This window comes from Podarcis bocagei (genome assembly GCF_964188305.1).
Source record: "Podarcis bocagei genome assembly, chromosome: 4".
Taxonomy (NCBI): Eukaryota; Metazoa; Chordata; class Lepidosauria; order Squamata; family Lacertidae; genus Podarcis; species Podarcis bocagei.
The window spans coordinates 55,429,672-56,006,387 of NC_138128.1; the positions used below are offsets into that span (position 1 = coordinate 55,429,672).

General features: G+C 42.5%; 12 protein-coding genes and 2 long non-coding RNA genes across 28 annotated transcripts; 6 read left to right on the forward strand and 8 right to left on the reverse strand.

Annotated features, from left to right (window-relative positions):
• Positions 1-2,632: 2,632 nt before the first annotated feature.
• EIF3A (eukaryotic translation initiation factor 3 subunit A) lies at positions 2,633-29,650 on the reverse strand. The gene is made up of 22 exons (XM_081192830.1): positions 29,492-29,650; positions 25,621-25,811; positions 25,142-25,278; positions 24,646-24,809; positions 23,764-23,963; positions 22,622-22,830; positions 22,278-22,449; positions 21,724-21,828; positions 20,254-20,352; positions 18,449-18,565; positions 16,922-17,107; positions 16,133-16,480; positions 15,250-15,354; positions 15,039-15,152; positions 14,340-14,462; positions 13,002-13,155; positions 12,368-12,552; positions 8,394-8,488; positions 6,114-7,012; positions 5,128-5,296; positions 4,478-4,671; positions 2,633-3,883 (listed from the first exon to the last, which is right to left on the reverse strand). The coding sequence occupies exons 1-22, from the start codon at positions 29,538-29,540 to the stop codon at positions 3,654-3,656; spliced, it is 4,245 nt and encodes a 1,414-aa protein (XP_081048956.1). The 5' UTR covers positions 29,541-29,650; the 3' UTR covers positions 2,633-3,653.
• Positions 29,651-32,134: 2,484 nt separating this feature from the next.
• On the forward strand, positions 32,135-44,164 carry DENND10 (DENN domain containing 10). 3 transcript variants are annotated; one of them, XM_081193060.1, is made up of 10 exons: positions 32,160-32,274; positions 32,995-33,112; positions 33,782-33,978; positions 35,846-35,925; positions 37,054-37,202; positions 38,506-38,617; positions 39,653-39,753; positions 40,490-40,597; positions 41,345-41,439; positions 42,046-44,164. In XM_081193060.1, the coding sequence occupies exons 3-10, from the start codon at positions 33,946-33,948 to the stop codon at positions 42,220-42,222; spliced, it is 855 nt and encodes a 284-aa protein (XP_081049186.1). In that variant the 5' UTR covers positions 32,160-32,274; positions 32,995-33,112; positions 33,782-33,945; the 3' UTR covers positions 42,223-44,164. The 3 variants fall into 3 exon arrangements, with proteins under 3 accessions (XP_081049184.1, XP_081049185.1, XP_081049186.1); XM_081193058.1 differs by lacking the exon at positions 32,995-33,112 and having other exon boundaries at positions 32,135-32,274; XM_081193059.1 differs by lacking the exon at positions 32,995-33,112 and having other exon boundaries at positions 32,142-32,274; positions 33,762-33,978.
• A 569-nt stretch (positions 44,165-44,733) lies between these two features.
• Positions 44,734-60,702, reverse strand: SFXN4 (sideroflexin 4). Its single transcript, XM_081193064.1, has 14 exons — positions 60,595-60,702; positions 57,195-57,260; positions 56,421-56,495; positions 55,702-55,728; positions 55,548-55,602; positions 54,727-54,752; positions 52,273-52,326; positions 52,091-52,174; positions 51,929-51,991; positions 51,097-51,184; positions 49,563-49,678; positions 47,905-47,990; positions 46,951-47,068; positions 44,734-45,667 (listed from the first exon to the last, which is right to left on the reverse strand). The coding sequence occupies exons 1-14, from the start codon at positions 60,631-60,633 to the stop codon at positions 45,590-45,592; spliced, it is 975 nt and encodes a 324-aa protein (XP_081049190.1). The 5' UTR covers positions 60,634-60,702; the 3' UTR covers positions 44,734-45,589.
• Positions 60,703-62,606: 1,904 nt separating this feature from the next.
• PRDX3 (peroxiredoxin 3) lies at positions 62,607-75,293 on the reverse strand. The gene is made up of 7 exons (XM_081193084.1): positions 75,145-75,293; positions 74,351-74,471; positions 73,132-73,273; positions 68,021-68,156; positions 65,270-65,373; positions 63,877-64,042; positions 62,607-62,763 (listed from the first exon to the last, which is right to left on the reverse strand). The coding sequence occupies exons 1-7, from the start codon at positions 75,187-75,189 to the stop codon at positions 62,710-62,712; spliced, it is 768 nt and encodes a 255-aa protein (XP_081049210.1). The 5' UTR covers positions 75,190-75,293; the 3' UTR covers positions 62,607-62,709.
• Positions 75,294-76,131: 838 nt separating this feature from the next.
• LOC308586476 lies at positions 76,132-90,341 on the reverse strand. The gene is made up of 2 exons (XR_014007909.1): positions 89,270-90,341; positions 76,132-76,419 (listed from the first exon to the last, which is right to left on the reverse strand). It is a non-coding gene; the product is annotated as an uncharacterized lncRNA (long non-coding RNA).
• GRK5 (G protein-coupled receptor kinase 5) lies at positions 85,153-239,758 on the forward strand. 4 transcript variants are annotated; one of them, XR_014007846.1, is made up of 17 exons: positions 85,163-85,590; positions 133,090-133,185; positions 163,319-163,431; positions 175,992-176,069; positions 204,857-204,957; positions 207,392-207,484; positions 209,845-209,908; positions 211,464-211,604; positions 212,569-212,759; positions 216,293-216,330; positions 218,005-218,094; positions 218,924-219,132; positions 224,000-224,137; positions 225,849-225,986; positions 230,217-230,348; positions 231,867-235,807; positions 235,866-239,758. XR_014007846.1 is itself a non-coding variant. In XM_081192995.1 (16 exons), exons 1-16 carry the CDS (start codon positions 85,539-85,541, stop codon positions 231,715-231,717), a joined length of 1,683 nt encoding a protein of 560 aa, XP_081049121.1. In that variant the 5' UTR covers positions 85,153-85,538; the 3' UTR covers positions 231,718-239,758. The 4 variants fall into 4 exon arrangements, 3 of the variants coding, with proteins under 3 accessions (XP_081049121.1, XP_081049120.1, XP_081049122.1); XM_081192995.1 differs by having other exon boundaries at positions 85,153-85,590; positions 231,709-239,758; XM_081192994.1 differs by having other exon boundaries at positions 231,867-239,758.
• A 2,845-nt stretch (positions 239,759-242,603) lies between these two features.
• Positions 242,604-259,389, reverse strand: LOC308586430 (uncharacterized protein). 2 transcript variants are annotated; one of them, XM_081193089.1, is made up of 3 exons: positions 258,703-259,389; positions 247,419-251,590; positions 242,604-243,724 (listed from the first exon to the last, which is right to left on the reverse strand). In XM_081193089.1, the coding sequence occupies exons 2-3, from the start codon at positions 247,617-247,619 to the stop codon at positions 243,206-243,208; spliced, it is 720 nt and encodes a 239-aa protein (XP_081049215.1). In that variant the 5' UTR covers positions 247,620-251,590; positions 258,703-259,389; the 3' UTR covers positions 242,604-243,205. The 2 variants fall into 2 exon arrangements, with proteins under 2 accessions (XP_081049215.1, XP_081049214.1); XM_081193088.1 differs by lacking the exon at positions 258,703-259,389 and adding an exon at positions 251,933-252,353.
• Positions 259,390-263,105: 3,716 nt separating this feature from the next.
• Positions 263,106-288,272, reverse strand: RGS10 (regulator of G protein signaling 10). 3 transcript variants are annotated; one of them, XM_081193105.1, is made up of 5 exons: positions 288,115-288,271; positions 275,725-275,846; positions 274,568-274,654; positions 273,973-274,116; positions 263,106-265,262 (listed from the first exon to the last, which is right to left on the reverse strand). In XM_081193105.1, the coding sequence occupies exons 1-5, from the start codon at positions 288,161-288,163 to the stop codon at positions 265,116-265,118; spliced, it is 549 nt and encodes a 182-aa protein (XP_081049231.1). In that variant the 5' UTR covers positions 288,164-288,271; the 3' UTR covers positions 263,106-265,115. The 3 variants fall into 3 exon arrangements, with proteins under 3 accessions (XP_081049231.1, XP_081049232.1, XP_081049233.1); XM_081193106.1 differs by lacking the exon at positions 288,115-288,271 and adding an exon at positions 285,791-285,904; XM_081193107.1 differs by lacking the exon at positions 274,568-274,654 and having other exon boundaries at positions 288,115-288,272.
• A 16,582-nt stretch (positions 288,273-304,854) lies between these two features.
• Positions 304,855-324,860, reverse strand: TIAL1 (TIA1 cytotoxic granule associated RNA binding protein like 1). 4 transcript variants are annotated; one of them, XM_081191186.1, is made up of 14 exons: positions 324,563-324,858; positions 318,999-319,066; positions 315,182-315,278; positions 312,413-312,511; positions 312,122-312,176; positions 311,511-311,598; positions 309,578-309,653; positions 308,809-308,917; positions 308,598-308,693; positions 308,429-308,513; positions 307,619-307,742; positions 307,170-307,309; positions 306,344-306,435; positions 304,855-305,964 (listed from the first exon to the last, which is right to left on the reverse strand). In XM_081191186.1, exons 3-14 carry the CDS (start codon positions 315,191-315,193, stop codon positions 305,912-305,914), a joined length of 1,029 nt encoding a protein of 342 aa, XP_081047312.1. In that variant the 5' UTR covers positions 315,194-315,278; positions 318,999-319,066; positions 324,563-324,858; the 3' UTR covers positions 304,855-305,911. The 4 variants fall into 4 exon arrangements, with proteins under 4 accessions (XP_081047312.1, XP_081047311.1, XP_081047310.1 ...); XM_081191185.1 differs by having other exon boundaries at positions 312,413-312,562; positions 324,563-324,857; XM_081191184.1 differs by lacking the exon at positions 318,999-319,066 and having other exon boundaries at positions 324,563-324,860.
• An 8,126-nt stretch (positions 324,861-332,986) lies between these two features.
• On the forward strand, positions 332,987-353,695 carry BAG3 (BAG cochaperone 3). Of its 3 annotated transcripts, none has more exons than XM_081192344.1 (4): positions 332,987-333,519; positions 348,158-348,505; positions 350,155-350,520; positions 352,449-353,695. In XM_081192344.1, the coding sequence occupies exons 1-4, from the start codon at positions 333,334-333,336 to the stop codon at positions 353,223-353,225; spliced, it is 1,677 nt and encodes a 558-aa protein (XP_081048470.1). In that variant the 5' UTR covers positions 332,987-333,333; the 3' UTR covers positions 353,226-353,695. The 3 variants fall into 3 exon arrangements, with proteins under 3 accessions (XP_081048470.1, XP_081048469.1, XP_081048471.1); XM_081192343.1 differs by having other exon boundaries at positions 332,989-333,519; positions 350,152-350,520; XM_081192345.1 differs by having other exon boundaries at positions 332,990-333,519; positions 350,152-350,524; positions 352,465-353,695.
• A 32,035-nt stretch (positions 353,696-385,730) lies between these two features.
• Positions 385,731-426,734, forward strand: INPP5F (inositol polyphosphate-5-phosphatase F). 2 transcript variants are annotated; one of them, XM_081192857.1, is made up of 20 exons: positions 385,731-386,024; positions 398,131-398,211; positions 406,350-406,486; positions 406,882-407,010; positions 409,347-409,514; positions 409,715-409,771; positions 410,612-410,810; positions 412,139-412,318; positions 414,076-414,143; positions 415,267-415,391; positions 415,998-416,075; positions 417,920-418,040; positions 418,404-418,532; positions 419,853-419,970; positions 420,493-420,691; positions 421,558-421,629; positions 421,769-421,842; positions 422,288-422,416; positions 423,100-423,187; positions 424,041-426,734. In XM_081192857.1, the coding sequence occupies exons 1-20, from the start codon at positions 385,928-385,930 to the stop codon at positions 425,200-425,202; spliced, it is 3,411 nt and encodes a 1,136-aa protein (XP_081048983.1). In that variant the 5' UTR covers positions 385,731-385,927; the 3' UTR covers positions 425,203-426,734. The 2 variants fall into 2 exon arrangements, with proteins under 2 accessions (XP_081048983.1, XP_081048984.1); XM_081192858.1 differs by lacking the exon at positions 385,731-386,024 and adding an exon at positions 393,477-393,502.
• A 2,326-nt stretch (positions 426,735-429,060) lies between these two features.
• MCMBP (minichromosome maintenance complex binding protein) lies at positions 429,061-455,723 on the reverse strand. The gene is made up of 16 exons (XM_081192956.1): positions 455,532-455,723; positions 452,235-452,320; positions 449,894-450,034; positions 448,809-448,850; positions 447,039-447,140; positions 446,053-446,182; positions 445,343-445,494; positions 443,324-443,424; positions 441,226-441,401; positions 438,375-438,498; positions 436,818-436,935; positions 435,994-436,159; positions 432,003-432,136; positions 431,162-431,326; positions 430,353-430,441; positions 429,061-429,441 (listed from the first exon to the last, which is right to left on the reverse strand). Exons 1-16 carry the CDS (start codon positions 455,587-455,589, stop codon positions 429,315-429,317), a joined length of 1,911 nt encoding a protein of 636 aa, XP_081049082.1. The 5' UTR covers positions 455,590-455,723; the 3' UTR covers positions 429,061-429,314.
• Positions 455,724-455,774: 51 nt separating this feature from the next.
• On the forward strand, positions 455,775-484,744 carry SEC23IP (SEC23 interacting protein). The gene is made up of 19 exons (XM_081192864.1): positions 455,775-456,108; positions 459,551-460,065; positions 461,983-462,184; positions 463,247-463,440; positions 464,605-464,694; positions 464,980-465,100; positions 465,901-465,990; positions 468,126-468,267; positions 469,165-469,373; positions 469,645-469,763; positions 470,148-470,309; positions 471,149-471,244; positions 472,597-472,812; positions 473,185-473,340; positions 473,837-473,939; positions 475,289-475,474; positions 476,819-476,978; positions 480,091-480,199; positions 482,464-484,744. The coding sequence occupies exons 1-18, from the start codon at positions 455,910-455,912 to the stop codon at positions 480,170-480,172; spliced, it is 3,042 nt and encodes a 1,013-aa protein (XP_081048990.1). The 5' UTR covers positions 455,775-455,909; the 3' UTR covers positions 480,173-480,199; positions 482,464-484,744.
• Positions 484,745-490,584: 5,840 nt separating this feature from the next.
• LOC308585923 lies at positions 490,585-495,881 on the forward strand. Its single transcript, XR_014007682.1, has 3 exons — positions 490,585-490,703; positions 494,598-494,632; positions 495,627-495,881. It is a non-coding gene; the product is annotated as an uncharacterized lncRNA (long non-coding RNA).
• The last annotated feature ends 80,835 nt before the right edge of the window (positions 495,882-576,716 follow it).

A 576,716-nucleotide genomic window follows, 5' to 3' on the forward strand; every position in this document is an offset into this window, starting at 1 on the left:
AAGGTCCACAGGTCTTAAAAGGTTTTTTCCTATAGCTACTGTGCTCTGAACAATGACTATGAGGTCAAGGGGCTATTTGATGGTTGTGTTACATTCAGCTGGTACTTCTGAGAACGTGTTTCTCCCTCTTGCATTCCTTCTGGTTTCTGTGCCTTCTTTGGGGTTTTGTCACTTTGCATTGAAACGTTGGAACTGTGCATGAGATGGATATTTGACCAATCTTTAGGATATGAGCAAAACACCAGAGTTCTCACTTGCAAGTTAAGATGCTTGAGGAACCATGCCGGTTTTTATCTCAGCAAAAGCTATTATTCAGCTACTAGACCCTTTCTGTGGCGAGTGTATTAAAAGGTTGTAGAGAGAAGTAACCCAGTATCTTGTAGGTTATGCACTTCATGGGCCAAATCCAACACTGCTGCTTTGCTAATGCAGTTAATTCTGCGTGCAATTGAGTGTCACTTCTTTTCCAGCCCCGTGTGCCCTCAAAACTAGCTCTGGACAGTTGGGGATGCTCCAGAGCAGATAGGGGAGAAGCACAGGAAAGAAGAAACTCAAGTCCCATTGCACCAGCAGAACTGTATACATGGAGTACTGGATAAAACCCTGAAACAATTTCAGTGTCTAAATAAATGACAGTATTAAGGACTACGTCTCAAGCTACCGTTTTCATTCCTAAGAATTTCACCTGTTCTCTCTCTGTGTAATTGTATGGTTTAAACTACATTAAATGTGCATCAGGTCTGTGTACCTTCAAACAAGGCAAAGCCAGTGGTTCAGGACAGATACACGTGAGCAGATCAGGAAGTCCCCAACTTTTTTAGTAGCTTCATTGTCCTCGTTCCCTCCCCCTCCAAAAAATAATTAAATGCATGACTTTCCCCTCCTCATTTCTGAGTAGCAAAACCAAGCTGGATTGGGGAAGGTGATGCTTCATTTTGACAGACAGGTCTAGCATTTAATCAGTGAATTATTTTTGCAGGGCACTCCAGTCTATTTTCTGAGTGTGAGAGCAGAACCAGCAAACTAGAGAAATTGTGTGGCCTGCTTTTTTCTCAAGTGTTCTTTTTCCTAAAAATTAAAAATAAGCTTTTTTCTTCATGGAGAAGGGGGGGGGGCAAGAAAAAAAATTATGTTTTTTGGTTTGTTTTTATATTGCAATTTTATGTTGTGGACCACCCTTAGATCTAATAAAGTAAATATAGCAAAGGTAAGATCACCTCATGCAATAGCCCCTGGAATGATTTGCCTGAGCTTTGGGAGGTTTGTTTAGGAAATTTCTTACCAAAGGTGAAAAGGAATAGTGTTTTAGCAATTTTTAGTTTCCCACTTAGGCAATAGGGATGAAACAGAGCTTCAGATTTAACTGATCAGATGCAGATCTGAATAATGAATTGGAAGGCACAAATGGAACAAGCTACAAGGCAGATCTTCTCATTGCAAGCCCCTAGTTGAAACAAGTGTCTGCATCTTGAATTGCCCGTATTTCCCTCTGCCCTCACACCTTCAAATAAACTATGGGAGAAGAATTCTATTTTAGGAATGCAAAAAATGAGAAACTGACTGGAAAAATAAGGGAAAGGAGTTTCCCGGTGTCTTCTATTTAACTACACCATGTCTAAACTTGTTTAGCAATCTAAAAACATGGGAACAGAAAAATATCTGTGCTTAACACAGGGCAAAGGAACTGCTTGACTTGTTCAGGCCCACAGAGCCACAACCCTTTTCCAGAAGGCCCTACTGCTGTTCTTCAATCAATCTACAGCTGGGAACTTTTTGCCTCCTGTCTGATCATTAAAGGCTCATTGTTCTGCCTGTTACTCTTCCTAATTGTGTGAGAAGTGTGAAGAACATAACATGTAGGGATCTGGCTGAAAGTGGAGGTGGCCAGCAGGAAGAGGCAACAGGAAGAGAGAGCAGACTGAGAAAACATGGAGGAGACTAGCAGAAAATGGCAAAAATGGTTTGAAACTCTTTGTAGTCACTCAGAAATTTAACCACAATCTGTAGAGGGAGCGAAGGAATTAAAAATCAAGTAAAAAAGCCAAAGAGAAATGAACTTCTTTATTCTCTTTGTTGAGGTGGAGGGGAAGTTGAGTAAGGCTACAGGGTTTGAGCTATTTTGTAAAAGAAATAGCTCACTAGGGAGCCGGGATGGGTTATGGACAAGTGTGTGAATGGTATATTCATAAGTCTGCATGTGGCTTAAGTCCTGCCCATCACTGCCATACAGTCCTAGGAAGGAAATGTAGTCTTTGAGCTAAAGAATGTTTTCCCCATCTCTGGCTTAATCCAATTCCAAACTCCTTTCTCAAAACGCATCATGCAGGTGATTCAACTTTTCTTCTACAAAACAAGCAAGTGAACCTATCATTTTAAAACATGATTGAAATCAGGGCATGGAAATTGCCTACATTTTATACTTGAGCATTTTTGGGGAGAGATTCACTCGAGTATTAAAATAGGGATCTGATCCTTTGGATGGAGCCCAAAGGTTTGATATGATGCTTTTACATCTCAGCTTCTGCAAGTCATGTGTGTTGAATCGTTTCACCAGTATGGTGAAAGGACCTTGACTCTAGGCAGACTGAGTGCACAAGCTGCAACGATTAAGAAGCCACACCAAAAAAGCACCTTATTTTGTTAAGTTTATTTATCACTGAAGTTAACACATAGTAGCAAGTTCTGTGTTGGCTTCAATTAAAAACAATCATAAACATTACTACTTTGCCCTCAAAATTGAAGTCAACCCAGCCCATACTACAAAGCACTTGGTTTAAGGTAAAGCACTTACCCAGAAGACAAGAAATTGGGAAGGAAGGAAGGAAGGGAAGAGTGAGCAGTTCCTCCAGACCACATACTTGAAATAGGATACTATATATAAATGCTTCAAAAGGCATGAATTATCCATGAACAGAAAAAGCAAAGTCTATATGCCAAGGGTCGGAAACTTCAGCAGTATGATTGTTCTCAAACGCTTTCATTTTAAAAGCCTTATTTGTTGTTTTGAGACTGCTGTGCTGGCATTCATTGTGAGAACAAAGACTGCAAAATGGCTTGATAAGTATATGCATTCAAGAAAAATCTACCCAAAAAAACCCCAGTGTGGTTAAAGGTCCATAACATTTATCGTATGCAACTCAAAACATACTGACTTTGTATAATACCATCAGAAAAAAACACCTCTTGCCATCAAAATACCCAAATAGAAAGTGTTTGCTTATATCTATTTTAGGCAGTAGTCTTACAAAGCCATCACTTCATGTAACTAGAAATGTTGTTTTAAATGTACACTTTGCAGACCATACTGATTTTCCAGGTGAAGAACTACTTAAAATAAAAATTGATTTCTTTTTGATTGAGATATACATGCCACTCAAAGATACCTACTGGGTTCATATTTTTTATTTCTTACCACCAAGTGATCTGTGACATATACAACATTTGAAATTTCAGGTAACCAGTATTCAATTTCTGACTTTTAGTTGCAAGTTCTGTGCATGATCAGTTATCACACGTGTAAGAGTTTCATGCTTTCACATTACCTAGAAAATTTTGTTAAAGAATTCCAATTCAGAGTGTTAAAGCACCAATATTATAATTTGTTACCAATCAATGCTAAACACCAACATAAAAACCATGTTTAGGTTTTGAACTTAACGTCGCACAGTGGTCCACCCATCTTCATCAGCTTCAAGTTTAGTGCGTCGAAGGGAGTCCCGGTCTTTTTCTGTTCTCCAGGCCCCCTTCTCTTTCTCACCATCTTTTTCTCGTTCTTTTGACACAGAGGGCGCTGGAGCAGCAGGAGCAGCAGCAGGTGGTCTCCGAACAATTTCCCGTTCTTCATGCTCCTCCTTTTTGTCATCACCACGTCTCCATGAGCTCACTAAATGGGGGAAAGACAGTATTATGGCTATGCTTCCTTCACTAAGTTTTACTATCATCAAATTCCGAGAAAACGTTTCATGACATTGGAATCCAGGCCATCCAAAACAGCTTTATAGCAATTCGCAAGAGACACCCATAAACTTGTGATGAGAATGTCCAAAAATAGAACTTTTTAAAAAAAGAAAAGGGGGAGGGATCTTGTATGAATCTTTCCACATAGCTTTGGAATGAGAAGTTAACATGATTTATAGGTGGTCTGATTAACTGATAAGCTATGGATTTGAAGACCCAGAATAGAAAAAAAAATACTTATTGTAACCAACAATGTTCAAAGCTAAGGGGCAAATACTTTGCAAGTCTTTCAAGTACAAAAAAAACATTTTAGAAGTGATACGGCTTTTGTATTTACCTGTTTAAATCATATCTTGCTACACCATCAAATTTCATTTCTTTTAAAAAATATAGTCAAGTGTTCTCAACTGTGACCCTATTTGCACAATTATGCAATGACATATACCGTAAGTGTGCTTCCTTTGTGTTTTCCTGAAAGGGAGCTGTATTTAGGGTACCCAACTACAGAAAACAAGTCTACCTTCTTCCCGATCTGTTCTGGGAAGGGGCCCTGGCCCTCTCCTTTCCCTGTCTTCAACACGCCGATCTCGAAGATCACGGCCACCCCGGTCATCTCTAGAATCACGGCCACCTCTGTCCCATTCATCACGGCGGCCTGACTCTCTCCAGCTAGAGGTTTCCTCAGCTGGTCCTCTTCTCCAGCCAGCGTCATCTCTTTAGTTATAAAAATATATTTTAGTAATAAGAAAAAGCATTTAACTTCACATTCCAGGGAATGAATTAAAATCAACCATACGACCCAGAAGCTACTCCTATGCAAACTGTTACTGGAACAAAACAAACTTTTTTTTTAAAAAAAGCACTATTCAAAATCATTTTTTCCAAGAAACAAGCATTTCTAAACATTTGTGGGTAAAAACATTGCAAACTATTCTCCAGCTAATGCTCATAGCACTCAAGTGCACATTTTGGTGACATAAAACTCATCAAATTAACAAAAAACAACAGCCCTGCTTTTGGCTACTTACTACCACTTCAAAATTGTTCAAGTGCCCCAAACTGTGATGCCCAATATCCCAAAGATTTTTGTGGTGGGGCCTTACCCCAGTTCATAAGGTTTGGGGAGGAGAAACCCAAGCTACACACAATTTAAAAGTAATGAAATCAAACCTAGGACGCCTGAAACGATCTTCCCGATCAAAGTCACGGTCCTTGTCAGGTTCACGGTCCTTCTCATTCTCATCACGATCTTTATCCCATTCATTATCTTCTGAAGGTCTGGAATCTCGTGGAGGGCCCCAACTATCTTCACGAGCCTTTTCTCGTTCTCTCCAACCACCTATTGACAGCGAAATATCTGAACTTGGGTGTACTAATCTCAATACTGTAAGAATGTGGAGCTTCCATTCATGCATTTTATATAATTGACTTTTTATTTCTATTCCTTGTATATTGTTGTTTTATTGCTATGGCTGATAGCTGAGACAAATAAAGATTCATGCCTGCATGCATGCAAGAAGTTTGTATTCTATTTCTTATGATTCCACACCACAACAGAGGTTTCCACATGCAAAATCCCATTCTATTATGGATATCTGAGATGGGAACACATCTGGCATAAATGGAATACAATGTGGAATAACTTGTTTCATGTTTACATGTGCTTTATTATGATTTCCTTGAATAAGGAAAAGAGAATGTGGTTTTTTCCTTGTAATTATCCAGTACACTTGCACCCAACTAATTCTGGAACCAGTGTTACCTATTAGATCATCTACATTTTTAGTCATTTGTTTAAATGCATCTAGCAATCAAAGTACAAGAACTGCACTTTGGGATACCTTCAATTAATCAGCAAAGGAATCAATTTTTTTACACTGCAGTGGCAACAATGTAAAAGAAATGCAAACAAATGGATATAATTTCTACGCCCTTTTGGCACTTGTTGGCTTTTGACTTGCAAATATGTAACCCTTTAGATTCTTATATTACCGTCATTACTTTTCAGACAATGTTCAATAGAAACATTATGAGGTACTTTTCAGTTTGCTGCAGTCATCTCAGAATACAAAAGTGTTTTCTGTGCAAACTTAAAACAGAATGTATGCTAGCTATTCTCAGAACACAAAATGAATGGCTCCAATTTGTATGTTTACCTGGTTTCCCATATGGTCTCCAAGGTCCAGTTCTGGAATCCTCTCCACGCCTAGAATCATCTCCACGTCTAGGACCTCTGTCATCATCACCAGCACGTCTAGGTCCACGATCATCATCACGCCTTGAAATTCTATCTTCATCTGTGTTACGCCATGGTCCCCTATCTTCATCACGCCTTGACATTCTGTCATCATCCAGCCCACGCCGGGGAGGCCTATCTTCATCTGCAGCTCTCCAACTTGGTCTGTCATCATCCAAACCCCGCCTAGGGCCTCTGTCATCATCCAAACCCCGCCTGGGGCCCCTGTCATCATCCAGACCCCGCCTGGGGCCCCTGTCATCATCCAGACCACGCCTGGGGCCCCTGTCTTCATCCAGACCACGCCTGGGTCCCCTGTCATCATCCAGACCACGCCTGGGGCCCCTGTCATCATCTGTGTTGCGCCAACTTGGCCTGTCATCATCCAGCCCACGCCTGGGGCCCCTATCGTCATCTAAGCCACGCCTGGGGGCCCTGTCGTCATCCAGCCCACGCCTGGGGCCCCTGTCATCATCCAGACCACGCCTGGGGCCCCTGTCGTCATCCAGCCCACGCCTGGGGCCCCTGTCATCATCAAGCCCGCGCCTGGGGCCCCTGTCGTCATCCAGCCCGCGCCTGGGGCCCCTGTCATCATCTAAGCCACGCATGGGGCCCTTGTCTTCTGCTGAGCGCCAACTTATTCTGTCATCATCCAGAACTTTCTTAGGACCTTTGTCTTCATCAGCATCCTGCTTCGGCACTTTGTCTTCTAGTGCTTCACGAGGAGAGTCTACTCTGTCTGCTGAGATACCACGCCGAGGCAAATCATCTCTTCGTAAAGGTTTTTCATCCTCACGTGCGTCTCCACGCCGCCACTCTCTGTTCAAATAGAAAAATCGTGCATTTTGAATATAAAAGTTTTGTTTTCAGTTGTCTGGAAAGCCATTTGGTATATTTACTCCTACACAGTAGTACTAATTACACCACATCACATGTTATTTCCCATAAAGAAATCTGTTCCATGTAGGAAATAACATACAACCTGTGAGTAGTCAGCTTGACATTTTGGAGTGGTGAGGATAAATAAAATATCACATGTAACAAAATACTAAAGAACAATGGTGTCACAAGGGATGGATAATTATAAAAAGAGAGCTTTATCCAGCAAAGTAGTTCTGTTAGCACAAGTACTTCTGGCTGCGCAACAGGACTTCCCCTCCCTCTTCTTCCCCTGTGCACCCTACATCTGTTCTGGGTTTCTTGTCAACCCACCATTTGGGGGAGGGCGCTGTTGGGAGGTACAGGGATAGGAAGTCCTTGCACTAACAAAACTACTTCATTGGGGATTGCCCACTGTTGAAATGTTTCAAAGGAAATGTCAGGATGCATGGATGTTGCTGAAATATTAAAAAATAGACAATTCTGTTAGAGTTCTGATCAATGTAAAAGATGTACAAATATTTTTTCTTTCCTTGCTGCTGCCTATCCAACTGTATTTCAGGTGCTCTCTTCCAACTTTAGCCGGGAACTTACAAACTTTTAGCCAAAAGTCTATGTATGCTAGGAAACATAAGAAATTAGTATACGTCATTGAACTTATAAATTCTGTTTGATAACCAAATGAATTGGAGAAAGCTTAAGAGGCCAAATCTTCACTTGGGGTGAAAAACTGCACACCTAAGGTTCTCATTTAAATGGCTGGTTGCTTTCTCAATGTAATACAGGGTTCTTATATTAATTTGCAAAGCCCTTAACAACTTGGATCAAGGATATTTAGGGACTGCCTAATCCCTGAGGTCTTCAGATGAGTCACTGTTAGTATCCCCTCATGGCTTAGACACACAACTTGCATCCACCAGGAGATGTACATTCAATACTGTGGACCCAATTTTATAGAACTCCCGTCCAGTTAAGTTCAGATTGGCCCTCTGCCTGTTGAATGTCCAGCATGTACTGAAGACTTTATTCTAGAATTCTGATTTTATCCTTTTAACAGATAGTTATCTTTATTAAATCAACCTTGTACACTCCTTAGAGACTATTGCATTAAACTGTGTATAAATTGTCAAAATAAACAATTAAGTAATTTTGCTATTCTAATGCAATTTTATTGCATTCTGTGCATGCAATGATTTAGTTGGATACAACCCATTTTATTTGTACGCAGTCTACAACAATACTCACCTTTGCAGAGGACATCAGGATCACAAAGGAAACATTAACAAGTTGTAGACACTTTAAGCATTATTCCAATAAATACCTTTCTGGTGGTGCTGGTCGCCTCCATTCTGAGTCTGGCTCAGCACTTCTTCTCCAGGTGCTTTCACCAGGTTCTCGATCACTCCAACGAGAGTCCTACATTTAAATCAAAAATAAAAAGTACCGTTACTAATAACCCAACCAATGTGGTTTTGTATATATCACATGCTTTTATTTCAATAGAATAGTATAGGCATGACGTTATTTTGACTTGGAATAACGAACTGAGAACCTATGAACTAATCTGTCAGTGAAACTTGTTTTTTGACTAGTTATTAAAAACAAAAGTATATATTGAATTCTGTGGCATTACAAATTTAATGAGACCTCATGTGATAAATATATGGATGGATATTCAGCATGGACAAGTGCAAAGTACTGCATTATACTGGACCTGAACTATTAGTTACAACTCAACAAAAGGGATGGGGAATAGGTAGTAAAATTGTCCCAACATGACCCAAACAAATTGCTCAGTTATTAATAAGAATTATTCACATATGTCCGAGTGACATGTTCAGTACTGAATACTAATTTGAGAAATGGCATACAAATGCAAAATGTAGCCACAAGAGAAACCACCACTATGTTTTGTAGAGCATAGCAAATGAACAGCTAAGGCGATGACAGTTCAAATTAGAATAAAATATGGCAGAGGAAGAAATGACAGAAGTGAACTGGAAACAATAGTCAATCCATTCAAAAAAGGCAGCAACGTCTTCTGTCATTTTTCCTACTCCTAAAAAGCAGGAGAAAAGGAATAGATCCCAAATTTCACATACAAATGGACCCTTCAGACATGACAACTACAATATGTAAACTGAGGATCACCTCTAATACTCCACTGGAAAAATTACGAATAGAGTAAGAATGAGAAATTACTAGGGCTGCAGATTATCCAAATTAATACACACATTTTCACCATTATAAAATTTCAAAATGCATGTATTTTCTGGTGCAAAGTTTACCCACTGAAAAGATTAGCAATGATTGAGCCGAAGATAATATTAACATAAAGCAATACTTAAGACAAAAACAATGAAGACTCCTGGGGCACCATAAAGGCTAATGAATTGATTATGACATGAGCTTTTGTAGACCAGAGTTCACTTTGATGCAACAAACCAACATGCTACAGCTCTGGAAACACTCTTTGTAGTTGAGCAGTGGGAAGATTTCAAGCATGCAGGCTCTTCTACTTTGTTTTTTTTTACTACAGTAGTACCTCTGGTTGTGAACGGGATCCGTTCCGGAGCCCCGTTTGCAACCTGAGCAGAACGCAACCCGAGTCTGCGCGGGTCGTGATTTGCTGCTTCTGCGCATGCACGTGGTGTCATTTTGAGCGTCTGCGCATACGTGAGCAGTGAAACCCGGAAGTAACCCTTTCTGGTACTTCCGGGTCGCCGTGGGACCTGAAAACACTCGACCTGAAGCAAACACAACACGAGGATGACTGTAATACCACAAGTTCCGCCAACTAGAGACTGGTGCAAAATAGTGGCTCAACTGGGCAGACATACAAAAAGATTTAAGGAATAGACTGTCTCTGAGCACATGCTTATCCCAGGATTTTTTTGATAAGTAACAGAAGAAAGCTTGGGAATCTCTTCATACAAGAATCCACTCCTGTTTTCCACCACATCCTTGGGCATTCTTTCTCAGCCAGCTAATTTAGGTAAAATAAACTTTTAAGCTGCTGCTATTGTTAAGACAAACAGCGGTCAAAAACTCGATCTATTGCAAACTACTCAAGCACCAACCAACAGATCCTGATCCTTCTTCCCCCTCCTGATCAACTTCATACTACATTACCGTATTTTTCGCTCCATAGGACGCACCTGACCAAAAGACGCACCAAGTTTTTAGAGCAGGAAAATAAGAAAAAAAAATCTGACTCAAATGTTGTACTAAACTATTTAAAACAGCAAAGTGGGTGGCTCCTGTCCACTTTGCTGCTTTAAAGCAAGCCACGGTATGAAGAGATTGGAAAAAGGACAGACATTCCATTATAATGTAGCTGTTTTCATTATCACTGGGAAGTCAGTATTGGCAGCAGTCACAAAAATTAAAATTTGAGCATTTTACTGTTATTAATCAAGAATATTAATAGTCAGGGAGAGAAACCAGGGCTGTGCAAATGAGAAGTGCTTGGAGAATGGAGGAACAACAAAGAGATCAAATGATTGTGCTCCAGTTCCTAAATCTCTGAAGTTTTCTCAAAACAGGCATGGTTGTTTTGAAAGGAAGATTCAAAATGGGGTGACTCAGCAAAGAACTGAGGAGGAAAAGAGGGCAAATAAATAGCTTCCATTCAATAACAAGAGAACACAATGTTTTTGGTTTGGTATAGGTGGACTGTATTTGTAAGAATTTTTTTAATGAATTATAGATTTGGAGTGGAATATCAGTGCCTCTTTTCAGCAAGAAAGATTAGCTGCGAGGAACATGGTCCACACACAAACACACAGGATGTCAGGTTATAGTTGTGCAATTTAAACTGTTCCTGAGCCAGATGCCTGCTCAGTTTTAGCTGAGCTCACTATTACTGGTTTGTGGAGATGCTTTGCATGTATCTATGACTATTTCTGCAAAACTGCTACTTGAAGAAATCCCCAAACTTAATATTTTTAAACTTCAAATGGAGCTCAGAATCCAGTTAGGCAATCCTTTGCAGTTGAATTAGGAGGCACTGAGAGACAGCAATTTGCTGCTCCTCCCCCCCACCCCCACAAGCAGCCCAGGAACACACAGCCTTCCCTCTGCTTGCAAACCTTGCCGGGTTTTCAGGGGAAAGCAAAGGCTGTAGGCAGAGAGGTGTGGCTCCTTCCCCCCCCACCCCCAAAGAGCAGCCCAGGAACACACAGCCTTCCCTCTGCTTGCAAACCTTGCCGGGTTTTCAGGGGAAAGCAAAGGCTGTAGGCAGAGAGGTGTGGCTCCTTCCCCCCCCCCCAAAGAGCAGCCCAGGAACACACAGCCTTCCCGCTGCTTGCAAACCTTGCCGGGGCTTCAGGGGAAAGCAAAGGCTGTAGGCAGAGCAGTGTGGCTTCCCCCCCCCACCCCCAAAGAGCACCCCAGGAGCGCGGGGCAAAGGCGCACAGCCTTCCCGCTGCTTGCAAACTTTGTCGGGGCTTCAGGGGAAAGCAGAGGCTGCCGGCAGAGCCGCGTGGCTCCTCCCCCCATCCCCGAAGAGCAGCCCAGCAGCGCAGGGCAGCAGCGATTTGGCTCCAGGGACCACACATTCGCTCCATAAGACGCACAGACATTTCCCCTTCCTTTTTAGGAGGAAAAAAGTGCGTCCAATGGTGCGAAAAATACGGTATTTCATAGTCATCATTTGATCATAGAGATACTAAAAGGCCAGTTGACAGTTAATTTATTGGTGCCCTTGTGCATCTGCTAAAAGAAAAGGGGACCGGTTTTTTCGGATACACCCCCCAACCCTGGTAGCCTCCCAGCACTTGCTGAATTCAGCTGCAGTGAGTCAGGGGACCCTCCAGAACATGCTGGAAGGTGCCATAGAAAGCTGCAAGAAGGTGGAATCACTTTCTCTTCCATAGCACCAAGGCACAAAACTGAAGTCCACTCAAAAGCAGTACGTTGAAAGCTTCCCCCTTAAATATGAATTCTTGAATTTGAAGAGTTCTTTCACATATACTTTTTATTGACGTAAATTATTCTCTATTTAAGAGCAGAGGAATTTGGAGGGTTGTATCCAATGCTATCTGTACAGAAGCAGAACAAAACTCTCCTCATGCAACAGACTTCACCTTCCTGTCCTCCCCCCACCCAGCAGGCCTCCACATTTCAAAATATACTTCAAAGGATTGAGGGACTCTCCACAGATGATTTTGCAGACTTGTGGTGGTCTGCAGAGGGGAAAAGAGAGAAGTGAAGTCCTGTTGTTTGCACAGGACTTCTGCTGATGCAACACTGGATTCTGCTTAGAAATGTCAGTTTATCAGAAATAGAATTTACCTTCCTTGAAAGCGGATCTTCAAGATTCCTCCTCTCTTCTTCTCGACGACGTTCCCTTTCTTCAATCTCCAGTTCTCTTTGGCGTTTCTTTCTCTCTACCTCTTCTAGTTTTTTGACGCGTTCCTGATATTCACGCATTTCTTCCTCACGTTTTTCACGTTCTGCACGTTCTTTTTCTTCTTGTTCTGCCCAAAATATTAATGCAGATAGAGTGACTTTCCATCCTATATTTGAAATGTCTATCATATGTCCTCTCATTTACCAATTTTGTTTGCACAGCATTTCATGTCTGCTTAAAATTTAATGGGCCAATGTTGTGCAAGCAGACTTCTGGTCGTATGATGGGAATTCATTTTTCTTTCCTGTCCCACAGCCCCCCATGCCGTCTCCAAACTCTCCAGATCATATTGGGTGGGCCTAGTAGAGGGAATCTATTCCACAAACAATGTCTAGTCTACCAGTGGACGGACAACACTGAATATTACCCATTATTATTTTTACAAGTAATGAAATTCAAATTCAATTAATGGCAACCATGGCACATCTATATATAGATAAGTAAAATAAATACTGCTGGAAACACAGCAAAGATCAAGGGTGTTTTTTCAGCAATAGCCTTTTATTTAGTGTTTACCTTTAAGCATCTTCTCTTCTTGCAATCTTTGTTCTTCTTCCTCTTTCTCCTGATAATAAGCAATGCGTCTTTCCTCTTTGCGCTGCCTTTTGCGTTCCTCTAAGCGTTTATGCCTTTCCTCTGCTAATCTTTCTTGGAACTGTTTAAGTTTTTCCTAAAATACATATTAATACATTGAACTCCAGACATGTTACAGGCAACCTACAGGATGAATGCTCAAACATGAACTCCAACTATCTGGTGTTCACATGTGTTAATGACTAATTATAGCTTGGCAGCTATACATAAACTCAACTCTTAGGCCCATTGCTCAACATCTTTCTAAACAACTTGGATGAAGGAATTGAAAGGATGCTCATCAAATCTGTACATGACATGAAACTGGGAAGGGTAGATAATACCGAAGACAGAATCAAAATTCAAAATGACCTTAACAGATTGGACTAACTGGGCACAAGCTAACAAAATGAATTTCAATAGGAACAAATGTAAGGCTCTGCACTTAGGGAGGAAGAACCAGATGCACAAATATAGGATGGGGGACACCTGGCTTACTAACAGCACATGTGAAAAGGATCTAGGGGTCCTGGAGGACCACAAGCTTAACATGAGTCAACAGTGTATAGTTAACCCGGAAAAGAGACTAAGAGGAGATATGATAGCCATCTTCAAATATTTAAAGGGCTGTCACATGGAAGATGGAACAAGCTTGTTTTCTCCTGCTCTGGAAGGTAGGACTCAAACCAATGGCTTTAACTTACAAGAAAGGAGATTTAGACTAAACATATGTTAAAACTTTCTGACAGTAAGAGCTGTTTGACAGTGGAACAGTTTCCCTTGGGAGGTTGTGGACTCTCTTTCCTTGAAGGTTTTAAGTAGAGGTTGGATGGCCATCTGTCATAGATGCTTCAGCTGAGATCCCTGCATTGCAGGGGGTGGACTAGATAACCCTTGGGTTCCTTCCAACTCTGATTCTAAACAGTTCTGGAATCCACATTAAGAGCAGAGATGTAAAACAACTGTTTTGAGAAGTTTAAAAACAACTTATAAAATGGGAGAATTCTCCGATGTCTTTGGAGGAAGGGGAGGATACAAATGAAATAAACAAAGAGGAAGATACACATAAAGCTTTTTATATAAGATTATTTTATCAGAAAGGACACCTCTCTGCTGATGCGAAGTGTAATCTCGTTGCCTCTCCTATCAAAACAGGCACAGGCACTAACATGCTAAAATGACAAAGGAGAGAGGATACCAGTGCCATCCCTCACTCCATTTTCTATAAAGTTCTGATCAGGAGTAATCTCATATGTGTCAGAACACAAAAATCAGATTTACCTCATACACTGATCTTCTCGCTTCTTTGAGCCTAGTTACAAAGAAATCACTGTCCTCCAACATCCTGGACATCCTGTTCTTATGTTCAAGGGCTTTCTCACGTTCCAACTGCATAGTTGAGATCTGTGACATACACAAAACCAAATCAGTAGTAGAGTGATGCATACAATTTGTTTCAAATGTCTTTTGTGAATTTATGGGCACCACATGCCTCTTTTTTTTCTAACTGTCTAGATGCCAATAAAATTTAGCAGACCAGTTAAAGGAAAACCCCAGTAGGCCTATTATTGTTAAGCAATGGTATACTGAAAAAGAGCTTGGGTACAAAGCCTATATAAACCCCATGATCACTTTTATTACAGTTAAAATGATGTCTTTCATTGTTCTCAAATAGATTCTAACTATTACACAATTGCAAGCTGCAAAGCATTCTAATGATTTACACTAGAACTTGGTGTAGCTACACAATTTATTTGCATTCTTTTATGGCAAAATTGGAGTTCTAGCACAGACTGAGATTCTTTAATTGCAATATATCCAAACATCATTCATTCTTCATCACTCATGCGACAAAGATTTCTAAAACACTGTCTACTACTGCATAAATTATATAATCAGCTGAGAAGTTAATTTCTAGAAACTAACAGAGAAAAAATATTAAGTAACTACGTCACACCAGAGTACTCTCAGAAACCTCACCCTTTCTTCTTCTTGCTGTTCCCAAAGCTCCATGTCTCTGACTCTTTGCTCTTCATATGCACTCTTAATCAGTGGGATTTCTTCCAAGCGTTTTGCCCTTTCAAAATGGTCAATCTAAAGAAATGTGATTGTTCAGGTTTAAGCATAAAAGGAACATACACACACGTCATCAATAAATGCTGTTTCTCCACCATACATCTTTTTCTTATACCTTTTTCTCCTGATTTTTCAGACGCTCTTGCAATTCCTTCTTTTCTTTCTCCAGCTGTTCAACTTGTTTTGCCATAATGAAGTCTGGATCCAATTCTTCAAGATCCTATAGTCAAGACATTAGATGTTAAAGAATAAAAATCAAACTGCCATTTCTGAGAAAAACACACATTCTTGTTTTTAATTTTAATGCAGCTTCCCCATTTGATAAATTATCTACGATTTTATTTTATTTTTAGTCCTTTAATCCATTTTATTAAAATATTCTAATGTTCAGATATAAGGGACGTGGGTGGCGCTGTGGGTTAAACCACAGAGCCTAGGACTTGCCAATCAGAAGGTTGGCAGTTCAAATCCCCATGATGGGGTGAGCTCCCGTTGCTCAGTCCCTGCTCCTGCCACCCTAGCAGTCCGAAAGCATGTCAAAGTGCAAGTAGATAAATAGGTACCGCTCTGGCGGGAAGGTAAACGGCGTTACCATGTGCTGACTGGTTCGCCAGAAGCGGCTTCGTCATGCTGCCCACATGACCCGGAAGCTGTACACCAGCTCCCTCGGCCAATGAAGCGAGATGAGCACCGCAACCCCAGAGTCAATCACGACTGGACCTAATGGTCAGGGGTCCCTTTACCTTTACGATTCAGAAATAGACTACATTATTTGTAATCAAATTGTTTGATTAAGGTTAGGAAACCTAGTCGAGGGAAGTGGGAGATGTTACTGGTAGGGTATTCAAATGGGGTTTCTGTCTTTCTGAAGAATGTAGAAATGGGCTAAAAGTCTAACTCAATATACAATATTTTCTACAATATAAACTTCCCATTCATGAATGGTCACTAGTGGTTACAATAAAAAAGTTGTCAGGGGGAAACAACAAGCTTCTTACTTCAATATCAATATCTTTGAAGGCCTTGGCTCCCAGCTCAGTTTTCTTGATCTGCTCCAAACGTTCACGAACAGTTTTCTTTTTAATTTGCTCATGTTCCTGCAGAATGCGCTCCTTTTCCCGCTCTTTCGCCTCCTGACGCAATCTCTCCTCTTCGGCTTTGCGAACCTTTTGGAGTTCCGCTTCACGCTGCTCCAACTCTTCTTTTTCACGCTGAATGTTCAAGCTCTCAAGACGTTCCTTTCTTTCCTCAATAGTCTGACGGCGAGCAAGGATACGCTGATGTTCTTTCCTTGAATTTTTTAAATAAGCTGTAACAGCCAGCTGGTGCTGCTCTTCCTTCTCTAGCTGCATAATGGTTAAAGGCAGAACAACAAAAACTCGTTTAAATACAAAATACAAATGGGACAGTAAAGCACTGCTGAATTCTGCAGAATTATTAATGCAGGTTCTTTTGTGTTTTTCCCCCATTGGCATCTCAGAACAGATTCTTCAAAAACATGTATTTGAATAAATATGCCAGCACTAAATATTTTTAAGTAATGCATGTAAGTACAGGCAACACCCCATGGACACGGTGTGTGTGTGTGTTCCGAGGCACCAAGAGTGTAAACCCACCCTGCACTCTTCCAGGGCTGAAAGCAGTGTGCATCAGCAGTGACATGTGCCTTGAACACAGGCAACAGGGGGGAGGGAAGAGAAGAAATATTCAAACCATGACTGAGCATACCAAGTTTCCCATAAAGCATCAGTATTCTTATAAAGATGTATCAAAAGCTTACAACTTACCAATATGTGAGGTGGCTTAATCACTTCAAGAGCCTTTGCAAGGGCAGATGACATAGCTGTCAACTGGCTCCTGATCTGCTCAGATGGCATGTTCTGCAGCTGAGGGCCAAGAGGTGCATCTTCCCGGGTGCAATAGTTCAAATCTGACCCAAAACTCAGTGTTCGAGTGGTATGATCAATGCGAACCTACGATGGAGTAATTCAGAAATTCATTATTAAGGGCATGTTTAGGATAGTTTCTCACAGCTGTTTATAAATTTTGTCTTACCAGCTCTTTTTCTTATATTACTGCTATTTAACATTGAGATACAACAGACTTCTGAGCTGTACTCAAATCAAATGATAAACTTAAAAACTGAAATTACTTCTTGATTAAAGAAATCTTAGCTAAATTATCATATGATTTAGTTCAGTAATCAATTAAATGTGCATATGATATGATGAAAGAAAATCTAAAAAATATGTTATTAGATTACGTACACATGCAGCTAAGCAAGCATTTTCTAAGAGGCAGAATCCTTAATTATTTTACACACAGAGGGAATACCTCTCCTAAGATATAAAAACTGCAGTTGGCAAGCTCCAAGTACTTCAACTAGAAACAATGCTACATGATTAGAACCATGATTTAACTGATGCATCTAAACTAATGGTGTCCCAGGGTCTATAGGATTTTTCAAATCTTCCTCTCCAATGGCAGAAAGAGATGTCTGCCTTCGGAGAGGGAGATCAGATTTTGAAAGGCCCTGCCCTGTCACCATAGAAACCCCTGTGCCCCTTACATAAACACATTGTGTTTCCCCAATAAAACCATAGAACAGGGACAAACTATGTCAGCCCTGGAGCTAGTTTAGTTTATTTCCATAAATCATAAAAGAGAGAAAGTCAGAAAGGGGGGAGGGACATTCCTTCTACCCTTCCTTCTGCCTAAACCTGGCAGGGCTTTAGAAGCTTCAGTTCCTTTGTCTTTGTTTCCACAGACACACCAGCTGTAACTGCTCTGTAACTGTTGCAGTTTCTAACTATATTTCCAGAAAGGTAGCTTTTGAATTCTAAAAGTCAACCATTTTACAAGAAAACATATTGACTGGGAATCAGAGAAGTCTTGCTTGAGAAGCCAAGCACTTTCACTTGCATATGGCAGCCCCGCCTAATTCTTTGGACTTTTCTGTTCTGCACTGTTCTGGGAATGCTGTTCCAGGAGTCAGGAGCGCTGGACTACTACCAAGCTGTACAGAGAAGTCGGGAAAGCCTGCTGTATGGCTCAATCTTTGCTCACTCCAACCATTCAAGGTTGCACAGGTGAAGGAAATTTGGTCGGACTTCTTGTGAAAAAGTTCATTCTCTTCACCGGCCAGAGGTTATTCTAGAGTGGGTTACCCCACCACTGAAGAATGTGCTGAAACTCATTTTTTTGGAATTCAAAAGACAAAAGTGACTGTTATGTTTGACTAAACAAGCTTTAATCAGATTTATCTAAATACAGAAATGTGTATAAACATTTGATGTTTTCGCTACTGCACTTACTTGCAAATCACAGTGTCTGGCAGCATCTACTATTGCACGTTCCAGTTGGAAAGCATCAACAAAAGGAACCAGAGTAGTCAGGCGAGAAAATTCGATGCTTTGATAAATTTGGGCCACCTGCGTAACACATGAATATTCAACTCTTTCCAATTATTCATCCTAATATTGTACAAGCATTTTTAAGAGCTCAATTAACTTAAGTCAACAGCTTAACCGTCAACAATAGTGAATAATCATTCACATTTAAGAAACACTTCACATTTTCTGTCAAGCGTTTATTCAAAGGAATTACTCACTCTCCCAAGCAGCAACTATGTGTGAAGGAGACTGGCAGCAGTCTCTCAATGGAGTAAAGCTGCTAATTAGCCTTCAACTGTTCCTTTAGCACATCAGAAATAACACTGCTTACCACTGTAAAGGAAACAGGTCAATGACATGTGCATTTGAAAAACTGAAACATCAAGCACTAAAAATCCCTCGTGTTAAGAATTTATTATTTAACTAGGTAGATCCATCACCCACGCCTTGTACCTCTGTAACTCAGGCAATGTTTCTGTCTCATGTAGCTTGTTCAGAGCACAGCAACATTGTCTGTGTTTTCTGTTAAGCATCAGAAGCCTAATCCAGGCAGCCATCATGCAGAAGAAGTCAAGCAATAAGCCCAGCCCCAACTTATATTCAGTCACCTGTGTAGTCTTTACACACATGTGTACTAATAGTAAACACCATTAGGAGGCCACGTATACAAAGCCTGTGCGTATTTGTGCATTGGTAATGACTATACAAACAATATAACTGGAAGTGGGGGTTCTCTACATTGAAATAATCCCACCCCCTACACATGCTCACTTGAATGAGCAGGGCCATAGGGCATATGAAAAAAAAGTAGTTTGCTGCATGTGGTTCTTTGGTGCTGTTTCATACATTATTCAAAATGGCATGGCACCAACACCACTCTTTGGTAACTACACCTTCTTGTCAAGTTACAGCAGACCACATGGTTATGTGTCACATTAGTAATGTCTCCTTAATTGAACAAGAATTACAAGTGTAATACATTCCCTATATGATAAGCTTTAATCAGATGGACAGAACTTGAAGACATTGCAGAAGACAGCGTATGAGAACCATGTTCCTTATGATACAGATAAGCTCTGAGTCAAAGGCAACTGACAAATATAAGGTTTAATTTAAGAGATTTCAGAGTTCAATCAAGGAACACGTCCAATATCTACTACATACAGCTGCAACTAAATTAAGGATGCCCCTTATATCTTTCACTAAGTGATCCTTAAGAGACACATAGGAACAAAACATTCTATTTAAAAGAAACACTAACCTGCCAGTCATACCAGGATAGTTTGCATTACAACAAAACAGTAAAACACACAACTTATAGGGTAGAATTCAACAATGCACTCTGATGAATATACCATCTGCAGAAACATTACAATCATCCTTTCCTCTCCTCTCCTCTCTCTGCATGCTGATCTAGTGGTTCTCCTCACCATCATCACCTCAAGTCGGTTTCAGGGAGCGTGGAGAATGTGTAGGGTGAAGAGAGGGGTGGAAAAAATCATTGACCAAATAGAAGTTCTTGAGCAGGGCTACTGTGGGTGGGGCTCCTTAGGTGCCCCACCCATATTGCTCAACAAAACTTATAAAAATATGACATTAAGAATACCCTAAGTCACAACCAAGCTCCTCACTTGTGCAGTTGAGTGAATCTTGATGGATTTAGGAATTCTGCAACATTCACTCCAACTGCACATTCCACTTTGAAGATTCTTGTTTTGCAATCATACCTGCTGAAGCAGCCTGAGTATGGTGTTATTTTGAAGATGGGGGATATACAGTTGCAGTTCTGGTTCCTTCTCAGATTGGTCTCTTACCCAGTTCAACACCTGTACAGAATTATTTAGAGATTGTAAAATAGCATGGCTGGTTCAGACAATACCTTTTCCTCACTAAATTGTATCAACCTTCCAATTTTTCACAGTAGTGCACTTTATTTTATTTTTTAATATTTATTGAATTTTATAACAATTATTGATACAAATCTCATTCATCATGTTATTTACAATTATTCTCCCTCCCCTCCTCTGGACTTCCCTCAACTCCCCTTCTGCTGAGTTATTTAGTTTTATTTATCGTATCCTGCTTTTCCTACAGAAAAATAAAATCCCTTATCATTTCTTTAAAATATCTGTTACTCCAATGAAGTTGTGAGTTTATTCAAATCCTGTCAGTGAATCCAGTCCAAATAAACTGTAAATAGTTCCCAGACTCATTTGAAGTCCTTTTTGTCCTTCTCTCATAGTTTGTCTGTTAGCTCAGCCAATTCTGCATAGCAAAGTGCACTTTAAAGAGCTTCCATAACATGTCAGAAACATGCTAATCTTCTCCAATATTAAGAGGTATATTTTTCCAATTAGCAAGATAATGGGAATGCCTAAAGCCAAAAACTAGGGACTTTTGGGCTCAACATGAACACAGGAGGGTATACTCAGGAATACACAGGGAGCGAAAATCAAGGCAAGTCCTTAAACATTTTCAACCCAATATATTCTCTAACCCAATATACCTCCTCCTGTTTTAAGGCCACAAAATCATTACTTAGTTCAATCACTAAAGTGTTTCTAACACAATGTGTATTAAGTTGTGTTTGAAGGTGACTGACAGTGGTGGCAATGTGTGCCACACTGCTAATTTACCTTCACCTATTATCTAGCACATCAGAAATATCTTTGTTCTTATAAATAGTAAGAGAAAGACAATGAAACGTGCTTCACCCTGTACAACTCTGGAGAATTACATATATGTCAGCTAAGCCTACAACCTTAAGCACACACGTATTAGGCAAAAAGTCCCCTTGAATACTGTGGGATTTACTTCCCTGTAAACATGTACAGTAATACACTGCAAGCAACAGTTAATGCTGTTTTCTCGCTGTACAATGACATTTCAAATCAGAAGCATCCATTAGTCACTTAAAATACAAACTAGGAACCTACTCTTGCAAAAGGGCACTTTCCATTTGCATGACCAGGTTTTGCTTTTAAATGTGTAGTATTTATATGAATGGAAATTCAAGCAGCATTCTCATGCAGTTAGAAATTCTAGAAACAGATTGGAATGCTATTAATAGTGACATAAAATAACCTGGACAAAAAAGCACTTTAAAAATACCATACATCTACTATATATCAACATTTGTGTGGATTTTGTCAACTACACAGAAATTACATACTTCTGAATAAAATTTCAGGACTTACCTTGCATACACGGCCACATAACTTCAGTGGATGAAAATCTACTTCAAGCCAGTTATAAAGTTCCTTTACTTCTGGGACAACATGTTGTACAACATTAAATCTCACCTATAAGACATTATAAATGTTTTTAACGGGAAATATCAAACAAGCTGTAACACCTATTGCTTCATCTCAAGGATTAGCTAAAATAAAATTTTCAAAAAAATAATCAAAAAATGTGATAGATAAGAAACATACTCTTCATGTGCAATTAATGTGACGGGGCATACATCTCCAAATGCTGAAACACCTAGAATGTCACATTTACACATCTTATGGAGAAGCAAGGCCAGAGTCATGAAATATGCCCCACTGTAGATGGACAGCACTAAAGAGTTCCAGTTGCTGCTGTAGTCTGCAGCTAGACTGGGAATGGAGGGAGAAAGTAGGTAACAAATGAAACTTTTAATTTTCAATCACACTGTTTACTATTCACATCATTCTGAAGTTTTACTAAAGTTCCTTTTAATCAAGGATGCAAACTACATAGAAATGTTTTGTGAAATGTTGCTTACCATATCATTAATGAGAGAAATTCGTGTCGGTGGGGCCTGGAGGCCCAACAGAGTTGCCAATCGCCGTTGCTTTTCAACAATGATGCCATCCATGTCTAGAAGACGAGCAATGTCAGTTCGTTCAGGTGTTATAGGAATAGACAGTGTGGCCAAAAGGACTCTCGTTGACATCCTATAGACAGAAGATTTAAGCAGTTGAACTGCATTAGCCTCCATTCTAGATGCCATACTGACATAAAATGGCCTAACTGACAAGCTTTAAATCCAGCTTCCAACCATTTGCAATACACTATTGATGCTATTTCTAAGTTTAAAAATGCACCCACAAACAAAAGTTTTCCTACCTCTGCATCTCCTCCTGCGTGAGGTTCTTTCGCATTTCCCTTGAGAGATGATAAAGACGGTGAAGTGTGGATGCATGAAAGAGCGCATTTCCTGATTTCCAGAAGACAGTAGAAACTTTGTGATAATAGTTTGCCATCAGCTGGGGCTTTGGTGGTTTCTTGGACAAGGAGAATAATCCATGTATGTCTTCCACAGCTTTGAAGGCTTCCTGAAAGGAGTTTTTTTTATTTAAAAAAAATCATGTTACACTACAACTGTATGTCAAACAAGTTGGAGGGGAGGGATATATAAAAACCACATACAATGTAAAGTAACAGGCCTAGCTTGTGAGGTCCGCCGGAATAGTGGCATATTAATAAATACATGTTAGATAGATAGATAGATAGATAGATAGATAGATAGATAGATAGATAGATAGATCTAAGTGGGGAACTTCCAGCCCACAAACCAAGCATTGCCTGCCAGGACATCTTGGGGAAGCTACGCCCACCCATATTATATCAATTGTGGATCAGGTAACGGTAGGCTTCAAAGGAACAACTGGGAGCTTGAAATAGTTTCTGTTCAATTGAGCCTTCCCCCTCTCAGCACTGCACTCAAGCCCTCTGTCTGTAAAGCTTTGAAGCAATATTATGGGAGCTGTTTGATCACCATTTGTACATATCCTTGCACTGCTCCTTAAAACCTCCATTTTGTTTAGTTTCAAAGGAACAGGATGGGGGCTCTTTGATTGACCTTTGTAAACAGCAGCACAGGGTTTTGTGGTTTTTTTTACAAAGGGCTGCTTAAAATACCCAACTGTGCTTTGAAGTCTCATCAACCAGGCACCTGATGTCACTATGATGCCTGGTGACTGACAGGCTTCAGATACCTGTCAAATTTGGCTTGCAGGGGAGATTAAAATCTGGTCCACTGACCAGAAACAGTTCCCCAGTCCTGGTATGCTCATTATCCCAAGTTCTGAGCCTAAGCACACTTTTACCAGAAAACTTTATTAATAAATAAATTTGTGTTAAGTTATTTATGTATAACTCTCTAAATTACCAGATCCCTTAAAGCACAAAACAGAAGGTAAAGCTTAAAAGAATTTGGCAACAGAAAGAGAGACTGTCAGTACCTCAATAACTGTGTAATTACATACCTGCCACAGTTCCATGCTTATAGCACTGTCCAACTGTACAAGCCTGGTTTCCAAATGCATTGACTGACTCTCTGGGTTATTGAGATTGATAGCCGTACTCTGATTGTGATGACGCTGGATCTGACCCAAATGCATTCTCAAATTGTCACAGAGTTTGCGAAACTCAGCTTTACGAGTATATTGCAAACAGAACCTGAAAGCTGCAAGATAAAATTATGGCATTTGGAAGCAGTTAAAAAGTCAGTTTGGCCCTGTTCACACAACAGAATAAACTGAAGTATGGCTTACTGGGACCATGTGCAAATGTGAGCTACTGGAGATTAACTTGCGGCCGCTTTGCTCCTCACCAGTCATTTTTACTCCTCACTACATTGAACCATGCAGGTTTGGATTAGCATGCTATTCAAATCTGAGCTCATGGTTAAGCTCTCTACTCACTAACCACTTAACCATGAGCTAGGTGCAGACACTAAATCAAACCTTAATTTTGTTCAGAATGGCACAGAGGTAAAAAGACCAGGGAACAGCAAAGCAAACACCTCTCTGGGACCCCGTTTCATGCAGCCCTGGCAAGACATAGGTTGACTGCACTAACCAGACCAGCAGTTCAAACTGACAATATTTTCTAACACTCAAATTTACACTTTGTTTTCTTATCTTTTAAAAGATGTTTTTTACTGTCCTTAATAAAAAGTCAGGTAATAGTTGAATCGTTACTATAAAAAATATTTTAACCAAAAATTTCTAATTTTCTTTTTAAAGAACAAAATGCTCACCCCTGCACCTGCTGGAAGTAGGCAATCAATAAGAGATTCCAGCACTTTTAAAAGTGACTGAATAGGTTTTACAAAAAAACACACACACCCAAAAAACAGATTTTACCTTGTTGCGCAATATCATGATAAAGCCGCTCCACTCTAGAATTGTTTCTGAGAAGGTCCAAACACTGCCTGTAGGATTCCCATAGAAATTTAACCCAGGGAGTCAAAAGTAACCGATCAGTACGATCTTGAGTGTCTTCCCCACTCACAGCACTTAGGAGAACACTAGAATTAAGAAACAAAAGGAATATGTTATTCTACACAATCTTTTTATCACGTCCTCTCACTTGCCAAGATGCATATCTGGCAGCACAATGAAATTCTAATGACACAACAACAGCATTCTTTGAAAGCATCTTTCAAAGTCACGGGAATGTAATTCTTGTTTTAGTCTTCCACATCAAGGTGAAAGTTGATTTGACTGAGTCAGACATAAGTCTGCCAAAAGAACTCAGCTTGCATCCAAAATCATAAATTAGTTCATCAGTGTTTTTCAATATGTATGCATAATACAAAATTAAGCTTCATACAAAAAGTATCATAGCACTGTTACCTACCTCTCTGGAGTCTGAATATTATCTAAGTCTTCAATATCTAGCACCATCTGCTGAGACTCTTCTTTAGCAGATTCAGTTTTTTCTTCTGCTAATTTTAAGTAAGCCCGAACTACATCCTCCAAGGATTTGATGTTCACCTGTATCAGAATTAGCATGGCTATAAATAACTTTGCTTAGACATGAGGTGAAGTTATTTATATAAGAATATATATAGATATAAATATAAAACTATGACAGTATAATGAAGTGTAGCAATGCATCTGAGAACAATTGACTTCTGCAGTTACAATTCATTCAAAAGTGTTCTATTGGTGATATATGCTCCTTATCTCTAATCCTATCAAGCTTTTATAAAGTCACATTTATAGTACAGAACCATCAAGTACATTTTTCTAAAACATCTAGAAATATATACTTTATTATAATGCTTGTTTTTAACGACATACTATTAATATGATAACACTTTTCAGAGCCTTTACCTGTTGGCAGATATTCTTGTACTGATATAGGCCTTCTTTAGCCAGGTGGCTCTTTCGGAGGTCCACACAGAGCTCCAAGTACTTCAGCATAATCGGTTCGTGGATCTTTTGCCATGTTCGGTGTTTTTTACTTTTCATAACATCATAGAGAACATCAAGAGCAGGTTGCTTCTTCCCAACCTCAAGAAATTCTGAGAAAAATAAATTATGACTCTTAATACAAACTGCAATAAGGTACTTTCATTTTAATAAATATATTGCTTCAGAGTGGAACAGAGGAAAGTTGCTATAAAGAGCCATTTCCACCTCCAGGGAATCAGATTGAGCAACAACTGTAAAATAGGGGGAGCAGTCTAATTTTAGACTAACTTTGCAGAATACTGATAGCCAAAAATTACTTTTTTAAAAAATGTGCATCAGCATACTAGTAAACATTTTTGTGGACCACCAGCTTTTGTGAACTTGCCCACAAATTGTCAAAGGATTTCAGGAAACTAATACTATAAACGATTTGAGTCAGCCATTTCAACTAGCTATTTAAGTCTCTAGGGAAGAAAAACAGAAATATGGTAAAGTGGCAACAGTTCTTTGTAAAACTGTTTCACTTTAAAAGGAAAGGTTGCAACAGATTGGCTAAACCTTTAGTAAGCATTGTTGTGTGTTCTAGAATAACGAGAGAAGTGATACAATTTGTAGTTACAAACTGTTGTCATTTCTGTCCTTCAGCTATAGGAGTTCTGCAATATCTTCAGTTTCAAATATGAATAGCTATGACTCTACAAACTAAAATGGATGAACACTTGTGTTCCATCTCACGAGGACACTCCAAGAACTACCATACCTTGCTTATGGCAAGTTACAAATACTTATTACAGTCTGATGCCATGCATGTGGAATTAAAAGTCAACCCCAATCTGCTAAATGACATTCTGGTTTATCATGGTTAACAGAGAATGAACAATGAGCTGGTGCCTGCTGCCTGATTGCTCCTGCTGCACTCTTCCCTGGCTGTAAATGGCTAAACAAACAAGGAAACCTTGGCTTTGTATTACAGGGATAACCAGGGATAGATAGATGATAGATAGATAGATAGATATACACACACACACACACACACACACACAATCAGGAAGCAACAACAAACCATTGGTTCACGATGGCTGGCAATCATGGCTTGCAATGGAGAAACAAACCATGATCCCTGGGTTTGTATGTAACACAAAGCCAAGACTTGCACTTGCACTAGGGAGGCAAGGTGGAAGCAACTGAGCAGGATGCACCAACATGCTGTTTATTCTCAGTAGAACACAGTGAGCCCAAAAAACCTGGGTTATCATGAAGTGCAAGTACAGCCAGTACACAATCTTGCTTACTATTCTTGTATGTTTACAGACAAACAGAAATCTGACTCCTCTCCAAGCCAAAATAAATTTGCAGCACAAAAGGCATGTGGGCTGTATGGCCAAAGCCAAAGCTTCTGAATTATGCTCTTTGGTTGTATAAAATCCCTCTTTAGTGGCAAATGACTATTTATTGCTATAAATACCAGTAAATATGGTATGTTTGTTAAAGAAATGTATTATTTTCAACGTAAGAAACCTGATTTCAATCAATAGATTTTTAAATTATTTAAATCACATTTTGACTTTTGAAATTAATAAATTTTCAAGTTTCTTGTTTGAGAGATTCTTGGCTCTAAAAAAACCAATAAAAATTATGAATCCCAAAACAATGTCAATGTTAAGATCCTGGCCAATTACTCTTGAATTCACTATTCATATGCTAGCAACATATAGAATCCAATACAATGAAGCTTTTAAAAAATATGTATTCTATCAATATTTTTAAGTAATTGCCAGATGATAGATGAAGTATGTGTTCCAACATGACAGCAAACCCCATGGTTAGATATTACAAGAACCACCATTGTACATTCCCACTTAATTTGCATGCCATGATTAGTAACTTCCTATCCTTGTCCACAGCAAACCATCATTTTTACTTTTCTCCAACAGACAAATTATTGTTTGCACATAGCAACAAACCCTAGTTTGCCACAAACAAGGATTAGGCATTTACTGAGTGAAGTGTGTGAGGGGAGTAAGTGTGCAAGACAGGCATTAGAAATAAAACCATAATTTGGTGTTAAATCTGAATGGCCTGAATGCAGGAAATGGAAAAATCAAGTAAGAAGATTTGAATAATTCACATAATGGTAATATGCATGTTAATGATTAAAAAAAAACTTTTTTAAAAAACTTAACTTAACTGAAATTTCAAGACTTAATTCCATTTGACAGTAATGGTTTTTATCAAACTTTACTTGTATTTATTAGGTACATATAACCTGCTTTAATTAAATTATAATATGCTTACACATATTTGGCTTGAGTCTACTGTAACAGGCAGCCCTACTATTTAAAACTGGTTCTTACCAGCATTTTGGTTATTAAATTAGCTTTTAAAGTGGGTGTGTTTGCTGCCCTACATATGAATACAGTGAGCTGTGTTACTGGAATTTTCAGTGCACTACATAAAAGACAAAGAAAAGGATGAGGGGAGGAATGAGATGTATCAAGAACAGTAACAACAAACTTCCAGAATATTGCTTAAAAACTTTATAATCTATTATGAAATTCCATCTTGTTCAATTGTCTTAAGTTTTCACAATGATATTTCACGGTGTTACAAATAAAAGTAACTACAATAAGTAACTCCTTTAAATAATGGCTCTTTGTTTACTGCAGCTGCTTAACAGTAGACTTTCCAAGTTACACTGGAAAGCAAAAACAGGTCAAAATTCTCGTCCAAATTGTAACCTTTGTTCCATATGCTTAGTTCTGTGTCATCAGATGTGATGTGAACTCTGAGAAAGACCAAATATTTACTTTCACATCATACCAGGCAGTGCAGGCTCTGGGGTAGGCATGTCCAAAGTCCATTTGAGGGCCCTAATCTGGCCCACCTGGTCAATTTAATCCTGGGGTAAAGCCCTAAAGCTCAACAAATTCAATCCTAAAAAAGGTCAACAACTTTGGTTTCCCCTCACGCATGTTCACTTCATCAGATCTGGCCCTCTTTGAAAAAAGTTTGGGCACCCCTGCTATGGGGGTCTCAAAATGAACGATATTAATTTAATGGTTAAAAAAAATGGGGAACGGGGGAGGGGGAAGGTAGAGAATGAGCGCCCTTTTCCTGCAGCGCTGTGGCTAGATTTGTCATCGACGCCTCTGGGAAACTGAGCTAACCCAGGATTCTGGTGTAGGCCATAATTTCTAACGAAACGTAGGGAAGGTGCGAGTTTTAAGGGCGAGAGAGATTTCGAAACCCAAAGATGCCCCCGCGAGATAAAAGCCGCCCTTTGTTTATTGATTCGGGGGGTGGGATAATCAACTGTGAACAGGTATAACGCGACAGCCATTGAAGACAAGCGCTGCCCAGAGAGGCACTCTTTAAAAATGTGTTTTATTTACTGACGAAAGAGGGGGAGGAAAAACCAGCCGCATCCCTCTCCCCGCTCACACCCCCTCGCGCGGAAGCCTGGGCTCAAACGGGAGGAAGTGAGTCGAGAGAGCCGCCACGAGGAGCGGAGAGGCCTCGTGTCTAAAGAGCGAATAGGGCGGCCCGTCCCTTTCACCGCCACCCCTCCTTCCACCTCGGCTGCGTGCCTGACGGGGCCGACTAGACGGAGAGCGCGGGGAGGAGGGCGAGGCCGTGCTGCGGTCAGCGTGGCGGGTGCCTGGGCCTCCCAAGTGTGGCGGGAGCCTAGGCCTCGGCCTCCATTACTAAGCATAATGGGGGCGCGGGCGGGGCGCGGAGGCGGGCCCTCCCCCGGCCCCGCTGGCGAGCGGCCCCCGAGCTCCGCACTCACCGTTCGCCCGCTTTAGGGCGTTCTCGGGCCGCTGGAAGTAGACCGGCATGATGGCGACGGCTTCTCCTCACACGGCAACGAGCCCCAAGGAGCGCCCAGCCAGGCAGCAAAGCGAGGCCGGAAATGGAGCGCGTCACGTGACGCGCCCCGCGCACGGACGTGTCCGGAAGCGAAGGCGCCTGTCGCGGAGGCGGGTGGAGGGGGCGGGGTCAGCCCCGAGCTTTCGAGGCGCCAAACGTTCGAAGGGCGCATGCGCGAGGAGGCTCTGCTTAGAGCGGGTCCGGTGGTGTGGAGTTCGAGGCCAGCGCTGCTCAGCGGGTTAGGCGGCGGTTTGAATGATCCTGCGCTTGTTTGTGGGCTACGCAGCGGGTTCCGTGATAGAAGTTTATAAAACTGCGCGCGGCATGGATAAGACGATTTTCTCCCCGTCGCGGGATGCTAGAACTCGAGGGCATCCGATGAAGCTGAATAGTGGAAGGTTCAGGACAGATTAAAAGAAAGGGTTTCTTCCACAGTTATACTGTGGAACTCACTTCCACTGGAAGCAAGGGATTGCCATCAACCTGGATGACTTTAAAAAAGGATTATGTTCTTGTGGCCTGTTGTGTTTAAGATTAGAGCACTCCTTGCTGAATTCTTTGGCATTGAGAGCCAGTGTGCGTAATATGGTGTGCTGTGCTGCATTAATGTGTTCGTCTTTTAGACCTAAAAGACCCAGGTTCAGATCCCCATTCCAGCTATGGAGCTCACACAGTGACTTTAAGCCAGTCACTGTTACAGCATAGCTTACATTGTTGTGACATTCACATTATAACATCTTGAGCCCATTGGAGGGGGAAAGTGGGGGGTGTACATTTAATTCATAAATAATTTTCTCCTACACCATTCCATTCCTATACTTCATTAAGTGAGACTGAGAAACTGCCTTTGGTTAGGGTTAAAAGTCTACTGGCAGCCAGTGCAGCTGTTTCAGAACATGTGACACACTAGCAAGCCAACTCAAATATGTCAATAGGCAAGAAACAACATCTGCACTAGCTGAAGTGTCCAAACCACTCTTCAAGGCAGCTTCACAGAGAGCTCATTGTAATAATCCAGCCTGGAATTCACCATAGCACTAATGAAGGCCATGCATGTGGTTGGAACTGAGATCACTGGAACTGAATTTTTCTAAGATTTCTAGCTGCATGGGAGATCTCCATTTTGGATTACAAGGGGAGGGTGAGGAGATAAACCTCCCTGCATTGCACACTGCCTTTCCAGTAAGAATCCCCTCTGCCCTGCACATACATGCAGGGCCTGAGACAAGTGAAGATGTTTTATGACAATCCTGCAAGGTAGTAGTGTTGTTACTGCCACATTGCTAATTACCTGAAGATTGAAACCACTATGTATTATGACCTACACATTTTAGATAAGCGCTGAAGTTGATTGTGGTGTCTACTGGTGTGATTAAAAGAGGGAGACCAGGACTGGGGAGACCAGGGTTCAAATCCCCACCCAGTCCTGTAGCCCTGTCACACAGTGTCAGCTTATCCCACTTTACAGGGTTGTGAGGATTTAAAAAAGTGAATTATGTATGGGTCAGTGCAGATGGAAAGTAAGATATAATACATCAACATTGCAAATAAAATCATTGCGCTAACAGTGGCCATCTCTTAAAATCAGCTGAAACATTAGGAGTGTTTTTTAAAAAAAATATTGATGCTTATTGAGAAAATCAATTTCACCAGCAATGGATGACTAAGAGTGCTTGGCAAAAACTTTGACAATAACAGCCCCCTTTAGAAGACCTGGACAACAGACAACTATGGCCAGTTGGAGACTTTTGTGTTGTGCTGTAACAGAATTAAGATGCGCTAAGGCATGTGTCAAGAGGGACGCAGGTAGCGCTGTGGTCTGAACCACTAAGCCTAGGGCTTGCTGATCAGAATGTCAGCAGATGAGCTCCCGTTGCTCGGTCCCTGCTCCTGCCCACCTAGCAGTTCGAAAGCATGTCAAAGTGCAAGTAGATAAATAGGTACCACTCTGGTGGGAAGGTAAACAGTGTTTCCGTGTGCTGCTCTGGTTCACCAGAGGTGGCTTAGTCATGCTGGCCACATGACCCAGAAGTTGTCTGCGGACAAACGCCGGCTCCTTTGCCCTTTAGAGCGAGATTAGCGCCGCAACCCCAAAGTTGTTCGCGACTGGACCTAATGGTCAGGGGTACCTTTACCTTTACCAAGGCATTTGTCAGAAAATACTGAACTGCTGCATTAACTTACTGTTTTTTTTATTCGTTAAATAAATAAAATTACATAAATTCGTGTCCTGCTTTATGTAAGTAATTAAAACCTTTAAACAAATAAACAATATGCTGCTTTATACTAAAATAGGCTTCTATAATCAAGAGGCAGTACAGCTTTAAAAGAAAATACCCTATCGGAAAACAACTTTCCAGCAAATTTATATCTAGTGAAATTGCCATCTCCACCGCTCCTTTGGACTGAGAGGTCGAGAGGCAGAGAGGTTTCAAGCCAAAGCTACCGTAAACGGAAAGCAGACGCTTCCCCTCGTTTGCACGCGGGCACTTTCTCCTCCTCCCGCTCTTTGCGCGTAAAATGGAGTTCCCCAGTGGAACCGGAAGCCAGGAGGCGGGGAGGACTGGCTTTCTCTCGCTCTAGGTCTAGGAGGCCCAGGATGGGGCCGGGGAAGGCTCTCAGGAAATAGGCGGGATCCTGGAGAAGGGAGGAGGAAGATGGCAGAGACCGAGGCTCAGCTGCTGCTGAGTGTGGGGCTGATTGGTAAGCGCGCCCGCGTCCTTGCTGCGCATTGCAGGGAAACAGCTGGGAGGGAGCAGGATCGCGCCCCGCTGCCTCTCTCTCTCTCCGGCCCCCGCTCCACAAATCCCTGCTTTCCCCCCCGAGAATAGGCGGTAGTTTGTGCGCTGATGGAGATGGGGGGCAGTTTCCTCTTCCTTTCCTGCCTGGTTAGTGCCACTGGATCCATAAGCCTTTTGGAATACCCCCCGTGTGCCAAATCGGGAGTATGGGCGAATGATCAGAGGGTGGGTGTTTCCGCTTCTTCAGTGCACGGCTATTTGTGAAGGGGAAGCTATTCCGGATTAATTTAAGGCTGGGGAGTTCGTGTTTGCTCCCTTAGCGTGTGTAAGGAGTTCGAAGACCCTATCAGGACTTGCTTTCCATCAGCCTTGCCTGTAATGTCGCCTGTCACTTATAGATCCCTCCCCTGTGCTGATGTACAAAAGAAGACCTTAAAGATCTAGGCATGTGAACTTGCAGTCTTCTCCATACTCCTGTGATTATGAAGATCCAGCAACTGACATATCTTTCTAAATGACCCATATGTGCATATTCCTTGACTTGTCAACATAAGTGCGGTTTATTAAAGTCACTGTGTGTAATGGCGCACTCCATATTTTTTTTAAGTCATCTGCTTGAGAGTGCTTCTGAAACTTAGGAAATGAGTCAGTAGTTTCATTTGCTTTTCTTTCTTTCTTTTAGTGCCATCGGTGTGTCTGTTGCTCTTCAGAGTTCAAGAGGGCAAGTCCCTGCCCTGAGGAGCGTACAGTCTAAAATTCAGTACAAGGGGTGCACAGAGGAAGGGAAATACAGGGCAGAGGTGTACAATTGTTTTAGCTGCAAGTGCTTAGACTACAATTACAGGCTTAGGCTACAATCCAAAAGTCATTTGTGCCAGTCTGGGTGTGGGTGGGTTTAGAATTTGGCAGTGGTGTCCTTTTGTCCTATGCCTGCCAGTAGTATCAAGACAAGCAACATTTGGTGGGGGAGGAGCTAAAGCAGCCCAGGATCCGCTGGATCCTGAGCCAGCCCCACTGCTATCACTTGATGGCATTTGATCCAATTTTACCTGCCCCCCCCCCCACTTTCCATTGCAGCCAGCATGAGTAACAGGGCTGTGGGTGTGGAACTGACTCTTGTCATATTTGACCACCTGCCTGGCTGGGGTTTAGATTGCCCTATTAGTTGCAGCAGGGCGTGGGAATGGTTCGTAGTTTTCAGTAATACTACTACAGAATCTCTACCCTGAGCACCATATGTCATGACCTCATATTTTGATGTAAATAAGGCATTTGTGTATGTTGCAGCATACATCTAAAACAGAAGAAGTGAATTAAGTTTGTAATAGATGTTAGCGGAAACCAAAAGCTTCAGTGTGTGTGTAAAATGCAGGTGTTAAAGGTGATTGCAGCCAACAGATCTGATTAACCAATCAATTTACTTCCTTGCTGCTGTTGGCATTCTCACAGTGAACATCTTTCCACCATAGAAAAAGATACCAATGGAGATACTCTCTGGGTCTGGTGCTATCCTTCTACAACAACTGAATTAAGGGACCTCTTGTTGAGAAAATGCTGCCTTACAGATGAAAGCAAACAGCTTCGCTCCTTCGCATTTGGTCAATACAGGCTGACGTGGTTTTATGTTACAACCATGGAAGTACCAGATTCTTCAGCCTTGAAAAAGGTAGGATGGAAATATTGGAGAAAGGAGCTTGATACAGAAATATCTTATCCTGCACATTCATTGTTCAACACTTGCTATAAACTTACTAATACTGGGTTTAGGAATCCTTGCCAGGCATGGCCTATATTATATGCCTTAGTGTCTACATTGTTTTACATATAAATAAATATCATATTGCTCTTAATTTTAGGTGGCCCTGGAGACTTTTCAAATACATTGCCTAATTGCATGGCCATGCATATATTTACAGTTTCCTCCCTCCATCCCAATCCGTTTTCTTTTTGACTCGTGTCTTTTTAGTCTGTAAGCCTGGCTATTGTTTTTTTTTAGTTGATTGGAGAGCATTTTTTTGACTGAAGAGCAGAATAAAAATTCTTTAAATAAATAAATAGTGAAAACTAAGAGCCATATTATCCCATTAATACACATCTCCGCTGAAACCTGCATGGGAAATCTGTCTAGAATTCATGGTCATTAGGGTGGCGAACAAAGGGTAGGTTTCCAGTATTATAACACAACTGGTTTAGGCACAGATTATCAACCTGCCCTTTCCAGCTGCCCATTCTTGTGCCATTTATAGCAGTGTTCCTATGTACTAGCATGTAGGGTTTGTGGCCCAAACAACAGAGCTGGATGTTGAGGCCTTGGGTGATCAACTGAGGCTGAGGCGGGGCTTACTTTAGAGCAACCATTCATAGTGTTGCACTGTAGATCATAAATCAGTGGATTCAAAACCAGATGGCTATTTCAAGGTGGCTTGTAAATGAATCCGTCACCAATGTCATGCTGCAGCTCAGTAATACAGTGGTACCTCGGGTTAAGTACTTAATTCGTTCCGGAGGTCCGTTTTTAACCTAAAACTGTTCTTAACCTGATGCACCACTTCAGCTAATGGGGCCTCCCGCTGCTGCTGCGCCGCCGGAGCACGATTTCTGTTCTCATCCTGAAGCAAAGTTCTTAACCTGAGGTACTATTTCTGGGTTAGCGGAGTCTGTAACCTGAAGCGAGGTACCACTGTACCTGAGAAAGCTGCAAAAAACCCCAACCCCAAGCCAACTCCCAAACTCTGAGCCAGATTATTCCATACGCAAGAATGGGAGGCGAAGGAATAAAGTAGCCGTTAGGAGAGTGTTCTGGAAGCAACAAAAATAAGCATTCTGTTGAATGGGAATAATGAGGAATATAGAAAAGAGTGCTGTGGTTTAAAAACCTCTATTTGCGTTTTTAAAAATGTCTCTGCAGAATTGTTTTTACACTTAATGTATGTTTGTTTAGCTTCTTCCTACCACTGCAACTGCATTCCCTGCTTCACCTGAAGGTGTCAGGGTGGGGTATAAATACCATGAGTGATCTACAGCACCTTTACGTGGTTGAACGTGTTTTGGATGCTGTGCAAGTGCTGTTTCAAATGCCAAACGCCTTGCTCTGAAAAAAGGAAGAAAAAGAAAAAAGATAAGACGGTCAAATCTTGAACACACTTTTGCAGTCGAGTGAAGCATCCTCCTCACTGCTTCATTTTTGGAAATGCAACAGAACTCTTAGGTCTTGTTGTGAGCTCCAAAAACAGTGTTGAACTTGCTTATTTGTTGCAAAGGGGCAAATGGACATGCTTCCCCATCTAATGGGTGATTCTTTGAGTTATCCCCCACTACCCTTATGGGATTTGAAGTGGAATGGTAGAAGGCATTTCTTAGCACTTTGCAGATCATATGAACAACTGAACTGATTTAATTTTGTCTCGATTTACTGTATTTCTATAAGATTTGGTGAGCTGATCCTCCTGGTGTTGCTATAATGTCCATGTTTACAGTATGGTGTTTATAATGGAGTATCAAGCAACCTTTTCTTTTTCCTGTGTATTGGATAGGTGACCCATTTTTCCATTGTCCTGACTACCAAAGACTTTAACCCAGAGAAATACGCAGCCTTCACTAGGATCCTCTGTCGGTGTGTATAACTGCTGTGTTTTATACTACAGATTTGGTAGATAAGTTTTTTAAAACTTTTGGTTAACTAGAAAAGTGCTCCCTATGAATTAGGCAGTAGATTTTTAATAGACTATTTAATTGTGTATTTGCCTGTTAAAAATGCCAATCATTTGTCTTAGAAGATGCTATCCAGCTTGCTATCTCACACGGGAGGGGTAGCCTCTTTGAAGGCTGTGTGTGCAGACACTAGCTTAAATCAAAGAATTGTTTTTGCATAAGAACTGATGATCTGTGGTGGGCATTTATTTGGGATTTATCAATTGAATCACTGCACAGAACTGCCTCTGAAGACCCTGCAGAAGCTTCACAGCACAGCTGGTCAGACGGTCAGGAAGTGTCCCGATAATGACACTGTTTCAGCAGCACTGGCTCCCATTGTGCTTCCAGGCTCAGTTCAAAGTGCTGGTTTGGGTCCAGCTGCCCACTCAAGCCCTCCATTCAACAGTTGAATACTTGTTGATTTCCCCCACACACACCCTATAAGATCCATTAGACTGGGTAGCACGGTGGGGCCTTTTTGACTGCATTGCCAAGCCAAGGATGGGGAAGCTGTGGCCCTGAACAAGTTGTTTGATGGTATTTCCTATCAATCTGAGGTAGTGTATCAAATGGTCAAGGATGATGGGTGTTGTGATCCAACAATAGTGAAGTGCTGCAGAGTCCCCCTCCCTGGGCTAGATTCTAGTATGACTCCCAGCTAGGCCTTTGGGCTACCTCATTTGCCTTTTAGCAGCTAAAACATGGCTTTTAAAGATAGCATTCACTTTTGTTCATTGCTGTAATTTCATTTTGGCTGTTTTCTTGCAGCTGTTGTCAATAATTCTTTAATTCTTTTTAAATTTTGTGTTGTAAGCTGCCTTGAGGGTCGCTGGCGGAAAGGTGGGCTATAAACATTTTAATAAATAGTGTATTAAGCCAACCATAGATTGAGAAAGACAAACCTGTGTGTGAGTCTTTAATCTTAATTTACAGTGAACGTATCTTAGGGCTGTTGTCCTAGAGAGTGCTGGCTTGTTTTTTTCAATTCTCTTTGGGGGGTTTTTTGTGAAGACATAAAAAACTTGTTTCGTTATGTTTATTTTTCAAGAATATACCTGAAATATGGGAGTCCTGCGAAAATGATGGAGAGCTATATTTCTGTCCTTACAAAGGGGATCTGCCAGAGTGAAGAAAACGGATCTTTCCTTAGCAAAGATTTTGATGTCAGAAAAGCTTACCTTGCAGGCTCAGTCAAAGGTGGGAAGAATTTTTTCTAAAGCTTTGGGGATGATTTTGCCCCAGTTCCAAACATGTACTCTTGGAAGTGTCATGAATGCAACCTGGGAGCCGTACTAGTTTTCAAAAGTTATTTATTAGTTTCATCTGTTGAAGAGCACTCAGTTGATAAAGCACATTCACATTCACTCTCTGCAGGAATCTAGTTACCCAATAATGTTGTGGCTAAAACCACATTCACACTATACCTCTAAAGCACTATGATACCATTTTAAATAGTCATGGCTTCCCCCCCAACAATTCTGAGAGCTGTAGTTTGTTAAGGCTGCTGAGTTGTTAGGAGATGCCTAGTCCCCCTCCACCAGAGCTACAATTCCCAGAGTTCCCAGTGAAGAGGGATTGGTTGTTAAACCACTTTGCAAAGTATAGCTCTGGGAGGAGTATAGGAGTCTTGGCACCCTTAAAAAATTTCAACTTCCATAATTCTTTTTGGAGAAGACATGACTGTTTAAAATGGTGTCATGGTGCTTTAAATGTATGGTGTGAATGTGGCCTAAGTGGACAGCTTAGTAGCACACAGAGAAATAGTGCAGTGGGGCGAGGTGGAAACGCTATGTTGCTCCTTAGGTTTTCACCCAAAGATTTCACAGTTTTTGCCTCCACAGTTCTTATATCCTCAGCTCAGTCTTTGGATTGCACAGCTTAGTCTTGATGGCAGATATTCTCTGCACTGCAAGGCCAACTTGCAAGGTTTTGGGGATTGCAAGATCATTGCATTATTTTTCTGACCACCCCCCGAATTCCTCTAGAATTGCAAGGCTTTTTTCAGCAATGTGACTCGAAGGTCATAATCTCTGTGCTTATCTCTCTGTCCTTATCGCAGTGCCTTTAGGGTCTAGGCAATTGAACACAGATGTCCTGGAACATGCAGTTTCATCTCCCAAGGAATGTTGTTTTTCTTCAACCTGATGTTTCACTTAAAACAATGCCCTGTTTATATCCATCAACCACTGGAGCTTGCTTTTCCTGACTTGGGCCACCTTTCCAAACATTCACTCATCCTCTAATTCATACAAGTTATAACTGCATTATAATACATTAAAAATAGCAAGAATAACTGTATGCACAAGCGTATTCACAACACCAGACTCACTTTGCAAAATAACATCAAATGTAGTGCCTGACAGAAGTAAGCTCCATTTCCTATTATAAAACAACTTTCTCATGATCTCTCATCCAATCCTAATACTTAGGTTGTTGCAAGTTGTATAGAAGTCTGCTTCCTTTCAGTACTAAAATCCTATTTTTCCATCTCCTGTTCTAGATATAGTATCTCAATTTGGAATGGAAATAGTCATCCTGTATACTGCACTCATGTTAAAGAAAAGAATTGTAGTATATCACCCCAGATTAGAAGCCATCCAGGAATTTACAAGGTACAGCACCCAGGTGAACTAAAAAAGTTCACCAAGCATACTTCATTTTGTTTTCATTAATCATGAGTATTGTCATATTCATTAATACAGGTAACTTGCATCTTATACTTATTTAACTTACATGATGGCAGCTTTGTGCAGGCAGGGGGTGGGATAAATAAATAAATGGAGGCAAATTAAACCCACTCTCCATTCATTTATTTCCCCTCAATCACCTGAGCAGATTTGCAAGATTACTCACTTTGAGGAGGAGATGCAAGGGCTCTGGCAGAGTCCTAGAGCCCTCCCTTTCCAAAGGTAGGCAAACACTCGCAGGACTTTGGGGAGGAGGAGGAGGAAGAGCTCTAAGACCCTGCCAGAGCCCTCACATCCCCCTTTCCAAAGTTTGCTAAGCAGCTATACACCTTGTGGTAGGGCTGGTTCCACAGGTTCCTGGCTTTACACGTTTTTGCTTATATGTGTGGAACCCCCAAAACTAAACCCTGACATAAGATGCAAGCTACCTGTAACGTTCTAGTGCCAATTCCTACATATTCAAAACAGCACCATTCACACAAATGAGGGAGATACCTAAGGGCTTGGAGGAGCAGCAATGTTTGTAGAACTTCAAATAATTTCTTTTGCAGGGGGGAACCTTTGTGAGGGGATGGGGAGACTCAAAAACATCCTAATGAGGACTGAGCATGCCCACTAGCCCAGGAATGCTGACTGGCTTTTGGAGCTGGGATGATGATGGAAAAAGATGGGTGAAGAATGGAATAGAGTATCTTGCTAGTGGGCAGAGTTTCAGCTAGCCAGCCACAAGCAAGAGCACTCCAGCTGCAACATTTTTTTGTTGCAGGTCCAACTTGTGATTTATATGCAGCATTTTCTTTTTCTCTGTTTGTATCCCAAACATTAAACAATCTATAACTTTCAGTGATGTGCTTTGGTCTTCATGGTTACAAGACTTTGAGGCACAGGCTAAGCAGTCTTCCTTGAAAGCTACTGTTGTATTGAGTACAGTGTCAATTGTGACTTGGTTGTTTTCTTAAGGACTCTACCAGCCTTAGTGTGGCATCGCCAAGACTGGTCAATCCTTCATTCACACGTACATCTGAATGATGATGAACTGGAAGCATTAAAGACGTGTCCAGGTATTGATAATGAAGGGTGGGTTCTATAAACTGTTGTACACAGTAACTAAATTCTCCTTTGCTGACCTGGATAGGACTGAAGGATGGAACACTATTAATCTTGTAATAATCCTCTCTCAGAACTGTGGTTTGCAGATATTCTACTTTTCAAATATAGTTGTTTCTTTTTTTAGTTGGCAAATCACACAAAGTCACACGTCAGTAGCACAAATGAGATACTACTCATTCTTTGTCCCATAATGCCACATTGACAAATATTGACTGAGTTATTTTTCTGCGATCCAATAATAGGTCCCAATCCAGCATCTCAAAATTGCTGTTCTGAAGCAGTCCTTAATTGTCTTTCTAAAGAGTAATCAATTGGTCTGTTTTTTTACAACCCCCTCTTTAAGAATTGATCAAATAAATTCCCTCTAAATATATCGTGTTGTGTGTAGAGCTTTTCTATTTTATTTTGAAGTAAAATAATTTAATGCATGTTACATATCATGTTGCTGGCCTCCCTGTTGGGATTTTTCTGTAGATTCAATGAATAGCAGATGGAATTCTGCACATGCCTTTTTAAAAAAAGCAATTTGCCATGGAATTGGTAGCAATTCCACATTGGTATGCAGGTTTGAGATGGTTAAAAGGCAAGGAAATAACTGTGGTGAAAACATTTTTAAAAATTATTATTAAAGCACTTCACATTGGAATGTACTTGCTCAGTAATCATGGTAAAAATTTTCCTGACCAGGTTATGTTGCTGGATTTATAGACTCAGAAGTGAGCAACAGGCCAGACCTCTATGATGTATATGTGAATCTGGCTGAAAGTGAAATCACCATTTCCCCACAAGCGAAAGGTTTGTTGCCTGAATCACATGCCTCCCCCATCCCTTGCAAGTTGCAGTTTGCACTATGATAGATGCACATTTCGGAAGAATTTGGTGTAACTTCATAATGTTGAAAAAATATATTGCACAAACTCACTTGTACGCAGTCTGGGTCCCATGATATGTTCTGTTGTTTCCTTTGTCCCAAACGCTTTGATTGGCATGCATTAAAGTAAAATCAAAGGGAGATGCTGTGGTTGCCAAAGCTAATATCGAACAGAAGTGAAAATTGTAAAAGGTATGCCAAGGCAGGCATCTATGAAATAATAATGATAATAAAGAAAGGTTAAAAGAAAACTGGGGAATATTATTTTTTAATGAGTATGACAAGCCTGTGATTTTCATTGATAATGAATGGAAACTGGATAAAATGGTAATACTCACAAGGACGTGCCTTGACTGGAAAATTTACAGCATAATAGAAGCAAAAAAAATCTAGATTCTAAAAGTGGGTAGTAAGAAGGAGTCTGTCTGTGCAATGTTACTACGACATATGCAGCAAAAATATGTTAACTCAGTACTGGTATGAAGAATCTGTGATACTGGAGGTGAGAGTTCATTTGTATTTACTCTGCCTCACTGTCAGGAAACTTTTGGCATCCACTGATCTCAGTGCTTGTGACCAGAGCCATAACTTAGTCTGGAACTGCAGGTTACAGTATTTTCGCTGAACTAGATGATGGGGAATGAATGACAAAGCTTTTTCTCTCTCCCCAGAGGCAATGACGATGGGGAAACTCCACAAAGAAATTGGTCAGCTCATCGTTCAGTCCGCAGAAGATCCTGACAAATCAAACAGTCAAGTTGTTAAGGTTAAGTTTCTTATCTTTGGACTGTTCAAACCTTTCATACATTTCTGTTGCCCAGGATGTTGTGGCTTTGCCTTTCTTCCTGAGGTCAGAAAACACTGGTTCAGACGATCTGCTAAAAGCAGAGTTTAGGTGACAGGGAATTTGCTGGGCGATGAACCTTGGACCAAAACACTCCTCCTCTGTATGGGAGAGGGAAGTGAAAGCATAATTTTGGAACAAACCGCTGTTTCACATTGCATCCCACACTAGGAACAGCAGTTTGTGCTAACAAAAACTTCAAAAACTTTTTTAAAGCTTATGACAAACTCCCTCAACAGACTCCTGAGTTAGCAAAAATGGGGGGAAAGGAGTTCCTCTTCTGGATCAAGAATTAGTTAGGTAACAGGAAATGGAAAGCCAGAATAAATGGACAGGACAGGGATGTTGAGAAGTCCCCCAAGGATTAGTATTGCGACCTCTGCTTTTAAACTTTTTTTCATAAATGATCTAGTCTGGGGTGAGCAGTGAGGTGTCCCAAGTTTGCTGTACTCTCAAAGAAAAGTAAGAAGTGTTGTTGCTACCCTCATTTCCTGTTTACTCTCTTTTATTTTCTCTTTATGTCTCTAGGATATTTCACTGAAGACGAAAGAAATATTGACAAACCTAGCCTCCTTCACAGAGGTCTTGCATGATGGAGAGAAGCCGTCACTTAACTTTGAAGCACTGAAGCAGAAGAGATTTCCACCAGCTACAGAAAATTTCCTCTATCATTTGGCAGCCGCTGAACAAATGCTTAAGATCTGATGGGTGGACTTCATACAGCGATTCAAAGATCTCTCTGCCGCCATGTTTTCTGAGCATCCCATACCTACATAGAACATTCCGCAGAGGAAAGAGCATTTCTATCTGGAGGGGGGAGTAAGGATGTTGCAGGCTTGAGATAAAACACTGCAGTGTGTAGCAGAAAACACTTCTTTTTCCCCATTTTTTTAATTTAGGGTTTTCTACAAAATGGGACAGATTTCTTCTTTTTAAGACAAAATGAAAAGACAGCTTACATAAAGGACGTAAGGCTACAAGTTTTTCTGTATTAAAGTGGAAAATTTGATAAACCCTATCAGCACCTAGTGTAAAAAACAGGATGCTGCAAAAGTGATAATGAAAATATGAAAGCCATTAAAATAGACAAATCATCTGTCTTACGTAAACCATTTATAGTCGCTAATCAACCGGAGCCCAAAGAGCTGCACAAGAGTGGGCCCTCTTTTTATTTAAATACCTATTGGGGAGGGGAGCAGGATTGCATACACTAGCCACAGAATGTTAATCTGCCTGCTAGCTGCCTGTCTGGTGGCTTGGCTTTTAGCCTTGATAGATCCCTTTGCACTTACAGCTTTTCCTGATGATTATGAACCCATCAGTTCAGGGTTCCTGATTACAAGGAAGAGTCCTGTGTGTATATACAGCTGTGCATGTTTGTAGAGCCCCCCCCCCTCATTAATTCTGGGTGCATGGGGAGGGCTGAGCATTTGGGGCAGTGAGCATGATCCCACCCCCGCCAAGAAACCCTTCATGCATTTGGTGGCAGAGGTTGTGCTAGAGTCAAGGGCTATACCATCAGTCTTAAGAGGGAAGACAAGAACTAAATTATACATTACACACAAACCTGTGTATCTGAAACCCACAGCTGCTGCTGTTAGGCAAAAGAAGCTGCAAGAAAGCTGCCTCTTCCTGCTACTACTTCCCCCATGGGGTGTCAAGAGAGGTTTGTAAGAGTAAGCATGTACCTGAAACTTAGCATCTGGCAAAAATAAGCCTGATTAAAGTTGCCCCCCCCCTTAAAGCAGCTGCCACTGAGGTTTGAATATATGTGTCTGTGTGTAATATGTAGTCTGGCCCCGATCCCAGAAAGTTAATTATTACAAACCAAGAAATATGAGAACTGTTGAAGAGCCTCTGCAGTTGCACTTTCTGTACAAAAAACAATAATCCTTTAAGTTCCTAGACTTTGTAAAAAAAACATGCCTTAGCACATGGTGGGTGTAGGGTGGAATTCAGCATCACACTATGGTGAACTTTTTGTCTGCACAAGCATTGCAGCACAGGCCAGAAGGAACAGTCCTTTCTCTCCTGCAGAGTTTAGGGGGTGGTATCCTGACCCCTCCACCCTTAAGCCAATTTCAAGGGGCAAGCCCTGTTGCAGAAATTTTTGCACAGGGTATCCGCTGAATCCCACCCTATATACTTCTGTTATTTTTTAAAGTTTGTACTTATTATTTCTACTGCTATCATATTTTGAAATACTATTCAATTATTTAAGTCACGACTGTGTTCTAGCAATATCAATTTCAGAGTCATTTGTCTTCTACTTGTACTATGACCTCTAAGGAACTTGAATTAGGTGTTGTAGTATGAAGGATACAAAATGAAAATAAGACAGCTATGTATACGTATCAGTCCTAGGAAGTTTGTAAGTGTGACTACAGCTCTTCTATTTTCAGGAGGCCCGTCATTCACTTTTGTATAGAAATGTTTGAGCTAACTGTGTGTAAATCAAAAAGCCTCCTGAACAAAAGTTTACCTCTCCAGTTTTGGTGCGACTCCATTCCTCTCCTCTCATAAATTTCAAGACTGTAAATGTCATTTTGCTAATACGGATGAAGTACTGCGCATTTCTTTTTGCAGATAGTGTGTACATTTTCTATTAATACAAAGCAGCACCCATAAAACTTGGGCCCAACTTAAATGTGATTCTGGACATGTAAAAAGAATGTAGCTTTGTGATTTTTCAAGTTATGTATCATTTAAAATTAGCTTTCCAGTTTCCATGTATATAAAATGTTCTGGTTCTGGGACCAGCAGTGTCTGCATAGGTAAGAGAGGCCTCTGTGTGTGTGTGTGTGTGTGTGTGTGTGTGTGTGTGTGTGTATCTCACACACACACCAAAGCCTAATCAGAACACAATCAGGATCCTGTTGATAATCATACTATTTACATTTGTACTAATGAACTGGAGTAGACCCTGCATGGAGAGCAGAGTACAACCTCAGCAAGAGTACACACTGATTCTTCAAGTACTAGTTCCAGATTATTAAGCAGAAGAGCATTTTCCTGCATCTGTATTGCTGGATTAAGCCTGACTCCTGTTTGGGCAGACACAGCGATAAAGCCAGTCCTGTGAGCAGCATGAAACAGGCTACCTTGGCAGCAATAAAACTACGCATAACCTTCTGTTCCCACCTCTTTAAAAAATGCTCAGTACAACTTTATCAGATTGACAGCAGTTGAAACTTTTGAATGAAACATTTGCACAAGTGCACATGTATGAATATTTAATAGATAAGAATGGGGGGACCGGGACCTGTTGCCCTCCCAAGTGTTTCTCCATATGCCAGCTCCCATCAGCTGCAGCCAGCAGGGCCAGTGGTTAGGGTGATGGGTGTTGTAGTCCAGCAACAGCTGGCAGGTGCCATATTGGCTGCTACTGCTCTAGTTCCTCTACCCCAAACACCTCTCACAGCACTTTAAGCACCTTCATTCTATGCAGAAAATACTTCCCTTATTGAAAGCTGCTCCCAAGCCACAAGCTGTGAACGGTTTTGTGACGAGGTAGGGAAGTTTGTGGGGCCCACGCCACAAGCTACAACATTCTTGCCATAGGGTAAACCACAGTACAATTTGCATAGCCTTTCTGAAGCTTTAACCAGGATCCAGCTCAATCAGGGAAGCAGCTTAAATTTCACCAGAAGGTAGTGATCACATAATGTTCTCTTTAGTGAAGTCCTCTGAAGTTGGCAGTCACTGAAAGCATCACTGGGTGCCTGGGGGGACTTTAAATTGTCCTTTTGTTCTCTGCCACAGGCTTTCAATGGATACACACAGGTATTTCACACAATTAAACCTTTTCCCTATTGAAGGGCATTAGTAATATGTTGGGAGTTTTCTCAACAAAATGTAGTTTGTTCTTTTCATACATGATTGCATCAGAAGGTAGATATTTTGCATTAAACAGATATACAGAAGATGGGTCTGATCAAATGTTGATTCATATCTTTCAACATAATCATCAGCTTCCTAGGTGAAAGATACCAAAATGTTCACTTCTGTAAGTTTGAATATGCAACTTCGATATACCAGGAACAGCAGTCCTGGTCATTATCAAGTGCCCACATTAAAGTCCTTTGTAGTAGAAGACTTCTGTTTCTTCCGTGGAAGCGGCTATTTCAGGTTCAAGATCACTTGTTTTTATCTGGAAAACAGACATGAAATTCTCACAATTTCAAACCTATTACCAGCTCTTATGTACACCACAGCTCTCTGCACAAGGATAAGTCAATATATTTCCATTAGGATCATCACACAAAATAAGTGTGTTACAGGAATCATATAACACAAATCTTATGCTAGAATCTGTGAAGCATTAGCACTGAAGACAACAGAACTACTCAGAAGTCGATCCCTCTTGAAAATAAATATGAAATATAAATGTACCGAGGAAAGGGTTTCAGTTTGACGTGCCACATTTCAATGCTGTTTCTAGTTACAGGTTAGCAAATACAGTCTCTAGAAGAGGAGACAAACCCCTATATTAACTTGAGAGGTAGGCCCCATCAGCAATTCTCAGAGTGTTTTAACAATCCCTCTTCCCAGGGAACTCTGGGAATTGTAGCTCTGTGAGGAAACAGGAGCCTCCTAACAACTCTCAGCACCCTTAACCAAACTTCTTGTTGGTATCTGTCTGTCTTGGGAGGCAATGGAGTGTGCCTCTGGGGGTGCAGAGCTGTGGCTGCAGAGACCAGAAGCCATGTTTTTGCTGCATTAGCAATACCAGAGTGACGTCGCTGGGGAGCAGGCCTGCACAGTGTCTACGGAGGTCCTAGGCTGCCCAGATGACATGTCCCCCATCTTGGCTTTGCTGAAGTGGTCCAAAGGAAAGCAGAGCAATACATTTGGCACCAGCTTGGGTGCAAGAGTTGCCAGAAGGAAGGGTGCAAGACACCATCCAAATGACTTAGGGACTCCACTCCAGCTTTAACAAACTCCCTGATACTTTGGGGGAAGCCATGACTGTTTAAAGTGGTATAATAGTGCTTTGCAGTGCTTTTTTCTAAAAGTTTAGGGGTACTCTCATTTTCCTACTCATATTGAAATACTGCCCCTCAATGAGACCAAACTTAGATTCACAAAATGTTTATTTCAAAGGTCCCTCCCCCCCTTTTTAAGGTATCTGACTTTCAGGAGACACAACACCCCCTATGCCAAATCTGCACCTTTTATGTGGAAGTATTTGAAAACTTAGTCATCATATCAGGCCCTGTGCTCCATCCAGGTTTTCTTATCTCTTTTCCCCATAGCAACTCATATTTAAAACACAGCCATTCTAGGGACACTGGGAGCTGCTACAAGGAAAATTCCAAGGAGCCACATGCAAACCCAGCTTGGGTAGATTTCTGCCTTTCTGATTCTTTCAATGCCTTTTGCCCTTAAGACTGCCAGCAGAGATTTGCAAAGAGAACAGAACGCAAGAACTACCTTGCCAATCGGTGGCATCCAACTGAGCGAAACGGGGACCATTCCTCCAAGGACTGCAGCTGTCAAAACATATCTCAGCGGATTCAAAACAAATGGATTTCGAAGTAAACTGCTTGTGCTGCAAAAGATATTGCATGGGTAGATTATTATATAGCATGGTACCATATAGGCGTCTGTATAACCAGTCACAAGCTCTCTTGTATGGAATCACAGAATTGTAGAGTTGGAAGGGAACACGAATATCATCTAGTTCAACTCCCTGCAATGCAGGAATCTTTCGCCCAACACGGGGCTCAAACCCACAACCCTGTGATTAAGAGTCTCATGCTCTACCAACTGAGCTTTCTGAGGAGCAGGAGTGCTGGAAGACATTTGGAAGAATAGCTCAAAAAGGCAGCTATGAGCTGCTGCTAATCCAACACTGTAGGGACAGTTGTCTCATCCTTCAAGGCATTTAAGTTGAAGGGAACATTACGGTCTTTCTCCTGGGTCAAAGTACAAAGTGTTCTATTATCTCAGGCTTTTACCACCTGTGAGTTAACATTCCCATGGTTATGCTCAAGGTAAAAGTGTTCAGGTTAGAGACCCACGATACCTTCTGCAGAATGTGAGGAAATCCCTGAGGTTAGCCTACTGCTGTGAGAAGATGCAGAGACTTCTAAAAGTCAGTGGCTTGCTTCTGTCTCCGAATCTGTGGCCCTCCAGGTGTTGCTGGACTACAACGCCCATCATCCCTGACCTCTGGTCATGATGTCTGAGGATGATGGGGAAGACAATATCTGGAGGGCGACAGGTCGGGGCAGGACTCATGTTCGAGAATGACGCCACATTCTCTCTCTGATCCAAGAAATGTGAAGAAACTTGCAAGAGGCAGAAATAAGAATAGCTGTGGACCACTCCAGTAGCAAGGTAATGAGAGTTTTGTTTAAGGGACCTATGCTGAAGATGCCTTACCGCTTTAAGAGCTGAAGAGCAACCTCTGGAAAAAATATTGCTGTACCAAACATTACTGCTCGGGATAGCGCTGTTTGTTCCACAGCCTAGGGAGAGTGAGAAAACACACACAGAGGTAAGTAAATGTCACAATACAGATTTGTGTACTTATGCTGCAATCTGTCTAACAATCCTGCATTTTTCTATCATACAAAAATATTAGGAAGGTGCATTTGTTTAAAAAGAGGCTCAAAGTGGCACAATGGGGGTGGGAGGGAAAACAGGAGAGAAAACGAAAGTCAACGAAGTGAGTTAAGGTGGCAGAACTTACTTGAACTCTCTCTCTCATTACTTTACTAAATTTATCCTAAATGCAGATCTGCTAAGGTAAAAGGTAAAGGACTCCTGGACGGCTAAGTCCAGTCAACGGCGACTATGGGGTTGCAGCGCTCATCTCGCTTTCAGGCCGAGGCAGCTGGCATTTGTCCACAGACAGCTTTCTGGGTCATGTGGCCAGCATGACTAAATCCCTACTAGTGCAACAAAACACTGTGATGGAAACCAGAGTGCACGGAAACACTGTTTACCTTCCTGCTGCAGCGGTACCTATTTATCTACTTGCACTGGTGTGCTTTCAAACTGCTAGGTTGGCAGGAGCTGGGACTGAGCAACGGGAGCTCACCCCAAAACGGGGATTCGAAGCACAAACCTTCGAAGTGCAAGAGGCTCAGTGGTTTAGACCACAACGTCATCTGCTAAGGCACCCCCTTAGCATAGCTGTCAACTTTTCCCTTTTTTAAAGGGAAATTCCCTTATTCCGAATAGGATTCCTCGCAAGAAAAGGGAAAAGTTGACAGCTATGCTCCTTAGCTTCCCTTGTCACAGTGAGGTGCACTAGAATATGGAAAACCTTGTCAGGATTGGGGAACTTGCAGCCCTCCAGATGGATTACGACCCTCATCGACCGTGATTATTGGCTATACTGACTGGGGCTGATGGAGTTGGGATCTAAAGCATCTGTTTCCCCATTGCAGCTAGGAGTTTCCATTACACAAACATGTGATGAATGTTTGGTCGGGTAGGGGATTATTGGGTTGTGAAAAAGTCACAATATGGGACATTAGCTCAGTACTGCCTTGTCTGGACAGTTGCTCTCCAGCATTTCAGACAGGGGTCTCCCCCAGCCCTACCTGGAGACGCTGGGGATTGAACCGGGGACCTTCTACATGCAAAGCAGATGCTCTACCACCAAGCCATCTCCAAGGCCAGTCTTGCCAGCAGCATAGTCAGCTATGGAGCAAGCAGCCAAGTCCTTCTTGGTTCTACCACAAATAGCCATGTCCCAGGTGTCCCACAGAGAAAGAGACAAACAAGATTTTGTCCCCACTGGGGATGCATACTGAACGCACCCCTCTGAAAAAGGCAGCTGGGGAAATGGATGAAATATGAGAAAAGTGAGCAGACAGCCGCAGGAGGCATTGGTGGTGGGCAATCAAGGAGGAATCCCTAAGTGTTACCAGACAGGAAAAGGAGAAGGAAGGATTGAGTCAGTTCAGGCTCTTTTATGTCAAAGTGGTCAGGGGCAGCTGATGAGCACAGGTGCCAGATTTGGGGACACTGCTTCCCACCCCACGAGAGGTTGAGAAGGGGAAGAATGAAATACCTGTTGCTTTTCTTACCTTTTCTCCAGCTTTTTGAGACATCCCAATGACCTGGCCTTGGCTGTCCACGACCTCAATCCCATTCTCATACTCACTGCTTCTAGTTACCATCACATTCAACGCACACAAGAGGGCTGCAAAAGAAAAGGAACACAAACATTTGTCTAAAAGTAGGTCACTGGTGATTTTTACGTTCACACGTATTCAGGCAATTCTGAGTGCTGTTGCCAAGTCCATTTATCTCACAAGAAGCCAGACTTCCCAAAGGATTACTTTCAGCCTTGATGGCAATACAGTGGTACCTCAGAAGCTGAAGGGAATCCATTCCAGAAGTCCATTCGACTTCCAAAATGTTCGAAAACCAAGGCATGGCTTCAAATGGGCTGCAGGAAGCTCCTGTAGCCCATCGGAAGCCACAGAAGTCACATCGGACATTCAGGTTCCAAAGAACGGTCGCATCTCACTTACGGTATTTGATCGTTCGGGAGCCAAAACGTTTGACTCACAAAGTATTCGGGATCCAAGGTACGACTGTATCCTTAAAACATGAGGCCACCTGAGCCTCAAGAGATAGCAAAGAACCCAGGAGTACCCCCAAGCCATGTACCTGCTCCTTCAGAGGGAGTGTAACCCCATGAAGAGCAGACAACCTCCCACCCATCCAGTATAGGGAACTGCCCACTAACAGTGCCTCAGTCTGGTCAGGATTGAGCCTCAGTTTTTTGGCTCTCATCCAGTCCATTATCAAGGCAGGACAACCATGTTCAGGCTTTCCATGTCTGGGAAGCTTGAAAATTTATAGTTACTCATCTGCAGCACACTTCCTGGAACATTTAATATCCCAATGCTGCCACCAGCTCAAGGGGACAGGGACCAGTTTCCAACCAAACCCCTGCGCTGCAAGGTAGTAAACTGCCACCACTCCTGTTTGCCATCCAACCACTCAGGCCCACGAGACAGCGGAGTGAATGGTTTAGATCAGGAGTCAGCAACCTTTTTTCAGCTGTGGGCTGGTCCACCGTCCCTCAGACTTGTGGGGGGCCGGTCTATATTTGGGAGGGGGGGAATGAACGAATTTATATGCCCCACAAATAACCCAGAGATGCATTTTAAATAAAAGGACACATTCTACTTACATGCTGATTCCCAGACTGTCCGTGGGCCAGATTGAGAAGGTGAATGGGCCACATCTGGCCCCCGGGCCTTAGGTTGCCTACCCCTGGTTTAGATCCTTTATCCCAGGGGTGGCCTACTCCCATGAGGCTGAGATCTACTTTCTGAATTAAAATCTGGCAGTGATCTACCCCTGTTTTGGGGGGGTTCAGCTCAAAGTTGTTGAGCTTCTGTGGGGGAAGCCAGTGATCTACCCCTGACGTCCAGTGACCTACTGGTAGATCACAATCTACCTGTTGGACGTGCCTGCTTTATCCTGTTTGGAGGCAAGTAAAACCATCAAGTCAAGCAAGTGCCCATTCCCAGTCTTAACCATGGAGAGTTTGAAAGAACAGCTTTCCATCTGAAAGGTTCTTGAATGATTTTCTTGTTTTCTTACCTGTAAGTGGGCCAGGCATGAAGTTCCTGAAGACGCGCTGCCCGGAAGGACTCAGATTATAACGAGTTACAAAGTAGTGAGGAAGAGCCTAGAGACAAAAGGCTGTATTCTTTTATTTATTACAACATATATATCCCACCTTTCCTGCAAGGGAGTTTAGGCAGAGAGACTGTGACTGGCCCATGGACACACAGTGCGCTTCATGGCTGAGTGGAGATTTGAACTCTGGTCTCCAAGGTCCTAGATTAATACCACTCTCTCTGTGAAGAAGGATTGACTGTTAAACCACTCTGGGAATTGTAGCTTGAAGTGGGGGGTGGGGCAGGGACTAGAAGTTTTCTAGCAACTCTCAGCACCCTTAGCAAATCACAGCTCCCAGAATTCTTTGGGGGAAGTCATGACCGTTTAAAGTGATATTGTGGTGCTTTAATGTGTGGTGTGGATCTGGCCTTGCATTTCCTGCTATATAGCAGCAAGTCAGATTCAAAACATGAGAGGGAGTCGTAGAGTTAGAAGGGACCACAAGGGCCACCTAGTCCAATCGCTTACAATGCAGGAACCTTTTGCGCATCAAAGGGCAAATGTGAGGCAAAGGCAGCCTTCCCAGGCCACACACCACCCCCAGACACACCTGCTCTCCCTAGACCAAACCCCTTACCAGCTCTGAGACCCTCAGATGTTTTTGCCTGGCTGGAATGTGATAACGCTTCTTTTGCTTGCTTCAATGGAGGAAAGATGGGGGGTGCAAGTGTGTGCAGAAAGCAGTCTACTGTAAAAAGGCAAATGCCCCCCCCCCCGAAGGGAATGTGGTATAAAATTTGGTAATACGTACTCCCATGCAGGAGGCATATGTGATTGCCCCAAAGGAGAGAAGTAATTGCTTTCGTGAAAACACCTATAAAAAACAAACGCACAATCAGAGGAAATTCATTATCCACAATGCTGGCACAATTCACCTCATACGGCCTTTTAAAAATACATAGTTATGTTTTACCATTTCTGTAGTTTTCTTCTCGTCTTGTTTTGGAGCATTCCCATTTGCCAAGCTGACTCCAGAGATATAGTAATGGAAAAGGAACTGCAACATTCAAGACGACAAGCACGCAACCTCAACGTTAGTTAATACATCCACTAATAAATATATGACAAATTAACAGAAAATTGATTGCTCGTTACCTGGCAAATAAAAGCTGACGATGTTTTTCTGTGTGGTAATAAAGTAACGACAACCTGTGAATAAAATGTCATAAAGGGGGATAAGTACTGACAATCTCATAAGGACACACTTCAGCAACAACAATTTGGATAGCGCAGGTGATAATTTTATGTTTTGCTGTCGCACCTAAGCAGCTTCCCACCCTCAGCAGATGTTGCCTGACTAACTCCCATCATCCTCATTAGCCCTGCTGGCTAGAGCTAATGGGAGACACTGAAGTCCAACATCTGGAGGACCACAGGTTAGCCACTCTCAACCTAAAGCAGGGGTGAGGAACCTGTGGTCCTGCCAGATGTTGCTGGACTATAACTCCCATAATGTTGATGGGAGATGAGAGTCCAACAATGCGGAGTCAGCCAGCCTTTCCTAGAGGGGTCCTCCAGCTCTGTTGATGAATTAAGCTGATCTTCTGATTTGTGATGCATCTTGTATTTTAAACAATGCGATTTTATTTTTGGCTTCATGCTCTTCACAGCCTCTTCCCTCCCCCTTAATGTTGATGGTATACAATTTCTGCAAATAGAAGGAGAGGTTTCCCACTCCTTATTTAAAGGGACTGATCCAGAAGCAATACACACTGGCCAATATCTCTCCCAGCTCCAATGTTATCAGCAGCAATATGGGAGCTACAGAAATGTGGTTGCGCCCAGGCCGCATCAGCAACATCTGAAGGAATTAAGATAACATTGATAGGGTGGGGAGCTAACAACACGCTTCTTATGCTAGCATTCTTCTCACCCTGAGGCCCACATCACCCATGGCTGTCAAACACTGCCTGAATAGTATAGCAGCCACACCATACAGCATAATGTAGCTAGGCTTCAATTATGGCCATTCACACATTACAAAAGCTTTATAAGCTGCACACATTATAACCTGCATAAATTCAGCATATACAGGAATCCTCTTGTGTGACAATTTACATACAAGGTTCATGTACGCTTACCAAATTCAACATGCTTACAGTACGTACGCAAGGGATGCATTTCCATGGAATGCACTCCACACAAAACCTCTCTCCATCTACTGCAATATTCAGAAATAAAGGGTGCCTAGTGGAAGTTTTGCCATAAAACACATCTTAAGTCCACATGCTGTTTGGAGCTACAATGTTGTTGTGCAGAGTGCTTCTGCTCAGTGCCCCAACCTATCAGCCACACCCCCTTCCAGGATACTTCATTGCAATTCCCTTTCTCTAAGCTTCCCACTTCCTCCTCCCCACAACAGCAATCAGTGCCCTCTGATTATGCTCAGTCCTTGTTGGGCTGTTTGCATTCTCTCCCACCCCATGTTCCTTTTTTCCCATAAAGTTTTCTGTACTTCCGAAAAAACCCGCTTTCCCCGAGCCTGTTGACACGAGCTCGTCGTTTGTGGGTGGTGCTTGTTTCAGCAACAAAAGGATAGGCATTCCAACTGTGAGTTCACTATTAGTGCACATGTGTGTGAATATATTCCAAGTCTTTATAGGCCCTGGATCATAGAACCGTAGAGATGGAAGTGACCCTGAGGATCATCTAATCCAGGCAAAGGGAACCTCGGCCCTCCAGATGTTTTGGGACTACAACTCCCATCATCCCGAGCTAACAGGACCAATGGTCAGGGATGATGGGAGTTGTAGTCCCAAAAACATCTGGAGGGCCAAAGATTGCCTATGCCTGATCTAATCCAACTCCCTGCAATGCAGGAATATGCAGCCATCCTATACTGGGATTGAACCTGCAATCTTGGATGTTCTCAGCACTACGCTCTAACCAACTGAGCTATCCAGGCTGACATGTCAAAACAAGTGCAATTGCAGTTGCTGAGTCGATAGCTGCTTCTTTCACTAGTGCATGTATGTTCCACTGACATAACGTTAGAATGGCCCTGCTTAACCAGGCCAGTGCCCACCTAGCATCATCTTCTCATGGTGGCCAATGAGAAGCCTGCAAGCAGGAACTGACCAGCAATAACGCTCTCTTCTCCTACATAGTATTCAGAAGCAGGCTAACTCTGACTCTAGAGTTAGAGCTTAGCCACTGCAGGTAGCAGCCAACGACACCCTTAATCTCCCTGAATTTGTCCAATCCTCTTTTAAAGCCATCCTAGCTGGTGACCATCACTACCTCTTGCAGGAATGAAAATTGTTTTCCTTTAAATGACACACACACACTCTCACACATACACACACACACAAAATGATTTGTAGCACATCATAACCATAGACTACACAAGTTAATCAGTTAATGTGGGTGAAACAAACGACTGGTGGCTGAAGAGTCCTGCCTTTTGGGGGAAGGCAGCGAACCAGACTTCTCCTTCAGTAGCTCTTTTAATGTGGAATCCACTCAATCTGTGAGATTCTGGACTACAGCAAGGGGAAACTGGCATATTTATCGCTCACAGACACTCTGGAAATGACAATCATTACTCACCAGTGGAGCATAAATAGGCAGGAAAGCTGAAGAGAGAGAGAGAGAAGGAATATTTTTTTTAATTCAGCAAAATCAACTGTTATGTAGGTTGTCTCGGTGGTCTAACTGAGGCCCCTATACATTTAAAGCAGTACCATACCACTTTAGAAAGTCATGGCTTCCCTCAAAGAATCCTGGGAGCTGTAGTTTGTTAAGGACGGTAAGAGTGGTTAGAAGACTCCCCCCCCCAATCCCCCTCACAGAGCTACAATTCCCAGAGTGGTTTAACTGTCAGTGCCTCTCCCCAGTGAACTACGGTAATTGTAAATTCTGTGAGTGGATAGGCACCTCCTAACAACTCTCAGCACCCTTAAATTACTGCTCCTAGGATTCTTTGGGGACTATTTATGAGATCAGTGGAGTCATTTATGGAATAAAGGGAGCACGATAAGAAAAGGAAGTCAGTTATTAGAGCGAAAAATGCAAAAACAATGACACCTTATGAACCAATTGTTTATGTGAGGGGAAATGCAATGAACTTTCCACACATTTCTTGGAACCAGCACCTTCCAAGTGACTAGAAGGCAAGTACATTTAAATGAAAACTGAGGTCTCCATATCTAACACACATATCCATCAACTGCACAAAAATGATTACAGGTTGCATGTTGCCTACTACCCCAGCAGCGGTAATAAAGGCATTTAAGAAGCAACTAGCACAAGTTCCACCGATACAATTTGCTAGTAAGTGGAACAGTATTTATATTACTCAGGATAACAAGCCACAAATGTTGTATAAGCATATAAACAGTTTTTAGTAAAAACTATGTATGGAAACTGACCTGGAGGCCTAAGTAAGAAAGGAATTGTTTCGCCAGTGCAAGGATGTACAGAGGCCTTCAAGGAGAAAAGCAAACAGGAAACCCCAAAGAATTAGGATATGTTTTTTTTAAAATATCAGCTAAAAGAATACCTAGACATGTTATAAAAACTCACCAAACTTAGCTTCCAGGCGTCTCTTATCTAAGCATTAAAACAAAGGGATTTTTTAAAAATCATTTAGAGTAAGTTTTGTTGCATATCATGTCCCTGTCCCACCCGCACATTATGTTTTGAGTTTTCAGGAATATGCTTCCAACATTTTACCACAGCAGTAGAGATTCAACCAATAAATTTTTTGCCCAAGCAGCCTGTGGAAGACCTCTCAGCTAGATCCTGTAGAAACCATCAGGAACATGGAAGACAGACTTTCCAGGGATGCTGTAATATGCTCAAAACAATTTTGAACAAGGAGCAGACATTCCACTGAAAGGCTTCTAGCCTTCTGTCGGTTCCCTGACAAAACTGAGGTGCCATCTACTCTTTCTAGCTGTTATTCCAGGGATGATCAGGTCGCACATGGCACATGACAATTTACACACATCTTAACTGGCCCTGAAATTCCCTCCTGCTGTAAAGTACTGAAACACACTAACTACAGGAGCAGTCCTTCCATACCCAGAAAGCAAGAGTCACCCCCTGGTGCAAAATGAAGACATTTGGGCCACACTGCATCCCCAGTTACCCCCCCCCCACTTCTCACACAGGTGTTGGGAAGATATATGAGATGGGTGAAAAATCTTCCTGTCGCCCTGTTACTTTGCATACCGCAAATGGTAATTAATTACAATATACTGTATACATAATGTTGTTAGTGGAAGAAGAAGGTCAGATACCTTTTTGTCCTGCCAGGACTCTGCGATGTTTTCTTTACTAGTTGGCAAAAGGGTTCTGGATATGGCAATTTCCTTCTGTTTTACAAGGAAAAGCAGAGAGGTAGGGTCACACACACAGTTTCTAAATCTGCTTCATCATCTACCTGTATTCAAACTGTACTTTTGGCAGAGGGGGTTGGGTTCAAAGCAGCTGCCTCTCATTTAGATCAGGAGAACAGCAGCTCGTGGCGACAGGGTTAACCCCCCTTTTTTGTCCCAGAGCCGCTGCTCTGATCAGCACTGACAGCCCTCCATATCCTCGTGGGGAAATCAGATGTCAGGAGATCAGATCACAAATCTTCCACATCACATATAACCCATCACTGGGTGTGTGTGTGTGTGTGTGTGTGGAATAATTATATAAGCTCCACACACAAAACAGGCAGATCCATTTTTAGAGGCTGAGAATTTAAAGTTGGGACTCCTATGCATGCTTACTAGAAAGTTCCACTTAAATCAATGGAAATAATAACCAGTAGAGCACCCCTGGGAGTAAACAGGCATAGGTGTGCCATGCAAAGAGATGTGGCAGCCCGGAGGGAGGCGGAAGAGAAACAATTGGGGGGAAACCAGTTGGGGGGGGGGAACTGAAGGTGGGGTGAAGCAGAAGAAAACCAGGCCTTCACATTTCTAGCCTGGCGTGACATTCAAAATGCAGACTGAGAAACATGGTTGATCTAGCATTAGCTCTTTATCAATGTCAAGGTACAAAAATTAAATAGATAAGCTACTTACATTTGGTATAAACAGGAGCGTAGGGTCCAAAATATCTACCCAATGAAGAAACCTTTGAAAAAAGGTCTAAAGAAAGAGATATGCTTTTTGAGTATTCAGGTATTTTGTGAAGCCGTTATTCTTAAACCAAGCATAGGTAGCCAATAATCTGTGCCCGATACCTAATTCTATTTGCATCTTAAACACTTCTTTTATTTCAACTTCCTAAACTGCTCTCTGTCTCTTTATTGTGCTAAAGCAACACAAAAATAAAAATTAAAAATTAAAAATTGTCCAATAGCACTTTAGAGACCAACTAAGTTTGTTCTGGGTATAAGCTTTCGTGTGCACTGTTGGCCACACACTTACCTAGTAAAAAACTAAAGTGGTGCCTCGCAAGACGAAATTAATTCGTTCCGCAAGTCTCTTCGTCTTGCGGTTTTTTCGTCTTGCGATGCACGGTTTCCCATAGGAATGCATTGAAAATCAATTAATGCGTTCCTAGGGAAACCGCCTTCGGACCAGGTCCGGGGACAGTCTGCCCCCGGACCTCTTCTGAAGGCTGGGGGGGGGACAAGGGCTTTTCTTCCCACCCCCAGCATTTTAAAAAACCCTGGGACAGCGGAGGACTTCTCCGCTGTCCGGGGCAATCTTAAAATGCTGGCGGGCGGCATTTTAAAATCGCCCCGGACAGCGGAGGACTTCTCCGCTGTCCGGGGCGATTTAAAAGCCCCTGGGAAGGCAGGCAGGGGGGACAAAGACTTTCGCCCCCTGCCCGCCTTCAGAAGGTGTTCCCGCCCCCCGCCCCACTTCGGAACAGCTTTCCGAAGTGGGGCGGCTGGGGCAGGTGTCCCCGCCCCCCCTCCCCACTTCGGAACAGCTTTCCGAAGTGGGGCGGCGGGGGCAGGTGTCCCCGCCCCCCTCCCCACTTCGGAACAGCTTTCCGAAGTGGGGCGGCGGGGGCAGGTGTCCCCGCCCCCCTCCCCACTTCGGAACAGCTTTCCGAAGTGGGGCGGCTGGGGCAGGTGTCCCCACCCCCCCTTCGGAACAGCGTTTTAAAATGCTGGGGGTCGGCAGCGAAGCGCTGCCGACCCCCAGCATTTTAAAATCTCCCCGTGTCCCGGGAAGATTTTAAAATGCTGGGGGTCGGGCTGCCGACCCCCAGCATTTTAAAACCTTCCCGGGACACGGGGAGATTTTAAAATGCTGGGGTTCGGCAGCGCTTCGCTCCCGACCCCCAGCATTTTAAAACCTCCCCGGGACAGGGGGAGATTTTAAAATGCTGGGGGTCGGCAGCTAACGCTTCGCTCCCGACCCCCAGCATTTTAAAATCTCCCCGGGACAGAGACTTCTCTGCTGTCCCTTGGAGATTTTAAAATGCTGGTGGTCGGCAGCGAACGCTTCGCTCCCGCCCGCCAGCATTTTAAGATCGCCCGGGGCAGGCGGGGGGGAAGGCAGGACACGGGGAGATTTTAAAATGCTGGGGGTCGGCAGCGCTTCGCTCCCGACCCCCAGCATTTTAAAACCTCCCCGGGACACGGGGAGATTTTAAAATGCTGGGGGTCGGCAGCGCTTCGCTCCCGACCCCCAGCATTTTAAAACCTTCCCAGGACACGGGGAGATTTTAAAATGCTGGGGGTCGGCAGCGCTTCGCTCCCGACCCCCAGCATTTTAAAATCTCCCCGGGACAGGGGGAGATTTTAAAATGCTGGGGGTCGGCAGCTAACGCTTCGATCCCGACCCCCAGCATTTTAAAATCTCCCCGGGACAGAGACTTCTCTGCTGTCCCTTGGAGATTTTAAAATGCTGGGGTCGGCAGCGAACGCTTCGCTCCCGCCCGCCAGCATTTTAAGATCGCCCGGGGCAGGCGGGGGGGAAGGCAGGCGGGGGGGAGCAAAGACTTTTGCCCCCCCGCCGGCCTTCAGAAGAGGTCCTCTTCTGAAGGCTGGCTGTGGGCAAAAGTCTTTGCTCCCGACCGCCAGCATTTCCCTATGGGCTTTCGTCTTGCGATGCAAGCCCATAGGGAAATTCGTCTTGCGAAGCGCCTCCAAAACAGAAAACCCTTTCGTCTTGCGGGTTTTCCGTCTTGCGAGGCATTCGTCTTGCGGGGTACCACTGTACACTGAACACAGTTGGGGAGGAATACATGGGACGGTGTCGTACAAAGCACCATTCACAACTATTAGTACACACTGGAGTTTTGTTTTTTAAATGTGCACCCAAATAAAAATCCATGTCTCCCAAGCCATGAACCCAAGCTGTGAATTAACATATTTTCCCCAAATCAACCTGGCCACATGACCCGGAAGCTGTAGGCCAGCTCCCTCGGCCAATAAAGCGAGATGAGTGCCGCAACCCCAGAGTCAGCCACGACTGGACCTAATGGTCAGGGGTCCCTTTACCTTTACCTTTATCTCCTTGGCAGCTAAGTGAACTGGTCAATACATTTTAAGATGTTACAACAGATTTTCCAACAACCCCAACATGTGAAGTGTTAACTGCACTTGAGAATATTCACATTCAACAAACTACTAACTTAGTTTCTGCTTTCTGGAGTATCCCAGAACAGGTATCAGCAGGACACAGTGAGTACGGTAAAGGTAAAGGGACCCCGACCATTAGGTCCAGTCGTGACCGACTCTGGGGTTGCGGCGCTCATCTCGCTTTATTGGCCGAGGGAGCCGGCATACATGTGGTCATGTGGCTAGCATGACTAAGCCGCTTCTGGCGAACCAGAGCAGCACACAGAAACGCCGTTTACCTTCCCGCCGGAGTGGTACCTATTTATCTACTTGCACTTTGACGTGCTTTCAAACTGCTAGGTTGGCAGGAGCGGGGGGCCGAGCAACAGGCGGACACCCCGTCGCAGGGATTCGAACCGACGACCTTCTGATCGGCAAGTCCTAGGCTCTGTGGTTTAACCCACAGCGCCACATACTTTTGAGTGGGCATGTATTGGACTGCACTTTTGCAAGCAGTTTAAGATATTTCTTTGGGAGCTGGGTTCGAGGGATAATTGTTACGAATGAGACTGTAGTACACACACGCCGCTTTGTCAATTTACAGTGGGCAGCCTTTCACTGCAATTCATACCGGGCCCCAGAAATTCGGGTTTCACAATCTCCTGCACGCAATGGGAGCAAGGCTCTCTCTGAACGCTGCAAGGCTCCCCTCTGAATAGACGTGCGTGGTCGAGACATGCATAGGATCGCATGAGAGAGAAGTGTCGGCAAATCAACGCAAAGGGAGGAGCGATGGGCGATCGCCGCCGCCCGCTTGCAAACGCCATTCAGTCCTCCCTGCCCTTTGCACAGTCCGCCCTCCTCCCTTCCACCACATGCTTCCCTCCGACCTTCTACTCGCCGCGATCTGCAGCAACCCCCCGCCGCCGCCCCATAACCCCTGCGCTTCAAAGTCATACTTGGCCCTCGCTTCTCCAGAACTGCCAGTTCAAATCCATGAGGCTCAGCGCGCAACGCCGGAAAGCGTCTGCTCCGGAAAAGCTTCGGCGGCGCACGAGCGGAGCCCACTTCCCTTCTCTGCTCAGGCCCAGCCTCTCGCGCGAAGCGTATTCTGCGCGGCTGGATCGAGAGGCTTCTGCCTTTACCTATGAATGGCTAGGGGAGATAGTTTTTGCTTTGCCGGTCAAAGGCGCAGGGAACTGCGGCAATGCTCTTGCGCATTTGAGAAACAAAACAAAAACGCAACCCCTTTATCGATCTCCAAAGAGGAGCGCGGTTTTATGCTGCTTACCTTTGGAGTAAGTGCCTAGGATTGGGCTGCCGCGCCTCCCCCGGGTAAGGGACCCGTGGTTTTAGCAATTGCACGACAGGCAGAAATTGGACGGGGGAAGCTTTTCCGATGTGAAGTTTTCGGGGTGGAGAGGGCAGCAGCTCACGAAGCTCTGCCAGGCAAAGCGGCTGCCTCTCCACGTAGCGCACCTTAATTTCGTCTTCGCTCAAGGCGCAACTTTGAGTTAGCCATTGTAACTGCATTTCCCTCCCCCACCCCAAAATCTGTTTCAACTGCAATTTAGCCCAGTGCAGCCTTCTCTTGAGAGCCCAGAGGTACCCTTTCCTACCCAAAACTGAACAATCTTACAGTAACTGAATGTGTGCTCGTTATAAACTTTCCTATGCAGCCCAGTTGTATGAGTGTGTATTCACAAGTCCCACTGTGTTAAATTTAATTATTAATTTAAGTAATTGTGCATAACTTTGTGCATCGGGCAGAACAAATTCTGAGGACTGCCTGCTATTGCCGCTGCGATGACATGATTGGGGTGAATGAGTATTTTCTTGTAAGAACATATGGCCAAAGGCTTACCTAGCATCCTAGGTAACCAGCAGGTTACCTAGGTTACCTAGCAACCAGCATCCTGCTTCCCAGAGTGATCAGCCGAATGGGAATCCCATTGGTAGGACATGAACACAATAGCCTTCCTCTGCTATTCCCTAACAATGCTGTCTCTTATGTGAGGGGCGCTGTCTCTTATTTGAGAGGCAGCATATAGCCATCATGACATGTCTCCAAAAGATGTGGTGGTTGCCACAAACTTGGCTTCAAAAATGGGAAAGAGTTTCCTTCATAAATTGCCATCTTGTTTCCAGAAGATGAGAGTCATAGTTCGAACCTCTATAGTTCTGTTTTTCGGAAGTGTCTTTAATTCATAGCTGCATATTTTGATACAGATGTTCAAGATCATTCTAGAAACAAGCTGTAGTAATTCGCAGACCTATTAATGGATTGACTCCATAATTACAAACATACCATGAAATACATGTGAAAGTGGCAACAGACAACGTCAGCTATTCAACAATTTCATAGAAGGCATGAGTCTGTTGAGCAACACCACCAACAAAGATTTTTGGTTCACAGCTTCACCTTGGGTTTATTTGTAAAAGAAATCATTAATCCTTCACTTTATTTCATCCTATAGGTGTCCCATATTGCAGGAATCTTAAAGTTTAATTACTTCAATTTTCAGTTCACCATTCACATGTTGAGTTGGCTTTCCTTGCAGAGGTGCAGGAGTTAAGCATTGCATTTATCTGTGCACAAAACCCCATTGCAGAACAAGTTTAATCCTAAATCTGTGAATATACATCTGTAATACATCCCACCTATGGCCAAAAGAAAAGCATGGGCTCTTTAGGTGGAAAAGGCAGAACCTACTGGGGTGGGGGTTGTTTTGTTTTAAAAATCTAACCAGCTCCTTAAAGAAGGGGAAGGCTGCAGTTTACCTTGTAAGCAATTCAAAAGCATGGATATATCCCAGATTTAATATGGGTAGGTAGGCATTGTTTTGCTTCTGAGTATGCTGCATGTAAGAAACACCATGAGTGTTGCTTAAATCCACTTGGGGACAAAGTCACTCCTCCCTATAGTAAACACCTTGCAAAATATAACAACTTTTCCATCACAACAGATATGAAAATAATTTTGAAGATTTATTACAATCATAGTTGCTCTTTCTGGAAGTCAGCTTTGTTTGGAGGAAATGTAGTCTACTTCTACCTCATTATTACTCATGATCTTATTTATTTACTTTCTCAAAATACTCCTTTGATTCTTCTGGATTTGGCTTGATCTGCAAAGCAAAAGCATTAAAACAGAAGATCAGTATCAAATTATATTCATTCCAAACAGGAGTTAAATAAACGATGCCCTCTATGGTGTTAGCACTAACAAAAAATGTTAAAAAGAACAGTTGGAAGAAATATTAAATCCTTGTCTTCCTTATTCATGCTAACCAAGCACACATCCAGACAAAAATAAAAAAAATGAAACATTTAACATTATTTAATGACACTGAAGTTAAATGATATTTTATGGGGAAAGTGTGAATATGGTAGGAGAACCAACTCCTACATTCAAAACATAAGCTCTTTTACAAGCAACTACGCTTAGCTAGGTTCCACTAATACCAGATGGAACTTGCATTTGTGGAAAGATTGTTAAGACGAGTTGTCAGCTAGCTTTGCATTCCCAGTCAATGTCCTTTCATCTTACATGGTTTACAATTTTCTATGTGAGCTGGTTGCTCAGACCCGTTCTTTGTGTGTTCTCTAGCCACAGATGATAAATGGAAAGGCTCTATGGGAGTGTTTGATCATGCATCAAGTAGGCTGAATGGCTGGTGTGTATCAAAGCACTAGCAGTTGTGAATTTGCAGGGGTTCACTGGATGATGAGTCTTATAATTTATTTGAAAAGATGAATACCTTCTTGTAATGTTCTGGAAGTGCAAAGGTAAACCCTGATTTGAAAGCCTGTTTATATGTGTACATAGGATGCAATGCCCTGCTTGAACACACCCCACCCCAACAAATAACTCAATTGAGTGCTAGCACACTGAAGCTGCTGTGACACAAGTGCATGATACAAAAGCCATTGCACCAAAGTAGCATGACAGATTGTTATACCAGCAGAAAACATTTCTTTCTAATTCTGTCCGGTTAACAGGGTAGCAACATACCTTAATAAAATGTTCAGATAGAAAAATGCAGTATTTTAGAACAAGATTTCAGAAGAGTCTAGATTAGCCCCAAAGCACATATATGTCTTAATTTAATTAACAGTCATTAATCAGTTAATCTCTTTTCAATTTCAGTAAGCTCAGATATGAACCCCTCCCGTATAGATGATAGGAGGCTTGCCAACAATTACATGAATTTTTGTGAATGTTAAGTTTGCCAACGCACCGTGGGGGAATGTGGAGTCCAATCTGCTGGACAAACTTCTCCATGTGTTTCTACAAACTGGAACGCCTTCACCAAGCGAAGTGTTTCCTCTACGCTTCGACCAACAGGGAGGTCATTGATGCTCAAGTGCTTGATAATTCCATTAGGATCAATTAAAAAAAGACCCCTTCGAAGAAATAAAGCAGAATTTATAGTTTAGCACTCCAAAGGACACTTGCTGTAGTTGTTTTTCAGTTTGAAATGCATACCGGCTGCACACATAGATATTCCCCATCGCATTGGAGAGCAACTATAATGGTAATGGAACTTAGTATTTCATAGTTTTGTAGAACTTCAATACATTTGAGGGATTCTAGTGTTCCCTGTATTTCATGGTGTTGGTTGCACTTTAAAGTATTTTACAGCTCAGCAACAGGATGCCAACCTATACACCAGAGCTTTCCAAATTGTGTGTCGGCTGCAGTGGGTAGGTGTGTCGCACGAACGCTCCTCGTGCTCCCTCTGGGGCTGGAAAGGGGTTAGTTTAAGCTAATAAAACTGAATTACTGTGTCGCAAAATGATGCATGTCCAAAAAGTGTGTCACCAACATGAGAAGTTTGGAAAGCTCTGCTGTACACTTTGGCAACACAAGGCACAGTAGAAAGCAGATATCTGAAAAAGGCTTTCAACTGACTGACATTAGTAGAGGGATTTTTCTGGGTTTCAACTCTCACCATGCATGTATTATACCAAGAATGTATCTTGTCACAACCTCTAGCAAGGATTCCGCCAAAACATTTTAAAAGTGGACTCTCTGACTCTCTCTCTCTAGCACTCAGAGCTGAAACACATGATTAACAGACTTGCTTTGATTGGTCTCTACCAGCAAAGAAAGAGGGATGTTTGAATACTCCCTATTAAAAATGGGTGGTATTGACGCAAATAAATGTGTGAGCAGAGCAAGTTCTACTTGTACAACAACTTGTTCACCTTGGCCCCATGCATACTTTGCAACATACCCAAATCTTCTCTGGAAGGTTTGGGAATCCCCCAGAACAGTTTTAGGGGGCACATGGAGGAGGAGGAAGTCCCACTGCTCATGCGGAAATCATTCTCCTAATGCAATGACTCACTTAGTGCTATTTTGGACACAAACCATTTCCTGTGCACACAAGGCTCTACCATGTCAGGTAGGCGATCAGGCTAGATGCATCATGGAAAGTCTGCTAAAAGTATGCTTAGCCAGCATAGTTTATCTTTAAAGTATGCGGAGTTTATAGCTAGCAGACCATCCACTGCTTCTCTGAGCTTAAGCACATTTAGGCAACTCCTGTCACTAAAAAGGAAGCTTCAGCCTTAGTGCAGTCCAATTACAGAAACACTAAAGGTAACTAATAGATAAATCTCTCTCACCTTAATGCAAGACCAGGCCCTTCCAAAAGCACACCATAATCTCGAGAGATCTGTTTCGTTAAGTCTGACAGAAGTGGGATATTCATGTGCCCCAAGCCGCCATTCTAAGAAAGAGAAGAAGAGGGAGGGCATCAGTTTTCTTCAACTGGAGACTGTCCATATCGAAACCTTGCTTCAAAGCATTGATAGAGAACCTGTGGTCCAACAGCACCTGTGTGCCTACAACTCCCATCAGCCCCAGCCAGCATGGCTAACAGCAAGGAGTGATGGGATCTGAAGTCTAGCAACATCTGGAGTGCCAGATTCCCTATCTCTGGGTTAAAGAGACTCTGTGATGAGAAGCTTCAGATACATTAACTCCAAGACATGCTTAGTCGTCTGGGGAGAGGGAATCAACCATGGGTGGTAGGTGGATTTTCATGAAATGCTCTATTGTTGCTTGATGTAGGTTTAAAGGCAGAAAAGCAATAAGCATAATATGAATAAAGGTATATTCCCTTCGTGAAAGAGGCTCCAAAGTAAAGTGGAGCACCTTCACTAAATGCAAATTGCTAAGGAGATTATCTACCTACTGTTTTTATATACAGGGAAGAAGTCCAATTAAAAGCCATACAGTTGGTGTGTGATTATTGAATCGCAAAATCAATGGGCAATAATAAAAAGCCCCTTTCCCTCTTGTGTTTAGTGAATCAAATATACCAACAGAAGAATTAAATATTTCAATTATTTGCTTTTATATCTCAATGCTGCAATAGTGCTGTTACTTATCATATGCAGACATGTAAGCCTTTCACACCGCACTCATAGTTATTAGTATTGATGGGTGCATCTATTGAATTTCACAACATTTCCAGAGCTACGAAGGTAAACAACATATCCTTGAAACAAGGCCGCCAAACTTCATTAAGTGTTCCCGAGTCCGTCTCTTGTTGACCTTGGGTGATCCACTAACACTTAATTTTGCAAATACTTATGCATAAATTTCTTCACATGAATACACTGGCTTCAAGGCTGTGGGACACGTAAGCAAAGTGAGGCCATTTATAAATGCATGCAGCCGGCCCCGTCTGTGCTAAGGAAACGTTTTGCACAGTAACACAGCGTCATACAGCATGAGGATAGACTTGTGCTCTGAAAACCTCTGGTTACAACTGTTATAAGGAAAAAAGCAATCCTTGTAGAAGAGGACTGTGCAAAAGGACTTTATTTCTGCTAGGGGAAAAATTCATAGACATTCACCCGCTTTAGGAAGACATGGGGGGGCGGGGGAATTCTCATAGTTCAAACCTATCCATTTATTCCAAGGAAAGAAAATATCAACATGGTAGAATCATAGACTCATAGAGTTGGAAGAGACCACAAGGGCCATTGAGTCCAACCCCCTGCCAAGCAGGAAACACCATCAGAGCACTCCTGACATATGGTTGTCAAGCCTCTGCTTAAAGACCTCCAAAGTAGGAGACTCCACCACACTCCTTGGCAGCAAATTCCACTGTCGAACAGCTCTTACTGTCAGGAAGTTCTTCCTAATGTTTAGGTGGAATCTTCTTTCTTGTAGTTTGGATCCATTGCTCCGTGTCCGCTTCTCTGGAGCAGCAGAGAACAACCTTTCTCCCTCCTCTATATGACATCCTTTTATATATTTGAACATGGCTATCATATCACCCCTTAACCTCCTCTTCTCCAGGCTAAACATGCCCAGCTCCCTTAGCCGTTCCTCGTAAGGCATCGTTTCCAGGCCTTTGACCATTTTGGTTGCCCTCCTCTGGACACGTTCCAGTTTGTCAGTGTCCTTCTTGAACTGTGGTGCCCAGAACTGGACACAGTACTCCAGGTGAGGTCTGACCAGAGCAGAATACAGTGGCACTATTACTTCCCTTGATCTAGATGCTATACTCCTATTGATACACCCCAGAATTGCATTGGCTTTTTTAGCTGCCGCGTCACACTGTTGGCTCATGTCAAGTTTGTTTGGTAGAAGAATAGTAGTTATGTGTTTCAAGTGAGCAACATCGTTTTTAATAACATCAGGCCCAAACTGAACGACTCCTTCCTAAGGATTCTGAAATCAGGGAAGCAAACTGTCTCTGTAGCCTAACTATCCTGCAACTCTCCAGCTCCTCAAAAATTAGGGAGAAAAGCACCCTCCCACTGAAGAAAATGGCAAAGCTCATTGATTGGGATGTCTATGAATGGTCCCAAAGTTTTGTAACCATAGAATGATGGCTGGTTAAAAATGGAAACAGACTTGTGGACATGCATGAGCCCAGGTCTTGTGTACAGAGCACCAAACTACAGCTGAACATTACATCTGAACCAGGTCTACCCTCAATCTTATTATTCCCCAGATGCATTTCAAGGTGATATACAGTAAAATTAAAAAAAAATTAAAAAAATTAAGCAAGCTAAAAAAAAGAAAGAAAATAACACACATAAAGCCAATATATTGCAGGTAGTGGACATACAAGTTCATCTGATTCACTAGATATGTGAGCATGTAACCAGTCATTTTGTGAGGCTCCCCCTAGAAGCTTCTTGCTTGCCTAGATGGGAGGAGCAAGGGGTGTGTGTATGTAGAAAATAGCTTTCTGCACAAAGCTAAAAGTCACACCCGTTGCTCCACCCACTTTTACCTCTGGCCCTGTTCCCCACTGGCATGTGGCCTTCAGAAGGGAATTTGGCCCTCAGCCTCAGGCAGAAGTTTTATCACACCTGCTTTAAATGAAAAGCAGCAAAGTATCCAGTCTGTACCTTTCGTGGTGTATTTATCCAGGCGAGGTGAGTAAAGTGAGAATCCACCGACACACCAACTACCTCGCAGTTCACCTGATGGAATTCGTTAGCTTTGTCGCTGAAGGCGACAATCTCTGTTGGGCACACGAACGTGCTAAGGGGAAGAAACACAGCAAGAACGTGAAGGGGGAATGAGCCAGCCCTGATTCAAGAATGCTCCTATTTTTCCCCCACTGCAAATTCAAACAGAGAAGAGGAAAAGGTATTTGCTCATCCCGGGCATAAACCCTGCAGAAGGGGGGTAGGGAGTTTACAAGCCCTCGTGGTCACAGACTTTTCGTTCAAAGGAAAAAGCTCAGAGGAATACTGTCATTCTGCCATGAAACCATGTTGAGAAATATAGCGTCAAGACTGGAGCTCTATTCCCTGTCAACAGGTTTAACAGATCCTTACTCAGACAACTTTATCTGGCACTCCTAAGGATCCCAAGTTGAGCCATTCTTCCAAAGTTTGGTGGCATCATCATCATGATCAAGATGAGCCACAGCACGACTCCAATGAGGAGGAAGCTGGTGACTTAAATCTAGCAAGATTGTATAGGTACCCAAACTATGCATGCTGGCAGTAATTTGCTAGTCAGAGGCATGCTTTTCTCAGTTTTATCCACGAAAAATAACTAACATTCCTGCCCTCTAGCCACTAGAAGTACTGCTTCCATGTTTGCTTGAAATGCTCAAATGGTGGGCATTAATGTTCTTCTATTTTGTGCAGAAGCACAGAATCCTCCAAAAGTTTAATTTCCCTTCATTACAATCCACCATACGTGGATGTTTCTGTCTGTTCCATTCTCTGTTGTGAAAGATACAGCAAAAAAGTTTCTATACAGAGAAATATATATATATATATATATATATATATATATATATATATATATATATATATATATATATATATATGTAGGTTTTGGTGTCTTCGGGTGTCTTCCCGTGTAAGAGTTGGGGTGTCTAGGCGACGTTTCGACGAGGTCTCACTCGTCATCTTCAGGCTGGTGCTTTCGGCTTCTTGTTACTAGAACAGAGCAGGATCTCAGTGTTTGAGTTCCTATAAATACTGTTGAGGGGGTGTGGTGTATAGCCTCCAACGTTCTGGGCAGAGAGGAAGTTCCTAGGTTAATGTGCCTTTTCTTCTTTTGTTCATTAATTACTTGAGGGATATCTTGAGTGATTACTTGAGTGATATTCTGAGTACCACTTAGGAGGGTCATTAGGTGTGGATTAGTTGCTAAAGCTTTCGTGTCTTGACCTCTTGACCTTGTAAAGAGTTTTTCTGAGAAGATGGCTGTACTGCACTTAGTTGTGCTCTGGCTTGGCTTCGTGTATAGGGGCGAGCTGTGGTTTTGTGCCCTGTGCCAGCCAGATCTGTGTAGGGATTGCAGGGGGGTGCAGCATCCGGAGGTGCCACTATGGTTTGGCTACTGGATGGTGTCTGTAATTTATCTGTGGAGAGGGTCTGGGTTTGGGTCTGGTGTGGTTGATTGGAGATGGCGTTCTGTGTGCCTCTGGTTCTGGTGTCGGTTTTTGTGGGGAGGGCTAATTTCCAGATGTCTGGCAGGCGGGACGTGTCGTCACGCTTGTTCATGTTGTGAGGGTGTTTCTCTATCTCGATGGCTTCCATGATTATTCTCTTGTGGTGATGTTCCATGTTAAAGAGCAATTTGGAATCTGCAAAATTAATTTCGTGTCCTGTTTCTTTCATGTGTTGGTAAAGAGAGGAAGTTTTTTCTTCTTTTTTGACGGCATTCTTGTGTTCTGCGATACGTGCATTTATTCGTCTGTTTGTTTGTCCAATGTACGTGGCTGGGCAGACTTTGCAGGGTATTTCATAGACCCCTTGGTTTTCTAACTGGATTTTATCTTTTGGGTTTCTGAGGATATTGGCTATTTTTTGGTTGGTGCAAAAGGCTGTTTTGATATTGTGTTTATGGAGGATTTTGCTAATTTTATCTGTAGTGCCCTTGATATAAGGAAGGAGGGCCATGCCATTGTTTTCTTCTGTGTCTTGGTTTTTGGGGGGTGTTTCTTTTTGGATTAGCTTCGTAACCCTGTTTTGCTGGTATCCGTTGGCGATTAACACATTTGAGAGATTCTGTAACTCAGTTGTCAAGTGGTCTTTGTCAGCCAGGCGTTTGGTTCTGGAGATGAGAGTCTTGGCTACGGAGTTTATTTGTGCAGGGTGGTGGTGTGATTGTGCATGTAAGTAGCGGTTGGTGTGTGTTTTTTTCCGGTAGATAGTGTGTCCTAGGGAGCCATCAGGTTTTTTGTAGATTAGGACGTCAAGGAAGGGAAGTTGGTTGTTGGCTTCTATTTCCATAGTGAATTGTATTTTGGGGTGTAGGCTGTTGAGATGTGTGAGGAAGCTATCTAGTTTTTCCTTCCCGTGTGGCCAAATTACAAAGGTGTCGTCAACATATCTGAGCCAAAGTTTGGGTTTGTGTTCTGACTTGTCTAAAGCATTGGTTTCAAAGTGTTCCATGTACAGATTTGCGATGACCGGTGAGAGGGGTGATCCCATAGGTGCTCCTTCTATCTGTTTGTATCTTTGTCCATTGTGGATGAAGTACGTGTTGGTTAGGCAGTGGTTGGTCAGGTCCAGGATGTATTCGGGGGGATTGTATTTGTTTTGAATGGCTGTCAAGGCTTCATTAATGGGCACTTGTGTGAAGAGAGATACAACATCGAAGCTCACAAGTAGGTCATCGGGATGTAGGTTTTGCTTCTTTATTGTTTCTATGAACTGGAAGGAGTTTGTAACGTGTGAAGCGATAGATTCTGCATAGGGCTGAAGTTGCTTAGCGAGAAATTTAGCGAGATTTTGTAGAGGTGAGCCTATGGAGCTGACTATTGGTCTGAGTGGTGTTCCTTCTTTGTGTATCTTGGGGAGACCGTAGAGTTTGGGGCATCTGGATGATTTTTCTCTGGGGATGATTCTTAGCTGGATTTCTTCACTGATAGGAGAGGCTTTTATTTTGGATTTGGTGGTTTTTTCCAGATAGGTGGTGGGATCTGTTTTTATAGGTTGGTAGGTAGGGTCTTGGAGTAGATTTGATAGTTTTGCTTGGTAGTCCGATGTGTTCATCACAACAGTGGCATTACCTTTGTCTGCTGGGAGAATGATTATGTTGTTGTCTTTCCTCAGGTTGGTGAGTGCTTTCTGTTCTTCTTTGTGTAAATTGCTTCTGGGTGGTTTGCTGGAGCAGAGGATGTTGGTGACTTCAAGTCTGATTTTATTGGCTTCATCTGGGTTGAAACTAGATAGCTTCCTCACACATCTCAACAGCCTACACCCCAAAATACAATTCACTATGGAAATAGAAGCCAACAACCAACTTCCCTTCCTTGACGTCCTAATCTACAAAAAACCTGATGGCTCCCTAGGACACACTATCTACCGGAAAAAAACACACACCAACCGCTACTTACATGCACAATCACACCACCACCCTGCACAAATAAACTCCGTAGCCAAGACTCTCATCTCCAGAACCAAACGCCTGGCTGACAAAGACCACTTGACAACTGAGTTACAGAATCTCTCAAATGTGTTAATCGCCAACGGATACCAGCAAAACAGGGTTACGAAGCTAATCCAAAAAGAAACACCCCCCAAAAACCAAGACACAGAAGAAAACAATGGCATGGCCCTCCTTCCTTATATCAAGGGCACTACAGATAAAATTAGCAAAATCCTCCATAAACACAATATCAAAACAGCCTTTTGCACCAACCAAAAAATAGCCAATATCCTCAGAAACCCAAAAGATAAAATCCAGTTAGAAAACCAAGGGGTCTATGAAATACCCTGCAAAGTCTGCCCAGCCACGTACATTGGACAAACAAACAGACGAATAAATGCACGTATCGCAGAACACAAGAATGCCGTCAAAAAAGAAGAAAAAACTTCCTCTCTTTACCAACACATGAAAGAAACAGGACACGAAATTAATTTTGCAGATTCCAAATTGCTCTTTAACATGGAACATCACCACAAGAGAATAATCATGGAAGCCATCGAGATAGAGAAACACCCTCACAACATGAACAAGCGTGACGACACGTCCCGCCTGCCAGACATCTGGAAATTAGCCCTCCCCACAAAAACCGACACCAGAACCAGAGGCACACAGAACGCCATCTCCAATCAACCACACCAGACCCAAACCCAGACCCTCTCCACAGATAAATTACAGACACCATCCAGTAGCCAAACCATAGTGGCACCTCCGGATGCTGCACCCCCCTGCAATCCCTACACAGATCTGGCTGGCACAGGGCACAAAACCACAGCTCGCCCCTATACACGAAGCCAAGCCAGAGCACAACTAAGTGCAGTACAGCCATCTTCTCAGAAAAACTCTTTACAAGGTCAAGAGGTCAAGACACGAAAGCTTTAGCAACTAATCCACACCTAATGACCCTCCTAAGTGGTACTCAGAATATCACTCAAGTAATCACTCAAGATATCCCTCAAGTAATTAATGAACAAAAGAAGAAAAGGCACATTAACCTAGGAACTTCCTCTCTGCCCAGAACGTTGGAGGCTATACACCACACCCCCTCAACAGTATTTATAGGAACTCAAACACTGAGATCCTGCTCTGTTCTAGTAACAAGAAGCCGAAAGCACCAGCCTGAAGATGACGAGTGAGACCTCGTCGAAACGTCGCCTAGACACCCCAACTCTTACACGGGAAGACACCCGAAGACACCAAAACCTACATTCCTGTACCCGTGAAAATCTACGAAAGCAAATATATATATATATATATATATATATATATATATATATATATATATATATATATTACGTAAATACATTAGTCTTCTATGTGAACCCCACCCCACCCCCAAGCAACACACCCACTCCCTGCCTTCAACAGGCATTGGTGAGACAGCTTCTAGTTCACTTCTTATCATTCACACCTTACATAAAAGGCTCAGGCTATCCTGCACAAAGATAGGCAGGATTCAAACGAGAACAAGTTAACTGTTTTGCAGATAAAGGGACCCGCTAGTTAACGGAGTGTAGGCGAAGTCTGTATAAAAGAGATAGAACATATAAGCATTACTTACAAGTCCAAAGGGTAGAAGAAAAGAACCAGATATTTTCCTTTAAAGTCATCTAAACTCAGCTCTTTGAAATCCCCATTAACCACAGCTGTACCCTTGAAATAGGGAGCATGCTGGGTGACAGCAGGAACAAACCTTGAAGAACCTAGGAGAAGTTAGATAAAGCATGTAATAGAGGCATTATAGAAGAAACAAGTGTAACCTGCAAAGAAGTGCAGTACTCCACACTGTTCGGGGTGCCAGCCAGTCACAGATTCTTCCAAGACATACTATTCCACCGCTAAGTATCTCGGTATTCATTGGTCTATTTTCCAGCCCTCCACCTTATAGAGATTTTGCCTTCCTTCTTCTACCACCTCCACCCCCCAAAAAAACTTCTGTAAACCTTGGGGATCCCTGAAACCGGCTGATACTCTCTCTCTCTCTCTCATATGTGGATGCCATTTTGAACCCATAAGGATCCATACTCAGACAATGGGATTATTATTAACATATGAGAAGCCTATTTCTTGGTGTCAGTTTTTATCTCAACACTATTTCAAAACCAAGCCTTTACAGATAGCCTGGAATGTTTATGCTCTGTAATCAGGCCGTGGAAGGAGAATTTGGTAAAGAATTCAGTATTGTAGGGTGTGGGTTTAACTCCACTTATTTCCGGGTTTCTGTCGCCGGTAAACTGCTCTCTATCTTACGCTCTTTGCCTTTTGGGAATATTTTGAGGATACCTATTAAGGATTTGTCTGTTCAAGCTCCTAGAACTGTAACTCCTTACAACTCCCTTCCTCACACACACAGTTCTGAAGTCCAGAAGTAAGCAGTCTAAAGTGTGTGCACGTGGGGGGGGGAGGAGACATGCACACTAACGCACGTTCCTGAACATCAAGGCACATGTATGTTATTTTCACATATTACAGCTGGCAAAACTCCTACTGAGCTGCCAGTAACACATTCTGGGACGATGATGGTGTTTCTTCAGCAACAAAATCTCCTTTAAGCTACTCCGATTTTAAATCACTGCAGAACCAACTGGATAGTAGGCCAAATAAATAACATCACACGCAGAGCAGGCGACGAAGGATCTTCGGCATTATCTTGGGAAGGAGAGCATTCAATGGAGCGTTAATACAAACAAGCTCCTACGTGCATTTACTTCTGAGTAGGAGAGTGCAAGATCGCGCTGTCACCCCCCACCACAGCGCCCTCCAACCGGCCGCACACTTACTAGTGCTGAAATGCCGCCGAGGAAAAGCGGGCGCCGCACCGTCCGCGCACTTCCGCCCTCCTGCAGCCGCGGCGGCTGTAAGGCACCTTCCGGCAGGGGCGCACGCCCTCCAGGGGAAGACCTGGAAACAGACGGCGGGGAAACGTTACGGGCAAAGGTGGCGTCCAGGAGCCTCACTGGACCCAGATCTAGGGGTTGCACGAGATGCGCCCTCAAAAAAAAAAGTTGTGAGCCTAAGCAGAGCTGCTGCAACTGGCAAATACCCACCCGCGCCCCCAAATTCCCCAACACGCATTGGCAGGCTGCAGAGTTGGAGAGAGAAGCACAGAAGTGCCCCAAACACTTCTGGGGGCAGAAGGGAAAAGGGGGCTTCCGATCTGGAAAAGGCAGGGAACCTCTGGCTTGACTCTGGTTAAGTAAAAAAAGTGTCATGGCGCAATAATAATAAGCATGATCCGTCCGCGCCAGCCTTCGAGGTGGACCGAGTTGCCAGCGAACCCATTTTCAGAGGGCAAGTTCGGGTCCCCCGGGCAGAATCGGTTTAGCCTTCGTAACGGGGCCGGTGGAACTAGTCGGTGACGCGGATCTTTCCCTCGTGCAGACTGCACTACGCCTGCAAAAGTCAATATAGTCTATCTAGAGGGAGGGGAGCAGGCCTTGGAAACGGGAAAATGCGGTTCCGGAGGCGCAACGCGCGCGCAACGAAGGCTCCGCAGGCCTCCCCTAGCGCCCGGGATCGTGGCTTCGCCGGGACTTGCGGAACTGCGACGGAGCAAAGCGGGGCTCGCACTTACCGAGGGCCTCAGTAACCTTCCTAGCGCCCCCGTGACAGCAGCCATTTTCAGCTCCAGAGAGGGACTGGCCGCGGGAGGCGGAACCGGCCTCACGCTCCGCACATGGAGCGCCAGGGGTGGGGCTACGAAACCTGTCGCCCGGGGCCGCGGCTTTTTGATAGGCGCAGCAGCGGGAGGGGCGAGCCTAACGGCGCGAATGGGGCGCCCAAATAGCGAAGGGCCCCGCAAGAACTTGAAGCTGAGCCCCGTTGCCCAGAGAAAGAACCAGGCTTGCAGCGCGACGCACCTACCGTGGGTGCGTTTCAGGCAGACTTGAAACTGCTTCATTTTGCACGCAATCCTGTGCATACTTCACCCCATCCCTTCCCCTTTTAAATGTTTATTTATATACATAGATATACATTTTCCATTCATCATCTTATCGTTTTTTTATATAGACTTCCCGACTTATCTTTCATTGACATCCTGTTTCATATTCTTTGGTTTCCTACATCTCCTTATATTTCTTGATTCTTTTTTCATTCTTTCTGATCCCTTATCTTGTCTACTGCTGATCATAGGCTTATCCCAACTGCTAGTTAACCTTGATACCACCCTTTAAAAAGTATTCTTCAAGATACTCCCACTCACTTCTTGTTCCGTCCTCCCATCATAATTTCTTATTTTGGCCACCAAACTTGCTAACTCAGCAAACTCTTTATGCAACAATTGATCCTTTGTCAGAACAATCTTTTCTTTCCAGTTCTTTGCCTAAGTTATTCTTGTGGCCACTGTTGCATATAAAAATAAATCCCTTACTTTCCTTGGTATATCTTTCCCTATTATTGCCAGCAAGAAGGCTTCGCAGTCTTTTCGGGAAGGTGAATTTAAGCATCTTTTTAAGTTCCTCATGTACCATTTCCCAACTATTATTTTTGCATGCTTGCATAGCCACCACATATGGTATAGAGAACCTTCTTTTTCTGAACATTTCCAACAAACATTGAATCCTCTCATACGTTCTGCTGAGTTTAATTGGCATCAGGTACCATCTATAAACCATTTTTTGGATATTCTCTTGAATTGCATAGCAAGCCAAAATTTCCATCGTCTTCCATTTTTCCCATGCCAAGAGTTCGATGTTCTAGACCCTGCCTCCATGTGGTCTTCCTTGCTCCATTCTGAACAGCTTCTTGTCAAGCTAACCACCCCCACACTACTATTCCTCAGTTGGAAAAGGGCCTCAAGGAGGATGTTTTCAGATTCCAGAAGGGAGGTCAGCCATCCCATGAGATCCTGAAAGAGATCAAAGGACAGAGGAGAAATGTCAGTTCCCTGTGGACATTACAAGGGCTGCTCCAGGCCTAGGGTTTGATTTCAGTAGGAATTAGGAATTCCATGCCAAATGCCTGCACGATCCCCCTCTCAGCCTCCCACCCAATGTCCCCCAAATCCCATCCCAGTTTCTCCTTCCCATCTCACCACTGGGTATCTCATGAAGCTTCTCACCACAATTGCCTCTGAAACCAGATTTTTCATGCAGTCCCTTGTCTGCTGCCTCTGATCAGGTGCCCAGAACTCAGACCAGGAACATCTGATCCCTGTCCAGTTGCTGAAATGGTAAAAGTCAGGCTGCCAGTTAAGGATAGGAGGGCCACTCTGTATCTGAGACTGTAAGAACTGGGAGCAAACATTGCATTGGTGGGGGGTGGGGGAGAGATCTGAGGGATTTAGCACCTGCTATTCAATTTTCTCATATACTAACCCCAGGTAATGGGAAGACCTGCCTCCATGGCGAAAGTGCAATGAGAGAAGCCAAGGAGGACATGGGGAACAGGCCTGATAATCTCTTAGTACTTTCCACAAACGGGTATGACAACATTCTTCCTTATTTCCTTGCTTCTGCTTTTATTGAAATCCTATAATGAGGTGGGGCACCTCAAGCCTGGGAGGCAAAGTGCAGCTCCCCAGGCCTCGCTGGCTAGCTCCTGGGACACTCTCCAGATCATACGCCTTGTAGGCCACACCTTCTTTGCTCCCCCTCCAGGCCAAACCTATCACACGCACCCCCATCCTTTCACTCCTTGACTGCTTTCGCCTGCCTGGAATGTGTTCTTCACCTGGGATCATGTTTTTTGCTTGCCTGGATGGAAGTGTGTGTGCATTTGCAAACTGGTGACTTCTGTGTGGCTAGAATATATGCTTGTGAGAGGAAAGAGTCACATCCATTGCTCTTCCCACTCCTCCCTCTGGTCCCAGGCGCCACTAGCATCTAGTCTCCAGAATATGGTTCACAAGAGAATGTGGCTTTCCAGATTAAAATCACACCTCCACACCCATGTCCTATCAGCTGTTTCATCAGACCCCACAAATTTATGGAGAATGAGGCTACTGAGAGTGGCGAATTGGCATGTAGCTCTGTGTTAGCCTCTAAATGATGCCAGTTCTGGGGATTCACAACAAGAAAACGGCTCCTGGGTTCATGTCCTGTTATAGGCTTCCTCACACATCCCTCCAGATACCTGGTTGGCCATGGGGGTGTGTGGCTTCCAGCCCTATCATTTGATGCATTACCTGTACAGTTTGCTGGATTGTATGACATCATAACAGCTACGAAAGAAGCAGCCAAGATGATCACAGGCTTGGAGAATAGATAGATAGGGAGTTCCCGCTCCATCTACTATTACATCTTTGATGGGGATTTCTTCACATAATGTTGAATTGGTTTATGAAATTGGCAGGAATATTTATAGGGATAGCGTTGCTTATGCTTAAAAGAGGTCTGAGAACAGCAAATAATTAGCTTTGTTCACTTCCCAATGTCAACTGGGAAATTTGCCAAACACACCAAAGATGCATCCACCACTTATTATATCATAAATTTATAGACTGCTTAGTATAAAAAACCCTCAAAGCATTTTACAAATATTCTACTCTGCTCCTCCACCCTTCCTCTTCCCCCTGGATCTGGTTAGAGGTTGAAATTAAACTTTGGAACATATAAGGGGCAGCTAGGATCTCTATTTTGGCAGCCAGTGGCAATACTACTCCCCTCCCCCACTCCAAATTGCATTTCTGGAAACAATTTGAAGGGTTGTGTTTAATAAAAAAATACTAGTGGAATCATTTGGCAGTGGCTGCTTTAAATTAAGTAATGACTTCACGAGAGATTTTGGAAACGGGCATTGTGGATGTAGCACTAACATGCAAGCCTCACAGTTTAACAACTATAAAATGCTACGCTTCAGAGCCTGTGGAATGTTTTGAAATAAGAGGCACTGCCCTATTGCTATTGCTAGGTGACTGCAGATTCATTCCATACACGGGGAGAGTGTGTAAGAATTCTATGATACGCAGGCTGCCTGCCAGATGTTTTGAATGAGGTCAGCGTACTCCTAACCTGCTGTTATGACACATCATCGAATGTTGAGACAATATGCCAATTTGTAGGGTCATAACCTCATTGTAGCCCTCACAATTAACTGAAGGCAGGCAAATTGTTAATCATTTGGAGGGAGACACTGAAAAGGCATAATGAGCTGGTGGCCAGCAGCTATGCTTACAGATTTTATACTACAGAGAGGAAAACCTAGTTCTCCAGCCATTTGAATGAATATGATGTTGATCAATTTGCATCGACTCAAACTGCTAAGCATGCTTCCACTTTGGTGGTGTCATTTGTTTGCAATTTCTGGTACATCACGGCGAGCGGTAATAAATCTTGAGATGCTGTGGATGTGATCATTTCACTTCTGGTGGCATTAATTAAGATTCAGCTTGGAAAATATTTGCAGACAAATATAAATGTACCCAATTTAGTAAATTAAAAGGCCTTCTGCACCACATTTTTCAAATATCACGTATTCTCTGAAGCTGGGGCACTCAAACTTGATTTAAAAATAATAATAAAAACAAGAGCAGCTGCGTTCCAACAAGAGCTCTGAACTACACAGATGTGTTTGGACGACCCCAAGCAGTAGAAAAGGGCTGTGGACCATCGAGTCCCATAATTACATGGATGCAACAGTTAAATATGCAAAGAGGAATGGAGAACAAGTTATTGGAAGGCTACTCCCATGAATAATCCTTATAGAAAGTATTTGTTTCTCATTGGAAATTTTGTCTTGGAAAAAAAACAACCCGAGATTTTTCGCCTTCTCCTGTAGAGACAGGAGACAGTCTGTTACTGCAGTATTCACAGCTGCAGACCTGCAAGCCCACTCAGTTGGTGACTCATCCGCTGCAACAGCTCATAACACAGCCCTTCATTTACCAGTCTTCTTTTCTTATTACAGTGAGGCCAAATTTCAGCTTTTGTACTGAGGGGGGAATAAATGTGTTAGCGTTTCACTCCCAGGCCCCTGAAAGATGGCTGCTCGACCATTTTCCCCCTCTGACAGCCTGTGTTTATCAAAAGGTGTTTTATGAAGTGTCCCTGCTTAGCTGCGAATGAAAAATACCTTCCTTCTTAAAAGAGACTGTGAAGCAAAATTTAAAGGTTTACTTGGGACTCCCCCCCACCGCCTTTATACCTTTATAATTCTAGGCTTAGAGATTTTCCTTAGCCAGTTCCAAATGAAAACTACACTGGGTTATGTGTCTTTAAAAAAAATATTTCTTCTCTAGAGGAGAAAACGTACATGGGAGACTAAGCTATGGAAAACCCTCTCACCATGAATTAAAGGCAGAGTATGGGTTGCAGTGCTGGGTCAACCCAGTAGGGCAAATAGGATCAGACTGCAACGTTGCCATCTTTTGCATGCTTAATTGGGAGTAGGTTACACCGATCTCAGTTTAGTTACTCCCAAGCAAACACGTGTAAGATCATGCACAGCAAAGACCTATCACAAATTTTATTTAAACGTCTACCTTACCTTAGCCAAAGCACCCTGGGTAGGTAATAAGTCTGCAACTGCTAGGAGGAAACAGCAAGGTTTTCTTTAAAAGAAGCTGTTGACCCAGTTATCATTCAGTAAAGGCCAATAACATTTAGTACATCACTGTAAATCCGCGTCCCTCTCCTAGTTCAACCTTGTCAACACCCCCCACCAAGAGCAATTATTTGGTCAACAGCACTTTCAATACCTAGCCTTTGTCAAGCATGGGGCAGTGAGGGGTGGGGGAGAGAAACTCTATATTTGTGGGACAGCCGCCTAGAATGCAGGTCTGCAAACTCTGGCTCTCATGAACTGGCAAACAGAAGAAGAAGAAGAAGAGTTTGGATTTGATATCCCGCTTTATCACTACCCGAAGGAGTCTCAAAGCGGCTAACATTCTCCTTTCCCTTCCTCCCCCACAACAAACACTCTGTGAGGTGAGTGGGGCTGAGAGACTTCAAAGAAGTGTGACTAGCCCAAGGTCACCCAGCAGCTGCATGTGGAGGAGCGGGGACGCGAATCCGGTTCCCCAGATTACGAATCTACTGCTCTTAACCACTACACCACACTGGCTCTCTCAGATGCTAATGCTAAGAGACCAGGTCCTCCAGCCCAGCCGCCATGACTAGCCAACGTTCCAGGATATGAAGCACGTGAAGCTGCCTTAACCTGAGCCAGACCATTGGCCCATCAAGCCCAACCCTGTTCTTCAGGGTCTTCCCCATCTTGCCACCCGAGACCCTTTTCGCCAGCAATGCTGTGGCTGAGTGTGGTGTTCTGCTACAAACCATATGCACAAAGCCTTACCTCCTCCCAGTGAAGAACCTGAAACAGTTATCAGATCCAAGTAAACATTTTATTTTAGATCATTTATGCAAATATTGAAACTGAATATTTAAATATTTGGCTACGGAGGTATTCATCTGCATGCATGATCAGTGTTAGTGCTTCTGTTATTGAGGAAGAGCTCATTTGGGAAGAGCCAACGTCATCAATGAGTTACTTCGCTGCCATCCACAAGGAGGCTTCGTCAAAGCATTTATCGCTGCCTCCACTTCCTCTTCTGGTTCCCTGGGGAGGAATATTAGATTGTAAGGGCATCGGGGCAAGGGACTGTCCTCTGGTAGCCTGTAAGCTGCTGTGCATACTGATACCGCTATACGAAAAATAATGAAAAACAACTTATTATTTAATCAGAACAGTTACAATGTGCCACAGTAGAAATGGGAAATCAGGTGGAAGCAACCAGCACAGCCTGTTCAGAAGAGGTCTTTTAGAGGGCACAGTGGGCAGAAAGGGGTGCAAAACTCCCTTTGCATGAACATCCTTGTGCGAGTACAGCATTGGATATTTCCAAGTAAGTATGTGCAGGATCAAGTTCCATAGATTTCTGAGCTATTGTACCCCAGGCTTAACTGTGATATGCAACTCACACTCTCAAGTGGCTATTATGTAGCTCCTATTATTCCCATTTCATTTTGAAGGTTGTGGCCTCTTTCCTGACGTTGTCAGGCACACAAAAGTCCCCGTTCCTTCTGCAAGACAGATGAAATTCAGCTGATGCACTATTTCCTGCTACAGAGCTGCAGTAATGGGGAAATAAAAAAAATCATATGAAACCAAATTTAAATCCACATTTAGATATGTATTTAATCTCAATGTATGCCACTCATAAACGATTTTATCCCATAATAGGCACGCACAGACATATATGGTACTTTTTTGAGCCAAGAATACTGCAGAATTCAGAGAAATGCAGAATCTGAAGGCTCATTCTGTTCTGATCCATGCTTCAGCCCCAGAGGTGCAAATTGGGCCCGTTCACTTAAAAATGCAAATCCATCGAAAATTCTCTTCCATCCCCTTGTGGGTGTTTTATGAGCACAACTGAAGAGGATTGTAAAATGCTCCACAAACATAAAAGTGCTACACAAATACTTAGCAATTAACTCCACTGACTTTAATGGTTCAACAGATGACTACAATCCAAGCCTCAAAATGCAGTTTGTGGTGTCATGCCTGTGGTCTTCCATTAACGTAACGGAAAGCTAGTATTCTTCTGAAATCACACGAGCTACTGCTAGGCAATTCCATGAGAGAAAAGGTCTTAAGGAGAAGGCTTTGGGAGCTGTGGTTAAAAATGCCAAGCCCAGATAATAACAAGTAAGCCTCCTTGAGAGAAATACACTGTGTATCTTATAAAGAGATAAGGACTAGTATTCTCTGGATTACACCTGTGGCTTCAACATTGATGTCTCATTAAAAATAGTGATCCCACGATGAGGGTAGATTCCTGCTCCCCTCTTTGTTTCTCCCCCCCCCCCCCAATCTCTCTTTCACACACACACAGAGAAGTTGGCAAACCAAAAATGCTTGTTGGAAAAATACGTCAAAAAAAAGACAGCACTCAATGCCTTTTGGTGGGCTGTAAAATGGGCATTTGGACTGTAAAATGGGCACTTGCTGTTGAACTGTTTGAGACTGGGCAGCTCTCCCATATCCAGTTACAGCATGCTGGTCCATTGACCACACTAGCTAAAACATCTATCTGATTTTAGCTGTTTATAAAGATGCATTTTTGCTATGTTTGTATACTCTGAGGGCTCCATAGGGCCATGGAAAGGGACAGAACTTGTAAAATAAATAAGACAAAATGTGAAAAACTTGGGGAAAGTGACATCATTTGGGGCTAAGGCACAAGCGGCTAATCTGTGGTGCAGGCAACAGTTTTTTTGTAGCATATCTGCCCAAGAGCAGGCAGACCTGCCATAGTCAGGGCAGCACACCAGTCTCTCACATCTGCTCCCTGACCAGAGCAAGAACCATCCCAGGTAACAGGCTGCTGCATATTCTCCATCATTTGCACTTGAGTTGCACTGCCTGATGCTCATGACTAGACTTGGAGGCCACTTGCCACAGAGGTTGGGCGCAGCCTGTCTTCTTCATCCCAAATATAAGAAAGCCACTAGGTGGCACCATGGCACAACTCAAGGTCTACCAGGGGGATTGCTGTGGTCAATTAACTGGACTTCTAGCACAGCTGTTGCTGAAGGGATGTTATTAATCACCCCGGAGAAGAGACAGAAGTTCTGGATACGCTTGTCTCCAAACAGTAAGCATCTGAACTGCGTTTCTCATGAGATCTCATAATGGTCTCATGTCTTAAGGGGCTTACTGTAAACAAGTCTTAAATTTCTGCAGGAAAGAGCCAATCAGCAAGGGGAAACAACTATGGGCCGAGGCCGATTCAAATATTGCAGCTCCTATCTGCGTGGAGGCCACTGAAAACTGATTCCGTGTGATCCGTGCAGAAGCGAAAACAAAGCAGTTTTCCATGTGATTCACCCTACTTAGTAGGGAGCCTCCATGTCAGGAGAGTGACCAGTTAGGAGCACTTGCATTAGTAAACACTCTGCTCTTAACCCACCAATTGCTGCCTAACCCTTGTCATAGTCCATGGAACTACTCTGAAGTAAGTGGATTCTGACTGCATACCTATTGCTACCCAGGTTGCAATGCCACTGTTTTATTTCAGTAAGATCATAATTTCTCAATCACTCCACCTGAGAACAAGGGCAGCTTCACATGTTTTAGCAAATGAAAAGCCTCTGCATTTCTATCAAGGCCTGTTTGTCCATGTTTCAAACACACCAATGCCCTGCGGCTATCGCAGAAAATGCATAGCCATCCATATTGGAACACAGGGATTTCTCTTGTTCAGTAGAAGTGTATAAGGCAGCTCCGATTTGGGCTGTAGTTGTCAAATTACCTGTTTAATATGCAACCTTGATCCTGTGCACACTGACTTGGAAAGAACTCCCTCTGAAGTCAAAGGAGCTCAATCTCTATTAACGGAGCAATCCTAGCCCCTTATCTGTGCTCCTGGCATGCGTTAGGATGAGGCAAAGGTTTCTTTCTTCCATTAAGCTCAAGTCCCTTTGCACCCCTGCGCTCCACCCCCAGATGCAGGCTGCTGTCAAGCTACCACCAGTGGAAATTCTGTCAGCCCTAGCTGACGTAAGGCCCTAAAACGGGGCATTTTGTGGGGTAAGACCAAAGCCAAGGATGGATCTGCAACCAGTCTATTTCCCTTAGAGGCATCCAATCCAGCAAAAGTGAGGACTGCGGCCTCCTTAAACCACAATTCATTGTTGGAGTGTGCATCACATAGTACAGCCCAATGCATGTTCATTAAGTCACAAGTAAGTTCCGCTGTTCACTGGGGCTTACAAGTCCCTAGCAAATCAGTTTAGAAAGAGGCCACAGGCTTTCAGTGTCTTCCCAATTCATTTATCCTATCCAGTAGAAAACAGTAACAGAGAGTTATCGTTTTATATAGGGCAAAAGTATCAGTCATAAACTCAGAATTATTAGGACTGGCCATATGAAACGCTTGTTAACTTTGTTGTTACGTTTATCCCGATTTGATCTCCTATCCAAACAGCAAACCTGGAGACAGGATTGCCACTCAAATGGCATTGGGCTTCACAACTGTGTTTCAGCCAGCAGTTCAACAGGTTCTGCCGTTCCCAGTAAGAACTACACCACAGCCACTTGCTCTGAACGCCTTGAAGACTGGGACGCAAATATGATAAAATGCACAGCAGGATGCAGAATCTATTTAACAATTGCAACAAAATTGTATGGAAGAAGGAGACGCAGCCTGCATCTTAAGTAGTTTATGTCTCTTTCTTCCGTTCAATCCTGTTGCCGTTCAGCCAAAGGAAAGCAGCATCGCAGCAGACATCCGAGCTCGCAGTATTTCCACCAGCAACTTCTGTCGCTAATGCGAGGGAGCTGATAGACAACCTGCAGAAAGATCGTTACGGTCCACCCTCCCTGGCGCAGCATGCAGCCCAGTTTGCAAGTCCAGACCATTTCCGCTCGCTCTGCCGCTTCCCGTCTCCCTTCCCAATTGCACAAGGCAGCTGCAAAACGCACACACAGATACACACGCGCCCACCCAGCTCTCCCTCCGGCCAGTTGCGTGCGCGCGCGGGAAACGCACGGCCCGGGGAAGCGCCCCCAAGACTACATCTCCCAGCATGCCCGACTCGGCACCGCCGAGGTGCGAGCCAGCTGTGGAGCACGGCGCCTGCGCTATGCTGCGGAACTGGCTGGGCCGTGCCACACCCCCGCGGAGGGAGGCAGCGAGCGCCTGTAACCTGACACCGTCAGAGGAGGGGAGGCAGGCGGGAGGGCGGGCTTTGCCTGTCGGCGCGGAGAATGGAGTAAGGGAGAGACGTAAGGAGGGAGGTGCGCGGACGGGACTCGAGGGCTGGACGGCGGAGAGCGAGCCAGCGAGCAGGCAGCGGCGCTTCGCCGAGGGAGGCAGCTCGACGGAGGGATCGAGAGGAGGAAGAGAAAGAATGCCCTAGGGACGGACGGCGGGACCGGGCTGCTTGCTTGCTTGCTGCTGCTGCTGCTGCTGCTGCTGCTGCTCCTTCCACGAGCGGAGCGGAGAGAGAGAGAGAGAGAGACCCGGGCGCGCCTCCTGCCATTGACATCCTCGCCGCAGCGCCGTGACGGAGCTTGTCAATGGAGCTGGAAAACATCGTGGCCAACACGGTCCTGCTCAAAGCCCGCGAAGGTAAGCGAGCATCCATCTCTCGCTCGCTCTCTTTTCCGCCTGCCGCATTTCGCCCTCCCTCGCCCTGCGCGGTGGGGGGAAAGGGGCAAAGGGGGGATGGCGAGGCTTAGGGGCGCATGGTGGCGGAGCCGCGCGCAGGCTGGCAGCCCTCTCCCTGCGCGACGGGCACCTTTCGAAGGAATTCGCCTCGGCGGAGGTGGGCAGCTCGGCGGCATCGAGACGCCACGAAACTTCCCCTCCGGGCTCGCCCCTCCAGACGTGCGGGTGTGATTTCGGCGTGCATTGTTTGGAAAAGGTCAGCTGCGAACGCATCCGCTCCCGGGGAGCGCAGAAGCGAGAACTTCTGGCTCCGGAGCCCGGAGGGGGCTCTGTGTGTCTGGATGAGGAGGGCTGACGTAAGGGGGGGGGGAGTGTGCAGAAACTAGTCGCCAAAGGGCTTTCTTGGGGTGTTCTCCGTGGAGACGAAGAAGAGAGAAATGGATGCAAGTAGACTTCTGTAAGGGGCAAATTCGCTGGCATGGGAAAAGCGCCCCGCCCCAACTGATGCAAAAGAAGGCATGGCATTCAAAGGAAGGGATCGAGGGGTGCTTTGATTTTTCTTTGCAGAAGCTGCTGTTATAATACGTCTGTGCGTGTGTAATTTAAATTTGCAAAATAAAAGGCGGGGGCTGGTTGCTTGTAGGGAAGGTATGATAGCCATCACTGCTCCAAATGGCTCCTGGGTTTATTATGACCATCGCCAGCTTCATCACTGGGAACACGCCCCCCCCCCCAATCTGTTTTACGTCTCACATCATCTGGGTAGGGGAAGTGGCTTTCTCTTTTTGAATGATAGCATGTTTTCTTTTTTCCTTTTTTCCCTTTTGGCTCAGCCTAACCCCAACCATTCAGAGGGGGATATCCTCTGAGAGAGGCAGTTACATCTGAAGGGCTTGCCTTTCGAAGACAGGCTTGCAGTATCTGAAGCTCTCATTCACACCATTTGATGAATGAAGAGCCCCCCCCCCCCAAGTCAGAACCAGAGGCAGGTCCTGTGTGCTACCTTTTGACCATTCCAGGATGATGCACACCTCCTAATATACAGAGGAGGTGGAGGAGAGTGTTCTTTATCTGGGAGAGCAGAGGGGGAACAATTGCAGCTGCTCAAAGCGACCCAAGGCATTTATTTTCCACTTGTGCCACATCCCTGGTGCTCTTTAATCAGGTAGTGGGTGGGGTGCTTTAATCTCAGCCTTTTGTTTCCTTACCTCTGAGCCCACCAGCACGCTGTGATTATTTAAACGTCCCACCCTCAGTGCTAGATGATCCATTCAGAAATGCATCTAATGGCCCCCTAACTAATTTTCAGACTGTGGTCTGGATTGCATAAGCGGTTGGGGAGGGCCTGTAGAGAGATGGTCCCTGTATTACCACACAGGCTGTGTTAGGCGGTCTTTCAAATTTTATGAATGCAGTGTCTCGTCTAACTTCTCGTATTGAACCTTGTGAAACTCTTCCAAGGATACCTCCCATAGTATCCAGAGAACAATGTGCATTTGCGCAATCGATTACCCAGTAAATATAAACATTATGTAAGAATATAGGAGATAAATGCTGAGCTAAATATTGAGCTATGCCCCTAATTCTTCTCGGTAATGAAATGTGGACAGAATAACATGCCTGATCTGAGAGGAGAAACAGACATTGTTCATAACAGACACTTGGCAAAAATCCTTGCATATCACTAAGAGCTTTTCTAAAGGCACTGTTAGTATTAATGAAAGAGGCAGCACATTCTCTCTCTATCTCCCTCTCTCTCTCCCCAGCAAACGCTAAAGGGAGAAATGGTCCCAGAACATCTGTGATGAGCCATCTAGTGGCTGAACATTAGCATGCATTTAATGGTTAGGGGAAAACTTTCGAACCTTTTTGCAGGTTTCAGAAAAAGTACTTGTGATCCATTTGTTGTTGGTTTGACCGGCGAGGTGGAGATGCAGTTGTTTTCTTTGCTTGAAGGTATTGGTTCGTCTGCAAGGGTAGGTTAAATGCTCACACAATCCTCACATGGATGCTTTATGAGGATTCTTCCCCACCCCCTCTAGAAAGAGCATGAAGCAGTGTTTGCACATTTTAAACTGCTACAGACTTGTGCCTCTGTTTATTAGAGGCTCAAGGAGGATTCACACATGACTGGCTTTGTTCTCTATGCAGCGACTTTCTAACCTGTAATCGGAACAAGCCAGACACTTGAACATTCTTCAGACGTATCACTACTGTGTGACTGTTTCCTTCCTGCTTTTCTTCTTCCAATGAGTTTTTGTGATGGATTTTGATTCTCCTGTTGCTCTTCCAACCGACTTCAGTTATTGCATGTATTTATTTATTTCACCGCCTTTAATATTGTGGAATGTTTCTGCCACTCATAATATTTTACTTTACAATTTTTAATGTGAAACGTAACAACGGTGCTCCGCTGTGAGTGCACGAAATGATATGTCTAAATACTGGGTTGTAATGGAGTGCTTTAAATTGGTCTATTTGTCATTTCGCGTTCATACAGAATTGTCTGCTCAAGACGTTTCAATCCACATCAGTTGTTCAACGAACAGAACCCAATGTTGATGAAATGTTCAGTTTGGAGTAGGTTTCTCTTGTGCAATCCAACACTTATCAGCTTCTCCTTTTTTTCTTTTTCTTTTTTAAAAGGAAGCCTATTTCCGTCTGTAATGGCTCTTCAGAGGTTACACTGGTTTTCCGCTACTTTTTTCAACAAATGGACACAATGTAGGGCAACACATGTTAATCTTAGCTATTTTTTAAAAAAAATATTGAATGTTCAGATCACATTTCAATAAAACATAACCATAAACCCAAAGACAACATGCATTAGTCATTTCAGAATAAGACATACTTCAGCTGCGACATAGGACAGGTGAAGAAACACTATATAATAATGTCTGTCAGCCTAAATAGACCTCAAGTATAGACATAGTTGAGGCAAGGGGGGAGATTAGTAGAAATGAGTGTCCATATAGCTATTGGATGTTTACCTTCCAGCTGAACATGTGAGGTGCTTTAATGCAGATCCTCCCTGAATCCTGCCTTAATATTCCAAAAATCCAAGCCAATATTTTCCTTTCCAAATTAGTTTTGCCTGTAATTCTGCATATAATCTGTGACTGGTCACTCCTTTGCAACTGTTCTTCGTGACTAGTGCAGAAATGTACCCCTTGAGCCAGCAGTTTTAAAATCTGTTCAGAGAGCTGTACTGTCACCAGAAAGCAAAGCAATACACAAATCATCTTTGGCGACAGGAGCAGCGCTGCGTTCCCCACTGTTCTTTTGATCCTGTGACCAAACATTCAGCCGCAATTTGCAAGCCACATTTTTTAAAAAAATAAAAAACAACATCACCGGCAAAATACACCGTCACAAAAATAACAAGCAAGAGTTGTAGATCGGTGATTGATAGCATGCTTTCCATGCAAAAAGTATCACCTGGCATCTCTAGGTAGGGGGAGGGATATATTGAACCCCTGGAAATCTGTTGCCATTCAGTATACAGTACTGAATTAGACTGAGCAATGATGTGACTCAGTTTTCCTGTGTTCCAGTCGTGGCCTTTTGCAGAATATTAATAATTAAGTTACTTTTGCAAAAATATTTGTTGCAAATCATTTAGTTTCAGAAAGTCTCTTACCTTAACCATGGTTATTTTTCAGCATCTGGACCTTCAGCCATCTACGTTTTAGAGGAAACACTTCTACTGCAAACTTCAGCTGCTTGATCTTTTTGGTATATGCACACTCCCCCTGTGCTACAGAACTAGGTTTAAAATAGTCATTCCGCTTGTCCAGTGGTGGGATACACTTAAGCAATTCTGGAGAAGCTTAATCACAAAGGTCGAATACGTAGGTTAAGAATAATCCAAGTTATGTCATGACATTTTGGAAACCTTTACATTCTAAGAGACTTTCGTCCAGACACTTCAGATAACAGCTTGGTGTGGAAGCCTTGATGTTTCAGAAAGGAGAGATAGAGGCTAAAAGCAATGTCAGTACAGCAACCAGGAAGTGGACCAGAAGATTAATGTAGTAATAGAGTAAAACCTGCCACCATTTCAGCCATGGCTTCTGCTTCCTAGGTGAAGTATTACCATATTTTTTGCTCTATAAGACTCACTTTTTCTCTCCTAAAAAGTAAGGGGAAATGTGTGTGCGTCTTATGGAGCAAATGCAGGCTGCGCAGCTATCCCAGAAGCCAGAACAGCAAGAGGGATTGCTGCTTTCACTGCGCACCGATCCCTCTTGCTGTTCTGGCTTCTGAGATTAAGAATATTTTTTTTCTTGTTTTCCTCCTCCAAAAACTAGGTGTGTCTTGTGGTCTGGTGGTGTGTCTTATAGAGCAAAAAATATGGTATATTTTTCAAAAGAATCCAGATAACTGAAGGAAAATGCTTCGTATGTTTGTCCATTAAAGTTAGCCAGCCTGTCTAGTTTGATGATGTGGCATGCACAAGATTTTTTGGGGAGTATTTTATTGACATTGCATATCATTTTTATTTATTATGCCATAAACTGCTCTGTGACTGCTATGGAATAAAGGGAGGTTTAAAAATTTGGTTAATAAATAAATGTGATGTTTATTATTATACCAGAATCAACAGGGATAATTCATACCATACAAAATATTGTTCAAGCATTGCTATAACTAACAAATTCCAAGTTTCTCTGCTACACTGCCAAAACCATATGTGAGTATAATTTTGAGAATAAAGAACTGGTGTTCTCTATTTTTTTGAGGGGGGGGGAAAGCAACATTTTTCTGTTTTGCATCTATTGATTTTAAACGAATCAGTGTGATCTGATGTGCACACAAAAGGAGTTTTGGAAATCCTCCCACAAGCATTCCGGAGTGAAGTGTTATAAACAGCTCATAGGATTGGTCCGGGGAAGTTTACCCAGGCAAGGTGTTCAGCTGTAACCTTTTAATGTGTTTGCTGGTGGCTTAGCCTCAAAAAGTTATTGCAGGAATGACTCTGCCCACAGTTTAAGAAGGACTTGGAGCCAGTTCACAGCATACCTTTTTGTGTAGGAGCATCACCAGAACTGGAAACTTCACTTGACATAGTGACATTTGAAGGCATCTCCCAAAATACAAATCTCAACGTATTGCACACCAAAATTGCTTTGCTGTTTTTCTTGCAGCTTAATCGCTGGTGTGCATGAAGGGGAAATGATGCAGCTCAGTGGTGAAGCAGAAACCAAAGGTCCAAATTTCAATCCATGGCATCTTTAGCTAGGGCTAGGAAAGATCTCATGCTGACTGGCAGAGCCTCTCCCACATTTCAATCTCCAACCTGGTGCTGTCCAGTTGTATTGGACTATAGCTCCTGTGCTAGCTGGGGCTGATGGGAGTTGTAGTATCAAATGTCTGGTTGGGAAGATGTATTAACATTTAAGTTAGGTAACAGACAAGACTTAATTGTTTCTATTGATGGGAAGTCTGTCCCCACCCCCCACTGCAACTTTGCACACCCTCAAAACACAATGTACCTTATTTAAAATTACACTTCTTCATGCATTCTGGGTACCTGGTTTACCTAAATAGCATTATTTCAATTGCAAATAAATTCTTAATACTTAAACCAGACAGGGTCATCAAGCCAATGTTTTTTGTTCTGGAAATAGCAAAGTGACCTGTTTTGTTCCAAGACATTATTTGCTATTTATGAACTGAAATTAACAACTCTAGAATTGAAATAAACAGGCTCTAGAATACCACAGACCCTGTTTAGCAAAGGTGAATACCGCTGAAATTGATTCCTTATTTGGCATCGATGGTGTGTTTAATCTTGATGTGATGGAACAATAATTTGCATGCTGCTATCGTTTTGAATGTAGCACCAGTAGATTGTTACAGTGATATGGAGCATGAGGTGTCTTGTTCTATAGAGAAGTTTACATTCTTGTTTTAACTAATGAAAATCCATGCATCGTATGGAAAATGAAATTGGAAGGAAACTTTTCAATGTGGATAAATTTTGGTATCATGCAGTAGACCCTCCCCCCTTCTTTTTTCTGATCCTCAAATATTCATATCTTTTATGTGTGGCTTGGGCCATCAAAAGAACTGAAAATCAAAGAACTGAAATCCCATAAAACATTTTAATTAAAATGATGTTCACTTGTTAAATAAAAACAACCATGCAGTAAATATAAATGGAAGAGCCTGAAAAAAGTCTAGGAATACAGTTCCTACCTTGTGCCTTTTCTGTGCCGTCATACATCTTAAACTAGGAAACAGGTTATAGGAAAGGAAATCATCGGTTTCTGGGCAATTGACTCTCTGTGCAATGAATCTCCAGGTTTTGTGACACTAGCTCAGCTTTCCCCAACCTGATAATCTTCCAGATTGCTGATGACGGTTGTAGCCCAACATATTTAAAGGGCACCAGGTTGGGGACTGCTGCAGCAGCAGATTTATTTCCAAGCTGAAATTAGCCCGGGCTACACCAGGCTTTGCCTTTTGACGAGTCAGTTTCATCTCTTAAGTCCCTGCTCTATAACAGGAGTGTGTCTTCCCACCTTCAAGTCTGCATGTCCTATACTGAGGGTTACAGCAAATGGTTTGCAGATGGTCCAAAGTTCAACCCCTACTATCTCTAGTTAAACTTGGATGTCATATACTGCTGCTGGGAGGGATCTGCCTGATACTTTGAAAGGTTGCTGCTGGTCAGAGTAGATAATACTAGATGGACCGCTGATCTGACTCTGGGAAAGGCAACTCCTCCTGCTCGTCTTGTTTCCCAAGGAGCAAGATGACAGCCTTCATTCCACCACTACCAATTGATGCTCCTCCTTCCATTACAAGTGGGTTGGATATCATACATCGAATTGGGATTTGCGGGGCTATTTCTCCAATGGCTAGTTTGACAAGGGAGAAACTGTTAGTCCAGTCTTTGCCAACCCGGAACCCTCCTGCTGTTTTGAACTACAACTCCTGTTATCCCTAGCATTGACCAGGCTGGCTGGGGCTGATGGGAGTTGGAGTCCAACCGCATCTGACAGGCACCAGCTTGGTGAAAGCTGTGTTAGCCTGATGATGTGCATGTATTCCATGCCAGCAGTCAACTTTTCTTGCAAGAGCACTTGGGCATGAGTTGGTTTTGAAGATGGCGGTTTTGATCTTGATAAAACTGTCTTGTGTGGCTGCAGCGAGTGGGAAAGTGTCTTGAGTTCATGTGCAGGTAGTTACAGAGGCTGGTTCATTTTACACATCAGCTTCTGAAAGGGGAAAGGGCTCCCTTTGTCGGTGTGAGTGGCGCCTTTCACAACTTGCAGATTGCCCTTTCTTCAGTGTAGCATTGTGACCAGCCACCGGAACAGCTCTGCATTATTCCATGGCATTGGAATATGCATGGGCCACGCCTTCCTGACGTAATGCAAGATGGTGCAATATTTAGTAGATGCCAAAAGATCAGTTCTAGTCGAATGGCATTAAATGTTATCTAATAAAATAGAGTGCAACAGACATGCTCACTGCGTCGATGTGTCTTCCTTTTGTGCTGGAAGCTGATGTGTGTCTGTCTGTGTGCCACCTTCTCTCCCTCTTCACAAGCAAGCTTACACATACTGTGCTAAGAACAGAAATTGCTCCCACAAATTGGTGTTTGGAAAAAAAATGTATATATTCATGTGTATGCAGCTGCTGTGACTGCATAAACACAGTATGTTTAAAGCACTCCCCTGATGAATCCTGGGAATTGTGGTTTAAGGATGCTGAGAACTGTATCTCTGTGAAGGGGAAACTACAGTTCCCATAATTCTTTTTATTGAGGAAGGTGTTTTAAATGTATGATGTGTTGTGCAGTGTTATCCCCATTAATACCACAGTAGGTAGATCCAAAACCTCTTCCCTGCGGAAGTGGGAGTGAGAACAAAGGGGATAAGAATGAAATTTGGGTCTGGATGAATTGATAACTGTCCATCTCTGTCTAGCATCTAGTTTTCCAGTGTAAAGGTGTCCCCAATGTACCTGCTTTCCCTCTTTTCAAAACTTCACCCTTTGAAGAAGCTGATTTAAATCTGCAAGTACTGAAATGAAGTAATAACGTCCGTTTTCTGTTGCAGCAAAAAAACCCACAACGGTGTCCTGTGGCATTTTAAAGACTTGCAAATTTATCATGGCATCATCTCATCATGAAGTGGGCTGTAGTCCATGAAAGCTTATTCCATCATAAATCTGTTAGCCTTTAAGCTGCCACAAGAGCTGAAACAAATATAATAATAAAAATCGGGCCCTGTTCCCGTCAGAGATAATGACTGACTTTGAGGCTCAGCTGACATGAGATGCAGACACATGCAGAGTCCAACCCCAAAATCCTGAGCCTCTTTGTCATCTAGCCCTACAGATTGCGTGCCAGATGTGATGTTTACCCCACCCTGGCCGACATCTTGTGTGAGGAAAGGTTACTGTAAATTGTGTGAGCCTCCTGCAAGTCCTTCACAGTGGAGTACTGTTGGCATACATTTGCAGGCTTGGGCAGAAAGCCTGCTGTTCTGCAAAGCCATTCGTGTGCATGCGAGGGACAATCACGCATCAAGCCAAAATAAAATAAAATAGGATATTCCTCCTGCAGTTGCTTGCAAGACTGAAGAGGTAAAGGCAATTTTAATCCTAAAGCAGCTTGCCCCTTCAAGCCATGCAGCAGAATCGCAAGGTGCCTGCAGATCCATGCTGCTTGCTGCACTTTATAGGACTGTGGCCTTGATGCTCCACAGCTGGCAAAACACCTGGAATTCCATCAAAAAATGGAAGGATTTGCCTATAGTAGAGAAATATTTTCTGGTTATAATTGCTTCCTGAAACAGGGATTTACACATCCCTTGGAGATTAGATAGTGTTAGGACAAATTCCAACACTTTACCGTATCACAGGTTTCATTGTGTTTCAAACAGTAGTATGCTTACTATTCTGCTCATACAGAAGCAGGATTGAGTGACAACTCCCTTCGTCGCCAGCAGGGGCAGCATAGAGCTGTAGTGTTACTGAATTTGCACAGTGGAGATGCAACGAATAAGCTGATATATAGGGAAATAGGAACGTTTGGGCCTTTATAGCATGCTGTCACTCCATTTTTTAAGCCGATGGAATGATACATAATGGGAAGCCTGGAACTGTGCCACGGAGGGAGAAGCTATCAAAATTCGCATTCTTCCACCCTGTAGTGAAAATGGGTCCAGTCTTTACTTCATTTATTGAATGGATCCCAACGTTTTGCTTACAGAGTGGCAGCTATACTGTCTGAGAGTGGTTGCAGCAGAAACCTCCAAGCTCTTCAGCAGCTTCCCCTCATTTCATTGTGGTATCATGGGCCACTGGCTGTCTGTTGCACTGTGGCAGAAAAATCTCTCTGGCTAGAGCGTCCTCCGTAACAAGCACGAATCAACTGGCGCTCCCGCTTGTTAGGAACTGGCCGTATTCCAATGATTGTCATTTACCCGAGTTACAGGAGTTACGCTTGTTGCGGGGTTTGAGCTTGGAACTCTCTTTGGCACCACCCATCCTTCACTTCATCGCAGTTCAGTTCAGCACAAAAACAGGGTCATTTTTCATTCAGCATGGCGGCGGCTGCAGGCTCCTACCCTGGGATAATCATCTAGGAATTTCATGGGCTTAGCACTTCATTCCGAGAAAGCTAAACAGGAACAGGGTTTGATTCGCAAATGTGTGTCTCCTTAATGGATGGGGTGGTAACCCTTGCTGGATTTTGCTTTATCTGTTTTGCTCACAAACAGAAAACAAGCAATTATCCAATGAGCCTCACAGCTGCACAGCACCCTCCCCCCCCCTTCACGTATAAGAGTCTAGTGGTGCATACACAACTGGAACTAATCAAATTCAAATTCTTCTCATTACGGAACAGTCTTACGGAATGTAGTAAGAATGAGAGCACTCTGGGCCAACAGATATTCAAGTCTTATGGAATTTCTCGCAGCTTAAGTTTCCCTGCAGGAAAACACTGGAACCACAATCCCGGCACAGTGATGTGACTCAGGCTGAATCTAGACAATCCATTGTCCTGACTCTTGCAAAAGTGGAAGGTAACTTGCCTCTTTTACATAATGTGACCCTGTGGGTCATTCCGGTCTCGTGCAGAAGCTAAACTGGTGTCACGCGAGGTTACCTTCTAGGTCAGGCCTGAAGGACCTGTAGTTCTTCCAGATGTTGTTGGAATCCAGCTCACACCAGCCCTATCCAATGATGGGTGCTGTCGGCTAACAGCACCTGGAAGGCTACAGGTTCCCCCCACAGAAAATCTACCTCTGCACATGGGCAACTAACCCACAGCACAATACAGAATACACAGGGCAGCTGAGCGGGACTGGCTCCATGTTTGAGGTACCCTGGCTGGTATGTCCTCTAGTGGGGATGAGGGGCCTTCCTCTGTTAGTTGCCCTGGCAGACTGATCTAACTGTGGTAGAAATGCTCCAAGCAACTCTTGGCAGCTGACCATAGGCTGTTAATTTCCCACAATGCCTTGGGGGCGATGCTCTCTCGCCCACCCGCTCCTTGTTAGGAGGGAGCTGCTGAGGGGTTCAGTACAGTAAGCCCACAACTTAACGTCTCATATAGTCAAAACACATTGGGTTCAGTGGTAGGTGGGATTGCCAAAGTCATTTCCCCCAGAACCCTTTCTGCTTCTTATTTTAATTTTAAGTTAAAGAGTTGCAGGCTTACTGTATTGTATCTTTTCGTTCTCCCACCCACCTAGCACTCATTAAGGCTGCTGCTGTCAGTGCCACATTGTAGTGATATTACAGTTTCTGTTGCAATTCTTTATTGTTATTGTAGGCTATTTATTTTCTGTAAACTATTTTGTCTAAAAAATTGTGTGCTGAATGCAGTATATAAATAGACTATTCTGGTACGCTACAGTAGGCTAGGTGGTAGAATCATTGGCGCTCAAGAGGCTGGGAACCTGTGACTCTCCAGGTAATGGTGGACTCCCATCTTCCTTTATCGTTAGCTCTGCTGGATGGGACTGATGGGAGTTGAAGCCCTACATCTGCTGGAGGACCACAGATTCCCAGTCCTTGACTGTATCATTTCATCCTACAGGTCCAAGGGCACAGTTTTGAATAACTTGCACATTTATTTATTTTTAAAAACTTATTTAATACAAAAAGCCATCATGGCAGGCAAAGGGTTGGAGTAAAATATGTGTGTATGCTGGTTTTTATTTTATTTTTAAAAAGCCGTTCTGTTGTTTTGGTCCTTTATTTCTGCTAGCTTTGTTGTTTCTATCCAAATAGAAGTGAGAGAATTCATTATACCATTTGATGAACCACTGACCTCTCTGTTCCTCACTAGAGTAGATCTAGTCAACAGCCACAATCTTGGGGACATGATAGAAATGACTTGTGCTCATGCTGGAAGCATTGCTGTCCCTCTGTGCTAGAGCACATTTGAGTGGAAAGTTAGCTCTAGGCTGTCTTGCCCTTGCAAGTATTTTCAGCTGAATGAAATTGCACCTATTCTTCATTACCTGCCGTGCAAGGAAGATTCCAAGAGATGGCAGCTGCCCTCTCAAAACATTTCCTGCCACTCCATTCATTCCCCTAGCTTTCAGTCATAGTATCTTTGTATTTAATGTGTATAGCATGCATATTAGCCAAATCCTTAATCCTGACCACCCTTTGCTTCCGTAAACTAGCTTTCCTGGATTTGCTATTATGACAAACATTTTAGTGGTTGATGAGGATAGGGCAGTGGTGGTGCTCCAGATGTTATTGGACTCCATCTCCCATTAGCCCCAGTTGACATGGCTAGATGTCAGGCATGATGAGAGTTGGAGTCCAACAACATGGAGGTAAACTGACTCTGCAGAGGCAGGAGCTCTCTGATTTGGAGTTGCCAACTCTTGAAATCAAATTTCTGTTGGTTTCCTCTTCTAAATGCTTATTAGATCTTTTCTGAAGAGCATTTTGTTTTCCGTGGTATTTTTTGAGGAGAGGTTGAAGTGATGCAGCTTCAGAATGCAAGGGGCAACTACTTAATGCTCTCCAGCGAAAATAAAAAAAAAAAACATATTTGACACATTGTGGTTACTGAGGCCAATATCCCTTTTTCTTGGCTTTAATGAGAAAAATACTTATTTACTTCACACAGTTTGCCCACTTTTTGTGGCAGGCAGGGGAAAGTGCTGCTACATAAATGGAATAATTTTGGGAAGCCCTGGCTTTAAACTGATGCAAGTTACAGTTGATGACCAAATGGATGTAATTACCATAATCTGAAATGGGGAGATACACTTTTGGCAGTGTTTTGTCTCATCCTGTGACTAGAGTAGTAGATACTTCAGCGTTTGTGATAGCTGAAACTCTTTGATTTTTGACTTGGCAGAACTTTGAGCCAAGGCTTGGGGTTTTGGAGAAAGTGCCGTTGCTTAGGTGGAATTCTACTCACCATGACTTACACCTCTGGATTCCAGGATGGGAACATGAGTGAAGGTCATAAGATAAAGATTTTGCTTGGGGTAGGACATGACTTCTTACTCATGTGTTGGACATTGCCTGGTATTATGCAAGAAACCACAAAAGCAATTCACAGGCTGTAGCTCATTTGGCTGAAGAAGGGAAAGAATAGTGAGAAGAAGCACCAGAGACCAAGTATCATGTGAACTGTGATAACAGCTTTTTGTTCCAGCCTTGTGCGACACGGAGACAGGATTGGTAGGCAACGTCACCCCTAGTTAGCTGAAATTCTGTTGCTAAAGGCATTGAGAATCCTTCTGATTTCAGTGTCCCTTGGCTAGTGGGGTTTGTGTTCAGCACCATCAAAATTTGACACCAAATGCAAGCCCTGCTGGGATGGATTCGATGATCAGCAGATCAGTGGCAGCTTGTGCTGGAATCCTTGGAAAGAACGTTTGACTTTGGTTTGATCCAGCAATGCATTTTTCAAATAGGACTGCATGCTAGGAATCACTTCATCACTAAGGCAGACTTTCCCAATCTGGTGTCTTCTGCATTTTGGCCTACAACTCCCAAGAGCCCAAGCCAACATGGCCGCGCTACTCTGAATTAGGATTTTCAAAGTTCTGCAACATTTGGGACCAGGTTTCTTTGCAGTCCATATATGCAGTCATACTATTCCAGGTCTTGAGGCTTTGAGGTGAGGCCCTTCTTTTTTCTGACCTACTACACCAGAAGCACATTGGCAGGAAGTTAGAAAAGAGCCTTCTCAGTAGCTGCTCTGGATCTCCTTCACAATGGAGGTCTGTCTTCTCTGATGACCTCTTCTCAGCAGGTGAAAATGATTTTATTTAGACAGGCCTTTGTCCACAGAAGCTGAGTTGTTATAGCTACTATAAATGTGCCGCAGTTGGTTCTACCAGCCTCGATGGTCTGAGGAACTCTGTGCTTGGTGCCAGACAGGGGGAAACCAGAGACCCCCAAAACACACAAAAAACCATTTGCTATCGTATCAACTTTGGCTACACTTAATCAGATGCATCAGCTGACAACTGTATCTTTGTTTCAGAATGCTCCCATAGAAAAACAATAAAGTTTCAGAAATACCTTGTAAAATTTGATTTGATCTGCAAACAGTATGAACTATTAATAATGATATTTCTACATATAGCCCCACTGCTGCTGTTGATCTTTAGGCTGCTAGTTGCAGAATATGAGACAAAAGGTTAGTGTCTCAGAACTGTTCTGTCCTTACTTGGTAAAATCAGCTTGAAGTTAAGATTTAACAGTGAAACAATGAAGAAAAGGCTAACAGCTCTGATGTCTCTATCCCTAGCTGCAAGGCACAATTACTTACAAAGCAGTTCCCCACAAGTAATCCAGATGGCGGTCTGGAAGCTCAGCAGAGCAGGGTGCTTACAAATGATCCGAAAAATTACTGCATAATAAAATTTTATGATTTACCTTTTGATTATGAAGAGATGTCGCTGGTTTAGAGGGCTGTTATCCCACACCACAAAAAATTTCCTCCACAATTCTGGTCAACCAGAAACAAGTAACACAGATATCTCAGTCAACTTACTAGAACTTACCTGGAGCCCAAATTTTGCCGCCAATGCACTCTATTTTTCTTTTCTTTTCTTGCTCCTTCCCTTCCTCTGCACTTAATATGGGCCCAGTAGAATCACCATTAACTGCGAGGTTTGTGTTTGGAATGAGATGGCTTCTGCCCCATTTCCTGATCTCCTTGTTGAAGGCTTGTCTTGGCATACTATTGGATAGGGAGGTCTGCTCTTAAGTTAACTGCGGGCCCAACCTATGGCCAAAATGAAGGGGGGGGCGACGTGTTTCATTTGTCGCTTTAAAAAAAACCCACAAAAGCTTTGGTAGGTCTTGTTCAGTTAGTATTTTTCATTTATCTGCAAAAGGGTGTCTTGCCAGAAATAACGGATGACATATTTGCCAAGACAAAATGTATGCCAAGAGCCTGCTACAGTTGTTAAAACAAAAACTTGTGAATCATATGTGTAAAAGCACAGCCACGGCAGTTAAAGAAGTACGGAACCGTTTCCGTTCGCAAAGGCATTGCATTAACTATTTTAACGGTGCATTTAGAATGATCAGGAGTGGAAATGGTAAAGAGAGAGAGAAAGAAAGGGGGGGGGGGAAATGTTACATGTGAGCCAAAGTTAACTCTACCTAACACTTCTGGCCTGGCCACCAGACATGGAAGGCTAGCATCCTAGCTAAATGTTGTTTTATTACATATTTCTCTCAAATATAAAGGCTTTTATATGAGAAACATTCAGGCTCTTGTCCTTGGCCGCTGCATAGTAATAACATTGCATGGTGCCAGTAACTGCTGCTTATGAAAGTCTGGCCTAACATTCTTTTGTGAAGAAGGAAAATGAGCCATTTTAGAGCTAATACAATGAAGCAGCAGGCCAAAGAATAGCCTCTCTGTGAGGCCGGGGTGGGGAGGCTCTTGTGCCCAACTTTGCAGAGGACAGTCCTCTGTTGGAAGGACTGCCCTGCCCAAGTCAAGTTTAAAGATAAAGAACCATAAGGAGAGAAAGCCAGGGACCCTTGAAATTGACAGGAGACTAAACAAGCATACAGGTCACCTGGTCACAGTAGTGAGATACAGAAATTATTTTTGAATTTGCATGTGTACATTTTATACACCTTTTGTCCTCTTTCTTCTCTTGTTGATGAATAATTGGCTACCTTACCATGGTTGAAGTGCTAACAACCATTGTGTGGTTTAACTTGGTCCTTTTCTAAAAACCTATTCAGTGTTGGACATAACTTGACACCATGACTGTTGTACTGTATAACAAACAGCCTAGCTATCTTCTGGAAGATCAAGTTTATTCAGTAACAAATGCAAAGTTTTTCATTTTTCTTTGTGTTGGATACAGATGTATCCAGCCTGAGGTACATTTCATTTTTGCAAAGCTCCAAGAACAATATACTGATGTTTGGGAGCCCTAATAAATACAACGGTAAGTCGTGTTACAGACGCTTCAGGTTACAGACGCTTCAGGTTACAGACTCCGCTAACCCAGAAATAGTACCTCGGGTTAAGAACTTTGTTTCAGGATGAGAGCTATTGGGTTGTTGTTTTTATTTGTATTAGGTATTTTGTGGTTTTATATCTTGATTTTATCCTGTGAACTGCTCTGAGACCCCCGGGTATAGGGCAATATATAAATTAAATTATTATTATTATTATTATTATTATTATTATTATTATTATTATTTAATATCCCAGCTTACACATCTCAAAATGATTTACCATATGAACGTATTGCATGTATATGTGTTTGTGTGTGTTTAAGCACCAAATTAAAGACCCACAGACAGTGGGCAAATATCATATCTCCACATACCGTATTTTACGCCCCATAAGACGCACTTTTTCCCCTCCAAAAATGAAGGGGAAATGTGCCTGCATCTTATGGGGCGAATGCAGGCTTTCGCTGAAGCCTGGAGAGCGAGGGGGGTCGGTGCGCACCGACCCCTCTCGCTCTCCAGGTTTCAGGAAGCTCTGCGCAACCCTCGGGAGACCGGCTCCGAGGGTTGCGCAGAGCTGCCTGCAGTCCCGGGATCAGCGCAGCTCTGCGCAGCCACCGGGAGCCGGGGGAGAAGCTCCGCCCCGCTCCCGGTGGCCGAGCAGAGCTGACTGCGGTCCTGGGACCAGCGCAGCTCTGCGCCGCCATCCGGAGCGGGGCGCTAAGTCCCGCCCCGCTCCGGATGGCGGCGCAGAGCTGCCTGCCATCCCGGGATCAGCACAGCTCTGCCCATCGCCAGCCCCACAAGCTCGGGGGACAGCGGGGAGGCAGAGCGTGCCTTCCCACTGTTCCCCGACCTGGTTCTTCCAGCCCCGCACCTGGGGGGGAAATAAAATTTTTTTTCTTTATTTCCCCCCAAAAAAACTAGGTGCGTCCTATGGGCCGGAGCGTCTTATGGGGCGCAAAATACGGTAATTGATGATGTGGACGCCTCACTGCTACAAGAATGGTTTTGTTGCACAAGGACAGCAAATCCACAGTATCTTCGGGGCTGTAATCTTACACACATTTACCTGGCAGCAAGCCCTGTTGAACTTATTGGTGTTGTTTCCAAGTAGACATGCAAAGGAATGAACTGGAAAGGCCTGTTAATTCAAGGCAGATCACTTATACTGTACATATAACCATTTGCTTATGCTATCCTTCACCAACCTTGTGCTAGCTGGGAGGTGGTAGCCCAAAACACATGGGGGGGCACCAGGTTGGTGAAACCTGACTTACGTTGGTGTAAGCAGCACAACACTGGAGGATGAAACTCGTGGAAGATTGCTGCTGTGCTTGTCTGAACTGGGAGTACTCAAATAGAAATCTCTAGGTTGTATCTGACATAGCACTAAGGTCAACGTTCTGTCAGCGCAAGGGAATGTTTTCCCCTTCTACTATCTCCACATGTTTCCTAAATTTGTTAGAGGGTTTTCCTCTGTAGCAGATTTGAGGACATGAGGTGGGAAGAAAGCAGGAGAATCCCCTTGCGCTAGCATTAATCCTTGCGTTCGTGCAAAAATTGGGTTGAATACTGCCCTCTGAGTTTTCTCTTTGCATTTTATGCTGCTCACATGAGTAGACCTTCTCAAATAAGCCCTGAAATGTTTGAAGAGATGGTTAGTGCAAAAACTGGTGTTTCGAATCTTAAGGATTAGAAAGGGTTGGATTTCTAAGCTACAACGCTAGAGTAGATAGGACAAAAATACCCAGCTGTCTTAAATTTACTAAGTAACTATATCTAGAACACGAATGCTCAAGCTTTGGGTTTATTTAACTTGGGATACACAGATTGCCTTTTAAATTTTCCAATTAAATTTGGTATTTGTGGGCTATTTGGGTAACCACACCTTCATCCCTTATACCACAGTTATTATTAATGCTTTCTGGGGTTATACCAACCAACAGGAAATTTTGTTTTTTATAATGCTATTTCTTTCTCTGTACACTCCTTGTAATAAGAGATTTCTGACTCTCACAAGTATAAAAAGGACTGCCTCTGACTACAACCTTTGCATTCAGACATCTCTGAATCCTGGCAAATTTCACCTATCAAAAATTGCTTTTAGGTGTTTTGAAATACAAGAGTTTGGGTGAGCTGTGGGTTTGTTTTTGGTATTGCAAGATTTGCTAAATTCTACATATTGTTTTCTAAACAGTTTGGAATTGTTTTCAGTCTCAGAAGTCTGGCAGGTTTTCTAGCATTTCAGTCCTCATTTAACCCTTACTTCTGTAGCAGCTGCATAGCAGTTCTCAATAAACAGGCCAGAGTCCTCAAACCATCTTCAGTGGGAATGCTGCAAAATGTATGTCAATTGAGGAGCAGGCTGATTTTTTTAAGTGCACGGTTGATAGGTGTGTTTGCTTTCGTGCATTTATGACTCAATACTATGCACTTGAATTTAGAAGTAAGTCCCATTGACTTCCGTGGGAGCCATACCTGGTACATCTGCAGAGGATAGCAACGCAAACTTTTCCATCCTACTTATTTTGATAAAACGTCTCTTCTTGGATTTGCATTCCATCTTTGACATTCAAGAAGCTGAAAAATGTGAGTTAATGGTAAAAGCAAGAATTAATACTCAAGCAGTGCATTTATAAAACGAGAGTGGTAGACCTCCGTAGAGACACATTCCAGGCATAGCTTTGATTTTTCATTTGAAGTGGGAATAACTTTGAAATTATTTCCTGCTATGTAATTCTATGCCATGTACCTGAGAAGGAACAGAAGGGGATGATCAGTCGGATTAATCTTCCCGTGAAGCACTTTGCATTATCCTCCTTGTATCTTTCTATTTAAAAAGATAACTGCAAGTCAAACCTCTCCCAACTAGTGCACTCCAGATGTTTTGAACTCCAACTCCCATCATCCCCAGCCAGTCTAGCTAAAAGTCAGGAATGATGGGAGTTGTGGTTGCAAACATCTGGATGGAGAAGGCTGGGTTAGGTGCATGAGAATAAAAGCAAGTAATATATTGTATCACTTTGGTGACTTGCATGTATGTCATTAATTATCACGGGTATATAGCCTGAAGGTTGGCATCTATCACAGTGTTCAATATTTCTGAAGTGTGTTGATTACTAGCTCTTTGAAAGCTAGCATTTACTACACAGAACAGTATGTTGAAACAGCTGAAATTGGGGACTCTTGTGAGTGTACCTCCCAATATAACAAATCCTGTTATTATAAACAATATTTAAGGAATAATACAGTGGTGTCCCGCAAGACGAATGCCTCGCAAGACGAAAAACTCGTTAGACGAAAGCGTTTTCCGTTTTTTGAGCTGCTTCGCAAGACGAATTTCCCTATGGGCTTGCTTCGCAAGACGAAAAACGAAAACGTCTTGCAAGTTTGTTTCCTTTTTCTTAACACCGTTAATACAGTTGCGACTTGACTTCGAGGAGCAACTCATAGAATACGGTGTGGTAGCCTTTTTTGAGGTTTTTGAAGACTTTGGTGATTTTTGAAGCTTTTCCAAAACTTCTTTTAAACTTTTTAAACTTTTTGGGGGGTTTTGGATTTTGGGTTGGGGTGTTTGGAATTCAAGGACTTGGTGTTGGGGAGGGTTTTGCAAGAATCTGGAAGCTTGTGTGTTTCCCCCCCTGCATTTTTATGATTTTCTGTGACCATTGGGCCACTCTGCTGTTTTTTTAAAAAAATTCTGGATTTGAATTTCTGTGTGGTGGGTGGCTGGGGGAACAGTTGAGGAGGGGGTTCTTCAGCAAGAAGCAAAGAGTGGAAGAGGAACCTTCTTCGAGTTGTCCCCCAGAGTCTTAGAAAATGTACTGTACACTTTGTTGATTTTTAAATGTTTTTCTGTCATGTTTAGAAACTTAATTTATTGTTCCTTCAATTTTTGAAATGCTCTTTACAGTATGTGTGACTTTAAAGAGCACTTAATAAACTCTTGTTGTACCAAATTTGGCTTTGTTTGGACTTTTTTTGACCATAGGAACGCATTAATTGAATTTCAATGCATTCCTATGGGATTTCGTGCTTCGCAAGACAAAAAATTCGCTAGACGAAAAAACTCGCGGAACGAATTAATTTCGTCTTGCGAGGCAGTACTGTACATAGAACATCAATACTATACCGCCACCCTTAAAAAGCAAACAAACCCCAAACATTTAAATCGCCTCAGGCTTTGTTATATAACTTCAGGATTCTTTGGGCAAAATAACAAACCAAAAGCCCAAATAGCATGTTAGGGTTGTTATCCCATTGCTCTTCAGTCTGCCCCCCAGAGGCCCATCACAACAGCAGTGATGTGTCACTCTGCCAGTCCAAATCATAGATGAGCTCTTGTGCCCATGAGATGATTCCAGAAATAGCCTTTCAGTCCTTCCATCTCCAGAAAGTATTCTCTAATAGCATATTGAGAATCTCCAAAATAGTCACGGTTTATAGTCTGGCCGGGGTCTGTAGAAGTTGCTGCTAGAATAACCCAGACACCTCTATATAATAAGCAAAGTATACCCAAAGGAGCTAGGCCCATGTCTGCATCTACAGGTTGTTCTCATACAAAATCCATCATGTCTGATTTTATTAGAGGACACTAAATAACAACATAGGGACACGGGTGGCGATGTGGGTTAAACCACAGAGCCCAGCATGCTGATCAGAAGGTCGGCAGTTCGAATCCCCACGATGGGGTGAGTTCCCATTGCTTGGTCCCTGCTCCTGCCAACCTAGCAGTTCAAAAGCACGTCAAAGTGCAAGTAGATAAATAGGTACCGCTCCGGCGGGAAGGTAAACGGTGTTTCTGTGCGCTGCTCTGGTTCGCCAGAAGCGGCTTAGTCATGCTGGCCACATGACCCAGAAGCTGTACACTGGCTCCCTCGGCCAATAAAGAGAGATGAGCACCGCAACTCCAGAGTCGTCTGCGACTGGACCTAACGGTCAGGGGTCCCTTTACCTTTACCTTTAAACAACAACATAATGGTACCATGAAACTGTATTGATACTTGTGCTTTCTTCGCTTGGGCTTTCTGTAATGAGAGGCCAAGCATAAAACTGAGGCCAAAGAGGAAATTTTGTATCCTGTAGGGTTTTTCTGGTGCCTGTAGGCAGGTTTAATTTCACAAAATGTCCCGAACACTCCTCTCAATCAGTGATTCTCCAGTAGTTTCTACCTTCCTTTCTCTGTAATTCTAAGCATATAACATTTGAACTATTTGCCTACTCATTTGGGATCTTTCTAACTGGCTATTGTAATCAATCTTCACATTGATATCAAACAGGCTGTCCAGGTGTTTCTTAAAACAGAGATGGCTAACCTGTGGTCTTCTAGGTGTTGTTCAACTCCCATCAGCTGCATTGGGCATGGCCAATGGCCAAGGAAGTTGCAGTCCAGCAAGATCTGGAAGTCTATCCCTGATAAAAGACAATTCTCCTTATTTCAGAGCATTGCTCTAGTTCGGTCCATTAATGCAGGATTACTGGATTCAAATTCCACTGAACTCAGTCATAAGTAAATAGCCAATGGGCAACCTGCTGTCATTGTGACCAGTGCCTTGCCACAATGGTCTTACGTAGATCCTCTTTCTTTGCCTACCTTCTGTTAAATTGCTCCACAGGAGATGATTTTCCACCTATGTTTCACATGATACCTTGATGGTCACACATGAGGTTGATTGATGTGCTTCTTGAGCTGTTGTGAATATGTCCAAGGAATATATCCACAACATCTAATTGAAATTGAAAGGAGTGAAGAGGCTGTTCTGCCCAGTTGTGTACATGCATGTCCACTCGCCTCAAAGGGTTGAGGGTCTTCCCTGCCCCTCATACATACACGCTGCCATGAACATATATAGTCCAGACCACACTGTGTGTGTAAGCAGATTGCAGGTGAAACACAGGAGGCATCTTTGGTGCAAGTAAGTCCAGGTAACGGAAGCTTGTCTGAGGGATAGGATTCTGGTACTTATGCCCCACACGTCTTCATTAAGAGGGCAATGTGTCAGTTGCTATTATATGAATGAGACATGGTGTCTCATCTAATCTTTATTCGATGGCTTTTGGCGACGAGTCAGATTTCTTAGGTCCAGTGGATGCTTGACGGGCCTTGAAAAGGAGAGCAAAATGATCTGGCATGCATCTGCTGATTTACCACCAGCAAATGCATTATCTACTGCTGCAGAACGTACGTTTGTGGAGAACCTTTATGGACAGCCTCAGTGTGCAAAACTTCACCCTGTCTTTGCCTTACATAGTTAGAAATGGGGTCTTCTGAGAATACAGCAGCCTCCCTCTGAGCTCCATTACCAAAGCAGGCCTCTGCTGATTTCCGTACTGCTACCAAAATTTTTACATTTCAAGCTCAGAAACATGACACCCTACATCCATTTGTTTTTTTACAGTGTGGGATTTTTTCTAGTGGACACTAATCCGAGTAGACAGCTCCAACCATTTACTGTGTCAACGTAGTTTCTGATGGTGTGTGTGAGATGAAACTGTTAACTAGCTTTTGGAAAATGCAGGCACAGTAGGTACATTTCAGCGATGACTCACTGTAGCTCCATGTTTGATGCTACTGGGAAGGTCACCAAGGACTCTGCAAGTCCTAGGGCACACAAATGTATGGTTGCTCAAAACATTGATTACTGAAGTGGGATTCCTGCTGATTATGGGAAGGAAAACAGACGACAAATGTATCTCCTGAAAAGCCTGGGCGATGCAGTTAAAAATCCTGCATCTGGGAGAAATACTGATGAACTGGTATCATTTGAGGTGGGTGGGGGGATGAAGCAGTAATGTATTATTTAATGGCCGAGGCAAAGCTTTTCCCAAGCCTTGTGAAATTGTACCCTGCTTCTAAACTTGATAGATCTTCAGCCCCTCCCTGCAACCTAGAAATCTCCTTGCAACCTGGCTTTTACATCTCCTGTATAGCTTTCCTTCTGCCTATCTGGCTGGTCCCAATTTTTGCCAACACAACCCACAAGCACAGAGCAGAACCCAAAAGCTGAGCAGGTGGATCCAGGTGATTAAAAATAAAAAAATAAAAAACCACCGTGAGGCAAGGCACATGTTTCAAGAGACGTCAAATACAGTACAGTATATTCATGTTGCGCTCATTTACTGTCTCACTGCTTGTTGATAGATGGTTTGATGGTGGGGTTTTAAAAATCAGAATTGTGCCCTGCTTTGGGATGTATATTTAGTGAAAAGCAGTCAACCAGTTTCAATAAATGTATGCATTTAGATGACACATGCCACATTTTAGAGCTGTGCAACACTAAGGAGCAGCAACAAGTGCTTCATCCAAGATCAGTCATGGCAGGATTGAAGGATGGGAGCATATGCTTTGAGAGTGCAGAATGCTCTTCCCATACCAAAAAGCAGTTCTGGCAAGTTCCAGCTGGAAAAAAGAGCTCTGATTATAGTACATTTTTTACTTTGTTTATATTTTTTTTAAACTATTGTCATGTACACTGTCTAGAGAATTTTGGTTATGGGGCAGCTTAATAATCTTTAAATACCAGGGCCGAGCCCTAGAACATTACCCTTCCCTCTCCAATATCCCCATAAAAAAGAGTAAAACTGCATGTTTACATTAAACAAGCTAGTTCTAAAATGTGACCATGGCCACCCACTTCACAAAAAGCAGCTCTGGGAGGGTTCAGTCTAGATGGGAACAAGGCACAGGGGATTTAATCTCCCCCCAATGCCATTTTCCCGTCAAAATAACACCGTTTTTCTCTCAGAGAGAGATTTGTAGCTGGGCTTCAGCTTTTGCTAGGAGAAGAGCATATAGTACAAAAAAAGGGAGAGACTGAAATCTAGTTCCAACCTCAAAAGTAGACTTATTGGAGAATAATTCCCCAAACAATTATAAAAACTGTGACTGTTCTGGCTGAACTGAGATTTCGCTAATCAGTCTTTTAAATGCCCACATTAAAGCCCCCACTTTGCAGGCTACTATCTATTTGTCTATGCATGAAGCTACCATTGAAAGCTGGCAATTTTCTGAAGGTTGATTCTCTTAAATTGCTGGAGCATTTACAGAGAATACTTTCCTTTGATGATTTGTCTATTCATGAGCAATATTTTCTACTTTCTGCATTCAGTTGATAGTAGGATTTCAACACCACCAGGAAACGTTTCCGACTGAGGGTAATGCTACAATGATTTGCCTAAACCTGTTAAGCCAGGGTTGTAGTTTTAAATTTATTTAACTGCTGTGATGTTAAAATATTTCATATTCCAGTCTAAGTTTTAAGATTTTTTAAAAATAAACATCCTATATATATATAACTGTTTTCCATTTCCCTTAGCGACCCCCTTTTCGCTTATTTTTTTTAAATATGCCAAGGTGGCATCCATTTAAAAAACAATATAGTACAATAGTAAGATAATTGGAAGTCAGTAAAAATACTGTTCCCCCAAAATGAAAAAACACAGTACGGTTTCACTTCCTTGGAGGTTTTCAGATTGAATGGCCATAATCAGTGCTCCCCCCCCAAAAAAATGTTTAGACGTACTCATTTTCCTACTCATATTGAAATATTGCCCCTCAGTGAGGCCAAACTTAGATTCACAAAATATTTAAGGGTATGCGTATCCCTGCGTCCCCCCCAGAAAAAAAAGCACTGGCCATAATAATATATTGTAAACAGTTCTGCTCCAATCATGGCAACGTCCTTCTGAGTTCTGTCCTTTTGGCTATCCTGTACATATCCCCTTTAGTTTATGCAATCTGATCATAGTAACATGGCCTGTCAAACTTCTGTAAGGGTCTGTTCATACCTTGGCTTAATGTGGATTGTGAATCCCTTGTACCTCCTTTATTTTCCTATTCTATTCCACCTTCCTCTCCAACTATTGCTGCCCCACACTTCCTCCTCCCCAAATCCAGAGATTCCCTATGGAAGAGGAGAGCTACAGCGATTGCACAGGGAATCTTGGGATTTAAGGAGGAAAAACTGTGGAACATTTTGTGGGAGGGAATTAAAGGTGGCATGGAGGGGTTCACGATCCACATTAAGCCTGAGGTATGGACAGGCCCTTAGTCATCTTAACCTCAAGCACTGTCTGCATTACATACACCTGTCCGTATCTGTGTCTTCTGAGTCGTCTCCCATCATTTGTTAACTGGGTTAAATAAACATGTGAGGGGTGGGTGGGTGTATGCCGGGATGTGTGTGCCATCTTCACCTCACATCACCATGCTAGTCACTTCCAACAGTTGGACAGGAACCATCTGCAACAGGGAACCTGTTGTATAATGGCACCTCCTGTATGTTTTTCAGAACCCTGAAAAATCAGGGTTCTTAAATGTCTCAGTGAGTAGAGCAGGCTCTCCACTCCACTGCAGGCACTTCCTGAAGTGTAGGTGGGTTCCCACAAGGCAAGACACAGTGATAACAGCAAGAGCCTTTATTGAACTAACGGAACTGGACAACAGGGGCAAAGCAACTGCTTATATACATTTCTGAAGGCCTGGGCCACTCCCACTCCCAACGTGATTGGCTATCTAAACTTGCAAGCTGCGAATCATGGCTCAGAGTTTAAGGGCCAATGGCAGAGGCCCAAATCCTGAATTGTTCTGTGATTGGATATCATGTATCGAATCAGAACACGGGCTCAGAATCCTTAGTCCAGACTCAAGCTCAGGCAAACACTGAATATTTAACATTACCCTTCCAACTCTTGGAGGTCAACTGAAACAGCAGTGGAGTTGGAGTTGTACAGTCATTCCTGCAGCTCCTACTTCTTCTTCTTTAAAGCTATCCCAGATAATGTACACCTGAAGATGGCTGTTGTCTATTCTTACCTGGTGGTGTTCTTTCTTTCACACTTGGGCTTTTAGGTGCTGTGCCCACCCTTTCTTTCTCCCTCCCTCCCTCTCAATGAAAGTTATGGTTTAATATTATTTTTTTTAAAAAGCATTTCAACCAGAATGCCACACTTCATTCAGCAGTTGTACAGAGACGGAGCTCTTTCATTTTTAGCACTTCTGTTCATGCAAAGAAGCTGCCAGTTTAACCAAAAAAGCTTCTACTTCAAAGGGCAGGCCTCCAACCAATTTCAGAAGGGGCACCTTGCCATTTTAACAGATGGGCATCGGAACAAATAACAAGTTCTGCTGGAGCAGCTCGTGACGTCTGCTTGCTGTGGAAATACTTCCCACTTGGGAGATTCAGCCATATATCTCAGGTCTTGGAAAAAAAGGTGTAGCTTGTGATTTATCTCTTTGAACTTAACTATAATTCAGAAGTGTTGAAAGGTAAATCATGATTATTCTCCCTCACCCACCCACTGCCCCCCAACCAACATCTTCTGAGTTCCTTAAGAACATCTGTTGCAGACTCTTCTCCGGCCTCATCGTAAACTGCCCTGCGATCTTCAGTATAGAAATTTAATAAATAATGATGATGACTTTTAGAAATAAGAGTTGCTTGCATCCAGCTAATGAAATGTGGTTTGGAAAATTTTATATGAACTGATTAGATTATGGAAAACCACTTCATGATCCAGAGCGCTTGCCTTCCTCCAGAGGATGCAGTGTTGTGACACGTGTTGCGTGCATGACGCCGCATGTGTGTGACGCACGGTGGGCCCCCTCAATCTTGGGAGCAACCCGGTGCCTCTGCAGGCAAGGAAATAGGAAGGAGGTGGTCTCTTCTTTCTTTGAGAAAGCCTCTCCCTGCTTGAGATCTCGGAAATCCATTGTTAGTCAGGGTAGACAGTATTGGTCTAGAACAGGGGTCGGCAAAGTTTACCTCGCCTGGGTTGGTTCACTCCAGCGGAGATCTCTCCGTGGGCTGGATTGTGCCTGCGATTTCTGGCATCTGTGTCTGCACAGACGTTATTTCTGGCACCGCGGAAGCGAGTTCCCGTGCTGCGCTGAGCCGGTTTAGCACAGCACGCAAGGACTCGCCGAGCGGGCGGCTTGGTTCGGGGGCGGCTTGTGGGCTGGCTAAACTACCCCTGTGGGCATTAGGTTGACGACCCCTGGTCTAGAAGGACAAATAGTCTGACCTAGTAAAAGACAGCCTCTAATGTTTCAGGAGTAATGCCGAAGTTGCCCAAGAGGTAACATAGCCTGAGAGTGAGTCTCAAGTTCACTTGGTGAGCTTCATGGCTGAATGGGGATTTGGGTCTCCCTCGTCCTAGTCCAAAAGTATGATGACGAACAACATTGTATACTATCCTGACCCTGCACCATAGGTATTCTGATATGCTGGCTTACAGAAGTTGCCACGAGGGCTCTTATTAACTAATAGTGTGGAATGAATGCCCCAAATGTGTATGCAGTTGTGTCCACTTGCATTCTTGCTCTATCATCCTTGCTTTTCGCTCTTCCCTTCTTTTGAGAATTAGTCACACATTGCAGTGAATGCATGCGAAGAAGGTGGTCCTCTCCCCATGCCTACAAACACTTGGCAAAATCTGTGGAAAAGCCTACATGTGACGATTCTGTACATGTTGATCAGGGACCCTTGAATATGTGCCTCCATGCCCTCAGAAACTATGCTTTCTATGCATATACTACATAGACTGCCAACCAACTGCATAGTTATAGGCTCTTTCGCAGGTTGTGTCAAACATCTATGAGGGCTGAGGCCAGGAGGTATCATTCTATTCCCTTCATGATGCATTCCATGTACCATGTGAAGGGTCCTTCTGCTGATATTTTCCCAGCTGTTTCCAGGAACCCTTTGTATCTAAACCATATTTAGAGTCCATTGATAAGACACTCAGTAATAGAGGATGGCTTGTTTAGCTTCCCTTGTGCTGTGTATTTGCCAACAGATGCTGGCCATGCGCACTCTCGTGGTGTAGCAGGAAAAGGCAACCCCCTGTGTGAAACCAAATGAGTGTGCAGCACAGAACACCGAGAAACAAACACACAAATCCCCTGCCGTGTGGACGAGTTGTTAGATTAGACAAATCAATGTCAAAAGGGGTTAACTGAGAGTTTGACAAGTAATGGTCTACATTTTGGGCTTCTTAGACAGAGCATGCATTTTATTCTGTTGATCTAAATAGCACATTGCATGATGCTAATGTGCAATGATTATATATATATATATATATATATGCAGGTTTTGGTGTCTTCGGGTGTCTTCCCGTGTAAGAGTTGGGGTGTCTAGGCGACGTTTCGACGAGGTCTCACTCGTCATCTTCAGGCTGGTGCTTTCGGCTTCTTGTTACTGGAACAGAGCAGGATCTCAGTGTTTGAGTTCCTAACGTTGGAGGCTATACACCACACCCCCTCAACAGTATTTATAGGAACTCAAACACTGAGATCCTGCTCTGTTCCAGTAACAAGAAGCCGAAAGCACCAGCCTGAAGATGACGAGTGAGACCTCGTCGAAACGTCGCCTAGACACCCCAACTCTTACACGGGAAGACACCCGAAGACACCAAAACCTGCATTCCTGTACCCGTGAAAATCTACGAAAACAAACAAATATATATATATATATATATATATATATATATATATATATATATATATATAAATATATATATATATATATTTAAGCTTTTAGGTCAGCTTTGTGTGTGGGGAAAGCCATTCCAGCAGATGGAGCCTGGCCTTGAATTCTTAAATATTAGAACTGTCTGTGTTTATTTTCTTTCGGTGTTTAATATGATGGCAAGAGATGTTATCGCTGCTAATCCATGTGGGTTTGGGAGGAATTTCTTGGTCTGTGAGGATTAGTGGTTCACTGGTGCATTCCTTTAACTGGCTGCAGTCTCTGCTGCAGAAGCTTTCCAAGGGCATCCCAACCATACAAAAGCCCTGTCATTGACAGAAACCACAGACACAGGCCTTAAGGAAGCTTTGGGCAGCGCTGAATTTAATAGCTTATTTCCTCTGCCACTGAGACCGAGATCAATTGCCTGAAATCTCTACAAAACAAGGTGAATATGGGTTTCCCTGCTTTTCTTCTTTCTTATACACCTCTCTTGACCATTTCCCCCCTCTCCCCTCCAACATATACCCTTTTTTGATGAATGAGTTCAGTTTAACTTAATAACAATCTCTGGCTTTGAAGCAGAAGAGCCTCGCAAGAAGTTGCCGTCTGTATTGTTGTGTCCAAAAATGGCCAGTGTTCTTTTGGCTTGCCAGTCTAGTACCTGAATGCAGCTCAGAATGACACAGGCAGCACAATAGTCAATCTATTGTTCAGGAAATTTCCATTCAAAACACCTGCGTAACGTTGGCTTGTTGGCTAATAGCTCTGGCTGACCTCGGTTTCTGTTCAAAGTCAACTTGATGAAGGAGGATAAAGCTCCATCTTTTAAACCGGGGATGTGGAAGCTGTGACCCTCTCCATATTGCTGGACTCCAACTCCCATCAGCCTCAGCCAGCATGCCTAATGGTCAGGAATTATATATATATAAGTCCAAACAGCATGTGGAGAGCCACGGGTTCCCTTTTCCATTCTGTAGCATGGTTTTCGCAGTCTTTGTCAGCCTTCCCAGTACTTGCTGAAACCTTTGCCTTGGCTGGAGCAGCTTGTGAGGTACCGTATTTTTCGCCCTATAGGACGCACTTTTTCCCCTCCAAAAATGAAGGGGAAATGTGTGTGCGTCCTATGGGGCGAATGTAGGCTTTCGCTGAAGCCTGGAGAGCGAGAGGGGTTGGTGCGCACTGACCCCTCTTGCTCTCCAGGCTTCAGGAAGCTCTCCGCAAGCCATGGGAGCCCGGTGCGACTTCGCGCCAGTCTCCCGAGGCTTCCGGAGAGCTGCCTGCATCCCGAAGCCCGGGGCACGCTGAGAAGCGCGCTCCAGGCTTCGGGCAGCTCTCCGCAAACCTGGGGAGACCGGCGCGACTTCCCGCCGGGCTCCCTAGGCTTGCGGACAGCAGCCTGTTCAGGGGGCTGGGGTCGGGAGAAGCTCGGGCTTCCCCTGACCCAGCCCCGCGCCTGAGGGGGGGATAATATTTTCCCCCAAAAAAACTATGGGGTGCACCCTATGGGGCGAAAAATACGGTAGTCTATTTTGCAGATGGCACTAAATGATTTAGGATGGTAAAAAGGGACTGTGAAGAGCTCCGAAAGGATCTCTCCATACCGGGCGAATATTTTTTATTTATGAACCAACTTTTACATGATGTTTGCTTAATGGTGTGATACAACACTTCTCACGGCATCTTATTGTATGGTGTGGATAATACCAGATACAACACCTGTGGTGCCCCACTTTTCTAGGAGAAAGGTTGCTAGCTTGGGAAGAACTCCTTTTGCTTAACCTCAGGGTTTCAGATATTACCCTCACAGCATGGGGATAGAGCCCCTGTTTTAGTGGCCAGTGGCGCTGTGGTCTAAACTACAGAGCCTAGGGCTTGCTGATCAGAAGGTTGGCGGTTCGAATCCCCACGACGGAGTGAGCTCCCGTTGTTCGCTCCCAGCTCCTGCCAACCTAGCAGTTCGAAAGCACGTCAAAGTGCAAGTAGATAAATAGGTACTTCTCCGGCGGGAAGGTAAACAGCGTTTCCGTGCGCTGCTCTGGTTCGCCAGAAGTGGCTTAGTCATGCTGGCCGCATGACCTGGAAAAACTGTCTGCAGACAAACGCCGGCTCCCTCAGCCAGTACAGCGAGATGAGTGCCGCAACCCCAGAGTCGTCCGCGACTGGACTTAACGGTTAGGGGTCCCTTTAACTTTACCTATACTTTGATAATAATGCTAGAATATGTGCCAGGTTAAGCAAAATGAGATGGTAGATTTGTAGGTCATAACCTGCATTCTCGGTCAAAAGAAACAAGTACCCTATCAGCAATAATGGTTCTTTTTTTCATTGGAAATAATGTTTTTTATCATACAAGCTTTGACTTTGGGTGAGGGGGGACCACACTATTGTCTGTCTGCATCTGATAGTGTGGAAAGCTTTTCAAGGTTCCAGAAGGAGACTGTGTCAGGGCCAAATTGGCCAGACCCAGTAATAGCGTTCTTATGTTAGGTTTTTTAAAAAAAATAAATCTCAGTGGTGTTGTGAATCAGGTACGTGAACAAAGATTTAATAAGTTCTTAAAGAGGTGCTTTCTCTTACAAAATAAATGGAAATCTTTAATAGCAGGACATTGCTGCACACCTCAGATAGGCAGGAGCCAGCAGTCATGTTTGTGTAATATTTCTTTCTGAATTAATCAGGAGATAGCTAAATCAGCTAACCTTCCAGAGGCTTGTAAATTCCTAGAGCAAATTCCCCCCTTGGATCCACATGGCAGATCTCGTCTCTGATATGCCAATCTCACTACGTGTGCAGAGCTCCTATTGACGTCAGCAAGAGATACAGACTTTCAGGGATAAGAGAAGTTTGGAGTATCAATTGAGCTTCTCAAGGGAGTTTTATTTTTAGACTGAGGAAGGGGGATTTTTCTTAAATTAATGATATGGTTGATTTTCTCGGTGGAAATCATACTAAAGCTTACGTTGTGCGTATATCTGACTGCTTGATGAGAAGGTCAAAATTAAATGGACAGGAGGATTAAAACATCCTTTTTCTTTTTTGGCTAGAGACATAAGCTAATTAGTTCTATCAGCAACCTTTAAAAGGATGCGTCCACTTTCTATTTCAGTGAAAATGTTCTCTCTTTTTGCAATTGAGAATTGTACAGAAACATTCCATTCATTCCAGCCTACTGTTTTGTTTTGTTTTTTTAAAAGGCACATCTGTCAGCATTAAAGCTCTAGACAGCAGTCAATAGTTGAATCATAGTGTGTTCATAACCCTTGGCATTTAAATCTGAGCCCTAAAGGTCAAGTTGTGTTCAAATCAAACATCTGAGATCTGGAAAGTTATTTATAGAATGTATTACGCTTGAAACCATTTAAATGAATGGAAGTATCTTTCAAATAGTCAATTGCTCTGTATAGCGTACATGTACCATACCATCTGCCTAACCTTCATACTTGCATTTGTATATCCAAATACGCTTGAATTGAACATGAAAATATAGAATATAAACATTAGAAAAGTTTGTGATGAAATCATACTTTGAAAAAAAAAAGAAAAAAGCCTTACAGGAAGATCAGTAATTTATTCCTCCCTTTTTTCAGATGGTTACTAAAACTGAGAGGTCAGAGTATTGTGTAGGATGTTTTAAATGAAATGCCAGCATTTTGGTGTGAAGAGCAGCATACACAGCCAGTTCTGCATGCTCTCTTTGGGCATTCAGAACATGCAATTATCATCATGGCCCAGAGGCAGGGGCTGCAGATGTTCATTCTGTGCCCACCCCAGTCCATTGCTGTCCATGCATTTGGACGTCTGCAGCAGGGCAGCCTACCAAATACCCAAGGGTTTCAGCTCCCAGAGACAGCCTGTGTCCTTATGGCAGGCTGCCTTATTGCCAACATGCTCCAAGATCCACGAATGATGTTGGGGAGGGGCCAGCACAAGGCCCGATGGTGGAGGTGGGATGAGCAAACCACACCCCTACTTTCCTACCCTGCATGATGTCAACTAGAGGGCTACAGTCTCAGTCAGAACCAAGACCTGTCAAACCCTTTTGAAGAGTGGGAGGCAAATATGAATATTACCAATTCTGGAAAGACCTTTTGCACAGCCAAGTGGCTACCCTGGTTAAGCAGAGACTTGGTCCAAAGTCTCCCAAGACCCAAAGTGACTGTTGTTTCAATCGTGGACATTTTAAATGCTGGAAACAAAGGTTCCTTCCTGTGATCTGAAAGGTTTGGTAACCCTGCCTATTGCTGTCTTCTTTGGAGGGCTTTTCACAGTTGTGCAGCATTCCTAATTATTCTGAAATCCGATCAAGCTAAAAAGATTGATGGCCACATCAAAAGCTGTCTTACGGAAGGCTGAAGAAGTAGAAAAACTGTACTAGTGGTGGTGGTGGGGTATGTGGAATTCAGAGAGGATTTTGAAGACTCTTTGAAAATAACTAGCAATTAATGCTTGTGCACCCAATAATTTTACTCCCAGTATCTTTTGTTCTGCAGGTATAATATCCATTTTTATTCTATTTTTATTTTTTTAATGCTTTCAGTCATGAAATACAAATCCCCCCCCCCGCCACAAATGTGCAGAACGTCCTTGCAGTTATTGTCTATTTTGTTCCATAACTATGGAATGATTGGTAACTTAATCTTTGGTCTAGTTGGATGTCTGCCAGCATTGACCAATGAAGCTTTGTCTCAGCACCAGTTCCACATTCAATGTGTGACTTAGCTCAAAAGGCCTATCCATAAAGAGTCATGACCCTCAACATCATAAATACTGGGCAAGGGGGAGAACCTTATTTCTGAGTTTTTCAGCTGATTACATTATTCGTTAATGCATGAGTACGTGATGGACTTTGTTATTTATACCCTAATGTTGATGCAGATGCTATTCTTGCTAGCTATTTTTAACTGCTTTTTGCTTCATGGAAACTTTTCTGAGAAGGAAACATTTTTGCTGCGCATATTTGCAAGGTTCTAATTTACTGGATCCATGCATGCTTGTTTGGGGTTAACTGGAACAGGAATTCTGGTATTCTAAGCACACCAATGGGTGCAATAGATATTGGGGCTCTGGAATGCGTTCAGCCTCTTCCACATTGATGGTTGTGGCTTTTATTAGCTTTCGCAAGCAAAGCAGAGCTCATTATTGGGTTGGAAAATGTATTGATTTATTTAAATATTTATAAATTGCACTTTCATATAAAATATAGCAGGGCAGTCTACAACCTCAAAACACGATGTTACATTAAGAGCATCAAAATCAATCATGCCAGTAAAAACTGATTGGCAAAGGATCTCAGGTCTGAAAGGACTATCTGAAGAATACAGTTTTTAAGAGACATCTGAAATGGAGCAGGGTTTACACCTGCCCAATCTCTGTTGGCAAAGAGTTCCACAGGGCAGGGCCTGCCAGACTAAAGGTTTGGTCCCTGGTAGAGGCCGGCCAAACTTCAGGGGCTTGTGGGACTGCCCAAAGTTCCCCATCAAAAGACCATTGAAGTACTTAGAGCCCAAATTGTTTAGGGCATTGCGGATTAATACAAGAACCTGGAAACTGGTCCGGTAGCAAATTGGTAACCGGCGGAGCTCTCTAAGCAGCTGCCATCTAAGCAGAGTAACATGCTGCTAGTAACATGCTTTTCTGAGCAGCTGACCCAATGTATTCTGCATTAGCTGCTTGCAGACCAGATACAAGGGCAGCCCCACGTACAGCACATTACAGTAATCTAGTTTTGAGGTCACCAATGTCCGTGGCTGAAATAAAACCAAGAAAATGGTTGCTCCTTTGAATCATAGCAGCTCCCTCCGCTGAAACCCCACAACATACACGTTGCCCTAGAGACCCGCAGCAGAACAATCAAACCTTGGAGGAAACTAACCTCCTCTGTTTCTGCCTGAAGCATTGTTCTCCTTGTGACTCATCCAAAGAAGCAACAGGTAGAGTCTCCTAACTGCGGCTAATTATGCTGTCTCTCTGCACTGGAAGTGATGGAGTGATCCACCCACATCCACTGCAGAGACCTAGCAGAGTTGGCAACATCCAACAACAGGGGACTGGAAGGTGAAAACGATGAATCATGCAGACACAACAAGGCAGCAACCTTGGTGGCTGAGGACTTGGGGATTAATGGGTACTTGGGATGGGGGGGGTTCAGTTTTTTGGGATGAAGCACATGTCATGCAGGCAGAAGATACTGGGTTCAATTCCTGGCATCACCCATTAAAATCGGGATAGAGCAGGTAGTGGGAGGGGCCTCTTCTAGAGAGCTTGCACAGGCACTGCCAGTGAGAGTGGATGCTCCAACAGTCTAACTTGCTTTAAGCCAGCTTCCTATGTTCCCATCCACTTAATTTGCCTTGGCATACACCCGCAGCTCACTCATAGCACATTAGTGTGTCCTGATGGAAAGATAGGAGAATATGCAGTGCTTCACAATCCTGTTGTGGTTATCTAATGGTATGAAGATGTTTTGCAGAAGTGATTGCACTATGCTTTGTGGAAAGCAAAGCAGAACCCAGGTGCTCTGTTTTAGCGGAGGGCATGAAGGAATATTGGGGAGGTGGTTTACCTGGAAGCTTGGTCATGTCAAAAAGGATGTCCCCAGCAAATCCTCTCCTTAAAACGAAACAATAAAACCCTTGCACGAGGGCTTATTTTGTCTGATGAGCTTGTAAATGGTGTGTTCGCCAAGAGATGATAAGTAGGACAGATTCTCAAGCTGCAGGGCAGCTGCCAAAGTAGTCCTTAGCTCAAGTCCGCACTTGACAGATGAACACATACAAATGTAGTGCAAACAGAAATAGGCTGATCCATATAGGTTATGAATTATGGATCCTGCTTGCCAGTCTTGCTTGGGGAGAAATAGCCGATCCACTCCCCTGCAGTTCTCATTCCTGTTTAGCAGTCTTTACAGCCACTCCTAAAATGCCCCTGCCCTGCTAATTCCTTACGGCCATCCTTGCCTTGCCTCCCCTGCTGCTTCTGCGTTGCAGGAGAGAAGCTTCATGGGTCAGGGATTAGGAGAAAGTAAAGGAAAACGGAGCTATTCCCAGGACAGGCTGTTCTTGTTGGTGAGACCTCAAAGCTTCTCTTGGCAGTGGACCTAATGCACTTGCATTGTGTGCTTAATCGCCAGGCTGCCTTTTCCCTCTACAGTTGCTTGTTCACAATGAGTTTTTCCATTCAGCTCTTTTCTAAAAACACACACAAGCAGATGTGGAAACTACTAAGGCTCCGAAACATCAGGGCATCAAAGGGAGAGTGCTCTTTTTAAGCATGTGTCACTGTGGCTGCAATTTAGGTTGTGAAATATCTCATTAGATTGAAATGTCGTAACAGGCCATCTTCGGCCCTTCTGTGCAAGGGTCCTTTAGAAGTGCTGAGACATTGCTCTTGTGAAACATGCTAGAAGCAGTTGCATCTGTGGTTCCCCCTGGCATTTAGTATAGCACTCTGTTCCCATTGCCTTCACTGAGAAGACCCCTTTACCTGGTAGCTGGGCACAGTACCACAGATGATGGATGAACCTGAATGAGGGTCTCTGATGGGGATTTTAATGTATAGACAAGCACATGTGGAGACAAGCATACCTTTCGACTGTCCCAATTTAAGCAAGACATCCCATTTTTGCCATGCTCTCATGCAAGTTACCTGGCTCCCTTGACATCATGGCCCCAAAAGACACACGTCCCGGTTTTGCTCTGGGGCATGTTGGAGGGTATGGACAAGTGATCTTTCACATGTTCTGGTCCAAAGCCACCTCAGAAGGTCAAAATCAGCACTGTGATTCAAACCTGGAAACAGAATGGGAGTCAGTGCAATTGGCAAAGCACTGGTGGGACAGTACAGTGGCGTAGCGTGGGGGGTGCAGGGGGGCCGGCTGCACCGGGCGCAACATCTGGGGGTTAGGGTTAGGGGGTGCAAATCCATGGGTTAGGGGGCGCAAATTACTTGCCTTGCCCCGGGTGCTGACAACCCACGCTACGCCACTGGGACAGTAAGAAAAGCTGGTCCATTTTTCCACAAGTTAGAGTAGACCAGATGGGTGAGTGAGCAGGTTACCCTCCATTCTTCATTCCTCTGAGCTATTTGGGGGATGGAAATTCACATTTTAGGCAGCAATGGGGAGCCTTCTTCAAAAACATGGTGAATGACTTGGTTTAAAGTAAGTGTGCAGAGGTAATCAATGTGTAAAATTGGAACTATGAAGGAACAGCAAGGGAATTATTTACCTCTTCCTTCACTATTTGCATCTGCTGTACATTATCGGTAAAATTGCCATGGGTCAATCTTTTTGCCAAGGGTCAAGGAAATGCTAAAAGAGATCTGAGGATAGTGATAATTATCCGCAGGTTCCCATAGCCCTGCTGAATGAGGGACAAATGGATGGAGCTTAATGGGTTGACCCGAATATTCTTGCCAGCTACTGTTCTTCAGCCACAACACTATGGTGTGCTAATCAAAGATCGCAGTCCTATTTGCAAGTAAATCATATTGAAATAAATGGGACTTACTTTTGAGTAAACATGTTTGTACCATGCCATGGGAAATTCATCAGGTTATGCATATATAAAACCATTGCGACAATCTTTGATTAATGATTATGGAACCACAATAGTAATTGCTTGTTGCTCACAAGTGCCATGAGAATTAATTAATGTTTAGTATGCAATAAAATGTGAAGTGCTCTGTAACTGTTAAGTACCATTAAGACAAACACTCTGTGGATAAAACAGCTGGAAAACTGCTGCTTGGATCCACAGTGCTGTGTTCTTCCTACACTTAAGGAACACCTTCACAATAAGGATATTATTTACTATAAATAAGATCAGGCATAGGCAAACTCGGCCCTCCAGATGTTTTGGGACTACAGCTCCCATCATTCCTAGCTAACAGGACCAGTGGTCAGGGATGAAGGGAGTTGTAGTCCCAAAACATCTGGAGGGCCGAGTTTGCCTATGTCTGAATAAGATGAACATTCCTTCCCTCCCTTCCCCTCTCTGAGGCCTCCAAATACCATGACAAACCTTGCTGCTACTTATTTCACTGTCCGCTCTGCTTCAGTGTATATATAATAGTCTCTTGTCAGCTGACTTGGGATCTTTAAAGAAGGAAAAAACAGAGATATGTATTTAATAGAGTGATCATTTACATAGTTCTTACAGGGCTGCTTGTAAGAACCTTCCTTAACTCCATATCCTTGGTGGTACTGTTCAGCCTTTGGTGTGGAAAACATTGGAAGAAGTGGGAACCTTACTGGTGTGTGTGTGTGTGTGTGTGTGTGTGTGTGTGTGTGTGTATTTCACAGTTGCTGCTTATCCTGCAGCATTACATTGCATTGTGATTTCAAAATAACCATCGTAACTCCAACTTGTTTGAATTTTTGTTCCATCCTTGCTTTGCCTCCAAGCTTATGATCATCAGCATGTTACTTCAGGGAACCACCTCCTTGGCTACCCGATTAGTTTGTAATCCTTTTCCTTTTCCTCAGAAGCAGAATAGCCTAATTTTATCGGTCATTGGCCATTTGTTTCCTATTAATTCTCACTGATAAAAATACAGCTCGGCAGGGTTACTGCTGGGTCCTGGGACGTGTGTGGGGTGGGAATCTGGAATGCTTTCTAAAGACACTGAGTCTTTCAGTTGTCTCTCCCCTGGTTCTTCTTCTTCCTCCTGCTCCTCTCCCAATATTTCCCAGCTTCTCCCCTCTGCAGCCTCTGAACTATGACCTTCTGCAAACCATTGTTGTAAATCTATACTGTCTCCCTCTTCTCTGAGAAGTGCAGGAGATGGGGGGCGGTCCCCACCATTCCTCCTCAGTCCCATCCCTGACACCTAGTCATGGTCTTATTCAGTATAAGGAGACGTATTTCTGTTTAAATTATAATAATTCTGTGTGGCGTTCTCACAAAGCCCCTGGTCGTTCCACGGTTGACCCTTCACCACCACGGCTTATCCTTTCCTCTGCCACCAACCAGGTTTCCCCGGTAATATATTCAGAGTCAGTCAGGTTGTAACGTATTAACAAAGATTCCAGTTTATTGTGAACGCAAACAAGTTTTAAATACTTTGAAACACTGTAAGCCGATTCACTCTCTCTGTCTCCCCTGTCTCTAACTCACTCTGACTCCTATGCCTCCCACCCACAAGAAACCAACCGAACTAACTGCCAAAACCCCTGTGTAGAGCCTTAAACACAGTTAGACTCCGCCCCTGGGCTTTCTTATTGGTCAGCCTATTAACCCTTTCTCTCTCTCCCCCAGTATATCTCCATAATGAGTGGGCAAACGCCACATTCTGTCTAAATTTGCATTTATAGATATGAGGCAAATTTTATTTAAAAATCTTTTTTTGAGAAGGCCTTTTTTTGGTTGTGGATTTCCTCTCCCCCCACCATTTGTAAAGCAAGTTGTGGAAGAAAATGTTGCCATGTTGCCCCTTTAAACCAGTGCTCCTATTTTTTAAAAGGTCCTTTTTATTCATACTTGCTGTTGATCCTTATATTCAAGACTTATTTCAAGGCATATTTCTATCCTGTGTCTTAGTATCAATAATGCCTCTCAGCACATCCAATGTCACTAATTCATCTGACCCACATTGATTCCAGTATGGGAGTACTCCTCTTCAAAGCTCTAGCCTGCCTGAAACAGAAGCTGTGCGATGTCATTCTGGCCTTGTGGGGAGGGAAGAGGAGGGTTGAGGAAGAAGAAAGGTGCGATAAACACAGCAGCTGTTGCTGCTGCTTCTGCTTTTGGACCATATGCTGCTGCTTTTGGACCATATAGTTCTCTCCCTCCATGGGAGAAGCAGATTGCCAATAGCATCCGATTGGCGCTACAGGTTTTTGAAGCGGAAATAGCATCTAAAAAGAGTACCTTTCTGTTTTAGTATTATTCTGAAAGTGATATTTCATGGGTGTGGTTTCCACCAGGCTAAAAATAAATGTCAATCCCCAAAACAGACAGAAGATGGTAAGCAGTCTGTATTAATAAAAAAATACTACAATTGGTACCATTTTCCTCCAAGAGAGGAACGCTGTATTGGAAGTCAGTATAATGATCTAGCAGTGCAACAATAGGTGCATTCAAGTCTCTGCCAACAATTTCAAGTAGTCTCAAACTGATTATTTTAATTAATGGACCATGGTGTTGCCATTGTCTGTTCGCTGCCGTTTACTACGTCGATTGCTTTTGCCCAACTCATGACAGTAAATCTCACATCAGTGACTAGAGGAAAGCTTAATCTTCTGTTGTGGTAGTATTGGTAAGATGATCAGAGTGGAGCAAGGGTTTAAATTGGACTTTTGAATGTGGGAAATCTTATCAAGTCCTCAAATGATCAAGTGTGCTGAAAACCTCGGCTCCAAAATGCGGCTCTACTGCAGCACGTGAGACCCGAAACAAAATGTGGTCGTGTAGAGTGCTTCCTGTTCAGGATTCCTGCTATTCTCTTCTATTTCCCCTTCTTAATTTCTTATCCCCAACAGTCAGTCAGCATGCCAAACCCACTGCACAAGCTCAGTCCTCATTGAGCTAATTTGTTTTTCTCTTTTTGGTGGCGGGGTATGAGTGTGTATCTCCTTAAGGTTCCCCCCATTTGTATTATTTTTTTTTTTGTACTTTTATGTTCCCCACATACCTGCCAACTTCTTCTTGAGCATGAGTGATGCTGTTTTGGCAACAAAAGCATTGGCACTCACGGCCTGAACATAAAAAATAAAAGGAGCAATGTATGCGGTGTAGCTCAGGATTGACTCAGTATGAAATGCCTACATATTTCTACAAGCTGCTTGGTACGGTTGTCAGAGAAGAGACTCATAAGAGAAGCACCTTCAATGGAAAAGCAGAGAGTAAAATCAAGGCAGGTTTGTCAAATGCAGAAGTGGAGACATGACAGCCTGGAGCTGGAGCCAAAAGCATATTTTTTTTCCAGGGAAGTTGGGACTCCTTCAAGCTTCAGAAAATCTGTACAAGGAAAGTAGTTGTGTAAATAATGTGGATGTTTTTCTTTTTCTTTTTGGTCTTGCATACAGAGCTGAAATATTCACATTCCCCATATTAAGAACAAATATTTATATCATCTGAATCACGGGGATGGCAGGGGACATTGACTATGGGGCTGTGACATTTTGGGGGGAGTGAGTGATGAAATTACATCTAAAATCTATCTTCAGGAAACATAAGAATTTTTAGAAGTAATGAATCATTCATACATTTGCAGGCTGCTTTGTCACGTTATGTTCAGAATTAAAACCTGGTTGTAGTAAGTCTTAGTTTCTGTCGTAAAGAATCCAAACAATGGCAGTTGTTAGCAACTAGAATTTCCCCCTCTTTTGTTGCTCTTTCATGATGACATTTCCTGTTTAGACTTAAGATGCAGCAGGACAAAAGCTCCACCCAAATTGTGAAAAAGAAGCTTTTCCTCTATAAAGGAAGGGTTTCTACTTTTAAAAATGCTTTGTTGTTTCCTCCTAGCAGAGTAATATAACACTGCGTTTGTTTGGGGTTTCCCCCTCCCACCACCAAATCTCTGTGTATATTTGTGAAATGTCACAACTGAATAAACTGAATACTGCCTTCATTTGAAAAGAAAGGTGACTCTAGTCTCCTGCCTACAGATTCCTCCTACAATCCCACCTCATCTCAAGTTCCTCACCCCTACTCCCTTTTTCTTTAAATGATGCCCCTAATTAAATGGACTGAACTAATGGGAACTCACTGATCTTTACACAATTCCCCCCTGCCCACCTGATGTTGCGCCATTTTTGTTCCAACCCTGCTGTCATACCCCTTCCTGCCACCACTGTGCTAGAAGCCAAACCAGAGGTATACCTGATTATCTGTGACAATGCATAATCCAGCACCTGTGCAATAGAAACTTAAGGACAACCCTGTTGGATCAGACCAAAGGCCTATCCAGCCCAGCATCCTCATTTGCTTCAGTAGCTAGCCATATGCCTGTCAAGGCTCTTGACATGGTTGCCATTGAGCAATGTCATCCACATTCACTGGAGCCTCCAACACAATCTCTGCTGTGGAACACTATGGAATTAGTGATAACATACTGGAGCCCAGGTGCTAGGAGCAGGTACACACACACTGTCAATACCCCTTTCCTGACGCAGTATTCTGTGCAAGTTGAATTTGCTGGACCATTTTCAAAGCCAGCCTCACATGGAGTATGTTATGGTAGCCGGGTTTGGAGGTCACCCAAGCATGAATCTTCCATCAGCATGGGTTGCTGGCACCACCTGTAACTGAGGAAAAGCACTCTGGTCCATAGCCCTCGTCTCAGAATCTCATAGCAATTCAGAATCTAAGAATATCTGCAAACTCCAAAAGATGCTTCCTTAGGGGAGAATGGAAGCCCATCTGGAACATGCATTTCCCATGCCAGAGAGTTGCCCAAGACCCCCACCCCTTATCAAAGTCTCTCTTAAGTTATTCACCCTTAACCAGCCTGTTAGTGATTCCAGATGTCAAGGGAATAAACAACTAGAGCTGGGTGTTACAAGCATACTGATAATACTCTACCCCAGGGGTAGGCAGCCCGGGGGCTGGATACGGCCCAATCGCCTTCTCAATCCAGCCCACGGACGGTCCGGGAATCAGCGTGGTTTTACACGAGTAGAATGTGTGCTTTTATTTAAAATGCATCTCTGGCTTATTTGTGGGTCCTGCCTGGTGTTTTTACATGAGTAGAATGTGTGTTTTTATTTAAAATGAATCTCTGGGTTATTTGTGGGGCATAGGAATTTGTTCAATTTTTTTTCCAAAATATAGTCCGGCCCACCACATGGTCTGGGGGATGGTGGACCAGCCCGTGGCTGAAAAAGGTTGCTGACCCCTGCTCTACCCCTTATCTCTGGGATTTTTGAATGTGATAAAAAGGATGAGAGGAACAAGTCAACCTTGTAGGGCATGTGTTGGGAATCTTTTTTTCTTTTCTAGGGCTGAATTCCCTCTTTTTGCATGGCTTAATGTCCTCTCCGCATGCTGAGAAAGGGCAGCTTGCAGCAAGGAAACTAAGTGAAGTAGTGAGGCAGAAAGTGATACCTTCCCGCATGGCTGGTTTTCTCAGAATGGGACAGATGTTTGGGGAGGAGCATGGCTTAGGGAGAGTGCCAGGGGCTGGATTAAAAAGCCTGGTAAATCAGATAACACCCATGGGCTAGAGGTTTCCCATGCCTGATATAGTGCTATTTCCACAAATAACAGCAACAGTACCATAGCATCACCTCCTGGGATCAGCCATCCAGGAAGGAGCAGAACTACTGCGAAAAGGTATCCCTACTCCTATCTGGGAGGTGGTCCAGAAGGGTACCATGGTCAATACTGCCAAGAGTCACAACAAAGTCCACAAGAATCCATAGGATCACACTCCAAATCTCTCTAGAGCATGCAACTAAATTTCTAAGACAGGTCTGGGTGATCACAGCAATATCTGTGTGAAACCTATGCCTAAAACCAGACTAATATAACAAATCAGTTTCACCTGGGAACACCTGGAGTTGTCCAGACAACATCTTTTCAAATTTGAGACCAACCTATAATAAAATGTCTCCCTACCCCTTCACCCAAGAAAATGGCATGGCTTTTTTCACTTGATATAGCCGTAATTGTGGTGTGGATGTTTTTAATTCCGTTTGATCAATTAATTGTGGATTATAATAGGATATTGAAGGGGTGGGGGGAAATTGACCCCAAAGAATTTATTCAGAAACCACCGTAGTTAATACAGTCTCAGCATGGATCCCGGTTTCCATTAGCAATAACGGAGTCCCTCTTGACTTCGTGGAACCAAGATATTGTCCCTTGTTTGCCTCTGGGGACTGGATTCTTCTCCAGTATGTTTATTTTCCGCCATAAAAGCATCCTTTTGTAAACACATGGTATCATGGTTGATGTGAACAACATTACAAGAGAGGAACAGCCATTAATCAACATTAATTCGTTGGGTAATTAAGCCTGTGACCTCTGACATCGCATCATTAAGTGCTGGGTAGGATTCCACTGGAACATCTGTTCACTGTCAATCCCCCAAGCTGCCTTTATTTACAAAGAGACTTAGCCTTTATCTACTCCCAGACAAACACATAGACTCTGTAATGAGAACTGTTAATAAGCCGTCTGAGCTAGTGCTGTCTTAACCTGAGGGCCAGGCACGAGAGCAAACAAAAGGCTCTCTCTCTGTGTGTGTGTCTCTGAGAAAATGTTGACTTTGAGGCATTTGAAAAGGCTTCCAGTTTGTTTTCTATCTTTCAAGATTTCATTTTAAATGGACACGTTTGAAATTCAGTTGTAGATGTGAGTGCAAGTGCACCTGAAATCCATCTCTTTGGGGGGGGGGTTGTGTATTGGAAAGGATGTCCATTGGACCCGCCAAGTTGATGAACGTTGCTGGAGCTGCGTGAGAACCTCTGCTCAGTGGTCTGGTCCCAAGGCAGCAACTGTTCAGAGAACTCTGGGCCAGCTGTGGTTCCTTCCCACAGACATGTCACCAGCCACTGAGAGAGGAAGAGCTCTCTGTGTTTGTCTGCATCGTCGGAAATTGTGTAGATGTGAAAAACAAACCTGCGCCGAACTTTGTGTGCACTGAACGTTCAAGGCCGAACTTGGAGGGGATGTCAGTGGATCTGGTTGATTTAAATACAGGTCTGCCTAATCCCCTAAAAAGCAAGAACTGGGAGGGTGTGATGTGGGGGGGGGAGCATACAAGTGGTAGGATGCTAACCTGCTCAAAGTAAACTTCCTGCCATCTCCCCCCAGTCCTTTTGTTCTCAGCTGAGCTCCTATGCAAGGACAAAAGTACTGGGAGAAGACAGGTTGTGGGGAGATCGTTTATTTTTATACCACCTTTCATCAATAAAAAGATATTAGGGAAGTGTACAACATGGGTGAAAACATAATACAGCGCAATAAGTCAAATATCATAAAAAATTAATAAGCGTCGAATATTTTTTAAATGGCAAAAAGACTGCACCAGCAGCATATTCAATAACACCTTCAAGTAAAAGCCAGGGGAAATGGGTGGAGTTTTGTTTTTTTTAAGTTTCTTAAAATATTGCAAGTGATGGAGTCAGCCATACAGTATATCTGCCAGAAGGGTATTTTGTAAGGTGCGAGCCACTACAGATAAGGTTCTCTCTCCAGTGCTTTCTAGGCTGAGCATGGGAAAAATTTGGCCCCATTAGTATGTTGTCGGGGAATACTAGGGTTTACACAAATGGGGTTTCACTGTTGTGTTTGTTAGGATTCAGCTGTTTTGATGCAGTTTGGACCGAACAAGAGCATATTTTAACCCTTCAAGCACCACCAGCCTTTCCAGCCAATCCATTTATCTGAGATTAGAGTTTTCCTAACATAGCTTTCAGGCTAGTTTTGATTCCTCTCACCACTGGAAATTAGCTACTGGGATAGTCCTCTTCCAACTACTTGGTGGTAATCAACCAATTCAGGTACATTGCAGCTCCTCCACACACGTGTATTAGACTTTCCCTGCCCTCTGCTGTTTCTGCAAAATTCACTGATTGCCATGGCCAGCCCCACTTCCATACCCATAATGAGGCATTAAACAGTCAGATTTCTTCATCCATTCAGTGAATTCCCACATATCTACTAATGACAACCCTATTTCATGCGGATCACAGCTGAGCACTAAAACTTGCTTATTGATCCTTTTAGCACTGTTGCACAGTGAGAGAATCTGAGTGGCTTAACTCAGTACAAAGAGCTCTGTCCAAATGCTGAGTCTTTAATGAAAATCACAGATCTCCCTCCCTCCCTCTCCCTCCAGTGGCATATTCCCCCCACCCCACAATGGTGCAAGCTAGAATCCTGATGTGTCAGACTCATTCAGTTAACTTCAAGCCCAATGGCAAAACTGAGGCATACAGTATGGTTCTTCTACCTAGTTTTTTTGTGGCAAAAGCTGCGATGGAAACCTACTGAGCCTCTGAACATGGCAGCAGGGATCAAAGTGAGAGGTGAACAGCCTTCATTTTCACACCTCTGCAATTACCATTGTATCCAGCGAGATGCCTCCTTTTAGCTTTTCACTCAGCCAGACAATTTTACCTTGTCTCAGCTGTCTCGGTGCATTATGTCCTTCAAGTCCTCACAAACCCACAGAAACATACACACACGCACACGTACACTCGTCGTCGTGCCGAACTGCATTTGGAGTGAGCCAAGCGAGGATGGTTTTCAAGAGACAGGCTGCAAGCTGGAAAGGTCAGACAGATTAAAGCAGTTGATTGGAATCTTTAACGTAAAGACGTCACAGGCTCAAGAGTGCCGCTATATTACGCTCGGATACAAGCAAATGAGTCATCAACTGATGCTGCTGTTTTTGTAGGACGAGGAACAGGAGGGGAGAAGCCATTGGCTATACTATGCACCAATCATGCTTGTAACTAGGGAACTCCAGCCTCTCCCCACCCCAATCTTGGCAGACATTCATGTTTCAAAAAACCCCACATCATTTTGGTATGCCGGTGCATACCTTTTTCACCCAGAGTAATTTACACCCTATCTTGCTCACATAGTAACAACTTTTGCTTCTGCTTAATTTGCACCATAATTGCTTTTCATTGCTTTTGTTCTTCAGTATTTAATACTTGTAATAGCTATTCCATCTTCTCCTTACTGCTGTGAGTAAAGGAGTCTACAGATTGCCAAGTCTGATAAGGACACTCTAGCCAACTGTTTTGTATTCTGTTCCGTAATTAGTGTTTATGTAGCTCTGTGAATTCCCCAGGGTGATTTTTAAAACCAGAGAGTAGAGTTCTTTCTAAAACTGTGAAAGGTACGGCAAGATAAGACTCCAAGACAGAGAAGAGGAGGAGAAATGTGTGTTGTGTTGTGTTGTGTTGTGTGTGTGCATATGTATATAAAATTGAAGAAGCAGGGATGCATGTATTAGAAGACAGAAATGCAGAGTTTTGGAAAGGCCTGTGATGGCATTTCATGGAAGATGCATCTGTAATATATTCCAGAAACACATAGTGATTCAGAATGATATATTTCTTGAATAAAAAGTGTGCAGGAGATGAATGCAATGACTGAGGAATAAAGGAACCTGAAGATGGAACAGTCAATGGGACCTGTAAATAGCTTTTAGGTGGAATGAGACTGGAAGTGTCAGAAATTCGCTAGATCATTTTCGAAGCAAATTATCCACGCCAAAATGGGAAGTGTCTCTGTACATGCAGACATGCCAGCTCTGAGGGTGAATCTGATATTTTCCAAATATGATGACTCTGTCTGATTTTTAATGCATTAATTTGGTAATGCATTGATAGGTAGGTGTCAGGGAACTGACATCGGAGCTAGAGGCGGAGGGAAGGCTCTCAAATGATGCTGGAGAAGGGCCCAGCAGGGAGAGAGGCAGCTCAACAGATGGGGAAGCAAATCAGCGCAACACCAGGGATAAAGGGGGGCAGATGGGGGAAATCGGTGAGAGGGCTCCAGGACTCTTCACCGGACACCAGCGGGGAGAGCACGGGTCCTCCGCTACCCACGGCCTCCCTGCGCAGAAGACTTCCGCGCAGGGAGAGTAGGAGGAGACTTGGCGTCAAACAACTTTTTATGTTGGAAAAGATTTAAGAAACGCCCACTGACGGATTCTGCTAGCGACTGAGGCAGCCACGAAGTGAAGGGCTGTCCAGACAGAAACCAGGCAACATAGCCAGGAGAGGTGGCAAGTTACGCACGAGCAACCCATACTCATTACAGTAGGAATTCGTATTACCTCTATGTTATTAATGCATGATACAGGTATCTGACTACTCCAAGGACTTTGTTTATTTGTCACTTGTAAAGCTGTTCTTTCCTAATGACCTCATCCAGCTGGACACAAGGCTAACTCTTTCTACCACAATTGTGAGGAGCAGAACAGCTACCTTTTCTGTACATTGACTGGCCAAATATTTTCTAATATAAATTTTCAAAAGAGAAAGCCAAAAGTCTGGGGTGGGGGCAGAGTGGAGAACTTGGCAGGGCTCTAATGTTTTTGCTGGTTTTGTATATGTACACATACATTTGGAATAGTGCAGGCAGCTTTTGGACCAGACCTAGTAATTACAGTCATTTTTCTATTTCCCATAATATTATTTAGACAAAGGGGTTTGATGAGGCAGGTTCATACAGCTCCTTTTGGGGTTGTACTGTGGCAAGTAATTTCTTGTTCCGGCACAGCTAGGGATGGACTATACATGTGTCCTGTTTTCTGACAGTTGTGGCCTCCTTTTTATGGGTCTTTAAATTTGTTTGGGGGGATGTAAGCTGTTTTGCCTGTTTGGGGGTGGGTTTCTGAGCATCGTCAGTTTTTCTTCTGCAAAAGGGGTGTGTTGTGCTGCCCACAGCAGTTTATTCATGCAAGGCCAAGAAGATGTGCTCATGATTCCCCATCCAACTACTGTATACCAATAACACAAAACCTTGAACACTCTGCGCATGCATGCATCTGCGTCCCACAGCTGAGATGTGTGGAAGAATAGGAAAGATGTGAACAGAATACAGTAAAGAACTTAATCTCCATCTCCTTTCTACTCCTGCAGGGGGTGGAGGAAAGCGCAAAGGGAAAAGCAAAAAGTGGAAGGAAATTCTGAAGTTTCCACATATTAGTCAGTGTGATGATCTTCGAAGAACAATAGGTAAGAACCGTTTTCTTTGTTTTGTTTTTCTCATGTCTTTTATCAACACCCTTTCATGTAGGAAGTTGTTGGAGGCTTGGCTTTAATATGAATCCTAGGGAATTGTGATTAAACCAGCTCATCATTTTGCCTCCAAGGTAACATTTTAAACTTCTTAGCATCTTTAAAAGTCTGATTTATACCCAAAAATGCAAGAAAATGATTGAGGCTTATTCATGGAAGGCTTTTTGAGTCTCACCCACCCATGTTTACAAGTACCTAAGATACTTGATGCCACATTAATTTTAGCAAGGCAGCAATCAATGGCCTGGACTGATTCCTTGCTAGCAGGTTCGCCTTGCATATGAATGGTTCAGTGCGCATGGATTTGCATTCATGGCTGCATGGGGATATCACATAAGTATCTTGCCCTTGTGGCTTGTATAAATTATGTGCTAAATCGAATAAAGTGGGTTTTAGGTAGTGTGGGACATTTTATCTGTTACTGCAAGCATCCCTGTATAGGGAAGTTTTTAATGTTTGATATCTTACTGTGTTTTAATATATTGTTAACTGCCCAGAGTGGTCGGGGCAACCCAGTCAGATGAGCAACATATAAATAATAAATTGTTGTTATCCCATTTTCTTTTTTGGAACTGTGAGCTGAAAAGTGAAAGGTTTGTACACAAGGCACAAACCACTGAAGACATGCCTTGATCCCAACTGCATTACTTTTTTAGGAGTTTTGAAGGGTTTTCTCATGCCTAATGGATGTCACACTTTATTTGATCTTTGAGTTGCAGCCTCCCCGGCCCTATCGCAAACTACTGTCCTCGAGTTTAAAAGCAGTTTTGCACTTATTCATATCCAGTTGTCTTCCCATAAGCACATACATAGGGTTATTTTGATCTCCCAGCGGCACTGAGAATACTAAACCATCAGAGAGAGTGGCTGGTTAAAGGGCTACCCAATGAGCTGAAGGAAGTTCTGAACCCGGGTCTTCCTGGTCAAAGACAAATACCACCCCAACCTCTCTCAACCTGGTACCCTGCAGAACCAGTTGGATGTGATTCCCATGCTTCCTGACCGTTGCTTCCTGGGTCTGATGGAAATTGTCATCCAAAAACATCTAGAGAGCATCACGTTGGGGAACGCATCTCTGTCCGTTACACCACTGGTGGGTACACCATGGATCATGATACACCAGACCATCACACGGACATATCAAGGGCACTACGAGCTTCTTCTCATTGCTAGCCTTGATTGCAAGTGGAGGCTGAGGTCCCCAGCTCTTTTCTGTCCTGGGACTGTTTTGGTGGCAGCAGCACACAACCCTGGAACCGAGCATAGCTATGAGACCCTAGCTTTCAACTACATGGCTTTGCTAAAGCTAAGATCAAGGAGGGAATTTCTGTGTCCTAGCCCCTGCCTAGAATGCTGTGCCACTAGTCTAAATTAGACTGTTCTGTGTCATTGTGGGACTTGCTAATAAAGGATTGATACCCACGCTGCAGCCTCAGTTCCTCAGCTGCGTGGTTGGGCTTGGAATGAAATCTGCAGAATTCTGTTGATGTTCCTATAGTGAAATGCTTGGAATCTTCATTTATTTTGCAGGTGTACTTTACTTATGTTAAATAAAATTGAATAGGCAAAAGCTGATGATTGTGATTTTTGATTTTTGATTAACATTAATTACTTTAAAAAGAAACGTCTAATAAACCAAGATTCCCCACCCCCGCCACACACACATCAAAACAGTGAAGGTGACAAAAAGGCTGATGAGTTGTGTTACCCTTAATTAGTTCAAGAAATGTAGCTGATTTAGTCTTACATAGCACTATTCACGTTGAAATAAAGATTTTCTTAACTATTTAAGTTGAAGCCTTCCTGCTTCATTCTGATTAATCTCTGGCTACGTGTTTATAATAATATACTGATTAACCTCTGGTTATGTACAGTCATGCCTTGGTTTTTGAACAGAATGCATTCCAGAAGTCCGTTCAACTTCCAGAACATTCAGAAACCAAGGCGCGGCTTCCAATTCGCTTCCAGTTGTTTCCAGGCATGCTGGAAACAATAGCGGAAGCTGCATTGGATGTTCGGCTTCCAAAAAAGTCCGAAAACCGGAACACTCACTTCTGGGTTTTGGTCGCTCGGGAGCCAAAATGTACGAGTACCAAGGCATTCGACCACCAAGTTATGACTGTATTTATAATAATTTCACAAGGAAGATGAAAACAATTATGAACTCATAACTGTTCAATTGTAACTCTAACCTCTTGGATTTCTAACCTGTAGATTTCTGATCGAGAAAACCAGTGTCAGCAAGTGATGTGCTACAGTGTCATTATTATGATCATTTCCAGGCAAAACGGTGAATGATAAGTTGAGAAACAAAGTAGGGCCTCGTTTTCAGGCTTGCAGCTATTTCTTATTGTGCTGACAAGAAGCGTGGCCTGTACAAAAGCAAGGGTATTTCCCCACGTTTATCAAAGGGAGCTCAGATTAGCTCCAAATGAAGTTCCTGTGGCTGGTTTCCCAGCATGTTAACTCAGTAAACATGGGGAAAGATGCTGATTTTGTGGCAGTGTGATGATCACATGCAAACAGTATTTTGTTAGATGGTTACATGAGTCAACCACTGCAAAATGCTATAAAGCATTCTTGTTGGCTAATTCTGGGTGGTGGCGGGGGGGTGGGGGAGCGGAGGGACTCAAAAGGACTCCTATCTGCAGCAAAAAACACACACCCCAAAACCAAATAAAACCCAGCACGGATTCAATTGCTGAATTAGCCAGGCACGGGGCCATAATGGCCTCCAAACTATGGGTCATTAAGGAAGTGCCTCTTCTGGAGAAAAGGGAACAGATAGCACTGAGAAACTCTGCAGGTAACGAGAGGCAGCAGTTGGTCACAACTCCCAGGTTAGATTGTGTGTAAGGCATTCTTCAGCAACCTGGTGTCCTTCAGATGGGACCATAACTGCCATCAGCCTCAGCCGGCCCAAGGCAACATTTGATTGTGGTTAGGAATCAATTAAGTAAGCCTGTGTGTGTTTATTGTAAGCACAAGAAAAACCTAAATAACGAGCATTAGTTATTATGCTTTTCAGGTCTTCTATAGGCACTCCTCGTACATATCCATACCCCAGCTATCTAGAAATTCAAAAATGATCCAAGAGTTGCAATGAGACGCTGCGTGCTGGTTTCGCCACATCACAGGAAACTGCAGACTTGCCCAGATGGGCTATCTCACACCCATTGTCTTTGTCATTGCAGCGTACTTCCTTCCAGATGCGTAACTTGCCCGTTAAGTGGTGATTGTTAAAAAAACCAAAAAAACCTCACTATCTTGGGGGTGATAGTTTCTTTTCCTGCCGTATTGTGCATTCGTTAATTTAATACAGCACATGGGAGTGCCAGGTTTAAGACTATTGTCTTAGTTGGCTGGTCCTAAATCTACAAAGCTGGTGGGTTCAATATAGCCCCTGATTGGCCAAGTGATCCAATAGGAAGTTCTGGTTTTTTTCACTTAACAGTGATTAGAAATCCCCCACCTGGGGCAAATGCTGTACGTCATGGTTCCTCCAGTTCTTGCGATTCTAACAAATGTCCTGGGCACCCTGGTGAATCCTTTGAAAGAACTATGTCATTCAATAACAGCTTTAATACCACATGAACTTGGGCTTTGCTATGACTAAACGCTATTGTTTCGCCATTCTTGGATCTCCTCTCTTTAAATACTTGAAGCTCAAATATATTTTCTTTGAACACCATCCCAGTATTGGATGAACTGTGGACTGTTTTCCGCAATTGCGAGCTTTATTGCAGTGCATGGAATCAAGTGAAAAATGTCATTTTTCATAATACCATCAGAGAAAGTATGTGAAAAACAAGCCGTTTTCTGCATCTGGGGAGGCTGAAAACCTAACACTGAACAAACAGGCTGACTGTACTTGACAGGTTCCAGGACTTCAAGGGGTCACAGGGGAAATGAGTTTTAAATGATCTCAGCCCACATTCTATTTGCAGCATTTATTTCACAAAACTTAATCCATTAAGGATTACTTTGGCAGTGGACAACCAGAGAGGAACCAAGAAAGCTATTGCTCTTTTCCCATAAGGGGGCAGGCAACAAAAAACCCATCTCCTCCCCTATGTAAAACTAGAGAACCCATATTTGACAACTTTGCTCAAACGAAGCTTAGAACTAATACCACTAAGTAGCTCATTTTATTTTATTTGTGGTCAAGAGTAGTAAATTTCCTACAGTGAATTCCCATGTGTTACAACATACCCTGAACATGCTCCAAAACCCTAATACAATCACGGGCAGGGGGGAAATGGCCTTTTGTTTATCACTGAAAACAAGAGGGGTGTTTGTCGGGAGTTTCTGGGCCTGTCATGATCTTATTTGGTAATACGAGTTACTGACTCTTAATTAGTATTTATGCAGAATGCTTGAAATTAGAAGGTGCCTTAGTGCTCTGTATTCATGCTGAGATATATCAGCTGACTGTTAAGTAAACTGTCTTTGAAAGGAATTTAAGGGACCTGACCTGCAAGATTTGTGCAGGGGGGAAGATGAAGGATAGAATTCAAGTGCAGTGGCATCTGGGGAGGGGAGGCTGGTCCATTTGGGTGAATGGGGCACTGTCTGACTCACCTCAAGCCTGCTCACAGCCAGCCCCACTTGGCTTGCCCTACAACCAGTCCAGGGATTAGCACTGGCTGACAGCCTTCTGCCTCCTTAGTTTCAGGCCACATATTTAAAGCACTGTGATCCCACCTGAGACAGTCATGGCTTTCCCCATAGTTTGTTAAGAGTGCTGTCAGTTGTTAGGAGACCTCTATTCCACTCCCAGAGCTACAATTCCCTGAGTGGTTTTACTATCACTCCCTCTTCTCAGGGAACTCTAGAAACTGTAGCTCTGTGAGGAAATGGAGGTCTCTTGACAACTTTCAACACCCTCAATAAACTTCAACTCCCAGAATTCTTTGGAGGAAACTGTGAGGGTTCAAAGTGGTATTGTATTGCTTTACCTGTATGGTGGGAATGTGGCATCAGTGTTTCCTTTGCAGAGCTCATCAGGGAAGAGGTTGGGGACAACACTAGAATTAGTTGGCTGTCTGACATTAAATCTGGCTCTGCTTGTCATTAAATTTGACTCCAACTTGACTGACTGCCTTCGGACCTCCCAGTCCTAATCAATACCACCCACCACTGCAGGTATGTGGGAGGGACTGTGGTGGGAGTGGACAGATTTGCACCTCAGAATCAGTATTTTTTTTGGGGGGTCACAACTTTTCCGCCCCAGCATTGTGGCGCTGATCCAAATCAGCCCTGTCCTGATTTTTAGAAAACCAAAAGACATTGGGAGCCACAGTGACAAGTCTCCTGCCTCCCTAATATTTATTGCTTGAGGGAGCAAGAGAGCACGAAGTCGAGCTTTGTGGAAACGTGGAATCCATATTCAGTTCTGGAGCATTTACCACAAGTGGCTGAGGGACAATGTTTCACCCTTTCAGTCCTTGCTGTGCAAGGTGAAATTTCACATTGTGCTCAGTTTGTATATTGAATAGTGACCTCTAGCCTTCTCATTTTTTGTGGGTTAGTGCCATGAGACCCTGGCGGATTTAATACTTCCTGTACTGCAGACTTTCTTTGGTTTTGCTGCTGTTACTACCTCCTTGGCCATCTGTTTCTGCAAACACTGAAATACTGTTGAGTCACACACTCAGCAATGATACAGTATCATTGCGTGTGTACAACACTGAACAGCAATGGTTGTCAACCTTTCTTTCTGGCATGGTGAGTGTGTGTGTGTGTGTGTGTGTGTGTGATGCATACACGGGATCATGCTAATCAAACACATGTGTTATCTCAGAGAGAAATACAAAAGGTACTTAGGACAGATTTTACCACTTGGAAAAGCATGTATGAATAATGGCCCCCGTTTATACACAATAACATTTGATTATATGTCACCCTGATAATACCTTTGAAGGGTGTGGTATAACCTAAATAATAAATGATTATACACACACTCACACACATATACACATGTACAAAAAGTCCCATGCATTAATTCTTTCTGTTAGGAAAGCAAATAGGCCATAAAAATTGACACTAGAATTATATGTCAAACTACTATGCCATAGCAGCTTTTACAAACATCTGATTGATTTGTTCTATGCCTAAAAAGCACTCCTTCTCTGCTCATTTGATTGCCTGCTTTTGGGGGGCTTACTTTGGGGGCAGGGGGAAACATCATCCTGCCTGTCACTGTATTGAAGTTTTTCTGTTTTGTCCAATTTGAGGCTTGGTTGTCAGTTTACTTTGTGAAATGGCTTCACAATTTGCTCCACAAGGGACAAAACATGATGTAAATTAGATTTTTAATGGTCTTAGAGGTCCAGATTAATTTAAAACTGCATACTTTAATAATACATTTCTTTTTTTTTCCCTTTGGAGGGGAAATCATACCCCACTTAAAATAGAAAATAATACAGTGCAATAAGAGTTTCTGGTGCAAACACCAAGGATACATGCATTAAATTTGCACATTGCAAAATGGGTCCAAAACAGCCCTAATCTAGCTGTTCGGGATGTGTGCAACAGCTGTGAGTTTGTCAGTTGAAGCATTTGTTTGCAGAATACATTGCATTTGCTGCTTTTGGAGACCTGTGCTCTTTTAAACACAGTTTCTAGGAGAATGGAGGTGGGGAAGAATCCATGCCAGCTAAAATCATGAGTTGTAAAGATTATGGAATGCTTTAATCAAAAACATGCATTCCTGACAAGCTTAGATGAATATAGGACATCAGCAAGTTATGTGGCAGCTCCCCATCAGAGTTCTTGAGCTGCAGTCCTGTGTGCATCAGTAAATCCTATAAAACTAAACATGACTTACTTTTAAGGAAACATGTATAGGATTGCACAGTTGGAACATGAGGGTACCAGGTGAGAGGCAATTCTGCAGCCAGGATGCCACTCCTCAGGATGTCTTCTCCCCAGTCGCACCTTGTAACAGGTGACTTTCTGCCACAAAGTCCATCCTCTATTTCACCGTAGACCAGCACAGCCCATAGGTACCTTCTTCTTTTGAGGCTGGAAAGCAATGGGGATTATCTATTTGTACCATAAATGGGGGGGGGGGGAATGGATTGTGTTAGCAGCAGTACCGTTTAGTACGTGGTGGATGAAACTGATTACTTCTAAGATAAACAAGATTTCCTTTAAGAGATTACAATGCTGATTGTGTAATATTGAAGGCACTAAATGACAAAACCCAAGCACTGTACTGCATAAGAAGTAAGGGGGGGGGGGCTAACTCCTAAAGAGAAGTCAACCCTTTGCACCACCTGATGATCTCAGCACCTTGATCAGCAGCAGAACTTGGGGTCTTCTCTTTAAACCATTATTTTGTTTATTCTGTTAACTGGCAATTTATCCACCCCACCCCCGCCTTTTCTTGTGAGTATGGAGATTCAAGTGATCTTTGGGTGCTTGCATTCTGAGGAATACATTCCAGCCAAGAGCAGATCTCCAGCTACAGTCATTGACATGTAAACAGCTTTCCTAGTTGACAGATAGGGCAGGAGGGGGGCTATATTGATGTAAGTGGAAACAGATGCTCAAGTGGCGTGTCTTCACAGGTTCCATGTGCCAATGTGTCACTGTCAAAAATAGCAGAGCACACATGAAAAACCTGAGCCACCACAACTCTTTGAGTTGAAAGGGCTGTAACTTCCTTGATTTCATTGGAGATAGGCCAAACAGATCTTGAGGTATGAGTTCCTCAGTCCTTCACCAATATTTTGCTTCTAACATGTCAGAAGACCCCCACAAGGTGGGAAACTAAAAAACCTCTTACTGAACAGTATAACCAGTAGGCTACCTTTTGTTTCTGATGGTCTGATATCGCACAGAGAGAGCTACCAGAGATAGGGCAGGATCAGTGAGAATCAGGTGCCTCACCTTACGCAAGAGGGAGACCTTTTCAGTAATGCAAAGCTATCAGTGGTTGCAACCCACTAAAAATATGTAGTCCTCCATACACTTCTTTGAAGACTTTTGATTTTGCTATTTTCAGATTTAAAACTGTAGATCTAGGAGTGGAGAGCCAGTGATCTTTCGGTTGTTGCTGGACACTCCAAGTCCCATCAACCCCAGCTTACTTGGCCAATGGGAGTCCAGCAGCGTTTGGAGGGGCACAGGTTTGCCATCCATGCTTTAGATGTTTTGATTTCAGATTTCATTTGTATCCACCCCCCCTAAAATTGTTGTTCTTGTTTGCAGCCTGTTTGACTAAAAATAGAGATGGTAAGAACAGCCAGGCCAGAATGAAAGAAACTGGTTTTTAAGAAATATGATCAGGCTTTTCATCTTGTGTGGCTAAAGAGAGGGAGGGAATAGGGAAAGACAGGAATGGTCTTAAGACCAAAAACTTTTTTATATCTATGGCAAGCTCTGGAGTGGAGGGGGGAAAGGGCGTAGCACAGATGCCAGTGTGTCCCCTTGAAAAGTGGGGTGAGAGCCGATACAAAAGTCAGAACGTCTGAAATTGGTGTGATGAATATTGTTTTACAGAAGGTTTTTTGCATTTGACATTTTGAGCATGTGATTTAATAGTGGTTTGGCTGCTTCTAGAAAATAGGAAGAAAATGTTCCTGGCCTTTGGCAGGAGTGAAAGCGACAACCTTCCCAACACCCTCATTTCCTTTAGTTTAAGGTCTGGCTTCCAGGGGGTGGGAGGCTGTCGTCACATCATCAGTGAGTTCAAATGAGAACACTGTAGCGCCAAAGAGCCGAAAATCCAGGGAGAGGGAACTGAAAGCAGACAACTTTGTTTCTTTCTTGTGGAGCATGTCCCAGGTATCGCCAGGAAGAAAATCCGCAGTATAGTTTTGCTTTCCTCCATAACAAGTGTCACTCAACAGTCTGTACCACATTTTGGGATGGCTGGGGTCAGTTCAGCATCTTACAATTCCAAGTCATATAAACTGTGGTCTCTTCAGTTTGCTTTCTGTGCATCTTTCGGAGGAGGCCAAAACACTAGCTTACTGTCTGCCCTGCTTCTGCGCCTGGCGCGTTCTTGCTCATGTGTTTAAAACAAGTATTTCAGATGAACCTCTTCTTGGGTGTTTGCATGTAGCGCAACATTCAAGATTTTCCGTTGGAGCAGGAACTTCTTTCAAAGAGGGCCAGATTTGATGAAGTGAACATGTGTGAGGGCCGGCCGGAGTAGGATTGAGCTTTTTTTTTACAATTTTACCCCAAAGCAGACTTTGGACATGCCTGCTTTGGAGGATGATGACTTCAATACGCAAAAATGTAGAAGGCTGCTTCCTAAATACAAATGAGCTCTACTTCCATGTCTCTGGTCAAGAATGGGGAATCTGTGACCCCCCACTCAGATGCTGTTGAACTCCAACCCCCATAAACCCCAGTCAGCATGGTCAGTGGTCAAGGATGATGGGAGTTATAGGTACCCCTGCCCGTACGGGCCAGTCGTGTCCGACTCTAGGGTTGCGTGCTCATCTCGCTCTAGAGGCCGTGAGCCAGCGCCATCCAAAGACACTTCCGGGTCATGTGGCCAGCGTGACGAAGCTGCAGCTGGCGAGCCAGCACCAGCACAGCACACGGAAACGCCGTTTACCTTCCCGCTATAAAGCGGTACCTATTTATCTACTTGCACTTAAGAGTGCTTTCGAACTGCTAGGTGGGCAGGAGCTGGGGCCGAACAACGGGAGCTCACCCCGCCGCAGGGATTCGAACCGCTGACCATACGATCAGCAAGTCCTAGGCACTGAGGTTTTACCCACAGCACCACCCGCGTCCCTGTGATGGGAGTTATAGTCCAGCTATATTTGGAGGGCCACCTGTTCCTCATCCCACGTAAGAAACTTGAGGACTAGCAGATGCTCTGGAAAGTCTTGGGCTTTAAGACTTGGTTTGTATTTACAACTTAAAGGTAAAGGGTAGAGGGACCCCTGACCATTAGGCTCAGTTGTGACCGACTCTGGGGTTGCGGCGCTCATCTCTCTTTATTGGCCGGTGTACAGCTTCCAGGTCATGTGGCCAGCATGACTAAGCCGCTTCTGGTGAACCAGAGCAGCGCACGGAAACGCCATTTACCTTCCCGCTGGAGCGGTACCTATTTATCTACTTGCACTTTGACGTGCTTTCAAACTGCTAGGTTGGCAGGAACTGGGACCGAGCAATGGGAGCTCACTCCGTCGTGGGGATTCAAACCGCCGACCTTCTGATCGGCAAGTCCTAGGCTCTGTGGTTTAACCCACAGCGCCACCCGCGTCCCTATTTACAACTTACATGCATCTTAAAGAAAATGGTGTTAATCCTTCGCTGCAATATGCCTCAATCAGGAACCCATAATGAGGTTTTGCTTTTTACCATTCATGCGTTGTCTTTGTTTTTCTCTATGAGATGGAAGTCTGTATCCCACTACTGCAAAACGGGTTGATTGACTAGTGTGGCTTCTTGCATTGTGATCTTATTCTTCGTGCAATTTCTTGGATCAATGAATGCAACAGAGGGAGGGCATTGGGGGCGGGGGCGTTTTCATTCAATTTTACGATTACACCATTTTGTCTGTAATGAGCATCTATATCCATAGTCTCAGGTCCAAGTTTTCCCAGCCCTTCAATCTAGGATCTTTTTTGTAACTTGAAATGTCCAAGTATGAGTCCCCACCCACCCACAGATTTACAAACCACAATAAACTTTCAATTCAGCTGTACAATTTTATAAAACAATTGCATTTTCCCCTGCGCAACATTAAAATGGGGGGGGGGAGAGAGAGAAGTTGATGAAAATATTGGTTTAGTTATTCTGATTTTCACTATTTGTTGCTGTTTAGAAACAATAAGCGATAAAGAAAACAGGGCATGCGGAAAGGTTGGTCTTTTTGACAAGCAGACCCTGAAACTTGGCATGATAGTTAAGGTCAATATTTGATAGTTGAGCGACCAGCATAAGTCCTAGTATCTGTTAACATTGCTCAATGATTCCAGTTTATTTTTAGCCAGACATAATTAACCTGAATAACTGGTTGCACTTGTAGTATTTTTAGAGAGTTCACATGCTTGTTTAACTGAACCATTATTTGTTGCTTCCTTGTACTTTGCTGTAAAATTCCTAATAAACTGAACAAGAACAATAGTCAATTGGGCTGGATGTCAACACAAAATGAGAGATATTGTAAATCAAGGGTACTCCAACCTTGCCATAGGGTTCATGCAAACCTAGAAGAAGTGTATGAAAGAAGTCTTTCAAGATACATCCTAGCTGCAGACTAGCGTATTGAAAGTGAACTCGCTTCTTGATGGTTCCCCATTGTTGAAAAGTGTCATGAAATGGACACATGCTGAATCATTTGCGAGATAAATTGAAGGTGAACTAATCCTGGGTGGGTGAGGTATAAACTCTTGTTGACTTCAACTTGCAAAAAAAATGGTAATTTGATCTGGTCCTTGGCACAGCATTTATCTCTTCAGCAAACTTAGGATAATGGTGGTGTATATTGTTGCAGAATGCAATCGCCTGTCTTCTTATATAGAATTTTTCAGTTTGTTAGTTTTTTTCTTTGTTTGTTTCAAGTATTTTAGCACTGCTTTTCAATCATAATTCCAGGGCAATGCTTTCTGTTTTCTTAGAGTCATAGGGTGGTAAAGGGCTGCAAAGATAATGTAATCTAATTTCCTGCTAAATATAGATAAATGAACTTCCATCCTCACCTTAAAAAAAACCACTAAATGGAGGAAATCCCATACCTTTCAAAGCAACTCATGAGAGGTGAATTGCTGGAAGACATTAGACTCTAGTATTAAAATGTTTCCACTGATGCTTTCTCAGTATTGACCAAAGCTGTATTTTATAGTTTTTCTTCTAAAATGGTCCCTTCAGTTCTACTTCTTATTGAATGTGGCTAGTTCTGCCTATGATGGATGTACCGGGTTGTTCTTAGCCTCATTCAGCTGGTGATTCTGGGCTTACCAATTGGCATAACAATGCCTTTTATCTCCCCAAATGCAGTATTCTAATTTATTTTAAAGAGATGCTTTCTAATACTGAAATGAGTGCAAAACTATATTTGTTTTGTTTTGTTTTGTTTTAAGCAACAAGTGTCTCAAACAATTCCACAAGTAGGATGGGGGGGGGGTATTTGAGGTGGAAAGAGGACTTCATCTCTTACACCGATCCTTTTCACTCTGTCCCTCTCATCTCCACCCTGGACTCCATAACTGACTTACTTGATAGAAACAAAGATGTCTTTCTGCTTGCTTACTCATCCTGGCCACCTGCTGCATGGGTGGGGAACCTGCAGCCCATGGGCCAAACTTGCTCCACCAGAGTTCCCAATTTCCAACCCCACCTGTCAAAATTTGGCCCACCAGGGTTGCAGAGATAAGAGCCCAGGCCATCAGCTAGGGAAGGTTCTCCACCCCTGATTTTCCTGTCATGGGCCACACACTACGGACCACAATTTTCACTGGCCTGTGAATGCACTCGAATGCTAACTTCTGCAGGAAGGGTAACTGCTTTGAGGAAGTTCAAAGCGGGTGCTTAAATGAGCAACCTTTTCATTACAGCAGTTGCCGCTGGCAACAATAGTGCCTGAACAGTTCCTGCTTATGGACTATTTCTGGTTATTTTTACTGTTGTTTTCACTCTTGAACGAGCCCCCGAAAAGGGAAATAATGCGGCGTTGTCTGTTTGCGAGAGGCCTTCGCAATTTTCAGCACACTTGAACTTTTTTCTTTTTTTCTTTTTCTTGAGCCTTAAATAAAGGAGATTTCAAGGGCAGCTGTTCAAAATGAGATGCCTTCCTCAAGAAACCCAGGATTCACTGTGGGGAGCAAAGTGTCGGGCGTGTGCTGCTCGCTGCCTTTCCCCCCTCCCTCCCCACTTTCTTCTCCTTCTCCTTGCTTCACAAATGAGATCAGTGGAAAGCGCAAAGGGAAGGGCACGGAGACGGCAAAATCTATTGGAGGAAATGTACTTTTCCATGCCTGTCTGGCTTGCTGGGCCGCACATTCCTCTCTACCTGATGACAGTATTATATGCTCGGTTGTGGTGGTAGTTCGGCAGTTGCCCAAAGCAGCAGATCCCAGGTGCCAATGAAACTTTCCATTGACAGGGGCGGGTTCAGGACTAGCTGTAACAATAACTTCAAACACTTTATTGCTGTCGTAGCGCAAGGCTTTACCGGGAGGAATATTTTCAGCAAGCATCATTCCCCCCAAACCTTAAATTCCTATAGCTGTATCTTTACTACATACCTGAACACAGGAACTCATTACTTAGAAAGAAATACATTGAGGTTTATTGATGTTTCATATTTTTGCTGTTGCTGGCTTTTTACAGGCCTGGTCGGTGACTCAACCTTGAATTTTTTGAAGTTGGGCTGTCCTGGGAGCTGTAACCTCAGAAGCCCTTGCCATGTGTTGAGTGCAAAAAGATCTCGGGGAAGCTGTGCTTTCTGTTAGAATCAGCTCAGCGCTGGTGTGTAAGAGCAATTGTTCTTGGGGATATGTAGGAGTATATGCACGTGTGCAAATGCCGATATGTACGCACACAGTCTTAAAATAGACAACTCCTACATTGTACAAATTAAGTTTAGTCTAATGAGGGGCAGAGGAGCTGCACAGTAAACAAGGATGAATGTGTTTTGTATAGGCTACAAGTTTAGTTTATTTTTTCCATTTGGGAAACTTCTTATTCCCAAACAGCTTTGGAGCAAGCAGTGTGGAAGGTTATCTCCCTTTTTGTCAATCTGTCCATCCTTTAAGATGTGCCCCTCTTGCAAGTGCCATTGTCTTCTGAGGCAAGGCTGGTGGCAACACATGAGAAGGTGTTTTCTTCTTCTTCCTGTGTTAGCTCCCTGTTTATGGAATTCGCTGCCCCAAGAGATTGTTGTTGTTGTTCAGTCATTTAGTCGTGTCTGACTCTTCGTGACCCCATGGACCAGAGCACGCCAGGCACTCCTCTTTTCCAGTGCCTCCCGCAGTTGCATCAAATTCATGTTGGTAGTTTCGAGAGATTAGGTGGGGTTATCTCCATCTTTATTTTGTATCCCAGGAATTGGCAATGTTCCTTTTAAAACAGGAATTTGAAGGTGTTGCTGTTTTAATGTATGTATTGCTTGGTGCTGCCCTTTGTATTCGTGCCTTTTTAATTTATCAATTTATCAATTTGTACACTACAGTGGTACTTGAAGTTCATACACAAATGGGCACAGGCACATATGCACATAATAAAATAACAGGATCCCGTGGTTCTACATTGCCTTCAAATGTGTTGTTTCAAAACAATAGGAACATAGCCTATTCTTGCTTATTGCTGCCTTTCCCCCCCTAGTTTACCAGTTGCTGGAAACTGTAGAAGGGGAAGGTGCTCTTGATTTTAGGTTCTGCTTGCAAGCTTCCCATTGGCCACTATGAGAGCACTTGACTAGATGGACCATTGGCTTAATCTAGCAGACTCTTCTCATGTTCTTACATAGTCCAGTGATTTGTGTTTTAATGTTTAGATTGTTGTGGCGTTTATATTTACATTTATGCGTACAAGCCATTTCAAACAGTTTGTTTATGGAAAAGCAGTAAAAAGAATTTGAATAAATCTTCAGGAGCAAACTAGGCTTTGCACCCTTCGCACAATTATTTGAATGTTTGTTATCACGGCCACATGTCTCTTGATCCGGATCTCATGTGTGCCAATGGAAGCTTTCCTTCCACTGCAGCTAGGAGGTGCAGGAAATCCCATCCAGATTGGGACTGTAGCAGAAGGCTTATTCCTTCCCTAACCTGGGAACTACAGCTCCCTTTGCCTGTTTCCAGCTGGGGTTTATGGGCAGTGAAACATGAGAAGGGCACCAGGTTGGGGAAGGCTGCTACATACCATCAAAATGACGTTCTTGTATATTCTGTGTTGCCATATTGGAAGGTCCAATAAGAGTGCCAGATATAGATCAGTGGGAATGACATCATTGTTTTCCAACTCTGATGGGTGTCTTCCTCATCCCACCCCCAGTAAGGTGACTGTATGCATCCATTTAGCATGACCTTCCCTCAGGCCTCACTTTACTGGGCAGACTCATATCCTAGGACGTCATGTGACCTCTATTGGAATTCTTGTGATTTCTTTCCCCCCCCCTTCCTTGACCTCCCCCGGCTTCTCCCACCAAGTACCTCTAAGTAGTCTTGCAGACTCCTTTCCCCGCCCCCCCAAGGTTGAAAATTAGTTGCAATATGTTTCCTTCAGTTTCCTGGAACTGGAAATGTTTGCTTTGTGCCGCATGCAACAATAGTCCCAGAACCATTTTAAGCATTCAGAGTAGAGCCTTGCCCCGAAATACTCTGTAAGCGGATATCATCAAACAGAAGATTAAATAAAAACACAAGAGATGAAATAAGTTGTGCATTTCAGTCAAAGGACCTATAAATGGATTGTCTGGAGGTAGAAGAGCTATTTTACTAGTTCCCTTCTATGTTTGTAGTGGTTTTGGCAGAGATCTGCTGTGTTAAGATCTCTGCCAAAACCACTACAAACATAGACTATAAAACCTTTATTCACACAACTCCAAGGAGCGCCTCAGAACTCGGAGGTGACCTTTAATATTCAACCTTCCCCACCCCACACCCCCAGTCATAGGATTCGTCAACTCCCAAGACTGTCGAAATCTCACCAAGATAAAAACTAAATTACTATTTTACAAGCATTTCACTCTATATCAAAATACAATTTAGGAAGGTACTGCACGATCGCGGCGAAGCATCTAATCATGTCAGGGATGAGCAACAGTAAAAAGAGAAAAAATATTCAGGGGCAGGTGAACGACATGAATTTATATGGGGTCCTGTCTCATTTGGCATAGGTAGCATGCAGAAATCGTGTCCAGAGGTTACAGGTTTGAGCCCATGGAGGGAAACAGGGTGTGCCTTTGCTGCCAACATCCCTACACGCACTGGCTCCACCCTTAATGCAAAGGTCTGAAGGGTTTTTAAAGCATGTTCAAGTTGAACTTTATTATTATTTTATTAATTGCCTTCCACACATACGCACAGCAGAGACCTACTAATCCAGCTGGGAAAACCTGTGGGAGCCAAAATGCCTCCACCTGCTTCTGGAAAGTGCAGATGGCAACCTCTTTGACATATCATCTCAACAAGAATGATGATACAGTACTCTTACTATTAAAGCCCTGAACTGCTTGGGAGCCTCCCTATTACAGTATCAAGCCACTCCTGCCCTGACCAGGTGGCTTCTAAGCATCTTGAACTGAGTGCTGACACTCCATTCCAGGCTTCCTCAAACTTGGCCCTCCAGATGTTTTGAGACTACAATTCCCATCATCCCTGACCGCTGGTCCTGCTAGCTAGGGATCATGGGAGTTGTAGGCCAAAAACATCTGGAGGGTCGAGTTTGAGGAAGCCTGCTCCATTCTATCCAGTGAGGCATTGCCACTGGGGATTCTTTCTTTCTACTGTATCTCACTCTTCATGAGTCTTGCTTGAAGTGGGGTTGTGGAGATGCAGCTGATTCAGAATGAAGCAGTCATCTGGGATGTTACTCCCAAATCCTTATTCTACTTAAGTTCCATGTTCTGGTGGCTTTATCCTTAAAGTGCTGTACAGACCGAGAATCTGGTATTCTTGAGGTAGTATCTTCTCCCCTCAGGTGAAACTTCAAACTGTCTTGTACAGATAGCCCACTTTATCATGTCACTAACAAAATAAGAATGGACCTTTCTCAGTGATGGCCCTCTAGTTTTAGCAATCATTTCCTTTTGAGGTTCTCCAGATTTGAGACTTCAGTAATTTTCAGCAGGCTTGAAAATCCTGTTTTGTTTCAACAATCCCTTTTTATATATAGTTAATGTGCCTATTTGGTTTTACTGATCTTTATCATTTTCTGCTTATCAGCTTCCACAAATAGTCTTACTGATGTTTTGATTCCTTCCCTCTTTCCCACTTGAGAACTGTTACACTGAAAGGTAGGCAGTAAAATTTTCTGAACAAGTAAATAATGGAAGCTTTAAAACGCTTAAAGAAGCTTACTTTCTTCTTTGCTGCTGCTGGGCATGACTTGAAAAGTTATGTGCTAAGCCTTCCTACCGCTTTCCAAAATCTGCAGAGATGGCCCTCATAAACATTTCTGGTGCAAATATTTGTACAAAGACATTTGTACAAGTGCGTGTGGGATTCTGCTTTCCAGCAGTATTATAAGAAGGAAAACATCCCTCCAAATGTTTGTAGAAAACAAATTTTAAAAAGGGTTTTGTGGACAACACTGAAGCACATTTAATTTGGAAGCCATTGAAATACTCTCCAAATGCTGTTTGCAATTCTCGCCTGGTTTTTGTCTTGGAACATTTCCATACTGAACGTAATATTTCTGCAATGCATGATGTATATCCCTGTAGCATAATACCATGACTGAAAGGAGAGGATATAAAAAGAAACTAAGAAATGATGCACAAAGCAAACATTGTCTGAATCTAAATAATTAAATTTCATAGATAAAGATGGGAAATGGGCTTTGTTTGTTTTTAAGAGACACAACTGACAAGCAGAAGAAATTAAGCTGGCAGGCCTTAAATACCATTTAAAAGAATTCCATTGTCGAATCCTGATTGCATCTATATTTTTAATTAATCAGACCAGCGTCATGTGCATCAAAGCTGTACCCACTCTGGGGACTAAGTTAAGGATCTGTCAGAGTTTCCATTATAAAAATCCTGCATTCGGCGGGGAAATAACTCGGGCATAAAAATATGCTCCAGGCTGAAGCTGTACCATAGTAGGTCTAGACAGCTCTGAATTATGCAAGTGTTAACGGACCTCCTCCCAAGAAGCCCTTTCTTTTACTACGCTGCTAACTGAAAATGGTTGCAGTTTAATATAAGAAATTTGACAGACGATTACCTCTTCAAGTGACCTAATAGACTTCATCATGCAGCCCAAATAAAAGTGAAAGTGGATGAAAGATTTACTTGCAGATATGGCAGCAGCATGTATTATGGATAGCTTTTTCACAGAGGCTGCTTTCGGAATTAGCTTTCTGCACCTGTGCAATGCTAATGGCACATCCCCTTAGTGTGCAGGCTTGTCTTCAAGACAATTCTCGTGGCTTTCTTTTCCATCTCCATAGAATGGACAGACACTGCACTCCCAAAGTAAAACAAGAGGATTAGTTGTGTTGGACATTTGCAACATGAACCTGCAGAGCTAGCGAGGAGCAAAGACTACAGGCCTACTGCTGGGTTAATGGAAGATACACATTTTAGCTGCGCAGGGGTTCTGATTAGTTGAATGGCCATCACATGCGTTTACAACAGGATTGGGACTTCTACCTATCATCCATGCACGCGGAACAAATTGCACAGGGAGAGAGCCACACAACCTGGGACCCTGTGGTTATGCATGAAGGCACCATTACTACAGATAGTATTGTTTGCCTGTCATGGACTGGCTGGATGCAGAGGGCTGGTGGGAAGCACCAGCTGGGGAACCCCCAGCGGAAGAAGGCTCAGAGCCAGGGCATTGCTGGTGGGACATTGATGTGTGGTCACAGGGAGAAGAGGGAGCAGACGGGGGGAGGAGGTGTTAGAAGCTGAAGAGACAACAGGGTTTAGTGAGCAGGAGGAGGCTGTGGCAGAGAACAGTTCATAATCAGAGGCAGAAGTGGAGAGGAGAGGGTCCAAGATGCAGGCTGCTGAGGAATCCAGGGAGTCACCCCTCCTGTTGTGACCAGCTCCCCTCCCTCCTGGTCTCCCAGAACATGCAGAGAAATGAAGGGGGGGCAACAAGAGGCAAGTTGACAGAGCCTTAGGTTGCTGGGGAAAGAACCAGGGGAGGAACGGTGAGAAGACAGGGACCTTCTGTCCTCGTAGCTGCTTCATTGGGGTAAGACCTGCTGGGAAGGGTTGCTGTGACCACTAGAACAGAACTGTTTTTATTTTATTTTTAATAAATAGTTAACTTCACTGACAACAGTTTTTTTTAATTACTGATCTACTCCTGACAGTGCCCAAATGTCAGGGCACCAGGTGGAGTATGTGACACTGGGAAGGGAAGGTTAGTTAGCACTGTTCATTCACTGCACATCACGTTTTTATCTAGTCAGTTTCACATCTTAAAATTTCATGGGATGTGGGGAGTGGCAGCAATTAGGAAAAGGAAGTAAAGAGGTGTTTCTTCTCTCACTTCCTCCATTGCTTTTGTGCAGATGTCCATCTGCTGGTGCTGAATCAAGACTAGTATTGTGGTAGCTTTAAGTCATCCCTGTTGCTTATCTGTCATTATTGTCGTTGGCTTCCGTCTGTCCCGAGAGACAATGGAATGTGCCTCCAGGGGTGAAGTCAAACTGCTGGGGAATCGCAGCACCTGCTGTGGCTGTTAACTCGTAACTTCTACCTCCTGCATTGTTTTTGCTGTTTTAGCAGCACCAAAGTGACCTCCCTGGGCTGCAAGCCTGACCAGTGTGCAAGGAGGTCCTCTCAGCCTTGCTGAGGTGATCCAGAGGAAAGCAGAGCAATATGTTTGGCACCAGTTTCACTGCAGGAGTTGCCAGAAGGAGGCGTTCAAGGCGTCTTTGGGACTCCACTCTGGATTTGTGTAGGGCTTCACTCCTTAGCCTTTTCTTCTCCTGAAGATGTCCCACAAGGCAGCGGATATGATTTTTCCTTGGGGTTTACTTCCAAACCCTGTCTCACAAATAAGTATAGCCACAAGGCAGCGGAGGGTTAGGATCAGAGTTGTATATGTTGTTGTTTAGTTGTTTAGTCGTGTCCGACTCTTCATGACTCCATGGACCAGAGCACGCCAGGCACTCCTGTCTTGCACTGCCTCCCACAGTTTGGTCAAACTCATGCTGGTAGCTTCGAGAACATTATCCAACCATCTTGTTCTCTGTCGTCCCCTTCTCCTTGTGCCCTCCATCTTTCCCAACATCAGGGTCTTTTCCAGGGAGTCTTCTCTTCTCATGAGGTGGCCAAAGTATTGGAGTCTCAGCTTCAGGATCTGTCCTTCCAGTAAGCACTCAGGGCTGATGTATATACACAGCTTTAAATTCAGTGGTGTATTTAGACTCCACCTTAAAGAAATTCACTGATTTTTCCCATGGTGGTTACTGACCCAGTTTAGAGGCATTGGGTGTTAAGTGCTGCCAAGTACCTGTATTTGCCTAATACTAATTACATAGCATTTCATTTGAATGGTTTGTAAAATGTAGTCCTCTTGATAGGCTAGTTTCCATGGCTTTAAATTGAATACCAAGGTCAGCTCACCATTGACTTGACTTACCCAGGGAGATGGTAGGGTTCACTGTTGGCTTAATTGTTTTTGCAAGCAGTCATTTATTTGAAGCAATGAGAATTATTTTCTTTCTAGCCTCCTATGTACTTTTGAGGGGTACAGTCACTCAGCTTTTTTACACAACGAAACAATAACTTGCAATTTAAATATATTTAAAATGCACTCACTAAATTTCATGGACCTGAGGTGGGATGGGCAAATTGTATATCTTATCAGCAGCGGTGAAACGGGTACTGCTGAGGAAGTTGAGAGCCAGTGTGGTCTAATGGTTAAAGTGTCTGTCTGACTAGGACCTGGGAAACCAGGGTTCAAATCCCCACTCAAGCCATGAAGCTCCCTGGTTGACCCAGGGAAAGTCACTACAGTGGTACCTCGGGTTACATATGCTTCAGGTTACATACGCTTCAGGTTACACACTCTGCTAACCCAGAAATAGTGCTTCAGGTTAAGAACTTTGCTTCAGGATAAGAACAGAAATCGTGTGGAAGCAGTGTGGCGGCAGCAGGAGGCCCCGTTAGCTAAAGTGGTGCTTCAGGTTAAGAACAGTTTCAGGTTAAGAACGGACCTCCGGAATGAATTAAGTACTTAACCTGAGGTACCACTATATATCTCTCAGCTTAACCTACTTCTCAGGGGTTTTGTGGGGTTCAAATGAGGATGGGGAGAACTGTACACCACCTTGAGCTCCATGGAGAATATAATAAATAAATAAGTTGCACACTGCTGTCATAGTGGTGGGTTGCACTTACCCGTTACATTCAAACTGGATATTATTATGGCTTCCATAAGCCAGGCTCCAAAGAACTTCACAGCCAGTTCTCTGCACCCAAATCGAATCTGAGCTCAAATACAGCATCCTTTGTACCCCATGTTCCTTGATGTGGATGGGACTTATCAAAAGAAGTTGGTTTCATGCCATTAGGGTTTACTGTTCAAAGCAGGGGGAAAGTTGACATTCCACTGGGTTTGCGGAAGCCCTTTAACATCCCTAAAGTAGCTCTTTGGATTCTGGCCACAGCATCTGTGCATGTGAAGGGGAAGCTCCTGTAGGTAGAGGGAAATTAAGTAGACTTTAGGCCTTTTGTGAAGTGAATGCAGGATAATCTTTTGTGCTTAAACCCTATTATTATAGGAGAAATTAAACTCCCTCCCACCCTTATGCACAGACTGTTGCCACAAGCAATAACACATCTACTCACTTTGCATTTTTACCTAATTCAGTGGTAACAGAGGCAGTGTTTACTGATGCAACCAACACAATGTATAAGCTCTCTTTTTTAAAGAAAAAGGTCCATTAAGAAACTTAAAGCTGGGAAGCAGCTTTCATCTTTTAAAAGTCAGGGTGGATTAGTGTATGTTCTTTCTTGGATTTACATGGAGACAATTTCAGTTGCATTTGTAATTTACGTTTGCATGAAAAAGTTGCTGTAAATTTGAGTCTGGCCTTCGAAAATAGAAGGGGGAAGTGAGGCCTAGCAACAGTATGTTTGCTTGGGAAAAGGGGAAGCGTTGAGGGCATGGATTGGGGGCAGCTAAAAGCCAATCCAAGAGGGACGCAGGTGGCGCTGTGGGTTAAACCACAGAGCCTAGGACTTGCCAATCAGAAGGTTGGCGGTTCGAATCCCTGCAACGGGGTGAGCTCCCGTTGTTTGGTCCCTGCTCCTGCCAACCTAGCAGTTCGAAAGCACATCAAAGTGCAAGTAGATAAATAGGTACCGCTCCAGCGGGAAGGTAAACGGTGTTTCCGTGTGCTGTTCTGGTTCACCAGAAGTGGCTTAGTCATGCTGGCCACATGACCCAGAAGCTGTCTGCGGACAAACGCCGGCTCCCTCGGCCAATAAAGCGAGATGAGCGCCGCAACCCCAGAGTCGGTCATGACTGGACCTAATGGTCAGGGGTCCCTTTACCTTTACCTTTAAAAGCCAATCCAAGCCACGCCTTCAATGACTTTGGGACATCCCTATGGCTTGGAAAGGAAGAGCTTTGAAGGGAGTAGTAGTGCAGAGAAGGGAAGGGAAAAGCAGGGAGCAAATGTGGTGGCTGGTCTGTGGCTGTATCCTGAGCTCTGAATGAGAGTCAAGTTATGACCTGACTGGACTTTTGGTCCACACTCATTCTGCTTCTCTGCACATGAGTGTGCAGAGTATGTGCAGTCTTGCTTTTCTTTGTTGGGGTGAGTTTTTGTTCCCTTTATTTATTTTGCACAAGAAACATATACTTTTGCAAAGTTTGGGGCTCTCCTGAGATTGTTAAAGCCTAGCTCTTTTGCAGGGGTGGTGCTTCATTTGCTACATCAGCATTGGCACTCATGCCTGAACATCAAAAATAGAAGGAATGACTGGTGCTAGTCTTGAGGCCAGAAAGAGAAGGAAATTTGAAGGGGGGGACCATATGCTGGCTTAAACTGAACACAAAATGGTCCTTATAATGCACAATCATGAATTGGTTAGTTGGCCCGTGACTGAAGATGTGGCTTGAGGATTCCAGCCATAAAGCCCTTAGTCCTCATAGGATGTGTCCTTGCATTAAGTATGGATACATTTTGATCTCATTTTTTCCTGTTTTCAAAGTCCTTAAGTTTGCCAAAACTGAATGGCTGGTTCCTCCTTTGGCACAAGCTTTGGGGACAGAGTTAAAGTGAATGCCCAGAACTGGTAGCCTTCAAAATTGCCTACGAAGTGCCACTTAATGGTTTAGACTAATCTGGGTATACCAGGCCAATTTTGTTTTGGACTCTTAGTATAACTAGGTTCTTTCTGAAGTAAACTTTTTTTTTGTCTGTTCCAGATATATTTATTTGATGCTTTATATTTCACTTTTCAATGCAGTGATCTTCAAGGAGACTTGCAATAATGCAAAGACAAAGCCCTACACACACAACCCAGCCCTGCATTCCTTAGTCCTTTGGCGGATGTGGCCAGAGTGTTCTTCCTCCCCTGGCTCTGCAGCTCCTGGACAGTTGAGCAAAGTGTTTTTCTGTCTGGCAGGGAGATGTAGTAGGCTGAGTGTCGGAGGGGAAGAGGGACAGAGCATACAGAGCAGTCAACTAAAATCCAGCAATGTGTTGCTTTGTGAAAAGTTAAGGTAAAAAAGTAAAGTTAGGATGATAAAGAAATAATATTCAGAAAAACATTTATGCACACAGTGCAACTCTGTACATATCTACTCATAAGTAAGTTTGACTGTGCTCCTTGGAACTTACTACCAGACTTGCAAATTTGTATGCGTTGCAATTGGGACGCGGGTGGCGCTGTGGGTTAAACCACAGAGCCTAGGACCTGCCGATCAGAAGGTCGGCGGTTCGAATCCCCGTGACAGGGTGAGCTCCCGTTGCTCAGTCCCTGCTCCTGCCAACCTAGCAGTTCGAAAGCACATCAAAGTGCAAGTAGGTACCGCTCCAGTGGGAAGGTAAACATGACCTGGAAGCTGTACGCCGGCTCCCTCGGCCAATAAAGCAAGATGAGTGCCGCAACCCCAGAGTCGGTCACGACTGGACCTAATGGTCAGGGGTCCCTTTATGCATTGCAAATGGCAATAGATTTGTTATCTTTGGCTACATATGCATTATACCTTCAATGCGCATCTGAAGCACATTCTTTCCTTCAGATAAGTCTGGGCACAGCAGTTTGTTAAAGGTAGCTGGGAATTTTAACTCTGTGAGATGTACACTACAGTGCTCAGAATTCTTTGAGAGAAAGAATGTGTTTTGAATGTGCTTTAAAAGTATAGTGTGTACACAGCCGCTATCATCCATGGTTTAGATGCACCTGTGTTGTTGCGTGAGCAGAAGGCAAAGTTCGCAGTTTTTGCCAGTCTCCCTTCCCCCCTTTCCCACTGCATCCCTGCCCTCCTTTTTATGCCATACTGGAGGGTCCCCCAGTCTTAAGGAGTGGAATATGAAGCTACGGTGGAAAGGGGAGATATGAAAGCCTCATTCAACAGGCAGCACGATCCAAGCCTGTGCTCATTTTCTAAAATAAGGAAAGTTGAAGTTATACGGGGTCCTGTCTCTGTATAAAGTTTCTCCAATCTGGCAGGATGTGTCCTCTTCTCTCGCAGTTGTCCCTACAACTGTTATGTCCACTACATCATTTGCAAACATATGGTTTCACTTCCAACTATTTAACATTTCCATTTCCTCAGGAAATCATTCTCCACATTTGTTAAACTTTTGAATCAGAACTGCTGTTTTTATTGGCATCTATACAGAGAACGATATAATTGACTCTTAAGGCAGGTTTCTGACTCTCCAGTTGTCCGTTTGCGCGCTCGGTTTTTTTCTTTTCCTTTGAGACTGGTAAAAGGGGAGAGGAAGAGTGTGAAAAATTTGGTCATAGCTCATGATGCCTTGGATTGTGATGTAAAAATACGCCCCCAAAAGGAAGATACCAAATACAAGTGCTGGGGGAGGAGAGGAAGGATGCTTCTGATGCACAGAAATATTTCTCCCAAGTGTTTTCATTGTCTTCAGAGAACTGAAGTTGGGGAACAAAGTTTTGAGTTAGCTATGTCTAAGAGTTCCCCAAGGAAGATACTTGAAATGCAGTGGACTCAAAAAATAAATAAAATATGCACTTGGAGACTCCCCCCCCTTTCTTCTTCATCTTGGATGTGCCACTAAAAATTGTCTGTGAATTTGTGTTTACTTAATACACAAAAATGTGCTTTCAGTTAATCAAGAAGGTATGTGTATCTACACGAATGCAGTTCCTCAGTCCTTCAGGACTGAATCTTAGAAGCTATTTTATGCCACTTAAAGGGGAATAATAATTTCATTTATTATTTTAGCAGCAAGTTCATCCTGTTCTCATAGACTAAAGTTGCCAAGGACTTGATGACTTAGAGCTATTGTACATGTTCTTGCATTCATCCTGGTTTAATTTTTGCCCTTACACTTTCTTATAGGAAGAAAAAAAGGGGGGTTCTGTTTTGGCCATAATTTGAGTTATTAATATTTTTTTTAAAATGTTACTGTTCAAAAAATGGGCAATCATAGCAGAAGGAGATGGAAAGATTATCCTCCCACTTTTATATGTGGGATATGACTGGAGCCGGTACATGGAGACTTCTGTCCATGGGGTTATCTCGATTTAGCTTGAGCCAAGCATTCTATCCAATACACATCGTCTTTATCCAATTGTATTCTGCATCAAAAAACCCAGTATGACAATGAAGCACAGCTGATGGGATAAAGAGTGTTGTGCACACACCAGGAGCTGAGTATACATTAGGAGCACAATCTAATGAACCCCTTATAATTTCTTTTTCTTTTTTTTAAATCACACACACAGGGAGGGAGATTTGAGCAGTTTAATTTTGATTATTCATTTTCAAAAAAAGGTTACACAAGATTATGCAAAACACAGTTTTTTATTTTTAAAAAATCATTTTCAAAAAATGGTTATAGATTCTGCAGTGTTTTCGAACAGGAATTCCTTTGGATTCCTTCAGCCCTTGAGTGATTTCCCATTTCTCCCAGAGCACCTGGGATTGCACTCTGAAACCTGTGGTCCATGGAACCACACAAGAGTGATACACAGGTAAAGGTAAAGGGACCCCTGACCATTAGGTCCAGTCGTGACCGACTCTGGGGTTGCGCGCTCATCTTGCTCTATAGGCCGAGGGAGCCAGTGTACAGCATGACTAAGCCGCTTCTGGCGAACCAGAGCAACATACAGAAATGCCGTTTACCTTCCCGCTGGAGCAGTACCTATTTATCTACTTGCACTTTGACGTGCTTTTGAACTGCTAGGTTGGCAGGAGCAGGGACCGAACAACGGGAGCTCACCCCATCGTGGGGATTCGAACCGCCGACCTTCTGATCGGCAAGTCCTAGGCTCTCTGGTTTAACCCACAGCGCCACCTGCCTGCTATTTGCTATATTCCATACCGATCCCTCTAAAGGGCTAAGAGTTAGCAGCAGTACTGCTTTAGGTCAGGCACGCTCTGTACTATTGTGGAAGCTGAATAAAATGTGTAAGTGCCTACCTCTTTATGCTCAGGCTGTGCCAATCAAAAGCAATACTGCATGAGTTTTGTGTAGACAGAGCTAGCCATTTGTCTACTTGGGTAGTCAAAAGCAAATGTGCTCTGTCATTTTTCTGGGCTCCTCCTAATGTTACATGCCCAGCTAGCAAAAATATATATATATTAAAAAAATCAGAAGATGACTGGAGATTATTGTTGTTGTTGTTGTTATATCACAATGGTCAGATGAGAGTATGGGATAAGATCTGGACCATCAAGAGTTCACACATATCATGGTCACACCCTGACCATTTTTATAATATAATAGTTTGTGTCTTTGATTATCTTTCTGGATACTTGTTTTGTATGGAGAAATGGTAGGCAGTATCATAAATATTCATGAGCCTTGGCATCTTATTACCCTATTTATTCCAGGCATCTGATAGTTCATGGTTCAGAGAGAAGAATCTATTTGCTGGATCACATACAAATGAATAAAAGCCACTTGGATATCCCCTCTGCGTACCCCTCCCTCAATTCTTGCACAACACACAGGAGCCGCAGCTGATGATGTGGAAAGCCCTGATGAAGGCTGATGATGTGGAAAGCCCTGTATGATTATCTTGGGGGCCAGAGAGGGCTCAGTATGGGAATAGGATTGCTCCATTACCAAGGGGAGAATTTTTGTTGGATCAACGAAGCCTTTGACTGAATTCTTAGATCTGGCACATTTCCCTAAAATGTCCTGTGAAGCTGTTGTGTAATCAGAAGTACATGATGCAAAGATATGAGGTGGCTTTTTGGGGAAATTTTACAAGGACTTCCCTCCAGGGAATGTGGACTGGGGAAGGGGTGCTTTTGCCCTCATTCCCTTTAGGAGAATGGGTCGTGAAGTTGTAACCAGGTCCACCTGAGGTGTCTAAAATTACCAATGAGGTGTGGGTTCATTCATGTAGGCTTACTCTAACCAATCCTCCTTGGTTTACCAACTTGAGGAGACTTTGTTTGCCTGGTGGTTTCACTGACCTCCAGAGTCACCACTGTTGGGGCCTGGTAACATACCCTCCAATATTTCCATAATGATAATTTTGTTGTTTATACTCCACACATCTTACTGGGATGCCCCAGCCACTCTGGCCAGCTTCCAACATGCCGTGGTACCTCAGGTTACACACGCTTCCGGTTACATACGCTTCAGGTTACAGACTCCACTAACCCAGAAATAGTGCTTCAGGTTAAGAACTTTGCTTCAGGATGAGAACAGAAATCGTACTCTGGCAGCGGCAGCAGGAGGCCCCATTAGCTAAAGTGGTGCTTCAGGTTAAGAACAGTTTCAGGTTAAAAACGGACCTCTGGAACGAATTAAGTACTTAACCTTAGGTACCGCTGTATATAAAAACATAATAAAACATTAAACATTAAAAAAAAAACTTCCCTATACAGAATTGCCTTCAGACAGCTTGTGGGGCAGATAATTCCATACCCTCCAATATATTTCCAATGAAAATAGGGGCATCCTAAGGAAAAGTGGGACATTCCAGGATCAAATCAGAAACCAGGACAGCTTCTCTAAATCAGGGATGTCTCTGGAAAATAGGGACACTTGGAAGGTCTGTGGTAATTCTTCCAGAGTCATCTCAGCACATCCTTTGGGTCAGGGGTGGGCAGAAGATAGAGACAGATCTACTGGTAGATCTCTAAGTGATTCGCGGTATATCATCAAGGAGTTTGACTCCCAATTGTTTAACAGTAGCAACAAGGTGGAGGGAGGTTTTTCCGTCTAAATTAGATTGCTGAGCTGAAGAAACCTTGGGGGCAACTGTGAGCTCGATTTAGGTAGTGAGAACAAATTCCTGTGCTGTGTCCAGAGGCGCCCTACTCCTTAATTCTAAGAGTACATTGTCTCCACTCCACCATTTTTGCATCCCACAAGCCTGACGTCTTCCCACCCTTGCCTCAGGTGTGTGGGCAAAGAGCAACAAAGAGCAACATCATTACGACGCCAATTTTTCGATCCAGGAAGTGTTCATCTAAACAAGGCAGGCAGCCGCAGGAGATGCGGTTTCCCAATCCTTGGCTCCGTAGCAGGACATCCACACCAAACAAAATTGTGGGGAGAAAGTTTGACAATCATTAGTTATGGGCATTGCAGACCAACGAATGTAAACAAGTAAACTTGTGGCCATTCGTTCAGCTAATGTGTCTTGTGCCGTTATTTCTGGGTAAAGGGAGTGATGGAGGATGAGCTTGGCCGCAGCGTGAAAGGTCTAAAAAGGTCTAAAAAGAATGTGGGGAATTAGTGGAGCCACTCAGATGGAGGAACATTGAGGATTTTTTTGTAAGGCTGGCAAACTTTGGGGTAATGATCAAGCTTCTTGGAACCTCTGTATTAGCCTGGACTGTGCTATTTTTTAAATTTCACAGGTAGCCCAGCTTGATCAGGTATTGCAGAAAAGGGAAGGTACCCCAGCAATCTGGACAGGCAACAGCTTGCCGCTTAAATAGACCTGTGTACGAATAAGCAACAGCCAGCAAACGTCATAGTCTTAATCTCGAGCAATTCAAGACATGCCATAAATTTTCCTAAAGTTGGAAAAGAATAGGATTTTAATCTGGACGAGCTGTTGCGCTTCTCTGTAATAGGTTAAGTGAAGGCAGCTTGTCTGCTTCACAGCATCATCATGCCTTAAGATAAGGAGTGGTTTGTTGCAGCAGCAATAGAAATTGTCATATGGTGCTGAGAAAAGTCAGGGCAAGAATGTTGAAGAAAACACAGCCTGTGGTTTCATACATTGTGAGCTGTTTTGCTGTTTTTAAGCCATAAATATTTCTTTAGCAAGGCCAGTTCTACGGCACGTGCTGCGGTATCCTACTCCTGAATTTACAGTCATAACAGCCTCATGCACCAGCTGGTTTTATATTTGTGCCAAGCTAATTCCAGATTTTTTTCATATCTTAACACACACACACACACACACACACACACACACACACACCAAATTTGAGTTTATTTTATGTAAATGATAGCTATGTTTCTGTTCAGAAAATGATCCTAGCTGAGGGAGATGGAACAAATAGCCTTCCACCTTTATATGGGGGATATGAGTGACCTCAATCCATGTGATATCTCATTAAGTGAACATGGAACAAGCATTCTGGCAGATACGTGTACCCTTTGTGCCCTTGTCTTCTATGGCAGTGGAGCAAAGATGGTGGGATGTGGAGTGTTAGGGACTGGGTCAGCAGCACCTGCACTCAGGGAACAGGAGCACCACAGATATGCCCCATATTTGGTTTCCAGCTTGGTAGTCTGGACTCACATGAGCAGTCCCAACAGTCAACTCTCTGAGCAGAAGTAAGAGCAATGGGACGGGGTGAGGAGTAATTTCTTCTGCATTTACCAGTCGTGGGAAGGGCAAGGGGCTCTGAAAGGCACTGGAGGTCCCTGATAGAGTGTTATCTTGCTTACATTCCCCCATCTTGTTTCGGGGATTTCTGCAGGCCTTGCCTCTCTGATCTCAAGCCTCTGTTTGCAACGATTAGAAGTCAGAAACATGCATCCCTGAAAGCGAGAGAGAAAAATCTTGACTTCATAAAGATGCTGGTACAATCAATTTCTCTGCTTCCACGTCACAACTGCACATAACTTTCTTTGGCTACAGCCTTTGTCCCTGTGAATTGTTTGTGTGTGTGCGTCATTTTGTATCACTTGTGCAGAATGTGTGTGTGTGTGTGTGTGTTTTACGATCCTTAAGGAAAAGAAAACATGGACACAATGTAACCAGACCAAAATGCATTAAAAAGTACCTCAGTTTTTCACCTTACCTCCTCCTCTTTATTTCCTCTAGAGAGAGATTACTACAGTTTATGTGACAAGCAGCCAATAGGAAGACTTCTCTTTCGGCAGTTCTGTGAGACTCGCCCGGAGCTTGAGTGCTGTATTAGATTTCTTGACTCGGTGGTAAGTTGCTTCTTATGACTGTTGCAAAAGTTTATTGCGCCTTCTTCCATGGTAAAATAAAGATGGAATTGGCCCCTGCATGCAGGTGCAAAGAATGAAACCTTGCTTTCAGGAGGATAATGTACCCTGGACGTGTCCCTGGGCTTTTTTAAAATTTTTGCAGCAGACTATGCCTCTTGCAGTTCATGGCCTTTGTGGCCCCGTGTTCACATCCATGCCCCAGGCCATGTGTGTGTGTGTGTGCATTTCTGTGTCCAGGGGTCATCGGTCAGTAGTTGAATACATGCTTTGCATGAAGAAAGTGCAGGGTTCAGTCCCTGGCACATCTTGTTAAAATCGGGCTGCCTGGATTCCTGAGCAAGAGCATTCCTCTTTGGGAGTGGGGATCTGTACAACATTGTGTTGCAGGCCCCACTTGTTTTTACAAAATTTGCGGTCACCTGAGAAACTGATTACCTACTTTCCTTACCTTTAAAAGAAAGAAAAAACCAACAAGAAAAAACTGTGTGTGTTCAAAGTTTGGATTTGTTTATGCCCAACATGTCTAGACCCTGTAACTGAGATTTGTGCTGCTTCAAGTAGAATTTACAAGTCATAAAAAGACCATGTTGTTTTTCAGATGCTAGTCGACAGAAGCCTAGCAGGATCAGCTTTAATGGCTGAGGCCAAAACAGTGATTACAGCCACGCCATACCTTTAAAGCACATGGCTCCCCCTTTCCCCAAATTCTGGGAACTGGTTTAGCTTTGCAGAGCTACAATTCCTAGCACTTTTAACAAACTGCAGTTCCCAGGATTTGGGGTGGTGGGGAGGGGAGAGGAAGGCATGTGCTCTAACTGTATGGTGTGGATGTGACCAGCCACTGTGGTGCAAAACCACAAAGCCACTTTAGTGCCCCCCTCCCCCCTTTCCAGGTTATTCCATGCAACATAGAACACCATGAGGGAAAGCCACTGCCTGGAAAAACTGTTAAAACTCTGGAGCAATCCTAAATATATTTATCGTAGACATGGTTCTTTTACATTTTAGGTCACAGAGATTTTTGGGGAGATTGTTTGGGAGTTTGGGGAGATTCTTATGTGAAATGTGTTTGCTCATTGTACTCTTCTCCGAAATACCACATTTTTCCGTTTATAACAAGACCCCTATTTTTGGGGACTCAAAATTGAGGAAATGGGGGGAGATTGCTCACCCGCCACTGCCAATTGCACGCATCCACGAAGCCACCAATCATCTGCCCGCTCGCCGCCAGCAGGCAATAATTGCACGCCCAATTGCCACAACAGCCAATCACAAGCAGACCTTGCCGCAGCCAACATTCACACCCCCCCCAAATGCCGCTGGCAATCTCCTGCTCGCGGCAGCCACCAATCGTCCGTCCCATCTCAGCACTATCTGTGTATAAGACAACCCCAATCTTTTTAGCATTTTTTTTAAAATAAAAAGACCTCGTCTTATACACAGGAAAATACAGTACTTACTGCTCAACCAAGAAAGTTTCTTTGTTGCAGGAACTGCCCTGTTTTTGTTTTTTTGTTTTTTTGTGTGTGCTATTTTTTGCCTCTGGGAATCAGCTCCACCCGTGTGTGTGTTTATGAGAGAAACCTGCATCTGCAAAAGACTACTGCAAATTTCTGAGCTCCTGCAGATCACTGGATTAGGGTGCCAATCAACTGAATTCAGCAAAGCCAGTGCCATAATTTAAACAATATATCCTTCATTATTTAGTTGTTTTTATGATACATGTCACGGGTAGGATAAATGATCTGGTGGGGTGGAGGGGGAGGCACAATTTTCTGCAGGGAAATCAAATGCAGTCTAATTGTAAAGGTTCCAGTCCACAGAATTTACATTCCAATACTGTAGTGTAAAACAGCCAGGTGCCAGCATAGCATCTGTCATGAATAAGCTCTGAAAAGCTGTTTTGACAGGTTTGTAGGTTAGTTGGGCTGTTTCCATGTTGAATTTCAGAAGCTGATTGTGGTTTTTACATTGGATATTCATGGAGCAAAATGAATGCAAATAAAATATTCTTTCTGATGAATTGCATGAGTGCATTCTTCCAGATAAAATGTTTTCATCTTCCAATGTGGCCTAGCTTGATTAATTCCCTCCACCCGCCCCAAAATAAAACACGTAATATGAAAATGTCTCGGTTTTGCTGCGTTTGCCATACACACCATCCTTCCTTCCTAACCCATGAATAATGTTCATAGCATATTTCCTGAGATCATTCCCTTTTAGTTACTTTTGCAGTGGCTAGATTGCAGGTTTGTGGGGAGGCAGGTGGTACTCTGAATTTTGTTACCTGTTCGATTTGCTGAATATTCTCCTGGAATCTCTATCCTGACTTGAACAAGGACCTCATTTGTGGCTATATGGATGTCATATTTTTTTCTCGAAACTTCTCAGCATCAGCATCCCTCACTAACCAAGGGAAGGGGTCACAGCTCAGTGGTAAAGCCATCAAAAGAAGCTTCCAGTATAACTGCTGGAACTAGCAGCTTGAGTGAATCTTCAAAAGTTTCAGAAATTCTACTCAGCAACTGTGATTCCTTATTATAAAGATGGGGCGATGCCAAATTGATTTATTTACATTCAAAGCACATTACATATCCAAAAATATCATGGGAACTGTAGTTTGTTAAGGTCTTGGGAATTGTAGCCCTGCAAGGGAAAACTACAGCTCCCAGCATTCTGTAGTCATGGGCTTTCAATGTGTATCGGGAAGTGCTGTAAATCTAAGGTGCAGTTCTGCACCTTATGAAAGAAACAGCAATATGGCTTCTGTTGTCTGTTCCAAAGGGTTTACAGGATGTTCCAACTATACGTAGAGAAAACTGGACCAGTCTTGAAGCTCAAGGCAATAATTGGTCCTGGCAATAAAGCTTTGCCTAGAACAAATTCCCACCTATGGAGAGCTAGCAGCTGTGACATTAATTCTCTTCTACCCGGAGGGCACATATGTGGAGACACCATTATAAAAGTGTCCGAGGGGGTGGTAAAAAAATGAAACAGCTGTGCTTATAAGTTAAAAGCCACCACTGGCCCAAACAAATATATCAAATCTTTTTTCTGCAGTCATGCTCTTCCCCCTACATCCTTTGTTTTCTGCATTCATCCTTGCCAGTCTAGGCTGTTGTTGCCTGATTCTTGCAGTATAGTTTAGAGTTGCATCGCTAGCCATTCCGGCACCTCAGGTTAAAAACATACCTCTTTATGTACGTGCTGATTTCCATTCCCCAAAAGAAAGCAAAGCTTAATAATAGCCAAAGAAAAGTGCCTCTGAACATGTGCAAAGTACCTTTTCACTGAAGTGAATTCTCCTCACTTTCCCCAAGATAATTCAAGGGTGCTATCCTGTCCTCAGCCTCAAGTTTTTTGTGTCAAGACTGTGTCTTGCGTCTTGACTGTGAGAAGATCTCCCTCCATTCTTGTCTGCCTGATTCATCTATGACTTCTGCCCTGCTACACACACAATACGAAGACAAATAGGAAAAGAAAAGTCCACAAAGTCAATAAAACCAGATCATACAATTTGGACTTTTGAATTTCGTCAGATTTTATTTAAAATACCTTTAAAGCAAAAATATGAAGGGGCTTCCTATCTCTCCCCATCCCCCTTTTTAAGACTAAAAAGTAGACTGAAGTCTCCCCACCTTGAGTCCTGGTGGTTAGCAATGTTCTTTTTCATAATAACTATCAACAATCAAACCGGGAATCTTCTGCATGCAAAACAGATGCTCTTGCCACTGAGCTACAGTCCTCCCTCTAAAGCTGAGTTTCCTCAAGGACGACTGTTGCAAAACACGGACACAATTCGCTAGGGAATTCTCCTGTGCTGTTTTCCATTGGCGAGAATGGGCAGGAGGGTTTCCTGTGGATTGTGTCCTCTTTCTTACCCTGACTGCAAAGAGCAGTGCTTAAAGCACCTCAATGAAGGAACATAATCATCTTTAACACTTTAGGAAATTGAAAGAAAAACCAAGGGTAAGTGGATTTTCTTTTGCCCCTAAGTGGCATGGTAGGTTTTTACTCTGGCAGTATAATCCTATACATATTTGCCCAGAAGCAAGTCCCATTATGTTCATTGGGGCTTACTTCCAGGTGAGTGAACATTGGGCTGCAGCATAAATGTCGTGGAACAGAAGCCATGAACAGTCCTTTAGAGACAATTCAGACAACGCCTCAGTCAGCAGTAATTTGATTTCTGGACCATTGACTCTGACCTACTTTTTAGTTATCCTTTTTCTGGGTGGGGGAGTGGGGGAATCACCTTCATACCCAATTTAAAAGACACCCCCCCCCCAATTGTTCTTACCTAAAAGTCAGCAATGATTTCTGCTAAATAGCAATGAACAGTGTCCTCTTGTGGCTGTCGTCACTGATGTGATTTGAATTGGCTTTAGGAGAAAGCTCTTCGATAGAAAATCTAATTTTTGTTATTTAAATCCCCTACTCAGATTAGAAAACCAGTCAGTGCTTTCCCCCCTCCAATCTACTTTTGGGAGGTTGGCTGAACAGTTGACACACAAATCTTAAATGCCAATTGCTGAATTAAACCTTTTGCCCATTTCGCACCCTAGAAGCCTAAGATAAGAGTTATGGTCAGTTGACGTTGTCTGGAGGCCAAGCTTTGCAACTTGACCTGTTCATCCTTGCTGTTCCCAGGGCTGCCTAATCACTTGCAACTGACAGTCGCTTCCCCCTTTCCCTCCAAAAGTGGAAGAACTGTTAGCATTTTAAGGGGAGCCTTTCAGTTTTCCACCAAAGTTCTCTGCTAGGTTGGTCTTTATCGTCCTTGGCTCTCTCATCTTAGTGATGCAGGAATCCAGAGAAGATGCTACTCTTCCCTGATGGTTAAGGGCAGGCTTCCTCAACCTCGACCCTCCAGATGTTGTTGGCCTACAACTCCCATGATCCCTAGCTAGCAGGACCAGTGGTCAGGGATGATGGGAATTGTAGTCTCAAAACATCTGGAGGGCCGAGGTTGAGGAAACCTGGTTAAGGGCTATTGCTGTCCAGCAGGCATCTGTAACACCCAGTTCTTGATACAGGATACCCACAAAGTTGGATAGATCCAGTGCTTTTTTCTGGGGGTACACGGAGTATGCATACCCCAAACATTTTGTGGATCTTTGTACTTTTGTCGATTTACTGTATTTCCCCTCCGATTTGAACTAAAAAATTGTGGTTTTCTTGAGTCAAAATGATAGCACCCCTAAACATTTAAAGGGGGGGAAGCACTGGATAGACCCAGCAAGCTCCCTCCTTCCGTCCTTCCTCCCTTCCTTAACATTTTAAGACCACTATTTTTTTCCTGATTAGTGTCCACGAACAAAATAGCTGAGGGGGAAGGGCTGCCAATCACAGATTTGCTGCCAGTTTCTGCTGCCAGTCTCCAAAATTGCCCAACCAGTTCTCTGCAAATGGGATGGTGAAACTGAGACTGGGCTGAGGAGAGGGGAGGGGAGGGAGAATTTCAGCTCAACCCTAGTTGTTGCTTATCTGTGAAATGGGTAGATGTTTTCCATTTATTTAGAAAATTTCTAGACTGCGTGACACTAAAAAAAAACCCCAAGCCATGTACAATATACAGTTAAGCACAGCAAAAGAACATGATAGAAAATCATGATGTTAGATCATTAAACATGAGAATAGTTTGTATATGCTTAATGATCCACCATATACTGAATATTTATGATTTTGGCCCTGCTGTAGTTTGGGTTGTCTCATGGCATATGGGAATATGATACCAAGTATGGATGGTATCGCTTGTTGGCAGGGAACTTCTGCAAACATACTGCAGCTGTGCATTTTAGGTGAACAGAACAAAAACTGTTTTCTGGTTTTATGTCTGCACAAAGTGTGGTCAGTGCAGGAAACCACAGGCCTATCACTTTTTTGCTATAGAATTTCTTCTATCTTTCTGAGCTCATATCGCATTATCTTTTGGGCCTTGATCAACTCCACCCATGTTATCTGTTCATAGGCCTCACACTCATCTACTCTGTGCTTACCTGCATGCCAGTTATTAGCTTTAAAAGCTGTGTATTTACTGTATTTTTCGCCCCATAAGACGCACCGGCCCATAAGACGCACCTAGATTTTAGGGGGGGAAATAAAGGGAAAAAATTTTATTTCCCCCCCCCCAGGTGCGCTGCGCTACACCAGGAGCTTGGGGCGTGCTGAGCTCAGCGCGCCCCAAGCTTCTGCATGCCGGCAAGCAGTCCGCTGCCGCCCCAAGCCTTGCGCACCCGGCGGGACCTCCTGCCGGGTGCGGGAGGCTTGGGGCGGCAGCGGACTGCTTGCCGGCATACAGAAGCTTGGGGCGCGCTGAGCTCAGCACGCCCCAAGCTTCTAGGTGCGCGCAAGCAGTCCGCTGCCGCCCCAAGCCTTGCGCACCCGGCAGGACCTCCTGCCGGGTGTGGGAGGCTTGGGGCGGCAGTGGACTGCTTGCCGGCATGCAGAAGCTTGGGGCACGCTGACCTCAGCACGCCCCAAGCTTCTAGGTGCGCGCAAGCAGTCCGCTGCCGCCCCAAGCCTCGCGCACCCGGCGGGACCTCCTGCCGGGTGCGCGAGGCTTGCAGGCACTCGCCCGAAGCAGGGGGAGCCCTCCAGAGGGCTCCCCGTGCTTCGGGCGACAGGCTGCCGCCCCAAGCCTCGCGCACCCGGTGGGACCTCCTGCCGGGCGCGCGAGGCTTGCAGGCATTCGCCCCATAAGACGCACCCCGATTTCCCCTTCATTTTTGGAGGGGAAAAAGTGCGTCTTATGGGGCGAAAAATACGGTAGATCTTGTTTTAGTAAGGATTTTTTTAGTGTGCTGAGGTAAGAAGTACCATGTGTGTATTTTTAATTGGCTTTACGAGTCATCTTTAACCTTTTTAGCTCAGTTTACAACCCAACCTTTATTTTTATTTTATTTTACATTCTAAATGTATACCCAGCCCTGTCAGCTTGAGCTCTCTGGGCAGTTTACGGTCAAGTCTTGAAAACACGTTAAGAATGTTTATTCAGAAGGAAAGTCTCACAGAGTTTAGCAGGATTTACTTCCTGGTAAGCAGGATTGCAATCCAAGAACTTAATCTCCAATCACACTTCAGCCTTTATGCTTGAGTGAAAATGAAATCGGCAAAAATAAAATTAGTAGTTTAAGCTGAGCTCAAATTTAATTAGGCTTAAGAACTTCAAAGTAGAGCTCCATAGCTAGTTCTCTTAGGACTACTAAATCTCTTTTCAAAATACTTAGAAGAAGAAAAAACCTCCTTCATTGTTGGCTACCAATGATAATGGAGGGTTCAAAACTTTCAGATAATTTTTTTATGGGCTCCCCATTTTTGCCACCTGTGAGAATGGTGGTGAAAATGGGGGAAGGGTAAGTTATAGCAGCATCTTATCCCAGTTATATCTTTCTTTTAATAATAATACCTGTGGTTTAACTTTCAAAATACAAAGGAATTAATTGTAAAATAAAGGTTTGGCTACGTTTCTGAGCACAATTCAAAGTGTTGGTGCTGACCTTTAAAGCCCTAAATGGCCATGGCTCTGTATATCTGAAGGAGCATCTCCACCCCCATCACACTGCCTGAGGTCCTCCTCTGAGGGTCTTCTGCAGGTTCCCTCACTGCGAGAAGTGAAGTTGCAGGGAACCAGAGGCAGTGGCGCCCTCCCTGTGCAACATACTCCCTTCAGTTGTCAACAAGATAAAGAATTACACAACTTTTAGAAGACACCTGAAGGCAGCCCTATATTGGGAGGTTCAACACTTGATGTTTTTATTATGTTTTTAGATACGCTATAAGCTGCCCAGAGTGGTTGGGGAAACCCAGCTGGATGACTGGGGTATAAATAACAAAATCATCATCATCATCATCATCATCATCATCATCAAAATCTTACCTCCTCTGATAGAAGTTACAAGAAAGAAGATTCCACCTAAACATTAGGAAGAACTTCCTGACAGTAAGAGCTGTTCGACAGTGGAATTTGCTGCCAAGGAGTGTGGTGGAGTCTCCTTCTTTGGAGGTCTTTAAGCAGAGGCTTGACAACCATATGTCAGGAGTGCTCTGATGGTGTTTCCTGCTTGGCAGGGGGTTGGACTCGATGGCCCTTGTGGTCTCTTCCAACTCTATGATTCTATGATTCTATGATTCTAAGTCTGAGAACTGGTCCACATGTTCTGGTTCTCTTGCGAGAGTCTCTTTAAGGCAGCTTATAAAATATTGTGTGGATTGCCTCTATTAGCTCAGTCTATTTATTTACTTTCATTTAAATATTTGTGTGCCACACTTTCATATAAACTAGAAAACCTAGAAATGCAATGTTGTAGTGAAAACAAATTAAAAACGTCACAGTTTGCATGTGAGTGCAGAGATCACTCCTGCTTTGCTGCTTCCCTAGCACAAGCCACAAACCTTGGTGTTGCATTTGTTTGGAGCAAAAGAAAATGCAAGCCATATTGAATGTAACACTGAGCCAGGATTGTGGTTTGTTGGTCTCACTTATGCTAGGGGTGGAGCGAAGTGAAAGCGTTCTCCTATACTCATAGTAAACCATAGTTTACTGTGACGTGTGAACTCAGTCGCTCATTTTTGATGTTGCTGCCACATATGCAAAGGGGATGAGGCCTACTGGTATCAGCTACTGTGCAGATATAATTTTGTATTACTTTCATGTTAAGGATCCTAATCAGCATACTGGTTTTAATTCTCCTGTTACTTTTATGATCAGTCATCACTATTTTTGCAAACCACTTAGATGTTTTCTTAAAACCAAGCAGTAAATACATTTTGTTAAATTAAGCGCGCGCACACACACACACACACACACACACACAGTGTTTAAAAACACAAAGCTTGGCATTGTTCAGAAACAGAATGAACATGTTTCTGGCTGTGGCTTCAGTCATTTTTAAATAAATTTTAAAAATAAAGGAAAGGGGAAAACATTTATACTAGATGGGGAAGAGTACATAAAGAAAACGCAGATGGTTCATATAATTTGCACAAGACTAGAAAAATAACCAAGGTACTTAAACAGAACTTCAGTAAAGAAATGAAAGAGAAATGGAAGTCTATAGCTTGTGGTTATCAAGGAGAAAGCTTAACCCCAGGCCAATTTCGAAGACATGTTAAGCCAAACCTTGGTTTAGCTCAGTGTGGCACAAGAGTACCAAAGACCAGGGAGGTGAAAAATGACTATGAGCTCCTGTCCGAGAGCCATATGCTTATGCAAACAAGGCTACTGTTTGATGTGCAAACAAGGGCACTGTGCTATTGGGTTTCTCAACCAAGGAAGGGTTGACCACTGATCTAAAGAGAAGTTGCAATGGAGTGTCTCACCCTCTGGGATTGCTCATGCCTTTGCATTTAGAAAGCCTTGCTGAGCTTTTATGCATTCCAGCTCCTAGTGGATGACATATTCCCATTTCCCTAAGCACAGAAATCGGGGTCCAATGAAACCCATGTAGGACGTTTCTACCTGCACAAACATTCATTTCCATTAGTACTCCCTGCACCAGATGGATTGCTGATCCGAAAAGTCTTTCAATTTGGGGGGCAGCTTTTCAGGGTGTGGGAGAAATACTATTAGGATGCTTTACAGCCTCTCAGTCACATGATGTCCCTTGGATCCCAGCTAACCTCTTATGCATGCCTCTTCCTCTTAGCTTTCCGAAAGCGCCAGCATTGGTTAATCAGCTGAGAAGCCATGGGCATGCTGCCAGATATACAATCTCGGAACATGATACAAACAGATTTGTCCACTTGGGATGTAAATGCAATTAATGTGAAAATTGTTTTAGTGATTTGTAAGCCAAATCCTGTATGAGATTATCTGATTTTATAGTGATAAACACAGGGCTTGAAAGGTAGTGAGGGGAGAAGCTGGGCCATTATTATTAGCTTGTGAATTGTGTGGGTTCAGGACATGATTGCATTTTGAACGGTTTTGCCGTTCAGTACTTTTGGGGTCTTTGTACAGCTGTACAAGGCATAGAAGCTGAAATGTAAATGCCTTCCTGTTAGAAATGCTGCTTTGTATCTCAATAATTCTTTAATCTTACTGAAGCCTCCCATCTTCCCTTTGCCGTGATCGTAAATTATGACAACCGAGATAAGACTTCAGGTCTCCTAACCTTTTAAACATAGCTCTTTTTATCTGTGCGACTTTATTCTTCAGAATAGGTTCAGAAGGGTGGTGGGGAAGAAATGTTGTTAAGATGCTATAAACATTCTTGGCTGTTCATGGTTTCAAGAGGCAAAATGACCTGTAGTCAGATAGTATCTAAATGGACAGGAAATTGGATGAAAGGGTTCTGCAAACCCCTTTGTATTCTGTTTTATGAGCATATAATTAGTTCATCCCTGTACAGTCAGGGTATTGGAAGAGCTGCAGTCATGCTTTTTCACAGTCCACGGATTTCTCATCTGAAGTATTGTTATCTTAAAAGTTTATTTCACAGTTGCCATTTAACGACACGAATCCAATTGCATTGCTGTACTCTTAAAGCATCCTGAGATAGTCAAATAGCAGCCGCTGAGTCCCTGCTCATATCCCACAAGCCCTTCTGAGCGACACAATAAGTGCATACTGTCTCGCTGTCCTCGGGTTGAAAAGGCTTGTGGGAATACCACAGAATTTGCCACATCAGAGAAGGAGTCAGTTTTCATGCTCTGAGTTGAAGGTGGTATTACTTCAATAAGGACACTGTGCAGGCCAAGGCAAACATTAGTCATGTGATATAGGCCCTGCCATGACAGAATCTGGCCAAAAGCAATGACGTAATTAATGTAAAATTTTCACGTTTGGATGTACAGACTGTGATCATTGTAGGAGCATCCAAATGACAGACGATTGCTAATGCGCAGGTCCTTTTGGACCCGGAAAAGGGAAGAACAAGGGCGGGGCAGAATGGGCCAGGGCACACTCTGCCGATGGCCGGGACCAGAACCCCCATGCGAAATGGTCATCCCCTGTAATATGTAAAGGGGTTGGGCAAGTGGTGGTAGAGTGGATCCACTTCCTTTTTGGACATAATAATTTCTGGTTCATTTCTGAAAGCACTGCAATGCTCCTGTGCAACATTCAGTTCACCAAGAGGGCATAAGAAGCTACCATTAAAGAGAGTCCAACCATGAGTCCATTTGGTTCAGCGCTGTCTACATTGGCTGACAACGGGACTCTTGGGATGTCGGATATGAGTCTTTCTCAGCTCTTACATGAAGATGCCAGAGACAGAACTTGAACCTTGCATGTAAGGCATGTGTTCTGTCTCTCTGATGGGGGTCATTTCCTGCAAACCTTCTGTATGAGACAATTGGGAAGGGGGGGCATGCCTCAAAACGCACATCAGTATTAACAAACAATAAATTGAGAAGAAAGGGAAGTGAGGCCCTGGGGATTCTGCAAAAGATGCCACAGACAATTAGTAATCCTCATGAATGGGTTGACTTACCCAGTGGGCAGAGTCACTCAGAGAAGAGTTAGACTGCATTCAGACAGCACTTTATTCAATTTTCTCAACATTTTCTTACCTGAAATTTTCTATGTTTTGTGTGATCATTCACACAATGTAGAAGGCATCTGATATGGGAGGCGCATATCTTGTTTTTGTAGTTGGGGTCTGTTCCAGGATAGGAAGCCAATGCAGGCTGGGCAGATCCTTCACCACAATGTTCACCAAAGCTAGGTAAGCACACCTTTGCCAGGTAACAACTGTGTTTCAGGAAGGACAGGATTTCTGCCTGGCACCTCTCCAAGGTAATCTGACCAGTACCATCCAGTTGTTGTCTAGGTGACAGACAAAACAATAGACACAACTATGACAGCTTTGCTGACTGCCAAAATTCAGCTCTGCCCTTTTAAAATGGAAACCAGAAATGTCAAGCTGTCTGAAACTGTGGCCAGAATAGGCCAGGTGCAAGGTGAAGGCATGCAGAAATGTGAAAATAACACAAAGATAATTTCTACAGCCTAGGTAAAGCAGGTAAAACATTCCTTAGGTCAAAGGAACCCACTTAAAAAATAAATGTGCATCTTTAATAATGAGAGGTCCACCAGTCTTTGGCTATTCATCAAATGTGTCTTCTGAAGAATTTTTGTTGCACAAGCTAGACAAATGGTATTATTTTGACTGAGGAGATCCCTTTCAAATGTAAGCTCAGCCTTTTGGCCAACTATTCTCACAAAGGCCTAGGCTGAATGGAAGAAGAACCCACAAACATTTGAAACTATCCTGTATTATAATATTCCTGGAGTATCTTGATGTATGTAGAGGGCAATGCCTTGTCCTTCAATTTGTGTGTGTGTGTGTGAGAGAGAGAGAGAGAGAGAGAGAGAGGGAGGGAGGGAGAGAGAGAGAGAGGAGGGAGAGGGGAGAGTGTGTATTTGCATGAAACATTTGTTTAATAACCTAACAAAAGGTTAATCTCTAACATTATCAGACTGTGTTTGGAAATCTTCCAATTGTTCCCTTGGTTGTTAGAATGCAGCAATCCTGCTCTAAACATTTCCCAACTAGAAAACACAGCAGCTAATCCTTTCTCATTTTCTTTTCCAGGCAGAATATGAAGTTACTCCGGATGAAAAACTAGGAGAGAAAGGCAAAGAAATTGTGATGAAATACCTCATCCCAGAGGTAAGGAAACAACTGAAAAGGTAGTGCTAAAAAATGCAGCAGGGCAGCTGCAAGCAAGGTTCTTGTTCTATTGTCTAGCAGTTCCTGTCAAAATAACATGCAAAGAACAAGATCAAGGCCTAAATTCTCTAAATTCAGGAAAATTGCGGGGTAAACCCTTCTGGAATTGCATCATCTCAAATGGAATCTCATGGATGAACAAATACTGGTGTACCACACCAACATTTCTTGCAAAAACCACCATGTACAGACCATCAAAAAGGAGTTGGGGAAATCAAACATAGTGGCAAGACTAATATTTATTAGAACAGTGTTTCCCAACCTTTTTTGGGCAAAGGCACACTTGTTTGATGTAAAAAATCTTGAGGCACACCACCATTACAGCCCCGTGACGTCAGCGCGCAGCGTCACGCCGGGAGGGACGCACGAAAGTGTAAGTTTCATTTTTTCCCCTCCCCCTTGCCGGGGAACCTCCAAGCTTTGGGGGTGGGGGGGGGAGGAGGCAGCAAAGTGAGGCAGGAAGGAGAGCGCAGCTTGGCTGGGTGAGCTTTGGCAGGGGCAGGGAATGAGAGCCGCGAGGCGGGCGCTGCGGACGGAGGCGCTGCCCGCCGAGCTCGCAGGCAGCCAGGCAGGCAGACAGCGAGAGCCCCGCGCTGGGCGGCCTCTCCTCGCCGCCGCCGCCCCGCCTCTCGCCGCCCGACTCACCCGCCTCCCTCCAGGCAACATCTCGCGGCACACCAGGCAACATCTCGCAGCACACTAGTGTGCCGCGGAACAGTGGTTGGGAAACACTGTATTAGAAGATCCCAATGAATTTCAAGCATATGACTTCACAGCAGTCATGGTTGTCAATGAATAAACCCTGTTTTCTAGGCATGTGGATTCTGGTAAGAGTAAAGAGGGCTTGTTTCTACACACAATTTAGGGTTTTCCATCATCTCTTCTGGTGGCGTTTTGACCTGCTGTCTCCGTACTGTTGTTCCATGCAGCCAGCTTGTGTTCTGTACCACGCACATTGGAAGGTGTTAAACGTATCTTCTGTTTTCTGAGAACACAGTTAAAGATACCCTGCCTTTCGAAAAGCAAACACACAGCAAGAAACAGCCCCTGTAAATGCACCCTGAGAGCCTGACATTAACACAAGTGGGAAGCCAGGTATTCAGACCTGTCTTTAAAGAACAGTAATTCCTGTTTTTGAACTACTGGCTTATGGCAAAAGTACATTCCCTTCACATGAAGAGTTATATTGAGCACTGTTGCCTCCTACTGGCGGTCAAGCCGTCTTCATAGAATCATAGAATTGTAGAGTTGGAAGGGACCATGAGGGTCATGTAGTCCAGCCCCCTGCAATGCAGGAATCTTTCGCTCCAGGTGGGACTCAAGTCCATGACCCTAAGATTAAGAGTCTCGTGCACTACTGGCTGAGCTCGTCGTCATATATTCTGACAGTTACTTTCCCTCAGGACTGAGGCAATTTCTTATTATTCTTGCGTGGGGAGGTACTTGGCCAAAATCCTTTTATTTCCCCCACATTCAGCGGTTACTAACTTCCTTTCACTCTGGATTAGGGGTCATTAAACTTGAGTTGGCTTGAACAATTGGAGTTGTTTGTTGGAATATGACAGCATTTGTCAATCTTTGATGCTTGTATTGGACTGCATGTGCTGTATGGTGTATCCACTAGATGGCAACCCTAGCAGGACACAGAAACTCATAGATCTGGTTAGGTTGCAGCTGGATGGAATAAACATCATTGGGTTTCTTGTACATTCAGCGCCTCCCCTCAGCCTCCCTGCAAGATTATCTGCCACTAAGCAGTAAGTGCTCTCAGCCTTGAGTATGTGAATTATCCTACTTTTCCAAAAAGAGTTACGGGGCCCCGGCATCATTGCTTAGATTCTTTCACTGCGGAAACACGTTTGACCCTGGGAACAACATGCTACGCTTTTTAAAAAGTGTCCCATTTAAAATTTAAGTGATACAACATGCTCTGGCAGGAGAAAAGGCAGATTTTTGCTTTGTTTTGTTTAGTCAACAGTTTTCCTACCATAAATTTTTCATTGGTTTACGTTTTCTCTCGGGGAGCTCTTTGGAACCTGTTTTTACTTACTTAGTCTGGTTAATATCAAGTACATGAGAATGTGATGCCACTGTTGCTGCTGCCCATTCAGAATCAGTTATAAACCTGGTCAGGTTTTTGTCTTGCCTAGGTGGCATTCGACTCCACACCAGAAGCTTGTAAACTGATGAGGGCTAATAGTTGAAAGGGCCACTGTTTTGTAAGGAAAAATGAGGCTTTCCTTCCATTTTTTCAGATGCCATAGTTCACTCAGTTTGATTTCTCTTGAACTTTGGAAACAAGTGCTGCATGCTGAGTGATATCCTGGAGGTAATAAAAGCTGGTAAGCACCACTAAGTAGTGCTGGCAAATGTGGTGTATCATTCTCATACACATTACCAAACAATCCTTTTTCACAAATACAGTTCTCACGTTCTCAGTGTTCCTTGCATTAAAGACTCAGATTTCTCAACCTTTACTTTTAAACAGCACGGTCCTACGCATGCTTGCTTAGAAGTAAGTCCCACTGAGTTCTGTGAGGTTTACTTCCCAGTAAGTGTGTGGATTGCAGTCTAAAGCTCTTAATAGAAAATTCACTACATTTCCCCCCCCCCCATTTTAGTGTCATCCTACGTATGTACGTAAGGAAAGTCAGACATGCTGGATATGAAAAAGAGAAAACAAATTTCAGATCTTTTTAGGACCAACATTCTTAGTTGTGTTTGCCACATCTGTGAAAGCAAAAAATAAAATAAAATGCAGTTTCTATGGGCTTCTTCATAGAGATGCTAAAAAACTGTTCTTTGTTTTCCTCTGTAAGTAACAAACTTTAACTTGGAACATTACTGTAAGAAGAGCTTTGTGTGTGAATTTTCAACATGACACATCTTTTTGAAAGATGGTTGATTTCTAAGTTCATAGCAAATATTTGGTTCAGATCTGCTCCCACGTATTAATAGCTTCAGTGCTGTCATCTTAAACTGTAGCCCAGCTGCTGTGTGTAGCAGAAGTTGCTTTGGAGAGAAAGTTCACTGCAAAATAAAAGTTAACCTCACAAGTCTCGTTTTGTCCCCCTCACACTACCATACACTTGGCAGAAAGCAAAGAAACTGTATTTCAGAAATACACCATCTGATCCAAATATAACAAGCTTTGGAAAACTGTACCCAATAATTTAAAGAAGTGAGTGCTCTCAGACAAATTTTGGAAGTTCATATCCTTGTAATAGCCGTAGTAGTGAAAAATTCTTGTCCCAGCATTTTCTAAGCAGCTGCTATAGAACCATTGGTTCAAATAATTCTGATTAGGCTCTAACCTAACTCAAACTGGAGGAAAAAGAGGGATATGGAGAAAGTAGTCTACTGTACAAAAGTAGTTTGTACAATAATTGATGCTATTTGTTCCATCCAGTTTTTCCTCTCACCTGGCCCACCAATGCCATTGGCCCTCAGAAGATGGCTCGAAGGATATGTGGCCCTTGGGCTCCAAAGGGTTTCCTATCTCTTTTCAGGGCTTGAGATTCCTCCAAGTTCCTTCTAATAGCATTATCAAAATGGAGTGGTTTTTTTGTTTAGATAAAGCAGATGGTCCCCCCCCCCCCATTGCTACTGTGGATAAAAGGTGGAATTTTTTTGTGGACAACAATTCATACTGCTCAGGGTGAGAGCCTGGGTGGATTGGAAAGCAGGGAGAGAAAGGTGTTAAGTTGCTCAAAAGCCACAGGGTGAGTTAAGTTGGCACAGAATGGGACCTTCTTTGAAAGAGGGACAGATGAGGAGAGAATGGGTTCCCATAAGTGAAAAACAGGATGGGAACTGTTGCTAAAGCCAGTGGTTGTTTGGTTGTTTATTCTGTTTAAATCTGTTTCAGCACCTTGTGTTTGTTTTCACCTAGTTATTCGGCTACACTGGAAATTTCACCATGTTGTTATTGTAGTTTTGCTTGTTTACCTTATGACAGAATTGTTAAATTATTGTTTATTGGACCTGTTTATGTGATTTTGTGGGTTTTTCATATTGTTTTTCTATGCCTCGTTCTTTCTTTTTTTTATTACTTTGTTCCTTGCTCTGGGATTCCATAAAGAACGGGCTATAAATAATTTATATGCAAATAAAACAAACAAACATTCCTTTAGGAAAGCAACAAAATACTGAGATGGGTGATTTAATTCACAAATAATTTGGAGGTAATAATCCATGTGTGAGCCCAGACCAGACCTGGGTTCCTTTGGGACAAAGAGTGAGGCCATGAAGTTAACTTGTTAAATGAATGTTGCCCTTCTGCCTATTTTTCATTGTCCGTCTTTCATTATCCTGGCAGAAAAGGTGATGCTCATACTCAAGTGAGCCTTTCTCTCTGTATGATTTCCAGAGAGGGGTTCTAATAATTCTTTGTGCAAAGGCCACTTTTGCGCTTTCATTGTTCCATTGTGGTGGGGCTCTGCAATTGTTCGTTCTGCTTTGAGAGTTAAAACAAAAAGAACTCTCATTGGATGAGGGCAGAAAACACAATCTCTCCCACAGACAATGTTCCCAGTGATTCACATCTGCTCAGAAGTAAGTCCCATTTGAGTTCAAGGGGGCATGCTCCCAGGTAAGTGGGTATAGAATTTCAGCCTCAGTTGTTTTGGCTTGCCCTTGAGGTCCATGGACTCTTGGCAGAAAAAGAAATTTTGGAGCACACTTGAGGAAACATGAACAACATTAAAAAGCAAATGTGCAGCAAGTACTGAGGGAGACAAGCCGCATTCGGATGGTCATGTCTCATATTGATTATCCAAAATACAAATGTTCTGTTTCACCCACGCATGCACCCCTTCACCCCTTCGTTTGCAGAAGCCAGGAAGCCTCTAATTAATCACATTTCCCTCTTTTGTCCAAGCTGGGAAAGTGTGGTTGCCAGCTTGTGATTAGTCAGGTTATTAAACTGTGGTTTGAAATAACTTTGTAGCCATGATGGGGCAAATGGCACATACCCACCCACCAGGACGTATACGTGTGTGTGTGTGTGTGTGTGTGAGAGAGAGAGAGAGAGAGAGAGAGAGAGAGAGAGAGAGAGACACGATTTGTCTTTCTGACTTGTGACATGGTAGATGTCCATGTTTAAATGGTGGCCTCCATTTAAAGAACGACAATTTGTTTTAATAAGGAGCAATTGCAAAATAGGACCCTCTGAAAAATTCAGTAAATAAGACAGGGCACGTGCACAACAAAAGGCTTATCAGGAAGTGCCCCACACCCAAAAGTCTGTTTACTCAAGACTTTTTCTGATTGAAGATGGATTTTTCATTACAGTGGTACCACTGGTTACGAACGGGATCCATTCTGGAGGGCCATTCACAACATGAAAAGAGCGCAACCCGCAGCGGCACATCTGCGCACGCGCGGGTTGCGATTTGCCACTTCTGTGCATGCACGTGATGTCATTTTGCGCTTCTGCACATGCGTGAGTGGCGAAACCCGGAAGGAACCCTTTCCGGTACTTCCGGGTCACCACAGGACCTAACCTGAAAGAACGTAACATGAAGCAAATGTAACATGAGGTATGACTGTATTACAATCACCCTATAATTGCTTCAGTAGGCTGGGGGAGGAGTCTGTATGGTGGCATAACTCTTGAAGAGTTAAATATTAGACCTTTATGTTATGAGGTAGATTTAGGCTCTGTTTTTCAGTTTCCATTTCAGTTGTATTCTCTGCCCAGCTAGCATAAATAAAAAAGCATGTTTGTTTGCTTATTCTGCGGAGTTTGTTTATTCTGCAGTTAACAGTGAATAGAGCAGAATTGGGTACTTATTGCTAAAGGGTGAAATAAAATGCTTTGGGGGAAATAGCTACCCTAAGTTATCCTTTACTCTTTTAAAGCACTCACTTTACTATGGCTAGCTGTCTGAGTGTCCAGTGTAACTCAGGCCTAATTTCTAACTTACCCAATGTGTACAGCTCAGCATGAGGTCTTTTCAAGATTTCTAGGCATAAAAATCAACCCAGGAACTGGTTAAAAAAAATCCAATTGCTTACCATAATTAGTTTCCAACCACTTACTTAGCCCTTTATATAGCAATGAGTTAAACATTTCCCCCTTGATTGTCCATCAGGAAAGAAAATCTAAAGGTCAGAAACACAACAAACACACCTGAAAGTACTTTCTCTCTGCCCTTCCCTAAACTTGTAGCTTGTACAAGTCTGTTTTTCTGCTGGAATCTAAAACCGAGATACCTAATCCAGCATCAAAGCCATGCTGATACTCAATTTCCTGTTCACTTGACCTTTACAGAGTCCATTGTGTAAGTTAACACTCATGGCATGGAGGAGAAATGAAGAAGATTGCTGTGTTTCCATTCCACCCACCCTCACACCCTTTCCCCTCAGTGAGAAGGGAGGATTGGCTGGCACTGTGCACCTCCCCCTCAAAAATGCCCCACCCAGAACAAAGGTGCCAGTTTGCCCCCAAGACTGACAGGGGGCCCGGCATGTGTGTGACGTCATGCATGCGACGCACACCGTCTGGAGGAGGCTGAGCACTCTGGAGAGCTGGCTACTGAAGCTGCATGCCAGGCCCCTTCAAGATTGAGGGGCCCCCGGTCCCCTGCCAACAAATATTGAGGGGGCCAAGGGATCTTTGCTCCCCCAGAGTTGGTGTCACTGCCTAGAAATGTGGCTGCCACATCAAACATAGTAGGCTCACTACTGTTTTATTATTTATTGAATCCTGGCTTGTTCTGATGTCTGTGATCAGACAAAATTGGGATATATGCCCACTTTGGAAGAAAAGTGGGAAACAGAGGCTTAATGGTTGGATCTCGTGCTTCATAAATGGAGGAGCAAAGGGGCTATGTATGCAGATAAAAAGCTTCTCGTAGCTCAGTTTATTATTGCCCAAACCAGGCAGAACAAGAGCACCACTGGAAGGAATGCTGTGCATTCACCCACAGTGTAGACTTACTCAAGAAGCTTGGCTTGCGTACAGGCCTGTGAGAGGGTGACGCTGGGAATTCAAGGTAGAAAATGTCAAAAGCATCCTTTTCCTGCTTTTGTATTCTCACCATTTCAGCAAATCCACTTTGGGTTTCAGATTTAGCTTCTGTTGTGGAATCAAATCTGGGGGACCGTGGGAGAGAGTTGAATACGGTTATAGCTGAACTGGCTGCACTGCCATTTCCCCTTTCTTCTCTCCATTTCCCCTTGGCTGTAATAGACCAGCAGAAATGCCTGCGTCCGTCCCGCAATGCCACTGTGTGCTGCCTCCGCACACCACCCCCGCTAGCCCGTCTGGGTGAAAGCTACCATCCCTGGTTCACCTAAATCATTAGCTCATTATCTCCTCTCTCTCTCCCCCAGCATAACTGCTTGTGATCCATTGTCTGAAAGATGCTATACAAAAGCAAATTGATTGGAAATTGCTGTTAAGACGCTCTATGTGCCATTAGGGCTTATATTTGGACTCAGCTGGGTACTAAAAACATTGCTGAATAGCAGGGCTAATGTGCACTGTTATTGCCATTAATGTACTTTACAGATTCTGAAGAATAACAACTGCAGCAGCTTTATGATCTGAATTCCTGTTTGTTATCCTTCTCTTCAGGAAATGCACATAATAATGGAAAGGTTTGCAGGAGGTGAGCAGGACGAGTGTATCGTTGGAATCTACCCAGAAGAAAGAGGGCAAGGGGGGAAGAAACAAGCAGTTTGTTCAGTAAAATTGTTCCCTTTGTTTTTCAAAACAATGATAGGGTGATGAAGGAAGGACCTACTCTTAGGAAGGGGAAATTACCTTATGCTTTCAACTGGTACGGCAGCTGAGGAGTGCATAAATTCTTTGTTTCTCTCGAGGGTTGTAGAGAGAGGGGAGAACATTACAGCCATATTAATCAAAGGGTTGCCTTTCTTTCGTGTTTCTTGCAAACACACAGAAATGTACTGTTGGTTACGTCAGTGGTAATGGTGGGTTGTAGGCAACCATGTCTGTGCACAAGCAGAACAGATGCCGCTTGTGCAAAAGAACGTGATCATCTCTCCCCTTGCCAAATCTACTTTGGAGGGTTGAGGGATGCACAAACCTAGAAAAGTTTGTGGCGGCGCTTCAGGTGGAGCAGAGGAAAGGGAAGTTCCATTGCACCAGCGGGAATCTGCTCACACAACATTGAATGCAGCCCCTTAATTCTGATCAGGCAAAAAAAAGTTAATTGTAGCAATGGTGTACTGGGGAGGAAAGCGAACCTAGGTTTTGAGAGCTTTTGGGTGTGCAGCTCTGAATGCCACCCAACCTCTGTAGCACACTTGTGTCACTGCTCAGCGCTGACGTAACTGTCACATCTGTCCTGACATCTCCGCTTCTGCCTGTGAGCAGCACCCTGCAAAACATCAGCTGCTGTTTCAAACATCACTGTAAAGTGCCTTGATGTGGATTAAGTGGTGATGTTCAGAAAGCGCATGCTCTGCTTATGGACAGACCCGGAGTCTAGGCATCTGCTCTTAATTATCCCCCCCCCAAAAAAAAGTAGTAGTTATAATAATTGCTGTGTTGCACACCCTGACATTTGTGTGAATTGGTCCAGCCTGCTTCCTGTTTGGGGTCATCATATCACATGATTTTTAGCAATCGGTGCGATTTCATATTATACCAGTCCATTTCTAGCAAACCCTTCAGTGTCCCCCCCCCCATCCCAGGACTTATTGCTGTTTCAAATGGTGCTCACGCCTTGGAGCCTCATCTCCTCCCTATTCACCTCTTGCTAGGTAAGAACTCTTTAATTTCAGTTTAGAAAAACCAAGAAGCCACATGGGTGTTTGCCAGCAATGCATTTCTGAGGGGCAAAAGAACAGCTCAAGGCGTTTCACATTAATGACTTTTTCTCTCTCTGATAAGACTTCCATGGATTTTTTTTTTTCCAGTGTGCTCACTTCCTCAAGCAAAATTCAGCAAACGGGTCAAATATCCAACCCGCTCATTTTCCATTTATAGGACTAACTCCAGGCAACAGAACATCCCCACCCCCTTGATTGCAAATGTGCCTAGATTTTTTTTATTTTAGATTATTCAGTATATATTGCTGTAGCTTTAAGACCAACTCGCAGAGGGCCTCTAACAGGCAAAAACTAGTCACATGACTGGGGGGGGGAGGAGGATCTGAGTGCCACCTGAGGCCTGTTGTTAGTATCGATTCCTGTGATTGTTATAAATCAAATCAATAAAGTCGAGTCCAAGGTCTCAGATGGAAGATGAATGAACATTATGGGTGTCTTGAGGACATGGTGGTTCTCTTGTGTCCCCCTGTACAAGTTCTGCCCTTTGAAAGGTTCTTACGGATTCAACTTTATGGGTGATATCCAACAAAAAACATTTATTTCCGTGGGTCTGCACTGAATCTGGCTTAGTTGAATAGCAGCCTATGTAGCATACTCCAGAAATAATCTTGATGTCCCCGAGAAATCAGTAAATTTCAACAAGTTTCAGTTTGCCCAATTATTTCAATAGCTTCTCGCTCTGCATAGGATCAGACCACTGTCCTAACGAACAGCCTTTCAAGGAACTTTCTTCAGGCTTAGGTGTAAAGGGTGGTCCCACTCCCTGCAAAAAATCAGTCTTGTGTTGCTAGATTAATGGAAGGATTGTAGCTTAGGGCTTCAAGTACATGCTTTCCATTCAGAAGATCAGAAGTTCGGTCCTTGGCATCTCTAGGGTAGGGCTGGGAGAAAACTGTGTCTGAACCCCTGGAGAGCAGCTGCTGGTTAATGTAGGCCAATGGCGGAGGATCAACTTCACTGGGACTCTCCTACCCCTAACTTTCTGTGGTCTTGTGCCCTCTATCATTCCCAATTCACATTGGCGGCCTTCTTTTCGACAATAATTGCATTAGCAGTGCTGTTAACCTTACTCCTCCATGTCAGTTTTCCATGGCCAGGATTTATTATTAATAAGCATTTTTCCCATCAACAGAGCTGTGCTATAATATAGGATCTCAGTGGGACCTAAAAATACCCCTTGAAAGACCAGCTTGATTAGGGCTCATTTTGCTTAGAATTGGTGGCTTTCTCACGGTCTCCCCTGGCCCTATCTTCTAATCCCTTACCCACTGTTTATAAGCCAAATGCTACTTTAACTAAACATTTTTGAGAATTTCTCTCCTGATTTACTACTGGCAACAGTATGCAGTCTGTTCTGTTCCATATATCATTGTCATAGGAAAATAAATATCAGTAACCCATGTGTAGGCGTGTGTGTGTGTGTGTGTGTGTTTTGAGTTGAACATGAGGGCAAAGTTCTGTGACCCAGGGTCTCACATTGAGGACACTATATCTGCTTATTCAAAATAATTTTGTCAGAGGCCCAGACAATGATCTGGAAAACACATGGAGCAGTTACGTGGATGGAACTAAGCAAGCTTCCTCTCATTAGTACCCTGTAAATGTTCCTGTGGGTTCCTATGGAGAAAAGGCAATGCAAGACGAACATCGTATTTAAATAACGCACATCCACAAGGCTCTGATGAATGCTGACTGGAATTACTTAATCGGGGATCCATAAGTTTCAGAGCAAAATATATGCCGCCTGAGGTTGTTTAAATGTGAAAATTCCATCTTAATTCTCCCAATTTTTGCAAAGCAAAACCGACCACCTCACAGGTGGGAATGCATTTTTACTCTTTCAAAACTGATACGTAGGTGAGACTTTGGTGGTTATGAAGCAGTTTTTTAAAATCTGTGTCATATTTTGAATCCTGCACTACTTTAAAACACACACACAATAGAAAACAATACAATAAAGCAGATAAGACAAGAAAATTTAAAAAAACCTGCTAGAAGAAGGAGAAATTCCTGCGTTAGTAGTTTTTTAAAAGCATAGGTAACTAGAAGTATTTCTGTTGGGGGTGTAAATGATATGAATGAGGATGCCAGGCAGACCTCCTAGTGAGCCAATAGGAAGCATTTCAAAGAATGAGAAGCCATTATTAAGTATCAACTTACGGGGGAAATGAAAGAAGCTCCACCTGCTCCTTTAACAAACTCTGACCTGAAGCTGTGGTAGAAAGGCAGATGGAAGCAATTGATGGAACATCAGTGATCTGCTGCTAGAGCAGTGTGGGGACCTCTGGGTGACATTTTCCAGACTTGATTGCTCAGCACACACTTTTCAATGAACCTTACCCTAGTTGCAAGGGAGAGCACAGCAGCAGTGGCAAGTTATCTGGACAGTTTAATCAGGGGCTTAACAGAGATCGTACTATAAAGGTGATGCATACAATTTATTATTACTCTCATTTAAGAACTTTGGAGTGTTTCCTCTTGGTTAGCTTTTAGTTGACTTTTCCATGCTGCTTTTGACACCCTTTCCAATTCCAAAGTTTGATGATGTTGATGGTAACAACACCTTCTTAACATTTAGTGTCACTCTCACTGAACCCATTTCGGGACATGTTTGACAGTCACTTTCAACTCACTGCTCTCAAAATGGCTTTGTTCAAAGTTGAAATTCGTTTCCATTTCCTTTCTGCTGTTTTCCTCTCTGCCATGAAAGCTACAAAGGCTTTGTTATACAGTGGTACCTCTAGTTGCGGACTTAATCCGTTTCAGGGTGCCATCTGCACCCTGAAAAGTCCACAACTAGAGCACCTCTTCTGCGCATTTGCGCGGTGCGATCGAGCGCTTCTGCACGTAGCACGCAGATCACTTCTGCGCATGCACGGGCAGCGAACCTGGAAGTAAACACTTCCAGGTTTGCCGCGTTCGTAAACTGAAAGTGCGTAAGAAGAGCAGAACACAATTTGTGCCAATTTGTGTGATTTTTTAAAAATCAATCACTATATAAGAGGGTGATGAATAAAACAACAACAACAACAAATGCAAAATCTCAAAATGTGCTGTGGAATTAGTTTATTGAAGAAAAGAAACCCCACAAATCTTTGAGACCAGGAAGCATTTTCTATAGCTGGCAGCACTGTTTTAAAGTCAGATGTGAAAAGACAAGTTGCCCCAGAAGAAGAATAGAAATATTCAGCCACCCACCTGTTTTTCAGCAGATTACCAGAAAAGATCTGTGCCTTTCAGTTTCATTTTAACTCCCAGCATTGTTTTCTGAATACAACAACTAGCCAAAGTAGACCATTCCTCTTCTGATAACTGGATAGTTTGCCTCCATCCTTCCCCCCCCCCCCGCAGTGGGGCTGCTGGTGTTGCTGCTGTGCTGTTGCCCCAACTCATTTGGCTTGATAAATCAGGGGGAAAACAGAGCCCATCATTTGTTCACAGGGCAATTCCAGATTTGATGGGGCCTGTGGCAACGTGCCTTCTTGGTCCCTTCTCTGTTGGTGGGCCCTGGTGGTGGCAGGTATAGCTCTAAGCAATACCAAGTGGCTACATAGAGGGGACCATCTTAATTCCTCGCAGCACTCCTGATGTAGCAACATTTTAAATGGGGAATGTTAAATCATAGCTACGTGCAACTACTTAGCGTAACTTGGTGTGCTAGGCAGGTGAGAAATGTGAAGGTAGGGGAGGGGTGGTGCAGGGTTACGTGTACATCAGTGGTGGGCCCTACCAGGACGTGGTGCCCTGGCACCCACCTCAATAGGCCAGGTACAAATTCTCATCCTGATTGTCCACTCTGAAATGTACCTGGATCATCTCCCAGCCACTCACATGTTGTTTTCACTGAAAGTCGTCCAGCAACCATCTGCCTCCCCACTAGCACTGTCTTCTTCATCTCCTTCTAACATTTAGCACGCACTGCAATTATGTCTTGAAAAAAGAAAAAAGACCCAACTCCATTATTGCTGTCTCCTTTGAAGTGGAGTGAGAGTGCTGGCTGAACACGAACCTCCTGTAGTCTCTTTCCAAGATGCAAAAGGTTGATCTACTGGCAGCAAAAATAATGATTTTGAGTACGGTTATGACAAGTCTTTTAACTATTCATTTCCTGCCTTGAGGTTCTGTATGCACGAGCAATATTGTCGAATGGAGACATTTTGCACTCCAAGGAGTCATGTAATTAGCAAGAACAGCAGTGTTGATGCTGTTGAACAATGGATAATAAAAACTTGCTTGCTTGCTTGTTGGGTTACAGCAATTTGTATCTCGCCTTTCTACAGAAGCGGTATTTGAGGCGGTCCACAATTTTAAAAATAAAAGCAACAAAACTACAAATAAAAGAGTGAATTCTAAGAATAGCAGCAGTTTATAACAGCATATTAGTGCTTCTAGGGGCAGAAATACTTTTTATTTTCTTTAACAAGATTTAAATGCCACTTAATTAAACAACAACAAATTAAGTGGTTTGCATAAAACCATAAGAGGTTTGTGTCAGGTGTGACAGTTCAGGTGTTACAAAAGAACCACATGACAACAGCAGTGGACTTGGGTACTTTGGTACCCTGTGTGAGGCCAAAATTTGGTGCACAAACCCTCAGCCCTCATGCTGCCTTCCCAAAGGTGGGTAAGAAGCACCCTGCTTTGGGAAGGAGCCACAAAAGTTCTGGCAGGGTCCTAGAGCCCTCGCACCTCCTAGCCAAAGCTGAGAAAGTGCTAACTAGGCTTTGGGAAGGAGGTAGGAGGATTCTAGGACCCTGTCAGAGCCTCATGCCTCCTTCCCAAAGCCCAGCACCTCACTTACCAAGCTTTGGTTCAGTGCACATAGCACTGTCCCAGGGACAATCCTGTGGCTGCCTTGTAATACTCTCCTGAACCTCTCAGTGGTGGTCACTGTCATCAGCAATGGTATCCTTCTCGAGTACCTGACAGGAGTGGTTGTAATAAGTGCTCTGTTGTGTTGATGCCACTCCTGTCTGGGAAAAAGAACCCAGAAGGTGATGATGCTGTGGTACTACAGCTCTCCCCTGCCTGACCTGTTGTCAGTGGGATTCCAAGGGGTTGCATCTTAATTGCTTGGTACTATTTTAAATATTCACGAAACCATTGTGCAAAGTCATACAGAGATGTGTCCCACAGAGTCCTTAGTATGCAGGTGCTACCCAGATCATATCTCCCCTGTATATGTAGCTCTAGGGAGGCAGTGGAAAGCCTGAGCAGCTGTTTGTTGGCTGTGAAGGACTGGGTGAGATGGAGTAGGTTGAAACTTAATCAAGGCAAGACCGAATTACTGTTGTGGATGGACAAGGATGGCTTACAAACAAGAATCAGCTGGTGCAGAAAAGGTTAGTTTACACCCCTTCCCAATCCCTCGAATTCCCCAGCGAATGCAAGATTGGACCACACATCTTGCTGAGATTGTGTCTTGTTTTATATGCTCATGTGCTTGAAATTCCTCCGACGAGGTCACTTGGGGTTAGAAGACTGGGAAAGGGTTAAGCATTGTTGTTTCTCTGCTCTCCCTCATGGTTTAGTGGAAGTGGCTTTTTTGGTTGAAAACAAAACGCTTGGCTACCGCTGCACATTTGCAACATGCAGTTTGGCCAGATATCTATCTGTAGATGTGCCTTGGCAGATGGATCCGGTGGTTTTCTTGCCTGGATTCATGTGGGTTCCACACTTTTGCTTCCTGGGGAAAGTGGTTCCCTTTCAGAGGTCTTAAGGAGCATTACGTTTCTTTGTGCTGCGGAACGCTTGTTTTCCAAGTCCTAGATCGCTTTAAATGAAGAGGAATGTTGCTGCAGTGTTGAGAAAACGACATGCAGAAAAGTACTTGACCTGCCAGCCAGGCCTCTCCATGTAAATTAAACTAATATATTTAATCAGGCTCACGCTGGACGCTGTTCAAAATCCAGAGCATCACAGTTTAAATATTCTACCGCAGCTGTTGTTTGTCCCAGAAGTCAGAGCTGAGGAAAAACAGATCATGCCACTGTAATTGTGTATTGTCTCCCATGGAAAACATGGTCGTGGTCCCCCTCCATGTCCCAAGAGCTGTTAGCAAGGGCTCTCGCTTGGAGAGTTCAGATCAGCCTTTAACTTTTGGAGCATTTTCAGGGCTTGGGGGATTGTAATGTCTTTTTCATCATCAAAAGCCCTTTCTTCGGTCGTGTCCATTCTCAGTGAGCCCAAACCATTTTCAAATGAAGGACAAAATAAGAGCCAATGAGCGCCCAAGCACATTGGCTTCCAGCTTGCACATTCAGAACCTGTGCAGGTACAGTTGTGCGCACCTGACTTTACACTGAGCATGAGGAGTTTGTGGAGAAGGACATGTTCACAGGACATGGATTTATGATATGAAAAATGCTAATGTTGATGATCACGTTCAGAATATTTTTCACACATTAATACCTGGAGCCTTTTGGCCCTGAAATATCACTGCTGTGTTCAGCCAGCCGTGGGAGCCTTGTGGGCTTTGGTAGAAGCTACTGAATGTGCAAGAAGGAACTGTTTCTTCACTTCTTCCTGCTGAGGATCAAACTGAATGTGAGCATTTCTCATGAATTTTGCCCCTGCAGAATAAATGGGGTTGGCCCTCCTCCAAACCTAAGATACACCATGGTATATGGGGAGGGGGACCCTATCTCTGTGTCCCTGCAATGGCTCCAGTCAGTATAAAAGTCTTGTGTTTGCATCACAGAATTGGGAAGAAGCCTCCCTGGTTATGTTAAATCGTTTAAGCTTGGAATACTGTTTCAGAAGACTTTTTTGAAAGCAGGAATTTTTCACGCCATCTGTTCACTTGCATTACTCAAGTTTTGCTAAGAACATGTTATCTATTATACATACTCTCCCTTATATCTGTACCCTTCTGAAACCAAGAAACAGCGTTCAATGCAACAACCAGTAAGGACAGGTAGGAGCCAGTTTAGGGGGGGAAGTGAAGGCTTTGGTTTGCCTTTGGCAAGTTGTAAAGAAAGATCAGAGGCAAACCTTTATGACAATACAGACTTTCCATAAAGTAGCTAATCAGTTCCATGGTTTGTGCCAGAACAGGGCCAAAATTTGACAGGAGCTGGAAAGCTTGAGATTAGTTCAAATTCCCCCCTCCTCCACCCTAAACTGCATCATTTCCATTCCTTAGCTTTTGTCTTCTGTTCCACAGAGATAAGTTTTTCAAGCTGGTGTATTATATAGGTTTTGCTTTTTGTTTTGTTTTTTTACAAAATGGTATGCCTTGATTTTGCAAAAAAAACCCACAAAGAAATGTACATTTATTAAAGAACACACTTTAAAACAATAAAGTACAAAAAATGGAGCAACTGGAACAAAACACAACATCAAATTGAAAAGGGGTGTAAAACAGACCACTGCTCTTTAAAATGTTCTAACTCTATAACAAGGGCTCAGAGGATGCAAACATTTGGAGGACCAACAATTCAGTAATGTGGCGATTTGAGTGGCTATTGAGTAACAGGACAGTGACAGCCCACAGTGACAGGCAGCTATAGCCCCTGCTGAATCTCTCCTCTGAAAAGGAGGAGTCAGACACAACTTCCTCTGAAGACTGTAAAGAAATAATGCGTTTCACATGGGAAGACGCACTCCTGCAGATGCAGTGGGACCTGGCCATGGAGGAGCAAACAGAATAAGTAGTGCTTGCTGCCAACATTTGCAATTAGTTAGTCTGTTCACAATTCCCATCAGTGTAACAAACCACCACCTTTGGCTTTGATCTTTGCTTTGATATTGCTTATTGTTGACCCCTTAGGAAACTGATGTTTGCAGATGTTCAAAATGTTTTGCTTTACCTCTTTACCCAGTGGCGTAGCGTGGGGGGGTGCAGGGGGGGGCCGGCCGCACCAGGCGCAACATCTGGGGGTTAGGGTTAGGGGGCGCAAATCCACGGGTTAGGGGGTGCAAATTACTTGCCTTGCCCCGGGTGCTGACAACCCATGCTACGCCATTGTCTTTACCTCCTCTTTACTGTAACGCATTTCCAAGGTGCACTTTTACATGCATTCATAATCTGTTTCACAATATAAAAATGTAGGAGATTTTTTTGTCTGATTTTATCGTATTTTATAACATTGGCCTTGGGATTCAGAATCAAACAACTGCTTCACACCTGGATTAGTTTGTCCTGTACTATTTATAGCCAGCATTTTAAATTGGTTTCATAAATATACTGGCAGCCAATATTGATGATCAAGGAATGGATTAATATATTCTTTGTATCCAGCCCCCATTAGGAGGTATGTGGCAATATACTGCATAAGTGGAAATTTCTGAACCATTTTTCATGGGCAGTCTATCGTAAGATGGCAGGCCTGGTGAACAATTTGGGGAAAGGTACCATTCCAGCTGCTTTTCTTGAAGGTTGCAAATAGAATTAATAGTATTTATTATGATAAATATGAAAATTGTGTGAATCTGCCTGGAAGTCTTAAGATTTTTAGGAGGCCTGGTAACTTTTACTGCTTAAATCGCAAGTGCCATTTGAAATACATCACTTTCCCCATTTACCGTATTTTTCCATGCATAAGACTAGGGGTTTTTTTAACCAAAAAATTAGGTTTAAAATTGGGGCTCATCTTATACACGGGTAGTGCTGAGGGGTGGTTTTTTTAATTTGGAGTCTCCAAAAATAGGGGGCGTCTTATACATGGGGGCGTCTTATACACAGAAAAATATGGTATTTGTGCCCAAGCCTTGATATGTTTTTCAGAGGACCTGGCCTAGGTGCTCCCATCAAATGAGGTAAGGCAGGTGCTACCAGGGAGAAAACCCTTTTATTACCCCAGCCCTTTTAAAAATCAGAGATCTTAAAAGATAAGAGGGGGATTTAAAATTATGTATTTTTAGTTACACTCTAAAGTTAGTTTGTTGACATTTTTTGCTGCAGTTTGTTTTACAGTTTCTGTGTTTTGGTCTTTTGTTAGCAAGTTACGAGTTTCCCAGGGAACATTGTCAAAGGGTGGCTTACATAAATGCTGCAAACGGATGCATAAATATTAATTTTTATACTAGTGTCTATCATTTGCGAAGACATGATGGCAAATATCCTGGAAACAAGCCTTGTAATGCAATCAAGGCAAATGCCATACTTCGCTGGTAAACAATATTTTAAAAGGATGAAATGTAGCCATTAGCCAAAGGTCTTGATTTGTCTTTTACTGGGCAACATAGACGTTTTCTGACATTTTCCAGCAAGCTCCTGAAATAGTAAGAAATCCTTGTAAATTTCAGTTCTGCCAGGGTTTCTGACATTTGCTACTTTGCTTGGCTTTATGCATACACCACAAGACTCCTGGGGTTGGTTAGAAGCCGCTTCCCGTGTGTGTACTGGAACGTGCATTGGGCACCATTGAAAAGTGGAGGGAAGGGGTCTTGTGTGTGTTGATGGGGTGCTTTATGGAATTTTATAATTACCTTAAACAGAGAAACTCGCAGCATGAGGCAGAACTGAAATCCATTAAACAGCTAGTATGCACTGTGTAGATAATAAGGCGAACCTTATTCTGACTGAAAACCCATTGGAACCAGTGCAATTCTCCCCCTTTTGTTTAACTAGGCTTTAGTTGAGGCCTATCCAAGGCATGTCCCTGGGGCAGGAAAGGCATATTTCTGTGCCAGGCAAATCTCCCTTTAATGACATATGAATAATGTGCGATATTTCCAGGGGACAGCTGCAAATTATACTGGAATCGAGAACAAGAGCTCTGGTTAGATACAAATGCCTTGTCAAAGGTCATAGGCATTTAAATCTTATGTTTCGGGGTGTGGAATGCGACGCTTGGGCATTATAACTTAACCACAATGCTGCCATTAGAACCAGTCCAGACAGAACAAATGTGTTCATTCTACTTTCCTTTTTTCCTTAAAGGGGAGGGAACATTTGGAACAGATGCAATAATAAGGCAGAGTTAGGGTTTCTGTTTTGTTTTTCTTCCAAATGATCCGTTTCCACCCTAGCTTAACTGCCTGGTTGCAAAGAAAACCTTCGTCGTTGGTTCTGCTGGCTTGCAGTGTTAAGCTGCCAGTTCCACATTGCTGCTAATGCCTAAGAAGAGATGTCCAACCTATGGCAGTGACACTAAGGGGAACACAAACAAAGTTATCCACCTAGATGTGGCAGGCCTGCCCCAAACACAGCCATTTGGAAAACCAGGGTTATCCTATGCTCTGTTGTGTGGTGGCTGCGAAGTGTGGGAGGGGTCCAGTGCTGGCAGCCCTATGTGCTCCAGTGCTGCAACCCACCCCAGACCTCCGTAGATCCACTGAAATGAATGAATATGACTAATTTAGGGCCATTAGTTCCCATGAGTCTTCCCTGAGTAAAATTTAGTTGAATGCTTGCTTATTTACCAAGGAGTTGTAGACAAACAAATTGAGAGCAAATATGGCTGCAGAAGACAAGCTGGTGTTCGGGCGACATTCCACCCTGACTTCCCTGTTTTGCGTTTTAAAGAGATTCTTCTAGTGAGAATAGTAGTTTGACCACACAGCGTTTTCCAAGCATTTTCTCACCCAGAGACCCTTACAAATTGCTTATATTTGGATGTCAGGTGCCCACATGTATACCACACTGTTTGTATTAGATGTAGAAGCAGTTTTGAAAGAGTTACTAGCTTACCCTTTTGTTTGGCAAATGAACTATTTTAAATTTGAGGGTGTGTTTGGATAGTTTTTCACTAGGACACTTTTTGAAACTGAACCATAACATGCTAGACTCTATTTGTTTAATGCAAATGACATTTAAAGCTACACACCATATGTTAACTTCACCTGATTTGCTGCACATTTAAAACCTGGCAGTATCACAAGCTCATTTGTGGCTGAATATTTTGTATAAGGCCAGGGCTGCTGCTGCTATAATTATAATTATAATTTTATTTTCCTTTTAAAAATCCAAGTTTTCCTAGTCAAATTAAAGTTGTATTTGGATCTGAAGTCCCATACATTTCGTCTGAGGAGTATTGCCTAGTGTTGTGGATGAAGACAAACTCCATTTTGAACACTGCATTTTCTGCCCTGAACACAAATGCTTTGGGATATAACAGATGGGCATTCAACCCTTTTCTTTCAGGGTGGAATTACCTGCTAAAGAGGTATAAGACTGCCACCCAAAGTAGTAGCCCATATTAAGTTCTCTCCCCAACCAGTAGGCTCTGTCCCCTCCCCTTCATGACATGTAGAAAAACAGAGCTGTGACCTGCTGTTAAAATGTTATGAATTTCCCCATCCGTGCCATCAGAGCCAGTGATGAGAGGGAAGGTACAGAAGCATAGAATATAACTATTCTTTATATAACATGGTTCTGACCTGATTTATCAATCTTCCTGAGGTCTTGCCCACTTGTATTTGCTTCACTCTTTGAATAACAACTGGACATGCTGTGGATTCTTCTTGAGTTTGTGGATCTGGTTGAATCATGTGCCTGTGTCATGGACTGCCTGGATGCAGAAGAGTGGAGGAAGGCACCAGCTGGGGAACCCACAATGGAAGAAGGTTCAGAGACAGGGGATTGGTGGTGGACGATGATGAGTGGTCAGGGAGAGAAGAGGGAGCAGATTTGGAGGAGGAGGTGATGGAAGCTGGAGAGGTAACAGGGTTTAACGAGCAGGAAGAAGCTGTAGCAGAGAGCAGTCCAGAATCAGAGGCAGAAGAGACAGCTTGAGTGGAGAGAGGCCAACATGCAGAGATGAAGAATCCAGGGGCTGCTGAAGAATCCAGGAGGTTTCTCCTTCTTTTGTGACCAGCTTCTCTCCCCCTGGTCTCCCAGAACCCACGGAGGTATGAAGAGGGTGGAGGCGCTGGAGCCTCAGCTTGCTTGGGAAGGACCCAGTGGAGAAGGAGTCTTAGAGAGTGGTGGTAAGGCAGGGACCTTCAGTCCTTGCAATTGCCTCATTGGGGCAAGATCTATTGGGAAGAGTTGCTGTGCTCACTAGGCCGGAGTTGTTTTGTTTCTCTGAATAAAGAGTAAACTTCACCGATACCTTGTGAGTTTTTGCTGCCCTACTGTGAACACCTGCCCTGACAGCCTGTTGGAAACCTTGACTTTATTCCATTTTTCTCATGTTTCTTTACTTGTTAATTTCCACGTTTTGTGTGATCAGTCACACAACATAAAAACCACTTTTTGGAAATCTGGGGGAACCTAGTGGAATTTAGCACTTATTTTCATGTTAATTGTTTCCAGCAAGAAATCTGTTTGTAGCCCTGTTAACCCAGAAAATTGTGGGAGTTTTGCAGTGTAATTTTCCCACTGTTTACATGGCTCACACCATGTGAGGGAATCTGAGGCAGTATTCCCGTATATCGTTTTTTCCTGCCATTTTTATCCTGGGTGAATCCTAGGGAACAGAAGCACTCAATGGCAACATGTCAAATGGCACCCAGTGTTGTGTCACTTCATGCCCACTGATGTGATGAAATTTAGTGTGACATGGCAGTGTTATTGATCTAAAAATCACCGTTTCTAAAAGAAACAGATAATGCAGTGTAAGAAGAGCATTAGAAACTAGGACAAAAGCATAAACAATATAGCCAGGAAAACTAACATAATAATTCCGTCTCCTTATCATTAGGTTTACTTGGGTGGAAGGGCAAGGAAGAACAATTATGGAGAATAGTGTTTAGCGAGCCCTTGATTGACCAAAAGATGTTGCACAGGATTTATATTCTACCTCAGTTCCATGGAACTCAAGGTGGTTTATTTAGGTTGTTTCCCATCCAATAACTGACCAGGCCTGGGCCTGCTTAACTACAGCAAGGAGGTTGCACCATGTGCCTTCAACTCATGCCTTGAAAAAAGGCTGGCTTTAAATTAGCAATAATAGTAACTGTAGAAGCAAATGATGCTAAATGTGCACCACAGGTAGGTTGATACAAAATGTGTTGTGGCCAAATCAAGTTCGGCGATCAAGGTTATTTGTTTCCCATTATTTTTAGGGTGGAGGGAGGTGGACATTAAAGCAGGTCTTGTGGAGTTACTATAAAACAAGAGTTCACACATCAAAGAGAAGTGCTTTTCATGACTCTAAAAATGAGTAATGTTGGCCGTAAATTAAAGGGTTCCATATTTTCCCTTACTGCTTTAGCTGATAAATCACATCTATGAGTCACTAAGAAACCTCAAGATTACAGAATCTTGGTACTAGAGGCACATGTTGAAGTATTTTCTCCTCCTAGACCTGAATATAGTCCTAATAAAATGCAAGCAATCCTATCTCCTAATAAGACTTTCTTCTAGCTCACATTCCTTCCATAAATTGCCGACCCAAGGGATTTGTGTTACTCTATCCAACTATGCAAGAATATTCAAGTGGTTAGGACTAGAACTCCATATAACCGCTTGATTTGCTTTGCAAATGCAGAACATCATTTGTAAGACTTGAACTTAGGACTAATGGAAGACTTTAAAAAGAGAGCAACTGTTTGCAGTCCAGCAGTGACCAGAGGACAAGACCATTTGTTTGGCATATTTTGCAGGCAAGCTAATCGCAGCACGTGTCATGTCATATCTTCCACAGTGTCCATGTCTGATGAAACAGAGCAAATGACCTGATTTTAGGTTGGATTTCAGTGTGATGCTGGGTGATTTTATTACATTAAGAACCAACAGATTCAAATGAGAGGGTAGGTCCATAAGGTGTTTCTCAACCTAGACATATGACTTAACATCTTCATGCCTAAATTTATGGGTTTCTTCTTAGGCCCAAATGAAAATTTTAGATAACTCTCACTGTGTATATTTATGAATGGAAATATTAGTTGATTAACTGAGTCTCAAACTAGTTGATTAATTGGGTCAACCAATTCAAGTTCTCATCACAGATTAAAAGCAGGAGCTTCAGTTAGTTGAGCTCAAGATTTTACCCTTTTCGCACTGAATCATAAGCATCCATATGGTGGAAGGAATAGTTAATCTGTGGTACAGGGGAACCTCCATGTCTTGTCCAGAATTCCCATGTGCCTGTTTGATGTGCCCACCTCCTATTGAATATCATTCCACACACACTGTTCTAACTATTTAAACGTCTAATAGTTCCATAACACAGTGGGATTTTTGGACTGTTATTTGCTAAGGAGCATTTCACTAAAGCTGCCTTGTCTTTCTTTTCTCTTTCTACCTAACCCCATTTGGCAAGACCCAAGGCTGTGGTTGAGGCCCAGACCTTGTTTGATTGGATTGGAATACACTTTTAGGCAACTTAAATTGAGTTGAACTTCTTAATTATGCTGTTTGTTGTTTTTATTTGAGACTCTGATTGGGAATCATTTCCTTTTGAAGCAGTATCATTACTAGTAGAATGTCAGGGGGATCAATGAGGGTAATTAGAACATGTTATTCCCCCCCCCCTCTTTCGGCAATTTCAAAAGAGTATTTTCTTTTATCACGCCAGTCTCTGAAGTGCACACACATGGTAGCCATAGGTTCCAAAACACTGGGATGTAATGTAGGCCATTTGGCTAAATAACTATATTTGATCCTGCAGACTTCTGTTAGGTTTGGCTAGCAATGGAAACACAAACATGTGGAAGCCATTTCTCAGAAGCACATGATAGTGGAAATACTTGGAGCAGGAACTGGAATATACGCCAATTGTTTTGCCAGTGTTATAACTAGGGATGGAAGAACAATTTGTTTGGTCCATTTTTTGCAGCAGACTGGTCCAGTCTGGCGCTCCTTGAACTTACTTGCATGAAAGGGACACAGCTCTCTGTTTGATGATGCACTTACCTACATTTTGTGATGCAGTTTTGGGGTGCAAAAAGAATGCATTCACATGTGTATTTTACGTTTTAAAAATGGGGAAATGTGTATTTTGCATAAAAGTGCATATTTTATGTAAAAGCTGTGCACAGAATGCATAGAATTTTAATGCAGACTTTTCATGAATTCTTTTAACAATAACAACACTCACAAAAAAACAGAATGGGACAGACCTGTTATTGAGTGCCAGCAAAACTGAAATGGGAGGGAATTTAACTGCCTGGTCCGCCCCTAGCTATGACATGTCCATTTAGTAGAGTCCTTACAAAATGCTGGAGCCAGTGCTTTTTTCTGGGGGGACGCATACCCCTAAACATTTTGTGAATCTAAATTTGGCCTCATTGAGGGGCAGTATTTCAATATGAGTAGGAAAAAGAGTACCCCTAAACATTTTTTTAAAGAAAAAAGCACTGGATATATCCAATTTTCTAGCTTTTCTGTCTATCTCTAGATATTGTACTAAGTCTTACTCAGAGTAGACTTTTTCTCGGGCCACACAGTGAACTGCTGATTGTTCAGCAGCCCTTCCTCACAGTAGCATTTTCTCACTGCCATAGTAACTCAGTGGGCAAGTTATGGACTGGTAGAAGTTCTTGCTTGCCACTGAAGTTTCTGGCATTGCTCAGAGAAGATGCCCTGCCAGATCTGGAGCTTTGCTTCTCAGCCACCTTCCAATTCCTGTCAGTTTCTGTGGCCTGCAAATGCTGGCAGTGCTGCTGATTAGAACCTGATCTTGAGAAGCAGGCAAAGGAGGTAAGTTAGGGCAGTTGGCTGAGGGGAAGCTAAAGCTTTCTAATCATCTCTCATTCTGCCTGCCACATTTATGGGCACTGTGCTAGGTCTTTTTAAATATAATTCAGAAGGCATTGCTTGTGGTCAGCATGAACCCATTGCTTCCAATTGTGAACCTTACATCCATAGTAGAGCAGAAGAGACCCAGAATAAGAGTTTCTAAGCAGGCCTCTCAGACCCCCCCCCCACTGCCTCCACATCTGAAGTGTGTTCCTCTAGACTCTGCTCACCTGGGGTTTTCTTGGAGTTAGTATTTTCAGTAGCAGGTAAATCCAGATTTCACAAAATATAGAAATAAAAAGTGCCTTCAGTTGTTTTAATTAATTACGTTTGAACACATGTCAAGCAGCTCTGAAAAAGAAAAAGTGTCCCAGCTTGCAGTTTAAGAACTCTGGCAATGTGTTTCAAGCAAAAGTGAAAAGAGTGAGTAATGTTGATGTATTTAATGTGCTCAGAACTCCCTTTGGGACTATAAAATATCTACAAGGTTAGTTAATGCTGATTGCGCCACTTGGAATGGCTCCTCTGGCTTGAGGCTGATACTTCTGAATGGTTTCAAGGTCTACACAATTACACAGCTTGTTTTCATAGATATGCAATAGAGGTGGGTAGGGACAGTGTCATCATTTAGTATAATCACCAGGTGGCACTGGATTTCGTTGTCGGGAGGGAAAGTCAGAAGTTGTCGCGTTGCTGGTCTGTTTAAATTTGAGAGAGGCAATAAAGTTATTGTCTAGCTTCCTGGCTGGGGTGTCTTCTAACCTTTCCACGACATAAGCTAAAAGGAAGGGGAGATTATTTCTGTTAAAAATAAACGGTTTGCAGCATTCCATAATGGGATCAAGTCCATCCATATGTTTCTTCTTATGTGTTAGGTAATGAATGATAGCATTCTAAAGAGACTTGACTCACATGGATAAACATGTTCTAAATACAGATTGGCTCGCAAAGAGGAAAAGTGAGAGATTAGATCAGTTCTGAAAAATGAAGCTCAGTATGCATCTCTCATGAAATTGCAGCGGGAAAGAGCAGTGAGAACGATGCATGAGAGCACTCGTTCCTTTGTTTTATCAGGAATTCTGTCTGTTTTCTAGAAATCCTGGACTGAAAACCCTACATGATGCGAAGACATTTTCATGTTAAGTAGTTTATGGAGTTGATTTAAAAAGAACTTCAAAACACATGGCATCGCAGAATTGTATGGTTGGAAAGGGGGCCTGAGAGCCATCTTGTTGTTGTTGTTGGAATCTTTCTGTCTTGACAGACAACTAAAGAGTGCGCCATCAAGAGTAAAGTCAAACTGTTGGAAAGTCACAGTGCCTGCTGAGGCTGTAGAGACCAATACAGGAGAGACATGTTTTATTGCAGCTGGGGCAGATGAAGACGTCCAATTTTGCTGTTAAAGGTGCACCATGGTGTTTCTTCTCTCTGTTCTCCCTCCTGCGGCCATTTCTCCTCTGGTCACTACTGTGGATACATGACCTGTCTGTCTCCAGGCACTACGATCATCTGCAACACCTGGAGAGCCACAGTTTGCCCATTCCTCCTTTGCAGTGTCACTTTAGTCTTGGTTAACTGGTTGAGAAAAGTGTGTGTCGGCGTGTAAGAGGGAGAGGTGATGGAGAATATATTTTACTGTGCTCTACCACGGCTGGTTATTTAGTTTTGCTTCCACCTTTCTTCCCTGATGGGTTGTCCATGCAATTTTTAGGCATGTCTTGCAGGGATTTATTAGGAGACTTCCCATGATACTGCATCCTTTTCAAAACAACAGATCAAGGACCTGTCAACATTAAGCATTGTTTAGCTGTCAATCCACTCCCCCCTCCCTTCATATTAGCCCAGAGAAGTCCACACCACCCAAATCTGTATTTGAGGGGCAACTTTGGTCTTTTATGTTCATACCAGCATGTTTCTTGTGTTTGTCCCTGCCTTCTAATTTGTTGATTCTGTTATACTTATTTGGCAAGGCATGCACACAGAAAGTTGTGTGTGCATGTTTCTTTAAAAAAACAAAGCTGTCCAGGAAGTGCACAAAAGAACACAGTCAGGCAATTGCAAATTCTCAGCACATACGTTTCAGATACGTTTTCTTGTTCAGTTTTCTGCTTTTTTTGCAAATTTGAGAGATGAAAAGAAAAACTTTATATATAAAACTATGTTCCTGTGTTCGGGGTGTGTGTGCTGTAAATAAGTGCACACACAGCTGTGAAAGAAATGAAAGCACTGAGGAAGTAGTGGGCATGAAAAGGGGAGTAGCAGAAAGCGGTTATTGATCCAACCACCTCAAAAAAACAAAACAAATTGTCTGCTACTCCAAGTGGCTTGGAGCCCTCTTCCCCCCAATTTATCAGATTATCCTTTTATCAGAATTTCTCAAGTAAGTATATGCAACACCGACTATGGAATTTGTCGTAAATGATAGTATCTGATTGTCAGTGGTAGTAATACCTTCTGGCACTGGACTGCTCCTACTTAATGTGAATACGGCAGAGAGATACAAGGATCCATTCCCATCTTGCACACATTCTGTTGCCACATCTGCAATGTTTCTGTGCATGTTGCAGATGTGTGGTGGGATGTGTGCATATCCAGAGGATAGCTCAAACATCGAAAGAGAGCTTATATGTTACATAAAATTATAAATCTTTACTCTTTGGAGTTTACATATGCGAGTATACATCCACGAGCAACTATTCATACAACCAGTGCTATAAATTATAAAAGTATACTATAAATTAATCACTTTATTTACATTATGTTACATTATAGGTTTTGAATTTAGTAACACTATAAATAAAAATAAAACTCTTGGCCAATTATCATACAAACCAAAAGTTGGTTTGGGTGGTTGCATCATGCTATTTCTGTCTGCTAGCTTGTGTGGTAGGAAGCTCCTATGGCTGCCTTCTTCAGCATGAATTTCCTTGTGAGGAGAAAGAAATGGAGTCTTATGAAGTGATTTGTAATATCTGATTGCTTATTAATAATACAACATTGAACAGAGGAAGCAGCAAAGCGCCAGGCACCCTCGCTTTTAAAGCAGGATTGTTTCCACGAACACAAGGCTCTGCATTTGATCCTTCTCGTTGGCTGGCTGCAAAACGTTCTTTCTTTTTGCTGGTTATATTCAGGCTGCCATATTCCATCTCTCTTGAGAATACGCTCACAGAGGAAGGGAGACAGAGCACTGATTTTTGCTCCTGTTCTTTCTCATGCCAGATGTGTCACAGCTTTAAATAGCCATTAGCCAACACCACCATTAAAAAGGCAAACATACTACATGAAACCCTTGAGGTAGTCATCGATGCTAGACTTAAAACAAATTCCACAAAAACAGGACCAGCACTCCATCTGAGAGCACACTCAGGTGGTGAGTGCCGACGAGATTGTCACCAAAATGGAGCCACTTGAGAAACAAAAGGGAAGGTATTGGTATGCTTGGTGGAATCTTAACCGTTTCAGAAGTGCAAAACAAAGAAAAACCGAAAAACTCTTCCCCCCCCCCAACAAAAATCCAGTCCAGTGAGAAGAACTAAGCATGTTCAGTAACTATAGAGTGTTATCTGTTAGGGAAGAAAACTGCTGGAAGTAGGAATGGCTGCTGGAAGAGGGTAGGGCTGGCCGATGGGCTGACTCCTATTAGGAAGTGGGGAATAACAACAATGCTTTGTCGAGAGTCCCACAATATTCATTCATTTGCAGCTAACTGGCAGATATCAACAACACAACTGAATTGAATTTTATTATTTTGGTCACAGACCAGTTCCAGCCCACATACAATATCAAGGAAGTCATAAAACACGATAGGGATACATTTGAACTTGCAATTAGGTATAACAGAGACAATACAGATATAGCAACAGTTTAAAAATATATAAATTAAAACTTAGTCACTAACATATAACCTAAAATTATCATTTAAAACCTTAATCATTATGATAGCACAGCTTGTTCCTTAAGTTTTATGGCAATCGCACAGAATTTGATTACCCTTAACGTGGTCTCAGGATCCTTCAACACAACACTTTTAGGGAGATTTTGTGGAGGGTTCTAGAATATCTCTAAACACGGTCTCTATATTGAAGAAGGAAAAGAAGGTGGACTGGCTACATCTTGGCTTACTTTAGCGGGTTCTCATTTGTGCTGCAAATAAGTCCCAGATTCTTTCGTGTGATGAAATGTGTGTTTCCGTTTAAAATACTGCATTCACAAGCCACAGGAAGATAAATTCTGGCGTTGTTTTCTTAAGACTGCAAATATTTGTCTATACATGAACCCGGTTGTCAATGGAATGCTTTCCCCTATCACAAAGCCAATGTGTTGCTTAATCTCTTTGCTTTTTTTGTAGTCTCCAGTTTATGTAGCAGAAGTCGGTCAAGATCTTGTCCAGCAGACAGAAGAAAAACTTGAAAACAGTCCCTGTAAAGAGCTATTCTCACCTTGTGTGAAGTAAGTTAGGGTTATTTCATTGTTGCTGTCCCACATATTCTTTTCCAGTTAGTACCAGTTAACGGCTGAGAGTTTCAATTCGTCTCAGCTTCTTATTTGATGCTCGAAACGAACATTTGTTATCTTAAGGGCTTTATACAGGCAATGTTTTGTGGTTTTTTTGTGGGGAGGGGAATTTAGAGTGTCCAGTTCTAAACACCGCTGGTTCTGATTGATTTGATATTTGTCCTGTATTTGTGGCCCCTTAATGTAATGGGAATAACAAGAAGGTAATACTCCAAAGCCAAAACTGAAAAGGAATCATACTAGGTTCAACTCTTTTACTTGCGTCCTTTACTTGTTTCCTTAAAAAAAAATTATCCAGTGACACCTGCACCCCCTGCAACATACACTTAGCATTTTAAAAACTTCTTTTGAACTCCCAATAGTTTGCAGTGGGATTGCATATTTGGCTGAATGCTGCCGGCTGTGCCACTCATTTGTCTTTAAAGCCATATAGTAAGAAACGCCAGAAAACAACAAGTCAATCCCCTCTCCTGAACCTTGTCATTTTTCATTTTGTTAGCTAAGTGGTATAACATCTGCTTTGCATCCAGAAGGTCCCTGACTCGGCCCTGGCATCTCCAGGGTAGCGCTTGAACAGATCTCCATTTAAATCTTGAAGAGTTGTTGATAGTCATCATAAAACATACTGAACTAAATGAACCAATGGACCATATAAACTGACATCTTCCTTTCTTCTTACACTCATAAAACTTCCTATTTGATCTTTCTGTACTTCCCTCTCCTAAAGGCATGAGTGAACATTATAATAATAGCAGTAACAAGGGGTGGGGGGGAATGTGTCTGTTTCTTGCTAGGGAAAAGGATTTTCCTTTACAGTGAACAGGAAAGTGCCAGCCCTGATTGGTGTAGAACTAATAGAGAAATTCAGGGTTTCTTTTCCTCTGCCAGGGTCCCTAGTGAAATACGTAGCATTGGCCACAACTTGGCAATGTGCATACATGTGACAAAATAGGTTTTTCACTCATGATGGTGAACATGCTTTGCCCATGCTTTTTCCTATGTATGTATGGGGTATTGGAAGGTCCTGTACAAAACCCAACCTTCGTGTTGTTGACAGTCTACATCAATATAGTCTAGCCAAACAGCAAAACAAAAAGCTTCAAATCCTCTTGCTTCCAAGGGAGTTGCAGGGAATCCACATCCTTTGCAAATTGCAAATTGGAGAGGGAGGTGGGATGAATTAATTGGCTGTTAGCCTACGTGGACAAAAGACTCTGCAAATGCTGCTGTGCACCGTGGCATTGAAATGTATGTGTGTTGTGTCATCCTATTGTCTGTGAAAGGGCTTATCGATTTTTGCAAAGTCGCAGCAATTTTGCTATTGTACCGAAAAGGTCTGCATAAAAAGATTTGCATTGCAAACCCTAGTTCCCGTGTTTGTCGGGACAGCGGGACCTTAAAACAACAAAAAATATCAAAAGCGAGGGATCATTGAAAGCCGTCACCATGTAGTCTCTGCTTATGTGTTTGAATGACTTTGTCCTGCTTTTATTTTTCTCTTTGCCAGGGAAGAAAATGAGAATCATTCACAGTGTTAACAACGAGCTGGTTTTTTCCCCTTGGCTTTGTTTGTATCGTGTAGGGATACTGCCATGCAGATGGAAAACTTACAGTTCTGAAAAAGGCAGAGCTGAGCTTGATGTTCAAAGCTGTGCCTTGTTCCCCTGCTGTATACTGATTTCAAAGCATGGGATTTATTGGTAAATCTTGCCTTTTAAGACCAGAAGAAGAGTCTGCAGGCTCACACCAATAGCCCATCTAGTTCAACATCCTGCTCCCACAGTGACTGGCAAACCAGCAATCAGGATTCAAACATGATCAGCCTCTGTTCCTGTGGTTTCCAGCAACTGGTATTCATTGTCAAAGTACAAAACTAAAACTCAAAGAGATATATGAAAGGCAGCCATTGTTCCTTAAAAAAAAAAAAAGAATTGTTCTTAATTATCTAGTTGAAATAAACCAGCTTTGCATAACATTTAATTAGCTATGTACATTCAGGTGTGCATGAAGAAACCCTGCATTTTTTGCTCAGTCAATCAGACTGTTGCAATACCTTTAATAAAGGGTTTACTGGCAAGGGTAGAAACTATAAACACTGGTTGGTAGAACATGTTTTGGTTTATCAGCAAATATCATAAAACCCAGGGGTTTGAGAACTGCTAACCTCCTAAAATATTAACAATTACTCATACCATCAACATCTGCAGAGTTTGACATTAACAATAACAAGCTATATATTTTTAATGTATTTACATTTGAACTTGTGGAAATTTACCTAAGCATCCTCACTTCAAAGAGACTAGAGTACGTCTTCATAATGAGACTTGGGATTGTAAAATGTTTGTCTTGTCTTTTTCATCTGAGACAGATCTGTTCAAGACTACCTAAGTGGAGAACCTTTTCGAGAATATTCAGCCAGCATGTACTTTGATAGATTTCTCCAGTGGAAATGGCTGGAAAGGTAAGTGGTCCAGGTGGGCGTTGTATGTTTTTATTCTATGATGGGACTTAGGAAAGGATAGGGGAATAATAATGTTAATAGTACTTCTAGCACTTGCAAATGAATTGAAGTTCACTGTTTTTGACTGCCCTTAGACATGGGGAGACTTTGTCCAAACCTTTCATGCTAATCATAAATGTAAGCCCATCTTCTTTATTTTTAATATTAAGAAGCTAAATACTCAGTTAAGAATATTCAGTTACTAGAATAAACAAAAGCAGGGATAAAGGACAGCCCTGGTTAGTACCCTCCTTCAATGGAACTTGGTCCATTGGGTAAGTGTGTGTGCTAGGCAGCTGCACCAACTTTATGAGGCTGAGGTGTTTTCAGCCCACTCAATATTTTTGGGCAGGGAGCTGGGCCACCTCAATGTTGAGGGGAGATCTGAGTACAACACAGCATCAGTGGCTGAGTCCTCCTGACCGTGAGAGAGGAGGTTGTTGAAGCCACACTGTGCTGAGTTCCATGCCAAGGTTGCAACGTCGCACGCATTACATCAAATGTGTGCGACGGGCCCCCTCAATCTTGGGTGCAAGTCGGCGTCTCTGATACTAGGATGGCAGCCTAACTCTTCCAGACTGCCCATATAACTAATGCAGGAATTTTACACTTTGGCATAAGGTTACCAGATTTTTTTCAATGAATCCAGGGACACTTTTCAACTTCAATGGATTTTGTATGGGGACTGATTTGTAAATCCGGGGACTGTCTGGTAACCTTACTTTGGTAAAATGGGGATGTCTGGTAACCTTACTTTGGCATACTCCCAGTTTTGGCAACAATGCATCCATTACTTTTGCTTTTACTGGGTTTTTCTTTGGTTTGTTCTTTTTTGGTATCCGTTCAGACTTTTTTATTTTTAAAGCTGCCAACTGTTAATTCAAGGTATTTGTTGTATTGTTTTGAGGTGTGTGGGGGGGGGAAGGTTTTAAGCGCAACTCCCAGTTGCTGCCTGCCACACAAATACTTCCTTTTCACTATTGAGTAACTGCAAGCAAGACAACACCCATACATCTGGGATTAGAGGAAAGGGCCATGAGGGCAGATGGGTGTGGAGCCTAGTCTAGCTGCTGGTACGTCTCAGTTTCAAAATTTAGCATGAATGTTTCAAGGCAAGACTTCTGAATGCAAGCCTGAAGGCTGCAAGTTTCACTATACTAATGTTGCTGTCTTTGATAGCCCTAAGCTCACCCTCAATGTAATAGCACGCCGCCCCCTGGTGGCTCGATCAGTTGTGGCAGGAAAGGAATAGTAATGATACTCCTTTGAGTATCAGCTGTGGATGTTTCATTTAATTGCTCCCTGAAGAACAAATGACAGCGGTGTTCTTTTTTTTTTTTTTAAGTGAGGTGCTGGAAGAAAACAACACCCATTTCCCTCTTGGATTTCAGAAATCCGGTTATAAGTGAGAGTTCGATGGTCCAGGCTTGACTTTTCTTCAAAATATCCCCTGGACCCGGATGGGATAGACGGAGTCAGCTCCACAGTTGAAATGTCTTCAGCAAGGAGCTGGTGAGGCAGCAGTGAAGGAAGCTGCAACTGTGGCTATTAGTCAGCCCACCTTCTCTGTGCTGACTTGCTCCTTCACTGACCACATGTAGCAGTGATGTAGTGAAATAGGCCCAGATTAGATCAACAGAATATTTTGATAATCAAGGTGGCCCTTAATATTTCCTTGAGGGAGAATTGCTGTTATCAGCACCCTAACCGCTACCCAAAGGGTGCTTCTGGACCGTCACTATTTTGGGGTGGAATTTAATCACATTCCAGCAGATTGAGTACAGGGAGTACAAGTCTCTCTCTCTCCTGATGTGCAATAGAGGTGTCCACGTACTCAAGTTATTTGCCCTAGAACAGGGCTGGAGAAGCTATGGCCCTCCAGAGGTTTGTGGTCCACAAGCCTCATCTTTCCCCACCATTGGCTGTGCTGGGTGAGGCTGGTGGGAATTGGGAGTTGAGCAACATTTGGAGGGTCAGGTTGGTCTGCCCTGCCCTGTAGGAACAGGAAGCAAATTGCTTGTGTCTAATAGCTCCACAGGGCTACAGTGAACAGTGTCATTTGAGAAATGTGAAAAACCTGCAGAATTTCGAAGCAGCTGGTAATACTATCATTGTGCAGTGCTGTAGGAATGGCTGACTTAACTTTTCTTTTGTTGAGCTAATAGCCTGGGATGGTGAGCTAATGGTTAGGGGGTGATTTTCTTCAAATCACCTTTAAAGCAACATTCTTTTCGTCTTTTTTCTTTTTTCAAAGATAGCATTAAGCATTTTATCTCTTTTCTCTCTCTCTGTCTCCCCTTCCCAATCTTTTTTTTTTTCAGACAACCAGTAACGAAAAACACATTTAGGCAGTACAGGGTATTAGGAAAAGGTGGATTCGGGGAGGTAAGTAGTTCTGGAAACTTCTGTTGAAAACAATGTGCTCCTTGGAAGAACAGTAAGCCAGACCCACAAATATCTGATGCACTGAGCATGAAAATGTTAAGGACTGCGTGATTTCCATGATTTAAGGTTAAAGAATCTTTAAGCTTGAGCCATAGATGGTGTGCATCAGGCAGTGTTTTTGAGATAGTAAATGTTTAAAAGGTAAAGGGACCCCTGACCATTAGGTCCAGTCATGGCCGACTCTGGAGTTGCGGCGTTCATCTCACTTTACTGGTTGAGGGAGCCGGTGTACAGCTTCCGGGTCATGTGGCCAGCATGACTAAGCTGCTTCTGGTGAACCAGAGCAGCGCACGGAAACGCCGTTTACCTTCCCGCCAGAGCGGTACCTATTTATCTACTTGCACTTTGACGTGCTTTCGAACTGCTAGGTTGGCAGAGTAAATGTTTACCTGCATGTAAATATAAAACACTAGCAAACCATATCGCTTGAGAGAAAAGCAACATCTCAGTACTAGAGAATCTTCTCTGCATGTAAAAGATCTCAGATCCAATTCTTGGCATCTCCAGGTATTTCTAGGAGAGATGTCTGCCTGAAACTCTGAAGAGCTGCTTTCAATCAGTGTAGCCAATACTGTGCTAGATAGACCAATGGCCTGAGTTGGGATATGGCAACTTCCTATGTTCTTTTGTTGAAGAGGCTTCCAAGACTCCTTTATTGCATCCTGTTTCTGTGGTTGCTCTTTTGAAAAGTGAGGGTTGCATCTCAACCCCTTGGTTGGCTGCAGCAGAGTCTTCTTCTGCCTCAACCCTCCAGAATGGGAACTTGCATTTTCTGTAGGGCCCAGAACCTCTCTCACCCCAAGGGCCACAGCCCCTTCTACACAGCCTTCCTGGGGCCACAGCCCGGTGGTGGGCTGCACTTGAGACAAAAGTGGGAGCAGTGAATGCAAAATTGTACCTTTGTACAGTAGGCTAGTGTCTAGGTACATCCCCATGCGCCTTCTAGTCTCTATCCAGGCAAACAAGAAATATTAACAGAGTTGAAGGACACATTCTAACCAGGCAAAGCATTCAAAGAACGTGCAAAGCAGGTCTGGGAAGGTGTGGCTGAGGTATGGAGAGTCTCAAATGCTAGATGGAGAGGCCAGGAGGGCCAAATTTTGGGTGCCAGGCCTGAAGTACCCCATCCCATTGGTAGAGGTTATTCTGGTCAGTGTCTCTCAGTTTAGGATGTTCCGTGAGTTCTGTAGCTCAATGCGCTCTGAATTTACCTTCAAACTTTGCTCCTTGTCCAATACCAAAGATCATCTGTTAGTAAGTCTCTTCAGTTAGTTCTGAATTTCCTTTAAAAGTAAGATGGGGGGATTAAGATAATACAGATTTATCAAGAAGTGATTTTGGTAACATAGGCCTCAATCCTAACCCCACCTACCTTGAATGCAACAAGACTTCCTTCTGGATTGGCATGGTCAGGATTACCAGTTTTAAATGACTAATTCCTCCTACACAACCCTCCCCCCTCCACAATTTGTTGATGTTGTTATTTTCCTTCTAGGTGTGTGCTTGCCAAGTACGAGCAACTGGGAAAATGTATGCATGCAAAAGATTAGAGAAAAAAAGGATAAAGAAGAGGAAAGGTGAATCCATGGCCCTAAATGAAAAGCAGATTCTAGAAAAAGTCAATAGTCAATTTGTAGTAAGTATTGCCAAATTTGCAATGGGCACAGGCTTTCCATTGGGCGGCACACCCATCAAGGAATGGCATTAGTCACAGGAAGTGTATAATGCTTCCAGAAAACATCTCGGCTCAAGCCAACATTCAGAAGTTGGCTGTACAGTATATGATATGTTTTGTCACTCCCAGTACAGCCTTTTCTGTGCATCATTCTTTGATAGTCCAAAACGTCAGGGCGTCTCGTGCTTCATTTGTCAGAACTTGAGCTGCTGCAGACATAGGAGATGCAGGAGTAAATTGAGAAGCTCAAACCCAGAGCAGCACAGGAAGCCAAACCACCACCACCAATAATAATTGCGTAAAAAGTGATTGATAGTTAAACAAAACGTGGCTGCATGTAAAATAATCTAAGGGAGGAGGTCTACTGCTGCCAGCTGCAATAAATTATCTGTTTTGTTGTGATGAAGTATGAAATGGGGTGCAGTCTAGGAGATCTTGTCATATAACGTAATAATCTGAGCTGTTTGTAGAAATTGTTGTGATTGTTACAGAACAACGGCTACCACAGCTTTACGTTTACTGTACATGCTATCTTGTGTTGTTCAACTATAATCACTTTTTACATGATTGTTATTGTTTTTGGGGGGCTCCTGTAACTTGGTCTGTTGTTTCTCATTCTTTTGGGGACTGTCTCCTTTGTTTTGGTTGTCATCAGATCTCTACTTTTGCTGAAAAAATATTCATGGCAGCATGACACTATGAACCTGCAAGTGATAATCTTTATGAAAACGACCTAGTACCATGTTGCTTCCAAATTTTCAGAGTTTTGTTTTTTAACCCTTGACGATTTGCCTATCTCCCCTTTGGCTCCATTCAGTCATATGATACTTTATGTCATTCCAAATGCAGAACATTAGCAATGAATGAATATGTGTGCATCAAGCGCCTGTCTTTGTGCTTTAAACTACCCCAACTGTTCTTCTAGGTCAACTTAGCCTATGCCTATGAAACAAAGGACGCACTCTGTTTAGTTCTAACCATAATGAATGGGGGTGACCTGAAGTTCCACATCTATAATATGGGGAACCCAGGCTTTGAGGAAGAAAGAGCCTTGTTTCATGCAGCAGAGATTCTTTGTGGCTTAGAAGACCTGCACAGAGAGAACACTGTGTACAGGTAAATATCATTCCGGTGTGTTCAGAAACTTGTTGCAGAGTCTGTTTTATTTTCCTGAGACTTTACATAGAATCATAGAATCATAGAGTTGGAAGAGACCACAAGGGCCATCGAGTCCAACCCCCTGCCAAGCAGGAAACACCATCAGAGCACTCCTGACATATGGTTGTCAAGCCTCTGCTTAAAGACCTTCAAAGGAGGAGACTCCACCACACTCCTTGGCAGCAAATTCCACTGTCGAACAGCTCTTACTGTCAGGAAGTTCTTCCTAATGTTTAGGTGGAATCTTCTTTCTTGTAGTTTGGATCCATTGCACCGTGTCCGCTTCTCTGGAGCAGCAGAAAACAACCTTTCTCCCTCCTCTATATGACATCCTTTTATATATTTGAACATGGCTATCATATCACCCCTTAACCTCCTCTTCTCCAGGCTAAACATGCCCAGCTCCCTTAGCCGTTCCTCATAAGGCATCGTTTCCAGGCCTTTGACCATTTTGGTTGCCCTCCTCTGGACACGTTCCAGTTTGTCAGTGTCCTTCTTGAATTGTGGTGCCCAGAACTGGACACAGTACTCCAGGTGAGGTCTGACCAGAGCAGAATACAGTGGCACTATTACTTCCCTTGATCTAGATGCTATACTCCTATTGATACAGCCCAGAATTGCATTGGCTTTTTTAGCTGCCGCGTCACACTGTTGGCTCATGTCAAGTTTGTGGTCAACCAAGACTCCTAGATCCTAGGAGATATTTATGACATAGATATTTATGATATGCAGAACCACCTCCATGTTTTGTGCTTGTGAGTGGGCTTTTCAGGAGTATCACATAAGGACCCACACATTGAAATTTTATGTAGAAGCTGCTCATCCATTAAATAATGAAAGCCATCTACTTAGAAATTGAAGATCCTGTATGTGGATCTGCCTGGAAAATGTTACAATCCTTATCTAGTTTTCCCGCCTGCAACAGCCGTAAGATTCCTATATTCAGTCCCCAGCCTCTCTGTCGAAAAGGCTCTTGAGTAACAAGGCTGGAACCTCTGCTTAAGACTTCGGGAAGCTGTGTTATATGGTTACCAGATTTTTTTTCAATGAATCCGGGACGCCCCCCCCTTTTTTTTTTTGAAGATGAGTAGCAACAGGGAGTCAGTAGTGGGGATGGTGAGGCAAAAGACCCTGGGTCCAAGCACACATGCATAATGTATAAAGGTGCAAAGCCCTTCTTTCACACCCTGTAAAACATAAATGCGCAGAGTTTTTTATAAAACTGGGCAATGGCGCACCGCACGCCCGTGACTCCCGAGCCTTCCCTGATGTCCTTCCCCCTTCCCCCTTTGTTTTGACAGATCGGGGAGGCACAGGAGTCATGGGCGGGCAGCTGTTGCCCAGGAGCGGCCAGCCTGTTAGCACAGTTGGCTCTGGCTGGCTTCAGGAGCTGCTCGCTGCCCTGGCGCAGGAAAAATGGTGGGTGCCACAGCAGCGAGCAACTCCTGAAGCCAGCCAGAGCCAACTGCGCTAACAGGCTAGCTCCGGGCTGCTGAGGCTGCTGCTGCCATATTTCCCGGGGACAGATTTGCAAATCTGGGCTATGTTATAATGATTAGTTATCTGACTTTATAGACTCATATGTTCAAGAGTTTCAGCCCTAGGATTACAAGGGAAGGGGCCATAGCTCTGTGACAGAACAGATAGTCTATATGCAACATGGACTTCGTTTTACTGGTGGAAAAATAGGAGCCAGGACTATTTTGTGATGCACCCGGAGCCAACCTGTCCTTGATCTCGAAGAGGATAATTTATCAAAACCTGGGATCCTTTTTCAAAGGGACCAGAGCCTGGTGTCAAAGATCAAAATGGTTGGGCACCTCCAGCAGGGGTCCCACTGGCGAACCTCCTGGATGGGCTCTCACCACTGCAACCTGCTTGTGCACCTGCATCGTGCTCTGACTCAGAGGGGGATGAGAAAGCAAAAGGCAAAGAAGGTGAAAAGCAGTTTGTACCAACGATGAGCTGGAGCAGCAGCAACATAGTGACCATGAGTGGTGGAGTCGCAAAGGGAGGGAGACCATCGAGGGCTGAAGAACCCCTACAAAACATGGAAGTGTCACTGGATAAGACACAAGTGCTATTTCTCTGTCCTGCCCTGTTTGAACTTCCATGAACATTGTAAGAATTTCCCCTATTTTGTTTTATTTTATTATTTTGCAATAGTGGGGGTATTGCCCCTTAGCTACCGATCAACAGCCAACATGTAGAATGCAAGAGAATTAAAACATTTTGGACTCATCAAGGAAACATTTAAAATTGGAATGAAGAGGTTTGTTGAGAATGACCTTTCATCCCACCTCTCCAAAGCAAATCTTTTTGTTAGCACTGAGAATAAGCATACAGTAGTATTTAAAATAAAGCCATCCATTTTCTGCTGCCTTCTCTCACCCTTCACATATTTTCTCAGAGTTGTTTGTTTGAAAAGTAGGCCTGGTCCCATTGGTTTATCTTGTGAAGTTTATCTTGTGAGGTCAATAGGGATTTAAACCAACAAAAGGAAGGGAACAAAAATGTTCTTCGTACATGTGCCTTGGCTTATAATAATAAATAATGTGCATGATATGTTTTGAATAAACAAAAAAGTTCCCACTTGATTAGTAAGGGAAAACCACTAAGTTTTCTGTCCGCTGATCGCAAAACCTAAAATCATTTAAAAGGGAGTAAATTAAAGCTCTGTATAATGGGTGGTCCTCTCACAGTGCAAATTGCTCTAACAATCAACTTGGAGAATTAAAGTCTAGGCAATTCACATGGTTGTTTCTGTGGTGACAAAGATCTGTGTGTCAATTTGCCCACCTTATTGTCACATGGGGAGGTGCTTGAAGCAGCCCCTCCCAAATACAATAATCTGTGAAGCAATATTTTAACACATTTTCTCCAATTCATGAATTTAATAAAGCAAATGGTTATCCTTATAAAAATGGGGTGGTAAATAGGCTTTTCTACCTCAGAAGTAAATATGTATAAATTGGCATTGTCTAAAAATAGGTTGTGAAATAATAGAGTGGCCTTAATTTAAAAAATAAAAATAGCGCAGTGGCTTTTTGAAATCCAGAAAGCCAAGTTGAGTATGGATTTTTTTTAGATGGTCAGCACCCCTTTGGTCACTTCCATACACTGGGCAAGCTAGCCAGATGGGTGGCATACAAATAATAAAGTGGTTATAAAATTATTATTATTCTAATATTATGATGGTGGGTTAGACACTATCACCTACGTGATTCTCAGGGTTCTCTGTCCACCCAAATCTTATTGAACTGAATGACCTTGTGCCAGCAGAGCGGAATACTATTTGATGGACCAGGAGCTTCCATCTTGCAATATATGTCATTTTGAAATCTGTTTTCTGAGAATTGGCTCCCTGCTGTGTTATGGCTGGAAGGAAACAGCATTCTGATTCCTTGCTATTCCTCCAATATCAAAGCTACTTTCATACAAATAATTGCAATCTTTCCTCTTTCTTTCTCTCTCTCTCTCTTTTTTAATAGGGATTTGAAGCCAGAAAATATCCTGTTAGATGATTATGGTAAGTGAGAGCTTTAGGCAAGGCCTTTTCTTCCACAGTAAAGTAGCTTACATTTAGTTGTATGACATGGTATTGTGCAGAGCCAAATCATTCTATGAAGTGGGTAAGACATGGAGCAGCTTCCACTGCTTTTCTTGGGATATAGGAAAGGATAGACTTCCCAGAGAAGAGAGAGAAAAGAAAGTGCTATTATGAAAAGCAGTGGATGTTAGGTTCAGGGCAACAGATCTGTAATAAGTAAAGTTGTTCATTCTCCTTATTACTCTGGGAATTTTCCTTAATAAATAATTATGGTGCTCAGATTTGCATGCTGCCCCACCCCCACCCCGCAGACGCACTCTATCTTACTTTTCGGAACCATTTCCAAGATGAAACCCTGCGTTTCTGTTTTTGATCAGCTGTGTCAAAACAAAATAACATAGGCACCAAATGGGCTACAGTGAGAACAGGATTGCTGTACTAGATGGGTCATTGGCCTGATCCAGAAGCACTCTTTTTGTGTTATGTTCCCTGCTCTCAAGAGAGAGATGGTTTTGGGTTGTGCTTGGTTGTTCTGTATTCCTGTTCCTAGGAATACTATTCCAGAAAATAAAATCCTAGAATCATAGAATCATAGAGTTGGAAGAGACCACAAGGGCCATCGAGTCCAACCCCCTGCCAAGCAGGAAACACCATCAGAGCACTCCTGACATATGGTTGTCAAGCCTCTGCTTAAAGACCTCCAAAGAAGGAGACTCCACCACACTCCTTGGCAGCAAATTCCACTGTCGAACAGCTCTTACTGTCAGGAAGTTCTTCCTAATGTTTAGGTGGAATCTTCTTTCTTGTAGTTTGGATCCATTGCTCCGTGTCCGCTTCTCTGGAGCAGCAGAAAACAACCTTTCTCCCTCCTCTATGTGACATCCTTTTATATATTTGAACATGGCTATCATATCACCCCTTAACCTCCTCTCCAAGCCCAGAAATGAATGATGCTTTAGCCTGCTCTTGTCCACAAAGATGATGCAGGCCAGCATAGGCCAGCCAATCAGCTTCCTGCAGGGGAAAATGAAATCCTGATAGTTTAGGGTACCAGATCCCATGGAGGCTTTTACTTATACAGTCATATGTGCAAAGGGCCCGTCTCTATTGACACTCACTTTGTGCACACAGGTGCCAGGAAAATTACTAGAAAGAGCATGCAGTTCTGGGTTCGGGCTCCTTAGTGTGTCTCTGCTCCTTGCTTCCATCCCAAATTGGGATTATACGGAGCTTGATGAACAAATGCCCTGACCTGGAATAAGGCAGTTTCATATGTTCCTTGATTGGTTTTTGAGATCTTTCAAAGAGCCAGTATCATTTTATTCCTTTAACGTGCTTAGATTTATTTTTTATGATGTGAATTTTTAGAAAAATGGGATTTGGTTGTGTCAGCTGATGGCAGGCCTTCCATCTGCTGAACAACATGGGGACCAGTTTGGGGCAATTCTCCCTAGCATTGTCTTCTCACTGCCCTGGGCACCTCTTTCAGTCTCTTATGGAGGGGGATTCCCCAACTCTCTGGAGCAGATTTAGGGAGGTGTGGAGCTGAGAGATGCCTTATCACCAGCGGAATGATACAACCCATTGTTTTGTAGAGGTATATACAGTAGCTATGCTAGAACATTTGTGTTTTTTCCCTCCACCTCCTTTTAGGCCACATCAGAATATCTGATTTGGGTCTAGCTGTTAAAATCCCTGATGGTGAATCAATCCGTGGACGGGTAGGAACAGTCGGTTACATGGGTAAGTGATTTGGGACCTTATGTGTGTTGCTATCAAAACTGTCTTCTCAAACTTGGTAATGCAAAGTAATACGAAAAGGAAAAAGAAAGGAAAAGAAAATCATGCACAGCAAAGCAGTCAGGGGCAAAAGGCTCTCTTTATTATGATAAGTTTGAGAAAGATGTCATGACATAAAAGAGAAGTGTGAAATCCAGTGTAGCACTAAGTTTCTTTTATTATTATTACTATTATTATTATTATTATTATTATTATTATTATTATTATTATTACAGTATTATTATAATATATTTTTTAAAATAATTTTTCTATATTACAATTTAGAATATTCATTTAAACAACTTTAAAATATCAATGACTTCCCTTCATCTTTTTCCATGGTTCATTTTACATACCATAAATCCCTGCATATTTTACATAAACTAAACCATTCAGTGTTCCATTATTACAGCCATCAAAATTTGTTTACACTGTTGAATTTATCTTAATGCTGCCAACGTTTTCAAGTGTACACAAGTTTCAGTCCACATATTAGTCAAAGAGTTACATATCTGGGGTTGCACCCAACATACTGCAAGGTAAGTTGCTCTGTCAGCGCAAGGATTCATTCATTCATTCATTCATGCACAGTGGAACTTCCTCTCACCATGTTCCCCCAAATCCATTCTGGCGGCTCCCAGTAGCAGATGTAAGATGTGAACCGGTCCTTTTGCCAAATCAAAGCTTAGATGGAATCTTTTCTTTCATTCTTCAATTATGGCTGGTTATTTAGCCATGGGTGTGATGATGTCAGTTCAGAAATGGATCCCATCTACCTCTCTTGTTTTCCCAGCTCCAGAAGTCTTGAATAACCAACGATACACCCTCAGCCCTGACTACTGGGGGTTAGGTTGCCTGATCTATGAGATGATTGCAGGACAATCTCCCTTTCGCGGAAGGAAAGAGAAGGTGAAGCGAGAAGAGGTAGACAGGAGAGTCTTGGAGACCGAGGAGGTGTATTCCCATAAATTCTCTGAGGAGGCAAAGTCTATCTGCAAAATGGTAAGGGGGCTGTTCTTTTTCTTTCTTTTTTATTTTGGAGACTTGAAGCCCAAATTTGTTAGCAGCCTGTATTGAATAGGTAATTACAGTTGAAAAAGATTGATCCAATGTTAACGCTGTACTTCAGGAGCATGGAAATTAACCAGAGGTCATAGAAGTTGCACTGAATAATCATTTAGGCTTTTTAGTTTGCTCCCTCCCTAGTGATGTTTCTGTCACATTACACAACAGAAGAGTATTAGCCATCCTGTGGCTCTGGAAAAACTTTTTAGGAGCTTCTTGTGTGTTGTCCGTGCCCTTGAAAGGTAAGGGTAGCTTAATTAACTCTCCATACTGGTTCCAGAATTTTGAAGACCCTCAATCTCAAGGCACTTTCAGTGAACCCCTCCCCCCTAATCTGGGAGACTGGGGGCTCTCTTCAAAATGAATATTGAGGCAGTGGATCCTTTGCTGATTTTGGCCCAAGAAAATGCCCAGTCTTGCCACACTTAAGAGCCTGCATTGACTCACATTCACATGTCCGAACTGACACGTGCTTTAATTCACTTGCACAACAAATTCAAATAGCTACGTTATTTTCAGTAAGGTGTGTGTACATACAAGTGTACATATTGAAATGTATCCATTTCCCACTACAGTCCTTTACATGTCTTCATCTTGAGTCCTAAACTTTTAGGAGACACAGGGACATGCTGTTGGCATCCATCTGTCTCAGGAGACAATGGAGTGTGCCCCTGGGGGTGAAGTTAAGCATTAAGCATTAAACCGCTCCAAAGTGGCCTCCCTGGGCCGCAAGCTTGGGCAGTGTGTATGGAGGTCCTGGGCTGCCCAGATGACAAGAACCTCCCTCACAGCCTCACTGATGTGGTTCAAAGGAAAGCAGAGCAATATATTTGGCAACAGCTTGGCTGCAGGACTTGCTGAAGATGCCATCCAGCAGTCTTAGGGACTCCGCTCTGGATTTGTGTGACGTTTACGCCTTAGCCTTTTCTTCTCCTTTCAAGGCTATGTTTCATTCAAATTAGCAAAAACTCAGTTTGAACACACTAGGATGCTCTGTGAGGAGACAAGAAGAGGGTTCTCCACACAGTCCCTTAATGGCACAAGTGATGAATAGCTTCTTGGTGATGCTTTGAACAATTTTGAAAGGGATATGGGCCACAAGAAAATGTCTTGGCTTCATTACTGCAGTATGGCCATGTAGTAAGATTTTCAAAGTAATTTTTCTCTTGTCTTCCATTTCTGACATGGGTCAGCCATCTCCCATCATCCCAGATTGTTGACTGTGCTGACTGGTGCAGATGGGAATTGTCCTCCACAACGTTTGGAGGACAACCACGTTGGCTACCCTTGATCAGAATGATCTCCAGTTGTGACTGTGGCAGCCATAATGTCAATAACAGACACTTGAAGGAAGATTTCACCATTTATTCCACCATTTATTCCATTTACTATGTGTGCTGTTCCTGTTCTGTTCCCACCTGTTCCTGTTCCCACTGTGAGACTTAATGTGTTCACAGATCTTCTTACATGTTGTGATCTACTAAAGCTGTGCAAGACCCAGTCCTGATCTCCTAATAACTTCCCTCGGTGATGCCTGTATTCTGTTGTATGCATTTCCGCTGCCTTTCTGTCTATATTTTTCTAGCTTTTGGAACAGTTTAGTTGGAGAATTTTTCCAGAAACAGTAGCCTGATCATTGACAGGACACAAGCAGGAGCTGTTCCTTTCCACTGAAGTTGAGATAGATGATAGATAGATATAGATAGATAGATAGATAGATAGATAGATAGATAGATAGATAGATAGATAATGATAGATAGATAGATGAGAGATAGATACAGTGGTGCCTCGTAAGACGAAAACAATCCATTCCGCGAGTCTCTTCGTCTAGCGGTTTTTTCATCTTGCGAAGCAACCCTATTAGCGGCTTAGCGGATTAGCGCTATTAGCGGATTAGCGGCTATTAAAGGCTTAGCGCCTTAGCAGCTAAAAGGCTATTAGCGGCTTAGCGGCTTAGAAAAAGGGGAGGGATAGCGGGGGGAAATCGGAACACTCGCAAGACGTTTTCGTCTTGCGAAGCAAGCCCATAGGGAAATTTGTCTTGCGAAGCAGCTCAAAAACGGAAAACCCTTTCGTCTAGCGGGTTTTCCGTCTTGCGAGGCATTCGTCTTGCGGGGCACCACTGTAGATAGATAGATAGATAGATAGATAGATAGATAGATAGATAGATATACACACAGTATTGAACTTTCTGTTGCTTGTATAGCTGAGACCTGATTATGTCCATTCATTTTTTTAAAATGATTTTCTAATTACAAGCCTATACAAACATTTTTTGTTTACATGGTCTGTGTTAAGTTTTCCACTGCTGCCCTCTAATGGACAAAGAGAAGATAGCTGTATTGCAGCCAGTGCCGGATTTATGTATAGGCTAAGTAGGCTGAAACCTAGGGCCTCTAAATCTAGGGGGCCTCACCAGCCTGCCCACTCCCCAGCAGGCAACCTCCCCTCTCCCAAAATTGCAAACCTAAGACTTCATGCAAGGGCAGGGCAACTCAGGCCCAGCAACTATGAGACTCAGGGCTAGCCAGTGAGACCCAATTTGAAGTAGTGGGGCGCAACTTGATTTTTTTTTAAGGGCCCCAATTCGCAGCCAAAGTCTGCAAAAAATTATAGCTATAAATAAAATCCATCTAGATTGCCTTGGTGCAGGGAGGGGGGCTTAGGAGCAGCACGCGGGGCCCAATTTGGCCCAATTGCTCCAATTGCATTAAGGTCAGCCCTGATGAGACTATGCAGGGGTTGGACCGACAAGCCCTGCACCTTCTAGGTCCCTGGTGTCACCAGAGTACAGACTCAAGGACTTGTTATGGAAATAAAGGGGGCGCACTTATTGGAAATCAGTTTTGTCACCTCTTCCCCCCCCCACAAACCCCGAGACAATGAGCCCAGCCACCTTTTATTCACAGTTGCCTAAGCACTACACTACAGCATGGTCATAAACCTGTACGTTCAACTGCTGAAATATTCACCCAATATGTAGCAATGGAGATTTATGTTACTGCTTTATGAATGAACACTGTGCTGTATGAATGGACTCTGTATTTTGTGAATTACCTAAGAGCCGCCAATAGGGAGCTCTAGAATCTGACAGCAAACAGTACTAGCAAACAGCGACCCCTATTGCTGAAAGCAGGTAACCAGCAGGGAATGCTTCAGCTCAGCTTTTGCACTGTGGACTAAACACCCCCTGCTGTGCAGATAATGGAGAAAGCTCATAAATTGTATCCCTTCTGACATCCTGGCCAACTCTATTATGCTGGTGTAAACCCTGATGCACCAGAAGCCCAGAATAGCAGCAAATAAAACCCGCTCATACATCAGTGACTGATAAGACTTGTCAACCAGTTCTTCCAAAGTCTTCCTAAATTATAAAGCTCCAAAATACAGGCCAAAATAGAACAGGTCTGGGAAGAGCAAGGCATACAATGGGCACCACCAGTGAAAAGGCCCTGCTCTATGTAGCTCTTGCCCTGTCATTTGATAGGGTTCCCACTTGCCCTCCTTCTTGACATGGAATGCTCTCTATTGGAATCTTCAGGTCCAGTACAAAGACCATAAGAAGGGAGAGCAGGAACCCTGAAGTTCCCAACAGCTGTTAATCAACCAAGCAAGCACACAGGTCACCTTTGTCACAGTCAGGATGCCTATGTCCTGGCCAGGCTTGTGTTCAATCTTGTTTATGTACAATGTTGTTCGTTCTCAGTAACCAAAATTATATTTTCAACATATACAAGAAGAAAAGTTGTTTTCCTTCATTTGCAAGGAATTGTACAAAACAAAGTGGCACTAATAAAGAAAAGTTCCAGGGTGGCAACAGAAAGCAAACTAAAAATGCTGTTGTAGTTCATCAGAACTATCCAGCAATATCAAGTAATAGGAAAACTGGTGCTATTAACATTAATCCTTCTAGTTGGTTAATTGGTTCGGCAACTTCCGTGTGATGCTAATTATTTCCCCAAAGAGTTAAATGATAACTAATCAGAGGCAGCTACAAATGGCAACAAAATATCTGTGAAAGGAAGAGGAGCAGGTTTGCTCAAGTGTGTTGCAGGCAGAAATACTGTTTGTAATGAAGTGAGAGCAGTAGTTTACTTGCTCAAATTAACAAATAAGAAAGTTTTGAGAATTTAAATTCTACATTAAAATTGATTACTTAATTGAGAAGGGGATTGTAATAAAAACACTGGGGCCTAATTTGAATAGTAGAATGCCTGATATCTGGTGGGCAATCTCATCCTTTATTTCCACACTGTGGCTGCAGACCAAATCACCTTTCAAGAGAGTTATGAGATTCAGGTGAGGGTCAGATGCCTTGTCAATCTCAGCAGGTATATAAGAGGACAACCGTCCTGGCTAGGCCTTTGCACTGGCCAGCTTTTTATTAGCTGTCCATTTAAAAAAATTAAAATGAAAAGTACCAGCTTATCTATATACTTTATTGTATAATTTGATTATATACATGCTATATTTAATGCTTGGGTTGTTTTATTGTGCATTTTAAATTAAGGATGTTTATATTTTAATGCTTGTGCAATTAATCTTATTTATAAACCACTTATGAGCCTATTCTGGCACTGAGCTGCATGTGAATATAATTTATTCCTCAGAAGCCTTTGGGCTGAGATGCACTCCCTGTTTTCTTTTTGTTAAAATGTGTAGTACAGTTTGGTTGTGTGAATTAATTTGTAAAGGCCCTATTTATGGGTAGGCAGGGCTGTGAAGGTTTAACAAATGTACCTGTGTGTGTGTTAAAGTAATTAAACAACCGCCATCTTGCCATCCCATTTGTCTGTTTCTCTAGCTACTGACCAAAGATGTGAAGCAGAGGCTGGGTTGTCAGGAGGATGGTGCAGCCGAAGTAAAGAGGCACCCATTTTTCAAGAGCATGAATTTCAAACGCTTAGAAGCAGGAATGTTGGACCCTCCTTTTGTCCCTGACGTAAGTGATGCTTGAAAGAGAATCTCAGTACTTGAAGTGGATCTTGAAAGCAACCCATGGCATACACCACTTGAGACTGTTCTCTCACATAAATGGCAGCTGCTTGCTTTCTGTTCCCTGTTACATTCTGTTTTACTTGAGAGCTAGCATGGTTAAGTGGCCATATGTTGACCTTGGATGCCAGGGTCCAACAATTCTTCGTTCAGTCACATACTTTTATTTCAGGGTACTATTTTTGATAGGGCAAAGTCACTGGAGGGCATAAATGGATTTAACAGTAATTTCCAAGAACTCTTAGGACCTGTAATCCTGTGAGGGTAACTAACGATCTCTTAGCAAATACTTCTGGGAACATTAATTTCAAATACAGTTCCCAGGATTTTTTGGAGGAAGCCATGACAGTTGCATTGGTGTATAGAGGTCAAATAAGCTTGTAGTGTAGATTACTTTTCCTTGCAACTTTGCCATGGTGAAATCAGGCTAGTATGTGGTTAGCAGGCCTGCCCCAAAAAGTTTTTCTGCTTGAGGGGATGAACAAGATGGTGGTTCCCTGCCCTCCCCCCTCCAATTCCACAGACAGAAGCATACCATACTGACAGCTGAATCTTACTCCCAACAGTGGTGGGAGAAGAACATCCTCCAGACTATCTTAGAAAGGATAGGACAGGCTGTGCGGCATTCACATCTGTACCTTCCAACACCTTGTCAGGACTACCTGGGAGTATGGTGGCCAGTCTATCTCTGTACAAAACTGACTGGAGCTGGGGAACAACCTATAGCTGAAAGTGGGCTCTCCTAAATAATGAGGCCTCCTGAGTCTCCAGTGACCATGTTCAATCCAAAAGAACCCCCAAGCTTCCACAGAAAGTATACTAAGAATAATATTTCATCAAAACAAAACAAACTGTTTTACCATTTTCCTCACGAAATAGATTTGAAGCGTCACCTTCAAAGCGCTTGGCAATGAAACTGCACATTTCCCGATACCTTCGTGTCTTGTAATTGGCATCCATTTAACTTCTTTTTCAACCAGCTCTCTAGAGTTTGGCTTCTAAGCCAAGATTGAAAAAGTTACTTTGGATGTCTCCCACTGGGGTTTCCCAGTTATAGCTATGCGTAGAGTGGCTGCAGTTCACGAGAGACAAAATCCATGTCTGCTTGGACAAGCAGAGCAAACTTCGTGGTTCTGTGAGCCCTGGCCTAAATGCTAAGTCAACTGAAATTTTCATTCAGTTAGTTCTCCCCTTTTAAGTTGTTTCTGTTTAAATGGAGGGAGGGTTGTTTATCAATTTAAAACATTGATACTCCACTTAATATTTTTTAAAAAAAACTATGTTTATTTTTTCCTTTTTAAATATTGGCGCTTCAATTTTCTATAATGGAAACACTTCAGTGTATAACTGTTTTAATGGGGAGGTGAGGGCAGTAGGTCATGAGTGGAGCACTTGTTTGGGTACTGAAGTTCCCATGCTCAATCCCCAGCACCCCCAGGGGAGAGACTCCTTGTCTGACACCATGGAGCGCAACTACCAGTCAACACTGAAAAATCTTGAGGCCCATGGGTTGATGGTTTGAATCTGCATAAGCAGCACATGACATTCCTTCCTAGGAATTGTATTACAATGCAGTGCTGCTGTTAAGCATTCTCATTTAGCACTTCACCCACACATTCTGGACTCTCTCACTTTTCTTTTCTTTTCTGCTGCGGCAGCCCAGAGCAGTGTACTGCAAAGACGTGTTGGACATAGAACAGTTTTCAACTGTCAAGGGAGTGAACCTGGACCAAACAGATGACGATTTCTATTCCAAGTTCTCCACAGGCTCTGTTTCCATTCCATGGCAAAACGAGGTAAATAAATACTTCTTTTTCCCTGTCAGGTGATTCTAATGCTTCCCGCCCTCAGCCTTTAAAAATTCCATAAATACCCATATATTCATGGGAAAATTTGACACATTACTATTACTTCCAGAGGGGAACAATTGTTTTGATAATGTTGGTAATGTTTATGTTCATGCCTATTTTCTTTTTCTTAAAAATTAATGAGTACCAAATGAGACCTTTGACGTTCTCTAATGGACCGCAGAGTACTCTTCTTTATTAGATTTTGAAATATGTTTCAGTGCACAGAGATAAAAGCCTACAATGTCCGAAAGATTTGTATAGATCTTGGGTGTAGGTTTGAAGGGGGTACCCTTCAGTTGGGCCCTATTAGAAGAATGAGGCAAGATTAACCTTTTGCTTCCTTGTTTAATTTTTAACTCGTCCTGAGGTCTCAGGCATGGCCATGTCAGGGAGTGAACCCCAGCAAGCTTGCAATAAAGCGCCAAGGCAGCCTTTCGTTTCTTTAAGTTGACATGGGTTGCTTTTGTCTGCAGGGCTTTTATTTGTTTATTTCCAAATTTGTTCTATTTAAGGGCTTATAGACCACTTCTAAATGAGTGCTGCCCTGGGCTGTTTTGGTAGAAATGGTGGGGTATAGATTTAATACATAAATAAATGTTTCCTAAACAGCATACAGCAGGAAAAAAAACCCAGCAACATGCCACATTTTTCCATGTATAAGACTAGGTTATTTCCTTTAAAAATCATGCTAAAAAGTGGGGGTTGTCTTATACATGGGTAGTTGGTTGCTTCCGTGGCTGTCAGCAGCTATTGTGTGTGTTATTGGTTGCTGCATCAATGGGTGGTGTTGATTGGCCAATGCCACTTGGGTGGGCGATTGGCAGCTTCTGCTGGCAAGGGGACAGACGGGAGGCAGATTTTGCTCAACAACTCTGGGCAATCCTTCCCCCCCCCCCCCAAAAAAAAGCTCAGCAAGTTTTTGCTATCTCCCCCCATTTCCTGAAATTTCAGCCCCCCAAAATAGGGGCATCTTATACATGGGGGCGTCTTATAGATGGAAAAATACGGTATGTGGTAAAAATGTGCAGCATTGGAGCTGAGCTGCAACACTGACTTTGTAGCTGCAGTGTCACTGCCACTGACCAGGAGGAAAGAGGCAGTGGGGATGTCAGGGTTTTGTAGGCACAGCAGCTGAAGCATTGGATTGGCTCTGCTGCTTCCCTGTGTCCCCATCCCTTACCCCTCTCTCTCCCAGGGAGCAGCAGTGAGCCGGGGAAGCTGGTGCTTCCACCCCGAGAGGCAAGCCATGAATGAAAACGAGATATACCAAGTTGTCTTACAAACAGATCTTAAATAAAGAATGGGGGAAATTTATAATTTATCTTAAAAAACCATTGTAAATAGTTAAAATTGTTAGTAGGATTGGAATAACACTTGTAGTTTGATGGTGAATTTTGGATATAATGGAGATGTAAAAGATTTGATTATAAAAGATGCAGGAGGAAATGGCTAACAATAGGACCCACAAAGGGAAGGAGGGAAGTCCAAGAGATTCTATGGAATCTTGTCTTTATGTTGTATTTTGGATATGTGATTGTAACACTGTAAATTGCAAAACCAAATAAATAAAATTTAAAAATAAAAACAGATCTTAAAATCATCGAAACACAAAATTCCTTGCAGTATTTAATATGAAATGGCCAAGTCACTCTTCAAGAAAACCTTCCTTTAAAAAAGGTAAATTTCTAATAGCCTCCTGAAAGCAGAAATGCTGGGTGCTTGTGTAAATTCAGTCAGAATCTGATTCCACAGAACTGGAGCCATAACCCTTAAGGCCTGGCTTCTAGCTGATTCCAGATGTATTTATTGGGCACGCAGAACAGCGGCCCATCTGAGGAATGCAATTGCCCATCAGGGCCAAACGGGATAAGGCGTTCCCACAGTTAACACGGCCCCACATAATTTAGAGGTTTAAATGCTAAAAGCAACATCTTGAGCTGAGCATTGTGGCATATTGTCATCCGCCACAGTTCTCTTAGCAGAGGTGTCCTATTGTGTTGGGAGAATGTCCCAAGACCACAGCCTGGCTACTGCGTTCTGCATGAACTGCAGCTTCCAAATTATGCCCCAGGGAACCCCCACATGGAGTGTGTAGCCGGAATACAATCTTGAGTACCACCATGGCCAAGCTATCCCAGCCCTGGAACGGATGCAGCTGTCTTATCAGCTGGAGTTCGTAAGAGATACCTCTAGTTGTTTCCTAACCTGTTTCCTCCTTCCTGTTACTGACCGGTAATGCATTCTAACAATGGTGCTTTTGAAAGGTGAGCCCCTTCACAGCCTTGGGAAACCTCTCAGCTCAGTTTCTACAACAAGAAAATTTGAATCTCATTCACAGTACGGAGCTGAAAGATTTAAACTTCCCTCACGCCTCCAGCACTGTAATGGAGGAATTGCCCCATTGTAGCACTGCGATGAGAGGAAAAATGTGAACTTCTTGTTTGAACCTCAGTACTAAGATGAAGAAATTTGTTGCCCCTCTCTCTCTCTCTCTCTCTCTCTCTCTCTCTCTCTCTTTCTCTTTCTCTTTCTCTTTCTGTGTGTATGTGTCACAGAGAGAGAGAGAGAGAGAGAGAGGTGGGAGGGTGGGAGTGGGGCTTGTGTACTAGGTTAGTATATATGGAGAGCATGTGAGTGGCATGCTGCCCTCAGAGATTTCATCAGCCTTCAATGTGGCCCCCAAGCTTCAAAGAGTTAGCCATCCCTAATGTGACCAGTCTTTGGATCATAAATTGACAGGATGGAGTACAATTTAGAGACCTCCAGAATGGTTATTTACTAAACTACTATGACCGTACAGTTGTGTTTAGTTTACGCTGTTATGCATATAATATTCTCCATCATTGTGAGGTTCATTTTATTATAGGAAATAGGTTTACGGTAATTGGTTCAGTAGTAATTTGTTGCAAAGGCTTCAAGATTCCACTTTGAGTTCTGTTACATTTCCCTTCTTCCCTGTTGCGCTAGTTTGAGGTTTAACAATGAACACTTGTTCCAATAAAACACATTTCCCACTGCACGGCAGCATGGAGGCAAATTCATTTCACATTGTACTAAATTGTTAATACATTGTGGGAACCCATAAATGGCAAGACAGTCGACAGAACTGCTGCCCCTCTCTAGACACTATCGGAGTCCCAAGGTTGGCCTCACAGCCATTCAGCCACTTTTCCTTTCATCATCTGTCTGTAGAGTTGCTATCCTGTGCACCACGACATTCACATAAGTCTGTGCACAGCATCAAACTGTGCAATCAGTTTGACACAGAACGAGTGCAGAGTTGAAGCTGCAAGGTTATCCATTGAACTGCAGAGATCTTCACACACAGCAGACTGCTGCTTATGCACCACCAGAATGAGAGAGAATGAAAAGCTCAGCTAGTTGAGCTGCCTGCTAGGCCACAAACCAGTTTAAACTTCAAAGATGGCAGTCAGTCGGGCTGTGAGTAGAAAACCGACAGATTATTTATTGTGGATAACACCCCCACTACCCAGCTTCAGCTCTACCAGCCCCTGATGGAAAGCATATGCTTGAAAGCAGAGGTGGAGAACCTGTGGTTCTCCAGGTATTGCTGGACTCCCATCAGCCCCAGTCAGCGTGTCCCAGCGGTCAGGGAAAATGAGAGTTGTTGACTAGCAATATATGAAAAGAAATAGCTTCCCTCTTTCTGTCTTTAAAGAATGGTGGTCTGCAAATCTGAGACTGAAAACCTGTGCGGTTCAGAATACCACATGGGCCACCTTTTCCCGTACGAACCTGCCCAGACTCGGAGATTAACAATTGAGGTCCCTCTGTGTGTGTGCCTCCAAGAGGGTGGCATTACAGAATCCTCTTCCCTGGGACAGTGACAGATTTAGGATGGTGCGGGTGGTTGTTTATCTTGTTGACATCTGAAGGGACGGTGTTCCACAGGGTGGGCATGACTACTGAGAAGGCCCTCTGCCTGGTTCCCTGTAACCTCACTTCTCACAATAGGAAACCACCAGAAGGCCCTCTGAGCAGGATCCAGCCTAAACGATGGAGGTGGAGACAGGAACATTTTGAGAATATTTGCATTCCTTGGGCAGGAGAGTAGGGACTGCAATTTTCTTTGGCTGCCTAAGCATTTTCAAACAAGAGCCCAAAAAGAAAATGCAGGTGCAATAATGTATTCCCCTCTTCTTTTCATTTTGCTAGATGATCGAAACGGAATGTTTTAAAGAACTAAATGTGTTTGGACCAAATGGTACTATCTCACCAGACCTTAACAAAAGCTACCCGCCGGAACCGCCGAAGAAAGGATTGCTGCACAGAATATTTAAGCGTCAGGTGAGAGCCTTGAGTCTTTGTGTGAGTAAGAGCCATTCTAAATGGAAATGGATTTTCACATTGCATATGAATATTCATTAGTCTGGATTGAGGCATTCTTTCTGACATACAGTTGAGCAGAAAGTGCTTTAAAGGAAAAAGAAAAAATCATTTGCGCCTGCTGTAACATTAGAGAATTTAAAATTTCCCATCGCTGTTGAAACAAACATAATGTGTTTTTCAAATAAAAACTACTGCACTCTGCAACAAGTAGCAAACAAGAGCAGAGAAGAATTCACTTAATGAGAACTGTAGCTTGCTCTTTTTCAAGGTCGTGTATATGAGATCCTCATTTTAAGCAGACCCGTCCTTTGTTTCAGGAAATACACAACTTTGCAGTGGGATTGCAGCAAAGATCAGTTTATATTCAACATAAATATGTAGTGACTTCCACTTGCACAACAGGACTTCCCCCCATGTGCCTCCTAAAACTGTTATGGGGGTTCTCCCAGCCCCTCAGGAATGACAGGGAGGAGAAGTTCCCACTGCGCAAATGGAAGTTGTTCCGCCTGCACATTCATTTAGTTGAATACCGCCCATTATTCATTACTGTTCAGGGAGGCCAATAGCAAAGTCTAGGGGTAAGAGCTTGGAGATTTGAGAGCCATTCATACTGAGGGTGAGATGAAACTGAGTGGCCATGGCTTATAGCTGTGTCCTGCATTGGGATTGTTCAGGTATTTAGCAGAGAGGAAGGGCATGGAACAACGCGTGGAAGAAGGGGGGAAAGGAGCCAGAAACATTCAAGGTAGAAGATGCTGAGACAGTTTTTGTTATATGGCAATCCAGGGAATTGTGCAGTTCGTTTAGATTTGCATCTCAAAGGGGGAGGAATCCAGCAGAGCAGAATGCACTGTAATAAAATTCACTGATATTCTTCACTGCCCCCTGTCTTAATCCAGTGAATTTTCTGACGTAATCCAAGCACAGCTGAATCAGGTAGTCCTTATAATCCTTACAAAAAGTGCTCAAGCTTGGACGTTGGCTTACCTGGATGGGGAACCTGTGGTCCTCCAGATGTTAGTGGACTACTGCTTCCAACATTCTTGACTGTTGGCCATGCTGGCTGGAGCTGGTGGAAAATGGAAAATCTCTGGAAGCCACAGGTTCTTCATCCCTGTTGTAGCAGAAGCCCAATAATGAGTAGACACCAAGAACAGCTCTCTTCATGCCCTGGCTGTCTGAATGTCACACATACCTGGAGTCATTATTTGCTTAAAACTGGGGCTCAACATTTTATGAACCTAAGAGGCGCTTGTGGGAGACATGTAAACTTGACAAGTAGTTTAAAAGGCTACAATTTCCCCCTTTTGTACCACAGGTTTGTTAAGGATCCAAGATTCAGAATATTTGCAGCTCATCATTGGCAGATAACATTTCATCCTGGGAACTCTAGACCAATGTGGTGGATGCAGAACATTCTGGGAATCTTAACTTTTCCCCCCCAATCTCTCTTTCACTCTCTTTTAACTCTTTCAGCATCAGAACAATTCCAAGACTTCTCCAAACTCAAAGGCCAGTTTAAATCACCATATCAATTCCAACCATGTAAGTTCAAACTCCACTGGAAGCAGCTAGTTCTTGGCTTTTGTGAATCTGCACTTTGCATCCTTCCACTATATTGTATGGAGCTTCGAGGATGAGAGAGAAAGAGAGAAAGAGAGAAAGAGAGAGCACCCAACATTGAGCTAGAAGATCAACGAGTCTCCTATTGAGGGAGATTCCCCCCCCCCTCACTGTTCCTTCCAGTGGAGCCTCCCATTTTCATGAAGAATTTTCCTCTCAGGTCTGTTTTTGGAGGTGGCACTCGAGGTCTCGTGACTCACCGTTGTCTCTGTAGGACATTGCAATAGAAATCGGAGTCCAACAACTTGCACGTATTTAAAATAGCATCATAACTAGAACTGAACTTTGTCCTTATTATTTTTAAAGAAAAGGTTTTGTAAATTTCTCTATTGTCTCAGTTTACATTTTGTACATTTGTATTTAAATGAAAGTCGGACTTGGGGATGTATATTTTCTGAGCAGCAGCTTGTAAAGCCATGTGTTTTAAGACTTTTTTTTTTTAAGAAAATCAAAGTGACTCAAGACTTCCAGAGACTTAAAATGAGATGGTTTTGTTGCAAATATAGAAATTTATTCATACGTTCTTTTTTCATATCAGTTCTGTTGATATGAATTTTTATGCCATGCTTCATTCTCTTCTTCATCTGTTTCATTTACAGCAACACTGCAGACTAGTGTCTTCCCCCTGTTTTGTTACAGGCCTTGCATTTAATGCAACCTCAAACATACAGTCAAGATCTGCCATCTCTAAGGACGCTAATACACTATGTCTGGGGTTCAGAATGTCATGGGACCAATGCTGTTGCTATTTGCACTTTTTTGTAGTTAGAATTCCCATTTATGTCTGTTGCTGAAAAGCCGCCCCCCCCCCCGCCGCATAAAGTCCCTCCTCTCTCCCCTCCGCCACAAACCCACCACCCCAAGCCTGTTTCCAGTGTTTCTGTTATTTTTGCAAGATCAAGAAGAGCAAACATACATGAGCTCAGACACAGGAAACCACCTGCTCTCCACATGAGAAACTCAACCTTTGCTGCTCATGTCAAGAAGATGCCAAGAAAATGACTTGATATTATCTCCAGGTGGAGTTTTGCACAGGCCATTGAGAAAGGGTGCTGGATTCATGTTGGATGTTGCAGTAATAAACTTGTGACTCCTGAGTTCCTATTGCACTGATCTATATAACTCTTGCTGGTTCCCGCCCTTGTATACTGCATCCCAGGCACAAGAGCAGAATCGGTATGGTTGATGCAGTCTACCTACCAGCAAGTATTCCCAGCTCTCTTCCTCTTCCATACGCAACCTTTTGTTTTGAAGTAAAGAGAGTCTCAAACCACAAAGCTTTGCTCAAAATGGCAGCTTCCTCACATGACAGTACATCTTTTCTATTCCATGTCTATTTTGCCAGGAACGTCAGAGACTTCAGAGTATAACTTCACATCCTTGGCATTAGGGCATAAAGAAGAATTGCAACATGATCTATCGTGTGGGCATGTGGATCACTGGAGACAAATATTTGTTTTTACTTCCATCTTACAGATGACAGCTCATGCAAATTTTAAGAGCTATGAATAGCACAAACAAAGTGAGCTACAAACAGTTTGTTTCAAAAGAGATTATTTTAGTCAAATCACCACACTTAGTCTATATGTTTCTAAGCAGCAGGAGAACACAACATTTCAAATATTCCATAAAGCAATTTAAAAATTGTCTTGACCCAATGCATAGGAACCCATTTGTCTTAGGACTGCTTCATCTGTTATGTTTGAAATACATTTTTAGGAGTTGTAGCTGAGCTTAAAGATTTGCAAAATGGAAGATATAGGAAGATTTGGGAGCTGTTTGGGGTTTTTTCACTCCCTGCATTATTTTACCAAGATAAATTAAGATGTTGACCACATTTAGCACTGTGTGGATGAGCAGAAACTGGCCTGTACAAAATACTTGAGCTTCCACTCCCTTCCTTCTGCTCCCATGTGACTGGGAGATGGTATTAAATTTTGCTTAGTTTCATTTCCCCTGAATCCTATTTGTTACATATGGAAGTAGGACAGGGGAAGTGTGCGACCTTGTTCCTGCTTTTCGGTCTCGCTGGAACTATTGATACCATTGACCAGCTCCGTGGGGGGAACACGGTGTTCCAAGAATTCTGGTCCGATCTACAGGACCAAGTCTAGAGAACAGCATTGGGAGAGTGCTTTTCAGGCCCCTGAGAGTAATTCAGAGCACTATTTTATCCCCAATGCTTTTTGATATCTAGATGAAGCCTCTGGGTGCAGTCATTAGGTATTTGGGAGCAATTGCCATCAGTATGCTTATAGGGACGCGGGTGGTGCTGTGGGTTAAACCACAGAGCCTAGGGCTTGCCGATCAGAAGGTCGGTGGTTCGAATTCCTGCAACGGGGTGAGCTCCCGTTGTTCGGTCCCAGCTCCTGCCAACCTAGCAGTTCGAAAGCACGTCAAAGTGCAAGTAGATCAATAGGTACCGCTCCGACGGGAAGGTAAACGGTGTTTCCGTGCACTGCTCTGGTTCGCCAGAAGCGGCTTAGTCATGCTGGCCACATGACCCGGAAGCTGTACACCGGCTCCCTCGGCCAATAAAGCAAGATGAGCGCCGCAACCCCAGAGTCGGCCACGACTGGACCTAATGATCAGAGGCCTCTTTACCTTTACCTATGCTTATAACACTCAGCTCTGTTTCTCCATAACATCTGCATCAGAAAAGGCCATGTGGGCCCTGGGCTTAGACAGAGGCGTAGGAAGGTCAGTGGTACCGGTGCGGAACATTTCTTGTCACACACACACACCCCACACACACACATTGATTTTTATTTTATTTTTTTGCCTGCAAAAATGGTTTTACATTATTTCATATTTTCTTACAAAGGAATGTGGATTCTGAGCCTCTGATAACAAGTAGGCGACTATGGACAGATACTTAAATCTACAGGATGGATTGTGTTTTGGCTTGTGTTACTTTATTTATATTTATTGTTTATATATTTAATAAAATTTATTTTAAAAAACCTGCAAAGTGGTTTACCTAAACAAAAAACAAAAAAACACCACGGCAGTAAAATCAAGAAAAATTAACAATCCTACTTTAAAACATACAAAAGCTAAAATATTAAGATTAAAATTACTTCAGCTTCCTAAGCATCTAGTTATGCTTGCCTAAAGAATAATGCTTTCAGCAGGTGCCCGAAAAAGGTATAGCAAAGGCACATGCTTTGTTGAAATTTCAGCCTTCACGACATAGGAAAACGGCCAAGTAAACAGCTATTTTCGTGGAGGAGGGTCAAGATATTAACTGATATGCATGAAATTTCATATGTAGCTATGTAATCCCTAGTGTAGTAAGAGGACCTTTGGAGCAGGCTTTTTTTTTTTAAAAAAAAGTTTTTTATGAACCGCCCTAGTAGGGCAGTAATTGTTCCTTGATAATTTGTCACCCCCCTTCATAATGGCACCTGGGGCGGACCGCTCCCCCTTTCCTATGCCCCTGGGCCTAGATGCAGTGATGAGATGGATGAGGAGAAATAAGCTGAACTTGAATCCTGGCCTTACAGAGGCTCTTGGGCTGAGTGCTTCCCATGACTGAGAAACTGGCCAATTGCCTGCCCTGAACAGGTTGCACTCCCCTCTGAAGGAGCAGGTATGCAGCTTGAGGGCCCTTCTGTATCCAGCTTATTCACTAGAGGCATGTAGCTAGATATGCTTTCTATCAGCTCCAGCTGGGGTGACAGCTATGACCACCCCTGGCCCAGGAGAGCTCAGCCACAGTAGTTCACATTTGGGTGACTTTGAGACTGGATCACTACAACACACTCCATGTGCAGTTTGGTTTGGAAACTGCAGTTAGTGCAGAATGCTGCAGCAGGGTTGAGACAGGCATGGGATCCTGTCAGCGTATAGCACCCCTGCTCAGAGATCTGCACTGCTTGCCATTTTGTTAGTGGGCTAAAGTCGTGGTGTTGCTCTTAATATATAAAGCCCTGAGCAGCTTAGGACCAGTTTACTCAAAGGATCACCTTATCCCTTATATACCCACTTCAATCTGTGGAACTTGCATTTCTGCCCCATAATGTTTGTTCCACTCTTGTAAGAAATTGATCTTTTAATGTGGCAGATCTTGACTCTGAAACTCTCTGCCCATTGACATTAGGCAGGCCCCTTCGCTGTATTCTTTGAGGCGCCGGCTAAAAACTTCCTTGTTTAGGCAAGCCTACCCAGACATGTGAAGTTGATGTGTTTTAATCTGTAACTTTGGCCTATAATGTAGTTTTAACAGTTAGTTTTATTTATGTTCTGGTTTTTGAAACTTGTTTTTAACGTGTGTGATTTAAAATGCCTATTTTATATGCTTTGCAAACCGCTTAAACGTTTTATTTACAATTAAGCGATATACAACTTAAATTAAATTTTTGAAAAATGAACCTAGAATTGAGGTTTAAAACAAACCCTGCTTAGTTTAACATGTCAGCTTCTTATAGTCCATGTTTGAAGTTAGCTTGTTTTGAGACTGACCAGAGTTTGCTTTGAACTATAATCCCTGGTTTATGTCAGGATTCACAGCTGACCAGTGAGACAAGAGGGTGGCTGCCTTTCTGCTCACACATGTAGTCCTAAACCATGGTTTCCTGTTTCATGAAGATGCAGCTGTTGTGAAAGATACAGAGCTGCTGTGAAAATTGGCGTCTCCATGTTGAATTCTTCCCCACACCACATGGCAGCATACATTAATGGTCCCTATTTCTATGCTTCATATTTCCTTTCAACAGTAGCCAATGATGTGATGTTGGGGCTGGGAAACACATCGTCTGCGAAGAAGCATTTTAGTCTTTTGCCATGGCCACACCTGTGGTGAGAAACATATTGTACCCCAGATATGTTGATATGGCTTAAGTCATAAATGCTTCACAGAATTTACAGTGATTCATTTGTTCAGCTCCTCTGGATATTTTAGACCAAATTGGTTTCTTTTCTTTTCCTATCCAACCAGCGTATTTTGAAACTAGCTTTGGCCACTGGCTTTCTTCTCCTCTACTAAGCTCTTGCATGATGAATAAAATGATGATGAGTAAGGATGATGCAGTGCCCATTGCTTTTCATGTACAATGATACCATCTTTGCAAGAGATCTGCTGGTAGTGGCTTGCAAAAAGTTGTTCTTACTTAGATGGACAACTCAAAATTCCTGTAGCTGGTTAGCTAATACAAAAAGGCTATTGTATTGGATACCAATGTTTGATCCAAGAGATTGAAACTCGTTGATTTGGGGGTGATGCATGCGGGAGATAGAAAAAAACACCATGTGCAACAGAGGGTATTTGCAGTGAGGGCAATTGTTTCATCAATTCAAGGTGCCACTTCTCTCCCCAAAAGTACAGAGCACATCATGAGCTTTCCCTTTTCCATCTTCTTCATCTTAGCCATAGTTCCCTTGTGGATTTTCTTACCTTTCTTCCTCTTTCCAGGCCAATTTAGTTGGATGGTTTTTCCAAATAATATTAGGCAACATTGAAGACAGAGTTTTGGCCTTCTCTCCCACCTTAACAAGAACAAAGATAAGTGATGAGGAGAGAACTGGGAAACTTCTAGAGCTGTCCCATATGATAGGAGTCGCAGAGCCTTTTCCCATTAAGAAATTCAAGGTGTGATTTATTTTTTTCTTGACCTGCACTAATTTTCCATCAACATTAACAGTTTTTGTTTTGAACAGTAATAACAAAAAATCTGGTTCAGCAATAAGAATGCAACTTAGCACAGTTGCTCAGGACACATTATTGACTTTTAAAAAAGATTAAATGGAGAACCATGACTTGCCATGTGTAACAAGACTCTTGAACTGGAACATTTGTATTTTTTAATCTGAAAACTTTTCCTCTGCAAAAGTCCATGTATCTCAGATTTCTTATTTGCATCTCGTTTGTAAAAGGAATCATGAGTGTGGGTGGCCCTCTCACTTGATTTTTTGGTGTGTGTTTTTCTGACATTGATCAAATCAGTAATTTTGTAATCATCCATTTGAATCTCTGCATAACGGTGAAAGCTGTTGGGTAACAAAACATGGAATTCTGTAGAGGCCAAGCTGTAATTTGGAAGGTTGCTATATTAACTTTTGTCTTTGTATTACCTGGAAAAGATGTCTAGGACTATTTCCTTTATAGAGCACCTCAGTGAATTGAAAACTGAATAAAACCTTAGAATTGAGCTTTGCATTTTAAGATTCCTGCAGAGTTAATAGAAAGACCATTCAACAAGTGGAGGAACAGTAGCTCCATAAGTTGTTTACCTTGTTAATATCAAAAACCAATAGGCATTAAGAAAACAATAAAAAAAATTGGTATATTTCCACCCATATTTGTTCTGATTGCTTAGACAGATAATTCTGTGGCCTTCTCACCCAAAAATTCTTACACATAGGAGCACACTGCTGTGGGTACTATCCCATCCCATGTGCAAGTTGAGACTGGACCTCACCCCATCTTAGAAGCTTGAATAAGCTGTTAGGGAGGAAAGTAACTACTTTATATCAGGCCAGTCTATGTATCCATCTAGTCCATTATTGTCTACTTTGACCAGCGGTGACTCTCCAGAGTCTGCCTGAGAGCTTTCTCCATTACCTCCTACCTGACCCTTTTAACTGGAGATTCTGAGGATTGAATTTGGGACCTTCTGGATGTGAAGCACGTGCTAGGGGTCCCTTCTCTTGTTGGAAGCTTGTTGTTGGGTTTGTTTCCATCGCATTAGAAATACTTCTCAGCAAGTCTGTGAAGCATAGTGGCACATATTCCAAGGTGAATGGATGTCAAAAAGGACCTCTCTTCCTCAGCAAATAGGTCCATGCTGCTAGAGAAAGCAGGAGCAATCTCTTCGCATCCCTGAGTACTTGGTGTGGAGTGGCTTCCCCCAGTCTACACCTGCAGGACCACATGCAGTAGGGCAGATGCATGGAACCTGATGCCCAAGGCAAATTGCTAGGTGTAAAAAGGATGCCCTGAAGGCAACTGCCATATATTGAGAATCAAATGATTAAAAAAAATTAAATCCAAATATTCTATCCTTCCAAAAAGTGTTGATAAAAAGGATGTGTTCATTTCTATTGATGCCACACCGGCCACTCTTAAAGATTCAGCTTTTTGCCTGTATCAAGGGAGGCAATGGACTGAAATTCTCTGTTGCACTTCTGAGCAACTTAAAACACTTTCATCTATGATTTAGTTCACCATAGCAGACTTAGCTAAATTGATTGACTATATTATGACTAGACGTGTCACATTTTTTAAATAAAAAAATAATCACAACTTGCTAATTACAAATGACATCATGGGTCCGGTTTTAAAAGTATATTTAGGAGTCAGTGTTTTAAAGCACTCATCATACTTCAGTGTCTGTAAAAGACAGGCACTTCTTCAATAATGTTTTTCATATGTTAAAAAATATATACATTTTATAATAAATGGAACCAAATGTTCTCAATTAGAAAAAAATAGTGGCTGTTGGTATTGTAAAATAATAATAATAATAATATGATTAATAATAATAATTCTAGAATCCAAAGGGTTTTTTTCATTTTGTTTTAATTTTCAGGGAGTTTCTTACATTGTTAAATGAGAATAGTTTTCATTTTTGAGGTTGTTATTGACAATAATGGCTTCTGTGTTTTCTGGCTGTTTGAATTCTCCGTACGCGTCTAATAATATTGCAGTGCTGCTGTATCTAGATCAAACCACTGTTTCGTTTTCCAATTTTTGTTTTGAGATTCCTTTTTTTAAAAAGAAAAATAAATTCCTTTATTTAAGTATATGCCAAGTATTGTTCTGTTCCGCATTCACTTTATGCCCTTTTACCAGTTGCGTGCTCATAACTGAGTTAGATCCACTTCTCCATTGGGCATGTAAAATTAGTACAGTGGTACCTCTGGTTATGAACTTAATTCGTTCCGGAGGTCCGTTGTTAACTTGAAACTATTCTTAACCTAAGGTACCACTTTAACTAATGGGGCCTCCCGCTGCTGCTGCACCACCACCGCCACCGCATGATTCCCATTCTCATCCTGAGGTAAAGTTCTTAACCTGAGGTACTACTTCCGGGTTAGCGGAGTCTGTAACCCAAAGTGTTTGTAATCCGAGGAATTTGTAACCTGAGGTACCACTGTACTGTAATGTCAACAAGGGAAACTAAACCAAAGTTGAGTCAGTTCCACTGGTGCCAATGGCGGAATCAAACACATGCTTAAATTTAGGTGTATTCACTCATCTTGAAATGAATTTAAAGCTAATAGATGCCATTCCGTTCAATCTTCTTTTTTACTCTGTGCAGGGCTCCCTTTGGGTCTGCTTTAGAAGCTCTATCTGGTGCAGAATGCAATGGCCGATGGGAGCTTCTAGTCGAGACAGGGCCATCTTAGTCATTAGGTTTAATGGCACCCTGCACCAGGGCCCCTGCCCATCAGGGGTGCCCAGCAGCGGGAGTCTGGGACCAACTGGGAACAGCTGCAAGGGCATGCTGGGCCGCAGCGGCGGCAGCTCTTCCTATGGCTAGCTGTGCTCTCTCGCTTCCTGCCTGGGAGAGGAGGCAGCGGTGGCGCGCAAAGCTACGCAGCACCTTCTGCCCTTCTGCACCTTCTCCCTCCTGCCCGCCCAGCGGCAGTAGCAGGACTGCTGAGGAAGCCCGTGCAGCAAGCGAACCTCGAGCTGCCCAGTGCAGGGGGAGGGGGAGGGGTGCCACATCGAGGAAAAAGGTGGAGGAGGGATTCAGTCAGATTTGGGGTGGTGAGAGGGGAGAGCTGAGGGTGGGTGCACTACCATTAGGACCCAGTTTGGAGGTAAGGATGGACTCAAGAGCCTGCTCTCCATGCAGTTAGTGGTTAAAAACAAACAAACACCAACAAAAAGCCCTTTAAAGACAGGGGTGGGTTTTTAGTGAGGCATAAGTTTTCATAAGCTGCAGCCCATTTCGTTCTCTTAAGCATGTGCAGAGTGCCTTGATCTACCCACAGCTGCCCATGGAAGGGCTGAAATGAGTTTGAAAGTTTCATGAATTTCAAGTGTGAGCACATGGATCGTGGGACTGTCCTCCACAAATGTAATATATACATATGTGCGAACCAGGTACAATGTGGAGTAGGAGGAGAGAAGCTGCAGAGCAGAGCTTGCTGCTGTTAAATTTGCCAGAAACCTGCAACTAGTACAGAATGCAGCAGCTAGGTTAAACTGAGGTATGTGCCTGACTGTGACATGCAACACCATTGCTAAAGGAAGTGTACTGGCGGCTGCTTTGCTATTAAGCCAGGTTTAAGGCTCTGGTATTAACCTATCAAACCCTAAACATATTGAAAATAAGAGAATGCCTTCTCCCACCCAGATCTGACCAGTTGAGAATATAATCTGCAGAGGTCCTCCTGGTTGTGCCACAGCCTCCAAACATCCATCTGGCATCAACCAGCACCCTTTCTGTGGGGGTACCTGCTCTCTTGAATGGTCTCCCCAATCCCCATACTAATTTCTTTCTCTCTTTTTTACCATGGCTTTTGCTATCTACCATTACCAGCTGTTTACTGTCTACTTGATTATTATATAGACATTGCATTTTATTATATTGTTGTACACTGCCTTGACATGCCCTGGCTGCCGAGCTTGTGTTGGGCTGACATAAGGGCTTTAAAACGCAGGATATATTAGGAGGTGGGACGTCATGGCACAAGACAACTCTGGGAAATGGGGAGGGGGCTGGAGGGATCTTTGCACCATGGCACCGGATATGCTTAAGACGGCCCTGGGTCGAGAACATGTGACGCCATTGTTACAGCTGCACTGGCCGCCAATCTACTACCAAGCCAGGTTCAAGATTTTTGAATTAATTTACAAAGCCCTGACCAACTTAGTTCTAGGGCACTTTGGGGTTTCCCAAACCATCGTATCACAACTAAATCTCATTTTATTTTACCACACTATCTATTTCCCCCCTTTTAACAAAATGCAAAAATTTAAACCAACACTCTTAAACTATTTTAGTGTTGAATGTCAAAATGAATGATGGCATATTCATAAACTGGGTTTTTTGCCAGTAGTTGTTATATTGCTTCTACCTTTGAATTTTTTTAAAAAAGCATTTGGCATGAACAATGAGTAAAGAAGTAATTTGCTAATTTAGCTATCGTTGCAATAATTCTTGGCCATTCTTTTTAACTGTGGAATATACTGTAGGGGAGCATTTTCCAATCTGGCGCTCTCCAGTTCTTTTGGATGACAACGCCTATCAGCTTCAGGAAGTTGTCATCCAAAATATCTGGAGGGAACCAGATTGCAGAATGCTGCTGCCATATGGTAGTATGTATCATCTACCTTTATGAGTCCCCCCCTCCCCCAAGAATACTTGTAGTAGTAAGATGATGCTTGGTGTACACAGGCTTGGTTCATATTTAAGGCTTCCAGTTCACAGCACATGTTCACTTTTCCTTCCGCGGCAGAATTTTTTGTACCAGCTGCAACCTTTTGGTCTTCAGACCCTGTTGGCAATGGGTAGATCTCAAGCACTAAAAACACAACGTGACTGCACCAGGGTTAAATGGAGCGAGCTTACTATGCACATGTTACAAAGTGACCATATCTAAGCTCTAAAAGTCACATGAATATAAGAGGGACCAATCAGTGTCACAATGAATTTATTATCTAAACCAAACATACAATATCTCATGTGTGTAATATCATTACCACCACCATCTCAATTCTATAGTGCTGCTGACACACAAAAATATTTTGGGATATTGGCAAACTAAAAGTGGCATACAAATGTTTTAAATAAGTAATATAAATTACTTGATTTCAACAAGTGGTAACTTCATATCTTTAAAATACACTCTTCACCTTGACATCTGCCAAGGGAAAACTTGATGCTTCTGTCACATAAATGCTGCACATAACAATCCTAACCCTTCATATCTGGGAATAAGCCCCATTGAATTCAATAGGACTTATTTTTTAGTTGACTTGGTTAGTCATGCGTAGAGTAGATCCAGTGAAAAGGAATGACTTCATTGGGCTTATGATAAGCATGACTAAGTTTTGAGCCAATCCTATATATACTATTCCAGACTGCAATTTAAATATTCCCACCTGATCATGGGAAGCTGTACAATTGTCCCAAGGTCCAAATAATTTATCTATCATGTAGCATAAGAAATGTCATTGTGCCTTTATTGAAAGGTAGTGGAAAATTGTTCTTTATAATATATGCTTGAATGATCCAAAATTATGTCCTTCGCACAAGCATTTCTAGGGGACCATTGATGCTCAAAGTCAAACTTTCTAAATAGCTCCTTCTCTGAGAGCAATCTTCAATATTCTGAGTGTCGCTGTGGTCGTTGCTGCAAATTGCTATGTATTCATTGACTGGATCCACTGACTCACGGGATTTTTCTGTCAATTTCATGTGGTTCGCCTGTATCATGGCACTACAGGTGCTTCTCCGCCTTAGTCCCTTGCTGGTGTAGCTGGGATTCTGGTTCTCATTAAGATAGACTTTTACCTTCCCGTTTGACGTTTTTGTTTCATAGTTTCTAAGCTTCAGAAGTCTCTCACTGAAATAATCTTGCAAAGATTGGTCACAAACACTGCTTTTGGTTTTACTGTGCCCTTTAGCGAAGTGGACTGCCGAGTTACCCAGGTTTCTGACTTGACCATCAGAGGTTCTGTTTGGTGGGTTTTCAAATCTTGTTCTTCCCAGATCCAGCAGTGTGAAGCAAGAGTTGGAACCTCTGGAATAATTATTCTGTTTTGGAAGAAAAGGAAAAAGTGTGGGTTAAGAAGGGCATTGTGTTGCTAATTGAATTTTATCCTTAACAAACAGGCTCCCGTGAATCCACCCTCAACAGTCTCACCCGCCAACTTTGAGTCATTCCAGTCAGGCAGACCAACCTACTAACCCACATGGGACAACTTACACGATGCATGGATTTACGAATGAAGTCAACAAGACTGGGGTCAGAGGCAACGTGCCTTTGACAAATGGTTGTTGGCGTAAAATGGTGGGAAAGGGCCACTGCGCTTATGTTCTGCTTACGGGTTTCCCACTGTGGGAGACAGGATGTTTTGGCCTGATCCAGCAGGTCTCTTCTCACCTTCTTGCAACAGCAAGGAAGAGAAGCAGTTGGGCCTGTGGCTCTGGACATTGCCATTGGTTCCCCAGCTTAGACATGGGCCTTGGCAGCTGCCCAATGCTGCCAATCTCTGATGCTGGCCTTGGCTATTATTTGTCAGTGGGATCATAAAAACGGTCACTTCGAACATGATTTATATGTATACTTGCCATAACTGGTGTGTGTGTGTGTGTGTGTGTGTGTGTGTGTGTGTGTGTGTGTGTATACATTTGTGTGCCAAACACTGCAAGCAGAAGTGTTTGGGGGAATAAGCGGGGAGGGGAAGAAGGCTCAGGATTTCTTACCCCATCCCTATTGGCAATGACATAAATAAACACAGTACTGTAAATTGTTATCAACACAAAGCGTATGGCTCAGTAAAATGTGAGCACATGCTTAACTCTCCCGTTGAAGTAAACTGGACTTCAGCATGGTCAGTTTTAGCTGAATTGTGACCAAAGAGTTGCAAAATTTCACTGAAAGACAAAGAGCGTAATCCAGAGGAAAATAGCCTCCCTTGAATGCCATTGAACTACTGGAATTTAAGCACTTCGCTGCAGACTTAAACTCATTTGTTGTTTTAAAGGAATGCAGACATGCCTACTTGAAGACATCCAGATATTCCGCCCCCCTCCTCTCCCCTAGAAAAATAAATTCTAGTTTAGCTAACAGTTGAATGTTATTGTAACTAAGGTAGCTACCTTGAGATTCAAGGACTTCTATGGCATTTATTACCATCTAATATTATAAAAGCGCATGAAGTGCGTTATTTTTCTGATTCTGTATTGCTAAGGTGCTTGCTGCCTTGGAAACTAATTACACTGATACTTGAAGTTAAAAATAGCAAAACAAAGAATGTATTCCGACTCAGTAAAAAAAATAATCTGGCATTGATCAGAATAGCTGATTTACATTTTGATGTGATTATATTGAATATATAAATATTGCTTTGCATATTCTCCAAGCTACCAGCTGTGTACTTGCTAACTTTCTGCCAGTATTGTGGGGGCTGGGAGGGAAGGTGAAAGAGTGCTATTCTATCACCGCTGCTGAGAAACCAGGCAGCTTTATCCCTCCCTCAAAAGTCACTCAGCAGCTGCCACTCTGCAGACTATCTGGACTGTTTTCATCCTAGATGGTTGTTATAAGGCTCCTGGACATGTTTTCCACCCTCCTCCTTCCCCATACCTTTTCCCTTGTGTGCCATGATGTATTTTATACAGTAGCCCCACAGGCAGGAACTGTGATACTAGTGGCCTTGCAAAACACTCTGGGAGCTGTTTTGGCTAAAAAGCAGGGTAAAAATCTTTAAATCAATGCACAAGGCAGAAAAGCCATGTGTATAGCTGACAGCCAGTCTTGGCTATTTGAAGAATCTGTTTACTCATATTTGAAAAGAATGTGTCTGTTGTACTCACATTTTAAATTTTTAGGTGTACACTTAAAAGAGCTCAGGTGGACAGCCAAATATATTTACTGCTTTTCAGTAAATGTGTTTAGGATTTATGCTGTGCATGAACTAAGCTAGTAGTAGCTAACCTTTCTGTCAAAATACTCTTTAAAGGCCAGCTTGAACAGATATCTGTATGTATGTATTTAGGTGTTTTGCTTGTTTTAGTATAAGCAGCTTACTCCTTCAAAGGCTAGAGCCAAAACTAATATTAAAAGGGCTTTTATAAATGCTCCAAAATATCCCAAGATATTTGCAGTTGCAGGCCTATTATGGTACCCCTCTATTCTTCCAGTTTCTTATATTGTCGTGCTGCATTCCACTACAGATATACAGCATTTGTCTCTTTAGAGAGTCATCAAAATGTGTAGTGGCAGATGAGTCACCCAAAATATTGGATAACATAAGGACAATAACTGCGACATAGCCAATTTTAACCCGAGATTGATTATTTCCTTCTCAAGGAGCAGTCACACAAAACGGATCATGTTTTTCAAAAACCAAGGCTAGCTGGTTACACTAGTAAATGGGTTGAGACAATTTTAAGCCACCTGTGATTGATTATTTCCTTCTCAAGGAAAAATATCATATAAAATGGGTAATGTGGTTTTTTTTAACCACCAAGGCTAGGCAGTGACACTAGTAAATGGGTTGCACAACATATAAATCTTCAGAATAAAAATGAAATGAAAATAAAATGCACACGGCATATACAGCAACAGTAAAGCCTTCATCCTTTTTCTTTTAAAATAGTATTCAGTGGTGGTGATGGGAAGTATCCCAGATTTGTTATCTATATTCACATTTAAGCAACATCTACGCAGGAATTCCTTGATTGCGGCTCTTTGAAGAAGCCACTTTAAAGTAAAGCAGAAGCAATCAAAATGTACCCCTAATCAGAATGTCTGTGAGAGTTGATTCACATTGTCCTTCAGTGTAGAGCGGGGTGAATATTTTTCTTTCTTTTTGGGGGGGGGGGTCTTTTTTAGTCCAGATTGTGCTAATCACCTGCATAATTCATCTGAGTGCAAATCAGATTCCGGCTTGCTGATCTCAACCCACAGCAGAAACAACTGCTGCAATGTGTGTGCCGCATTGCTCTTTGTTCATGTGGCAAACCATTCAGGCAGTGCATTCATCCCACACCTAGAAAGTGCCGCTTTGTCTCAGGACCAAAAAGTGGCACAGCAACAGTAACTAGGCTTCCCAATTACACCATTTTATTCATGCAGTCTACTGAGCATGTGCATGATGAATGTAGGGCCTGCCACATGAACTGGCTTCCACTCCCCAACCTGCCCCATATGGAGTTATGCACCATGGATTATTTGTCTCAAAAGGGCTCCAGTGGGAGTTCAGTCATTAAATGGCGCTTCCTCGTGAAAAGCCCCTTCCTAACTTTTTTCACGATCTTCCTCTCGATTCCAGGACAAAGAATAGCACAATGTGGGGGTTTTAGACAGCTACTCATTCTCTCCTTTGCCTTTGGTTGACCAAACGATTGCTACCAACCACTGCCCTAGATACGTCCCCCATCAACTACCAATAAAGCCATCTGTGATTAGTATTTATATATTGCATACTAGTTAACTAACAAAATTGCAGTCTTGGTGTTCCCAGAGTGGCCACCACTATAATATGATTGGCCACGTGTTTGATGAATTATATTTGTGAGTCTATAGCAATGTTCTCTGGGCGATGAAAAAAATGAAAACAGCTGATCAACACTATTAATTGTATCAAAACTGATTTAATACAGAAGAAACCTCTTGCACAAGCTCTTGATGATCTCCCAGGTCCCCTCTTTTATGGAGTGACAACAAGGGATTGCTGTGTAAAGCTTGCACATTCTTGCAGAAACATCTCTGGATACCTACCTTAACATCCTGGAAGCCTGGATATTCCGGGATGCTTGGTAAGGTGCAGATGGTGAAACTATTTGACCGCCTCCGCCGCCAAGACCGACTCCTTGAAAGATGGCATTGCCCTGCATCAGTTGGCTTTTCATTGTGGCAAAACATTGTACGGTCTTTCAGAAGGCTGGCCGCTGGGTGCATTTTCGAATCTCTTTGCTCCATCTCAGCACTTTTGCAAACTTTGAAATGCCAAACAAGTTCCCTCTCTCTCTCTCTCTGGCCTTTCAGTCATTTAAAAACCATTTGATAGGCTGAGGCCGAGTTGCTGCGTGGGTGCTTCACTAGGTAGCTGTTGAGAGGCTGCTGGTGTGTGTAGCTCTCTGAACCGCCTGTGAATCTGAAATGCTGTGGCCCTTAATGCTGCGTTTATAAGCTGCCAGCCCTCAGTGGCAACACGGCAATGCCAAGTCACCAACGCAAATGGATTTTAGGTGTGGGGGCATTTGCAGGGATTACGAAAGCTCTGCCTTCTGGTGTTAAATTCCCCACTGCCGTCAAATTGCGCCAGACCTGATGCAAGCGCCGATGTGATGACAATTACAGAGGATCAACAGCAGGCTATGTACGCAAGCAGAGCAACTGGTGTCCCCAGAATGACATCAATGAACATTGATTCTTTGAGATGCTTGCTCTTAAGTCACGAAGCTTAGCAAAGCATTTATGAGCTTATGCTAAATGTGAGATAATGCCGGCATGTGAGCCTGTTAACCCACAGGTCAAAAGGTATACTGTATAGTGTGTGTGTGTGTGTGTGTGTGTGTGTGTGTGTGTGTGTGTGTGTTAAACAGGAGTTAGTAAAAATAAAAAATGCAAAGAAAAGTCAAGCAGTTGGGGAGGACTTTTTTCTTCTTCTGCAGTTCCGCTTATTAAGAGAAGGCAACGTGCCTTAATATTAAACTCTATTTTTTCTTCAATTAAGAGGCCACTTTTCTGTGCAAAGGTCGATCTGACAACCTTAGATAAGGATACTGACCAAATTTCTGGGCCAGAAGGAAGCACAGACCCTTTGCACACCCATAATCTGGGTGCTTCCAGCCAGAATTAATACATTGTTTCTTGAACTGTTTTACTGCCCGTCGGTCAATGCCCTAAAATGAATACTGTACTCTGATGTGCAGACCCTTGTATGTACAAAAGCTAAGTTTTGCATTCTTCTCATTGGTAAATGCTCCACCCTGGAAGTCTTCAAACTACACGTAACATTGTTCACACTTCTAGAAAAGCACACTGATTGTGATGGGAAAGCACTAGCAAACACATGGACACTTGTGCTCCCAGCTCAACAACTTTGGCTCAAGAACTTTAGTCAATCCAACGGGTATATCACTGCCAGTTTTTTAATAGTGGGAGTAGATCACAGTCTCTTGAAAGTTGGACATGCCTGCTCTAGATCGTTTGATCTTATGCTATCATAAGAAGATGACTGTATGGATCCTGTGCTATTTAAATTTGGTACTGCGATGTTATATGTTCACCTTTTTTGAGGTATATAACTACAAATTTAGCACACACCCAAAATTACTGAATAGAATCCAATGAGAGCCTAGCAGCTGTCTTTTCTAGGGCCATGATTTCACAGAGTCTTTTAAAAGCAACAACCCTAAATTGCCCTTCCCTATGCCTGTAGCTCTTGGTGCCTGTTCTTGGGATGGTGGTGCTCTTAACAGTTTCCCTCATCAGATCAGAAGCGGCCACATCTTATATAGGCGAGACCTTGCAGAAGTTCACGGTGACACATTGCCTCAGTCCCCAAGGGGACAACTTGTGTGAAGTCTGCTTTGTGACAGAAGGTCCTTTACACAGCTGAGGAGAAAGAAAAACAGCAGCAGCAGGAGTCGGGCTAATTCCACATGTGACACAAGGAATTATTATTTCTGTCTTGTAAAGCTGGGGATCTAGGTGCTAATGATACTGCTCACGGTTGTCATCTGATTCGGAGGAATAATTAATTGCTCCACAAAATAGCTGCAGTTGACGCCGCTGCTTTTTATGTGAGGAGGCCTATTATAAACTAAGAGGCTTCACCCGGGCCTCTTTACAAATGCAGCACTTACTGTCAGCACAGAAAATGAAGCCTGCAGATCCCAAACCTGTTATTATAATTGTTACCTTTCCTCATCGAAACACATTTCCAATCCTTCTTCCCCCCCCCCACCCAAAAACCTGACGCCTCACTGTGTTGAGCAACCTGCATCTTTCCATCAAAATTGCTCGTTGTTCTTAATGAGACTGTGATGGAGTCCCTGAGAAGGTGTCACTTATGCAGAGGCCTGGTGGGAAGGAAGATGGCGGGGTCCCACTTTAATCAGAGGTTTGGGCTCTGTTCCCAGGAGCTTGAAATCGGAGTCTGCAGCGAGTGCTCACTTATAATCCCACACGCTCTGCTGTACCTTGCCATTACTACACAGTGAGGAGGGCAGGAAATGCATTTCTGTCTCTGCAGTAAAGCTACGTATCCTGTTTAACATGAAAGGTTATCATTAGTGTTCTTATTTCAATTCTTTTATCCTCAGATGAAAGGAAATGCAGATTTCTGCAACATATAGAGCGGCAACCATGTTCTGTGCAGGAGGGCAAAGCCAAGAGAACGGTTAACTGTATGGAACATTTTCTCAAAGCTTGAATTATGAGGGTTGAATAAAACCTACAAACAGCTGATGGGCATTGCCATTCAAATGGTGTGTGCACACTGTATCATGTGATTAATTATGTGGGGTAGGGCTTACCTGCCCCCCCAAAAAAATATTTTATCCAAGTTGGCACCCCTGGGCACCCCAGTAAAGCCACATTAAATAGCTAATATGGCATCAAAAGCAAAATAAAACCCCAAAGCTGCAAAGAGTCAGAGGTTTATCCCCAATCTGGGAACATTCTTATCCCCAAGAAAACTTCTATAATTTGAAAATTGCAACCCCAAGGCACCTAAATATACTTTTTATTTGCATTAATCACATTTTTATTCCACTGCAAGATGGCTCCTCAGTCCAGGGCCCTTAATCTGAAAAGCTTGCATTGTAACTGCCAGGCAACAACACATGCAAACCATCTTCTCTTTAAATCATAGATGACTGAAGGACCATTTTGCCAAAGCCCTTGAGACAGAGCAGCTGCAGGACTGATCACACCAGTACCCTCAGAAAGCAGCCTAAGCACTTCACACCGATGTATTCCAAAATCAATGAACAGGTGTAGTACCTGAAGGGTATGTTAATAGTGCCCCTGTCAGGTGACTTAAATAAAAATGAATGGCAAAGAAAGGCAAATGCCAATCGGGTGCTGAGTGGAGGTGAGCCAGAGATGAACGAGTCAACAAAAAATAAAATGAAATGGGCGCTCAGCCAATCACCAACTTATAGTGATTTCTACACACTAGCCGTCTCTCTTGATCTGCCGCCTGAGCCAAGAGGCTCATCTTGCCTCATAGAAGGACTGAGTCTGTTTCCATATGATTCACCATACCATGTGAATCAGAGCCAGTATGGCACAGAATATAGGGAGTGTCAGGTTGGAACTAAGGAAATCAGCCATGAAATTCACTGGAAAGTCTTGGACCAGTCACTGTCTCTCAGCTTGATAAAATGGCCAATGGGGGGAATATGTACATTTGCAACAGCTGCGATCCTTTGGGGAAGAACTGGGAAAACATGAAGCAATAGTGAAGCAATAATCAGCACAGCGCTGAGGGTAAGCATGCTGGGATCATGAACCAATGGTTTCCCCAACCCTCCTCAATTATATCTCATCACTTTTACTTGCACAGGGTGGAGAGTAAATGTCAAAAGGCAGCTTGATGCAAAACTTCTCCTTTAACACAGGATTTACTCTTGTTCGATAAGGCCTGGGTTGTTCTGTTCATGTAAGTGTTAAGATGAGATCTGTCCCTTTAAATAAATAGTGTTGGACTTATACATAGGCTTTGTTTCACTCTCTTTGTCTGTTTGTCTGTAGCCTGAGGCGACATCAAATTTACCCTCACCAGGGAAAGATTCTGAAAGTAGGTCTGAAAAAGCACCTCAATACTTTGTCCAGTGCATTAGGCAGTAATAGATCACTGTCCAAGGCATTTCTTTCTCAGAGGAAGTGTTAAAACGCTGGTGTGAATCAAAACATCAAGTTCCTGGAGTCATAAAGGCCTGCAGGGAAAAGAAAGAAAAGCCAAACAGATGCTGCTATTTTTGTGCATAGTGCAAAATGGGTTTTTCCCTCTCGCCATAAAAACAATGTCATATACCATGTTGCTTTTCTTAGAAAAAAGGTGGCCTTTTTGATCAGCAAGGGACTCTTGAAGCAACATACCAAGGTGGAAGGGACTCAAAGGTCTTCTATTCTAGTAACTTTCCCTAAATAAGGCCGTCCTATACAGCTTAGGTTAAAGACTTTAAGACCCTATTGCTGCATATGAACTTGCCTAGGTTCTGAGATCGTGTTTGCGTCACAAGGCATATGCTCCCTTTGAGTAGCACAGTAAACCTCACCTTTGGGATGTGCTAGTCCTTCTGCACAGCAAAGGAATGACAGTACACTTGAAGGACATCTGAGCAGACACAACAGGATGCAAGACATGAAAATGAAACAGGAGGAGGCAGAAACTTAAGTGCAAGCTTCATCCTGATTATGACATCCTTGCCCTCCTGACCTTGCTCGCACTTGGAGGCAGAGGGCTGCCTAGCAACAGCACTGTCAACACTGCACAACAGAGCAGCTTTGCATGGGCTTCTCCATCTCTGATCCCACCTGTGGCAGTCTGCACTGACACATTTTGGCAGGATGCATACAAGCTTCTACACAAGAGGTCAGCAAACTTTTTCAGCAGGGGGCTGGTCTACTGTCCCTCAGACCTTGTGGGGGGCCAGACTATGTTTTGAAAAAAATATGAACCAATTCCTATGCCCCACAAATAACCCAGAGATGCATTTTAAATAAAAACATTCTACTTATGTAAAAACATTTTGATTTCTGAATTGTCCATGGGCCGGATTTAGAAGACGATCCGGCCCCCGGGGCTTAGTTTGCCTACCCATGTTCTACACCGTAACCTGTGTTCTACACCGTAACTTTACACTGTAAATACCTGATCTGTTAGGTATATAATACTATCTTATGGGAAGAAGGAGATTTCGTTCCTCTCCCCATCACCACCACCTCCCAAATCTCACTTTGCCACCAAGCCTTTAATCCTAGTCTCGCTGTTCTCTCCACCACCACCCCCCTTTCGCACATCCCTTTGCCTTTATTAGATAGCTAATGCCGAAGCAGATGGCGCTCATTTAGCAATGCAGGTTGACTTAGAGGGTGGAGGCTACTTGGAGCACGCAAGTGTCTCAGCCCAGATGGGTCACATGCCGACAGTGTAATCACTTGTTTAAAAATAGAAACATAGATCCCCTCTGATTACATTCGTACCTCTTTGTGCTTCTGGGCTAGGAAATCATTGCGGACTGTTGTAGAGGAAACGAATTACAAATGCTTCGACGCAAGGAAAGGGAGAGTTATGTGGGTTGCGATATTCAGAGAGGAACAGACACATGTTAAACCTCTCCCAAAAGCAGAAGCAGCAGAAACAACACTGTTGGCTTTTTGTTAGAATTGGCATCCCTAGGCAGCTCAAATACAGAGGCGGGGGGTCTAGTAGGGCATGTGGGGCACTGCCCCACCAACCTCAGCCTACCCTCAGCCTCCCTCACCTACTTACAACTTACAACCAGTCCAAAGCACGGCAGCCCTGGTTGTGAGCTTCCTCCTTCTTCCTCTGTCTCCATGCTGCCCCTGTAGGTTGAGCCATATCTGTCAGGTGATGGTCATTGGTTGTGTGCTACTGAGGATGGAGCAGGGACAAGCAAGCTGCATCCTGTCAGGCTGCCCAGAGTCCTCCATTTCATTGCCCTGTTTGGCAAGGGGCCCAGGACTACAGCTCCCAGGATTCCATTGGGAGGAGGAAGGACTAAAAACGTATGCAGCATAGTGGTTAGGGTGTCAGACTAGGGCGTGGGGGGGGGGTCAGGGTTCAAATCCCCACTTGGCCATGAGGCTCACTGAGTGACCTTGAGCCAGTCGCAGTCTCTCAGACTAAACTACCTCACAGGGTTGCTGTACAGGTAATACGGAGGGAGGGAGTGGCATGCATGCTACCTCAAGTTCTTTGGAGAAAAGGTGGGACATACAATGTAATAAAGAGATAAATCAATAAAGCAGTGATAGCTTTGCCGAAGAAGAAAGTGCTCTTTTTCTAACACGTCGGGGCACCTCTGCTTTTAACCGATTCTCCTCCTGTTTACTGCAACCTTCCTGCCATTTCCAGTAAGGGAAAGTCACTAATGGATACAAACCATAGTCTTATATTTTTTTTGGGGGGGGGGTTAAATTAAATAAATAAATAATTTCACCTTTGAGCAGGGCTGGAGAACCTCTGGCCCATGGCCCTAATTTGGCCCATGAGACCCCATTGGCCATGCCTACCTGCCCCTGCACCAGGTATCTTGCATGATGTCATTGTGGTGTCATCTGGCTCCACCCACATATCAAACTTGGCACTTGGGTGAGGATAACAATCTGGCTGGCCGGCCAGATCCAGTCCACCACCACCTTAGGACCTTCTAAATAGAAACATCACTTTGCACAGCACAATCTTATCTGTTTTCACTCAGAAGTAAGTCCCGCTTTTTCATTCAATATGGCTCCCTCCCAGCTGCTAATAGGATGGCATTAGGTTGCATTAGGGCCTCAGGTTTTTAAGAATGTGTAGCTAGCAACTACATTCATAAGGATCAGATCAGTCATCTGCCTACGAGGGAAACAGAGAGGAGAAAGAATGGCCCTCCTGTGGGGCAATGCACCTGGCTGTTAACCAGAAAGTTGGTGATATGACCCCACCCAGGGATGGCTGTGGGCAGGATTCCTGCATTGCAGAGGGATGGTCTAGAATAGATGGTTTCTCGGTGTCCCTTCCAACTCTACCATTCTATGATTCTGTGAATAGCAGTAAACCTTGTGTGACCAGTGTGGTCAATGTTGTTGTCCATTGAAGGAAAAGTCTCCTGGAAGTGGTGTAAGCCAGCGGGAGGATAGCTATACAGGCCCAGAATAAGAATAATTTGTTTGTTTGTTTGTTTGCTTGCTTGCTTTTTAAAAATGAAACTACATATTTTACATTCGTTAAAAATAAAATGGAAATGGCAATTTCTCCTTAAAACGTACTGCCAGTCCCAACATAACCTTTTTGTTCCTGTGTATTGCTGAGAATAACTCAGCAACAACATACAGTGGTACCTCGGCTTACGTACTTAATTCGTTCCGGAGGTCCATTCTTAACCTGAAACTGTTCTTAACCTGAAGCACCACTTTAGCTAATGGGGCCTCCTGCTGCTGCTGCGCCGCCGGAGCACGATTTCTGTTCTCATCCTGAAGCAAAGTTCTTAACCTGAAGCACTATTTCCAGGTTAGTGCAGTCTGTAACCTGAAGCGTATGTAACCCGAGGTACCACTGTACTACAAACAGAGGTAAACGTGCCTTCCCTGCCCCCCCCCCATTTGCATTCTCACACAGCCCACTGCCATTATTACAGGTCTCTAACTACAGCATAGAACAGGAGTGCCACCTGCTGTCTATTTCTTGCCATCAATCCTACATAGTGAAATATCCTATCATTTCCTCCTTTAGGGGCCACGTGACTCATAGGCAGATTCACACGGGAGGTGCGGAAGATCAGACTGCCCCAGTTCAAGGAGAAACTGGGTGGTATCCAATGATGCAAGGATCTCTGTTTATGCAATGGGACCTTCCCTCCCTTCCTCCCCCATGCATGCCCTCCATAAGTCGGCTCTGGGGGTTTGGGATGACCCTTAGAAAATATTTGGGGTCACACAGGGGAGGAGGGAGATGGGGGAAAGTCCCATTGCACACACATAAACCTTTGCTTTGTCCTGACTTGGTGCTACACTGGATACAATTATTTATAAGTCAGTGGTGGAACAAATGCCTAGCATTCCAAAGGTCCAGGTTCAATCCTGGCCATCTCAAGGTAAGGCAGGGACAGATTTCTCTGCCATTCAGCGTCTACTGTACATCAATGATCTGACTCAATATAAAGTAGACTTTCTGTCTCCAGTATATATTTCCCACCCTTTAAATTATCTGGCTCACTACATACTCTCTTGTGCTAAGATTACTCTCTCTCTTTGAACTTCTTTGAACCTCAGTGCTAAGATGAATAAATTTGTTGCCTCTTTCTCTTTCTCTCTCTGCTGCACAAAAACACAGTACAGAGCTGGCTTGAGGTCATGACCCTGGGGTCCACTGGTGACCAGAACACAGAATCAGAGACTATAGTATTACTGGCAGAATAGGCAGTCTGAATTCCTGGTTCTGAGCGATCAGGTGGTCGCTGGCAGGCAGGGGCAAGTTGAACCAAATCCAACAGTATCAGAGTCCACTGAACTGGAAGACCCTGATGGGTATCTTCTCCAGCACCTGAGAAATCAAACGAGTTCCACACTACATCACCAGTCTAATGGTGCAGGGAGTGGAAGGTCAGGGTGCAGAACAAGGACCCATCTGCAGCCCAGAAGGCTGGCCCTTTAAGACACTCCAGATTCCAAAAGGAAACAGCACAGGTGAGAGGGAGTGGAGGCAGAGGCTCAACAGGCTCCAACACTGTATAACAGGCTTGAAATTACACACACACACACACACACACACACACACACGTACGTTATGCCAGAGAGATCTTCTGAAATGCTGTACATCAGTTGCCAGTTATCTGAGGCTCTTGTTCAACTTTTACATTAAAAGGTGTTTTATTTTGTTTTTTCAGAAATTGGAAGAGAATCAAAACAACAAATGCAACCATTTGTAAAATATATATCTATATAAATGCCGTACTCAGCAAATTGCAAACTAAGTTAGTTCTTGGTATGAGCTTTCGTGTGCATGCACACTTCTTCAGAAGTGTGTATCTGAAGAAGTGTGCATGCACACGAAAGCTCATACCAAGAACTAACTTAGTTGGTCTTTAAGGTGCTACTGGAAGGAATTTTTTTATTTTGACTATGGCAGACCAACACGGCTACCTATCTACTCAGCAAATTGCATCACTGCTGTGTACATTTTAGGGAGGCCTCAGATTACTGCTTTATCCAAGGTTCAGAATACAACGGTAGGATTTTTAAGCTTACAGCATTGTTGGCCCAGCTACAAAGAATTATCATTTCCTTTCTGCCTTTGCCCAGGACCTGATGATAACTCCAAAAATAACAAGATTCCTTAGGGTTGGAAACTCGAGTTCAAAGAGATTTTGTTCATGTTTTGTAAAAGATACACAGATATTCTCCCAAATGGAAAATACTTAAAAGGTTTAAACATGACATGCAGCAAAAGAAAGAAAGAAAGGCCAATCCTAAAATGGAAATAATTTGCTTAATCCTTTGCAGGGGTTGCTGTACTGTCATTTACAGGCAGTCTGTTTACTTAGTCTATTACCATCTCTGAGGGACTTTATAAAAACACAAATCAGAGCCAGTTGTTCATTGATTTCTTTTCCAGTAAAATACAAAGCAGGAACATTACATCTGAAGTGGACGACAATCAATTTATGGGTAGGAAAAATGTTTTAAAATATGGATAATAACTTCCTTAGTAAATCTAATGGAGGTTCCCCCTCCCCATAACCCAAATTTACACATAATAGCCAGCATGATTTACTGGAAAGTGAGCACAGGAACTAATTACTGTAAGTTGAACGTTGTCAAATTCAGAACAAAAACAAAAGAAGGTTTTTAACTGCTAGAGATGTTAACATTTTGAAATATCCTTGCAAGAGTGATCAAGGCAAAGGCAACAACTTTATTCAGCAGATCAATTTATACAAAGATATTGAGGTCAGGAAGCACACTGCCCCAATACGCACAAAGAGTTTTTCACACAGACGCACACACACACACACACACACACACACACACACTTCTTCTGGGGCATCAAAAAGTATAGGATATTAGTGGGCATGGAGATGTTTCCAGTATATTTCGCTTGAGATGTTTTAGCACATGGGCTTTGTTCACACTTAGAATTTGACAAATGATCAGGTATGGAGTCAGGAAGATTTTTTTCCCCACCAGATCAAAACAGCAATGATGTGGGACATTTCTGGCTTTTCCTTCCACTGTGTGGCTTGGCTTGTTTGCCTGAAGCATCTTGAGTTACTTGCTCAGAGTCTATACAAACCTGTGGGCTCACGGGGCTGCGCTGTGCCACCTGCCTGCCCATGCGAGGGGCAGCCTGACCAGTCGACATGCCCTTTGGCAGGAACATCCCCCTGAACACTGGCCAGGGGGCCATTCAGTGAGGGGGCTCGGGACGTGCTGGCAAGGCAAGGCCAAGCTCCAGGGCCCAGAGCCCCCAGAAGCAGGCACGGTGGGACAGAGATCCCTGCAACTGGTTCACACACCCTGAAAATTGTGTGTCTGGGGCTGCGCTCTCCCCCCCCCCCCGCCCCGGGCCCATGCTACACCTTTGCCTAACAGCAGTGTTAGTCCTAAAAACTATTTGGAGTGCTAATGCTCAGGCCAGGAACATGTGAAGAAATACAGGTCACAGCCACACAATACAGTTAAAGCACATTTACAGCACATGGCTTTCTCCAAATAACCCAGGGAACTGGAATTTGTCAAGGGTTCTGGGAACTCTAGCTCTGTGAGGGGATCAACTACAGTTTCCAGGATTCTTTGGGGGAAGCGTTATATAAGGTAATTTAAATTTCAGTTGTTACTTCTGTTGATGGTAGTGGCAATAAGCTTCCAGTCCCTGTAAACATTTACCTGGGAATTGAACTTAATGAGACTCACTTCTGAGTAGATACATAGGAGCACACTGTAAAAGGCTTGCAGCAGCAGCAGCAGCGAGGGCATTAGAGCAGGCAAGAAAAGGAAAATCCTATTCATTCACTTCCAAGATAACAGACCTTCTGAAATTTCCCTGACCAGGGCAAGAATGGACATGAACAACTTACTTTGTCACACTTTTGAAATACGATTTAATGAGGAACTGTTACTTGAATATGCCCTCCCTTCCTACTCTACACACTCAACAGAAGATTGAAGGGTTCTACTTGTCAATCATTGTGATGTGGAGAATATGCTAGCTTTGATCTGCAATGCTCATTGACTACAAAAACATAGAAATCTGGTTGGCTGCTTGAATGCTGCTTGATATTGTTTAATCAACAATGACAGTCCTACATGACTTGCAACTTACCAAGTTGAACGCAGCACACCAGCTATGGATGTTGGCCAGCGAGAGCTGATCAAACATGCTAGTTCCGTTTGGCAGCGTGGGACCACAAAATCAAGGCAGCTGTCTCAAGCATATGGTAGGACATCACACTTGGCTGGCTGGCTGAGTTTGCCTTGGCAGATCACAGGTAGATGCAGGCCTGAACTGCGTTAGTCACAATCAAACACACAAATCACTACGGCTGTTTTACAAGTGAAGCTAAGAACAACATTCATGAATGTCACTTATGTGAGAAAGTGAATGACGGGCGTTTTTAAATTGAATCGGCTGCAGGGAACAGAGCAGGAGCAAGGCTGCATGGGAAGCAGGGAGGTAAAGGTACATTGGACATTGCTTTGAGGTAAAGGGACATTGGAAGGGAAGGATGTGGGGGGAAGAGCCTTGCAATTTGTCATTTGAAGCAGTCAGTAGGATTGGCCCCAGGGTAAAGAGAAGATAGCTTGGGTTAGGCATACGATTAAGAGGTTTCAGAGGTTTGTGTGTAAGAAGATGCTCCTATCATAAGTAGTGCTATATTAACAAACAAGCTTAGCTTGGTGTTAGATGATGATGATGGTGATGATGGTGATGTTTTGTACCCCGCCCATCTGACTGGGTTTCCCCAGTCACTCTGGGCAGCTTCCAACAAGATTAAAAATACATTAAAACATCAGTCATTAAAAACTTTAGGGCTGCCTTCAGATGTCTTCTGAACGTCAGATAGTTGTTTATCTCTTTGACATCCTATTGGAGGGCATTCCACAGGGCGGGCGCCACTACCGAGAAGGCCCTCTGCCTGTTTCCTCTTTTCTCCCAAATAAAATCCATTAAACCTGGCTTGTCTTCCAAGGAGTTCATCTTTCAATGATCTGAACACTCACCCCAAAGCAAGGCATTCACAGTAAGAGAATGTGGCAGCATATTCTAGTAAGTGTGCCTTTTTTGCTTTCTGTTTAAAGGATAGGGAGGGAGAGAGGAAGGAAGGAAGGAGCAATTTAATTTGTAAAATGTACTCATAAAAACTTCCCAAGCGTGTAAGAGAAATATGACAGTCTGAAACTGTCAGGAGGGAGGGTTTTTCCATTATTATTAGGGGGGGGGGATTTTTGGCCAATATTTTTGCAACCGAGAATATTCTGAAAAAGAGATAGTGTCTAGTCCTTTGGATAACATAGTTATTGGTGTCTTGTACAACTCTAAGGAGAGTTCTCCTAGAATATAACATGCATAAAAGGAGAATGTAATAGAGTGACACTATGTTAAAATTGAGAAATTAGTACCACATTGTCACCTGTCAAATTTTATGTCCATTTAATTCTTTGAAGTAATCAGTAGATGGTGCTGTTCCATTTGGCAATGAATTACTTTCTGCAGCATAAATCCATGTATTTTCAAAAGAATGTGATTCAGACATTGCAATTTTTAGCTAAAATAAAGAGCTTGCTGTCTTAACTGACAGCAACCTGCAATCACACAAGCATTCTGACTTAGGGCTGCCAAGTCTTAATCAGCAGCTTAATCAGTGAAAGTTTTTGTTGATTTAATTACAGACGGCACAGCTTGATATTGAAACTTATGGAGACATATTCATACGTTGGCACGAATGTGATTCTGGAGTGTCACTTAAATAAGACACCACTTTTGCTCACCACTCCAATCTCTGAGCAGTGCAAGATTCCAGGGGTTTCCAGGCGCTTACCCAGGGTTCGTGCTTCCTTTGCAATGAGGTACAGAGGGTACTTGGGTGTCTTTATGATGTACGGTTTGTTTACACATGTATATGACCTGAGCCTATGATGGAGGGCTTCACAGCATTAACAGCCCAAGAGGGGCTTGCTTCCCCATATCCACAACCTTAGATTCAAAGAAAGATCAAGCATTACCCTGTCTTTCTGGCTTCCCAGCCTGCTGCCTTGCTTCCACCTCCTAACTTCACTCTCAGCTCTAGCCTTAAATTACCAGCCAGTTGAGGGGGGGTGTCAATCCTTTTGATATCTAGCACAGAGCCACTTCATTTGTTCCCTTAATGGCCCATAACCCAGGTTATCACCTCACTAGGAAGCTAGTCTGGCTATTCCAGGAATTTGTATCCTTGCATAAATTTTGACACTTGCTGGATCCAGGAATCAGAAGGGTCTCTGCATGCAACCTACTCCCCAATGAATAGAACTGGAACTTAAAAAGTGCACAGAAAATGAGTCATTGAACCCATTTCAAATATTACGGTTGTTCCTCAGGGACAACTTTGATATGATATGAGAGAGAGCTTTAGTTATCATTTGAACTAAAATGATTTTTGCCCCTGAAAAAAGGCTCTTAAGACTTGAAATGTATTGGGCTAAATAAATAATCTTTGGTGCAACTTTGACGTCTTCACTTTGCATCTGATGCCCTCTCATCCTTCTATATCTGGCTCAAAGATGTGTACATGTAATTAGCTCTGAAGCAATCACATTTGCAAACAAAATTTCAGATGGCATAATTGTGCATGGACATCCTCCCACACACCCCATGGTGGAAACAGCCATCTAAATCCAGATTTTAAGATCGCACTAAGAAGCTTGATGATTGGACAGCTGAATGAACAAATTTCCCCAAAGTAGTACAAGTGGCTGTGTACAACTGCAGCCACAGGGCTAGTCATTCCACATTCAAATACTATTTTAACACGGCTAATCTTGCACATCTCGGTCATCCATGCTACCACGAAGGTAGCAGAAAATAATAATCTCTAAATAAACCTGGTGTGTCTGCTGCTGCTCGAGAGCAAATACTCATTCCATGCCCGGTAGTAATAGTTGCTGATTCTCCATCCATTCTTTCACAGTGCCCATCCAGAACTTCATGGTCTTCCTTCCCCATCTCATTTTCACAGGATGTTTCAGTGTATTTAATGGAGAAAGTTTTGCTCCTTCATTCCCTCTCCTAAATCAATGCTGAAAGTTCAAGCCTTGAGCGAAATCATTGTACAACAACCAAGGGTTGTAAGGTTCATGGCAACTAATCTAGCCTCCACAAATCCTTAGTAACAACACAAAATAAAGCACATATCTGTGAAGGAGTTGTGGATGTATTTGTAGGGAAGCAATTGCTATTTCTATAAACATTACCCTTGGGTACAGAATGACTCAAAGGAAGAGAACATGAGCAGAAGAAGTCTTTCTTTGCTAGTTTCTTCAGAACCCTCTCAGATATGTGTCTATTTAAAGAGGAAAGGAACATAATAGCTGCTACTGCTTTTCATTTGTAGGTGACATGTGTGGTTGGGAAGACACTGGTGTTCACTACCCCCCATAGCTACGTATAGCTATGTACCTCCTCCTGATACATAATACTGCCCAAAATAATACTGTACAAAGCGCAACTTGCTCCCAGGTAAATAGAATGTTCAAATATTTAAGTTAAACTGAGCAATAAAGGCCACACATAGAGTGGGGGGAGAGTAAATAATGAAGAAAATGTAAGCCAGAATAATGCTGAACATGGCAGAACTTGTAAACAAAGTATGCCAGCCAATCTGCTTCCTTCATGATTAACAGCAGTGCAGTCATTTGGCATCAAACTAACGAGTCTAAAAAAAGTAAACACATGGAAGAACTGTGCCAGAAAAGCTTTCCTTCCCACATGCAACCCCAGCCTAAAAAAGGTAGCTATTTCAATAAAGTTTCCAATCAAGATTTTCTATGTAATCTTTAATAGTTTATCTTTAATAGTCATAGAGGAGGAAAGTTTCCAAATGCAGCCAAATTCAAATATCAACATCAACTAGAAAGATATATTCACCGTTCCGTTGGCATCACCAACATTTGCACATAGGAAACAGGCAAATCCAAACAAGGCTATTTTCAAGACTGACAAACTCAATATAACCTCTCAATTATCATTTGTGTAGTGTATTGAAGCAGAGTACTGTACTAGAAGATGGAATTTGTTCATAATGTGCTTTATATATCAGCAGCTGTTCTTTTAACGTGCACACATACATTCAAGCAGAATTTGATGAGCTTAAAATTGTTCCCTTATTTTAAAGCAGGATAAATGCTGCAAGACTGATCTAGGAAGAGAACAGGGAATGTAATGTCAGAAGTTCCAGTCAAATATCTCTGTGCATAGCTAGCCAGGCAATGCTTCTGCAAACCAGTGGAACCAATGGATTAGGTGCACACAGCAGCATGGGGAATACACTTCCAGAGCATAGCAGCATCTCTTTTCATGTACATCTGTTTGCATGGTGAGTTGCCAATCATTCTTAAATTCATGGGTGAAACTACTCACAGGTGAATTATGCTGAATCCTTCGCTAGATACTCCGCTTCTGGGGATGTGAGGAGGGAAGTTATGGACACACAAATAATAGGTTTGTAAGAAATAATTGAGTAAGGCATATTACACGGCATTTATTTATTTATTGCATTTATATACTACTTTTCTGCCAAGGCACCCAAGGCAGTTTACAATATAAAAAGTAATAAACCAAATAAATGTTATAATATATATAAAAAATCAGACTCCTCTTGGGCTGACTGATGGTCTCTTCACAGGAGTGAACGGTGAGTGGTCCCTTGCCTCCATTTCCTCACTCCTGCCTTCCCACACGACACACAGGTCTTTCTTAAGCAGCCAAAAGGATGACAGCTGGTCCCTCCAAAGTTTATGGTACTATTTTTCTAACTGCAGACAAGCTGGTCGCAGGAGTTGCAAATTTTGAGGGGGGGGGGAATCACATGTAGAGTGAAATCCAATATGAGCAAAGTCTGCTGCATGGTCCACATATCACATTAAGCTGCTGTTTAAAACTGAGCTATGGTTTAATGTGAATGAGCATCATGCTTGAGCATATAACTCAAATGTTTCCATGATGCTCCTTTCCCCCCAAAAGTCAGTCATGTCACTTGAACCCAGGTTTGTGGATAGTTTCTATCCAAACAAACCATGAGCAGGAGCCAATGTCTGTCCTTGGCTTACAGCTTGTGCTTTGCTTGTGGGAAACAAACCACGAGCCCTGGTTTAGATGGCACAGCAGGACAGGAGTACCTTGTGAGCAGCGTTCACCAACATTAACATTAATTCATGGTGTGGATCATTCACATTAAACCATGGCGTGCTTTAAACTATGATGTGATGTGCAGACTGGTTCCACAACTTGGAGAGGGGTTGTTCTGACTGCTAAGGGAGTGCGCTGCTGCAGAATATACAAACAAATTTAGGACAAAAGCAGGTGAAAATAAAACCTGGTTACAATGTCTGTACAAAAGAAAAGAAACAAATTTTGGCAACCGAGACAGAATTCCTTGGAACAAGTACACAAGGCTTAAAAGCTAGTTCATACTTGCTGTTGAGCTGGAAATAGACACTCACTGGGTGAGGCACTAGCTTTGCATTTCGTCTTTCTGGGTAGACTAATGCAGAAGGATGCTACTGGCCAGTCTCCAAGTCTAAGTGTACTTTGAATGCAGACAAAAGGTAATTTGTGGCCTAGGTTTGTTACAGCAGTAAGCTAGCTGTTGTTTGACAAAATTAGTAACACTCTTCTTGAAATTCAGTTAGGGAGTCTCAGTTTCAGAACAAAGAAGGGGGAGAAAAAGTAAAAACCCTGAACAATACGGGTTCACAGGAGAAATAGGCAATCTTTCCCTAGCACAAATAGATTTAAAACCAAGCCACAGAAAACCCTACAAAAGCCATTCTGAAAGCAGCTTTTAGAGTGAATAGCATGTGTTGTATTACAAAGATAGAGAAAATGATTGTTTTTCAATTATTTTGATTACTGGTAGTTCCTGAAAAAAAAGGTAGGAACAGTTTTAAACTAATGCCTCAGATGAATAGTCTCCTGCCTTTGTGCTTCCCTTAATAGAGGCTTCTTGTCAGTATCAGAAAAATATTTCAATTCATTTTCTTTTACTTCAGTTTAAGCAAAATTTAGGCAGAATTTGAACCCGCTCAAATAACAGTTAAAGCTTAAAAAATGGAAAGTCTATTTACACAAGGCTCTAAGAGTGTTTTAAAAAACAGGTATACTGCCTCTCCCTCACACTACCTGTGTTTTTAAACTTATCACAATTTTATGCTACATCCGCACTTAAAAAATAATAATGATTCACAAGGAACGGTATCAAAACCAGAAGGTAAAAATAACCGAGTTTTCTGTTCACAGATTACTCTTGAGTCCTTCAGTCCTTTTAGGGGTTTAGTATAACTGCCTTGGCCAAGGGTTTTGGTGGTAGCCATTATGCAAAAACAGTTATGTCATTCAAGCAACAAAGGTTAAGCATCGCCTAACAGGGTTCTATGTTTTCCAAGCTTGAAATGCAGTTGTGTTAAACCTCACAGACTAATCCTGAGAACTCATTTGGTTATTGTAGTCTCAGTGGGATCTACTGTTTGTTGTTGTTTCAATCATGTGTTGTAAATTCTAGAAGCTCTTTTCGCTACAGTTTGAGCATCTGGTAAATTCTCTTCCTGTTCTTCGGTCTGCTTCAGCTTAAGAAACACTTCTGATTTCAAGAAGCGGCTGTAGCTGTCGTACTTCATGAGGCTGAAAATCTGAAGGGGGGCAGGGAAAACAATCTAGATGAAACAAAGCCTTAAAACACATAAACTAAGAAAGTCGTACAACAAAGATCTTCAATGAGCCCCCAAACTGTTAGACCATAATTCAACATATTAAATGAAAAGAACAAATCTGTGTCAGCTGTACTATAAACTAAGGAGAATATGTTGTTACTATTACCTCACAATAGCCATCCCAAATAAAATATGATCAGCTTTAGAATTTGTTGGGTAACTACATATCTTAAAAGTATGCAAAAGGCAACCCCGTTTAGAGAAGTTTTTAAGGATTGGTACTTTTATTATGATTTTAGATATGTTGTAAGCCACCCAGAGTGGCTGGGGAAAGCCAGCCAGATAGGCAGGGTATAATAATAATAATAATAATAATAATAATAATAATAATAATAATAATAAATAATTGCAATATCACATTTTTTAAAAATACATCTTGAGTACTATGTACGGCACAATATAGTGCTATTCCTTTTTATAACAATCCAATTTAGCCATCATCAGATAAATGACCGGAAACCACTCTGTTACGTTATGATTTGTCTTATGTAGAAAATATCCCACTGCTGAACTTAGCCAGAACAGCATATCCCCAAATGCAACCAAGTAACTACTGCAGAATCAAAAATAAAAATGAAAGCTTTGTTTTACTAGTTTTTTTTAAGTACAAGACTTCCTAAACACTGTTATTAAGTAAAGCCACTAATTCAAAGTGCTGATTTTGACCTACAAAGCCTTAATAATAATAATAATAATAATAATAAATTTTATTTATATCCCGCCCTCCCCAGCCGAAGCCGGGCTCAGGGCGGCTAACAACAATAAAACAGTACAAAAGTACAACATAAACAACATTCTAAAATCATTCATTATAAAAATTAATTAATTCAAGCCACTAGCAACCATTGGGCCAGAGCTCTGCGAAGATTGCCGAGGGAGGGGGTCAGGCTGTGCCCTGGCCAAAGGCCTGGTGGAACAGCTCTGTCTTGCAGGCCCTGCGGAAAGATGTCAAGTCCCGCAAGGCCCTGGTCTCTTGTGACAGAGCGTTCCACCAGATCGGAGCCACAGCCGAAAAAGCCCTGGCTCTAGTGGAGGCCAGCCTAACTTCTCTGTGGCCTGGGACCTTCAAGATGTTTTTATTTGAAGACCGTAGGTTTCTCTGTGGGGCATACCAGGAGAGGCGGTCCCGCAGGTACGAGGGTCCTAGGCCATATAGGGCTTTAAAGGTTAAAACCAGCACCTTAAACCTGATCCTGTACTCCACCGGGAGCCAGTGCAGCTGGTATAGCACCGGGTGAATGTGATCTCGCAGCGAAGACCTCGTAAGGAGTCTCGCTGCAGCATTCTGCACCCGCTGGAGTTTCTGGGTCAGTCTCAAGGGCAGCCCCACGTAGAGCGAGTTACAATAATCCAGTCTGGAGGTGACCGTCGCGTGGATCACAGTGGCTAGGTCAGGGCGAGAGAGGTAAGGAGCCAACTGCTTAGCTTGGCGGAGATGGAAAAATGCCGCCTTTGTTATAGCTGCAATCTGCGCCTCCATGGAAAGGGAGGTGTCGAAGATTACACCCAAACTCTTAACGGACGGTGCTGGCACTAATTGCGCCCCCGCAAGAGATGGGAGTTGCCCCCCCAATCCCATATCGCCCCGTCCCAGCCACAGGACCTCTGTCTTCGAAGGATTTAGCTTCAACCGGCTCCCACGTAACCATCCAGCCACAGCTTCCAAACATCTGGTCAGTGTGTCTGGGGCCGAGTCAGGATGGCCATCCATCAACAGATAGAGTTGGGTGTCATCGGCATACTGATGACAACCCAGCCCAAAACTCCGAACAAGCTGGGTGAGGGGGCGCATAAAGATGTTGAAAAGCATCGGGGAGAGTATCGCACCCTGAGGTACTCCACACACCAAGGAGTGGCGCGATGACAATTCCCCCCCAAGCGCCACCCTCTGTCCCCGACCAGAGAGAAACGAGCGCAGCCATTGAAGGACTGTGCCCTGGATCCCCACGTCGGCAAGGCGGTGGTCCAGAAGTTCGTCTCAGGACCACAATACCTCAAGTACCGCCTCTTCCCATATGAACCTACCTGGACCCTGAGATCATCTTCTGAGGCCCTTCTTCATGTGCCTCCTCATCAAGAGGTCTGGAGGGTGGCAACACAAGAATGGGCCTTCTCTGCAGTGGCTCCCCATCTGTGGAATGCTCTCCCCAGGGAAGTTCGCCTGGAGCCTTCATTGTACACCTTTTGGTGCCAGGCAAAAACGTTCCTTTTTAACCTGGCCTTTGGTTGATCTGATTGACATCTTATGCCCTTTTAAAATGTGGCTATTTGGGGGGGGGTTATTGGGTTGTTGTTTTTATTTAGATTATATATATTGTGGTTTTATATTCTGATTTTGTTCTGTGAACTGTCCTGAGACCTCCAGGTATAGGGCGGTATATAAATTTAATAAATTAATAAATAAATTTTGTTTGACTCAGTATACAGGTGTTATTTTATCCTAGATCACTCATTCAAAGTTCCATCTTGGCACAGCCTTCCTGACACCCTGTAGTGCAGTAAGCCAACTGGCTACTGCCAGACTTTGGAACTCCCTCCCTAGAGAAGCTAGACTGGCTCCCTCCTTGCTGTCCTTCCAATGGGTTTTTGGGAATGAGCTGCTTTTAATTAAAGGGCTGGTGCTCTACTGTTTATATTGTAATTATTTTATTGTCTAGTCGGGGGAAAGGCAGGGTATAAATAAATATATATAACAGGGGCCAGCAAACTTTTTCAGCAGGGGGCCAGTCCACTGTCCCTCAGACCTTGTGGGGGGGATACTATATTTGGGGGGGGTGAACAAATTCCTATGCCCCACAAATAACCCAGAGATGCATTTTAAATAAAAGGACACATTCTACTCATGTAAAAACACACTGATTCCCAGACCGTCCGCGGGCCAGATTTAGAAGATGATTGGGCCGGATCCAGACCCTGGATCTTAGTTTGTCTACCCATGATATATAATAATAACAACAACAAACAACAACTTATGAGCAACCAACAAAATTGCTGCAACCCACAGGTAAGTCTAACTTTGCCTGTTTCCAGACAGGTGGCTCCTAGTACTACCCAATCATTGTTACAAGTGAAATGGCCACTGACTTGCAATTAACTTGTCACACCATCAGGAGTACCGTGTGTGTTTTCTATGTGCACATCCAGCTATATTTTGCCAAAACCTGCTGCTGTAAAAGGGAGCCACTGAAGCCCAGAACATATGCCCTACCTATCATGCTTGCCATTTTTGAGCTCCATAAACTTATTTAAAATCAGTCATTTATTTATCACTATCTTTTATTTTCTAATAAAAGACAGACATAACACTAATAACATCTTATTGTATTTTCTTGTTAAGATGCTGCAAAACTATACTACAAATGGTCTAACAGCATCATATTGCCAGCTCAGACTGACAAACAAAATAGCAAAACAGTAGAATTAAAATCATCATCCTCATCATTATCATCAATACATCAAGGTTGCTAGGAACAGTTTATTTCAGGAATGCTTTTAATTTTAAACTAATGAAAAAGACAGACACTTCTCTTCAGGAAGGGTCATTCCACCACCTCTTTCAGGGTACTGGGCATAAGTCCCTCATGTAGTGAGCTGTTAGCCAATATGGTTGTTGCAAGTGTCCTGCTCATGTCCCGAGGCTGCAATAACTGAAACTGATCCCACAGGCTGTAACTGCATGGTACTCCGGGGACCTCTTATGGCCTCAAGTTCAGCATGGGTCTGAATGATTTTGCCCCCAAAGTGCTTCATCAATCACTCACAGCAGCCTGCCGAATGTCCACAGTTAATGATACCACCCAGGTCTGATGCAGTCGATGTACCACTGCATACAAAAATCTTTTTACTGAGAGAAATTTGCACTAAATGCTAAAGACTTTTCACAAGAATTCTCCTTTTTTTAAAAAAAAGGGGGGGAGAATGCAAATTGCTTCAGAAAAGTGGAGAACTGAATTTAAGATTGGAAAAGGAGGATCTGAGAGAAATGAAATAGTAATGGAAGTAGAATAGAAGCCTATATAATCCTCTAGCTGCAGAATAATCAGAGTAGTTGTGATGGATTTCATTGCAAAGTGCTTAGAGTCACTAAACTATTAAGGAATGTTTTGCATTCTCAACCCAAATTGGGAACAAAATCTCATATGCAGAAGTTTCAAAAAGTCTGTTTCTAAAACATCATATATATGGCTAGTGGACTGCAGGCTTTCTCTTCTCTTTTTTAGCCCACAGCTGCAGGAACTCAGCACAACTCAGCCATATTGCAACAACTTTTAAATTAAAATGTATCTTTTGTGTTTCAGCTACAACATCATGATTACCAGATAAGGAGCTTGGTGGTGCTGCTTATTTTCAAACCATTAAGATGCCTTGAAGCTGTAATTTAGTTTAAGCAAAAGGAAGCATTTCTAATCTGCAACGTTCATTGACTTCCAAATAAAGGTATCATATTGAGGAACCAGAGTATTATATTATTGTTCAACAGTGTATCACTTTTTGCATACCACATTTAGTGATTGCCAAAAGAAGATATCATATTGACGGACTAGAGGATATTGTTGTTCATCATTGTTGCACATTTTGTATACAAAGTTCTTAAGATACATTGAGCAAAACACCAGGCAAACATGGTTGAATGTTGGTATTAGGGAAGGAAAGAGAGTGTTCAGCAGATCATATGATAGAGATCATATGATAGGTTTTGTGCAACAACAGATTCAGCTATGAAACCACATTTTTCAATGGTCATGTAATGTAACAAACTTTTGTACAAAGAAAACTATCACATCAAGACATGGCTATAATGTTCAAACCCCTCTCAACTAAGTAACTAGTTGGTCTACTACTGTGAACTGCATATCTGTGATTTTGGATTGCTGTGATAAAGACACAACTTATGCCATTTTTCAATTAAAAAGTATACAGTCTTCCCTAGAGACATTACCTCAGCCATTCCAATGATGAAAGGAGAAGTTTAGGCAGGAGGGGGCTTCCTTCCAGGGGTGCTATATGTATAGCAGAAATAGCATGCACACTAGTACTCAAAACACACACAACTGACAGCATCGGTAAAACTTTCAGCTTGTCAGTTTCATCAGGGAGCAGAGTTAATGGTGAAGGAAATGATTTCAGAGCATGCTAGAAATATATCTGTGGGATTGCATCACAGTCTAGTTACAGGTCAGAGAAGGGAAGCATCTGAAATATGAGAGCAGTGGTGGGGATTTCTCCAGTACTAGTGGGAGGGGCGTGTGGTCACATTTAAAGCGGGGGGGGGGCGTAACTTGTAAACAATGGATTCCTTGGTTTTTTTAAAAAAAAATGCACACAATTTTGGCGTTGGACTCTGTAACACAGCTTGGAAAAGGAATGATAATGTAACTGCAGCTTCTAATTGCCTTATTGACCTGAACAAATAATGTAATAAGGTAGCACTAAGAAATATGTTTGTTGATTATTTTTTAATGCTTTGAGCTCTGTGCTCTCTGATACTGTTAAAAATTGCTTTACTAAATTATATGTGATTGGGCATTGGTTTGTACCCACACATCACGAAAGATACTTTATTGCATGGGATTACTGTTATATACTAAGGTTGGATCCTAGAACAATAGGCAAGTAGGATCCTAGAATGCAACAACTGATTGGCTTGCAGGAAAAGACCGATCAGGCTCCAGGAGGAAGTTAATCAGCCTATTAGGCTGGTAGGATCGTAGAATGCAACACCTGATTAGCCTGCAGGAAAAGACTAATCAGGCTCCAGGAGGGAAGCAGAATCAGCCAATCAGACGGGACTCATTGTGTAAATAATGTATGTAAAAGCCTGAGGTTTGGGGAGGGGGGATTCAATCACTGTTTTACAAGCTGCAATAAAGAGCATGAAATCACTACAGGACTCCAAGTATATTTCAATTACCTTTTTTAAAAAATGAAAGAAAGGAGACTTAAAAGGCAACTAGAATTCAAGCTGGCACAAACTAAGGATGCAATTCAAGGCTTCTACCACCAAAAGGGGGGGGTCTGTGGAGCCACCAAGGCATCCAGCCCTCCCACTCACCATGGCAGCAAAAGGTGTGGCAGAAGGGGTGATGGGGCCCAATCCATATGTAATAGAATCAGGTCGTAACACATATTGAGAATTGTTAATCAATGGCTCTTCTGGCAGCCGTTAACACAACCTTTGCATTTCTAATAACCATCTAATTGAGCTTACAAAGAACTGCTACATTTTAAAATTTGGTGTTCTAAATTTAAAATGCTATCCTGCATTAGGACCCTCATGAAGGAAAGGGAGAGGCCTGCATTATTTAATTATTATTTAATTATTTAATTAAATAATTATTTAATTATTTTACATACACACACACACACACACACACACACACACACACATATGCAGCCTCTCACAGTTCAGGCTAACAGTTTGAAATGTTACAATTGGAAGTATTTGCTCAAATATGATTTGCTGGGGAATCAAGTTTAACATGCATGCCCACCCCCATCTTTCTTTTTAGTGCAGACTCTCTCCTAGCTCAAATTAGCAAATATAATTGGTCCCACTCACCCTTCAAATGATATTTTTTTTTCAGAGTGATGTGTCAGCTTCCTGTATCTTTGTGCCTTTAGAATTTGGACAATTGTGCAAACAAACCTTAAAGCCTGCCTGAGCTCCATCTTATCAGTTCATTCACTTGAGTCAGAGAGAAGGGAAGTGACATAACTGGACCATGGAGAGGCAATCATCAAGCTGTCCTTGGTGAGTTGTGTTGTGAATTGCTGGGAATTTAGTTTTCTAAACAGAGCTAATCAGGGCTAAAAATTTACTGCACTTGTCCAAGGCTCATGAGGTAGGCTGGATATCTTTACTGTTTTAACGTGATGAAATAAGATTGGGGGACACACACTAAGTAAGCTTGAACAATCATATCTTTGCTTAATAAAATAAAGATATGGACGTGTATTTTGGCTGCATATATAACCCCTTCGTTCCTTCCCTTTGTGAAAGCAGTGAAACAAATTAGGAAGGCTTTATACTCCCTATAGCTTCCAAACAGGTAAACTGTGGCTAACAGCTTCGGAACAACTCAGGATATTATACCAACTTCAAACCATGGTTTAATATGCTATTTTGATGCTGTTAAGCCTAGACTTCCTGCGTTGTTCCCCAGCTTGCTTGAAGGAAGCAGTGAATGGCTGCAGCTCAGCCATAAGGCTCCTTTGTATCTGGGCTTAGTAAGCTGAGATATGATTACCCAAATGCAGCCAATAAAAGCTCGTCCTTTGGTCCTAATAAATGGTTCATGAGAAATATGTTCATAACTCTCATAATTCATTATGTCAGATACTGGACACTATTCATAACCAGTATAAAGCAATATAAAGCACTGACTCTAAGCACCCTGCAGTATTTCTCTGTTGCTTTAAATGTAATGAGTGCCATTTGCCAGACCCTGCAAATGAAACAGATTTATGTAGATAAACAATATGAATGTTGCTAGGAATATAAGCCTATTTATTGCAATGCTAGGCATATTTACTTGGACGTTTATTTACCTCTGAGTAAATATGCTTAGGTTGGTGTTCTGAGCCTTACTTTCCTCCCCAAGATTAATCTGTTCACAGAAACTGGTATGACTGTGAAACTGCAGTACAGCACAAAATATTTTTTCCTAGCACAAAATATACAAATTCAAGCTTTTTAAAACTAAAAAAAAAAAATTACACACAGATAAAGTCTCTGGTCCTCATGACTGAGAAAAAACAACCTAAAGAATCCTTTACCACTTTATGCATATGGGTAGAGAACATCTGATATCAGTGCTTTGGAATGAAGTTTCCCCCATAAGCATTAGTGAGATCTAGCACTTCCAACAAAACTAGGTAACTTTTATTATTCATTTATTTATTATTAAACTTATTAGTTTCTTTTTTTACCAAAGTAACTCAAATGTATAACAATGTATAAACAAGCAAGCACATACACTGAAGCCAGCATAAAACAAAACAGAGGAAAATTTAAAAGCAAATAATATTTTTTAAAGGCAGGATTAAAACGTCACACTCACTAAAGGAGGCCACAGGTAATAAAAAGCCAAAGGCCTGGCAGAAAAGAAATGTTTTTCCCTGGTACCTAAAGATATGTACTGATGTTGCCAGGTGAACCTCAGTGAGGAACCACCACTGAAATGGACCATTCTCATGTTGCCACTCTCTGGACCTCCTGTTGAGTTGCCACATGGAGAAGGGCCTCAAATGATGATTGCAGGGTCCGAGTTAGTTCATATAGGAAGAGGTGGCCTCCCCTGGGGTCCTGAGCCATTGCCAGTGTTCCAAATGCACTTTTTGCCATATATCAGGTTCTGAGCCACAAAAATAATTCCAGAATCCCAAAGCCTCTGTCTTCCCACAGAAACTTTCAATAAAGTGCCTTAAAAAATGCTTGGCAAATTGTGTGGGGGAGATTAATCCCTGTGGAGCTGCACCTACACCAGTGTTTCCCAAACTTGGGTCTCCAGCTGCTTTTTGGACTACAACTCCCATTATCCCTAGCTAGCAGGACCTTGTGTCTCTTTTAGCTCAGTGTTCTTGTTGGTAGCTAGACAGCCACCTAATCAGGGAAGTTTCTGAACCTTACCTGGTCTTGAAGTCTCTGAAACATTAGAGGGTGAGGTTTTTCCAATATTGACTCATCCAAACGGGATTGCCCTTCAACATTAACTTGAAAAGAAGCTTTACTTGACAGGAAAGTCATGTAAATTTCATTTGCCTTCGCTTGCATCTGTAAACAGAAGGACACATATACTAAGCAAGCGTTTTATTTTTCAATATTGTACATCTGTGGGTTTGCTAAAGCAGGAGAAAGGGGAATAATGAATGTTACGCCAAGAAACCACAGTAACAAATGCATTTCAATATGCAGCAGAAGGAAATCCTACAGACTTTTTAGACATATATTAAGTAAAAAGAATTGAATATACTTCTTTGATCTTAAAAAGAATCAGAGAACGATAAGCTTTGTCATCCATAAAACTCTGTCCTCATCTGCAGTCATGTTTTTACCTCACCCCCAATGAGGTTATGTTGTTGTAAACACAAGAGAAGTAGGTCGTATTATTTTCTATGTCTATTCACATGATTTTGAAGCATACCTGATAGCTTTGTAGGAAATGCATGCTATGCCTCAAGACTACAATGGAATCTTTCAGTCAAATTGGTTTCGAAGACAATACCTGTTTCTCATCTTTTATCTTCTTAAACTCTTCACATGCTAGCCAGAACAAAACATTTTCTTCACTAAATTCTTTCTTTAAAAACTCCTGAAGAAAAAAGCGAGCTGTTAGATAATAAAAAACCAGGTCATCATAACCTTGCTAGCCTCTCTTACTACAGGGTGAGTCCTTTAAAAGAGGTCCTGTGGATACAGAGTACACATGTTCCACAGGGCCTCTTTTAAAAGACTCACCTTGTATTATCTTAACTGGAAGGTCTGATGGAAGGGGTGTGCAACCTCAGGCCCAGGAGCCAAATGCAGCCATCCAGGCTTCTCTATCTGGCCCTCATCACTCTCCCCAGGCCACCCCCCTCTCCCCATGCTGTATGCCTCAGTGGCCAGGCTCATGTTTTCGCCTGGCTGGAATGTGTCCTTGAACTATAATAACCCCTCTAGCTTGCATGGATGCAGAGATGGGCATGCAGAGATCTCTAATTTTAGCAGACTGGACTGCAGTCTACTGACCAGAGTCACATCTGTTACCCCACTCTCAACTAGCGTGTGGCCCCTGAAAGCTTACCCGCAAAGGAACTCAGGCAGAAAAAAAGATTCCTGCCACAGCTTTAGAGACTGGAACTTGGCACTTCACACACCTCTTGTCAAACGTGACAGAATCAGTCCAGAGAAAAGTTTTCACCTTAACAATTTTTGCCAATGATCCTCAAGTCTTTTATTCTCACTAAATTTTACTCAAGCCAACCTCAGAATCAATTATGATCTGAATTCTTCCAAATGAAGGAATACAACTTAATTCTACATTGCGTCTACACCATATTGTTGGAAACAGTACTGAAGCATATGTAAAAATGTAAAGGTAAAGGACCCCTGACAGTTAAGTCCAGTCACGAATGACTCTGGGGTTGCAGCGCTCATCTCACTTTACTGGGCAAGGGAGCTCACATTTGTCTGGAGACAGTTTTTCCGGGTCATGTGGCCAGCATGACTAAGCCACTTCTGGCAAAACCAGAGCAGTGCACGGAAATGCTGTTTACGTCGCAGAGATTTGAACCGCCAACTTTCCAATCGGCAATCACTAGGCTCAGTGGTTTAGACCACAGCGCCACCCACGTCCCCACCCCCCAAGCATATGTAGGTGCAAGTAATTAAGGTAGCAACCCTAAATCTCTTGACGCCTTCTGGATCCTCCAGTAAATTTTCTAGCGATGTCGCCCATCTTGTAGTGCCATTTAAACTTTGGTGGCTGCTGCTGCTTGGTTTGCTGTCGCTGTCGTTTATTTCTGAAAAATTAGAAATAAAGTTGATTGAAATATATTTTTTTCACATCTCTGCCCTCTCCTATAAGAACTGGGGGACAGCTTTGAGACTGTTTAACCAAAGCTGTTTAACTAAAGTAACTGAAAGCTCATGCTGTGCATACATTTCAGTGCGGTGTCATTTAGCCCGGAATAGCCCACAGACCGCCGTGTTCAGGAGCAAAGGCTTCCTGATGCTCCCAAGCATCCTGGCTCAAGGCCTGCAAGATGCTGTAGCATAAGAACACAGAAAGCCACCTTATACAAGATCAGATTATGCGTCCCTCTATCCCAGTATTGTCAACTCTGACAAGCAACAGCTCTGTTGGGCTTTGGGCAGGGATCTTTTCCATCATCTGCTACCTGATGCTTTTCAGTGGAGATGCCAGGGACAGAACCTTATTTGTGCATAATATGTGCTCTGCTGCTTAGTTATAGTAGCCCTTCCCCAAAATGAAGGTGAGAAAATGGCCCTGGACAGGCATAGACAATCTGGGGGGGAAGCACCTTTTCCGTTCTGCAGTTTTGAAGTTGCCATGTAAGCCAGTAATTTACAAGCAAGTTTAAAACAAAAAACAAGCACTGCTATCTTAATAAGTTCATTCATTTCATAACTGTACCACAAACTGTCTCCAAGCTCTGCTGCAAAACAGTGGAACTGTCAATGCTGCTATCTGCTTTACATCACACACACCGAACCTATGAGACAACGCTTGGTAAAATGCCAAGACCGTTTCCAAAATTAAGACCTTGAGACCCATGTAAAAGTGTGTGCTGGGGTGTGGGGAGGAAAGTGGCTTTGTTTTTTAGGGAAGGGGAAGGGAGGTGCAGAGTGCAGCTATAAGTTGCTTTAGTGGATGGAATTACATTAAACTTTTTTTCATGCCGTTCCACAAATGAACATTTGGTTCCCTCCCTTTAGATATGTTGGGGGGGAGGGTTTTGAGGTGTAATGGGATTTTCAGATAGGTGTGATTGACAGTGATCGCTACACTTTATTGCTGTTGCCTACATCTGTACTGCTGTAGTCTGTAGGGATTCCGTCTCTCTCTCTCTCTCTCGGCATCTCATCAAGTTGAGTGGATATCTTGAGTGTACTTGCCAATAGGGACGAGGCAGCCTACTGCTAAAGTGCCTTTCCACTCTCTAAAACTAGAATCTCTTTGTTGCTGGTTCAATGAAAAAAGTTCTGCATAGGTACACAACTCAAATCAAGATCAAACCAGACATGACACAGGAAATCTGCCTGCCCGCTGAACTAGACAGTAGTGTGCTTGATGGACAAAACAGTGCTGTTTGTTTTAAGGCAGCCTCCTGTGATTCTAAGGCCTCGTATTCACTCTCAGGCATCTCAAGTAGCAAGGCTGGGTGGGGAAATTCTGCCTGAGACCCTGGAAACAGGGCGACAGTGGTCAGGCTTATAGTCTGATCATATAATGCAACTTCATTTGTTATTCCGTTTATGGAAAAAGGCATAGTGCTCTACAGGGTGCCAGCTACTCAAGCAACAAACTTTGGTATCAAAGAATTGTAGAGTTGTAGAGTTGGAAGGGACCAATCTAATCCAATCCCTTGCAATGCAGGAATATTTTGCCCAGCATGGATCTCAGCATGACCCTGAGATCAAGAATCTTGTGCTCTACCAACTGAGCAATCCCAACTGAATTATTTGCCAGATTTTTCTTTTTACCTGCTATACTGTAACAGCAATATGACATGGAAAAATAAAGCAGACTAAAGTTTTTCCTGTTGCTTTACTTCCATGCTAGAAAAGGCTTCCTAAGCCACATTTCTGCATGGCATACTGCTGCTAAAGGCGCAGGAGGCAGGATTTCGCCCCCCACCCCCCAAGGTGGCAATGCTATGAATTACCTTAGTTTTCAGAACACCAGAGAATGAAGAACAGCAATTGCTGGTTAGCACTGAAGACTTGGGATATACATAACCATGTGGAGACTTGACAGTCAGATATAAACTACTCTGCACTGACTTCAGTACTGTCTGGAAGTTATCCACTTGTAAGGAGAGACTTGTCTGCATTCCCAAAATATAATAATTTATTTCTTAAAACTAGCTTCTGTTTTTGGCAGAATATTCATATGTGAGCAAACATTTCTACTGCCCTAGCACTGGATATGGCATAAGTCGCACTAGAGAAGAATAAATTCATTCAACAAGAGCTCGCCTCCCTTTAGTCATACATTACATTTCCTAAAGCCATGAATTTGGGCAGCAATAAAATGGTGAAGCTGCGGAAGGATAAAGTGGACGCAAATTTATTTATTTTTTAGCTCACTACACATTTTTAAAATCCCCGGTTTGCACATTTTTTATTTGATTTGATCATTTAATTTCTATACCGCCTAATATATTAAAAAATATATCTAAGAGGTGTACAGAAAACTGAAGCAACAACAGACAACTTAAACAAAATGTTACAAAAATATAACATTTTAAAAGGTTACATTACTACAAAGTTACTAATATATATATATATATATATATATATATTTGCTTTCGTAGATTTTCACGGGTACAGGAATGTAGGTTTTGGTGTCTTCGGGTGTCTTCCCGTGTAAGAGTTGGGGTGTCTAGGCGACGTTTCGACGAGGTCTCACTCGTCATCTTCAGGCTGGTGCTTTCGGCTTCTTGTTACTGGAACAGAGCAGGATCTCAGTGTTTGAGTTCCTATAAATACTGTTGAGGGGGTGTGGTGCAGAGAAGAAGTTCCCAGGTTATTGTGCCTTTTCTTCTTTTGTTCTTTAATTACTTGGGGGATATCTTGAGTGATATCTTGAGTGGTATTCTGAGTACCACTTAGGTGGGTCATTAAGTGTGGATTAGTTGCTATAGCTTTCGTGTCTTGACCTTTTGAGCTAGTGAAGAGATTTTTCTGAGAAGATGGCTGTACTGCACTTAGTTGTGCTCTGGCTTGGCTTCGTGTATAGGGGCGAGCTGTGGTTTTGTGCCCTGTGCCAGCCAGATCTGTGTAGGGATTGCAGGGGGGTGCAGCATCCGGAGGTGCCACTATGGTTTGGCTACCGGATGGAGTCTGTAATTTATCTGTGGAGAGGGTCTGGGTTTGGGTCTGGTGTGGTTGATAGGTGATGGCGTTCTGTGTGCCTCTGGTCCTGGTGTCGGTTTTTGTGGGGAGGGCTAATTTCCAGATGTCTGGCAGGCGGGACGTGTCGTCACGCTTGTTCATGTTGTGAGGGTGTTTCTCTATCTCGATGGCTTCCATGATTATTCTCTTGTGGTGATGTTCCATGTTAAAGAGCAATTTGGAATCTGCAAAATTAATTTCGTGTCCTGTTTCTTTCATGTGTTGGAAAAGAGAGGAGGTTTTTTCTTCTTTTTTGACGGCATTCTTGTGTTCTGCGATACGTGCATTTATTCGTCTGTTTGTTTGTCCAATGTACGTGGCTGGGCAGACTTTGCAGGGTATTTCATAGACCCCTTGGTTTTCCAACTGGATTTTATCTTTGGGGTTTCTGAGGATATTGGCTATTTTTTGGTTGGTGCAAAAGGCTGTTTTGATATTGTGTTTATGGAGGATTTTGCTGATTTTGTCTGTAGTGCCCTTGATATAAGGAAGGAGGGCCATGCCATTGTTTTCTTCTGTGTCTTGGTTTTTGGGGGGTGTTTCTTTTTGGATTAGCTTCGTAACCCTGTTTTGCTGGTATCCATTGGCGATTAACACATTTGAGAGATTCTGTAACTCAGTTGTCAAGTGGTCTTTGTCAGCCAGGCGTTTGGTTCTGGAGATGAGAGTCTTGGCTACGGAGTTTATTTGTGCAGGGTGGTGGTGTGATTGTGCATGTAAGTAGCGGTTGGTGTGTGTTTTTTTCCGGTAGATAGTGTGTCCTAGGGAGCCATCAGGTTTTTTGTAGATTAGGACGTCAAGGAAGGGAAGTTGGTTGTTGGCTTCTATTTCCATAGTAAATTGTATTTTGGGGTGTAGGCTGTTGAGATGTGTGAGGAAGCTGTCTAGTTTTTCTTTCCCGTGTGGCCAAATTACAAAGGTGTCGTCAACATATCTGAGCCAAAGTTTGGGTTTGTGTTCTGACTTGTCTAAAGCATTGGTTTCAAAGTGTTCCATGTACAAATTTGCGATGACCGGTGAGAGGGGTGATCCCATAGGCGCTCCTTCTATCTGTTTGTATCTTTGTCCATTGTGGATGAAGTACGTGTTGGTTAGGCAGTGGTTGGTCAGGTCCAGGATGTATTTGGGGGGATTGTATTTGTTTTGAATGGCTGTCAAGGCTTCATTAATGGGCACTTGAGTGAAGAGAGATACAACATCGAAGCTCACAAGTAGGTCATCGGGATGTAGGTTTTGCTTCTTTATTGTTTCTATGAACTGGAAGGAGTTAGTAACGTGTGAAGCGATGGATTCTGCATAGGGCTGAAGTTGCTTAGCGAGAAATTTAGCGAGATTTTTGGCTCAGATATGTTGACGACACCTTTGTAATTTGGCCACACGGGAAAGAAAAACTAGACAGCTTCCTCACACATCTCAACAGCCTACACCCCAAAATACAATTTACTATGGAAATAGAAGCCAACAACCAACTTCCCTTCCTTGACGTCCTAATCTACAAAAAACCTGATGGCTCCCTAGGACACACTATCTACCGGAAAAAAAACACACACCAACCGCTACTTACATGCACAATCACACCACCACCCTGCACAAATAAACTCCGTAGCCAAGACTCTCATCTCCAGAACCAAACGCCTGGCTGACAAAGACCACTTGACAACTGAGTTACAGAATCTCTCAAATGTGTTAATCGCCAATGGATACCAGCAAAACAGGGTTACGAAGCTAATCCAAAAAGAAACACCCCCCAAAAACCAAGACACAGAAGAAAACAATGGCATGGCCCTCCTTCCTTATATCAAGGGCACTACAGACAAAATCAGCAAAATCCTCCATAAACACAATATCAAAACAGCCTTTTGCACCAACCAAAAAATAGCCAATATCCTCAGAAACCCCAAAGATAAAATCCAGTTGGAAAACCAAGGGGTCTATGAAATACCCTGCAAAGTCTGCCCAGCCACGTACATTGGACAAACAAACAGACGAATAAATGCACGTATCGCAGAACACAAGAATGCCGTCAAAAAAGAAGAAAAAACCTCCTCTCTTTTCCAACACATGAAAGAAACAGGACACGAAATTAATTTTGCAGATTCCAAATTGCTCTTTAACATGGAACATCACCACAAGAGAATAATCATGGAAGCCATCGAGATAGAGAAACACCCTCACAACATGAACAAGCGTGACGACACGTCCCGCCTGCCAGACATCTGGAAATTAGCCCTCCCCACAAAAACCGACACCAGGACCAGAGGCACACAGAACGCCATCACCTATCAACCACACCAGACCCAAACCCAGACCCTCTCCACAGATAAATTACAGACTCCATCCGGTAGCCAAACCATAGTGGCACCTCCGGATGCTGCACCCCCCTGCAATCCCTACACAGATCTGGCTGGCACAGGGCACAAAACCACAGCTCGCCCCTATACACGAAGCCAAGCCAGAGCACAACTAAGTGCAGTACAGCCATCTTCTCAGAAAAATCTCTTCACTAGCTCAAAAGGTCAAGACACGAAAGCTATAGCAACTAATCCACACTTAATGACCCACCTAAGTGGTACTCAGAATACCACTCAAGATATCACTCAAGATATCCCCCAAGTAATTAAAGAACAAAAGAAGAAAAGGCACAATAACCTGGGAACTTCTTCTCTGCACCACACCCCCTCAACAGTATTTATAGGAACTCAAACACTGAGATCCTGCTCTGTTCCAGTAACAAGAAGCCGAAAGCACCAGCCTGAAGATGACGAGTGAGACCTCGTCGAAACGTCGCCTAGACACCCCAACTCTTACACGGGAAGACACCCGAAGACACCAAAACATATATATATATATATATATATATATACACACATATATATATATATATATATATATATATATATATATATATATGTTCATTTTCCCTCTGACACACTCTTCCTCTCAGCCTTCGGGTTCTCACCCAGGGTCCAAACAAACTCTCAGCTCACCCACAAAAGTCTCACAATGAGAAGAGTTTCTGGAACCAGTAGACATTGCCCTAGTCTCTCACTCCAGACCTGTTCTATATGGGCAGGACCAAGGTGTATGGTACTTCCTCAGGCTGCCCACAGCTGTGTCCCATTCAGCTGTACACTCCACACCAGTTCCAGGTGCAACAGGTTTGTTGAGTTTCCCAGGGGTCCGAAGGATGGGGAAAGGGCCCCCTCCACACCCAGCTCTTTCTTCACCCTTTGTGCCCTCTCCTCCTTGAGCTGCCCTGTAGTTCATATTTTCCTGAAATTTTTCCTCTGTTCTTGACAAGTGAGCATGCCCTGCAGTAGTTGCTGCAGCTTGCTGAATCTCACATGCGCAACTAATACCCTATATTGCTTTCTCATATTTATTAAATTATTTGTTTGTTTCACGAGATTTATGATGATGCTCGGTTGTAATAAAACCTCAGCAAAAAGAATAAAACAATAGAATTATCAGTAAAAAAAAAAGGTTTAAAGCAACTATTTTAAATATTTTTTTAAAAATTAAAATCAACAAGAAGCTAAAAACCAGATTAAAGCACATGTCAACATTCTACATGTCCTTATGGGCTTGCCTAAAAAAAATGTTTTCAGCAGGTGCTGAGAAGAGTGGAGTGAAGTTGCCGGCCTGATGTCAGCAGGCAGGGAGTTCTGAAATTTGGGTGCTGCTACACTAAAGGTTTGATCTCTAACAAATGAAAACAAGTAATATGTGGCACAGTGTCAATTCCTTTTACATCTTAATTTCAAAGAGCTCTTCCCACCTTACAGGTCACTCAGTGTACTTCATGGCTGAGTGGGGATTTGAATGTGGGTCCGTCTGTCCCCAGTCATAATCTGTCACAGTAGTCATTACACAAAGGTAACAATAGACAATAACCAGGATATTATGGTCAAAGCTTTTATGAACCTCTTTGAGTATGAGGAGACGGCAAAGAAATTATAATGAGTGTTTTTCAAGTCCTGTTGGTTGCTTAAGTCCTTGATTTTTTAAATTTTTATAGAAAGCTGCTGTAGACTATACATAGATGAGGCTGATTAATTATTCCTTTTATCATTAAATGGTCCAATGTGCTGAGGAAGCTATTCAGTTCAGGGAAGGTATTAACCTCTTTACTGAGCTTAGCAAAAAAAAAATCTGCAAATGCAGGATTTTTGTGCGTGAACATTACGGGTTTTTCCCACCAAAGAAAAAAAATGACATTGGCACATTGTGAGAAGGTGGTGAGGTGGCTGTACCCAGACATATTTTCCTTCTCCCTCCCTCCATTCTTCTCCCATGATCCCTAGCTAGCAGGACCAGTGGTCAAAGATGATGGGAGTTGTGGTCTGGGATGATGGGATCCTCAGTCCAACAATATCTGGGGATGCAAAGTGTTGGGACTAGGATCCGGGAGATCAGGGTTCAAACCTTCACCCAGTCACGAAGCGCACTTGGTGACTTTGGGCCAGCCACCATCTCTCTGCCTAACCTCTCACAGGGTTGTTAGGAGGATAAAATGAGGCAGGGGACGACCCATATAATGCAACCTTGAGCTCCTTAAAGCAAAGGTGGGGTATAAAATTAATAACGCTAACAAACCACAAAGCACAGCTTCTTCCATCCCTGCAGTACAATGGTACCTCGGGTTAAGAACTTCATTCACTCTGGAGGTCTGTTCTTAACCTGAAACTGTTCTTAACCTGAGGTACCACTTTAGTTAATGGGGCCTCCTGCTGCTGCTGCCACGCCGCTACCGCGCAATTTCTGTTCTCATCCTGAAGCAAACTTCTTAACCCGAGGTACTATTTCTGGGTTAGCAGAGTCTGTAAAATGAAGCATCTGTACCCTGAAGCATCTGTAACCCAAGGTACCGCTGTATAGTGTCAGAAAGGTCATTAAGTTAATTAGACAACTTTTTAGAAGTTCTCAGGGCCTAAACATAATGCTAAATTCAGATGAATACATCTACTCTGGGCAAAAACAAAACAGATTTCATAGGAGCAGACTACAGGAATATATGTAGTTGCTTTGAGATTGTGCTTCTCAAAGTTTCTCTCATTTTAGATGACGGATAGCGGATCGAAGTACTCCTTTAAGATTTGATTATTTCCTTTGTTTGGCTATTAAAGAGTTACTGAATGCCAAGAATAATGATATGTGGAAGTGCTTCATATTTTCATTTAGATTCAGCTTTTGATCTTCTGATGGGAGTGCTTACTTGCTTTGGTTGATGTATCTCAGGAAGCTGTTTATTCTTTTTTTGGAAGCTGATTAGTAGGAAAAATTGACCCAGCAGCAATGACTGTTGGAATGAAATCGTTTGCTGGATCTGCCTTTGTTTGTTTTGTCCTTTACTAGAATGGCAGATACTGGGGTTTTAACTGAGCTCTTACCCTACTAAATACTAATTGTAAAAAAATTATTTTCTTCTTTGAAATCTACAACAAATTAGCAGATTATCTAACAAAAAGTTGCATTAGAACATTCATTGGTTACAGGATACTAACTGTAAAAATTATTTTCTTCTTCTAAAAACGCAAATTAGATAGCAAATTATCTAATACAATGTTTCACTAAAACTTTCACTGGTTACAGAAAACAACTATCCAGTTGTTTTGCAAGAACCAACAACTCACAAATCTAATTGTTATGATGCTCCGAGTAGGAAAGGGAAAAAAGATTCACTACTTGGAACTTATGCAGTGCAAATCTACGCATATTTAATAAGAAGTTAGCCACATAGATATAAATGCTACTTACTCTCAGGTTAGTTTAACTAGATTGGGTCACTGTGTTTTAGATTTACCTTGTATTTGACTATATAAATATTATGGCAACAGACCACTGCCTGCAGTGGGAAAGCTGTGCATGCATCTTATCTACCCTTCCAGCCCTCTCCTCCTTTTTCTAGTCAATTACATGACATATGGGGGACTGGATGGGGATATGGGATGTACATACAGACTTCCCATTCCCCATAATGACCCATTGTCCACTCACACATGCAACTGCGTAATCCTCTTTTGAGCCCTATGGAGAATCCTCTACACATGGGCTCCATGTCTGTGCAAAAAATAATTATACTCAAAGGGTTGAAAAAACATAGTTTATTATGTTTGTATGATTAGGATCCCATCCAGTAAACATATGACGGCTGAGAAACCTTAGCCTGTTTATGCCTTTCGTCTTGACTACAAAATGATAATCAAGAACATGAATGCACATTACACAAGTACAGTTTCTTATCTTAAATGTGAGAATACAAGCATCCAAGACTTAGGACAGGATTGTCAAAAGTATTTGTGCACCTGACACAAGTTAAAACAGGTGGTATTCATAACTGAGCTCACTTGTCTAACTATAACTCAAAAGGATTTTGTCTCTATTTAGCCAGTACAATTGCAGGTCAACCCATTAAGTTCAATGGTGCTTGCTTCCACGTAAGTGTGCATAGTGTGGTTGCAATAATCAGCACACATATCTAGATGTAAATCTTACTGATATCTGCTAGACTGTCTTCTTCAAAGTAGAAGCTGGTGTGAGTCATAGAACTTAACAAAGTGAATACAGAACTGCATAAAGTTCTATCGGCTATTTAAAGCTGACTCTTAAATTATCTTTTCTCATTACTTACATCTCTACCCTCCCCCCCCCCCAAGAAATAAGCTGAAAAGCAAGCAAATAGGCAAACAGTTAATGTAAATGACAATAAGCCGCTTTCTCTAAGATAATAATAATACCCTTTCCTTTGCAAACTTCAGCTTGGAATTAATAACCCATGGTGAAAATCATGCATAGCTGTACAACTAAAAAGGTAAATTCCTCTTACTTTCCATGTAGATAATAATCACTTGAGACGTTCCAATGCCTATTTTCTTCTAGGAGCTGTTGTTTCTAAAGGACATTTCGGCTACAGTAGCTTGTGCTTTGAATGTCTGGGTTTGCTCAAATTACAAGCCCAAACATCCTCTTTTGAATCACTGGTTTCCACTTTTAACTATGAGGAAGGAAACCTAAAAGACATTCTGCACATGTAGCATATTTGGGAGCCTTCTCAGGGTACATTTCATGTTTTTAAAACATTTTTTTTAAAAAAAAGCTAGGTTTAAAGCTAGGTTTTCTCACAAAGCAGAACTCAAATATTATAATACTACACATTTCAACCCCAACTTCTCAGAATGCTTTGGTTTGGTTTGCTCTTTGCAGCCCAAATTAATCAGAATTTTTCAAATCAATGAAATTATAAGGGGGGCAATCTATTTTCAAAGCAAATAAAAAAACTAATTGGGCATCAAACTCAGACATCAAATTTCAAGATATTAGTAATCTGGAAAAAGATTCAGGGAATAGCAACACGTAGGAATGATTTGGAAGTATTTGGGACATATTGGGAACATATGAGAAAAAAACAGGAGAAAACAGCATTTAAGCTATGGAAAAAATTAGAGGGAAAATAAGCACTATCTGAAAAAGCTGCTGTAAGGAAGTTGGAATTCATGAATGGCTTTAAGATCCTAATCCAAAGACATTACTAGAAAGTGTCTTATTTCTGTACGAGTTTCAGATGAATGCATCTAGAATTGTAATACTGAGTTTAGGCTGAATATTTGGGGAAACTCCTTTCAAATTGTAAGAAAAACAAATCAGTGGACTTCATGCCTCATATGAGCAATAAATCAGTCAGCATTGTCAAAGGAAGAGTTTAAAAAGAACCGGACAAGCATCAATCAGCAATGTACAAACTAAGGCATTTCATGCTTATGGTCAGGGGGCTTAAACCAGATGACTTGGGGGAACTTCCACACCCCCTTCTACTTTTGCAAGTTATAGTTTTCTGCTAATACTGTGTACAACCGGGGGTTTAAATCCAAGGAAGGTTCTTTGGGTCTGCACATCCTCAAAAACTTTAAAATGTGATTAGAAACAACGCAGAAAAGCATTCTTAAACAGGAACTTGAAAACAAAACCACTCTGCTCTACAGTGTAAAAGAAGAAGAAGAAGAGGGGATCATTCAAATCTTTTTGGTAATTAGGATCTGCACTTTGCAATCCCAAACTAAAACTTTCACCATCAATACTTTTAAAGACAATGTTTACCATAGTCAGATTTAAGATGGCAGGAAATAAAGTATTGCATTTTAGGGAGCTGCTCAAAGGAGACAGGTTTAAACATTTTGCAACAAGCTGGATTTCTCTGCATTTTTTTGGTAAGGCAATGTTTTCCAGTATGTCCTAAACTTAATGAATAAGCTTGTGGGAGTTTATTTTTGAGAGAATGGAGCATTGCTCATTGTGACATCCATCCCTCCTTCCCTAAATACGTTCTTATTTCAAAGTTCTCTTTCTGCCTCCAGTGGAAGTCCAGGTCAGCTGACTCAAGCTGACTTGGATCTCTTCTTGTTATTCACTGGTGAACGTATGAGACGCATTTTCCCTTGAAAGGGACCTGCAGACCAGTGGCATCGGGCGCCACCTTGTTCTCCTGGGTGCCGGGCTCCTTTCGAAGCTCCTCGGTGGCTACAAAAGTAACAGCAGCGGGAGCGAAGCCAGCCCGTCGTCTGACTCATAAGAGCCGGCGGGCGGGCGCATCTGCAAGCCAAAGCTTCTTCCACCTCCCATTTCCAGATGCCCCGCTCTTCAGACGGGTCCTGACAACCCCGCTCCTCGGCCAACAGGGGCGAGAAACGAAGGTTCTCCTCCTCCCTCGCTTTTCCTCTTTTAACACGAATCCGCCTGCCTGGCAACCGCTAGCCAAGACAGCCCAAACCCCAGCGGCGCGCCTTCCTCTTTCGGCTGCACGCTTCCTCGGGCTGCTGCTGCTGCTGCTGCTGCTGCCCTCCTCCTCCTCCTTCTCTCTTCTTCTTTTACTTTGCGGAAAGTTACCCTCCTCCGGCTGCCTTTCTCGAAGCCGAGAAGCAAAACGCACAGCGAGCGGCTTCCTCCCGGGAGGGGAAAGAGCCGCCAAAGTGGAGCAGCCCCCTCCAGAATGCGAGGCGACAGCGGCGGCAGCAGCAGTCCCACCCCCTCCCTCGCAAGGCTCAGGGCGGGCACGCGGCGCTTCTGCCCCCTTGCGCTCCGCGGACGCCTGGGCTCGACCCCCCTTGCTCTCCGCGGCGGGAAAGCAGCTGCGCGCCTGAGAGAGAGAGACCTTACCTGACGGGGGCCGCTTCCTGCTGAGCCTGCTCACCGCGCGGGTGAACATCTCTCGCCGGCCGTGGCAGCGCCGCGGCGAGGAGGAGCCCGGGGGGCGGGCGCCACGTCCAGGAGGAGGAGGAGGCGCTCGCGCTCTCCCTCTCTCGGCTAGCGCTCGCCAGGCCTCCCTGGGAGGCGCCTCGTGCAGCGCCTAGCGCGCGCCCTGCTTGACGGCGCGCGTCACGTCAGCTCTCGTCTCGGCAGCGAATGGGGAGCGCGCGGGGGGGGGCGTACAGCCGCGACGGCCAGCTGTGCCTCGCCTTCCTTTTGGCGGGAAGGAGGAGCTAGGCGCGCTCCTAGGCCCCGCTTCTCCGCAAAGATCCTCGTGCGCTAAGGCCCCTTCGATAGAGTCTGGAGAGATCCTGAAGGTCATCTCGTCCAGACCCCCCCTGCGACGCAGGGATCATTATGCGCGGGGATCTAACCAACGGGGCTATTGCGTCGCCTCCAGGCTGCGCCTGCTCATCACGTGGGCGGCCTGGAAACAGAGAGGGAAAGAGGCAGGGGCCACTCGCCTCAAGATCCCGGCCTTCCCTGCAGCGTCAGTTTTATCCAGGCAATGGAATCCCCCTTGGGAGTAGCTCTGGTGGAAAGCGATGGGACTTCCTTCCCATGTTGTGCAATTGTGAAGGGTTCATGGGGTGGCCATGAGCAAGACTGGCGCATCGATAACAGCTGCAGATTTGGGACTGGTGTGTTTTCTGCCCAAAGCATGCATCCTTCAACAGTCCCAAGAGCATATTTGACGTGTGCAGCCTCCTTCTCTCAGTGCACGCTTCTTCAGAAGGAGCATGGCCTTCAGAGAGGTTTATATTCTCAAGTAATGCTGGGCTGTGTAGCCTTAGGGGGCAAAAATCAGAACCATCTGTAATAAATTGAAACTGCCTTGTAAATGACTAGCCAAGCATGTCAGTGCAGTTATGAGCATTTTACAGTGGCAGTATCTTGCTGGCCCCAGTTGCTACTCTTTGCAGATAACACAAAGATATGGTGCACATAATCAGCTCCCACAAGCTGCATGAGAAAGCAGATAATGAGAAAGCAGATATTGTAACTGTTAGATAAATTGAATGAGATTGGCACTTTTCTTGCAACTACTCAAAATGCAAGGAAAAGCTTGTCAAAATTCTGCATGAAGGAATGACTCTCATACTTGGGTTCCCTTTTGGACCAGGGAATTTATAACTGATAGGTCCCAGGGATGAAGGAAGGTAAACATAGCAAGCTTTGTAGTTTATTGACGTTTTTCCATCATTTGTACAATATGTATTCATAAAATATACACATACTGTACCAAAAGAGCTAGTGTTTTCCAGTAAACACTGGCCTGTGAGAGTTCCAACTGGAGAACAGCCTTTACCAAAGGTGTCATGCACTTTGAAGAAGCACAAACTCAGGGCAAAAAGGGAAAATGAGCTAAGAGGAAGGCACGTTTGGCAAACCCTCACTGTGATCAACTCCTGCCCGGAAACTGATGTCCCAACCATGCAAGGACATGTGGATCCAGAATTGGCCTCTGCAGTCATTTACGGACTCACTGTTAAGATCATGTTCATGGAAAACAATCTTACTCAGTTATGAGTGATTGCTGAAGAAGAAGAAGAAGTCCAAAAGAGCCCCTCCTCTATGACCTGCTGTGGTATAGCAACCAGAAACAGTGAAAAGCAGCAAACCTGTAGAAAAATAATGACTTTTTTTTTAAAAAAAAAACCCTGCTTAGTAGTGTTCCATTCACCTGCTATGTCCATCTGTAGTAAAACAATAGCCAAAACAAGTGACAAGAACCATGACTCCATGGGCCGGGGAGATTTTATGCCAAACCATTTTACTTTCATTCCTCCAGCTTCAGTTGAGCAACAAATGTGCTTTGTAAACAGTGCCCTAGTGTGATCTACACACTCCAAAATTATTTTTATTGATATGTACAAGGGGTGTTCATTAAAGATTTTCCCTGATGTACTTTCCATGGATGAGACAAACAAAACTGGACACAGTTATTAGTCCTTCTCTACATAGCTACTGCTGGAGGTGTCCACCTCCTGCAGTTCACCATTCGCATGTTGAATTATGGTGCTGGAGGAGACTCTTGAGAGTCCCGTGGACTGCAAGAAGATCAAACCTCTCCATTCTTAAGGAAATCAGCCCTAAGTGCTCACTGGAAGGACAGATCGTGAAGCTGAGGCTCCAATACTTTGGCCACCTCATGAGAAGAGAAGACTCCCTGGAAAAGACCCTGATGTTGGGAAAGATGGGGAGCACAAGGAGAAGGGGACGACAGAGGACGAGATGGTTGGACAGTGTTCTCGAAGCTACCAGCATGAGTTTGACCAGACTGCGGGAGGCAGTGGAAGACAGGAGTGCTTGGTGTGCTCTGGTCCATGGAGTCACGAAGAGTCGGACAGGACCATGTTTCTGTCTGAGCAACATGCGAGTTGTGAACTGCAGGAGGCGGACACCTTTGGTCAGCATACCATACCACGCCTCTCGATTTTGATAGCCTTCTGCAATTTCTGCAGCAGTGAAGCATAGTATGTTCTGGCAATTGTGGTACCCTTTGCCAGGAAATCCATCATCACTACTTCGCGTTGGTCCCAAAACACCGTGAGCATGACCTTGCCCGCTGACGGTTGGACACGTGCCTACTTTGGAGGGGGTGTGACAGAGTACTTCCATTGTTTGGACTGGGATTTAGTCTCTGAGTCATAATGATGGACCCATGTTTTGTCCTGAGTAATTAGTCTGGCGAAGAAGTCATCATGGTTTTCGTGAACAAAGAGAACATGAGCATTTGACTCGTTCCTGCTTCTGGAAAGGCGACAGTAGCTGGGGAACCCACCGTGTGCAAATGGTCATGGATGATTTTTTTCTACAGAGCCCACACTGATATTAACATTTGCAGCTAGTTGGCGAATGGTTATGTGCCGATCCTCCAAAAAGGTGGCCTCCACTTGCTGGCTTGTGTCTTCATCAATGGTGGACTGTCATCCCCTAGGAATGGGAGCCGTTCCACCAAAGTCCAACCACACTTGAACTGACAATGCCAATGCTTGACTATGTCATACGATGGGGCATCCTCCCCATAAGTCCCTTTTATCTCATCAAACGTCTCCCATGGTATGTGCCCTTTCAAGTATAGGAACCTGATGACTGCTCTGCATTCAAGTGGTTCCATTATCAGACGTTACTCCACATTAGCACCAGTAACAGAGAAACTGTTAGGAGTTCAGAGCTACAAATTACCACATTACCTATGGAGAGATGTATCATTATACATGTGCAGTTTCATCTACCAACGATAACCAGAAGTGGGTCAGGGTAAATCTTTAATGAGCGACCCTTGTACAAATTTGCTCTCTTGCAGTGCAATCCTATGCATATTCACTAAGTCTGATAAAACATACTGCAAGGGAACATGTGTATCGGATTGCAGCTAGAGGTTTAACTTAGGTGGAATATACACACATATAAAAACAGTTCTGAAAATGCTTTTTTAAACACTTTTTTTAAAAAATTGAATTTTCCATGAGGCTCACCATTGCCATTTAGTGTCACATTGTATATTGCACTTAAAACACATCTAAAACCATTTTATTTGCAGCTGTATAGCTGAGTCCCTACTCATGTCAATAACCACTTGCCTGATCTGCCTGTGGGGAGGACAAATCAGTTCCAAGTTTCAGGCAACCAGGCAGAAAAGCTGTGTAAAAGGTTAACAGGCAGGAGTGGGGAAATGAGGTCCACTCATACAACAGGCCACTTGACTCCACCCACCCACCACCCACCCACCTGCTTCCACCTCTAAATCTTGGCTGGAGGATGGGGGAAACCCAGAAAAAAAGGGTTTCAGAGGTGGTGGTGCAGGCGCAGATGGGGAGGAGAAGATGGGAAAGTCTTGTCCAAGCAGATCTCATTCTCCACACACATACCTCACTTAGCACAAATGTTGAATCCAACCCTTTAAATTATTGAATTGAAATTGACTTGAATTAAAAATTGCCCAAAGTTCCACAGCAAAAGGCATATTATTCATTACTCAGAAATTATAGGAACAACTTGCAGGTGTAATTCAGATATTTACCGTACTTGTTAATTCAGTGTGTTTATTCAGCCTTCACATAAACCATGGTATTGCATGACATGTGAATCAGCCCAGTGAGTTCTCCGGTCAGCTCTTTAAAATCAGGTATTTGGTACTAAATTTTTTCTTTGAATTTCAAATACCAATTTCAGTGTTGAATATGGTAGAAGTGCTTGTATTTTTTGCACAAGTGCCCCAAAGGCTATTACATAATTTGCTATGTTGTTGTAGTTGTTGTTGTTGTTGTTAAAGTGCATTAATACCCCACCTTTTTCTCCAAGGATTTCAAGTTAGCATACATGGTTTTCTCCCCTCCTTATTTCATTCCCAGAACACTATGAGGAAGCTTAAGCTGAGACTGCTATCCCTGGTGTGAACTCTTGAGTTGAGATAACATGACTTTGTCCCAAATTTAATTTTCTGTCTGAATCCTTCTCTTCCAGTTTATAGAATTCATTGCAGTCAACAACTACAGGCAAATTTTATGAGGTCCAAATGACTAACACAACTGAAAAAATAAATCACAAAGGGACAGTAATACCAAAAGGTGTCTGACTTGTGCTCTCCACCCGCAACATTTCATTTATGTTATTCTGGGCAAAAATTGTACTTCTCCATTCCAGGCGGAACCCAAAATCCTCCTTGTGTGCAGTAGTTTTCTGACTTGCAATGTCCTTTTTTCTCTCTCGCTTCTCCCTTGCTTCCTTTTTTCAGTTCTCTTTCAACCCTGCAGACTTTGAAACTGCTGAGCTAAACTTTCCATCCTGGCTAACTTTAGCAAGACCTGCGATATTTTGTGCCTGAGTAATACGTTGTCCAGGAAATATCTAGTAGCTAGAGAGCAAGACGACACAGTGTTTGCTGGTATTTTTTCTTTTATTTTATTTTTAGCTTTATGAACAGGAGTGTGTGATTCTGAACTCATTTCTGTGGTTTATCTCTGTAGATCGTAGCATAAGTATAAATGCTGACATAACTTCAATGTGACGTAAGATTCTCCATCATGAATGAACCTTGCTTGGTACAAGCCTGATACCAGCCTCGTCTCAAAAACGTGCCCTGGATTTATTCAGAGAGAACATCCTGAGCTCCACAAACCTTGTAAAATCAAGTTGCTAGCAAAGTCTATTCAAACTCCTGAATGGGGGCCATCAAGGTCATGGTGCAACAATAAGAAGGCAGAGAGCAGACAAAGATGGCCAGGTTCAGCAAATGGCTCATGATCACAGTCTTCCACCCTTTCATTAAGCAAACAGGGTGGCCAGTTTTTAGTCATTTTCTCACTAGGATGGGCAAGGTGAAAAAGGGGCAGGAATTGTTCGTTTCAAAGCCTTTCTCCCCCACTTCACTATTAGGAGGCATTAGCTAAATATATTATTTAAAACTCCAGATTCCCAGTAGGCAGGTGGCTCTGCTAGCTTCAACAGAACTTACCCAGTGCTCTCAAGGACCAGCATATGTGCACTTAAGGACAGATACCATCTTCTTCCAGGCTCTAGTGTGGGTTTCTGTGGCAAAAATGTACAGTATTTGAAAAAGTTAAGTATTTCTGTTACTCTTTAGATCAAGGTGTACCGGTATTTGTATTTTGTGAGCTGCTGCCTGCTTAAATTGTAATTTTGCCTTCTAAAGTGTCACTTCTGTTCCATATAATAAACCAAGCTTTCTTTATTCCTTTGGTGTGAGAAATTATTGTGGGCATAAGTTAAAGGGTTAAGACATATTCATAACAAGGGCAGCAGCAAAAGATCCCAAACCTCTCCTTGGGTTGTGCATGAATCCACGTGAGTGTTTGGACATGCTTGTATGGAGGAAGCAACCATTCTAAATTTTAAGAACATCCAGCTTCTAAATATATATATATATATATATATTCAAAAACTTTCGTTCTACAGATGCATTTACAATAAGCAGTGGAGCTTGTAAACAATGCCATTTATGTTTGCAGGTCAAGCTGTTTAAAGGGCAACGAGAGATAAAATATGACCAAGTGAAGTCAGTTTTCACTCATTCCTCTTTTGTCTGTGTTGAAATGGCTCCATGTGCCGTGATTAAAAGGCATTTCCTGTGTTTGCATATGAAGCACAGCTGTGGAATGTTGTTCAAAAGACTTTTACAAAACTTAAAAGTTTTAGATTATATATATTTATATGCATAATCTTGAATCTTCTGTCATTTGGCTGGAATTTACTTAGAAGTATCTAACGAACAAGTGCAAATGTACTGTAAGAAAACAAAACTCTAATGACATTAACAAGGGTGCTACAAATGCTAAGAATATAATTTGGGTGGGAAACATAGACAATTTCAATAAGCACCTCTCTCTCTGTCTCTCTCTTTCTATCTATCTATCTTAAACAACAGAAAGTAAGCACATAATTAAGGGGCCAAAACTAAATATTTTTTTGCAACAGGATTGTTGTTGGCATCTGTCTGTCTTGAGAGTCAGTGCAGTGCGCCTCTGGGAGTGAAATCAAACCACTGTGGTAGCAGCACTGAAGTGACCTTATCTCAGTGCAATGTGTATGGAGGTCCAGGGCTGCCCAGATGACAAGACTGCCCTCTTGGCCACACTGATGTGGTCCAAAGGAAAGGAAAGCAATATATTTGGCACCAGCTTAGCTGCAGGAGTTGCCAGAAAAGCGGCGTACAAGGTGCCATCCAACTGTTTTAAGGATTGCACTCTGGATCTGTATAGGGCTTACCCCTTAGCCTTTTCTTCTTCCAAAGATATTCTGCAAGGCAGTGAAGGTTTAGGATCAGAGTTTTCCTCCTCCTACATGGGCTACCTTCCCAGGTGGACAGGTCCCCTCTATCCCTCACTTCTCCTACAGGGCATGACAAAACCACCTGCTTGACCATTGGACCCACTATTGGTCTTGCCTCTCAATCTGCTGGAGCTTGTCTTCACATGCAGGGAAAGTCCCTAATTCACTGAGGGACTTCATTAAATGATCATCTTCTTCATAAGATAAACTCTTCCAGGAACAAATTCCACTGAGGATTCTGAAACCTCATGATATGACCTAAGAGAACCGGAAACAACAGAAGTCAATACTGTATTTAATTTTCCATCTGCCCTGATATGCTCCATTATGCAGAAACAGGCCTCCAGGCAAAGCTCTTGAGATGGTAAGAATTCCTGCAACCCACTTCTGAAAGAAGGCCAAACCTACTGGCTTGAGCAGTTCTGCAGAGAGAAGCAGGGAAAGAGAGCAGTGACTGCCAGGATCATGATCTGAGGAAGAATCCGGAAAGAAGGATCCTTGCAGAGCCCTATGACAGACTGGGAGACCTAGATTCAGGTAGGTAGCAGTGTTGGTCTGATGCAGTCGAAATAAATAAAAAACCAACTAATGTTGTTCTGGGTATAAGCTGAATAAGTGTGCATGCACACGAAGGCTTATACCCAGGACAAACTTAGTTGGTCTCTTAAGGTGCTACTGGACAATTTTTATTTTATTTATTTATTGGGAGACCTAGATTTGTTTTGCTTCAGTTTCAGACCAATTCAAGCCATACTTCCCTCCTCTTATCCTCTAGGTTACATATGGAGCAAGTAGAACACTTACGTTTTAAACTGGCAAACTTGAAGAGCCCTGAATGCAAAGCCGCAGACCGCTTCCCAATTTAAAACAAAAACAAATATTTGAGATGAACCTAGAATCGGGGAACAGCAATCCACACCTGAAGAAAAGAACCAAGAGAGGTGAAGTTCAGAGAGCACAGAGAACAGGGATCTGGGCACCTATGCAATGTTTACCATGGTCCCCCAAGCCAACGCCAGAACAAATGTCATTGACCCTTAAGGTATTAAATGTTACTACTTGCCAGTATAATTTACAACACTGGGAAAATGGGCATTTAACTGAAAATATGAAAGGATGGAATCACACCTTTTCCTACACCTACCATGGACAATGGTAGCTTTCCATTTAGTTCAAGGTGTTAGTCTCTAGGATCTCTATGGTTCTAACATGTGATCCAGTTGCAGGAAGCTTAATGAGGGTTAGATGCTTGCAAAGAGTTTAGGATTTGTGCTATTGACCTTGAAACATCTTCTTGCCATATGGATGATTTGATGTGTAGATGCTCCACAGTATTTATATATTGAAATTCAGAGGTTTCACATTGCAATCTCCCTTGGAAGTACTTTTGTGCAAAGATGTCCATCTTAAGTTCCGTTAGACTGCCCTGAAAGGGTGAAATGTCCCCCCATGAGCTTTTCTGTATTGCCATTTCTTATGTGAGATGTATGCCCATTTATCCTTTTGCATTGAGACATGCCTCTCTGCCCTATAGCGAATGCAGAAGGCCATTGTTGGTTAACTAAACAGGCAGCCCAGTTCCAAGCATAGTTACTGAGAAATGTGTCTTGCCGTAGGACTCACTTCCATTAAGTGTGCACAGGATTGCAAACTGCTGTCTTAATGCACAACCATTGTGAACCCACACGATGGACTGCATAAACGCAGTAAGCCAGCAGAGAGCCATCATTATTTTCTGTGTGTAAACTGAGAACGGTCTCTTACTCTAAATATTTTTAAAGTCTTTTAGGATTCATGTTCTCTTTATATAGTCCAGCATGAATCTTCCTGGAAAGCTTAAAAAAAAACCCATGAATGTCTGCCAAAACTGTAATGAATACAAAGATGCTTTTATTGCCTTGCTGCACTGTAATACAACATAATGTCCAGAATTCGTGCCCAGAGCATATTTTTGTTAAAAGACCTGAAACTAACAAAGCCAAATAATGTCAAAACATTAGCAATCTTTAAATAGGAGAAAAAGGAGAAAGGGGGCTTTTTTTAAATGCATAACGAACACAAAATGTTCTATAATCTCTCAATGCAATATTTCTATTTACAAAATCTCTCTCTCTCCCCATGTGGATTTGCCAAATTCCAGCATCAAGGGAATTCTTATAATTGCTGAGGTGCAGTAACTTTCAACACCAAGCAGCAAGTCCAAGCCATTGCTTATACCGTAATACAAGTGTCATACATCTTTGGTTTTGGTAGCCACTTTGAATGTCTCCATTTGAGATAGAATTATGAGATAGAAATGTGTTATAAATAAATATAAACAGCTCCATAGCTACTGGAATTCCAAAGCCACATCCTGTCCTCATGAGTTTACTGCACGGAGATTTACAAGCAAGGAAGAAAGTGAGAACAAATTGCAGAAGACATGGGGCGTGTCCACATTTGAGCATTATGCAGCCGTTAGCTACTTTCCCCACATTCAAATCAGACCTTATCAACTTTCCCCACATTCAAATCAGACCTGAGGAATCCACACCTGAACGTATTTGAATTTGTAAATGAGGAGCAACTTCCACTTTTCCTGTTCATACCAGGTGTTCCCCTTTTTGTCCCTACCTTGAAATTTGTTGATTCTTTTATGCTGATTATATACTGACAGAGCATGCATGCAAACAGCTGCATGCACCCCTTGTTTTTTAAAAACTCCCCAAACAGGAAGTGTGCAAAAGCAAAGTCAGGCAATTGTAAATTTGCTTGTGCATTTTTGTTTTTGTGCAAATCTTAGGGATCAAAAATGTGTGTGAGAGAGACACTCCAAGGAAATGAAAACAATTGAATTCACAGCACACACTTTTCAGATTGCTCCATAATATCTGGTGTACAATTTTTTTTAATGTGGCTTGCTTGTGCAGTGTTCTGCTTTTCTGCAAATCTGAGGGATCAAAATAAGTTAGGATCACTGCTGGAAAAGGAGAGAAAGCACTGAGGAAGTATTGTGCATGGAGTAGCAGGAAGTGACAATTGATCCACCCTCCCCAAAAATATTGAAACATAGTCTTCAACCCCAACCCCGATTTTCCCCAATTTACCAGATTATCCTCATATCCAGTTAACCCCAATTTACAGGAGAAAGCTTCGGGTTGTGTTGTCTGAGGGTGCCATGTGACTATGCAAATCAAATGGGAATGCAAACAGTAAACTCTAGTGTGGACAAGCCCTATCAGGAAATACGCTTGGGGTGGAAACATCTTACAGTACCTGCAGGACTGTAGGGCAGAAAGTTGGCTTGCAATAATCTGGATGGTAAATAATAATAATAATAATAATAATAATAATAATAATAATAACTGTTTTAGTTTATTATAAGGTTTTTAATCACCTTGAAATTTATAAGAAAGGCAATTCATAAAATAAATTAATAATAGTTTCCCTGCAAAAGTATTTATTATTTAATAAGAAAGAAAAACCTGCCCTTTCATGAGTTTCATTTTACCCGGTTGTTGCTCTCTCTGTTTCATTGTTTGTAGTCTCCACATGATTTTCGTTCTTTTCTTGGTAGTGTTAAGACAATGACATATTATTAATAGTGAAATAGCAAGGACTACACACTGCCTGGGCTTCAAAGCATAATGACTGTCAGAGTATCTGCCATCCAATTTTGTGTCTAAATACAGAAGACATCTGGTTTAAATAAGAGACACTTCCACAAGGGTTTTTGTTTTTGCTATTAATGAATGAGATCAACACACTTCAGAGAAAAAATACCACTGGTTAAATACTGATCAGCACACATCATTAAAGCCATCCACAATGATGATGATGACTACTATCACACACACACAAAACACACACACCACAATCCTTTAAATTGTTGGCAGCTTCGCATATTTTAAAAGCTTTGATGCAGATCACAATCCCACAGGAAGAAACCTGAGCAAGTCCATGTCTGCAGAGTCTGCCAAAGCAGTAACTTTTTTGGCAGTAGCTGTCAGGTATTTTTCCTGTTGCATATTCAGTTGTAGGTAAGCGTACAGATAGCATAGCATGGAATAAAACATACGGGAACCTGTGGCACCAATTGGCTAAACGACTGTGATTTCATGGAATTTTAATAAATAGTAACCAAATTTATACTCCAGCATCCCTGAAAAAAGGGATAGGTTTGACACTTTGGGGGGTGGGGAGAAGCTCACATAGACCCTAGTCTTTAGCATATGCGCTGCCGGGGTGCAAAGATCCGCCCAGCACCCCCAAATTTAGTTTAGCCCCCGAATTAACTTTTATTATGCTTATGTCACTATTATAATTTGATAAATAGCGCTCACGCCTTTGCGGATCCAAAACGAGTTTTTTGTATGTGTGTTTTGTTTAAAACCAGCTTTTCGAAAGAAGACAATGAACACATTGGGAGTTGGTGTAAAGACTCCACGCATGCGCTTATGGTCGTAGGGAGGTGTCTGAAAGAAGAGACGGGCGGGCATTGTGCACATGCGTGGGAGAGCCATCTCAGGCAGCCTTTCATTGTGGGAGCAACCTTATTTCTAGAGTAGCTAGGAGGGCTTTTGCGAATGTGCATATACAAGTTCTTCTTGGGAAGGTTCTGGAGCCTGTGTGCACTCCCGTCGCTAGATAGGCGCATTTTCTTTCTGTCTATCTCTCCCTCTTTCCAGTCACCCCCCCTCCGGCAGGCAGGCAGCGCAAGATCAGCCATGTCAAAGGTGCCACTGACCCCGCTGCCGCGTAGCAGCTCAATACACTACACTTAGGTTGCTTCAGCGGCGAGCTCCTGGTGCCCCCCAGAATTCGGCGCCCGGGTGCCCCGCACCCCTTGCACCCCCAGGTAAAGATGGCCCTGACCTTAGTGCAGAAAATTCTGGCGCGAACGGGACAGACATCTTATTCTGCAATTAGTGCATGCACAGCATGATGTGAAAGGTCATAGCTAATTTACCAACTGGTTACATATGACACCTGCATATTATTTCCTTGGAAACAGAAGACGCCAAATTGTAGCTGGGGCATGTTACAATTCAAATTATGATACACAAAGAGAAATGAAGGACCTAAGCAGGTCTTTGTTCACCTTAGTGGTTACCTTTGTGGAGGGAGCTGTAAAATACCCTGCATACAAACTGGATGGAAGCAGTGGCTGTGGGGACCTATACACAGCAGCCTCCTGGTGATGGCAAGTTTGGGTGCAGCAGCCCTTAGGAGCGGGGTGGCTGGGAGCAGGCACAAGAACGGTTTCCATTTGCTTTCTGTCCTCCAGTATCTTTGCAGCCACATTTCAAACATTATCTCAGCAAATATAGGAACGAGTGCCTCTTGGCAGGTGTTTCCTGCTTGGCAGGGGGTTGGACTCGATGGCCCTTGTGGTCTCTTCCAACTCTATGATTCTATGATTCTCCGTTTTGGTTTCAAGTAAAGCTGATGGTACTGAAAAGCGCTGCCCACTCCTATGCTTAACCTCCCAGCAAATGCAAGTACTGTATGCGAAATGCATTTTCACATAAATGTCTAATTTTGATCTTATCCCCTGAAAAGGCACAGACAAGGGCTGACTGCAAAACCTAGGACTCTTCTTTGCAAAACTTTCAGTCATTAAATATATGACGGTTTAACAGACCCGTCTAAATATCTGCACTATAAAAGTTGAAACCAACAGGTAAATTAATTCTCAGGTGCCAGGAATTAATTGACGCTATACATACAGGGCTTCCATAGGAGTTTGCAGTAGCCATAGAGACTGTTGAAGCTACCATATGCATGACTGTAAAGCATGGTAGAAGAAAAATTCTAATCCATAGTTATGTATAACTCTCTTATGGAACAGGTTATACTTTCTTTCTTTCTTATAGAAAGTACCATGAAGTATTTGACTAGCAGTTATTTCTAGTTTACAGCCTCCTGCCAATACCAAAGTGTAGAAGAGATGAGTATGGAAAATGAGGTAAAGCTATATATATATATATATATATGCAGGTTTTGGTGTCTTCGGGTGTCTTCCCGTGTAAGAGTTGGGGTGTCTAGGCGACGTTTCGACGAGGTCTCACTCGTCATCTTCAGGCTGGTGCTTTCGGCTTCTTGTTACTGGAACAGAGCCAGGCTCTGTTCCAGTAACAAGAAGCCGAAAGCACCAGCCTGAAGATGACGAGTGAGACCTCGTCGAAACGTCGCCTAGACACCCCAACTCTTACACGGGAAGACACCCGAAGACACCAAAACCTGCATTCCTGTACCCGTGAAAATCTACGAAAGCAAATATATATATATATATATATATATATATATATATACACGCGCACATGCTCCTACATCTGGAAGATCTAAATGCAGATCTTCCCTTGAGAGTTTAATTGTTCGCTCTTAGGATAAACTGGTGAAAGTACTCCAGCATCTTTCATTGTTTTATTAACTCAGTTTATTTCACTTTGGCCATTTTTTATTTGAGGCACAGAATAGTTCTGTGGAAAACACATGCATATTTAAATATGGAGATAGAGCACCTAGTATCCTATGCATACAGTCCTGAATTCGGTATTAACCACAAATAGGTTACATACCATTTAAGATCAGGATTGAAAACACTGCTTCAGGAGGAATGAGCCCAGCGGAACAAATTTAACATCTGACCTCAATGCCATGTCAAAAACTTTCTCTTTCTTTTTTGGTAAACACACCATTTCAAAAACAGCTTGTGATGTTGTACAAAATAGGTATTGTAATCTAATAGACATAAATCTAAAGTGCTTGTGTGCATGTAGCAAAGTTCATAGTTCTTTAAATACTGGATCATAATCTTTAACCTGCATCCAAATGCCAACTTTGCCAGATGAGTTCAGTTGGGAATCCTTGCAATGACAAATACACTAGATCACATTTTGGGTCCTGAAAGCAAAGTGGCCTGCTTAATCCCTCTATAAAGCTGTGTGTGTGATGGAAATACTCGTTCCCTCAGCTCCTGCTGCTCACAAGTATACTATCCCATAACATTTAACGTGGAGTAATATCCAACAATTTATCTTTAAATTAGTGGCTCTAACAATATATTGTAGTGATGCGTTCCAGATTGTGAAATGCTTCCTAACTCTATCCCTACCAACTACAAGGCAAAAATTATGCCCCTTTGTCTAGTTATCCAGTGAAATTGAAGTAATGTAACATAGCTGCTCTCTCACCTCAAGTTCAATAGAAGCCATGGTCTTTGGGTCTTAGTACTAAATTATAGAACTTACCAATACTTATCCAAGGGTGCCTCTAGGCTGTCAGTATTCTGATAGGGTGATTGGAGCATTCTGCAACTTTAAGCAATCACAACTTTAGAGTTTGCATGCTTAAAGTGGATTAAAGTGTCCTAGCACAACCATCCCACTGGACTTTTTACAGTTTTGAACATGTCAGGAAAATGCAATTAAAAGCATGACATGAACTCTACAATGCTACGAAAATCCCTGACAGGAAGGTGTGTAAACACCCCATATGCAAATCAGGATGGATGATCAAATGACTGCCTTGTGAATCAATTAGAATGAATTATCCATAAAGACCAGGCATAGACCAATCACTGCATAAGCTTCGTGCAAGAAAATCAGGATGAATGCTGAACAAACAGGTTCTCTGTAGGAGCCCCATGGCAAATACATACTCTGTCAGCTGCAATAATTTTGCTTTAAGTGCAAGGGATCAGATGGCAGCCTTTTTAGTTCTAGCAAGAAATTGGTTCATAATTGAGGAAGTAGTTCAGTATGGGATAAGCAAGAGCCTAGTTGCTGTTGTTATTTCCAAAAATAAACAATGCCGTTTCATTCCAGATCGCTCATTAAACACCACTTAGGGTTGTGCTTTTTTTGTATATATGTTTTTTGGACAGTTGTTTACAGATTAGACAGAATTTCCTTCAGTATTTTCCATGTTTCAAAAGCTATGCTGGATACTAAGTACCAAAGTTTAAGTGAGAAAATAGCAGTATAATCTATGCTTAAACAGAATTTCAATCAATCTGCACAGATATAGACTCTTTAGAATTTCATGGAACTATGAACATTTAATGTAGCCACAAACAATAATGTACTAGAATACTTGAAGACTTATCAGCTGAGTGGTGTTAAGTACCACAATTCAGAAGTTTATCTGTTCTCCTGTATCTATGAAGATACATTTAACAATGATTTTTTTTTCATTCTGTGCTAAGGCCTACAAACATAACTTACCTTCTGTATCAGACAGCCTTTTGCTGAGCGATCCGACATGGCAAGACCTTGAATTGCTCCCACGGTATGCATGCAAGCCCTACCTCAAGAATCAGGTTAAATGTGCAGCTTAGATTCTATCTCTTGAGCAAGGCTCTTATCTTAGGCTAAAGCAGGGGTAGCGACCCTGTGTTGCCCCATACATGTGGTTGGACTACAACTTACATCAGCCCTAGTCAACATGACCAATGGCCAAGGATGATGGTAACTGTAGTCTAAACATCAGAAGAGGGACAGAATGAAAAAGAATTGTTCTATGCAAAGAAAAAACAAAACACTTCCATTCTGTCTAACTAATACTCCAGCGGAACATATTAGATTAATTACATTCATATTAGGTGCAAACACTAGGAATGCTGCTAAAAATATATGTAAACTCCCAATACACTGGAAAGCGGTTCTGCAAAGGCTACATTGTTATAGGGAAAACATATGTAAGAATGCAGAATAAATCAGATTTTGCTTTATTGAAAAATTGTTGAAGGATGTCGATTAAAATCCTTGGCTCAGGTCACTGCATGCATGTGGGATAGCATCGTGCTCCTTTCATCAGAATTCCATATTCCAGTGGTGTGAGGTGGGCAGTGGTGGATCTCTGGTTAGATTATAGTATAATGTAGCATAAAAACTTTTGGGTGCCTAAAAACAACAACACCCCACAGCTGTGCTGGTGAAATATTTAAGAATACAACCATTAGTGGTTAAAGAAGAAAACTCACAAATTACAGCTCTCTGGCCTAAAAAAACCCATGAAGTATATTGTGGCTGGAGTAAAATTGAAAACGATTTAGTTTTGAAGGAAAAAAGGTCCCTATAAAAAAACTTTTCCACCTTGGTATGTTAATCTAGAACTTTTACCTTTAGTGGTTTCTGCATCTTCAATTAATGCACTTGCTAAAAACTGCACGGTAAGGCCCTTAAGATAAGACCAAGTGAGGTACACTATTGAAACCAAATACAGACTTGGGAAACACATTTATGTAACATGCATCACTCCTGAAAGACATTATATTTCATTACTTTTCTGATTACTGTTACATTCATGTTGTAAAACAGAACCAGAGGATAAAATTCCTTTGGGAAGCAGTTGCCGGTCCACGTACAGCATGGATTCAATGACGAACAAAATGTTATTTAGCAGGAGTAGCATTTTTTAAAAAAAGTAATTCTATATTCTTAGATTTTGTAGTCTGAAGAATATTTCAGATAAAGCACAGGGTTTAGAGATTTCCCTGCTGCTAATGCTGACACCCCTTGAAACAATTTAGAAGAGCCACTGCTTGAGCTGCAAAAAGTCTCCTATTCAGTGTAATCCAAGTAACAAGACAATTGGTTTGCCCAGAAGAAAAAACACTTAACAGTCTCAGAGAACACATGAAGCATTTTCAAATTGTTCTAAAACTGTAATGTGGGACTTTTGTCACATCCACTTCTTATTCAGGATTAGTATTTTTCTAGAATTGGTGTCTACTGAAACGCAAGTCTATTTTGTTTATTCACTGGAGCGTACTATATATCCAAGTGGAGTGCTTCAGTGCATTCAGAGATGAAACATCTGCACCCCCTAGCTGTAGTAGGTAACACACACAGTTATTGTATCTAACTTACATTTGTTTTCAACTCAAAATTTATTGAGGCAGTTGTGTCAGTGTATCCACAAAATAAGTGAGAAATAACCCAAGTATACCATTTGAACAACTTCATGATTTATCCCAGTAATACTCGGTGCACAAACAACCCAGCCTCTGTACAGGTTTGTCACATGCAAGCCACCCCAAAATACAAAAAAAACCAACAAAAAAACAAAAAAACAAAAAACCCCAAAACATTTTAACTAAGAATAAGCCACAGCTCAGTATACTTGTTTCAACTGCATTTCTGTTAACCAAATGGCACATTGAGGAATTTCTAAAATAAGGTATTTTAACAATCTGGTTAAAAAAATTCTTGGGCTAAATATTTCTAGATTTAAAAAACATCCCCAATTTTTTTTAACACTCAGTTACTATACAACTTATAGGAACCGTCAAGTAGGTATACAAGGTTGTCAACCAAAATATTTACATACTGAGTAACAGAAAGCAAAATAATTCAGGTTTCTAGTGACAAAAGGTATTGAAGAATTAAGGCTCTTTGTATAGTTATGTCACTTTACATAGTAGCCAACTTTGGAAGTGTCAGTCTTTCACATTCTTGTCAATCTACTGCAAATATAGCAGCAGAGCATATTAAGTATTATTTTGAATAATTACATTGCTACTTCTATCTCTGAGCATGCTTTTGCAACATTGCAGTTAGGTACAAACTTTTATGTAAAAGTACAAGTATGACTGCTTAAGCACCATACTTTGGAAAAAACTGCTTCCCCAAAATCAAATGCAATTTTTTTCACTTCAAGCAAACAAGATCTGGAAAGATTTAATATGCTCATGAATGTGGTTAACAAGTGTTTGCTCAAGTATTGCAGATAGCACTGTTTTTCAGCAAAGACTGAAATATTTATACCAGACTTCAGTTTCTTCAAACATATGGAAAAAAAAAATTGTGGAAAAAAAAGCTATTTCCATGAGTATGTCTTCTGAATGATGGCTTTGTGGTTAATGAAGAAAACACTGTCTTCTTTGATGTAATGTTTGGTCCACAGCCAAAACGTCAGGATTTACTGTTCAACTAAAAGCATCTTTAATGTCATTTTTCTTAAAATCTGTGATGTAAAACACTGAAGACAAAAAAAATGGAATGGTAATCTAAGAATCAGGTTGTTAAATATTTCTTCCTAACATACCAACATTTGTAGTCAGAACTGTCTTTATTGACTTTATTTTAAATTTTGTACATAAAGAAAACATGTTCATATCCATCATGAACACAAAACTTAAAAAGGCATAACTAGAAGACATTTGTGTCCTTCACCAAAGCAAATGCTGTGCTAAAGGTTCCAAACATTTTCAATTTTCAAAATAAATATTCTCTCTCCTCCCTCCCCCTGCCAATGTCTATATTCCAGGCTTCAGAATAATCACTGGAAATTGAAACCTATCTTGAAATCACACTTCTAAACAGAGTCCCAGCTCACTGTGTTTGGTAACTTGCCATACCATATCCAGCCTGATTGGGTATTACAGGAGCTGCTTGTCCCTGGGCAGGCTGGGCACCAAATCCACTCATCCAGGCTGCAGATGGTGTTTGACTTGATTTTAAAATAAGAAAAGAAAAGAAAAGAAAAGAAAAAGGAATGAATTATTTACTGGGGGAAATCGGGCATGTTGTATTTTGCAACTATCAAATTCCAGAACTGAGAGATGCTAAAATGTTGTAACATGACTTGGGAATTCAAAAGATATTTTGGTTAAATCAATATAGTTTCTCTTTGTAAAGAATTACATTTAAAAATACTGACTTTATTACTACGCGTACATTCAGACCTAATGAGAGAAAATAAAAAACAGTGAGTGTCAGGTTTGTTGTGCTCTCTTCCTACCTCCCGGTCCATAGACAAACTATAGTTTGAACCAACCAAAGTTCATTTTTTAAATGAAAATTGCAGGGTGTGTGAAGCCAAGGCTCACAACTGCTGATTTACATAGATCAACAGTAGTTAGTACTGAAGACAAACACATCACCCTCATGTCCCCCATTTCATCAAGGTTGAAAATGAGCATTAATATAAAGTATGAGAGGTGAGTTAAAAGACAGTAGATTTCCTTAACCAAGATTTCCTTAACCAAGAACAAAAGTGATGCTAAGTAAGGCACAGGCAAAGATTCCAGATCAGAGTTTAAACTGTCTTAGAAAAGTGTCTGCCAACAGTAATTTTAGTGAAGAAGTGTGCATGCACACGAAAGCTCATACCAAGAACTAACTTAGTTGGTCTTTAAGGTGCTACTGGAAGGAATTTTTTTATTAGTGAAACGAATTACTTACTCCACACCAAATCCCTGTTGATTCCACGCTTGTCCATACATTCCGTAAGATGGCACTTGCCACCCATTGGCCACGTACTGTCCATACTGCTGTGGATTCCCATACACTTGACTCCAATGTCCCCACTGACTGTAATCCACCTAGGGATTAAAAAAAGGATTAAGATTTAAATAAACTTGAAGCAACAGAGTGCACACTGAGTATATAAATAGACACAGACTCCATCAACTAAAATTAGCAATTTAGTGGCAAGTAATTTAAGACCTATATACGCATTCAGCAAACTGGGCAAAGTACACACACTGTGGGGCAGGTTGACTGCAACCTTCCACTTCAATAGGACAGTTTGCAAATGGTGCAGTCACCTCTAGATTTCATGCACTAACTTCAATCACTTAGAGAGATACATGCAGAGGCTGTAGGAAACACTATACAAACAATCCAATTACCTGTTGGAAGTTTTTACTTATATCTGGCGATTCTTTACCCCAATAGCATTTAACAACATGGCCTTCAATTGTAGTTCCATTTACTGAAACAATGGCATGTGCTGCACTTTCATGAGTTGAAAACCTATGAGACAAAACATGAAGTCAGATTTTGCCAACATATGTACAGAAATGGCGCAGTTAACATATACTATTGTCTACTGAATCATTCCCCAACCAGGTGCCCACCAGATGTTTCAGACAACAGCTCCTAACCCACAAATTCCAGCTGAGCTGTGGCCCAAACTATATGGACACCAGGCCGGCAAAAGCTGCTCTGTATTTTGCTGCATCAAAGTGCAGAGAATGACGTAAGAAGAATAAACTTCTTTGCTTGCAAAAATGATAGCTATTAATACAGCACCAGTGTACACTGTGCTTTATAAAACAAACACAAATGAATCAGGCATGCTCCTTTCCAGATGAACTTACAAACTTAAATTTCAACAGAAAATAAAAGTCCAATGGCAGATAAGGCAGAACCTGAATCCTCAGCAATCAGGGATTTAGTGATTTAACTGTTCAAGAACCTCCAACACAGATGTCCTACACTCTAAAAAATACATGAAGAGCACCACCCACACCATTCAACATGTTATCACTTCTTTTGACAAAAACAAGTTACTTCTAAATTCAATTCCACGTCTTCTTTTAAAGGTTCAATTCTTCCTTTCTCTTTAAGGACAGTAGATTTTGGATAACATTTTCATGTTTTATCCTGTAAATAAGTTACTACTTTAAGACACAAATAAACAGTAATAATTGTCCTACCTCACAAATGAGTAGCCTTTTCCTGGAAAAGCTCTTGTTTCCATAATCTGTCCAAAAGGTGAAAATGTCTGTCTCATCAACTGATCTAAAGGTAGTAACATTTTCTGTTAGTAATATTTATGATCAATGGCATCAATAAATTTGTTATAAAGAGAAATGTGATCCCTACCTGTTAATCCAGAGGCAATTCCTCCGCAGTAGACTGTACAGTTTTTAGGGCTTGACTGGTTTACTACATCTTCAAATCTCAGTTGTTTTGTGCTATCTGAAAGACAAATGACACTTTAAATAATTGCTTTTCAGTTATCTTTCCATTTCATAACAATGAAATGATTCACATTTACCAATACACCCCAGCTGACCTCCTTTTATTCACTTACTTTCTTGTGTACTTTTAGGGGCAGGCGGTTTCCGTGTTGCCCAGTTAGTTCTGATTTGTCGACCTCCTAACCACTGGCCACCCATATGCACAATTGCATTTTCTGCATCCTGACAAAGCAAAACAGATTCTGTTTTCAGAACCAAAAACACCTGCAAATCTGAAACTTTGTACATACATAGTCCAAGAAGCTCTGATTACTGAAAAAGTATTGTACAGGGGTGCTCTGTTGCTACTTAACACACTTCTTAAAAATCACTAGATACCAATGGAGAGATGCTTCATTCTCTTTCACTGATAAGGGTATCAGAATTGCTAAATTGCTTCCTTAATAGCACTCAAATTTTGTGCACACAGGTCCAAGCAAACATAAATTCCACTCATGAAATGGAGCATTTCTGCCTCCACAGAACAGTATTCCTTATAGCAGAAGAAAGTTGGGCCATGTCTCTGCACAGTGGTACCTCTACTTACGTGCCACTCTTGTTACGTATCCTCCAGGATACACACACTGCAAACCCGGAAGTATACTTCTGGGTTTCTCCCCACGCACATGCGCAGTAGCGCTCTATCACACTGCGCAGAACATGCACCTCCGGTTGCAGAAACCTTGGGATCCGACCGGAGCTCCGTAACGGATCCCGTCCACAACCATAGGTACCACTGTACTAGAATGAAAGGATTTGGAAAGTTGCCCTTCACATGCCTTTTTATATTAACACCTCAAGCACATTCAGTGTCAACAAGTGGCAAAGTTTTTGATTGCTTACCAATTTATTATAAAACGATACAAAGCCATATCCTTTAGATTTTCCTGTTGCCATATCTTTAACTACCCGTGCATCCCTGGGAAGAGAAGCACAGTTATATGAGGAAAACATTAAATATTTTCAAAATAAAAACTAAAAGGAACCACACACACTGTATTGTGAGCATAATTTTCCCTATTATAAACTCAATAACCCCTATAACTATAACCATTCCTAAACTCTCCCTATTGCTTCTTTGCCTGTTAGAAAAAAAGCAGTAGGACAAAAAATAACATGTAATAAACATGCAACCTATCCATATAACCTGCACTTTCTACAACTATGTTCAGATTTGAAATTTTAAAAAAGGAACAAAGTTTCCTTTTCTAATACTCTATCTGCTAGGGTCCTCTTCACTGTTCTATAAATTACTCTAACATTTCTAACTATTTTTACCATGCATTTTCTAAATAAATGCCCTCTGCCTAGTGATATAAAATATGAAATATTAAAAAATTGAAAAAGAGGAAAAAAATAGGAATTAAAAGGCATACATGGCCTGTTAACAGATTTCTTTATTTTTCTTGGTCAATTCTCTACCATCATTTTGGAGTTTGGGCAGCTGTAAATTTTGAAAAATTGACATTTTCAGAAATTTAAGAAAGGAGAATAAAACTAACAACAATGCTAAGCACACCAGTACGAAAACAACAAATTTTACACATAAATTTTAGTGAGTAAGTTAAAATGATTGGAAATATAGAACTGCACTGAATATAGAATGTTAAAATGTAAATACTAAGATATGTATATATAAATAATGTATAATAAGAATAAATAGAAATGAGAAAAAAATCTACAACTGAGTTCCAGTGTGCACAGTTCCTTGCAGTTAGCTTCAAGATCCTGTCCATTCTTATGAGCAATTCTGCAAAATAATCAGAATGCTATTACTTTTAATTGTGACTTGGACTTAAGAAAAACTGCAGGTCTCAGGTATAAATAAAGATTGAGAAAAGCAACCTGTATTCAACCTTTTTTATATTTGCTCGCAAACAGTACTACTTACCACATTGAGATAAAAAGCAAAGTAAACAAAATAGACAAAATAAGATTTACGTTTCAATTGAAAATATGTACAGATTGTATATAGAAAAGATTGTTTTTTAAGCAGAAATATATTCCTGTAAAGTAACACAAGATGTTCAAGTTTTGTTTTGGTGTTGTTAAAAGGACAAAGAAAACAATAGAAGAAAACCTCTGAAGAAACTAGATTATGCAACAAAAGAGACAGACATGCTATAGCACTTAACAGGTACGCTTGCAATGCTTAAAATGTTCAGTTAAAAAACTATAGTTATTTGGAAATCTATTCCCAATTTCTACTGTCTAAAAATAAAAGGTTGTTTTAGAAGGGCACACTTGTGCACCACTGCAAATGAAAGCTGCTAAACTTACCAAAACGTTTGGTTTAATTTCCAAATGCATGAACTCTAAATATAACACCACTACTTGTCAAAATGATAAATGTACACTAGATTTTATTGCTTTCTACACTACCTTATATAACTTGCCTGCAGTTCAACACTATCTACAAAATTATCAGATGAGTAAGAAACCTTGATGTATCTAACACACAACTTTATGTAAATTCCAAGACCCAAAACATAGTTTTCTTGCCAGCAATGTAACCCATTCACTATCAAACATACCAGGTGTTAAAAGCATGCAGCTTTCAATTGATTTGATGCAGAGACCTTGTTAATTTTTGTGGGGGGATAACTGAATGCAAAGAAACCCACAAGATCACTGTACCCCACCCACTGCCCATTATCAAGAAGACTTTAAAGAAACAATCCGAGCAAAGTGAAAGACATTTAACTTGAAGAAAATACAATCATGTATTATGACTTGTTCTGTATTAGTGAATTAAGATACAAACTAGGATACTTACGATATTTTACCAAAAGGAGCAAATGCTGACTTGATGTCTTCTGTTGTTATTTCTGGACTTAAATCTCCCACAAACACATGGAAGTGATCTGGGGGAAAGCAGAAACCAATTAAATATATTTCTCTTAACCAGCACTTTAGTTCTCAGTGTAGACAGGGGTGCAATTCAAACAATCTTGTGTTTAAATTTCCAAGTCACATCTGCATTTAACCAGTAATTAAACTTGTTCAGCCAAAGAGTATCTATGGAGATTATAAAACCGAAGTAATTCAGCTACTATATAAAATCAAATTGCAGTAAGTGCATGAGCTCAGCTTTAAAGTCATACCTCGTGTTGCGTTAGGTTCATGTTGCGTCTTTTCGGCTTGCGAACACGGGAAACCCGGAAGTGTATACTTCCAGGTTTTGCTGTGCGTACACAGAAGTGTTCTGCGTGCTTCGCACATGCACAAAAGCGCTCTTATCGCATTCTGCGCTTGCGCAGAAGGACCGCTCTAGTTGTGGACTTTTCGGGATGCCAACAGCACCCCGGAACAGATCGTGTCCGCAACTAGAGGTACCACTGTACTTTAATAGCTGATTTTGGTAGAATTGTTACAAGCATTACTTACTTGATGTATCTTTTTTCTGGCTACTTGGTGTTGTTGCCCAGTTAACCTTTACTTCCTGAAAAAAAGAAAAACATCAGTACAAACATAATCAGTACAAACATAAACATGCATAAATTCAATCAAGATACAGTCTTATTCTAATAATAACAGCAACCAATATTAATTTTCAAGCTACATCTAAGTAAGAACATGGTCAAAAATGCTTGCCATGGATCATGTAAATTAACCTATTAATTTCATTTACTATGTGTCATTCTTTGTTTTCTTTCTTTTTTTTTTTTTGCAACGTACCTTTCCCAAAATTTTTCTCCCATTCATAGCAGCTAATGCAGCAGCTGCATCCCTGTGTTCATAAAATTCCACAAAGCAATAAGGGTCATTGCTTGTATGCTGCAAAACAGAAAATCCAACAGAAGAGTTGACCCTTCTGCTATCGGGTTGCTGAGAAGAAAATCCAGGAAAATATATTACTTAAAGCTAGAAAAGGAAGTATTACTACACACGCTTATAAAGTAACCTTAAGAATGGTTGTCCATTGTTTCACACTATCAGTTTAAGATATAACATTCTGCTGTGACCCTGAACTAGACAGCAGCACATAGCAATGCTGCATGACCAGAGCAGCACACACTGATTTCTCTTCCCAATGGATAGTACTGATAGCAGAAATATTCTTGATCACCTGCTGAGGGGGAGGGAGGCATAGCTGAATCAGTCACAGGCCATTAGTGCTGTCAAAACTGACACAGCCAGCTATCTATGTGGTGGGTATAAATGCAGCACCTATCCAACAGGACACTGAATGCACACAGTGTTTATCACACTTTTGCACACTTACGACTAGATCCAGAAAAAACCTGTGCACAAATGTCTGTTTTGGCATAAAGACTGCCTTTACTAGATTGGGCTATGCAGCCTTTACAGTTTGCTCATTCATTCACATAATCTTAAAAAACTGAATTCTCAGACATGATGGTTATGGAAGGAAAAAATTCTGCCTGATATCTGGAGTCAATTTCCTGTAGCTAGACAGAGAGAGTTGGTTATGCACATGTAGCACCTCAAGCACCGATAATTCCCAGGGTCGAGATTATTTGGGGTGGATGAACAAATATTTGCAACTTTTACAAGGTAACAGAACCAAGATACAGACTAGAAGTTTGAACTTTTGGGTCTTACAGCAAAATATACTAACTTAGCAATCTGCAGATGGGGGGAACAACAACAACAACAATACCCAGCCACTCTAGGCAGCTTATAGTATATATAAAACATAGTAAAATACAGTTGTACCTTGGATCCTGAAAGCCCTGGAACTCGGACGTTTTGATTCCTGAACACTGCAAACCCGGAAGTGATTGTTCCGGTTTGCAAAAGTTCTTTTGGAACCTGAACGTCCAATGGGGCTTCCGCGGCTTCTGATTCCTGCAGCCAATCAGAAGCCGCAATTTGGTTTTTGAATGTTTTGGAAGTCAAATGGACTTCACACACACACATCATATATCTGCCACCACCAGAAGACCTAAAATTGTAGAAGAGAGAGACACCTGCCCGCAGGATGGCCCTTGCACCACTGCAGACTCCCTGTCATGCCTGCAGAGAGTTTTGTCAATGGAGATGTCCCCATCAATAGGAAATGTGTAATACCTCAGCCCCTGGAATTGAAAACTAGAGTACAGACAGCAGAAAGTAATTCCAAAATTCTGCTTGGGGCAACTCCAACAAATGCAGGGCTCAAAAATAATGTCCACTCTGGGAAACAGTAAACTCACTGGCAGTGAATAAGCTCACTGACACTGAATAACCACACACACAATGAGACTAGCAAAAGTTGATCAAGACTAATTTCCATTTTATTATTTTCAATGAGATTTCAGTAATTTTTGTTGGATTATGCCCAGCGTAGTTTCAAGGTACTTATTAAAAACAAACAATCTAGCAAGGGAAAACAATAAAATGGTTCATCAAAATGTAAGGTATGTTGCCATGTCAAAGCACAGTCTTTTCCTGAAGCTATGAAAGCCAGAAATGAGGGTGTAAAAGAGGAATGGCATGCAGCATCTATCTTTTCTGGGTCCGAAAAGAGCCTCACTTTGATTCCTCTTTATTTTCAAGTGGCCTTTTAGTGAAACAAGATAAATATTCAGCAGTGGTGAAAAGCATTGGGGTGGGGGCACAGCAGGCAGCAAGAAAGATCAGAAGAGTATCTAGGACCAACAATGCATATTGTACTGTATATATGATTTATAAAGGTGTTTGCATGATAACGCTTTAAAATCCTGGACCTATTCTTTTTACAGCATCACTCAGGGAAGAGACATCTTGAATTTGCTTAGAGTCGCACAATGAATCCCAGAACAGGCAAAGCTTAATATACTGCCTTTGTTTGTGAAGTTATGACTCTAACTGATGGAATATACTTTGATTATCCTGATGAAACAAGGATAGTAGTGATTATCAATATGGTACAAAAGATATCATGTATCTCAAGTATTTCAAATAAAAATGTTTAGCATACATACTTCAGATGCAACTATTATTGCATACAATAACTTACATCTGTTGTTTCCCAGACCTGAGAATCATTTACCTAAATCCTTTAAGTTCCTTCCGTCAGAGCAATAACTGTATCATATTATGCAATTAAAGAAAGCTTAGTTATTAACTGCATGTTTTAATTGATTAAAAATGAATTCATTTGCATACAATTGTTTCACAGAAAAGAACATCCTATATAGTTTATAGATAATCTATATAGTTATAAATAATCTATATAATTTATAGATAATGGACACCATTTTAAAAGAGGCATTTCCTCCTGAGCAGGAGAAAAGGCAAGATTGTGCCTCCCTCTGCACTTTATATAGTAAAAATTTTAAAAATAATATTTTAAAGATGTGGTGCATGTTTAAAAGGCACATTTCAAAAGATTTTTTGATTCAATTAATCAATCACTAACTGCTGCAGCCCTAATAGAAATGTTTTAGGTAGCAGAATCAATAATTACTTGAATTTTAAAATGAAACAATATTGACATAGACTAGACTGAAAGAGTCTTACCTCTGTTATCATTTTACAGCTTTTGCAGGGTCCAATTTGGCTGAATAACTGAAGTATAAGTACTTCAGTCACATCTCTGGAAAGATTTCCTACATAGCTAGATAGACAAAAGAAAAGGTAATGTAAATCCCATCATTCATCTCAAAGGATAATCTGTGCAATTTATTGAAATATCAGCTATCAATTGTGTAAGCAGAAAATATAGCACCTGTTAATAAACTTTATGAACACACTATTAAGTAGTCCACAGCTTTTAAAACTCTACTATGTATTCATCAAATACTGGTAAGTACTAACATTGTTGTCATTGAAGTATCACAAGTATGCTGATCAGTTATGTTGCTTTTTGTTAGATAAACCCTAACCCAGAGTTGAGGAACCTGTGGCCCTCCAGATGATGATGGACTCCAACTCCAATCAACCACAGCCAGTATGGCCAATGGCCAGAAAGGTTGTGAGCTAGGGCTGAGTAACATCTGGCCAGATACATGTTTCCCATGCCTGCCTTAATTCTTGTGGAGCACAGGAAAACTAGGCTACAGTTTCAGAGATGGGCATGTGCAGGAGTCATGGATGCTACCAGTACTTTCCTGAGTTTCGTTTTCAAAAGATACCTCCACAGAATCCAACAAATGGACCTCTAAAGGCCAAAATTCAAAAAGTTTGGCACAAGAATTTTAAAATGGAAATTAGTGCATGCACAGGAGTGCCATTTTCATTTCAAAAAGTCCTTTCATGCATCAGAGTCTGTAAGTTTTTTTATTTAACCCAAAGAAATTTAAATAGTGTGCTGGTTCTGTATGGACGCCTTCCAAGGGTAAACATCACTCAGAAAAATCTGGATATAGTCCCATTGAAAATAATGAACATAGTTATGACTAAGATCTACTCTAAGTAGGACTTACGTGGATACAATTCTTCACTTCTGTTAGAAATAACTATACTTTCAGAACAGGAAAGGGCTGACAATTTACAATCAAGTGATTCATATACAAAAATTAAACATGTTTCTAAAAATAAATGTCAACTTCATTTGAGAGGCAATGTGGTGTAATGCAGTGAGTGGTGGAAGCAGCCTTTCCCAATCTTGGATCAGAGTTAGATGACAATCCCCATTATCCCTAGCCAGCATGGCCGAAGGACAGAGATGGTGGCAGTTGGAGTCCAACAGCACCAAGGTCCAAGGTTTGGGAAGGCTGGGTTAAGTACTGACATAGGATCAAAGAGAGATTCAAATCCCCACGCAGCCATGAAGCTCAATGGGTGACCATGGGTAAGTCACCATAAAGGATTCAGGGAGTAGGAACTATGTATGCTGCCTTGACCTCCTTTGAGTAAAGGCATGATGTAAAGAAATAATAAATGAAATGCTGCCAAGGGTTGAAAAGCCATATGCCATTTCCCAAGGGTTAAAAAGCTTTTTTCCATAACCACTGGCCATTAACGCAGCACTAAATAAGCTTATTCTAATACTACCTGTATGCTACTATTGCTCCTAATAAAAATCCATAGTAGTAAGTCAAATAGCTTTCTTAATACCACTTTGAATCTACTTCTAAAGCAGCAATATCATAATATGCAGTGCAGAATATTACTGCAGATATGTCACTGGGGATCTCTTAGCCAAGGTTAGGTGATCAGGAGTTGGCTTCTACCCTTCTCTAGAGCAACTTTCCACTCACACCCAACTTAATTGCCATTAAAACATACTTCAAATAGAAGTTGAAAGGAGATTATGGATCCTGGCAAAACTGTGGGTAATGCTACTGAGGTGGTTAACACTGGTTTCAAATATCTCTTAACCTCAATTAAAGCAGGAACAGAAAATGTGCTCTACATTGGGTAAGGAAGCCCACTCTCAAGCACTGAACTACAGTTCAGAGATCCCCTGAATTAGGTCTACAGCAGGTGATAATAGCTGAATATTTGAGATCTCTCTGGGTCCAACTTAAACAACCTTTCCATAAAACTAGTCTGCCTTTAAATAATATGACAACCAGAAGCTACTGGCCTTATTGTCAGTTGTCAAAATGTTGTAGTACAAATACTATATTATGTGTATTAAACAAGGCTGATCCTGCTCAACTATAATGTGATCGCTTCTGCTAACAAGTACAAGAGTTTTTCTCATGATCCATGAATCATCAATATTTTATGTGAATATACCATCAGTCTTTAGTAATCCTCAGTTCTGCAGCCCCTGCCAGCTGGGGTAGAAAGCAGGCGGCAGGCAGAAGCCCTACTCCATGCTTCAAATAGGTGAAGTAATCAGACTCAGATCAGATCCAATTCTGCCCTGTGACAGCAGTGGGGAATGCATACAACTGAGGCAAGGCTATCTTCTGAAGGTGTCATCAGGGCCCTAACTCAAAATACTACCCTTATGTGGCTCAACTATATACAATGCAAACTTTCAATTTGTATATAACTTTAAGCCTCAATGTCCAATAAAAAGCTTATTAAGGGGGGGATGGTTATGAATATATGGGCATGGGACAGTACTTGTGGCTCAGGAAGGTACTTTGAATGGGTGCCCAAGAGGAGATCCTTTGCAACACCACAGGAAGTTCTATAACAGATGTGAGAAATCTTTGACTCTTCAGATGTTGTTGCACTACAACTCCCATCAGTCCCAGGAAGCATGGCGGGTGGCCAGGGGTTAAGGAAGTTGTATCTGGAGGGCCAAATGTTTTCCATAACTGTTCTGTAAGATAAATGCCACTGACTTTTCGCCCTATAGGACGCACTTTTTCTCCTCCAAAAATGAAGGGGAAATGTGTGTGCGTCCTATGGGGCGAATGCAGGCTTTCGCTGAAGCCTGGAGAGCGAGAGGGGTCGGTGCGCACCAACCCCTCTCGCTCTCCAGGCTTCAGGAAGCTCTGCGCAACCCTTGGGAGACCGACGCGACTTTGTGCTGGTCTCCCAAGGGTTGCGCAGAGCTGCCTGCATTCCTGGGCTTCGCGCTCTGCGCAACCCTAGAGAGCCCGGCACAACATTGTGCCGGACTCCCAAGAGTTGCGCAGAGCTGCCTGGAGTCCCGGGCTTCGCGCAGGTCTGCGCAACCCTAGGGAGCTCGGCGCAACTTCCCGCCGGGCTCCCCAGGCTTGCGGATAGCAGGCTGTTCTGGGGGCTGGGGTCGGGGGAAGCTCAGGCTTGCCCTGTGCCTGGGGGGGAAATAAATTTTTTTTTATTCCCCTCCCCCCCCAAAAAAAACCCAAGGTTCGCCCTATGGGGCAAAAAATACGGTAAATCTAATTACAATATGATTTCAGTGACCAGCCTTGAGCAAATTACAATCAGCTGAGGGCCCGTCCCCCCTCAAGATTGGCCATTATTTGTAACACAGGGTCAGTAATACCAGCTCCCATTGTTCTTATGAAGTACCCTGAGAAATAGCAGAAACATTTTGATCATTTAGGAGGGAAAGCAATATATATGAAGTATTTACATATCTTCTCTGATACTTTTGAAAACTTAAAAAAAAAATCACACACACAAGAAAGTGGAAGGCATATGGAAAATGAACAGAAAAAGTAAGGAGGCTATTCAATGCAGACTAATTTGCAAGCCTTACCCATGAATCACATATTGGCTTTTGAATGAATCCCTTCAACTGAGAAAAACAGTTGGTAACATGAAGCCAGCCTATAGAAGCTCAATATCAGTTTTGATTTTTTTAATTTTTCTTTTAAAGAATACATTTAACAACTGGTGAAATGTCTATTCTGAATGAATATTGTAATCTTAAGGAACACTGTAAGAATACACAATTAACTTGGCAAAACCATAAATAATGAAATAAAGGCATATACTATACCTCTATAGGCTGTCTCCCTAATTCATGAGACATCACTTATGCTGCATTGACAGGCATAGTATAGAAACCTAGATAGATAACAGGAGTAGTTTATATTCTGACATATATAGGTTCCAATACTAGGTACTGTTGCTGCATGTAAAACAAAACATTTATACATCCTCCATCTAGTAGAAGGGAAAAATAATTCAAACTACATAACTACCTAAGGCTACAATTCTATGCACAGTTACCTCACTTGGAAATGAACATTGTTAGGCTCAAACGCTGTACCTAAATACCTCTATGCAACTGGCATAATAAATCTTGTGTACTAGTGGTACATGTTACTTGTTATACAAGTATACAATTTATAACCAGCAAAATGAAACCTAGATTATTCGTGTAATACAGTGTCCTCTACATCAGAAAACAAACAAGAATTTGTTGGTAAACAATGTGAAAATTACTAAGACGTTTAGGAAATGTTTCATTTGAAGAACAAGTTTATCATGTATAACAACAGCTAATAAATCTTAAAAGTGAAAGTCTGCACTCTGGACAGATTCCAGGCTTTTGTTTTTTTACTAGAACCCCAAGGTACACCAACTAGAACCTGGTTCTAAAAACATATGCCAGGATCCAGACTAGGGGCACAATCCAAACTCCCACCCCCTGCTGACAGGGCTTCACAGAGCAGTGGGGCTACTGCTGCACTTGAAAGCCCTGTCACTCATGACAGCTGCAGCGGAAGGAGGTGGGCAGAATGATCCAAAATTGATCGCTCCACCTGCTCCAGTCTAGTGTAGTTATGTGGTCCAATGAGGTTATGAAATGACAATGAGACTGGCTCAGGGTGCTGGGTCAGTTCGGCTCCACCTCCATCCACAGAACATCATGCCAGTGAAAGGTACTGACAGTGGCCTCCCAGCCAGCCAGCCACTCATTCAATGGAGGACCAGCTCGATCAGATGAGAGACATCTCTGCCTAATTCAAACTCACTCCAGGCCAGCAAACGAAACGTTTGAGTTGCTTTGTAAATTAGTTGAAAGTAGGTTCCATGGAAATCAATGGGACAAGTTAATCATGAATAAGTGGAATCACATTATTGCTATGGGAGCGTAAAGTCAACCAATTTAGTCTGGATCAAATTCATTAACTTAGAATTAAAGAATTCAGAGTACAGTAATTTCTTTTGAGTACTAGAATGGGACATAATTCACAATCCTTCAAAATAAAAATCCGCTTCTGGTTATCCAAGGCCTTTTTCATTTCAACAGAGAAGAGGGGTCATTTTGTTGTTGCTATTGTTAAAACCCCCGGAAACGCTAGAAATCCTTGCCAATCCACTGCAAATCAGCAGAGATCTACCAGCAGATGTAGCTCCACCTCCTGCCTACCCTGGTCAGTACTATCTTACCAATGGGAAATTATACAAATTGAAAATAAATTTTAAAACTAAATTAGGAAACAGAAAAAAGAATTCACCTGCTCTCATCTCAAAGTCATGCTGATATTATCCCAGCTACAAGAAGGGGGGTGATTAGCCCATGGTTCCCCAGATGTTGTTGAATTTGCCATGGTGGCTGAAGCGGATCGGGCCACCAACATCTGGGGGCCCACAAGTTATCTACCATGGCCCTTGAACCTCTTTCATGCCTCCTGCTGTCATGTAACGGACAGCTCTTAAAAATCTTATTTTTATTTGATTTACTGAATGATTTCTTGTTCTCTACTGACACCTTTGACATTATGGATCTTGGACCCTTGTTGTGGCAAGAAATCCCTGCCTAGATTATATGAGCCACTACATTTAAAGTGTTTATTAACTTTTTGGTTCAGTATTGTTAGGAACTGACTCCCTGACTTGTATGTAGTCATGAAGGATTGTTAGGAATTGCATCCTTCTTTAAACTTGTGTCCTCAGATGTTGCTCAACTACAGCTCCTAACATTCCTGACCATCAGCGAAGCTTGGTGGGGAGAATAGGACTTGTAATCCAACAACATCTGGAGACCGGAGGTTGAAGAACTCTGGATTACCTGACCCTAGGACATTCAAGCTTTGTACGTTTTACACAGAAGTGTCCTAAGCACAAGGTTGTCTCTAAGACAACGAAATATTAAATGGCAATTTTCTATTTTAAATAACTTTTATAAAAGATGAGAAGACATTTCAATACATCATTCATGGGCATAAATCTTTTAGGCACCCACAGAACCAGATGCTTGATATTTTTCTAGCCCTGTTTCTCAGAAATTTGGATTCATCGGAAATTCTCCCTTACAGGGCAAAAAAAGATCAATGACTCGTCTACAAGCATTACAAAGTAAATTAATGGCATAGCTCAGAGCATAACTATTATAGTTCATGAATTCTTTCAGAGCAGTTGACAAAAACTGTGCCAATTTTTAAATACAAAAGAACTCATTCATATTGCATTTTTTTTTATTCCTCTTACATCACATACGGAAATCTTAACTTTCTAGCAGAATGGAATTTGAACACAGGGCATACACCATATATATATATATATATATATATATATATATATATATATATATCACTATTCTGCAAGGCTGTTGAATTAGGACTGGTAGCCATTATAGTGTTCCGTGAAACAGTACAAGGATGGCTGCACGTTTTCTCTCTACTTAAGGCCAGAAGACAGAATGTGAGCCAAAGGCAGACAGCTAACATAGCGTTGTACTCCAGTTTCTTAAGAAAGGAAACAGTGCAAAACTTTGGCAGCTGTGCACATATTCTTTTGGCACAGAAAACAGAGCAAACTGGTAAGACTTTATAGTGCTGATCCAGGTTTCCAAGAAGTATGGCAGCTACAAGAGGGGAGACTGAATAAGTACCTCTATGCTTTCTAACAATGTGCAGTTTAAAAATGCTTTACTCAGAAGTAAATTCCACTGAATTCAGTGAAACTTAAATTCAAATAAGTTCAAAGGATGAAGATAACACCAACTGCAGTTGGGTACTTTTCCAGCTCTGATTTCCAGCTTTTCAATCTATTAGAAATACTCCTGCACGGGTGGGTGGGTGGATCAATTATATCACTGGGAGACCTGCAAAGCAAATTTGGTAAAATCTGACATAAATTTAGTTTTGCCAAACTTCTTGCTTGTACTCATTGATAAAAACTTGATTAACTTGTAGCCAAGAAGAGAAAAATACCAAGCATCTGGTTATGCTCTAGTCTCACAAGCATGTGTGCACACAATCCTCTAGCATACAAAACCTTTTAATACTGACACTTCAAATGTTTATCCAACTTTTTAAAAAAAAGATAACGCAGTGGACATTTGTCAGCTGCATGCTAGTTATATTTAGTATCCCACCACCCTGGCACATCCTGTCATTTCTCTCTTCCACTATGCACAAAAGTGACATTCTGAACTCAGGCTCTCAAGTCAGTTAAGATTGTTTCCTAAAGATTCAGAGTAACCAGAGTTGGTTTCAAGCATGCAATCAGAGTGGAGACAAAGTGGCCAAGTAAATAATGTTTGATTCACTTCTTAACTTTTGTGGACTGGGAAAAGGATGGGAAGACAGACATGCAAAAACTGTTCTGAATGAACCACAGCAGCTGAGTCATGATTTCCATACAGAAAGATTATACTCCCAACTCATTGTGACTGAAATAAAAACTACAATCTGTTTAATTACAATGAACATTTTGAAGCTAGCTTCAAAATCAGTACAGTACAAGAAAGCTAGGTATATACTACAAAAGCTGTCTTCCACTTTCAAGGATATGTGCCCATGTTCTTGTAAACACACTTGTACAATGTAAGATATAATCACAATCCTGAGGAACTCCAAACTTTAAAAAATATATACTTCCCCAGTGACCATGGTAGAAAGTTGTTTTAAAATATTAGAGGGGGAAAATGCTAAATGATTAGAGTAAGATTGCAAATTAGGTTTTTATTTTATCTTGTATTTTATCTTGTGAACTGCCCTGAGATCTTGTGATATTTTTAAAAATAAATAAATAAAAGGTTGTCCATTATCTTCAATTTTTACTGTATAAAGCATCCAACATTTTTCCAAGAGCAACTTTTTTACATTAGAGGATAACAACAATGTTCTCTATTTCCACAAGTAAGTTCAACAGTCAGATACAAGTTATGTATACTGTAAGTCTGCTTATTTGTATTTACTTGCTTCCTTCCCCTACAACATGATGCTTCCAACATGGCTAACAGCACTAAACTTGCTAGCTTACTACCTCAAAATTTAAGTAGCACTCAACAAACGGCTTCTGCTTCATCAGTAGTTTCTTAAAATGTTTTAAGCATGTTTACATGCATTAGACAAAGAAGTGGTGACCTCATTTATACACTGATTGCTCAAGAAGCCCCACTACCAATGTTGCCTGGTTATCACATTTTTCTCTCCTCTCACACTTCAGAGGTGGGATATGAGAGCTAAAACAAAAATCATTTACTTGATCACAATCGAAATACAGCAAGCATTTTGTTTAGAACAATTATTCTGCTCTGCAAAAAGGAAGAAAAGAGGGTTTGGCTTGCAATATGCCTTCTAGTACAGTGAGCATATGGTTCCTATGACACATTCTCTCTGTTTCACGAATACAGAAAGAACCTTATATTTCATGGAACATAAATTTTTATCCTTCACTCAGGTTTTTGAATCATAAAGACATCCCTTTCACTTGACTATTCAGCTTTATTCTCTTGAATTCAGAATGCTGCCCCCGCAATATTTTCTCCAATATATGCATCAGGTCTCCGGAGGATCTGATTACCCATATCTGCATCCACACCTCTCTACCTACTGACCTTTCTCCCCTTCTTGTTTTACTGGCCACGATTTCCGACACGGAAGCCTCACTGACCCAAGGCTCCCACCCCCCACATGCCTCACAGAACTCCAAACTCAACATATGTTCAACCCAGCCTGTTGACACGATTACAACAGCCTTAGTGTTCAGGATCCCACAGAAGAGCCCCGCGCCTCGTGGAGAGTGAGAGGTTTTGCTCTGTTCCGAATTACATCCTCTCCCAATTCCCTTTTGGCGAGAAGAGAATTCGTGACCCCTTGGCAGGAGGGCCCAGGACCCACATCCACGTAGGACTGACGTTTCCCTGACAAGGGACCAAGGGCCTATGAGTTATGGAGCTACAGAACGGAAAACGTTTCCCAAAACCTTCCCGAGGTGGGAAAAGGATCCCCAGCCCCACAATTCCTGGCATGTCGCAAAGAAAACCATTTTGGGTTGTAGCTCTGGCTCCAATGAACTGTCTTTCCCCTCAATAGCATGCTTATCTCTTTTTCCCACCCCCAAAAGACCCCCAAATCCCCCTTTGGCTGAGGCATACCAACCCCCTTCCCCATTAGAGAGATCTACTCGATCACCTCACAATTGCCTACCATTCCTCCCCCCCCGACCCGCTCGTTGCCACGACTCCCCTCCCCCTCGACCCTCTTCGGCCCCTCCAGAGAGGCGCCACCCCGCGCACGTCCCCGCCTGTCAGAGCCCCCCGCCCGCCCCCGGTCTGCCCACCTGCGCCCAGGTGCTCAACCCACCCACCCCAACCCCACTCACAGTGTCTTGGGCTGCCCGTCGTCTTCCATCGCGGCGAAGGAGGGCCGCTCGCAGACGGACCCAGGACACCGCGCGGAGGGGGGAGAGGACTACCGGTAGGCTCCGACAACCGGGAAGGAGGGGTGGGGTGGTGGTGGTGGGTTTTGTAACGAAATGCGAGAGCTCCGCGGTCCCTCGTTTTACGTCCAGGCCCCCGGCAGAAGCAAAAGACTAGGACCGAGAGAAGGCGGGGGGGTGGGGGAAGAGGAGGAACCAGAGATCCACAAAATGGCCGCGGCCGCCAACCACTCAGGAAGCGGTGTAACACGCAGGCGCAGCAAGAACACCTCTCCGGCTTAGCTTTTCCCCCTCACGACCATAGAGAAAGACCGTCTAGAGCGGCGCGTGCGCTCCGAGTTCCGGTTGGGCGGAAAGAGGGCGGGGCTTCGGGAGGGGGCGGTGTCTCTATTTTATACGTAAGAAGGATATACGATTTGGACGCTTTTTGCGTGCTAGTGAATGGAGCCGGGGAGGGCTCTGCACTGAACTGAATACATACACTACAGTACTGGCGTTTAGAGGGCTTTTTTTAAATAAAAAAATAGCCAATTGTAGATTTATCAGTCGCCCAAGAACTTCGGTTCTCCGGGCGATTGTGTAAAACAATATATAAAATGACAGATACTATAACTATATAATACTATATAACTGTAACGTAATAACACGGAGCAACATCTTAACACATATTGCTATCAAATAATACAAAGCTTTATAAATTAATAGCCAGGTACAAATCATAGCATAATCTCAAAAGACTGCAAATACAGAGCTGTGAAAATAAGAGTATTTGCGTGGCATTAGAATTATTTTGTTGTTAAGTTATATCCCGCCTCCGCTAAGGAACTCAAGGTGGTGAACATGATTCTGCCCCTCATTTCATCCTCACACAGGTAGAATACAGAGGCTGCATACGCTACTAGTGCTGGTTTGTGGAGCTGCGTACACACGGCTAGCCACAATCCACTTTGATCCTGTAGTTTTTTGAGAAATACTGTGTTTTGATGCATTTCCTCCGAAGCCAGCTTCAATCTGATTTGAACAGAAACCATAGGAAGCCATTTACACCCACCCACTGGCATGGACAGACAGCAGTGACAGAACACACCCAACAAAACTGAAGTGTACGTTGGAAATGCTTCTGCTGTGCGGGGAAATTACCTTGGTACGTTTTAAGCCAGTAATGTGTATGCAACCTAAGAGATAGTGATTGGCCCAAATTCACCCCATCTGAACCTGGGTCTCTCAGGTCATAATCCAAATAATTTAACAATTAAAGTGGGTTCAAGGCAAACCTTTCCAGGGAGGCCATTCCATAATCAATAGGCCATAGCTGATAAAGCCTCCCATTCTGCAACCCCCTGCTGGATCTCATATTGCAGCAGCACTAGAGTGAGCTTTTCTGTAACCTGAACCATGGATGTGATTTAAGGTGAATATAGATGTTCTAATAAGTGGCTTGAAACAAATTGCATTATGCGACATTGGTTTTTAAGGTAAAAAATGTGTGGTCAACTGCCTCCACCACACAACTGTTTGTGTTGCATCGCTGTGCAGCTGTAGTTTTGGATAACAAGGAGGCTTTGCTTTTTATGCAGATATCTGGTTGAAGGCACATTTACCTGAATAAACTATTCAGATTCTGAACTGCATTATGCTAGTGGGCAATATTATCCTGGCTCAGATAATTTCTCTAAGGGATACTTCACTCTTGTTTGAGACTTATGATTATGAGATTATATTATGGAGAGAAAACCTCGATGCCTGTGTAATATAATTATGACTGTAATGGAATGCAAGTGCAATACAGAATTAATGTAATGCAAAATTATCTGCAGATCTCTGTACATTTTTTATGCTTTTTATAACACAGATGGTTTCCATCTAGTATCTAGCATGTGGAGGCAGGGAAACCTCAGACCTGGGGGGACCAAGGGTAGCCTGCCAGGCCTCTTCTAATAAAAGCCAGTGAGGGATATGGCATACCTGCACTCCCTCCCTGAGTACTTTTGCATGGCTTAAATGTGTCCCTAAACTGTGATAACACATATTTCTTGCCTGGAGAGAGAATTATCTGTGTGGAAACCTCTGCATTTTGAATGGTTTGAATGTAGTCTACTGTACAAAGGCAAGAGTCACATCTGTTACGCTTCCGACTTTTGCCTTTGGTCACGGTCACCATGGTATGAAGCCCCTGGAAAGTTGCCCACGAGGGATGTGGCCCTCAGGCTGAAAAGGTTCCTCACCTCAACAGAGCATGTTGCCTAGCCTTTGTTAACATCTTTGCCCAGTCCACCACTGCAGGAAGAACCTCATGAGTAGACTGAGCGGACGCCCAGCCATATGGTAGAACTATCATGCCCTACTTTACCTTATCCATAATGGGTTGCTCATCTTCAGATGCTCAACCATGGTATCAGTGGAGCAGACAGTGGTATTATTCCCCAGACAGTGGTACTGGCAGCAAATGTGTATTTTGCCATGGAGATTGACTCTCACACCAATGGTCCAACTCCAAAATAAAAGGATTGGCACTTGAATATTTTACATGTGTGGAGTGCATGCATACAAGCATTGCATAACCTGCAAATATGTACGTTGACATGTGACAAATGTGGAATGTTTACTTTTCTGGCAACTTAAAAACAATTTTTTATTCCTTGCTGATGAAAATCTCAGGCAAACTCTTTGCCATCATTTGGTTTCTTTTAATCCATTAGGTCATAACAAAGGAATTATGAACATTCAAAGATAAAATGATGGATGTTTTCTTATTTAATCTCTTCATCCTCCCCACTCCCAAAAAGTATTAGAAGCGTCTGTTATTTCAGCACCTTTCCCTCCCTACCCCCATCATTAAACTAGCTCTTTGATTCGCAGTACAACTTAATCAGGAACTATCTAGGACCTTTGCACGAAGATAGTTACTGGAACATAAATAAACACAGTGTTCTTGCCAGCTTAAAGAAATGTCATCCTGACAATACTTCAGTTCCAAACCACCTAAAATGCAAACATAAACCTTGGATCTATGCTGGTGTTCCTACTTAATCACAGTATAAATCAAGACACTCTTTGGACACAGTCCCACGGAGTTAACCAACATGTGATCTGCCAAAAAACAGTCAGTAAAGTTTATTAATAGACAAGAAAAGTTGCTGCCTTCATGCTAACAAAGAAGGGGGGGGGAGGAAACTCCTGGATCTTGCAAACACTTGTTTTGTTTGATAAAAGAGACTCAGGTTTCTCTACAAACAGTTAAACATGATAACAGAAGAATTATAATCCTCTGTCTTGTTTAGTTAAACTAGTGGAACATGATTCCCCTGCAGAATGACCTAAGCAGACACCTGTCCAGTTTTTAGCACCACTGCTGAAATTCTATGACTTTTTTTTAGCAAACTGAGTTTGGGCCAAATTCAAAATTGGATAGTGGTTAGGATTCTAAGGACCTTTACCATAACAATTTTTGCCAAAACAAATGTGCATTTCTTGTGCAGCTTTACTGAAAATTAACACGCTTCTCCTGTTGCTTGTAGGCGTGTTCTGCTTTCCCACTTCTCAAACCGTATTTTGTTCCTATAAAAAATAATCATCCTTCACGAGGTCAGCTAATAGGCACAGCACTTGAAGGAAACACAGACACAAAAACATGCACTCACACACAGCATAGACAGCCAGGTCACATTCCTCAGATAAGGAAACAGTAGGGAATGCCCCCCCTTTTATAACCCACAACTTTAATTACAAATTTATGTATATATTTAATAAAGGTTTGTGACAATATTTAATCAAATAACCTCATTGCCTCTGCCTCTTCATTGTGTTTGAATTGTTACTAGCCAGCCTCTCCATACATACCCGTACCTACATCAGTAATGTGTAGCTAAAATGAGCCAGCTTTTTTAAGGTTCTGCTGCCTGACCTCACAAAGGTAATTTTTACTCATGGCAAGTGACCAAGTAACTGGCTAATGTAAACCTGCTCTACTTGCTGTGCAAAGTGACTATACCAGATGTATTTTTGCATTTTCTTGTTCCCTCTCTTCCTTTTCCTTGTCTGTACACCTTGCATCTAAAAAGAAAAAAAAAGCTGGAAATATAGTCAGTTCTTTTGATGATTAAGGTTGAGAGAGAGAGAAACAAGCACTGACAGTATGATGGAGGGGAGAGAGAGAGAGAGAGAGAGACTGCCACACTATATTGCCTTGTTTACATCAAAAGACAGCTGTAGTAACAGCACATTAAGCACTAAAAAAATCAATGGAGATGGAATTCACAGCCGAATGCTCAATTTTCTCTGGTCCATTATGTGCTTAATAACACCACTTCCATGGCTGAGTTCATACATGCATTTTTAAAATTAAAATTCTCAGTAGAACTGCAAAGGAGGGAGAGCCCTTAGAATTTCACCAAATGCTGCAGAGATTTTTTTTTAAAAAATACACATAGTATCTCTGTTATTTACAAATTGCCCAATACAAACACAGACACAATTTACATACAATGCAGCACATATGATGACCATGGAGTTATTTATTATACTGTAGTCTCCAGTTTAGCTCAAGTTTGGATATAGCACATGTAGTGAATAATGCTTTGTTACAGTAGTATATCTTGCACCCCACTGGCATAGCAAAACTGCCAAATCCTAAAGCATCTCAGCTGGAGGAACTCGGGTAAAGGATTGCATCCCTCTCTGTAAAACAAAACTTGTAGAGGAATGACTTGTAGGCTTCTAAATAAAAGACTGGCATGTGGCTGCACGCTTCAATAATTTAAAAAGATGGACTGTAACAAAAACATTTCATGAAAAGACTACAAATATTTTTTGTTTCAGCCACAAGGTCTCCTACATAACACCAAATTACTCTTATTCTTTTTGAAAGGTTCAGTAGGAGTCTGGCTCAAGTTCCACCAATTCTTAAGACCAGGATTATCCCTGACAACATCATTATACCATAAGAAATAAACTAAAAATCCCATACAACCATTAGGAGACTTTCAAACCTGCCAGCAGAAGAATGTATAAACCAGAGCTTTCCAAACTGTGTCGCGACACGTTAGTATGTCGGCTGGAGTGTGTAGGTGTGTCATGCGAACGCTCCCCATGCTCCTTTTTTTGGTTGGAAAGGGGTTAAGTTTAACCCAGGCATAGGCAAACTCCGGCCCTCCAGATGTTTGGGACTACAATTCCAATCATCCCTAGCTAACAGGACCAGTGGTCAGGGATGATGGGAATTGTAGTCCCAAACATCTGGAGGGCTGGAGTTTGCCTATGCCTGGTTTAACCTCTGGTTTGCTAGTAAAACTGAATTGTTGTTGTTTAGTTGTTTAGTCGTGTCCGACTCTTTGTGACCCCATGGACCAGAGCATGCCAGGCACTCCTGTCTTCCACTGCCTCCCGCAGTTTGGTCAAACTCATGCTGGTAGCTTCGAGAACACTATCCAACCATCTTGTCCTCTCTCGTCCCCTTCTCCTTGTGCCCTCCATCTTTCCCAACATCAGGGTCTTTTCCAGGGAGTCTTCTCTTCTCATGAGGTGGCCAAAGTATTGGAGCCCCTTCATGGATCACTGCCTTGCCGTGACAAAGGGGCTTGAATAACTGAGAGAAGCTATGAGCTATGCTGTGCAGGGCCACCCAAAACGAACAGGTCATAGTGGAGAGTTTTGACCAAACGTGATCCCACCTGCAGGAGGAACCGGCAAGCCACTCCAGTATCCCTGCCAAGAAAACTCCATGGACAAAGACAACAGGCATATAAAACTGAATTACCATGTCTCAAAATGATGCATGTCTAAAAGTGTGTCACCAACATGAAAAGTTTGGAAAGCTCTGGTAGAAACAATACAATTTTGATTAGTGATAGCCACATAACCTCTTGTGAGGAGTTATCTACTTAGGAATGTGTATCAGCCACTAAATTTTCAATACTATCATGTATAACTATGGCAATAGTGCAGCAAGCTGAGGTGCAAGAAATCCATTGCATAAACTTCTGCCTCCTTTCACTGTATATCTTTGCCATCCTCTCATTTGCAAATATAAATGTAAACAAAACCACATAAAACTCATTCTGGAGGTGTTAAGCCAGGGTATGATCACCTAAAATGTCACTCCTTCACTTCCCCATTTCCCTACAATACCTAATCAAGAGGTTTCAGTGCCCCGAGGCACCTGCCAGAAAAAGCAACTAATACTGGTAAATAAAAACCTCCCACTACCCAAACAAACAAACCCTGACTGGCAGAATGAAGATACATTTTGAAAAGCCTTTTATCAGACATTCAGGAAAAAATCCTCCTGGCCAACAGTACAGTACTGGAACACTTATAATCAGTGACGCTGCTTCTTTTTAAGAAAAAGTGTGTCAGTACAGTACTCACCATGAAGTTGTTACAGTGCCACACTTTTAGCACTGGGCGGGGGGGAAGCTGCTGGTACTGCGTACACGAGTACCCCCAGAAAAAAGCACTGCTTATAACACCCCAATCAGACTGGAGTAGTAGTCTTTGTATTTAATTTTTAAGCCCAATTTCTCATTCCCAGCATCACATGATAAGGACAGGTAGGTATTAAGCCCTCCTCAATTAGCAGAAGCCTTACTTTCTCTTCTTTTCTCTTCACCTTTCTTCTGGTTTCAAGCCTGTCCAGGTCCCTTTTTTCTCTTCTTTTTTTCTTGGCTGTGACATCTCAAAATCTTAGATTCCCCCTTCCTTGCGACCCAGTGCCACCAACTGCTGCTCCTTTGCAGAAAAAGTACTCTCGGGTCATTCTCTGGCCACGCCTAAGCCTTCCAATTGTTAATTCTTGCCCTAAACAGTTTCCGAAGCTCTACAAAATCACTACCTCAGCCTTCTTCCTCTGACAACCTCCACTTTACTTTCTAAAGCAAGTGGCCCTATTTTCCTCCTTTCCTTACAGACCAACAATCCCTTTTTCTCCTAGCTTTGGCCAGCATCTTGCCCAGCTCCCTGCTTCATTTTCCCTAACCCATTTTTCAACTACTTGGCTTCACTATGTATTAAAACGTTATGCTTGTTTTAGAAAAAGTACCGTTAGCTTGAATGATTAGTGATCATGCCTTAATTGCACCCATATTAGATTACTGTAGCATGTTTCTCATGGGGTTGCTGTAAAGCACTGTAAAGTATGCCAAACATATAACCTCTATTCCTCCAGCTGCACTGCTTGCCAGTTTGTTTCTGAGTCCAATGCTAGTCTTAACTAGGCTGAATGAGGCTCTCGAGTTCTTGGGCTGAAAAACATTCCCCACCTCTGCTATACAGCTAGTCAACATTTATTTGTTCTCTTGAGTTTGCAGCTGACCATGCCAAGTTGTGAAGCTCATCATTATTTTTCACTTTCAGATGTGATCTTTCTCCACATCCCAAATTCCTTTGTTGTACAGCCAGACTGCAGGGTTTTTACATCTCTTCAATGTATTTGGCCAGGTAAACAATCTGAGGTATTTATTGTACTTTCTGAAGTTCATTGTCACTATGTGTGATTATGTAAAATGTTATGGAAACTAATTGTTCTATTTATCCCTGGTCTAGAATGTAGGGCCAAGGTTGCCTGGAAACCAACATCCTGTGGTTCTAATGGGAAACCACTACCATTAGTTAATTGGATTTATGATGTCAGCATTCTCATATTGCTAGCTAGTCTTGGGGTGTGGGAGGGAAAGTAGCTTGTTTGTTCTAGAGATGGAATCAAGCGTGCTTTCTCACTAAAGCAGACAGGAAAGGCATGGTCTTCACTAAAGAGCTGCAGCTGTTTTCCTGAGTCAGAGCCATCATGGCTCCTTGCCCAAAATCTGGGCCAGGCAGTATGGAGTGTGCTGCGTGACATGGATTTATGAACTTTTCGCAATGCAGGAACATAAACATTGCCTTGCTGGGTAAGACCCGTGCTCAGCGACCTACCTCCCAGGCTGCCCCAAGGATGATCGAGAGACAACGGCTGTAAATAAATGTGCGCCTTGAAAGCGCCACAGAGTAAGAACTGAAAGGTCTGGCGCTTGAAGCGGACACCTTTGTGTTTGGCATTGCAGCATAAAATTGGGAACGCACTTGTTGCGCGTTAGGATCTTTTGGCCACCCTGCCATACCTTTCAGGATGTGTTCATAAAGCACAGCAAGGGGGCAGCCTTTCCGTGCCTGTTCAGGAACAAACGCGTGGTTAGTTACTCCGGATCACTGAAGCAACTGGGGAGTTCAACCCTACGAGGGGCGCGCGCGCAATGCGTTGGACGACCTGCTTCCAACCTCGGAAGGAGCCCAATTAAATGAATCAGCATGCTCAAGCGAGCGTCGCCCGAAACCGCCGCCCAGCAGGCGGAGCGAAGCCGGCCGCTCGCCTTGGCGAGGAATAGCGCAATGACAGCAGCAGCAGCAGCAGCGAGGGAGAGCGACTCCAGGAGGAGCTCTTGGCCCGGCTACCCGAAGGCGCGAGAGGCGCCCAGAAGTTTCCAGCGGGGCAGCTGCCCTGCGTCTCTCCTCCTCCTCCTCCTCCTGTTTGGCTCGGAGCGGCTATTTCCAGACACTTCCACCCCCTTCGGTGTCCCCTCCCTCCTCGCCATCGAGCGATAAAGGTGCCCAGCCGGCCGGGGCCGCCTCGCTTGACTCTCCAGCGCGTGGCCCAGCGGGCGCCTGCGCTGCTCCTCGCTCGCTCTCCGGCGCTTCCCGTCTCTTTCGCGCTCGCTCTCCGTCCGGCGCGCAGCAGCAGCAGCATGAGCGCGGCCGCTCAGCCCCCCGCCATGGTCCACCTGGAGGCCGGCGCGGGCGAGCGGGAGCCCCTGCCTCCGGGCTGGGAGGTGAAGGTGGACCCGCAGACCGGCTGGCCTTTCTTCGTGGATCACAACAGCCGCACCACCACTTGGAACGACCCGAGACTCAGAGGGGACCCGCTGCCCAAGGTGCCGCCCGGTTCTCTTTCTCTTCTTTTTGCGCACGGGAACTTGGGAAGAGTTTGGCGGGGGGGGGGACGGGGGAGAGGCGCACCTCCTCCATTCAGGGCAGGGGGCTCCCTCTGGACTTTATCGGAGTTAAACCTGAGGGGCGAAGGGCGCACGCGTGGAGAAGGGGGTTGCGCGCGAGACCTTTGGCGCCTCGAGTTTTTTTCTTGGAGAGGGTGGGGGACACTCCTTGGGACTTGGCAGAAGCGTCCTGGTTGGCGTATAGGTGGCTTCTGTGTAGTGGGGGTGGGAGTGGGACGCCTCTCTCAGGCACCGGGAGAGGGGGCGCTTCTTGTTCTCAGACTGGGGCGTTTATTGCGGGGGGGAGTCCTTCCTCTCCACGGAACGTGGCGCAGGGCGGCCTGCGTTGTGTGCGTGACTGTGTGTCTCGTTCTGCTGTGGTGACTCAGGAAGAATGTTGTTCGGGGCCCTCGGCTCTTTCTTGGCGGTGGAATTGGGAGTTGGTGGGGCGGGAGGGGGGTGAGACCGGCCGGGGAGCCGCAGGCAAGTGAAGGGCGCCGGGGAGCCTTGCTCAGCTGCAACTCCGGATGGTACCGCTTGAAGGACAGCGGCGGCGCGCTTCCCCGAGGCTCCGTGAGCAATGCAATGCGGGTGGGGGCAGTGCCAGGAAAAGCCTGTCCTCTCTCTCCCCCCCCCCCAGTAGATGGCAATGCAGTGAGGCCAGGAGTTGGCTTTTGTCTCTGACGCACTGCAGTCCTTTTTTTGTGCGTTAAATCATTTGATACCTCGCTCCTCGCAGTGTTTATTTAAAGTTGGCTAACTCGGCCTGTTAAAACTTTTGATATTCTTCGCCGGGGTGTGCGCCTCAATTACTGAATAGCAGTTCTTTTAAAATCCCTTGTATAGGGGATTTCCATTTTTCTCTCTCTCCCCCTTTTCTTTTCCTTTATTTTTATTATTTATTTTAAAAAGGCTTGATCATGGAAAGATTCCCAAATCTGGCAGTATCGATAGACAGAGACATGTCCTGACACCCGCAGAAGGATGCACTTTAGAAAAACCAAAACTTTCCCCTCTGAGGTTCTGTCGTATTCATCCTGAGATGTGTAAGATTATGTAAAAAACCAATGTTTTTGTTCCATTGGTTATGCAATGACCAAATGACTTGTCTGAACTAGAAAGTTAATACCATAGTGGAAACAATTGCTGGGTTTTCCTCCTATTCACTTGCAGGGGTTTTTTTCCATATGCTTGTTTTAGAGAGTAAAGCAGTGATTGGCATACATTGGAATGTGTCATATCTCTTGGAGAAGTCATATTCACAATAGTCAGAAGTACAACTTGCTTAGTTTTGGGGATCTTGTTGTGCATGGCAGAGCAAAGCTCCAAAGTGCCAGTCAAATAGATTTGAGTGATCTCTACTGAACAATGTACTTGGCTTTTGTCCTGAAAACTTCATTGCTTCAGCTGTCAGAGAGAGTTCTTGATGTTCTGGAAGCAGCTTCCAGCTTTACTATTAAAAAGTTGTGCAGTGCCAGTGATGTGAGGGCTTAAAACTAACAGCCACACTAAAGTGAAAACTAACACTCAAACCATTTTACAATTACTGTAGTTTCTTTTAAATTAATTGGGATTTTTTAAGCAAACATTTATAACAGCCTTTTTGATTAAAAATATTATATCCTTGAAGGCTAAACCAGAGTAAAATAGCTCTCTTTGAAGAACAATTCAAATAACAATTATATAATTAGTTCATTAAAAAATTTGAAAAAGGTGCCCATAGCTGAATAACGTTGCCTAACTAAAAGTCACAAGAAACAGAGGTCTTCACAGCTTTTCAAAAAGAGTGGAGTGTGCTGGACTTCCAAATGTCAACATGTATGAAGTTCCAGAGACATGGAACCAGGCGCATGTGAGGAGGGGGCAACTGCCCTGGGCCTTGGAGGGCTAAGCCAGCGCAGGGCTCCTGCTAGGAACCTGCCAGACTTATGCTGTTGTGTTAGAAATGCCCTGGGCCTCCTAGCCAACTGAGGACTCCTGCCCCGGGCCTCAGATGAGCTCTGCACATGGGACCACCACAAAAAGTCCTATTGTACATGACAACCTCACCAATTTAGGTGGCAGGCAAGGAAGGAAGGACAATATGTGTGCATCTCATCCCTCAAATAGCTTGGACCCAAACTGTCTAGGATATTAATGATTAAAACCAGCACCTTAAATTGGGCCCGAAAGCTCACTGTCAAGCACCCGTCAGGATTTTAGCAGCAGCAATCTTTAAAAGCAGCTCCATATAGAGCGAGTTAAAAGTACTCAATCGTGGACCAGGGCATGGATTCTTGTGGTCAGGTCGAACCTCTCCAGATAGGGCTACAGCTGATAACTCCACTTTGTAAATGCCCCGGGTGAGGGGAGGTCTATATACATAACCAAATGACACTAGAGTGAAGAAAACCTTCCTTAGTTAACTTATATTCAGCTTCAGGTAAGTTTTCAATGTATTCATTTATTACATTTGTATACCATCCATATAACTAATTTCTTTGCGTGGTTTACAAATATGTTTAAATATACAAGTTAGGGAGGAGAGTTAGAATTCCTCATGGCACAGAGGAATGGTTTTAGTAGACACACTCCTTATAAATGAATACTGAATATATATGTGGTACAATTTCCTTAACCCTACATGGTTATTTTTTTTAAAGGAAACTAGTCCTAACTCCAAAAATCTGCCTTGTCACTTTTTAAGATGATCTCGTACTAGTATTTGAAGTTTATATTTTGCATTCATAGATGCACAATTCCAGTTCTTGTTGAAAGGACCTCCTCTCCCAAATCATAGGCCAGCAGCTTGCTCTGTGCTTGTATCCTGGCCTAATTGTTGATTATATCCTGTTTTGATGGAAAGATATAAAAATTTTGCCTATATAATTTTTCCTAGTAATTGGCTATATCGTACACACCAAATTCCAGCTTTCTAAATGGCCTGAAATGATCTTGATTATGCTAGGGTACAGTTTTCCTTTCTTCTAGGAAGAGACGAGTACTATGTATGCGTCAAATTTCAGCCTTCTAGTGGTCTGAAAGCAGTGATGAGCAGCAGATATATTTCCACTACTGTATTTTTCTTCAAAAATTTCTCCATTTCTACAAATGCATTGTAAATAGAAGGGTAAATAAAAATGAGAAGTACACATAATCTGTACAAGCTAAATCAATCCTGATTTATTATGGACATAAAAAATTATATTCTTCATTCCCCCCCCCAAAAAAAAATCTTATAATTGACTGGAAGTATCTTATACATAAGGGCATACAAGTTGAGAAGAGTGATGTACAACTGTTCTCTCCCCCCACCCCCAGCCAAGGCAGCAGAATGTCTTGGACTACATTTGGATCCAATTTCAGGGCACTGCTTCATTAGAAAATACCCTACAATTTTGATTCACCGTGCATGAATCAGTCGGTGAGGCACAGCCTGTTGAAACAAACTATTTAACATGGAGACAGACTGCATATGTTTGAACTAAATACAGTATACGTAATGATGGAATTTGAAGTTCCTCAATACAAGCCAATATTTTAGCACGTAGAAGAAAAGTAATCTATGGATTTTCTCATTCAGACATATCGCATGACGCTAAATACAGGTTAGTTTGAAGCTGGAAACAAAAAAAAGCCATGTCCACCTAGGAATTTTGTACCCAAAAGATTTGGTACTTTGCACCTTTTGGGTAATTGGTACCTTCCAAAAGAAAGTGGTTTAGGTCTTTGTGCAGCCAATAAGATTTCTCTCATCCTGCAGTATGTCATGCAGGAATTGGGTACACTGATTCAGAATAGTCAGGTTCCACCCCAAAACTGTAAAACCCTGGATGGCCATGCCCTAGGCGCAATTTTGGTGAATGTCTAATGCCTCTTTTTTATTTTGTGAATTTCAGATTGATTACTATCGTAATCATTCACTGTTAATGGGTTGCAGCTGAGAACTCAAAATACATTGCTTGAAAAGGAAACAAAATATTCCTCTTTCCATGATGGGGATTAAACATACTTATGTCAAATTAAACTGTGTAACAAGTGGAGACATGGTGTACAGCATTTCTCGCCTACTGAAGTATCATTCACTGGGGGCCAATGAACTGCTGCTATGTAAAAGCTGAAAATGTTGCTGCACAGCCGCCGCCCCAGGTGGCGTCTGTAATGTGTAGGAACAGCTAACCACCTGGGTTGACCCTAGCATGTGAAGAATCTCCATGGCAGCACGGCACATTCCTGTCAGCAGTTAGTGCTGGCATGGAGACTCTTCATAATAATGGGGTGATCCACCTCATAAACTCATAGACCACAGGTTCCAAAAGCTTCGTGCAGCCATGCACTGCCGTAGTAGGATGGCCATTTGAGCAGCCTTTCCATAGCTTTATGAAATGTGTGAATAAATCTTTCGTGTGTTGAGATTCTCAGCCCTCTTTGAGTGTGCTATATGCATTTAATACTACAAATGGAAAGGTCCCCTTGCTTTTGCAGGGGTACACAATTGGAAAACAGGAAGGAGAAACTTAATTCCCATAGTATGATTTAAGAAGCCAAGATGCTAGATCGTGGATGATATTCAAAGTGCATAGCCATATCAGTTTAATTAGACTAGCACTTTAATTAGACTGGCAGTGTACTAGGCCAACTTGGATATTTTCGCACTGAAAAAATAAAGGCTTGTGAACAGAAATAGTTGGTGGTTTTTAAAGTGGTTTTGCTATTTCTCTAAAAACAGTGTTTCAGTTACCGGTATAGACCAAAATGTTAGGAAACGTCGAGTGAAATTTTTATTTTAAAAATGCTTCAGTAGTTATAAGATGCTTTTTACTCTCTTGCAATAATGGGAAATGTTGCTGTACGTGAGCTATAAATAAAAGTAGCATTTGCAGTGTTAGGAATACTACTACTGTACTAATGCAGTAGTAGTATGAAATCTTATTATATCCCACTGATTTTAATGGAATTTGCTTATATAGCATATGATTGGTTTCATGTTAGATAAACAGGTTGTAGTTAAAAGTATTTTTCTTCTTGCCAGGTTAGAATAAATATTTATACATTTTTTTATAAGTAGCAAAAATGATTGCATCATTTGAAGCACTGACTGGGAAATAATGTTTCATAGGAGAGGAAAGTTGGTAAATATGCCAGCTAAAGTAAAAATAAGGGTTTTCTCCCTAAGCTTGATTATTATTATTTAAATGTGTTGATTTAAAGGTGTGCTGTTAATTTGTCAACAGAGTAGGCATTACTATAAGCCATAGATATGACTATGGCCTAATATAGTTTTTGGAATTTGCCAGTATGTTGCACACATTCAAATTATGTTGTTTGCAACTGGTAACCTTGATTGGCATTGTGATTTCATGCTTTAAAATAGCAGAGCTAGGAGTAATTTCACATGCCAGTAAAGTGGCCTCAGATCTTCCAAACATGGCTGCTGTTAGGGCCAAAGTTAGACAGACAAACTGTATGTACATAATAAGATGGGCAGATGGATGCTACTTCATTCTAGATTGCTTCATGACTAATTTTGAAATATATAACCTCCTCACTTGCCATCTTGAGTGTTTAAGTCTGAAACAAGATAGGAAGGAGATTTTGTTGAGCCATTTTTCTTTTGGGTCAAAATTACTGACCCAGTAGAGCCGACCAAGTAAAATAAAAATTTTTTACTGAGGGATCTGACCAAAGGCCATCTCGTCCAGCTTCCAGTTCACATAGTGGCCAACCAGATGCCTATGGGAAGCATTTTAAAATTTTATTTCTAAGCCACAAACATGGTCTTCTTAAACTGACAGGTGTGTGTGTTTGCGTGTATGCACGCACATACACATGTATGCATATTTGAATGAGCAAGGAAGTGGCTCCCAGCTTGTCTTGGTGAACATTCCTAGGAAACAAATGGCACATCTTCCAAATCATTATTTGACTGTTTGCTCCCTTGAGGCTGTGCCTTTTGAGCCTTAAAGCATGCCACACTTGTCCCCATTTCTGTTTATATACCAGCTTCATGCTTGGGACAAATATGGGTGTTACCTATACTGTACCTGTCAATGTTACTTTTAGTCTGTCTGTCTAGGCTGAAGAGGGTTCTTCTTCCTTGTAAATTTCAAGATACAGCTAGATCATAGGAGCATTAGCCTACATAAGGAATGCATGAAAACTGAGCAAGATTTGTTTCACCAGTGGAACTAACTTCCACTCTGCTGTGGAGAAATGCTTGCCAAATCCTCTTAAGAAAATAAAGGCATTCTCTAACCTGAACAAACTGCAGGTGTGTAAAGATTGTTGTCTTTACCTATTTTGTTGTTGTTGTTGTTGAAGGGTCTGGCTTAGGTCACATCCACACTATGTTTTTAAAGCACACTGCTTCCTCTTAAGGATCTTGGGAACTGTAGTCCCAGCGACCTTAATGAACTATAGTTTCCCAATGTTCCATGTGCTTTCAGTGTATGGTGTGGAAGTGAGTATGGCTGAGATGCTTTCTGACTGTGCCTTCTTCCTGGGAAGTCGTATGAAGGATGTAGCAACAGAGCATTTTTCTTTCCCAGTTGCAAAATTTTGTGCTGACTGCTCCTCCTTCATTTATCCTTTTGGTAACCTCTCAGTAGTAGCCATATCCTTTAGACAAAACAGTTCTTGTAATTCCCCTCTAGTAAATCTTCTAGCACGATTTGGCTGTCTCTTCCCTGGTTTATAATTAATATTTCCAGCAGGCCTCTCTGCTGAGTGGGAGCAAGCTCCTTCCACAAGTGGCCTGCTGGTAACAATGACCTCTGACCCTTCCTTCTCCTTATGTGTAATAGCAAGGAAGGGCAGTGGGTAAGAGTCACACACACAAGAGAAGGTGGTGTAGAGACCTCCTTGAAATGCACTCTTCTGTCTCCTTCTTGCTTTTGTATACGGCCCCTCTCCCTGCCAGCTTGGAAAAGCAAAAGTGGTATGTGTGTGTTTGCGGGTAGCTATCAAAAGGGCCTGAGAGAAAGCGAGAGGTATATCTTCCATGTGTTCTGTTCTGTTTTTTTACCATTTTTCTTTTCCCACCTTCTTTCAGTTCAGGAAAAACAAATGGGAGACAGACAGAAGAGTGCAAGGCTAATAAAGCCCACAGTGGTTTTGAAAGTCAAGAGAGGAAGAAAAATATACAAGGAACATAATTATCTTCGCACACCCCTTCGCCTCTGTCCCGCACCTCCGAACAAGGAGGAGGGGCTCGGTTGAGCCTGCAGGCCTACCATTTCCCAAACCTTACTGTGTAGCCTATGCACACTTTTAAAACACTTATGGAGGGAGAAGCAGGCTGTACGCAGTGACCCCACCTTCAGTGTCCCTGACCTGTTGGCTCCATCCCTGGCCTTCATTCTTCTTCTTCATTCTTGAAGCAGGAAGGTTGGAAGGGGAAGTCTTCACTGGTTCAGCCAAACATGCTTAGAATTATGCATGGGAATGGAAACCTTATGTGGTCAAGGCTTCCATTCTCGTTGTGTATTCTAAGTGAATGAAACTGAGTTCTGCTCAAAAATGTGAAGGTTGGGGATGAAGCGGGCGGGTGCAATGGAGGCAGGGCACGCATGCACAGCCCTGTTCCTCCATGGGTTGGAGGCAAAGCCTTGAACTGGGTTTATATCTTCTTTTATGTTGCTGTAGCAGTTGTCTTTCTGGTCAAAGCATGCCCGGTCATGTAATGCCCTACAGAGTGATTTGTGTAAAGCCGTTGATTGGATATCATATAATGCTTCTTGATGTATTGTAAGTGTAGCTGGTACTTAACCTCAGTACTTAGGGAATTGTTTAAGGTGTGTCTGCATTCCTCACTCATGTGCCTAGTAATTTAAGAATCTTGCTCCTGTCACTGCACTGGTGAAGCAAAGCAGAGATAAGATGCTTGGGCCATTCGTATTCATTCTAGATCACTTGGTTTTAGCAGATCTAGTTTTAGACCCTTTTGATATTTTTGCATTTGATTTATTTAAGATAATTTTATCTTACTCTTAGGTAAAAAAATCCCAGGGAGATTTGCATAATAATTAGAATACAAGTAAAACAGATGCAGTAATTATAAATATACAGTACATAAATGGTATCAAGAACTGAAAACCCAGAAGAAAACAATCACTGGAGGCTACAGTTGTGCCTGAAAGTCCAGGGAAAATAAAAAGATCTTTGCCTGGCACTGAAAGAACAGAAAAATCCAGTTTTGTGATAAGCCCAAGGTAAAATATCCCTTCTTCCTTCTCTTCCCCACAAGAACGTTTCAGTAGACTGAGACTTGCACCAGAAAATCCCAAAATATATTTTAATTCCTCCTCCCTCAACATGGACAGCAGAATGAAGGTGCATTTTTAGAAATGATTAAAGATTTCAAACAAATCCTTTCTGGCTAGCACAATTTTAAAACTTTTTAACACTCAATCACTTGTATTTCTTTACTCTAATTGACTTTTAACACTCAATCACTTGTCTTTCTTTATTCTAATTGATTTCTAAGGCCAGATTTGGCCTAAAGGCTGCTACAAGCAGCTCAGAATTAGGAAGTTTCTCTCCAAGTGAAAGAACTCTTCTCTCTGAATTGCAGTGTGACTCTCAGACCCCTTCCACTTGCAAGGAACGAGGGTCTCTCCTTTGCAGAACAACTTGCATTCCCTCCACTTTACTAACTGTGCTTCTCTGGAACTAGGCATATTTCATGTTCATGTCAACTTTGTTGTAAATATTAAACTGCTTTGAGGGTTTTCTATAATCAAGCAGTATATAGATTTTATGAAATAAACATTAGTTTTCTGCTCTTTTGCTCACTTAGACTAGCAGCATCGGTAAGAAACAAAAACAAAATTCAATTCAATGTAGAAACAATATGTACTGAAGTTCTCACCCTGGGCCAGCAGGGAGATACTGTAGATAGTTATGCAAATAAGTGATCGAAAGTGACGTTCAATGATTGGATAGTTTTAGAAAGTTGTTACAGTAACGTTGTACCGGAGCTCTATATAAGCAGGCTGACTGAACCCTTCAGTTCAGTTCTGTTCTGGCCTGTGAATAAACAAGTGCTGTTTGAAGAATCGCTGTGTCGTCTGATATGTTCACCCACAACTTAACACAATAATAATAAAATACAAGACCAATAAGCAAATAAGAATATAGAACATTGTAATTTTCCTAGTTTGTACACCTCTCTGAGATCTTAAGAAAACTTTTCCAAGCCTATTAGACGATCATAGCAAAAGCTATGGAGAAATAACTGCATATTGCTTCTATTTCTCTGTACTACCTTTTGTTTCAGAAATGAACATGTGGACGGTATAGTAAATGCAAACCACAAAAAATGCAGTTATAATTAAATTATATAGTAAGAGTTAAAACAGCAAAGAAAATGAAATGACGGGTTCTAAAGAATATTGGATATTATACATGACAAAGCTTAACCTATTTGATTTCAGAAAGGGAAAGGGAACAGGATAAGGACCCAAATCAAAGCATTCCATCAAAATTACTGATATTTTGAGATATGTTGAGAAAGAAATGGTATATAAATAACTATTTTTGGTATTACATAATAAAAATACTTATATATTAATATAGTTGGTTTTTTTTTAGGAGTTGAGTGAAATACAGAAACATGGCACTAAGTTTGAATCTCAGATTCTCTATGCAGTGCTCCTGCGAGTCTGAGCAGCTGCAAGAATTAATATATTAACTAGTGTATAAGTTTATGCTGCTCCATATTTAATTGCACAATAAAACTGCAACTCCAGGCAGAAATGTAGTACAACCTTTAACTTCCGTCCTTCTTGCTTGTCAGTCCAGTTGTGTTACATATTCAGGTTTTTCTAAGATTGACAGTATACATATGTGGGTCTCCAAAAGCAGTTGGCATTGACTTGTTCCAGTGGTAACGCAGGAGAGAGAATTTTAAAGGATTCACTGGAACTAAAGAAGAACTACTTTGTTTCTGGATTTTTTAAAAAAAAGTTTGATGATTTAGACAATTTATGGTAGTCCCAAAGTAGTGAAAAGTGAGGATATTTTTAAATAAATAATTCATACTGGTTAAATTAACTAGTCTTAAAATTAAATCTATTGAGGACAATGATGAGTTTGAATCGGGGGCGGGGGATGAGGGCTAATAGTGCAATCCTACACATGTAAACTTAAAAACAAGTCCCATGGAGCTGACACCAAAAGGGGGCTGAAAAGGACCAGGGCCGAAAAAGGAAGTTCATGAGGTATAGTGCAAGAAGTTTCATTAGGAACTATGAGCTTCAGAAATAAAGGGCATGGGTATGTACAGAGTGCATTTCTCTTGGCACTGAGGAACCTCTGTATTTAATAACATGCTTATTTTTACATCTTATGATTCCTAGTAGTGGTGAATGACGGTTAATTAATGTGGATTATATATTGATATTTATTTACATTGTTTCAGATACATTCCTATGAATTCAGGTTGGGGTTGATGACAACTTTATAAACTCATCAAGGGATCATGGACCTCATAAGTTTGAGAAACCCTGCGATACAGGATTGCAACCTGAATTATTCAGGTTTGCTGAAGGAGATTGGGGAAAGTCATTGTTTCTCAACCTCATTCTCCGCATATATAGGGAAGAGTGTGGAACACCTACATTGTAAGATTAAATACAGTGGTACCTCGGGTTAAGAACTTAATTCCTTCTGGAAGTCCGTTATTAACCTGAAACTGTTCTTAACCTGAAGCACCACTTCAGCTAATGGGGCCTCCTGCTGCTGCTACTGCCGTGCCACTGGAGCACGATTTCTGTTCTCATCCTGAAGCAAAGTTCTTAACCCGAGGTACTGTTTCTGGGTTAGCGGAGTCTGTAACCTGAAGCATCTGTAACCCAAGGTACCACTGTATCGTAAAATATTTCAGTATTATAAATACTTTGGTAACACAATTTTTCTTTTTTTATTGCAAAACAATTAGCCCTTGAAGGTCAAATAGGTGAATAGCTCTTGCCTGATAACTGATGGCAAATAAGAATTGCTTCCAGATATGATAAACACAGAAAGTCTTATTGGCTGAAAGAGAGCTGACCCTTCCACTTGTCAAACTTTCAATGCACTGATATATAGGTCTGTGTGAGCAGGAAGAGGGATAATTTTTGTGAGTAGTAACTATCCACTCATATGTCTCTTTTCCTAATTTATTCTCATTTTCTGGAATTAATATCTGAAGTTTATCAATCTCGTTTTCTAAAAGCCTTCAGATAGGCTCAGACTCTGTGTGCTTGTGGTAGACTTCTCTCTATACATTCAGGCCTGCTCCAGTTATGCGTAAAATGAAGTAAAAATGCAATTTAAAGCACAAATATATAACTGAAGGGCTGTGAACCTTCCTCCATGTTATCTTCACAGCTACTTGCCATCTGGTTGCTTTCCTTCCAGTATATTTCTGGTATAAGAACCTGGAGTGGGTAGTGGGGAGACCCTGCGAGACACGTGTCGTTTGTCCCTTATTTAATGATATCTACCCTGTGAGCAACAGCAGTACTTGTTATCTGATCTCACACTTGGAGATTCATCTAGAATGTGAGCCCAAAATAGAAAGACCACTGCAGGAAGAGCTTCATTAGTGGTCCGGGGGGGATTTCTTGTACAAAGTTCCATTTCCATCCTGTGTAGTGTCTTAGTATCGCATTACAAGCATACTCCAAGCTTTTATCTTCCATTCTCTCTGAATGGTTTTTTGTTTGATCTTCCCACATGTACTTCCTTTCGCCTTTCCCCCACACTTTCACTCTCACATTATTGCGGCTGATAAACCCCTGCTTGATATTCAGTATATCCATCTGTATCCACCATCAATAACATTCTTTAAATAACAATGAAAAGAACAATACCGGCAACGTCTCTGCATTGTTCCCTGTTAATTTACGCATTTTGAATATTTCTGTGCTGCTACCAATTTTGTTGTGGAGAAGGAATGGTGTTGTCAGCTATTATTTGTAAATACACGATGAGGACACTTACCAGGGATGACACAGAAACCTTTACAGGGTTTAAATGAAACTGCGTTTTTCAGATGTCCAGAACATTAAGCATATGATGCAAGCTTGCCCCTCAGTTTACAAGAATTAAAAACTGACCCTTAAGTACAAATGATTGTTACAACTCTGGCTTCAATTTATTGAAACAAATATTTGCAAATTAATACCTACACATGTGTGTGCGCACACTCCAAGCATTTGCAAATCCTAAGCATTTTCACTTTAAGAAAACCTGGAAAGCAGCTGTAATAGCATCCACAGGGGTCATCTGATCAGGGCCTGCTTTCCAGCCTCCTTCTGACTTAGCTTCACGCTGTTTAGTATTTCTAGAACCCTTGTTTCTGGCTTCTATCTCAGCGCACAGTTCCTGGGAATCCTAGAAAGATGTTGGAAGTGACCCTGAGGGTTCTCTAGTCCAACCCCCTGCAATGCAAGAATCTCAACTAAAGTATCCTCACAAGGTTTGGTTTCCAGACCCTTTTATCATCTTGCACAGCTTGCCAGTATCCTCCTAAAATTGGGGTGCCCAGAACTGGACACAGTATGCCAGGTGTGGTCTGATTCACTCCTAAGCAGTAGTGGCTAGAGGGGTGGAATTGCTCACCTGGCTTCCCAGTGTGGAGGTCGCTGCCAATAACTGAGAGGTGGTGGGCAGGTTAGCATGGTGTGGGCACAGTTGCAGTAGCATCAGAATTGCTGCTGTGCCCACACTGCGCTGAAGTCCCTGACGCCTCCCCCTCCCCCTCAGTGACATGTGCATTAGGAAGCCACTGTGAATTATGCTGCCCTGCTCTGCTCCGCTGGCTGAGTTTTTGCCAACAGAACATTTGTGAACAGTCCATGAAATCACAGCACATCAGCCAATGTGGACAATTGCCTTCTTGTCTAGGGCCAATTGCTTTGAAACCAAAGCTTATGTTCCCTTCTACAAAACCCTTTGTGAAATGCCTGAAGAGTGTTTATGTAACTGAATCTTGCATTCATGAAAATCACTATAGAAGTTGGCCTAATAAATGGTAACCCAACCTCTTCTGTTCTGTACATGCTGCTACCCATGCTGTGTGGATCATGGGATTGGACTTAGAGACTCCAGCCCTGACAGAGCAGGAAACCTGTTCCAAGGGATCTACAGTTTTGGCTGGCCTTAGTTTCCAAGCCTAAAATGATGGTTGCCAAGACCTTGGCCCTCTCCTTATCCCTGACCTTGCATTGTGCCTCTGCATGAAATCTGGGGCAATCTCCTGCCCCCCTCTCTCCAAGTTCAGAGCTGGAAAAGAGGAGGCAGAGATTACCCCCTTCCAAAGCACAGAGTAAATGCAGAGATGATTCCTGTAGCCTTCATAAGCTCTGAACTTGGAGCTGAGTGGTGTACCATTTTGCTGCTGCAGCAGTCTCTAGGCTTCCTTTCCAGAGCCAGAGGGAAAGGCTGAGATGAGACATGTTTTGGTGCTGGGTGTGACAGGTCTTCCTAGTAGTTGCGCTGTGCTTCTGAGCCTCCCTAGCTTGAAACTGGAAAGGAATGTTTGGCTTTTCTTGTCTCACTTGCCCAAGAGAATCTGAACCCTCACCCTGCAGAGTGGCGTTGTTGACCCCTTCATATTATGCCAGCATGCTCTGGTCTCTTGTGTTTAATCAGGAGTAAGTGCAAGAACTGCTGTTTCAGAATAGGGAAGAGTTGCTAATGCTGTGCACATCCTGTGTTCAAAAGAGATGGTGGGAATATGGCAGAGAGATCAGGGAGAACCCTGGCATTTATTCCAGGAACGTTTATGCTAAATCAAATTATTGGTCCATCTAACTCAGTACTCTCTGTGACCTGACTGGTAGCAGCTTTCCCTTGTTTCTTGTAAGAGTATTTCCCAGCTCTTCCCAGAGATGCCAAGGATTGAATCTGGAACCTGTTGCATGCAAAGCACATGCCTTGTCACTGAACTGCAGCCTGTACTATGGACCCACAGGTTCTAATACTACTGCTGCCTTTCACCAGCTAGCAAAAAGGTACATGGGGTGAATCTGTCAAGGTCTCCACCGCATGTCTCATGCAGCATGTTGTGGTAGTTTCCCAGCACAACACTTTCCATGCTCTGTATCAGCCACTGGAAGGTACAGGATTAGGCTGTGAATCTGATTTCTTTTAAAATATCTCTCCCACCCTCCCCACCCCCAAAAAACCTGCATTAAGATATTTCAGTAGTTAATGTAATGTCTTAATAAACTAAAGGCAACTTAATAAACAAGGCAATAGAATAAAAACATAGTTAACAAACAAACAAAAAAACTTTACAACATGCTGTTGATAGTACCTGTATTAATTGCAATGCATGTTTGAAAATACCTACCCTGAACTATCAGGATAGCTTTTCGAGAGACTGAACTATATTTTGTCTTAGTACCAACTTGATTCCCTGGAGTTCTTATAATTGTATTAGCAGTTATAGATGCCTTTTCAAGTTAGAATGCAACTAAGCAAAGGAGTTCCCGTGGGCATACAAGAAACGTTCTGGTGTGTAGATCAACACTGCTTATTAACAGCTTGTTCTGAACTGTATAAATCCCAGCTCCTAAATCTGTACCGTGTGATCTGTTTGTTTGCCTAGGAAAACCAATCATCAGCAAATGGTCCATCTCAAAATAGTCCAAACCAGTCCCAAGTCAGAGACGGAAACATGGGATACCCAAAGCTTCGTGCTGGTTACATCCCCATTCCAGTCATACATGAAGGTGCAGAGAACAGACAGCAGCACTATCCTGGCTATCAGCCTAGCATGCGAGCCAAGGCAGAAACCATTCCTCCCACAGCGCGGGCCCCGTCACCTCTAAGAAGAAACTTCGTCCGTTCACAGTCCCCAGCCAGGGGATTTGCAGAAGCTGCCCAAACAGATAAACCTTGTGGACAGACAACAACAGCTGCACCAGTCCAAGTACCCCTCTCACATAGATCCGAGGTAAGTTGACAGAATTGCTGTGGTATGTTTTGCATTAGAATATTTGCACGGTTTAGGATTTCAATTATAGTGTGGAGTTGAGTTATAGCTGACACTTAATTGGCTTTTCTTCCTTTACTCCCAAATATTACTAATTTTGTATGTGTACTTCACATATATGCTGTGGTAGTCAACAGATCTTGTCCCCCCCCCCCCCGGCATCATGTATATAAAAGAAATTTCACACATATAAACATTCAAGGCATCATTATTTTCTTGCATACTGATCAGTTTAGAAGGAGATGCATTTCATTGCAATACCTATTCATTTGATTACTTGTTTCCAGAGAGAACTAGATACTATTGAAAAGGAAGATTATTTGCAAGCTGAATTTCACATATAATTAAATTGCTTGGTATGTAAACTCTGAACCACTTTGAGCTCCATAAAGTGAAGCTATAGGCAGGCTTGCATTCACTAAGTTGGACCAAGCAGTGCAAATCTGTGAGAGTAAAGGTGAGACTGTATCTGTTGCGTTAAGTTTAAAGCTTCTCCTGCAGGAAAGGAAAACATAAACCTGAAATAAGACTATAAGGGATTTTCAGTTGTGAATGTTTACACATGATTTCTATTTAAAACTATAAAGAAATAACAAATTGGGATTTGTCTGCACAGCCGCCCATCACTACAAAGCTTTAATCTCCTTTTCGTTACGTTTGACTAAATTTAAAGCCGAAAAGTGGTGTTTTGTTGTCGATATTCTACTGGTAAAATGCAGGAGGGAGTCATAATGCAACACACTGTTCGAAAGGTATAGACAATGCTATGCCAACACTGCATCTGACTCTGGCTGCAGCACAAGCCAGCGATACATTGAAGGCACCTTCACCCAGCCAGCAAAATACAGCACAGGCAAAGGACCCCTTTTTTAATTTTATGCTGCCCTCAGTTTTTTGCACAAGTAAGAGTGGACAAAGCCACTTGAAATACTTCAGGTTTAAATCCTTCTGATATTTTATTGTATCTAATATGATACGCATACATAATGTTTTGTTTTGTTTTGCGTTTAGTTGACCACAATAACATAACCATAAATTAGAGGTGCTGGTTTAGGCTTGTGCAGTATATCCAGAGCCGTGTAGCTTTGTATATGTGACCACTCTTGATAGGCCCCCTCAGCCACTCTGTTTGGCGCATGCTTCAAACCAACAGAATTTCACTCTTTTCCTTAAAGCAGTGGAGTCTGCTGAGTCGGATTGCTGCTTGTTAAATCAATCTCACATTTGTTTTGCTAACTGTGACTCATGAGTTTTACAGCTCCAAGATTTCAATTTTCTTAAATTAATTTCCATTTATAATTAACAGAACAATTTAAAGGAAGAAATTAATTTAGTTTTCACATTTCTCCAGCATCCAGACTGGGGCAAGGGAAAAAGTCCAGAGGGAGCTTTCTTCAGATTAAAATATGCTGCCAAGCACACTTCAACCTGTTGTTCCAGGCATTGTGGAGTGCCTAGTCTAATGTATAAAACTGCCTAGTCTCTATGCCATATAACTACTACCACTGCAATATCATAGATCCAGTAACCTCTTTTTTTGGAAAACAAACTTATGGCTAATATGGTAGTATAATATGAATAACAATTTTGGTTTGTTTTTTCTCCAGCAGTCACCATCACCTGCACCTTCTGAGTCACCAACCCTTTCCCCTCAGTCACCAGGCAGGCCCAGTTCAGGAAGCCACCAGCTCCCTCGTGGATATATTCCTATCCCTGTTATTCATGAGGGGAATTTTCCAAGGCAACCATTACAAGTCCACCATCAAACACAGAAGACACATTATCCAGCTCAGCAAAGTGATTACCAACCTCACCAACCGGTTTATGGCAAAATTCAGGTTGATGATCTGGATCAGAGGCCACAACGGGCTCAGTCACCAATCAGGGTGTCACAGAGAGGTTCAGCCAGTCGTGAAAGTTCACCAGGCAGAATCCAGTCTCCGACTTCCATAAGAATACAGTCAGTCAGACCTCAGGTAGGTGTGGTGAGCTTATACTCGTCCCTCTTTGATTTCCATTACTATTTATTCTGCTGATTATATTTGGATTGCATTACTCATGCTAGAAATTTGCAAGGTAATCTAAAAGCCAATATCCATTCATTGACACAACTAATCAGCTAATGTATTTGTAGCAGATGAAAAATTATAGCTCCCTTTTTTTAAAAAAATGAAACTATCTGGGCTCTGCTATAACCATAATCTTAACTTTTGTCTGTTTAACATAGTTTCCTTATCCAGATCCTGTTAGTTGTGAGAGAAGGGGTCCATAAATTATAGTATACACCGTATTGTGCAACCATTTCCCCTCAGTTGAAGGAAGCTCCTAGAGTCTTACTGTTAACGACATTTTACTGAGTGTTCATTGGTTTTATCTACAATTCAGTTAACTAGCCTTTGAACTTTTTACCCTGTAGGGCATGCATAGGCAAACTTGGCCCTCCAGATGTTTTGGGACTACAACTCCCATCATCCCTAGCTAACAGGACCAGTGGTCAGGGATGTTGGGAGTTGTAGTCCCAAAACATCTGGAGGGCCAAGTTTGGCTATGCCTGCTGTAGGGCAGTGCTGAGGAGCCTCCGGGTCATGGGCCTGTTTGGCGCAAACCATCCCCACCACCAGACACTATTTGACATCAGGCACTGGACAGGTTACGCTGTAGTTCCAAACCATTAAGCGTGCTCCTGATCCTTCTTTTTCCAACCATTGGTAGAACTTGGCACTTTTTGAATCTGATACCTTTTTGTGTCATTGTGTGGCAAAAGAAGCAGTCTCTAATTTCAAAAAGACCTAATTATAAAGTGAAGGGTTAGATTAAGGCTGGAAAGGAAGAACTGGGAGCACGTATAGAATGCACTGCCACTTCTTAATTTGTGGTTACAGCCACAGCTTGAATTCAAGTGGGGGGTTTCAAAATACTGCTTTGAATAATAATAATAATAATAATAATAATAATAATAATAATAATAATAATAATAATAATTTATTATTTATACCCCGCCCATCTGGCTGGGCCTCCCCAGCCACTCTGGGCGGCTTCCATAGAAAACAGAAATACAGTAAAATATCACACGTTAAAAACTTCCCTGAACAGGGCTGCCTTAAGATGTCTTCTGAATGTCAGGTAGTTGTTTATCGCTTTGACATCTGCTGGAAGGGCGTTCCACAGGGCGGGCGCCACTACCGAGAAGGCCCTCTGCCTGGTTCCCTGTAGCTTTGCTTCTCGCAATGAGGGAACCGCCAGAAGGCCCTCGGCGCTGGACCTCAGCGTCCGGGCAGAATGATGGGGGTGGAGACGCTCCTTCAGGTATACTGGACCGAGGCCGTTTAGGGCTTTAAAGGTCAGCACCAACACTTTGAATTGTGCTCGGAAACGTACTGGGAGCCAATGTAGGTCTTTCAAGACCAGTGTTATATGGTCTCGGCAGCCGCCCCCAGTCACCAGTCTAGCTGCCGCATTCTGGATTAGTTGTAGTTTCCGAGTCACCTTCATATTTTGTTCCTCACTATTAGATTCTCCCATACATACATACATACATACATACATACATACATTTGTCCATCACACCTTAAAAAACAAAACAAAAATCCACAATTTTCTCCCCTGTTCCTGTCTATTCATGTTCTGTTACTTTTTTTCATAACTTTTGTATCCATAGAAGTCTCTTCTCGGGCTCTGGTCTATTTTGGGGGGATTTGTTAGTATTTTAAAAACTGGTGCAGGTTGAGTGTAGACTCATATATATATATATAGAGAGAGAGAGACATACAACCTATGACTGAACATTTAAATGTCATACATCTGGAAATGCTGAACTCAGTGCTGTCATTGTATTTGAAGCTGAAATCCCATTACTTGTTTTCTTGATTCCCGTTTACCACCAAATGTTGTTCTCATTCTTCAGGCCTCGCAGCCCCAAGTGGCAACACAAGTGCCAACACAAGCATCGCCACCAACTCTACCACCTGATACCAAATTTGAAAAGAAGACTGGCTCCTCTGGAACGGAAATCCCTGCTGCATTCATCCCCATTCAAGTTAGTCATACAGATACAGATGCTAAGCCAACTTCACAAAAACCTGCTCCCGCAGCAGAAAATGTGGATAAAAAAGTTCCTTGCCCCCCTAAAGCTGCACCTGTCGAAGAAAAACCTATCCCACAAGAGCCTGAACCACAGAAGACTGCAGAAGAGCTTCAGAAGCATCCCGGAGTCTTGAAAGTTGAAGCCATTCTGCACAGAGTGCAGGCCCTGGAGCAGGCTGTCGATTCCTTTCAAGGCAAGCAGAATGACAAAAAATACCTAATTATAGAAGAAGATTTGACCAAATTGCTGCTAGCTTTGGACTCTGTGGACCCTGAAGGCCGTGCGGACGTCCGGCAGGTCAGGAGAGATGGTGTAAGAAAAGTTCAGAATATATTGGAAAGACTAGAACAGAAAGCAGATGATGTCCCAGAGCCCGTTGAAGGGGACGGGCATCAGCCACCTTTGCCTGAGAATAATCAACTGTCACAGGGGAAAATGGATGTTGATCCTACGATGGCAAACCTTCCCAAGGAGGCAAGTGATGAGAATGCCAAGGAGCAAATCAAAGTAGAAGTGAATCAACCTGGATCTAAGGAAGAAGTAGCCGCCAGTCTTGCCAAAGAAACAAATAGACCTGAAAACGTGACTGAACCATAGCCACAGGGAAAAAATTAAAGTCCTCGGACTGTTTAAGTTAAAGTGTGTGTTAAGTGAAATTTAACTTGCATGCATTTCAGGAGCTTTGCACCAATTGGTTTTTAATAAACATAGCAGCTTGGGACACTGTAAACACTCAGGTGGGGGCGATGTGGGGCATAAGGAAGAAGAAAAAACATTTAATCTATTTTCTGTATATTGCTCAGAGGATGCGTCTGAAAAATATCTTGTAAAAGAAATGTTTGCACACCACTCTGTGGTAGGGGAAGTAGGGTCAATATCAGCAAGTGAAACTTTTTTAAAGGCACTCGGCGGCGGTGGGAGGAGGAAATGTTTTCAATATTAGGCACTTTAAGTAATGATGCCTGGGTAGCATGGTAATAAATTGTAGGGATATTTATATGTGTTAAGAACTTCAGTGCTATATTTTAAATGGAAAAAAAGAAATAAATAATAACGTAGAAACTTGATGAACCTGTGTGCTTTATAAATGGGAAATGCTGACAGTATTTACAAACCATTTTGTTACGTATTTCTAAAAATAGATTTCATCCAATACCTTATCCCGGCTTTGGAAATGCCAACTTACACATGCTTTTGAATTAGTCTGTGAGTTGTCAAGTTTACATGCATTCCATCCAGACCTAGCTGAATTGCCTGAAGGGCCCCCACCTAAGTATTCAGAGTTGAACAGTCAGATGACGACTCACACAAAAAATGCAGAGAGAACACAACGTAAGCAACCAGTGCTGCTGTTCACTTCAGGGTAGAGTTGTCAACAATCATCTCAGCTGCACCGTATCTAACTTAGAAACTACAAAGCTGGTGCAAGCGAGGAGAAAAGTGCTTTAAGTGCAAAATGACTTGAAACTGTCACAATCCAACTGCAATGTTATTTAAAATTTTGGTTGCAAAATGGGAAAACCATGAGATAAAAGGTACTGATTGGTTCCGCAAGCATCCATTTGTAAGGCTTTGCTTACACAAGCAGTTATCATCACATGACAGTTCATTACATTCTTTCCACACTAATTTCTTTATATGACCCAGAGTTGACATTAAAACAAATGAAGAGGGAAGGGAGAGGTCTTTTGAATAATCATAGTAACTGGTGGGAACTGGTGTGCACATGTGTACATTAAGTCCCTTTTACCTACTAGCTAACACTTTCCTGATCACATCCCCCATGACCTATTTTTTAATGACTTTTTTGCCCGGCTTAGTTTCAAAATAAGCTCAGGCTGGTGGAAAATAACAATGGAGGTGCTTTGCATGGAAATATCAGCACTGCAGCAACAGTTGAGCATTTCTCTTATAAGGGTACTCCCATCACGCATAAAAGCTACTTCAGCATACATTGGCATTTGTCAAGGAAATGACAAGTAGTCAGAGGTATGTAGCTCTGTATTTGGAACATATGTATGAAAACCTGGAGCATAATTAGATGGTGTAATATTCTATATCTTGGTCACCTATAGAGGGGCTGCCACCACCTTTCATAACCTGTGATGGAGACAAGTTTATGATGTAATTTCCAACCTGTTGGCTTGGTGGTGGCTGAAAAAGATGGCATGGGCCACTGGATGAGGTTTGCAGGGTTCCTTGAATTGCAGCGCAACAGCAGCCTGTTACAAATATAGTCACCGTTTATGGCTAGTGCATTTGTCCATCCATAGACCTGTCATTTTAGTTTCACTTTGAGAATCAACAAGGTTATAGTCGGAACTCTACCCTTTTATTGGCAATATGGCCATCACTCCAATATAAATGTCCCTACATAGTTTTTGCATGAGCTCACCAGCCGCATATTCCTGCAGATTCAATTTTGGCTGCAGACACACAGCTGACATCAGGCAACAAGAATACTTATTAAATTAGGGGAGTCAGCCACTGTGACTTCCCATATGCAAGATATAAACAGGAACTCTCTTGCTTTCTCCCTTACGCATACATACAGACACACTTTTATAATGTCACGCTGGAAGAATTTATCCTGAGTTAGCCAAGATGGCAATCTGAGACCCTTTGCTGCAGTCAATACAACTTGGTGTGTGTCTTCAAGCAATCATTCCTTTTCTTTTTTAAAAAGACTTGTATCTGAAAGAACGACTCCATTCTTGAAATCAATAAGGTTATTGTTAAAAATTTAGTCTGCTGTGATGCAATTGATTGCTTGTAGGTGTTTCTATACTGTCCTTCAAGCATATTCCCATGGCAGTTACATGAACCAATGAAAATAAAATAGTTAGAATTTAAATATAAACAAAATGTAATAATCTAAAAGGCCTGCAAGATCACAAAAGCAAAACAAAGTGCTGAACTCGAGACATTTTTATAGGAAGTTGTTGTTTTGTTGTTGTTTTATATATTTATTTATACCCCACCATTTTCCCTGATGGACTCAAGGCAGCTAAAAACATGGGGGAGAGGGGAAAAATAATGAAAAACATTTAAATAATTGAAACTATATATAAGATGTATTAAAAACATACAGATAATTGCAATAAAAACAGCACAGCACTGGCTCTTTCACTAAAAGCTCACAAAAACTTAGAATAAGGTTTTCAGTTGTCAAGTAAGCACAACATGGAAGGAGCATATAGCCTATAATAAATAATAGCATCACAGCAAACTATTTTTTTTTAACAGTAGCATAATTGATTTCAGAAATGGAGTCACTGCCATTATTTCAGATACAAATCCAGTAACTTGGTCACTAATTCTTGACACACATACGGAGAGGGAGAGTCATTGACCCAAGAATTTGATGCAAATTCAGTTTGAATGGGTTTCAAGAATATATGTTGGATATGTCATGCCATTCCCATTTATCAGTTTTGTAGTTTTTTTAAAAAGTCATGCCATGTCAGCGTAGTATTGACTCTTGGCCACTGTGTGGATAGTGTCATACGTTTGTCACTAAATTTGACTTGGGCTATCTGGGTGGAGATGGGGGTTATATATTGGTTCTGGTAAGAGACAATAAACCTATTGAGTCCCCTAATCTTTCCATAATGGTGCAGGCCACCAATAGAATCCTCAAGTTATGAAGGCAATGGCACAGTTCCCTGCGCCATAAACCTTTGACATTAATAAACCTGCAGCGTGGCCTGAATGGGGGGGGGGGAGGTTGCTTTTTCCTAGCTGCAAAGTTCTGCAAAGAGGTAGGGATAGTGCAGGGAAGTTCAATCCAATGTGCTATGTATGCCCCCAATGTTTATAAATCCTTTACCTTTGCCAAAGTGGCCGCGAGTATGACTGATGGTGTTCTGGCTGAATTATCCCCATGAGGAATGCAGTTTATGAGAAGCACTGTTTTTTATGAGCTTAGAAGCCTGGGGAAATGGTTCAGTCATTTCTTAAGGCCTTGAATTAACAGGCTGAATACTGTTGAGTTCACTGATAAAAAAAGAGGAACACTTCAAAGATTACGGGTAGTACTTGGAATTCTAGACAAGGAGCTTTCTGAGAATACAATTAATGGAAGAGTTAACTCTTCATAGAGGCAGCAAGGCAATCCAAGTTGATCAAGACTCAGGTGAGGGAGCAAAACCAAACTGGGAGTGACTGGAAGCAGGTAACCTGTACTCCACAAAACAGTAAAAGCAGCTGCCGCAGCCATTTAATAAGGGCAATTTTGGTTGCTCTCCCCACTTCCAATCTCTCTTCCTTTTGTAGCGAATCTTAGATCTGAAAGCCTGAGAGCAGGGACTGGTCTTTGTAAGGCATTCAAGGAGGGTGTTTTTTTTAGAAAAACGACAACTGAAGAGTAGGATAAAAATACTTGAACTTACTCTTCAATTACCGGTATCTGCAAATGCAGCACAAAGACCACTCAGAAGGAGCAATTCAGCCATTTTTGAAGATCTCTTTAGCAAAGAACCCTGTCTTTTCAGACAGCCTTTAGAGAGGTTTGTCCTTGAAGGGATGGAAGTGATCAAAAATGGCATGGATTGCAAAAGGTCTCGACAGATGCACAACCATTAAATCCAGTGTGAAATTCACGTCCTGGGTTTCGGGACATGCAGCCTTTACAAAGTTAAAAAGACTTCATCTCCATTACTCCCATATTACAGTTTTATGATGGCAGCAAGGCAGCATACAATGATTGGCAGCTATGCTACTACAACTGCATGGTTTAGAATGGATACCACTTGCGTTCTGTTCCAGAACACTTAGCAAAGCATGAAAAAGTTATGCACAAATAAAAAAGGGGTGTTTTTCTGGCTAAGTCTTTCACAGCTACCTATGCGGTTTATCTTATTTCAGTCTACTTACAAGCCATAAATGCTGGGTGGCCATTATAAAAGAAAAACAAACTAACAACAGCTTTGGACTGAGGACCATTATGATATCAGCATCTTCTAAGAAGAAGAAAAATGAGTTCAACCTAGTCGAGTGTGTACTAGGAAAAAATTGCTCACAGCAGCCACCTTGTAATAAAACGCTGCAGTGTGAGTTGCAGGAGGAGATTAAAGCTTAGTTTCATGTTGTGCATGCTTCTTTGACAGCATCTTAGGTTTCATCAGAACCATTATTTGTTTCTTTAATTTGTATTGCAGCAGACATCAACTTGTTAAAGCAATATAATTAAAAATTAAAACATTAAAAAAATTAAAACATTGAAATGCATTTACAACATCTACAAACATCTTAAACCACAAAAGTCTTACAGAGCATGCTCTGAGGGCACATGATGAAGCAAATAAATAGCTGGGTTCGGTCAGTGTCTGGATGGGAGACTACATGGGAAGTGTGTGTACACTGCTTTTGAGTTCCATGATGGGGAAAAGGTGAGATAGGACTATACTAAATAAATAAATACATACATGCACTATAACAGATGAAAGTGGCTTATAGACCTTAGCAACGCTTCCGAAGTGATTAGAAAATACTTTGACCATGGGCAACTAAGTGAATTAGAAGGCCTGATCAGAAAATTATACCAAACCATATGGAAATACATTAGACAAGTTCTAACAAAATGCAGTGAACTCACCAGGTAAAAAAAAGGGGGGGTAAAGGACCCCTAGAGAGTTAAGTCCAGTCAAAGGCGACTATGGTGTTGCAGTGCTCATCTCGTTTTCAGGCCAAGGGAGCTGGCTGTTGTCCACAGACAGCTTCCGGGTCATGTGGCCAGCATGACTATGCCGCTTCTGGTGCAACGGGACACTGAGACGAGTGCCAGGGCGCACGGAAATGCACCATGCAGATAGTAGCTCAGTTGTTTAGAGCGTGCTGCTGACAATGCCAAGGTTACAGGTTCGATCCCTGTAAGGGAGGGACAGATGCATATCCCTTCAGTGCCGGGAGTTGGCCCAGATGATCCTCAGGCTCCCAACTCTATGATTATGTTTGTGAACGCCAGTTGTTGAAAACCACAGGACGGGAGAGTGCTCTTGGGCTCAAGTCCTGCTTGCAGGCTTTCCATACACATCTGGCTGGCTACTGTGACAGTTGTACTAGATGGTCTGCCAGGCCTGCTGTTCTTATGGTGGCATCATATTGGAAACAACAAGTGAAAGAATCGTTACTCCCTATACTGTTTTCTAGTAGACCAGCCTTTGCCAGCCTGGTGATCTTCAGCTGTTTAGACTATAACTCCCATTGATCCAACAAGCACACTGGTTGGGGCTGATGGGAGGAGTAGTCAAAAACATCTGGAGGGCACCGGGTGGGAAAAGGCTGTGGTAGGACTTGGAAATGACTTGCAGCTAACCTGTGAAAAATGGAAGATCCATGTGTTTTGATGGTAAACAACACCAAAAGGAAGACAAATCAGAACAGCCATTCCACCCAAGAACAAATCCTATTCTACAGTGGCCTGGCATGAAAAGGTTGCCCCATATTATCACCAAGCTAAGAGGAGTTAGGAGTATTTCTGTAAGTCGTGCAATTCAGTTCACAAACTACCACACTGAGAACCTGGGAAGAGAGTTTGTATCGAACAACAGAGACAAAGCACCTCAGACTCAGCCACTGTGTAGTTAAAAATAAAACACCCACATCATATTCTGTTGAGACTGAATGTGAAAAACGTAACAGAGAAGACTTGAATCAGAAACAGAGAATGATAAATTTTATAATGCAAGTGGGTGTTGAACTCATTTAATAAGCTGTCTGCACAAAGTGTATCAATCCTATGATGTGAGCTGTAACTAAGAAGCTTTTCTATTTACATAATTGCTGATTCCTGCATTGAAAAAAATCCAGTGAAAATGACAACTATGGAGACTTCCATGATGATGTGTTGGGATATCTTATAAACCCCTCACTCCCATCATGGACAATATATTCTTATGAGTTTCTGGATGGCAGACTCCCCTGTGTAATGCGTTTGATGGTGCCAGACACTAAATCCCTGGACCCAAATGTTAAAAGCTAAATAAGCCAGGCTAGTTTCTTCATGAGCTAATTGCCTGGGAGATGAGCCATTTAGAGAACAAAGGAAATGTAATGGGCCATTAAGAAAGGCTCTGTGCCAAAAGCCAAGTAGGTGGTGCCCCTCCTCCAGCTCTGAGTAAGAAAAAGAAAAGCCAGAATTTAAAGCTGAGACTGAGCTATAGGAAAGGAGGTTTTGGGTTGAAAAGGGCAGCAAGCTGGAGAGAGGGGCAGAGCGTGAAGGTTGATTTCTGTTTGAATCCAAGGCTGTGGCTATGGGAGAAACAAGGTCCTCTTGGGGTGCCAATACTGTGAACCCCTGCATCATAGGCTCAGGTTGTATGTATGACAAACTAACTAACTAACTAACTAACTAACTAACTAACTAACTAACTAACTAACTAACTTACTGTCCAGTAGCACCTTAACAACTTAAGTTTGTTCTGGGTGTAAGCTTTCGTGTGCATGCACACTTCTTCAGAAAAGCTTTTATCCAGAAGAAACTTAGTTGGTCTCTGAAGTGCTACTGGACATTTTTAAAATTTATTTCGACTGCGTCAGACCAACACGGCTACCTACCTGAATCTAGGTTGTATATATGTGTAAACCATATCTAATGAAAGACAGCACTGTGTCTGCTGTGCCTCTTTGGGGAATGGCCTGGAAAGTGTGTATGGAGGTCCTGGGCTGCCTAGATGGCAAGACCCCCCTCTTGACCTCAGTGATGTGGTCCAAAAGAAAGGAGTGCAAAACATTTGGCACCAGCTTGGCTGCATACAAGACGCCATCCAACCATCTTAGGGACTCCACTCTGGATTTGTGTATGGTTTGCTCCCTAGTGCCTTTTCTTCTTCCAAAGATGCCCTGCAAGCCAACAGGTAGGTCATCAACTTAAGTACAGTGGTACCTCAGGTTAAGTACTTAATTCATTCCAGAGGTCTGTACTTAACCTGAAACTGTTCTTAACCTGAAGCACCACTTTAGCTAATGGGGCCTCCCGCTGCTGCCGCGCCGCCAGAGCCCGATTTCTGTCCTCATCCTGAAGCAAAGTTCTTAACCTGAAGCACTATTTCTGGGTTAGCAGAGTCTGTAACCTGAAGCGTCTGTAACCTGAAGCGTCTGTAACCTGAGGTACCACTGTATTTGTATCAGAGGGGAAAATGTCCTTTGCAGTAGGTCAGCCAGAGGAGCACTGGAGATGGTGCTTTGTCTTTTTGGAAAGAGCATGGAAGCAGAACACTCCCCAATCAACAGTAATAAAACTACCTTAAAGTACATAGGATGCCTCATTACTTGCTTCACCAGCTTTTGTTTGGACCATTAGATACAAAGCCCCCAAATAAAAAGTGTAGAATTCTTTTCACCCTCACACACATTGCAGAAGAGAACCATTTTCATTACAACTGAAACTGGGAGAAAGAATATGATTACACCTTGGTTAAAGTTAGGTTTCAGGTTGTTTTCTTAAATGCATACTACCCGTCAGTGGCAATTTTCAGGGCCTTTCACATCCAACAATAAAACATAAAAGGGTAATAAAGCAACAGCAATCAAAAAGCAGAATGGTAAAGCAGCAGTAGAACAAATAATAAAAAACCCATTAGATGTTAAAAGCCTGGAAAACTGGGTTGTCTTGCCAGAGCCCACAATTCAGTCTCCTGACTAACAACTGGCTGTCCTGAGGGAAAATTTGGCTTTCTGTGTGTCTTACATGCCTGTGTAAAATTTCATGAAGGATGCGAAAGGCAGGATTGAAGAAGTGTGTTGGTGAATAATCCTGTGATGCCAGAAGGCTAAGGTGAGAGCTTCTTCCTTAAATCCCAAAAAATGCCTATTTTCTGATCTGCTCACTTAGACCTAATACCCCGAGTGGTTCCTGCAAGCTTGGCAGGCTGAAGAACCAGTCTGATCATCCGGTTGAGCATTTACAGTGTATGTTGTTTTTGCACATTTCTTCTTCTGAGGAATGAATCAGACTTCAGCAAACAGCTCCAGATAAGTAGTGGGTGTACCTCCTTTGAACCTGATGTTAGACAATACGAGGACACATTGCACACTATTTATGACACATGATCAAACTAGGTTGGTCCCTTGCATGCTGTTTGCAGGAGTGTCTGCTGCACCACAGTTCCGGAAGTCCAGGCTTCTATTGCTGCAGTTTGGAAGCATCACCTCTCTGCAAGTTCCACACAGCACTGACAGCACTAATACACCCACCGCCTCCTGGGTTGATCTGCCGTGCGTGGTTCAACTTCCCTGTGCTTGATCCAAGTGGTTTCAGCTGTGTTTATAAGTCCAGTAATACCAGAAAGCTATAATTTACAGGCTGCTCTTTTATACAGCAGAGAGAAGATTGCTAGATTCTAGACAAGTTCCCCGTTCCTTTGAATATTATCTAGGATGGGTCTTTCTTCTCTACATGATTGGGCACAGAGATAGTAAAATATAATGACCTGGCACAGGTTGTTTCTAGAAGTTTTCAAACCCCTGGGCAGAAGGGGAGCAGATGCCCCCTGACCAACTTCTATCCCAAAATGTAAAATCAAACAGAACAGTTTGTGCTGTTTCTAATTCATGTTATTTACGTAATGCTTTTGTTTTGTTTTCATGCGTAACGTTTGCATGAAAGTCAATGGAGCACATGGTGTCAGAATGCAGCTGAACTCTGGATTTTGGCTGGGAGCAGATCTGGGGAGATGTAAGGATATTGATCTCTGCTGCAACGTTAGTGTTGTGGTGTGTGTGCTTAGCTGGAAATCTTAACCAGCCTGGCTTTCTTCAATTCTCATGGGTATTTCTCACTTTGCCTCATGGGAGAGAAACAGGAAGTTCAGGTGTTGTGTCCTTCTGATCTTCCTCTATCTCATTGTTTGGGTAGTTGGGGGGATCTTGTATAGCTGGGGGGCTAGGGTGTCAAGTTGTGGTAATCTTCCTTGTTTTTCCTTGCAACTTAACCAGTCCTCATTCCACTCCCCCTCTGGCTTTGTCAGTCCCAGATTTCTCCCCTCCTTTGTTGCAAGAGCTGCAGTTCCTCCTCTGCATTCCTAGCACATGTTGACGTTAAACAGATGCTAGGAACGGAATTTGGGGCTGACCCTTGGTCCACCTACCTTAGTATTGTCTACACTGAGATTTAAATGCACCAAAATAGAGGCTCAAATGTAAATTACATGACAAGCAATCCCCTCCAAAATATCTGCATAGTTAAAAGCCAAAACAACAGCAATAATATGGTATAAAAAAAGAAGATAACACCTAGATATACAATCATACTCCTGTTGAAATGTGCAACAAACTCTGGCATATTCAAACAACAGGAAGGAGTTGAAAACTTTTAGAAATGGAGTAAATTGGAAGATCTTTATGAAAACATCAAATTAGGATTTGGCAGCAGCCAAATGTAAATGATGAATGTAACTATAATGAACACCAAACAGTTAGTTCATGTTTTTAAATGTACCGTATATGCTTCTTTAGCCTTTCGTTCAAATATATGTAAATAGGGATTTGATAATAGTTTCAGAGACACATTTGTTGTCAGAATGCAATACATACCTTTCTAGCATGTAAAGACTTAATAACAGCAATAAAAACAAATACTTTTGTCTGGATACTACAGCTACAGGTGTGTAGGAAATATTCCAGTGCAAGCGCAGAGACCTGGTTATTTGAAGGGAGGATATGGCATTTAGTGAGAACATAGGAATGACAGCAATAATTATATTGTTTACCACATCAACACCCAGAAACGCTAGACTTCCTTTAAGATCTGTTTCTTTCATTTGTTTTATTTATTAATTGCTGCCCATGAAACATCTCAAAGCAATTTAACTATAAAAACACCCATGATGTCAGACACCTCCCTCAAACTTCTCAATTTTACATAATAATAATAATAAGTATTAAATGCTTGGTTGGTATCTGTCTGTCTCAGGAGATAATGGAGGAGTGCTGCTTTGGGAGTGAAGTCAAACTGTTGGAAGGTTACAGCACCTGCTGTGGCTGTAGAGACCGATATGAGAAAGACATGTTTTGTTGCAGCTGGGGCAGATGAAGCATTGTTGCAGCAGCTCAGTTCTAAAGGAACAATATGCAGGGCATGCTATGCTAGGCAAATATAATATTCAATGGAAGCACTTGGACCAAATGCAACAAATAGTCAACTATTGTACTGAAACCTGCTTGTCTGGGAAGATCTTCTGAGTGCAGTTCCTGTGAGACTCCATAAAGGTCAATCCATTTTGCCTCCATGATGTTCATAAAAGGCATGCCCTGTCTCCCCCTGCCCCCCAAAGTACTGAATGTTAACAGCTCCTGATGCTCTTATCTCTTCAAGTACTGGACAGTCACCCTCAAAAGGAAGCAATCAGTCCAACCATAATTAAAGGGCCACAAATACTTGTTGAGGAGCCAAGTTTTTACACAGCCCATGGGAGAGGTGGATAGCTTTCAGAAGACAGAAAATTGTTCACATCCTTCACAATGAGAAACAATTGGGAAGCACTGTTTTAACAAGCAGGGTACTTCTGCATCCAGTACTTAAGGAAAGATTAACAACTAACTTTGAATGCAGGCAGCCTCCTCGGAAAACTGTAACCTCACCCCTTCGTTCTCCTTTCAACTTCTCGTCAGTCATGTAAATGACACTGCTTACATCATCGAGATGATGTAAAGCTTAATTGAGGCTTGGAACAATGCTTTAAGATGTATGAATGAAAGATGCTGTGGCAGATCAGACATTATTAACCCCCTCTAAGCTAACGCCTGCACCTGAGGTAAAAAACTACTGGTTCCAAGGCAATGCTTCTTTGAACTGTTTGGCATAATCAGTGTGATTTCTTTGGGGTACAATTACAATGTTATATCTTGCTATCAGATTTCTACTATGGAAAAATCCTGAATCCTGTCCAGTCAGTACAGTACGCACATTTAATAACTTAATGAAACATGAAAGGTGAAACAGGTGAGTGTGTGAGAATGTAAGAGAGAGATTACTAGAATAATAAAACTTAACTGTAGAGTTGGGCGGGGCCCAAAGGTCATCTAGTCCAAGCCCCAACAACGCAGGAATCACAACGATAGAATCCCTGATAGATGGCTATCCAAATTCTGTTTAAAAACCTTCAGTGAAGGGGAGCCCATCACCATTCCACTGTCAAACAGCTGTAACTATCAGAAAGTTCATCCTAATATTTAGTTGAAATCTCCTTTCTTGAATTTCAATCCATTGGTTTGGATGCTACTCTCTGGATCAGCAATTTATGCACAATATCTCTTATTCCTGGGGACAAGATGAGAGCTGATACAGGCTGACTAATCTGAATGAACACAAGCTTTTAACAGTATCTTTGTTTTCACCACCTGCTTGACCAAGAGCTGTAGAAAACTTGCATGCTTTCATAGCATCACAAATAGATATTAACCAACTGTCCAAGGCGATGGAGAACCTGCACTCCTCTAGATGTCGTTGGACTACAACACCCATCATCCTGTGCTGGCTAGGAATCATGGGAGTTAGGAGTGACTATCTGGAGGGCAGCAGTTCCCCCATCCCAGAAAGGTGTCAGCTGATCCAATTTGCACTCTTGCTAAGTCTGACTATTAAGATATTGAACCCTGCAGATAACTTGTAAAATAAAACAACATTGTCAAGTTCAAACTGATAGCAAAATACTTGTATGCGTAATAGAATTTAACACCAAATATTATTTCCCCTAGTCAAGACACAGGGTGAGAGTAATTTTGAAGAACCAACACCCAATGGACAAAATCAGTCACAGCACACACTGATATCATGTTATGTATTTGTTTTCTCATACTTATAACTTGTCCTTCTTCCCAATGGGAACACAGAATGGCCAACAGTACAAACAATAAAAATAACATTAGCAACACAATGATAATATATACAATGCAGCAGTCGCAGAAAGAAGGCTGGTTACATTTCAGAGGCCTGGGTGAAGGAGAAGGTTGTCACCTTGCATCTAAACGAGGACAACATGGAAGACAACCAAATGTCGATAAAGTTGAGGTGGCAAGCAGGGCATCCCCAGATCTTAATAGATGGGTAAAGCAATACTGGAGAAGGTACTCTCATGATTACTCCATCTAGAACCTGCTGCCTGCATAATTTCTGGACTCAGGAACCACTAGTATCTGTATCATTTAGAGAAAAATATAAAATATACAAAAAATTGTATATAAAATATACAAAAAAGGATCAAAAATATACTGTCAGCATCAGCAGATTTGCTGGTCTAGATGGTCCAATGGCTTGACCCAGCAAGAAGTTTATGTTCTTACATGCATGCTAAGCAAAAATTGTAGTAATTTGTAAGAAATAACTGTTTTGTGATTCTGCATCCTCCTTGGATAGGCTTCTATCTTTTGACAATAGGTTCTGTAGGATCACAATAAATCTTTAGAAACATGCCACTTGGGTGGTGGAAACAGACAGAGTGGTGCTAGCAAACGGTAAGCTTGCTCTGCAGGAAGATCAGATGAATGTGAGCAAACAATATCTCAAATAAGGGTGTGGCTATCTTGGGAAGGGCTGGACAAGGCGGATGTGAAAGCAGTTGCATCAGTGCCTTTTCTCACAGCTTTCCTTGGCAGGATTCCTAGCAGAACCAAGCTAGAATGTGTAAAGTTTCTACCGCAGATTACTGAGTGAACTTAAAAGCCATATTGTTCTGTTAGGGGAATATGAGCTGGTGCATTTGTGCAGATCAGTTTGTGAACTGGCCTTATATGAATACACAATTACCTGTGAGAAATCTGGCAGGCTGCGACTCTCAGAAAGAGCCAGCCTGAATAATGCAAGCCTCAGCTCTGCTGGTGAGAATGTTTTGTGTTCTTGGTCTTCCATGTCTACAGCAGGGATGTCCCTGGGCTATCCTGTCCCAGAGCTGACTCAATGCATTTTGCCCCCCTGAGGCAAACCACAAAAAGCGCCCCCCCCCAAACCAGGAAAGGAAGGGTGAGTGAAGATCTACATCAGGAACAAGGGGAGGGAATAAAGATCTACATTGGGCACAAGGGGAGAATCAAATTAACCTTACCCAGTGGTTGAAGTGGTAATCAAAAGCCATCGTGAGGGAAAAGGGCCCCCATTCTGAATCACGCTGGGTGTAGAGCCCAGGAGACCCCAGAGGGCAGCCCCTGTTTTTTTCTTTGTAGAGATGGGAGTAGACCAGTAGCACTTCCTACCTGCAGCCAGGCTGCTGTGGAGGTGGCATGGCAGGGCGGGGAGTTGCTGAGGAGGCAGCAGATCTGACCTCCAAGTAGTGTGCCACAACCATCACTGCTACCATGGCAGTGGCAGCGGGCAATGCATTCCTTGGAGGATAGATCTGCTGCCTCTGTGGATCCTGCTGCCTGAGGCAGCTTGCCACATGGGTGGGTCAGCCCGGCAACTAGCCCTTGTTTTCAGAGGTCTTGGGATGACAATTCTGGATATATCTGGGAGTCAGTCCTATTGAATTCAACATGGCTTGTTTGGCTTGCACTGTAAGGCTACATCTACCTTAAATTTAAAGCACTGTGATACCACTTTAAACAGTCATGACTTTTCCAAAGCAATTCTGGGAGCTTGTTAAAGGTGCTGAGTGTTGTTAGAAGACCCCATTTCCTCTCACAGAGCTACAATTCTCAGAATTCCCTGTGCAGACAGATTTATTGTTAAACCATTCTGAGAAATGTAGCTCTGGGTAGGGAATAGGGGATGCCCAACAACTATCAGCCCCATTAAGAAACCACAGCTCCCAGGATGCTTTGGGGGAAGATGTTAAAAGTGGTATTACAGTTCTTTCAATGTATGGTGTGACTGTGGCCTAAGTCTCTCAGAAATCTTCCTTCCTTCCTTGCCATGTCCCATCAAGAGCCTCATGAAGATGAGGTTTAGAAACAGAAAAGCATCCATCACAGATGCTGTGGGCAAGACAAGACTTCATACTTTATAAGGCGGCAACTGCTAATACTAGCTCGCTCTGGACCAAGACCAGATACCAAACCAAACAAGGCATACATTGGAGTTAGGTCAGTTAATACCATAAGATGATTCTACAGTCCCTCTCACTTGGTGCTTCACCACATCAGGGAGTGAGATCAACCTCCCTAGTTTATAGTTGGATAGGGGAGATCTGGGTTCAAATCCCTGCTCTGCCATGGATCTCTATCACTGTAGACCAAATGTGCATTCCCTCCTTACTCTGCTCAGTACCATTTATAATGATGAAAACGCATGCATGAATATAAGTACTACAAGTAATTATTAAGAGAGTCCTGAGGGTGGGGAGGTTTCTGGCCCTGTCAGGAGGAACAGCATGTGACACTAGTTGTTTAGGAAAGGATGTCAAGAGCATATCTATAGCAATCTGTTGATTGGTCTTCTTTGCTAAAAGCATGAGGTGTGTCCTAAAGGATTTGTTAGACTGAGTTTGCACATTGGCCAGAGCTCTTGAAGGTAGATGAATGGATATGTGTGTATGTGGTGTTTCTGAAGGTACTATGTGACACAGGCAGCATGTGGGTACATTCTCACATACAGATGCTTCATACACAATATTTTTCCCCATTAAAAAAACAAACAGGGAGGGAGAGACTTTAGTCACATGTCAAATACAGAGTGTATTCTGCCTGGCAGTGTTCTTCCACAACATGAATTGAATCTCTGGCCATAAGCATGCGAAGCTGCATCCTATTTTATTGGAATCTTGTTTCATTTAGGCAAAGCTTCCTCAATCCATTAGTCTGAGGGACCAAGGGGAAGAAATATTCTGTCGGGAAATAGATATTTTGTCATCTTTACCAGCAGAGGGCAGTTCACAACCATGTATATAGGGAATAAGGCTCTCTTCAAACAGCTGCTCTTTCTTCCAAGCCAGAAATGATTGCTTGTTTTTAGGCTATAAATCAATATATTATCATTATTTCATTATTAAAATAGCATATTAGGAAGAAGAAAATCCACCCACCTTGGAATATTCAAAACAAAGAAAGTGGTTTATATGGTCAATTCTTCTTTCTCAAATATGTACATCAGAAGTACAGTGGTGCCTCGCAAGACGATATTAATCCGTTCCGCGAGTCTCTTCGTCTAGCGGTTTTTTCGTTTTGCGAAGCAACCCTATTAGCGGCTTAGCGGCTATTAAAGGCTTAGCGGATTAGCGGCTAAAAGGCTATTAGCAGCTTAGCGGCTTAGGAAAAAAGGGGGGGAAAGCGGGGAAAAAATCGGAACACTCACAAGACGTTTTCATCTTGCAAAGCAAGCCCATAGGGAAAATCGTCTTGCGAAGCAGCTCAAAAACGGAAAACCCTTTCGTCTAGCGGGTTTTCCATCTTGCGAGGCATTCGTCTTGCAGGGCACCACTGTACTTTAAACTGAAAATATGGATTGCAGTAGGGCTTGGTGAAACACACCAAAAAGTTTGTGGGTGCCAGATTTGTAATCCCTATAACCCTAGCAAGTGTTAAAATATAAGACAGGCTAGCTTCCTCATGAGGTGATTGCCTGGGAGATGGGCCATTAAGGGAAACAAAGGAATGTCTGTGTACCAGAGGGTAAGCGGGTTGGCCTCCTTCCCACAACTGTCTGTTAGATAGAAAGACAAAAAGTGAGCACAGAGGACCTAAAAGAAATAGCTTCAGGCTGGAAAAGCAAAGAGAGAAGCCCCAGCTGATTTCTGCTTGAATTCAAGGCTATGGCTATGAGAGAAACAAGACCCTTTTGAAGTGTTAATGCTGTGAATCCCTCCATTGCAGGCTCAGGTTGTATTTACGTGTAAATAAACCAAATACCATAAAGGCGCCACAGTCTCTGCTGTGCCTCATTCCCAAAAGGAAACATGAAATCATGCACTGCTTGGAGATTGGGGTTGCGTGCAACAGTATGTATCACAAAACTGGGGAAGTACCAATGGAAGGTTTTTTAAATCCAGGTGCTTGAGATGAAGTTTATCCCTGGCCCAATGTGTTTTAGAACAAATCCTTCCATGGGGGCAGTGCTTGTATTATTAATAATAAATATTAACTTCTATCCCACTTTTAACACCTCCTCTGGTCCTTTTGCCTTGGAGGAGGCAGCCATTCTTTCTCTTCCTCTTCTCAAGCCCCCTTGACTCAGCATGCAAGGAGTTCAGGCTGTGGCACTAAGGCCCACCTGAAAGTGCCTCAAGAACAAGCCCCACTGGTGGTTCCTTGAGTCCACTGTTTGAGAAGCACTGTGCTATGACATTGGGGTGGGCTATTTTCATTGTTTTCCTTGATGGCATGTAAGAATAAGAAATCACACTGGATGTCACCAACCCCTGAGGCCATCCAAATATCAGCTGATGTACCGTATTTTTCGCTCTATAGGGCGCACCAGACCATAGGGCGCACCTAGTTTTGTGTTTTTTTGGGGGGGGGGAATAAAGAAAAAAAATTATTCTCCCCCCCCCAGCCCCAAAGAGCAAAGAAGCCAATACAGCCAGCGGGATCCATCCTGCTGGCTGTCTTGGCTTCCTCTTTAGCCATGCACAACCTCTCCAGCCAGGAAAGGCTGTGCGCGGCTTTGGCAGAAGCCAAGACAGCAAGCGGGATGGATCCCGCTCACTGTCTTGGCTTCCTTTTTAGCCGTGGGGCTGGGGGCGGGGGAAGCCTGGAGAACGGCTCCAGGAGCTTGCTCCTACCGGCAAGCCTTCTCCCGCCGGGCTCCGAAAGCTTGCGGATATCTGCCCGAAGCCTGGGGTGCGCAGCGCTCCCCAGGCTTCGGGCTGCAGGCTGCTAACCGCAAGCCTTCTGAACCCAGTGGGAACTCCCGCCGCGCTCCGAAGGCTTGCAGATAGCTTCCTGAAGCCTGGAGAGCGAGAGGGGTCAGTGCGCACCGACCCCTGTCGCTCTCCAGGCTTCAGCGAAAGCCTGCATTCGCTCCATAGGACGCACACACTTTCCCCCTTCATTTTTGGAGGGGAAAAAGTGCGTCCTATAGAGCAAAAAATACGGTAAATATCAACAGGGGCTGTGAGAAAGTTAACTCCTCAAGTGGAAAACCTGAAGGACTTAATACCCAAGTAACCATCCTCAGAAAGTCCATTTCTGGGTATTATGCTGAAGTGAAGAGTTAAGGCTTGAATATATTTGTTTTTAGGTAGTCCTCCCCATTCTCAATATGTTGGGAATCACTGATTACCAACAAACACAGGATTCTTTCTCTCTCTCTCAGCAACATTTTCTTTGCTCATTTGTTCTTTTTCAGACTGAACTCAGGGACTGAGAATGGTTGAGTAACAGGCTTGCAAAAGGAAGGAAGTGGCAACTTCTTAACAGCGCTGTCTTATAAATGTTTACTCAGCCAGTAGTAACTCTGTGTAGGAGGCCACCCCCCCATAAATGTAAAACACCCCCAAGAATCCTGGAAACTGTAGTTTGTTAAGGGTGCTAGCTCTGTGAGGGGTAAATTACAGATCTCAGGATTTGGTGCAGGTGGGTGTGCCTGCATGCAGCCTGTGTTCTCAAGTTCAAAGATCTTTGGTCCTTCTATCCCATCTTACCAGGATTAGCCTTTATTTATTACAGTTTTATATCACCCTTTGTCCAGAGAGTTGAAGACAATGTATATGTGTCTCCCCCACCCTTCCCCCCACACCTTACAAAGTACTGAGTGGGGCCTGTGCTGAATCCTTTTGGCTTCCACTGAGCTTTGTGGCTCAATGGGCAATTTGAATCTGAGAGTGCCCACATGCATAATCTAATCATGACTATGCCACACGGTCAGTCTCCTCTAGGTCAGTTTCTCTACACCAGAGCAGGGAGGATGCATAAAATGGTTTGGAGAGAATACATAGATACATTACACTTCTGGGGCAGCTGGCTCAGAACCTACCAAGGTCATACAACCAGTGGGAAAACTTGGGTTGTTGTTTCTTCTTCTTCTTCTTCTTCTTCTTCTTCTTCTTCTTCTTCTTCTTCTTCTTCTTCTTCTTCTTCTTCTTCTTCATGCAAAGTCATTTCTGATGAATATTAAGCTATCTCCCTGCCAAGGTTATGGGAACGTCCTGCACATAATCGTATGTGCAAAGGCAGCAGTAAACATTTTTAGCCTCTGCACGATAGTGATCAGCGATTCCAATTTCGTGACTATAATACAGCAGTCTCAGAGGGTGTGGCTGTCCTTTTTAATCTTTCTGACTACCTCCTCTGAGAATTATGAACATTTCATTTAGAGTATGGTACTTCACGATGCAGAAAATATTCTAAAAGTAGCTACTGATATAAAGGCTTCAGGAGTGCCCACCAGCCAGGAAGAGAGACCCATATGTAGTATTTAGTTTAAATCAGTTATTGGAGTCATACTTCATGATACTTAGAACAGGTCTCCCCAAGTGAGGTGCATGACATAAAGCCGGATTAAGGTTCCTGAAAGATGCTGGTAATGATCCGTGGATGCTGTAGGCCCCTGGATCTCCCTAACCTTTTCAAAAGGTATCTGAAGAAGTGTGCATGCACACGAAAGCTCATACCAATAACAAACTTAATTGGTCTCTAAGGGTTTACTGGAAGGAATTTTTTTGTTTTCTTTTCAAAAGAGATATACATTAAAGGTATATAGGGCACCCCTCTTATGGTTTTGCAGCAGCTATCAAGATATATGCCGATTCGTTTAAGCCTCTTCTAAAGCCATTAATGCCTCCTTAAATCATCCACTTACACTTTCAGGGATTTTTCTGCTCCAGAGTGAATTATTAGAATAATTGAACCGTACTACTACCCTTCTTCTGCCCTTGCCAGCAGCAGGGTTGCCAGTGTGGCAGAGAATCTGCTGCTCTGTCCCATCCCCAGTTATGATTGCTCCCTTGGTTTGATTTTAGGTACCTATGTTGCTTTAAAATGGGAATTTCCCCAATCTCAAAGAAGACATAGATTTAAATATTAACTAAACATCAAAATGCTCACATACACCTACACACTATGTCTTTGCTTCAGAATACAAACAGTGGTTAGCTAAGATGGTGGGGAGATGTAAATATTTTGCTTATTCATTCCTGGAACTATTACAACTTAGAATTGACATGGCTTTTTCATACATAGCTTAGTTAAAATGACAAGGTTGCTTGGGAGCTGAGCGGCAGAACAGCGAGGATTGCCAGAGACTAGAATGATTTGGCATTTTTGTGACTGTAAATCATATTATTCTGGTAGTTTGCATGGATGAAGCTATCTATCTCACTGTCACCCGGCAGCCAACAGCAATGTAAACACCTAATAAAGGAAGTGTAATGATGTCCCAGTTTTTGGCAACTGTTCGTCCCCTTTGTGGAACCTGCGGTGCCAATTTTCAGCTGATCTTACAGTACTTAAGCAAGATTATTGTGCCAAGAAAGAAAAACACACACATTTTTCTGTTTATGAACTGTTGTCTGACCCTGTAAGCTCTTCTGTATGAAGAGTGATTTATAGCTTCAGGTACTGTAACAAATATCATTCCAAGAAAATGTCTAGAAGTGAGAGGACAGCACCATCTCAGACAAACATAGTCATATATTTGTTTGAATACAACTGATAACCTAAAAGGTTTTTCAAGGTGTCTTATTCTACCACCACCTGGCTTCCTGAAGGAGCGTCTCCACCCCCATCGTTCAGCCTGGACACTGAGGTCCAGCTCCAAGGGCCTTCTGGCAGTTCCCTCACTGTGAGGTTACAGGGAACCAGGCAGAAGGTCTTCTCAGTAGTGGTGCCCACCCTGTATACCCTCCCATCAGATGTCATCTGAAGGCAGCACGGTATAGGGAAGTTTTTAATGCTTGATGTTTTATTGTGTTTTTATATTTTGCTGGAAGCTGCCTGGAGTGGGTGGGGGCAGCCCTGTCAGATGGGCAGCATAATTTATTATTATTATTATTATTATTATTATTATTATTATTATTATTATTATTATTTCATCATCTCCATTTTTTGGCTACTGGTGTTGTGAGGGAAGTGCTAATTTGTAATGATTTGTCAGTTGCATACTATTCCATTTTATTCGCCTTCAGGTTGTCTTTCTTAGCTGCTCAATTTTTTAAATGGGGTTTTAGATTATGTGGATCGATTTGCTGCTTTTGCAATCCCCATTTTATAAAGATATTTAAAAACTGATCCTGTGGATCTGCTTTACTTGCAGCAGCAGAAAAGCAGTGACTTATATTATTATAAAGTCATCCTATTTCTGTCAAGAAGAGTGGAGTCAGTCAATGCTGTAGAAATAGCCAGAGGGGACTCATCTATCTCTCTGCTCTGCTCCTGGCTGAGTGGCGTTGCTATAAGAAAACAGAGTTTGTCCCATGTTGATGCCAGGTGTAGTGACTTGTTATTTTGCAATGCTCTTCGGATCCTAATGCCCAATCCTATAAACTGTCTTGCTCACTTTATTGCATGTTGTTTATTAGCTGCTCAGCTGTAGTATCTGTTACAACATTTTCAGTAAGCCCTATGGGAAAATAACTTCTTGGGCAACTGGAACACCATACAGTGGTGCCCAGTAAGACGAATGCCTCGCAAGACGGAAAACCCGCTAGACGAAAGGGTTTTCCGTTTTTTAGCTGCTTCGCAAGACGAATTTCCCTATGGGCTTGCTTCGCAAGACGAAAACGTCTTGCAAGTGTTCCGATTTTTCCCCGCTTTCCCCCCTTTTTCTAAGCCGCTAATCCGCTAATAGCCTTTTAGCCACTAAGCCGCTAAGCCTTTAATAGCCGCTAATCCGCTAAACCGCTAATAGCGCTAATCCGCTAATAGGGTTGCTTCGCAAGACGAAAAAACCGCTAGACGAAGAGACTCGTGGAACGGATTATTTTCGTCTTGCGAGGCACCACTGCACTTTAGAAATAGTCACTTAATAACAAATAAAACAGGATAACAACTAACACTGCCCCACTCCTGCCAATAAAAGATGTGATAATGTTATTATGTTGAGTACCAGGGTAGCTGGTAGACTCTCCTTGAGCAAATGAAGTGATAATGAGCCTTTCAAGTTTGTTTGTGACAAATTAGCACAGAAGTTAAAGAATGAGTAAAATAAGCAGAGACTGTAAGCTTCTTTCAGTTTCTTCAATTAGTTTCCTACTTCTTGCTGGCAGATTGAATGGCAACATTTCTTTGCAAAATTGTTTGCTAATTAAAAAGCTGAAGGCTGCATTTCAGCTAGCTGAAGACCACTAGTTGAAAGATTGCTTCTGACTAATTTTGATTGTGTGAAGTGATGCCCTACAGCCATGTAGTGTGACTGTGTGCACTAGCGCCGCCACCCCCCCACCCCCCCCGGTACTGCTGCCATATTGAATCACTTCCTCTATCTGGTCTCTGAACTGGTGGAACCTCAGTTGCTCCTCTACTCCCAAGATCTGCGTGAAGTGTGAGAAGAAGAAAGACCTGTTCCACCAATGTTATTAAACAGCAGCATCTGTGTTGCAAAAGATAAACCAGAGGCAGCAGCAAAGCTAGCCACTTGGACGCATGGGGGGGCGGACGGAGCGAGATGCCCAGAGGAGCAAGGCAGGGCGTGCTAGAATCCCAGTGCCTGAGCCCCGTCCCGCTCTGGCACTCTGCAGGCCCGCGTTGCTTTTTGGGACAGCATGGAGCCTACAGGCGCTTGACTCCCAGGAGAGACGCATGGCTTGGACGCGGTAAGTGCCCCCCCCCGCGGTGTGGGGCCCAGTGCCCCCTGCTCCCCCATCTACGCCTCTGACCAGAGGGCAACATACAAGAATATAGAAGTGGCTATTAGGCTATTTTAAGCATGGACAAGATTAAGATTGTCTTGCAGACTTGTCAAAACAGTATTGCCCCAGCGCAGTCTGAGACACCTGGCAATATCGTTTCACTAATCAATTTACAGTGGTACCTCGGGTTACATACGCTTCAGGTTACATACGCTTCAGGTTACAGACTCTGCTAACCCAGAAATATTACCTCAGGTTAAGAACTTTGCTTCAGGATGAGAACAGATTTGTACAGCGGTGGCACAGCGACAGCAGGAGCCCCCATCAGCTAAAGTGGTGCTTCAGGTTAAGAACAGTTTCAGGTTAAGAATGGACCTCTGGAACGAATTAAGTACTTAACCCGAGGTACCACTGTATGCTCATCACAGAGTCCTGGTGCTGGAAGATACTGGAAAAAAGCTTTGTCCCACCCTTCATTATAAACTGGAATAGAATTGCCAACTTTTGTTACACTCTCCTTGGCTCAGCAACAACTTGCTGGGCACACATGAGCAGGTGATAATGCTTATCTCCATGCTGTAAAAAGGTTTTACCTGCTGATTACTGCATTCCAAGCTGCTGTTAAAGGAAAGGAGAAACCTAGGCTGGGTTTTTTCCAGGCCAGATAGCAGCAATTCTAAACTAGTATAAGACTCCAAAGGACAACAGCAAACATATGCAGCAGCACACTTTTATAAGGATGCTACACTTCTCCCAGAAGAGAAAACATGCTGTTTGCTCACTTGCACATTGACTAAAACGGAAATTGAGGTAAACTACCCTCAGCCTGGCAAAGAAAACTCAAGCAGGGTTATTTATCCCAGCGGCTGCCATTTTTTTTTACCCACGATACCTCAAACATGGCATCATTCCATTGTGAATAAAATGGCACTTGCCTGTGAGAATGTCATTTTTAAAGGCATCTATATTCTGCTTAATTACCAAAGTCTCTATGGAGCATACATAAAAAATTCATTTAAAAAAATGATAAAAACTGGAGATTTAAAGAGCAATGCAGCACTGTTTACAAAAGAGCCTTCAAGCAGCCATGTTTACAGTCTTTGAATGGGTGAAGTGATCTTGATTTCAGGTGACTGGGGGGGTTAACTTTTTCCACCGTGTTCTTCCTCCTTTCTCTCTCAGCACATGAGTGTGCACACACAGTCCCCTTCATGCAGGTGTTCTATATAGAATAATGAGCCAGGCTATCGAATAGGCTCCTAGTGAAGGGCATCGCTGGGCAAAGTGACCTAGCCTCTCAGCTTACAAGGTGGTTTTATATTTCTTGTGAAAAATACTGCTGACTATTGAGATCACGCTGAATGTACTTTGTAGCAAAGGCCTTGGGAGGACAATGGACACCTAGAAGCATTATACCCTAATTGCTATGGGCCAGCTCCCCCAAGCTGTAAAATAGCAAGGGAGGCAGGGAAATGCATAATCAGACCCGTTACTGGACTGTGAATACCGTGTACTTTCGCACATAACGCACGAGGTCCCTTTGGAACCTCCACTGAGGTAAATCAAACACGTTCAGAGGCAATAAAGCAGGTCAGGAGTGGGTATTTTATTACATTTCTCTGTAAAAAATATAGAATGACTTTAACCATCTGTCCACCACTTGACAGTTCACCTGCGACATGTTTGATAAATTTATTAAATTCATACAATGGAATTGATTCTGTAGGTTCTCCTGTTATCATAAATGACCTGGTTTTGTGACACTGGGAAGTATGTTACTAAGGGCTCAACTAAGGACTTCCCTTTGTCCTGTGGCTTGTCCTGCTGTTTCTAGCCACAGGTTCAAAATAGCACAGGTTCATTTTCCCAGGAAAGCAGTGGGACAGAATAAAAAAACCTCCTGAACCTGTGCCTAGAAATCGCAGGAAAAACAGAAGTGTGGGTGAGTCCTACAACGTTGGCAAAGCTGTACTTTACAGTGGGGGATATACCTATGTGAAAGGGCAAGCTTTCAGGTTTCATAGAATCCTCGGGCATAATTACCAAGTTTCCTTTACTGGCTCTGCTTCCTGGGACTTTAAAAATAGGTAGACAGATGGAAATGTAGCAAATGAAAAATTTCCTGACACTCTGTTACTTAAACCATTTTTACCCCCACCTTTCTCAAATTGGATCACACCAAAGGTTAAACAGCATTGGTGGTATAGTTTAAGCGGGTGGTGCTGTGGTCTAAACCACTGAGCCTCTTGTGCTTGCCGATCAGAAAGTCAGCGATTGGAATCCCCGCGATGGGGCGAGCTCCCGTTGCAATTTGAAAGCACACCAGTGCAAGTAAATTGGTACTGCTGTGGCGGGAAGGTAAATGGCATTTCCGTGTGCTCCGGTTTCCGTCACGGTGTTCTGTTGCGCCAGAAGCGGTTTAGTCCTGCTGGCCACCTGACCCGGAAAGCTGTCTGTGGACAAACACTGGCTCCCTCAGCCTGAAAGCGAGGTGAGCGCCACAACCCCATAGTCGCCTTTGACTGGACTTAACAGTCCAGGGGTTGTTTACCTTTTTTATAGCTTAAGAACAAATACTAAAAACCCCAAAACAAGCCCACAGCCACTGTGAAAATAAAACAGCAGCGGGATCAAGTTTAATCATGGAATGCCCTAGTTAATAAAAAGATGGTAACAAGCACTCCTAGCTACTGGGGCCACCAGGGCTTCAGGTGACAAAGCTATATCCAGGAGCACCCCCCAGACTAGCTACCTTTCTTTCACCCTACCCAAAGGAGGCAATTTGCCAAGTATCTAGATTTGGAAACAACCCTCTTGCAGTGCCTCCATCTTGCCAGGATTCAGAGTCAGTTTGTTGGCCTTTCTCCAATCTACCACCAAGTCCAGGCACTGGTCCAAGGCTTGCGTGGCCTCCCTTGTGTCAGATTTCACAGAGAAATAGAGCTGGGTATCATCAGCATACTGATGACACCTCGCCCCAAATTTCCTGTTAGCTGCTCCCAACCATGTCATGTAGATGTTAAACAGCACTGCGGACGGGATGGTATCCTGTGGCACCTCACAGCACAACGGCCAGGGAGCCAAATGACCACCATCCAATGCTATTTTCTGAAACTGACCCTGGAGATAGGATCAGAGCCACAGTAAAACAGTGCCTCCGTTTCCCATCCTGCTAAGATGTGGCAGATGGATACCATGGTCAATGGTATAATGGAGAGATCAGTTGAGAATAGGAGGGTTGCACTCTTCTGTTTTCTCCTGATAAAGGGCAGGGCAACCAAGGCCAATTCATTCCCATCACCTGGACTGAACTCAGAAGGAACCCAACCAACCAAAGTCCCCAACCTCATAGAGTAGCATTCCCAAACCTCTGATAGCTGCAGGCATATTCTTTCCCCACCTTGAATTAAAATTAGAGGTGCATTTCATTCACTTCTAGATTGTCATGTTGTAAGCCCAGCAACAACAACCCCTTAAGTGTGGACGTTGAGTCACTGTTCCGGGTGTGCCTCTTTATTGGAGTGAGACTAGCTGAAAGGAGTGACTCATGCGGCAGGACACAGCAGGCAGCCTATTTTGTGGGTGTGCACAGTTGTAAGATGGAGGGGGGAGGGACAGGAAAGGGATAATGGGCAAACCTGCTGGACAGGTTAACCTAGCAAATGTCTTTTGTTAGGGAAACCAAGGTTGCCATGGGAGCTAAATAGTTAGCAGTTTGCTTCTTCATACAGCAGCGTTCACCAAACTGGCACACTCCACATAATAACAATAACAATTTATTTATATCCCGCCCATCTGGCTGAGTTTCCCCAGCCACTCTGGGTGGCTCCCAATCAAATGTTAAAAACAATACAGCATTAAATATTAAAAACTTCCCTAAACAGGGCTGCCTTCAGATGTCTTTTAAAGATAAGATAGCTGCTTATTTCCTTCACATCTGAAAGGAGGGTGTTTCACAGGGTGGGCACTACTACTGAGAAGGCCCTCTGTCTGGTTCCCTGTAACCTCACTTCTCACAATGAGGGAACCGCCAGAAGGCCCTCTGCACTGGATCTCAGTGTCCGGGCTGAACAATGGTGGTGGAGACACTCCTTCATGTATACATGTTTGGAACTATAACTCCCATCAGCCCCAATGGTCCAGGAGAATGGGAGTTGGGTCCAACAGTATCCGGAGAACGTTAGGCTGTGATATGACATCTTTTTGAGATTGTTCTGAGACAGCCATTTTGACAAAAGGACACCACCACTAACCAAGGGGTTGCCTGTGCAAAAGGATAAGACTGCAGTCGCGCTAAGGCTCCATCAGTTCAGATACTTGTGCTCATTGCACAAAGACTAGGGAGAGAGGTTACTTCATGCATTCCTGAAGAGGATATCTTAATAGGGCTAGAAACAGTGAAGAGAGCTGAGTTTGGGGGTTCTGGAAACATTTCAGGGTGCTAGCTGTCCCACTAGAGATCTGTTGTGGACTTTGCCTTTCTGTTGGGAGTGCTTAAGCTGCATCCCCACCTGCAGATTTGTAAATAAGCACCAATATTACAAAACATCAATAAACCTCTGGTGGCCTCCTTCTAAACGGTACACCAAACATTGGTTAATCACTGTACCCCCTGGAGTGTCACTGCTTGGAGAAGTAGAGTGTGTGTTAACAGTACTTTTAAGTTCCCCAGAGCCAAAAATGATTTTACTTATTTATTTCTCACAACACCACACTAGGTTTATCTCCTTTCCACACATTTAGGAAAAGCCCTACCTGTTGGACTTCTGCCACAGCAGGATTACAGATGCAGTTTTGCAGCTACAACATTACGAGGGAGCTATCGCTAGATTAGGATGTATTTAATTATCTTTAAAAAGGAGATAGCTGCTATCCTTCTCAAGTGATTAAAATCAAAAAGGTAATAAGGCGGTTAAGTGCTCAATTAAAGAGATTGGGATATGTGATCCTAGACAGGTAGCGGAAGCTCATCAACATAGTATCATTGTTTCACAGTAAGATCATTCATTTTAATGAAGACCTAACAAAAAGGTTTTATTATTGGTTGGTGTGTTCATATCCTCCTGACCTTACAAATTCATGTTCGTATCCTCAAACCAACATGGGAAATGTCAGGAGGTGCATGGAAGTTGAACCAGCAATACTTGTTCTTTTGTCATGCGACAATCAAATGCTGCAACTACAGCTACCTACATTTGAGTACATCTGAAATCTTACCAGAAAGTTAGCATGCATTTATTCTCAAATGTCACCATAAGTTTATTTGCAGATGTTCTTAAGATTTATCCAGTGCCTGAGAAGACAACATGGACTGCACATGGTCAGTGTGCCAACTGATAAACACTGCCAGCAGCTTGATGATCCTTCACAAACTGCCTGTAGCTCATGGATGGATCCTGGATCCTGGAACCTGCCCATTCATACTGAGCAGCAGTACCTTTAAAACGAGCTCTTTCTTCTCTTTCTTTAGAGAGATTAATTTGGAAGTGTTTATTATTCCCAATCCCCGAGCAAAAGTACATTGCAGCTGCAGATATATTGTTCCTTACATGTCTCACAAGCACCACCCTTCTCACTAAGCACATGATAAAATATTCAGGCTTTTACTGTACAATATTGATTATCTTAGCATTTGAATACATAAACACAATGCAACCACTTTGGGCAGGAAGATGCAACTGCATCCACACAACCCAGAAGTGGTTTTTGCATTTGTACTCTGTCCCACTGTTAACATTTGTAAGCTACTTGGGGGGGGGGATGGGGGACAAAGGCCTACCTTTTTACTTGTTATTCTGTAAAGAGTAAACTCTACGGTGCCATGTAGGTAACTATAACATATTAAAATGTATCTCAAAAGTTCTCCTGTTAGCTGAAACTTCATATGACTACATACATTCCTTTGAATGAAAGTCACTGGAAATATGGACCATAAAATGGAAAGGCTCACAGCATTAACAGACTTGTACCCCCCTCCCCACTTTGGACTCAGCACAGAGAGCAAGCCTCTGTGTCTTCCACGCTAAGACTGGCCCCCACACTATTGTTCTCTTGCACTCACAATGACATTGCCTCCAGCCAGGTGAGGGGGCTGAAAGCATCGCTAGCTAGTTGTTTCTAGGCAACACACCTGTCCTTCACCAGCTCATTAGTCACACTAATTAGGGACATGAGTGGCAATGTGGTCTAAACCATTGAGCCTCTTGGGCTTGCTGATCAGCTTGGCGGTTCGAATCCCCACGATGGGGTGAGCTCCCGTTGCTCTGTCCCAGCTCCTGCCAACCTAGCAGTTCAAAAGCACACCAGTGGAAGTAAATAGGTACCACTGTGGTGGGAAGGTAAACAGTGTTTCTGTGTGCTCTGGTTTCCATCACTGTGTCCCGTTGTGCCAGAAGCAGTTTGGTCATGCTGGCCACATGACCCAGAAAAGCTGTCTGTGGACATACGCCGGCTCCCTTAGCCTGAAAGTGAGATGAGCGCTTCACCCCATAGTCACCTTTGACTGGACTTAACCATTCAGGGGTCCTTTACCTTTATTGTCACACCAATAAATGCTTAACAGGCCCACATTGGGTGAAGGATTCCTGCACTGCAGAGGGTTGGACTAGATGATCCTCGTGGTCACCTCTAACTATGATTTTATGACTTGGCTTAAGGCCCCAGATTTGACCACTTAAGCAGCGTCTTCCACTAAATCAGAAAGAATCCCATTTTACAGATACAAAACCACAGGCTTGAAAGGGACCCAGTGTGGGTATTCAGAACAATACTTAATCTGTTGTAGCTACTGTACAGCTAAACAATGTACTCCTATCCAGCAGAATTTGAAACTGAAGGTACAAGTAATAAGACAGCATACAAGTTGTCAGAGGGAGGAGGAAGTGCATGCCCTGCCTTCAGCATTGCTGGTATTTCATCAGCCCACACATTTCCTGTTGGCCAGCAGCTGCCAATGAATCTGGAAAAAAATGTAAAACTCAATTCTACTGCTGTCAGGACCATGAAATCCGTCTAGTTGTCAATTCAAGAAGAACACAGTGCAAGAGACCAAATACTGTGACGTTTAGTCTCTGTGTGCAGGAATCAGCACAATGAATTAGATGAGAGAAGATCAAAATAAGCTTTGTTCTTGGCTGTGTGCACATTACATGTATAAGCATGCAGAGGACTGTGTTAAACATTTGGTTGATAGAATTTAGATTCAGATGACAGCTTCGCCCATGAGATGTAACTCTACGAGAATCCTCTGAGAATCATCACCACTTTTTTTTCAGGTATCAGAAATAAATGTTTAATCCTCAGATCTATCTTCTACCCCAGCTGCAGTAGGAAAATATCCTTCACCTGTCCTTGCTCAGCAAGAGAGAGAGAAAAATAGATTGAAGATTGTTTCCTGTCAAGAGATAAGAAGGGTTACATGAGTTAGAACGAAAATAAAACAAAGATGGGAGAGGAGTAAAAGAGACCTTTGCAAAATGATAAAAGTGAAAGGGGGGTAATTAGAAGTAAACAACAAAAATAATTACATTTCCTACACAAATTCATTTGTGAGGATGTATCCACCCTACCAGCCAATGTACCAAAACAACCACCATATTTTGCAGCACTGCAAGGGCATGATGTGACATTGAAGGCAGACATGTTGGCTCAAACATTTAATATGAGGGTTTAAAGGAAGATGTTAGGTAATGGAATGAGAGAGAACCATCAGAGGAAGAATGAGCAACAAGCCCATAATAATGTCTAACCAAGCATGTTCATTCAACTCTCATATTACAAATGGGGCTTTTTAAATATATGCTATTTGTATGGAAAATAAATAGACACGAGAAAAAGAAGCCATTTGGCTTTTCAAAGTAGCAATAATAAATGTTGACTTTCTTGACATTATTGTAAATATTGCTTCCTTAGATTCTTCTGGCTATAATCTTGTTAAGGCACCGATTTTTAATGAAAGTGAAATGGTTCTGCCTTGGTATAATTTTTTATCTTATGAAATATTAAGATAACAGATAGGGCTGCATGGCTCTCGGCATTTTTCTTCCAAACAAAACAATTCTCTTAAAAATGAAACAAAACACACCTCTCTCTTTTTAGTGTGCTTCAGAATTATAAATCTTGCAACTAGTATAAACTTGGACATTTTATGCAAATTCTTCAGGGTATGTTTTAAAGTTCAAGTATGAACATTTTTAACACTGAAATCTAAATAATTAAATCTAAATTATTAAAATAAAGCAACAATAATGGGTTGCCTCCAATGGTGACTTTGCCTAAGTAGAAAGTGCTTTTTCCATGCAAGTCTTCCACCCTCCAAAAACTGTTTCTTGCGCTCTAGAACATATCAGGGTCTTATCAATGGTGACAGTAGGTAGGTTCTTCAATGAAATTTGGGTACCCTGACTTGTTTGACAAGAAGTGCTTACCACTGAGGCAAAACCACAATTGGAGATAGGGAACTGTGTGTTATACATGGGTTCAGCCTCACTGCCATTTAAAGTATGTCTTCTAACAACTTATAGAATCATATAATAGTCGAGTTCGAAGGGAATACACATTTAACAAATGCATGATCAATTTGCCGCTCTATTAATGTACTTAATTGATGGTAAGAAGAGCTTCAGATTATTTTTTATCTGTATATGTAGGGTTTGGAATGGTTCTTTCAATGAGAAGCCTTTCATTACCAACCACAAGGCGATCTCAATTATTTCAATTCATTGAACGCCCATCTATTATGCCACAGAAAATATAATTTGGTAAATAGATTATATTCTTGAAAGATAAATAAGTGCATGATCTGAACAGATGACCTACATTTTAAACTACTGGGATTTACAAGCATGCCACCCAGTTCATGGATATGGCTCAAAGACCCTGTTCTGCTAATAAATATAGGTTCAATCCCTGGTATCTCTAGGTAGATCTGGGAAAGACCTGCTGTCTGAAAAGAGTTGGAAAGCTGCTGTCAGTCAGTGTGGAGACAGACCATACTGAGATAGATTGAACAATGGTCTGACTTCGTGTAAGGCAGAATTCTGTCATATTTTCCTAGGTACAACACAAGTATGTATCTTTTATTTCTGATAGTAGCAAACCAAAGCAGAAGCCAAATTTATATTGACCCAAATGTGCAATGCAATCCTATGTATTTTAATTTGGAAGTAAGTCCCACTGAGTATTCAAATATGTATAGAATGTTGCCCTAGTGATTAGATGGACCACTGCCTGTCATGTGTGATCTAGTTGTGATTCCTGCACTGAAGGAATCTCTTCCAACTCTACAATTCTATAATTCTATGAAATGAACTTCAATAAAGACAAAGGTAAGGTTTCCACTTAGGCGGAAATAACCAGCTGCACAAATATAAGATGGGAGACACGTGGCTTGCCAGCAGTACGTGTGAAAAGGGGTCTTCATAGACCACAAGCCAAATATGAGTCAACAGTGTGATGAAGCAGCAAAAAGGCTAATTCTAAAGTATAGTGTCCAGATCAACAAATGTAATAGTACTGCTCTATTCTGCCTTGGTCAGACCACACCTGGAGTCCTGTATCCAGTTCTAGGCACCACCATTCAAGAAGGATATTGACAAGCTGGAACACAACATGTGCAGAGGAGGGCAACCAAGTTGACCACAGAACTGTAGAGTTGCAAGAGACCCTAAGGGCCACCTACTTCAGCCCCATGTAATTCAGGAATCTCAACACAGGGTCTGCTATCCAATTTGAAAGCATACCAGCTTGTTTAGCTTTGCAAATGTGCTAGTAGTTTTATCGCTGCACCACTAGGAGGACCAAGGGTCTAGAAACCAAGTCTTGGAGGAAAGGTTGAGTTGGGTATGTTTAGCCTGCGGGGGGGGGGGGGAGACTCGAGAGATATGAAAGCAATCATCAAATATCTAAAGGGCTGCCACATGGAAGATGGAGCAAGATCGTGCCCTCCTGCTCCACAGGGTAGGACTTGCATCAATGGCTTCAAGAAAGGAGATGACCCTTGTGGCTCCTTCCAACTCTACAATCCTATGATTTGATGACCTTCCCCCTCCCCCCGTTGACTCCACGTCCTAAAAGAGCTAGTGAAAGAAGAGAAGCAAGCAAAAAACAACGATGCTTTCTTTCTGGATGAGTGGCAGACAGCACCGGCCTTTCATATACTACGTATACACGGTTGGCGAACATGAGTGTCAGCAGCACAGCCTCCTCGCTGGTCCACCGCTCTCTCTCTGCACAGATCTGTGTCTTTTCCTAGGCCAGCGCGGGCGCCTGTCTCTGCCGAAGCAGCCTCGCTGCTTATCTCCAGGATAAAAACAACCACAAAGAAGGGCCTGGCGGCGGGAGTCACGTGTCCAGCGGGGCTCTCTCTCCCCCTCGCGCGCCGGAACCCTCCCGGCCTGAGCACCAAGCGCCGACAGGGGCGGCAACAGCCGAAGGAGGCGGGCCCAGCCTCCAGGCGGCGGATGTGGTGCGCCGGGCGTGAGCGCGCTCCCGTCACTCTTCTTGGAATTTGGAGGGCTCGCTCGGCTTCTGTGGCCGCGGCGCGCCAAGCGGGGCAGGTCCCTTCGCCGCGCCTCGGAAACCCGGCGGCGGGCTGAGGGGAGGCGAGGCCTCCCTCCCTCCCCTCTCGGCGCTCTTCTCGCCCCCAGCATGGAGCTTTTCCAAGCCAAGGACCACTACATCCTGCAGCAAGGGGAGCGGGCGCTGTGGTGCAGCCGCGCCGACGGCAGCCTCCAGCTGCGTCCCGGTGAGTCGCGGGGACGGGCAGGCTGGGCAAGGAAAGGGGCGCGCCGCCGCCGCCGCCGCCGCCGCCCGAGGGGCTTCAGTCTTCGGAGTAGCAATTCTCCTCAGGGGAGGAGAAGACTTAAGGTCGGCCGGGCGGAGGGAGCTCTGAGTCCGGGTCGCCCAAGGGCGGCGGGAGGGCGGCGCACCTGCTGCGAGGCGGGCGGGGGGAGATGCTGGGCGCGCGCTTAGGTGAGCGGGAGGCGCCAGGTGGAGGGACAGAGGGAGGCAGGCGGCCGAAGGTGAGGGGTCCTCCTGCCGGAGGCGGGTGTGTGTGACAGGCCGGGAGGAAAGAGGGAATTGTGGACAGCGGAGCAGGGAAAAGAGGCGACTCTTGACATCGGATCCACTCGCTTGGTGACCACTTTCACCTTTGGGAGGTTGTGGCTTTCATTATTTGCACCACCTCCTGCCTGACTCGAAGCGGCTTGCAAATAAGAACACGCACAATCCCTCCCCTCCCCCCACAATATGCTCTCAAACGAACTATATCTATAATAGTTCTTCCTTTCCTCACCTATAAAGTCGGTGACTCAGAGCAAACAGTGAACTCTTCGTGGCCTGATTTGTGTAGGTTTGAATTTCTTTTCCTGGAAGACCAAAAGCACTCTTAAGTACACGGAGTGTTTTACAATGTAAGTTAGTAGGGAATCTGTGCCCAGCCATAGGTCTGACCCACGGAAAGCAACACACCCCTTCCCCGCCCTCCCAAGATGGTAGAGTTTCACCAGTTTTGCATGCCCTTGCACTGCATGGAGTTATTCTGTCGCCCTCAGGATGTATCCTGTGGCTTGCTGTGCCTGGCTGTTTGTGGATTAAAGCCATATGGAGATTTCTCTGTGGCTTGTGTATCCCAGACCAGTGAATTACCTGCCTTTTTAAATGTCTGGCTGGGTCAGACAGTGACTGATGCCACATTGTAAGAGGGGTTGATGCCCCACCACATTTAAAGTGGTGGTGGTGCAAATGCTCCTTAAGGCCCTCTCTGGATCCAGAGGTACTGGACAACTGATGCAAATATTTCATTTTTTTTAGGCAAGGTAATCAAGGTGGGTGGTGTTCAATTGCACTTGTTATTGGATGAAACCGATTTTCTAGACCTAGCCCAATCTGGCTTCTGACCTGAGTATGACATTGAGTTTGCCTTGCGGAGTATGCTACCCTGTTTATTCTATCACAGACCATGATATTGTAGAGTGACCATGAATTGGGTGTTGGGGCACTATACTACAGTGGTTCCATTCTTACTCTGTCACAGAAAACAGCATTGGGAGACTTTTGCTTGTCCCCATGGTATTTTTGCTGTGGGGTGCCACATGTTTTTGTTTTGTCCCTGGTGCTGTTTAACTACTGGGAGGTGTCATCTGAATATTGGGAGTGCAGGGACTTCAGTATACTGATACCCAGTGTTGTCTCTATTCCTCTTAAATGACAGGGGCTGTGCATGTGCTCAACCAATGTCTCAAGGCTATTTTGGGCAGGATGAGATCCAGTAAACTGAAGCTGAATCTGAGCAAAATGAAGGTGCTGTGGGTTCATGGTTCTTAGGCTCAAGAATATGGTCTGTTTTGGATAGGGCAGCACTCCCCTTGAAAGCGCAGGTTCATAGTCTGGGCGTGCTTCTGGATTCCAAGCTATCACTGGATGTGAAAGTAGCCTTGATGGTGCCTATTCCCACTTCTGGCCAGCTGTGGATGTTCCTGAACCAGGAAGGCTTGTCCTTCATTTTCATCACTCTAATAACCTCCTGTATAGACTACTGCAATGCCCTTTATGTGAGACTTCCCTTGAAAATGTTGCAGCTCAGTTGTTGTTGGGTGCGGCCTGACAGGATCATATGGCTCCAATCCTGAAGGCATTGTGCTGGCTGCCAGTATGTTACCAAGCCCAATTCAAGGTCTAAACAACCTGGGGCCTACATTCTTGTCAGAATGTTTCCTGATGCCTGCCACCCTGAGCTTTAAGATCTGCTGAAGAGTCCCGGCTTATAGTCCTGCCAGCCAGTGGGCCAAGCAAGACAGTGACATGAGGCAGGGAATTCTCAGTGGCATCACTCCATTTATGGAACTCTCCCCAAATTAAGATATAACAGGCACACACATATAGATGAAAGGCAAAAATGCATTTGTTTGTGAAGGCCTTTGGAACCTTTCTGTTTGGTTCTGTATTTTATATTTTGTTGTAAGCTGCCTGCCCTATGCTTCAGTCTGGAGGAAGGGTGGAGTATGAAAACTTAGAGATAAATAAACTAGAGGCACATTGTAAACTTTTGAAAGGGCAGGCTGTTTAGATGGTTCAGTGAAGAGCCACACTGACTGAGCTAAAATTTTGCTTAACCAAATTGAGAAAGGAGTGTGTGGGCTGAGTGTTTGCTGGAGTTAGCTAGGATAGAGATTTTTTAAAAGCAAGTTGATGGGAGTGCAGCACCTTGTGGAGTGGATAATATACCTGGGATTTATGAAAGTACTGTATACTGGTCCAATTTTTGACAGTTGGTGGTGGATAAGCTTGCTGAAGAAGGAAGTGTGTAGGAAGGTGGTGATCTCATTTGGTGATGCACACAAGGTGGAGGATGGCTGGGGAAGCAGAACAAATGAATTATAGAATTATAGAGTTGGAAGGGACTGTGAGGGTCATCTAGTCCAACCCACTGCAATTCACCCTGTCAAGAGTAAGTAGGAGCATGCCAGAGTTAGTATGAAAGTGCCCCTCCCCGCTTATTTAGAGGTCTTGGAACGTGCAAGCCTTAAAAGGTTAGATGTCTGGTAATGGATTTTAATTTTTTTGCTCCCTCTGTGCTATACACTGGTACCTTGGGTTACATATGCTTCAGGTTACATACACTTCAGGTTACACACTGCCCTAACCCAGAAATAGTGCTTCAGGTTAAGAACTTTGCTTCAGGATAAGAACAGAAATTGGGCTCTGGTGGCGCGGCAGCAGCGGGAGGCCCCATTAGCTAAAGTGGTGCTTCAGGTTAAGAACAGTTTCAGGTTAAGAACAGACCTTTGGAACGAATAAGTACTTAACCCGAGGTACCACTGTACTTCAGATAATTGTAACTCAAGTTGTCTCATGTTTTAAAGTGGAATCAATTACAGTTCACTGACACCACCTTCCAAATGCAATATGGTGCTTGGTATGTTGTAATTTCTCCTTTGTTTAGCACATTGTAGGAATTTAACATTTGCTTTTGAATGCTTTAGGAAGATTCAAAGTAGCTGTGTTGTGTGTGTTTGTAATACAACCTTCCCTAACCTGGTTCCCACCAGAAGTTTTGGGCTAAAACTCCACAATATGTTTGTGCTACCTGGGGCTAATGGAAGTTGTAAGCCAGAATATTGTGGTAGCACAACTTTGGGTAAGGCTGCTAAAGGGAGACTTTACTGCTTATTTGCCAGGAATTTTTGACATTAGAGGGTGTAACTCTAGCTTATATGGAAATGACTATGCATTTGTTTTTGTATTGCTCATGTGTAAAGAGATTTCTTGCTTCACTTGCAGTCTTTTCACATGTTTTGTTAACGCTCATTTGATTTGCTCAGTTTGTGCCCTAATGAACCTATTGAATGATACCAAAGTATTGTCATAGCGTTTTGTTTGCTCGGTGCATTTTTTAGAGCAAGGGTGGCAGAACCTTTTTTAGCCCAAGAGCAGCATACATTTGTGGAAACCGGGGTGGGATGGGGGTGAGGGGCTGCATTCCATTGGTGGTTGAGGCAAAAATCAAAAGTGAGTGAGACAAAAAGCAAAATTGGGTTCTATCTTTGTTATAAAACACACACACACACACGCGTGCGCGCGCGCGCACACACACACACACAGCATCTTAAGTCCAACCAGACAAAAAACATGTTAATTTATTTCCCCCCTCCCCTCGACAAAGTTCTTACTAATGTCCTTTTTTTCCAAAAGATGTGGAATGATCAGGGTGAGTGCTTGTTAAGATTCCTCCAGATATTGCTACACTGACAGGCAATGTCTGTCCAGAGTTTCAGATACGTCTTTTCCGGCCCTATCTGGAGACACTAGGGATTGAACCTGAGACCTTCACACAAACCTTTGCTCCACTACTGAGCTATTATCTTTTCACTTACATGCCTAAGGGGCTTTTCCTAACATTGCACTGACCTTTATGGGAACCTTTAGAGTAGCAATGCTTTTTCAAGACCCTATACTTTTTGGGTAAGCTAGAATTTGCTGTCACCAGGATACCCCCTCCACCTGTTCCTGACTTTGGACTGTAAAAGTTGGGGAGATAAAGCCTTTTAGTATAGGTTTTTGAGGCCCTGGGTGTGGTTTGCTTGAGGATGATCCCTGCCTACCCATCCCTTCAGCTCCAAGGTTGAGAGGAAGTATGGGGCTTTTCATGCTCAAAAGATGATAGCCTCACACTTGCCATGATGAGCAAACATGTTAGAACCCTGTTCTACTTAACAGTTTTCTGAAGCGCAACACAAATGTTAAGTTCCATTCTGCAATTGAGATCTGGGAAAGAGAGCGATAGCCAACCTACTGCAGTCACCTTGAGACTTGAGCTCTGCATAGCGTCAGATGAGACCTTGTCCTCACCATTGGGATGGTACCTGGAAGGGTTCTTTTCAAAAACATATTTACTGGCTAGCCAGATTTGTGGAACTCTTGAATGAGAACAAAGGAATAATTTTTCCTGTATGCTTTTATGTTGCTTATCAAAGTACATGATGTTTTGAAAAAGGAATAGTGGAGCTGCTGAAGGATACATTCATTATCTTTCTTTGTCTCCCTTTTGCAAAGAACTAGTCTTGTGAGATGGCAATTAGAGTATCTTTCCCGTTTATTATATAGAAAGTAACATGCTGGCCATGGGAAATTAGCAACCAACAGTTCTCATTGATTTGCAGTTTCATGAAGTTATGTATCCTGGTACTACAAAGACTACTAATCAAATACAGGTGAAATTACGTAGTCCTATATGAGCTACTCCCATACAATCATGTACTTATTGAGTATTAAGCTATATATATATATAGTCAGCATTTGATTACAACTTAGAATTGATCACACTGAGATTGACCTTGGAATGAAAACTAAACCACCGACTATTCTGTACTAATCACAAAACACAAGGAGAATACTTTACCTAGTATGAAGAATACAGTTAGACTATTCAAGTAATGGATATGTTAGTGTCTCAGTTGTTTGCTGTATCTTTGATGCCAGATGTGTGTGCTGCATCCATCCATAAACAAAATGGCAGCTGTAAGAGTTTGTGTGAATCTTATAATCATAAATATAGTCTTCTTTTCTTATATAATCTACAAGATGATGCATGTGCAAGTATAGACGTATAATAATGCATGTACGATATGGGCTTTTATGTTCCTGTGAGTTCCACCACTTTTACATTGTTTTCACTGCCATTGTTACCCGTAGCATTTCTAAGTTGAGGTGCTCTAAGCATTTTGTCAATGACTAAGTTGCTCCGCCATAATTTGAAAGAAAAATATTGTCTACACCTGTTTCAGTCTGTGTTCAGGTTTTGTTTTGGGACAGAATCTGTCTTGGCCACTTTGATGGATGACCTTGAGGGAGTGCAGTTCTGCTACCTTTATTGGATCTCTCAGCAGATTCTTATACCATTGACCATAGCACCCTTTTGGTCTAAGTATGTGGGATGTGAGTGAGAGGCACTCTGTAGGAGCCAGTGTTCAGTTTGGGGGTATTCCTGGGTCATCTTTGTTTCTGGAAGCCCAAGTGGCAACAGTGACTGGAATTCCTTTTGTCAGCTTTGGCTGGTATGCTGGCTGCGACTGTTCCTGCACAGGCATAGCCTTTCCACAGTGACTTGTGCATGGTAACTTTTTGATCTAACTACTGTAATGCCTAGGGACGCTGGTGGTGCTGTGGTCTAAACCACAGAGCCTAGGGCTTGCCAATCAGAAGGTCGGTGGTTCAAATTCCCGTGACGGGGTGAGCTCCCGTTGCTCGGTCCCTGCTCCTGCCAACCTAGCAGTTCGAAAGCACATTATAATGCAAGTAGATAAATAGGTACCTCTCCGGCGAGAAGGTAAACAGCGTTTCTGTGCGCGGCTCTGGTTTGCCAGAAGTAGCTTAGTCATGCTGGCCACATGACCCGGAAGCTGTACGCCTGCTCCCTCAGCCAGTAAAGCGAGATGAGCTCTGCAACCCCAGAGTTGTTTGTGACTGGACTTAATGGTCAGGGGTCCCTTTACCTTTTTAGTGTAATGCCTTCTATGTGAGGTGGCCCTTGAGGCTGGTTTGGAGGCTGTGGCTGGTGCAACATGCGCTGGCTGGGGTACCAACTGTGCACACATTATACTAGTTCTTAAATAATTGCACCAGCTGCCAATAAGCTACTGAGCAAGGTTCATTGAGCTTTAGCTCAGTGTTAGAGCATCTGCTTTACATTAAGAAGTCCCTGGTATCTTCTGGCAAGGCCAGGAATGATTCCCATCTGAAACCCTGAAAAGCCACTGCCAGTCAGTGTAGACAGTACTGAGCTAGATGTACGAACAAATCTCAGGCAGTATAAAGCAGCTTTCTGGTGCCACAACTAGTAGAGGGTCAACTGATTGGGAAGCATTTTCTTTAACAGCAGCCTTTCATGGAATAGCCTGCCTTTTGACCTTAGGCAGGAGCTATTTTTAATGTTATTTCAGTGCCTTCTTAAAAACATATTTATTTAACCAGGCTTTTGCTTCTGTTTAATTCCCATGTGGTTCTTTTCATTCTGCCTGACTTGCAGCTGGATTTGGTTATCATACTGTTGTATTGTGTTTTTAAATGTGTACACCACTCACCACCTCAAGATCTTGGTTAGAGGAGGTATACAAATGTAATAAATAGCAGATCATGTGGCAGAATTCCTCCTAAACTGTACCAATTCATATTGCAGGCTGTGATCACATTCTTAAAAGACTGCCATGTCAAAGTCCTCCCTTCCTTGCTGAAAACTGCACATTGGAGAGAGAATAGGATTAGGATAAAATTTCCTTCCTTGTGTGTAGTCTAAAATGGTACTTTGTTAAGATATTGCTGACTTTGTAGAATGGATCTCACTGTGCAGTCCCATGTATGCTTACTCCAAAGTAGGCCCCAATAAATTCATTGTGGCTTACTCGCAGGGAAGCATATAGGATTGCAGCTTTAGCTTCTATAGGGTGCAAAGTGATGTCTTCTTCTAGAATTGTCCACTAATATATTTCCCTGAGGGTATTGCTGGGCACAGTGTCATTGAGTCACATGGCTTCTTGTATGTGTCCCTGACATCATTTAGGCCTAGTATTGGATTCCCGCCCCCCTCATTTTGTTGATTGTGTTTTACTATATTCACAGTCATTATCCTTTGACCCTCTAACATCATGCCTGGTGGACTGACTTTTCAGTGGATGTGATGAGAAGGACATTAGTTAGTGCTGTATAAGACTCTGATTTACAAAGGTGATTCATTTAACTTAATATACCTGTTCAGATGGGGATATCTATCTATGGACTAATACTGTATTGTCTTCTGCATGCCTCCAAAAGCCTGAATTTGTAAAAGTATTGCTAGCCCTCTATTTGTGTTGTGTTAAATGATGATACAGTGTTTGGCAAAACTGTAAGGAAAGAATATATGATGACTGTGCTTAGTAACATGGAAGGCTACTGTTATAATTGTCAGAAACCCTACTTATGCTTAAGTGAGAGTCCAAATGGATATAGGTGCCTGATATTATTTTGTTTATTGGGAGGTTCTTTTTTTAGCAATCTGACAGGTGTACAGCTTTTGCTGTTATGAAGCTTACATCTTTAATGACTGAATCTGTTTTGAGGCAAGTACAAATCTATTTGTGTCATGCTTACTCATCATCAAAGCTGTATGTCAAAAGAACAACTTGCAAAAGTTGGTAGGAAGGAATCCTGAAAAGACATTCTGAATTTGAGGATGACAAACCCATTTTATGATCTAAAAATTACCATGTACGACTGGCTAGTTTTCCCTCTCAACTTTAAATTATTACTGTTTGCACATAGTTATAATCTAGACTTGCTGGTTTATTGGGAATGAGAAGTGATAACTCCCACTGCACTCCTCTCCAGCACAAGCAGGATAAACAAACCAGGAGGCATTGATTTCCCATTATGTCTGTACCAGGGATTATGATTTGTTGCTCCCTAAACAAGCCAGAATTGCTATCCAACCTGAAGCCATGGTTTTGTTATTGGATTGCTGATTGTGACTTGCAAGGGAGGAACAAGCCACAATCCTTAGTTTGTATATAGTGGGAAACCAATGGCCCTTGTCTTATTTATCATGTTTGAGCCAAGGTAGAGGAGTGCAGTGTGAGAAATCTGGCAGTGTACACATCACAGACAGAGAATCTGGCATATTGTTGCATCTGAAAGTGACCTATGATTGTCTCACAGTTCCTGGGGCATGCAGTTGCACATTAGCCCTCTTAAAAGAAAATGACTTTGCACCCACTTTGGATATTGAAGATAGAATATTGAAGATGCTTAAATCTTAACAGTGAAGGCAACCTCACTTGGTGCTTATATGCATCTAGGGATGACATTAATTTATAGCATGATATCCTAAAACTTTGTCAAAACTATCTTCTGTTCACAGTATTTCCCCAAAAAATAATAGCTTGAAATAATTGTTTTCAAATACATGTTTGTTGCTCTAATTTATATATTTTAACTTCCAAGAACATTGTCTTGAATTATTTCAGAGACTTGCTTTTACAGGATGATAAACTGCAGTAGAAAGTTAGCTGCTGTGTATTCAAATATGGGAATGCCTTAAAATGTGGAGCACAAGTTTGGGGAAGGCTGATTTCAAAAAAGCCTGTGGAGGGAATGTAGAGAATGGATAGATTCCCTCCCCCTACAGTATTATAACTTGGTCAGCCATCAAAATGATTTGATAATCTGTTCAGGATAAGCAACAGGACCTTATTCATACGATGAATAATTAGCTTAGGAACTTGCTGCCACAAGATAAGGAACTTGCAGCTGGTTTAAATGACTATACAAATTCATGGAGGATAGGACCAAGCCATACTACAATAAAGTAGCCACCATTTACCAGGATAGAAGAGTTATGTTGCTCCCAGATACGTTGTGGTGTTCCACACATGTGTCAGTAGCATGCCAAGTTGGCGCCAGAGCATACTCATCACCTGCGCCGGAGACATCTTGTCAAGAGGTTTTGCTAGTCAAACCACTCTTAACATGTACACTGATCCTAAGGACAGTACTGAAAGCTAGGCCAGCGGCCTCTTCAGAAGCACCCTTGTCTTCTCCTGGAAAAGCTGTTCTTTCTTAGACTGGGGAGGGTCTTCCCCACTCATCACCATAGGTGCCTAAAGTTCTTATGATGATCTGTGCCTTAAAATTACGCTGCAGGCCTCCGTGATGCATGTCTGGGAATGAGGGAAGGATGGAAGGAAGGCATTTGAACTGTGTTTAGTTGAGGCTGTGCTGAGAGTAGCCCAAAGATCTCAGAAGAGGAGCTCATTCATGTTTCCTGCCTCGTTTCTGCAGCTGGCCAATGGTAAGAGGCCTATTCCAGTCCTTGGCAGCGGATAAGGCATTCAAGTTAACACCTTGGCATTCACAGGAGAGTCAAGGGATGGAGGAGGAAGCAAATGCATGTTAGGTCCAACAAACCACAGTATCTTTGTTCTTATTCCAACTTGGTACTGGCTAGTTAAATTGTGGCTCAGTGTTGAGTCTGAGTGCAACTATAACGTTGAAGTGACTTGCCCCTTTGTTGTCCAGATCATTCTAATAGGTGGCAAAGTGCCAAGCCCTCCTTTGTTCCATTTCTTTGTTTCTGAGCAAACCTAGCAATATCAACAGATCTATTCAAATTGTTTATAAATACAATAGGAATTCAGGGTAGCAAAGTGGCTGGCACCAGAAACATTTCCCAAATGGTGCTTAAACTGACAGTGTCTCTAAACAAAAGAGCATCAGCTTGGTCTGCGCTCTTCACTCTTTAAACAATAGCTTTTAATCTTATTGTGAAATTGTTTTTCTTGGAATAGAACATTTCCCTATAGAATATTTCTTTGAAATAAAGTTTAAAAATACATTTATTCTGAGTAGCACTTTTACAAAAACCTTTGTCCGAACATCAACTTTAGTTTGTGTGCTTTCATTTTAAACCTAAACAGCACTGTTGGTTGTTCCTAAAACCTTGATGGAGTAATCCATTAAGAATAGATATTTTTGCATTCTTTTCTTTCCTTGAAATCAGAATTATTTGTGCCAGAATAACTAATTTCCAACCAGGGAGTTGCAGAAGTTTTATCAGTTGTTCTGATCCATCAAACTAGGTATGAGCAGAAAGAAAAAAAGGAACTACAGAAGCAAGATCATATACTCTTCAGAACTGGCATTACTGCCTCTGCAGTATTTGTTTTTCCTAGCTGGTTAACTTACTGTTAAAAGGGTATACTGTCTGTAGCATGGGTGGTGGACAGCATTCTTTGGTTGAGGGAGCTGCCTACAGGATGCGGGCAGAGATAGAGCCAACGGTGGGCAGAGCAGAGACAAACGTGTTCTGGATTTATTAATATGGAACAAGGACCACTCTTGCTTCAATTTTCACCATGACTACATTGGAACACTGGATTATAATTCCCAATCCTATGCTTTTTGGAAAAACATCATATATACAACTAAGGGTGGCACTCCATCAGCACAAGGACTTTGGGCTGCACAATAGAATTTCCCCTACCTCTCCCATCCCTGTGTACTCCCTAAATTGGTTCTGGGAGTTCCTTACAACCCTCTGGAGGAGATTCGAGGAAGGCGTATGGAGAGAGAGGGGAAGAAGTTCTGGTGTGCATGGGGCAAAGTGCACGTGGCCTCATATTCCATACATAGTTTATGCCCTCACTCATATCTGCTGAACACCTGAATAGGTGGTCTTGGAACAAATGACACTAACAGTACAAGTGCTCCTGGTGAGTAAGAACGTTAAGCACTCCAGAGATTGAACTGTAAATTCCATAGGCTATTTTGGAGTGTGGTTGTTCTGGTCTCAGGCATAGAAGGCAATAGGGGAGTGCAGTGCTGGTCCTTTCAATGGCTACTTCTAAATTCCTTAAACTTCTTTCTTACAGGAGAGTGAGAGCGCTCTTACCAAGTTTTCTTCAACTTGTTGAAACCATGAGTAGTATGTGAATAGAGTGGCATTCATACTTTAAGGGTGTGTCATCTATGCTCTGATTATGAACTCTAAATGAGTCATGTTTGTACAATTAAGTTACTGCAGAGAGCTATTTTCCAGTCATATAAACTGGAATGAACTTTGCAGAATTGTTTTTAACTCCTTGCTTAAAATAACACTTGAAGAAAGCTTTTGGGCCTCTACAAGTAGGAATTCGGGGCTTGAAAGGTCACCCACCCTGATATTTCTTGCTGACCACAGCAAATAGGGCAGCTGGTGGTAGGAGGCTTTTTCTAGTATATCTGCCTAGTCCTCACTTGGGGTATGAAGTGGGAGCAGTAGAACAGAAAACTGAGATGTTGCCTACAACCACTGGCTTGGGTTGCCTTGTAATTGTCACAGTAAACCTGACATTTAAAGATGAATTCTTTCTTTATGTCCGGGGGGGGGGGCAGCTTTAAAAATGAATATGGTATCAGAATAATGGAGCCTTCACATATTCCAGTGGGAACCTGTTGAATCCGTAGAGAGTGACCCATTTACAAAGTTATTAGCTAGAAAAATATGTGTTAAGATAACGTACTATAGGAATGAGCAACTAGTGGTCTTGTTGCCAAATCCATCCCTTGGAGAGGTAGGATCAGTGGCGTAGCGTGGGGGGTGCAGGGGGGCCGGGCGCAACATCTGGGGGTTAGGGTTAGGGGGCGCAAATCCACGGGTTAGGGGGCGCAAATCCACGGGTTAGGGGGCGCAAATCCACGGGTTAGGGGGCACAAATTACTTGCCTTGCCCCGGGTGCTGACAACCCACGCTACAAACAAACAAATAACCAGACTTGCTTTTAAATTGCTTACCACAGATTCTGATTTGCATTTTTGTTTGTCTAAAATTTCTCCCACAGCTACTGACCTGCTTTTGGCTTGGAATCCAATTTGTCTGGGCTTGATTGAGGGACTTATTGGAAAAGTTCAGCTTCACACAGGTATGAATAGTAAAATTCTTTATCTTACCAGAGTGATGGTTACCGTTAAAATTGCTATGCCCTTTTGTGCTTGTAACTCCCCTGACAAGGCTTTGCTACCTATAATTGATAAAACTAAAGTGGGCTTTGTCAGCGCCTCTCAGACTGATTTCTCTGACACTTTCATTTGTTTCAAGTCAGTGTCTGAATTGCAACACATAAATAACTGGCTCTATTTACATATACAGTGGTTTATGTATATTTTGTTGTGTTGTTGACCTGAGGAAAAGGTAATTGGGAGGGGGGGGGTGAAGAATCAGCATCTTCCTGTAAATAGAATTTCATGAAGATACAGAGGTAAGTAAAATGTGATGCTTTAGTCCAGCTTGAGCATTATTCGCAAATATAAATGCAAAGTTCTTGTAGATATCAGTTTAATTTTGGCTTGTAAATAAAGGTGACTAATGGTTTCCTACAAATGACAGGGATATAAAAATGTTCAGCGGAAGATGCAGTTTTCTGGAGCATTGATTACTAACATTTTTTTAGGCTGGCTTTCTCATCTAGTTTCCTCAAACACCATCTGCTTCATGTTGATAAAAGAAAAGCTAGACAAGCCTGATTCTATTAATGGAATAGTATTGGAAATCCTGCCAAAGAAACAGCTCTCACACATTGAATATTTCAAAAGTGAGGTCAGCATTGCTTCTGCTCTAGAGTTGTTTAGCTGACCTTTAAATAATAAATACTGTTAACAAGTGGTATTTGTGAATTGATCTTTTGTAATTGTTAGAAATGGATTAAAAACCAATAGTTGCCACAAAACACTAAATTCGTGGATAACAAGAAAAACCCACACATCTGATTTTCACATATGCTTGAAAAAACTTCCTCTAATACTAGATTTTATTTTAAAATAGAACCAGTGGTCTTACCAACATGGAACACAGATAGCGATGAGTGACCCCTATGCTCTTGCTGTGTACTGTTCAGATTTGACTTTAATATGGGCTCAACAAGACCCATTCTGTGGACAGCCTGTGATTTATTACACACAAGAATGAAGAGATTTCACAGAGGGGGAAAAAGGTTCACTCTTTCTTCAGTGATGCCCTCAAAGTTCTTTTAAGGCTCTATAGATTAAAAGAGAACAGTTATGTAACACAGTAGTACAACTGGTTAGAAGAAATCTCTCTTCTGAAATGATCAGATTATTTGTGGAGTTGGAGTCATTCTACACATTGTACAGAATTCATGTGACCTGTACTATTAGAGGTTGGGGAAATCATATTTCTTAGTACTTCCACTAATAAAAAGAGAGATTTAGTGTAGTTGAGTTCTTGATGCAAGGAGTGCTTATGTGATGGAAATTCGTTTAAGACTATCAGCAGTCTTAAACAGACAAGACCAGAATTGTTTGCAGTATCTAGAATGACACTAATTTTCTGTCATGCCGCTGCACCAGCTATTGTCCTTCAACTTTGGATCCCTACCTAGAGGTTGTTGGACTGCATCTCCCATAATCCCCGGCCGTTGGCTAACCTTTTGGGGATGATGGGAGTTGTAGTCCGAACAACATCTGATGAGCTAACATTGAGGAACTCTGTGGCTAATTTCTTTTTTTACAAATTTAGTCTTGAGCTTTCATTCCTGTAGTTTGTGTTTGTTATTTCTTGGTTTTTAAAATCCGAGAAATGCCATTTGCTTACATTCCAATGATCTCTAGGAGTCAAGGTACTAGTAATGACAACTGACATTGGTTGTTTAGATTTGTTTGTGATGTATGTAAGTATGTTCATTTCTGATCTCTTCAGTGTAGCTACAGAGAGACTGTATAAAGTGATTTTCTGCTATTCGCAATGCATCTTGGATGAAGCCTCTGTTTTCTGTGAATGCTAAGCATATCTATTAAGCACAGAATTTAGAGGATTAGGCTTTTAGCACTGAAGAAACCAGAGCTATTGGTAGATATCTAGCTTTCCCTGGGTTAAATGTAGTATCTGATTAAAATTTTATAAGAAGGCTCTGTGTGATGTGTCCCAAGTTAACAAGAACACTGCATCACCATTCCCTTGAAAGCCAACTAGCAGTTATTGATTTTTTGAGAAGCTGAGCTGGAAACATTGCTTTATTTCCTTGCATTGTGGAGCTCTCTGGTAATGTTGTCATGGACAAGTTGTAGAGCTTTGATACCATGGTTGATTCATTGATTAAGAGCACAGGCCTTGAATAAATAAAAAGGCATCTTGGCAGCCTAGAAATGTGTTCTGTTTCCAGAACACTGAATACATTTTAATGGCTTTCATATTCATAGGAGCTTATTAGTAACTGCATTAGTTCTGCAAGTTTGCATGTTCTTTTATAACGCTTGCGGATCCTTTCTAAAAATAGCTGTGAATCTATTTTTTTTAATAGTTGACCATAGTTCTGCAGGCAGGTATGCATGTTCTTTTAAAACAATTGCTGGTCCTTTCTAAAAATAGCTGTGAATATAATTTTTAAAATAGTTGACCATGACCCAATTAAATACTAATGTGCACCTTGAGGCAAAGGAGCAAGTGAATACACTTAGCATTTTCCATAGAGAGAATATCTTTATATTCTAAGATCACAAAATGGAAAATCTATTAATTTTATTGCAGATATACTGACATTTTGCTTTTTCAAAGCAAATATGAGTTATCTCTTATTCTTGTATATGCCGAGGGTATAATTAGAGAAAAGGGGAGGAAGAGAGCATACTAGGATTGCAGGGATGACAAACTGTGTATTTTTAGGACCATACAGGAAAGCATGATTTCTCTTGGGCTCTGTAACTCTGTTGGGGGTTCCTCTCAAACCACTGGAACACTTTTAAGGGGGTACCTGGGGAGAGGAGAGGAATGGGAAGTTCAGTTGCTCTGCCCCGAGCGTCTGCTCCTGTGTATAAATTAGTTGGATTCAACCATGATTCATGTTTGTCATTCCTTGGGAAGATTCTCCTAAAAAGGATGTTTATTTTCTTTCTCAAAAAACAAATCAGTAAATAATGTACTTCCTCCTTTCTGACAAGGCAGGAAAAGGCTGAGGTGCACTCTTTGTGTCAATTTTTGGAGTACCACCACTATCACTTCCTCCTTTAAAGCCACCTAGTTCTGGGCAAGGAAGAAACTCTAGGCAGGGACATTCATGATGTCCCAGCTTCCCTCTTCAGATGTACAGGGAAAATCTTGAGGCTACCAACTGTGTATGTTTCCTGTTAGCTAATATAGGGAATGTTTAGTGGGGGCAGCAGGGAGAGTCAAGTCTTTCATCTTGTGCTTTGATAGCGTCCGTGTTTTCCGAGAGTGACAAATAAAATACATAATGCAATAGTTAACATTGCCTTTGAGCAGGGTATGTAAACAATTGCTATGTTAGTAAGAGCTTGCCTCATCTCGCCCAGCATGAGAACTGACTTGCAAGCTTTAATTGTTGACTCCTGCCACTGAAAGATGTGGCTACGCTTTGGCTGTTGCTGAAAGGAAAAGGAACACTCAGTTTGTTGGAATTATTATAGACTTGTCTACAAGAGATTATAATTCTACAAGCTGTATATTGCTATATAATAATGTGTATATTGAGGGAGGGAAAGTCCAGTTCTTTTACCATAATTTTCACATTGAAGAATGTGAAACTGTAAATAACTGGGGTTGGAGGGGTTGAGTAATAAAAGGTTCAATTTGAAAATTTATTACAGTAGCCCTGAAAAAGACCCTTCCTTTTTAAATAAACATTGCAGAAAGTTGTTGGCTTGTAAATGAATGCAACAAATGTTGCTTCTGCTGCTCATACGCAGATTTCGCTGTTTGTGTATGCTGCGGAATGAGTTGTCATACCATCTTAAAGCTAGAAACGGGTGATTGACAACCAGAGTTACACTCCCTTACAGACTTAACAGATCTATGAATTCATTAAGGCTAGAAGAAATGGGAACGGCACATATGGAGACATTGTAGTTTTTGGTTTGCTCATTAGTTGCTCTGTGCTTAGCGGCAATTGACCTGAAATATTTGACTAAGATTTGAATAAGACTAAAAGATACCTCTCCAGATTACATTTGGTATTAAGTCTTTGTTTATGTTCTGTTACATCACTTAAGAAGTGCTGTTAGCCCCTGGTTCACTCAGGTCAAAATTAATTGTTTCTGCAGATGCAAGAAATATAATCACCATAAAAGCATAGCATATGTAATACATGTTTTGTTTTTGTTTCCCTCAGAGCCCTTTTGGCTTTACCATATATGGTGAGAGCAACAAGCACAAATGAACAGAATTCTAGTTCTTATTTATGGAGCAGCTTTTTATTATATCAGGCCAGAGGTTATCTATTATTAAATCGTTCAGGCTTTACATACAACTCTTCTTAAATATAAAATGAGGAAAATTCTTAGTGTAGCATTCATGCTAAGTTAAGAGTGCACTGGAATGTTTTCTTGCACTTTCCAAGCTATTTATGAACCTTTTGAATGCTGCTTAGAGATTTTTCAAATATTTAAGTGGTTTAGAACTGCTTTTAAACAAATAAACAAAACTTGTATAAATATATTTAAAATTAAAAAGTGGGGGATTTCAGTTCAGTAGGATCATTTTGTGCGTACTTCCTTTGTCATTTACACTTGAAAATGCAAATCAGTGAATTTGCTGGACGGCTGAAAATTTTATAGAATTGTAGAGTTGGAAGTGACCATGATGATCATCTAGTCCAGCCCCTGCAGTGCAATGTAGGAATGTTTTGCCTAATATGGAGCTTGAACTAATGACCCAGATATTAAGAGTCTCATACTCTACTGACTGAGCTGTTATAGATGTAGGAATTCAAAATTAAAAAGGGATCAAGACTGTAATGTCAGATATTTTAATAGTCTTGCCTGTCTTAGCCGTCAAGTCCATATTTCACTGGAATATTTATTACAAGCAGAAGCACTTGAACCTACATGGAATCCTGTTTAAGAGAACTCTTGCTGCCCAGACATTCATTTTAATCTATCAAGGTTGCAGGTTCAATCCCTGTATGGCACGGCTGCCTATTCATGCATTGCAAGGGGTTGGACTAGATGTTTCTCAGGTTCCCTTCCAACTCTACAGTTCCATGTTGCATGATTACTATCACAATGAAGGATGGCTTAGAAGTACTTGTATGTGGTCTTTAGACCACTTTTACAGATTATTGAGTTCAGTCGTTAAGACACAGTTCTGAATGCATTTATGCCACTGAACTTCAGTTCCTGTTTGCCTTGGTGCTTCCAAGGCAATTCTGCTTGCTTCTTGTGGCTGTGATCTGTATATATTTGATTGTATTAAAAGGAGGGCTGCCAACAGACTAGGAAAACAGTTGCTAGGCTAGTTTTGTTTACTTCCTGGGTATTGTTAGTGATGAGAGAGAGAAAGCGAGAGAACTGTTATCTCCCATCCTTCTAATTTATTTAAAAACGATTCTCCCCTCATCCAACTGTGTCTTAAAAGCATGCTGTGAGGATGCTAGGCCCAGCAGCAAAAATTGGTTTGAGCACCAGCTGTGAAAATTTTAAATGACTGTTGCCAGGGACTAGAGACAGCGGTGTCTGTTGCTGTGCTGGCCTGTACACACCACACACAGGAGGTGGTGGTTGAGTGCTGCATAGTCAGCAAAAGCCACAGCAGGCTAAAGTGTGAACAATGACCTGGGTATTATCTGGGCTAGTGATGGAGGTGTCGGTCTTTAAGTTTTCATTTTTAGCTGCTGGTTTGTAGGTAGGAAGAGTCTTTGTTTCGTTTTGTTAGCGTGTTGCAAATGTTTTCTATCATAGTTTTGGGAGGCTGTTCCCCCACAACGTATTGTATGATACCATATGATCCCCCTTTCCTATGGTATTTATGTATGCATATTTTTAAAATGTCAGTATTTGGAGACCCTTTGGTACTTAAAATTAAAAACCAATTCTATGCTTCCATTCTCTTGAGGTTTGTACTGCTGCTTCTTTAATCTTGGTTTTGTAGAAATGGCAGGTAGGGTGTTCATGATGGGCAGAATAGCACACCAAAGTTTCTATGCTATCTGTAAAGTGTCCTATGGAGGCTATGGTTATATAATGTCCCTAGAGAATAGTTTGCACTGAAGGTTTTCATGACAGATTTTGCTGTTAAAGCATTACTTTCTTTGTGACACCTTTTTAGTGTTCAAGCAATTCTGTTTCAAATTGATGGAAGCTTTTCCACCCTGCTGAAAATCTGAATGTGTAACCTTACAACATCCCCCCCTTTAGAAGGAACCAAGAAACTAACAAAACCTTCTGTTTCAGATTTGTTTTTGCAGACAAAATTCATTTTTTTATTAGCAAAGGAAGCCTTTGCAGCATGACACACAATTCTAGAAAATTGCATGACTATTCTTTAGTTAGCAAAAACATTATTGCACAAGCAGTTTCTATTTTTTTTACCAATCTTAGTATTCTGTAGTTTTTTCAGGAAGAAATCTTTCCATTGAAATGGATTGCTTTCCTATATCTAACCTTGGGAGGAGGGGAAATTGTGAAGTCAAATGTTTGTAAATGGGAAAAAAATAATTTAAGTATTTATTTTCAACAATAGCCTTCTACAAGAGCCTTTGGTTTCTTAAAGCCACCATACATGGTGGTGGCAGATTCACTTGTTTAAATAAGGGTCTGCACACAGTCATGAATAGTAGTGCCTCTCTCCCTTTTCGCATAACTGAACAATGCTTTGAGTACAGGAAGTATATGTGTGAGTGTTTTCCGGCTGAAGAAAGCCACCATATTTGTTGTGAAACCTTGCTACTGTCTGTTATGGAAATGGTTTTGTTCCTGGGTTAGGGGACTACTCATGTAGCACCCTGCTTGTGGTTAACGCTTAGCTGGCATGAAATATTCAACGCAGCAATAGAGAAATTAAAATAATAATTTATTTGTCAGACAAATAAATGAGAGACACAGTGGTATATGGATACCAAAGCTCTGCCCACTCCAGCCCTGATGGCCAGCACTTATATTTCCTCAGCCTAGCCCCCTTGCTCCTCCTTTGGCTGCCTCTGTCCAATCAGCCTGGTTGTAATTCCTATTGGCTGTTTGCTAGAACCAATCATAAAAGATACACCCATTTCCTATTACCTTTTATGGGAGACAAAGAGCTATATTTCCTTCTATCCATAAATGGCAGACAAGTAGCCATATATCTTACATTTGCCTCGACAAGGCACCTTAATTATCAGATCATCTTTGCCCTATTGCCCTATTGCCCTATTCACTCCAAAACAGATGGCTTATGGTTTTAAATTTTTATCTTAAACAGAGATCTTGGGTTCACCTTCTCACACACCATCAATGAAATAAGAATCTGACATAAGAATCTAACATTTCTTACTTTCTAAATCCTTTGCATAATTACATTTAAGCCAATATATTTCATACATAACATATATAGATTTTTAGAAGAAAAGGCCTTTTCAAAGTAAAAAGGAACTTAGTAAAAACAGCTTCAGAGAGAAGCCTCTTCGGTTTACAGCCCCCTTTCAAGCCAGCTGCTGTTCCCATTAGCTCTTGCCCTTTAACCTTAGGAAGATGTGGCTCGAGTCTGATGGGAGGCACATGGTATTTTCTGTTAAACAATAAATTTCACTATTTACCAACTCTTAATTAGTGTTTTTGCAGCTTGATTGTATTCTGTAATATGTAGGGTCACTGTAACCTTTGCTCCCAGCCTGTAATTTCCTTTTACAACCCTGAGGTACTGCTATAGATCAGGGGGGCCCTTGATCAAGAAGATAAACAACTGCCAGAGTACTCAGCCAGCTGCTTTATGCCTGGCATGAAACACACAAGCATCTGCAAATATATCTTTTAAGCTCATTTTAAAATACAAGTCTTGATCAGATGCCTCACTCACTTCATGATAAGTGCCAGCTATTCTACCATTTGCTGTTGCGTGGAGAAGAGCCTCAGTTATGAATACTATATTCTGACACCATTCTGAAGTTTGCAAGCATTGTTTTCAGACCCCCAGTACCAGACTGTATTGTGTTTTAACTGAGATGGCTAAGTGGTGAGGAAAGTTAGTTTTGAAGGGTTGCTGCCTAACTCTGTGAAAATGGATACGTGGAAATGGAAAATGCAAAATGCCATACTAATAGATTTGGATTTGTTTCAGATTTGCCTTGGTGGTTGATTCTAATTCGCCAAAAAGTAGTGGTTGGCAAGCTTCCAGGAGATCATGAAATATGCAAAGTAACAAAGATTGCAGCAGTACCACTCTCTGAAGCAGAACCTCAGGATCTGGAACTGGAGGTAACTTTAACACTCGGAATACTTTGAAATCTAGCAGTTGATGAGTGCTTCAATGTTATCTGAGGCTTCAATGTTATCTGAGGCTCTTAATTGGATGGTGTTTTTAAAAGTTTGTACTTTGGGATTTCTTCTGTTATCTGCCGCCTTGCTGAATTTGTATTTTTTATTTTATTGTTAATTTTATTGCTGCTTTGAAGCATACATGAAAAGCTGCATATAAATATCCTGAAAATAGATAGATAGATAGATAGATAGATAGATAAGAATATGCACATATTCATACCTAAACCACATGATTAAATAAAATATAATTTATTTAACATTCATTTGATAGGACATATGTAATAGAATATTGTTTCTTTAAGCTTTATATTAACTTAATATTTTCTTTTCAGCTCTGTAAAAAACATCATTTTGGAATAAACAAACCAGAGAAGATTACCCAGTCTCCAGATGACTCTAAATTTCTGCTCAAGACCTTCACTCAGATTAAATCAAATGTTTCTGCTTCTAATAAAAAGAAGGTAGGGATTTCTGTGGGTTTTCAAAATGTTTTTTTCCTTTTAGAGTGCTATAAAAACTATTTGTATTTGTATGTATGTATGTATGTATGTATTTATTTATTCATTCTGTACTTTTTCCGCAAAGTAGCTTTTTATGGTTTCCTGCCCATCAAATCTGCTACTCATTCTAAATGAGTACAACAACTACCAGAAAATAAGCATCCCTGGCCTCTCTGTTTTGTATTTCGCCCTGCAGGTGATATCCAGTTATGGCATCCCACTTGTGCAGTGCACTTCTGCTCCTGCAGATAGGGCTTCCTCTTCCTTTCTTTTCCAAAGCCTTTCTCTTCTCCTGTATTGTTCTTATTTATTTGACAACTTCAGCATCCATCTGTTGATGGGGCACAAAACCTTGGACATTTTTGATTTCTCTCTCCTTTGAGCATATTCAGTCCTTTACTGAGTCATATGGCATTGCAAACATTTGTCAGCATTTCAAAAACATTTCTCTTCCATTTGGCCCCATCAGCAAAACTTTGGGCCATGTTCTGCTTGTGTCCAGCTTCCACTGCTGCAGTCTTCTCCTCTGTCTAGAACAGGAGTGGGGAACCCAGCATCCCCAGACAGCATGACCAGTGCTCAGGGATAATGGGTGTTGTAGTCCGGCAACATCTGGAAGACTGCAGGTTCTCTACCTCTAGCCTAGAATTCTGCACCCACTATTCATCTTTCATCATTCATACTATGACATAGTTCCTTACAGCCTCATGTCAGCTTCCTGTCTGCTTTCATATTCAGCACAATTTCGTTCCAGCTCTTTGGCACCTCGTACGTCTTCATGCTCATATTCCAGTATATCCATGCCAATGACCTTTTACTCATCCCAACTCCCCCAGGCTTAGGTTTCCTTCTTGCTGGAATTGCTGTCTTCTCTTTGTTGGCAGCATTTATGCCTGTAACTTGTCCCAGCAGAACAAATATGTAATGTTCCCACTTTGTCAAAAGGACAACCGTAATGGCTAAAGCACAGCTTTCCAAACTTTTCATGTTGGTGACACACTTTTTAGACATGCATCATTTTGTGACACTGATTCGGTTTTGCATCATTTCGCAACACGCTAATGCAGTTTTACTAGCAAACCGGGGGTTAAACCCTTTTCCAGCCCCAGGAAGAGCGTGGGGAGTGTTTGTGCGACACACGTACAGAGTGCAGCCAACACACTAACGTGTCTTGACACACAGTTTGGAAAGCTCTGGGTTAAAGGAACTACAGCACTTTTTGTTCATAAAGAGGCTAAAACATTTGGGACTGTTTAGTTTTGGGATGGCAGAGGGACTGAGGAAGAACATAATAAAGATTTATTAAAAATCTTGGATAGACATGAAAGTGGATAGACATTTTTCCTAAGCCGCCTCTTAGGCCTTGCCATCTGTGAAAGGTATACTCTGTACTGAACCCTTTGCTTGTTAGAAGATAAAATCTCTCTGTAGAACATGAAGTGTTTTGTAATATATGATGTGGTCTGATCTTTTTATCTCCCTCCATGCATCAAAATAGAGGAATACAGTATATTGTGTATGGCGCCTGAGCAACTTCTGCTACATTGGAAAATGGGCAGTCACGTTGATAGGGAAGGCCTATCAAATACAGTAGCACCTCTGGTTACTTTATCCTCGGGTAACGTAAATTCAGGTTGCAAAAGCAGCAAACCCAGAAGAATTTGACCACGTTTTGCCGTGCGCACATGGGCAGAAGTGGTCTACTACCGCGCACATGCGTACAACAGTGATCCCCGGGTTGCGAAAACCTTGGGATCCGTCTGGAGCTCCAGAATGGTTCTCGTTCACAACCGGAGGTACCACTGTGTTCTAAATATCTCTCCTGACTTGAAATCTAAAATGACATAATACCCTATACAGTGGTACCTTGGGTTACATACGCTTCAGGTTACATACGCTTCAGGTTACAGACTCTGCTAAACCAGAAATAGTACCTCGGGGTAAGAACTTTGCTTCAGGATGAGAACAGAAATCGTGCTCCGGCGGCTCGGCAGCAGCAGGAGGCCCCATTAGCGAAAGTGGTGCTTCAGGTTAAGAACAGTTAAGAACGGACCTCTGGAACGAATTAAGTACTTAACCCGAGGTACCACTGTATGTATCTTCCAATCTACGTGACCTGAAGAAGCAAGACCTTAAATTTGTAGTTGACTTCTATGGCTGACCCATTTGCTTGATGAGGACAAAGGTCGAAGGGTGGGAGATCTTGCTGGGCTGGAGTTTGTAAAAGTATATATTTGGATATAAAATTAGTCAAAGTAACATTTCCCCAACCAGCCTAATATTTTGCTGTTTCACAGGTTAAAGAAAGTAAAGAGAAAGAGAGACTGGAGAGGCGGCTGCTGGAAGAACTATTCAAAATGTTTATGGACTCGGATTCTTTTTATTACAGTTTGACTTATAACCTAACAAACTCTGTGCAAAGGCAAAGTGCATGTGAGAAGGCTAACTTGCCACTCTGGAGGAAGGTAAGGTTGTCTGTTGAAACATTATCAGTGTTTTGAACGAACACTTGGATTCCTATGTGCATGTATCTGATCTTATTCATTTATCTGTAAAACCAAGAAACATGAATTGTTTCCTGTTGGTTTGTGTTCTGATAAGGGTGAGTTTGCATTGTTCTCTGGTTTTCGGATGGAAAATATTTACATTTTAATTTCATTTTCAGGTTGATGATAGATTTTTTTGGAACAAACACATGCTAGAAGACTTGATCAATATTGGTGTGAGTAATGTTTGCTATGAATATGTATTTTGTTTAGAACCTCTGCATAGAAGGTAGAAAGCTGTTCTGCTTGTTTTTACTTCTTAATCAAATTGATTATTAAGGAGATTTGTCAGGCTTCATGGGTCTCATTCTAACTTTTTGCAATATATATAATTCTATAATAAAAATGTAGAAACCTAGTGTGGAAGGGGGAAATGCATAAAATGACATATTCATCAGACCATAGGAAGAGCCTACTTGTTCAGGCTAGTGGTCAGAGGTGCCATCTTCGGAAGAACATTGAGGAGGGGTCCCACACAATGTCCTGACGTCGCTCTGTTCTTGGCTCTGTATTTGGCTTGAACAATGCAGGGCCCCCTGGAGTTGGTGCCTTTGCCAGTGGCCCATCTACTCCATCATTCTGTTGTCAAAGGGACCGATCTGATGCCTATAGGAAGCTTGCATGTAGGACCTGAGCATAAGAGCACGGTCCCCTTTTGCAGTTTCTAGCATCCAGAAGTGTGCTGCCTCTGACAGCTTTTACCTCCATTAATTTGCCTAAATGTATTTTAAAGCCATTCAATTTGGTGGCTATTATTACCTATTGTAGGAACGAGTGTGAAGAAGAACTTCCTTATATTCACCCTAAATCCTTCCAACAATTAGCTTCACTGGAATTTCTTGAGTTCTAGGATTACAAGAGAGGGAGTAAATATATATCCACTTTCTCCATGCCTTATAAATTTCTATCATCTCACATTTTCTCCAAACCGAAAAAGTCCTAAATGCTGCAACCTTTCCTCCTAGGGGACTTGCTCCATCCATTTGTACTTCCTTCATTTCTTTTTATCTTTGTAGAAATCTGAAGTGGATTTTTGGATTATCCCAGTCATCCAGGGATTTGTTCAGATTGAAGAGCTTGTAGTTAATTATAATGAAGCATCAGATGAAGAGAAAAGCAGTCCCGAAACACCACCTCAAGAGCCAGTCTGCGTGGATGATATTCACCCATGTTTTCTTGTGGCCCTTATCTCACGCCGAAGTCGCCACAGAGCTGGTAAAGTTGCTATGATACCTTTCATGCACTGTTTAATAATAGAAAAATATTGATCGAATCAAGAACTTGAAAAGGTTGCAAAGATTCTTTTTTCAAAAACTCTGTTCAGCTGATACTCCATGCCTTCTCCCACCCCCCGGATGACTGTACACCGAAAAAAGTATTGCTCTCTTTTATTCCTTGCACCATGTAGAGAGAAGTAGTGCTAGTAATCTTTATTTTGATGGGATTAAAGTTACACATTTTTCAGATTTGCTTTCCAATTACATTGATCCTGAATTACATTGACCATGGATACCTGTCTGATTTGGGATAATGATATAAAACTACATTACTTGCATTCTTCTGTGCTAGTTTTTGTGTAAAGGGGAAAGAAAGACTTGGATCATAAGGCAAGTTAACTGCAAGGACATTCATGGGAGGAAAACTTTCCTTTCTCCTCCACACTATCCTGTGCTACCTCCAAAGCCTTTTTTTGTGGGGAGCACAGGGGAGAGGAGGGGATTGGAAACTTTCCATATGTGGACATCCTTAATAACTTAACAAAGCTATTGGCTTGGATCCTAAAGTTATCAACAATTATTTAATATGTAGAAACATACACATTTCTAATTGAATTCTCTTACTGATAACCTGCGTGGCTGGCAATAACTTTTCCAACCGCTTTGCAGGGCTTGCCATCGCCATATAAATCAGAAATGGTAATAAACACTGAGGGTGGAATTCATCATCATACTCTTCCAGTTGTTCCATCTGTGCAAGCATTGCCAGACAGAACAATCCTTCCTTTGTCCCACTGCATTGCTATTCTGGGGGTTCCCTCCCATGAGTCAATTTCAAGGTATGAAGGGGGAGGAGTCGGGGGGGAAGCCCCATTGTTCAGGTAGAAGTCCTTGCAAATGACTTCTGCTGATGGGGTTTGCTAGGTGAATCCCACCTTGAATATATGCCACACCCCTGCCCCCCCCAAAAAACAGGAATTAGTTTTCATAGCCCTGTGTATTCATTGTGAGGAAAATAAGCTGTTTTTAAAATAAAAACTGGCTAAATAAATTGAAATACATAAAATAAATAAACTACATAAGATTCACTGTAGTCTTCTGAATTTACAAATTGATTTCAGCCATCTAATTCCCCCACCCCCAAATATCTGCTGTAGGACTAATTTAATGTACTGATACCAGTTTGACTTTTGATTTGACATTTTTGATCTCTTCATTCTTTTGCTATAATGGAGTAGCATTTAACAGCTGGAAATTATGCTAGCAAATACTATGTATAGGATTGCTATATCCTTCCTGAGAATTCTTTGTTGTTATTTTTTAAAGGAATGCGTTACAAACGGAGAGGCGTTGATAAAAATGGGAATGTGGCGAATTATGTGGAGACAGAACAATTGATTCACGTCCATAACCACACCCTCTCTTTCGTTCAGACAAGAGGCTCAGTGCCTGTGTTCTGGAGTCAGGTTGGTTACAGATACAATCCCCGGCCACGACTGGACAAATGTAAGTGTTGGTACCTTATGAGTGATTTATGCTCTTACTACAGCGTTTGATAGACTTAAATATTTATAGCTATGTTTCAGGTCGTAGTAAAGTCACTTTTGTCCCTTCACATGTACCTGGAGTATTGTCATTGCTGTTATCCCCATACTCCAGGATATGGCAAGCTGCTGCTCGCATTATTTGAGTTATGGAATCTCTCCCTTAGATTCCCTTAAACTAGATCAAATCACTGCTCAAAGACTGATCCGCCAAAGACTGGACGACATCGATTTACAGCAAAATTATACGCTGGGGGGAGGTGTTTGTTCACCCCAGAACATTGGTATCACTTTAACTTACTGCGTTCCATCATACCTCTCCTCCCTTTCGTCTGTTGCCCATAGGCTGGCCTTCACCAAAGCGAGGTTTAACGTTTTTCCCTCCAATGTCCTGAGACATAGATTCTCAAAGGGACAAGCCTCCGCCATGTGCGAATGTGATAGGGAGACGCCGGAGTCACTTCAGCACATTATGTTCACTTGCCCCTTGTTCAATGTGCCACGGGCAAATTTGTTGGGATCAATCATACAGAAGCTAGAGGGTACCCCACCAAAATTCCACCTTGCCCAAATCCTGCAGGATAAGGATATCCATACGACCCTGAAAGTGGCTAGGTTTCTGGTCACTGTCCTTACCCAAAAGCGCTGCCAAGGAGCACTACAAGCTAATTAAGGCGCAGTATGTCATTCCATCTTACAGTATTTTATTGTTATAGTGATGTTTTAGTGGCTGTTTTTCCCCACGTGCACAAGCTGTTATTTATGTCTTTTTTTATCTGTATGGGCCTATGGCCGTAATAAATATCTAATCTTCCCTCTGAAATCTTTGACACTCAATTGGCAGAGGGACAGTTCCCAAAGGGACAAGTGCCACTTGGATGTGTTGTGTGAACACTGTAAACCAATTTTTTTTGAGTTCTTAAGGGTGGCAGGGGAACAGTGATGTTCCAGGTACACATAAAGAAGGGTATTAATTTAATAATGTAAACCTACAACCCTTTGTTTGACATCCTTCTATGGAAGCAACCACTCTGCAAACTAAATTCCTTATGGCATCTTGAAACTTGCACAGATCACTTTATATGGAATCAGATCAAAAGCCTGAAAGTCTTGAACGTGGCTGTTAAGTTAGATCAGCTAAGCGCATGCTACTTGTAAATTCATAATCAAGATGAGAATGCCAGAGATTGAACCTGAGTTGTACTCTGCCGCAGAATGTTGCTTTACCACCCCTTCCCCATAAAGCACAGCTTTTCAAGCAAAGTAGAGATGAAATCACATTCTTGCATTCACTTGACATTTGAGGATGATAATACTTAAAATAGTGCTGAGTTTCAGTTTAAGTATTTCCAAGTGTATTAGAAAGGTACATCTCCCCAGGGGTTTCTTATAGTGAATTAGATGCACCTGTTCATTTAACCTGGTAGTGAAGATGGTTGGGATAATAGCAAGCTGCAACATTAGATGGGATATCAGGCTGCAGTTCTGTTCTAGAGTGGTACTGAACTGGAAGAAAGAGTTCCCTATGAAAATATGTTCTGGAATTCATTTATTCTCCAAAATTGCCCACATTCATCTCTTAGCGGTAATTTTCTCTTTCCTATGAATTGCTTTCCACAGACTCCTCCATGCATGTAATTCCAACGTGGCCCTGTTAGAATACTTTAAATATGCCCATTTCATCCCCCAAGCTTCCTTAAAAATGTATTTTTTTTGCAGGTGAAAAAGAAACTGTTCCATATTTCCGTGCACATTTTGAAGAACAGTTGAAAATTTATACAAAACAGGTGGGTTTCCAAATTATTACAAGATCATATATTAAAAGTTTGGAACTATTGTAATGGTGATGTATATCTTTTAACTTCTGAAGAATAGACCTAAATGGTCGCATTTCATATTGAAAGCTGTTCCTGTTGATAATAATAATAATAATAATAATAATAATAATAATAATAATAATAATAATACTCCGCCCATCTTGTTGGGTTTCGCCAGCCACTCTGGGCGGCTTCCAACAAAATATTAAAATACAGTAGTTTGTCAAACATTAAAAGCTTCCCTAAACAGGGCTGCCTTCAGATATCTTCTAAAAGTCTGATAGTTGTTGTTCTGTTTGACATCTGATGGGCGTGCATTCCACAGGGTGGGTGCCACTACTGAGAAGGCCCTTCGCCTGGTTCCCTGTAACTTAGCTTCTTGCAGTTCCAACCATTGGAACAACAGTTACAGTGGTGCCTCGCAAGACGAAATTAATCCGTTCCGCGAGTCTCTTCGTCTTGCGGTTTTTTCGCCTTGCGAAGCACGGCTATTAGCGGCTTAGCGGCTATTAACGGCTTAGCGGTTTAGCGGCTATTAACGGCTTAGCGGCTTTAAGAAAAAGGAAACAAACTTGCAAGAACTCGCAAGACGTTTCGTCTTGCGAAGCAAGCCCATAGGGAAATTCATCTTGCGGAACGACTCAAAAAACGGAAAACTCTTTCATCTTACGCGTTTTTCCTCTTTCGAGGCATTCGTCTTGCGAGGTACCACTGTACAACCATATAAGGTGACATGCTTAGGACCAAACAGCAGCTGTATGCCAGAGAGCATCCCAACGATTGTTGCTGCCTTGGCAGGTCTCTGCGCTTTTGTGTATGCGAACTCTTTTTATCCTAATCCTGAATGTTGGAGAACTAGGAGAAAAGCAACTTTTCCACCATAATTAGCCCATAATGTTGGATTACATGTAATTAATTGATGGCACTCTAAAGGACACAGTTTCTGAGGGAGCTTCTAGCACTTATTGAGAAAGCACACAGCAGTCACCTATAACTTCTCCTAGACTAGACATATTTGCCCCTTGTGCATACTTGTTAGATTTCATTTGTCTTATGTACTTGTTTGCATTTTTATTTTGATAACTTTTAACAGATTATCATTAACTTGGTGGACCAAGCTGGACGAGAAAAAATTATTGGTGATTCTTATCTTAAACAAGTTTTAATGTACAACAATCCAAGTCTTACATACGTTTCATTTGACTTCCATGAACACTGGTAAGTCTGTTGAAATGTCTTATAGCAATTTAATACAAAAATGCTAAATCATTCCATTCCATTACATGTTTCTTGTAAGCTGGTATAGTATGGCAGGTGTTTTCCAGAGCTAAGTTGTGCCTCTGTGAATGTTTTCAACATCTTTGTAAAGTGTCATTTTGAAATACTGTCTTTATAAAAATGTTAGGTGAGTATTTTCTTGTATGTGTTCATACATACTGATGTCAGAGAGTGAATCAGGATTTTGGGCATGTGCATAGCTATTCAAGTTTATTTGTCTGTGACAGATATTAGAAAATGCTTTTTAAAAATCTCCATAAGGATTATTTTTTCCCCAGATTTTGTTTGATATAAAATATACAGTACTGCATTTCTCTAAGAGTAAAAATTCAGTGGAATTTTTAATCTTACTCTTCAAACAATGACCTGCACAATTCCTTATCTGCATCCCCCATGGTCGTATTAAATTATGTGTTATTTTTAATACACCTATGTAGAATTGTACTGACCATTATTATATAAGCATCTCTCGGATGAATTTCCATGTTCTTGTGTTGAAAAAAAGAAAAAGAAATCAGTAAATTGTATTTTCTTTGTACCTTTTAGCCGTGGAATGAAGTTTGAAAATGTTCAAACATTGACAGATGCCATTTCGGACATAATCACTGATGTGAAGTGGTGCTGGTTAGTATTAGCATGTTAATTTCACTCTGAAACAGAAAATAAATTTTACATAAATGATTGCATGCCACTTGCCCCCTTGTAATGATACACACGCTGCTTGATAGGGTAGATTATTCTGGCCGGTGATTTACAACTGGTCCAAGATGAGCTTGTATATCCCTCGAAGTACCCAGTATACACTTTGGCAGTTCTTCTGGGCCGGCTGCTAACTGGGAATGCTTGGTTAGTAGAAGTGGCCAGGGTGCTTTTTACCATCTTATGCTCACAACTGGTGTACAAGTCTGTTTGGAGAGGATAAGACTTTTCTCAGTTATCATTGCACCTAGTGATGCCCAGGCTGGATTACAGTAATGCATTCCATTTGGGCTGCATTTAAATACAGTTTGGAAATCTGGCTGCCCAAGTAATGATGGGGTTAGGTGATCAGATCAAATGGAACCTATATTTCACCAGTTGCTGGTGCATTTCTAGCCTATTTGAAAGTGCAGGTCCTAGTAACCTTTGAATGGTGTGGAACTAAGTAGCCCACACTTTTCAGCAGCTGAAGCCTTATTTATGTCTCTGCCAGGAGAAAAATTAAGCTTGAAGGCATATAGGACAGAGATTTTCTCAGTGGTCACCAGTATGGAACATACTGCCAATTAGAGAATGTCAGGACTCCATTGCTGCAGGCCTGAAGTCTTTGTCACATTTTCTTAAATGGGTTTTATTCAGCTGCTGCATTAAATAGTTCTTAACCATAATTACTGAACTGGATATTTAGGCATAATTACTGAGCTTGGTTTCATCAGCGGTTATTTTAGTTACTGTTTGGATGTTTTTGTTACTCATGTTATATATTTTATGGGAAGTTTCCTTAGAAGGCTTTTGACTCTTAAAGGCAGCATATAATAGTGTTAATAAAATTAATTAGGAGAGTTTTTGACAGTATTTAAAGCTCAGGTTAATAAAACGATGGCATCTCATCAGTGATAATACAGTTACCTCACACAGAATGGGTAATGTTTAGGTGCCCTTTTTGAAGGACAAGAAATTAGTTTCTTGAGAGTAATGTTCTTTGTTTCCCCTGTCACGGGTGGGGAAACTTTTTGGCTCCATAGTCCATATCCTTAATGGGATTTCTGTTTGAAAACAGCAAACACTGCTTTTTGCAAGCATCGTGACAATCAAGAGAAACCCTGCTTCTTGCAGATGCACTAAAAGGGGGCTTCTCTAGTGAGCAGTGATATGTCCTGCAGTGCGCCTGTAAGAAGTGCAGCGATACTTGTAAAATACTGGGTGTAGTTTCTCTTCTCCCCTATTCTTCTCTCATCTCAAGCCACCCTGTCCAGACCATGAGTCAGCCTTCCTCAGGAAATAGGGGAGAAGGGGAAAGAAAGCGTGCTGTTTGCAAAGGCCTCTAATTATGAGAAGAGAAGGAGAAGAGGGCCTAAAGCTGAACTAGTCCCCTCAAGCTGGAAAAGAGAGAACACAGGAGAACTGAAGGAGCCAGGTGCAAGACCAGCAGAATGGAAAAGGGGAGGGAGTTTCAGACAGCCCTTGCCACACTTGTTTGAACTGAGGAGGATTTAACCCCTGCTCATCAGCTGATGAGCAGGGATTAAATCCCACTACTTTGACTGTGCAGGCACTCAGACGATGCAGAATTTAATCCTGCCATCCCACCCATCATCCGGATGGGTGGGGGTGGTTTAGGGAAAATGAAATTGTGGACCAGATTGGATCCCCTGTAGATGAGCATTATGGATTAGTCACTTCCAGTGAGAGTATATTTTTTTCTACACCAAGGGATGTAGGATCTTTTCACTTTAAGCTTTCTAATATTTTTCTTCACTTTTTGCAAGGGTGGACCAAGCTGGAGTGATTTGTAAGCAGGAAGGGATTTTCCGAGTTAACTGTATGGATTGCCTGGATCGAACCAACGTTGTCCAAGCTGCCGTGGCCCGTATAGTTATGGAACAGCAGGTACTGAAACTTCAGTTTTCAAAAACCTTGATTAATGAGAACTATGTGAAATATAGTCAATTAGACTAGTATGGAATGTGTGCATAGTCTATTCATACTTAAATTGCTTCAGAATAATTCTTCTAATGTGAAGCATGATCTTAGTGGAGAACAGTAGTTGTTACCCTTGCCATGGTTGCACAAGTAATATATGCAAATTCAAATTTTTGTTTGCTGTTTGGAGAACAAGGTTTCAGTGGTTAACAGACAAATGGAATAAACTTGCTTTCTGTAGCTTCAGAAGAAAGATAACAGCCCTACACTCCTAGAGTAAAAAAAGACGAAAGAATGGCATTTAGTAATAACAATAAAATTAAATTCCAGTTGAAGAAGTTGGGTGTGATGCCACCGGAACAACCACTGCCAATGAAATGCAATCGGATCTACCAGATTATATGGGCTAACAATGGTGATGCCATAAGCAGACAATATGCTGGAACAGCAGCTTTAAAGGTAAAAACATTTCACTTCAAGTAAAAATAACTCTTAGGGTAATCCTTTTCAGTTTTGTTAATTGAACTTATAACAGGAATAGTTTACAAGGTTTATGCAGGAGCTTATTGTTTTGGTTTAACACATCACATCTTTCTTAATGTACAGGACTTCTGCTGACTGGGCTGCTTAGGTGAATCCCGTCCATAGATTTCACTGTTCTACAGTTAATACTGTAGATCAGGGGTTCTCAAACTTTCTACCGATGTGGCCAGCTAGAGACAGCTGAAAATTGCTGAGGCTCAGCAGTCAAAAAAACTGCAGTATAGGGATAGAGCCTGTCACAAAATAGTGGCAGATTGAGGCAGAGTTTGGAATTAATCAGATGGCAGTTCCAGGCATTTTCTAGTGATCCAGTCGATCTTTGAAATTGCTAAATTCTTTATTACAGCATTTTCTTTGTAAAAAAAAAATTCCATAGCTCAGCTTTCCTCCAGCTAATTACAGGCATTTGCTCTTGAGGTATCATGAGTCAGCCTTCCCGTGTAAGGCAGAATTTGTTGATCCAGAGGGGTCTAAGTAGAAAGGTATTTCCCCTTCCCACCCACACAGGAATCTAAACATATTTTTACCTGTCTCCGGTGATTTCTTTTCCTATCCTCCCTTCACATTTAGTTTGCTTGCTATTCACCACCCACCCAGCTGCCTGTCTCATTCAGCCCTGCTCCCTGATCTTCTTAGGTTCTCTCTTCTCCTATAAGAGCTTTCCTCCATTATCCTCTTTTCTCTTTCCAGTTTGTTTAACAATAATTATGATAATAAATTATTAACCTTTTATCTTAAAAGTTTCCTGCAACACCTCTTCTGGCTTTCCCCCTCCCTCAGAAACCTTCCATTCCTCTTCCCCCATCTCCCTTGAACTTCTGTGTCTCCCAATCACTGTTACTCAGCATGCAAAGAGTTGCTGATGTTGGCATTGATCCAACCAAAAGGCTGTGGAACAGCTAGTGGGGTGGGATAGGCAAGTGAGGAGGGATTGTGCAGACTGAAACACTGAGGCCCACCAGAAAGCGATTCCTGGCCCACTTTTTGAGAAACCCCAATGCAGACCTTGTGTTTAGAATCTGCAGATATGTTTTATAGAAAAGGGACATATTTCAAATGGTGACTCTTAAATAAGTGTGATTTAAACATACAGGAGTACTTTTTAAAAAATGAGATATAACTCTCTGCTTCTGAAAGATGCGTTTCTTAAAGCAGTTGAAAGTTAGTGTTACTTAAGATGCCTCTCATATGAATATCCAATGCACTGAGTATTCAAAGATGTGTTTTGTGCAATAGGGTGATTTCACAAGAACTGGTGAAAGGAAGCTGGCAGGAGTCATGAAAGATGGTGTTAACTCTGCAAATAGATACTACTTAAACCGCTTCAGGGATGCTTATAGGCAGGCAGTCATTGGTAAGATAGTTTCAGTCAATTTCCATACTGAATAATTGTCTACTATGTATCTGTTGAATTTTCTTTTCATGTTGGTTTCTTTGAAATGTTAAAGGTGTTTGGGTCTGTGTTTTCTACTACTAAATAGTTCAAAATATTGTTTTGTGTATTTTTAAAAGTATGAACAAGACTGACTCATTTTAGCTGAGCTTTCTAGAAGTTTTGGCAATAAAACTCTCCATTTGTAATCAGTGAATTTTTAAAAAACACTTCAGTCTTGAATCATGGTGGAAAAGGCAGGGAAGACGCATAGTGAAATCCACTTGTCTCCTAAAGATAATGAAGGCATGCTCCTTGTAACTTGAGCATTGCTTAGGTCTTGGTTAAGAATTTCAAAATACCTAAATCCCAAGAGTCAGAGGTATAGCTTAATCAAAGCAGTCCATTTAGTAACTTACCACCAGCTTTATTCCTGTTATGCATTGATATTGTTATACATTCATTATGCATTCAGTGTTTTTGTTTTGTTTTGTGTGTGTCTAGATTTAATGCAGGGCATTCCTGTGACAGAGGATCTTTATTCCATATTCACAAAAGAGAAAGAACATGAAGCGCTGCACAAGGAGAACTTGAGAAGTCATCAGGAACTGATTAGCCAGTTATTGCAAAGTTACATGAAGTTACTATTACCAGATGATGAAAAATTCCATGGTGGTTGGGCACTTATTGACTGTGACCCAAGGTATGCAGAATGTTCTATGGTTACATAGATCTTAAAGTACCATGGCATCTTTCACAGTGACCAAATGTGTAATGAGGTGGTGGAGGGATACAGTGGGGACTGGGGAAGAGGTGAGCCTTAATTGTTTTTCAAGTAATTAGAGGCCATATTTTCTGATTGTGCTCAACCTCTGGTACATGCCCTCCTAACAACAACAATTTATTATTTATATGCCACCCATCTGACTGGTTTACCTCAGCCACTCTGGGTGACTTCCAACAAATTAAAACACCAAACATTAAAAACTTCCCTATATAGGGCTGCCTTCAAATGTCTTCTAAAAGTCAGAATGTTGCTTATTTCCTCCGCAAGGTGGGCATAGAAGGTCCTCTGCCTGTTCCCCTGTAACCTCACTTCTTACATTGAGGGAGCTTCTGCTTCTGTCATTATTCTGTATGTTTTGTTTTAAATTGGTTTGCTGCATTTATTGTATTTTCTGACTTGGAGCTCCCCTGGGAACTTGTTTTGAAAGTGGGGGAAAATCACTATAATAAATGCTGCCATGGTAATATCTAAAACTAGCCATGTGGGTGGTTGGATCATTCAGGATGTTACCACACCTATGCTACAACTCCCTGAAGGTGTTACTATGGTACCTCAGAACAGTAATTTAGTTTGAAATATACAGCAAAACAAAATTTTGAAGAAGAGAAGGATTTCTAGGTTTTATTGACAAAGTATATGAAGCAAGGCATTAGTAAACATGGTTGTTGTTGTTATTACTAATGATTGACTCCATACTAGTTGCAGGGTATAAAAGGCTTCAGAAAAGTGCTGTGAAATTTTCATGTCATCCTGTGTAAAATACTCTGTTCATTTTTGTTTAGCCTTGCAGATGCTACTCATAAAGATGTGGATGTTCTCCTTCTGCTTTCTAACTCAGCATACTATGTAGCCTAGTAAGTAAGATTCTTTCTACTTTACACATTGAAAACAAAGATATCAGAACATCTTTGCTACTTTTTTATTGCATTGTAAAAGGATTCAGGTGTGATTCAATCCAGATCTAACTCTGGGCATTGATGTCTTTTTGTCTAGTTATGATGATGAAGTAGATAAAGTAAATCAATACCAAAGGCTGAGCCTTGAAGATTTGGAAAGAATAGAAATAGGTAAGTCCTCAAAGTTGTTGCATTTTTGCTGTTCTCTCCTCATTTCCTGCCTAAACTTAAGGTATTTGTCACAATCATTGAAAACACATGAATGAATAACAGTCTCTTCTATCTATTGAGCATACAGGATTTGCTACATTTATATGCCCCCACATGTTGTCAACATTAGCAATGCAAGAGGCGCAATACAAAAGGCAAAACAAGCAAATCCATTGTACCAACTATGTCCTTATATGTAATGCATTTACATAATAGAACAGCAGAGGAACATTCTAGGAGGGCAGTTGATCTCAGCTAAGTCAGCAGAGGGTGGTCTCACTGTTACACTTCTCCCAGTGATGTAATAAAGTAGAATGGCTGCTCAGGAAAAGAGCTGAAAGGTTCAGAGGTGTTATTTAGAAAGTTATGTTCTTTATTTCTAAAAATATTCATGCTTTTTGTAAAGGTCCCGAACCGACTCTCTTTGGGAAGCCCAAGTTCTCGTGCATGAGGCTCCATTATAAATACAAAGACACAAGTGGATATTTCCATACTCTTAGAGCGGTGGTGCGCAACCCTGAAGAGGATGGAAAAGGTAACACACTTCTACAAAGATTTTAGAAGAGAGGTAAACCACTTTTCCCAAGTCTGAGAACTGCATATAGAAAGTAGAGCTAAACAATTGAGTTGAATTAAACAAAATAGGTTCACTGAGAACAAGAAGGAAAGGACTTGAGCAGAAAAACTCAGCACTCCACATTTCAGAGCCTGGTTTTTTAGTCAATCAAATGAATTAATCAACATGAATTATAGATGCCAACTCCTTTAAGGCCCAAACTTTGGTGTTCTCCCAACTTCACTCCCTTCAATATCTGGAAAAAAGGAGGAGAAGGGATACACTGCAGGGTGGAAGAGAAGCTTCCCTTGCATTTATGTTGCTCTCCTTTGGCTCTTTCAGTGACACCCACTCCACCTGCTTTGTATGTGAATGAAGCAGACCTGCATTTAAAGATACATTTAAGAGGAGATAATACTTTATCCAATCAACAACTAGGAATAGTCCTCATTCTTTTATGCTTGTGTTCAGCTATATGACTGCAGAATGATGGGTGTCTCTCATTTCCCATGGCTTTATTCTAAATGGCTCCCTTGCCAGGTTAAAAGTGAGACCAATAGAAAAGCTTCACCGAAGCATCTACACAATTTTCACAAAACAAAAGTAATAAGAGAGAATATGCTCTATTCATGGCTATAATGGACAAATAACGTGCATTTCAGATACTCTTCAGTGCATTGCGGAGATGCTGCGAATCACAAAACAAGCCATGGGGTTAGATGTAGCCATTGTTGAGAAGAAACTGGAGAGGTGAGTTAATACCCTTCCCTTACTTATTGGAGTCCCAAATCACTTGAATCATAATACTTGTACTGGTTGCTTAAAGCAGCTGTCTACTGACAATTAGTAACTAAGAGCTTATCTGCACATGCATACAAGTATTACAGTACCCATCTACAAGTTTTTGATACTGTGCCCCTTGGGAGAGTGTCATTATAGGTTTTTTTAAAAAAAACAACATGCTGAATGAGGTTGGGGGAGCAAGTCCACAAGGAGTGTTCTCTCTTCAAGGGGCTTTGGGTGCAGGGAAGGAAGATGACTGTCAATGCCTAGCTGTCTAGGAGAAAAGTATGCAGAAGCTAGTGCTGTATTTATGTCTCACTAAACGAAAAAAAAAAACACAAAAAAATTTGGGGCGCGGGTGGCGCTGTGGGTAAAAGCCTCAGCGCCTAGGACCTGCCGATCGAAAGGTCAGCAGTTCGAATCCCCGCGGCGGGGTGCGCTCCCGTTACTCGGTCCCAGCGCCTGCCAACCTAGCAGTTCGAAAGCACCCTCGGGTGCAAGTAGATAAATAGGGACCGCTTACCAGCGGGAAGGTAAACGGCATTCCATGTGCTGCGCTGGCTCGCCAGATGCAGCTTGTCACGCTGGCCACGTGACCCGGAAGTGTCTGCGGACAGCGCTGGCTCCCGGCCTCTAGAGTGAGATGAGCGCACAACCCTAGAGTCTGTCAAGACTGACCCATACGGGCAGGGGTACCTTTACCGTTACCTTTAAACAAAAAAATATTTATTAGATCGGGTCTGAATATTAAGCAATGTGTTGAAAGTATATCTGAATGTATGTATATCAGAGGAAGTTACTGATCTTCTTAATTCTGCAGGAAAAGCAGTAAACCCCATGAGGACATCATTGGTATTAGATCCCAAAACAGAGGCTCCCTAGCCCAAGGAAAAAACTACTTAATGAGCAAGTTCTCATCTCTTAATCAGAAAGTGAAGCAAACCAAATCCAATGTAAACATGAGCAACCTGAGAAAGTTGGGGAACTTTACGAAGCCTGAAATGAAAGTCAACTTCTTAAAGCCGAACTTGAAAGTGAATCTTTGGAAATCTGACAGTAGTCTTGAAACCATGGAAAATCCCATGGCAGATGCTAAAGCCAACATAGAATCTGACATTGAGATCTCCTCAGATAATGATTCATTCCATTCTGATGAGTACCTTACAAATTCCAAATCTGATGATGACCAGCAGTTCATGGACTCCTTGGAGAATGTGGGACAGATAGATTATGTTCTGCCCAGTTGTGGTATCATCGCCTCTGCTCCTCGGCTAGGCAGTCGGTCCCAGTCGATAAGCAGCACTGACATCAACATTAGCATTCCTGTTCCTTCAGAAATCCACGTGACACACTATGAAGACCAAACTAACAAGTCTGAATCGGAAGGTAAAGGACCCCAGGAAACTCCTGCCACAGACAATGCTGTAATAGAGTTCACTAAGCCAATTGATGCCTACTGCCACAGATTTGTGCAGGATGCTCAAACTAAGATGACAAGTGTTTCAGAAACAGAGATGAATTCTCAAGAAGCTCAGCAAGAGTTGGATCGCATTAGCAATAACGCTTCTAAGAAAACTGAATCTTGCTTGGGAACAGCTGTTGAGGCTCCTTCCAGACCCTCTAAATTGGATGTACCATTTTCAGAGTCAGGATCACAATTCTTAGCAGTAGAAAACGCCAATGCTAAGTCTCATAACACTCCAGGCTCCTCATCCAGTGTACTGGAAGCTGGGTCAGGGTTTCATATGACGCCTTCACCAGCAGAGAGTAATGGCAGTAGGGCAGTCTCTCCTTTTGCAAAGATTCGCAGCTCTATGGTTCAGGTGGCTAATATTACACAAGCTGGTTTGACCCAAGGAATCAGCTTTGCGGTGGCTAAAGTCCAGAAGAGCCCAGCTGAACCAGAATCCGTAAATGAAATTCAGCAAAATGAACTGAGAGAAATGTTCACGCAGTGTCAGACACGGATAATTCAGATCTAGAGAGCACACGTTTCAGATTTATGTTGTACATATTGCTAAACAAATGGTTTGTAACGGCCCCTTGAGGGGAGGGGGTGAACCAACTGCCACTAAGTATTGGTATCAAAAAAATGCCAGTAACTATGTTTACAGAAAGGTTTGGGCGATGCTAATTGGGTTCTGAACAGGTTTCAGAATTATCCTCAGGCAGCTGAGCTGGTGAAGGTAAAACTACTAAACAGGTAGCTCATACACCAGTGGTTGATGTGCATGTTAAGTTTGCGTGATCAATTGCACAGTTATCTTTTGAGACCAGTTTCTATAGGCCTTCTGATTTATGTAGAAGGGGGTGGTACTGAACACCTGTCAACCTTATTAATCTTGCACTGTACCAGTGAACTATTTTACTCACAGATGACATTCTATTTATTTTTCAGACTAACTTTTTTTATTTATATTTTTAAATTTGTTTTCTTGTCGCTCTAGTTGCATTCCTAAGGGAGGTGGTCTCTGCAGAGGAAGGACTTAAATACCTATGCCTGTGGGGGGTGGTTTACTCTCCTTCCTCTCCCATTGATTCCTTGCTTCTTCCTACCTCTGTTAATTTATAACTATGGTATCTAGGAGCAATCAATAATATAGTAATGAGTAAAAGCTTGCAGGGCAGCTGCTGAAAAGGTTTTTTTCTTACAACAATAAATAATCTTTTAAAAAAATGTATGGTGTGTCTGCAAGCTATTATGTGTCTTCTGTAGTGAAACTTGACACCCTACTCTTAGGCTGCAGCCTTTTTTTTCTTTTTGAGGAAAAACAAAGGTCTAACTTTAAAAAAAATGCTGAATGTCAGGTATGTGCTAGTGTGTTCATATGAGGAGACAATTGCCTAAATAAGCACGAAAGCACCAAAAAGGACATAATCTAAAACATACTCATCCATAAAATCATACTGCTGATATTTAAAATCCAATTAATGCAAAGTGTTTCGAAACAGTTGTAGTTGTAATCAGTTGTGAGACCAATTCTGGCTTTGTCACAGTACTGGTGGGGAATGAGGCCTCATCTAAACGTTTTCCCGGGAATCCAAAAATCTGATGTGTAAGAAGTAATTTCATATATAGCTCATTCTGTTATTTCCCAGAGGAGTCTTGTGACTGATGTTCTATAGTAGAATGTAGGAGTAGAAACAACATTGGATTCTGCTAAGCTTCATAGCCTCACTAGTCCTCATTCTAGAGCCAGGGTCTCTGTATGTTAGTACATGTGTACTATAGCTAGACTGCATGTACTGTTCTAAGCAGTTAACGAGTGTCATAATGGTGGTATGATGTCTTTGATATCTCTGCTATAACAGAAGTGATCATCACCTTAACCTGATTGTCCTTGTCTAATACTTTTGATACTGTTTCCATTTTGTTATTTATTTCTTATTACTGTAATGTGTATTCCTTTTTTTGGAGTGTCTGTATAAATTTGTGGGTATATTTAAAATAATATTGTATTGTTTTAACGTGGGAGACGTATATAAAATATTTTAATAAAAAATACTAATAGTATGCATTTTGGTCTAAGTGTTTGAAATGCTGAGATCCTTTTTAGTTCTTGAGTTGCTGAATATATATAGCCTCTCCCCATTGTTGGTCCGAAACTGACTCCGTATTCAGTATCTGCCTTTGGTTTGGTGTACACATTATGCTAAATCATGGTTTATGTCGACTATAGTTAAAGTTGAAGCATTTAACAGATGATCACTTAAACTGTGCCAGAGAAGACACACAGGCTAGGTGAGTAATAAGCCAATGATTTCCATGATTTCCAATGGGAACATTCCTAATTTGTGATTTGTCTGTTCCCTCCCTCTTTCCCGTGGTGTCTGCCTGAAATTGCTGCAGCAAATCAGTAAAAGTTAAAGGAAAAACTGATTTGTCTGATCTCTGCTGCTCCACGATTTGTCTTACCTCCCTCTCTTTCTCCATAGTTTATGCTGGAAATGGCTGCCACCGACCAGCAAAGTACAAACAAGTAAGGAAATGGGCAAACTTTGGCTGTATAATTCTTTGTGTTCAGATAGCTGAGATTTTGGATACACATTCTGATAGTGAGACCAGCACACCATTAAAGGCAGCAATAGCTTGCATATAACAGTAGGTTATGATTAATGTTAACATGGTTTATAAAGCTACAAACCCTGGTATACTAGTGACTTCAGTATAATTCAACCTTTAACGAGTTAAGGGACTGGGCTGGGTTTGCACTTAATGCTATGCCATGCTTGAATAAACAGTAGTTTTGTGTTACATACATGAACCAGACTTTTGCATCAATTCCTCAGACGTTTGAACAGTCAGTTTATATAGTCCACAGCCCTATTTTAATTCTATTCAGTCTAGGATTTTAAAAAGAAAAACTTCAGTTTGAAGATGTTTTTATGAAAGTATCTTATCCCATTTCTTTTAAGTTCAGCTGCACTGATTTGCCCTAGTCCTCCCAAGAAAAGGCATCATGTATTACCATACTGGTGCTAGATTGCAGGAATGCCCAAACACCTACCATGCATAAATGGAGACTTGCCACTACTTTTGCCTTAAGGGAGTCTACAAGATTCCAAACATGGAATATCCTGTGGCTAGACATTAGTTGATTATTCATGCATTGATTAAATCGGTACCTTATATGTTGATAGTATTGGCTTCTACTCCACTCCCTCTTTTATTTCTACAAATAAGGGCCTCCTCCCTGAACAGGTATTCATCTCTGAATGCCACAGTGGATATATTTGACCTGGATGTGGTGTCAACATTGCAATGATGCAGCCAGATTGCACATCAGACGGATGTATTGGTGGCAGTGGACTTGTGACCTTAGATAGCAGCTTGCCACATCTGCAACACAGGCTGTAAATTATGCAAGGTGCACCAAAGCCCCATGCATATTACCCTTAGTAGTGTTGTGTTCTGCCACAGGACGGAGGGGTGGGTAACTAATGCTGTAGAAGCTGCACAAATGAAGTCAGCTGCAGCTCTGTGGGCTTTCTTCCAAGCTAATAATGCAGAACACCTCTCACCACAGGAACCTTGAAACTTTCCAAGGACTTTTTTGGGGGGAACTGGCAAAATATAAAATTGTTGTCCTGCACAAGGGTGATGCCTATTCACCATTGACAGCCGCCTCAATATAAGCAAGCTAATACAGGGGTCGGCAAGGTTTACCTTACCTGGGCCAGTTCACTCGTAGCGGAGATCCCTCTGTGGGTTGGATCGCGCACGCACGATTGCCAGCATCTGCATCTGTGCAGACATGATTTCCGACATGAGTTCCGGCGCCCCAGAAATGAGCCCCCGTGCCGCGCTGCGCCGATTTAGTGCAGCGCGCAGGGAATCGCCAAGCGGGTGGCTCGGTTTGGGGGTGGCTCATGGGCCTTAGGTTGCCAAACCCTGAGCTAATGGGACCTCTGGGAGAGGACTTAGTTGCTGAGGAAACGGAAGCCCTTCTGGATGCGGGCTGCCTCTTGGCTTCTACACCCAGGTATGATGGTATGTTGAAAAGAGAGGCACAAAATCAGCATTGTACCAAGCAGCTGCCTTGGTTTGTCAGGTTTGTCTCATCAGGAGTGCTATGAAGGAGGAGAGATGATTCTGGGGCTATACCAGAGCCTTGCCTGGAATAACCAGCCACTGGCTTAACTGAGAGAATTCTCAGTTAAGTCCTCTGAGGAATGGCTGAATGAAGCTCTCAAAGAACTTGGGAGACTCCATAGGCCTTTCTGATGTGCTTGGCCATTATTCAAGCCTCAAACTCCCACCCAAATAAGGCAGTAAACTTAAACTCACTGAACTGTTAGTGTGAGGCAACTGCCCTTTAGTAAAGAGAGACACATTTTTTATAGTAAACTTTTAATATCAAACAATAATTGTTCCATTGTTCCTATTTCAGTTACAAAACAAGCTCCAAAATTTTATGATTGGTGTTAAATCTGTTGAACACCATAAATTGTGTCCAAGTTTGAGAAAACAGCCATAACATTCTGGTACAAATTATCTACAAAACCCAATATAAACATAAGCTAGCACCCTTTGTACTAGCTCCACAGATTAGGCAAAAGTTGCAGTCATCAAAGCAAAATGGGAGCTGTAGCTTTAGAGTTCATTTCCATTTACACACTTCTGCTGCTGTAGTCTCACTTTACGTTGTGCCTCCAACTGCTTTGCTCTGAGCCATCTCTCTCTTGACAACGTCGTCTGCCCAGCGCTCAGAGAAAGGAACCTGCAGGCAAGAAAGATACGTTGTAGAAACATGTGTTGTAACTTTGCAACTGTAATCTGTGATCACTCCATATCCCTTAACTGTGCAAGAGAGCAACAAGCTAAACAACTATGCTTCTAGGTCAGGGGTCAGCAAACTTTTTCAGGGGGGCCAGTCCACTGTCCCCCAGACCTTGTGGGGGGGCCATACTATAAGCCACCCCACCAACTCTCCCCTCCCTTCTCCACGGCAATGGATAAGCCCCGGTGGATCCTTATCTGTGTCTTGCGAGCGGCAGGGGCTGGCGGCAGAGAGACGATGAACAGCTCGCGAAACGGCTGCTTAAAATGGCAGCTGCTCAAGCGCTGCTGCTGCTGCTGGCACCAATAAAGCCCAGCCCCCTTCCTCCCCTAGGCAGAGTGGGAAGAAGTCAGGAGGAGGAAGGGAGGAGGCACCGCGTGAGGGAGGGAGAGGGAAAGAACACACGTGCTGGCGATCCACACTGCGATTCCCGGACCATCCGCGGGCCAGATCCAGAAGGCAATTGGGCCTGATCTGGCCCACGGGCCTTAGTTTGCTGACCCATGTTCTAGGTAGTCCCATGATCCTCCTTTGCATAATCTGGGTCTGCATGTCATGTTTACTTAAGTAGATTATACTAATTATATAGTATAGGTTATTTGTTGGCTCCTATGAGTCTAGGTTACATTTCTTGGCAATCCAGGTCAAGAATTATCATAACCAGGACTTTTTTTCAGCAGCTTGCCATAAAAAAAAAAACTTAGTGACTCTCCAAAAGGAAATGGAGGAAGATAAATGAACAACAGTGGGGAAGAAGGGCCAAGAAGAAAACTGAAGCAGTTAAAGGGATAAGCAAGTCTTCAGCAAATTATGACATCTTGCAGTTTGCTATTCTGCATTTATACTCTCACCTTGCCACAAGCAGAGTTCTATGAAGATCATCAGCTGTGATACTCTCAGGGTCATTTTTACGCATTTCCACAAAATCATCTTCTACTGCCTGTAAGATAAATTGTGTTTTGATTAAATGTAGTGATAAAATTACTGTACTTTTGAAGTATGTTTTAAATTCAAGCTGGAACTACGTAGCAAATTACCTTGCTTGTAGCACAGCGCTTTTGAGGCATGTTGAATTCCAGGTGGGAAGAATTATTTACCCAATACACAAAATAAACATCTACCCCTTTTTGATGCTACTTTTAGCTATTGTAAGGTAGGAATGCAGTGCAGTATTGACAAAATCTTCCACTGAAGGAGGGACTATAGTTCCAAGCCTATATAATGGCAAAGTGCTTTACTCCCAGGTATCCTAATGTTACAACAGCTCCTAATGGGTCCCTACATGGTGCCGTTATCCCTTGAAGACATAAAATGAAGAGTGTGTTCTATCCCACCCAAGAGAAGACCAGACCACATTTGGCTACTCCGCTGCCAATACACACTGTCCGTTCATAGGGATCATGTCCTCCTGCACTTTCTCCCCTTGATAATAGCAACTTAACTGATTCTAGGACAATTCTTCATATTTTTCAGGAAGCAACAGGCTGAAGCAGTCATATCTGAAGTCCAACAAAATCCTCAATTGTAGATTCCCTTTCATTGTTAGGGCAAGGAGTATTGGGGGATAAGGGAGGTGGCAGCCTAGATGGAATGACTCTGTCCCAAACTATATACTCTGCTAGACAAGAGATTCTGGTAAAGCCGAAAGTGCTTTCTCTACCTTGGTCACTTCATCAGATATACTGTAATCCAGCAGTCTCAGCAAGCTTAGATAAATGCGGAACTTGTTGAGGACGGATGGCAGCACTGCTGTGAGAAGGCTGCTCATGTACTCTTCCATGTTGGGGGGAATGAGCTGCGGCTGCAGGTGGACTTGGCAGTCGGACTGTGGAAAGACATTGCATAGCATTACTTCTTTACTGTGATCAGTTCCATACTATGAGCAATGTGAGTTGTAATATGAGCCAGGTGGGCGGGGTAAAAATATTATTATTAATATATTTTTTAATTAAACAATTTTAACAGAACAAATAATCAATCAATATAACCAATTACAATTTTATAACATGCAGAGAATAATATGTGCAAACAAATCAGAGAGGGGAGCTAAGCTTGGGGGTGGGTGAGGAAGGGATGGGAGGGGGGAAAAGGGGGGGAACAAAACACAAATATGGTTTAGAGTATTAACAAAACTTAGGCAACCCTAAATAGATGTATTTGCTACACAGCTATAACTTGAGGAATGGGGGCTCAAGAACTAGCCTATCTGGTCTATTCTCTCCATCTACAAATGGAACACCACACATAATGTCTATGATGAGTGGCCATCATCTTCTAACTCTAAGATTTATGCTGTTCTATCGCTACAGCATCCCAACCTTTCCCTTTCATTTCAAAGTAAATGAGATCTTAATAGCAAATATAGCATATAGCAAATATAGCATAGCAGTTGAAAGTGGCAAGTAGTGATAACACACAAAATTAGTTGGCCTAGGATAGTATGCTCTTGTTCTTCATTAAGAAGCTTTCAAATGCAGAGGAAAAGTGAAGTATTGCCATACCGGTAGGAGCGATCTGCCCTCTGAAGTGATAAGGACATTAATGTTGCATGGGAATTCCATCTGGTGGTAACTGAAGTCATAATCTACCTTCTGCCAAGTTATCAGGTGACCTAGTGCTGTCACATTGTGGACACCTACAGAAACAGAAAAAAAAAATCCTCTGAAATGTAGATGCAAAGTCTTCAGTTTTAAACAAAACACAGTCTTTCAGTGATCAGCTGGAAGTTATTTTGTGCAGTATATTACTATCTGGGAATAAATTATCCACTTAAATCACAAGAATATGTGTAATATTAAACACACACACACACACACACACACACACACACACACACACACACTTCAGGATGTGGAGTCTACTCCAAGACTTGATGTAATATTACTGTATGTATCATGGCACTTTCCAGTTCACAGGGTCAAGTCCTAGAATAGATCCTGGAGTATATATTTGGAAGGAGACAGAATGGATAATTATATTTTGCACAAGTATATAGCTTCTGCTGTTACAGCTTTTAGTATTCATTCAGTATATCAGTTAAGAATTCCAGGTACTACAGTATCTGTTGAACTAAGTGGTAGAACAAAAAAGAGAGCAATTTCAGCTTTTCAACACCAGACACTAGTCATCTGACTAAGGAGGGTGCTGGAAAGGGGGAAAAAATTAGTGAGAGTTTCAGGGTTCCATGAACTTCCATCTATAAGCAATAGCTTTTGTTTCCAGAAATCTCATCGTTCTTGTTTATTCATTCTTCCCTTGTGCCTGCTGAAGTGCTGCAGTGTCCATTTGCTAGGGTATATATCTCACCAGGTGCGATGGCACACATCATGTCCAGCTGGAAAAGTGCTGTAACAATCCCTGTGGCCCATGGAACAAGTACCAGACCACAAAACACACCTAGTTTTTGGAGGAGGAAAACAAGAAAAAAAAATAATTCTGAATCTCAGAAGCCAGAACAGCAAGAGGGATCGCTGTGCAGTGAAAGCAGCAATCCCTCTTGCTGTTCTGGCTTCTGGGATAGCTGTGCAGCCCGCATTCGCCCCATAAGACGCACACACATTTCCCCTTACTTTTTAGGAAGGAAAAAGTGAGTCTTATAGAGCAAAAAATACGGTACTGCTATAGCATCAGTATGATTTCAAAAGAAGCTAAGAGACCAAATATGAAGCTCCAGATAGATGACATGTTTGTTCCCTGATCAGGGGAAAAAAATTAATTCTTCATTGGCAATCATTCGTAGCTAAGTAAGATGGTCTTTCATGAAAACAGTCTTAACAGTGAGTCCATAAGTGACTGTGGAGGCCAATTCTGGATCCACACATCCTTCCACAGTGGGGACATAGGTTTCCAGGCGGGAGTTGATCATAGTGAGGGTTTGCCAAACGTGCCTTGCTCTTAGTTTGTTTCTCCTTTTAGCTCTGAGTTTGTGCTTCTTCAAAGTCCATGATACCGTTGGTAAAGGCTGTTCTCCAATTGGAGCACTCAAAGGCCAGTGTTTCCCAGTTATCAGCACTTACACTACATTTTAAAAGATTTGCCTTTAAGAACCTCTTTAAACTTCTTTTGTTGCCCCCCGGTATTTCACTTTCCATTCTTAAGCTGGGAATAGAGTAGTTGCTTTGGAAGAGTAATCAGGCATCCGAACTTTAATACAGTGGTACCTCGGTCTACGAACAGTCCTGTTAACGAACTATTCAGGCAACAAACTCCACAAAACCAGAAAAAGGTGTTCCGGTTAGTGAACTTTGCCTCAAAGAGGAACGGAAGCTGAACGGTCGAAGAGCAGCGGTGGCAGGAGGGGAAGTGTGCCCCGTTTAAGAACGTTTTGCTTTAAGGATGGACTTCTGGAACAAATTAAGTTCGTAAATCGAGGTACCACTGTATACAGTAGTAGACAAGAGGCACTACCACTTAGGTGGTGGCAACTACTATAGCATCCTGCTGACCACATTGTACCTACCAACATCTGCTTTTAAAGCAGAAATGCACTACTTGAGCATTCCTTCATTTACTATGTCCCTGAGAAAGAAAGGATTGTGGCAGCAACTCATGGCTGTGGGTGGCTCCTGTTTTTCACATTTGCAGCCTCCTCACCAGGTACAAACAAATGCAGACTAGGCCCTCCATTACATGCTCTTTCAAGCCTAGCTAAGATTAAGACAAAGTATGATCGCAATATTTTATGATCCAACAGGAGCGGAAAACCTGCTAGTAGAAAAGTTTAAGATAGCCTGGGCGTTCTACATAGGAGTTATGAAAATAGCCCAAGAATATTATAAGGAGGTGTCGCTGTTTTAAGCCAAGAAACATAACTAAATGACACCAGAAGCTCTATTCTGCCAAGAATGATCTACTGATACAGTGAATTACGGATTTAAGTTTTAGTTTCCCTTAATACAGAGCTTTTCAATAGATGCCTGAGGCTAATACTGGTAATACTGAGTAAGGAAGCTAACCGGATGTTCAGAACTGGCTCGAGCTGGAGGCTCCCACGCTGGGAAAGGCAGCAGTGACTCAGCAAAGCTGGAAACAGCTGCCTCTAGAGCAGCAAACATTCATTCCCCCAACGGGCAGAATGGAAGGAATTCCTTATTAAGCCTTCACAAAAGTACACTGTGAAGTGTACTAAGTTAAGTGAAAACGGAGCAAATTCCCACCCGCCATATCAAACACAAGGTAACAAATCGACTGTTCCACGCACATGTCAGGTTGATCAGAACAAACAAGGCATGGAGTAACTGGAACAATGAATTAAAGTGTTAAGCAGATTTAAGTAATGGTTTTAAATTAAAAGGCTTAAGATTTTGTTGGAGCACTGAGCCAAGTTTTTGTGAACTGCCCTGGAAACTCTCAGTGGTGGTACAAAAATCCCTTTACAACAAGCAAATAAAAAAATAAAATAGTGCTGATCCAGATTTGTCCTTCTGTGAATGGGAGGGCTTGTTCCTTTTGCAAAGTAACTCAAAATTAGTGGAAGTTCCTGGTGGAAGGAAAGGAATGCAATTTCTGTCACTTTTCCTTTCCTCCCAGAGCCACCTTTTATGCTGCAGAAGTCAGCAAAAAAAAATATCTCCTTCCAGTTGAGTTGCCAGCTGTCACCTATTTATCAAACCCTCCATCTTGATACTAAGCATGGGATCTGAAAGGACTTTAATCCAAATTTTCTGCAGTACTTTAAGCGCAGGTACTCTGATCTAATCATGCTAATCTGTAAAAACTGGTTAGCTACATATAACATGGGTTGTAACGTATAAGAATTTGTTATGATAATGGCTTGGATCCTAGGTTGCTACTCTGTTTATGAAAAAGGGCAACGTCCATCAAATTCTCTGTCTGCAGCCTCTTGTGCCATATCTTTACAAAGGAGGTTGCAAAGACCAAATGGAGGTGGGAATATCTGTTATGTGAACTCTGCTGTTTGTCGGAAGGGAAGTTATGATATAAGCCAACCAGTGGATGAAAACCCTGATCTCACTGACATCTTAGATAAAATGTCCAATTATTTCAAGAATTAGGATTGTCAGCTTGAGAAAACACACATACATTTTGGGAGTAGACCACTAGGTTAACCAGCACGAAGGTCCTGCCTGTGGCTTTTGGAATTGGGAGTCTACCCCTGTTATAAAACAAGGATGCCAGCATTATAAGGAGATGAAGTCAGCACTGCTTCCAAACAGAGCAAAATGATCAGACACAAAAGTAGGCGGCAGAAACAAATATAAAGCTACCGTAGTGAAGTTCAGGTACTTTGCCCTAAGCAATAAAGTTACAGACTGGAGCCAGTTAGACACACTGTCCAATTAAACTGACACAGATGTGATGACAAAAATGGGTCAACTGAGAGATAACTCTGTAAAATAATGACAGTGCAACCTGAACAGCTAACATTATCCTTTCTAAATGCAGCGATCTGGTTTCTTCTTAATATTTCTGTTAATGCAAGAGAGCTTTGCATTGGGATAATGAATGGATGAATGAAACCCAAATACCAACCTCTAGTGTCAAGCTGTCCTTGCTCAAGCAGAGTCTCATCTATCACAAGGGAGGTATTGCTTGCGAGCTGTAGTACTCCACTGACTAAGCGGTTAGCTGTGTAGTCCTTGTGGGGGTTAAACTTTAAGCAGTTCATGTTCTCTATGGTCATGGGCAGGCGATAGGACTGTCAAGAAAAAAAAAGTTCCAAGTTTTCCGCTAAGAAGTGTTCCTTTGACAGACAAAACAACACTAAAACAATAACAGAGATATAACAAGTGGGTCAATACACACACCAGATTCCAAAGGAAGGATCAAACAGCAACCATGAAGACATCACAAGTTGAACGGGGAATAAAAAGGTTTATTCTCAATACACTTAGATATGTCATTAGCAAACTTTTTTTTAAAAAAGAGAACTGTAGCGAGTTAAGTTTTTTGTGTATTAGTTTTAAAAGATGCAAGTCCTACGTAAGTGTTTACTGAGTTTCCTTAAAGCTCCAAATTATCATAGTACCCTTGAGTACTAAAGATGTTGTGTGAGGCAAAATAAACTCTATTCCAAAAAATATACCATAGAATTCCACATACAGATACTTCATTTCTCCATTTAGGTGTTGGCTACTACTATGACCAAGGAGCTGAATGTACTGTTCCAATAGTAGTCTTCACAGCTATTGGAACAGAAATATTGTAGGAAAGTGTGCGCCTGCCTTTTTTAGGTATACTTCTAACACCTCCAGTTCTGCAATGAAGCTTCTAGGTGGCTACTGTATCAACATATACAGGTGAACTATTACACAATCAGTTGCTCCACAAAGCATTTATATATATAGAATTCTTACTGCAGGCACTAGCTGCTGAATAATATTGTATATGTGCTCCGTGTAGACATTATTTCTTGGACAGCCGCTTAAGTTGACTGTGAATTTTCCCAGAGGAAGAACATCTCTTCTTGCATAGCTAGAAAACACACAAAAGAGAAAGCCGACATTTTGAAATTGCTAGAGTGATTGCAAGAAGTTAGTGGCAAATTCATGATTCATGGTTTTTTTAAAATAAAAAAGCAGATGTCTAGAAGGCTAGAAAGCTCAAAAATTGTTTCCCCTCCCCAAACCCTGTAAAGTGAGCTTCAGTTTTATACATCTGAATACCAGAAGAGACCTCAGCTCCATATGTAGATGGTGAATGATGATTGGGAGCACAGTTGAGGATATCAATGGTTCAGGTGGTAAATTATCCAGAACCTCCAAATTCTCCTCCATAATTATTTCAATCATCAGGAAAGGCTGAGGTAGTTACAAATATTGGCTCAAACTTCCCCTTTTTCACTGACCTCTTAAGAAGGAGAGAAGCCCTGAAGGAATTATATTTCTGGATGGTTTTGTTATAATTGTTTATTGGGTGAGGAGAAGGACAGCTTATGTGTCCAGTTAACTGCTCCTCTCTCAATAGACATTGGAAGGTGAGAAACAAAACATCCAAACTCAAATGTCCAGGTAGAGAAGTTGCCGAGAATGAGAATGAGATGCAAATAACATATGGAACACATAAGACAATCAGGTCCGTAACTTTCTGATGCTATAGGAGCCCAGCCTAGAGGCGAGCTGAAGGCCCAACTTTAGATGATGAAAATAGGGTACAATTTAGTGGAAGTAAATTTGGAGAATTTTTATCCAAAATGTACCACCCTTGAGCAAATTCTCACTCACTCTTACAAGAATTAGCTGCAGTGAGCCTTGGGCTCAACTGCTTTCCCACCCTCCTCTGGTGTAGTCAGGAGTAGTAAGTTGGCAGTTAAGTATTGTGCTCAAACTTGGTCAAACTGTGTTTAGTATTAAATATGGTTAGTTGAAACTACCACCAAGCCAAAGCTTATGAAGCTAGTCTGTTTGAATTACCTATAGGTAGGACTAACCACAGTTTAGGATTCAGAGCCAACACTGAGCTGTGGTTTATTGAAACTGAGAGCTGTACTGGTGGAGGAAGGAGAACATGACTCTGAAGTTGGTGCACATAATGAACCATGGTTTATCACACACATGCGCTGCCCCCATTGTTTGAAAGCTTCCCAGAGTTCTTGCTTCCCAGAAATCTTCAATTTCTTGGGCAATGATATACCCAAGGCTATTCCTGTGTATTTGGGTTTAATACATTAAAACATTAAAAGCTCTGATGGTGTTTCCTGCTTGGCAGGGGGTTGGACTCGATGGCCCTTGTGGTCTCTTCCAACTCTATGATTCTATGATTCTATCTGCTCTGGTTATTAGTTCATAGATGTTATTTTATCTCTTTGAGCCCCTGACACTTAAGAATCTGCTGAGCTGCATGCTAAATCCTAAATTTAAAAAGGGTTGTGTGGGGGAAATGAAATGTTCTAAATAGCTGACCAGGTTACTTACACTGTGGAAATGAGATGCAATATAAGGTACTCAGCAGCCAGGCTGTCTCCCAAGAAGGCATGAGTGAGGAAGCCAAGAAGCTCTGCTCTGACTGGTGACAGTTCAGACATAAAACTAGAAACAACTAACAGAGAACAGTAGGGAGTAGACAGAAATACCATTGCCTAACAGTCATATAAAATACAGTTCTTTTTATATGAATGAGTATCAACTGGGGAAAAGACTGGACAACATACAGCTCTATATCCAGCAAAAGAGCAAATTTTGTATCTTGCTGTAAAACTTTGCCCACCTAAGTTTCACACCATGCTACTTTGTCCGACAGTTGGAGCAAAGTTTCTCAACATAGGCCCTTACTATGATTATTATTGGTTCAACATAACTTCTCTCTTATTATATACTTTCATACGACACTAACCAATACTATAAGAAATTTGGTCTGCAAAAGCGGTACATAATTACACAAGCCAGAACACTATTTATATGTGTTTGTGTGTTTAAAGAATATAGATTACACAAAAACACGGGGAGGTGTCTGTCATTACAAAGAGCACAGAACTTCAGAATACTACCACCAAGAGGCAAGAAGAGCATAGTTGGATTTGGATCTTGCATGAAGAGGAGGTGACTCTAACCCTGAAGGAAGATACTGTGCTACAGACTGGCCTCCATGAGCCAGTCCGGGCTTGAATTCGAGAGGTCTGCTGCTTAGCTTCTGGTCTGTGGGTGCCCTCTGCAGGACAGGACCACTGAACACATTGGCGTACATGCAGCAGTATCACTAAATGTTTGGGGAGGCCACTTGTCGGTCACATTTTCATGTAACGCTAAAGCATAGTTTAGCACAATATGAATGCGCAGGACAGGCACTGGGCTGCATGCTTCCCCTTATCTTTTGCACACACAGCTGGGAGGAGCTGTTTGCAAGCTTCTGCTCTTGATTTAAGGTGCAGCTTGCAGATTCATCAGGATCTAGAAATGTGCTTAGCCTTAACTATGGTTTGTTCAGCAGGCCACTGTCAGTAATTATGGTCTGAAATTGGCTTGTTTGAAAATCAACCATGGTTAATATTAACCAAAGTGTAAATGAAACAGCAGCTGTGGTTATGTAAAAGCAGAAGCTGCATGCGAGAAAGGATGGGAGCCTAAGATGCAATGTAGCCAATTCATACAGCACTCAACTATGGCTCAGTGGAACATGCAGATGTAGACATTAAAGCAGCATGTTGTACATGGATTATGTGGAGGGTTGTTTTAATAATGTCTCCTTTTTAATCTTAATTTGTAAACTACAGAGAATATAAAATTGAAAGGTGGCATATAAACGTTTTCTAATCTTTCAGTCCTTGGGAGAGTGCGCCAGGGGCCAAATAATGTTTCAAATCTACCTCTGAGTGGGCAGACCTCCGTCTGTAGCCTGAACCTTACAGAATTCAGTAAAGGAAAAGGGGTATGCCATGGGAATGGTATTAGATCCGAAAAAGTCCCAGTCTCCTGACATTATGCCCCCCAAATGAGTAAACATATGCAAGTCCCGAAGAAAAAGAAAGAGCAGGTGGTAACAGACCCCCCCCGAAAACCCCCCACTGCTTTATGCTCCCTTTTGTCCTGCAGGGCACCAAAAAGGTGTTTGCCCTTCAGTTCTCCCTCTCCCACACTGTTTGGATTGCTCTGTAAATAAATAACAATTAAGAAAGTAGTACTGATTATATTGTAATATTTTATCTTTACTCATTACTGTCTACTTTCAAAGACAGGAATGAATGGTAACTTGAATTTGGACAGAATTGAAGCTAATAAAGCAATTTATTTATTAATTTTCTTCCCCTTTTATGCAAACATTTCTCTAGCGAAATTCAGTGCCCACATAATAGCTGGCATAACCCACACTTTTAATTAACACTTGTGCTTAAATGAGAAAATTCAATGTATAAAAAACCCCACCCAATTTTCCTTAAACAAAGCTGGGAAATACGGTACATAATCATTAATATGAGCTTTAATTTTTTTAGGAGGCTGGCTTCTGCCTCAGAGAAGCATCTAGAAGGGCAACAGCTGTTGTGGGGGGCGGGGAGGAAAGACTTTTACTCAATATTGTAATTAAGAGTTGTTTCCTCAGCTTCCATTCCTTCGCTGAAAAACAGCTGATTTGGATTCGTGAATCCTGTTCACAGTGAATCCCTCATTAAAGGAAACTGAATGGTTTTTGAGCCAAGGGACTTAAATATGCTGTAGGATTCATAACTACCAGCTATGTTTACAAAAGGATTAATATGCTCCGTCTCCACCAAGGATCTCATAGTAAAACTTGTAGCCAAAATATAAACGACTTGCGTAAAGAAGAGAAACTACTAAAAAAAATACAAGTGCCACGAAGCAAAATCAAGCTCAGTTAAAAACCAAAGAGATCAGTGTTGATAGCAACCTTCTTTAACTATTTGGAGTATGGATCTTTGTAACATACACACTATAACCCCATGTTTGCATATTTCATATGCATTTGTTCACCACCTAAAAGTACAAAATGTACACCAGAACTGTTGCTACAGGGGGTGAGCAATGGTTACTTAGGACTGGCATGGGGGGCCTTTTTCCAGGAATAAGCTTATTTCAAGTCACATTTCTGAAATAAAAAAAACCCTGGCAATGCCAATGTATTTGTGGAAAATCTAGAAAAACCTTAAAATCAAAGGCTTCAAAGATGTTTAGTAGAATACCTCTGTGATCTGAATACGCAGGACTCTGGGAACAAGCTTATTTCTTTGTGAATGAGGAAGTGGAAACAATAAAGTCCAATGCAGACATTCATCAGTAATGAGGTAATCTTTCTTTTAATAGCTTAACTACTTACAGCTCTTGCTTTCCTCTTCATTAAGGCAGGCAGGCAATAATGGATTTATGTGTTGAAGTTTCTGTGCTAAAATCACATGGATTCTGGGAACTAATGAGGCTGGGGGACTATGAACCCTCTGTTCTTCCATTGTGTCCATACATTCCATAGACTCCACTGGAGAGGATGAATTCTCCCTAGTAAATAAAAACAGCCAAGCTTAAGACACATTTCGTGCAGTTATACAGGTGCTATCAATGAATACAATGACATATAAAATAGAGCAGGACTAAAAAACATACACCATGAAAATTGGGAGGGACAAGTCCTACTGGGAAGGACAGCTATTACAAGGTTTCAACCCCACTTAGAATCAAAACCTGCCACCATGTACTTCTGTGGGAGGAAGCTATAAGCTCTACAGGGGAAGGTACCGTATTTTGCGCCCCATAGGATGCTCCGGCCCATAGGACGCACCTAGTTTTTTTTTTTGGGGGGGGAAATAAAGAAAATTTTTTTTATTTCCCCCCCCCCAGGTGTGGGGCTGGAAGAACCAGGTCGGGGAACAGTGGGAAGGCACTCTCTGCCTCCCCGCTGTCCCCCGAGCTTGTGGGGCTGGCGATGGGGAGAAGTGCGCTGATCCCGGGACTGCAGGCAGCTCCGCGCCGCCATCCGGAGCGGGGCGGGACTTCACCCCCGGCTCCCGGTGGCCGCGCAGAGCTGCGCTGATCCCGGGACTGCAGGCAGCTCTGTGCGGCCATCCGGAGCAGGGCGGGACTTAGCGCCCCGCTCCCGATGGCCGCACAGAGCTGTGCTGAGCCGGGAACTGCAGGCAGCTCTGCGCAACCCTCGGAGCCGGTCTCCCGAGGGTTGCGCAGAGCTTCCTGAAGCCTGGAGAGCGCACCGACCCCTCTCGCTCTCCAGGCTTCAGCGAAAGCCTGCATTCACCCCATAGGACGCACCCAGATTTCCCCTTCATTTTTGGAGGGGAAAAAGTGCGTCCTATAGGGCGAAAAATACGGTATTACACATAATAGGCCTCTTTGCTATGGTGCTTGAGGCCGAAAGGAAAAAGGCAACATGGCTAGAAACCCTTCCCAATGTTGCATACACAGAACACTTCCAGGATTCCAACAGAGCTATCCTAAGTGGGGTCTGGAGTGGTGCCAGTGTGGTGACTGGCATGGATGTGGAAGCCAACTAGGTCAAGACGTGTGTGTATGCCTTGTAACTTTCCACAACATCAACTCCAGACTGAAGGACCCATAGATTGGTCTGGGGGGTGGGGGCTTCCTGCTTGCTACACTGTCAACAACATAGCTGAGCTTGATTAACGAAGGAAGAGGTCTTCCTTCTGACATTGCCTGTCACCCTCATAGCGCTGTGTGTTTAAGGAGACAGCAGGGCATGCGCAACTCTGCTGTCAGCACCATAGTAAATGCTGAGCTTAGTTTGCTATTGCAAAAACTGCATCATACTTCTGCTTATTTATACAGTGGTACCTTGGGTTAAGAACTTAATTCGTTCTGGAGGTCCATTCTTAACCTGAGGTACCACTTTAGCTAATGGGGCCTCCTGCTGCCGCCATTGCGTGATTTCTATTCTCATCCTGAAGCAAAGTTCTTAACCTGAGGTACTATTTCTGGGTTAGCAGAGTCTGTAACCTGAAGTGTCTGTAACCCGAGGTACCACTGTGCTGTGAATTTGGTTTAAAGAACATTTCATCATCTTTATGGTGTTCATAAACACCTTCCCCATAATTCTATGAAGTGGGAAACTGAGGCTGAGAGACATACAACAAATACACGGAAGAGGTGGGACTCTAACCCAAATTTCCCCCCACTCTTGTCCCACCCTGTCCACTGAATTGCACTGGAAACAAAGCAGGATCAGCTTGTGGACTGCCAGCAATCTTCAAAAGAAAGATACGGATATAAATTTCCTCTCTGTTTCAGTTCTGAAGCACACTCACCAAAGGGTTAGGGGCACACTGCCATTATTATACTGATAAATTACAAATAAAATACTTAAATATTGTTTGTAGCTCAAAGCTGTGTGCCTTCATCATTATTATCATTAATAACTGTAAATGTGGATCCTATTAACATTAAAATGTTACCTATCTTCGTTGTTCACCATGTTCAGGACTGGATCGACAGATAAAATCCCATACACCTCAAGAACATCATTCACTTTGAAACTATCCCCGTTTTCATATATCTGCCACAAAGAGTATTTTTAAGAGAAGAGACAGATTATAGTAACATAATGCATAGAGCTGAATATTAAGCTAGGACTTATCTTTGCAGGAATGAGCAACAGCAAGTAGGAATGGATGAATCCTTCAATTTCAGTTTCTTCCAGATGCTCATTCCTCCAATATCAAGTTCAGTTCTTCACTTTTCTGCATCAGTTTGTGAATTTCTTTTTAAAACTGTCTCCCAAAAATTCACCAACATTTTAGTACTTATTTCTCCTAATACACACATTTCTGTAAACCTTTTCTTCTAATGTGTATATTACTTATGTTATTTTCACTAAGATATGCATGTTTTATGTATACTGTCCCCTAATTATACACATTTATGCATACTGTACATAATTTGGGTTGAGAACTACACAGCAAAATTCAGAGAAGCGAGATAGTTGCATTTCAGCTCACGTATTGTTTTGGGTTCTGCGAATTAGGTAGGTTCACATTTGCAGTGTGAACTGAATTTCTGCCTCATTCCTCACAATAAGTCTCATACTCTTGCACTTTCCCTTCTTTCTTTTGGTATGGCTGCAAGGAGGACTCTGGAAGCGTTTGCTTCTGTTTTGGATTAACTGCAGCTTGTCACAGTGTCTGAACGCAGACAAAATGTGGTTAATCTTAACTATATTGCACTGGGGAAAAAAGCAGATTTTGAACTCTGGATTATGAAACTAGTTTGTTTCAACAAACCATAATTAAGATTAATTGCAGTTTAGGACTTTAGGACTTTGAGTAAACTACAGTTACTCAAAAAGAAGCAACAGCTTTAGATCTTTTCTTTGTGACCACAGTGGATGAGAAGAGAGGGAAGGGAGTGCACAAACCTGAGGCTTGCTGCAGCTCATTCCTGTAACAATAAACCATCCAAATACAAATGGTATCTAAAGAAGTGTGCATGCACACAAAAGCTCATACCAATAACAAATTAGTTGGTCTCTAAGGTGCTACTGGAAGGATTTTTTAAATTTTGTTTCATCCAAATACAGCCAGTGTGTTTCTCTAGCAAAATCATAAAGTAGATTTCAACATAACCGTTGAGACTTAAGAAAGCAAGCAGAAGGTTTCTTGCACATTTCATTGTATCTGCCACTTCTTGGTTGCAGACATCTCTAATAACTAGCTGCATTTTACCCATTTCCATGAGTTCAGCACTGAACTTTACTCTTTACAGAGAATTTATTAATCATTTCAGAAATATTCAGCAGTAATGGCCAGAGCTGCATAACACACAACCTGTTACTAATCAACATGCACAACCCCCAGCACAGACACCAACTGTTGGTCTACTTCTTAGCTCACATTCCAGTTTTTGGAGACCTACTTTGGAGATTTACGTATTGCCATTTATTGTGTGAGATACGTGGATCCTGCTGTTTCACCTATGTCAACTCACATAAAATATATGATCATGTTTTTTTATTTAAGAATGCACATATAACTTCATCTGAATAAATAGGATTAAAGGAACATGACATCTCAAGTGTCTGCTTATGTGAGTACAACTGCAGCTACACATACTTCTGTGTTCTGAATTTTAATAATATACCCTAGGTCAACAGTGCATTTAATGGCAGGATTTAGTTTAAGGATTACATTATTTTGGTTTTCTTAAGAACAGAAGAGCCCTGCTGTATCAGGCCAGAGGCCCTCTAGCCCAGTATCCTGTTCTCACAATAGCCACATAATGGCCAACCCAGATGTCTCTCAGAAGCCTGCAAACAGCACCTGACTGCAGCCACACGCTCACTCTTATGACTCCCCAGTAATGGGCATTCAGAAGCTTATTATCTTCATCAGTGGAGGTGGAACCTAGCCTCCATATTTCATCCATGGATTTATAATGTAAATGAGGTAATGCTGAATACCGCTTGATAGGCTTATTACCTTCACAAGACATGCAGGGCCTTTCTCTCCTGGAAGTGGAAAGTTTAGATCTAGCGGAGGTGAGCAATTCAAGGAGATCGTCTGATGTCTTGCAGATGCTTCTGTTTCTAATCGCTTTGGCTCTCCACTCCCATGGATATCAGGCACATTTCCTGCAAGTTAGAAAAAGTAGTTTCTAACCAAAGTCCAAACAAAGTTGAAATTAAAACTTCCAGTTTTTCAAAGAAGCTTTAAAAGGCCAGAGGTTCCCTACCACAGCTTTAAAATGTGCTGAACTACAAGGATTAGGGTAAAAAAAGTAAATGCTGTAATGGAGTGCATCCAATGTAGTGCAAAACTAGAACCATACAGTACTTGTTTTGCTGGTGAAATATTTTGCACCAGTAGAATATTGTTGTGCAAGAGAATGCATAAGCAAGATGCTGGTAACCTTGTTGCACCACAGATTGCACAATCAGTTGCACAAGTTTCCACTAGCACAGCTGCTGTGCTGGATTTCTCTGTTATGCAATATTTAAAACTCACCAGTCCATTAGTGCAAGAGTCCTTGATCTAGTGGAGAGAGAATCATAGATGCAGCCCAATAAGTGGGTCAGAGTACCAAAAAAATATGTGCTTCAATAAAACAGCTATTCAGCCATACGACTTTAGTGTGTTTTGGGTGTAAGAAGAATTTAAAATAAAACCATCAATGTCTAATTAGCTGATACCCAGATGTTGCTCTCTCTGTTTAGATGGATGCAACTCCATATCTTCATCTTCCTCATAACTTCTCTTGTGGCGACTTGGTGTATAGGATGTCGAAGGGCAAACTCGAGCTTGGCTCGCACTGGTATAGGCTTAAATCTCAAGTTAAGGACAATAGCATTTACTGATGTGATCTACCCATCATAATTTGATTTGGTATTTCAATTGTATGGAATGATTTAAAACAAAAGGAGGCAGGGAAACAAGGCACCATCCTCTCATGGGATGTATACAACAATAGAACATATTCCACATGTAGCCTTAGGCTATAGAGAATTGTGAAAATAACTTGCATCTACTTGCATATGAAACTCCTTAGGAACATTTTCTATCTAATCTAACAGACTCCATTGAAGTAATATAATTCAGCCTCAGTTACAGGATTAACCACAGCTAATTAGTAATTACCCAACATACTTCCACTAGCTGAGTCATTTTACTGGTCTTAAAGCTGTATTCAAGCTTGCCTTTCTCCCTCAAAAAGTTAATCTACAATGTATGCTAAATTTGACAAGATTTGTTATTTTTTGATTAACCACCAGAGGGAGTCATACTTTTCAGAAGACTTCAATTTAACAGTATTCTAAAATTTTAAAAATGTACAAAGCTACTCATATGCTTGTGTAGATATGCCTGGAAAAACTGACCCTACATTTTTATGGAATAATTAAAACAAAACAAAACACTTCAACTTTCTTTGTAGGACAGTACAGCACCTTTTCTTCAAATTTCAAGGCACGTTAATCAGATAGCTCAGTCGGTAGATCATAAGGCTCTTAATCTCAGGGTTGTGGGTTATGTTGAGCAAAGGATTCCTGCATTGCAGAGGTTGGACTAGATGACTCTTGTGGTCTCTTCCAACTCTACAATTTTTTTCCAACACCCCACATTGCATATATAATTTCCTATATATCAGCATACAGCACGGTCAAAGAACTGCAAAGGATATTTCTTTCACCCATGCCGACTCTCCAGGCACTGGAACACAGTATAAAGTCTGTCTGTCTCCTGTTACTATTTGTTTAGGGTTTAAGTCTATTTCTTGGTGAGGCTAGAAATGAATCAAGTGACATTACACAACATTAGAATACGAGATATCCAATAATATTTGGCCACGTTCACTTCAAATAATTCTGTCCTACTTGGTCAGTTGTAACAGAAGTTAATCTACTAGAATATTGAGAGTACCAAAGTATTTTTGTTTCAAAAAGGGTTGCAGATTCATATAGTGGCACTCCTTTTCACACTAAGATACAATATATTCTGCTCTTCTAACAACCATCTTCATGATGCAGCTGATGCTTTAAACCATTTTAAATGCAAGAAGAAAACATCTGCAAATAGTTTTCCTATTATGGAACAAAGATCATGCAGGTTTTATTCTTAGAAACTGGAATAACTGCTTCATCATAATCACAGTCACAAAAATAAATAAATAAAATGGGCTTATTTAACAATTTGATATTATATGCCATAATGACTCATCAATGTTTGCATCACTCAGACAAAACCCCCAGTATAATGTAAGAATCAAAGCTCAAATTAAATTAAAATGTTGAATCAATCAATATACTTTAATAAAAGCCTCATTCTCTGGATGCCAAATCTTTATGTAGCCAAAACGGCAACATCCATGTGCAAGAAGGATGTATCAGCAGATGTGGAGGAATCCCAAAGTTTGCAGGAGTACCAATCAAAATATTTAGGGGGGAATCTAAAAATGGGAGGGGGGTTGACCTAAAATGACCCATGGAAGACTGAACAAGCTCACTAGCCATAAAATGCTGACTGGGTTTGAGAAATAACAGAGTGAAAATGAGGATCTTGAAGAAGAGCATGGCTGGTTTTGGGGAAGCCTGAAAATGAGACTTTACACTGCGATATTTTATTATGGATTCTATGTGTTTATAATAAATCTCAAAGCTTCAAAGAACCGTGACTTTTCAGATAACCATCTTAATAAGAAAAATAAACATTCTGTGGCAACAGCATCACTGCAGCATTAGCTTTCATAATCAAAAGCCTACTTCATGCATCTGATGAAGGTCTTGTCTTGTTCATGAAAACTCATGTCACAAGACTTGCTTTTACAGCAGCAGATCAATGTGGCTACTCTCCTAGAATGTAGGCATAAATGAGACTTTCTCTATTTTTAAAAAATGAAAATGAATTCAGTACTAGATGCACCAAAAGGATCAGATCATCAAAACCTTCTACAGTTTGATAGTCTGTTCTATTTCCACTTCACTGTCTTGTTTGTGTAATACAGGACAGAGGCATTATCAAGTACACCACTAAATACATTCTTAGTTGTAGTGCTGGAATCAACTTTTTGCCAATACAGAAAAATATCCCTGCATGCATATCCTTGTTGAAATAAACTTCTTTGAAGTACTATTGTTTTCTTTAGAGAGAGGTGCAAGAGAAGCATGGCAGAGGCACATATATATATATGGGACGACTTATTGCACAGAAGTAAGAAACATTACTCACAAGGTTCAGGTTTATCCCTTTAAAACCTACACTTAAAAACCCCAAACTGCTAGATGTTTTATTCAAAGGGAGGAATTCAATGTCACTCTTCTAATCGTTCTGTCAGTGCAAGCATTACAGCCTGCCCAACCAAACCATCTCCCCTATGGATTCTGGGGATTATTCAAATCCAAAACCGAAAATGGGCAGGGGGACAGGGAGCTATATTTGCCATATTATCACTCACCCCACATTCTGCTACATCTCTGTATTTTCCAAAATGCAAAACCTATTAAAAAGAAGACAATGTGAGATCACTGTTGTATCCTACATCAGTTCACATTCATTTCTATGCATAACAGAAATCTCTTCAGTTGTGGTTATGCTTTAAGTATCAGCATTGCACTACATATTTCAAAGTAAAGATCAAAATAAATCTGACAAAGAATTGAATATGGGAAAAATTCTGGCCTATAGCCCCCTTCTGAAAGCAGCTACAAAATACTCCTACAGATGAAGAGCTAAATCATGATGGCTTGTGGCTATGCCTGACACAGATGTTAAGGATCTATTGGGAGGCTAATATTCAAAATATGATTATGTAAATTTCATATTAAAAAAGGGCACACCCCTTCAGTTATACCGATAATTGATGTGGTGGCCTTGCTTCCCAAGAGGCACTGCTGAACCTTCTGCCATGGTAATTAATATGCAAAGCAGTTCAGCTGAGAGCAAGTCCAAGATAGTACTTTTATGCCGCAGACATGCCTGTTTCTTTAAAGACACAGAGACCTGGAAGTCGTCCATCTAAGTAGGGTCTTCTCAATCTTAGTAGGAATATCTGTATGTCTCAGTCTTTGAGTAAATCACTGCATATGCCTAGCACAAGAAATGCCAGGGTTTGGAGCATGATAATGATGCACCTATCCAGAGTTAAAACAGAATGAAGAATCCTCTTTCCTAAGGAGGAAGACTGATTACTCACCATCCCTGCACACTCTCCTAATTTCAGATTACTCAAACATGGGGTGCTCTTCATTGATGAACTGTTGAGGGATTTTTAAAAGCATGGATTGGTTGCTGATACCCCGTGTGTGTGAGGAGGACTTGTGGAAAGGGAAATGCCTGGATTCCCCCCCCCCCTTTCACCCTCTGTCAAACTTCTGCAAAAGCCCCATGTGACATGGAACAATAAGCAGAATATTTGAGAGAGGAGGTGGATGATGGCCACCATAAATCATGGCTGATTAGTAAGGCAAGCACACACAGAGAGAGCACGTATTTGTGCATGTGAGAAAGCAATAAGGACCATAATAAAGAAGAACCACTTACACATGATTTAGTATGTATGTCAATTGTTTCATAAACATTCATATAAAATTCAGGATCAAACATATCTTGAACCATACAGCGAAATTTCACTAAACTGTTTGGTTTCAGATAATGTAGAGGGACATCATTCAATGAAGGAACCTGTCGAAGAAAATAATAATTTTGAATTACTACTACTTTCACATGGCATATACAAAATTTTACTCTCTAACGAAACCTTAATTCATATAGTAATTAGGAATCATGAGGAAATCAATCTATAAAAAATTATAATGTATATTCTTTAGTAATCGAGCAGCATTATTATTTGTTTACATCAGCCAGTGAAAAAAAAATGTTGTCAAGTTCACAATAGTTTTACTACTGTGTATAATAGATAATTGGTATAATAGGTAATACAGATGTGTTTTCTAAGATAGGTCCAGCTTTTTAGAAGTCTTTTACTGCTAGATTTTGACCTGGGAAATGTTGTAGCTCTTTGGTTAAAACACTTCTGCTAACATCTACTTTTCTTTTTGTTAAATGCAGGTGCTAAGAGCCATGAACAGATCCATAGCATTTTGAATAACAATGATAAACAGTAAAACTGTATTAATACAGCACGGTACTGTCACCATTCAAACCTTCATTTTCTGAATTCACTGTATGCCCTTCATTACAAGGCTTAATTGCCAATTATCCAGTCTCTCAGGCTATCAGGCTGCTGAGCTATAATCACACTTCAGTTTACTCTTTTGTACTTTGGGGATGGGGATGAATTTACCAGAGAACACTGATGTTCAAATATTTAATCTCAACTAAGCCAACACCAAGTGTCCTTCAAACAACTTGTCATCAGAAATAGTGCTCTTTCTGGAATGCTTATTATTCTAATCTGGTATGCTCATGTGACTTCCCCTTTGTGTTCATGTCTAATTCTACCTACAACATGTTTTTACCCTAAACTCCCAGGTAGGTGGGTACAGGTTGGCAGCCTAGGTGTTAGTTAAATTTGGCACAGGGGAAAAGCAAGGTTGTGCCTTTAACAGCTATAAGGCAGAAGTTTGACAGGGTAAGCTTTTCCTAGTATGGAAATACATTTGTGGGGAAAGCTTTGCTATGATCATATTCACTCTAATTTTATCTTATGACATGTCTGTCTCCCATGGCAGCCATGTTGTGACTGGCACCCACAATACACTTTCAAAATCCAAAATTTGTCCAGTAGTTCAAAAGGGTTTGTGGCCCCCTCTTCTACAGTAAGCCACTGCAAAGACTTATCCTACAGCAGGCATCCCAAAACTCGGCTCTCCAGCTGTTTTGGGACTACAACTCCCATCATCCCTAGCTAAAAGGACCAGTGGTCAAGGATGATGGGAATTGTAGTCCCAAAACAGCTGGAGGGCCAAGTTTGGGGATGCCTGTCCTAGAGGCTAAGAAACACTGCTGCCAATGCAATGAAATTAAACAGGCAGAGTAGGCAATTCTGCATCCTGACTATTCCTGCTCAAAATATCTCAAGTGGAATTAACAAAAACCCTGACCAGCCTCCACCAGCCACTTCCTATTTATATTTTTGTGTCTTATCATTAGGTTAACAATACCTGCAAGTCCCAGTTATACGTGAGGTATCTAATTAGAGGTGCATTCAACTTACTGTCTTTTCAATGAAGTTATAGTCTGTTAACTTTGCTCTTCTCTAATAAAGATTTTCAGTTCCTATTGCACTTATAGTGAAACCCTAAACATCAGATATGCCAAGTGGGAGAAGTTAGGATGTGGTATGTCATCCCACTCCCAAAATTAGGTGCCCTTAAGCTGATGTAAATAAATTACCCCAGTGTATCTGTTTACGCCGGCTGAAGGAAAGCCCTGGTGGTGTAAATTAAATTGGCTTAAGTGTAAAGGGTGGTGCTGGTGTAAAGGGGGAAAAGGTGGCACGTCAAGAATGGGAAATGTGTGCAGGGAGAGGGATAAAGAATCTTATGCTGCATCACAACTCCCTTAATTCATTGGTTTTACCCACAGAACTTGGTGTAATTTACATCACCTAAAATGCAGGTGTAACTAAATTCCCCCAATAAGAGTTAATGAAAGGACAGAAAATGAAGGTTTGCACTTCCCCATCAACCAGGAGCAGTTAGAAAGCAATTTAACTGAGATACGCCTTTGTATCTGCTTGGTTAGGACTGCTCTGCCCATCTGCATGGAGCTTTACAATCCTTTTAGTAGTTTTTCTCAGTTCAGTTCGCAAATTTATTTAAAGCAATGTTACAGGAAGATATTGTGTAAAACACAAGAGTACTGCCCCCAAAGCGAAAGGGTAGGACCTAGATATGTAAACAAGTAAGCTCATTTTTACCCAGTTAGTAGCATTATTTTCTTTCAGCTTCTCTCTGAAGTATTCCGTTACTTTTCTCTCCCATTCAGGATTCAGACTATTTTGAGCTAGGAAAAAACCAAATGAAATTGAACTATTTCAGAACATTCAACAATCCAATGTATTTGGGCAATAAAATAGAATCCTGACTTAACTGCAAACACAATTTTTGCAAGAATATTGTCAGATAGCATTAGTTATTGGGAAAAATAAAGAGCTTGATTCAAGTAGTAAGGCTAACATTTATTAGTATTGGAGACAGCATGCATCTGAATACCAATTGCTGGAGTTCATGAACAAGAAAAATGCTACTGCATTAAATTAAGGAAACTGAATATTTAGACTAGAGATAGGGAATGTGTGGCCTTCAGATGCAGCTAAACTCCCATCCACTTATTGATTCCCATCAACTCTAGGCAGTATGGCCAGTCTTCAGCGATGATGGGAGTTGTGTTCCAGCAACACATGGGGAGTTACAGGTTCTGAATCCTTGATTTAGTCTGTCAACCAAATGTGGGGTGAAAAATTTTCAGAAACAGAAAATTTTCCAGTGTTTTATTTTTCAGGAGAAAAACAATCAATTTCACAAGTTCACTGTTAACACTGAATGGATGCCAATTGCAAATAAAATATTAGACAATCGCAATATCACATAAATGACAGCTGGCCACATCTTATTTCTTGTGTGAGGTTTCCAAGTACTGGGCAGCCTTTTGGCTATCAGGCACTTAGGAACTTACAGCAGCTTCAAAACCATTTTGCTGTTTGCAAAGGGCTTTAAGGCAGCTCCCACGCTCCTGTTAGAGCCTCTTTGAAATATCGCTCTTTGAAGCAGCTCCACGCTTCTCCTTTAAGCAAACAAGTGGTAGAGAGATGGTGAAAGAGCAGAAAGATCTGAATCAATGAACAGTGTTCAAAACTCCCGTTGTTGAAGGCACATTTTGTAACAGGGAATTTCATTAGCGTGAACAGTTTCTGAGCTCTGGGCACAATACTGCGCCTAAGATTTCAGATTAAAACTGCAAAGTAGAAGGAAAGGAGGACCTTTTTCTGCCTCCCCACTGCCAGCTACTTTCTGAAGATTGGAGAAGAGACCCTCTTAAGAATATTAGGGGGGTGGGCAGGGGAAGGACTAGACCATGTGAAAAACAAACATAATATTTTAGCTGCAGTTCATTCATTTTCAGCTTTGTGTTCTTGTTATTAAAAAGTGCACCTAGACATTCCATTGTTGCGCTCATAACCTAGATTTAAGGTGCCATTTAGTGCCTAGCTTTGATTTCTCAGTTTCTTTTCAGCTGATGAGTGGGGATTAAATCCTGCTGCCTTGGCTGCACGATCTGGTTTGCAGGAACAGGGCATGCAGCCAATGCAGGGTTGGATCCTATTCTCCTGCCCTCCATGATGTGGTTTGGGGAAAATGGCCATGGGGCCAAATTGGATTCCATGGAGGTGCAAGATTGACCCATGGGCAGGACGTTATCCACCCCTGCTCTATAGCATCAGGAAAGTCTCCCAAAATTTCCCAAATATCCCACATCACTGTCAAATATGATTGATATATACTTATATGTCATGAAGATCAAACTGTCCTTGCCAATTAACTAAGTAGCTGTTGCCTCTGAAAAATTCTAGACAATAGAAAGACAACCCAAACCCTAGTTGGGTAGCAGTGATGTGTGATGGAAGCACCACTGCATCTGCCACTCATGCTGGTCAAAGAAGGCCAGCAAGATGGGGGAGGGGGAGGTAAATCACCCTCAAGTGATGACAGGGGTGGCTCACAATTCAGAAGACCCTGGGCTGGCTTATCCCCTCTTCTGAAACACACTCCATTTTGGTACTCCTGCTTGCCTGTACTTTTAGTGGACTGAACAGAAATATCTACAGTAGTGGAATCCAGCAAGGCTGGGGGGATGGATTCCCCAACCAATCTACCTGCTTTCTCGCCTGGTGTGAAGGGCGGGGTGGGTAGGACAGCCCACTTAGTCGCTATGTAATCTTGCTTAGTGCCCATGCATGTACACAGAGAAAGCCAAGCAGAAACCATTCAATTTTACTACCTGCTCACAATGTATTGAGCCCCCTTCTAAGGTTACAAAGGCTTTGTGCCCCCACTTTCAACTCGCTGGTAGTTACAAAAACCAGAAGTTATTATGTGAGCTAGAAGCTAGAACCTGGCAGACTGGAGGCTAGGCAGCTGGGAGACAGAGCTGTGTGTGATTTCTGCTGGAATCCAAGGATGGGGCTATGGGAGAAGCAAGACCATCTTAGGGTGTGTTAATGCCACAAACCTCTCCATCACAGACTTGGATCATATATACGTGTAAATTAACCATATACCCTAAAGACAGCAGAGTCTCTGCTATACTTCATTCTGAAGGAACATGACCTGGAAAAGCCTGGAACCCCTTGAATCTCACACTGCTCTGAGATCGTGGTGGTGTGCAACAATACAAATTCTGTACTGCAGAAGATATTAGGCATTCGTTTCCTTAAAACATATGTTTACAAGTTAATTGTTACTATAGCAGGCTGTCGTTATTCATACCAATCAATAAGCTACTTGATTTTAGTGGCTCTTTTTCGGTTGTTTAAATCAATGGTCATTTATTTCAATTGCCTTGGTTTAAACCCACACATCCTGGGAGACACACACCCCAGTTAAATACCCCAGCAACTGATGCTGGTAAGGAACAAAACATGTAGAAGCCAGACGGCGCGGTATTTACCTGCCTAACTGGGCTTTGACATGCACCAGCCTAATACCACGTCCTCACTTTATTCTGACAGAGGGCTCTGATCTGGCGATTACCCTCGGAGGGGAAAAGTGATGCTGAAGGCTCCTTGGAACCTCCCGATTCTTTAGCACTCGAAAAGGCATACTACACATGCTCAGAGGCACTCTTATCCCCGTTCCTGGTCTGCTTTCAGGGCGCTTCACAACCACAACAGCCGAGATCTGCCATGCGATCCCGCCGAAGAGTGGGAGCCGGGCGTCCGCTGCCCTCTTGCTGGGCAAGGCCAAGCTCCCCGCTAACGCCTTCCAGCTCTGCCCAGCTAGGCCCACTTTGCCCTGCCGCCCCTCCGGCTCCCTCCATGCGCAGCCGACCCCTTCTTCCGGGTTGATCCCGGCCCAGCTGGCCTGTCTCAGCCCCGGCTCCTCGTCCTCCTCCCTCGCTTCTCTTTCCCGAAGCCTTCTCGGCTTTGCTTGTTTGCCTCGCCGCTCTCCCAAGTCCTCCCCCTTCTCCTTCTCCCTCCTGTTCCCCCTTCGCTTACCGAAGATGCCTTGCACGATACTGAGGGGGCAGTTCAGCCAGTCCGCCACACACGGCATGTCGTCGGCTCTCGGACTAGGAGGCACACGCGGGTTTTCACCGACGGTCGCTCAGTATCCCTCCGACGGCGGGCAATGGCGCGCTTAGGCGGGCTGGTGCTTCGCGAAGAGGCGTTGTCGTCGTCGATAGCGGCGCGCCCGAGGCCGAGCTGACTCTCCTTCTCTCCGCCTCACTTCCCCCTTCCCCTCAGCGCGGGCTCGGGTTGGCGGGAGATGAGGGGGAGGCGCCGGCGCCGCCATCTTAGAGGCGGGCGGAAGGGGCCGGCCCGGCCGCCAGAGGAACCCGAGAGGCAGCCCGGAGACGTGGAAGCGCCACAGCCATGGCTACCCCGAAAGCCTCCGTGGCGGCTGGCGGCTCCTCCTCGGCTGGCGGCGGGACGAACCTGCTCTTCTCCTCGTCGGCCACCGAGTTCAATTTCACGGTCCCCTTCATCCCCGTCAGCCAAGCCCCTGCCCCTCCGCCTCCTCCAGCCGCCGCCGCTGCTGCCTCCGCCTCGGGGCCTGGTCTCCTGCCCGCAGGTAACTCGGCTTGGACATCTTCGTAGGTCCCCCCCCCCCGCCACGCCACACACACCAGGGTTGCTTTTCTGTGGGTGGCCCGCGCCCGACGCGCTCGTGGGCAGGTGAAAAGGCGCGCCCGTTTGTTTGCAGGTGGTGTCGCCCATCTCCCCGTTCCTCTCGCGGGGGACTCGCCAACTGGGCAGATAGGCACGGGAAGCTTGTTTGTGTGAAAGTGCTGCCTTTGGAGGGACTTGGGAGGGAAGTGGCTTGCGTGCCTCCGAAAGGAAGCCCGTGATCGAGAAGGTGTCGTGGCTTAATTCGTGCCAGACGTCGGATCCGCTAGTGGCGTCTATGAGCCGGAAGCCTCACCGGCCAAGAGCCGCCCGGAGGTCTTTCACCAGTTGCTCTTGATGTGAATGGTCGCCTCTCAGCCTTTCCATAGATGTCACACAGGCTCTGGTTCTGTTCTCCCCTTCCCTATAAGCAGTGCTTTTTAATTATTATTTTAAAAAAATGTTTAGGGGTATTCTCATTCTGACTCAAGAAAATCACCATTTTTATAGTTCACATCGGGAAAAATAAATACAGTAAATGGACAAAAGTACAAAGATTCACAAAATGTTTAGGGGTATGCGCCCCCCTGTGTCTGCCCCAGAAAAAAGCACTTCCTATAAGTTGCCAGATTCGAGCATCCAATGACTGCAGCTCATAAAAGTTTACATAACAATGAACCGGTAGGCCTTTTAAGGAGCCACTCTGCTTCCCACTGGGTGATTACAACGAATTTGGGGGTGAGGTGGAGGAAGGGCATTCCCAGTTAATAAGTATTGTTTCCAGATTGAGTTGGGCATTTGTATATACTTTTTATTGAAAAAAAGGATTGGAAGGCACAGGCATGTTATGCCTGTGTTATGCATGTTATGGTGGCTGGGAGAACTTGTTGATGATGGGGTTTTGGGGAAGGGAGTAGATTATGGAGGGTCTGTAACACTGAGAAGCATGGGAGAATAGCACAGAGATGTATGGAGATTAGCCTCCACATCTGATGCCTGGGAAGCTGTTAATGTAACATCAGGTTTTTTTTTTTTTTTAAAGGACCCAAGGGGGATCCTGGAAATTATAGCCTAGAGCATCGCAAACTAGTATTGCTAAAGATGAAATAACTAAGTATATAGAATAAAAAGCCTTGCTGAAGCAGAACTAACGTGGTTTCTGCAAGGGTAAGTCCTGGCTCACATGTGAACCTTGGCCCTTGGGGAATGGGAGTGGGGAAAGGATCCAGTCTGTTGGCTGGATTCAGTTCCCTATCCCTATCCTATAGTGGTGAGGCATTTCCTAGGGGCAACATTTTTTGAGAGAATACTAGGTAGATCTTGAATTAGGCTAGCTACATCCTTAATGACTCTGCTGTACTAACAGGCGGGTTAGAGGATAACACTCTTAACACTGTTGTGGCCACTGTTACTTGGTGCTTGGCTGCTGAGTGTATTCTGTGTTGTCCTGTAATATTTAGTTTTAGGACTACATTTTTTGCTAATAACTATGCATGATAAATGCAGATACTGAGCACACATGGTAACAGGCAAACTTGCCTGTTTACACCTGCGGATCAAGTTCCTGCTAAAAGAGCATTAAAGAGAATATAATTACTTATGCTGAATTTTGGGGAAAGTTTGTCACTGGGTGTTTTTAAACTTGTCCAGAGCGTTGCAGTTCTTTGTGAAAACAATAACAAGCTTTGTGCTTTGTTAATCCCTCAGGCTGGATTCTTGATTATCTTGTCAGTGTGGGGGCCCTGGCATCCACTTTCATTTTGCCTGTTCCACTGGATTACAGGGCAGATTTTATGCTGTGTGTGGCTGGCTTCCATTTTGGCAGCGTTCTAAAATCCAGCAGCTCATGCTACACAGCCAGTCTTCACTACTTTTTGTTTGTGCTTAATAGCTTTTTAGAGTAGGGTTTGTTTATTTGCATGTCTTGTTCTTTTCATCTTGTGCTTATTGAAGATGATGTGACTACCTTTGATGATAAAACATTTGCTGGTGTGAATTAGACAGAAGGTCCTACCTTTTCTGTTCTTCTAATAGGGTAAAATTGTGGATTGTGATTTTCTCCCAAACCTCTTAGGAAAAGCAAAATGCTTCATCTTAGACATTGCTACAGTGGTTCCTTGGTTTAAGAACAGCTTAGTTTATGAACAACTTGGATAACGCTGCAAACCCAGAAGTAGGTGTTTTGGTTTGTGAACTTTGCCTTGGAATAAGAACATGTTTTGCTTCCTGTTGAGTGTAAATTGAGTCCCCCGCCCCTATGGGAAAGCATGCCTTGGTTTAAGAACGCTTTGGTTTAAGAACGGACTTCCGGAACGGGTTAAGTTCGTAAACCAAGGTACCACTGTATAGACATTGATATGTGCATTTCAGAGGCCTTTGGAAGCTTGGATTCCCTTTTGGGTAGTTTGAGAGACTACCAATGAAGTTTATGTTATAGCTAATTATGTTTGGGAATAATCTGCATTTTATGCTAGGAATGTCATTTGAAAATTCTAGGTTTATGTAAGAGGAAGCAGTTCAAAAAATAGTATTTGCTCTAAATGTGTTCATGTCTAAATGTGACAGTAGTGTAAAAGGCAGAATAGCAAGACATACTAAAGAGCGGAAATAAAATAACAACACTGCAATGTTTGACAACCTGCTTTGAAGTCTCTCATTATTTGTTACTATTTGAAGTAATTTTCAAAAGAAAAGTATACAATTTATCCAGGGGGAAGGATGAAAGCACAGTTCTAAAGAAACTGAGTTAAATGTCTGGGCAATTAAAATTCATCTGCAGGTATAGGCAATATATAGGGATGCACATTGACAGTGTGTATTCCTGCATGTATCCCAAATTGGCAGGCTCTCTGAATCACACCACACTGTTAAGAAACACCTGTGAGAAATGTTAAAAGCACAATGCACTCAGAATGTGTTATTTAAAAAAATGTATACATTCCTATTCAGTAAACATGTATCTAAATAAAGTGTTTTCACAGTGCTTCCAAAAAATGTTAAGACTCATGATTTGTAAATATCAGAATGGAAAGAGTCCAGGGGCTGGAATGTCACCACTGAGAATACATCTCTTAGTGTGGTATGCAAACCACTTGAAAGTGTGTCTCAGAAGGTTCTTCTAAGTAATGATATATGCATAAGCCTAACACATTAAAAGCACTAGTGGGTTAGTTGGCCAAGTGATTTTGTCAATTTAATAGGTGATTCAAAATTCTGCTTTTGGAACTGAACCCAGAAAATCTTCATACAAGGAAAAGTCTCAGTTCTCCAAGACAGTGAACAAGAAAGGAACGGGACTGGATAAATTTTCCTATTTGGGGGGAAATGTTTAAAACAGGCAGTACTACCAATAGTTTGTCCACATAAGCTTCCCTTTCTTTCAATAATCCGTGTATCCTTTGTTGTAGACGATACGACTGATGTTGGTGAAGAAGACAGCTTCCTGGGGCAGACTTCTGCAAATCCCAACCCCCCGCCAACTTTCAGTTATTTCTCCCAAGTTCCTAGCAGCAGTGATCCCTTTGGAAGCATTGGGCAGCCATCCTTAGGCGCAACATCCCCACCCCAAGCTGGAACATCTGTTTTCTCTAAGACTTCAGCTTCTCTCCCACTTCTGCCTGGATCACAAGATGGGCCAAATGCTTTCTCAGCTCCTCTTTCCAAATCACAGCCTTTTAATGCGCCACCTGTTTCAGGAATTGGTTCATACACTGGTCCTCCACCAGCTGGCTTCTCAACTCCTCCTCATGCCATATCGCAGCAAGGCTACAACCCGTATCGCCATACTACTTTAAGCAGTAGAGCTAATCCTTACATCACTCCACCGCAACTTCAACAGACACAAACACCCACCCAGAACGTTCAGCCTCCAGCCTCTGTACCACCTATGCACATGTATGCGACTCCAGGGACACTGCCACCGGTATGGAAAGTGATTTTTAGCTTTTGGAATTGGTGTAAAACTTTTAAGGGTCCTCTCATGACCTAACTTGCCCTGCCCTGCATCTTCCAGCACCTCCATTGGTTCAAAGTAGTAATTACTAAATTCAGGGGGAGGGAAAGAGAATTGGAAAATATTGATCAGTTGATAGGCAAAACAAGAAATGGCAGTATTTTAAAGCATTAATTTAGTATGATGTACAATGAGAGTTATGCTACAAAAGCTTCCTTTTGGGACCCTCTAGAGTCTAGACATTGCCTGAAACTTTACAGAACACTGTCAGATCACAGGGCAAAGTAAAAATAGGAATATAAGATTGTTCTTGATTATATGGAATATTCTTAATTTTTGTTAATAAAATCACTTCTAGACTGCTTTTCATTGAAAAAGTAGAAATAAAGTAATGTATCTATAAAATAGCACCACTATAGTACCAGAATAATTGTGAACTGGCACCAGCCATCAGGGTGTGGGAAAATGGTTGTTTGTACATAAAGGCATGAACAAAAGCTTTTATTATTGCAGAGTGATTTTGCAGCACGAGACATTGCTTAGAGCATGATGAGCGTGTGAACACCTCATGCTAGACTAAATGATTGGCTCACGTAGCATAACACTCTCTTTGTTTTGCGGGCAAGGGCAAGGTTGCATTCCTTTTGATTGTTACTTTTTTGAGTACGAGGCAGAACAAGCGCTGTGCTGTAGGAGAGAGAATGAATTATTTTTTACTGCCACACAATAAACATTGCGGCTGAAGCCAAAGCTTTTTCTTCAAGTCATCTTGGTGTGAGACTGATTATTTCGGATGTCGAGCAGGTTCCCGACATCAGGGAAGAGAGTATTGATGATATTTAAGCAAATCAAATGATAGGCATGAGAAAATATTTGACCCAAACATGCCTACATATACAGACACAAATTAGGTTTTGCATTAAACTTGATAAATTTGAAACCTACACTGAATTACCGTATTTTTCGTCCCATAGGACGCTCCGTCCCATAGGACGCACCTAGTTTTTTTAGGGGGAAATAAAGGAAAAAATGTTTTCCTTTATTTCTCCCCCAAAACCAGGTCGGGGAACAGCGGGATGGCGGCACTGCGCCTCCCCGCTGTCCCCCGAGCTTGTGGGGCTGGCCGATGTCTGCCCAGTGTGAGGGGCGCTCTGCTTCAGGGCGCGCCGCGCGGCAGGCTGCTATCCGCAGCGTGGGGAGCCCTGCGGGAACTCCTGCAAGGTTCCCCATGCTGCGGATGTCTGCCTGGCGCGGGGTGGCGCTCTGCTTCAGGGCGCCCCTTGTGCCGGGCAGCAGGCTGCTATCTGCAGCGTGGGGAGCCTTGCCGGGAACTCCTGCAGGGCTCCCCACGCTGTGGATGTCTGCCGGGCGCGCGGGGCGCTCTGCTTCAGGGCGCGTCCTGCGCGCCGGGAGGCAGGCTGCTATCCGCAGCCTGGGGAGCCCTGCGGGAACTCCCACAGGGCTGCCTAGGCTGCGGATGTCTTCCTGAAGCCTGGAGAGCCAGAGGGGTCGATGCGCACTGACCCCTCTGGCTCTCCAAGCTTCAGCGAAAGCCTGCATTCGCCCCATAGGACGCACCCAGATTTCCCCTTCATTTTTGGAGGGGAAAAAGTGTGTCCTATGGGGCGAAAAATACGGTAGATGTTGATAGAGAGCTTTGGAGAAGGCACCTCACTCTGAATCAAGCTTGTATTTAATGACATAGGAATCAGATGTATGGAATGAAGAATCTCAGGATCATTTTGTTGGATCTGACCAATTCTAGAATTTAATAAATGTATGATAATAATGTACATGATCAATGTAATCTGGAGGGCAGTGGATTTTGTGTTTTTATAACCTTTTAAAATTAATAATTGTATATGTTTAAACTGGTTTCATTTTCAGTTTTCTTCGCCTCAGTCAGCATTGCCGCCTGTGGCTCCCCTGTCAGCAGGCCCTTTGGTGAAAGCACCTCCCATCTTACTACATAACCAATATGAGCCAGTTCAGCCCCATTGGTTTTATTGCAAGGAGGTGGAAAACAAGGAGCTATGGATGCCATTCAGTGTCCTAGATTCTACAACACTAGAGGAAGTTTATAACTCTGGTAAGGCCTCTGTGCTTTTCATTTATGTGATGGCTTTTTGGCTTTGAAAATAAAGAGGACTAACAAATTGCTGATGATTTACAATGAGAAGGCAGAAATACTAACCCGTCCCAATCTAGTACCCTCCAGACGTTTTGGTCTGCAACTCCAATCAGCTGCAGACAGCATTACCAGTGTTCAGTCCAAAACATCTGGAAGGTACCAGGCTGAAGAAGACTTCTGTATACATTTGCATATATTTACATATCCTTATGCAGGTGTTTCTTAAATGGGAACGTGATATATGTTCAGTTCCACATTCAGATTTCAGATTGACTTTTGTGTATAAATCCCATGTCCTGATTTTGTTTTCATAGGCAGCTCTTTGTTTCATTCATCTTGGCAGCTTCTATGTGAGCAGTTAGAAAGGCATAGTTTGCTGGTAGCCAGTTCACAGAATTGTAGAAATGGAAGATACCCCAACTAGGGTAATCTAGTTGAAACCCCTGGGATGCAAGAATCTCAACTAAATAATCCCTGACAGATTGCCATCCAATCTCCTTTTGAAAAACCTCCAATGAAGGAGAGTCCCCCACCTCCTGATGGAGTCCATTCCATTGTCATACAGCTCTTAACTGTCATAAAGTCATTCCTAATGTTGAATCAGAATCTCATTTCTTGTAATTGCAATCCATTGGTTTGGGTCTTCCCTCTGGGAGTAGCAGAAAACAAGCTTGCTCCATCTTCCAGGCGGCAGCCCTTCAGATATTTGAAGATGACAATCATATCACAGAATTATTGCCTATGAGAATGCTTGTGTATGTCGTATACTGCCTACATTCGGATCCACACCAGTGAACATAGTGGAACAACTGGGGAAAGAGACATGCAGTGACAAGTCTAGAAATCTTTCAAAAGTGCCAAGTTTCCCAGTAACACATTTGGTTTGACCTCTCTGTTTCATTGTTCTAATATAAAATTTAAAGAGAACGAAAAGTGAATATTTCCTTCTTGTTTCTAAATATGTGTTAGCTTATCAGTTGAAGGATTCCAAGCTAATAAAACATTTTTTAATGCTTCTAGTGCAACCTGATCCAGAGAATGTTGTCCTGAGTACTGACGGAGGACGTTATGATGTTTATCTCTATGACCGAGTGAGGAAAGCTGTATACTGGGAAGAAGAGCCATCTGAAGTGAGAAGATGTACTTGGTTTTATAAGGGAGATCAAGACAGCAGGTTTATTCCTTACACTGAGGATTTCAGCGAAAAGCTAGAGGTGAGTGTACACCAGTGTGGTGTAGTGGTTAAGAGCGGTAGTCTCGTAATCTGGGGAACCGGGTTCGCGTCTCCACTCCTCCACATGCAGCTGCTGGGTGACCTTGGGCTAGTCACACTTCTTTGAAGTCTCTCAGCCCCACTCACCTCACAGAGTGTTTGTTGTGGGGGAGGAAGGGAAAGGAGCATGTTAGCCGCTTTGAGACTCCTTAAAGGGAGTGAATAGAGGGATATCAAATCCAAACTCCTCCTCCTCCTCCTCCTCTTCTTCTTCTTCTTCTTCTTCTTCTTCTTCTTCTTCTTCTTCTTAAATTGACTGAATAATAAATGTGTGTGATGGCTTACTGAAAATTGAAATGGCTCAGATTTTATGGGAAGATAAAAAATACTCACTGTGGAGTGTTGATAAAATGTGGAAGAAATCCCGGTCTGTGTTATTGCTATTGTTACTGCTGGTGCTGTTGTACAATGACCAACATTATTATTATTATTTTGCATCTCAAATACTGTTGTAAGATCAGTGAAGTGTGCTTCATCCACATGGTCCTGGTTATTCACTGATATTTCTAATAAACATAAAGGAGGTTAAGGTGTTCTACATTACCGCTATTTGTCTTTAAATGGGGTAAATTGAACTTTATGTTGATGTTCAACCTACTCTGAGATTCAGCCTCAGACTAGCAGAATATCTAAGGCCTGGGGAAAAACATACATATTCCTTTTGCTCCTACTCTGTATTTTAAAATGCAGGCCAACTTGGGAATTTGGGTTAGCAGGCAGGCTAGAAAAACACTGAATAAGTACATGGAAACAGTAATGTACACAGTGACGTTCAGCATTGTTTGAATAGATTTCTGCTCATGTGTTAGGACTTCCCTATCTTCCCCTCCCCCCTGGGCCCCCACCACATCCCCCCCCCCCAATCTGTACTGGCAGCAAGCTGGAGGGATCCTCCAGAGGAGGTTTCAAGGACATGAGGGACTACAGAGGGGATCAGAGGATGGGGAAGTTCTGTTGTGCAAGCTAAATTCAAAATATTGGAGTTTTGATACTACAGGATTGTCAATAAATGAATGTGGTATAAGCTGTTTATGGCACTGTCCTTTGACATGACATCTTGATGCTTAGTTTCTTTATGATTTTGCAAAACTGTTTTTTCCCCCAGGCAGAGTATAAGAAAGCTGTTACCACAAATCAGTGGCATCGGCGACTGGAATTTCCAGGTGGAGAAACTATTGTTATGCATAATCCTAAGGTAATAAGAATTTTTATTGCACAGTAGCATTGCATGTGTGGTTAGAGCAGTATGTGAAACTCAGCGTAACTTGAGCTTCTGTTCACGGACGGTGCCTGCCTCCACTTCCATTTTCTCACAGTCTCTTCCTCAGTGCCACAACTGAACCCACTCTGCAGGATCTCCTGACCCTTGGGGGCTAGAGATGCAGAAGAGTCATTCTCCACCCACCCTGTTCCTTGAATGCACCTCTGGTTGCAACCCCAAGTGTTTAAATGTAGTGTGTTGTCCACTGATTTTTTTCAGGTTATAGTTCAGTTCCAGCCTTCCGCAATACCAGATGAATGGGGTACCATACAAGATGGGCAGACTAGGCCAAGAGTGGTAAAACGTGGAATTGATGAGGATCATGAGGAAATTCCAGATGGTGAGTGGTTTAGGACAGAGGGCTCTCATATTAGATTATCCCCTCCCCCCTTTAATAAATAATGGGGTAGAATGCGGGCCACACATTTTCCATGCCCTAAGTATAGCAGAGTTTGTTGGACTTTTCTGATTTGGTTGGCTTTGCCAGCAAGGGGCCTAATGAGGTAGTTCCATGGAGATAAATTCAGGTTTATTTGGGGGAGGAGAACCCTCCCATCTATTCCTTACTTTATTAATATTACAAGTTTTAAATTGCTCCCTCATCCCAAACAGCCCTCCAAGCGGTGAACAACAGCAACAACAAAAATATGGAAATAGACAAATGTACCTTTAGAGATATGCTCTGATGGCAATAAATATTTATATAAAATCTGTCACTTTCCCAAACATGTTCCTTTTTTAAGTTAGCTGTGGGACCCTGCTACCAGCCTGTTTGTGTCTGTTGTGTGGGGGTGAGGAGGGAACATGGGGCTCTTCCGCCTCTATGCAGTTAACAGTGTAGTTCGCTGGCAAGTTGTGCTGTAGTTCAGGTCCTGCTCTGGAAGCCAATTGGCCATGCTGGTTGGTTTCTTGTGGCAAGGCCTCCGACTGGATTGGAGGGAAAGGGAACCTTTCCCCAGAGCATTTAATACATGGTTAGGAAGCCTCAGGCTCTTCAAATGTTGCTTAAGTCCAAGTCCCATCAAACCCATTTGGCGTGGTCAGAAATGATGGGCGTTATATTCCAGAAACAAAAAGAAGGCTAAAGATTCCCCATTGCTATTTAATGAAAGCTGTTGCTATTTCTTTTCACTTTTATAGGTGAGGTGTCTCAAATCGATCATCTAGTATTCATGGTCCATGGCATTGGCCCTGTCTGTGATCTGCGATTCAGAAGCATCGTTGAATGTGGTGTGTGTTTAGACTGTGTGCACGCAGGAGTTTCTTTTGCTGATATCTTATTGTGTCCTACTTGTCAGCATTTATATATTATTGATAAGTTACGTTATTGTTGATTAATGCAGGAGTGGGGAACATCAACCATGGGGGTTCAGTACAGGCCTCCAGGTTTCTCTGTCTGGCCCTAGGGGTACCCAACCTCGTTCTGCCACCTCCCCAACCTGCTGCTCCGCAGCTGTGTTCCACACCATTCTGCAGTGTGTCCTTGAACCGATAATACCTATTGCTTGCTTGGATATGGGTATGGAGATGTTAGGATTAGAGTCCCCCATTTCCTGGGGGACCTCTGGCTCAATGGTTAATTAGCAGAGTCGCAGACCTCTTGCCGTAGCGTGCAGTCCAATAAAAAACAGAAGAGTCATTAGTAATATTTTACTAAAAATAATTTACTAATGCGTGAATCTTGTGGTTCTTTGTCAAAGCCTTGACAAGGTGCATCTTGAGCAAAAAAAGCAGTTCAGCACATAAAATCCAACACTATACAAGAATACACTGGGAGTGAGAAAGAAAGAATCCAGGCAGAGAGATAGAGAATCGAAAGTAAAATGAAACTGCTCCCTGGGGAGCTGATGTTTGTTCCCAGTGACCTTGAAGTGAGATGTAGTCAAAACAATATCCAGCTTGCTTCTTCGCAGAAATGAAAAGTGCCGACCAGCTAGAATTCTGTCCATAATGTTGCAGCTTCAGCTTCTGCACGTACAAAGAATAGGCTTGAAAAAACTTCTGCTTACTTTGATAAACTGGAAATAGTTTCTGTACTTGAGAAACACCATTAACCCTGACAGGAGATATATGTGTGTACAAACTTTTATGTGGCAGGAATGTAGCCTACTGTTCAAAAGCAAGTGTTGCATTCACTTTCCTATGCACCTTGTGCCATTCACCCCACCTATTTTTGCCCCTCACCTTGCCCACCTTTGGCATGTGGCCCCCTAGAAGGGAGGACGTCTAGAAGGGAATGAGTCTTTTATCCTTTGCCATAGGAGCATGTAATCATGGGTCCATAGGCTTTTATGGCACACCACTTATTAGATATCATGTGTCGAGGGTGCTTCCCAGCTGCAGAATGCATATGGCAGGTAGTTAGGTATTTATTGTCAAAGGTAACACTTCCAGTCACTTCTACAGCTCTGGATATCTATACACATCAGTCTAATGGCTAGGCAGTTATTCCCCTGTCCATGTTGCAGCAACCCTCCACCAGTTTATGTACCTCCCTTTGATAGGCTATGTGCACTTAGCTTAGGACTGCGCCTGCATGGAAGTTTTCTCAGTTTCCTCAAGGTTCTGGGAGACAGTGGTGCAGGAGAGGGCGGGGAAGCACCCAGCTCTTCTCCTGCCTGACCTGCCTCTTCCTCCTCTTCTGACTCATCCTGTTCTCCACCCTCCAGCTCTGAAGCTTCCTCTGCCTCTGATTCTTGCCTCCTGGCCAGTACAGGCCCCCACAAAACACTGCCCCCCCTCTCCTGAGTCAGACTCCAGCCCCCTGCCCGCATTGCATCAGTGGCTTGCCGGTCCCTGACATCATGTGGAAACAGCTTTCAATCACTCCAATGGATGCTGCATCAAAATATCCTTTTAAAACTGAATTAAAAATATATTTGGATGGAAGGGGAAATGAAAGGATGTACTGTTGTTTTCTTTCTGAAGGGAAGGAAATGTTTACTATATAGGTAGATTAGCCAGTGGTCAGTGAGGGAAAAACAGCATTATTTAGTTTTGTTGATGTAATTATTTTGTAAATAGAAGGCATGACAACCCCTTCAGTCAGAAGGAAAGAATACAAGAATTGCTCCTGCAGCCTTTTCCCAGTGTGGTTTTCTAATGTTTAAATGGGTATCACTTCAAAGTCTGAAACAATGTGAAACTTTAGCTCTGTCTAATTAATGACTTAGTTTTTGTTTTGTATTGTAGTGATTGTTTTACAAATTTACACTTATTTATACAGTTTATGAATTGGAAAGTTTTAATTACATCAGCAAGACTTCAAAAGTGTAAAGAACTGTTGGAAAATATATTTGAACACATGTAATGGGTATCAATTTGTGGAGTTAACATTAACCTCTTCTTTTCTTCCATTTTTAAAGTCGATGATTTTCGGACAGTGTCTCTGAAATTGTTGCAGTCGCATTTTAGAAAGTCGGTAGAAGAGCTTAAAGTGAGCAGGGTTGAGTTCCTACCAGTTCACTGGCATAGTACTCTTCATGGAGATGCAACCGGAGTGGATAGGTAGGTCTAAAATACTGAAGTACCAAAACAAAGTTATTCTCCAAACTTCCAATCTGTTTCAGCAGGGCTAGCTTGTTATTTGATCATTGATCACTGTCCCAGAGATGAGCTGCTGAGACAATAATGTGATAGAATGTTTTAACTGAAAACTGCTCAAATATGTATTGCAGGTTGAGAATGAATTGCCACAAGCTATAACCCTCACTATACTTGTCTCATTAAAATAAAAGAGATCATTGAATCTGGTTTAGCGGATGCTATTAAAAGTGATCATAAAGTAATTCTGTTAAGAGTTATGTGGCTTATCATAATGGAAACAAGCCAAAGGCAGCCTTGGACTCTTTTTTGGTGCAGCTACAATAAGATCAGAAGCATTTGGTTCTGTTATTGATTAGTCACAGTTTATTGTTACATCCAACGGCAGCGTCATGGGGGGCGGTGCTCTCTGGCCAACCGGCTGGCTGGCTGGAGCGCAACTTCCTTCGATTCTGCTGCATGAGGGAAACACTCCCTACCTGCGCGCAGGAAATGATCTAGGGAGTGTTTCCTGCCTGCAGCTGCGTGGGGTGGTGGTGGAGGGGCTGAACAACTTTGGGCCATCTCCCCTCATTAAAATTGAGTCTTCCAAAGTAGGGCGTCTAATAGAGTGAAAAGTACGGTACTCTATAGTGCAGACTATATAAATGATAAGGCTTGTATCCAGCAGTATTGCTCAGCTGACTGTAAGGCTTATGTTAGTGGAACAGGGAGGGAAGCACTGCACCCCAAATCTGCTCTGGAGGTTGGAGGACCTTGACTGTAACTAATAGCTATTGGGATCATCCTGTTTTTAGCTAAGCTCTTTAGTCATGTAATGAAAATGACTTGGCTATTAATCTATTGATTTTGTGTTCCCAGGAATATTAAAAAAATAACTTTGCCGACCATTGGACGTCTTCGTCATTTCACCAACGAGACTCTACTTGACATACTGTTTTACAGTAGCCCCACCTACTGTCAAACGATTGTGGATAAAGTAGGACTGGAAATGAACCGTCTCTATGCACTTTTCAAGAGCAGAAACCCTGAATTTAAAGGAGGAATCTCTGTTGCTGGTCATAGTTTGGGTAATGCTACAACTTAAAAATGATAAGCTCTTTCAACAAAAAGCTCTTTTTAAAAATTCCACAGTTCTTGAGAGATGTTGTCCAATGTTTGGTTTTGTGACCTCTTGGGCACACCATTGCTGTAAGCTGGTTTGCGTGCAGGAAACAACTCTAGGTCATCTGAAACTATAAATATGTTTGAGAGAACAGATCAAGAGTTCAGGATATGTCTTTCTATTTAAGTTTGGACAAGATTAATGCTATCCTGAAACATCTTGTTTTGCTTCTCCAGGTTCGTTAATATTATTTGATATCCTGTCCAACCAGAAAGATTGGACTTCCACAGTTAATTCTGTGGCTTCTGTCGCTGCCAATGGTATTGGGAAGGATGCGGCTGAATATGATCAGCAGGTATTTGTGCTAAAAAGCAATTGTCCGTTAAGACTTGTGTGGCTGGCTCTTTTAACTGTTTAAACCATCTTCAAAACACTGGAAATATGCAGCCTAGTCAATTCTCTGTCTACATACTTTAGGGGCTGCCTTTTGCATGCGGCAGCTGCCTGCAAAATAAAGATCCCTGGAAGATCGGGGGTTTTGGGTAGGGTATCTGCTGCAGAAGTTACTCTGCCCAGGGAAGCTGTCAAGAGTCATGCATAATGGGCAGGCCTCTTATTCACTGCAATAATAACCTGAATAAGGCTATTGCTTAGTTACATTTCTCTGGGTATACCTTTGACTTCCACATACTGTTAGGAATTGGGGTTTTTTATCACAAATATTTTTCTTTCTTTCAAGATGACAGTAGAGTCTAATTCTGCTGGTTCTGTACATTCTCTTTCCAACGATGAGCATGATGTGGAGGACGATATTCCAACTTTGCAAAGAACCCTGGAAATGCTTAGCTTGTCTGAGTACATCAGCACATTTGAAACGGAGAAGATTGACACAGAATCTCTGGTATTTACATTACCACGGGGAGGTAGCAAGTTAAAATGGACTGCTGACTAATTTTACGAAAGGTGGAAATGTGTAATCCAGGGGTGGGCAACCTTAACTTTATTTCATGTGGTCCTTTGCCTAATTTCATGTGGGTGGTAAGGGTGTAGTGGCAGAAAGAGGGGGGGGGGGAAAGGGAGCACTCCACTTTTGGCTCTCCCTGGCCACCACCAGCATGTGGCAACCAATAAATTATCCCTGAGGGAATGCAGCCCTTGACAGAAGAAAGGTTCCCCATCCTGATACAATGGTTTCAGCGTAACACACCCAGATACGTAAAAATAAAAATACATTGTGTCAGGAGACAGGATCACACACCCACACCTATACATGCATTGCAAGAAAGAGTAGAGCGATTTGCAACATAAACCTGTACCTTAGAAAAAATTACCAGCATCCAGTCTAAACTATAGGTCTGTAGAGATTTTTATTTTTATATAATACCTTCCATGTATATAGCACTTTCAGGGATCATTTCTATAGTTTGTAACTATAGAAGAATGTGAGATTAGAAGCCTGCCATACTTACAGTCTGGAATTAAGGTCAAGGGAGGGAAATGGAGGCATATCTAAATGAATGAACTATATGCTATTATTTAAGTTACATATATTTAGGCTTAGTTAAAAGGAGTGTATTTGGACATGTATTGCACTATTTACTTTGCCTGAAATAGTTAGAATTTGTGGTTCCAGAATTTTGTTTGTTGGGTATCTCTCTCTTACTAAAATATGCAAATATAAACTGTGTTCTTAAAAAGTGAATAAGTAAACCTTGATATATATATATATTTTCAAAACAGCTGATGTGTACGATTGATGATCTGAAGGAAATGGGAATACCTCTTGGGCCGCGAAAGAAGATAGCAAACTTTGTAAAAGACAGAGCGGCCAAACAGGTAGGAAATGATTGCTTTGCAAGCCAGAACTATGGCAGTAACATTTCAGTGTAATAGAGCTGCTCAAAGAATTACAAAATAGGCATGGTGAGAGTTGGATAAGAAAGGGTTGGTCAAAGTAGAATAATACAGACAGGCATGTTGTACTTCCCAGAAAGCTTAATACGTACATAATATGTACACAATGCAAAAGGAAATAGTAGTTGAAAGAAAAGAGTAACAAGAGTTGCAAAGTTTTATTTTACAAAACTATTAGAAAAGAATACAATGTAAGCTTGATATTGTAGCATCTCCAAAATACTCCACAATCAATACCTGATTCACACATTAAATACTTTCATTGAGAAGTACGCATGCTTAGTTAAAACTGGCTACAATTTAAATACTATGAATTTTAGTACTGGTTGCATCCAGCTGAATAACTACCATGTATCGTACCGTATTGGCCTGAATATAAGCCGTACTTCCCCCCCCCAAATTTCAACAGTGAAAAGTTAAAGTGTGTCTTAGATTCGCCACCTTACAAAAACTGGCTTTTACGATATCACTGCTGAAACAGACATGGTAAAATGGAACGGGTGTGAGTGCCTGCGGAATTTTAAGGGAGTGGCTTATATTGGTATTGCCTTTTTCTCTCTCCCCCCCCCCCATTTTAAAGGTGAGTCTTATATTTGGGTGTGGCTTATATTCGGGCCAATACGGTAGTTCTTTAATGTGAAGGGCATGAGATCTAGCCTCATGACTTGTTTTTCCTGAATTGTGTAGGGTGGCTTGAGCCATAGATTAGCTGATTTTTAAAAAAGCAGAATCTAGTGCAAATGGATCATATTATTTCAGCGCTTAAAGATCTTACTAGGCTGCTAGTTTGTTTCTGAATGCAGTCCAAAGTGTTTGTTGTGAACCATCAAGTGCTGTATTCTCCGAGTGCCAGAGGATCTGAAGAACGTTCTGCTCCTATGTGGCTATGAAGGCAGGGCCTTCTGTGTTGCAGCACCCAGACTGTGATACTCCCTCCACATGGCTATTTGTTTTTGCTTCCTGTTAAGCACCATTTGAACACTGTGCCAAGCTTTTAGTGGGATTTGACTGATATGAACCTAATTGACTTGTAATGTTATATAGACTTCTTGAGGTTTATTTCTTATTTTGCCTTGTATGCTGCCTCGGGCACTAAAGTTGGAATATAAATATTTTTAAATGAATGAATGTTAAAAGGTGATTTGAGTGAGTTAAGACTTGGTTGAATACAATAATACAATACAATAATTAAACTAAATAGAACATAGCGGGGGTGGTTTCTTCCCCCCTCCTCCAAAGCTCCTCCAAAGCTTTTGAAATCTTCGCATCAATAGGAACAGAGAAAAGCAGCATTGGAGAAAAAGGCAGCAGTTGAAGCCATGATGCGGACCCAGGAAGAAGCTGCGCAGGCAGCAAAGAAAGTGGTCAGTTTTGCTTCACCTTCAGAATCTGGTACGCTCCAGGATCCATCCAAGAAAAGGCTTCCAGTTGGAGCTTCAGTTTCCTCTGCCAACATAGATTATGAATATTTTGAAGTGGGCACTGGTCAGGTAAGTTTTATGCAAGTTAAAATAGTCCTCACTGATGGAACTGTCTTTTTTTGACAAATACCCCATTCACAGAACTGGTGCTATGATGATGGGGTCACATGTTATGGAAGCGGTGGGATCTTGGCCCAGAGAATGGAGTAAGGGCATATGATTCACTTCAGTTGTGGAAGTATACAAGTGCATACAGTTTGTATACCATCCATTCCTCAGAAACACTGTTTTTAATAAAATATGTTTTTGCTAGCCTTGTCTTGTTATTATCAGATGAGACCTTTGTATCTGTCTTGTGGGATACACCTGTGGCTTTCAAGTGGGCTGACTGACATATGAAGGAAATATTAATCATCTCTTTTTTAATTCTTTGTCTTCTAGGTGTCTGTGGTATATAGTGCACTTGACTTTGAGCCAGACAATTTCTTTGCTCTGGGTTCACCAATTGGTGTATTTCTCACTGTAAGAGGAGTGGAAAAAATCGATGAAAACTACAGGCTCCCCACTTGCAAGGGATTTTTCAACATCTATCATCCGGTTAGTGAGAAGCACGGGTTTTCAATCACTTTCAGCGAAAGGACTATAGACTGACTATCCATTTAACACCTAATTGGATCTTTTTAAAAGCTCAGGAAAACAATTTGTTAGGCTGAAACTGATTTTTAGCACACCTTCAGGTACTTCTGTACCAATGTATATTTAGTTAAGATAATTACTTAAGCCCCATAACATACAATGGACCTGCAAATCGGTGGAATAGCAGTGCAATGCATATACATATCTGCTCAGTGGGGCTTACGGGCAAGTAGGTATAGGACTGCAGCTTTAAGTTTGTTGCATCTCTGCACTGGATTATGGTCACACTTTTTTATTGCATCATTAAATTTTATTTAAGTATTCGTTTTAGAAATAGGTCTCCTGTGGAAAGAGCTTTTTAAGTCCCCTTCCTTAACTGGCTTTGGGGAAGGTCATGTGGAGAGGCTCCCACAAGATTGATGTTTAGATTGATCACTGCTTTCATTCTTGTTTCCAGCTCGATCCAGTGGCTTATAGGCTAGAACCTATGATTATTCCTGACTTGGACGTAAAACCAGTTCTTGTTCCACATCACAAAGGCAGAAAAAGGCTTCATCTTGGTAAATAAACTGTATTCATATATTTTCTGATATAGGGATCTAGTCAGAAGGCTGGATCCAGAATTGGCTCACTACTTCACAGGTCATTTTGAGAAGGTGGGCAGGACCACTCACCTGTCCATCACCTGATGTCAGGTGATTCAGTGTTCACACTGTGTCTGCAAAGGAAGAATATTGAGGGAAGTGAAAATGCTGCCTTTTACTGTCAGAGAGCTGGCAGCATTTTTCTTCTCTCTAGTCATACTTCTGTGTGACCACTAAGACTGAAGCGAAGCAGCTACTTGCCCTTTGACAGTAAAAGGTGGTGGCAGAGACAGCACAGGAAGCAGCAGATGCTTGGATCAGATAACAGATCTCCACACCTGTTGTCATATGATGTCAGGTGACTATGGTTTGCCCCAAATGGCCCCACAGGCTAATTAGACTCATGGGCTGGAAGTTTTCCCCTATTGTTGTCGATTATAATACACAAACAGAAGAAGGTTCGTTCTCAGAAATAAAATTTTGCATAATTTCGCTGACCATTCTGAAAGAACAGATGTGTCATAAGGCTTTCCCCATTCACAATTTTTCCTCTCAATTTACCATTTCCCTCTACATTGGGCCTTGCCGAACAAAAATATTTTGGGGTCTTCACATCTCTTAATATAGTGGGTAAGGAGACATGGTGATCATATTCTATTATGTCTCTTTATGAATGCTTTTGCAATGCTGTGCATGTGGTGGCAGCTGTATACAGTGGTACCTCGGGTTAAGTGCTTAATTTGTTCCGGAGGTCTGTTCTTAACCTGAAACTGTTCTTAACCTGAAGCATCACTTTAGCTAATGGGGCCTCGCGCCGCCGGAGCACAATTTCTGTTCTCATCCTGAAGCAAAGTTCTTAACTCGAGGTACTATTTCTGGGTTGGTGGAATCTGTAATCTGAAGCGTCTGTATCATGAAGCGTATGTAACCCGAGGTACCACTGTAATCCCTATTGTTTGTAGTGATATATTCCTCTTAATTTCTACACATGGAAAAGTTTCAGCTGTAAAATAGTATCAACTACTATAGCTGAATTGTGATAACATGGGGTGCTTGAGGATATTGTCCTTGCATTTTTAATGCATTTCATTTTTTTGGTATCGGCTGCCAAAGTACTAGTTGTCTCAAGTTCCTGTTAGAACTTCAGCACCTCTACAACCCAAATCTGTCCTGAAGGTGGCAGAATAGCTCATTTCATAGAAGGTATATTCAGTTTTTCCTCCTAAATGCGCTCTAAATAAGTTAGTTCCTGTGGAATAATGCTTGTTTTACAATTCATCATTTCTGTGGCATTTCTAATTATTGGAGAATGGTTCTCGTTTCAGAATTGAAGGACTCTCTTTCTCGAATGGGATCAGACCTGAAACAGGGTTTCATCAGCTCGTTGAAAAGTGCTTGGCAAACCCTGAATGACTTTGCACGTGCTCATACATCTTCCATTCAGCTCCAAGCAGAACTGGAGAAGGTAGCTCATCAGATAAAACAGGAAGAAGAAAAAGATGAGACAGACGGTTAGTTGTTGCATGGCTATTATATTTTCAGTAATTACTGTAAATGTTAAGTGACTGGGACATGCCCCAGTTTTATTACCTTTGTATTAGGAAGTTAAGCTTGATGCCTTTAGGCTTGACTTAGATTCTTACCCATCATTCTGGATATCTAACCCTGTAGCCTCTGGGTAACTCCCCCAACATATAATATTTAAATTTATTTTTACTTTGAACACTTTGGCTGAATGAGAGTTTTGTCAATAGCATTTTTCACTTTGTGTCTTTTGAACTTTTGTTGGCCAAATTGAAAGCATCCCCTTACTAGCTGTACAAGCTTCATGTACAGACCACATGAAAGTGGGGCATATCTCTTGAAATGAATTGCCCTTGTAATACTGTCTCCAGATGATGCTCTTCTGAGTGACCAGCAGTTTGCCAGCTTCATCCTGTCTGTGATTAATATGGCTCACCACTGTTTTCCCTGCTTTTGTCAAAGCCGCAAAAGCTTTTTGGTAACATCAAAATTTGTGCTAGAGTAATCAGATGGAATTAATGTATTAATATTGACAAGTACTGAAGATTTTGATGGGTCCCAGAAACCTGATGGGAATTTTGGCTTTTTTCTTTGATTAACAGTCCCTACTGTTCCTTGCTGCAAAGTGTTTTTTTGAACCTCCTCAGTTTTTAAGTGTAGTTTGTAAATAGTATGAAGGCCTGCAGTCTGAGAAACACAACCGCAGAAGCCCCTTTTGGTAACTGAAACAAGCCACAGAATTTAATTTGTATTTGGGAATCTTTTTGCTTTGGCTTTATGGCAGGATATTCTGACTGTTACTTTATTTGAGCTAATATGATGAAACACCACACAAATATTAGGCTGTTGTTCTGTTATTAAATACTCTGAAAGTTTGACCTCCCGTAACTTATGCTGTCTTTTACTATTAGGAACGCATAGGAGCTGCCTTGTAGTGACATTGGGCCATCTTGCTGAGCAAGACCAGTAGTCGGGGATGATGGGAATTGTAGTCCAAAAACAGCTGGAGACCCAAGTTTGGGAAACCCTGGTCTACACTGACTGGATGCAGTTCTCCAGGGACTCAGTCAGGAGACTCTGCCAGCCCTACCTGGAGATACCAGGGGGTTGAATCCGACCTGCTTCTAAGGCAGATGCTCTACTGAGCTACAGCCCTTCCCACATTGTGTAGATAATAGGAGGAACCCACAGCTGTAACAACCCAGACAATATTCCAACAAGCTTAAAATGGATAAAGTGTAATAGGGACAGCAGAAAGGCAGAACCAGGAATTCATCAAAGATTCAATTTACCATGTACTTTTCATGCTCTGTTTCCTTCTACTGCCACAGAAAAGATCGTTGAAAGCCCAGATCTTTCAAAAGATGAAGACTTGGCTGTAAAAGTTGGTTTGCTAAATGGAGGACGACGTATTGATTATGTGCTGCAAGAAAAACCCATAGAAAGTTTCAATGAGTATTTGTTTGCTCTACAGAGTCACTTGTGCTACTGGTAATAATATTTTATTCTAATATGACAGACAGCGTCACGTTCTTTCCTGCATTTATTTTAGCTGTTTCTTTGCTAGCCTTTTGGGGAATTATATGCAGGAGCAGTGCAGGAGCGGGTGGCGAGAAGCCATCACTGGCATTGCTGCTTACCTGGGCAGGGTGGGGGTGAGGTCAGGGCCATGTGGTTGCACCACTGAACACGTCCCTGATCTTGACCCCCCCCCACCTCAGCCCTATCTAGGTAAGCAACAGTGATTCTGGTGTTGGGAGGGCAGCTACTTGTATTTTTGTTCCGAATGTTACACCTTCCACACTGAGGATCAGAACATTACAGCAAATATACAACACAGTTTGCTGCATGTGAATACCCACACATTGGTTGCATCTTATTTTGTTCATAAGATCAGTTTTTGCACCAAATAAAAGAGTTTTTCACTGTAATGTTTTTAGCCTGGCTTGAGTTTCTCAGGGCTATAAAAAACTTAAGTACAACAGAGTCTTCTGGTCTGTGGCACAGGGCAGTTAATGGATAGATCTGTTATTGTCCCAATGTGATCTCATTGGTAAACCTACAAGAGATCCCTCTCTTTGTACCAGTGCAGTGTTTGCAGTCACAAAGGGTTAATGTGAAATGCCACATACTGCAGTCCAGACAAAGCACAGAATTTGCACTCTCCAGTGGAATGCTGCCCTTTGCAGGCACACCACAGGATCAGAGCTGCCTACAGCAGTAGGGTTTGGTGGAGAAAATACGGACTTGGTATTATTATTATTATTATTATTATTATTATTATTATTATTATTACTGCTGTGATTGTGCTAATATTTAACTGAAATCTTGTGTGCATGAGAAGTACCAGTAAAAGATGCTTTTCTGGAGACAAACAAATTATTTGTTTTTAATGGTGTGTGTGTCCAAAATATAAAGATAGTGATGGGGGTGTTTTTAAGTATGGGTTTATGTTTCTTGAGAATGAGGATTCTTCCTATTGAGCAGTTAGTCATTTAAAATAACCATCGAAACAGTATTTTAAAGTTTGCTCTGGAATTTTAATTGACTAGCTGGTGCAATAAAACGTATTATCCTGCTTGTTCTGCATCTGTGCGGGTTTGCTGTGGGACTAATGCCGGAATCTGTTTTGTTTGGTGTATGCTAAAAAGATAGCTGTATATTGTTCTCCATAAGGTGGCACTCTTGGGCTTTTTTTAATTAAAAAAAACCTATTGATAAATTATAACATTAGTAGGCTTCTTAAAAGTAGTTTGGTAGGAAGGGGGCAAATGATTACTTGCATATAGAGCTCCACTTGTTATCCAGGTAGTAGAGAAATATAACCCTTTTGTATTTGTGCAATATTTACTCTTGTTCCCTGCGATTTGCAGCATATAGTTGAGCACATGCAAGGATTAATGTAGCAGACCTTTACTTTTCCTGCCCATTCCAACCTTTCCCCCCTTTTTGTATGGTGTCTTATTAGGCATCAGCTCTCTAGTTTTTTTTTTCTTCTGAGCACAGTACCTAGACAATTTTATAAATAACTGTAAAAGCAATAAATTAGTGAGACTTCTGTGGAGAGATAATCTAGCATTAAATGCATTGCTTGAAAGATTGCTTCTAACTCTCTTTGGAGATGTTCTTAGCAACTTCTAAAAATGATATAAATCTTGAATTTTGTAATACAACTGCTCAATACAGTAATCTGGGTTGTGTAGAACAGGTAGATCGATTTGAATCAATGCTATTTAGGCTATGCTAACTTCCCCACCGCCTCCCCTTTTCCTTTCTGATAAGCAGCAGCAACTCGGCTCCCAGGTCAAATGAGCGAGTGCATTTTGTTCAATGAGGATTACTCCCAGACAAGTAAGGTATAGGACTGAGGCCTAAGTGTGGGAATATAGGAACATGCTGAGCAGACAGCTTGGGTTTCTTCTTCTTTCCAGTTTTCTCATTTATGCCTCACTGTGCCTTGGCCCAGCCCCACCCTCAAAAACAAAACACAAACGAATGCCCCATGACTGCTAGGTAGGATGGCCAGGTGCAAAAGAGGGTAGGGCACCTGGACCTTTAATAAGTAATGGAGAAAAGGACATTTCTGCAGGTATATCCTACATGGCCCTCTGATGGATGGAAGCAAGTTTTGATAGTTACTGGGCAGACTAGAGCAATTTATTTTCATCAGGAAAAAATTAAGATACCTATACTTGGCAGTTAGACTGTAAATATTAATATGTAGACACATATCACCTAAAACATTTTTAATCTACATTTTTTTTTAAAAAAAAAAGTTTATTTTTAAAAAATCAATTTTTATCCACCTTGGTGTACAGTAATCTATGATAGGGCACGTGGATGATGCTGCACTGTAGAAGGAGGGTGAATTAAATTATCTTTGATTTATTGATATTAATGCAGGGGTTTTTTTACATTTTGCGGAGAGCAATGTTGAAATGTGCACTGTGCAATGACGTTCATTGACAGAGACTGGCAAGAAATAAGATGCAGTGCTGTCTGTAAGGCTTCATGCACACTGGAATAAATAATAACAATAACAATTATAATATTAATATTATTATTATTATTATTACTATTACTACTAATAATATAATTTTCTTCCTAGAAGAGAACTTAAAATGGGCTACATTAATACATTCAATAAAATAACACAACGGTACTTTGATGTACTCTGATTTTAATGATAGTATTAATAACCAGAAAGTAGAATTAAAATAAATCCATGAAAGCTCATCTGAGGGTGGAAAAGATCTGCTTCACCCACAGAGCTCAATGAGTGTGCTAAAGGAATCTATATTTTTATTGCACTTGTGACAGTACAGTGTTAGGCACTGATGGATGATGTCATGGAATGTAAAGTAACATGCAGGTTGTTGAGGAAACAGGCTGCCAGCAGCAGATTGCTTGTGAGGTATGGGAGGAATGGTGTTGAGAAGCAATAACAAGGAACAAATGAAAACATCACAGTGGCAAACTTTCAGTCAGCAAGATTACATATTTAGGTGTTTGTGTCTGCTGCACTTGGGAAAAAAAACTGCTGAATAGCAAAAGGATTCCAGCAGGCAATTATTTGGCAATCAGCAAGTATTTTTATTTGCAGGGAATCAGAAGACACCGCTTTGCTTCTCCTAAAAGAAATATATAGAACTATGAATGTTTGTCCTGAACAGCCGCAACATTGATGTATGGATACCCATCATTCAGAATTTGTAAGTAATCCTCAATATAAATGCAGCACAGGTTGTCCCTACTTGAGAGTACAACCCTCCTTTTGTAGAATAGGGAAGTGATAAGAGCTCCTATTGATGTGAGAATGTTAAATGGCTGAAATTTAGAGACTTTGTTCCCTTGTGTGCAGGTGACAAAATCTTAGGTGGTCTCCTTATGTGTAGCATTTGCAATGAAAAGTGCACCTGGAGTAGACTTCTTTGTCCCATCCAGTTGCATAAGGCCATTTCCCTTATCCCAGCCTTCCAGGTGACTTCAGTAGGCAGGATACTAGAAGTCATTTTCTTCCTTTCTCCATGATTGTGACTTGGAATATGAAGCAGTTAGACTACTACCTACCCTGCAAATCCACAATGTGCTTTGGATATTTGAGAGAGTGGTGAAAAGAAAAAGTGGGAATGTTTCAAGCTTCCAGTTTCCTGTGCTGCTTTGCAATATTGAAATCAGAACTTCTGCATCTTCTTGTGACTGGATGCATAAGCTGCACTGAAGCAACACTTAAAGCCCTTGTCAAAGGAATTTCAAGTTTATGACAGCTCTGGTATCTGTTTAGCATTGCATTGTTAAAAATATGACAGTGTGACCCCCCCCCCCCAAGCAACTATGAGAGCATAAGCAAATCAAAGAGATCTGTTTAAAAGATGGAAGTCACTGTATTGCAGTGGGCAAAAGTAATTTTGTGGTGCTCATATTTTAGTGACTTGCAGCGGGTGGCGCTGTGGGCTAAAGCCTCAGCGCCTAGGGCTTGCCGATCGAAAGGTCGGCGGTTCGAATCCCCGCGGCGGGGTGCGCTCCCGCTGCTCGGTCCCAGCGCCTGCCAACCTAGCAGTTCGAAAGCACCCCCGGGTGCAAGTAGATAAATAGGTACCGCTTACCAGCGGGAAGGTAAACGGCATTCCGTGTGCTGCGCTGGCTCGCCAGATGCAGCTTTGTCACGCTGGCCACGTGACCCGGAAGTGTCTCCGGACAGCACTGGCCCCCGGCCAATAGATGTGAGATGGGCGCACAAACCCCAGAGTCTGTCAAGACTGGCCCGTTCGGGCAGGGGTACCTTTACCTTTACCTTTAAGTTCATACTAGCCAGGAATGAGATTAACTTCTGTTATTTGTGCCAGCATCTGTGCTAGCAAGGAGCTAGATAACGTCTCTCTTTCAAAATTAGTTCTTCACGGCTTCAGGTTAGAGAGAGAGGGAGGGAAACGCAACAGAAAATAAATGCTAAATGTATACATACCCTTGCAGAATTAAATTCTGAAACACTGAACTTAGTTTTAATTATTATTCAATGGGTTATCAAGTATTTCAGCTCATTTAACTCATCTGTTATATTCAGTTGACGACGTATTGTTTAGCAAGGGAAATGTCTCAGTTTGTGTGCATTTGTGTGTAGATTTATATGATTTGAACTGTGCTTGGTGTTTGTTTTATACTTTGTAATTGGGTGACTCTATTAGGTTCCCTAAATACACTATGGAACCAGGGTATCAAATATTAAGCATCATTTGTTTAATATCTTAATATTTTCTTTTAACTGCATTTGTTGCAGCTCTGGTAAACAAATAAAACGTAGCTCTAGAAATTATTCCCAGGACTCAGTGAAATATACTCAGTTTGGCTCATACCCTGCTGCTTCATGACATATTCATGCTTTGCTTGCTAAGTGAAGCTACATCTAAAATATGCAGATAAATGTCTCTGATCTTATGCATAACTTAAATGTAAACTCATCCAATGTACATAAATAATAACTTTTTGGAGGGGTTGGCAGATCCTGTGCTATCTCCTCGTGAGAGAGCTCATAGGTAAAAATATAAATGCCATCAGGTTGGGGGGCAGAGAGAGAGGCTTTCCAGCTGTCTACAATTATTGGGCTGCTTCAAAAAGGACAGCACACTCTTCTTTAAAAGTTTATTTACTGGTGGTTCAATAACAGTGCATTTTGACAGTGTTTTTTTCCCTTATTGCTATACTGCATCAGGATGCAACATACCCAGTTCACCAGATGGGCACAGTGTCTGTACAGGATTCTCAAAGGTTCCCTATGGGCCCTACATTCTACAAGTAGTAGAATGTAGTTGGCCATTTGAAGCACAGACCAGCCCGAGCCTCTCCCCATTTACCCATACAGCCTTGCCTCTTGCCTCAATACATGTTAATTTGATAGTCGTAGCCCTTTACATAAGCTGTGAAACTAACCAAGTTTGCCATAGCTTACAACTTCTTTTCTTTTTACTCTTCCTTCCAGCCTTTCTAATCTTTCTGCTGGCCTGCCAACAACCTTTTGAAGAGGCAACACCAATTCCCTCGACAGAAGTGGTTTCAATCTACAGCCCTCAGATTCCATACCATCAGTTTTTACTTTTGTTTTCTTTCTTTTTTTATTAACTGGGGTGGAGGAAAAGAAAATGAAGCCTACTGTTCAGAGTACGCGTACCTTTTTTTTTTTTTAACCAGCCTTGAATCATTTGTGGAAGAGTTGCCAAACATAAATGACCCTTCAAGAAATGTGTGGCATGCAAATTAATCTTTATAATCTGATTTATCAGACTTGTATTTTCTATAAGGGCTGTGGTTTGTTTTTTTCTAAAAAAAATTATTGGTAAACAGCAATAACAATCTTTTTGTTTAATAAAAAGACCATTTGTCCCACTTCTGCAAGAACTGTGAAGTTCAAACTACTTTAATACAAATCTACATCCATCCATTTGTATTTGTTGAAATAAAGCAATTCCTTGCACCTGGTAAGCCTACCACTAAGATTTTATAATGAAATATCTTCTGAGCCTCTGAGGGAGAGTGTTTTCAAATGCTTGCAACATGAACTTTAGCTCTGTATCATAGAGAGCAGCTACAAATTGCTTGATTTTGCTGTATGTTTTTTTTTTTTTGCAGAGGGAGAGTAGAAAAGGATAAGCCAAATAAAATTTTAGTTTGACAGTAGTGACCAGCCTGGGATGCGGAAGTCTCCATACAACTTGAGAGACTGGATTTGCAGAAATCAAATACATTTATGGCCCTGCAGCAGAAGAGGAATGTTTTGATTATTAGATTTAGAGGGAGTTTTGGTATACCGAGAACAGTCCCTGTGTTGCTTAGTGGAGTATGAGAAGGTTAGAGAAGTTTCTTAAACACTGGACTTCTATCACTTTTTTGCTGCTCCTTCTGATTCCCCCTCTGTATACTTTCAATTTTTTCATTAAAAATAAAACTGTGATAGCTTCTATTTGCTGGTCTTCTACATAGTGGCTTGTCATGGATGAGTAGCCTTTTTGGAAAAAAAGTGGTTTGTTTTTTTGGGGGTGGTAACGTCCACATTATTTTTGATATTTGCTTTGTTGCAGCATTGTGTCTTGAAGAGGGAGGTAATAGACCAGGTGGTGCTGTAGTTGGATCAGCTTCTGCCTGCTGTAAAGTCTATGCAGTTTAAAACCTTCATATTCTTAGGTTGAGAGAACTTTTCATTGCAGTATATTAACCTGTAGCTATTTTATATCTCTTTATAAATATAATATTGTGGCTAATACTAAAAGATACTGTGATACCAGCAAGCTTCTGTGCTTGCCTGCGGCCCCCCCAACGGTAATCCTCACTTTATCTCAGAAAGCAACAGGATGTTTTCTGTCTTGCTTTTTCCTCTCTTTCTAAATATTCGGTGCTCCATTCATCACAATGAAATTTCCCTTCAGTCATTTGTTAAACCAGAACAAATTTCTGTCAGAGGAATGCGGGATGAAGCAACAGCTTGTCAGAGAGCATAACAAGTGGGAAAGCCCTTTAATAAATCCTGGATTAGAGTTATCTCTGAACAGGTTTCAGAACTGTACATTTGGTATTCAGAATGTGTTTTCAGTCCTCCTCAATAAAATACCAAAGAACAAAAGAAATGCAAAGGTTTTCAATAATCGACAACAGTATTGAGTGTGTGGCGTGTACTGAAGTGAAATGTGTAAAGGTAGACCAAATAAATGTAATGTTAGGAAATATGAAAAATAAAAAGGTGTTTATTGAAACTTTTAATTTTAAGGAAAAAAACTTAGTAATTTCCTTTGCTTTTCACTTGCTCAATATTGTTTAGTGCTCTGGCAGGAAATGGCTTCTGAGTTGGTGGCATAGAACATACATTGTGTTTCAACTTGAAAAATTTAAATTCATTAAGAAATTCTATTTTTTTTAGCCAACATTCTTTGTGTCGTCTGAATTGGTGGATAAATATTTTCCCCCTGTTTAAGATATTTATCTAGGTGTTGATGTGGTTATCTAAAACAGACTGAATATTGCCTATTAAACTTGACATTTGTTGATAGGAACATTACACCTGTCCTCTGCGCAAACTGCTACCTTTTATTCCTGTTGGCTCTATTCAACAGCTGAATTCTGTCACATTCTACAAATATTTGAGGTTCCAGTGATATGAGCACCAAAATGCCAAGTTCTTGTGATGGGATAAGGATAGAACTTTGTACAAAGGAGACATAATGCTGGATTTCCATGCAAACAATATGGAATAAAACATAAGTTGTTTTAAACTGTGTTTTAATTTGTGTTTTTTAAGTATCTAACCAACCCTGGGACCTCAGCGTAAAGGGTACGCAATAAATAATAATAGCAATAATAGCCCCAGTCCCACAATAGCAATTTGGGGGAACCTTCCTCTTCCACTAGAGCAGGGATTTCCCAACAGGTCAGTCGTGAACTATCGGTCTATCGTGGGGCGTCCCTGGTTTATCGCGTAATCCCCCCCCCCCAAAAAAAAACACCTCAACAACTTTGGTGAATTCTTCCTTAAAATAGCTCAACTACTTTGGTCAACCCAATCCAACGGGTAGATCACTGCCAGTTTTTTTTATAGTGGGAGTATACATCGAAGTCTTTGGGAGTTGAAACCACATTTTAAAAAAAATCCTTCCAGCAGCACCTTAGAGACCAACTAAGTTAGTTATTGGTATGAGCTTTTGTGTGCATGCACACTTCTTCAGATACCTGGTGAGGTTGGTGGACTTCCATTTCATGTTGCTCAATGTGGTGCCTTCCATAGTTCTAGTTACAGGTAGGTAGCCGTGTTGGTCTGCCGTAGTCGAAACAAAATAAAATAAAAAAATTCCTTCCAGTAGCACCTTAGAGACCAACTAAGTTATTGGTATGACCTTTCGTGTGCATGCACACTAGACATTCCTGCACTAGAGAATAGAGAACACATGCATGCAGGAGCAGCCATAGCTCTGTTATAGTTCACCAGCTTGGGAAATGTAGCTGTGCCCTTTGACAGCTGCATCTCAGCATTTTCTCTCTCTTCCCCCCTCTTAAACTGATGAGAGACAAGACAACAGCAGCAATAGGGCTCTTCTGGACTGAGCTGTCGTGTGTGTGTTCTCTCTCCTGCTTTGCTACTCCCCTCCCCTTTACTGGCAGAAGAGAGAGAAGAATCGGTCACTGGACGCCAGCCAAGAGAGGAAGAGAGTAGACAGGGCAGCCAAACATGATCCAGCATCAGTACTTGGCACCTTCAGGCAGCTGGCAGGACACACTGACGCCTACGATTGACCCCCAGCTGTAGGTTACCTGGTAGCAGCAGCTGTTCTAATTTCCCACAAGGCTTTGGAGCAGCACTATTTGTAAAGCATTGTGGGAAATGAAAAAGGCCACAGCCATCAAGGGCACTTTGCCAAGGGCCATGCGAAGCTTGATCTGCCAAACCTTTCTGTGGTTGTTTTCTTTCATTTTAATCCTTTCTAGTGTTTTGCTTCAGTCAGTACTGACAGTTGTTTTCTCCTGGGTTTGAGAACTTGACTTTAGGTTTCAGTCCTCCCATCACTACAGTAAGCAGAACACACTAGTCAAAGAAGGGGATACAGAGGATGCATTTAGATTCTATTAAACAGAAGCAAAGAGTACCAGCTAAACATTAGGATTGTTGTTGTTTAGTCATTTAGACGTGTCCGACTCTTCGTGACCCCATGGACCAGAGCACGCCAGGCACTCCTGTCTTCCACTGCCTCCCGCAGTTTGGTCAGGCTCATGTTTGTAATAATAATAATAATAATAATTTTATTATTTATACCCCGCCCATCTGGCTGGGCCTCCCCAGCCACTCTGGGCGGCTTCCATAAAAACCAAAAATACAGTAAAATGTCACACATTAAAAACTTCCCTGAACAGGGCTGCCTTAAGATGTCTCCTGAATGTCAGGTAGTTGTTTATCGCTTTGACATCTGCTGGAAGGGCGTTCCACAGGGCGGGCGCCACTACCGAGAAGGCCCTCTGCCTGGCTCCCTGTAGCTTTGCTTCTCGCAGTGAGGGAACCGCCAGAAGGCCCTCGGCGCTGGACCTCAGCGTCCGGGCAGACTGATGGGGGTGGAGACGCTCCTTCAGGTATACTGGACCGAGGCCGTTTAGGGCTTTAAAGGTCAGCACCAACACTTTGAATTGTGCTCGGAAACGTACTGGGAGCCAATGCAGGTCTTTCAAGACCGGTGTTATATGGTCTCGGCGGCCGCTCCTAGTCACCAGTCTAGCTGCCGCATTCTGGATTAGTTGTAGTTTCCGCGTCACCTTCAAAGGTAGCCCCACGTAGAGCGCATTGCAGTAGTCCAAGCGGGAGATAACCAGAGCATGCACCACTCTGGCGAGACAGTCCGCAGGCAGATAGGGTCTCAGCCTACGTACCAGATGGAGCTGGTAAACAGCTGCCCTGGACACAGATTTGACCTGTGCCTCCATGGACAGCTGTGAGTCCAAAATGACTCCCAGGCTGCGCACCTGGTCCTTCAGGGGCACAGTTACCCCATTCAGGACCAGGGAATCCTCCACACCTGCCCGCCTCCTGTCCCCCCAAAACAGTACTTCTGTCTTGTCAGGATTCAACCTCAATCTGTTAGCCGCCATCCATCCTCCAACCGCCTCCAGACACTCACACAGGACCTTCACCGCCTTCACTGGTTCTGATTTAAAAGAGAGGTAGAGCTGGGTGTCATCCGCATACTGATGAACACCCAGCCCAAACCTCCTGATGATCTCTCCCAGCGGCTTCATATAGATGTTAAAAAGCATGGGGGAGAGGACAGAACCCTGAGGCACCCCACAAGTGAGGGCCCAAGGGTCTGAACACTCATCCCCCACCACCACTTTCTGAACACGGCCCAGGAGGAAGGAGCGGAACCACTGTATAACAGTGCCCCCAGCTCCCAGCCCCCCAAGACGGTCCAGAAGGATGCTATGGTCGATGGTATCAAACGCCGCTGAGAGATCCAGCAGAACTAGGAAACAGCTCTCACCTTTGTCCCTAGCCCGCCGGAGATCATCAACCAGTGCGACCAAGGCAGTTTCAGTCCCATGATGAGGCCTGAATCCCGACTGGAAGGGATCCAAATGGTCCGCTTCTTCCAGGCGTGCCTTGTAGCTTCGAGAACACTGTCCAACCATCTCGTCCTCTGTCGTCCCCTTCTCCTTGTGCCCTCCATCTTTCCCAACATCAGGGTCTTTTCCAGGGAGTCTTCTCTTCTCATGAGGTGGCCAAAGTATTGGAGCCTCAGTTTCACGATCTGTCCTTCCAGTGAGCACTTAGGGCTGATTTCCTTAAGAATGGATATTTCATTAGGATTAGTGATTAGTCTTTCCTTTTGTTCATTAGAATCTAAATTGATCCTCTATACTGTTCCCCTTAACTAGCATTTTGCTCACTGTTGTGATAGGAAGATTGGAATCTAAAGTCAAGTTCTCTGACTTTACTTTTTTTTCTGCTGCCTATCATGTTTATGGCTTTTTTGATGTTGCTGTAACAGCAAAATGATTTGCATCTCAGTGAAGTTTCTTGTCACTGAAACAACTGAATGTTTTAAGGAATACTTCAGTAGGTTGTGATAAAAGTGTCTCTTGTTAAAGTGGTGAAACTTTAATATCGAGATTAACAATTCGCCATGTTCTTTTCAGTTTAGCCTTGTTTTGTTTCTCCTGTGCCTTTATGATGTATGTCACTGATTAGGAAGAGTCTGTACACAACTCCATTGAGCCCAGCAGCAAGGGCCTATTAAATAGATACGGAAGACTTCATGAAAGGTGCTTTGTTATGACCACTCTTGGAGCCATATACTACATCAAAATTGGAAGAGTTCTACCATGGAATGGTGTATAGTGTTTCTTATATATTTACTTTTTCCGTATCAGTAGGTTTGAGCATTTGACTTCAGAAAAGGGCAACCAAAATTATCAAGGGATTGGAGCAACTCCCCTATGAGGAAAGGTACAAAATTTGGGACTTTTTGGTTTGGAGAACAGGTAAGAGGCAACATGATAGAAATGTATAAAATTATGGGAAAGTGAACAAAGATTCCCCCCCCTCCGCCTCACAACATCAGAATGACCTTTCTTGGGATGGCTTGCAAACCTTTGGTAACAACTACAGTGGTACCTCAGGTTAAGTACTTAATTTGTTCTGGAGGTCCGTACTTAACCTGAAACTGTTCCTAACCTGAAGCACCACTTTAGCTAATGGGGCCTCCTGCTGCCACCTCGCTGCCGGAGCACGATTTCTGTTCTCATTCTGAAGCAAAATTCTTAACCTGAAGCACTATTTCTGGGTTAACGGAGTCTGTAACCTGAAGCGTATGTAACCCGAGGTACCACTGTATGCCGTAGACTGGTAAGCACAATCTCCAGGTTTAAGACAATATAAAATATTCAGAATGGAGACTGAGAAGCTCATTGTGATATTTTGTGTGTTTTCTGGGTGGTAGCAAATGGTGGTGTTGAGTGGGGAAAGGTAGGAAATTGCTTTTATTAGTGCCCTGTTGCTTGAAAATTGTGGACTTGTAGAGCTGGGTCTGCTTTGCACATACTCTGGTCTGTCCAATACAGTTTCAGAGTTCTTTCCTGCCTGCATTTTCCTCACATAAAAACCATAGATTTGAGTATGCTGCTTTTGAGTATGCCTCTGATGAGGCCATCCAACCTAATTAGAGGGGAGATTTTCCTCTTCAGAGCTAAAGGCTACAAACTCTTCCATCATGCTTTCACCATAGAGCCAGTGTGGTGTAGTGGTTAAGAGCGGTGGTCTCGTAGTCTGGTGAACCGGGTTCGCTTCCCCGCTCCTCCACATGCAGCTGCTGGGTGACCTTGGGCTAGTCACACTTCTCTGAAGTCTCTCAGCCCCACTCACCTCACAGAGTGTTTGTTGTGGGGGAGGAAGGGAAAGGAGAATGTTAGCCGCTTTGAGACTCCTTCGGGTAGTGATAAAGCGGGATATCAAATCCAAATCCAAACCTGCCTTTTGGCACTTAACCAGCCTGATGATTGAGTTCTGATATACTTTGAAGTTTGCTCACTATTTTGTAATGTTTTAGTTGACCACAATAAAGACGTGCTGCTGTTGCTTTTCATATTTTTTTCCTAATGAACTCACACTGCTACCTAAATTTTTTGGTGTTTCCATAGCATTCTGAGTTTTCCCTAACTTGTGTCAACCAGCATTTTAATTATCTGGAAAAAAATACATTTTAAATCTGACAGCAGCATTTTCTGCACGTTGGCAAGTTTTGATAGTTTATTGATTTCTAACTTTTTTTTATTCCATCAGCACCATACTAATAAATCCATCTTCCTATTTGCACTTTGAAACAAGAACTGCAAATATTCTCATATCGTTGTCTTAACATTTTTAAAAATAATTGACCTTGAGATTGTTCATGTTGGTAGAGCACTGTCTAGGAGAAAAAAACTTCGATTCTCCAGCCTATGTGAATGTCTACAAATATGAGAAAATCTTTTCACAAACACACAATTCAGACCTTTAAACTCGAGTTTTGAAAGCAAGCCACTCTCGCTTCAAGAGTTTTGGAAAGAAGTTTTGAAAATTCTTAAATTATTTAATTTTTCATCATGTGATTAACTTGCTGCTTCTGTTATGATCTCTTAGGAGGCAGAAACCACAGAAGTGGGTTAATTTCAGTTCACATTGATGGTATTATATAAATGAATTATAAGCACTTGCATTATGTCCCATAGACTATAGGGGGAATTCAAATGATTAACTTTCTCTAGTTACGGTAATTTGTTGCTAGGCTTATACAACTAAGCAGAGAAAGGAGAAAACCCTATCATTTCCATGCTGCCATTTCCATACTACAGGTGTACACCTGTACAAGCCTGGAAAGTAAACACTGACATGTGATGTAATAATCACACATCCAGCAACGGGAGAGTGAAATGCTGACAATAAGTGCAGGGGTTTTAGTGCTAGCTGCACTTAAAGTTGGAGGTTTGAAACTGGTGAATCACCTATAACTACGTGTTTAGCAGAACTGTATGAAATTCAAGCATGGAAGCCCCTATGTGGGTATGGATCCTGCAAAGTTTCAAACAGATAGATGCAGGAGTTTCTTTTCTAGTTGCCTTTTAAAGTTGACTTTTGGATAGAAGGACCAATGAAAGAACTTGCTTCTCTCCCCCTGTGCTTTTGTATGCTAAGGGCATGCACCACAGAGGTGACCCTGGGTAAGTAACTCGTAATATTTCAGAAGAAGGTTGGACAGTATTCCTTTCCACATGATTTTCTATGCAGTTTGCTGTATTCTATCTGTGTGACCTGTGAGTCACACATTCTCTCTCCCTGCCTCCACCCACAAGTGTGTGTGTTGGGAGTAGCGCATACTGCATAATTCTGCTTGCTCCTAAAGCCCACACAGCACCAGCTCCTTGCTCTTTCAGGCAAAGAGCAAGTTGTCCTTGTGCCACAACAAGAGACTACTGTGCCCTGCCTTTCTCCCTCTGCACTGAGGTTTTTCTCTGAGAAGGTCCATTGGGGTTTCCATTAAGAGCAATGGGAGAGGAGGCACGACCAATTCTTGTCTCCATCCCCAGCTACTCCCTCTAGCTGCCTGAAGCTTATGGTCATCTAGCTGGCTGGTGCCACCCATAACCAAATTATGGCACCACCCCCTCTTTGTACCAGCAATTGGGGAGAAAGTGTTGGGTGAGTTTGACACATATTATTGAGATTCAGTGGAACTCAACAAATCTGATTGACTTGTGGGACTGGTGTCAGCCACTCACTGAACATGCAGTGAGTGACCTGTCATGGACAATAGTAGAGGGGTAATAACCTCACTCCTCAAATCTTTATAAAGAGTGCACCACTGACTCAATACTGCCATCTCCGCATGAACATAGCCATTTTTCCAGCGGAATATTTTTGAAATCGACCCTCAAGTACAGCCAAAGCCAGTATATTCAATCTTGTGGAAGTGAAAGTGCGTCTGTATTTTGGAATTGTTAAATTTTGCAAATAGGGTGCCAGAGTTTCAAAATGACTAGGTGGAAAATTATCATACCGCGGACAAACAAGTTCCTTATTGTGGCCAAATTATTCCGTCACTCAATATCATATAGGTAAAGGTAAAGGTACCCCTGCCCGTACGGGCCAGTCGTGTCTGACTCGGGTTGCGCGCCCATCTCGCTTAAGAGGCTGGGGGCCAGCGCTGTCCACAGACACTTCCGGGTCACGTGGCCAGCGTGACGAAGCTGCATCTGGCGAGCCAGTGCAGCACACGGAAACGCTGTTTACCTTCCCGCTAGTAAGTGGTCCCTATTTATCTACTTGCACCCGGGGGTGCTTTCAAACTGCTAGGTTGGCAGGCGCTGGGACCGAACGACGGGAGCGCACCCAGCCGCGGGGATTCAAACCACCGACCATGCGATCGGCAAGTTCTAGGTGCTGAGGTTTTACCCACAGCGCCACCTGCGTCCCTCAATATCATATAGGCGCTGTCTAATTAAATTATTTGCTTTATTGAAGCCCAGTGTTAAAGAATCTGTTCAAATCTTCTTGTTCTGTACAGCTACTAAAGGCATGAAAGCCTTAATATGGCGACCCTAACATCAAGACCTACACAACTCTCCCAGATCAATGAAACAAACTGGACAGAGTAGCTTATGTTTGGAAGAGTGCACTTGTAGGTGGTGTGTCGATAACAACACAGCACCTCTCTGACATCCTGTTTCTCTGATAGAACAGTGCTGTTTAAGAGCCATTATAAAAGTGACAAAATATTGAGCCATCAATTTGAAACCTGTGGTTTTGCTAAACACAAGATCTATATTGGTGTTTCTGAAACCTGTGGTTTTTAATGTAGTAAATACATATGACCGTATAGCTTGCCCAATGAAATCGATAAGAATAGTCAGACAGAAAGGAAACCAATTGGAAACTGCAGTGCTCATTTCTTATTTGGCACAGAAGCATTTTCTTAAATAGATTTTGCAGGTTTTGATAAAACCCTCTTGCAGTTTTGTCGAGCTCATTTTTTTTTACTCTGTGTAGGCAAATCATTCAGCTGGATATCAACTTATTTTAATAATCAGGAAGGATCAGCAGTTGAAAAAGTAGAAATTGCATTGAAAAAGTTTTTTAAACTAGCATTTTCTTTCTTATATGGCTCTGTACAGTCTAACAAATATCTTTCACCAGTATGAACATTTCATCTTCAATTTGTAATCAGTGCTACAAGGCAATAGGGTTGGAATAAGCACCTGTGGGTGTACTAAGTGCAATGGAATTTCTTAAAATAGCTCACTTTTTGGATAGCAATTGTCATTGAAGACTTGCTGTATAAATACACTTGCTTATGTCTGGAAGCCTCCTATAAAGGGCTTTCGATGCACAGAAGTATGGGCTATATAAGCATAAGGCATTTATATGAATTCATGGATGCTACTGGTGACTATTATTCATGTTCTGTCTCCACTGTTAGAGGCAATGTGCCTCTGAATATCAGTTGCTGGGAATCAACAGAGGGAAGAACACATTTGCATTCAATTCCTGCTTGCATGTTTAATGGAGGTATCTAATGGGCTATTGTGAGAACAGCATTCTGGACTATATGGGCAAGAAAGTAGGTTTATAATCAGGCCTCTATCACAAGATGTTTAAGAAAAGCCTTATGGAATGTCATTTACAGGTGAACATTGCAAGTAAAGGGGATTACATATAGACTGGTTTCAATTCTGATGGCATGATTTTTACCCAAAGGTTTGGATCCTAAGATGTGCTAACTTTCATGGAAGGAAGCTCTCCTGAACTACCCTTGCCCAAGTCACCTGGGACCCATGAAAATCTCCCAAAGATGAGTGCACCTCGCCATCCTGTAATGTGGATGGGACATAGGGGCTTCAAGGAGACGAGATGGCATGGAAATTTCCTTCCATGAATTTATTTAACTTATCTTGGGATCCAGTCCCATATGCACAATAAAAGAAGTAATAATAATATAATAATAATTTATTATTTGTACCCCGCCCATCTGGCTGGGCCTCCCCAGCCACTCTGGGCGGCTTCCACAGAAACCAAAAAACACTAAAATATCATACATTAAAAGCTTCCCTGAATAGGGCCGCCTTAAGATGTTTTCTGAATGTCAGGTAGTTGTCCATCACCTTGACATCCGATGGGAGGGCATTCCACAGGGCGGGCGCCACCACCGAAAAGGCCCTCTGCCTGGTTCCCTGTAGCTTCGCTTCTCGCAATGAGGGAACCGCCAGAAGGCCCTCGGCGCTGGACCTCAGTGTCCGGGCAGAACGATGGGGGTGGAGACGCTCCTTCAGGTATACTGGGCCGAAGCCGTTTAGGGCTTTAAAGGTCAACACCAACACTTTGAATTGTGCTCGGAAACGTACTGGGAGCCAATGTAGGTCTTTCAAGACCGGTGTTATGTGGTCTCGGCGGCCGCCCCCAGTCACCAGTCTAGCTGCCGCATTCTGGATTAGCATTTCGGTGCTCATGTATAACTGCATTTTTAAATAAAAACTTGATAACTGTATTTGGGCATGCAAATTAGCATGCGGTGTTCCGCCACAAGCACAATGTGAACTTGCAATTCATACAGAACAGCTTTTTAGGATACTAGTAGTGCCTTTTCTTTGAGAAGACAGCTTCTGTCTAGACTTCTAGACAGCATATTTTTTACCATCCCTTGTATTAATGCCTATAAAATTTATAGAACAAATTAAAATTTTAGCAGATGGCTTCCCAGAGACAGTTGTATATGATTCTTAGTTTAGATCTGATTTTTCTTCCTCCCAGAAAGGTTGACATTGCACATATATTTCTTGTTTCAACATTTTCGGAAAGCAGATGATATCTAGTTGCTTTTCATCAGTCTGTGACAGATTGTACTGATGTGCTGATGCCCAGCTGCCTCTGGCCTTGACAATCTGAGAATGCCATTTATAATCAAGCAAAATATGGTAACTTGATATTTCAAACCTGTAATGAAACAGCAGATCACAGAATGTGTAGAATTAGAAATAATTTTATGCACCTTTCAAGTATATTTAGTGTTGCTCAGATATGCCGAGTTTCCATTATCTGATTTTGTTTTCTCTATGCCCTAGGGGGTTTTGTCTGTCGAAGAGAAGGGGAGTGTCTGGTGAGAGCGATCCTCATTGTTTATATCTAATTTTTCACAAAATATATTAACACAGCTTTCTTTCCATCTTCCTTAAAAATTGACTTGCAAAATGTCTAAGCCTAAGCCCGTTTGAAACAATTCCAATAGTTTATAAAAATCATAGCATGTTGTTTACTGTGCAGTGACCTCCTTTAGAAGGATTTGGTACTCCAGGTGTCTGGTATGCTCAACAAATCACTTTTCAGCTGATACATAAAGCAACATAAAGCAACTGGAAGGCCAGCATAATAAATGGACTCAAGGACATTTCATGTCATTATCTTTCTTTTTATAGCTTGAGGATGTGGACATGGCTTGGATCAGTCAGGTGGCCACCTGCACTCTGGACAATTGCCCTTCTTGGCTGATAAAAACTAGAAGGGAGGGGGAAACTGGCTGGGCCAGAAAGGTGATTAATGCCTCCTTGCAGGAGGGGATGGTCCCTGCCTGCTTGAAGGAAGCAGTGGTAAAACCACTCCTCAAGAAACCCTCATTGGATTTGGAAAATCTAAGTAACTGCCGGCCAGTTGCCAGTCTCCCCTCCCTTCCTGACTGATGGTTGTAGGCCAGTTCCAGGTGCTCTTGAAAGAAATTGCTTTTCTAGTTTCAATCGGGGTTTTAGGCCCAGTTTTGGCACAGAAACCGCTTTGGTCACCCTGTATGATAACGTCTGTCTGGAGAGGGACAGGAGAAATGTGTCCCTGTTAGTTGGCCTTGACCTCTCAACAGGCATCCTTCTGGAGTGGTTATCCAAGCTGGGGGTGCATGACACTGCTTTGCAGTGGTTCCAGTCCTACTTAGTTTCCAGAGAGCAATGCTTCTGGCCCTGTGTGGCGTTCCTCAGGGTTCAATTTTATCCCCCATGCTGTTTGACACCTACATGAAACTTCTGAGTGGGTTCATTCAGATTGTGGAGTACGTTGTCAACAATATGCTAATGGCACGCAGCTCAACTTCTCTTTTACATCTGCAGGTGAGGCAGTAGATGTGCTGCACCATTGTCTTGCTTTGGCAAGGGACTGGATGAGAGCCAACAAAATGAAGCTTAATCCAGAAAAGTTTGGGAACACCAGCTGGTGCAGAATTTAGAGGCCAGTTTGCTCACTAGGACCAGATGGTCTGAGCATATAACACCAATTCTGACCAATCTGCACTGGCTGCCAGTCAGTTTCCAGGTCTAATTCAACATGATCGTTTTGACTTATAAAGCTTTAAACGGCTCAGAACCACAATAGGTAAAGGTAAAGTGACCCCTGACCATTAGGTCCAGTCATGGCTGACTCTGGGGTTGTGGCGCTCATCTCGCTTTATTGGCCAAGGGAGCCGGCGTACAGCTTCTGGGTCATGTGGCCAGCATGACTAAACCGCTTCTGGCAAACCAGAGCAGCGTACGGAAACGCTGTTTACCTTCCCGCCGGAGTGGTACCTATTTATCTACTTGCACTTTTGACATGCTTTCGAACTGCTAGGTTGGCAGGAGCAGGGACCGAGCAACAGGAGCTCACCCCATCACGGGGATTCGAACCGCCGACCTTCTGATTGGCAAGTCCTAGGCTCTGTGGTTTAACCGACAACGCCACCTGCGTCCCTTTAGAATCACAATACCTCTTCCCATATGAACCGATTAGGACTCTTTGGTCATCATCTGAGGCCCTTCATCAGTCTCCCCCTCTACAAGAGGTCTGGAAGCGGGCAGCATGAGAATGGGCCTTTTTTGCGGTGTCTCCTCATTTGTGGAACGCTTGCCTGGTGCCTTTGCTACATGTCTTTAGGCTCCAGGCAAAAACATTCCCATTCTCCTAGGATTTTGGCTAATTAAACAATGTGTGGGCCTTTACACTGGGGTGGGTGTAGGAGTAATTGTTGTTGTTACCATATTATGAACTTTTGCATTTTTATATTGTAAAACAGATGAAGGGTGGTATAGAAACGTAATAAAGAATAAAAATAAAAAGCATATTGTGAGGGTTTGATTAGCTGCTTGTGCGTGAAAACGTGCTCCCTCAGAGTTTGTGCGCCCCCACAAACCTCCGTGTGTGACGGAGCTCCTCAGACATGTCTGCTCTAGTCACTAGTAGAGTCCGACAGTGGCTGTCTGCGGAAGCGTTTCCAGCAAAGAAGTTCCTTAACGGAAACGCGTCTCCTGGACTCACGGCGTGACAGTTTCCTGCGAGGTATGGGTCTCCCTATGGGAGACTCCGATACCTCACCACTGTTCTCGCTGGAAACCTCCCTGAGCCCTCCCTCCTGCTCGCATTCCCTCAGAGACCCACTCCTCCCCCTGCTGGTCCCTGCTTCAGCAGTTGAGTCTCTTTCATCCTGCCTGAGTCCCTCCACCACCTGATGCTCTGATGGCAGTTCCCTGACATCCACCTCCCCTCCAGGGCCCCCCTCACCCCCTCCCAATTCCTCCCCCCTGGGAGGTGAAGGGCTAAAACCCCGAAACGAATCTTCCCCATCTTCTGACGTCTCGAACAATTCTCTCCATCGATCGTCGTCCTGGCCAGCTGAATCCTCCTCCTCTTCAGAATCTGGGAACCCCTCCAACTCCTCTTCCTCGTCGGTGGTGGCAAAGTATTCCCTTCGGAACCTCGCTACAGGCTGAGGTTTACGTGGGAACCTCTGATGAAAAGTCTCTATTAAAACCTCGTCATTGACATCCTCTGCCCTAACCCAGGTGTTTTCCGACTCCGGTTCCCCTTCCCACATTACCAAATACTCTACTTGATCTCCCTTCCACCTGGAATCGAGGATCTCCGCTACATGGTAGCTGTGTTCCTTCTCCTCCATTGCTGGTCCCCTAGTGACCCTCCCCTCACTGTCTCCTCTATACGGTGACAGCAACGACCTGTGAAAAACTGGGTGCAGCTTCATGTGGTTCGGTAACCGGAGCCTGAAAGCCACTGGATTGACCTGCTGTATGACTTCAAACGGACCCAGCCTTTTGGGTCTTAATTTCTTACAACCTCCTTTGAATGGCAACCCTTGGGTTGACAGCCACACCTGGTCCCCCACCCTGATGCTTTCACCTTCCCTTCTGTTTTTGTCTGCTTGCCTCTTATATTCCTCCTTAGCCCTGTTTAAGTTGAGTTGGAGCTGGCGATGGATCGCTTCCATTTCTTCCACGAACTGTTCCGCAGCTGGAACGCTCCAGTTCTCCCCCTCCCCCCCTGGGAAGGCTCTGGGATGGCACCCGTGATTAGCCAAAAAGGGGCTCATCCCCGTGGACACGTTCTCTGCATTGTTGTAGGCAAATTCTGCCAACGCCAGCTTCTCCACCCAATCATTCTCTCTGTCATTAACATAACACCTCAAATATTGTTGGAGAACCCCATTTGCTCTTTCCGCCTGCCCGTTGGTTTCAGGATGACGGGCCGTCGAGAAATTAACCTCTACATGCAGTAAGCTCATGAGCTTCCTCCAGAACCTGGAAGTAAATTGTTTCCCTCGGTCTGAAACCACCCTCAAGGGGGCGCCATGCAACCTAAACACATTCTCTACAAACAATTTGGCGGTTTCTTCTGCTGTAACCGCATGTGAGCAGGCTATGAAGTGGGCCATTTTAGTTAACAGGTCTACTACAACCATGATGGCTGTTTTCCCTCTAGACCTTGGCAGATCAGTCATGAAATCTATTGCCACTGCTTCCCACGGTCTCTCAGGTGTGGGCAGTGGTTCTAATAAACCAGCCGGCGCCTGCCTCTCCCCCTTGGCTCTTTGGCATTGTTCACACCCTCTCACATACTCCCGCACATCTTCCCTGACCTTGGGCCACCAAAATTCCCTGGTAACCAGCCACATGGTTTTGTGTTGCCCAAAGTGCCCTGCTGTGGGGCTATCGTGCAGCTGCTTGAGTACTTTCTCCCTCAATTCCCCTTCAGGTATATATAACGCTCCCTTATAATACAATGCCCCATTTCTCTCCTCAAAACCACCGGGTTTGTCTTCCTCCCCTCTGAGATCCCTGAGTTTCCCCTGGGCGTATGCATCCTGCACCGTACCCTCTACCAATTCCCTTTGCCCCACCAAAGTCGCCCCACACACCCAGCGGTCCTCTGGAATGATATGGGTTTCTTCGGGTGCTCCCTCCCCCTCCAAATATTCAGGTTTGCGTGAGAGAGCGTCCGCCCTAACATTCTCTGGGCCTGGCACATAACAAATCTCAAAGTTAAATTTGGAGAACTCTTGGGCCCATCTCAACTGCCTTTGGTTGAGCACTCGCGCCGTTCTCCAGTACTCTAGATTTTTATGGTCCGTGCACACTTGCACTTTATGTTGTGCACCAACTAGCAGATGCCTCCATCTCCGGAACGCCTCATGAATAGCCAGCAGTTCTCGGTCGTACACCGTGTAGTTCCGCTCGGATTTGTTCAGCTTCCGCGAGAAGAAGGCACACGGACGCCACTCCGACTCCTCCTTCCCCGGCTGCAGAAGAAGCACCGCCCCTATGGCTCTGTCAGATGCGTCTGTTTCAACCCTTAGCTTCTTTCGTAAATCCACATGCAGAAGTTGTTCTTCAGAGGCGAAGGCCCTTTTCAGTTCCTCAAACGCTCGCTCCGCCTCCGCCGTCCATACAAACTTCTTCTTACTGCTGAGACAGTCAGTGATGGGCGCCGTCAGATGGGCGAAGTTGCGGATGAACTTACGATAAAAGTTTCCAAACCCTAGGAACCTCTGCACATCCTTCTTGGTTTTGGGTGTTTTCCATTCCAGCACTGCCTGTACCTTGCCGGGATCCATGGCCAATCCCTTGTCTGACAGGCGGTACCCCAGGAATTCCACCTCCTTGGTATGGAACCGACACTTCTCCAGTTTGACCCACAGCCTGTTGGCTTGCAGTCTGCTCAACACTTCTCTGACGTCTCTCACATGTTGCTCCTCATTCTCAGAATACACCAACACATCATCTAGAAAGGCAACGCAATTCTTGTAGAGCAAAGGGCCCAGCACGTGGTTCATAAAAGATTGAAAACACGCGGAGCCTGCTTGTAATCCAAATGGCATAACGAGGTATTCAAACGCCCCCAAAGGGGTAAACATGGTGGTTTTCCATTCATCCCCTTTCCTTATGCGTATCAGGTTGTACGCCCCCCTTAGATCCAGCTTTGTGAAAATCTTTCCCTTCCTCACCATGGTCAAAATATCATCAATTCTGGGCATAGGGAACGCCACCGGTTCAGTCACTGCATTCAGCCGCCTAAAATCACATACAAGTCTCGGCTTGTCCGCATTTTTTTTGTCCACAAAGAACACTGGGCTCCCCCCTGCTGCTTTGGACTCTCTGATGAAGCCTCTCTTCAGGTTCTTGTCAATGAACCCTCGCAACTCCTGCATTTCCCTGTCTGACATGGCATACAACTTGCCCACGGGAAGCTGTGCTCCAGGGAGTAAATTGATCTGACAATCAAAGGGTCTATGAGGTGGTAGTTGGTCAGCTTCCTTCTCGCTGAACACGTCGCTGAGATCTGCATACTGTGGTGGTACCTTCACCTTCCCCATTACTTCAGTCCCTGCTAGGGTGGCTTGGGCCCCTACTGAACCCTTCTCCCATTTGCAGTGTTCTAGGCAATGTGCTGAACCAAAGGACACCACTCTTTGATGCCAGCCAACCAGCGGATCATGTAGAGCTAGCCAGCTCATTCCCAAAATAATGGGAGCGCCTCCCAGGGTGGCCACATTAAACGCTATCAGTTCTGTGTGCCTTGCCACCCTCATTATCATTGGGACAGTCTGCAAGCGGACTCCTCCTCCCAACAACTCCCTGCCATCAATCGTGGTCACCTGCAGGGGGTTGCTTAAAGGGATGGTCTGTATCTGGTGTTCAGCAGCAAACTCCTTGCTCATAAAATTGCAGGAGCTGCCTGAGTCCAATAGCGCCTTTATTTTTAGGGGATGCCCATTCTGCAGCTCTAGCGACACTTCAATCACTAGAGCAGGTCGAGGAGCTTCTGGCACGGGCACTTTCACTGCTCTTTGGCCTGGCTGCAGTGCCCCAATTGTGGCAACCAGGCGTTGGCTTTTACCTGCTCCGCTCCCCCTTCTTCTCCCCCCTCAACAGCTCCCACCATCCCTTGCCATTCCTTCCTCTGGGGGCAGACTCTGGCAAAGTGGCCTGGCTGTTGGCAGAGATAGCATTTCCGGGGGCCCTTTCCCTCCTTCTTAGCTCCCTCGCTGGTTTTTGAAAATGCGCGCGCGCGCGCTGTTCCGATTTCCATCGGCTCTGCCGGCGGGAAAGCTGGCTCAGGAATGTCTGGAATGCGGAACTCCTTCCAACGTTCCCCTCTCCCTTCCCGCCTCTCCAAGGCTCTTGCCTCCTGCCGCGCTCCTATGGTCAGTGCAGATTTGGTCAGCTGATCCATAGACTCCGCCCTGGGGCTCCGTGCCAGCTCGTCTTTCACCCCCGAAGAAAGACCTTCTTCAAATAGCATTTGAACGGGTGCCGCCGATAAATCCCAACTCAGTCTGTGAATCAGCATGGTAAACTCAGTCCAATATTCACGGACAGATCGACTCCCCTGCTTACAAGCCATTAGCTGTCTGCGCACCACCCCTTCCTCAATATCGCTGGAAAACATGATATCCATTGCACGAAAGAACTTCATTGTGTCCTTTAGTATGTCATTGTGCGTTGCCATTAGGGGTCGAACCCAGTCTCTAGCCCCTTTCTCAAGATGCCCAATTACAAAAGCAACTCGCGATTCCTCATCAGGGAACTCATCGAACTGCACATTAAGGGCATATTGCATCTCTGTCCTAAAAGCATGGTAGTCCTTGGGGTCCCCCCCAAATTTCTGCACCAATCCTGGTACCTTTCTGGGGAATTGAGTGGCTCTCCCCTTCTTGTCTGCATCCTGAGCCCTTCTCTCCTCCAGCCTCGCCGTCTGCAGGGCCAGTTGAACCTCCAACGCTCGGTATCTATCTTCCAAGCTTGGACCAGCTCCAGCCCCTGCTCCTCCGGTTCCGGTTGGTTCGCTCATGATGCCTTCTCTTGCACAGGCAGCGTACAAAGACTGTCGGACTGCTGTGAGGGTTTGATTAGCTGCTTGTGCGTGAAAACGTGCTCCCTCAGAGTTTGTGCGCCCCCACAAACCTCCGTGTGTGACGGAGCTCCTCAGACATGTCTGCTCTAGTCACTAGTAGAGTCCGACAGTGGCTGTCTGCGGAAGCGTTTCCAGCAAAGAAGTTCCTTAACGGAAACGCGTCTCCTGGACTCACGGCGTGACAGTTTCCTGCGAGGTATGGGTCTCCCTATGGGAGACTCCGATACCTCACCACTGTTCTCGCTGGAAACCTCCCTGAGCCCTCCCTCCTGCTCGCATTCCCTCAGAGACCCACTCCTCCCCCTGCTGGTCCCTGCTTCAGCAGTTGAGTCTCTTTCATCCTGCCTGAGTCCCTCCACCACCTGATGCTCTGATGGCAGTTCCCTGACACATATTGTCAAAATAAAGTTTCTGTATAGTTCCTGCCCCTCCCAATTGTGCTATAAATACAACCACAGAAATTCTCTACAATTACTGTTGTACATTATATACACCCGTCACTATGATTTATGCCTGGAGCATGTGTTACAACTTTATCTTTATATTATACTGTCATTTTAGCCTCTGCATTCCCAGTATGATTCCACTTCAGCATAAAACATCACTTTCCCCCTCTGTTTAGTCTTTTAATATTGGATCTCTTATGAGAAAGTGCAGTGGCCTCCAATGTGTTTGTATGTGGAAGGTCTAAACTCAGTTACTTGTTGTCTTACTTTCTTCTTGCAGTACTCTTCTCATTCACATCACGATGACTAGTGAGCATAAAAAGTGCATCTACCTGAATGTTTCAAGTCTGCCTCGGGTTGTAGCTCTTGAACAGGAGTGGCCGGCATCGTAGGATGGTACTGCAGAACTGTCCTCTCAGTAATGCCATCACTGTTACTTACAAGGATTATATGTGGTCAAGGCAAGGCATGTTAGGCCAGGAGAATCAGACTGGCTCTGCCAGTGCCCCCATGCAGCCCTGCCCCTGCTGCCACCCTGGCCCATTCAGGTACAGGAGGTGTGGTATACAAATGTTAATATTATTAATAATAATATTTAATTTCATTATTAATTCAGTGGGGTTAACTCCTAGGTAAGTGGTGCTATGATTGCAGCCTAAATGCAATCTTTAGTCAAAAGAGAATTTAATATTCGGCAGTCTTTAGCAAAAAAGGAAAGAGAAGTTGACCAAATAGTGTGAAACATCCTGCAAGAATAATGTTAAATGACTTTCTCATACTTTACCCTAAAAATATTACAAGTGGAAAGGGTATAAAATAAGACTCCCATCTCTGAATTATAACTGGCTCTTTATGAGAACAAGTTGTTTAAATGCACATCCCTGAGTGCCTCAGTTGTTCATTCTTATAGGCAAAATGGCCAGTTCTTAACAGGGTGATTCTAAGGAAACAAATTTCAGTTCTTGTATCCTCCTCCCTAGCAGCATAAATGAAGGTTGAGTTTGGTATTACTTTTATAAATACACACACATCTGAGAGTCTTGTGACCTAAGAGGCATACAGGTAGTGCTAAAAAATGATCAGTTTTTGTGGTACTGTTCTACAGCTTGGGCCAACTCAATGCAGGTTGTAGCAACAAAACAAGCATGTATCTAACTATTAGGTGACAGTTGCTTGCAGCCTGAGTGTGATTCTCTCTTCTCCATTTTAAAGTGATGCTAGAAGCCGGTCTAACATGAATGAATGCACATGTAATGGTCTGCAGCCACATGGCCACTGAACATATATTTATGCTGTGTAAAGCACTGTTTGATTTTGCAAAACCAGCAGCCCTGAAGAAGTGACTTCTCCTCATGTAGTGAATGAATTTCAGTGCACCTAGAAATCCTTACAGCTGCATGTTGCAAAAATCAGGAATCTAGGGGTTGCTCCATGTGTTAAGTTAGACTTGTGTACATAATGACACGGCAGCTGACGCCACGTGGGAGCTATTTTCACATGCCAAGTCATTTTCATCAAACCACTTCCCCCTCCCGCAAACCACTGCAAAACAGCCCACACAATTTTACTTCAAGGATTTTTGTTAATGTCCAGAGATTCCATGGCAGCTTACGTAATGTTAACGATATAAATTATAAAATGCAGTGTAGCATATGGTGAGCTCTGTACCTTGAGAAGCCTAGTAGAGTGATTGCCCAAAAAATATAGTAGAGTGATTTCAAACCACCAGCAGATGCAACTGTTTAAACTTGCTTAGAATATTCATAGTCTGGTTGTGTAGAAGGGCTGTCCGTGGTCCCCCAACTCCATTGAATGTACATAGTATGGAGAATGGAACTGACAGATGACTCTTGTGGTGTCTTCAAAAGTTGTGAATACAGCACCCTAATTGTCTAGATCCTTGAGTGTGCAGACTTTATAGCATTCCATAATAATTAACTTACTAATTTGGTTATACCTAATCGGTCCTTGCTCCTGCCAACCTAGCAGTTCGAAAGCAACGCAGTGCAAGTAGATAAATAGGTACCGCTCCAGTGGGAAGGTAAACGGCATTTCCGTGCGCTGCTCTGGTTCGCCAGAAGCGGCTTAGTCATGTTGGCCACATGACTCGGAAGCTGTCCGCCGGCTCCCTCGGCCAATAAAGCGAGATGAGCGCTGCAACCCCATGACTAGACCTAATGGTCAGGGGTCCCTTTACCTTTAATCAGAAAATAGAGACAGGGCACTTGCAGAATTAGAAAGGCATCCAGTTAGATTTTAGGAGTGATCATGGAGGGCTACATCACATCCAAACAGATGCCATTGAACATTCTTATGCGAAGGCTTTGATTCCCATTATAGCAATGGGAACATTTTATAATATACTGAGATGGATCAGGGTTCAGATCATGAAGCTTATCACACCTGATAACTTGTTAAAATGTGAACAAGGGCACAGAACTCTTGGGAGTCAAATAGTTCTTTGCAGAGTTCTGGTTGACCTCATAACATGTAGCTTCCATAGGCAAAAATTAGAGTCGGTATAAGAAAAATGAAAGTAGGCAACACATCCTCCAGGGAAGCTCAGTTCCTTGTCTTTCAAGTCCATTAGGTCTCCTGGACCTAATGCTGTCCATTACTCTTTCCTCCTTTTCTATTCACTAATATTACCCATGTAAAATTATATTATGTAAATCTCATCCATTTATGCTCAAATGTCTGATTTGCATTAAGTTAGTTTGAGTGTTGAAATTGAATTTTCTGCTTGGCAGATATGACTTCTAAAAAAAAAAGGTAGAGTGTTCTCAGATGCCCTGGCAGATTTATTGGGCAGTAACTAAGAGCAAATAACCAGTGATTATACTTTGTGTCTGTGTGAAAACCAGGCTCCTTTCCAGTTCAGAGCGCGAATTAAACAAAAAACTACTCTGCCAACTAATACCAATTAAATCCTGTGATTTAATTACAATGCTCAACATTCCCATTTTTTTTGTGTTCACCTTATTTTCATAATCTCTTTCCCCAAGTAAATACTTTAAACTATGCAAAGCTACTTACAGCCCCTGCAGACACCAAATCCTGACCCTCTTGAAATTAGTTGAAGGACATGAACACCAGTCAATGCCGAATCCGGTCCTTAGAGGATATATTGCTACTAAATGTTTAAAAAGTCTCCCATTAATGTATCTTGCAGCAGATGGATTTCCTCTGTCTCAAAACACTATTAAGCATATTCACAACCAGAGTTGAGTGTTGTTGAATATGCATGGCAAAACGATATGTGGCAACAGAAAATGGCTGGTCGGCGTTCTTGTCTTGAAGGCCATGTAACCAAATTTGAATGTTATTAAAGGGAGGAACGAAAAAGGTTAGGAGTGAAGGAGAGTCGAGCAATTCTTTGCAGAGAATGAAAATATATACTCTTGATTATTTATGAGAAAAAAACATTTCAAATGAGAAGGCACTGTATGGAAGTTACACCGATGCACTATAAAGCCTTGATAATTCACCCACCTACACAATTTAATCATTTATTGTATGGACTGCCAGGGCATAACAATATAAAGCAATGCAGTATTAGTCTATTGGGTCCCATCCCCCACCACACTTGAAAGCATTTTTGCTTTGATCTTCAGCTGAAAAAAAACTTCCAGAGTAGCTTAGAAAGATCAATAGTCCCTGCCCTCATAATTAAAAGGTTTGATACGAAAGTAAAAGGAATTATGAAGGAGGAAGGGAAATGCACATTCGGACATTCATAGAGGAAAAGACTACTAGTGGCTACTGGTCATGAAACTGTATGTAACCTGCAGGTTTCAAGTGAAGAACCAGCTGCTGAGGAGTGATGGCTTTTAGGTGGAGTTTTTTTTTTTTTTAATGGCTTGATTCTGCTCAGCTTTTTATTGATGTTTTCATGCTGGCTCCATGTTTCAGCTGATCTTCCATTGTTAATTTATCGCCTTGTTTAAAATGCTTTTCATCTTGTAAATTACTCTATGAGGCTTGCATCCTATTAAGGTGCATACCCTCCAACATTTCCCAATGAAAATAGGGACATCCCATTCCATAATGATAGTTTTACTATTTATACCCCACACATCTTACTGGGTTGCCCCAGCTGCCTTGAGCAGCTTCCAACATATATGAAAACATAATTCAACATTAAACAAAACCTTCCCTATGAAGGATTGCCTTCAGACGGCTTTTTTTTTTTGGGGGGGGTTGCTGGTTAACTCCATACTCTCCAACATTTCTCCATTGAAAATAGGGACATCCTAAGGAAAAGTGGGACATTCTGGGATCTGAAGATGGGCTGTATATGATGAGACAAATAAATAAAATGGGATGCTGGATTTGGTGGATCTTTTGGTATGATTCCACATAGTTATTTTTTATTATCTTTGCAGCTAGGGTTATCCTAGGTGTGCATGAGCCTGTGAGATTCTTAACCACATACAGTGGTACCTCGGGTTACAGACGCTTCAGGTTACAGACTCGGCCAACCCAGAAATAGTACCTTGGGTTAAGAACTTTGCTTCAGGATGAGAACAGAAATCGTGCTCTGGTGGCACGGCAGCAGCAGGAGGCCCCATTAGCTAAAGTGGTGCTTCAGGTTAAGAACAGTTTCAGGTTAAGAACAGACCTCCGGAACGAATTAAGTTCTTAACCTGAGGTACCACTGTATTGCAAGCTTGGATACAAGTTGTCCCCCCCACCCCCAGACCTTGTATATGAATTTTTTATGGCCGTGCATCAACAAAATACATTTTAGGAATGTGTCATAGCAGGTATTATGTCATGCTGTGTCAGGGCGTTATGCGTAGCTATGTTTCTTTTTATGATCGTCTGTTTCCTTGTGTCATGTACGTTTCCAGTCAGTTTGGCATAACCAGAGGGAGCCAGAGGGAGCGACTGTCGTGTGAGCTGAATGGATATAATTAACAGGATTTATGCCGTTCCTCTTAAAATGTGGTTGGGAAACTGTGATGCTCCAAATGTTGCTGCATGGGATTTCCCATCACACTCAGCCGTGCCCAGTGGTTAGGGATGATGCGAGTAGTTGTGCAGCAACATCTAGAGGGCCACAGCTCCCTTCTCCCTTCTTCTAAAGATGAGATTGTTGAAGGATTTCAGGTTCAAACTTGGTTGGGCAAAGAAGTCACAAAGATGGAGGGGGAGGGGGAGATTTGGCCCTCCAGATGCTATTGAACTACAATTCCCATCATCCCTGTTCATTGGTCATGTTTGCTGTGATCCACAAACATGCATTACAGATTTCACATTTACAGTGAAAGTTTACAGGAATCTATCTGAGCTTTGATGCTTTGATGCAGAACATACATGCACAGTAAATCAAAATTGGCCTGATCCAATAGACTGTTTTTTAAGTTTTTATGTTCTTAACTCGTAACCAATCTCATTTTAAATCACAAAAAATATTAAAAGTTTGTTAGTGAGCTGGGCTCAGTTCACGATCAGGCATTAACAAATAGATTCAATCTACAAACCACTGAGTTTCAATGGCATCTCTAGACCTTTGTTTACAAACAGTAGCTGTTAGATAAGCCTGTTTCTAGACTTTCATATAAGACTGCAGCTGAAGGATCACATTATGGGATACTTTCCCATGAAGGCAAGATTCCTACACATAGAAAACGGTATGTGTGAATGAAGGTTAGGCTCTTAATAGTTTTTTGGGGTAAATTTTTTGCTTGATGGAGTAGGCAAATTATTGCAATTTTGTGCAGAGGCTAGAGAACGATAATGGAAAACAGAGAGGGATCCTGACCTCCCTTATACCTGCAGTGACTTTTTGCTTGCTCTCCAATGTAAATTTTCAGAAGCTGGGGGAACAGCAGCAAACTTAAATGAGGGTATAATGATAGCAGCCACAGTGTTCATATTAAAGCTAATGAAGACAGTTATTTATATGCAATTTACCAATAATAATAAAACTTTGCTTTTTGGCTCACTTCCCAGATTAAAAAAACACCCTTGAAATTGTTTGCAAGTGCAGTCTTAAAGAATATAAAGGCTGCTTGTTTCTAAGGACATTGGTTTTCCTCAGGAGAAAACAGAACTGAAAAGCAAGACACTGTAAAAAGAAAAAAAGGGGGGGGGGAAATCATTTGATGCAGAACTGGACCCCTGCAGCCTTTTTTTCTGGTGACGCTTTGAAGTTACTGCATTTTCTCTCTTTGTCCTTGATATTGATCACCTTAAAAAGTAAAGGTAAAGGGACCCCTGACCATTAGGTCCAGTCATGACTGACTCTGGGGTTGCGGCACTCATCTCGCTTTATTGGCCGAGGGAGCCAGCGTACAGCTTCCAGGTCATGTGGCCAGCATGACTAAGCCACTTTTGGTGAACCAGAGCAGCGCACGGAAGCACCATTTACCTTCCCGACGGAGTGGTACCTATTTATCTACTTGCACTTTGACGTGCTTTTGAACTGCTAGGTTGGCAGGAGCAGGGACAAAGCAATGGGAGCTCACCCCGTCGTGGGGATTCGAACCGCCAACCATCTGATCAGCAAGTCCTAGGCTCTGTGGTTTAACCCACAGCGCCACCGGCGTCTCTTATTGGTCACCTTACAGAAGTGCTAAAGAAGAGTGTAGATTCACACTAAGCTACTTCCACTGTTCACTGTATTTGGCTGTCTATCAGGGTGCTGGGTTTTTTTAAGCAAAGACTCCCTCTGTAAATTCATGTCATGGTTGCGCAGGAATAATATTATGGACACTGTTCTACCTCCATTGTCCTCTCCTTCCAAAAGTTTGACTGTCATCTATGCAGATATTGTTTTGACACTAAAGGAAAACATCCCCCACTCAGCCTTTTAAAATTGTTTTTTTCTGTGAGAGTCTAACACTGTTTTTTTTTTTTAAAGGACCTTGATACTCTAGCCACATTATGATTTTATGTTTTTAAATGCGTTTTATTGTACTTGTGACTTTGCATTGTAAGTTGTCCAAGAAATTTATTTAAAAGTCAAGATAGCCATTTCCATAATTTAGGGCACCATCTGCACAATTTGGAACCCTGTCCATCCGTCCCCTGAAAGTGATAGAATGTGGGGAGAGCTCTAGGTGTATAAAGTTTTATGCATTTAGATTCTCACCAGACCTTTGAAAACATGTAGAGCAGTGCCAGTGGCTGCTGCCACAATATATCTGCACTGAAGTCTGATAAACCCCTAGTTTAAGGGAGCCCGGAGCCTTCCATTTGTCGGGTTCCAGCTCCCATCATTCCTGACCATTTGCTCTGCTGGCCGGGACTGTTGAAAACTGAAGTCCTACAGCAACTGGAAGGCCACAGGTTCTCCATCCCTGCCTAGCCCCCTGAAATTTCTCCCACCTATCCTATCTGGGCCATACAAGATTTCTTGTAGATGATTCCAGAGTGTATTTACATAGGCAGATATATTACACTCAACCAAACCTTTAACGTTCTTTTGACTCCTGTTCTCATGGAAGCCCTCAATTAGCTGACTTTTAAGTGCTGTTCCCCACACTACAAGGAAATCCAGGTTTGTGACTAAGGCTATTCTTGGCAAACAGCTGCAAATAATCTTAGAATACGCACATTTCCCTCATTTCTACATTAAGTGCATGCTTAATATAGTGTACTTAGGACTTTCTGCATTTTCCATCTGCACCTCAGCCCAACAGGTTTATGCCTCTGGTTCCACCACAAAGCCATAAAATGGACATGTGATTGCAACCTATGCTTGTGGAGTTCAATATTTGTGGCTGGAGTCAGGTGAGCAGGCAGCGCACAGGGGGCAACCTTTATCTGAACCACCATGAGACCTTCGGGTACAGGGCGGTATAGAAATTAAATAAATTAAATAAAAAATCTACTATGCATTGTGTCTGCTGCATAGCACAACTTATGCCTCTGAGTTATTTGTACCTGGGGATGTTATCCGATGTTCATAGGGAGTGAAGTGTGTTAATTCAGCCTGACAATAAAATAACTCAATGTGGACTGAAATTAGTCCCCCCCCCCTCCTTGACTCATGTGATTGTATCAAAGGCCCTCCATGAACACTGAGCTCTTCAAATATAAAGATGACTCCATAGCAGGCATTGTAGAGTTTACAGTGACTTCACTTCCTTTTAAGAGAGATTAGAGACCTTTGAGTCACGAAGTTCAACCATTGTTGTTAAACACACAGCTTTCTATTCAGCAGTGTTGCTTTCCTTTCCAAATTTGTAGGAGCTGGTGTAAGAAATGTGTGTTCTCTCTAACTCGTTAGTATGCTATTCTGCTTTAAATGACTGCAGCAGAGCAGGCTGTATATGATGAGTTGAGATGGAATTGCACAGATGAGCTCTCGCTGATGAGCTGTGCATTGCTTCAAAGGCGGCAAACACGCATTAGGGAGAGTTTACAGCAGCCTCTTAACAGGGTTATTTTGTAAGGGTTGTGAAGGGATGTCATCAATAAGATGACCCAGGCACGATGCTCTTCTCTTGCAATTTTTTTTTTTTGCTTCTAATCTCTTCTGTCACTCATACAGCAGAGCTGCTCGGTGTTTCCTTTTAATTTTTAAACAAAAAATTGGCCCAAAGAAATAGCGGGTTCAGCAGTTTATTTCTGAGGCTACATCTAAAAGGTCTCGTGATTTTACTCTTTTATGTGAAAATCACTGAAGTTAGTGTGCCAGTGAGCCTAGTCGGAGATGAATGTCTCCCTGTGGGAAACTGGGGTAGTAAAGTCATTACATGAGCATTTCCCCTCAGAATTACGTATCTGAATCGACCCAAGATCTTTGAAGCCTGCTTGGCATTCAGCTGGTAGGGACAACAGTACTGAAAGAAGTAGAAGCTGGTTGCTTCATAAGAGGAGTTCCAGCAGGACAACAAGGTCAGTCACACAGAAGTGGACAGAATTCCTAATATTCCACCATTACAGAAGGACGGTTCACAGACTCTGTGAGTTATATCCAGCTAAGTCATCCTCAATGCACTTTCAATGGGTCCACTCTATGACCAATGTTGGATAGCACCCAGTATATTCCCCCTCCCAGCCTGATATGTACAAGCTATGTATCATATAGGTAAGTAAGCTAGTTATTCCTCAGGCCTGCTATACTCAAGATTGTTATCAGCAAGTTTGTTACATTGGAATGTGTTTGTGTATTTGTTGTTTGTGTTTTTATGAGGGTTTTTTTTTGGGGGGGTGGGTCAATCTGGATGGAACTCTGGGTCCCATTTCCAGAGCTTGCGATCCAGTATAAGAGCAACCTTGCCAAACTAGTTCTTTTGGCTTTGGCTGGCTGGTTAAGCACCATGATTCAGCATAACAAAAGAAGCAGCTCTGTGCCATAGAACAAATGAGTGGGCCTTGCCCTCACCTGTAGCTGCTATGTGGAGGACATGGGTGGCACTGTGGTCTAAACCACCGGTCCTCCTGGGATTGCTGATCGGAAGGTCGGCAGTTCAAATCCCCGCAACGGGGTGAGCTCCCGTTGCTCTGTCCCAGCTCCTGTCAACCTAGCAGTTCGAAAGCATGCCAGTGCAAGTAGATAAATGGGTACTGCTGCAGCAGGAAGGTAAACAGTGTTTCCATGCACTCTGGTTTCCGTGACGGTGTTCTGTTGCACTAGTAGTGGTGTAGTCATGCTGGCCATCTGACCCGGAAAGCTGTCTGTGGACAAACGCCGGCTCCCTGGGCCTGAAAGCTGGATCAGCGCCACACCCCATAGTCGCCTTTGCCTGGACTTAACAGTCCAGCAGTCATTTACCGTTACCTTTTACTTAGCTGCTGTGTAGGAGAACCATAGTCAAAGTTGTGGGGGGCAGAATCTGGGGACTGGATATGAAATGTGAGAGGTTGCAGACAGAGAGACATGTTCTGCTCTGTGCTGGACTATGAGCTCCCCTGGAAACCTAAGGGGGAAGCAAGAACTGTTGGAGTGTTAATGCTGTGAGCCCGTCTAGTCTGTGCTTAGGTTGTATATATATATGGAAATGAAACCGTATATCCTAATGTCATCACAGTTTCCCCTCACCTTTATTTGAAGCAAACCAAGCCATGGGCAAGTACTGGAATGCCTAGAGTCTGCTCAGAGACTGGAGTGGTGTGCAACAGTATTTTTAACTTCTCATTTAACAAACAAATACCATGATCTATTATTATTTTTTGTAAAGGAACATAATTAAAAACAGCCTTATTTGGGTTAGTGAAAAAGATGGGAGGTAAATGGCTTGTTGAAAGGGAATACAAAAGATCGATTACTGTTGTAATAAGGGAGTGTTTTCACCTGCCCTCCATAGTAGGAATGAAAGAAGGAATGGAAAGTTAGGAATGGAAATAAATAATAATAATAATAATTTATATCCCGCCCTCCCTGGTGAGGCCGGGCTCAGGATGGCTAACATCAAAATATATAATACACTAAGACATTAAATCAAACGATCGATTAAAATACAGCTTAAAATTAGATTAAAAGCAAAATAGAATCATATGGCAACCTAAAAAATGAACATACTGAAGTCACTCATCAAATGTTATTAATGCAATCTGACTAAAGAGCCGCTGTTTTCAGACTACAGTGTTAAACTGCCCTCCCACTGCATTGGTGCAGCATTGACAGACTATAGGGTCCATTCAGACATGGGGAATATTGTGTTTGCTTTCCTGATTGTAATGCTAGTGTTCCTCTCCTGTTTTCTAATGTTCCTTTCATGCTGCAGTTTTCCAGTTCTGTTCTGCAAATTTCCACATCAGTTAGGGTTTCTTTCTTCAGCATTTTAGCATTGCCTAATATGTGTGATTTTTGGGGGGTAAATATAGACATTTTTGCAAAGCAATTTCCCTTGATAGAATGCATTCTTGTATGTTATTTTCTGCAATATATGCATTTATACACACACTTTAGTATTTGAATTCTGGGTACTTCACTTGGCTAAAGAACTGCACTGCAAAATTCAGAGAAATTTGAATTTCCAAAGATGGCTTTGGTTTGCATGTTGTTTCAGAGAGTGTGAATTAGGTAGGTTTGCAAATGGAAAATGAATTATAATGGAAATGAATTTCTGCCCCATTTCTACTGAGTATTTTGACTAAGTAGCTACATGACTTTTCGGATTTAGCATAAGCAACTACCAAGAGAAGGATCAGTGCAAGTTCAATTAGACACATTCATATATATGTCACCATCTATAATTGTGGTTGAGGCTTAACTATGAAGCCTATTTTTTTAAAAAAGGTGATTCCAATATTATTTAATCGAAGCAAAAAAATGGTTAATCTGCTTTCCAAATGAAAAGGTGTGGGGGGTGGTGGGGGGTGGGAGGGAGTAACAAAGGAGACTTGGAAGGCACACATCATAATCATAGAATTGTATAGCTGGAAAGGAACACAAGGATAATCTAACCCAATACCCTGCAATGCAGGAATCTCAACTAGATCATACATGACAAATGACCATCCAACCTCTGCTTAAAAACCTTCAAGGAAGGTTGAACAGCTCTATTGAACAGCTCTTACTGTCAGAAAGTTTTCGTATAAAGCCACTCCCGACATAAGGAGGGGGGGTTTGCGGGCTCACGCCCCACCTACATCCTCGTGGGGCTGGCTGCAGCCCCGCGGGACTTGGGAATCCCGGGATTCATCATTCAGCACGTCAGCCAATCGGCTGGTGGCAGGGGTGGGCTTAGTTGAGTACATTTAAGGTCGGGGCAGCCTGTGCTCGCCCCTTTCTTTTCTTTCAGCCAGCTGCGGTTTCCCACCCACCCACCCTCTAGGTTTTCATTTGGACATTGCTATGGACTTCGGTTGGTCGCCGCAAGGGGCCTGGTAGGAGTTTTTCCACTTGGCTAATTGGCATTATTTTGGAAGCCACTTGGTTTTTTCGCCTACCTCGTAGCAAAACGTCACAATACCTTTGGTTTTGGTGGTTAGGCATTGGCAGGGGTATTATTATGCAAATGAGTTTGGGGGGAGGAATGTCATCACCTCCCCCAAATGTTGAAGGGTAGTTCGATAAAGGACTCTGGGGGGCGTCGCCTCTTCCGAAACCTATGGAGGCTAGGGCCTAAAGTGCGCTCCCGAGCGGTAACCTCTCAGGGAGCACCTAGGGATGTTCATCTTGGGGCCTCCCCCTGTTGGTGCTTAACCCTTCCCGGTTCTATGCCGGTTAGTCTGATAGGGCCAATGCCTAAAGCCAATAGTGCTCTTACCTGTAATCAATAAAGTTGTGGCCATTTTTCGCCCATTAACCTAAATTCTGGTGTCCATGTGTCTTTATTTATTCCATCTGTGGGAGGGGGCAGGAATCGCCACGCAACAGCATACAGTTCAAATCTTAATACAGAAATAATTTACACACCTAGAGTGCAATCCTATGTACGTGTTTACTTGGAACTAAATACCTCTGTGTTCAGTGGGGCTTCCTCCCATTGCTGCAATCCTAAACGCCAATGAGAGAGTAAACTCCCAGAAACACCATGGGTTTACATCCGAGTAAGCTTGCTGTATAAAACTGCAGTGTGTTGTTTCAAATTTACTCCCAGAAATTATGAGTAACTTTGATTAAACTTTTAAAACCTAGCTTCAGATTGATCAAAATATTTTCCAAACACCTACCTCACAAATAATTGCATTTGCCATTTTAAATCTAATCAGTTATGTTTTTGACATGGTGATTTGGCTGAAGCTGAATTTAATTGCATTTTCCCAGTGATAAGTTGCAAAAAAAGCCCCCCAGACCTTGTAAGATAATAGAAATGTCACATTTATCATGTTTTGCATCTGATATAAATGAAACTGTGGTGCAATATTCCATATCCGACAGAAAGCAGGTAGCACTTGTGTACAAGAAAAACCAGAAACAAAGAAAGAATGATTGATGTCTAGAACAGAACTTATTGAATAATGTTAGTTCCAGTATATGGTGAAAGATGGGGTCGTTTCAAAGTTGAAACTTTTTGAAACTAACGGAATACTTATGATCAACACCAGAAGGGAGCCAGAGAGAAAGAGATGTAACATTTCTGCCCCTTCTCCACCCTGCCTGCCTTATCAAGTCAATAGCTCAATAAAAATGGACTTCACTCATATTGCTGACAGCAAATGTGCTAATACAGGCTTGTATCCACAGATGGCTTTGCTTACAGAAGCCCTTCTGCTCATGAAAGGCACCCCTCCCCGTTTTTGCCAGGTACCCTTACCTGCTTCACCTGTCCACACTGTTCCAAAACGTCCATCAAACTCTGGGACCAGCTTCGTATGTGGCACAAGCTACAGTCAGGAGAGTGGCACTGGTGACAATGAAAACCCCTGGTGTGTCTTCCCTGGGTCCGCCCTGCCCGTGATGCCAGTCTTGGCCTGCCTGTGATGGGTCATTTCCACAGGCAAGCAAATTCAAACTCTCCATGGCCCAGAAGGAGAAGAATGTGTCTCCCGCCAGCCAGTGGGCACATGGAGCTGCAACTGCTGCCCACAGAAAGGTGAGCAGGATTTCTATAATTCTGTGGTCAAGTTCCTTAAGCCAATTTGAAGCAATTTTGGTGGTAGGGCTGAGAGAGGCCACCCTGAGCCATGGAAGGTCACTGCCACATAAAATGAATAGCACTGCACTAAATGGACAAGTAGTCTGACTCAGAATAAGGCAAATTCATATATATTATTTTTGTTCAGAGTACATGGATGCCAAATAGAGAAACTGATCAGTAACGTCATCTTGTGCTCATGAAGAATGTTTCCCATTACAAGTGCCTAATCCCCGTATATATTGTATGTACTCCAAATTTGGGATGAGACAAACAATGTTTTCCCTCATTTCATTTACCATTTAAAACCACCTTTCAAATACATCTCTAGTCCTCCTGTTGGGGGATATAACAGCAAAGCAGAGAGAATAAGACAAAAACAGCCTGACATTTTCATATTATACTCAAAACGTGCCTGCAAAGTTGCCATCAAATCTATTGTTCTCTCAAGGATTATATGCACTTGCTCGTGATTCATCCATTTTTTTTGGTTCATCACCTTTTTTCTTTCAAGGGATTAAGTGGTCCTCATGTCTCATCCAGAAATACGGGAGAGCCTGATTGCACAGGGATGACTAGAAGGATGAGGGAATTGAATTTCGACATGGTTCTTGCTTCCCCTTTCTTGCACATGTGCCTTTCAATAGGAAGAGAATAACCCTCTTCTGCCGAAGCAAATAGGCATAGAAGGGTGAGGGCATTTGCAAGAAGATTTTACTCTTTTAATAATAAAAAAGTGGTTAGTGGTAGGACAGCCTGACACACCAAATACCTGAAATCAATGAGCCTGCACTTTTCTGGGTGACCCGATACAACGAGAACAGGACTCTTGAGCCTCTTAATAATCCTATAGGAAAGGGAATTCTGACAGACGTAGATGCTTGCCAGGCTGGGGGATGGGGGCTGCATCTTCTGAAACCGCCTCTTTTGTACAGATATTTAAAGGTGTATGCTCCAGAGAATAGGTAAAGAGGGTTGATGAATGGGGAGCCTGCCATATGCTCTTGAACGAGCTTGGTGCAGTGGTTAGAGTGTCAGTCTAGGACCTAGGAGACCAGGGTTCAAATTCCCACTTGTCTATGTAGCTCACTAAATGACTTTGGGCCAGTCACTGCTTCTCAGCCTAACCTACCTCATAAGGTTGTTTTGGGGATACAATTGTGGCACGGAAGAATGGTGAACTCCTCTTTGTGCTCCTTGGAAGAAAGGTGGGATATCATAGAATCATGAAACCATAGAGTTGGAGGGGTTGGAAGGGACCCTGAGGGTCACCTAGACCAACTCCCTGCAGTGCAGGAATATGCAGCTGTCCCATATGGGGATCAAACCTGCAACCCTGGCATTATCAGCACCATGCTCTAACCAACTGAGCTATCCATCTATTTCTTATCCCTGTACTAGCTCCTCCTTCCTGCCTCCCTTTTCTTCCTGTGTCACTCTCAACCAGGTGTATGAGGAACTTGCTCATAGTCTTTGAGTCAGCTCGGAAGAACAGTGCATGGAATGCAATCAAAACATTGAAATAATGTCTTTTGGAAAGCCATAAAACTACAACAAAACTGTTCTCCAGGAGCTGGAATCAGAGTGAACTTTCTATGTGTTTTCTTAGCATCAAACAGCAAACTGACAAAGTAGGTTTCTATGTTCTATTTCATCATTGCAAAATACTTTAAAATAATTTTCATCAGCTCAGCAAGCTAATAAATAATAATAATAATAATAATAATAATAATAATAATAATAATAATAATAATAGTAGTAGTAGTAGTAGTAGTAGTAGTACTTTAGGGGAAAACCCAACCACGTTGTTTGCATCCTTTCATCATTCATGTCCAAACAGGCTATAACCCTATGGGCAGATGGTTACTTGATGGGCAATTAGCTGGCTTGTTGATTTGTAAGCAAAAACCACCAGGAAACGTATGGAGATAATATCTGCAGTACTGAAAGTTATGTTAGCTGCAGAAATGTAACAACATTATAACACTGAACTATTGTTAGGCAAGCTGTCAGCAGCACCATTAATTTCTGCCACTAGCTCAGTGGATCACAAATTGCCATGGACCAGGAAAAGCAAGAAGTCTGTTGGATAGTATGCAAGGTGAAAACATATGTCAAACTACATCTCTACAGTTCCCAAGATTCTTTGGGGGAAGCCATGTTAAAGGGGCATAAGAGTGCTTTGAGTGTATGGCATGGATGTGAGTTGCGACAGCAAATGGGGGACAGGCTGTAGAACACAGTTTAGAGCAGCATTACCCAGCTTGCTCGCTAGATATTGCTGGATGTCAACTTCCATTAGCCCCTGCAGGCAAGGCCCAGTGGTCAGAATTAATGGGAGTTGTAGACAAACACCATCTGAAAGGTATCAGGTTGAGAGGCAGGAACAGTGACTTTCTTGGGATGTTAATCTCCCTGAATTTCTTCTGTACTACTCTGACTGGTATGAATTCTGTCACGCAAACACTCCCATGTGTCCAGTTTGAGCTGGATAATCCGAAAGGGAATGTACAATAGAAACATAAGGTCACTCCAGAGTAGTTTTCATATGAGTGAACGCTAGAAAGAATAATCCAACAAAGCAGAGGGAGGGGGCGGATGTAGCCTAATGCTGGAATACTGTAATTATGATGGGTGGAAGAAATTGTGTGATGGGCAGAGACACCTATAGGACAGCATTACATATTTGTATGGTACAATTCTGAATGCATACGAGAGTTGGGAATAAGTATAACGACATTAAATTTGGCCCTTAAATTGTTTCAATTATTATTCCCTTTTCCACGGGAAACATGAGAATTGCTATACTGTGTGTACAATCTCTTACAGAATCCTCAGTACTTGGTCAAACTCTTCCTCCCAGGATTCTTTGGGAAAAGCCAGGACAGCTCAAGCAGAACTAGTAATGTGGGCTATATATAAATAAGTGGCATTAAGTTGTAGCATAGAGCAAGTGTCATCCGTACTCGAGAAAGGCTACAAAAGTCACGTCTATTTTAGCATGCTCTTATGCTATACCTGATTTAGACTTTTGCTTCTTATTCCATCTTTCCACATGCTCTCCTCCAATGTAAAAACATGATATCTGACACCGAACAGAAGGTGCTAGTAGGGAACATAATTGCTGTGCATATATCTTTGGAAAGCTATATGAAATGAAAGTTTTGTAATAGCAATTTTTACTGAACCATTTCCCTGTTTTGCATTTATACTAATGAGAATCTTTACACAAAATGACCATCTATGACCCCCCTTCCCCTTCATTTACCTACCTGTCACTTTGTTTCACTCAGGAGAAAATAAATAGTTTCCCTCTAGCTAAGTACATTTTATTTTTAGCTATTGGTTCTGGCGGAATGTAGGTGCCACAGATAGTTATGCATGTATGAAGTGGAAAAATAATGAATTCTAGGAAATGCCTTTGTCACTGACAAAAGATGAAAGACTCAGTTTTCCTGATAGCTATGAATTACTAGCAATGGCTTTTCCATTGCTTTTGATAGGACTATTCAAAGTCATAATTCCAATAAGTAATTACTCAAGTGGGCATCAAGAAACATTTGCAGGATAGAAACACAATATTTTAAAAGATGTAAACAATAAAAAGTGCACCTTTCATTGTAAAATGACTTTGAGCTGCAGATATAGCTACTTTGCTTTTGTTCTGGTGCTCGTGTGCACATGTGAGCAAGGTACTATGTGAATCCTGCAGTCACATACATTCCCATAAAAGTAGATATTTGGGGCAGGATCTTTTGTGATGAGGAAGGCACAGGCTGAAGATGGTCAAGCACCACTACTCAGAAACTACATTCCATAAATCATATATTCTAGTAAAGCAGATGCATTGCATACGGAAGGTCTCAAATTTAGTCATTGGCATATTCAGTTTGAAGGCTATTAAGTGGCTGGGCTAAGAAAGGTCATTCCCCTTCTCCTTGTGCCTTGGAGAATAACTGCTAGACTAAGTATTTGTTTGTTTGTTCATATCCCAATCCAAGGACTCGAAAGTGGTGTACATCGCTCTTCTTTCCCCTCCCATTTTATCCTCATGACAACCCTGTGAGGTAGCTTAGGTCAAGAGTGAATGACTGGCCTTTGGTCATCCAGTGAGCTTCATGTCTGAGTGGGGATTTGATGGCACAGGTTCCTGCACAATCATACTTGGCGGAGAGCAGACAGAGGATGAAGTTTAAATATTGGTGACAGGGACTGAGAGTATGCTTCATATAGGGCTCTAATTCTTTGATATCTGCTAGGAGGACATTGCACAGGGCTGGTGTGACTACTGAAAAGACCTTCTGCCTGGTTCCCTGTAATTTCACTTCTTACAGTGAGGGAACCGCCAGAAGTCCCTCAGAGCTGGACCTCAGTGTCTGGGCTGAATGATGTGTTATTACTGTGACATATTTTAAACACATCCTGTAAGAGGCTTATTCCCCCCACCCCACCATCACTGTAGCACAATTGCTTATGGACAATTTAATCCTTGGACAATTTGCTGGAACAACACTGTAAAGCTCTTTGAGGGTTGTTCTGGTTATCAAATGTAAAGTTTTATTGGCCAAGTCTAATGCTCAGAGTTACTTGATTAATTGTTCACCTATTTATGAGCAATGCCTTTACCCTTTTAGTTCCCCATACAATGCCTTGAAAGATTACTCATACCTTTAATTAGCCGGCTCTTTAATTGTGTCACAGCTGCTGAACACATGGAAAACCAATGTACATCTATAGAGAGAAGTGTCCCCAAGCCTAGTACATAAATGCATTTGGAAAGTGTTTTTGTTCTGCATATTAACGGCCATTTAATATTTTGCTGCGTATAGCCAGGCGAGACTAGTAGAAAAAGGAATGCTTTGCTTTGGGTATAAGACTTAGAAAAGATATTTTCCTGAGAGACTAGGGAGTGAGCTGTGTGGGCCCAAAAATATGGAAAGGAAACCAGGAAACTGTCTTGTATTGTGTCAGATCATTGTACTACATGCTTTCAATCCTGTGGCTGCTTTTGCCTTAAAAAAAAGTGGGAGATCCCACCACAGATTCCCTGCCATTATCACATTTAGATTTTTGGTAGACAGGAGTAGCAACCAACAGAGTTGCGGTCTAGAAACACAACTGAATGATGGCGCAAGATCTGGGGAAGCAGACTTCCATTCTCAACTGTTCAGGGGCAAAGAAAATGAGCCCCCCTCATTCTAGTTGGGATATAAATTTATTTGTTTGTTTTAAAGTGAATTAAGACCTTTAGGGTCAAAGCAAATGAACACTGGAGCAAAGCCAGCACGTTCAGTCTATAAATTATTCCATCCAGCCTTCAGGCTCCCTCTTCACATTATAGTGTATAAGTTTAGCACCAATTTTATTCAACCAAATACAATTTTGAGCAAAGGTAATGCCAATCAAGGTGATATTGAACATTATTGTGTGGAGATGTGTTGCAGCCATTTAGTGAAGAACTGTATTATTTTATCCATCCCCCACGGTATGAGTAGGGCAGATTCAGGAGCCCATTGCTTGGCAAACAAGGTTAAGAGTGGCAACTGCATTCTGCTCTTCATTTTTTTAGCTTTCAGCTTTAATTAATAAGACCCTTTGCTGTTTGTGCCTGCTTTGTATGGATGATTGAACTCAGCAGCACTTGAGAGCTGAAGTGCAGCCAGTTCTACTTCAATTCCTACTTGAAGAATCAAATTGTTCTGTGTAGTATGGATATAATTGGTTCCAGTTGTAAGTCATATTATGTAATCTCTGGATACAGGCAGAAAAGTCATCAGCAGATCAAAGACAGGGAAAAATAATTCCTGTAACAAAAGAGTGTTACTATTAGATCCTTGTAAACTATGACATGCGACATCAAGGCTGCAATTTCTTCTGAGCCAGTTACCGTATCTTATCCTGTGGTTTTGCAAAAAAAAATTACTGTTTGAACAAGTCAACCTCCAATGACTTGACCATGAAATCTTCTTATTACTGATCTACTAAGGCCAAAGTTCCTATTATTAATCAAAAACAACAAGGAGGCTTGTGGCACCTTGAGGACTAACAAATTTTTATAGCATGCACTTTTGTGGGTTGCAGTCCACGTGTCCAGATGCACAGTGTTATGCTGAGTTGTTGTTGTTATTCATATTATAATTATTTATTAAATTTGTATACTGTCCTTCAGATGTATGGGTCTGGGGACACATTGTGCCCCTTCTTGGGTAGTTTGGTTCCCACCCTGCATGCAACTCTCATCTGCGGCTCTTAGATGCTGTCAACATGCAACAGTGGCCACACCCCAGGAACGGCCTCAATTCCCAGCAACACTCGTGAGATCAGCTGACAAAATTCAGCAGATTTAAAAGGCCTGAAAGAAGATGCAGTGTCTTCTCTGAGTCTTTTAACTTTGCTTTCATGTGACAGAATTGGGGCTTGAAGTTCACATCTTTGAATCATTGGGTGCTTTTTGCACAGAAGAACGTCCACATTCCTTGCAGTGCAAATTGAATATACCTGCGTGCGTACCCTGAGATCTGAAGGCCATAGTCATCTAACATCTAGTAGGTCTACTGTATCATGTTGTCAAATTAATTCCTGTCGTTCCCCCCTCCCCTTATTGCAGCTTGCCTCACTTGCTAAAACTCTCTTCTAACTGTATACGTTCCACATAGAAACTAAAACTATTTCTTTTGTGGTGGTGTTCTGGCTTTAAATTTCTAAACCAGTCAAGATTCAACACATAAATAATTCCCTGAACAGTTGGCAGTCTTCTAAAATATAAAGAACTTCACATATACATTTGAAATATGTAGAGAGAAAAAGAAACCCCCAAAAGAACTTTCTGTCTTTTGAAAAGATCAAAGCCTATTCATAGCTTGTGTGTTTGGGGATTAAGCCACTTCAGTCAAAATATTTTCTGCTTAGCAAAAGTTAATAGGCACATAGGCCGACAAATATTTAATTTCTCTCACATTTGGGCATTTTTGTTATGCATCTTTCTCTGCTTTCTCTCATATATTTGTGTGTGTGTTTGTGTGTTAGGGATTGGGGTAGTTTTCAGTGCCTTCTGCTGACTGGCTAGCTTCCTTCCTTATTTGTGATGATAAGGAGATTCCACCCCACCCCACCCCACCCAATACTCAATCCTTAAAGATGAGAGCTCCTGTCTCCTCAACTTGTAATGTCCAACAGGGCAGAGCGGGAGGGGCAAGACAGTGGTTGCTCAGCGTAGGCACAGCACAGAAGCAGCAGTGGGAGCATTGGCTTGGTTCTACTGCGGTGCCCACACCACGCTGAACTCTTGCTACCTCACCCCTTCTCCTCCTCATAAGTGGCAGCACCCTGCCACCTACAGCAGGGCAACACATTCCCACCAGTCACTACTATGTCTAGGAATCTAGGCAACCAGTACTTTTTTTTCAGCTGGAACGCAGCAGAGTCCCACCACTTCTTTGGTGTGTTCTGGCACCTCTTTGTAGTGTCCTGGCTGCTGTAAGTGTCAAGGCGCCCAGAGCTGTGTGTTGGAAGTGACATTATAATGTGATACTGGTGGTGGGGGTCAATTTTTTTCTAGAAAAAAAGCACTGCTAGCAACTCTTGAAGATGCATCACATCTAGTTGGCCTGTAAGAAACCTGTGAGAACAGGATACTGGACTAATGGGCCATTGGCCTGATCCAGCAGGTTCTGTTTATGTCCTTATTTCTTTTAATGCCATATCATTTTTCAGGAACAAATTTACCATTTCTAGTCCAGTGTAGTCCTCTTCAGGCATCCTTCTAACCTAAGTATTCCGCACTTGAGTTTGGGGCCTGCTTCTACTCATCTAGGCTTCCTGGGTGATGCAGAACTCAGTTTCCCAAAGTTCTGCATTGCTCAGGAAGCCTCCATGAATGCAGGAAGCTCCACACGCCAGTTGCTTCACAACCTGCGGAGGTCAACATGAATGGAGGTGGGGAAGCTGGCATCTTCCTCCCCCACAGAACCCAGGTATGTAGAACTCCCAGGCTTAGAAGAATGCCTGAAGAGTGCTTGTGCCTCTTCAAGCTGAAGACGATTCCCAACTCTGGCAAATATCCATGTTGGGACTGCCTCTGCATTCATGCATGTAATACCTCAGTAGTTTACTGCCCTTTGGCTGGTTACAAGAATGTCCCTACTTTAATAAGCTTCTCATAAATGTTATATTAGGATTTTCACAGAGCAGAGGGAGACACAAGGTCAGCTGGTAAAAAAATGGTCTTTCCCCATAATACTGTTCTCTGGTTATACCAGTCTGAGCTCTTCCAGCCAGATGCATTTCATTGCTTACATCTGTATGGATCTGAAGGTTCTTTTATTGGTGCATAAAAGCGGCTGCGTCTTTTCGTTTCCTTAACCTTTGTGCAGAAAACCAAGCCTGGGGAACTCTAGATTTTGAATGTCGTTGAGCTCTGAACCACAGCTTTCTTCAGCATACTAAAGGACTCTGTGGCTTGAACTTTGAGCGTTTGCTGCAAGGTGTCTCATACCCACTGAGCAGCTTTTACAGTACATGCATTACGTATGCCCCAACCACTCATCACTGCTCAAGGCTGTGAAAAAGCTAGCACTCTGAAATGACAAATGACAAATGCATCACATTGTAGATCTGATTTGGCACAAATGAAAAATGGTTACCCAAGGAACTGACCTTGGGGGAAAATCCCTCTAGGAGAGTGTGAGATCCCCTTTGCCAACCTGGTGTTCCTCAGATGCTGTTGGACTACAACTTCCATCAGTCCACGTTGGCTGAAGCTGATGGGGGTTGTAGTCTAAAATATCTGGAGCACACCAGGTTGGCAAAGGTTGACCGTAGCTTATTTGGCAAACTTGCAGAATTGCTTCTATTGCAGAGCTTCTTCATTTCATGAAGAGCCATGTTCTGCTCATTTCATAGTTTTCTTGTTTTGTTTAAATGAGATGTTCAGTGCCAAACTTATCAGTTTTCCTGGGAAGCACTGGGATGAAACCAATCAAATGGAACTCCAACTAGAGGTAAACGACCATGTGGGAACACTTATTTATTAGACTGTCGCACTTGTACCTTTGCTCCCTTCCTCCAAGGAGCTCAGAGCTTATAGCGATGGGCCTTGTCAGTTAGGTTCTGTAATTATAAAGCTGACTTTCCTTAGATAGACTTAGGTTTGCCCCTGTTTTATGGACCGAGGCTCTATGTCTGTATACCAACTCTACAATAGGGCAGAAATTAAAAGATGCTTTTGCTTGATGAAGTTCTGTTCCTTTATGGCTCCAAAAGGCATAAAGCCTCTATTCATATAAAAGGAAACAATCTAGTTAGGATAGACCACTTGCTTTATTTTGCATTTTCTAAAAAGCTGATGCAGCACCTTGCCTAATATATTTTATTTAAAAAAATGAAAGAAAAAGCATTGACTTCTCAAGGAACCCCTTCCTTCCTTCCTTCCTTCCTTCCTTCCCCCCTTACTTTCAACATTTCCCTTCATATTTTACAACATTCATCTTCGTAGGTCAGTGGTTCACATGTGCTTTAACTTGTGAGAAAATAAGAATGGCTATACATGATGATGATGACAACGATGATAATAGGTTCTGAGTTGAGAAGGTGAGGTGGCTTTTAACTGGCACAAGCAGCAGAATCTGGAAGACCGATGAGAGAACCATGCTTTCAAATTATTGGCAGCTTTATGGATAGAATTGCCCCTTTCTGTTTATGGGTAATTCAATTCACAAGGCTATCAATAGCTTTGAGGAAATGGTCTGCTCATCGGTCTTACAAATCCAGGGTTGTTTGTGCCAATTAAAAACCACCTCACGTCCGCAACTCATTACTAAAGTGCTCTAATCCAAAATCATTTCAGTTTTTAATTTGTATGAATCTGCCACAGCATCAGTGTAGCGTGCCATGGGGATAGACGGATGAATGTGAACAAATAAATAAATAAATAAATAGCTAATAAATGTCTTATGATGCTGTTCTGCTGTTTTAATAATCCCATTGTGTTGAATGGCATTTTTTTACTTTATTGTAAGCAGCATGTGATGTTGTCACAAAAGCTGTTTCTCTTCCTTACATTTGTTTATCTCTTAGAGTGAAAAGATTCATTGCATCTCTTCCCCCGGGAGCTCCTGATTATATTTCCACTGATGATATATTTTGTATATAGAGAGCTGTAATTATTATTTTTAATTTGATTAGTATTTTGGTACTCTCTGGGCACACTGTTCCTTTGCAACAGATTTTTTGAGTGGCTAACTTTTCCACCGCAAAGTAAAATTTCAGAGATATGCCACACGAACAACAACACAAGCTGATGTGGGAGAGAGAAGAAATCATTTCAGAAGTGTGTTCTCAACATAAGAGGCATTTTTTCTTTCCATCTGGGGATACTTCTTCTTCAAGTATAGTGCAGAGAACAAATTAGAGTTTAGATACTAGTGATATGAGATTTCCCTTCACTCAAATTGTTTTTGGGCCACTTATTGCAAGTTTCCATTTTAACAATAATAAATAATATTATAGCCTCTCCATTAATTCCAAATTGTCTTGTAATGTTTTAGCAGTGCTGAAGTCTAGTGCAGGAGTGGAAACGAAGCAATTTGGAAGAAACTGCACAATTAAAAAAATAATAGGAAGAAATTGCACAATGCTCCTCTCTACCATGTGTCACAAAGCCCAAACCCTACTTGTTTGCTTATTCACAAAGTGTCACAATGTCCTGGGTCCTAATTGGCAACTTGTTTATCCTGTGTCACAATGCTCTGGACTGCCTGAACATAGAGCATCACCACCAGCATCTATGGTGGCACTAGAGGTGGCAGCCTCACCCTTAATATTTTTAGTATATGTGCTGCCGAAGTGAGCAGACAGCCTCATCCTTAAGACAATAGGTGGCCGCTGTGTCTGAGGAGGTACATGCTCCTCTGCACATCTTCCACTCATCTTCTGCATGTGGAAGTGGAACCTGATGCCAGCAAGTGTCAGCAGAGGTTCCAGGAGTCATGGATGCCAGTCTGACTCTCCTTCCTGCCTGATGCCCCACCTCTTGACAGGCCCAGATCACTCTGGGCCACCCAGCCCAACCTGCAGTCATAAGTAGCTATCTCAGGCTGACTCAGCTGATGCCAGGAACCCTCCAAATAAGCCCAATTTGGCTCAGGTCTCAGCTGGATCCAGTGCCACTGCTTTAGTGGAAATGCCATTATGAAAATCTATAGCACCTTCATATTTGACAGACTTTATATTATATTGTGTTGGTTTTGGTTTAAAAAGAGAAGCAAGTAAGGATGTGATAAAGGCTTATAAAGTTATGAAGAAAGTGAAAAATCTGAATAGGAAGAATATTTATTCTTTGCCTCAAAACATTTAGAATTTGGGATTATTCATTAAAACTGACTGGCAGAAGGTTCAGGAGAAACAAAAGTACTTCTTCAGACCATAATTGACTTACCGTATAAATTTAGTGCCACAAGGTGCAATGGTCCATAACTCTAAAAGCTTAAAAAACGGTTTAGAGGAATACATAGAGAGGAATAGATCGATAACATCTACCAGAAAAGAAAAGGGTGGAGCATTACTATTCAGAGGCAGAGGACTTCCAGCTCCCACATACTTGGGGTGGGGAATAATAGGAAATGTTTATTTCCATCATGCTCTGTTTGTGATCCTCAAGCTGGTGTCTGTTGAATATGGTGTTATCTGAACCCGTGGCGTGATTGACTATTTTAATTCTTATGCCCTGACTCACAGTGTGAAATGATATTGCATGTATCCTATGAGACTCATACGAACCTTAGTAGAGATGGCACATAAAAACTTGGTAGTATCAAAAAAAGTGAGAATGCTAAACCTAAATGTGATTTTCTCACTCTGGGTTTTCATCCGTATCAGCTAGGCTAATGCATTCTGGGTGAAGTGAATAATTTCCTTTTTATTGCAAATAAAAATGTAAATTAATCTTAATTACTCTGCATGTACATGATTCAGTCTGCCAACGCTGAAAATGCAAGGCCAATAGCGTAACCTTGCATGGCGTTAATGAAACCATTACAGTATCTTTAGGAAACATAAAAAAATAGCAATGAATAAACGTTTATTTGCTTCCTGAGAAATGGATTATTCAAGAAGTTCATAGCACATTACAGAAGATAAGAGGGTTGTTGGTTTGATAGCAGCAGGGACAATCATTGCACAGAGTATAAGGAAGCACTGCCCAATTGATATAATGCAATTGTCTTCCAGAGGCTGATAGAACACAGATGAAAGGAGATGGACATTTTGAGGTGGTGTTCCAGAATACAATGCGAAGGCCACTTGTGCTTCCAAAAGCCACTGACTATTCCAAACATCTGTTGCTAATGTCAGCTACTGCAAGCCCACTGGAATTGGTAGGGCTGAAGGTCGAGAAGCCAACAGGAGGTTGAACTAGAACCAGTGACAGGCAGGGCTAACTAATTCTAGTTCCACCCCCATCTTCCTCCCTACTGAGCTCTGTAAAAGGGTAACACTGAGACTCCCTGAGGAGGAGGAAGCTGACAGGCAATGGCACCCTATGGACTGGTTGTAAGTAAGAAGGCAGGCAAGGGGAGTCTTGCCAATGACTGACTGAAGTTAGTGGCACTGTGCCCCATTTGTCCAAATAGGCTAGCCTTCACTGGGGTGGGGTGTGTGTGTGTATGTGTGTGTGTTAGAGAGAATCATCTGCTGACCCAGATCTGGTCCTGGATCAATCTGGTGGTGGGACTAATGATTAGAGTTCTTAAAATGCTATCCGGCCAGAAGGAAAGAGACACTTTCCTCTTCCAAGCAAACTGCAGTGAGCAGGAGACTTCAGTCCTGCTGGATGGACCTTTGGTAATGTGCACCCTGTGGAGAAGCTGTTGGTGAAGCAGACCCCTGCAGCCAGCAGGACTGCACCCAGGGGACATCATCCCTGCAAAGCTGCTGCACAAAATTCTAGTACAGTGGTACCTTGGGTTAAGAACTTAATTCGTTCTGGAGGTCCGTTCTTAACTTGAAACTGTTCTTAACCTGAGCTCCCACTTTAGCTAATGGGGCCTCCCACTGCCGCCGCACAATTTCTGTTCTCACCCTGAAGCAAAGTTCTTAACCCGAAGTACTATTTCTGGGTTAATTGAGTCTGTAACCTGAAGTGTCTGTAACCTGAGGTACCACTGTATTGTATACAGGAAAGATAACTTTTAGAAGAAGACATCTGAAGGCAGTCCTGTATCAGGAAGTTTTTAATGTTTGATTGTGTTTTTGTATTTTGCTTGAAGCTGCCCAGAGTGGCTGGGGCAACCTAGTCAGATGAGTGACATATAAAACAACAACAACTGCAAACCATTGTGTATTTTAGGAATATGTGTTGTAATTAAACTTATTTTCGAAACCGTCTAACCCAAACAGTTGTTGGCATCCAGGAGACAATGGAGGAGTGTGTATTTTGGGGAGACATCAAACTGTTGGAAGGTTATGGCACCTGCTGTAGTCGTAGAGATCAATATGAGAAAGACATGTTTTGTTGCAGCTGGGGCAGATGCAAAAAGATACCAAATTTTGTTATAAGACACACACAAAAAGTTACTGATTTTGAAGAAAAGGGATTTGTACCTTTGGCCTGCATATTGCCATAAGCCCCCATTTAATTAGTTGCCCAGTGTTTCTTTTCTAGTATTTTCCTGAATGTGGTGATAACTAACCATTGTAACACGTAGGACCCATTTCACAAAAACTGTGTTGCCCTGTCACATCAAAACTGTCAGGTGTTTGCTATCAAAAAAGATCCGTAAATGGCATTTGGGGTACGTATAGAGGGACACAACTTGGCGTTGCTGTGGATTCTCCTTAGGGGCAGCTATAGGGGCTGCCATGACCTGCACTGTCACTGGATAGGACTTAACTCTGGATGAGGATTTATGCTGATGCAGATGGAGTCTCAACATGTGCATTTCCTTCCGTTGAGAAATCCGACATCCATCCATCTGATAGACACATTCAGTTCAGCTTTCAGCATTCTCTCTCTCCCCCGCCCCCCCAGCTTGCCATTAAATAGAGGAGTGACAGGCTGCTGAACGTAGAAGATGATTTCTTTTAACTCTTAAATTAATTAGCGCACAACTATATAAATACAGGAAACAAATTTAATAAAGGAAGCTCTCCAGATGGTGGAAGGTAGGCACTTATAAATTCAGAGCATACCTCATTATAATTGCAATACTAGGCTGAATATCAGACTGACACTTTGGGGAATTTGTGGATGAGACGCCTTACAATCTGCTGCGAGGCATAATATTTAGAGAATTTATTGTCACAGGAAATACATAATGACAAATGAAAAAGAAAGAAAACACAGTTCTCCCTTAATTGCCTACAGAAGCTGGCATAGTTATGTATTTATTACATTTATTTTGACCTGCAGACCCTTGTTCCACAAAGAATATTTAAAATACATGAGGAAACACCAAGATGCTGTGCTGATCGCTGGGGTGTTTGTGTCTCATTTCCTTTAGATTGCTTTATAAACCCTTTCCCCTTCTCACAGGCAATTTGTTCGCACTAGGATTCTTTGAAAAGCTGTGCCCCAACCGTCCCATATGCGTTATTTTTCTCCTGATCAAAGGAAAGTTCTATATGAAACTTAGAAACCAGTCAAATTATCTCCTTTCTTCTGTCCAGTAGTGGCATAGAGGGCAGGGGAGTGGCACCAGTGCTGGTGATTCACTTGGATGTGGGGAAGAGGTGATGAAAAGGGGGGAACCTCTGGTTTGGTGGTATCAGTGTCCCGAGGTTCAGGGGCAGAATGCTGCTCTCCCCAATTTGGACATCATCCAGCTTTGCTGCTGTCTCCCAAAGACCCATCCAGCCCCCGTTTCAGCAGCATAGCAGGACCACTGGAGGGAGGGCACCACTGTCGCTCTGCCCGCCTCGTGCGCCGCTGCTCCTGCCCCTGAATCCGCATCATATTTTTCTTTATTTAGTGGAATTTGATTGAGTCATGTAAGCCTTCCCCAGCAAGATGACTTCTGCATGCTCCAGACTATGCATTGCCATTGTAAACAAAGTGAAGCTGCCATTTTTCTGAATGAAAGATAAATATAGCTGAAATCCTGATCCTGTGGAGGTTTTTAAATGCTCATTACTAGAATTAAAGAAGAGACAATCCATTTGTAGCAATCAAGTGAATTGTAAGGGACCACATGCAGAATTCAAATTAGCCGGTAAATCTTCAGTGACTGGAAGCTGGGGTTTCCATATTTCAAAAAGTAAAGTTGCCATATTTCAAACACCTGCAAAGTTGTTATGATGCCATTTTTACACCTGAAAATTAGACATGTTAGGAGTTTTCTTGACGTATGGCAAGCCTGCTCTGTGTTTTCTTTCCTCCTCTCCTTTAGTGGGCAAACTCCTCACCCCAGCCCTTGAACTCCCTTTGGCTGTGGTCAATTCCAAGTAGAGTATTTTTCATAATGGCATGAGCCTGTCCTTATGCACCACATTAAAAAACCTCAAGGGCCATTGTTAATTAGGAACTGCCAGGCTTTGCTGCTCAGCTTTAGAGCTTCTGTCTGACGAAGCAATACTAATCATAATTTGTTTTTTTAATCCTGATCACAGTTGCATTTGAATTGGATGTCAGCAAGCAACCTTGGCAGGCTGGCTTCTAATAAGTCAGTGTGTTCTAAACAGCCATCGCAGTGCACCATTTGGGATATGCCTGGTAAGCTTTCTAAACACTCACTGTCTCTAGACTGACCAGCTTCTTTAAACAAATTTGGTCTGCCCTAACTTTGTATAATAACAGAGGGGTAAGAAGTTTGGATTTTAGAGGGAAAAGAATGTACAGATGAGGGGAGCCAAACCCTTCCTTCCTTTACTTTCCATTTCTCTCTTATCTCAAGCTCTGAGCTGTCCTAGCTGAGGAGAAATGTGACTAGGGGACAGGACGCCAGGTGGTAAACTTCTGGTGAAGAGAGCATTCATCAGCATCGACCTGTGTGTCTCTTTTGCTGTAAAAATTGGGCCCACCCAATTTTATTCTGGACTATTTGATTCTGGACAATTTTATTCTGGACAAACTGGGGACTGAACATTTGACTATATTCCGGCAAAGCATGTACCGTATTTTTCGCCCTATAGGACGCACCGGCCCATAGGACACACCTAGATTCCCCCCCCCCCGGCGCGGGCCTGGGGAAGCTCGAGTTTTGGCAGCTTTGGCATCGCTCTGGGAGCTTGCGGGGCTGGAGGAGGGGAAAGCCCTCCGCCAGCCTTCTCCTGCTGTCCCCCCAAGTTTGCGGGGCTGGCGACGGGGAGGAGCAGGCTTCTCCCCCCGCCAGCCTTCTAGCCAAGTCGGGGGACAGTGGGAAAGGCACGCTGTGCCTCTCCCGCTGTCCCCCAAGTTTGCGGGGCTGGCGACGGGGAGGAGCAGGCTTCTCCCCCCGCCAGCCTTCTAGCCAAGTCGGGGGACAGCGGGAAAGGCGCGCTGCGCCTCTCCTGCTGTCCCCCGAGTTTGCGGGGCTGGCGACGGGGCTCTCCTGAAGCCTGGAGAGCAAGAGGGGTCGGTGCGCACCGACCCCTCTCGCTCTCCAGGCTTCAGCCAAAGCCTGCATTCGCCCCATAGGACGCACACACATTTCCCCTTCCTTTTTGGAGGGGAAAAAGTGCGTCCTATAGGGCGAAAAATACGGTACTCTGCCACAGAGCTGACAGGAACTGGGGTGCAAATAAAATAGACATGTGTACTACGGTATTTATTTTGTTTATGGCAAGTTCTACCCAGACCCATATTTTTGGAGTGTTATGCCTAGAACCTTGCACCCTTCTTCTCACAAGCTTTTTGACCCTCAGCATACCAGGCATAACCATTTACATTCTCTTTGTCGCCCATTACAAAACATATTTTCTTTGCCATTCTAAAACAAGCCATTTCATATGTGAGACCTTGGCAGATCTCTGACACCAAGTTTATCACAGTCTCAGGATTATTATTTTTTTCCTAAACAGGAAAAACAATCTAGTTCACTTCTCAAAGCATGCTAAAGGAAGCAGACAAATAACTCTGCAGTTCCCATAAGGAGCTTGAAAGTAAGCCAAGAGTTATTGATGTTTCTAAATGGTGCTTGTAGATTTTCCAGTGTCTTTATGTAGAAACCTGAGGGCTTTGCTAATATTACTTTTTATTGCAAAAGTTCTTTCCTCTTTTTTTCCTAGAGAAATGATAAATTAGAAAAACCCTACTGCTGTTTCAATATAAGCTTCCACTGGTTAAGAAACAAATTGATGAACTGAATATTTCAAAAGAATGATGAGCTTGGTATGTAGTTGCAATAAAAGTAACGAAGACCAATTATATAACAACCTCTAGTCATTGTCGAATCCCTACTCACCCATGAAGCTCACTGGGTGATTTTGGGCTAGTCACTGTCTCTCAGCCTAACCTACCTCACAGGGTTGTTGTGAGGATAAATTTGGCAGAGGAAAACCATGTACACCATCTTCAGCTCCATGGTGGGGACAGATAGTACCGTATATAAAATGAAACAAATAATTAAAATTATCTCCTTACTGAAAGGATGGGGAACCCCTACCTAACAACAAAAGGTGCACAGGAGGGGTCTTTTAAATATTTAAGATCAGGATTTCATGTGCAATGAACACCTGGCTCCTAAAGAAAAAATATATGGCTTAACAATCTGTTCCACTACAGGTGCCATGAAGCCACAGAATTTGCAATACCCCCGACAAGTGATATTTCTCTTTTTTCTGTGTCTTCTGAGAGAGGATATAGCAGCTGGACTAATGAAAACCCTCTGGGCTATTCAACTGAGTATGCTTCAGCAAAACAAATAGGCATACAACACTAGAGTTTCTATGTCTTCCCTTTGTGTAGAATGCTATATTCCAGCCACACAAAAGCCAGAAGCTTCTACACTACCTGCACGCCATCTCACCATCCTTTTATTATGCTTTTATATTTTGCTGCTGGGTAGTAATAATAATAATAATAATAATAATAATAATAATAATAATAATAATATTCAGGCAAGCAAGTAGGGATGAGCATCAAATTCATTTCAGTTTGCATCCAAAAGCAATCTTGACAAATCTGAATTTTCTGAAACAAGATGTGAACCAAAATACAGCCACCCTTTGAAATTTGCACTTAATCAATGATTTATTGTATGGGCACAGACCTGTTTGAAATTTTCACTTCTCTGAATTCTGCAGTGCAGTTCCCCAGCCAAGTCACTTGCACACTTTACCCTCATATGTGCATTTATGTGCATGCACATTTATAAGTGAAAATAATATACAAAACACATTATATTAGGGGAAACTGTCTTGTAAAATATTGTATATTAAAGAAAAGTGCATACAAATGTATGTATTAAGTTAAATTCACACTAAAATGCTGATGAATTTTCAAGAGGACTTCATTTCACAAAAAAACCACAAACTGTTATGGAAATGAAGAGAATCAAATTGCAGATTGGAGAAACGAGAAATCGTGAGAAACTGAAATTGACACATTTGCCCATCTCTAGTGGGCAAGAGGCATTACCATAGTTCAAGGATACATTCCAGCCAGACAAAAGCACCTGAGGTTGACGTGGAGCAATGTTAATGAGAGGTGTGGCCTGGGAGAGTCAAGAGCTAGTTAAGGAAGACTGGAGGGCTGCACTGGGCTCTTTGGTGATAAGTTGCCCACCTCTGCTGCAACCACATACTTCTCAGCAGCCAAGATAGAAACAAGTCAGTCCTCCTTGCCCCAAAGCCAATTTGTGAAGCACAAGAGTAGTAAAAAAGTTTGGATGGTGTGAGAATGGTTGTTCTTTCATCTTCCCTCTCTGGGTTAATGTGATCTCTTGAACACAATATATTTTGCATGAAACTGGTGCCTCTGGGCTGCTTCTAAGCTGATCTAATAATGTGTTTCTTCTGAAATTAAAGAAACATGGGTGTAAAAGGTATATTGTCTTCTCAACAACATAATACTGCAGCTCCCATACCAAACACCACAACAAAAAGATCTAAATGCTGTCTTGAAAACATCTGAAGTAGCAATAAATTCCTTTCTGAAGCCTCAGTCAGACTGCAGAGAGTTCATGTGACATCTTTCAGAAATGAAACACAATTTCTGCAGGTGAATAATGATCAAGCTATGCTCTTGTAATTACAGTTTATCTGGCGAGAATAAGTTATTGATGGGGGTAAGGCTGCTTTCATTAAATTTCTCCATAATCCCTCTGGTATAAATACAAGGTCTTACTTAAAAAGCCCAAACACAACAACATAGAATGTTTATTTCATGGCAAACAGTCTCCCCTCATCACATAAAAACCATTAACACTTGAGTGAATTTTAAAAGCTTCACATATTTCACCCAATGAAAGAGCGGCACATGTTTATATGCACACTCAAACAGCACACATCCTTTTCATAAATGTGTGACTATGCATTCACAGCCAAAAGCTCAGTGAAGAGAGGGATCAAATCACAGAAAGTAAAATAGGCTTTGCTATCATCAAAGAAAACAACATTCATAATAGGGGCAAATAGTAAAGACCTCCATAAACTGCACCCATGCCTTGAATTTCTGAACAATAAAATGCAGCATCGAGAAAGCTTCTATATTATCAATGGGCATTGTCATGAAGTCTGATACTAAACCGTCTTATTCTGAAGCAAGAACCAATTTTACTACAACCAATGCACTTGTGGTGGATGAAGACTTGCTAGGAACAGAACATAAAAACATAAGAAAAGGCGCATTTGATCTAACATCCTGTTCTCACAGTGGCCAAACAGGTGGCCAAACAGATTGTCCTGGACCACAGGGTACCTGGCGGCCAGACTGGCTGAAGTGCACGATCCCGGACTTCCGGGTTGGCGCGATCGGGAAATGGCGGATTCCCTCCGAGCTCCGGAGGGAATCGGCTCAGCGGTGGATGGGTCTTTGCCGTGCCGGCGACACGGGGACCCTTAAAAACCGCAGGCGCGGAAGCCTGCGGACTGAAGACTCGGCGGGTGCCTTAAGCGCCCCCCCTGATTCGCAATGAGCCTTTTTAAAGGCTACGGAGGGGATACAGGGGACGGCGTGGCACTGAGAGTCGACCGCTACCGCCGCTGAGCGAAGCCGCGAGCCATAACTGGAGAGCGCTGACTTCCTTCCTTGAAATTCGGACTGAAAAAAGAACCCGTGAGTAATTTGGAACTGAACTTTAAAACTTTTACCTTTTGAATTTGAGACGACCGGGGGGTGTGCTAAAAGGAAGTCCCCACCCCCCCCCTTGCAGACGATCCAGAGCAACGAAATAAGAACTAAGCTGGAGTGCCTACCCTGTAAAGGGTGAGTTTTAAAAAGACAGTAACTTCCAAGATTTAGAAAGGTAAATTTGAGCAGGAGAGTGGAGTGTTGGAAGAGTCTTTGTTTTGTGGTAAACAACCCTCCCTCCCGGGCCCGGGAGCGACCTGCTTTGGAGCCTGTATAGAGGAGCAGAATTTGACAGCTGTCAAAAGCTGTCAAATGGACTATTAATAGTGAAAAAAATTGCTGTTTAAGACCTCTCCGGATTAAAAGGAGTTACAATTGAACTAAAATTTTGAGAAACAAAGAAACAATAATAGGACAGAGGATTGTTGGAGAAAAGGTTACTCAGTAACCAGATTCCCTCTAGGGGGAATTCTGTGGAATTACAATGGCTGTGGGTGGAAAGATACTGAGAGAAATCGAAAGAATGTTCTCACTGGTGGGAACCCTACAGGAGCAGACTACAGCTATGAGTAAACAATTGACGACCTTGGATTTGGAAACAAGTAGTTCTGCTGAAAGTAATGAGGGCCTGAGTGAGAAAGAACCCACAGCTGAATTTGAAACAATAAACAAAGAAGAGGAGAAGACAAAACAAGAAAGAGAACAAGTTATCTGGGAAAGTACTAACCAGAAGCTGACATCTGGAGAACACAAGCAAGGAGACTATTGGATTAAATCCACTCTAAGCCTACGAAAGATACAGAAGATGAAAGTGGAGGCCCTGGGACTTTATGGAATTCAGGAGCTCGAAATAAAGAAGTACAATTGGGGCCTCCACATAGACTTTGATTTTGACTATCAGCAAGACTTAGGCCTTGTGGAAATTCCTCAGCAGTTGCCTTTAAATATGGGAAGAGACTATGGACTGATTGGATTGATTGTTAAGGAAATCTTTCGAGTCTCGATGACAGACAAAAAGGACTACCAACAAAACCGGCGGAGAGGGACTAAAAGAGAATTGAGAGCCTCGGATATCCGGAATCCAGGCTAAAAACTGCTAATTTGGACATGTCTCGGGAAAGGACGCAAAGCGGGGAGGGGAGGGAGGGAAGTATTAAATTTAAACAACACTCAAGATCAGGGGGTTTAGTATTAAGAAAATTTTGTAAGAAAAAATGAGAAATCGAGGGAAGAGAATTGGGGTCCAACTTAGGGAAAATTTATTTTTGTTTTTTATAAAAGGACTAATATTAAGATGGAAGAAATGCCAACTTGCTGACATAAGTTTGGGAATAGGGATGCAGGGGAGGGGGTGGGGGGAAGTCAAGGACTAGGGTTAGAAAATAAGATTTTCGGGAACTATTCTTGTTCGTTGTTTTTTATGTTTGTTTTGGTGTGTTGTTTGTGTTTATATAAAATGTGAAAACCCAATAAAAATATTTAAAAAAAAAAAAAAAAGAAGTGCACGATCCCACAGCAGATACTAGCATGCAGTCCAGCAGGCCAAGAAGTCAAAAGTCTAGCTCCTACCTCTGCAGCTGATCAGGGCACCTGGAGGTCAGTTCCACACAGAGACAATCCTGGACCATCCAAGCTGTGGGAGACTGAGCAGACACAGCACCTCAGCTCTGCTTCCCTTTGGTACTTTGCCTGTTGATTGCAGCAACTGGGCTTGATGAGGCAGGCGACCCTCACCTGCTCCAAGCCCACTCCAGCTAAGGAATCACATATCTCCTCACAAAGCTAGCGAGCCCCACCTAGAGAGCTGGGCTGTGGGCCCTTGGCTGCCTCAGCCTCCTAGAGCATTTTTCCTGCTGCTTCCTACACCATGATCATGGAGACAGGGGTCCCTCCAGCTCTGGTGATGGGTCCTGCTGTTCTGGTTCCTGTGCTTTGACCCCCATCCCTTCACCATCCTCCATCAGCCTGTGAATACTTCCTACACCAACCTCTCCTTCCACATCTCCAGCTTATCCCAGTGTGTCCCAATCCCAGCTACACCTCGTTGGGCTCCTCTTCCTCCTCCCCCTTGTCCTGCCAGTTCATGACACAGCTGCCAGTGGGAAACCTACAAGCAGGAGCTGAGTACAAGAGCACTCTCCCCTCCTGTGTTTCCCAGAAACTGGCATTCAGAAGTACTGCTGCCTCCAACACATATATGGGTATATATATGGGGCAGGGAGGAGATGCTTTTCAGATACGAAATGAGCAGGGAGGTGGAACCTGGCAGAGCAAGGGAAGGAGCTCCTCTTCAGGCTATGTGAATTCATTATAAGGTATGTAGGAAGCCATCTGAAATGAGAGAAAGAGAGATAGAGAAAAAGAGAGAAAGAAAGAAGGTTGGGGGAAATGGAGGGGGTGGAGAGAGAAGGAAAAGAAGTGACCTTAGTATTAAAAACATTCCTGGACTGAGTCCTGGTGCAATCTAGCTCTCTGTAACAGCAAATAAGGGATAACATAGCGGTGTGGGGTGCAAGCAGCATGCCAATGCATTAAGTGAACATCTAGTTTGACCCTTCATCGTGGAAGCAGCTATTAGGACCAAAAAATGATGGGTACATACAGACCTCTACGTACACCCCCCCATGTTCCAGAATGTCATAGATGACTGGCTTGCAAAATGCACGCCTCACTTTAAAAATATTTCAGAAATATTTCTGTAAAAGTACAAATAAGTATATACACACAAAGAGCCTTAGATGAACAATCCATAAAATATTGGGGGTAATCTTTCCTTTTTACTTCCCCATCTTTCGGTAGCTTTGTTCCTACCTGAGATGGGCAATTCCAATTAACAGTCCACCCCTGCAGCACTTGTATTATGGGGTCCTTCAGGGATCACTGCTGTCTCCCATGTTGTTCCAAAAATACATGTGTTCATTAACAAGGCCTTCAGAGGATTTGGAGCTGGGTGTCATCAATATGCTGATAACGCCCAGCTCCATCTGTCTTTCCCAGCCTAGGGAAATGCTGATCTGGTGTTTGGAAGCAGTAATGAGTGGAATAAAGGTAAATAGATTAAAACTCAAATCTGGACAAGATAGAAATGTTCTTAATGGGTGGTTTCCCCGATCAGAGAGCTGGTGATCAGCTAGTTCTGGAAAGAATCACACACACTAAAGCAGAAATGGGGAAGCTGTGACCCACCAGATGTTGCAATAAAACTCCCATCTTCTGTGACCCAAAGACTATACTAGCTTTGCCTAGTGGGAGTTGTTGTCCCACAACATATGGAAGACCACAGCTTCCTTACCTCTCCTATAAAGATCAGGTGCACAGCCTGGGAGTGCTATTAATCTTTATCACTTAAAGCTCAAGTAGTCTCGGTAGCACAAAAGGCCTTTTAGCCAGAGGCAAATATGCCAAGTGTATCCCTTCTTATACAGAGATAGTCTGGCTACAGTTATCCATGTTCTGGTAACTTACAAGTTTGAATTCTGAAATGCATTTTACATTGGGCTGCTATTGAAAGCAGTTTAGAAACTACAGCTAGTTGAAAACACTGAGGCTAGAGTGTTAAGTGCCTGAAGATATCATCTCTCACCTGCATTTAAATAACTCCACACTCTCTCTGCTTCCAAACTCAGTTGCAGGAACTGGTTGTTTTGTGTGTGTGTTTTTTAAAAATGCTTATATTTATTAAATGTTTAAGTTTCAAAATCTTACAATCGTACAGAATGGTAAATCAACAAATGATCAGTGAACCCTTTCCCCCTCTATGAAGGGTCATTATTTGTAGTGTCTGCTGGACAAAATAGTCAAATGAATCAATGTTCCCATTCTTTATGCTCTTCTCCTAAAGATGCCCATGTGTAGCTGGTGGCTGTTCTCTCCTTCCCACATATTGGATGAAATAGTTCCAGAGACATAATGCTGCAGCTGCTCTCTTTCTTCTCACTGGTCTCACCTCCCCTTTTTGCATCGGGGGGGGGGCATCCAGTCACTGTGTTGCATCACTTTTAACCCACCCACTCATTTATTTCCAGTCAGGCTGTCCATGATCTATGACAAATATGTTTCTCAAACAGCAGGTGGTCCTCTAATTCCAAATATTCCAAATATTATTGCACAAGACTAGTCTTTAAGAGTGGTCTTTTATCACACCATAAATAGCTATACTAGAAAATATTTTGTCTGAACAGCCCTGATCCTGAAAGAAATGACATCCATAAACATTCTCTAAGCACCATGGAAAGGATAAATCACTCACAATTATTCAATTAAGTTGTTTGTGACTTAACTTAGCATCAGTGAGTGATGCTGGGCAACTGTACAGCGTCTACATTTGTCATTGGTGGCCACACTGCATGTGGTGCTCTGCCAGCAGCAGTTTTTGCATGGAATACTAAATGATATGACTGCTTAGGAGTTCTAAAGCAGAATGTCCCACTAATCATGAGAGGATGCTGCTGCTCATATCTCTCTTCAAAATTAACTTGTGATGTTCCCATGGGTCAAATGGTATCAGGGATGCACATCTTAAATCAGGGAGCCCTCACCCTAAGGCAGTGGTCCAATAGGACACAGACGCTCTTTGGTGTATGAACAGTTGCTTAAGATAGTGTTTACTTCTGCAGAGCAAAATCATACTATGTTACAAAGTGAAAAAGAATGTGAGACTATTTGGCTGGATTTACTATGAACAGATGCTGGATTTCTAAATAGATAGAGACTAATTCTCCAAGCTTTGACCCCCTTTGCTACATCGCGCACCATTCAGAAACAAGATGATGAGTAAAATAAATTGTTTGTTTATGGTTTTATTGAACATCGGTGATAGAGAGAGGTCATTTTTCAGTCTGTACTTTTGGAGGATTGTTCTTCATCCTGGAAAGATAAATATTACTCTACATATTTGTGTGTTATATTAGCACTTAGGCACGAACATTATAAGCTAAAGTGAATTAAACAGGGCACCTGCTTTCACATTACCGAAACAAGAGGAAATGCATTAACAAAGAAGAGGGCAAAGGGGACACAGATTAGCATAAAAACTGCATATGCTAATTTATAAATATTGATATAATTGCTGCAATTTAAACAGAAATATAATGATCTCACCGGGGGGGGGGGGGGAATTGTTACCAGGTGACCTCTGACTGTTCAGTCCAGGTGCTAATTTTTGATGGGCAACGTCAAGCCTTCTTCTCTCTCTTTTTACGATTCTTTCTCTTTAAACTTTAAAGTAAGATGCATGGTCACCTAGAATTAAACGACAATTAAAACGATGCAGAGGCTGATGATGAAGCATTGATTTATTCTTATTCTTTTGTAATAACAACAGAATGCCATCACTTTCAATCAGAAACCTGCGTTTGATTTGCAACAAAGTGAGCTTTGCTGCTATGGATGGAACGGTATGGAAAGTACTGTTGGGTGGCAGACATCCCAGTAAGAACACGAGTCACCCTGCTGATGAATCTAAGGACAGGGAGAGGAAATCAGGAAGAACTGTGTTGCAGTTAGGAAATGTTAGGCTCTGGACTCAATAGACTTACAATCTTCCAGTGTTCTTTAGCTCAAGTTCTGCTTGAGGTTTTCCCACTATGAGAACCAGATGCTAGACAAGATGGACCTTTTCCTGATCCAGCAGGCTCTTCTTATTGAGCTTGCTTATTCTTAAATGAATGCTGACTAAGCCACAGGCTTTGCCTCTTTGTCCCTAGGTGACATGTCAGAGGTGATGTCTCCATTTTTATAATTCCTGAGAGCCAAACAGTGACACTGCCTGCAATTGTAATTGACTGTATTTTATTTTATGTTTACATTTCTTGATCATCTGAACCTCCCCTACCACTTACAATCTCTGTACTTCTTTGTAGTGCTGTAAGATTGGGGGTTTGGACAAAGGAAGGTTAACAGGGCCAGAGGTATTGTTGGATATTGCCTTAATGGCCCAGACAAAGATGACAAGCATGCCAGGGAAAAGACCAGTAAATGGTCCACAATAGCTGGAGACACCTTTCGAAGGGGAGAGCTATTTTGCTAAAAGGAATGTCTACCCCCCCTTCCATCTTAAAATGATGAAATTTAAGTGTCAGACTGCAGTGTGGCAGTATGGGTCAGACTGCAGATTGCAGTTTTATCAGACAGGTAGAATGAGCTGAGTTTGTGAACATCATCTTATGGTGCTGGCTGTGCCCCCTGGGAAATTGTCTTTCTGCTGGAGTGTTTAAACTGTGCCTTCACTGATGTGCAACTTGTTGTCTATGTCGTCTCTTGCCAATGGAAGCTTCTGCCGTAATAACATATTTCTTGGTTGTATTTTCCTTCTGAAAGGTATTGTGAGGGTTAACTGAAAGAAGATGAAGCATGTTTGACAATGAGAAACAATTCAATGTCCTAATAGCATGATGTTAACAGTGTACAAGATGGGTCCCTAACAGTTTTTGCTGCTGGGAGTTCCTGGACAGCATTCTGTTTAGAAAATGCTTAACTGCATTTTTGTATCATGCCCACCTGTGTGAGATACACTGAGCAGAACATCTTTTCCAGTAACAAACCTCTTCCAGTATCCATTAGATACTCCTCCAGTGGGTTCTTACCATTATCAGTTACGGAGAAATACTGTGTTGCTAAACTATATTGTGGTGGGCCTTAGAGAAGGTTCCTAAGGCATTGGAGTAATGACTCTTTTAAAAGTAATCAACGTCCAGATGGAAGGCTGGGGAAATCTGAGAGCAGGAAATTTTCAGCCTACTAACTTTTGTAAGGTGCTAATTGCCTGGACATATTGGTTGACTTGTGACATTGCCAGCTTGGGATGGAATGGCTTGGTGTCTTCTAATTACTTTATGCCAAGATGTTAAAAAAATTATCCCCTCCTGCTCTTGCTGTGCTGTTGATTTCAAGAGCCTGCCTTCCCTCCTGCTTGGGAAGCCTATAAATCAAAGATAGGACAGATGAAACAAAGCTTGGAAACAAAAAGAAACTCTGGTGGAAAAAACTGCATTGTGGTAGCAATTGAAAGAAAAGGGAAAATGTGGAGAGAAAACCTAGTGCTGTAAGATCGGGGGTTGGATGGGAAAGGGTTAAATGGACTAAAAAATGACTGGTTAAATGTGGTTGAATTTGCTGGCCAGGGCATCATTTTTCTTAGGTGCTAAGTTGCCATGGGAACAAAATGGTTAGACAATCGATCCAGGACCATTTGGGGAATGAACTGAATAGAAAATCTATAAGGTCTATTGCAGAGACTTGAGGTGGCTGGATGTAGTCTTTGAGAGCTAACAACATTTTAGGGTGTTGGTACTCCCTTGAGATCTGGTGTGGGAGCCCCATCAAATATGCAAACTCGTATATTTGTATTCAAACACATTTCTGACAGAAAACCAGAGACCTTCTTCCAAAGGGACCCAATCCTGGCCAAGAGCTGTGCCCTTCGAATGCCTAAACTGCTTGGAGAGGTGGAGTGAGCATAACAACAGCTACACGCAGTTAAGAGCTATAAATTAGAAATGACGAGGCCAGAATATTTGTTATCCACCTGTGGTTTCAGGAGCTGCTAAATGCATCCGTTGTCAGGGCCATTTTTAAAACCATTTCTCTGAAACAGTGGCAAGCAGAGAGGAGCTCTGGGGCGGTAAAGCATTTCATACCATTATAAAATTCCTATCAGAAGTTCTAAACATCTTTCTTTGAATTGCTCCCTTAAGAGGCAAATACATTAAAAGATCATATTTGGGGTTTTGGTGGTTGTTGTTTTTTTAAATGGAAAAATGACACCTTTTAAATTTTGCCGTAGGAGTCGTAAACAACATGATATTCCACTGGTTAGTTCCCGAATGGGCAGAACTTATCCTCAAATATTAATGACTTAATTTAAAAGAGATGCCAGCAGAGACAGGAAGCGGGAACCAGCTTTCTTATTTCCTTAGAACTTGCAGACTCTGGACTGGAAGAAGATTGGCTTCCAGTTGTCTAATGGTAGCAACAACAAAAAAGCTTCTGCCCTCTAAAATAAATTGCTGGGGGGGGGAAATGGGGGGGGGAAGCAGGGAGAGGCTAAGTGTGGATTTTTGTGTGGAATTTCTTGTGAGCTTGATTCTGATACTTATCATAAATTTTTGGACTGAGAATGGGATTAGAAGCACCCTATGGTTAATTTCTAGTGAACGACCACCCTGCTGAGCCACTATTTCACACATAGCTCTATCATTCTCTAAGTTTTGCCTGGGAAAGCAGGGAGTAGGCAGGTGAGTTAAGCTACTGGGGTGGCCAGCTTCTTTCCTGGTCATCCCCTTCCACCTGAAACAATTAAAACAACTCCTCCTGGCTCCCCCTCTTTATTATTCTCTATTTCCAGGAGGGGGGAGTTCTATGTTGAGGAAAAACTTGTGACTCTTCCTGATTTTTAAAAAATAATCATAACATGGTAGCCCCCATGTATATTTTTCTGACCTTTAGCAGGTTTTTTTTTGCTCAGGGGCAGTTCCCTTATTTTCAAACTAATTTCCCCCTCAAAAACGTAGTAGAAGCATAGTAGAGGAGGACATTATTTCTGTTTTCCTTTCCCCAGCGTTATCTCCCTTGGAAGGGGTGATTGTGCCTGAAATTTGCTCTCCCACCCCACCCGCGCAGTTTAAAGGTTTACTATACAAAATCCCCTGGATGATTCTGCCTGAAATTTCATAGATTTAATCCACTCTGAAGAGTTTCCTTTGCCTGCAAATTTCAACTACCTGTGCATAACAGAACTTCGGATTTAACAGATCAGATTTTGACCCACTACTGACACAAAGATAAAGCAAATCTTGCGGTTGAGCACTGGCATGTCCAAAGTCTGTTTTGGGGGCCTAATCAGGGTTGATATAATCTGGCCCTGAGCAACTTTGGAACTTTGGGGTAAACTTCAGTCCTAAAAAAAGCTCAACAACTTTGGTCAACCCTCACTGAGCACATGCTGCTGATCACATGAAAAAGGAATATTTGGACTCCCTAGCTATAGATTGACTGGTGTAAATGGCAGCACTATCTCCAAGTGTTGCATTAAAGGACTCCCCCTCTTCCCCCGCTTGTCCAACTGTACTAAAATGGACCAGAGAAGCAGACAATATTTTGTTGCAGCAATATTTTGTTGATAGATCCTACTGAGACTTGGACAACCAGTCTATCACAAGCATGCCTCATCTAGTCCTAACAAGTAATAATTTCGAACAACTGATCTGTCACAAAGAACAGCTATTAACCTTTTCTGCATTTGGACAGAGAAAGAGAAGAGGATGAAATGCCCTGAGGAGTGGCCAGTTCCAAGAATAAGGCCTCATATTGCTTACACGGTAGTCAGAGTAGCACTGTTCAGATGAAAATCTTCACCTATTCAGTGAAGATGTGACAAGGGAATTTGGCTGGGCCCATACCTTACCCAGAAGATAGCTCAGTTGGTTGGAATGTGGTTCTGATAATGTCAATGTTGCAGGTTTGATCCCCATCTGGGACAGCTGCCTATCTCTGCATTGCAGTGTGTTAAACTAGATGATTCTCAGGGTCCCTTCTGACTCTATAATTCTTTGATTGGGGTCCACTCTGCTCTCCCCAGATCCTTATTTCCCCAGCATATCTTACCCCCCTGAATTAAAAACAAACAAACAAACAAACACCCAAATTAAAAACACACAAATCACCGTATTTTTCGCTCTATAAGATGCACCAGACCACAAGACGCACCTAGTTTTTGAAGGAGGAAAACAAGAAAAAAAATATTCTGAATCTCAGAAGCCAGAACAGCAAGAGGGATCGCTGCGTAGTGAAAGCAGCAATCCCTCTTGCTGTTCTGGCTTTTGTGATAGCTGCGCATCCTGCATTCGCTCCATAAGACACACACACACATTTCCGCTTACATTTTAGGAGGGGAAAAGTGAGTCTTATAGAGCAAAAAATACGGTAAATGGCAGTTAAAGCCATTTGGGTGAGGCTATCCCAGAGAAGATGGTGTTATGAGGGTGGCCCTTGCTGCTCACCTCAAAGGAAAAACAAGTCTTGATATAGCCCTTATTCCCATGGTAAATTTTCTCAGGTAGGTTGTCAATTCAGGAGGGGATGCTGCAGGCTTCCCTCTGCCTGCTGAAGATGCAGAATAGCCTGTTTCCCCAAGGGGATTCAGATGCCGATGGGAAGTCTGCAAGCAGGACATCAGCCCAACAGCACTCTCCCTACTTGCAGATTCCCAGCAACAGGTCTTCAGAGGCATATTGCCTCTGATGGTGGAGGTAGAACTTAGCCATCAGGGAAAGCAGCCATTGATAACCTTCATCCTCTGTGAATTTGACTCATGCTCTTTGACAGCCACTCACATTGGCAGACTAGGTCTTCCAGACTAGGTCTGTCATGCGAATCGCTAGATTTTCAAATGCATGCTTTGAATATCTGAATGTGCCAGCACATTTTCTCCCCACAATGTAGTTGTCTTTCTCCCATGACTTGATGTATTCAAACGCATGGATTTGCATAGGTATTTATTTATATCTCCCTCACACGGCGTGTGCTGCTTCTCCGCTCACCTCAGTCTGGCTTTTTGACAGAAAGGCTACGAGTAAGGAACTGGGTGCCAATGGAAGGGTGCTTTGCTAAGCTTGAATGTCGGAAGTGTTGATATTCATAGCCTGTCTGAGTGAGGTTCATTTACTTATTAAAATATGGAGAAAGTTGCCGCATGACTCCGTGAACATAATAAGCAGTGAGTGAGCTATAGGAAATCTAACTGTGGGGTGTGTGTGTGTGTGTGGCATTGTTGAAGCAACCCCAAGTGAGAATGCTGTTTCTATGACTTCAAATTCTCTTCTCTTCCATCTGTTGTTAGAACAAGATTATTAATGAATGGGGCCATTGACGGTTGCTATGAAATGGATGGAGGAATTTGGTTGCCTTTATTTGCATAGCATCTTTGGATAAGAGCATCTCCATTATCCAAACTCCTTTGAGTTCAGCAGATGTGGATTATTTCTGGTGTTATCTGATTCCTGCAATTTAGACATTGTGAAGTTCTGTTGTTTTTTTGACTCTTTCTGGTCCACATAGCTCCCCCACTCTCAGCCAGAGATGTTCCCCTGAAACATCCCAGTGACTCCAGTAATAAGGACTTACACCCAACCAATAAAGCAAACTGATCACTGTGTAAAAGCACTGCTAAATTCAACAACTCCTTTGTTGTTGCTGAATATGAATAAGATTAAAAACACATGAAAAATCTAATGTACTGTAGTGCCCTAATAAGCAACAATCACAGTCCACCAGCAGCGTAAGAAATTCCTTCATATAAATGTCCAGCATTTTCTAAGCAAGCCCCTCCAACAAATCTAGCAAAGAGCACAGAACACACAAGAACAAGGTGATACACTTCTTCAATGTCCCTCCCCCAAAGCACTGGCAAAAACATTATCTCTGATTAGAAACGAGAGCTGTCAGTCATAAAACAGCTGCCTCTCTCCACCCCATGTGCTTTCCCTATATTGAAAGCTTGAGGGAAACTCGCAGACACACATTGATTTTTATTAATTTTTTAACTTTGGAGGCCCCTGCTTTGGTTCATGGGCCTTTGGCATTTCAGCTTGAACAAGCCCTGAATCAGTCTGAGGATTTCAGTTGAGGATTTGTGGTTAACCCAAATCTAATGCATCTCTATTACAACTGCTACTATAATAATAATTTATTATTTATACCCCACCCATCTGGCCGGGTTTCCCCAGCCACTCTGGGCGGCTTCCAACAGAAGATTAAAATACAATAATCTATTAAACATTAAAAGCTTCCCTAAACAGGGCTGCCTTCAGATGTATTCTAAAAGCCAAATAGCTGTTTATATCTTTGACATCTGTTGGGAGGGCGTTCCACAGAGCAGGTGCCACTACCGAGAAGGCCCTCTGACTGGTTCCCTGTAACTTGGCTTCTCGCAGCAAGGGAACCGCTAGAAGGCCCTCGGCGCTGGACCTCAGTGTCTGGGCAGAACAATGGAGGTGGAGACGCTCCTTCAGGTATACTGGACTATGGAGAGGGTATTTGGGGAGAATCACTGAAAGTATAAATAGTTTGAACTATTCCTTGGCAATGGCAGAGCTCAGAGCAAAGCCAATATAAGCACATACCGGTAATTCCTGGACATTGCAGAATTCCAGTTGATTTGAGCTTGTTGGCATGCCACTAAAGTTAGAATTCGAGTCTAGGAAGCGGAGTTCATGTAGGCTTCGCCTTTAGGCATGCCCTTTCAAACGCTTTTTTACAAACCTTTGCACATTCAAATCTTGCCTGGTGGCCAGTGCTCATAACTTCCTCTTTATTGACAGAGGGCCAAGGGAGCTGGCATAGGCAAGTCTTTCGTAGTAACATTCATGCCACACAACATATATTAAGCATATCTGTATGGAGAAAATGATAGGTTTAACTTTTGCAAGTTACCTTCTAAATACGTATAATGCAGAGGTATTATAACAAGTTTTAAACTGACATCTTTTAAAGCAATGAAATGTAATTGGAGATCTTATTTTGAGGTTAATGGCTACTGTAACTTATTTAGGAACAGTTATGCACCAGTACAAATCAATCATTTGTACCCAGAGAGGATGCTCTCATTTCAAAACCTCCACCGAGTGTCCTAGAAAAGCAAGTTTATCTGACTATTTTTAAAAGTGAAGAACTCCATTTCTAGCAATTCGGCATACAATTATTCTGGCTCAGAACCACTGTTGGATGCTGTGGGCTACATTTTGTCTGTCTGATTCATTATGCATTTCTAGAGAGCTGAGTGTGTTTGTACCTATTCGTCCCATCGTGGGTGATATCTTCTGTACTCCAAGATGTGATTGCATTCCTGAAACTGGGGTGGTTTGGGGACCCCCCAAAATAGGTACATGTTTCTTTAGACAGTTCATTAATTTCCATTTGGCACAGAGAGCTTAAACATCATTAAACCCCAGGATTGTTAAGAGACCACACCTTTATAAGGCTATCCATCACCTTACATAACAAATGAAGTTAATCTCTTTAGCTTGTGGTTTTGCTAGGAAAGGCAAATCCTCTAGGCTTAGAGGAAAGTTGTATGCTTTAAAAGGACCACAGGGATTCAGTTGTGTCTTAGTTGATACCTGATGATGCTCAGACCTGCTGGATATAATATTGGAATAGCATCAGAGAATGTGGCGATGAGCCCCATCCCCATAATTAAGAAACTAATTGGGACACTGAAACTCTCACAAGACTCCCCTAAACCTTTACAGTAGGAACAGGGGATCTGTTGTTGGAGAATCTAGGTATTCATAGAACAGCAACCTCTGCTGTCTCTCCATCACTGACTTCTGCATGTTTAATGGCAAATCTTAAAAGTGTGGGGACTTGACGTTATGTAGGCTCTTGATGTGTTTTAGCACCCTGATCTAACAGAAGTCTAGATCATGCAGGGCATATATAAAAGGACAGCAGGCTCTCAGCTGCAGATATTATCCCTCTAATGCAGGCATAGGCAAACTCGGCCCTCCAGATGTCTTGAGACTACAACTCCCATCATCCCTAGCTAACAGGACCAGTGGTCAGGGATGATGGGAACATCTGAAGGACCGAGTTTGCCTATGCCTGCTCTAATGTGTAGAAGGCAGCGATGGGGATGGGTGTGCACGGTGGGGTGGAACCTCTGACATGATTGGAATTTTGGAAAGTTGAATAAGGACAATGTCTCTCTGTCATCCATGTTCTAGATCAGTAATGGGGAACTCATGGCCCTCCATACATTGCTGGACTACAACTCCCATTAGCCCCAGCCAGTATGGCCAATGGCCAGGGATGATGGGACTTGATATTGTGATATTGATAGGATGGGTACTTGAAACAAAACCAGAGATAAGACAAAACTGAACAAAGTATTTCTAAACACAATGACATTTTTTTTCCTGGTGGGGAGAGTCTGTACCTTCCTTCCCAGTAATAACTTTCAGGTAGTAAGAAACGCAGACTTATGATGCATCTTCAAAATATTTGGTTTCATTTCTACAAGCTACAGTAGTTAGATTTCTTTCAGAATGAATATAGTCTAGCAGATGAAATATTTAAATGCCTGGAGGACACAGGCTAATGAGTACAGCAGGAAAAAATATCAAAGGCAAAATGACTGTATGGTACAGATGTCAGGAACAGTTCTCATTTCATATTGGACAAAGGAACATACGTGGCTAAATAAGACGAAAGGCCCACATCCTTCAAATCAAAGATTGGAATTTTAACTCAAGAGAGAGCCAGACAGATGCACTTTCTGAAATATTTAAAGGAAAATGATTTTCAAATACATTGTTGCCTGAAGGTTGTTTCTTCCAAGAAATGTAGGCACAATGATAGAACATGCACATATGTTTTGAGGATACGTTCAGGTGTAGCATTTTCAAAGCATAGGTAAAGGCAAGAAATCCTTGCCCATTACCTATGGTGTGAGTCTATCTTTGCAACTTGCACAGATGATGTGCACCCCTGCAGCTGAAATAGAAGATCAGCCCCAAGCAACTACCCAGGATTCAGTTTCCTTAGAATGAAGGTCAGTAGAGATTATGGTGTCTTTAGGATACATGGTTGTTGGTTTTTTTTTACATATATATACAACCTGATGGAGAGGAGAGTGCAAAATATGGTCTGAAGCTCAACATCAAAAAAATGAAGATCATGGCCACTGGGCTCATCACCTCCTGCAATTCTGGGCTGCATCAATAGGAGTATAGCATCTAGATCAAGGGAAGTAATAGTGCCACTGTATTCTGTTCTGGTCAGACCTCACCTGGAGTACTGTGTCCAGTTCTGGGCACCACAGTTCAAGAAGGACACTGACAAACTGGAACGTGTCCAGAGGAGGGCAACCAAAATGGTCAAAGGCCTGGAAACGATGCCTTATGAGGAACGTTGCCCCCCCCAAGTATTGCCACTTGGCTTCTCTGCCCAGGGGTGGGGAAGATGAGCAGCAACACCATGTGCTGGAATGCCCTCCTCTTGCAGGAGGTGGTGGGGCAGACTACCTGTTACACTTCCTCTGCCTAAGGCAGGTGCTTCACCCCACCTCATGGGTGGGCTGGGACTGGAAATGAGAAATGTGTTAGGGGGGATGCCAGCCAGAGGACACCCTACACAGCTTACTTTCCCACCATTCACACCGCATCACTAAAAAAAGGTGCAGAACCACTTATGGTTTTGCCCCTGCAGTAAACTACAGTGGTACCTTGGGTTAAGAACTTAATTTGTTTCGGAGGTCTGTTCTTAGCCTGAAACTGTTCTTTACCTGAAGCACCACGTTAGCTAATGGAGCCTCCCACTGCCACTGCGCTGCCAGAGCACGATTTCTGTTCTCATCCTGAAGCAAAGTTCTTAACCGAAGGTATTATTTCTGGGTTAGTGGAGTTTGTAACCTGAAGCGTCTGTAACTTGAAGCATATGTAACCCAAGGTACCACTGTATGTGGTGACTGCAGAACAGTGGGGGCAGAGCATTCACCAGAATTCCTAACTGCCTTAAGATCTAATAGTGTGATCTGGGGCTGAACAAGTATTTAATCATTGGCTGAACACTGCAGTTACACTGCAACAATTGGGGTTGTGGTGGAGAGGTGGCTGTCCACTTTTATCCAGCACTGAGTGAGAGTTCCCTAATATCGATGAAATTCTGATATTTATTGGAATCCTTGTATACACGGGAGACTTGCTTATCTTTTGATTATGATCCTACAGTTATTGTGATCCTACAACAATAACAAATAGCAGTCTTTTGATTCAAATCACAATCCTTTATATTTTTACCTAGGAGTGAATCCTATTGTCTTCAGTGGAGCTTATTCCCAGGAAAATGTGCATAGGGTTGCAACTTTACAATGCTGTTTATACAAACAGTACAATTAATGAATTTTCTACATAATTGCAGGGACATTAAGCTTCCAGATACAACAGCTTCCAGATACAATAAGGATTGATTCCTTATTGAGACAACTTTTTAATTATTCCACAGCTAGAAAGTTTATGTATGTTCACTGTTGCATTGTAAGTGGTGAATTCTTTAAGCTGTTTAATGTTAATATTTTAATGAAAAACATCTACATTTTTTAAAAAGCCACACACACCAAGACACAACACACAAAAGATATGTGGATGTTATGCAGCTCCAAATCACTTAAGTAATCTTCCCCACATTACAGAAAATGCCTAAGGGGCTTCTATGCAACTTCTGAATTAGCCAGCATTTTTACAGATTGCAAAGAACTGCAAGGTAGGAAAGAAAAAGTGATCTCATTGGAGGATGCTCTTTCACTTCAAACCGAGTCATTTCTTTCTTAATTCTGACAACTCATTGAACATGCACACTGGTAGTTAATTAGCACAAATGCACGATTGAAGCACACACAGGTGGAATGACATTTTAAAAGGGGTATTTCATGTTCCATTAGGTACAGGGAAGAAGGGTTGCAGGATATGGAATTAGGATTTATTTGAGTAGCTTTGAGTAATACTGATAATAGATGCCTAAACTAGGGCAAGGCAAGAAGGCATTTATCAGGTTATTACTCATTATTTGGAGCCAGACATCAATGATGGAGGGAACCTGCCAAGGCCAAGAAGAGGACAAAAACTTACAGGGGAAGCATTTATCATATTAGGAAGGAAAATCAATGCATAAATTAAAGACACCAAAATGTACTTCCACAGGCTTCTAAAGTATTCTAGCGTGTACATATTCAAACCTTTCACTGTTTAGATAAAGCTGAGACCTCCCACATCCAGGACTGGTTAGCTGGCATCTGTCTGTCTCGGGAAACAATGGAAGTGTGTGCCTTCGGGGGGGGGGAGGTCAAACCATTGTAGAGTTACAGTGTCTGCTGTGGCTGTAGAGACTGAGATGGGAGAGATATGTTTTGGGGCAGTTGGGGCAGATGAAGAAGAAGAGTTTGGATTTGATATCCCGCCTTATCACTACCCTAAGGAGTCTCAAAGCGGCTAACAATCTCCTTTCCCTTCCTCCCCCACAACAAACACTCTGTGAGGTGAGTGGGGCTGAGAGACTTCAGAGAAGTGTGACTGGCCCAAGGTCACCCAGCAGCTGCATGTGGAGGAGCGGAGACGCGAACCCGGTTCACCAGATTACGAGACTACCGCTCTTAACCACTACACCTGGTTGTGCTGATGCAGGTTTACCATGGCGTCTCTTCTTTCTGCACTTGTCCCAGTGGTCATTTCTCCTCTGGTCACTGCTTCCTGATTGTTTTCAAGTGCTGTGGCCGCCTGCCAGGGATTTCCACACAATGTGGTTAATGCTGCCAGCCTTCATGTCCTGTCTCCAGACGCCTTTGTAACACGGAGTTGGTCTGCCAATGGGCCTGGTGCCTGAAGCCAGTTCCCCATCAAGCACCTCCTTGGAGATCCTGCCATCTTCAATTCTATGCCAGCATAGATGTGACTGAGACAGAAGTGCGAACATGCTGGGAATGTAGGCTTGGGAGACCACATCTTTCTTTGAGGCTTTGTCTTGTCATTTGATACCCAAAATCTTCCTGATGCAAAGCATGTGGAAGGCATTGAGCCATCATTCCTGGTGGGTGTAAGTTGCCTGTGTAAGTTGCCCATAAGGCAGTGTGCTCAACATACAAGCCTGGTAGACCTTTATCTTGCTATTGGATGTTAGCATCACATTCTCCAATACCCGTTTGGAGAGGCAAGCCATTGCCGTAGCTGCCTTGCCAATGCTTTTGTCCAGCTCAGTGTCAATTGAGAGGTTGCTGGTTATGGTAGATTCCAGGTAGACACCTACCATCTCAAGCGTGTGCTCACCACTTCTGATGCATGGAGTGCTGGCTACTTCCTGACCTAGGATGTTGGTCTTCGTCAGGTTGATAGTAAGGTCAAATTCCAGGCAGACATTGCAGGATGCCCTGACATTGCTCCATACCTGGCTCCATATTTGGTCTCAACAATGGCGAGGGCACCCTAAAAAAACCATTGAGGGGCCCCAAAGTGCCTTGGCCCCCAGGAGCTGGAACCTATGTAAGGAAAGTAGGAACATGTGTCCCTCTGTACCAGCAGATGATGGACAAGCAAAAGAAAGCACTTCCTCTCCCAGTGATGGTCATGGCCCACTAGTTTAGCTTGCTCCCAAAGGTGATTTGATAAGTTTAGGGAGGATGGATCCATACTGGTTATTAGTCATGATAGGTAAATGGAACCTCCATGCAAGGCACTGTTCCTCTGTGTACCAGTTGCTGAGAGCTAATGACCAAGTACTGTCCATGACCTTCTCAGATGCATCTGGTGGGCCTTGATGGAAGACTGCATACTAGCTATGATGAACTTTGCAACTGAACCAATAGAGATCTTATGTTCTTACCTTAATGGAGCTCTTAGGGTTTGTTCACACTTCCTTTTGTTCCTCTTCTTTGCCCCTGGGAGAACTGCTGTTTAGTGCACAATCAGACCAAATGGCAATTCAGGTTTCCTGCTGGATTGCTGTTTGTCCCAGTCTACAACTAAACGGAGGGTTTTCCCTTGGAAAGGAGCAGGGCAAAAGGAAAACTGCTTGGACCTGTGCTTTCTATGCATGACAAAAGCAGAAGTGTGGGCGAGCCATTAGTTAAATTTTGGGAGCCCCAAATTAAGTTAATTTAGTGACATAGCCATGAATGTTGGGGCTATTAACATGAGTGCAGTAGCACTGCTTAAAATAATTAACAACAATTATTTACAGCTGCCAGAAAGACTTCCATTGCTAAACAAAGGGCAAGTGATGCTTGCCTCTTGCAATCTGAGCTGAAGCCTTTGGTTTTGGAGCTTTAGGGTCCTTTTGTTAAGCCATTTCTTTTTAATCTCTTGGAGAATTTGGTTCAGGAGGGCTGTGGCTCTCTATATCACTTGTGCTAGCTGCACAAATCTCTTTTGCTGTAGGGCAGGAATTTTCTGTTTTCCACAGAAGTCTCGGGGAATTGAAGTGAGATGATAAATAAATATATGGCTTGGTGGAAGTAGATAGCTTGGAGGCTTTCCACTACACAATATATTGCTCTTCATAATTATAAAAACTCAAACCTTTTTCTTTTTGCCTCCACCAGGAGAAGAGCGCCCTTAGAAAGGCCAGTCCTTTTAGCTCTGTATTTTTTTTCTCCAATTACCTAAACCTATTCTGCACTACATAGCAGCATCTAGGAACTGGTGTTCAAAACTGTTGGGCAGCTGATGTGAGTGGTGAATGATGGAACTTAAAAAAATGGGATGTGGCCTTTCTTTTTGCTTGTCTTCTAAAACATCAAGAGGGGAATGCTAGTTGTGAGACGAATAATACATGATGCTTATAAATGTATGAACAGATCCCACTTTACACCATCGCTGGTTTCTTATCAGGGGTTTGTTCTGGTTGACATTTCAGAAGCATAGTCTCTTCCTTTGTGTACCTTCTCAGAATTATACACAACATGGAAAGAATCTTAATGTAGAAAAAGAATTGTCTTAGAATCATAGAATTGTAAAGTTGGAAGGGATCCTGAGAATCTTCCAGTCCAAACCCCTACAATCCAGAAATATGCAGCTGTCCCATACAGGGATCAAACTTGCAACCTTGGCATTTATCAGCACCGTGCGCTAACCAACTGAGCTTTCCAGGCCTTGAGATTCATGAATTCAAAATTCAATCTAATAATAGACACTGAAGTAGCCATTGCTTTCCCCTTTCCATTTTAGTGCCAGTTCTGGGGGGTTACAAGCCGAAAAAGACCCTGATTTCATCTTCCCTTAACTATGGCAGGGGATGTTTTCAGTATTGGAACCTTAAACAAATAACTTAGAGCTGGCTTGACGCTCCCTAGGTTTATTGATATCATCACCATCATTCATCATCAGGAGTAGATCAAAGACTTTGTGGAAATAAAATTGCCAGATACATATTTTTAAAGTTAATTTTCTGGATAAGTTTCATTTATTTATTTGTTCATTTCTTTATCTAGGAAATCACAGCTTACAAAATAAGGTTCTCCACGTCGTTCTGCAGAAAGCTCAAAATCATTATCATAGAATAGAATCATAAAATCATAGAATCATAGAGTTGGAATAGACCACAAGGGCCATCGAGTCCAACCCCCTGCCAAGCAGGAAACACCATCAGAGCACTCCTGACACATGGTTGTCAAGCCTCTGCTTAAAGACCTCCAAAGAAGGAGACTCCACCACACTCCTTGGCAGCAAATTCCACTGTTGAACAGCTCTTACTGTCAGGAAGTTCTTCCTAATGTTTAGGTCAGGGGTCTGCAACCTTTAAGACAAAAAGAGCCACTTGGACCCGTTTCCGAAGGAAAAAAACCCTGGGAGCCACAAAACCATTGCGACATTTAAAACAAATATATCTCCGGAGCCGCGATCTGACTGCGGGCGGGAAGGTGACGTCGGGACGGTGCATGACTAACGCACGCACCGCCCCCATGCGACGTCACAGCCAGTACAGTGCCCGCCACAGTGGGGAGTCTCGGGGCGCACAATGCGCCTCCTCCCCTTGCTAGTATCCGCCCCGGAGCCGCAGCAAAGGTGTAAAAGAGCCACATGCGGCTCCGGAGCCGCGGGTTGCAGACCCCTGGTTTAGGTGGAATCTTCTTTCTTGTAGTTTGGATCCATTGGTCCGTGTCCTCTTCTCTGGAGCAGCAGAAAACAACCTTTCTCCCTCCTCTATGTGACATCCTTTTATATATTTGAACATGGCTATCATATCACCCCTTAACCTCCTCTTCTCCAGGCTAAACATGCCCAGCTCCCTTAGCCGTTCCTCATAAGGCATCGTTTCCAGGCCTTTGACCATTTTGGTTGCCCTCCTCTGGACACGTTCCAGTTTGTCAGTGTCCTTCTTGAACTGTGGTGCCCAGAACTGGACACAGTACTCCAGGTGAGGTCCGACCAGAGCAGAATACAGTGGCACTATTACTTCCCTTGATCTAGATGCTATACTCCTATTGATGCAGCCCAGAATTGCATTGGCTTTTTTAGCTGCCGCGTCACACTGTTGGCTCATGTCAAGTTTGTGGTCAACCAAGACTCCTAGATCCTTTTCACATGCACTGCTCTCAAGCCAGGTGTCCCCCATCTTGTATTTGTGCCTCTCTTATATAAAGAATGATATCACCATAACCTTACAAAGCATATTACTACTTCAGAGATGGGAATACTGACATAGTCAAGGTCAGTGGTGAGGGATGGAGGATCTAAACCCAGCTCATCCAGTGCTAGGAACTGCAGGCTGTTCTAAACAATCTCGCTTAACATGCTGTTGTCATTCAAGAGGTCACCAGGGTACACCTCCCTCCAGCAGCCCCATTAATCAGTCACAGAAAGAGTTTTTGATAGTGTGAAGGTAAATGGAATCCATGTTGGCTTGATTGTTTTGTGGCTCATATTATAACCTCTTCCCATCTACTCCTATTCAGATTGGTACAATTGAAGAGTATCTAGGCATACAGTTAATAGTAATATAGTGGTACCTCGGGTTACATACGCTTCAGGTTACATACGCTTCAGGTTACAGACTCTGCTAACCCAGAAAGAATACCTCAGGTTAAGAACTTTGCTTCAGGATGAGAACAGAAATCTCGTGGTGGCGGCGCGGCAGAAGCAGGAGGCCCCATTAGCTAAAGTGGTGCTACAGGTTAAGAACAGTTTCAGGTTAAGAACGGACCTCTGGAATGAATTAAGTACGTAACCAGAGGTACCACTGTAGTAGTAGTAGCAGCAGTAATAATAATAATAATAATAATAATAATAATAATAATAACAACAATAATAAGTTGCACTTAAATGTGAAAGAGACCTGGTTCATTGGCCACCTTGAGCTTTTGACTGCAGCATCTGTTTTCACCTGTGAAGTGGTAGTGCATCAACAAACCACGGTGTATTGTTATGTTCATGATATATCATGAGCCACAGGATCATCTGCTTCTCTCTCACTTTGACATGTGAAGTGTTGGCCTTTTGCAGGATGTCAAAGTCTGTTCCTCATATTTAGGGGTGTCAATCAAATAAATCTTAGTCAGTTTAAAGTAAGAGTTTTTGACAACTAATCTATCAATTTTAAATTTGCATGCAAGAAACTCAAGATCCAGGCTGAACAAACTTTGGGTTGAATAAAGTACCAAGAAGGCAAAGTCAGACATTCCAATCCCATAAACATAAGACTCTCTCTTTCAAATCAATGGCTTTGGGTGAGAGTGTTTTCCTCTTAAATGCCTGCTGAAATCAGTGTAAGGTTCAGAGGTTAGCCTTTCTCCAAAATTTGGACTCGCTAATGAATGTGTGGGCTTCTAAAGTGTGGGTGTTAATGGCTGAAGGCAGCTGATGGCTGCAATCCTAACCCTGGCTGCTCCCCTAGAACTTAATATCACCATGTGATGGCTCAGAATTTAATGGGCCCTCCTCGCCCAGAGCACCCAATTCAGGACTTTCCAGTGGCTGCTGTTGGAAGGGACTCACATATTCAGAATCTGAATTTTATTGACTTCCGGAGGCGGCGCGAAACGGCAATGGCGGTCCTCTTCAGCTGCTGAAGAGGGGCTCCGCGGAAAAGGGTCATGCACTGCGGCACAGCGACGACCCATCCAGAAAAACCACGGGTAGAGTGAGCCCGTGGCCGTGGGGTTCGGCGGCACCAGGAGCGACCTCGGAAACGAAGAAGGGACCCCGTAAGGGGCTCCGGAACGTGGAGGGGGTAGCGGTGCTGTGAATCCATTGCTCTTTCCGCGGAAGTGAAGCCACGCGGCTGCTGCTGATGAGCGCTGACCTTTCTTCTTTGAACATCTGATTTGAAACAACATACTCGTGAGTAAGAAATCCGAGACTTTATTGGAACTTAAATTTGTGAATTTCGGCTGAAAGCGGGAGACGCTAAAAAGGAAGTCAGTCTTCCGGCTCTGTTTAAAGTATTGAGCAAAGACTTACTAAAGCGGAAGCGTTGAAAGGAGTTCAAAAGAAGTTGGAATATACCCTGCAAATTCGGATTTGACTGCTTAAAAGTTAAAGAAAAGTTAAAAACTGTATTATAAGCGGACAGAGACTGTGATTTCTCTCTCTACCCTTTGTGGATTACAAAGTTACGAAACCCAGCTCTTGGGCTGTCTGGATACAAAGTAACATCAGACTGCGGCAACTGTATATAAAAACATAAAGTCACATTGGGCTACTTTGTAAGTTATAAAAAAGGAACTGTTGCATGCACCTTTGTAAAGAACTTTTACTCTCTGCAGTTAGAAAGTGAATTTAGAGGGTCCCCCCCCCCTGTCTTGGATTTTGACTAACTTTTCCTTTGGGAACTTAATGGTGGAAATTTTTCATCCTTCTCCTTAATTTCTGGGGAGCTCCCCCTGCTGGATTGTGGAATTATTAGTCTCTGAGAACTGCTGGTTGTTTTGGAACTTCTATGTCTGGATGTTTACTTTTTGGATTGCTTTTCCCATGGGATTTACAATTTGACCTTGACACTTGGACAGCTGTGGAATGAGTGGCACAGCAAAAACAAGGGCTGCCAAGAAAGCAAAACAAACTGAACTGTTGCAATCAACTTTGCCTGTGCAGCCACGTAGATCATCTATTCCAATTGTGACAGGTCTGCAAGAAGGACAACCCAAACAGCCAGCTCTTGGGGATATGGCTGCAGGAGGGCTAGACCCTGTCTCTAAAGAAATATTGGACCAGCTGGCAGCATTAAATAAGAAAGCTGATGAACAAGCGGCTAAATTTGATGAACAAGCGGCTAAATTTGACCAGGTGACAGCTACAATTAATAGACTGACAGACCAAGTCGCTCAAAATACACAGGCAATAGGTAACATTGAAAAGACTACAACAGAAAATCGAAAACTAGCTGAGGAAGCAAATACAAAAGCAGACCAAAATAAAAAGAGGATAGAGGAATTAAGAGGGGAAGTAAGACCACTGAGCAGACAGGTTACTGAACAGCAAGCGTACCTGTCCATGGCGGAACTGAAAAACAGGGAAAGTAATCTCAGGCTTAGAAATATCCCAGAACTAGAAAAAGAAGATCTGATTGGCTTTTTGACAACAGAAATATCCAAGTTCTGGGGTCTGGCAGAAGAGAAGGACTTTAAAATTGTCACCGCCTTTAGATTGGGAAGAGTGGCCAAGAAAGACAAACCAAGAGACTGCTTGATCATTTTGAGATCCAAGCAAGAAAAAGATAATATACTCGGCCTGCATTTTAAAAATTCATTGGTGATTCAGGGAAAGACAGCAGAAATCTTCAGAGATATACCAAAACAGTTGCTGGATTTAAGAACTACATATAAAGACCTGGCAAGCTTACTGAGAAACAACACAATCCCTTACAGGTGGGAATTTCCTCAAGGACTATCTTTTACTTTGAAAGGGAAGAAGGTAAGAATCAGAACAGCAGAGGAGCAAGAAAAGTTCCTAAACGATCACGGGGAGGACCTTCGGAAAGGAATAGCAGGTACTTGGCCACCTCCTACGCCTGGTGCAAAACCAGATCCACTTCCAGGCATAGACGACAAGGGAGACAACCCTATTGGTTGACAAATTGGTCCAGGATGTCTCTGCAGCTTTTTAGTTGGAACATTCATGGCGCAAATTCTCCCGAAAAAAGGAAAAGGATTTTTCATATATTGAGGAAGGAACAATTAGACGTCATTTGCCTTCAAGAAACACATGTGACTAGGCTCCACAAGAGAGTGTTAATCAACAAGAGACTAGGCCAAGAATTTATTTCATCAGACAAGGTAAAAAAAAGAGGAGTAGTGATATATGCAAAGGAGAGCCTAGCACCAAAGTTTGTGTTTAAAGATGAACAAGGAAGAATTTTGGCGATCGAAATACAATCACAAGGAGAAAAATTTTTGATAGTAGGAATCTACGCACCAAACGAGGGGAAATCGGAATTTTATAAGAAGCTGCATGAGATAATGCTGGACCATATTGACTATACTAACATCATTCTGATGGGAGATATGAATGGGGTTGTCTCCACATACATGGATAAGTCACAAAATCAAAACTTGACTAAAGATGGCAGACTACCAAAGACTTTCTTTGAACTTACAGACAATATGGACTTGATTGATATTTGGAGGACAAAGAACCCTCTAGGTAAAGAGGGAACATTCTTTTCTGAGGCCCACCTATCCTGGACAAGAATCGACCAAATCTGGATGTCTAGAGGACTGGCACCTAAGACTAAAAAAATAGAGATCTGCCCCAAAACCTGCTCCGACCATAACGCTCTGAAAATAGACTTGAGACTTACACCAGCTGGATCCTTCAGATGGAGAATGAATGACTCTTTGTTTAGAGATCAGGAGATTGTGAAGAAGGCCCAAAAAACGTTGAAAGATTACTTTGAAATAAATTTGAATACTTCGGTGGAAAAGAAAATAATCTGGGAAGCGAGTAAAGCTGTTATGAGAGGGTTCCTGATACAACAGAATACTATTAAGAAAAAACTCTGGAATGGTAAAAAGGACAAGATTTTGGAGAAGATAAGAGACGGAGAGAAAAAGTTGAGACTAAATCCAAAATCAAAAGAAGTTTTAAGAGAAATAAAATTCCATCAAGCACAATATGCGAAATTGATAAATCAAGAAGTTGAATGGAAAATTAAACAGATGAAACAAAGATCATTCGAATCGGCAAATAAATGTGGGAAGCTGCTGGCATGGCAGCTAAAAAAGAGACAAAAATTGAACTTTGTTACCAATCTGGAGGTTGAAGGAGAATGTATTCAGAAACCAGAAGAAATTAGAAAGTGTTTCCAGAGATACTTTAAAAAATTGTTTACTCAAGGACCCCAAGTAGAGACCGAGATAAACAAATTTTTAAAAAGCCATGGCCTGCAAAAACTAACACAAGATAAACAAACAGCCCTGAATTACAAAATAACACAACAGGAAATTGAAAGTGCCATTCAGAATATGCAATTAGGCAAATCCCCAGGCCCAGATGGACTTACCTCCAAATATTATAAGATATTGAAGGAATATTTGGCCCAGCCACTAATGGAGGTATGTAACCAAATTATGGAAGGGAAGGGGGCACCAGAATCATGGAAAGAGGCATTCATCACTTTGATACCAAAATTGGAATCTGAAAAGACTCAACTTAAGAACTACCGTCCCATCTCACTCCTAAACGTGGATTACAAAATCTTTGCTGATATTCTGGCAAATAGACTGAAAAAAGTTTTAAACGAAGTAATTCATAAGGACCAAGCAGGCTTTCTCCCTGGCAGGCATTTGTCTGACAACACCAGGAATATTGTTGATGTTTTGGAGTTACTACAGACAAATTTGAACATGAAAGCAGTTTTGATTTTCATAGACGCTGAGAAGGCCTTTGATAATATATCCTGGAAATTTATGAAGAAAAACTTGGAAGGGATGGGAGTGGGAAGGGCGTTCCAAAATGGTATTGAAGCAATCTATTCAGAACAAAAAGCTAAATTGATAGTAAACAATGTGGTGACAGAGGAGTTCAAAATTGAAAAAGGGACACGACAGGGGTGCCCCTTATCACCCTTGTTATTTATTTCTGTCCTGGAGGTGTTGCTGAACTTGATTAGGAAGGATCAGCGGGTGGAAGGAATACAGGTCGGAGGAAAACAATATAAACTGAAGGCTTTTGCAGATGATTTAGTTTTGACATTACAGGAGCCAGAACCTAGTACAAAAAGAGCTTTAGAACTAATCTCTGAGTTTGGTCGGGTGGCGGGATTCAAGTTGAACAAACAAAAAACTAAGGTCTTGGCAAAAAACTTGACACCTTCAGAAATAGATGGGTTCCAGAAGGAAACAGAATTAAATGTGGTTACAAAAGTGAAATACCTGGGGGTTAATTTGACTGGGAAAAATTTGAATTTGTTCAAAGATAATTATGAAAAATGTTGGTCTGAAATTAAAAAGGACTTAGAAACTTGGTCAAGATTGAAACTTTCCTTGTTGGGAAGATTGCAGCAGTTAAGATGAATGTATTGCCAAGAATGTTGTTTCTGTTTCAAACCCTTCAGATCGTGGACAGAGTGGAGTGTTTTGGAAAGTGGCAGAGGGACATCATGAAGTTTGTCTGGCAGGGCAAAAAGCCCCGAATAAAATTTAAAATACTAACAGACGCAAAGGAAAGAGGGGGATTTGCCCTGCCGGACTTAAGGTTGTACTATGAAGCTGCATCCTTCTGCTGGATGAAGGATTGGTTTTTGTTAGAAAACACTGATGTCCTAGATCTGGAAGGGTTTAACAATGCTTTTGGGTGGCATGCATATTTGTGGTACGACAAGGTAAAGTTTCACAAATTGTTCAAAAACCATATTGTGAGGAAAGCTTTATTCATTGTCTGGACTAAATATAAGGACTTACTTGAAAATAAGACCCCGAGGTGGTTATCACCGACGGAGGCTAACGCCATAAAACTACTTAACATGGAGAGTGGCTGGGTAAAATACTGTGAGATAATAGAAAGAGTTGGTGATACTTGGAGGTTGCAGAGTTTTGAAAAATTGAAAGGAAAGGTGCGAGACTGGTTTCACTATGCCCAAATTCTAGAGATCTTTAAAAAGGATAAAAAAATTGGTTTCCAGGTGGAAAAATCAAAATTAGAGTCAGAACTACTTGAACCTAAGACGAAAGTGCTTTCAAGAATGTATAACTTGCTGCTTAAATGGAACACTCAAGATGAGACAGTTAAATCAGCCATGATAAAATGGGCACAAGACATTGGGTACAACATTATGTTTGAAGACTGGGAAAGGTTATGGACCACCGGTATGAAATTTACGGCATGTAGTGCCTTAAAAGAAAACATTATGAAAATGATGTACAGGTGGTACATGACCCCAGTCAAACTTGCAAAGATATACCATCTGTCTGATAATAAATGTTGGAAATGTAAGGAGGCTGAAGGAACATTCTTCCACCTCTGGTGGACATGCCCGAGGGTGAAGGCCTTTTGGGAAATGATTTATAACGAGTTGAAAAAGGTATTTAAGTATACCTTCCATAAGAAACCAGAGGCCTTCCTCCTGGGCATTGTAGGCCAGAGAGTGTCAAAGAAGGATAGAACTTTCTTTTTATATGCAACTACAGCAGCAAGAATCCTTATAGCCAAATATTGGAAGGCACAGGAGCTACCCACGCTGGAAGAGTGGCATACGCAACTGATGGGCTACATGGAACTAGCCGAAATGACTGGCAGAATCCGAGACCTGGGAGAAGAGGCAGTGGAAGAGGATTGGAAAAAATTTAAGGACTATCTACAAAAACATTATAAGTTATATGAATGTTGAGAATTTGCTAAGTTTTGGGAAAAACATGCTTCAGTATTGAGATCTGAAAATGATGGAAATTAAGTTATGACTGTGAAAAGTTTAAATTTTAGAGTATATAATTAGATGAAAGTACAAAAACACATGAAACAAGGTATCAATTTGCTGTTTATTTTTTATTGTAAAGAAAGCAGGGGATGGAAGATGTGGGGAAGTCCAGTTGACTATGAAAAAAGATTTGGAAAAGTGAATTTTCTTTTATTTAATTTCTTCTTTCTTTTTGTAAAATCGCTTTTGTTGTGTTATTGACGATGTATTCTGACCTTGGAAAAAAAGCAATTAAAAATATTATTAAAAAAAAAAAGAATCTGAATTTTATTAAAATATATTTCTTTCTTGGACAAAGATAACACAAAACAATCCAAAGTGTCATAGCTTGATTTCGTTTTATATAAATGTGCATGTCAATCCAGTGGCGTAGCGTGGGGGGTGCCAGGGGTGCCGGCCGCACCGGGCGCAACATTGGGGGGGGGCGTGTTTGGCCGGCCCTTCGCAAGACGAAAGTCCATAGGGAAATCTCCGGGACAGCGGGGAAGCGCAGCGCGTCTTCCCCACTGTCCTCGGACCTCCTCCGAAGGCTGGCGGCGGGAGGAGGGCTCTCCGCCCCACCGCCAGGCTTCGGAAGGCTGCTCTGAAGCCTGGCGGTGGGGCGGAGAGACCTCCTCCCACCGCCAGCCTTCGGAAGGCTCCTCCGAAGCCTGGCGGTGGGGCGGGGAGACCTTCTCCCCGCGCCAGCCTTCGGATGGCTGTCCTGAAGACTTGTGGTGGGAGCAGTGGCGTAGCGTGGGGGTGCACCTGGCGCAACATCTGGGGGGGCGCGGAAGAGACTCGAGTGCTAAAATCCACGGGTTAGGGGGCGCAAATTACTTGCCTTGCCCCGGGTGCTGAGAACCCACGCTACGCCACTGTGTCAATCATCTCATGATTCACTCAAGGATAGAAGTTCAGAAGTGTCATTTAGAAAGGAGAGCATTTGTTCTCCCTCATGTGCTTTGGATCACAAGTGGTGGAAAATCTATATCTCTGGTTATTGGGAACTACAAAAGGGAAATATAACACATGCTTATATATCTATCTATCCACAAGGAGGATTATGAGCCCTAGGGTGAATCTCCTCCCGCCTGCCCCTGGAGCCTGAATTTCTGCTTCTGCTTTTAAGTTTCTGGAGCCAGAGCAAAGCTAGCACAAAACAAATGCAAGCTTATATCACTTTCAAGGAGTCAATAAGGCTAAACAATCAAGTTTAAGAAATCTATATTTCTATTGTGTAGCTACTTCCTTTATTGAGCTCTGGAAAGCTTGCCAGAAGCGGTACCTTAATGAAGGCGAGATTTCAGCAGCATTGGTAGCTTGACCTGAAAAAAGAAACAAATCCTTTTGCCTACAGCAGTGGGAAGATGCTGAGGTATAAATATGAAAAAGGAAAGCTCTGGCTACTGATGTTTTATGCAAGACTCAGTTGCAACTGGAAATCATAGATACTGGGAAATACAGCACCAGTCCTATTATTATATTTAGTAAAATGTATTCTGTCGCTGAGCTATAGCCTCTTCCCTAAAGATAATCTTGATACAAATATGAATTACTGTATCTGTCAGGGATACACAACAGCAGAAAACAACAGTAAACAGGGGCAGGCAACACTGAGAATGGTTGCAAGTTATTTTGATGATAGAGCTTTTGCTCTTAACGACAGTATCCAGCCTGTGGCTCCAGCCCAGCCAAAATGAGTTTTTAGACTAAAGCTGTAAGAGTAAAGTGGTAAGGGTACCACTTACCCTGTCTCCAGTGCACTTCCACTGCTGCTGTTTGAAGCCATGGATACATGGCTCTAGCCACAATGCACACCTGTCCTGTAGAGAAGTGTTATTGCTTGACGTGTCTCCCCTCAAACCAGCTTCCATCCAATTTGCAAATGGAAGCCACATTTGTTTTGCTGAAGCATGTAGACTGGTGGCAGCTGTTGCACATGTGCAGAAGAGGGGACATATGCAGGTGACTGCTTCAGTGAATAGGACTTGGGGTGTATGTCACGCAGGCTTGGGGAAACCAAACAGGTGATGCGCTTTGGGTGAAGACGTGCCTGCCCCCCCCCCCAGCATATGCAACAATGTGCAAAAGCGACCTGATATGCAACAGTGAAAAATGACCTCACTGCATTTTAAGCTGCTAATGTTATACATAGCCTCAGTCTCCTTGAAATCTAGGCTGGAGATGGCTGCTTTAGCTAATCCAATCAAACTCTTCTTACAAATCAAGGCAAGGAGTGACCAATTTGCCTCCACTGTATTTTTTATTTATTTAAGGAAGTAATCTCCCCCCCATTTTTCTTTTGTGTGTTCAGACAATGAGAACAATGCAGCTCAAGCTGAAATCAATTTGACTCAAGAGTGTTTAAATTTTGCCTGAATGATGCCCATTCAACTTCCCCCGTCCCCCCAGCTATGAAAAGTGTTCAGTGTATCAAAGAAACCCCAGAAGCAAATTACAAGTGTAGAATTAAAACTTGAACAAGACAGAGCAAGTAATTAATGGGAAAGTAAAGGAATTCAATATAGGAAAGAAATTAACCATGACTGACAGTTTGCAGCTTTTTAAACATTTTGCATTGACAGAATTCTCTGAAGAGATTTACAACGTGGTAACCAACAGATGGCTGAAGGCTGTAATCCTACATTGCGTTATTAGGACATTTATTTGATAGTAAGACCCACAGAAATCAGTGGGGCTCACTCAAGTATTTATGGATGGGATCAGGCTGGCTCAGCTGTTATTTTTACTTAAAACGCTCAGGTCCTATTGAAATTTGCGAGCTTGTAAATGGTGTCAGGATATCAGCATTAAGCTGTAGTCCACAAAAGGACATGCTTGACAAGACTGGCTATTGACAAAATTAAACAGAGTTAAATCAATTGGACTAAACTCATTTGCAACCTGATCCTATGAGCTGCTTGTGCTGACAATAGGGCCAACTCATGGCCAAGATCTATTTAAAATGAGCAGCAATTTTTAATTGGTTAATCTGCATGACTAGTCACTACTGCTTTAACCACAAATTCAAAGCTAGTACTCCCATGTAACTGCAGGGCTTGATGGCAAGCAACAAAGACTTTGTAGTCACATCCTCACCATACATTTAACGCACCCGTACCACTTTCCCAGAGACTCCTGGGAACTGTATTTTAGCCTTCAAAGAGCTATAATTCACAGTTCCCTTAACAAATAGCCAGTGGTGGAGTTATGTACACAGGGCTTTGTTGGGGTTCCCTATTCATTCACCTAAATAAATGGAACTAGGTCAAAATTAGAGGTGTCTGAGGTGATCATAATAATGTTTTTGCCTCCCCATTCCCAAAAGCAACTCTATTAATTGTATTGGACAGGGCATACTACATTTCAGAAATGGATTAACAAAATTGTGCATTTCCCAGTGGTCTAATCTCTGTTCCTTATGAGGTTTGCAAAAGTAACCACAACAAATGCTCTTAAAATCACAAATATGTCCAAGAGAACCCTTTAAGATACTGAGCAAAGATGCAACTGCTATGCCCCTGCTGTTGTGTGAATCTTGCCCCCCTCCCTTCACAATTTAAATGTTGAAAGAGAGAGAGGAAAGACAGGTTCTGAATGCTGAGCTTCTTGTATTTTTACTGTGTGCCTCAATATTTTAAACATTATCAACCCCATTCCTCCTGAGTTGTATCAGATCACATGAACTGGGAATTACATATGCCAGAAAAACGAAAGAACAGATGTGATCCTTTTTACCGCATTCCAACTGGCTGCATTCCTGAACATTACTTACTCATGAGTAAGCCTCATGTGTGACCGACCCTTGAGCAAAAATTCATGGGGGTGTTTCTTTATCTAGATGTGGTGTGACAAAAGCCACAGAAATAATCTGAATGATAAACAGCTTTGGTTTGCCCTTAAAACATTGCTGTATTCACACAGTCTAATTTCATCAGCAGTTTGAAGGCTGTTAAATTTAACTATGCACCATAACTAATAGGCTTTTCACTACAAAATCAACAATAATGATATTGAATATTAATGTTGAAAAGTATAGTTACAAGCTCTATATTATTTAATGCAAATGGTTTGCAGGAATGGACAAGCTATATGTCATGAACAAAACCATATTATTATTAACATTTATATCCCATCTTTCTTCTAAGGAGCTCAAGGTGACACATATAATTCTTCTCCTCATTTTATCCTGTCAACCACACTACAGGGTAGGTTAGGTTGAGAGTGAGTAACTGTCCCAAGGTCACCCAGTGAACTTCATGGTGAAGTGGGGATTTGAACCCTGTTCTCTCAGGTTCTAGTTCAACACTAGTCTGACCACATAACCACGCTGGCTCTTTATCTGAGTCTGGTGTGTGACATACCTAGCACTCCAACTCATCCACATGTTTGCCATGAGCTAGTCTCCCCCAAGACAGCATCTATATCCCAATTCTGATAATATGGTTAACAGAGGAGGGACTGACTTTTTGGGATTCTGCCATAAGTCTGCTGTGCATGGGATTGCCAGGGCAGTGACTGACTACACAGTCCTAGACGCAAACCATTTCCATAGGTTAAGGCCAGTGAAGCTCTCAGGGCAGGACTTGAGGCAGGTGTCCAGGACCCCACTGAGCAGAATGAGCAAGCAGGCTCCAAACACAGAAGAGCTGGAAACAAAGTTAGTGGACTGTGTGGTTCCCTGTTTTTAATTGAATAGTGTGTAAAAACAAGAGACTGTATATGCTTTGACCCCATCCACCAACAGTGGTCATGGTACATCTTGACAACTTTCCTTGAGGTCATGCAACCCACCGGGGGGGGGGGATGGTTCCCTCCCACTGGGTTTGAGGGTTTGCTGTCTAAGACCCCTTAAAGCCTATGTTTCTCTTGTTGTGGGAGCATGTAGCATGTGATGAAAAAATATGTGTGCGGCATGTGAAGGAAAAATACCTCCTGTACATTTCAATAATTTCAATTACTGGTCTGTCACTCAAAAGATAGATTTCATTGTTTTAAAGATAGAAACTTGAGTAGAATTGCTGCGTTTTGGGGTTAACTAAGCCACACATGGGCCTTACTAAACAGAATATAATTGACTGTGTCACAGATGTTCAATAGTCTACTTGACTGCATGACTGACATTTTAAATCTTTGTGTGTGTGTGTGTGTTTTGTGATGGCTAGTTGCTGAAAACGATAAAATGAACTGAGCTGAGCAATTATGGAGTGCAATCTGAATGGTTTGGGGTAGCACAATCAAAATAATTTGATCAATATTGAGAATATAGTGATGTGTTGCTAGTTTTCCATCTTGGAAAGTGGAGTATTTTCCAAAGTACATAGTTAAAGATCAGGACAGGGGCAAAGAAACTGAGGCCCTTTAGAAGATGTTGGACTCCCATTCCCCTCAGCCAGCACATCCAATGATTAGGGAGGATGGGAGTTGTAGTTCAGCTCCATTCTTTTGTAACCCATTGCCGTTCTAACCCATGGAGTGTGGTGGCAATTCATAGTCCTACTTGGTGTGTGACTGTCTTCTTCCTGACAAGTCCTCTTCCTCTGAAGGGTACTTCATTCCTTTCCAAAATCAGAGCAATCCGACGAATGATTTCCCAAGGCAATTCTTCTAAGGCCAAGAAACATTCTGTGCTAACAAGAGGGGAAAGCAAAGAAGATATTTCACTGAAATAATTAACCCAGTGGCGCTAAAAGTTAGCCTTTAAGCTACTCAATAAAACAAAATGCTTCTGCCTCTCCCCCCTAGAGGTTAGTATGATTAAATCTTAACATCCAGTGCCGGGGGGCTAATAAGAATATGTGATTTAGTTCTGTAGCTATCTTGATGCAGACTGATTTCAATAAACAGTAGATATCCTAAATTAATCCCCTTTGGTCAAAGTTATTTTGCTTCCCCAAAAGAAAAATAATCCTTTCTATCTGTATCTGGTACTATACCAGGAATGAGGTTTACATCTGATTGATTATGTGGGGGAAGTGGCCTAGCAGTGTGGGTTTTTTTGTGGGGTGTGGGGTACTTTTCTTGGCTTCATCAGGGCTTTTCTGAGAACGATAATGCCTTTTTAGTTTATTTTCATGGGGCGCATTCAATAAAATATCTTGTGTTAAGAGCCATGTTATGAAACCACAGCTTTTCCTTGCCAAAGAAGAGTTGCCTAACCATCAAGTGAGATTCTCAGGCTCGGCAGTAGGTATTTTAATAATAAAGAACAATGGGGTATCTCTTATGTTCAGATTCAGATACAGCTTAATTGCATGGCATGTATTAGGCCAAACTAATATATATTTGTACCAAGATAAATGACCTGAATACAAAGACAAAAAACCTGGATTGTGATAAGTTTTTTCAGCTGCAACTCCCTTGCCCACGCCTAGTCTTCTAAAATCTTTGGTTCTTACTCTGTGGTGCTGTTGTATGGTCTCAATTTGACTTTAGCTGTTGAGGCAGTGGGCTGTTTTAAACCATTTGGGCTTGGGAAATTTCAAAGTCCTGCAACGATTGCCCACAAATATGGACAGGAGATGGAAAAACTATTTCCCTTGCCCCTCCTCCACATCTAAAAACACACTATATTGCCACACACAATGCACTGAACATCGCCACAGTCTTTAATGACAGAGGGATGCGCCCCAATCCATGCATTGTCCCTTGTATAAATGAGGGGCAACTAAAACAGGGCTAGCCAACATGGTGTTTTCCAGCTGTTGTGGACTATAGTCCCCATCAGCTCCAGCCTCCATGGCCAGTCAGGGAAGATGGGAGTTGTAGTCCACAACATCTGAAGGCCATCAGGCTGCTGCCTGATGACAATATGGTATATGGAAGCTAAATGGACTAAACACTGGTGAGAGGATAGCATCCTTCACTGCACCTGAGGCAGTGAGCTGGACCAAGTCCCTCAGACAGACTGTGTGACAACAGGACAATAGTTGGTGTGCATGTCTGCTCAGGAGAAATAACTGCTGCCCTCCTAAACATCTACCACCTGAAGCAGTTACCTCACTTTGCCTAATGGTAGAGCTAACTCTGAAGGGAACTTTTTATGCTGCTTAACCTCCAAGGCTCTCTAGCTATTTTGTACACCACCTTGAGTAATATATGTGCAATATAATTAAACAATAATTGCAATTATTATTACCTTGTTTGGTTTAGAGCAACAACAATGAAACAAAAATCCTGATGAAAAAGACAGTGAAGAGAAGAAGAGGAGTTTGGATTTGATATCCCGCTTTATCACTACCCGAAGGAGTCTCAAAGCGGCCAACATTCTCCTTTCCCTTCCTCTCCCACAGCAAACACTCTGTGAGGTGAGTGGGGCTGAGAGACTTCAGAGAAGTGTGACTAGCCCAAGATCACCCAGCAGCTGCATGTGGAAGAGCGGAGACGTGAACCCGGTTCACCAGATTACGAGACTACCGCTCTTAACCACTACACCACACTGGCTCTCATTCTCCACGGTGGGGAAACTGATCTCTCAAAAACAGCTTTTATGCGTGCTGCAGATTGAATCTATGAGTCAGTTAGCTGATCACACAGAAGAGAATCTCTTTTACACACCCATAAACAATGTTGCACATCACAATGGAAAACAGCAATACAATGGTTCCAGTTACAGATGGGTAGCCGTGTTGGTCTGCCATAGTCAAAATAAAAAAATTCCTTCCAGTAGCACCTTAAAGACCAACTAAGTTAGTTCTTGGTATGAGCTTTCGTGTGCATGCACACTTCTTCAGATACACTGAAACAGAAGTTGCCAGATCCTTCTATATAGTGAGAAGGTGGGGGGGGGTGTTACTCAGAAGGGTGGTGGGAATGGGAGGTAGGCAGATAGCTGAGAGAGCCTGTTGACGACTCTTAACGACTGTAATAGGTCTTACAGGAAAAGGCAAGGGGTGAGAAAGTGAGAAATGGTTTAGTCATGTATAGTGAGATAAGAATCCAATGTCTTTGTTCAGCCCAGGTCTTTCCATGGTTTTAAGTTTGGTAATGAGTTGTAATTCAGCAGCTTCTCTTTCCAGTCTATTTCTGAAATTCCTTTGTAGTAAAACAGCTACTTTGAGATCTTGTATAGAATGTCCTGGGAGATTGAAGTGTTCTCCTACTGGTTTCTCTGTTTTGTGATTCTTGATGTCAGATTTATGTTAGACGATGAGCAATTAAATAGTCCCGAGATGCACTACGTTACAGCCGCATCTGTTCCAATTCTACAGACAGAGACTCTCACCTAAGAGATCTACAGCAAACCTTCTCAGAACTAAAATACCCAGCAGATGAAGTTAGACAACAGATCAACAGAGCCAGACTGATACCCAGAGAGAACTTGCTGCAAGACAGACCCAAAAAAGAAAATAACAGAACACCTCTAGTCATCACATACAGCTCCCAAGTTAAAACAGTACAACGCATCATCAGAGATCTACAACCTCTCCTGGACAATGACAGTTCTCTTTCTCAAGCTCTGGGAGGAAGACCTTTCATTGCCTACAGACAGCCACCCAATCTTAAACAACTCCTAACCCACAATAATACTACAACCAGACTTAACACAGACACTGGCACCAGAGCCTGCAATAAACCCAGATGCCAACTTTGCTGCCACATACACCCGGACAACACCATTACTGGCCCCAACAACATCACACATACCATCTTGGGACTATTTAATTGCTCATCGTCTAACATTGTGTATGCCATCAAATGCCAACAGTGTCCTTCAGCTCTCTATATTGGACAAACAGGCCAAACCTTACGCCAAAGAATAAACGGACATAAATCTGACATCAAGAATCACAAAACAGAGAAACCAGTAGGAGAACACTTCAATCTCCCAGGACATTCTATACAAGATCTCAAAGTAGCTGTTTTACTACAAAGGAATTTCAGAAATAGACTGGAAAGAGAAGCTGCTGAATTACAACTCATTACCAAACTTAAAACCATGGAAAGACCTGGGCTGAACAAAGACATTGGATTCTTATCTCACTATACATGACTAAACCATTTCTCACTTTCTCACCCCTTGCCTTTTCCTGTAAGACCTATTACAGTCGTTAAGAGTCGTCAACAGGCTCTCTCAGCTATCTGCCTACCTCCCATTCCCACCACCCTTCTGAGTAACACCCCCCCCACCTTCTCACTATATAGAAGGATCTGGCAACTTCTGTTTCAGTGTATCTGAAGAAGTGTGCATGCACACGAAAGCTCATACCAAGAACTAACTTAGTTGGTCTTTAAGGTGCTACTGGAAGGAATTTTTTTATTTTAGCAATACAATGGGAATATCTGAGAGACCAGCCCCAGCCAGCCTCCAGTCTCTGGCCTGGTCTACTATTCTGTGCTTATCCATTGGCAAGTTAACCACAAATGGCAGCATGCAAGTATCTTCTTCACTTTCCCAACCTCACAAGAGGCGTTCAGTCAAAAAGTGGCGTCACCCGCACTTGCCAAAAATTCAGTCTTGCTTCAGCAACCAAAGTGCTGTTCACAAAGAGCACACAGTATTATCATGTTGACCTTTCCAGCCAATTAAAAACCAAGCAGGGGTGGAGATCGGCCATCGTTAGTGGCTGCTCCTGGGACATGCTGAGCTCAGCATGGATTGGCTTTTAGCATGCTATTGCAAGGCCGGAAAATGTTTTCATTGTTATGAAGTGTTAAAAGCCACACGATTTTGCTTTATTTCAGTCCACTACAATTGGTCCTCATCAGTGCAGTGGCATGCTAAAAGCCAATCCATGCTGATCTCAGCATGCTCAGCCAGAGTAGTGTTATTGAGTCACTTCCTCAGGTAGTGTTGCTGGACCTGGATTCCAGCATTTTCTGAGTGTGAAGGGTTTTTTGTTTGTGGTGTGTGTGGCAGCCTCCATTGAGAAATGGCCTGCAACTAAAACCAGAGACTGGGTGAGGGACTGGCAACCTCTAGCCTAAGTGCTGCAAGTGGTTTTTGGCTCAATTTCCTGTGGCTTTTGAATTAATTTATTGGGGGGAGGGAAGGAAGAGAAAACTGAGGGAAAGGAAGTAGCAGAAAGAGAAAAGGGCTGCTCAGCTACTTTCAGCTCCAGCACCACCCACGGCCAGCCTCTGACAGATTACCCCTGAGGAGTGGTGGGGCACATAAGCCCAGTACCAGTAATGTAAGCAGCTAATAAAAGCATTTTGTATAGTAGTAGTAGTAGTAGTAGTAGTAGTAGTAGTAGTAGTGTAGGAAGCAGGTGGTGCTGTGGTCTAAACCACTGAGCCTCTTGGGCTTGCCGATCAGAAGGTCGGTGGTTCAAATCCCCATGACAGGTGAGCTCCTGTTGCTCTGTCCCATCTTCTGCCAACCTAGCATTTCAAAGCACACCAGTGCAAGTAGATAAAGAGGTACTGCTGCAGCAGGAAGGTAAATGGTGTTTCCGTGCGCTCTGGCTTCCGTCATCGTGTCCCGTTGCACCAGAAGTGGTTTAGTCATGCTGGCCACATGACCTGGAAAGCTGTCTGTGGACCAACACAGGCTCCCATGGCCTGAAGCAAGATGAGCGCTGCACCCCATAGTCACCTTTGACTGGACCTAACCATCCAGGGGTCCTTAGTAGTAGTAGTAATATACTAAGGATGATGACCTAATGTTACCCTGTTGTCCATTGTCTATTATTTTCATTTACAGTAAGAAAATAAAAGTGACTTCCAAGTTGAAATAGCTATCAAATAAAACAACAGTCACTGTTACAGCAGGCTGACTTATTAACTGACAGACTGATCAATATACATTGGTACTTTCAGAATAATGGTGCAAGAACTATCTGGTCTATTTTTCTTTGTAATGTGCTATAAGGAAGGATTCTCATTTGAATACTCATTTAATACTTATTGGGAGAAATAGTTTGTCCACTTCCATCACCCGCATGAAATTATTTCTGTTGCCATCAATTCACCCTAAAGAAACTGACCACAGATAATCAATCATATGCTTACCTTATCTCCTCCTGTTTCCATTCAAAATGCAATCCTGCTCACAACAACGCTACTTCATTCCCATTTACACCCTATAAAACCTGAAATGGACCAGAATATTCTGGCATACTGGCCAGTATTGGAGAATGGTTTCACCTGAGCACCCTGCAGGCTGGAGTAACTGAATCTCATTGAAGTCATCCTGACCGTGTACAGAAGTGCAAGCTTCTTAACTCAGAGGGGTACTATAACCACTCAGAGAATATCACTATTTAGAATGTACTCATCAGCCAAGCTGAAACAGAACAAAGCTGCATTCTGCTGAACTCCCTGACATTTCAATTTCCTGCCAGCAGAAACTTAAATGCCAGAAGGTAGAAGAGAACAACCACTGATCCTTCCTTGTGGCTTCAAGCTTTCTGATTTTGGATTTGGATCAACTAGATTTTCAATTTACCTGTCCCCAGATAAGAGACTGGTGGGACCAGGCTTTGGGAAACAGAAAGTAAATACAGTGGTATCTTGGATTAATAACTTAATTCGTTCTGGAGGTCCGTTCTTAACCTGAAACTGTTCTTAACCTGAAGCACCACTTTAGCTAATGGGGCCTCCTGCTGCTGCTGCGCTGCCGGAGCATGATTTCTGTTCTCATCCTGAAGCAAAGTTCTTAACCTGAGGTATTCTTTCTGGGTTAGCGGAGTCTGTAACCTGAAGCATCTGTAACCTGAAGCGTCTGTAACCCGAGGTACCACTGTAGTCAGAATTTGACAGACCACCTGAAGGGCTCACAGGTAGTAAGTGGGTTGGGAGGTTCATAAAATATTCACCAAGGTTTCCTAAAATCCTACATCTGAATTTTAGCTTGGTTGGATATGGCTGCCTGCTGCTCAACATTTGCAGTGAATTCCTATGCAAGTCTCTTGAGAAGTCTTACTTGTGTCCAGTGGGACTTGGACATCCCAAGTAGATGTGTTTGGGATTGAAGCAATCTGAAGTAAACTTAGCCAGCATCCTAACCCCACTTGCCTGAGAGTAAGCCCTGATAGTGTAGTCTCAACCCTCAAATAGCAGTATGAACAGAAACGCTCTGAACCTAACTGTTTATTTTTATTTGAGAACATTTATAACATGCCCTTCATCACAACAGTTCACAGGGCAGGGTACAGATTAATACAAATCACATAAAAACCGCCATAAACTATACAACCCAATATAAACTATCAGAACAGCTAAAACTACAGAATGGGCTGCTCTACCTATGTCAATAAATACGCTGCAACACTGTGAATGTTTGGGCGGACATGTCAATCTTTGGCATTGAAATGATGAAAAGAGCTGGTACCCAGGTGATTTCATGAGGCATGAAATCCAGTTTCTGAAAGGTGCTCAGACTTAAGAAACAGTTTCCTAGTGGGCAGCTGACCAAAGGCAGAGCATGTTAATATTGGTTGACTTGAAACTGATATTGATGGAACATCCACATTCTTAATTGCCTATGAAGATTTCAGTGGGGCATGAAGACATTCACTTGCAGATGGATACAAAGAGCTATATGCTGTTTAGATGATGATGAGGATGATGATGATGATA

What these genes read in the sequence shown, in the direction of transcription:
- EIF3A (XM_081192830.1), bottom strand. Translation starts at nt 29,540, where the DNA reads ATGCCGGTCTACTTCCAGCGGCCCGAGAACGCCCTAAAGCGGGCGAAC. An exon ending in TCAAAGATATTGATATTGAA is followed by an intron (nt 15,355 to 16,132) that starts GTAAGAAGCTTG and finishes TCTTGACTATAG; the next exon opens with GATCTTGAAGAATTGGATCC. An exon ending in AGAAGAGAAGATGCTTAAAG is followed by an intron (nt 12,553 to 13,001) that starts GTAAACACTAAA and finishes TATTTTGGGCAG; the next exon opens with AACAAGAAGAAAAAGAACGT.
- DENND10 (XM_081193058.1), top strand. Translation starts at nt 32,229, where the DNA reads ATGGCAGAGACCGAGGCTCAGCTGCTGCTGAGTGTGGGGCTGATTG. An exon ending in GCTGAGTGTGGGGCTGATTG is followed by an intron (nt 32,275 to 33,781) that starts GTAAGCGCGCCC and finishes TTTCCACCATAG; the next exon opens with AAAAAGATACCAATGGAGAT. An exon ending in AGCATTAAAGACGTGTCCAG is followed by an intron (nt 39,754 to 40,489) that starts GTATTGATAATG and finishes TTTCCTGACCAG; the next exon opens with GTTATGTTGCTGGATTTATA.
- SFXN4 (XM_081193064.1), bottom strand. Translation starts at nt 60,633, where the DNA reads ATGGATTTGAACTGGCAGTTCTGGAGAAGCGAGGGCCAA. An exon ending in TTTCTTACTTAGGCCTCCAG is followed by an intron (nt 54,753 to 55,547) that starts GTCAGTTTCCAT and finishes CTCTCTCTTCAG; the next exon opens with CTTTCCTGCCTATTTATGCT. An exon ending in CTCAAAAAGCTGGAGAAAAG is followed by an intron (nt 47,991 to 49,562) that starts GTAAGAAAAGCA and finishes CACTCTCCCTAG; the next exon opens with GCTGTGGAACAAACAGCGCT.
- PRDX3 (XM_081193084.1), bottom strand. Translation starts at nt 75,189, where the DNA reads ATGGCTGCTGTCACGGGGGCGCTAGGAAGGTTACTGAGGCCCTCG. An exon ending in TCGGCGGCATTTCAGCACTA is followed by an intron (nt 73,274 to 74,350) that starts GTAAGTGTGCGG and finishes AACTTCTCCTAG; the next exon opens with GTTCTTCAAGGTTTGTTCCT. An exon ending in GGACTCCACATTCCCCCACG is followed by an intron (nt 62,764 to 63,876) that starts GTGCGTTGGCAA and finishes TTTGCTTTGCAG; the next exon opens with ATCAAGCCAAATCCAGAAGA.
- GRK5 (XM_081192994.1), top strand. Translation starts at nt 85,539, where the DNA reads ATGGAGCTGGAAAACATCGTGGCCAACACGGTCCTGCTCAAAGCCCGC. An exon ending in CCTGCTCAAAGCCCGCGAAG is followed by an intron (nt 85,591 to 133,089) that starts GTAAGCGAGCAT and finishes CTACTCCTGCAG; the next exon opens with GGGGTGGAGGAAAGCGCAAA. An exon ending in AGGAACAGTCGGTTACATGG is followed by an intron (nt 218,095 to 218,923) that starts GTAAGTGATTTG and finishes TTGTTTTCCCAG; the next exon opens with CTCCAGAAGTCTTGAATAAC.
- LOC308586430 (XM_081193089.1), bottom strand. Translation starts at nt 247,619, where the DNA reads ATGGAGCAAAGAGATTCGAAAATGCACCCAGCGGCCAGCCTTCTGAAA. An exon ending in CAGGCTTCCAGGATGTTAAG is followed by an intron (nt 243,725 to 247,418) that starts GTAGGTATCCAG and finishes CTTCCAAAACAG; the next exon opens with AATAATTATTCCAGAGGTTC.
- RGS10 (XM_081193105.1), bottom strand. Translation starts at nt 288,163, where the DNA reads ATGTTCACCCGCGCGGTGAGCAGGCTCAGCAGGAAGCGGCCCCCGTCA. An exon ending in CAGGAAGCGGCCCCCGTCAG is followed by an intron (nt 275,847 to 288,114) that starts GTAAGGTCTCTC and finishes CTAATTTTTCAG; the next exon opens with AAATAAACGACAGCGACAGC. An exon ending in AGATAAAAGATGAGAAACAG is followed by an intron (nt 274,117 to 274,567) that starts GTATTGTCTTCG and finishes TTCTGTTTACAG; the next exon opens with ATGCAAGCGAAGGCAAATGA.
- TIAL1 (XM_081191183.1), bottom strand. Translation starts at nt 324,591, where the DNA reads ATGGAAGACGACGGGCAGCCCAAGACACT. An exon ending in CCCTAAAAGTACACAAGAAA is followed by an intron (nt 308,694 to 308,808) that starts GTAAGTGAATAA and finishes TTTGTCTTTCAG; the next exon opens with ATAGCACAAAACAACTGAGA. An exon ending in AAAGGCTACTCATTTGTGAG is followed by an intron (nt 307,743 to 308,428) that starts GTAGGACAATTA and finishes TTTGTCTCATAG; the next exon opens with GTTTTCAACTCATGAAAGTG.
- BAG3 (XM_081192343.1), top strand. Translation starts at nt 333,334, where the DNA reads ATGAGCGCGGCCGCTCAGCCCCCCGCCATGGTCCACCTGGAGGCCGGC. An exon ending in GAGGGGACCCGCTGCCCAAG is followed by an intron (nt 333,520 to 348,157) that starts GTGCCGCCCGGT and finishes TTGTTTGCCTAG; the next exon opens with GAAAACCAATCATCAGCAAA. An exon ending in CCCTCTCACATAGATCCGAG is followed by an intron (nt 348,506 to 350,151) that starts GTAAGTTGACAG and finishes TTTTTTCTCCAG; the next exon opens with CAGTCACCATCACCTGCACC.
- INPP5F (XM_081192857.1), top strand. Translation starts at nt 385,928, where the DNA reads ATGGAGCTTTTCCAAGCCAAGGACCACTACATCCTGCAGCAAGGGGAG. An exon ending in CTCAGGATCTGGAACTGGAG is followed by an intron (nt 406,487 to 406,881) that starts GTAACTTTAACA and finishes TTTTCTTTTCAG; the next exon opens with CTCTGTAAAAAACATCATTT. An exon ending in CCCTGAAGAGGATGGAAAAG is followed by an intron (nt 422,417 to 423,099) that starts GTAACACACTTC and finishes CGTGCATTTCAG; the next exon opens with ATACTCTTCAGTGCATTGCG.
- MCMBP (XM_081192956.1), bottom strand. Translation starts at nt 455,589, where the DNA reads ATGCCGTGTGTGGCGGACTGGCTGAACTGCCCCCTCAGTATCGTGCAA. An exon ending in TATCGTGCAAGGCATCTTCG is followed by an intron (nt 452,321 to 455,531) that starts GTAAGCGAAGGG and finishes GTTTTTTCCTAG; the next exon opens with CTCAAAATAGTCTGAATCCT. An exon ending in AGGACAGCTTGACACTAGAG is followed by an intron (nt 432,137 to 435,993) that starts GTTGGTATTTGG and finishes CTGTTTCTGTAG; the next exon opens with GTGTCCACAATGTGACAGCA.
- SEC23IP (XM_081192864.1), top strand. Translation starts at nt 455,910, where the DNA reads ATGGCTACCCCGAAAGCCTCCGTGGCGGCTGGCGGCTCCTCCTCGGCT. An exon ending in AGAGGAAGTTTATAACTCTG is followed by an intron (nt 462,185 to 463,246) that starts GTAAGGCCTCTG and finishes TAATGCTTCTAG; the next exon opens with TGCAACCTGATCCAGAGAAT. An exon ending in CAGAAGCATCGTTGAATGTG is followed by an intron (nt 465,991 to 468,125) that starts GTGTGTGTTTAG and finishes CCATTTTTAAAG; the next exon opens with TCGATGATTTTCGGACAGTG.